This window comes from Amblyomma maculatum, chromosome 1, assembly GCF_055883805.1.
Source record: "Amblyomma maculatum isolate TAMU_Amacu chromosome 1, ASM5588380v1, whole genome shotgun sequence".
Taxonomy (NCBI): Eukaryota; Metazoa; Arthropoda; class Arachnida; order Ixodida; family Ixodidae; genus Amblyomma; species Amblyomma maculatum.
In genome coordinates, this window is record NC_139344.1 from 483886504 (window position 1) to 484398057 (window position 511554).

Here is a 511554-nt window from a genome sequence, read left to right on the forward strand (position 1 = left end):
CGGTGCGACCGCAGGAAAAGCCAGCGAGCTTGCAGACTGCAGCATTCTGAGCATCAGAAAAATAGCGCATATTGGGCTCCTGTAATAAGAGTTCAGATTTTTCATGCTTGCGCTTTACCACTGCCTGTACGGCATGAATTGCACGTATTCCGTCGTCAAAAAGGCAGAGCGGGTAGATAATTTCATGGGGGATTGAGATATCAGCAGAAGCAATATCTGAAAAGCTGCATCATCACAGGTTAGTCAAGAGCATATTAGATTTAAATTTTATATCCTATATTATTATTGTAGTATAATCTTCATTTCATTTGTGTCACCCTCGCGCCCAACTGCAGAATTACAAGGTGCTTTATAACAAGCTCTAGAGCCCTTAGTCTGAATAGCAAGTGCAGCGACATGTTATGTTTTGGTAATCTTGCCAGACAACAGCAACACTGGCTCTAGTCTTAATGTAATTGCATGGCAAGTTTCAAAACGCACATCGGCAAATATCTGTTCAATAACCTGCCGAAGTGGCTCAGGCTACTGAGGAGGATCGAGTTATTCGGACCGAAGTCGACCGTGATGCCCTCGTTAAGGTGGAGGCGAAACGCAAAATGCAACCGCGCGTGCTGTGCGATGTCAATGGACGCTAAAGATCGTCTGGCTAAGCGATTCACAAATCTAATGCATATTGTATCTTTCCGGCTAGCGGACGCGACCAAGTTTAAACAAGAAGTGTTCACGGAAGGGGCAATGACAAGCAGAAAACACTGAAAACATAGTTGTCACTCAGCCCTGCTACACGGCAAATTTAATGTATTTTCCATCGAATGACGCTCGTTCAAAATGATATTTGTTTGCTACTACATGGGAAAATATAATGACATTTGGTGAAAACGACATTAGGTATACGAGTCTGAGGTACTCATCCGATTGCGATCAACGAGGAAAGGCGTTATGTCGACACCAGACACTCGGTGAGAGGATACACCTAAAATAAACTACAAAAGTGCCATCTGCATTAAATACTACTGTGCTCCTGTAAGTTTGCAGCTAGTCATCTATGTGAAATATGCCAAATAGCATCGTAAAAAAAAAAAAAAAAACTGGCACTCATCGCTGCCAGCCAACCCGTAGCCAACTCAGCGCAGGCGGAACAGGTCGCTTCTGCTGCCACGGTCCGTTGGCGCCAAGTCGCCGACACGACGGATTTCTTTCGCCACCTTCAGAAAAGCATGCTCTGTCCATCTTAAATATCACGCGCTTATTTTGAGGAAGGAATCTAAAAAATTATCGTTACTGAGGAGCGCTGTTTTGTAACGAGATTTTGAAAGAAGTGACAAAAGCAATACAAGCAACTTTCTGCTTTTAGCAGCTGCCGCCGGTTTGACGCAGCTCATCCCTGTTTCGTTCTCTAGCTCCGCTGCTAAGGCGTCGCCGAAGTTACACCTTCCGTGTACTGTAAGACAATTTGTGAGACAATTGAACAGATAGTAAGGCAGTTTATGAATAGGAAATTTACTATTTCCAAAGCACGTCCAGCTACGGCTTTTATGCGAAACCATTTAGGCGTTTAGCCTAGCGACGACTAGGGCCTTGCACACGGCCAGAGCACCGTCGTTGGCCGCCTTCGCGGGCAGTAAGCTCGCGGCATCCGATGTAGCAGGCGTTACGAATTTCCGATATTCTTTTTTTGATGAGGCTAAGCTCGAGCATTTTTGACGGGCCTTAATACGCCAAGCGAACGATTCGGCGAAAACATACGGGAGTCAACTGGGTTGTAGTATGCTGCGCCGTAGGGCGTTACTCGAAGTTTCTATAAAATCGCCGTCAGACAGTACACTATACTCCCTATTTTACGTGTTGCTCTTGACACTTGCTTTAGTGCGGAAAGTGTACGTTGTTGAAACTCGTACGCGTTTCACTGTCGAGCGCAGACGTGCGCACCTTCCGTACCCTTTCGTAAACAAACGCCGCCGACACAGCCGCTAACTTCGTAATTGATAGCCCTAATCAAAAGGTTGGTTACAAGGTATGCAAGACATGAATGTCAATTTAAATGCTGCTTTCGTTTACAGCGCCTTCCCCTTTGCAACATATTGAAGGTACTACAATATTTGCATATCAATCACAATTGCCATAATTTGGAAATGGCATTAGCTTTGGTCGTGTAGCAGCGCGTCGAAAAAATGACATTAACCTGAACAAATGTCATTTGGGTGCGATTGATTGCTTTCTGCTTCGAACAGCCGCGATTTACGGCCCCGGTCGTTCTCGTGAAGCATCACTGAAACTTATACCAACAAGTTCCTGGTAAGGTTTATTGTGTGTTCGAAAAACCAACTACGCAGCAATTCTTCCCGGACATTGCTAAAGGTTGACAGCGGCGTTATATCTGTTAAACCGCGACCAAAGACGAAAACACGACGCGCGCGCATAGACGCTGACACGAACAGCGCCCCGACCGAGCCCGCCTACGCTTTGCGGCTTTGGCGATAGGTGGCGTTGTCGGCGTTTTGCGCATCGCGTATACAGGGTGGCCAGTTTTTCTAGCACGATATCCCCCCGTCCTTCAGCAAATCTGTAGTTATCTGATCCTCTCTAGCCGATTTCCCCCTTTTCATAGTTTTAGTGCTTTCTTGACCTCGACCTTCGTCACTGATGGAACGTCCGGCTGTTTTTCCCTACCACCAATCTCATTACGGTCCTCACTACTTTGGCTACTGTAGAGATCTGTATAGAACTCCTCGGCTACTTTGAATATCTTGTCCATATTCGTGATGACGTTGCCCGCCTTGTCCCTTATCGCATACATTTGGTTTTTGCCTATGCCCAATTTCTTCTTTACCGCTTTAAGGCTTACCCCGTTCTTTACAGCATGCTCAATTTTCTCCATGTTATACTTCCTTATATCGGCCACCTTGCGCTTATTGATTAGCTTTGATATCTCAGCCAATTCGATTGGTCTGTTGGATTGGAAGCTTTCATACTCTGGCGTTTCTTAATCAAATCTTTCGTCTCCTTAGACAGCTTACCGGTACCCTCTCTTATCCTACCGCCTGTTTCTAACGCGCACTCAGTAATGATATCTCTGAAATTATTGTTCCTTGCTTCTAGGGTAATGTCGCCATCCTCTGTTAGAGCTGAATACCCATTCTGTAACGAAATCCTGAACTCTTCTGCCCTCCCCCTCACCGCTAAATTCGTGGGATTAGGGGTGCGCAAAACACAGGATGAACTATGGGGTGTGGGGGGAACTACCACCATTCCTGATCAGGGTTAGCTTTTTCTGCAGAAGACTTGCGGCTGCTGTGCGGTTTCCATATACTATTAACAGCGTTTCTACATATGCCTTTCCTATGCCATGGTTATGTAATGCATGCATGATTGATGCATAGACTGAATCAAATGCTTGTAATATAAGCAGGTTGTATGTAGGGGTTGCTTACCATATTTATACAATTATAGCACGAGTTACGTTTTTAGAAATTGCATCACTGAAACAGCACTTCATGCTATGTTTAGAAGCAATATCTGAATTTAACACTTTTCTTTTTTTGCTGGTCATCAAGATAGCTTTACCACCAGGTAAGCCAGTTGCGAGGAGAAGACAAATTTCTGGCAACTTCGAGGCTGTAAAATGAGGCAAGGTTAAAAAAAAGGTAACCATGGAGAAAGACCAGAAGGTGGAAGTGAAAAAGAAAATAATAAAAAGGTGTAGTTATTGAGGGTTCGAATTCTCCTGTTTAATATCATTAGATCATGGCCAATGGGCAAAACATGCAGGGAGCGATGCGGGATTCTAAGCGAGAGAAGAAAGCATGTAGTGCTTAGCAAATCGTGTCTAATCAAGAAGGGGGAAACGAGTGGGGGCATGTTCATGAACAGCGATAAGTAACTGAGTAGTGACAGTGAATAAACCACTCGGATACTTTTCTTTGGATTTTTAAATGCAGTCTCCTTTATTGTCACATCCCCAGCTATGGTTGCCTTTAATGTTACGATTTCATGTTATAATCGTGAGCTTGTGTTGGAATCGTGACAGAATTTTTTTCTTTTTATTCTCGACACAAACTCTTCCCTCGCATCATATATTCATTACGGAATTGTTTACCTCTAAATACGGTACATTCTGTGGTTCCTCTTTCATCTGATTGATGCCGTGAACATCGGCTGTGGTCAAGTGGTGTGCCTGAAATCCAGCCTGGCCTTTTTGTTCACTAAAGTCTAGGTTTCCTCTTAATCTATCGGTGATTACCTCATTGAATACATTTAAACCCAGTTATAACCTAACTAAGACAGGTCTGCAGTTTTACTTCTTGGTTCTGTGAAATTTTTGCTTGAAGAAGAGTGGAAACCAAACTAAGGAGTACATATAAGTGAAATCACCGTGGGAATGTTTACAGCAAACCCCTATTTCTCGTAGTCATAAACTTGGGAAAAAACATTTTGCAATTGCACTGATAGGGCAACTGTGGCAGCAGCCTCCACCATCTCCGCTGCAGTTCGCGCAACATGGTTATGAGAGGTGTGAGGAGGGTGGCCAGAGACACCTTGCCTGGGAAATTGTGCAGTCATGCCACCACTGCTTGAGCTTGACTGGCCGTGAAGGCACCTGTGTCTTCACGTATGTTCCCGCTCTGCCTGCCCAGCACAGCCGCCCCAGGAAATACATACTTACCACTCACATTGCCACTGCTTTCCTTCGTCCCCATTCGAACATGCGAAAGCTGTCATTGGAATCTTGTGAGCAGTTGCATGGTTGTGCTGTTTACCTTTAAATCTGTCAGTGAAGAACTTAGTAATAGATACTGATTGATAATGATAGTTAGTGACAGTGATGACATGGCCGAAACTTACACCATGATGACATCACATTCAGTCATGACGTTACCAGGCGACTCGAGCACATGTGAAGGTTAACCCGATCCAGTCGTCAGTACAGCGCCTTTCATTTAGCGTTTGCTCAAACGCCACATGACATAGCATACAAAAGCAGACGCAATACAGCAAGCATCAGCAGCATTTCAAATTGGTTTACAGGAAAGAAAAGGCATATCTCACACTTCTCTGCGAACACCTGAATCGAGCCATAAGGAAAACGAGGAAGGAGGTGCCATAGTGGAGGGCATCAGACCACCGTGCAATAAAGGCTTTCACCTCATTGCTCTTTAGTGGTCCAAAGTGCCCCCAGAGTTTTTACTTTTTGCTCGTATGAGCATTCAGTTCAGTGCTGCATAGTGTAATGTTAAAAAAGCACGAGTACCAGGGACCGACGCATTTGTCACCTGCAGTCGCTCATTACGACCTTGGCTGTTCCTTTTATGTTATTTTGTGCTTGTCATGACACATTAATGTGTTACCCCGCCGGAGTGGCGCAGTGGTTAGGGCGCTTCCTAAGGATGCGGGATCGAATCCTGGCCTCGGCGACCGCTTTTCGAAGGAGGCGAAAAGCAAGGCGACCGTGTGCTGTGGAATACCAGTGCACGTTAAAGAACCCCAGGTGGTCTAAATTTCCGGAGTCCTCCACTACAGCGTCTCTCATAGCCTGAGTCGCTTTGGGACGTTAAACCCCACAAACCATTCATGTAGTTCTGCCAGATATACAGTAACTTGGCACTAGCTAACAGAAAGTCACTATAGAGAGTAGTGATGTGGTACTAGCTGGTAAATGGTATTATATTGCGCAGGGCCACTGTAGCATTTTCTTTTTTTTTCCCGGAAGCTTATATGGAATTCTTTTTGGCTCGGGCAGAAAAGTTTCGCAATTTGAACGCCTATGCTCTTCTCCAGCGTTGCTGTGTGCCTGCACTTCACTGCAGTGCAGGCTTGAGCCAGCAGCAAACGTATACATAACCAGCGCTGCCAGCTTTGGCGAATTAGTCTGCTCGAGGTTGTGGTTACAAAAAATAAAAATAAGCATCAAGATACCCCATGCTCACTTGAGATGCAGACTAAAGGTCGTTCCTGCAGGAAGCATAATCAAATTCAAATGTGGGTTTCAGTTTGAGCACAAGTAGAGTGGTGAGTGCTTTTCCACATTAACAGTGTTGAGCTGCCCTTCTGTCAGGAAGTGCTCTTTGCGAACTGATAAGTACAGTAGAACCCCATTATAGTAAAGTCACCGGGACCGGCCAAAATCTTACTATATCAGTTGTTAGTGATGACATGGACCTGAAGATACTATCTTGTAATTAAAGTCTGCTTACTAAGCACATCTTGTTGCTTTATGAAAAGAACACTCTAAAATGCCTTCCATGTCTTTCTTATCGTCTCTGTGCCATTTCCTTTTTCATTTTTTTTTTTACCGCTTGTAGAAGTACCTGTTTAGCATGAATGCAACATGGATACGAATATAGCCGAGCTTGATTTCAGCTGAGAACCAAAGCATTGCGTGAGCGTGGCATCATCTTCCGCTGTTTCCATCTTTTAAGAGGCAATAGATGAAAAATGCGCGACAGTCCAGCACTCCTTCGTGCTGAACAGTGTTGTGTGAATGTTCGGCCGTTTCTTCGCTTCCCTTTTACTCTATTTCTATTTTTAAGTGACCGGCCGTCTTCTTTTTGTGTTTGTAGTCAGCTTTACATTTTTCCCCCTACGCGCTGCATGCTTTCCCTCACGGCTCCAAGGCCTTAAAGTTGGCTTCTTCTCAGTGCTGATGAGCCTAGCGGTAAAACCATAAAAAAAAATGCATTACTTATTTTTTTTTAAGAAAAAAATTTCCTCGCGATTCTAAGTAATGCATGTGCAGCAATGTCATTTCATGGGACGTCGACGCCGCGGCCAGACGTTGTTTAGATAACCTAGTTTTACCAAAAGCACCTTTACTATGATGGGACTTCAGTTTCACTTTACTATAGCAGGGTTCTACTGTACAATGATAACCGGTCATAGAGACTCCTCCATATTTCACGAGTGGAATGGAGTCCAGTTTTGTGCCCATTGCAGAAACAAGCTGAACAAGCTGGTCATTCTATGTTTCCGTTTTCTGGACAAGGTGCTTTGTAGCAATACCTAGCCTTCAGGGGCCGTGCAAAAATCTTAACAGTGACATCCTACGAGATATTCAGAAGAACTTGTCCAAGAAAAAGTATAGACAATCAATACGATCTGTGCAGGGGAGTATGTGCTAGGAGTTAGCATAGCTGCTCTCAATGCCGCTGATGGGTTACGACCATGCAAGCAGGTTGTGCCACCTAATCTACAATCACATTGGGACACATTGTACCCGTTCTCTACCCTATGCCTCCTACCTTCTCTTCATCATCCCTCTTGTCTCTACTTTGCCACCTGCCAATCAAGGTCTCAAAGGGACGAACAACACAAGCTGTCTAAAGCCACCACTTGAAGGACACCAAATTTTGGTTACATGTTAATATGACAGCGTTAAAGGCTGCCATTCACCAGAAAATTTGGTATCAGGGTTGTGAATGAAAAATTGTGGTTGACAGCCGGGAATTGATTGGTGGCAGGGTTGTGCAAAGTCACTTGGATCATATGATATGGCAGATTTGGCAGGAGCTGCCAACTCAAGCTTCTCGAATCAGATTGGTAGGTGAAAGGAATCGAACCCTCCAGGACTCTTGCATTTCAAGTCAGACATGCTACCCGTAGGCCACAAAGGCACTTCATACGGCTAGGTTAAGGGAGGCTTTATATTTGTGTCAGGCAGTCTTTCATATAATGTGGTAGTTCATGACTCTATGCTAAAGAGTATGTATAAGATAATGAAGGTACTACCTTTGCCGAAAATAACCAGGCTGCATGCTCCACTTTTCAGTCAAGTAGCAGATAATTCGTACCACTTCTGAAACTGTAAATCTGTGCAAAGTAGTAAAGGCAAGCTGCAGTCCTCACTTCTCAACAAGTTGTGATCCTCTAGGAATTCATGTTGACCTTAGGATACAAGCTAAAATAAGGCCTTGCCTTATTTTTACCTCTCTGCAAGTTCGATCCCTGCCAAGGCGCAGGGGTACAGAAAAAAATTAAGGCAGATTGCAGTCATGTACAAGACTGATGACACAATGATGCTGTTTCTGTTTGCCTCAAGTTATCCATGATTATACTTCGAGACTCATCGTGGCTATCTGTTGTCAGCGGACAAGTGCAACAGATATTATGCCTTTTCTTTCCTGTAAACCAATTTAAAACACTGCTGATTCCTGTGTGGTACGGCGTTTGAGGAAGCGACAAATGAAAGGCGCAGCACGGATGCCTGGATTGGATGCCTGGCAAGGTTAGCTTCATATATGCGTGAATCGCACGGTGAAGTCATCGGTCATGACTGGACATGATGTCATGTGGTGACCTCAGTTCTGGTTATTAGATATGACTGGATGTGACGTCATGATGTCACATCCGGTAATGGTGACATTACTGCGAACACATTAAGCTGCGCACAATGGATGAAACAACCTCCAGCTTTAACAGCATCACTGTTGAAAGTGGACGTTGTGCAGTCTAGTTGAAGATTTGGGCGGCTGTACACGAGCAAGGAACTGAGTGCTCTGATTTAACTTCCCAAAATAAATGCCACGGAGTGGTACTTGTTTCTTAATACAGGTCATACATTTACTAGAGCCACCTTACTCTGTATTTGACAGCTGTAAGTGCTGCAAAAAGCAAATTTTCTAAACTTAAGAATTTTATTCTGGCATGGCTTATATCCTCTAATCTCCAAAACAATTGTCTTGGGCTCCTTTACTTCTAGAAAACTTGGGATATTATTGGAACAACTACGATGAGAACAGCAAATTTTACAAATTTGAAATTAAAGTGTATGAGAACATGCAAGATGGCGACCATGGCACAAACTTTTTTTTTTCCGCCTAAAACAAGCTGGGGTAATGTTTGTCGTAGTAACCCAATACAGTCCTTTTCTGAACTGAAGGCGGTCGAACGTAAAGTTTGCGTCAAATGGCATGATATGAGTCTGTGTGCAGGCTTCACACAACTCGTACCCTCAAGCAAGTCCAGTAAAAGAATCTGACTGCTGAGCTGCTACCCGGTACAACAGAACCCAGAATGCAACCTAATCCTACGTTAGCCTGCATACTTAATATTTTTGAGACAAAGCATTCATAGAAGGTTGAAAAAACTCGTACATGCAGAATGCGATAAAAAAATCTGGAACAAGTTTTATGACACGCATGCCATTTTTCACAGCATATCACGCAACTTGGAAGAAAGTCGACAACTGCACTTTGAAAGCAAATTTTTGTGAAAATGTACAACACCACTGAGAAGGAAAACAATTGAAGCAGTTGAAACAAAAAAATTTGGTAGCGTATGTATCAGTGAACCCTCAGTGTCTATTAAAAAAAGTGAAATCAATGATCTTCGACACTAGTAGAACCTGAATAGCGCTGTGTGATAAGGCTGTCCACAAGTGGCAATAAACAAAGTTGTTAAAATCAAAACAAAACCAAACTTGACAGAACTTGCACCAATATCACGGCTATGCTAAAATAAAATACACAGACACCATATAACCACTGTTCACAATACAAGTTCTACAAACCTGAGGCGAATTTTTAGATCATAGCTGTAACAATACTAGCACAGCCTGATAATTACAGTACACCTAAACAATCACTCTACCTGCCTCTATGCATATATTGTATGCATATAGGCACTATGCACACATTTTACTTGACTACAAAGTTCAGCATGGTAGTTAACCATGCACATGAAACAGCTCAGGTATTGAAAAGCCTCTTCCAATCATGTTCAAAACCAATATATTCTGATCAAATCAACATGCAAAATTTAAATCTTTCGTAGAAATTTTCATTTTGCACACAAAGACAAAGGTAGCTTTACTGCACATACTGTAACACGAGTTGAATGCTCTGGGTAAATTTTCATAGTGCTGCAGGGTTTTTATGTGTTTATTATATGAACAATGCAAAAAAAAAAATCGGTGAACTCCATAAAAGGTGCCACATTAGAACAAAAATTAGCAGTGCTATGCCTAGATAATTCCACTGCAAGAATGCATATGTGCTGAATCATGTTCTGTTGCCATAAACAAAGTACAGTATGTGAGGAATACAAGTTTGATTCCCAGAGGAAACAGGATTTATTTATTTTATTTACCCCACTAATCACACATGTGCTCTGTGCTGTCGTACAGTACAGCAAGTAACGGTATATGGTACCTGTAATAAGACATAGTTTATGCTGGTTACATTGGCTGTCATGCAAAGATGTAATCAATGCAATTCACACTTTTTGTAGTGGCTTGAAATTGTTGACTGCGACCCCGACCAGTTCGCACGTGAACGCCGGCAACCACTGTGATTTTGTAGTATCGATGACAGTCGCCGCAGATGATGAGGGGAATGTCTGGTGCCCTCACAATGCATCAGCCATCTCGCAGATAAGTGCTGCCATTTAACGCCACCTTTGCAATTCTTGTTTAAATGGCTATGGGTTGTACAAACTGGAAACTCTAGCAGACTAACAATCTTGTGCATTCGCAATGCCGTAATAACATTGCATGGATAGTAATTTAGAAAAAAATAAATACATTCACAGTTGTTCACTGGACAATATTTTGCAAGTAATAATTCAACTGTACTGCACAAGAATTTTCAAAACTCCTCTGAGCCTCACTAGGGCTCCTATGAATGTCGTGCAGCCTTGGTGGATGGAACTGTGACAGATTATTGTAGTTGAAAATGTAGCCATTAAATACTGTCCTTTTCAAAATGCGTGATAGAGCATTACACTGCAGTGCACAGGTGTAGAACATAAAAACAACATGGCTGCAGCTGCGAGCTATCTGGTGGCTGTTGCACATACTCCATGATAGTAAATCAGGTATAGGTATCTTCCATGGGGCAGGTAGCTAGTAGCAGGCTAGGCAGGCAAACAGGGTTCTTTCATGGCTCTGGTCCACCAACAATGTGACAGTGCTGCAAGTCATCTATACTTGGGCAGATTACCTAACATGCAGACAACTACTGTAAAGTCAAACACTGAACTTACCAAAAAATTAAGTTGATAAATGAAATGTACTGCCTTTGGATCTGAGCAAGAATGAGAACAGAGGCAAGCCTGTTTCGATGCATTCCCTAAAGCCACATCTCTATGCTGTTCTGACCAGTTTATTTGTTTTACAAGAATACACTAGGAAAAAACCAAGCGATCCCACATTACATCTACGTTGTGCACTACAGTTATAAAAATAAAAATCATAGCTAACGAGTACGTGACCCCGTTCGATAATGAAGTACATTTACTTTGCTGTACAGCGTACCACTCGTCTCGGGACTGACGGACAGCGTGTCAGGCCCTTATCATTTGCCAAACAAAAAGCGAAGCTAGTAAATCAACATTACACACTATTAAGAAGCGGTCAACACACTTGAAACACAGCTAGTCTGCAAACTATTACCACAGTCATCATACATAAAAGCAACAACAGGCGCATACATGCAGCATGTGCTGATAAGGCGCGTCCGATGCAAGTGCAAAACTGACGTTGGCCTCGGTGATCTTACGACTGCTAGGGGAAAGCTACATGCCTCACATTCACACTAAAAAATAATTCAAAGCACTTCTGACACAAACGTAACCCTTCGATGTCTCTGTAGTCACAATGCCTAAACACTTTCAGCGGAGCGCTTTATTCAGTTCTGCGCAGGCAAGCTCAGAACTTCGCTCAGACAACCTCAAGTGCAGCAAGAAAGTAACCTTACTGCAATGTTGGGCAAGTTATACACAGTTAAACGTCCCGAAACAAATCGTTCCCAGTTAATTTCACACAGCGATTCGCGGAAGAATCGCGGTTCTAGCGCAGGCACCGTGCTTACCATTATGGCACTTAAATATATTAACTCATTTCCTTCCAAAAAGCAATCAGCTGGCTTTCTATTCGACTTACCAAAGTGATGCTCACCGTGCGTCGCCTGATGGCCATTTTATGGTTCGTTAGCATTAGCAACAAATAGATAAAGCGCAACACAGGCTCCGTAAAGCACTGGAAGGAGAATAACCAAAGTCAATAACGCGTCAAACATTTTTTTAAAACGTTTCATGTAACGCGCCGCAACTCAAATAATTTAGCGGAGGGGGCGATGATGATGATAATGGCGCACACACCATCGTATCTGAAATTGTTGCAAATGAAACTATACAGTTTCAGTTAAACAAAGGAGGTGGTGACGCATAAACTACAAGTGCGAATTTTAATTATCTAAATGTGTCCTTTTACTGAATTAATTTCTGTTGGTATTCGACGTTTTCGCCACCTGCAACGCTGTCACTCAACCGTTGCAACGGCGCGCCATTTGAACCGGCTCGTTGTACGGTGCTCGCACAAGTCTCTGCAGTTCTCTCGAGTTCTCTCTTCTCAGTTCAGCTCTCTCTGCAAGCCACCCAGAGGCTATATGACTCATTTATCACGCCACAAGTAACGTTTAAACCACAGTTCAGCAATGCGACACTAGAGCCATTCAATGAAGGACTACACTTATTCCTAGTCTGGCATTTATTTCCTTTGCGCATTTTCACTCTGTCCATTCATAACAAAAACTTTGAAGATAAATCAAGTGGCTAAGTGGGCTTCCCACAGTGCAGTTACATATCTATAGTTATTTCATAAATTGGCAACAGAGTTTTGACTCTGTTGCCACTGCCTGCCTGCATTAGGTATGCTGAAGGGAATTAATGGTCTGCAATCATCGCTGCTTCATGCGTTAGCTGCAGCCGCCAACCTTGGCTCATTTGCCGACATTATCTCTTCATCCCAGTGTCTGGTATCCCTTGCTTGTTTCACTCCCTCGAAATCTAATCAATTAGCTGAAAAGCCCTATTTCCTGGATTACATGTCCCACTCTAATGCTTCTTTTCAGTTTTCTGCACCATGTGCTGCAATCTCAACTGCAGGTACTCTACTGCAAGATGGCCAGCACTCTGTGTCATATGGTATGGTGTTGCGGCAGCGTAGAAGTACCACCCACAGAAACCATCAGATGAGGACCTGCTTATGCCCTCACCTTTTTGGACCAAGGACGCCACTTGCCTAGGGCAAATAAGGCCTGCTCATTTCAATAATAGCCTATTACTACTTCCTTGTTATGATTACCTTGAAACTGTACTTTAATCCACATCTGTGTTTGTGAAGGTTTTCCAAATTATTTTACTTTCTATAACCAGCTGCAGTCCTTTGCTTAGGTATTTTAAACTAATGCTTTAATATCCACTTTTCGGCCTTTCAAATGATCACATGATAGCAAGCTGCCTTTTATTACATTATATGTACAGCACCTTCCAAATTTATATTCACCTCTTTTTGCTCTTGGGGAAATATTTCTCATGGTTCAGATTCAGAGTGACTACCTGGCTTAAAAACATTACTCCCTTCCTACGTCCGAAACCTTCCTACCTATGTGCAGCAGTGACTTTGTGGCTATGCATTCGACTGCTAATCCTAAGGTTTTTTAAGATTAAATACATGGCTACATTTCGGCAGAGGCATGATGTAAAGACACCTGTGGGCTATACAATGTCAGTGCATATTAAAGGACACCAAGCAGTCAAAATTAATTAGCTCTTTCCCATGCTTGCCGTCTTTCATAGACCGCATTAGGTTTTGGCATTCCCGATCCCTGTGTGCCATGTCAATACCTCTACCTGTTGTAAAGTTGCTCTCATCACAAAGGGTTGAAAAATAAACTTTCATCTTGTAGTTTCTTTAGGTCCTTGAGCATGTGCTGTTATTGAGGCAGTGGGCAATATTTGGCTGGGGCCTTAGACATGCAATAGCCCAAACCAGATTCGAAATCGAGGAAACAGTTTAGCTGAAACAAATGTCGATTTCAGTCTCATCGACATCAACTGCAATGCCCGTTCTCTTTTTCTACAGGAATATAATGTAGACATGATGCAATGCTGTTCTCCCAAATGTTTTCCGATTGTCATGGCTACTACAGTTCAAAATAATGAGACCAAAGAGCACGACACACAAGGAATGCTTATTCGCAATGGAAGCATTTTATTGCAAGCTATGAAGTAAATACATCTGTCGTGAAGAACAAGCAAAAGATTGCAATAAACCATCAAAACAAAATTTAAAACCCCATCTAGAAAAGCAAAAATCTAATGCCATGTTTTCATGGAAAGCAGCCATTTTTCAAAAAAGGCTGCTCTTTGAAGCTGCTCACAAAATTATTTCAGCATAAATGCTCATTTGCTACAATCCTCTTTTTTTCCAACTAGACACAAAGTCTGCAAGACCTTGTGTATAAAATGTCACCAACCAGCACGCAGCTGCCATGCCATCAGCAAAACCATGCGCCCAACTGCTCATTGCACACCGGCCAAAACTCTGCACTGCCTTTGGGCAAGTGGAAAACAGCTGCAAAGCATCTTAAAACCCATCCACCTTTTGTTTCTATTTTAAGGTGCTATCATTTCTCCTGCTTCAATCATTCCTTTCGTTTTAAGGTGCGATTCCATAAACTGAACTTGTTTATGAACCACCCTAAATTCGAAAATGTGTTCAAACCTGCTGTCTGTGAGGCAGCGCCTTCAGAATGCGCGATGGCCAAAAATACTTTTGCAGCAGACTCGTTAATAACAGAGCTACAACCATCAAAACCGGTATGTTTCTCTCCTTCCCTTCCATCACCAAAGAGTCTCTCCCTCCTCCCTGGTTGACTAGCCTCCACAAGAGACAATACGCGTAGGGCTGGTACATGTAGGCTCCCTAAATACGCAAAATGCGGAGCGCCATCTCTTAGTGCTTTGAGAAACTATGCCCGCCATGTTGGTTCGGTCAACAAAATGAAAACGCTGCCCTGTGCTGGGTAAAAACAGCTACGAGAACGCATCAACTGCAGTCATTATGGCCCCGACTTTTACAGGCATTCTTTTTTTTTCTTGCTGGTTGGTTTGTAGGGTTTAACGTCCAAAAAAGACTCAGGTATGAGAGACGCCATAGTGAAGGTCCCCGACAATTCCGACCACCTGGAGTTCTTTCTTTAAGGTGCACTGACATTGCACAAACACTGGTGCCTTGCTTTTTGCCTTCCATCAAAAAGCTACCGCCGCAGCTTTATTATTTTTTTTCTTGCTTTCTGCTACCCAAGCACCACCAGTGACCTTAGTTTGAAGGTTGAGAAGTGAGCTTTGGCTCATCCAGCTACAATGCCAATAAGGAGGGGGAGAGGCTGAGCTCAATGGGTGGCCGAAGCATAGGTGCGAGGCCTCTGGCCTTTCTTAGGAAACCAAGCCCGTGCATGTATGGATGTTCTGTGTTTTCTGTATTCATGGTTATGCATGGTGTACCATGGCTGGATTCGAGTGGCGACGGTGCGCTCTTTACGACCTACGCATGGAGGGTGCTTCCTGTCAGCTACAGCTGCGAAATCGTGGCACTGTGTGGCATTGACGCGTCTACTCAGTGATGCCGTCATTTGGTGTGCAACAAGCTGGAAAAAAAAAAAGCGGAGGCTGGCCAAGCCTGTGGCTGCAAGCCTGCACTTTCACCCGGTTGTGATTCTCATTAAACTTGAGCGTTCAGAGCGACCTGCAGTGATTTTTGCCGCTGTACTGAGAGTTATAGATGATAGGTGTGGCGGCCGTGAGCCATCCTTACAGGCTCTGGCTGTGTACCAGCATCTTGCCGAAGAGCCAAAACCAGGGAAAAATTCACATAAAATATAGCTAAATTATTGGAACAGAGTTCTCCATCACTCGGAAATTGATGAAAGGAAACACCGCAAGTTTTTCAAACTTGCTGACGTGGGCACGTCGTTCAGAGGAAATAAAGTTCAAATGTGTGGCAGAAAACATACGTATGGGTCCGGACCGAAGGAAATACCAAAAGCACACTGCTGCCGAGAAGCTCAACTATTGTCATGAAGTTAGCTTCGTTACAAACTAGCCGCAGAGTTTAGCAACATAGGTGGCAGGCAAAGACAAGGGTCGGAAGGCTTTCCTACTATCCTTATATGAGGATGGTGATGAATGTCTCCTGTTATTTTGAGGTGATGTTGCGCACGCCTCAGAACAGGAAAAGCAGTTACAGTGAATGCGCTGTTCAAAGTGCACAAAAAGTGCAATAAGAGCAGGTTACCCTTTTTTTTTTAATTTGCACTAACAACTTAAAACAGGTCAACGACCAGCCTGACTTGCAGACACGTGAAGGCGCCCGAAATTTTGGTACATGTGCAGAAGCAGACAGAAATGTGCCCAAAAGCGAAAAGATGCCATCACACTGGCATATCATTTGAAATAATGCATGTGGGCAAAACAGGTACTCCTCCTTGCTCGGCCACTAATTGTAACAGGCCTGGCAGAACAGGCCCGAGAGGCCAAAAATGTTCATGTGATAAATTCTGTGCTTCTGTAGCCATGTCAATGCATTTTTGACAGTTCCCCTCATATCATGAAGGAAACAAAGTTACAGCAGGAAGAAAAAAATCAGCTTTTGTGCAGCATAATGGGACTGACCTTACAATAGTATGCTGCTACTTGCCGTACTGCAGACTGATAACCCAAATCACTGTTGTATTCAGATGGTAATTAGCACATGTTGCGCACTGTAAGCAATAAGACAAAGTAAGTATTACTACGATCAAAATGTGCTAAATAATACTGTTGAGCCTACACTGCACCGCTTTTGCGCACACAAAATTGAGACTACATAATTTCTCTAAGTATTTCGCTCACTCCGTAAACTGAACACTTGAACGCTTGAAGGCGCGAACGCAGGTGCGCACCGGGCGCCGCCACAGAAGAGAGTGACCAGGGTTGGGTAAATCCTGCACACACTTCACGGGGAAGAGAGCACTGCTTGCCTAGAAGAGCTGCCATTATATCTGCGGTGAATGCGCAGGCTGTATGAAAGTGCGCGCCGCTGCCACTTGAGTCCAGCCGTTGGTGTATGAATAGCCCAGTGCACAGAACACTCTGAAGCATGCATAGACAAGGGCAAGAAACTAAAAGCCTTCTTTCTTGTGTGAGAGTATGCATGAGTGAAAACGAAATGCAAGACAAAAAAGTGCGTGACATCAGCAGACCAAGTGACACCCCTCGCCCATCAGTCGGAGAGAAACCAATGGATGCAGTATCTGTTGGTACCTCATCGACAAAGTTCGATGGCCAGCGCAAAGGATGAGGAGGTTTGGCTGTTTTAAAAGGACCACGAGAGCTTTGGTTTGCATTTTGTTGCTTTCCAGTGTGTGCATCGCTGCAGTATTTCGCAGAGACCATGTCCAACGCCTTATCGGGCTTGGTTAAAATGTCAGCGTGGTCAGTAGCCCTTGAATATGTTAGCTCTCTTAAATGAACAATCTGAAATAAGCAAGGACATAAGTTGTGCTGGCCATATTGTGGACTGCTTTCAAGGCAATGTGTGTAATGCCAAATAATCTGAGGAGTTGAATAAACCGTTTGGGGTGCCGTTTTGTTTTTTAAATATGCATTGTAATACCATTTAACACAGCTTGGCCACCCAACTTGGGCACACCAGCTAACACAAAGCTTTAGCTGCACTACACTAATCCCTCTGTCACACAAACACTTCCGATCCTCATTGAACTCAATCTGCATTCAGGCTTTCAAGAAGGATTGAAGCATCCGGTGCTACATGGGCGTTTTCAGTGAGCATTAAGAAATTTCCTACGTGGTTCGTTGTCTGCTGTCAGTCGCAATGAGTCTCAAAAAGAAATTTAAGATTGGAGTAATGATAGCACGATTTCAGTGTACACAGCAGCATTCCGCTTTTGGCGCCTCAGGTCACCTAACCTATCCTCCCAGCGGTCAAGTGCTACAGTGCAGTTTCTCTTCCGCTCCACAGTTTCCACGTTGACGCAGTAGAAGAGAACGCCACCTTAGCTTCCACTGGCAGTGGACTACGGTGTCAATATTATAAAATTAGCTGTTCTACGAATGTTCTATCATGCCTTTTATTACATTTATGTGTTATTATGTGCAGTTCTATTGCATTTATTCGTTTTCAAGTTTTAGAGCTCGTTGATAACGAGGGTGTCAATGACCGCTTTTGAGTGTGCTTGAAATCTCGAGAGCGATTGAGGAAGCAACCTTGAGTCAAGCAGGCTCGAGCTCAACTGCACTTGACAGTTGCCGTGTGACAACCTCGATCTACAATGAGTTGAATGTAGATCCAGTTCAATGAGGATTGAAACTGTTCGTATGAGAGCAGTTTAACTCGCACCTTGCAGGAACAAGCAGTCTATATACACCTTTTCAATAAGTGTTACTCGGTGCCACCATATTGTTCGCTCCTCCTCTCTGGATTGCTGCAAACCGGCTCTGCTTCCACTGTGCCAGCACCAAATGCACAAAGCAGTCCAGCAGGTAATATGGTGACACCCCGTGACCACTTATTGGAAAAGTGCACACTACTATGACTATGCTACAGTATGCTAAGGAAGTGAACACACAAAAAAGCCAGGCAATCATGTTACTCTGGTAACGAATGTTTAATTGTGGCTGGCCTTGCATATGGCGGGCAGCAATGCATGTACCTCTGTCTTCGGACAGGACAGCAGGGTTGTAAGCATCTCCAGCAAACACTGTGCGGATGTTCGTTTTGTTATAAAAACTTAGGAGAAACTTGAGATCTGTCTTTAAGAGTATAGCATGGTAGCGTCAACAGCTCCCGTCTGCAGCTTCCCTCAAAGATCCTTGGTCGCATACATGCACCTTGCTTTTTATAAATGAAGTCTTTAAAGAACTTTGCTGCAACCTACAAAAAGAAAAAAAAAAAAAAAAATGTAGGAAGTGCGTAAGAGCTAAGATCGCTAAGGTGAACACAACCCGGCACCAGAATTAGAATATGTGACTAATAGGTATGGTGCAGGGAATGCAGCCTTCTAGTTACACACGTCAAATGACAGATCGAATACCGCACGCCCATCCTCCGAGGTCCTGTGTATAAGCGCATAAGTGGCCCGAGTATGCATGGGGTTGCCATTAGCCTCTTTGTCACCTCTCTGCGGCGGTTTGCACAGCCAGGATGCTTCCTTTCCTCTTCTCTGCAACGTGGCAACAGAGCACGCACCTGCCAGAGCTCTTCACACGCAAGTTCCAGTATGAAGGACGTTTTTTGATGACAATTTCTGATCACACTTTCTGTACATGACGCACATGAGCCAATCAAAATACAGCTATTTAAATGCCCTTTAAACACATGAATATTGTGAATATAAGAATAATACACAAGATAAATTCTCAGCACTGGGTAAAATATTCACAAAGTATTGTCAAACATGAATATAAAAACAAGAAATTGTAATAAAATCTTGAGGATATACAAAAGGCAGAAAAATGCTCATTTCTTAAACTACAGCTTGAAAATGAAGAAGTTTTCTTTTTTGCCTCAACTCCTTCAGCACCATGTAATTTGTTTATTAAATAAAATATTTACACAATCTTGCTATTAGATAATACTAAAATGCAGGCATTTAGATCCTCAATTAAATAAATGCCCATGTTTTTGTTTTGGCTTTATCATCATCATCAGCCTGATTATACCCACTGCAGGGCGAAGGCGTCTCCAATATTTCTCCACTTAACCCGGTTCTGTGCTAGCTGCATCCACTTGACCCCTGCGAACTTCTTAATCTCATCCGCCCACCTAACTTTCTGCCGCCCCCTGCTACGCTTTCCTTCCCTTGGAATCCAGTTTGTTACCCTCAGCGACCATCGGTTATCCTCTCTTCGCACTACATGCCCTGCCCATGTCCATTTCTTCTTCTTAATTTCCACTAGAATGTCGGTAACTTGAGTTAATTCTCTGACCCACTCTGCACGCTTTCTATCTCTTAATGTTACCCCTGCCATTTTTCGTTCCATAACCCTCTGGGTTGTCCTCAACTTAAGTAGAAGTCTCTTGGTTAGCCTCCAGGTTTCAGCCCCATAGGTGAGTACAGGCAAGATGCAACTGTTGTATACTTTCCTCTTGAGCGATACCGGTAAGCTGCTAGTCATAATCTGCGAGTGCTTGCCAAATGTGCTCCATCCCAATCTTATTCTTCTTGTTATTTCCTTTTCATGGTCCGGATCTGCGATTACTACCTGTGCTAAGTTATGTCCTAAGTTTTATGTTATGTGTTTGGCTTTATACATAACATAAAAACCTTTTTCTCCGAAATTTGCAGAAAAAATTCAAAAAGTGAAAGAAAAGGGGGCATGAATATCAAAATAAGACAGCAAGAAAAATAATTCAGAATACTAAAAATATGCTACACTGCCTCTTGTATTACTAGTAAAGATATTGTGCACCTATCGGCAGATTTCTTTTTTTCGTAGTGCTGTTCAGAAGCAGTGGTCATTCTTGACTTCCTGCAGCAGTTGTTGAGAGTCTCATGTACCTATTCTCCAAATCACACTAACAAAATGCAGCGAAGCCCAACTGCCAAAGAAGTAATAATTTATGTTCTGAAGTTCATTTTGAAGGTGTGCTGTTCTCTCAGAAATATAGCTAAGTTGCTGAAAACACCCATTTTTAAGCTCGGCCTTCCTCTACTCATTTTACAGTTGATACCATTGGCATTTCCAAACCTTTCAGGATTTATGACTGGATTATTTGGTGATATGTTTTCCAGAAGGTGGGAGAGTTTGCCATCAAATTTGAAAATCTGCTATAGGAGTTTGGTGTTCAAACTCCAGTCGATTTGCTTGAAGAAGTTCCACACTTGAAGTTCAGGAGAAGCCATATCAAGTAGTACCAAGCTTTCATTGCTGCTGAAACCCAGCGAATGGAAACAGAACAGTGGGAACACAAAATGAGCACGTGTAACTGACCAAGGGCGATCAGAGATTGAAACTAAGCTTTTCTTGGCCCCTAGCTGAAGTTCGAGGCTGACATTTGACTGATTCATCATCTGAGCTGAACTGAGAGCTAGTAAAATTGTCTTCAAGAGACTTCGCTACTGCTCTCATAAAAAGAAAACTATAGTAGAAGCAGCAGAATCGTGTGAATGGCGCCAAAGACCTCTTTATTTCGAATAATTTTTAAATGTCGCACTGTGCCAGAAAGAACAAAAAAAAAAAAAAATAAAAAAAATAAACAAGCTGCACACAAACAGAAACTATGGTTGTCACAATAGCCCCACTGCGGTGGTGCAGTGGTTAAGATGCTAGATTACTGTGCCGGAGTACCCATGTCCGAACCCAATCGCTGGCGGCTGCTTTCCATAGACCTCCACTATGGCACCCATTTCTGTCTTTCCACTTTGACTCCCTCCTCCCTTCCCTTACGGCCCAGTTCAGATGCCCACAGAAACAAGTGACAGATTCTGTGCCTTTCCATCCCTGTGAACTAGTTACTATAACTACTTTTGTCATACTATCTGCCTAAATGGGGCTACATGTTCCAAACATGAAAATTTACGTCTGCCAGTGTGTGAGAACCATCATTCAGATATGAACGATTGGCTTAAAGCGGTCCTGAAAGGTATAAGCCCTAATCCCTTAATTTGTTCCGGTATTATCTCACACATAATCATCAGCATACAACCATAATCTACCACATTGTGCCTAAGACCACCCAACATGGGTATAAAGCTCTGTTTTAACCAAGCTGTATGAACGTGGAGTAGCACGTCTGATACTGGATCCAAGGGTCTCGGAGGGTTCTATTCCACCTCACCCTCTCACCTCAAAGGAGCTGCCCGAGTTAGCAGCTCCAGATAGCGTCGTCCTCTCTTTTCTCGATTCTTTGTCTCTTTTGCGCTTTTCCACAATATGAGCTCCAGCCAGTTCGGCCATATCATGTGGCCTCATGACATCGCAGAACCAGACAACCAATCAGTGCATGGCCATGTCACCTGCCAAAGGCATGGTTGTGATTTTTCTCAAGGGTGACGCCTTTTACGCCACCGCAATAAAGCAACCATTCTACAATAAGTCACTTCTTGTGGAGCACTTTTCACTACTGCTGCTGCATTGTATGATATGGGCAGGTCAAATTATGTCCCCCCTGTAAAGAGCAGTTTGTTTGCACAGCCTCCTATCCGATGTGGATGTAGGCTACAATACAGCACACAACAGCGGCAGGGCAGACACATTAAAAAACATGGCAGCCCTTACGAAAGCCAGCTGCTCTTTCAGCTGATAGAAAGTCCAAGATTTTCCCAATTCTATTATCTTGTAGGCAATGGACAGTAACCCGATCAGTTTAAGTTTGCAAGTGCTTGACAGCCCCTTTTTTTAATAGATTATGGTACTGTTAGGATCCTTCCAAGATTTTAATACGCTTGAGGTCGTGAGGCACTACACACACAAAGCAAGCAGTTTTTCTAGCACAATCTCCCTACCACTCTTCAAAGATCTGCAGGTGCCTATCCATACCAGCCGATTTCCCTCTTTGCATTGCTTCTAAGGCTTTTTTACTTCCTCCATGACCAGCATAACGTACAACCTGCTCACATTACTGCCCGTCATCCTGACTGCTTCAGGGAAATGTCATCAGCAAATTGCAGATTACTGGGTATTCTCCATCTACTCTTATCCCTGAAGGCATATCACCTAGCACATAGTACAATAGATGCTGTCAAGAGAGTACAATAAGTGGCCGATTCCATGCCATGTTACCTAAGACAATGCCATGTTTTAGACACCATCACACACAGATAACATTTTCTCGGAGAACCACAGCTGTGTTACCTCCACAAGGGATCAAGTTTTCTTCTATATGACAAACTCTCCAATAAATGTCAGGCCTGTTCAGGTATTAATCTGTTACTTTAATTCGCAAGGCTAGAAGCTAGACTGGCAAAAAATTGCAGTCACACATTTGTGCGTCCCACCTCCCCCCACTGCAAATCATGTGTTCCAAACCACCCAGAATGATTTTCAAATAATAGCATATCAGCAAATGCAAGGGTGACAATATACAACAAGATTAAATACGTTGCAAGCAAGGTGTTTTAAACTTAACTGGGAGCACGCTCTAAACCTGTGGAAGCAGTGAGAGTATCCATTTGGTCACATCAGTCGCAGCTCACTGCACTACTGAGGTGGCGGTGTAATCGAACTGGCGGAGGGAACTCGTTCCTCGCCGCCAAGAATTCATTGCCTCTGCAGATGTAAATAAATGAGAGTAATACTGGAATTACATTTAGTTTGCATAAATTCAGCAAACTCACTCACAATAGAATTTGGTTCGAGTAAAGCAAGTGAGAGTGCCTGCTGCAGAAGGAAAAAGGTAGCAACGAGACTGGCTGTCAATGCTAGCACAAATACAAATATTTAGCACGCTTACAAAACACTGAAATAGCAACAAAGAGAATCTAAGTTAAATCACTTGTGCAGTAAGTGCCCAATATGCTGCGGCTTGCATGGAACTGCAATGGAGAGTGCTTATAGCAGCAACTGCCAAGCTCTACGACAGGATTACGAGGTACTCTCAATGGTGCCTCACTCTCCCACAAAACATGCCAGCTCAGATTAATTATTGCTCTCTTTTCAAATAAGGTGTCAATGGCCTTGGCAGCAGCTTGAAGCCAAGCACTGCCAACTATTTATGTTGGAGCAGGCAAAAGATATATATATTAGGGAACTCTGCGGTAGCAACATATATCCAAAGTGTTAAATCTATATAAACAAGCTCAGTGAGTTCCACCAATGCAGTTATTTCGGCAGTAAAAGGACAGATATTGTCACAGGCATGAACCTATGCTAGCTGAGGAGTAATGAAGTTACCCTCATTGCTGCATACACCGAAATAAGTGTACTTGACAGTGGAAGGTCTGAGCAAATAAGCACATGAATTCGGTCATGTATATAACCACACTTTTGTAGCCATTTCATGCTGTGCAGTAGGCTTGTTGCACTTCGGGCTTGTTGCACTTCGAGGTTCAGTCCGCACAGGGCCTACTTACGTTTAAACTATCTCTCAGCTGGCCAGCAACCCCCCTTTTAGCAGTCCGCAGATATTACTCATGTATTGCAGCACTACCACGTATGGTCTGTACAGATGAGTGCCACTTACCTTCCAACAGTTTTCCGAAAGAAGCCCGACATTTTCTATGGGCCGAGCCGCTCCATCGGTTGAAGCTGCGAGGAAGGCAATAAAACCCAGATTATAAACCAGCGCGTTCACGCTGGCGCACGCAAAAATGCCTTATACTGCCCAAAAAAATATAAGCGAACTCAGAAATAGTCTTACGTTATCTTTTAGTCGCCTCATATGTCCCAATACTCCAGTGCATCCGGAAGACAACAGCAACCGGCGACCGATCGGTGCACAGCAGCAGGAATGGAAGTTGTTCCAAGCGAAATGAAACGAGATCGTGGACGCCATTACGCAGTCTCGTCGTCTCCTCACGCCTTCGCCCGGAGACTGTCGCGCGATTACGCCACGTCAATAATTGAGGATAACGCATGCTTGCGCTGCCGTGCAAAAACTCGTTAAAGAAGCTGCAATGAAGGCGATGGCAGAAAGACGACAAATACTTTACTTAGAGTTCGCGGGCATGTATGTACGACTCACCGCAGTCAGTAGGACTGCACCGAGGGCTGCGCCCTTGAATTTAAGGCTATATTCCACGAACTGAATCCGCATTTCACCGAGTTTGCATCTACCGGGATGATGGCCCGCGAACTGCAGCAGACCGACGCATGAAAGACAACCTAGGGTGCCTAGGGCTCGTAAAGCGCAGATGCTCGTTGTCTGAAAAGCGCGCCAGCCTTCCTTCTTTACTTTGGGCGGCTCAGTGAACATCTGGGTTTGAGGCTTACTTCTAGAAAAAAACAACCACTAAAACTTATTTGACGTCACATCCGTCCAAAAGAACAACTTATCCTCCTTTCCACTTTGGTCCTGGGCGCGCATGCGCAGTTCACGGAGCCGGCTCTCTGCAAGTTCAGCTGACCACGACACAAAGCCAAAATGGCGGAACTGCAATCACGTGATTTCATGACCTGAACTTGCAGAGAGCCGGCTCCGTAAACTGCGCATGCGCGCCCAGAACCAAAGTGGAAAGGAGGATGCGTTGATTCTCTCGACGGATGTGACGTCAAATAACTTTTAGTATTTGCTTTTTTCTGGAAATAAGCCTCAAACTCAGATGTCAATTACCCCGTTTCACAGCGCCCGAGCCATGGTAGAAGAACAAATGGTAGCGTAACTCCCATAGAAGCCTGCGTGTCGACTCTGAGCGAGGCTTTAGTTTCCCAGCGCCCCCTGCGAACTGTGAGGCACAACAAACACGTGACGTTGCTTGTGACGTCACAGGGACGTGATTTTGGCGGGGAATTTGATCGTCTTTTTACTTGTAAACGAAAAGCAAGGCCAACGACGACGGAGGCAGAACGATGCTCAGATAAGGCAGAAAAATGGACACCGTAACTGTTGAGCCAACTTGACATGGATTTCTACAGTCAAGTTTTACGTTAACTGAAATGTTACGGCATCTTTAACCACCTTATCATAGCATCGTTCTGCCTCCGTCGTCGTTAGCCTAGTATTTCGTCGCGCGTCATGTAAACGCATTCTGGGGCTTCGGCAAGCACATGGATAGAATCACATGGCTTGAGGCATTTCACTAAGGGCATAAATGAGTGAAGCTGTGCTGCATAGAAAGCCAGGCTTTATTAATTCACGATTACTTACATGGACGATTCACGACAATGAAATCTTTAAGTGTAGGAAAGCGACCACCGCTCATTCGTCACGGTCTTCATGAAATCCTCGTGATAACAAAATGACCTCAGCGTCGGTCTCCTAACGAGACGCGGTGAGATTATAAAAGGGTAAAAAATCTTGCTAACAAACAAAGTACATATCAGTGTCAAAGAACAACAAAAACAAACGAACGGAATAACTAACGCTAGCGCTAGAACGCCAACCTGTAAGAGCTTAGGTAAGCAATTCAAATTGGGATTACTAGTATTTAGAAGTTAATGCGGCTGAGAAGTCAAAATATCTACGATATAGCTTTTCTCCAATAAATCTCGCCCTGTTCATGATTCCATTATTTTACTCGCGCTTCATTTGCCACTGAGAGGAGTCAATGTGAGGTTACAAATATACAACTTAAGCATTTAACATGTTCATGAGAAAGATCCCATTGACAATAGGAACATCACTGTAATAACAGCTAAAGCACGTTCAGCGAACGTTGGTGCGGTAATACGACGCAGTAAGCAAAACACGCAGCAAAGGGAGCGGAACGGAAGGCTTTGAGCAATGCGACACGCATCTTGGGGGCAATAAAATCTCACCTTCACCGTTCAATTAAAACATGCAGCGATACGCCGCTCATGCAGACGTGTATCCGTAAAACAATTAAGCCACCACTTTTGCGACATGCCTGGGAGGCCGAGCCGAACCGCCGAGCTGTGACGCAGCATTGTCCCATCGTCCGGAAATGCGCACATGCAGCGGCAATCAGTTTCTCATCGAGCACACACAGTCTTCGCCTTGCTGTAAAGCTCTACCACAACCAGCATAATAAAATACTGACTGTTTGTTACAGATAACCCACTCTGTACGCAGCGCGCAACGATGAACGTTGAACCGGGGCCGATGACGCACCCATCCCGCGGATGAAAAAAGCCGCCATGTCTGAGCTTTGGGCAACATAGAGTTAATACAAAGACTCTAGAGGGAAAGCTGCCCGTTCACCCAATGCATTCGATGGGTGACCGCGTGATTGCCGCCATTATCCCACTGTTCATTGGTTGCCAGATGAATTTCACTTGCTAAATCTGGCACATGAAGATGGTTTGAAGCTGGCAACTTATATCGTGGGAAGATGGCGGCGTGCAGTTAACCGACGGCGGGCGGCTACTGTTCAGTAGGCGCTGTATAAACAACGGCAGAATCGTCGCGGGTGGAGCATTTCTTGTGATATTTTGCTTCGCGTACCTACTGTAACGTCACATACGTGTCCTGATTCTTCTGAGTTGTTATCGCAAGGCCGGCTATCCCTGCGATTGTTTCGCGCTTCGCATGCATTTCGTCCGTCGAGCGCACATGCATCTCCTCTGTGCCCGATCACCTGAAAATATGTCAGAAATTTGCTTTGGCGCAAGACGACGACCACAGTATATTAAAAAAAAAACAGTGACGAATTCCACAACAACGGCCCTTGGTCTATCCGGGATGGCTAGTGCTGCATACAGTAAATGTCAAAGGGTGCTCGTGTGTGTTTACTGTTGATCTGCTACGTCTGCTCGCAAACATGGCAAACATGGTTTCCAATTGTTCTACATCATTCCTTTATGGCCAAGAAGGTGCCTGAAAGATTATATAATATGCTTGAAACTTGAAAACAATGTATAGAAATTTCCTACAGTTGTGTTATCGGCAGCGGTTTTTAAAACTTTTGTTCAAACCTTTGTTTATTTTTGACGCAGTGAGCAGAAACTGTGCTGGCCACAATGATAAATTTGATGATGGCGGCTAACCAGTGAGAAGCTCGTTTCCCTGCCCAGCTTTCCCTCTAGAGTCTTTGTATTAACTGGGCAACTACGCAGCGGATAATAAGTGGCCGAGAGAGGCCGTTAGAAACAAGTTAAAATATTATTAAAAATGTGACACGTTTTTTCTTACGCAAGAAACAAAAACTGCATTCATTCCTGAGCTCGAATATTATGTTTACTTTCTAGTTCTTTGGAGTTCTGGCAGATCTTATTTTCTGTGCGCTAGTAATTTGCCTCACAGTTCGCAGGAGCCCTCATCATCGAGTTGATGCCGCTGGCAGTAGGCAGCTGCACGCGTTTTCTTCCAAGTTGCGCGACCAGTTGTACATTGACCTTGCCCGAGCCACCCGAACAAAAGCTGGCGCGCTTTTCGCGCAACGGGTGCTCGCGCCTTGCGAGCCCTAGGTCGCTTTTCATGCGTCGGCTTGTTGTAGTTTGCGGGGCATCATCCCGATAGATGCAAATTCGGTGAAAATCTGATTCAGTTCGTGGATTGTTGCCCTAAATTCAACAGCGTAGCCTTCGGTCCTGTCCCTGGCCTGTCTGCAGCCTCCGACTACGGTGAGTCGTACGCGAAGGATGGTGTTTCGTACATGCCCGCGAGCTCTAGGTAAAGCATTTGTCAGCGCTCTGCTACAGTCTTGCAGTTGTTTTAACGAGTTTTTACACGGCAGTGCAGCTATGCGGTAGTAACAATTACTGACGCGGCGTAATCACGCGACAGTCTCCGGGCGAAGGCATGTGGAGACTGCATAATGGCGTCGATCCCGTTTCTTCGCGCTTGAAACAACCGTTGCATACCTGCTGCTGTGCACCGATCGGTCGCCGGTTGCTGTTGTCTTCGGGGTGCACTGGGGTATTGGGACGTACGCGGCGACTTACAGATGATGTGAAACTATTTGTGAGTTTGTGAGTCGACAGTCACGGAAGTTTGTAATTTGCTTTTTTTTTTTTTTTTTTGAAGATTCTTCGTTCGTGGCCTAGTTTGTTTGGGCAGTAGCAGGCATTTTGGTGTGCGCCAGCGTGAACGCGCTGGTTTATGATCAGGAGGCTTTATTGCCTTCCTCGCAGCTTCAGCAGATAGAGTGGCTGGGCCCATAGAAACGGTCGTGCTTCTGTCAAAAAACTCGAAAGGTATTCATCCATGCGGCCCATACGTGGTGCTGCAGTGCAAGAGGTCAGCTTCTTTGCAGTGTCGACGAAGTGCTAAAGAAGGGGAGTTACTGGCCAGCTGAGAGACAGTATAAATGTAAACTGGCCCAGTGCGAAATGAGCCCCGGAGTGAAATGAGCCTACTGCTCAGCACGAAATGGTTACAAGATACGGGCGTATACCCGCACGAATTTATTGTGCTTATATGCTCACACGTTCCACTGTCGAGTACTCACATCGGTGCATGCAGCAATGAGGGTGACTCTTCGGCTATCATAGGTTCTTGCCCATGAGAGTATCTGCCCTTTTACTACCAAAATAACTGCATTGGTAGAACTCGCTGAGCTTATTTATATAGATTTAACACTACTAATGCATGTCGCTACCGCCGAGTTCCCTAATATATATCTTTTGCCTGCTCCAGCAGCGTCATCACTTTGAGAAAACTGGGAATGATAGCAGAAATAATGCCCCCATAAATAGTGGGCAGTGCTTCGCTTCAAGCTGCTGTCAAGGCCATTGACAGCTTATTTGAAAACAAAGCAATAATTAACCTGACGTGGTATGTTTTGTTGAGGAGAGTGAGGCACCGTTGCATGTACAGCCTTTGTCAAAAGTGTAGAGCCCGGGGGGTCCGCTTCTGAGCCGAATAGTGGCACTGATGTAGAATTAGTTGAGGCCTTTCCCACTGAAGGGGGTAGGACAAAAAATCTTCTTGCCATCAACAAAGTTGGAATACTGGCAATTCATTACAAGCCGCAGGAACTGGCCCAGAAGCAGACCCCCTGGGCTCTACACTTTTGACAAAGACTGTACCTCGTAATCCTGTCAAAGAGCTTGGCAGTTGCTGCTATAAGCACTCTTGATTACAATTCCATGCAAGCTGCATAACAGCATATTCCGCACTTACTGCACACATGATTTAACTTAGTCTCTTTGTTGCTATTTCAGTGTTTTGCAAGTGTGCTAAATATTTGTATTTGTGCTAGCATTGACTGCTAGTCTCGTTACTGCCTTTTTCCTTCTGCGCCAGGCACTCTCATTTGCTTTACTCAAATCAAATTTTACTGTGAGTGAGTTTGCTGAATTTATGCAAACTAGATGTAATTGCAGTATTGCTCTCATTTATTTACATTTGCAGAGGCAAGGAATACTCGGGGCCGACGTACGAGTTTCTTATGCAAACTAGATGTAATTGCAGTATTGCTCTCATTTATTTACATTTGCAGAGGCAAGGAATACTCGGGGCCGACGTACGAGTTTCTTCCACCAGTTGGATTCCTCTGCTACCTCGGTAGTGCAGTGCGCTGTAACTGGTGTGACCAAATGGATACTCTCACTCCTTCTACTGGTTTAGAGCGTGCTCCTAGTTAAGTTTAAAATACCTTGCTTGCAATGTATTTAATCTTGTTGTGGAATATTGTCACCCTTGCATTTTCTGATATGTTATTATTTGGAAAGCATTCAGAGTGATTTTGGACGCATGATTTGCCTTGGCGGGAGGTGGAGAACCACAAATGTGTGACTGCAATTTTTTGCCTCTCTAGTTTTCAGCCTTTAGAATTAAAGCAGCAGATTGATATGTGAACAGGCCTGGCATAGATTAAAGAGTTTGTCATATACAACACTTGACCCTTGTGGGGATAACACAGCTGTGGTTATCTGAGCAAAAGTTCTCTGTATGTGATGGTGTCCGAAACATGGCATTGTCTTAAGTAACTTGGCATGGAATCGGCCACTTCTTGCACTCTCTTGACAGCATCTATTGTAATGTGTGCTAGGCGACATGCCTTCGGATCTGTTGTATGTCTGCAGCAGTTGCCTTGATGTATCAAGATGGGGTGGTTGTTGCGAGTTGGAAATTGCTATTCTCCCGACTACACCAATAAAATGCAGTGAAGCCAAATACCAGGAACCAATGTGTTATGTGGTTCATTGTGAAGGCTTGTCATTCTCGTAACTTTGCCAAATTGCTAGAAACATTATTTTTAAGCCCGGTCTTCTTTTGCTCATAGCACAACTCATTTCGTGCATTTGTCAACTTTTTGTGGTTTATAGTTGGCACATTTTGCAGAGGGTGACAAAATTTGAGCTGGTGTGCCACGAAGGTTAAATATCTGTTTATTGAACTCTTCTCGGGAAGCTACATGCAAATCCTGCCTAATGTGGCTGTGAGGGCTTCGCACTTGATTGATGTACCGGCGCTTTACTTGTGGCAGCTGGTCTACATTGTACAGGACTGCCACTTTGAGGAGCACCAGCACTGCTATGAAGCAGATTCACAGCATTGTTCCTGGTGGAAGCAAACCACTGCAGATGTTGCCCTCATTCCAATGCAGCTTCAGCCAGTGAAGTTTCATAATGCCCGTGTTGGACGAACAAGAGGCCTATGAACTTGAGCATTTCACTTAGTAATTCCTTCCAAACATCCATCAAAACAAGCAACCTGTTGGGTTTCCCCCAAATCCCTGTACAATCATATGTTTATTTTTATTTTTACAAATAGTTTGTATCATAAGCTGGAGAGCCTTCACTCAAGTATACAATAGGTTCCTATCTACGTGAAAACTACACGCTTGTGTGCCAGTATCAGCAGATCGTTCCCAATGATTGTGGACACCCTCCTAAACAGAGATAAAACTGAGAACATGCAGTGATCATGGGTACATACTCAAAAGCAAGTGGGTACGGAAACTGTGTGCACCTTTGGCCACTGCAATTGTAGTACCTGAATCGCTAAAAGCTGAAATCAGAGCTTCTTCTGACTCTTCTGGCTTCTTTGCTGCTAGTGCGATAAAAAAATTCTGTAGCTGAAGTTGCTGAATCTCACAATTTCAGTGTTTTTTTGTTGTGCGGCCTGACATGAACATTTCTCCATCTAAGCTGCCACCATTCTTCAGATAAAGATCGCTTCTGTGTCATTACTTGGTGCGATATATGTCAGGGATACACATAAGCTCTGCGTTTAAGCGTATGACTCAACATTGTTAACAGCTATAGTCGGCAGCTGCACTTGGGAGTCTTCTGCATATTGATTTTCAAGCTTACCTTTCTACTTTTCCTGTCTAGGTCATCATTATTTGCAGTTCATCCCAGAGTTGCTTAGCAAGGCAATGTCATCAGCAAATCGCAGATTACTGAGGTATTCTCCATCTACCCTTATCCATAACTGCTCCCATTCTAAGTCTCTGAATACTTCCTCTAAGCAAGCTGTGAATAGTATTGGGGAGATTGTGTCTCCTTGCCTAACACCTTTCTTTATCGGAATTTTGTTACTTTATGCAGAACTATGGTTGCTGTGCAGCCACTATGTCTTCCAGCACTTTCACGTACGGCTCGTCTACCCCCTGATTTCTCAATGCCTGCATCACCGCCGAGGTTTCAACCGAGTCAAATGCTTTTTCGTAATCAAGGAATGCTATGTACAAGGGCTGGTTATATTCCGAGCATTTTTCTATCACCTGATTGATGGTATGGTTATGATTGATAGTAGAGTACCGTTTCCGAAACCGCTTGATCCTTTGCTTGATTGCAGTCTAAGGTTGCCCCGATTCTATTGGCGATTACCTTAGTAAACACCTTATACGTAACAGACAGAAAGCTGATTGGTCTGTAATTTTTAAGGTCCTTCCCCTTTCTTATGAATGAGGATAATGTTTGCATTCTTCCATGGTTCCGGTATCGTCGATGACACCAGGCACTGCGTATACAGGGTGGCCAGTTTTTCTAGCACGATATCCCCCCGTCCTTCAGCAAATCTGTAGTTATCTGATCCTCTCTAGCCGATTTCCCCCTTTTCATAGTTTTTAGTGCTTTCTTGACCTCGACCTTCGTCACTGATGGAACGTCCGACTGTTTTTCCCTACCACCAATCTCATTACGGTCCTGACTACTTTGGCTACTGTAGAGATCTGTATAGAACTCCTCGGCTACTTTGAATATCTTGTCCATATTCGTGATGACGTTGCCCGCCTTGTCCCTTATCGCATACATTTGGTTTTTGCCTATGCCCAATTTCTTCTTTACCGCTTTAAGGCTTCCCCCGTTCTTTACAGCATGCTCAATTTTCTCCATGTTATACTTCCTTATATCGGCCACCTTGCGCTTATTGATTAGCTTTGATATCTCAGCCAATTCGATCTGGTCTGTTGGATTGGAAGCTTTCATACTCTGGCGTTTCTTAATCAAATCTTTCGTCTCCTTAGACAGCTTACCGGTACCCTCTCTTATCCTACCGCCTGTTTCTAACGCGCACTGAGTAATGATATCTCTGAAATTATTGTTCCTTGCTTCTAGGGTAATGTCGCCATCCTCTGTTAGAGCTGAATACCCATTCTGTAACGAAATCCTGAACTCTTCTGCCCTCCCCCTCACCGCTAAATTCGTGGGATTAGGGGTGCGCAAAACACAGGATGAACTATGGGGTGTGGGGGGAACTACCACCATTCCTGATCAGGGTTAGCTTTTTCTGCAGAAGACTTGCGGCTGCTGTGCGGTTTCCATATACTATTAACAGCGTTTCTACATATGCCTTTCCTATGCCATGGTTATGTAATGCATGCATGATTGATGCATAGACTGAATCAAATGCTTGTAATATAAGCAGGTTGTATGTAGGGGTTGCTTACCGTATTTATACGATTATAGCACGAGTTACGTTTTTAGAAATTGCATCACTGAAACAGCACTTCATGCTATATTTAGAAGCAATATCTGAATTTAACACTTTTCTTTTTTTGCTGGTCATCAAGATAGCTTTACCACCAGGTAAGCCAGTTGCGAGGAGAGGGCAAATTTCTGGCAACTTCGAGGCTGTAAAATGAGGCAAGGTTAAAAAAAAGGTAACCATGGAGAAAGACCAGAAGGTGGAAGTGAAAAAGAAAATAATAAAAAGGTGTTATTGAGGGTTCGAATTCTCCTGTTTAATATCATTAGATCATGGCCAATGGGCAAAACATGCAGGGAGCGATGCTGGATTCTAAGCAAGAGAAGAAAGCATGTAGTGCTTGGCAAATCGTGTCTAATCAAGAAGGGGGAAACGAGTGGGGGCATGTTCATGAACAGCGATAAGTAACTGAGTAGTGACAGTGAATAAACCACTCGGATACTTTTGGATTTTTAAATGCAGTCTCCTTTATTGTCACATCCCCAGCTATGGTTGCCTTTAATGTTACGATTTCATGTTATAATCGTGAGCTTGTGTTGGAATCGTGACAGAATTTTTTTCTTTTTATTCTCGACACAAACTCTTCCCTCGCATCATATATTCATTACGGAATTGTTTACCTGTAAATACGGTATATTCTGTGGTTCCTCTTTCATCTGATTGATGCCATGAACATCGGCTGTGGTCAAGTGGTGTGCCTGAAATCCAGCCTGGCCTTTTTGTTCACTAAAGTCTAGGTTTCCTCTTAATCTAGCGGTGATTACCTCATTGAATACATTTAAACCCAGTTATAACCTAAGACAGGTCTGCAGTTTTACTTCTTGGTTCTGTGAAATTTTTGCGTGAAGAAGAGTGGAAACCAAAATAAGGAGTACATATAAGTGAAATCACCGTGGGAATGTTTACAGCAAACCCCTATTTCTCGTAGTCATAAACTTGGGAAAAAACATTTTGCAATTGCACTGATAGGGCAACTGTGGCAGCAGCCTCCACCATCTCCGCTGCAGTTCGCGCAACATGGTTATGAGAGGTGTGAGGAAGGTGGCCAGAGACACCTTGCCTGGGAAATTGTGCAGTCATGCCATCACTGCTTGAGCTTGACTGGCCGTGAAGGCACCTGTGTCTTCACGCATGTTCCCGCTCTGTCTGTCCAGCACAGCCGCCCCAGGAAATACATACTTGCCACTCACATTGCCACTGCTTTCCTCCGTCCCCATTCGAACATGCGAAAGCTGTCATTGGAATCTTGCGAGCAGTTGCATGGTTGTGCTGTTTACCTTTAAATCTGTCAGTGAATAACTTAGTGATAGATACTGATTGATAATGATAGTTAGTGACAGTGATGATAATGACAGAGATTACTATGATGTCATGGCCGAAACTTACACCATGATGACATCACATTCAGTCGTGACGTTACCAGGCGACTCGAGCACATGTGAAGGTTAACCCGATCCAGTCGTCAGTGCAGCGCCTTTCATTTGGCGTTTGCTCAAACGCCACATGACACAGCATACAAAAGCAGACGCAGTACAGCAAGCATCAGCAGCATTTCAAATTGGTTTACAGGAAAGAAAAGGCGTATCTCACACTTCTCCGCGAGCACCTGAATCGAGCCATAAGGAAAACGAGGAAGGAGGTGCCATAGTGGAGGGCATCAGACCACCGTGCAATAAAGGCTTTCACCTCATTGCTCTTTAGTGGTCCAAAGTGCCCCTAGAGTTTTTACTTTTTGCTCGTATGAGCATTCAGTTTAGTGCTGCATAGTGTAATGTTAAAAAAGCACGAGTACCAGGGACCGATGCATTTGTCACCTGCAGTCGCTCATTACGACCTTGGCTGTTCCTTTTATGTTATTTTGTGTTTGTCATGACACATTAATGTGTTACCCCGCCGGTGTGGCGCAGTGGTTAGGGCACTTCCTAAGGATGCGGGATCGAATCCTGGCCTCGGCGACCGCTTTTCGATGGAGGCGAAAAGCAAGGCGACCGTGTGCTGTGGAATACCAGTGCACGTTAAAGAACCCCAGGTGGTCTAAATTTCCGGAGTCCTCCACTACAGCGTCTCTCATAGCCTGAGTCGCTTTGGGACGTTAAACCCCACAAACCATTCCATGTGGTTCTGCCAGATATACAGTAACTTGGCACTAGCTAACAGAAAGTCGCTGTAGAGAGTAGTGATGTGGTACTAGCTGGTATTATATTGCGCAGGGCCGCTCTAGCATTTTTTTTTTTTTTTTTTCCCGGAAGCTTAAATGGAATTCTTTTTGACTCGGGCAGAAAAGTTTCGCAATTTGAACGCCTGTGCTCTTCTCTAGCGTTGCTCTGTGCCTGCACTTCACTGCAGTGCAGGCAGGCACTGAGTGCTGTGATTTAACTTCCCAAAATAAATGCCACCGAGTGGTACTTTTTTCTTAATACAGGTCATACATTTACTATAACAACCTTACTCTGTATTTTACAGCTGTAAATGCTGCAAAAAGCAAATTTTCTAAACTTGAGAATTTTATTCTGGCATGGCTTATATCCTCTAATCTCCAAAACAATTTTCTTGGGTTCCTTTACTTCTAGAAAACTTGGGATATTATTGGAACAACTACGATGAGAACAGCAAATTTTACAAATTTGAAATTAAAGTGTATGAGAACATGCAAGATGACGACCATGGCACAAACTTTTTTTTTTCTGCCTAAAACAAGCTGGGGTAATGTTTGTCGTAGTAATCCAATACAGTCCTTTTCTGAACTGAAGGCGGCCGAACGTAAAGTTCGCGTCAAATGGCATGATATGGGTCTGTGTGCAGGCTTCACACAACTAACTCGTACCCTCAGGCAAGTCCAGTAAAAGAATCTGACTGCTGAGCTGCTACCCGGCACAACAGAACCCAGAATGCAACCTAATCCTACGTTAGCCTGCATACTTAATATTTTTGAGACAAAGCATTCATAGAAGGTTGAAAAAACTTGTACATGCAGAATGCGATAAAAAAATCTGGAACAAGTTTTATGACACGCATGCCATTTTTCACAGCATATCACACAACTTGGAAGAAAGTCGACAACTTCACTTTGGAAGCAAATTTTTGTGAAAATGTACAACACCACTGGGAAGGAAAACAATTGAAGCAGTTGAAACAAAAAATTTGGTGGCGCATGTGTCAGTGAACCCTCAGCACACAAAGACAAAGGTAGCTTTACTGCACATACTGTAACACGAGTTGAATGCTCTGGGTAAATTTTCATAGTGCTGCAGGGTTTTTATGTGTTTATTATATGAACAATGCAAAAAAAAAAATCGGTGAACTCCATAAAAGGTGCCACATTAGAACAAAAATTAGCAGTGCTATGCCTAGATAATTCCACTGCAAGAATGCATATGTGCTGAATCATGTTCTGTTGCCATAAACAAAGTACAGTATGTGAGGAATACAAGTTTGATTCCCAGAGGAAACAGGATTTATTTATTTTATTTACCCCACTAATCACACATGTGCTCTGTGCTGTCGTACAGTACAGCAAGTAACGGTATATGGTACCTGTAATAAGACATAGTTTATGCTGGTTACATTGGCTGTCATGCAAAGATGTAATCAATGCAATTCACACTTTTTGTAGTGGCTTGAAATTGTTGACTGCGACCCCGACCAGTTCGCACGTGAACGCCGGCAACCACTGTGATTTTGTAGTATCGATGACAGTCGCCGCAGATGATGAGGGGAATGTCTGGTGCCCTCACAATGCATCAGCCATCTCGCAGATAAGTGCTGCCATTTAACGCCACCTTTGCAATTCTTGTTTAAATGGCTATGGGTTGTACAAACTGGAAACTCTAGCAGACTAACAATCTTGTGCATTCGCAATGCCGTAATAACATTGCATGGATAGTAATTTAGAAAAAAATAAATACATTCACAGTTGTTCACTGGACAATATTTTGCAAGTAATAATTCAACTGTACTGCACAAGAATTTTCAAAACTCCTCTGAGCCTCACTAGGGCTCCTATGAATGTCGTGCAGCCTTGGTGGATGGAACTGTGACAGATTATTGTAGTTGAAAATGTAGCCATTAAATACTGTCCTTTTCAAAATGCGTGATAGAGCATTACACTGCAGTGCACAGGTGTAGAACATAAAAACAACATGGCTGCAGCTGCGAGCTATCTGGTGGCTGTTGCACATACTCCATGATAGTAAATCAGGTATAGGTATCTTCCATGGGGCAGGTAGCTAGTAGCAGGCTAGGCAGGCAAACAGGGTTCTTTCATGGCTCTGGTCCACCAACAATGTGACAGTGCTGCAAGTCATCTATACTTGGGCAGATTACCTAACATGCAGACAACTACTGTAAAGTCAAACACTGAACTTACCAAAAAATTAAGTTGATAAATGAAATGTACTGCCTTTGGATCTGAGCAAGAATGAGAACAGAGGCAAGCCTGTTTCGATGCATTCCCTAAAGCCACATCTCTATGCTGTTCTGACCAGTTTATTTGTTTTACAAGAATACACTAGGAAAAAACCAAGCGATCCCACATTACATCTACGTTGTGCACTACAGTTATAAAAATAAAAATCATAGCTAACGAGTACGTGACCCCGTTCGATAATGAAGTACATTTACTTTGCTGTACAGCGTACCACTCGTCTCGGGACTGACGGACAGCGTGTCAGGCCCTTATCATTTGCCAAACAAAAAGCGAAGCTAGTAAATCAACATTACACACTATTAAGAAGCGGTCAACACACTTGAAACACAGCTAGTCTGCAAACTATTACCACAGTCATCATACATAAAAGCAACAACAGGCGCATACATGCAGCATGTGCTGATAAGGCGCGTCCGATGCAAGTGCAAAACTGACGTTGGCCTCGGTGATCTTACGACTGCTAGGGGAAAGCTACATGCCTCACATTCACACTAAAAAATAATTCAAAGCACTTCTGACACAAACGTAACCCTTCGATGTCTCTGTAGTCACAATGCCTAAACACTTTCAGCGGAGCGCTTTATTCAGTTCTGCGCAGGCAAGCTCAGAACTTCGCTCAGACAACCTCAAGTGCAGCAAGAAAGTAACCTTACTGCAATGTTGGGCAAGTTATACACAGTTAAACGTCCCGAAACAAATCGTTCCCAGTTAATTTCACACAGCGATTCGCGGAAGAATCGCGGTTCTAGCGCAGGCACCGTGCTTACCATTATGGCACTTAAATATATTAACTCATTTCCTTCCAAAAAGCAATCAGCTGGCTTTCTATTCGACTTACCAAAGTGATGCTCACCGTGCGTCGCCTGATGGCCATTTTATGGTTCGTTAGCATTAGCAACAAATAGATAAAGCGCAACACAGGCTCCGTAAAGCACTGGAAGGAGAATAACCAAAGTCAATAACGCGTCAAACATTTTTTTAAAACGTTTCATGTAACGCGCCGCAACTCAAATAATTTAGCGGAGGGGGCGATGATGATGATAATGGCGCACACACCATCGTATCTGAAATTGTTGCAAATGAAACTATACAGTTTCAGTTAAACAAAGGAGGTGGTGACGCATAAACTACAAGTGCGAATTTTAATTATCTAAATGTGTCCTTTTACTGAATTAATTTCTGTTGGTATTCGACGTTTTCGCCACCTGCAACGCTGTCACTCAACCGTTGCAACGGCGCGCCATTTGAACCGGCTCGTTGTACGGTGCTCGCACAAGTCTCTGCAGTTCTCTCGAGTTCTCTCTTCTCAGTTCAGCTCTCTCTGCAAGCCACCCAGAGGCTATATGACTCATTTATCACGCCACAAGTAACGTTTAAACCACAGTTCAGCAATGCGACACTAGAGCCATTCAATGAAGGACTACACTTATTCCTAGTCTGGCATTTATTTCCTTTGCGCATTTTCACTCTGTCCATTCATAACAAAAACTTTGAAGATAAATCAAGTGGCTAAGTGGGCTTCCCACAGTGCAGTTACATATCTATAGTTATTTCATAAATTGGCAACAGAGTTTTGACTCTGTTGCCACTGCCTGCCTGCATTAGGTATGCTGAAGGGAATTAATGGTCTGCAATCATCGCTGCTTCATGCGTTAGCTGCAGCCGCCAACCTTGGCTCATTTGCCGACATTATCTCTTCATCCCAGTGTCTGGTATCCCTTGCTTGTTTCACTCCCTCGAAATCTAATCAATTAGCTGAAAAGCCCTATTTCCTGGATTACATGTCCCACTCTAATGCTTCTTTTCAGTTTTCTGCACCATGTGCTGCAATCTCAACTGCAGGTACTCTACTGCAAGATGGCCAGCACTCTGTGTCATATGGTATGGTGTTGCGGCAGCGTAGAAGTACCACCCACAGAAACCATCAGATGAGGACCTGCTTATGCCCTCACCTTTTTGGACCAAGGACGCCACTTGCCTAGGGCAAATAAGGCCTGCTCATTTCAATAATAGCCTATTACTACTTCCTTGTTATGATTACCTTGAAACTGTACTTTAATCCACATCTGTGTTTGTGAAGGTTTTCCAAATTATTTTACTTTCTATAACCAGCTGCAGTCCTTTGCTTAGGTATTTTAAACTAATGCTTTAATATCCACTTTTCGGCCTTTCAAATGATCACATGATAGCAAGCTGCCTTTTATTACATTATATGTACAGCACCTTCCAAATTTATATTCACCTCTTTTTGCTCTTGGGGAAATATTTCTCATGGTTCAGATTCAGAGTGACTACCTGGCTTAAAAACATTACTCCCTTCCTACGTCCGAAACCTTCCTACCTATGTGCAGCAGTGACTTTGTGGCTATGCATTCGACTGCTAATCCTAAGGTTTTTTAAGATTAAATACATGGCTACATTTCGGCAGAGGCATGATGTAAAGACACCTGTGGGCTATACAATGTCAGTGCATATTAAAGGACACCAAGCAGTCAAAATTAATTAGCTCTTTCCCATGCTTGCCGTCTTTCATAGACCGCATTAGGTTTTGGCATTCCCGATCCCTGTGTGCCATGTCAATACCTCTACCTGTTGTAAAGTTGCTCTCATCACAAAGGGTTGAAAAATAAACTTTCATCTTGTAGTTTCTTTAGGTCCTTGAGCATGTGCTGTTATTGAGGCAGTGGGCAATATTTGGCTGGGGCCTTAGACATGCAATAGCCCAAACCAGATTCGAAATCGAGGAAACAGTTTAGCTGAAACAAATGTCGATTTCAGTCTCATCGACATCAACTGCAATGCCCGTTCTCTTTTTCTACAGGAATATAATGTAGACATGATGCAATGCTGTTCTCCCAAATGTTTTCCGATTGTCATGGCTACTACAGTTCAAAATAATGAGACCAAAGAGCACGACACACAAGGAATGCTTATTCGCAATGGAAGCATTTTATTGCAAGCTATGAAGTAAATACATCTGTCGTGAAGAACAAGCAAAAGATTGCAATAAACCATCAAAACAAAATTTAAAACCCCATCTAGAAAAGCAAAAATCTAATGCCATGTTTTCATGGAAAGCAGCCATTTTTCAAAAAAGGCTGCTCTTTGAAGCTGCTCACAAAATTATTTCAGCATAAATGCTCATTTGCTACAATCCTCTTTTTTTCCAACTAGACACAAAGTCTGCAAGACCTTGTGTATAAAATGTCACCAACCAGCACGCAGCTGCCATGCCATCAGCAAAACCATGCGCCCAACTGCTCATTGCACACCGGCCAAAACTCTGCACTGCCTTTGGGCAAGTGGAAAACAGCTGCAAAGCATCTTAAAACCCATCCACCTTTTGTTTCTATTTTAAGGTGCTATCATTTCTCCTGCTTCAATCATTCCTTTCGTTTTAAGGTGCGATTCCATAAACTGAACTTGTTTATGAACCACCCTAAATTCGAAAATGTGTTCAAACCTGCTGTCTGTGAGGCAGCGCCTTCAGAATGCGCGATGGCCAAAAATACTTTTGCAGCAGACTCGTTAATAACAGAGCTACAACCATCAAAACCGGTATGTTTCTCTCCTTCCCTTCCATCACCAAAGAGTCTCTCCCTCCTCCCTGGTTGACTAGCCTCCACAAGAGACAATACGCGTAGGGCTGGTACATGTAGGCTCCCTAAATACGCAAAATGCGGAGCGCCATCTCTTAGTGCTTTGAGAAACTATGCCCGCCATGTTGGTTCGGTCAACAAAATGAAAACGCTGCCCTGTGCTGGGTAAAAACAGCTACGAGAACGCATCAACTGCAGTCATTATGGCCCCGACTTTTACAGGCATTCTTTTTTTTTCTTGCTGGTTGGTTTGTAGGGTTTAACGTCCAAAAAAGACTCAGGTATGAGAGACGCCATAGTGAAGGTCCCCGACAATTCCGACCACCTGGAGTTCTTTCTTTAAGGTGCACTGACATTGCACAAACACTGGTGCCTTGCTTTTTGCCTTCCATCAAAAAGCTACCGCCGCAGCTTTATTATTTTTTTTCTTGCTTTCTGCTACCCAAGCACCACCAGTGACCTTAGTTTGAAGGTTGAGAAGTGAGCTTTGGCTCATCCAGCTACAATGCCAATAAGGAGGGGGAGAGGCTGAGCTCAATGGGTGGCCGAAGCATAGGTGCGAGGCCTCTGGCCTTTCTTAGGAAACCAAGCCCGTGCATGTATGGATGTTCTGTGTTTTCTGTATTCATGGTTATGCATGGTGTACCATGGCTGGATTCGAGTGGCGACGGTGCGCTCTTTACGACCTACGCATGGAGGGTGCTTCCTGTCAGCTACAGCTGCGAAATCGTGGCACTGTGTGGCATTGACGCGTCTACTCAGTGATGCCGTCATTTGGTGTGCAACAAGCTGGAAAAAAAAAAAGCGGAGGCTGGCCAAGCCTGTGGCTGCAAGCCTGCACTTTCACCCGGTTGTGATTCTCATTAAACTTGAGCGTTCAGAGCGACCTGCAGTGATTTTTGCCGCTGTACTGAGAGTTATAGATGATAGGTGTGGCGGCCGTGAGCCATCCTTACAGGCTCTGGCTGTGTACCAGCATCTTGCCGAAGAGCCAAAACCAGGGAAAAATTCACATAAAATATAGCTAAATTATTGGAACAGAGTTCTCCATCACTCGGAAATTGATGAAAGGAAACACCGCAAGTTTTTCAAACTTGCTGACGTGGGCACGTCGTTCAGAGGAAATAAAGTTCAAATGTGTGGCAGAAAACATACGTATGGGTCCGGACCGAAGGAAATACCAAAAGCACACTGCTGCCGAGAAGCTCAACTATTGTCATGAAGTTAGCTTCGTTACAAACTAGCCGCAGAGTTTAGCAACATAGGTGGCAGGCAAAGACAAGGGTCGGAAGGCTTTCCTACTATCCTTATATGAGGATGGTGATGAATGTCTCCTGTTATTTTGAGGTGATGTTGCGCACGCCTCAGAACAGGAAAAGCAGTTACAGTGAATGCGCTGTTCAAAGTGCACAAAAAGTGCAATAAGAGCAGGTTACCCTTTTTTTTTTAATTTGCACTAACAACTTAAAACAGGTCAACGACCAGCCTGACTTGCAGACACGTGAAGGCGCCCGAAATTTTGGTACATGTGCAGAAGCAGACAGAAATGTGCCCAAAAGCGAAAAGATGCCATCACACTGGCATATCATTTGAAATAATGCATGTGGGCAAAACAGGTACTCCTCCTTGCTCGGCCACTAATTGTAACAGGCCTGGCAGAACAGGCCCGAGAGGCCAAAAATGTTCATGTGATAAATTCTGTGCTTCTGTAGCCATGTCAATGCATTTTTGACAGTTCCCCTCATATCATGAAGGAAACAAAGTTACAGCAGGAAGAAAAAAATCAGCTTTTGTGCAGCATAATGGGACTGACCTTACAATAGTATGCTGCTACTTGCCGTACTGCAGACTGATAACCCAAATCACTGTTGTATTCAGATGGTAATTAGCACATGTTGCGCACTGTAAGCAATAAGACAAAGTAAGTATTACTACGATCAAAATGTGCTAAATAATACTGTTGAGCCTACACTGCACCGCTTTTGCGCACACAAAATTGAGACTACATAATTTCTCTAAGTATTTCGCTCACTCCGTAAACTGAACACTTGAACGCTTGAAGGCGCGAACGCAGGTGCGCACCGGGCGCCGCCACAGAAGAGAGTGACCAGGGTTGGGTAAATCCTGCACACACTTCACGGGGAAGAGAGCACTGCTTGCCTAGAAGAGCTGCCATTATATCTGCGGTGAATGCGCAGGCTGTATGAAAGTGCGCGCCGCTGCCACTTGAGTCCAGCCGTTGGTGTATGAATAGCACAGTGCACAGAACACTCTGAAGCATGCATAGACAAGGGCAAGAAACTAAAAGCCTTCTTTCTTGTGTGAGAGTATGCATGAGTGAAAACGAAATGCAAGACAAAAAAGTGCGTGACATCAGCAGACCAAGTGACACCCCTCGCCCATCAGTCGGAGAGAAACCAATGGATGCAGTATCTGTTGGTACCTCATCGACAAAGTTCGATGGCCAGCGCAAAGGATGAGGAGGTTTGGCTGTTTTAAAAGGACCACGAGAGCTTTGGTTTGCATTTTGTTGCTTTCCAGTGTGTGCATCGCTGCAGTATTTCGCAGAGACCATGTCCAACGCCTTATCGGGCTTGGTTAAAATGTCAGCGTGGTCAGTAGCCCTTGAATATGTTAGCTCTCTTAAATGAACAATCTGAAATAAGCAAGGACATAAGTTGTGCTGGCCATATTGTGGACTGCTTTCAAGGCAATGTGTGTAATGCCAAATAATCTGAGGAGTTGAATAAACCGTTTGGGGTGCCGTTTTGTTTTTTAAATATGCATTGTAATACCATTTAACACAGCTTGGCCACCCAACTTGGGCACACCAGCTAACACAAAGCTTTAGCTGCACTACACTAATCCCTCTGTCACACAAACACTTCCGATCCTCATTGAACTCAATCTGCATTCAGGCTTTCAAGAAGGATTGAAGCATCCGGTGCTACATGGGCGTTTTCAGTGAGCATTAAGAAATTTCCTACGTGGTTCGTTGTCTGCTGTCAGTCGCAATGAGTCTCAAAAAGAAATTTAAGATTGGAGTAATGATAGCACGATTTCAGTGTACACAGCAGCATTCCGCTTTTGGCGCCTCAGGTCACCTAACCTATCCTCCCAGCGGTCAAGTGCTACAGTGCAGTTTCTCTTCCGCTCCACAGTTTCCACGTTGACGCAGTAGAAGAGAACGCCACCTTAGCTTCCACTGGCAGTGGACTACGGTGTCAATATTATAAAATTAGCTGTTCTACGAATGTTCTATCATGCCTTTTATTACATTTATGTGTTATTATGTGCAGTTCTATTGCATTTATTCGTTTTCAAGTTTTAGAGCTCGTTGATAACGAGGGTGTCAATGACCGCTTTTGAGTGTGCTTGAAATCTCGAGAGCGATTGAGGAAGCAACCTTGAGTCAAGCAGGCTCGAGCTCAACTGCACTTGACAGTTGCCGTGTGACAACCTCGATCTACAATGAGTTGAATGTAGATCCAGTTCAATGAGGATTGAAACTGTTCGTATGAGAGCAGTTTAACTCGCACCTTGCAGGAACAAGCAGTCTATATACACCTTTTCAATAAGTGTTACTCGGTGCCACCATATTGTTCGCTCCTCCTCTCTGGATTGCTGCAAACCGGCTCTGCTTCCACTGTGCCAGCACCAAATGCACAAAGCAGTCCAGCAGGTAATATGGTGACACCCCGTGACCACTTATTGGAAAAGTGCACACTACTATGACTATGCTACAGTATGCTAAGGAAGTGAACACACAAAAAAGCCAGGCAATCATGTTACTCTGGTAACGAATGTTTAATTGTGGCTGGCCTTGCATATGGCGGGCAGCAATGCATGTACCTCTGTCTTCGGACAGGACAGCAGGGTTGTAAGCATCTCCAGCAAACACTGTGCGGATGTTCGTTTTGTTATAAAAACTTAGGAGAAACTTGAGATCTGTCTTTAAGAGTATAGCATGGTAGCGTCAACAGCTCCCGTCTGCAGCTTCCCTCAAAGATCCTTGGTCGCATACATGCACCTTGCTTTTTATAAATGAAGTCTTTAAAGAACTTTGCTGCAACCTACAAAAAGAAAAAAAAAAAAAAAATGTAGGAAGTGCGTAAGAGCTAAGATCGCTAAGGTGAACACAACCCGGCACCAGAATTAGAATATGTGACTAATAGGTATGGTGCAGGGAATGCAGCCTTCTAGTTACACACGTCAAATGACAGATCGAATACCGCACGCCCATCCTCCGAGGTCCTGTGTATAAGCGCATAAGTGGCCCGAGTATGCATGGGGTTGCCATTAGCCTCTTTGTCACCTCTCTGCGGCGGTTTGCACAGCCAGGATGCTTCCTTTCCTCTTCTCTGCAACGTGGCAACAGAGCACGCACCTGCCAGAGCTCTTCACACGCAAGTTCCAGTATGAAGGACGTTTTTTGATGACAATTTCTGATCACACTTTCTGTACATGACGCACATGAGCCAATCAAAATACAGCTATTTAAATGCCCTTTAAACACATGAATATTGTGAATATAAGAATAATACACAAGATAAATTCTCAGCACTGGGTAAAATATTCACAAAGTATTGTCAAACATGAATATAAAAACAAGAAATTGTAATAAAATCTTGAGGATATACAAAAGGCAGAAAAATGCTCATTTCTTAAACTACAGCTTGAAAATGAAGAAGTTTTCTTTTTTGCCTCAACTCCTTCAGCACCATGTAATTTGTTTATTAAATAAAATATTTACACAATCTTGCTATTAGATAATACTAAAATGCAGGCATTTAGATCCTCAATTAAATAAATGCCCATGTTTTTGTTTTGGCTTTATCATCATCATCAGCCTGATTATACCCACTGCAGGGCGAAGGCGTCTCCAATATTTCTCCACTTAACCCGGTTCTGTGCTAGCTGCATCCACTTGACCCCTGCGAACTTCTTAATCTCATCCGCCCACCTAACTTTCTGCCGCCCCCTGCTACGCTTTCCTTCCCTTGGAATCCAGTTTGTTACCCTCAGCGACCATCGGTTATCCTCTCTTCGCACTACATGCCCTGCCCATGTCCATTTCTTCTTCTTAATTTCCACTAGAATGTCGGTAACTTGAGTTAATTCTCTGACCCACTCTGCACGCTTTCTATCTCTTAATGTTACCCCTGCCATTTTTCGTTCCATAACCCTCTGGGTTGTCCTCAACTTAAGTAGAAGTCTCTTGGTTAGCCTCCAGGTTTCAGCCCCATAGGTGAGTACAGGCAAGATGCAACTGTTGTATACTTTCCTCTTGAGCGATACCGGTAAGCTGCTAGTCATAATCTGCGAGTGCTTGCCAAATGTGCTCCATCCCAATCTTATTCTTCTTGTTATTTCCTTTTCATGGTCCGGATCTGCGATTACTACCTGTGCTAAGTTATGTCCTAAGTTTTATGTTATGTGTTTGGCTTTATACATAACATAAAAACCTTTTTCTCCGAAATTTGCAGAAAAAATTCAAAAAGTGAAAGAAAAGGGGGCATGAATATCAAAATAAGACAGCAAGAAAAATAATTCAGAATACTAAAAATATGCTACACTGCCTCTTGTATTACTAGTAAAGATATTGTGCACCTATCGGCAGATTTCTTTTTTTCGTAGTGCTGTTCAGAAGCAGTGGTCATTCTTGACTTCCTGCAGCAGTTGTTGAGAGTCTCATGTACCTATTCTCCAAATCACACTAACAAAATGCAGCGAAGCCCAACTGCCAAAGAAGTAATAATTTATGTTCTGAAGTTCATTTTGAAGGTGTGCTGTTCTCTCAGAAATATAGCTAAGTTGCTGAAAACACCCATTTTTAAGCTCGGCCTTCCTCTACTCATTTTACAGTTGATACCATTGGCATTTCCAAACCTTTCAGGATTTATGACTGGATTATTTGGTGATATGTTTTCCAGAAGGTGGGAGAGTTTGCCATCAAATTTGAAAATCTGCTATAGGAGTTTGGTGTTCAAACTCCAGTCGATTTGCTTGAAGAAGTTCCACACTTGAAGTTCAGGAGAAGCCATATCAAGTAGTACCAAGCTTTCATTGCTGCTGAAACCCAGCGAATGGAAACAGAACAGTGGGAACACAAAATGAGCACGTGTAACTGACCAAGGGCGATCAGAGATTGAAACTAAGCTTTTCTTGGCCCCTAGCTGAAGTTCGAGGCTGACATTTGACTGATTCATCATCTGAGCTGAACTGAGAGCTAGTAAAATTGTCTTCAAGAGACTTCGCTACTGCTCTCATAAAAAGAAAACTATAGTAGAAGCAGCAGAATCGTGTGAACGGCGCCAAAGACCTCTTTATTTCGAATAATTTTTAAATGTCGCACTGTGCCAGAAAGAACAAAAAAAAAAAAAAATAAAAAAAATAAACAAGCTGCACACAAACAGAAACTATGGTTGTCACAATAGCCCCACTGCGGTGGTGCAGTGGTTAAGATGCTAGATTACTGTGCCGGAGTACCCATGTCCGAACCCAATCGCTGGCGGCTGCTTTCCATAGACCTCCACTATGGCACCCATTTCTGTCTTTCCACTTTGACTCCCTCCTCCCTTCCCTTACGGCCCAGTTCAGATGCCCACAGAAACAAGTGACAGATTCTGTGCCTTTCCATCCCTGTGAACTAGTTACTATAACTACTTTTGTCATACTATCTGCCTAAATGGGGCTACATGTTCCAAACACGAAAATTTACGTCTGCCAGTGTGTGAGAACCATCATTCAGATATGAACGATTGGCTTAAAGCGGTCCTGAAAGGTATAAGCCCTAATCCCTTAATTTGTTCCGGTATTATCTCACACATAATCATCAGCATACAACCATAATCTACCACATTGTGCCTAAGACCACCCAACATGGGTATAAAGCTCTGTTTTAACCAAGCTGTATGAATGTGGAGTAGCACGTCTGATACTGGATCCAAGGGTCTCGGAGGGTTCTATTCCACCTCACCCTCTCACCTCAAAGGAGCTGCCCGAGTTAGCAGCTCCAGATAGCGTCGTCCTCTCTTTTCTCGATTCTTTGTCTCTTTTGCGCTTTTCCACAATATGAGCTCCAGCCAGTTCGGCCATATCATGTGGCCTCATGACATCGCAGAACCAGACAACCAATCAGTGCATGGCCATGTCACCTGCCAAAGGCATGGTTGTGATTTTTCTCAAGGGTGACGCCTTTTACGCCACCGCAATAAAGCAACCATTCTACAATAAGTCACTTCTTGTGGAGCACTTTTCACTACTGCTGCTGCATTGTATGATATGGGCAGGTCAAATTATGTCCCCCCTGTAAAGAGCAGTTTGTTTGCACAGCCTCCTATCCGATGTGGATGTAGGCTACAATACAGCACACAACAGCGGCAGGGCAGACACATTAAAAAACATGGCAGCCCTTACGAAAGCCAGCTGCTCTTTCAGCTGATAGAAAGTCCAAGATTTTCCCAATTCTATTATCTTGTAGGCAATGGACAGTAACCCGATCAGTTTAAGTTTGCAAGTGCTTGACAGCCCCTTTTTTTAATAGATTATGGTACTGTTAGGATCCTTCCAAGATTTTAATACGCTTGAGGTCGTGAGGCACTACACACACAAAGCAAGCAGTTTTTCTAGCACAATCTCCCTACCACTCTTCAAAGATCTGCAGGTGCCTATCCATACCAGCCGATTTCCCTCTTTGCATTGCTTCTAAGGCTTTTTTACTTCCTCCATGACCAGCATAACGTACAACCTGCTCACATTACTGCCCGTCATCCTGACTGCTTCAGGGAAATGTCATCAGCAAATTGCAGATTACTGGGTATTCTCCATCTACTCTTATCCCTGAAGGCATATCACCTAGCACATAGTACAATAGATGCTGTCAAGAGAGTACAATAAGTGGCCGATTCCATGCCATGTTACCTAAGACAATGCCATGTTTTAGACACCATCACACACAGATAACATTTTCTCGGAGAACCACAGCTGTGTTACCTCCACAAGGGATCAAGTTTTCTTCTATATGACAAACTCTCCAATAAATGTCAGGCCTGTTCAGGTATTAATCTGTTACTTTAATTCGCAAGGCTAGAAGCTAGACTGGCAAAAAATTGCAGTCACACATTTGTGCGTCCCACCTCCCCCCACTGCAAATCATGTGTTCCAAACCACCCAGAATGATTTTCAAATAATAGCATATCAGCAAATGCAAGGGTGACAATATACAACAAGATTAAATACGTTGCAAGCAAGGTGTTTTAAACTTAACTGGGAGCACGCTCTAAACCTGTGGAAGCAGTGAGAGTATCCATTTGGTCACATCAGTCGCAGCTCACTGCACTACTGAGGTGGCGGTGTAATCGAACTGGCGGAGGGAACTCGTTCCTCGCCGCCAAGAATTCATTGCCTCTGCAGATGTAAATAAATGAGAGTAATACTGGAATTACATTTAGTTTGCATAAATTCAGCAAACTCACTCACAATAGAATTTGGTTCGAGTAAAGCAAGTGAGAGTGCCTGCTGCAGAAGGAAAAAGGTAGCAACGAGACTGGCTGTCAATGCTAGCACAAATACAAATATTTAGCACGCTTACAAAACACTGAAATAGCAACAAAGAGAATCTAAGTTAAATCACTTGTGCAGTAAGTGCCCAATATGCTGCGGCTTGCATGGAACTGCAATGGAGAGTGCTTATAGCAGCAACTGCCAAGCTCTACGACAGGATTACGAGGTACTCTCAATGGTGCCTCACTCTCCCACAAAACATGCCAGCTCAGATTAATTATTGCTCTCTTTTCAAATAAGGTGTCAATGGCCTTGGCAGCAGCTTGAAGCCAAGCACTGCCAACTATTTATGTTGGAGCAGGCAAAAGATATATATATTAGGGAACTCTGCGGTAGCAACATATATCCAAAGTGTTAAATCTATATAAACAAGCTCAGTGAGTTCCACCAATGCAGTTATTTCGGCAGTAAAAGGACAGATATTGTCACAGGCATGAACCTATGCTAGCTGAGGAGTAATGAAGTTACCCTCATTGCTGCATACACCGAAATAAGTGTACTTGACAGTGGAAGGTCTGAGCAAATAAGCACATGAATTCGGTCATGTATATAACCACACTTTTGTAGCCATTTCATGCTGTGCAGTAGGCTTGTTGCACTTCGGGCTTGTTGCACTTCGAGGTTCAGTCCGCACAGGGCCTACTTACGTTTAAACTATCTCTCAGCTGGCCAGCAACCCCCCTTTTAGCAGTCCGCAGATATTACTCATGTATTGCAGCACTACCACGTATGGTCTGTACAGATGAGTGCCACTTACCTTCCAACAGTTTTCCGAAAGAAGCCCGACATTTTCTATGGGCCGAGCCGCTCCATCGGTTGAAGCTGCGAGGAAGGCAATAAAACCCAGATTATAAACCAGCGCGTTCACGCTGGCGCACGCAAAAATGCCTTATACTGCCCAAAAAAATATAAGCGAACTCAGAAATAGTCTTACGTTATCTTTTAGTCGCCTCATATGTCCCAATACTCCAGTGCATCCGGAAGACAACAGCAACCGGCGACCGATCGGTGCACAGCAGCAGGAATGGAAGTTGTTCCAAGCGAAATGAAACGAGATCGTGGACGCCATTACGCAGTCTCGTCGTCTCCTCACGCCTTCGCCCGGAGACTGTCGCGCGATTACGCCACGTCAATAATTGAGGATAACGCATGCTTGCGCTGCCGTGCAAAAACTCGTTAAAGAAGCTGCAATGAAGGCGATGGCAGAAAGACGACAAATACTTTACTTGGAGTTCGCGGGCATGTATGTACGACTCACCGCAGTCAGTAGGACTGCACCGAGGGCTGCGCCCTTGAATTTAAGGCTATATTCCACGAACTGAATCCGCATTTCACCGAGTTTGCATCTACCGGGATGATGGCCCGCGAACTGCAGCAGACCGACGCATGAAAGACAACCTAGGGTGCCTAGGGCTCGTAAAGCGCAGATGCTCGTTGTCTGAAAAGCGCGCCAGCCTTCCTTCTTTACTTTGGGCGGCTCAGTGAACATCTGGGTTTGAGGCTTACTTCTAGAAAAAAACAACCACTAAAACTTATTTGACGTCACATCCGTCCAAAAGAACAACTTATCCTCCTTTCCACTTTGGTCCTGGGCGCGCATGCGCAGTTCACGGAGCCGGCTCTCTGCAAGTTCAGCTGACCACGACACAAAGCCAAAATGGCGGAACTGCAATCACGTGATTTCATGACCTGAACTTGCAGAGAGCCGGCTCCGTAAACTGCGCATGCGCGCCCAGAACCAAAGTGGAAAGGAGGATGCGTTGATTCTCTCGACGGATGTGACGTCAAATAACTTTTAGTATTTGCTTTTTTCTGGAAATAAGCCTCAAACTCAGATGTCAATTACCCCGTTTCACAGCGCCCGAGCCATGGTAGAAGAACAAATGGTAGCGTAACTCCCATAGAAGCCTGCGTGTCGACTCTGAGCGAGGCTTTAGTTTCCCAGCGCCCCCTGCGAACTGTGAGGCACAACAAACACGTGACGTTGCTTGTGACGTCACAGGGACGTGATTTTGGCGGGGAATTTGATCGTCTTTTTACTTGTAAACGAAAAGCAAGGCCAACGACGACGGAGGCAGAACGATGCTCAGATAAGGCAGAAAAATGGACACCGTAACTGTTGAGCCAACTTGACATGGATTTCTACAGTCAAGTTTTACGTTAACTGAAATGTTACGGCATCTTTAACCACCTTATCATAGCATCGTTCTGCCTCCGTCGTCGTTAGCCTAGTATTTCGTCGCGCGTCATGTAAACGCATTCTGGGGCTTCGGCAAGCACATGGATAGAATCACATGGCTTGAGGCATTTCACTAAGGGCATAAATGAGTGAAGCTGTGCTGCATAGAAAGCCAGGCTTTATTAATTCACGATTACTTACATGGACGATTCACGACAATGAAATCTTTAAGTGTAGGAAAGCGACCACCGCTCATTCGTCACGGTCTTCATGAAATCCTCGTGATAACAAAATGACCTCAGCGTCGGTCTCCTAACGAGACGCGGTGAGATTATAAAAGGGTAAAAAATCTTGCTAACAAACAAAGTACATATCAGTGTCAAAGAACAACAAAAACAAACGAACGGAATAACTAACGCTAGCGCTAGAACGCCAACCTGTAAGAGCTTAGGTAAGCAATTCAAATTGGGATTACTAGTATTTAGAAGTTAATGCGGCTGAGAAGTCAAAATATCTACGATATAGCTTTTCTCCAATAAATCTCGCCCTGTTCATGATTCCATTATTTTACTCGCGCTTCATTTGCCACTGAGAGGAGTCAATGTGAGGTTACAAATATACAACTTAAGCATTTAACATGTTCATGAGAAAGATCCCATTGACAATAGGAACATCACTGTAATAACAGCTAAAGCACGTTCAGCGAACGTTGGTGCGGTAATACGACGCAGTAAGCAAAACACGCAGCAAAGGGAGCGGAACGGAAGGCTTTGAGCAATGCGACACGCATCTTGGGGGCAATAAAATCTCACCTTCACCGTTCAATTAAAACATGCAGCGATACGCCGCTCATGCAGACGTGTATCCGTAAAACAATTAAGCCACCACTTTTGCGACATGCCTGGGAGGCCGAGCCGAACCGCCGAGCTGTGACGCAGCATTGTCCCATCGTCCGGAAATGCGCACATGCAGCGGCAATCAGTTTCTCATCGAGCACACACAGTCTTCGCCTTGCTGTAAAGCTCTACCACAACCAGCATAATAAAATACTGACTGTTTGTTACAGATAACCCACTCTGTACGCAGCGCGCAACGATGAACGTTGAACCGGGGCCGATGACGCACCCATCCCGCGGATGAAAAAAGCCGCCATGTCTGAGCTTTGGGCAACTACGCAGCGGATAATAAGTGGCCGAGAGAGGCCGTTAGAAACAAGTTAAAATATTATTAAAAATGTGACACGTTTTTTCTTACGCAAGAAACAAAAACTGCATTCATTCCTGAGCTCGAATATTATGTTTACTTTCTAGTTCTTTGGAGTTCTGGCAGATCTTATTTTCTGTGCGCTAGTAATTTGCCTCACAGTTCGCAGGAGCCCTCATCATCGAGTTGATGCCGCTGGCAGTAGGCAGCTGCACGCGTTTTCTTCCAAGTTGCGCGACCAGTTGTACATTGACCTTGCCCGAGCCACCCGAACAAAAGCTGGCGCGCTTTTCGCGCAACGGGTGCTCGCGCCTTGCGAGCCCTAGGTCGCTTTTCATGCGTCGGCTTGTTGTAGTTTGCGGGGCATCATCCCGATAGATGCAAATTCGGTGAAAATCTGATTCAGTTCGTGGATTGTTGCCCTAAATTCAACAGCGTAGCCTTCGGTCCTGTCCCTGGCCTGTCTGCAGCCTCCGACTACGGTGAGTCGTACGCGAAGGATGGTGTTTCGTACATGCCCGCGAGCTCTAGGTAAAGCATTTGTCAGCGCTCTGCTACAGTCTTGCAGTTGTTTTAACGAGTTTTTACACGGCAGTGCAGCTATGCGGTAGTAACAATTACTGACGCGGCGTAATCACGCGACAGTCTCCGGGCGAAGGCATGTGGAGACTGCATAATGGCGTCGATCCCGTTTCTTCGCGCTTGAAACAACCGTTGCATACCTGCTGCTGTGCACCGATCGGTCGCCGGTTGCTGTTGTCTTCGGGGTGCACTGGGGTATTGGGACGTACGCGGCGACTTACAGATGATGTGAAACTATTTGTGAGTTTGTGAGTCGACAGTCACGGAAGTTTGTAATTTGCTTTTTTTTTTTTTTTTTTGAAGATTCTTCGTTCGTGGCCTAGTTTGTTTGGGCAGTAGCAGGCATTTTGGTGTGCGCCAGCGTGAACGCGCTGGTTTATGATCAGGAGGCTTTATTGCCTTCCTCGCAGCTTCAGCAGATAGAGTGGCTGGGCCCATAGAAACGGTCGTGCTTCTGTCAAAAAACTCGAAAGGTATTCATCCATGCGGCCCATACGTGGTGCTGCAGTGCAAGAGGTCAGCTTCTTTGCAGTGTCGACGAAGTGCTAAAGAAGGGGAGTTACTGGCCAGCTGAGAGACAGTATAAATGTAAACTGGCCCAGTGCGAAATGAGCCCCGGAGTGAAATGAGCCTACTGCTCAGCACGAAATGGTTACAAGATACGGGCGTATACCCGCACGAATTTATTGTGCTTATATGCTCACACGTTCCACTGTCGAGTACTCACATCGGTGCATGCAGCAATGAGGGTTACTCTTCGGCTATCATAGGTTCTTGCCCATGAGAGTATCTGCCCTTTTACTACCAAAATAACTGCATTGGTAGAACTCGCTGAGCTTATTTATATAGATTTAACACTACTAATGCATGTCGCTACCGCCGAGTTCCCTAATATATATCTTTTGCCTGCTCCAGCAGCGTCATCACTTTGAGAAAACTGGGAATGATAGCAGAAATAATGCCCCCATAAATAGTGGGCAGTGCTTCGCTTCAAGCTGCTGTCAAGGCCATTGACAGCTTATTTGAAAACAAAGCAATAATTAACCTGACGTGGTATGTTTTGTTGAGGAGAGTGAGGCACCGTTGCATGTACAGCCTTTGTCAAAAGTGTAGAGCCCGGGGGGTCCGCTTCTGAGCCGAATAGTGGCACTGATGTAGAATTAGTTGAGGCCTTTCCCACTGAAGGGGGTAGGACAAAAAATCTTCTTGCCATCAACAAAGTTGGAATACTGGCAATTCATTACAAGCCGCAGGAACTGGCCCAGAAGCAGACCCCCTGGGCTCTACACTTTTGACAAAGACTGTACCTCGTAATCCTGTCAAAGAGCTTGGCAGTTGCTGCTATAAGCACTCTTGATTACAATTCCATGCAAGCTGCATAACAGCATATTCCGCACTTACTGCACACATGATTTAACTTAGTCTCTTTGTTGCTATTTCAGTGTTTTGCAAGTGTGCTAAATATTTGTATTTGTGCTAGCATTGACTGCTAGTCTCGTTACTGCCTTTTTCCTTCTGCGCCAGGCACTCTCATTTGCTTTACTCAAATCAAATTTTACTGTGAGTGAGTTTGCTGAATTTATGCAAACTAGATGTAATTGCAGTATTGCTCTCATTTATTTACATTTGCAGAGGCAAGGAATACTCGGGGCCGACGTACGAGTTTCTTATGCAAACTAGATGTAATTGCAGTATTGCTCTCATTTATTTACATTTGCAGAGGCAAGGAATACTCGGGGCCGACGTACGAGTTTCTTCCACCAGTTGGATTCCTCTGCTACCTCGGTAGTGCAGTGCGCTGTAACTGGTGTGACCAAATGGATACTCTCACTCCTTCTACTGGTTTAGAGCGTGCTCCTAGTTAAGTTTAAAATACCTTGCTTGCAATGTATTTAATCTTGTTGTGGAATATTGTCACCCTTGCATTTTCTGATATGTTATTATTTGGAAAGCATTCAGAGTGATTTTGGACGCATGATTTGCCTTGGCGGGAGGTGGAGAACCACAAATGTGTGACTGCAATTTTTTGCCTCTCTAGTTTTCAGCCTTTAGAATTAAAGCAGCAGATTGATATGTGAACAGGCCTGGCATAGATTAAAGAGTTTGTCATATACAACACTTGACCCTTGTGGGGATAACACAGCTGTGGTTATCTGAGCAAAAGTTCTCTGTATGTGATGGTGTCCGAAACATGGCATTGTCTTAAGTAACTTGGCATGGAATCGGCCACTTCTTGCACTCTCTTGACAGCATCTATTGTAATGTGTGCTAGGCGACATGCCTTCGGATCTGTTGTATGTCTGCAGCAGTTGCCTTGATGTATCAAGATGGGGTGGTTGTTGCGAGTTGGAAATTGCTATTCTCCCGACTACACCAATAAAATGCAGTGAAGCCAAATACCAGGAACCAATGTGTTATGTGGTTCATTGTGAAGGCTTGTCATTCTCGTAACTTTGCCAAATTGCTAGAAACATTATTTTTAAGCCCGGTCTTCTTTTGCTCATAGCACAACTCATTTCGTGCATTTGTCAACTTTTTGTGGTTTATAGTTGGCACATTTTGCAGAGGGTGACAAAATTTGAGCTGGTGTGCCACGAAGGTTAAATATCTGTTTATTGAACTCTTCTCGGGAAGCTACATGCAAATCCTGCCTAATGTGGCTGTGAGGGCTTCGCACTTGATTGATGTACCGGCGCTTTACTTGTGGCAGCTGGTCTACATTGTACAGGACTGCCACTTTGAGGAGCACCAGCACTGCTATGAAGCAGATTCACAGCATTGTTCCTGGTGGAAGCAAACCACTGCAGATGTTGCCCTCATTCCAATGCAGCTTCAGCCAGTGAAGTTTCATAATGCCCGTGTTGGACGAACAAGAGGCCTATGAACTTGAGCATTTCACTTAGTAATTCCTTCCAAACATCCATCAAAACAAGCAACCTGTTGGGTTTCCCCCAAATCCCTGTACAATCATATGTTTATTTTTATTTTTACAAATAGTTTGTATCATAAGCTGGAGAGCCTTCACTCAAGTATACAATAGGTTCCTATCTACGTGAAAACTACACGCTTGTGTGCCAGTATCAGCAGATCGTTCCCAATGATTGTGGACACCCTCCTAAACAGAGATAAAACTGAGAACATGCAGTGATCATGGGTACATACTCAAAAGCAAGTGGGTACGGAAACTGTGTGCACCTTTGGCCACTGCAATTGTAGTACCTGAATCGCTAAAAGCTGAAATCAGAGCTTCTTCTGACTCTTCTGGCTTCTTTGCTGCTAGTGCGATAAAAAAATTCTGTAGCTGAAGTTGCTGAATCTCACAATTTCAGTGTTTTTTTGTTGTGCGGCCTGACATGAACATTTCTCCATCTAAGCTGCCACCATTCTTCAGATAAAGATCGCTTCTGTGTCATTACTTGGTGCGATATATGTCAGGGATACACATAAGCTCTGCGTTTAAGCGTATGACTCAACATTGTTAACAGCTATAGTCGGCAGCTGCACTTGGGAGTCTTCTGCATATTGATTTTCAAGCTTACCTTTCTACTTTTCCTGTCTAGGTCATCATTATTTGCAGTTCATCCCAGAGTTGCTTAGCAAGGCAATGTCATCAGCAAATCGCAGATTACTGAGGTATTCTCCATCTACCCTTATCCATAACTGCTCCCATTCTAAGTCTCTGAATACTTCCTCTAAGCAAGCTGTGAATAGTATTGGGGAGATTGTGTCTCCTTGCCTAACACCTTTCTTTATCGGAATTTTGTTACTTTATGCAGAACTATGGTTGCTGTGCAGCCACTATGTCTTCCAGCACTTTCACGTACGGCTCGTCTACCCCCTGATTTCTCAATGCCTGCATCACCGCCGAGGTTTCAACCGAGTCAAATGCTTTTTCGTAATCAAGGAATGCTATGTACAAGGGCTGGTTATATTCCGAGCATTTTTCTATCACCTGATTGATGGTATGGTTATGATTGATAGTAGAGTACCGTTTCCGAAACCGCTTGATCCTTTGCTTGATTGCAGTCTAAGGTTGCCCCGATTCTATTGGCGATTACCTTAGTAAACACCTTATACGTAACAGACAGAAAGCTGATTGGTCTGTAATTTTTAAGGTCCTTCCCCTTTCTTATGAATGAGGATAATGTTTGCATTCTTCCATGGTTCCGGTATCGTCGATGACACCAGGCACTGCGTATACAGGGTGGCCAGTTTTTCTAGCACGATATCCCCCCGTCCTTCAGCAAATCTGTAGTTATCTGATCCTCTCTAGCCGATTTCCCCCTTTTCATAGTTTTTAGTGCTTTCTTGACCTCGACCTTCGTCACTGATGGAACGTCCGACTGTTTTTCCCTACCACCAATCTCATTACGGTCCTGACTACTTTGGCTACTGTAGAGATCTGTATAGAACTCCTCGGCTACTTTGAATATCTTGTCCATATTCGTGATGACGTTGCCCGCCTTGTCCCTTATCGCATACATTTGGTTTTTGCCTATGCCCAATTTCTTCTTTACCGCTTTAAGGCTTCCCCCGTTCTTTACAGCATGCTCAATTTTCTCCATGTTATACTTCCTTATATCGGCCACCTTGCGCTTATTGATTAGCTTTGATATCTCAGCCAATTCGATCTGGTCTGTTGGATTGGAAGCTTTCATACTCTGGCGTTTCTTAATCAAATCTTTCGTCTCCTTAGACAGCTTACCGGTACCCTCTCTTATCCTACCGCCTGTTTCTAACGCGCACTGAGTAATGATATCTCTGAAATTATTGTTCCTTGCTTCTAGGGTAATGTCGCCATCCTCTGTTAGAGCTGAATACCCATTCTGTAACGAAATCCTGAACTCTTCTGCCCTCCCCCTCACCGCTAAATTCGTGGGATTAGGGGTGCGCAAAACACAGGATGAACTATGGGGTGTGGGGGGAACTACCACCATTCCTGATCAGGGTTAGCTTTTTCTGCAGAAGACTTGCGGCTGCTGTGCGGTTTCCATATACTATTAACAGCGTTTCTACATATGCCTTTCCTATGCCATGGTTATGTAATGCATGCATGATTGATGCATAGACTGAATCAAATGCTTGTAATATAAGCAGGTTGTATGTAGGGGTTGCTTACCGTATTTATACGATTATAGCACGAGTTACGTTTTTAGAAATTGCATCACTGAAACAGCACTTCATGCTATATTTAGAAGCAATATCTGAATTTAACACTTTTCTTTTTTTGCTGGTCATCAAGATAGCTTTACCACCAGGTAAGCCAGTTGCGAGGAGAGGGCAAATTTCTGGCAACTTCGAGGCTGTAAAATGAGGCAAGGTTAAAAAAAAGGTAACCATGGAGAAAGACCAGAAGGTGGAAGTGAAAAAGAAAATAATAAAAAGGTGTTATTGAGGGTTCGAATTCTCCTGTTTAATATCATTAGATCATGGCCAATGGGCAAAACATGCAGGGAGCGATGCTGGATTCTAAGCAAGAGAAGAAAGCATGTAGTGCTTGGCAAATCGTGTCTAATCAAGAAGGGGGAAACGAGTGGGGGCATGTTCATGAACAGCGATAAGTAACTGAGTAGTGACAGTGAATAAACCACTCGGATACTTTTGGATTTTTAAATGCAGTCTCCTTTATTGTCACATCCCCAGCTATGGTTGCCTTTAATGTTACGATTTCATGTTATAATCGTGAGCTTGTGTTGGAATCGTGACAGAATTTTTTTCTTTTTATTCTCGACACAAACTCTTCCCTCGCATCATATATTCATTACGGAATTGTTTACCTGTAAATACGGTATATTCTGTGGTTCCTCTTTCATCTGATTGATGCCATGAACATCGGCTGTGGTCAAGTGGTGTGCCTGAAATCCAGCCTGGCCTTTTTGTTCACTAAAGTCTAGGTTTCCTCTTAATCTAGCGGTGATTACCTCATTGAATACATTTAAACCCAGTTATAACCTAAGACAGGTCTGCAGTTTTACTTCTTGGTTCTGTGAAATTTTTGCGTGAAGAAGAGTGGAAACCAAAATAAGGAGTACATATAAGTGAAATCACCGTGGGAATGTTTACAGCAAACCCCTATTTCTCGTAGTCATAAACTTGGGAAAAAACATTTTGCAATTGCACTGATAGGGCAACTGTGGCAGCAGCCTCCACCATCTCCGCTGCAGTTCGCGCAACATGGTTATGAGAGGTGTGAGGAAGGTGGCCAGAGACACCTTGCCTGGGAAATTGTGCAGTCATGCCATCACTGCTTGAGCTTGACTGGCCGTGAAGGCACCTGTGTCTTCACGCATGTTCCCGCTCTGTCTGTCCAGCACAGCCGCCCCAGGAAATACATACTTGCCACTCACATTGCCACTGCTTTCCTCCGTCCCCATTCGAACATGCGAAAGCTGTCATTGGAATCTTGCGAGCAGTTGCATGGTTGTGCTGTTTACCTTTAAATCTGTCAGTGAATAACTTAGTGATAGATACTGATTGATAATGATAGTTAGTGACAGTGATGATAATGACAGAGATTACTATGATGTCATGGCCGAAACTTACACCATGATGACATCACATTCAGTCGTGACGTTACCAGGCGACTCGAGCACATGTGAAGGTTAACCCGATCCAGTCGTCAGTGCAGCGCCTTTCATTTGGCGTTTGCTCAAACGCCACATGACACAGCATACAAAAGCAGACGCAGTACAGCAAGCATCAGCAGCATTTCAAATTGGTTTACAGGAAAGAAAAGGCGTATCTCACACTTCTCCGCGAGCACCTGAATCGAGCCATAAGGAAAACGAGGAAGGAGGTGCCATAGTGGAGGGCATCAGACCACCGTGCAATAAAGGCTTTCACCTCATTGCTCTTTAGTGGTCCAAAGTGCCCCTAGAGTTTTTACTTTTTGCTCGTATGAGCATTCAGTTTAGTGCTGCATAGTGTAATGTTAAAAAAGCACGAGTACCAGGGACCGATGCATTTGTCACCTGCAGTCGCTCATTACGACCTTGGCTGTTCCTTTTATGTTATTTTGTGTTTGTCATGACACATTAATGTGTTACCCCGCCGGTGTGGCGCAGTGGTTAGGGCACTTCCTAAGGATGCGGGATCGAATCCTGGCCTCGGCGACCGCTTTTCGATGGAGGCGAAAAGCAAGGCGACCGTGTGCTGTGGAATACCAGTGCACGTTAAAGAACCCCAGGTGGTCTAAATTTCCGGAGTCCTCCACTACAGCGTCTCTCATAGCCTGAGTCGCTTTGGGACGTTAAACCCCACAAACCATTCCATGTGGTTCTGCCAGATATACAGTAACTTGGCACTAGCTAACAGAAAGTCGCTGTAGAGAGTAGTGATGTGGTACTAGCTGGTATTATATTGCGCAGGGCCGCTCTAGCATTTTTTTTTTTTTTTTTTCCCGGAAGCTTAAATGGAATTCTTTTTGACTCGGGCAGAAAAGTTTCGCAATTTGAACGCCTGTGCTCTTCTCTAGCGTTGCTCTGTGCCTGCACTTCACTGCAGTGCAGGCTTGAGCCAGCGGCAAACGTATACATAACCAGCGCTGCCAGCTTTGGCGAATTAGTCTGCTCGAGGTTGTGGTTACAAACAATAAAAATAAGCATCAAGATACCCCATGCTCACTTGAGATGCAGACTAAAGGTCGTTCCTGCAGGAAGCATAATCAAAATCAGATGTGGGTTTCAGTCTGAGCATAAGCAGAGTTTTCCACATTAACAGTGTTGAGCTGCCCTTCTGCCAGGAAGTGCTCTTTGCGAACTGGTAAGTACAGTAGAACCCCATTATAGTAAAGTCACCGGGACCGGCTAAAATCTTACTATATCAGTTGTTAGTGATGACATGGTCCTGAAGATACTATCTTGTAATTAAAGTCTGCTTACTAAGCACATCTTGTTGCTTTATGAAAAGAACATTCTAAAATGCCTTGCATGTCTTTCTTATCGTCTCTGTGCCATTTCCTTTTTCATTTTTTTTTTACAGCTTGTAGAAGTACCTGTTTAGCATGAATGCAACATGGATACGAATATAGCCGAGCTTGATTTCAGGTGAGAACCAAAGCATTGCGTGAGCGTGGCATCATCTTCCGCTGTTTCCATCTTTTAAGAGGCAATAGATGAAAAATGCGTGACAGTCCAGCACTGCAAAACCGCACAAGCCACGCCTCCAATTCTTGCCACTACTCCTTCGTGCTGAACAGTGTTGTGTGAATGTTCGGCCGTTTCTTCGCTTCCCTTTTACTCTATTTTTAAGTGACCGGCCGTCTTCTTTTTGTGTTTGTAGTCAGCTTTACATTTTTTCCCCCTACGCGCTGCATGCTTTCCCTCACGGCTCAAAGGCCTTAAAGTTGGTTTCTTCTCAGTGCTGATGAGCCTAGCGGTAAAACCATAAAAAAAAATGCACTACTTATTTTTTTTTTTAAGAAAAAAATTTCCTCGCGATTCTAAGTAATGCGTGTGCAGCAATGTCATTTCGTGGGAAGTCGAGGCCACGGCCAGACGTTTTTTAGTATAACCTAGTTTTACCAAAAGCACCTTTACTATGATGGGACTTCAGTTTCACTTTACTATAGCAGGGTTCTACTGTACAATGATAACCGGTCATAGAGACTCCTCCATATTTCACGAGTGGAATGGAGTCCAGTTTTGTGCCCATTGCAGAAACAAGCTGAACAAGCTGGTCATTCTATGTTTCCGTTTTCTGGACAAGGTGCTTTGCAGCAATACCTAGCCTTCAGGGGCCGTGCAAAAATCTTAGCAGTGACATCCTACGAGATATTCAGAAGAACTTGTCCAAGAAAAAGTATAGACAATCAATACGATCTGTGCAGGGGAGTATGTGCTAGGAGTTCGCATTGCTGTTCTCAATGCCGCTGATGGGTTGCGACCATGCAAGCAGGTTGTGCCACCTAATCTACAATCACAGTGCGACACATTGTACCCGTTCTCCACCCTCTGCCTCCTACCTTCTCTTCATCATCCCTCTTGTCTCTACTTTGCCACCTGCCAATCAAGGTCTCAAAGGGACGAACAACACAAGCTGTCTAAAGCCACCACTTGAAGGACACCAAATTTTGGTTACATGTTAATATGACAGCGTTAAAGGCTGCCATTCACCAGAAAATTTGGTATCAGGGTTGTGAATGAAAAATTGTGGGTGATAGCCGGCAGGTGATAGCCGGGAATTGATTGGTGGCAGGGTTGTGCAAAGTCACTTGATCATATGATATGGCAGATTTGGCAGGAGCTGCCAACTCAAGCTTCTCGAATCAGATTGGTAGGTGAAAGGAATCGAACCCTCCAGGACTCTTGCATTTCAAGTCAGACATGCTACCCGTAGGCCACAAAGGCACTTCATACGGCTAGGTTAAGGGAGGCTTTATATTTGTGTCAGGCAGTCTTTCATATAATGTGGTAGTTCATGACTCTATGCTAAAGAGTATGTATAAGATAATGAAGGTACTACCTTTGCCGAAAATAACCAGGCTGCATGCTCCACTTTTCAGTCAAGTAGCAGATAATTCGTACCACATCTGAAACTGTAAATCTGTGCAAAGTAGTAAAGGCAAGCTGCAGTCCTCACTTCTCAAGTTGTGATCCTTTAGGAATTCATGTTGACCTTAGGATACAAGCTAAAAGCTAAACATACAGCCTGGTTACTTTTGGCAAAGATTGTACAAAGTAAGGGATTAGTGATTAGGAGAGTGAATGTGCAGCTGCCGAACTCTTTACTAATGTGCACGATGGCCGCCTTTTCTCTTCTGCACATTGAAAAAGAGCTAACTTGCGAAAAGATTAAGTCTAACCAGAGGCTCACCGAGGCCTTGCCTTATTTTTACCTCTCTGCAAGTTCGATCCCTGCCAAGGCACAGTGGTACAGAAAAAAATTAAGGCAGATTGCAGTCATGTATAAGACTGATGACACAATGATGCTGTTTCTGTTTGCCTCAAGTTATCCGTGATTATACTTTGAGACTCTTCGTGGCTATCTGTTGTCGGCGGACAAGTGTGACAGATATTATGCCTTCTTTTTCCTGTAAACCAATTTAAAACACTGCTGATTCCTGTGTGGTACGGCGTTTGAGGAAGCGACAAATGAAAGGCACAGCACGGATGCCTGGATTGGATGCCTGGCAAGGTTAGCTTCATATATGCGTGAATCGCACGGTGAAGTCATTGGTCATAACTGGACATGATGTCATGTGGTGACCTCAGTTCTGGTTATTAGACATGACTGGATGTGACGTCATGATGTCACATCCGGTAATGGTGACATTACTGCGAACACATTAAGCTGCGCAGAATAGATGAAACAACCTCCAGCTTAAACAGCATCACTGTTGAAAGTGGCCGTTGTGCAGTCTAGTTGAAGATTTGGGCTGCTGTATGCGAGCAAGGAACTGAGTGCTGTGATTTAACTTCCCAAAATAAATGCCACCGAGTGGTACTTTTTTCTTAATACAGGTCATACATTTACTATAACAACCTTACTCTGTATTTTACAGCTGTAAATGCTGCAAAAAGCAAATTTTCTAAACTTGAGAATTTTATTCTGGCATGGCTTATATCCTCTAATCTCCAAAACAATTTTCTTGGGTTCCTTTACTTCTAGAAAACTTGGGATATTATTGGAACAACTACGATGAGAACAGCAAATTTTACAAATTTGAAATTAAAGTGTATGAGAACATGCAAGATGACGACCATGGCACAAACTTTTTTTTTTCTGCCTAAAACAAGCTGGGGTAATGTTTGTCGTAGTAATCCAATACAGTCCTTTTCTGAACTGAAGGCGGCCGAACGTAAAGTTCGCGTCAAATGGCATGATATGGGTCTGTGTGCAGGCTTCACACAACTAACTCGTACCCTCAGGCAAGTCCAGTAAAAGAATCTGACTGCTGAGCTGCTACCCGGCACAACAGAACCCAGAATGCAACCTAATCCTACGTTAGCCTGCATACTTAATATTTTTGAGACAAAGCATTCATAGAAGGTTGAAAAAACTTGTACATGCAGAATGCGATAAAAAAATCTGGAACAAGTTTTATGACACGCATGCCATTTTTCACAGCATATCACACAACTTGGAAGAAAGTCGACAACTTCACTTTGGAAGCAAATTTTTGTGAAAATGTACAACACCACTGGGAAGGAAAACAATTGAAGCAGTTGAAACAAAAAATTTGGTGGCGCATGTGTCAGTGAACCCTCAGCACACAAAGACAAAGGTAGCTTTACTGCACATACTGTAACACGAGTTGAATGCTCTGGGTAAATTTTCATAGTGCTGCAGGGTTTTTATGTGTTTATTATATGAACAATGCAAAAAAAAAAATCGGTGAACTCCATAAAAGGTGCCACATTAGAACAAAAATTAGCAGTGCTATGCCTAGATAATTCCACTGCAAGAATGCATATGTGCTGAATCATGTTCTGTTGCCATAAACAAAGTACAGTATGTGAGGAATACAAGTTTGATTCCCAGAGGAAACAGGATTTATTTATTTTATTTACCCCACTAATCACACATGTGCTCTGTGCTGTCGTACAGTACAGCAAGTAACGGTATATGGTACCTGTAATAAGACATAGTTTATGCTGGTTACATTGGCTGTCATGCAAAGATGTAATCAATGCAATTCACACTTTTTGTAGTGGCTTGAAATTGTTGACTGCGACCCCGACCAGTTCGCACGTGAACGCCGGCAACCACTGTGATTTTGTAGTATCGATGACAGTCGCCGCAGATGATGAGGGGAATGTCTGGTGCCCTCACAATGCATCAGCCATCTCGCAGATAAGTGCTGCCATTTAACGCCACCTTTGCAATTCTTGTTTAAATGGCTATGGGTTGTACAAACTGGAAACTCTAGCAGACTAACAATCTTGTGCATTCGCAATGCCGTAATAACATTGCATGGATAGTAATTTAGAAAAAAATAAATACATTCACAGTTGTTCACTGGACAATATTTTGCAAGTAATAATTCAACTGTACTGCACAAGAATTTTCAAAACTCCTCTGAGCCTCACTAGGGCTCCTCTGAATGTCGTGCAGCCTTGGTGGATGGAACTGTGACAGATTATTGTAGTTGAAAATGTAGCCATTAAATACTGTCCTTTTCAAAATGCGTGATAGAGCATTACACTGCAGTGCACAGGTGTAGAACATAAAAACAACATGGCTGCAGCTGCGAGCTATCTGGTGGCTGTTGCACATACTCCATGATAGTAAATCAGGTATAGGTATCTTCCATGGGGCAGGTAGCTAGTAGCAGGCTAGGCAGGCAAACAGGGTTCTTTCATGGCTCTGGTCCACCAACAATGTGACAGTGCTGCAAGTCATCTATACTTGGGCAGATTACCTAACATGCAGACAACTACTGTAAAGTCAAACACTGAACTTACCAAAAAATTAAGTTGATAAATGAAATGTACTGCCTTTGGATCTGAGCAAGAATGAGAACAGAGGCAAGCCTGTTTCGATGCATTCCCTAAAGCCACATCTCTATGCTGTTCTGACCAGTTTATTTGTTTTACAAGAATACACTAGGAAAAAACCAAGCGATCCCACATTACATCTACGTTGTGCACTACAGTTATAAAAATAAAAATCATAGCTAACGAGTACGTGACCCCGTTCGATAATGAAGTACATTTACTTTGCTGTACAGCGTACCACTCGTCTCGGGACTGACGGACAGCGTGTCAGGCCCTTATCATTTGCCAAACAAAAAGCGAAGCTAGTAAATCAACATTACACACTATTAAGAAGCGGTCAACACACTTGAAACACAGCTAGTCTGCAAACTATTACCACAGTCATCATACATAAAAGCAACAACAGGCGCATACATGCAGCATGTGCTGATAAGGCGCGTCCGATGCAAGTGCAAAACTGACGTTGGCCTCGGTGATCTTACGACTGCTAGGGGAAAGCTACATGCCTCACATTCACACTAAAAAATAATTCAAAGCACTTCTGACACAAACGTAACCCTTCGATGTCTCTGTAGTCACAATGCCTAAACACTTTCAGCGGAGCGCTTTATTCAGTTCTGCGCAGGCAAGCTCAGAACTTCGCTCAGACAACCTCAAGTGCAGCAAGAAAGTAACCTTACTGCAATGTTGGGCAAGTTATACACAGTTAAACGTCCCGAAACAAATCGTTCCCAGTTAATTTCACACAGCGATTCGCGGAAGAATCGCGGTTCTAGCGCAGGCACCGTGCTTACCATTATGGCACTTAAATATATTAACTCATTTCCTTCCAAAAAGCAATCAGCTGGCTTTCTATTCGACTTACCAAAGTGATGCTCACCGTGCGTCGCCTGATGGCCATTTTATGGTTCGTTAGCATTAGCAACAAATAGATAAAGCGCAACACAGGCTCCGTAAAGCACTGGAAGGAGAATAACCAAAGTCAATAACGCGTCAAACATTTTTTTAAAACGTTTCATGTAACGCGCCGCAACTCAAATAATTTAGCGGAGGGGGCGATGATGATGATAATGGCGCACACACCATCGTATCTGAAATTGTTGCAAATGAAACTATACAGTTTCAGTTAAACAAAGGAGGTGGTGACGCATAAACTACAAGTGCGAATTTTAATTATCTAAATGTGTCCTTTTACTGAATTAATTTCTGTTGGTATTCGACGTTTTCGCCACCTGCAACGCTGTCACTCAACCGTTGCAACGGCGCGCCATTTGAACCGGCTCGTTGTACGGTGCTCGCACAAGTCTCTGCAGTTCTCTCGAGTTCTCTCTTCTCAGTTCAGCTCTCTCTGCAAGCCACCCAGAGGCTATATGACTCATTTATCACGCCACAAGTAACGTTTAAACCACAGTTCAGCAATGCGACACTAGAGCCATTCAATGAAGGACTACACTTATTCCTAGTCTGGCATTTATTTCCTTTGCGCATTTTCACTCTGTCCATTCATAACAAAAACTTTGAAGATAAATCAAGTGGCTAAGTGGGCTTCCCACAGTGCAGTTACATATCTATAGTTATTTCATAAATTGGCAACAGAGTTTTGACTCTGTTGCCACTGCCTGCCTGCATTAGGTATGCTGAAGGGAATTAATGGTCTGCAATCATCGCTGCTTCATGCGTTAGCTGCAGCCGCCAACCTTGGCTCATTTGCCGACATTATCTCTTCATCCCAGTGTCTGGTATCCCTTGCTTGTTTCACTCCCTCGAAATCTAATCAATTAGCTGAAAAGCCCTATTTCCTGGATTACATGTCCCACTCTAATGCTTCTTTTCAGTTTTCTGCACCATGTGCTGCAATCTCAACTGCAGGTACTCTACTGCAAGATGGCCAGCACTCTGTGTCATATGGTATGGTGTTGCGGCAGCGTAGAAGTACCACCCACAGAAACCATCAGATGAGGACCTGCTTATGCCCTCACCTTTTTGGACCAAGGACGCCACTTGCCTAGGGCAAATAAGGCCTGCTCATTTCAATAATAGCCTATTACTACTTCCTTGTTATGATTACCTTGAAACTGTACTTTAATCCACATCTGTGTTTGTGAAGGTTTTCCAAATTATTTTACTTTCTATAACCAGCTGCAGTCCTTTGCTTAGGTATTTTAAACTAATGCTTTAATATCCACTTTTCGGCCTTTCAAATGATCACATGATAGCAAGCTGCCTTTTATTACATTATATGTACAGCACCTTCCAAATTTATATTCACCTCTTTTTGCTCTTGGGGAAATATTTCTCATGGTTCAGATTCAGAGTGACTACCTGGCTTAAAAACATTACTCCCTTCCTACGTCCGAAACCTTCCTACCTATGTGCAGCAGTGACTTTGTGGCTATGCATTCGACTGCTAATCCTAAGGTTTTTTAAGATTAAATACATGGCTACATTTCGGCAGAGGCATGATGTAAAGACACCTGTGGGCTATACAATGTCAGTGCATATTAAAGGACACCAAGCAGTCAAAATTAATTAGCTCTTTCCCATGCTTGCCGTCTTTCATAGACCGCATTAGGTTTTGGCATTCCCGATCCCTGTGTGCCATGTCAATACCTCTACCTGTTGTAAAGTTGCTCTCATCACAAAGGGTTGAAAAATAAACTTTCATCTTGTAGTTTCTTTAGGTCCTTGAGCATGTGCTGTTATTGAGGCAGTGGGCAATATTTGGCTGGGGCCTTAGACATGCAATAGCCCAAACCAGATTCGAAATCGAGGAAACAGTTTAGCTGAAACAAATGTCGATTTCAGTCTCATCGACATCAACTGCAATGCCCGTTCTCTTTTTCTACAGGAATATAATGTAGACATGATGCAATGCTGTTCTCCCAAATGTTTTCCGATTGTCATGGCTACTACAGTTCAAAATAATGAGACCAAAGAGCACGACACACAAGGAATGCTTATTCGCAATGGAAGCATTTTATTGCAAGCTATGAAGTAAATACATCTGTCGTGAAGAACAAGCAAAAGATTGCAATAAACCATCAAAACAAAATTTAAAACCCCATCTAGAAAAGCAAAAATCTAATGCCATGTTTTCATGGAAAGCAGCCATTTTTCAAAAAAGGCTGCTCTTTGAAGCTGCTCACAAAATTATTTCAGCATAAATGCTCATTTGCTACAATCCTCTTTTTTTCCAACTAGACACAAAGTCTGCAAGACCTTGTGTATAAAATGTCACCAACCAGCACGCAGCTGCCATGCCATCAGCAAAACCATGCGCCCAACTGCTCATTGCACACCGGCCAAAACTCTGCACTGCCTTTGGGCAAGTGGAAAACAGCTGCAAAGCATCTTAAAACCCATCCACCTTTTGTTTCTATTTTAAGGTGCTATCATTTCTCCTGCTTCAATCATTCCTTTCGTTTTAAGGTGCGATTCCATAAACTGAACTTGTTTATGAACCACCCTAAATTCGAAAATGTGTTCAAACCTGCTGTCTGTGAGGCAGCGCCTTCAGAATGCGCGATGGCCAAAAATACTTTTGCAGCAGACTCGTTAATAACAGAGCTACAACCATCAAAACCGGTATGTTTCTCTCCTTCCCTTCCATCACCAAAGAGTCTCTCCCTCCTCCCTGGTTGACTAGCCTCCACAAGAGACAATACGCGTAGGGCTGGTACATGTAGGCTCCCTAAATACGCAAAATGCGGAGCGCCATCTCTTAGTGCTTTGAGAAACTATGCCCGCCATGTTGGTTCGGTCAACAAAATGAAAACGCTGCCCTGTGCTGGGTAAAAACAGCTACGAGAACGCATCAACTGCAGTCATTATGGCCCCGACTTTTACAGGCATTCTTTTTTTTTCTTGCTGGTTGGTTTGTAGGGTTTAACGTCCAAAAAAGACTCAGGTATGAGAGACGCCATAGTGAAGGTCCCCGACAATTCCGACCACCTGGAGTTCTTTCTTTAAGGTGCACTGACATTGCACAAACACTGGTGCCTTGCTTTTTGCCTTCCATCAAAAAGCTACCGCCGCAGCTTTATTATTTTTTTTCTTGCTTTCTGCTACCCAAGCACCACCAGTGACCTTAGTTTGAAGGTTGAGAAGTGAGCTTTGGCTCATCCAGCTACAATGCCAATAAGGAGGGGGAGAGGCTGAGCTCAATGGGTGGCCGAAGCATAGGTGCGAGGCCTCTGGCCTTTCTTAGGAAACCAAGCCCGTGCATGTATGGATGTTCTGTGTTTTCTGTATTCATGGTTATGCATGGTGTACCATGGCTGGATTCGAGTGGCGACGGTGCGCTCTTTACGACCTACGCATGGAGGGTGCTTCCTGTCAGCTACAGCTGCGAAATCGTGGCACTGTGTGGCATTGACGCGTCTACTCAGTGATGCCGTCATTTGGTGTGCAACAAGCTGGAAAAAAAAAAAGCGGAGGCTGGCCAAGCCTGTGGCTGCAAGCCTGCACTTTCACCCGGTTGTGATTCTCATTAAACTTGAGCGTTCAGAGCGACCTGCAGTGATTTTTGCCGCTGTACTGAGAGTTATAGATGATAGGTGTGGCGGCCGTGAGCCATCCTTACAGGCTCTGGCTGTGTACCAGCATCTTGCCGAAGAGCCAAAACCAGGGAAAAATTCACATAAAATATAGCTAAATTATTGGAACAGAGTTCTCCATCACTCGGAAATTGATGAAAGGAAACACCGCAAGTTTTTCAAACTTGCTGACGTGGGCACGTCGTTCAGAGGAAATAAAGTTCAAATGTGTGGCAGAAAACATACGTATGGGTCCGGACCGAAGGAAATACCAAAAGCACACTGCTGCCGAGAAGCTCAACTATTGTCATGAAGTTAGCTTCGTTACAAACTAGCCGCAGAGTTTAGCAACATAGGTGGCAGGCAAAGACAAGGGTCGGAAGGCTTTCCTACTATCCTTATATGAGGATGGTGATGAATGTCTCCTGTTATTTTGAGGTGATGTTGCGCACGCCTCAGAACAGGAAAAGCAGTTACAGTGAATGCGCTGTTCAAAGTGCACAAAAAGTGCAATAAGAGCAGGTTACCCTTTTTTTTTTAATTTGCACTAACAACTTAAAACAGGTCAACGACCAGCCTGACTTGCAGACACGTGAAGGCGCCCGAAATTTTGGTACATGTGCAGAAGCAGACAGAAATGTGCCCAAAAGCGAAAAGATGCCATCACACTGGCATATCATTTGAAATAATGCATGTGGGCAAAACAGGTACTCCTCCTTGCTCGGCCACTAATTGTAACAGGCCTGGCAGAACAGGCCCGAGAGGCCAAAAATGTTCATGTGATAAATTCTGTGCTTCTGTAGCCATGTCAATGCATTTTTGACAGTTCCCCTCATATCATGAAGGAAACAAAGTTACAGCAGGAAGAAAAAAATCAGCTTTTGTGCAGCATAATGGGACTGACCTTACAATAGTATGCTGCTACTTGCCGTACTGCAGACTGATAACCCAAATCACTGTTGTATTCAGATGGTAATTAGCACATGTTGCGCACTGTAAGCAATAAGACAAAGTAAGTATTACTACGATCAAAATGTGCTAAATAATACTGTTGAGCCTACACTGCACCGCTTTTGCGCACACAAAATTGAGACTACATAATTTCTCTAAGTATTTCGCTCACTCCGTAAACTGAACACTTGAACGCTTGAAGGCGCGAACGCAGGTGCGCACCGGGCGCCGCCACAGAAGAGAGTGACCAGGGTTGGGTAAATCCTGCACACACTTCACGGGGAAGAGAGCACTGCTTGCCTAGAAGAGCTGCCATTATATCTGCGGTGAATGCGCAGGCTGTATGAAAGTGCGCGCCGCTGCCACTTGAGTCCAGCCGTTGGTGTATGAATAGCACAGTGCACAGAACACTCTGAAGCATGCATAGACAAGGGCAAGAAACTAAAAGCCTTCTTTCTTGTGTGAGAGTATGCATGAGTGAAAACGAAATGCAAGACAAAAAAGTGCGTGACATCAGCAGACCAAGTGACACCCCTCGCCCATCAGTCGGAGAGAAACCAATGGATGCAGTATCTGTTGGTACCTCATCGACAAAGTTCGATGGCCAGCGCAAAGGATGAGGAGGTTTGGCTGTTTTAAAAGGACCACGAGAGCTTTGGTTTGCATTTTGTTGCTTTCCAGTGTGTGCATCGCTGCAGTATTTCGCAGAGACCATGTCCAACGCCTTATCGGGCTTGGTTAAAATGTCAGCGTGGTCAGTAGCCCTTGAATATGTTAGCTCTCTTAAATGAACAATCTGAAATAAGCAAGGACATAAGTTGTGCTGGCCATATTGTGGACTGCTTTCAAGGCAATGTGTGTAATGCCAAATAATCTGAGGAGTTGAATAAACCGTTTGGGGTGCCGTTTTGTTTTTTAAATATGCATTGTAATACCATTTAACACAGCTTGGCCACCCAACTTGGGCACACCAGCTAACACAAAGCTTTAGCTGCACTACACTAATCCCTCTGTCACACAAACACTTCCGATCCTCATTGAACTCAATCTGCATTCAGGCTTTCAAGAAGGATTGAAGCATCCGGTGCTACATGGGCGTTTTCAGTGAGCATTAAGAAATTTCCTACGTGGTTCGTTGTCTGCTGTCAGTCGCAATGAGTCTCAAAAAGAAATTTAAGATTGGAGTAATGATAGCACGATTTCAGTGTACACAGCAGCATTCCGCTTTTGGCGCCTCAGGTCACCTAACCTATCCTCCCAGCGGTCAAGTGCTACAGTGCAGTTTCTCTTCCGCTCCACAGTTTCCACGTTGACGCAGTAGAAGAGAACGCCACCTTAGCTTCCACTGGCAGTGGACTACGGTGTCAATATTATAAAATTAGCTGTTCTACGAATGTTCTATCATGCCTTTTATTACATTTATGTGTTATTATGTGCAGTTCTATTGCATTTATTCGTTTTCAAGTTTTAGAGCTCGTTGATAACGAGGGTGTCAATGACCGCTTTTGAGTGTGCTTGAAATCTCGAGAGCGATTGAGGAAGCAACCTTGAGTCAAGCAGGCTCGAGCTCAACTGCACTTGACAGTTGCCGTGTGACAACCTCGATCTACAATGAGTTGAATGTAGATCCAGTTCAATGAGGATTGAAACTGTTCGTATGAAAGCAGTTTAACTCGCACCTTGCAGGAACAAGCAGTCTATATACACCTTTTCAATAAGTGTTACTCGGTGCCACCATATTGTTCGCTCCTCCTCTCTGGATTGCTGCAAACCGGCTCTGCTTCCACTGTGCCAGCACCAAATGCACAAAGCAGTCCAGCAGGTAATATGGTGACACCCCGTGACCACTTATTGGAAAAGTGCACACTACTATGACTATGCTACAGTATGCTAAGGAAGTGAACACACAAAAAAGCCAGGCAATCATGTTACTCTGGTAACGAATGTTTAATTGTGGCTGGCCTTGCATATGGCGGGCAGCAATGCATGTACCTCTGTCTTCGGACAGGACAGCAGGGTTGTAAGCATCTCCAGCAAACACTGTGCGGATGTTCGTTTTGTTATAAAAACTTAGGAGAAACTTGAGATCTGTCTTTAAGAGTATAGCATGGTAGCGTCAACAGCTCCCGTCTGCAGCTTCCCTCAAAGATCCTTGGTCGCATACATGCACCTTGCTTTTTATAAATGAAGTCTTTAAAGAACTTTGCTGCAACCTACAAAAAGAAAAAAAAAAAAAAAAATGTAGGAAGTGCGTAAGAGCTAAGATCGCTAAGGTGAACACAACCCGGCACCAGAATTAGAATATGTGACTAATAGGTATGGTGCAGGGAATGCAGCCTTCTAGTTACACACGTCAAATGACAGATCGAATACCGCACGCCCATCCTCCGAGGTCCTGTGTATAAGCGCATAAGTGGCCCGAGTATGCATGGGGTTGCCATTAGCCTCTTTGTCACCTCTCTGCGGCGGTTTGCACAGCCAGGATGCTTCCTTTCCTCTTCTCTGCAACGTGGCAACAGAGCACGCACCTGCCAGAGCTCTTCACACGCAAGTTCCAGTATGAAGGACGTTTTTTGATGACAATTTCTGATCACACTTTCTGTACATGACGCACATGAGCCAATCAAAATACAGCTATTTAAATGCCCTTTAAACACATGAATATTGTGAATATAAGAATAATACACAAGATAAATTCTCAGCACTGGGTAAAATATTCACAAAGTATTGTCAAACATGAATATAAAAACAAGAAATTGTAATAAAATCTTGAGGATATACAAAAGGCAGAAAAATGCTCATTTCTTAAACTACAGCTTGAAAATGAAGAAGTTTTCTTTTTTGCCTCAACTCCTTCAGCACCATGTAATTTGTTTATTAAATAAAATATTTACACAATCTTGCTATTAGATAATACTAAAATGCAGGCATTTAGATCCTCAATTAAATAAATGCCCATGTTTTTGTTTTGGCTTTATCATCATCATCAGCCTGATTATACCCACTGCAGGGCGAAGGCGTCTCCAATATTTCTCCACTTAACCCGGTTCTGTGCTAGCTGCATCCACTTGACCCCTGCGAACTTCTTAATCTCATCCGCCCACCTAACTTTCTGCCGCCCCCTGCTACGCTTTCCTTCCCTTGGAATCCAGTTTGTTACCCTCAGCGACCATCGGTTATCCTCTCTTCGCACTACATGCCCTGCCCATGTCCATTTCTTCTTCTTAATTTCCACTAGAATGTCGGTAACTTGAGTTAATTCTCTGACCCACTCTGCACGCTTTCTATCTCTTAATGTTACCCCTGCCATTTTTCGTTCCATAACCCTCTGGGTTGTCCTCAACTTAAGTAGAAGTCTCTTGGTTAGCCTCCAGGTTTCAGCCCCATAGGTGAGTACAGGCAAGATGCAACTGTTGTATACTTTCCTCTTGAGCGATACCGGTAAGCTGCTAGTCATAATCTGCGAGTGCTTGCCAAATGTGCTCCATCCCAATCTTATTCTTCTTGTTATTTCCTTTTCATGGTCCGGATCTGCGATTACTACCTGTGCTAAGTTATGTCCTAAGTTTTATGTTATGTGTTTGGCTTTATACATAACATAAAAACCTTTTTCTCCGAAATTTGCAGAAAAAATTCAAAAAGTGAAAGAAAAGGGGGCATGAATATCAAAATAAGACAGCAAGAAAAATAATTCAGAATACTAAAAATATGCTACACTGCCTCTTGTATTACTAGTAAAGATATTGTGCACCTATCGGCAGATTTCTTTTTTTCGTAGTGCTGTTCAGAAGCAGTGGTCATTCTTGACTTCCTGCAGCAGTTGTTGAGAGTCTCATGTACCTATTCTCCAAATCACACTAACAAAATGCAGCGAAGCCCAACTGCCAAAGAAGTAATAATTTATGTTCTGAAGTTCATTTTGAAGGTGTGCTGTTCTCTCAGAAATATAGCTAAGTTGCTGAAAACACCCATTTTTAAGCTCGGCCTTCCTCTACTCATTTTACAGTTGATACCATTGGCATTTCCAAACCTTTCAGGATTTATGACTGGATTATTTGGTGATATGTTTTCCAGAAGGTGGGAGAGTTTGCCATCAAATTTGAAAATCTGCTATAGGAGTTTGGTGTTCAAACTCCAGTCGATTTGCTTGAAGAAGTTCCACACTTGAAGTTCAGGAGAAGCCATATCAAGTAGTACCAAGCTTTCATTGCTGCTGAAACCCAGCGAATGGAAACAGAACAGTGGGAACACAAAATGAGCACGTGTAACTGACCAAGGGCGATCAGAGATTGAAACTAAGCTTTTCTTGGCCCCTAGCTGAAGTTCGAGGCTGACATTTGACTGATTCATCATCTGAGCTGAACTGAGAGCTAGTAAAATTGTCTTCAAGAGACTTCGCTACTGCTCTCATAAAAAGAAAACTATAGTAGAAGCAGCAGAATCGTGTGAATGGCGCCAAAGACCTCTTTATTTCGAATAATTTTTAAATGTCGCACTGTGCCAGAAAGAACAAAAAAAAAAAATAAAAAAAATAAACAAGCTGCACACAAACAGAAACTATGGTTGTCACAATAGCCCCACTGCGGTGGTGCAGTGGTTAAGATGCTAGATTACTGTGCCGGAGTACCCATGTCCGAACCCAATCGCTGGCGGCTGCTTTCTATAGACCTCCACTATGGCACCCATTTCTGTCTTTCCACTTTGACTCCCTCCTCCCTTCCCTTACGGCCCAGTTCAGATGCCCACAGATTCTGTGCCTTTCCATCCCTGTGAACTAGTTACTATAACTACTTTTGTCATACTATCTGCCTAAATGGGGCTACATGTTCCAAACACGAAAATTTACGTCTGCCAGTGTGTGAGAACCATCATTCAGATATGAACGATTGGCTTAAAGCGGTCCTGAAAGGTATAAGCCCTAATCCCTTAATTTGTTCCGGTATTATCTCACACATAATCATCAGCATACAACCATAATCTACCACATTGTGCCTAAGACCACCCAACATGGGTATAAAGCTCTGTTTTAACCAAGCTGTATGAACGTGGAGTAGCACGTCTGATACTGGATCCAAGGGTCTCGGAGGGTTCTATTCCACCTCACCCTCTCACCTCAAAGGAGCTGCCCGAGTTAGCAGCTCCAGATAGCGTCGTCCTCTCTTTTCTCGATTCTTTGTCTCTTTTGCGCTTTTCCACAATATGAGCTCCAGCCAGTTCGGCCATATCATGTGGCCTCATGACATCGCAGAACCAGACAACCAATCAGTGCATGGCCATGTCACCTGCCAAAGGCATGGTTGTGATTTTTCTCAAGGGTGACGCCTTTTACGCCACCGCAATAAAGCAACCATTCTACAATAAGTCACTTCTTGTGGAGCACTTTTCACTACTGCTGCTGCATTGTATGATATGGGCAGGTCAAATTATGTCCCCCCTGTAAAGAGCAGTTTGTTTGCACAGCCTCCTATCCGATGTGGATGTAGGCTACAATACAGCACACAACAGCGGCAGGGCAGACACATTAAAAAACATGGCAGCCCTTACGAAAGCCAGCTGCTCTTTCAGCTGATAGAAAGTCCAAGATTTTCCCAATTCTATTATCTTGTAGGCAATGGACAGTAACCCGATCAGTTTAAGTTTGCAAGTGCTTGACAGCCCCTTTTTTTAATAGATTATGGTACTGTTAGGATCCTTCCAAGATTTTAATACGCTTGAGGTCGTGAGGCACTACACACACAAAGCAAGCAGTTTTTCTAGCACAATCTCCCTACCACTCTTCAAAGATCTGCAGGTGCCTATCCATACCAGCCGATTTCCCTCTTTGCATTGCTTCTAAGGCTTTTTTACTTCCTCCATGACCAGCATAACGTACAACCTGCTCACATTACTGCCCGTCATCCTGACTGCTTCAGGGAAATGTCATCAGCAAATTGCAGATTACTGGGTATTCTCCATCTACTCTTATCCCTGAAGGCATATCACCTAGCACATAGTACAATAGATGCTGTCAAGAGAGTACAATAAGTGGCCGATTCCATGCCATGTTACCTAAGACAATGCCATGTTTTAGACACCATCACACACAGATAACATTTTCTCGGAGAACCACAGCTGTGTTACCTCCACAAGGGATCAAGTTTTCTTCTATATGACAAACTCTCCAATAAATGTCAGGCCTGTTCAGGTATTAATCTGTTACTTTAATTCGCAAGGCTAGAAGCTAGACTGGCAAAAAATTGCAGTCACACATTTGTGCGTCCCACCTCCCCCCACTGCAAATCATGTGTTCCAAACCACCCAGAATGATTTTCAAATAATAGCATATCAGCAAATGCAAGGGTGACAATATACAACAAGATTAAATACGTTGCAAGCAAGGTGTTTTAAACTTAACTGGGAGCACGCTCTAAACCTGTGGAAGCAGTGAGAGTATCCATTTGGTCACATCAGTCGCAGCTCACTGCACTACTGAGGTGGCGGTGTAATCGAACTGGCGGAGGGAACTCGTTCCTCGCCGCCAAGAATTCATTGCCTCTGCAGATGTAAATAAATGAGAGTAATACTGGAATTACATTTAGTTTGCATAAATTCAGCAAACTCACTCACAATAGAATTTGGTTCGAGTAAAGCAAGTGAGAGTGCCTGCTGCAGAAGGAAAAAGGTAGCAACGAGACTGGCTGTCAATGCTAGCACAAATACAAATATTTAGCACGCTTACAAAACACTGAAATAGCAACAAAGAGAATCTAAGTTAAATCACTTGTGCAGTAAGTGCCCAATATGCTGCGGCTTGCATGGAACTGCAATGGAGAGTGCTTATAGCAGCAACTGCCAAGCTCTACGACAGGATTACGAGGTACTCTCAATGGTGCCTCACTCTCCCACAAAACATGCCAGCTCAGATTAATTATTGCTCTCTTTTCAAATAAGGTGTCAATGGCCTTGGCAGCAGCTTGAAGCCAAGCACTGCCAACTATTTATGTTGGAGCAGGCAAAAGATATATATATTAGGGAACTCTGCGGTAGCAACATATATCCAAAGTGTTAAATCTATATAAACAAGCTCAGTGAGTTCCACCAATGCAGTTATTTCGGCAGTAAAAGGACAGATATTGTCACAGGCATGAACCTATGCTAGCTGAGGAGTAATGAAGTTACCCTCATTGCTGCATACACCGAAATAAGTGTACTTGACAGTGGAAGGTCTGAGCAAATAAGCACATGAATTCGGTCATGTATATAACCACACTTTTGTAGCCATTTCATGCTGTGCAGTAGGCTTGTTGCACTTCGGGCTTGTTGCACTTCGAGGTTCAGTCCGCACAGGGCCTACTTACGTTTAAACTATCTCTCAGCTGGCCAGCAACCCCCCTTTTAGCAGTCCGCAGATATTACTCATGTATTGCAGCACTACCACGTATGGTCTGTACAGATGAGTGCCACTTACCTTCCAACAGTTTTCCGAAAGAAGCCCGACATTTTCTATGGGCCGAGCCGCTCCATCGGTTGAAGCTGCGAGGAAGGCAATAAAACCCAGATTATAAACCAGCGCGTTCACGCTGGCGCACGCAAAAATGCCTTATACTGCCCAAAAAAATATAAGCGAACTCAGAAATAGTCTTACGTTATCTTTTAGTCGCCTCATATGTCCCAATACTCCAGTGCATCCGGAAGACAACAGCAACCGGCGACCGATCGGTGCACAGCAGCAGGAATGGAAGTTGTTCCAAGCGAAATGAAACGAGATCGTGGACGCCATTACGCAGTCTCGTCGTCTCCTCACGCCTTCGCCCGGAGACTGTCGCGCGATTACGCCACGTCAATAATTGAGGATAACGCATGCTTGCGCTGCCGTGCAAAAACTCGTTAAAGAAGCTGCAATGAAGGCGATGGCAGAAAGACGACAAATACTTTACTTAGAGTTCGCGGGCATGTATGTACGACTCACCGCAGTCAGTAGGACTGCACCGAGGGCTGCGCCCTTGAATTTAAGGCTATATTCCACGAACTGAATCCGCATTTCACCGAGTTTGCATCTACCGGGATGATGGCCCGCGAACTGCAGCAGACCGACGCATGAAAGACAACCTAGGGTGCCTAGGGCTCGTAAAGCGCAGATGCTCGTTGTCTGAAAAGCGCGCCAGCCTTCCTTCTTTACTTTGGGCGGCTCAGTGAACATCTGGGTTTGAGGCTTACTTCTAGAAAAAAACAACCACTAAAACTTATTTGACGTCACATCCGTCCAAAAGAACAACTTATCCTCCTTTCCACTTTGGTCCTGGGCGCGCATGCGCAGTTCACGGAGCCGGCTCTCTGCAAGTTCAGCTGACCACGACACAAAGCCAAAATGGCGGAACTGCAATCACGTGATTTCATGACCTGAACTTGCAGAGAGCCGGCTCCGTAAACTGCGCATGCGCGCCCAGAACCAAAGTGGAAAGGAGGATGCGTTGATTCTCTCGACGGATGTGACGTCAAATAACTTTTAGTATTTGCTTTTTTCTGGAAATAAGCCTCAAACTCAGATGTCAATTACCCCGTTTCACAGCGCCCGAGCCTTGCCCGAGCCACCCGAACAAAAGCTGGCGCGCTTTTCGCGCAACGGGTGCTCGCGCCTTGCGAGCCCTAGGTCGCTTTTCATGCGTCGGCTTGTTGTAGTTTGCGGGGCATCATCCCGATAGATGCAAATTCGGTGAAAATCTGATTCAGTTCGTGGATTGTTGCCCTAAATTCAACAGCGTAGCCTTCGGTCCTGTCCCTGGCCTGTCTGCAGCCTCCGACTACGGTGAGTCGTACGCGAAGGATGGTGTTTCGTACATGCCCGCGAGCTCTAGGTAAAGCATTTGTCAGCGCTCTGCTACAGTCTTGCAGTTGTTTTAACGAGTTTTTACACGGCAGTGCAGCTATGCGGTAGTAACAATTACTGACGCGGCGTAATCACGCGACAGTCTCCGGGCGAAGGCATGTGGAGACTGCATAATGGCGTCGATCCCGTTTCTTCGCGCTTGAAACAACCGTTGCATACCTGCTGCTGTGCACCGATCGGTCGCCGGTTGCTGTTGTCTTCGGGGTGCACTGGGGTATTGGGACGTACGCGGCGACTTACAGATGATGTGAAACTATTTGTGAGTTTGTGAGTCGACAGTCACGGAAGTTTGTAATTTGCTTTTTTTTTTTTTTTTTTGAAGATTCTTCGTTCGTGGCCTAGTTTGTTTGGGCAGTAGCAGGCATTTTGGTGTGCGCCAGCGTGAACGCGCTGGTTTATGATCAGGAGGCTTTATTGCCTTCCTCGCAGCTTCAGCAGATAGAGTGGCTGGGCCCATAGAAACGGTCGTGCTTCTGTCAAAAAACTCGAAAGGTATTCATCCATGCGGCCCATACGTGGTGCTGCAGTGCAAGAGGTCAGCTTCTTTGCAGTGTCGACGAAGTGCTAAAGAAGGGGAGTTACTGGCCAGCTGAGAGACAGTATAAATGTAAACTGGCCCAGTGCGAAATGAGCCCCGGAGTGAAATGAGCCTACTGCTCAGCACGAAATGGTTACAAGATACGGGCGTATACCCGCACGAATTTATTGTGCTTATATGCTCACACGTTCCACTGTCGAGTACTCACATCGGTGCATGCAGCAATGAGGGTGACTCTTCGGCTATCATAGGTTCTTGCCCATGAGAGTATCTGCCCTTTTACTACCAAAATAACTGCATTGGTAGAACTCGCTGAGCTTATTTATATAGATTTAACACTACTAATGCATGTCGCTACCGCCGAGTTCCCTAATATATATCTTTTGCCTGCTCCAGCAGCGTCATCACTTTGAGAAAACTGGGAATGATAGCAGAAATAATGCCCCCATAAATAGTGGGCAGTGCTTCGCTTCAAGCTGCTGTCAAGGCCATTGACAGCTTATTTGAAAACAAAGCAATAATTAACCTGACGTGGTATGTTTTGTTGAGGAGAGTGAGGCACCGTTGCATGTACAGCCTTTGTCAAAAGTGTAGAGCCCGGGGGGTCCGCTTCTGAGCCGAATAGTGGCACTGATGTAGAATTAGTTGAGGCCTTTCCCACTGAAGGGGGTAGGACAAAAAATCTTCTTGCCATCAACAAAGTTGGAATACTGGCAATTCATTACAAGCCGCAGGAACTGGCCCAGAAGCAGACCCCCTGGGCTCTACACTTTTGACAAAGACTGTACCTCGTAATCCTGTCAAAGAGCTTGGCAGTTGCTGCTATAAGCACTCTTGATTACAATTCCATGCAAGCTGCATAACAGCATATTCCGCACTTACTGCACACATGATTTAACTTAGTCTCTTTGTTGCTATTTCAGTGTTTTGCAAGTGTGCTAAATATTTGTATTTGTGCTAGCATTGACTGCTAGTCTCGTTACTGCCTTTTTCCTTCTGCGCCAGGCACTCTCATTTGCTTTACTCAAATCAAATTTTACTGTGAGTGAGTTTGCTGAATTTATGCAAACTAGATGTAATTGCAGTATTGCTCTCATTTATTTACATTTGCAGAGGCAAGGAATACTCGGGGCCGACGTACGAGTTTCTTCCACCAGTTGGATTCCTCTGCTACCTCGGTAGTGCAGTGCGCTGTAACTGGTGTGACCAAATGGATACTCTCACTCCTTCTACTGGTTTAGAGCGTGCTCCTAGTTAAGTTTAAAATACCTTGCTTGCAATGTATTTAATCTTGTTGTGGAATATTGTCACCCTTGCATTTTCTGATATGTTATTATTTGGAAAGCATTCAGAGTGATTTTGGACGCATGATTTGCCTTGGCGGGAGGTGGAGAACCACAAATGTGTGACTGCAATTTTTTGCCTCTCTAGTTTTCAGCCTTTAGAATTAAAGCAGCAGATTGATATGTGAACAGGCCTGGCATAGATTAAAGAGTTTGTCATATACAACACTTGACCCTTGTGGGGATAACACAGCTGTGGTTATCTGAGCAAAAGTTCTCTGTATGTGATGGTGTCCGAAACATGGCATTGTCTTAAGTAACTTGGCATGGAATCGGCCACTTCTTGCACTCTCTTGACAGCATCTATTGTAATGTGTGCTAGGCGACATGCCTTCGGATCTGTTGTATGTCTGCAGCAGTTGCCTTGATGTATCAAGATGGGGTGGTTGTTGCGAGTTGGAAATTGCTATTCTCCCGACTACACCAATAAAATGCAGTGAAGCCAAATACCAGGAACCAATGTGTTATGTGGTTCATTGTGAAGGCTTGTCATTCTCGTAACTTTGCCAAATTGCTAGAAACATTATTTTTAAGCCCGGTCTTCTTTTGCTCATAGCACAACTCATTTCGTGCATTTGTCAACTTTTTGTGGTTTATAGTTGGCACATTTTGCAGAGGGTGACAAAATTTGAGCTGGTGTGCCACGAAGGTTAAATATCTGTTTATTGAACTCTTCTCGGGAAGCTACATGCAAATCCTGCCTAATGTGGCTGTGAGGGCTTCGCACTTGATTGATGTACCGGCGCTTTACTTGTGGCAGCTGGTCTACATTGTACAGGACTGCCACTTTGAGGAGCACCAGCACTGCTATGAAGCAGATTCACAGCATTGTTCCTGGTGGAAGCAAACCACTGCAGATGTTGCCCTCATTCCAATGCAGCTTCAGCCAGTGAAGTTTCATAATGCCCGTGTTGGACGAACAAGAGGCCTATGAACTTGAGCATTTCACTTAGTAATTCCTTCCAAACATCCATCAAAACAAGCAACCTGTTGGGTTTCCCCCAAATCCCTGTACAATCATATGTTTATTTTTATTTTTACAAATAGTTTGTATCATAAGCTGGAGAGCCTTCACTCAAGTATACAATAGGTTCCTATCTACGTGAAAACTACACGCTTGTGTGCCAGTATCAGCAGATCGTTCCCAATGATTGTGGACACCCTCCTAAACAGAGATAAAACTGAGAACATGCAGTGATCATGGGTACATACTCAAAAGCAAGTGGGTACGGAAACTGTGTGCACCTTTGGCCACTGCAATTGTAGTACCTGAATCGCTAAAAGCTGAAATCAGAGCTTCTTCTGACTCTTCTGGCTTCTTTGCTGCTAGTGCGATAAAAAAATTCTGTAGCTGAAGTTGCTGAATCTCACAATTTCAGTGTTTTTTTGTTGTGCGGCCTGACATGAACATTTCTCCATCTAAGCTGCCACCATTCTTCAGATAAAGATCGCTTCTGTGTCATTACTTGGTGCGATATATGTCAGGGATACACATAAGCTCTGCGTTTAAGCGTATGACTCAACATTGTTAACAGCTATAGTCGGCAGCTGCACTTGGGAGTCTTCTGCATATTGATTTTCAAGCTTACCTTTCTACTTTTCCTGTCTAGGTCATCATTATTTGCAGTTCATCCCAGAGTTGCTTAGCAAGGCAATGTCATCAGCAAATCGCAGATTACTGAGGTATTCTCCATCTACCCTTATCCATAACTGCTCCCATTCTAAGTCTCTGAATACTTCCTCTAAGCAAGCTGTGAATAGTATTGGGGAGATTGTGTCTCCTTGCCTAACACCTTTCTTTATCGGAATTTTGTTACTTTATGCAGAACTATGGTTGCTGTGCAGCCACTATGTCTTCCAGCACTTTCACGTACGGCTCGTCTACCCCCTGATTTCTCAATGCCTGCATCACCGCCGAGGTTTCAACCGAGTCAAATGCTTTTTCGTAATCAAGGAATGCTATGTACAAGGGCTGGTTATATTCCGAGCATTTTTCTATCACCTGATTGATGGTATGGTTATGATTGATAGTAGAGTACCGTTTCCGAAACCGCTTGATCCTTTGCTTGATTGCAGTCTAAGGTTGCCCCGATTCTATTGGCGATTACCTTAGTAAACACCTTATACGTAACAGACAGAAAGCTGATTGGTCTGTAATTTTTAAGGTCCTTCCCCTTTCTTATGAATGAGGATAATGTTTGCATTCTTCCATGGTTCCGGTATCGTCGATGACACCAGGCACTGCGTATACAGGGTGGCCAGTTTTTCTAGCACGATATCCCCCCGTCCTTCAGCAAATCTGTAGTTATCTGATCCTCTCTAGCCGATTTCCCCCTTTTCATAGTTTTTAGTGCTTTCTTGACCTCGACCTTCGTCACTGATGGAACGTCCGACTGTTTTTCCCTACCACCAATCTCATTACGGTCCTGACTACTTTGGCTACTGTAGAGATCTGTATAGAACTCCTCGGCTACTTTGAATATCTTGTCCATATTCGTGATGACGTTGCCCGCCTTGTCCCTTATCGCATACATTTGGTTTTTGCCTATGCCCAATTTCTTCTTTACCGCTTTAAGGCTTCCCCCGTTCTTTACAGCATGCTCAATTTTCTCCATGTTATACTTCCTTATATCGGCCACCTTGCGCTTATTGATTAGCTTTGATATCTCAGCCAATTCGATCTGGTCTGTTGGATTGGAAGCTTTCATACTCTGGCGTTTCTTAATCAAATCTTTCGTCTCCTTAGACAGCTTACCGGTACCCTCTCTTATCCTACCGCCTGTTTCTAACGCGCACTCAGTAATGATATCTCTGAAATTATTGTTCCTTGCTTCTAGGGTAATGTCGCCATCCTCTGTTAGAGCTGAATACCCATTCTGTAACGAAATCCTGAACTCTTCTGCCCTCCCCCTCACCGCTAAATTCGTGGGATTAGGGGTGCGCAAAACACAGGATGAACTATGGGGTGTGGGGGGAACTACCACCATTCCTGATCAGGGTTAGCTTTTTCTGCAGAAGACTTGCGGCTGCTGTGCGGTTTCCATATACTATTAACAGCGTTTCTACATATGCCTTTCCTATGCCATGGTTATGTAATGCATGCATGATTGATGCATAGACTGAATCAAATGCTTGTAATATAAGCAGGTTGTATGTAGGGGTTGCTTACCGTATTTATACGATTATAGCACGAGTTACGTTTTTAGAAATTGCATCACTGAAACAGCACTTCATGCTATATTTAGAAGCAATATCTGAATTTAACACTTTTCTTTTTTTGCTGGTCATCAAGATAGCTTTACCACCAGGTAAGCCAGTTGCGAGGAGAGGGCAAATTTCTGGCAACTTCGAGGCTGTAAAATGAGGCAAGGTTAAAAAAAAGGTAACCATGGAGAAAGACCAGAAGGTGGAAGTGAAAAAGAAAATAATAAAAAGGTGTTATTGAGGGTTCGAATTCTCCTGTTTAATATCATTAGATCATGGCCAATGGGCAAAACATGCAGGGAGCGATGCTGGATTCTAAGCAAGAGAAGAAAGCATGTAGTGCTTGGCAAATCGTGTCTAATCAAGAAGGGGGAAACGAGTGGGGGCATGTTCATGAACAGCGATAAGTAACTGAGTAGTGACAGTGAATAAACCACTCGGATACTTTTGGATTTTTAAATGCAGTCTCCTTTATTGTCACATCCCCAGCTATGGTTGCCTTTAATGTTACGATTTCATGTTATAATCGTGAGCTTGTGTTGGAATCGTGACAGAATTTTTTTCTTTTTATTCTCGACACAAACTCTTCCCTCGCATCATATATTCATTACGGAATTGTTTACCTGTAAATACGGTATATTCTGTGGTTCCTCTTTCATCTGATTGATGCCATGAACATCGGCTGTGGTCAAGTGGTGTGCCTGAAATCCAGCCTGGCCTTTTTGTTCACTAAAGTCTAGGTTTCCTCTTAATCTAGCGGTGATTACCTCATTGAATACATTTAAACCCAGTTATAACCTAAGACAGGTCTGCAGTTTTACTTCTTGGTTCTGTGAAATTTTTGCGTGAAGAAGAGTGGAAACCAAAATAAGGAGTACATATAAGTGAAATCACCGTGGGAATGTTTACAGCAAACCCCTATTTCTCGTAGTCATAAACTTGGGAAAAAACATTTTGCAATTGCACTGATAGGGCAACTGTGGCAGCAGCCTCCACCATCTCCGCTGCAGTTCGCGCAACATGGTTATGAGAGGTGTGAGGAAGGTGGCCAGAGACACCTTGCCTGGGAAATTGTGCAGTCATGCCATCACTGCTTGAGCTTGACTGGCCGTGAAGGCACCTGTGTCTTCACGCATGTTCCCGCTCTGTCTGTCCAGCACAGCCGCCCCAGGAAATACATACTTGCCACTCACATTGCCACTGCTTTCCTCCGTCCCCATTCGAACATGCGAAAGCTGTCATTGGAATCTTGCGAGCAGTTGCATGGTTGTGCTGTTTACCTTTAAATCTGTCAGTGAATAACTTAGTGATAGATACTGATTGATAATGATAGTTAGTGACAGTGATGATAATGACAGAGATTACTATGATGTCATGGCCGAAACTTACACCATGATGACATCACATTCAGTCGTGACGTTACCAGGCGACTCGAGCACATGTGAAGGTTAACCCGATCCAGTCGTCAGTGCAGCGCCTTTCATTTGGCGTTTGCTCAAACGCCACATGACACAGCATACAAAAGCAGACGCAGTACAGCAAGCATCAGCAGCATTTCAAATTGGTTTACAGGAAAGAAAAGGCGTATCTCACACTTCTCCGCGAGCACCTGAATCGAGCCATAAGGAAAACGAGGAAGGAGGTGCCATAGTGGAGGGCATCAGACCACCGTGCAATAAAGGCTTTCACCTCATTGCTCTTTAGTGGTCCAAAGTGCCCCCAGAGTTTTTACTTTTTGCTCGTATGAGCATTCAGTTCAGTGCTGCATAGTGTAATGTTAAAAAAGCACGAGTACCAGGGACCGATGCATTTGTCACCTGCAGTCGCTCATTACGACCTTGGCTGTTCCTTTTATGTTATTTTGTGTTTGTCATGACACATTAATGTGTTACCCCGCCGGTGTGGCGCAGTGGTTAGGGCACTTCCTAAGGATGCGGGATCGAATCCTGGCCTCGGCGACCGCTTTTCGATGGAGGCGAAAAGCAAGGCGACCGTGTGCTGTGGAATGTCGGTGCACGTTAAAGAACCCCAGGTGGTCTAAATTTCCGGAGTCCTCCACTACAGCGTCTCTCATAGCCTGAGTCGCTTTGGGACGTTAAACCCCACAAACCATTCCATGTGGTTCTGCCAGATATACAGTAACTTGGCACTAGCTAACAGAAAGTCGCTGTAGAGAGTAGTGATGTGGTACTAGCTGGTATTATATTGCGCAGGGCCGCTCTAGCATTTTTTTTTTTTTTTTTTCCCGGAAGCTTAAATGGAATTCTTTTTGACTCGGGCAGAAAAGTTTCGCAATTTGAACGCCTGTGCTCTTCTCTAGCGTTGCTCTGTGCCTGCACTTCACTGCAGTGCAGGCTTGAGCCAGCGGCAAACGTATACATAACCAGCGCTGCCAGCTTTGGCGAATTAGTCTGCTCGAGGTTGTGGTTACAAACAATAAAAATAAGCATCAAGATACCCCATGCTCACTTGAGATGCAGACTAAAGGTCGTTCCTGCAGGAAGCATAATCAAAATCAGATGTGGGTTTCAGTCTGAGCATAAGCAGAGTTTTCCACATTAACAGTGTTGAGCTGCCCTTCTGCCAGGAAGTGCTCTTTGCGAACTGGTAAGTACAGTAGAACCCCATTATAGTAAAGTCACCGGGACCGGCTAAAATCTTACTATATCAGTTGTTAGTGATGACATGGTCCTGAAGATACTATCTTGTAATTAAAGTCTGCTTACTAAGCACATCTTGTTGCTTTATGAAAAGAACATTCTAAAATGCCTTGCATGTCTTTCTTATCGTCTCTGTGCCATTTCCTTTTTCATTTTTTTTTTACAGCTTGTAGAAGTACCTGTTTAGCATGAATGCAACATGGATACGAATATAGCCGAGCTTGATTTCAGGTGAGAACCAAAGCATTGCGTGAGCGTGGCATCATCTTCCGCTGTTTCCATCTTTTAAGAGGCAATAGATGAAAAATGCGTGACAGTCCAGCACTGCAAAACCGCACAAGCCACGCCTCCAATTCTTGCCACTACTCCTTCGTGCTGAACAGTGTTGTGTGAATGTTCGGCCGTTTCTTCGCTTCCCTTTTACTCTATTTTTAAGTGACCGGCCGTCTTCTTTTTGTGTTTGTAGTCAGCTTTACATTTTTTCCCCCTACGCGCTGCATGCTTTCCCTCACGGCTCAAAGGCCTTAAAGTTGGTTTCTTCTCAGTGCTGATGAGCCTAGCGGTAAAACCATAAAAAAAAATGCACTACTTATTTTTTTTTTTTAAGAAAAAAATTTCCTCGCGATTCTAAGTAATGCGTGTGCAGCAATGTCATTTCGTGGGAAGTCGAGGCCACGGCCAGACGTTTTTTAGTATAACCTAGTTTTACCAAAAGCACCTTTACTATGATGGGACTTCAGTTTCACTTTACTATAGCAGGGTTCTACTGTACAATGATAACCGGTCATAGAGACTCCTCCATATTTCACGAGTGGAATGGAGTCCAGTTTTGTGCCCATTGCAGAAACAAGCTGAACAAGCTGGTCATTCTATGTTTCCGTTTTCTGGACAAGGTGCTTTGCAGCAATACCTAGCCTTCAGGGGCCGTGCAAAAATCTTAGCAGTGACATCCTACGAGATATTCAGAAGAACTTGTCCAAGAAAAAGTATAGACAATCAATACGATCTGTGCAGGGGAGTATGTGCTAGGAGTTCGCATTGCTGTTCTCAATGCCGCTGATGGGTTGCGACCATGCAAGCAGGTTGTGCCACCTAATCTACAATCACAGTGCGACACATTGTACCCGTTCTCCACCCTCTGCCTCCTACCTTCTCTTCATCATCCCTCTTGTCTCTACTTTGCCACCTGCCAATCAAGGTCTCAAAGGGACGAACAACACAAGCTGTCTAAAGCCACCACTTGAAGGACACCAAATTTTGGTTACATGTTAATATGACAGCGTTAAAGGCTGCCATTCACCAGAAAATTTGGTATCAGGGTTGTGAATGAAAAATTGTGGGTGATAGCCGGCAGGTGATAGCCGGGAATTGATTGGTGGCAGGGTTGTGCAAAGTCACTTGATCATATGATATGGCAGATTTGGCAGGAGCTGCCAACTCAAGCTTCTCGAATCAGATTGGTAGGTGAAAGGAATCGAACCCTCCAGGACTCTTGCATTTCAAGTCAGACATGCTACCCGTAGGCCACAAAGGCACTTCATACGGCTAGGTTAAGGGAGGCTTTATATTTGTGTCAGGCAGTCTTTCATATAATGTGGTAGTTCATGACTCTATGCTAAAGAGTATGTATAAGATAATGAAGGTACTACCTTTGCCGAAAATAACCAGGCTGCATGCTCCACTTTTCAGTCAAGTAGCAGATAATTCGTACCACATCTGAAACTGTAAATCTGTGCAAAGTAGTAAAGGCAAGCTGCAGTCCTCACTTCTCAAGTTGTGATCCTTTAGGAATTCATGTTGACCTTAGGATACAAGCTAAAAGCTAAACATACAGCCTGGTTACTTTTGGCAAAGATTGTACAAAGTAAGGGATTAGTGATTAGGAGAGTGAATGTGCAGCTGCCGAACTCTTTACTAATGTGCACGATGGCCGCCTTTTCTCTTCTGCACATTGAAAAAGAGCTAACTTGCGAAAAGATTAAGTCTAACCAGAGGCTCACCGAGGCCTTGCCTTATTTTTACCTCTCTGCAAGTTCGATCCCTGCCAAGGCACAGTGGTACAGAAAAAAATTAAGGCAGATTGCAGTCATGTATAAGACTGATGACACAATGATGCTGTTTCTGTTTGCCTCAAGTTATCCGTGATTATACTTTGAGACTCTTCGTGGCTATCTGTTGTCGGCGGACAAGTGTGACAGATATTATGCCTTCTTTTTCCTGTAAACCAATTTAAAACACTGCTGATTCCTGTGTGGTACGGCGTTTGAGGAAGCGACAAATGAAAGGCACAGCACGGATGCCTGGATTGGATGCCTGGCAAGGTTAGCTTCATATATGCGTGAATCGCACGGTGAAGTCATTGGTCATAACTGGACATGATGTCATGTGGTGACCTCAGTTCTGGTTATTAGACATGACTGGATGTGACGTCATGATGTCACATCCGGTAATGGTGACATTACTGCGAACACATTAAGCTGCGCAGAATAGATGAAACAACCTCCAGCTTAAACAGCATCACTGTTGAAAGTGGCCGTTGTGCAGTCTAGTTGAAGATTTGGGCTGCTGTATGCGAGCAAGGAACTGAGTGCTGTGATTTAACTTCCCAAAATAAATGCCACCGAGTGGTACTTTTTTCTTAATACAGGTCATACATTTACTATAACAACCTTACTCTGTATTTTACAGCTGTAAATGCTGCAAAAAGCAAATTTTCTAAACTTGAGAATTTTATTCTGGCATGGCTTATATCCTCTAATCTCCAAAACAATTTTCTTGGGTTCCTTTACTTCTAGAAAACTTGGGATATTATTGGAACAACTACGATGAGAACAGCAAATTTTACAAATTTGAAATTAAAGTGTATGAGAACATGCAAGATGACGACCATGGCACAAACTTTTTTTTTTCTGCCTAAAACAAGCTGGGGTAATGTTTGTCGTAGTAATCCAATACAGTCCTTTTCTGAACTGAAGGCGGCCGAACGTAAAGTTCGCGTCAAATGGCATGATATGGGTCTGTGTGCAGGCTTCACACAACTAACTCGTACCCTCAGGCAAGTCCAGTAAAAGAATCTGACTGCTGAGCTGCTACCCGGCACAACAGAACCCAGAATGCAACCTAATCCTACGTTAGCCTGCATACTTAATATTTTTGAGACAAAGCATTCATAGAAGGTTGAAAAAACTTGTACATGCAGAATGCGATAAAAAAATCTGGAACAAGTTTTATGACACGCATGCCATTTTTCACAGCATATCACACAACTTGGAAGAAAGTCGACAACTGCACTTTGAAAGCAAATTTTTGTGAAAATGTACAACACCACTGGGCAGGAAAACAATTGAAGCAGTTGAAACAAAAAAAAATTTGGTACCGTATGTATCAGTGAACCCTCAGTGTCTATTAAAGAAAGTGAAATCAATTATCTTCGACACTAGTAAAACCTGAATAGCGCTGTGTGATAAGGCTGTCCACAAGTGGCAATAAACAAAGTTGTTAGATTCAAAACAAAACCAAACTTGACAGAACTTGCACCAATATCACGGCTATGCTAAAATAAAATACACAGACACCATATAACCACTGTTCACAATACAAGTTCTACAAACCTGATGCGAATTTTTATATCATAGCTGTAAGGATACTAGCACAGCCTGATAATTACAGTACACCTAAACAATCACTCTACCTGCCTCTATGCATATATTGTACGCATATAGGCACTATGCACATATTTTACTTGACTACAAAGATCAGCATGGTAGTTAACCATGCACATGAAACAGCTCAGGTATTGAAAAGCCTCTTCCAGTCATGTTCAAAACCAATATATTCTGATCAAATCAAAATGCAAAATGTAAATCTTTTGTAAAAATTTTCATTTTGCACACAAAGACAAAGGTAGCTTTACTGCACATACTGTAGCACGAGTTGAATGCTCCGGGTAAATTTTCATAGTGCTGCGGGGTTATTATGTGTTTATTATATGAACAATGCAAAAAAAAAATCGGTGAACTCCATAAAAGGTGCCACATTAGAACAAAAATTAGCAGTGCTATGCCTAGATAATTCCACTGCAAGAATGCATATGTGCTGACTCATGTTCTGTTGCCATAAACAAAGTACAGTATGTGAGGAATACAAGGGATGGAGGTTTGATTCTCAGAGGAGACAGGATTTATTTATTTTATTTACCCCATTAATCACACATGTGCTCTGTGCTGTCATACAGTACAGCAAGTAACGGCATATGGTACCTGTAATAAGACATAGTTCATGCTGGTTACATCGGCTGTCATGCAAAGATGTAATCAATGCAATTCACACTTTTTGTAGTGGCTTGAAATTGTTGACGACTGCGACCCCGAGCAGTTCGCACGTGAACACTGGCAACCACTGTGATTTCGTAGTATCGATGACAGTCGCCGCAGATGATGAGGGGAATGTCTGGTGCCCTCACAATGCATCAGCCATCTCGCAGATAAGTGCTGCCATTCAGCGCCACCATTGCAATTCTTGTTTAAATGGCTATGGGTTGTACAAACTGGAAACTCTAGCAGACTAACAATCTTGTGCATTCGCAATGCCATAATAACATTGCGTGGATAGTAATTTAGAAAAAAATAAATACATTCACAGTTATAACTGGTTCACTGGACAATATTTTGTAAGTAATAATTCAACAATACTGCACAAGAATTTTCAAAACTCCTCTGAGCCTCACTAGGGCACCTATGAATGTCGTGCAGCCTTGGTGGATGGAACCGTGACAGATTATTGTAGATGAAAATGTAGCCATTAAATACTGTCCTTTTAAAATGCGTGATAGAGCGTTACACTGCAGTGCACAGGTGTAGAACATAAAAACAACATGGCTGCAGCTGCGAGCTATCAGGTGGCTGTTGCACATACTCCATGATAGCAAATCAGGTATAGGTATCTTCCATGGGGCAGGTAGCTAGTAGCAGGCTAGGCAGGCAAACAGGGTTCGTTCATGGCTCTGGTCCACCAACAATGTGACAGTGCTGCAAGTCATCTATACTTGGGCAGATTACCTAACATGCAGACAACTACTGTAAAGTCAAACACTGAACTTACAAAAAAAAAAATTAAGTTGATAAATGAAATTTACTGCCTTTGGATCTGAGCAAGAATGAGAACAGAGGCAAGCCATTTGGCAAGCCTGTTTCGATGCATTCCCTAAAGCCACATCTCTATGCTGTTCTGACCAGTTTATTTGTTTTACAAGAATACACTAGGAAAGAACCAAGCGATCCCACATTACATCTACGTTGTGCACTACAGTTATAAAAATAAAAATCATAGCTAACGAGTACGTGACCCCGTTCGGTAATGAAGTACATTTACTTTGCTGTACAGCGTACCACTCGTCTCGGGACTGACGGACAGCGTGTCAGGCGTTTATCATTTGCCAAAAAAAAATGCGAAGCTAGTAAATCAACATTACACACTATTAAGAAGCGGCCAACACACTTGAAACACAGCTAGTCTGCAAACTATTACCACAGTCATCATACATAAAAGCAACAACAGGCACATACATGCAGCATGTACTGAAAAGGCGCGTCCGATGCAAGTGCAAAACTGACGTTGGCCTCGGTGATCTTACGACTGCTAGGGGAAAGCTACATGCCTCACATTCACACTAAAAATTAATTCAAAGCACTTCTGACACAAACGTACGCCTTCGATGTCTCTGTAGTCACAATGCCTAAACACTTTCAATGGAGCGCTTTATTTAGTTCTGCGCAGGCAAGCTCAGGACTTCGCTCAGACGACCTCAAGTGCAGCAAGAAAGTAACCTTGCTGCAATGTTGGGCAAGTTATACACAGTTAAACGTCCCGAAACAAATCGTTCCCAGCTAATTTCACACAGCGATTCGCGGAAGAATCGCGGCTCTAGCGCAGGCACCATGCTTACCAACATGGCACTCGAGTACGTTAATGTTTCACAAATCAATATATTAACTCATTTCCTTCCGACTTACCAAAGTGATGCTCACCGTACGAAGTGCGTTGCCTGTGCTGTATAAACACAGAACACAGCCATTTTATGGGTTGTTAGCATTAGCAACAAATAGATAAAGCGCAACACAGGCTCCGTAAAGCACTGGAAGGAGAATAACCAGAGTCAATAACGCGTCAAACATTTTTTTAAAACGTTTCATGTAACGCGCCGCAACTCAAATAATTTAGCGGAGGAGGCGATGATGATGATAATGGCGCACGCACCATCGTATCTGAAATTGTTGCAAATGAAACTATACAGTTTCAGTTAAACAAAAGAGGTGGTGACGCATAAACTACAAGTGCGAATTTTAATTATCTAAAGGTTTCCTTTTACTGAATTAATTTTTGTTGGTATTGGACGTTTTCGCCACCTGCAGCGCTGTCACTCAACCGTTGCAACGGCGCGCCATTTGAACCGGCTGGTTGTACGGTGCTCGCACAAGTCTCTGCAGTTCTCTCAAGTTCTCTCTTCTCAGTTCAGCTCTCTCTGCAAGCCTTCCAGAGGCTGTATGACTCATTTATCTCGCCACAAGTAACTTTTAAACCACAGTTCAGCAATGCGACACTAGAGCCATTCAATGAAGGACTACACTTATTCCTAGTCTGGCATTTATTTCCTTTGCGCATTTTCACTCTGTCCATTCATAACAAAAACTTGGAAGAAACATCAAGTGGCTAAGTGGGCTTCCCACGGTGCAGTTACATATCTATAGTTATTTCATAAATTGGCAACAGAGTTTTGATTCATCATCATTGCCTGCATTAGGTATGCTGAAGGGAATTAATGGTCTGCAATCATCGCTGCTTCATGCGTTAGCTGCAGCCGCCAACCTTGGCTCATTGGCCGACATTATCTCTTCATCCCAGTGTCTGGTATCCCTTGCTTGTTTCACTCCCTCGAAACCTAATCGATTAGCTGAAAAGCCCTATTTCCTGGATTACATGTCCCACTCTAATGCTTCTTTTCAGTTTTCTGCTTCTTCATACTCAAAGATGTGCACCATGTGCTGCAATCTCAACTGCAGGTACTCTACTGCAAGATGCCCAGCACCGTGTGTCATATGGTATGGTGTTGCGGCAGCATAGAAGTACCACCCACACAAACCATCAGATGAGGACCTGCTTATGCCCTCACCTTTTTGGACCAAGGACGCCACCTGCCCAGGGCAAATAGGGCCTGCTCATTTCAATAATAGCTGATTACCTTGAAACTGTACTTTAATCCACATCTGTGTTTGTCAAGGTTTTCCAATTTTACTTTCTATAACCTGCTGCACTGTCCTTTGCTTAGGTATTTTAAACTAATGCTTTAATATCCACTTTTCAGCCTTTCAAATGATCATACGATAGCAAGCTGCCTTTTATTACATTATATGTACAGCACCTTCCAAATTTACATTCACCTTTTTTTGCTCTTGGGGAAATGTTTCTCATGGTTCAGATTCAGAGTGACTACCTGGCTTAAAAACATTACTCCCTTCCTACGTCCGAAACCTTCCTACCTATGTGCAGCAGTGACTTTGTGGCTATGCATTCGACTGCTAATCCTAAGGTTTTAAGATTAAATACATGGCTACATTTCGGCAGAGGCATGATGCAAAGACACCTGTGGGCTATACAATGTCAGTGCATATTAAAGGACACCAAGCAGTCAAAATTAATTAGCTCTTTCCCATGCTTGCCGTCTTTCATAGACCGCATTAGGTTTTGGCATTCCCGATCCCTGTGTGCTATGTCAATACCTCTACCTGTTGTAAAGTTGCTCTCATCACAAAGGGTTGAAAAATAAACGTTCATCTTGTAGTTTCTTTAGGTCCTTGAGCATGTGCTGTTATTGAGGCAGTGGGCAATATTTGGCTGGGGCCTTAGACATGCAATAGCCCAAACCAGATTCGAAATCGAGGAAACAGTTTAGCTGAAACAAATGTCGATTTCAGTCTCATCGACATCAACTGCAATGTCCGTTCTCTTTTTCTACAGGAATATAATGTAGACATGATGCAATGCTGTTTTCCCAAATGTTTTCCGATTGTCATGGCTACTACAGTTCAAAATAATGAGACCAAAGAGCACGACACACAAGGAATGCTTATTTGCAATGGAAGCATTTTATTGCAAGCTATGAAGTAAATACATCTGTCGTGAAGAACAAGCAAAAGATTGCAAGAAACCATCAAAACAAAATTTAAAACCCCATCTAGAAAAGCAAAAATCTAATACCATGTTTTCATGGAAAGCAGCCATTTTTCAAAAAAGGCTGCTAATTGAAGCTGCTCACAAAATTATTTCAGCATAAATGCTCATTTGCTACAATCCTCTTTTTTTCCAACTAGACGCAAAGTCTACAAGACCTTGTGTATAAAATGTCACCAACCAGCACGCAGCTGCCATGCCATCAGCAAAACCATGCGCCCAACTGCTCATTGCACACCGGCCAAAACTATGCACTGCCTTTGGGCAAGTGGAAAACAGCTGCAAAGCATCTTAAAACCCATCCACCTTTTGTTTCTATTTTAAGGTGCTATCATGTCTCCTGCTTCAATCATTCCTTTCGTTTTCAGGTGCGATTCCATAAACTGAACTTGTTTATGAACCACCCTAAATTCGAAAATGTGTTCAAACCTGCTGTCTATGAGGCAGCGCCTTCAGAATGCGCAATGGCCAAAAATACTTTTGCAGCAGACTCGTTAATAACAGAGCTACAACCATCAAAACTGGTATGTTTCTCTCCTTCCCTTCCATCACGAAAGAGTCTCTCCCTCCTCCCTGGTTGACTAGCCTCCACAAGAGACAATACGCGTAGGGCTGTACATGTAGGCTCCCTAAATACGCGAAATGCGGAGCGCCATCTCTTAGTGCTTTGAGAAACTATGCCCGCCATGTTGGTTCGGTCAACAAAATGAAAACGCTGCCCTGTGCTGGGTAAAAACAGCTACGAGAACGCATCAAATGCAGTCATTATGGCCCCGACTTTTACAGGCATTCTTTTTTTTTTCTTGCTGGTTGGTTTGTGGGGTTTAACGTCCAAAAACGACTCAGGTATGAGAGACGCCATAGTGAAGGGCCCTGATAATTCCGACCACCTGGAGTTCTTTCTTTAAGGTGCACTGACATTGCACAAACACTGGTGCCTTGCTTTTTGCCTCCCATCAAAAAGCTACCGCCGCAGCTTTATTTTTTTTTTTCTTGCTTTCTGCTACCCAAGCACCACCTGTGACCTTAGTTTGAAGGTTGAGAAGTGAGCTTTGGCTCATCCAGCTACAATGCCAATAAGGAGGAGGAGGGGGAGAGGCTGAGCTCAATGGGTGGCCGAAGCATAGGTGCGAGGCCTCTGACCTTTCTTAGGAAACCAAGCCCGTGCATGTATGGATGTTCTGTGTTTTCTGTATTCATGGTTATGCATGGTGTACCATGGCTGGATTCGAGTGGCGACGGTGCGCTCTTTACGACCTACGCATGGAGGGTGCTTCCTGTCTACTACAGCTGCGAAATCGTGGCACTGTGTGGCATTGACGCGTCTACTCAGTGATGCCGTCATTTGGTGTGCAACAAGCTGGAAAAAAAAAAAGCGGAGGCTGGCCAAGCCTGCGGCTGCAAGCCTGCACTTTCACCCGGTTGTGATTCTTGCCAACGAGATGTCATAAACTTGAGCGTTCAGAGCGACCTGCAGTGATTTTTGCCGCTGTACTGAGAGGTATAGATGATAGGTGTGCCGGCCATGAGCCATCCTTACAGGCTCTGGCTGTGTATCAGCATCTTGCCGAAGAGCCAAAACCAGGGAAAAACTCGCATAAAATATAGCTAAATTATTGGAACAGAGTTCTCTATCACTCGGAAATTGATGAAAGGAAACACGGCAAGTTTTTCAAACTTGCAGGCGTGGGCACGTCGTTCAGGGGAAATAAAGTTCAAATGTGTGGCAGAAAACATACGTATGGGTCCGGACCGAAGGAAATACCAAAAGCACACTGCGGCCGAGATGCTTAACTATTGTCATGAAGTTAGCTTCATTACAAACTAGCCGCAGAGTTTAGCAACATAGGTGGCAGGCAAAGACAAGGGTCGGAAGGCTTTCCTACTATCCTTATATGAGGATGGTGATGAATGTCTCCTGTTATTTCGAGGTGATGTTGCGCACGCCTCAGAACAGGAAAAGCAGTTACAGTGAATGCGCTGTTCAAAGTGCACAAAAAGTGCAATAAGAGCAGGTTACCCTTTTTTTTTAATTTGCACTAACAACTTAAAACAGGTCAACGACCAGCCTGACTTGCAGACACGTGAAGGCGCCCGAAATTTTGGTGCATGTGCAGAAGCAGACAGAAATGTGCCCAAAAGCGAAAAGATGCCGTCACACTGGCATATCATTTGAAATAATGCATGTAGGCAAAACAGGTACTCCTCCTTGCTCGGCCACTAATTTTAACAGGCCTGGCAGAACAGGCCCGAGAGCCCAAAAATGTTCATGTGATAAATTCTGTGCTTCTGTAGCCATGTCAATGCATTTTTGACAGTTCCCCTCATATCATGAAGGAAACAAAGTTACAGCAGGAAGAAAAAAATCAGCTTTTGTGCAGCATAATGGGACTGACCTTACAATAGTATGCTGCTACTTGCCTTACTGCAGACTGATAACCCAAATCACTGTTGTATTCAGATGGTAATTAGCACATGTTGCGCACTGTAAGAAATAAGACAAAGTATTACTACGATCAAAATGTGCTAAATAGTACTGATGCCTAAGCCTACACTGCACCGCTTTTGCGCACACAAAATTGAGACTACATAATTTCTCTAAGTATTTCGCTCACTCCGTAAACTGAACACTTGAACGCTTGAAGGCGCGAACGCAGGTGCGCACCGGGCGCCGCCACAGAAGCGAGTGACCAGGGTTGGGTAAATCCTGCACACACTTCACGGGGAAGAGAGCACTGCTTGCCTAGAAGAGCTGCCATTATATCTGCGGCGAATGCGCAGGCTGTATGAAAGTGCGCGCCGCTGCCACTTGAGTCCAGCCGTTGGTGTATGAATAGCACAGTGCACAGAACACTCTGAAGCATGCATAGACAAGGGCAAGAAACTAAAAGCCTTCTTTCTTGTGTGAGAGTATGCATGAGTGAAAACGAAATGCAAGACAAAAAAGTGTGTGACATCAGCAGACCAAGTGCCATCCCTCGCCCATCAGTCAGAGAGAAACCAATGGATGCAGTATCTGTTGGTACCTCATCGACAAAGTTCGATGGCAAGCGCAAAGGATGAGGAGGTTTGGCTGTCTGAAAAGGACCATGAGAGCTTTGGTTTGCATTTTGTTGCTTTCCAGTGTGTGCATCGCTGCAGTATTTCGCAGAGACCATGTCCAACGCCTTATCGGGCTTGGTTAAAATGTCAGCCTGGTCAGTAGCCCTTGAATATGTAAGCTCTCTTAAATGAACAATCTGAAATAAACAAGGACATAAGTTGTGCTGGCCATATTGTGGACTGCTTTCAAGACAATGTGTGTAATGCCAAATAATCTGAGAAGTTGAATAAACCGTTTGGGGTGCCCTGTTTTGTTTTCTAAATATGCATTGTAATACCATTTAACATAGCTTGGCCACCCAACTTGTGCACACCAGCTAACACAAAGCTTTAGCTGCACTACACTAATCCCTCTGTCACACAAACACTTCCGATCCTCATTGAACTCAATCTGCATTCAGGCTTTCAAGAAGGATTGAAGCATCCGGTGCTACACGGGCGTTTTCAGTGAGCATTGAGAAATTTCTTACGTGGTTCGTCGTCTGCTGTCAGTCGCAATGAGTCTCAAAAAGAAATTTAAGATTGGGGTAATGATTGCACGATTTCAGTGTGCACAGCAGCATTCCGCTTTTGGCGCCTCAGGTCACCTAACCTATCTTCCCAGCGGTCAAGTGCTACAGTGCAGTTTCTCTTCCGCTCTACAGTTTCCACGCTGACGCAGTCGAAGAGAACGCCACCTTAGCTTCCACTGGCAGTAGACTACGGTGTCAATATTATAAAATTAGCCATTCTACGAATGTTCTATCATGCCTTTTAATACATTTATGTGTTATTATGTGCAGTTCTATTGCATTTATTCGTTTTCAAGTTTTAGAGCTCGTTGATGACGAGGTTGTCAATGACCGCTTTTGAGTGTGCTTGAAATCTCGAGAGCAATTGAGGAAGCAACCTTGAGTCAAGCAGGCTCGAGCTCAACTGCACTTGACAGTTGCCGTGTGACAACCTCGATCTACAATGAGTTGAATGTAGATCCAGTTCAATGAGGATCGAAACTGTTTGTATGAGAGCAGTTTAACTCGCATCTTGCAGGAACAAGCAATCTATATACACCTTTCTAATAAGTTACTCGGTGCCACCATATTGTTCGCTCCTCCTCTCTGGACTGCTGCAAACCGGCTCTGCTTCCACTGTGCTTGCACCAAATGCACAAAGCAGTCCAGCAGGTAATATGGTGTCACCCTGTGACCACTTATTGGAAAGGTGCACACTACTATGACTATGCTACAGTATGCTAAGGAAGTGAACACACAAAAAAGCCAGGCAATCATGTTACTCTGGTAACGAATGTTTAATTGTGGCTGGCCTTGCATATGGCGGGCAGTAATGCATGTACCCCTGTCTTCGGACAGGACAGCAGGGTTGTAAGCATCTCCAGCAAACACTGTGCGGATGTTCGTTTTGTTATAAAAATTTAGGAGACACTTGAGATCTGTTTTAAGAGTATAGCATGGTAGCGTCAACAGCTCCCGTCTGCAGCTTCCCTCAAAGATCCTTGATCGCATACATGCACCTTGCTATTTTATAAATGAAGAGTTTAAAGAACTTTGCTGCAACCTACAAAAAAAAAAAAAAAATGTAGGAAGTGCGTAAGAGCTCTAAGATCGCTAAGGCGAACACAACCCGGCACCAGAATTAGAATATGTGACTAATAGGTACGGTGCAGGGAATGCAGCCTTCTAGTTACACACGTCAAATGACAGATCGAATACCACACGCCCATCCTCCGAGGTCCTGTGTATAAGTGGCCCGAGTATGCATGGGGTTGCCATTAGCCTCTTTGTCACCTCTCCACGGCGGTTTGCACAGCCAGGATGCCTCCTTTCCTCCTCTCTGCAACGCGGCAACAGAGCACGCACCTGCCAGAGCTCTTCACACGCAAGTTCCAGTATGAAGGACGTTTTTTGATGACAATTTCTGATCACACTTTCTGTACATGATGCACATGAGCCAATTAAAATACAGCTATTTAAATGCCCTCTAAACACGTGAATATTGTGAATATAAGCATAATACATAAGATAAATTCTCAGCACTGGGTAAAATATTCACAAAGTATTGTCAAACATGAATATAAAAACAAGAAATTGTAATAAAATCTTGAGGATATACAAAAGGCAGAAAAATGCTCATTTCTTAAACTACAGCTTCAAAATGAAGAAGTCTTTTTTTTTTTGCCTCAACTCCTTCAGCACCATGTAATTTGTTTATTAAATAAAATATTTACACAATCTTGCTATTAGATAATACTAAAATGCAGGTATTTTGATCCTCAATTAAATAAATGCCCATGTTTTTGTTTTGGCTTTATACATAACATAAAAACTTTTCTCCAAAATTTGCAGAAAAAATCCAAGAAGTGAAAGAAAAGGGGGCATGAATATCAAAATAAGACAGCAAGAAAAATAATTCAGGATACTAAAAATATGCTACACTGCCTCTTTTATTACTAGTAAAGATATGGTGCACCTATCGGCAGATTTCTTCTTTTTCATAGTGCTGTTCGGAAACAGTGGTCATTCTTGATTTCCTGCAGCAGTTGTTGAGAGTGTCATGTACCTATTCTCCAAATCACACTAAAAAAACGCAGCGAAGCCCAACCGCCAAGGAAATAATAATTTACGCTCTGAAGTTCATTTTGAAGGTGTGCTGTTCTCTCCGAAATATCGCTAAGTTGCTGAAAACACCCATTTTTAAGCTCTGCCTTCCTCTACTCATTTTACAGTTTATAGCATTGGCATTTCCAAACCTTTCACGATTTATGACTGGATTATTTGGTGATATGTTTTCCACAAGGTGGGAGAGTTTGCCATCAAATTTGAAAATCTGCAATAGGAGCTCGGTGTTCAAACTCCACTCGATTTGCTTGAAAAGTTCCACACTTGAAGTTCTGGAGAAGCCATATCAAGTGTACCAAGCTTTCATTGCTGCTGAAACCCAGCGAACGGAAACAGAACAGTGGGAACACAAAATGAGCACGTGTAACTAACCAAGAGTGATCAGAGATTGAAACTAAGCTTTTCTTGGCCACTAGCTGAAGTTCGAGGCTGGCATTTGACTGATTCATCATCTGAGCTGAACTGAGAGCTAGTAAAATTGTCTTCAAGAGACTTCGCTACTGCTCTCATAAAAAGAAAACTATAGTAGAAGCAGCAGAATCGTGTGAATGGAGCCAAAGACCTCTTTATTTCGAATATTTTTCTAAATGTCACACTGTGCCAGAAAGAACAAAAAAGAAAATAAAAAAATAAACAAGCTGCACACAAACAGAAACTATGGTTGTCACAATAGCCTCACTGCGGTAGTGCAGTGGTTAAGATGCTAGATTACTGTGCCGGAGTACCCATGTCCGAACCCGAACGCTGGCGGCTGCTTTTAATGCAAACGAAGTGGCACCCATGTGCTATGTGATGTCAGCGCGCGTTAAAGATCCCTAGGTGGTCAAAATTACTCCACAGACCTCCACTACAGCACCCATTTCTGTCTTTCCACTTTGACTCCCTCCTCCCTTCCCTTACGACACAGTTCAGGTGCCCACAGAAACAAGTGACAGATTCTGTGCCTTTCCATCCCTGTGAACTAGTTACTATAATTACTTTTTTCATACTATCTGCCTAAATGGGGCTACATGTTCCAAACACGAAAATTGACGTCTGCCAGTGTGTGAGAACCATCATTCATATATGAACGATTGGCTTAAAGCGGTCCTGAAAGGTATAAGCCCTAATCCCTTAATTTGTGCTGGTATTATCTCACACATAATCATCAGCATACAACCATAATCTACCACATTGTGCCTAAGACCACCCAACATGAGTATAAAGCTCTGTTTTAACCAAGCTGTATGAATGTGGAGTAGCACGTCTGATACTGGATCCAAGGGTCTCTGAGGGTTCTATTCCACCTCACCCTCTCACCTCAAAGGAGCTGCCTGAGTTAGCAGCTCCAGATAGCATTGTCCTCTCTTTTCTCGATTCTTTGTCTCTGTTGCGCTTTTCCACAATATGAGCTCCAGCCAGTTCGGCCATATCATGTGGCCTCATGACATCGCAGAACCAGACAACCAATCAGTGCATGGCCATGTCACCTGCCAAAGGCATGGTTGTGATTTTTCTCAAGGGTGACGCCTTTTACGCTACCGCAATAAAGCAACCATTCTACAATAAGTCACTTCTTGTGTGCTCCACTACTGCTGCTGCATTGTATGATATGGGCAGTTCAAATTATGTCCCTTCTGTAAATAGCAGTTTGTTTGCACAGCCTCCTATCCGATGTGGATGTAGGCTACAATCCAGCACACAACAGCGGCAGGGCAGACACATTAAAAAACATGGCAGCCCTTACGAAAGCCAGCTGCTCTTTCAGCTGATAGAAAGTCCAAGATTTTCCCAATTCTATTATCTTGTAGGCAATGGACAGTAACCCGATCAGTTTAAGTTTGCAAGTGCTTGACAGCCCATTTCTTACAGATTATGGTACTGCTGGAATCCTTCCAAGATTTTAATACGCTTGAGGTCGTGAGGCACTACACACAGGTGTAAAGACTGGTGTATGGAACTTAACACGCAAAAAACGGTGCTTCTTAGAATAACTCGTAAAAAGAATTTCAGTTCATTTCAGTATCGCTTACACAACTGTCTCATTTCCGAAGTTTCTAGTTATAAATATCTTGGCATTACTATTACCAATAATCTCTCCTGGAGTGCTCCCATTTCAAATATTTGTTCATCAGCTTTTAAGAAACTTTGTTTTATCAGACGTAAACTCAAAGATGCTCCATCCAATCTTATACTACTGGCTTACACCACATACGTCAGGTCTAAACTTGAGTATGCTTCGATCATCTGGGACCCTCACACTAAAAAAGACATTTATCGAATTGAACAAATACAGAGAAAAGCGGTGAGGTTCATTTTTAATAAATATCAAAGAACGGACTCTCCTACTAACCTCATGACTGCCAACAACATTCCGCTCCTAGAAACTCGCAGGAAAATGACTCTTTTACTCTTTTTGTATAAAATTTTAAACAACCAAATAAACCTCAGTCCTCCACCGTGTGTGAAAGTTCCCAACACTAGGCGGACACGTCATCACCACAGTCACTCACTGCAGCCAATTTATGCAAAATCTAAATCCTTTATGCATAGTTTTTATCCAAGGACAATTTCTGAATGGAACACTCTCCCAGAAAGCTTAATTCAGTCTCCAGACTTTGACCAGGCTCTACAGCAACATCTGTTTGGTTGACAGTAGGGTCGGAGTTTTTTAGGACATGTATTGTTACTTTGATGTCGCACAAAGGTTTTTCATGTTTTCCCTTTTTTTTTTCTTTTTCTCTCCGGCTGTTAAACAACTCATTTCATGTCATTACATTGCCTCTGTTTGTTAGTTTTGTCGGTGCTTCGTATGATTTATTGTGTTTCTTGTGCGCTGTATATATGTATGCCACTCCTGCTAGGACCGGAATACTGGTCTGCAGTATCTTGAAATAAAATAAATAAATAAAAAGCAAGCAGTTTTTCTAGCACAATCTCCCTACCACTCTTCAAAGATCTGCAGTTGCCTATCCATACCAGCCGATTTCCCCCTTTGCATTGCTTCTAAGGCTTTTTTACTTCCTCCATGACCAGCATGACGTACAACCTGCTCACATTACTGCCCGTCATCCTGACTGCTTCAGGGCAACGTCATCAGCAAATTGCAGATTACTGAGGTATTCTCCATCTACTCTTATTCCTGAAGGCATATCACCTAGCACATAGTACAATAGATGCTGTCAAGAGAGTACAAGAAGTGGCCGATTCCATGCCATGTTACCTAAGACAATGCCATGTTTTAGACACCATCACACACGGATAACATTTTCTCGGAGAACCACAGCTGTGTTACCTCCACAAGGGATCAAGTTTCCTTCTATATGACAAACTCTCCAATAAATGTCAGGCCTGTTCAGGTATTAATCTGTTACTTTAATTCGCAAGGCTAGAAGCTAGACTGGCAAAAAATTGCAGTCACACATTTGTGCTTCCCACCTCCCCCCACTGCAAATCATGTGTTCCAAACCACCCAGAATGATTTTCAAATAATAGCATATCAGCAAATTCAAGGGTGACAATATTACACAAGATTAAATACATTGCAAGCAAGGTGTTTTAAACTTAACTGGGAGCACGCTCTAAACCTGTGGAAGCAGTGAGAGTATCCATTTGGTCACGCCAGTCGCAGCTCACTGCACTACTGAGGTGGCGGTGTAATCGAACTGGCGGAGGGAACTCGTTCGTCGCCACCAAGAATTCGTTGCCTCTGCAGATGTAAATAAATGAGAGCAATACTGCAATTACATTTACTTTGCATAAATTCAGCAAACTCACTCACAATAGAATTTGGTTCGAGTAAAGCAAGTGAGAGTGCCTGCTGCAGAAGGAAAAAGGTAGTAATGAGACTGGCTGTCAATGCTAGCACAAATACAAATATTTAGCACACTTACAAAGCACTGAAATAGCAACAAAGAGAACCTAAGTTAAATCACTTGTGCAGTAAGTGCCCAATATGCTGCGGCTTGCATGGAACTGCAATGGAGAGTGCTTATAGCAGCAACTGCCAAGCTCTTTGACAGGATTACGAGGTACTCTCAATGGTGCCTCACTCTCCCACAAAACATGCCAGCTCAGATTAATTATTGCTCTCTTTTCAAATAAGCTGTCAATGGCCTTGGCAGCAGCTTGAAGCCAAGCAATGCCAACTATTTATGTTGGAGCAGGCAAAAGATATATATATTAGGGAACTCTGCAGTATCAACATGCATCCAAAGTGTTAAATCTATATAAACAAGCTCAGTGAGTTCCACCAATGCAGTTATTTCGGCAGTAAAAGGACAGATATTGTCACAGGCATGAACCTATGCTAGCTGAGGAGTAATGAAGTCACCCTCATTGCTGCATACACCGAAATAAGTGAGAGTACTTGACAGTGGAAGGTCTGAGAAAATAAGCACATGAATTCGGTCATGTATATAACCATACTTTTGTAGCCATTTCATGCTGTGCAGTAGGCTTGTTGCACTTCGAGGCTCAGTCCGCACAGGGCCTACTTACGTTTAAGCTATCTCTCAGCTGGCCAGCAACCCCCCTTTTAGCAGTGCGCAGATATTACTCATGTATTGCAGCACTACCACGTATGGTCTGTACAGATGAGTGCCACTTACCTTCCAACAGTTTTCCGAAAGAAGCCAGACATTTTCTATGGGCCGAGCCGCTCCATCGGTTGAAGCTGCGAGGAAGGCAATAAAACCCCGATTATAAACCAGCGCGTTTATAACAACCCAAACAAATATAAGCGAACAAATATAAGCGAACTCAGAAATAGTTTTACGTTATCTTTTAGTCGCCTCATATGTCCCAATACTCAGGACTGGAAGTTGTTCCAAGTGCAATGAAAGGAGATCGTGGACGCCATTACGCAGTCTCGTCTTCTTACGCCTTCGCCCGGAGACTGTCGCGCGATAGCGCCACGTCAATAATTGAGGATAACGCATGCTTGCGCTGCCGTGCAAAATCTCGTTAAAGAAGCTGCAAGGAAGGCGATGGCAGAAAGACGACAAATACTTTACTTAGAGTTCGCGGGCATGTATGTACGACTCACCGCAGTCAGTAGGATTGCACCGAGGGCTGCGCCCTTGAATTTAAGGCTATAATCCACGAACTGAATCCGCATTTCACCGAGTTTGCATCTACCGGGATGATGGCCCGCAAACTGCAGCAGACCGACGCATGAAAGACAACCTAGGGTGCCTAAGGCTCGCCAAGCGCAAATGCTCGTTGTCTGAAAAGCGCGCCAGCCTTCCTTTGGGCCATACTTTGGGCGGCTCAGTGAACATCTGGGTTTGAGGCTTACTTCTAGAAAAAAACAAGCACTAAAAGCTATTTGACGTCACATCCGTCCAGAAGAGCAACATATCCTCCTTTCCACTTTGGTCCTGGGCGCGCATGCGCAGTTCACGGAGCCGGCTCTCAGCAAGTTCAGGTGATTTCATGCTTAATGTGGCTTTGGATTTGACTTGGACTTCTCGCCAATAAAACTAGTTTCGGTTTCGATTTTGAACGCGAAAATTTCGTTGAAGCGGAAACGCTCTGCAAAAATGGTTCGTTGTGCAGAGAAATTTAGGCCATTAATTCTTATAGGATACTCGCGGGGAATAAAAAATTATTCGTTGTCGCGGAAATTTCGTTGTGGCGGTATTCGTTGTGGCGGGATTCAACTGTAGTCGCCAATCTGAAAGTCATAGTGCTTGGTTCCACTCCGCTGGCCTGCATAAAGCTTATATTTGGCTTGCTTCTGCTCTAGCCACTGGCAATAGAGCTTCAGCGCTCTTGTACGATCAGTCGAGAAGCACTGATCCGGGCAGGCACACAACGTTAAGTCTTATGCGAGGCATCTGGCCATGAACTAGGATGGCTAGTGCGATTCCTGTCGTGGAATGTGGCGCACAGTGGTAGACACAGTTATAATAGCGGTACGTAGGTCACGTCGCTCGCAAAGAGCCATCTGAGCATATGCCCTGAAAACCCTATTAAACTGTCCTACAAGTCCATTGGCTTAAGGGTCATAAACTGAGGAGTAGCAGTTACGTATACCCCGAGGATGAAAATTGTGGTCCGTGATCCGACACTATTTCTTCAGGGTAATCCTCGTGAACAAATGTACCTAGAAGCAATTCTTGAACTGTGGCAGTTGTGAAAGAAGCCTCTGGCCATTTACTGTAATAGTCAATGAATGTTATTGCAAAGCGACAGTTACTAGGAGCTTGGTCGAAACGGCCCACGATGTCAATAGCAGGCTTATCCCAAAGCTTGCCTGGCAAAGCAACAGGTTGCAGAGGAACAGTAGAGACCTGAACAATAGCAGCACTGCTGGAAGAATCATCTTCGACTTTCTGCACTTCACTAGAACGATCAGACGACTTGCAGACAGATGCCAAATAGCCCACTTCGCCGCACCGAAGACACTTTCGTTTGCGAGCTTGCCATGTGGAGTCGTTCGCCAAGTGGGCAGGAGAACCGCAGCGATAGCACGAACACTCCGGAAGTGCAGATGAAGATTTACATACGTGGCAACTGCATTTGATGCAAGGGACCTGAAGGACCCGTTCTGATGTGCACTCGCATCCCACGCGCTCTACTGGAGCGACCTCTTCTGACAGCTCCTTTGCTTCACAGGAAGCTTGCTAGCACTGTCTAGCGCGAAAGAGTCAAGAAGGAGATGGCGGTTACTGAAATAGTGACTAATGGTCTTCACCAGCTGGTCCCTGATGATGTCCGCGAAGCTCCCAAAACCGCAGTCGCCGACAAGGCTGCGAAGGGCAGCGATGTACTCATATGCTATCTCTCCGGCAGTTTGTACTCGGCAGTGAAAACGGTGGCGTGCGGCGATCACATTTACGGAATATTTGTAATGCGTCGCCAGTATAAAGATAGCATCGTCACCGGAGTGTGAGGCAGCAGCGGTAGGCGCTGAAGTGGACGACGGCGACAATGTGTAGAAAATTCGCTGGCAGGATAGCCCTCTCCGGTTAGCAGAAGTGTGGAGGTATCTAGTGGAGGCACCAGACGCCAGCATGTAGTTGTGGAACGCCAGCCACCATTACTCCCACGGAAGGGCGGAGGCGGCTGAAGACCTGAAAAGCTCATGATAGACGGCCAGCAGTCCACGCCGAGGTCCTGGTTTAAGCTAACATCCTCGTCGCCAAAATATGTAGTATCTTACACGAGACAGGAACGCAGCAATTGACTGTTCTTCTCGCTGCGCGCGTGCAACACTTCGCCTTAACCGCACAACTCACAACACAAAATAGCTCATGCGTACCAATAGCAATAATTAACACCGCCGCAACAAAATTAACACCTTTAAAGCTATGACGAGCAAATATCACACAGATGAAACGCTACTCGGCTGAACACTTGCAGAGCGCCATTTTAAACGGAAGCGCGCATCCACTGACGTCATCATGCGCGGGTCACGTGAGTGTGACGTGTTTCCGTGCGTGGCAGCAGGAGAAACGGGAGCGGCTAAAACTCGCCATGAATAATGCCAGTGTTGCCTGGATTTTTGCTGGACAGCCGCCCTGAATCCCTAGCAATCCCTAGGTCGGATTGTCCCTAGTTGAGGGCACGGCGTGCCGGCGGGCCACCGCTCATCGCCCGCCACCCACCCTGCTTGGGGATGCCGCCGGTGCCGCGGCGGCGGTTTGGTGCCGTGGCTTTTGTTGTAGTAAACGAGACTGTGCCTGTTGCACGGACGGGTGCGATCGAACTGACTGGTGTGCGCGCCATGAACAACCCTGGCACATCTGCTGCGGCTTCGGTATAGAAAGGTTAGTGCCCGGTTTGTGAAAATATTTTAGTTGTGGACAAAGCATGCCAATGAAGGTGCCGCCATGTTCAAATTTTAGCTGCCAGTTTTGCGTGCAATGTTCGTGGTTATATGCTGTCCGCTTACCGTTCTTATTTGTCACATACTGCAGGGATTTGTGCCAATGTATGCACTTGCAGCACGCGCCAATTTAGCACTGTTGAAGGCGAGCACTGCACTGTCTTATGATGCTGCTAACTGGCGCTTGATGCTTTGTCTTCTATCAACCAGATACTCACGGCACTCGTCAGTGATTAGCTGCTTAGGGCGACGAAGCTCATTTTATGCTTTTTACGTTCTTGGCCCCGATTCTCTATACGCTGTTCGTTTTGATCACATCCGGGTGAAGTACTTGCCTATGATATCGCTCGAGCATCACTAGCTTGAAACTAGTGATACATATTGAGCACCAAAAGCTCGAAACTAGCACTGAACCTTTCACAGCTAAAAGCGGCAGCTATATGGATGATATTCTGCGTACCCTTGATGAAATTTTGCCTAGTTTGCGTCGGGTACGACAAAAGGATAAGCTCTGTTGAGACAACAGAAATGATAACGTAAATACCGTTTAGACAACTCCATTGTAGCACGGAGACCACGTAGAGGTGCTTCGAAGTAATGAACTCGCTACTGAACTCCCCTTATGTGTGTGTGATTTTTTTTTTCCTGTACCTTTAGTTTCTTACACTCCTTACTAGAGCCCTGCACGGGTTGGATTTTCCAGCCCCTTCCCTGGCCCACGTTTGAAGACCGTCCCGGATCCATGGTTCCAAGCCCATCGGCAATGATTAATGGCCCGGACCCGGCCTGCGCTTCCACGACAGGGCCTGTGCCAAACCTGCAAAGTAAGTCTGAACAGGCGCCTTAAAAATGTATTGCTTAACTAGCACATAACAATAAATCAAGATGAGAGACAAACCTTGCAAAATATTCTTGGTTGAGAAGGGCACAGTTAAAGCACCGACAGAAGCAAAGGCATGGTGAAGAATATTTTGACAAGACATTTTATGTAAAGCTATCTAGCACAATGTACATTTAAAAGGTGTGGATTATGGGCATTTTAACTATGACTCCTTATAAGCAATTGGCTCTTGGTGCAAGTTCTTTGCTTAATCACCTACAAAAAGACTGCCCCTGGCAACTTTGCCCCAGGAACATTAGTGGGCAAGGGCAGAAAAAACCAAAATTTACATATTCATTGAAGAAATCACAGCCACATTGTCACATCTCTGTGGAGACGAAAAGCGGTAGTGTCTGTTCATTTTGCATGTATATGTTATTGGATATGTAAAGATTCCTAAAGCAATAAGCTCTTATCCTACAGCATTTATTGTAGCGTAGAGACATTCTTTTGGGGGGGAAGGGGGGGGGGGGGGGGAGTCAGAATTTTTATGAACAGATGGCTGCCTGCCGAGCAGTCAATTGAAGGTCCTTGTCCAGGGGCTGTTATAAGGCTTCAAATGTCCAGCCGTTAGCGGTAACACAAAGGTTAGAAGCTACCCTCTTGCTCACTGATTTCTGAGAAATCCTAAGCTGATGGTGTTGAGTACTTCAGTAGGCACGTGCTTATGCAAACGGGCTGTGTCATGCATGACAGGTTACAGCACTTCATAACACCTCCATTGTAGTACAGTTCGCTATCGAGTTTTGAGCCTTTCCTTTTTAACTTTTTTCACTTGTGTCATTGAATGCAGCCCGGCATGTTCGTACTAAATTACTTGGACAAAACACCGAGTGGCACTGATTAAACTCTGTTTACAAATGAGCTTTCTCTCATTCTCTGTCAACATATGTACTAGTAGTGGTTTATTCATAAACCACCGGAATGATTTTAGTGCTGGAATTCCATCTCCAAAAGAAGCCATACACAGCTTTACCCAGCCTGGCCTCGTTCCGCCACTGCAAGCTGCAAGCCCAGGCCTGCATGTCAAGCCCGAGCCAGGTCCAGACCCATAAAAACGGCAATTTTCCAGCCCGGCCCAGGTTTTCGGGCTGCCCGAATTCATGCTCTGCTCCATACACTGTTGAAATTATTTGCCGAGAATAAGTTCTCAGCAGGCAGTACTTTGGTAATCTTTGTTAGGAAGAAATTACATGGCATAATTTTTTTGCCCTGGAAACTTGCTTACACGACTACCTCAAAAATATCACCCAGACGTGTCCCTTGCCTGCAGTCGCTTGCTGTACAAACAGCATTGCAATTTATTTGCTGACACTATGGCGCATGTAGTACGAAACAAAAGGAGGTCATTATTTGCTAGAAGATGATTGTGAAAGTATGAAAAATTTCAGTCACTGCTATTTTCATGGGAAAATGTCGCATGGCCTTGTATAGCCAATTAGGGCCAATTGACGAGAAATTTTTGCTCAAGATTTCTGCCAGCAGAGTAGGCACTGCTGTCATTTCTAATAGCTATTTCGTTGTTCATTCATTTGCAGCGGCACCAACATGTTCTGTTGTCTGTGTTTTGTGCGCCCATATTCTGTTCGTTGCTTTAAAACATTTCTGGGTAAGTGCAGTCGAGACCGCGAGCGTAGTGTTGGGTGAATTCACCAGGCGGCATGACAAAAGGAGGCAGTGTGGTGTAGAGGAATCCACTTGCGCCAAAGACAGAGACTGCAACCATGCCAGACAGGTTGCCAAGACATCGAACGAGAAGCCAGACTAGCCTATTGCCGAGAAGCTTACCAAATGCGGAATCAAGCCAAGACTGAAGCGGCAGCTACAAATGCGGCACCGGCCGATGGCTAATGCTTTTGACTTGGTTCAAAGAGAGCTGAACCTCTGCAATATTTAATATTTCATAACAAAGGCTTCAAAGATTTGCCTCAAGTGATTCCAGGTAGCCCTGCATGCACCTTTGTCACGGATACACCTGCAAGAAACAAATAGTGGTGCGTAATTGCTCCAAGCGATGTTCTCTTTGTTTTCCTTTTTAACTTGATACCATAAAAAGCACCCTGTGTGGCAGCACCTGCTGACTTGGTCATGTCATGTAGCCTTGTGTTGTCACACAATCTGACGGACAGTCATTGCAGTGCTGCGTCACCTTCCTGCCACTTGCCAGATACATGCCCATAATTTTTCATGGATGCCAGATTTTCTGCAGTATGGGACCCATCACAATATTTTTTGTTGCCAGATTCCAGTAGTGCAGTGTTTCGTGACTTTTTTGTCACTTGTCCGGCAGCAAGACACATTTATTGCCAAGATATTTCGATTTGAAGTTGAAGAGGTCTGTTTTCCTTCCAAGGGATTTAGACTTGGGAAAATGATGCAAACGATGGTGTAGACATAGACTCCGTGATTCTTGATGCATAGCGAGCAGTGCAATCTAGCAGCAGCTGAAATTAAAGCTACAGTTTGCCAAAGCCGTCTATTTGTTTGCACCAGGCATAGATCTTGAGCTTGACTGCAAAGTTCTCGCAGTGAATCTTGACCTTTGCACCCACAGAGCATGCGGTGCTTTTTAGAGTTGAGGTCACTTGACTAACAGGATAGAATGTACGAGTGCCGGCGTGGCGGCAAAGTTTGTAGCTAGCGAAGCTATGGATGCGGCCACTGACATTGCCGAGCTACCATCACGAGTGACGAGTAAAGACTGCTACAGATGGTCTTTTTTGAATAGCAGCAAGAGGTGAACAATGCATTGTGGCAGAAAGTTAAAAGAAAAAAGGGGTACACAGGGCCTGTTTTGCTCAATTTATTTAGTTTCCTTCACTATTGTATTTCTTAATATGAACCAACTGAGCTCCCTTTCGCTCAATGCTTCCTTGGGTGTCTACACCTTATGTGGTGCACTCTAGAGTCGCTGCCCTGCAGATGGCAAACTGATGTGCCAGTAAGGTCTGTGCATGCACACTGGGAGAGTAGAAAATAGAGAAATAGAAATATTACGAGATAGTTTGGCAAACTCCTATGCTTATCATAGATATGAGACATCGGTGACACTATTAACAGCCAGCAAAAGCATTCAGCACACTTGGGATGCAATTTTTTAGCGGTGAGTGAAAAATGTGTGTAAAAAAAATGCAATTGCACTACACAAGTAATGTAATGCGAGAGGTCTCAGCTGTTCGTGTGGTGCAATGGCTAAGACATTCAGTTAAAACTGCAAAGGACTTAGAATTAAATCCTGTTCGAGGCCGTCTTTTTTTTTTCTTCTTTTTTTTTTGTCGCTTTTTTTTTTTTCTTAAGCACCCATGCAATTTAAATCTTACTTTTTCCAGCCTTTCTTTTCTTTCCCAGCTCCACTCGGGTCTGTGCAGGTTTATTCTGCCCAGTAAGTTGTAACTTAATCCTGTGTGCATTTCATACCAGATTTTTCAATAGAGAAGCGCTTACTGGGGCATGAACTTCATCAGAGGAAAACTCTGCTGCTCCGCACTTGTAAACCAAAGCATGTATATCAAAAATGAAACCACGTGGTGATGCCAAATGCATAGCTGTGACTTCGAAGAACCAAAACATAACACAACGAAACTGACTGCCTGTGGCACTGCCAAGCGCAAATTTATTTTTGGCTTCCAATATTTAGCCTGTCTTTTTGCCATTTTTGAAACAAAAATTAACAATTCAAACATGCAACCATAATACATGTTAGGCAGCCTCCGGGATCCCTTGCATGTCATTGTGCATGCATTTGCGATTTCTGTATTTCTGCAATGCCTGCATTTCTGTTCTCTTTTTTCTACCTTATAAGAGTTTTGTTTTCAGTGAAAGTGGTGTTTTTGTGATTAGGAGCCAGTATACCATCGCTGCAAGCCTACTTTTTCTTTGAGTGTTCCTTTAGCACTACTTGCAGGTCTACTGCAGGTCTTTCGTATTGCACTCTGAACAATTTTTTACCTATGCTTTTCATTAAGATTTTCGAAGCATGATGGGTTGTAGCGAATGGATTTGATTGCACCTAAAAACTTCCAACACAAATTGAGAGCGTGTAATTTCTCTTTTTTTTTTTTTTTTTTGCTCACTGCGTGTTCTTTGCGAATGATGAATTTGACCACTTGCTTCACGAGGGAAGGCTCGAGGACGTTGAAGCTACTTTGATTGCCCGTCACTAGGCACAGTTATAGCAGTCTCGTAGCTCACTGGGTGCATGAGGTATTTGAGGTTACTACTCCTTATCGCCATAGACACCAGCAGGCTCAGCATATGTATCTAGGCATGCGGCTTCTTGTTGGTTGACCCCTTATCATTTATGCTGCGCAGTTTGTTGCATAATGGAAGCACAAGTTGACACAGGAAATGAAACGCCATGCAGTCCTCATCGCACTGGCCGTGCGCCACAGTGACTTGGAAATTGCCAACTTTCTGAATGTTGCGAAGCCTTTCGTTAACAAAGTGCAGACAGAACTGATGTGCTGTGACGCTGTGGCGAAAAGGAAAAAGCACAGTCAGCGGTCAGACGTCGTCAGAACACCTGATTTTCTTCAGAGGCTGCAAGTCATCGTGAGTGACAACCCAGAGAAGTCAATGTGGGACATTGCAAAGGAGCTCGATGTCGTAGAGTCAGCTGCCAGGCTTGCTGTGCACGAGGACGTGAGGTACCATTTCTGTGTCATGAGGAGGCCGCAATTCTTTTCTGGTAAAGGTCGGGAGAATCGTTTGCTCTGGTCCAAGCGCTTGCTAGGCAAGCTGAAGAGCCTGGAATGCTTTTTTTTTCTTTCAGATGAAAAGAACTTCGATCAAGACCAAAAAGCTAATTGCCATAATGAAAGATGGCTTTACGGAAGCGCTAATGAGGTGCCGACAGCATTGCAGACAAAATTTCTGTCTGTGATGGTGTCAGCAGCCGTCGGCAACAAGGGTGATGTCATGCTGCCACACTGTTTTGCAGAAGGACTCCGCGTTAATGCTGCCGAGTACGCAGAGGTGCTTGCCACCGTTGTGAAGCCCTGGACTGATACTGTTTCGAAAGGAAAACCTTGTGTCTTTCAGCAACATTTGGCTCTCGCCCACACCGCCTGCGTCACCCACGAGTGGCTGGCCAACAACTTCCAATAACCACATCACTCCCAACTTGTGGCCTCCTAGTTGTCCAGATTTGAAATCACTGGCGTCGTTGAGAGAGAAGCCGACAAAAGGCCACATAATACAAAAAACTCTTAAGGTCGCCACTGCGAACTCAATGGGCAGTACCTCTAAGAACCACCTGATCCGTGCATGCAGCCATTTCCGAAGCCGAATTGAATTGGTTATTGCTGCAAGTGGCGCATTCATTGAGTAATGTGAAAATAAACAGTAAGAGAAATATCTCCTAAAGTTTGGTAAAAAAATATATATATTTGCTGGAAATATTCTCTGCCTGAAGCCAACATTGCATCCTCAAATGCCTCGTACACCCGGTATATTGCAAGATATGTGGCTCGAAAGTTCAGGCACAAATCAAAATGTAGTACTTATTCTGTATCTAATTTTGAGCAAATTATGTGTGCAAAAAAACAAAACAAAAAAAAAAGAATTCATCTCAAATTTTGACCACCGAGGTCTTCTTTATACGTCTGCAGAGCTTGCAAAGCTCGTAAACACGCTGGAAAATTCGATTTCTTTAAATTATTTATTTCATTTCAATAATTGAGATTAAGACAAGCAACATTCATAATTTTGCGATGTTTTTGAAAAGCCCAGATGTTCCCGAGCCTGGATATTCTGCCCATGACAGAAAAATTACTCTTCGCATAGAGAAGTTCTACGTCCAGATGAGGTTCTGTTTTTATATGAAGTCACTAAACTAAGAGCAGAGCTCTAAACCAGAGCAGATAATGCACCTGAAGGTGAGGAGACGGAAAAAATTATATTCTAGGGCTCTGTTTAATGACCCTGCCCGCGTCTTGTGTATTATTTTCAAATTTAGCAGCTTAATCATTCACGTGCTCGTAGTTCAGTGACATTTTCATATAATTCTGTAGTGTTTCTTATGTTGGTACCATATGCTTGAACTATTTATATTCACTTAAAGGGGTCATGACAGCTAAAATCTGAGCATAAACTGATTATTGCATTTCACTCCATTCACATAAATTATAAATCCTCGAAATTTGAGATTTCAGTGCAGTAGATAGTTTATAATGATTTTTTATTATTAATAGCGAAAGCAGCTTTATGGTTTGGCAACCTTGGGCGCTGACGTTACACGATATCATCCCCATGCTTTCTGCTATTCATGGTGACTGCGGCACTCTTGCATGCATGCCGTGGATTGTGGTCACTGAGAGCCTTTTTCTTTCTTCAGCAAAAATATTTCATTCGCATATTATTTTTACTTTGGCAAGCCTTCACTATAGTGTGCAACCTTAGCGATCCTTGGACTTGTTTTGGGCTTCGTCTAGAGATTGTCGAGAAGGCCAAAATAGATGTGCTCATGCTGTATTATTTAAGCATACAATCTGAAGCACATTATTCTTACGTTTTGAGAGTTAGCTTGTTTAGCAACAAGCACTCCCATATATAAAAAGGCACATGTCCAACGTTTCCTTCCTGGTCTTAAATCGGTAACCAATCAGCAACACAGTTGATATGAATCGAAGTTCGGTTTACATTCGGCTTCTGTTTTGGTGAGCAGTCAAGGTCGACAAGTCTCGTTCTGAATGAGGCCAATTTGGGAAAGCGACCCACCGTTTGCCTTTGCAAGTGTGAACATCGGTCAGTCTGAGCGGTTCCTTAATCGCACACCCTTTGCAATCCTCAATCGTGAATGGGCCTTTAAACTGCACGCTGGTCACATGTTGGTTACAGTCAGTGTGCAGTAAAACATCTTCAGAACACAGCGGGCCTGTTTGTAAGCAGCACAATTTCTGCTGCCAAGAAGGGTAGAAAGGCCTTTATGACTTATTGGAGATTTAATTGACCACATGCTCTGAAGTTTCTTCAAAAAGCCGATATTTCTGCTATAAAACATTAACATTTCCGCTCCATAGCTGTTTCAGCACGTCTGTCCTGCTTTCTGCTCCATTTAGCTGCTCCAAAAAGCATATTTGCTTGCTCCAAGAGCTGCTCTAAACACCTATTTTGGCCACGCACACATGGTACTGCTTTTCACGAGCCCCTGTCCAAAAGTGCTGGAAGAAGACAATAACGATGCTATTTTGGGGCCTACTTCACGCAAATTCAGCACTCAGACTTCGACTACCTTGAAGGAAAGTCATCCTTGCCACTTAAGAGTGTTCAAACGTGGACTAGCCTCCCTTGCGCTTTATAGTGGCGTTCGCACCCTGACCGCCTACTTACTTGTCCCTGTGGGCCTTCTCGATGAAATCCTACAGGCCCCTCATGATGAGCCCACAGCTGGGCGTCTAAACTTTATTTTACTCTGAGTCGCATTCAGGTTAAATAATATTGGCCCATATTGGCCTCGTCTATCTGCTAATGTCACGCACTATGTCAGGAGTTGCTGTGACTGCTAACGCCACCGAACACTGCTAACAAGACTGCAGGATATACAACCAAACCAATCACTTGCGAGGCCATTCCAACAGATCGGCATGGACTTACTAGGTCATTTCCCGACATTGACATCTAGCAACAAGTGGATAATAGTAGCAACTGACTACCTGACTCGCAACGCCGAAGCAAAGGGCCAAAGGCTTCTTCAGACTAATTATCGTTGTAGAAAGCGAGAAGCACATCATATCTGTCGTGTAAAAAACCCACTTCTCGTTGTCCGTGGCATTGTCCTCCTTGCATGCATTAACAGTCAGTCGGCCTGAAAGTTAAGCCGATGTAACTAGTTTCTCGCTTTAATGTCAGCACAGTAGCCTGCCGCGCTGTTGCTGCCGGCTAGGAGCGGAGAAGCAGGTCAACTCCATTCCACCTTGTGTATGGCAGGGAGCCCGAAAATTCCAAAAGCACTGTGGAATCTACACTGCAGAAGTGCGAAAGGCTGAGCGTTGCTGGTGCACACGGTGCATCCGTTTGCTCTCATTATCATTATTAACTAAATGCACCGTTATCATTGCTAATGCCGTCATTGTCATTATCACTAATTGCAGCGTCATTGTCAGCGCTACTATCGTCGCATGTGAGACAACCGCAAGCTTGCCTTGCAGTGCCAGCTGAGCACTTCGCCATAGATGGTCCAGCGAGGTATACAAGTACATCGTACTCAAGTGCTCCAACACCAGATGGATGCTTTGAACGCGAAGGTTGGCATAGGAGTACGGAATTCCACAAGCCGGCCTGTTGGAGATATTCCAGCTTGCGTGGAGAGAGCAGATCCATAACCAGGTTTGAGAAGCAGAAATGAAGAGATGGCACAGCGAAGCACGGGCAAAGTCATCCCTGGCGGTGGACTCCAGCACAAAACACACGATCGCTAATGAGAACATCTATGACAACACACGAGACAGCGGACGGCAGCGGGTTACTCTGCGAGGCACGGAGTGGTTTTCTGCGCACAAGTGCTCCGAGTGCGACGCAGCCGATAAAACCATACGGCATGTTGTGATCGAGTGCCCGAAACTGTGGCCCTCCCCCCTACAACTGCGACATCAGCACTGATGGAGACTCTTTCGACAGCACTTGGTCTGCAGTCGATGTCACCACCCAAAGAGCACACCCTGGGTAGGGCAGTAGAGGTGACAAAGCACCGCCTTGACTGGTGGCGTAAACGAAAAGATTGTTGAAGGACTCCCCCTTTTCCTTCCTCATTTCTTTTTTCTGGACTTTTGACCAATGCACAGCAGTTGGTATAGTTTTTTTTCTTTTTCTACTCCTTTATTTATTGGCCTAATGAAGAACTCTGTGATCCCTCGCTACAAAGGGGAGTGGCCGCATTAGCATCACGCAGACAAATGAGAATTATGATGTGTGTTTTAACTCATCCTCATGATAGACAAGGGCCCGCCGGGGTGGCGCAGTGGTTACGGCGCTCGACTACTGTTCCCAAGAATGCGGGATCGTAACCGGGCTTCGGCGGCCGCTTTTCAATGGAGACGAAAGCAAGGCCGCCTGTGTTCTATGTGATGTCAGTGCACGTTAAAGAACCCCAGGTGGTCGAAATTTCCGGAGTCCTGCACTACGGCATCTATCATAGCCTGAGTCGGTTTGGGATGTTAAACCCCGCAAACCAAACCAAACCAAATCACTGTAGACAAGATATATGTGCAGTTCACGATCCCGGGTGTGGCACAGTTGGTTAAAGCTTAGGCTGGCGATGCGAGGGATGCAGGTTCGATTCCCGGTGGATGCAGGATTTTTACCTTTCCGATGACATTAGTTTCGGTTTCAGGTGATGTAATTTGATTGAAAGCTATATTGTGACCGAACGAACGCCGACAGTATGAGCCATTAAAGCGCAGCTGCATCACTTTTCGAGAATTCTGCGACATTCAAGAATTTGACTCTCCATAAGCTGTCGGTAATGCTTGCAAAGTGTTTGTGTGCTATCTTTAAAACTGATGAAGTAATCAACGATTACAATTCGAGCTTCTCCTCACAGCACTGAAGGACTGCGTAGAAGCTCGATGATGACATCACGGACGGTAATATTTTTTCTTTACGTTACCTTCGCCCACATCATGCGGTGCCTTTTTTGATGCCATCAAACAATATTCCTGGGCCTTCAATTTTGGTAGCCTTGTTTTTACTTCTTCCAACCAAGCCATTCTATGCGGGAAACATACTGGTGCCGTCAATGATGTCATTATGTGCCCCCCAAGCGTCGCTGTGTGGTGAGGAGAAGCTCGATAGCTGAAGTGGTTTAAATCGCTATTTGCGCCATTGTTTGAAATGCTAGCGCGAAGATATCTTGCATGCTTAACCTGAAAGCTGTAATCATTTGATTCCTTGAAACTCATCAAAATCTACAACTGGTGCAGTTTCCCTTTAAAGGCTTTCGCCTTAATACAGCACTCGATGTCATGCTGATGCCACATGTAACGGAAAAGGACAGCCTCAGTGTCACTGCCTACCTTCAGCGTGCAGAAGCAGCCCGACTCGCCCAGTTGCGCATAAAAAGCCAGCAAGGCACCAATGCCTAACGTAACCTACAATGACAATGAAAATTACAAGCTAGGATAGGTTTGGATGCTGAATCACCATCGTGGATTTAATGAAAACTATAAATTTTACGCTGCTGTTTCCGCAAATCAAGTTCACTCATCTAGATGAAATGGGCTATGGAATTGTCCCCAGATGTTACTGACAGTACCCCAGGGGTGATACATGTCCAGAAATTGTATGTTGTGTGCCTAAAGCCCTATTATAACTGATGGACACTATTTATATTTTGCTTAATGTTTATTTTTGCCTACCTTTCTATTCAATGTAGAGCATTGGGCCGATGCTTCTTTGAGGGGGAAGTCATACCGCAAAGCTTTTTTTTTTTTTTTTCACGCTTTACGCCACCTGGACGCAGCTTTTACTCTTTTTGTTGTACAATGATGATGCACAGAGATTTACCTCGAATGATTGCCACAACACAACACTGCTTCTACATTGTTCTTGATCATTGTACTTGGCAGGTTAACATGTTTCCTTGTTGCCTTTAAACTGAGCACTGGGCATTCTGTTGTTCGATGACCAGTGCCTTTGTCGTGATTGGCACATTGTTGCAACGAAATAAACTCTGAAAGTGAATCCAATGTGCAGATAATGCTGTCAAACAGAGTACTGAGTTCTTTTTGGCTGATAGTAAATGATGGAATAAGAACACATGGTTGCAAAGAGCATATGTAGGCTCTTGAAGACGTTACCTGTGCTCCTTCTGCCATTAGCTTGTTAATCGGTGTGATGAACCACTAGTTTAAGAAACACTATCACCAACCAAATTATTTATTAGAACCCAACATTTCGCGACCAACTCGGTCCCTTCCTCAGGGGCGACAAGTTCGAGGCCCGCAGTAGCAGGCAGCGGCCTATGCTTAGCCGATCTGAAGAAGAATGGCTATACACGCGCCTTTATTCCAATGTGCTTTCCGCCGTCGAGCTTGCAGGACAAGAGGGTCGGTCAACACGGAAACGACGAAGCGCCCTCGCATTGTGCTCCCATACGTGGCGGGCACCAGTGAGGCGCTTGCACGCATCCTGCGCAAACACGTCTGTGTGTCGCACAAACCTACTTCAACAGTCTGCCGTTTTCTGCCGCTACCAAAAGACCGTATTCCTAGAGAAAAATAACCAGGCGTTATTTATAAAATCTCGTGCTCAGAGTGCTCTGCCTCTTATATCGGCGAAAAAAAAAATCTGTCTGCGCATATTGCAGCACAAAAATGACGCCCGGCAATTGAACTCGAAAAGCAACCCCCCTCGCCGAGCACTGCGAATGCGCCGACCACAAAATCGCCTTTGGCGAGGTGAACATACTTGATGTGGTGGAGACCAACCCTTTCAAAAGACGTCACCTCTTTTTTCAGTTCATCCGGCTGACAGCTGCAGCAGTGAACAGGAATCTGGGGACGCTACCCTGGCTCTGCTACACAATTGGACTTCGCCACGTGTGCCTGCTACTGCGGGCCTCAAACTTTAGTCGCCCCTGAGGAAGGGATCGAGTTGGACCCGAAACGTCGGGTTCTAATAAAAAATTTGGTTGGTGATGGTGTTTCTTAAACTTTTGTTTCAAGTACCCAACCAGGCGGAGTTACACCGAAGATGTTCTCGTTCAAGTCAATGAACCAATAGGAAAAGCTTTAGGCCTTTCCAGTGACAGGCATCGTAAAGAACCAATGAGTGCGGAGGACAAGTCTATTTGCCATGTTTAAGCCTAGTCAGAGCCTCTATGAAGGCACACAAAGGACAACTTGATAACTCATTTTGGATATGTTGACATTCATCCAGCAGTAGTTATGGCTGACTGCATGGCAGTGTAGCCTAGCCTCTGAAATCTGCTTCCAAAAATTGATGTCAACATACGCAGTTTACTTGTGCAATCCGTTGGTGTTGGCAATACCTGTACTTTTTTTTTTATTTTGTATTTTCCAGTCTACAAGAGTTCTGTTTCTTGCTGTCTTTTTTTGAGACTCACTTTTGACAACTTGGAAAATCTTTCTTTTTGCAGAGTTCAAAGACTGGAAGGACCATATGGAAATCTGTGAAGTGGCTCATTTTGTTAGTGGCAGGAATGGCTCATCTGCATACCATGCAGGTTTTTGCAAATGCACATCTGTTTGTTAGCCGACTTTGAAAAATAAGAGGGCTAAGGAACCTGTTCCACATCATGTTCAAAATAGGCTGTGCTTATATGCCTAAGCTGCTTCTGACATTGCCATGGTGCTTTTGATTTTGTATACAAATGCTGTCTGAATAAAAGGTGCCTACGTATCTTGTATGTTTAATGAACTCAAGCATGTGATGGCTCACATGCATCACATTGTTAATGATGGTCCCCAAGATACACAGCATTTAATTGATGCTAATTATATGGAGTTTGCTGCACGTTAACCCGGTAACCGCCAAATTAACTCCCGAAAAACATACTAACATCGGCAGGTTTAGTTGTAATGTTTTTCATACCATTCTAATTCTAAAAAGTTTCCTTCATTAGTAAAGCATGCTGTCACTTCGCCATCTTTGTTTTGTTTTTTTTACCAGTGTACGCACATCGCAAACGGGGTCAGAGTAACTGTCAGGTACAAATTCTAGATTGTCAGCGAAGCTGCTGTCTGAACTACTTTACGAAAGAGCTCTTTTTTGTTGAGGCATCACCGCCACCGGCACTCTTTGTGTGTGGCACTATCATAAAATGACTTTTGTCATGCCAAAAATGTGTGCTAAAGACTGAAATGCGCATCTTTTTTCCATGGATAACTATTGCTCTGTAGAGTTGAAAATGCAATCAATGTATTTACCAAATCTATTCCTTTTTCATTGGCAGTGCAAGCAATGTAAGAGCAGGTTGGACAAGTGCCACTTGTCACTGGCAATACTGGCACAATTGCCAATGACAAATGAAGCTCTGAGATAAAGGACTAAGCCAGCATATGGTTTTGTGGATGCGGAAAGTTATGTGTAGTTAGTCAAGTTTGTACACAGTCGTCTGAAAGATTCTCAGCATTTTTACAATGATTATTGCAGACCTGCAATGAGACACTAGAATGTTCACTTTTACATAGAAAAGTGATGCTGCTTCAATAGAGGCAATATGCGAAAATGCCCGTATGATATGCAGCAGTATTAGTAGTGCACAATAAAGGTTCCCAAGAGGCTAAAATTGTGGCCCTCCTACAGCCTGGAAATAAAACCCCATATACTTTGCTGATATGCACAGAAATACTGCCTTTTGATAACTAGACATACGCTGCACCTACCTCCACCATCTGTGCTTGCCTTGGATTGCAATGCCTTATGTAACGTGCACAAAGGGATTGTACTTTATTTTGCAATTAATTTCGCATATACATTTTGGTGAACTGTCTGCAGCCACAGGGCCTGCTTTTGAGCTGCATAGATTTTCTCCTTATGGAAGTTTACAGTTGACAAGTGTTCTGTTCGGTTTATGGGGTTTAATGTCTATAGGCTATGAGGGATGCTGTAGCGGACAGCTCCAGAAAATTCTGACCACCTGGGTGTTTTATGTGCACTGACATCGCAAAGTACAAAGCCGCCTTGCATTTCGCCTCCATCAGCTGCCACCGCAGCTGAGAGTAAACCTGTATCCTTGGGATCGGCAATCAAGCTCTCTTATCACTGAGCCACCACAGCAGGGTACAAGTGAACATGGCTGAAAACAGATCTACGGCATGAAAAGTTTTCCCAGCTGGTGTACCTGTAGGCAGGTGCAGAAACATTTTTCAGGTGCAGAAACATTTTCTAGAAGATTTTGCCTGGCAAACAAGCAACATTTGTGCACAACCTGCGCTGTGTGCAAGGAGGCTGCAGTGACAAAGCCTCAAGCTTACTCAAGCTGTTGGGCTGTTCCTAATTCGTTAGCATTGTGCAAATTATTGCAGTGCAAGCTTGCCAGCAGGCTAATGTGCATCATTTTAACCCGCAACCAAGCTTGAACAAAACTAGCCAGGGTTCTTCAATAAATTTGCATTTCGGAAACACCCTGGAGCCTGAAAGTTGCAAGGAATGGCGATTGCTAAATGGCTTTTTTCAGCTGCACAGTGCCTTCAATAAGCTCAAGCTTATGACACTATTTGGCAGTAAAGTCTTCTACTGGCCTGATTGGTGCACTACCCACAAAAAAGCATTGGCACTCGTGCTGAGCAGGTCTAGAACAGCAGATGTTAAATGGTTCACAGGGCAGAGCACAAGCTGCTTTATTCTAGGTGTAGGAAATTACCAACATTACAAAATAGAGAGAGGGTACGTACACAGGACAGGAAAGGAAATGGCTGACTAAATATTCTCAGCCTGTGGAGTCATCTGTCTGTTGGGTCAAACGCTATGCAACCACTAGATAATTCCATTCTTAAAAGCTTGGGCTCGCCTCATGACAATGGCATTAATATTTTTCTATTTTGCTGCATTAAATAGCCGTATTGCTGACACAAGCTGCAAGTCTGCGAAGTGTTCACTAGACAAACTGCTTTCAAGCAATGTAAACCGTGAACGCCACTACTTCTACCGTTCCACTAGCACAAGCAGCAAGCATCGGTGCCGGAGAGCTTCTAGCAAAGAACACTCAGAAGCATAAAAGTCGCGCAAAAAAGTGCCTCGGTAGTAGTTAAACCGCTTGCGTTTTTCATTCCATAAGGTAAATGAAAATGCGGTGCCGTTTCGAATGTCATCAACAGAGCGAGGGGTGCAGACAAGAGTAGTAGCCAAAGGAGAAATCTTGCCTACCGTGGTGGCATTCTATGCCATCAAGAGCAGTTCCCTCTAATACCGCGCGATGGGCCCTACGTAGCCACAGTGCTCATCAATGTGCTGGGCGAGGAAAAAAGGTTAATAAATTATATTAAAAGCGATGGAATTCGGGCAAAAACAGCGGTAAGAGTTTGGACAGCCAGAGAAAAGCCTACATTCTTTGTCCTGATTCAACCTCCTTAGTCCCGGCGTCACCCATTCCTTGGCACTTAGGTGCACACTTCTGAACCTAAGCACAAAGATGTAACTTTCATAAAGCACAAAACAACCGGCGCAACAAAACGCAACACATCGTATAGCGGGAACAATCGCGCCGTCGCGAGGACGTGCGGCGGCCCTTTGACGTCTTATGTCCTTACCTGCAAGAAAAAGCAGCACCTTGGATGCGGGACGTGTTATTTATTAGCGAGGACCGTGAAACTTTGCTATGGGTAAACATTCAGGACGAGAAATCTTCAAAAAAAGACGGTCACTTATGCATCCCAGCGCAAAACATGGAGGCAGCCATCTTGAATGTTTTATTTTTTTTTCTCTTTTTGGTGTACATACACAACAGATGGCGCGAGACGCTACAAAAACGATAATGATGGTAATGGCCGCGAATTTTGAAAATTTAATTTGCGCAGAAGGGTGGCGTTTTTCGTTTAAATCAGGCGCAAAGTCGACGAGTTTATAGGCAGACGCCAGGCATGAAAGGGAGATTCAGTTTGGCTACGAAAAAAAATTGACGCCATACATAGCATAAAAACAAATCCCACTAATAGTCATTTTCGACTTCAATTACACTCGGAGACAACTTATGGCAGTGTGGCCAAGGCTAGGCAGAAAAGGTAAGATAGGCCACTGTTCCCTAGCCTTGGAAAATGAGCCAACTCACCCCTAGTGACCTTACACATTCTCTTAAATTTATCCCTTAGTGGCCTGTCCTCTTTCCTTTCCTGTCTGGCCTTAGCCACAGTGAGAAAAAAAAAATGGGGGGGGGGGGGGGGGGGGTATCCCTCAGTATATACATAAAATATGCTGATAATGAAACTGATCGGGCAGCGCCTAGCTTGTCCGTGCGACCCTCCATAGCAGTTGCAGATCCTGTATGGCCCGAGAACTTGTATTCCGTCCAAAAAGCAAGGAAAGGCACAAGCTTTCTAAACTGGTTTATTTTATTTCATACATACTGCTAGCCTCTTTTTGGAGGCTGTTGCAGGTTTGGGGCATAATATAGAAACAGCAAATGACAGGAATACTGGCAATCCACACTTGTCTAATTTATATATAATTCTATATGGCAGTGTGGAACAAGAAATGGAAAAGAAGGATATGATACAATACAATGCTGAAGACATGTTTCACTATATTTGTACAGAGGTCAGGCTACACATATATAGGGTACTCAAGGAACAATTGCCAGCCGTGAACTGAACCCATCTAGTGATGAGCAATTAACCACTTCATCGGCTAAGCCATTCCATTCACGGACCGCCAGGGGAAAGAAGGAGAACATGAACATATCACCAGTGTGCTCTATACTCGACTAAATGCTTGAAATGACGCATTCTTTCGTTTCTATGTGCTGACAGTTTAATAAATTTGGGAGCTGTATGCAATCAAGAACATCCACACTGTGCGTGCTGCATAGCAAAAAGCCTTCGGATACTTGCCGTTGAATCAAACTATAATTGGAGTCTCTATAAAAGTCTTGAACATGAACTGCAGTACTTTATGTTGCTTTTCACCTCATCTTGGTTTGCAACTTCAGGTTTAGGTTCATTGCACAGGCAAGTTCTGAGTGTAACTATAGGCAGGGGTGTTGGAAGAGGAGGAAAGGCAGGGAGGTTAACCGAAGAAGAAACCGGTTTGCTACTCTGCACTGGGGGAAGGGGGTAAGTGGATATAAAAGTGATGTGTAAAAGAAAGTTACAGAAATATGAAGTCAGCACTGTCACATCACAGCCATATCACGTCGCATCACAGCAAAATCACAGTCTACCGATCAGGCCCGTGGTTTTCATGAAGCAGAGCAGTGCCTGGGAGGTCTTCACCGCACACGATCGCCGTAGCCAATGGCATATATTCTTGATTTCTGTCAGCGGGTGTCCATATAGACACTCTAGTGCAGGGCAGAGAAACTGTCTTTCCGCATTGTATGTGGTCCACTCGCAAAGAATGTGGCCTATAGTCTCGTCAGACCCACAGGTTGCACATGCAGGGCTATTAGCCATACCTATCACAAACGAGAGCAAAGTAGAGTTCTGGGCTAGTTGGTAATACATGATAAGTGGGAGGCTTAGCGCGGAACAGACAAGGACAGGAGAGGCACACAGGACGAGCGCTAACTTACAACTGAAAATTGGAAGGGAAAAAGTACGAACTCGAGGAAACAATATGTGCGCATGCTCTATAAAGCCCTGAATTTGCATGACTGGGAAGATAATTCAAGATAATCTAGGGCCACCCAAAGGCAGATAAAACAGAATAGAGACGAAATACCAGAAGCATACAAAAACTTACACAGCATTTAAAAACGATGCTTCCTTTTTCAACAGAACAACCGACGTTTCACTTACGCACTTATCGGTTCCTAGTCTATGGATGAATGAATTGTTTCCTCGAGTTCGTACTTTTTCCCTTCCAATTTTCAGTTGTAAGTTAGCGCTCGTCCTGTGTGCCTCTCCTGTCCTTGTCTGTTCCACGCTAAGCCTCCCACTTATCATTATCACTATCACAAACGAATGAGAATTTGTGAATGCTACACAAACCCACAGGCAGCACAGCAAAGTTGCTTCACGTCGGGGTAGGCCGTGTAGAATCCGGAGCTTCAGGTCAGGAGCAGGGGTGCCGAGAGGCCTGTTCTGCTTATGATATAATGACAGCACCACATTTAAGCTGCAGTGAATATGGTTTGTTAAGAATGTTGCAATAAGCGGGTACCGCACGGTTGCTGATTTATCTATACATGGGAGAGCGTCCCCCTTATATGATACAGGGAAAGAAATAACCACATAGCGATCAAAAGGATGGAGGAAGGAAAGATTGATGACAGCATGCTTTCTTGCCACTGAAAAACTGGAATAAAAGAAATCAGGCTAGTGCCAAGAGACGGTTGGTTGGTAACTGGTTTATGGGGTTTAATGCCCCAAGCATCTCGAGTCGTATGACATCAAGAGAAGTGGTTATGGAAAAACCAAGCACATATAACAGTAGGACAAAAAAAAAAAAAAAAAAAAAAAAAAAAAAAAAAAAAGACATAACAGAACTTGCCTAGACATAACAGATAAACAAATAAACAGACAAGTGTAGCAGTACAACACCAAAGCATTGTGCCTTACAACATATTTACAAATTTGCTTCCATGTGCATGCAGAACTTGTTATAGCCTTTTCAAGATCATGGAATCAAGCATGTTGCATGCAAGGGCAAAAGTGGCTGTAAGCGTGGGGAGAAGGTGACACAAGCCGCTGACAAGGAGAAAGCTTTGAAACAGTTCACAGGAATAGGGAACGTAAGGCACAATGAGCAGGTACAGGTCTGGACAGTATCAAGGAAGTGACAGTGGCTGCGCACGATTGCGTCGCATGAATGTGAAATGTGTAGCCTCTCAAATGACGTCAATGTATCCATATGCATTTGCATTTTAGCGTGCAGTTGCTGTTTGTTTGCTTTTCTTTTTTTAGCGAAGTGGGGGCTTGACTATGGCAGGCCTGAATTGTTTGAGATCAAGTTAAATATTTATTTAAAGCTTTCCTGAGGCCTAAAACTCCATTTGTGTTGTATCTGTGGAAATACGATTTCCCATCATCATTCTGTTGTTCTGTATACTGATGTCCATTTAAAGCAAGAATAACATCAGGAGAATGTGGCTGCTAATATTTAATTTCGCAACAGATGCTTAAGCTAGGGCAGCGCAAAATGCTGAAGCCAGTCTAGTGCTCAATAATACTGGGTGAGGTTAGAGCACTGAAGGATACTGGTTTATATGTACGGCACTCACACGCCATGCACGACTATCCTACGAGGGTGTGAAGGAGCAAGCAGTCGGAGGTTGCAAGCCCAAGCCATGGATGACAACAAGGACCAGTGAGCGGATGTCTATACCATGAGGTAATGCTAATTTAAGCATCTAGATCATCATCATCATCCTCAGCCTGACTATACCCACTGCAGGGCGAAGGCCTCTCCCATATTCCTCCAATTAACCCGGTCCTGTGCGAGCTGCATCCACTTGACCCCTGCAAACTTCTTAGTCTCATCCACCCACCTAATTTTCTGCCGCCCCCTGCTACGCTTTCCTCCCCTTAGAATCCAGTTTGTTGCCCTAAGCGACCATCACTTATCCTTTCCTCGCGCTACATGTCTTGCCCATGCCCATTTCTTCTTCTTGATTTCCATTAGAATGTCAGTGACTTGAGTTGCTTCTCTGACCCACTCTGCACGCTTCCTATCTCTTAACGTTATCTCTACCATTTTTCTTTCCATAGCCCTCTGCGTTGTCCTCAACTTTAGTAGAACCCTCTTTGTTACCTTCCACGTTTCAGTCCCATAGGTAAGTACAGGTAAGATGCAACTGTTGTATGCTTTCCTCTTGAGCGATACCGATAAACTGCTAGTCATAATCTGGGAGTACTTGCCAAATGTGCTCCATCCCAGTCTTATTCTCCTTGTTATTTCCCTTTCATGGTCCGGATCTGCTGTTACTACCTGTCCTAAATAGATATATATTCGCTTACTACTTCCAGTGCTTCGCTACTTAACGTAAACTGTTTTTCCTTCCCTAGGCTATTAAACATTACCTTAGTCTTTTGCATATTGATTTTCAAGCCTACTTTTTTTACTTTTCCTGTCTAGGTCATCATTATTTGCAATTCATCCCCTGAGTTACTTAGCAAGGCAATGTCATCAGCAAATCGCAGATTACTGAGGTATTCTCCATCTACTCTTATCCCTAACTGCTCTCATTCTAGATGTCTTCTTTCTTAGATTCTAGCATCTAGATGTCGCTACATAAATTGTTCATGGTTTTTTGTGCACCTATTTCTGCTTACAGCTTTTTCTTTGCTTGTAATGTAAATTATTTGTGTTTATTTGATGAATCCCCCCCCCCCCCCCTATGTAATGCCCGCAAAGGCCCTTAGGGTATTTGAAATAAATAAATAAATAAAAAACAATATATGGGTGTGTAGTGCTAACAGTAAGTGCTGGAGTAGCTCGGTGCAGTAAGCAGCCAACAAGTGTGGCAGTTACGAGACGAGACGTAGTGTTGGGTTGAGTGCTGGGGTATTGTAGCGTATAAGTGTGTATTGCAACCCAGATTCAATTTCAGTTCGGTGGAATGACTATACAGGTAATTCATTGGGTATAGGGTGTGGCATGTCCAGACAATACCAACGACAATGGCAACAATGTGGCCTCACAGATTGACACTCATATGTTTTAATTGTAGCTATAAATGTTTTTCAGTCACTTAACAAATTGCTATCCATAGCAGAAACAATACTCATGCACTGAAAAATAAAATGAAAATACTGAATATAATGCACATATATATACCTTGGTACATGTACTGTACATGTAGGGAGCCAAGGATGCGAAAGTTGTCCAGAATAAACGAGCGGCTGCGTCTCCAAGACTGCTGACAGTAAAAACAAAAAATGGCATATACACATGTAAACACTGAAATGAAGTGAGTGCTTTACCAAGCAGCATTGCATATGAGATATCAGCCAAAGTTTATAGTTTACTAACACGTATACAGTAACAAGGCAGCTGCAAGTGACCTGAAGGAAGTTAAGCAAGCTACCTTCCTGGCCGCATTTTGGCAGCTCGCTGCATTCGTTGCTCTGGGCCTCAAGCGAACTACTGTATATTGTGTCATAGTGTATACATATATATTTTTTATTTTTACCTACCCTGCCCTTTCTCCCTCTCGTTCACATCTTTGATTTCCTCTACCCCTTCCTCACTATCCCTTCAATTCCACCGCCCCTGTTCAGGTGCTTCAGATATCAGATACCGGGGCTGGCAAACATCTTTTCTTTCCTTTTGTATATGTAATAAAATAACCACTAAAACAACAAATGCTGGTAATGCTAATCATCTTAAATTAGAATCAGATAAGCAGATAAGCAGCAAGCTGACACAGTATAGTGCCTACGTTGTCGTGTTGCGCTGTCGCAAGCTCCTGATAGAAAAAAAAAATGTATTTGCGCAAAGCTTTGTTGGAAACAATTTAACTCCTTCCAAAGTCATTTTTGCTATACTGTTTATATATCCATACATGTTCTGATAAAACACACGAGTTTTGCACCGTCTTCAGATTGCTTTCCAAAGCTAGAAGGTGGCATCCATGCCACAGAGATATAAGTAATTGACAAATTGCACGCTAATTTCAAAAACAATTAAGTACCAGGTTGCTGTTTAGCTTAATGCACTGCTAAATGACACCTCTCGCATTGATTTCGCGGACAAAAATGGACACGACACCCACCTACCGCTGCACTCAGCGCACTATGTCAAAAAACAACAGCAATGACAATGGCTTACGTGAGAAGCGACGGCCGATGTCAGATCGTTGACGCAGACATCGCAAATTTGCTCGGCACCCATGAATCGAACGTCCGACTTTTGCAGTTGAATTGTTTAATGTTAAGGGTGCGTTGCACTACCTCCCCTGCAGCAAAACCACGGCAATAAACTGAGAGACTTTACAAACACTGCCCGAATGCGCCGACGACGGCGTCGTCCAGAGGTCCAGAGCTCGTTAATCCAAAAGCTCTGGACGCCGTCGGCGACGACGACTCCGAGGAAAGAGCCGAAAAGCCCGCCAGCCCGCCACGAATCTGGGGACAAATTCAGACTCAACTAGGCACATAATAGTCAGCATTTAGGTACTTTGTAAAAACATGGCGTTCAATGCGCTTGGGGAAATCTAGGGACAAAATTTTAGCCGAAAAAACCCTATTCATGGCGGGTTTTAGTCTCGCCCGGAGAAACGACCTGCCGGTCGCCACCGCCATAGAGTTCCTTACACTAACTAGAGGGAAAGCTGAGGGCGCTGCACTTCAGCCACCATGGGCGCGCTAAGAATCATGGGCCGGTGAGCTACTTGTTGCGGGACAGTCGGTTTTTCTCGGGTGCGCGGAGTGGCGTTACTGTGGTATCCCTCACGCACACACTGTCACACGGAGCTGTTTTTCGCATGGAGGAAGGAATTCCTGCATGGTTTTTCGGGACGTGCTGCTTGATAGAAAAGAGGAGGGTGGATCCGTGTTGGAAACACCTTAATTGTGGCATTGTGGTTAAAAGAAAGAAAGCGGACGCTAAGCGCATGTCCTCGATTTGTTTCTGAACGATTTGCATGCATCATGGTCGTATTTTACGCATGAATAAAGGCGTATATTTTTTATCATAGGTCTGGAGTAGCCGAAGGTTTTCTCGGCAAACGGGTGTTTGTACTACGCACGCTGTGGCCTGCAAGAGCGACAAAACGCGTCAGTTCGTCCAGGTTCGTCCAAGTGAAGCGATTTGACCTGTTTTACTCCCCATCGCAGCTGATAGCGGACGCGGCACCTACGCAAACCTTTGCTTGTTTTCGCTAGCACTTTGTTCATTTTTCAATATAGGCGCCGAGTAAGCACTCCAATTTGTAGTGTGACATATGCGCCAAAGGCCCATCTGTCTTAAAGGTGCCCTTCTGGATAGTTAAAACTTTACTTTCATCCAACTAGCCGCCCGCTTTTTTTTTCTATACATAATTGAAACTTGCGAACGCGAATTTGACATCAAGCCTGGCTGGGCTTACCTGCCGAATGACCAATTCACCGCTGCGTACTATTGCTCGATTCGATAAAATCCGAGCGCTTGCTTGAATTCGGCGACACCGATAAAATTCCTGTTGCGCATGAACAAGCTGAGGCAGCGCACGCAAAGTGGTGCTCGTCGTGCATTCAAACCCCAATTTTCCTAACTTCTTAATCGTGGTAACCTTGGTATTCGTATGCACATTTAGGCCTTTACCATCTCTTTTTCAATATTTTGCATGTTTCGCGCACTGTTACGTTTATTCCTATGCATAGCTGTTTTAATATTGCCTACAGTCGTTTGCTTCATCCTTGAATTTAGACGGCTTGTGGGCTATACGACCTCTAAGAATGCTTGATCAGGCACTGATTCCCGCTCTCTTTGGCCTACTGAGGCAAAGGCTGATGCCAATAAGGCTTTTGCCAATGCCCCAGCGTTTCCCAGGGGGAACCACGAGGAGGCGAGAGCGGCGGGGCACAGCTACGACCCCAGGGCTCGACTTCTCCTGCCCTTCCCCCCAAAAGTTTTTTGCTGTGACCTGAGTGGCCACTTCTAGGTGAGTGTCAAGGCAAAAACGTTAAAACACGGGCACGCTGTCATGCAGCAGAAACACTTCACACACTCACTTCACTTTGAACGAACACCACACACATTCCACTCTTGTAACTTTGCACTGTCGGTGCACAACCCGCAGATGTCACAAGCAGGGACCACTCCACAGCGTCTACTCGGAGCCCACATGAGTGGCTTCAGTGTTTACAGGGACCACTTCACAGCATCCACTATTGCGTACACACAAGTAGCTAAGCATAAATGCCAGTTGTCAGTTTTTACATCCATTCTCTTAGTACACAGTATGCACAAGTGTGTGGGCATAAATGCCAGTTGTCAGTTTTGCATCCACTCTCTCAGTATACACAAGTGCCTGGGCAGAAATGCCAGTTGTCAGTTTTAACATTCACTGTCTCAATCCACACAAGTGCCTTGGCAGAAATGCCAGTTGTCAGTTTTAACATTCATTCTCTCAGTCCACACAGATGAAGATCCACGCCAGAAGTGCCATTTGTCAGTTTTAGCATTCACTCTTTCAATCCACATGCGTGCCTGGGCAGAAATGCTAGCTGGCAGTTGTTCACTAAGCAAAAACGATGTGCTTAAAAAAGTGATTCCCTAACCTAAAAGCTGGTCCTTTAAGGATGAATGCTGCACACTGTAATAGTTAACGTGTTGAACGTAAATCGTTGAAGAAAATTTAAAAAAAAAGCACTTTTGCAGAAAGGGCATGGGCAAACTGTTCACTGGTGTGCAAAAAGCACACGTTTTGTGAACTGATGCCTGACATAAGCACCACGGTTTTTCTCGGTGACACGGCGGGCAATCTCTCGGAGCCGTAATCGAATGTACTTTTTTTGCACCACTCGTGTCAGGGTGATGACATGGTGTGGATCTTCAGTGTAGTGTGCACATTCCTCCAGTATGGCTTTGTGTTGCTGCACAAATTCTCTAAACGCTTTTAGTGTGAGTTCAGTCACATTATGCTTTTCAACAGCTGGTGTTTGCTGGAGCATTCTTTCAGCAGCATGCATTGCAGCGTGGACAAAGCGTGATGGCTCAATGAGGCCGCCCTGGTTCTTAATCAATGTTAACAGACTACTTATGCTGTCGGACACAAGGAGAGCAGCACATTCAGCGCAATGAAGGGTGCTGCTAATTGCCCTGACGACGTAGCCACCTATATACTCAACCACTTTGCTTTTGAATTCGCTTAGAGCAAAGTAGTCGTGGTCAAGCAGCAACTGTGGCAGTGTAGATGTTGGCAGTTGAAATCCATAGCAGCTGTCTTCCATGCAGGGCCTGATCTGCTGTCGCTGGCTCCTGGATAAGGAAATGCCTTCCAGCTCTGTGGAGACGTTGCAGTTCCTTGAAGCAACCACAGCTGCATGCACAATAGTGCTTCGGTAGGCATGCCGGAACTGGGCAGGCGACGGATTGTTGTTCCAGCCACCGCGCTGCCTGATGCAGCTGAAATACATCTCCAGGGGATCCTGTGTGAGCCTCCTCGTGCAAATGTACCTGCAAGCAACACGGTGGATGGTATGTGTGAGGAGCGCAGTGGTTTTGTGAATTTATTTATGAGCTCATGTGTCCCTTTTTGAACTCCCAATATTGTTCTGTTGGCTAATCTTTTTCTATCCTTTCAGCTTTCCTCTGTTGGGTACCAATGTGTACCTGTAATTGGTATCTGTCCCCTTCCTCTTTATTGCTTTCTCGGTATTTCTGTATGTGTGGGAGACAAGTTGTGACTGATGTTGGGCTGCTCCAGGGCTGCTTAGGGCTGCTCCCCTAACTTGAGAGCAGATAATATGAAACATTAACAAAAAATCAGTGTAGTTCTCATATCCACACATTGTCTTGTGCAGCACTCTCCTCTAGGGGTTGCCAGGTGATAACAGCGGCCTGTTACTATGAGCATTGTTTTCCAGCACACACTGTTCTGCAACAATGTGCCATTTGAAACAGCTTTCAGTGTGGTGTCCCTACACTCTCCTAGTAGTTTGAAAGTTGCAAGTAATTTGACTTCTACGCATGGGACCGCATATTGTGTAAAGGCGAACCCCCCCCCCGAATCATGATAAAAAAATGTGGCTTTCGGTAAAGTGTATGCATTGTGTGCATAGTCATGACAGTAACTGAACAGTGAAGGCATGGCACGGTATCCTTAAGCTCTTTATTTGGATTGCAGATACTGGTTCATTGCTTGCTTTCTGGATGCATGGTAGAAGGATTATTTTCAGGTGTAGGCAGATTAAAGGGAGCATAAAAAACATTCACTCATAGAGTGACTCAGTGAAGGTGGCAGAGGAACGGGTAGCTTTGCCTACAGCTTTTATGCTCCGCTGCCCACGTTCGTTAGGATCATTTGATGCCGCAATTTCAAGTGTTGCTGGGCACGTATGCTGTGCCACATGCCTGCTGCCATGGAGAGGAGGGGTAGTCCAGGGAGCCTCCATATGGACACCATTCTTAGGGTGTTGCAAAGGAAAGACACAGTATCTGTCACATTTCCTGGTGAACACCTGAACCACATTGTAACAGAAAGAAGAAGGGAGTTAAAGGAGGAAGAAAAAGAGCTGCCATAGTAGATGGCTCTGCAATGACATCAGACACCTACAGATCTTTACAACCTGCAGTGACATCACATCATCAGTAACCGCATTCGAACTAGGGAGCCTCCATAGGAACACTATTCTTAAGGTGGTGCCAATTCAAACATGAGTGGCATGAGTGGATGACAGGTTAGAGTGAAGTGGAAATCTTGGCGAGTTGGTACGGAATGATGTGGTCCCAGCGCACGTGAATGGGACAAAAGACAGTGGTTCCACACACATGCAACCTTTGTCTTTTGTCCCATATGTGTGCGCTGTGACCAAATGCACCAGATTTGGTGGGCCAGGCACATTACATAAGCAGTGGTTGTTAAATTTAGCTGGCTGCCGCTATTTTCTACAGCCCTTTGATATTGAAGCTCTTTCTTTTCTTCTTTCAATGCCTCCTTCATTCTTTTATGGCATGGTTCACGTGTCCACCGAGAAGTGTGACATGGACTGCACCTTTCCTTTCTTCTAGACCATTTTTAATTTTTGCTTATAAAAGAAACTGCAACAGTTTACTACAGTGGCTATGTTATTATTCATTGCAGCATTAAAGAAATCACTGAAATAAACAATTTGAAACCAGCCGTGTGTCTTATATCAACAATTCAACATCCGGTACAGCTGTGTTGAATCCCTCTAGTTCTTTTTCTGTAGCAACCAGATGTGTAATGAAGTTTAGGATATTGCCGTTATCAATGAAAGTATGAAAATTCTGTGGTAAAATAAATAGTTCTCATTTTTTTGTGTGACATCATTAAGTACAGAATAGAAGATTTGATCTACTATGGGAAAATTTCTGCCCACTGAGTATGCGCCGAGAAAAATGAGAAGTTGAATTTCTTGCATAAAAGAATGTCAAAAGTACTGGTGAGCACTGCACACATTAGATTGCCACCATTGCAGAGGCTAAGTAAACATTTATTGTGCTGTGCTGATTCTCCTATTATTGAGTTTGCTCTGTCTGTACAGCACTAACAGTATTAGGAATCACATTTAGCACTGTTTATCTCTGCTTGGTGCATGTGATAAAGCAAGAGGCAAAGATTGCAAGCATAGACATGTGCACCAGGAGCGGCTGCCCCCTAATCCTCTAAGGTGGTTGCCAGATCTGCTCTGTACGTTTATTATCTCGGACCTCTGTCATCATTTGGAGAGTTATTGGCCGTGCAAGTTTTTTGTCGATGCTTACAGCAGAGGACCCGTGATGTGTTTCAAGAACTGCTTACTTGCCACCCTTGCCTCTGGAAAGCCAAGGACTCAAGAAACTGTTTCAGGAAGCGTTTCGTTGCATCATTTTTAGTTCTGCATCATTATCATCAGCCGGGCTATACCCACTGCAGGGCGAACTCCTCTTCCATATTCCTCCAATTTACCCGGTGTACTACCATTAATGTCATCTATCTTCTGCATCCATGGCAAAAGGTGCTTTGTTTTTTATACATGTTTAAGTGCTTGTTGTATTCCATCACTATAAGATAAATGTCAAGAAGAAGAATCAAGAAGAAATGGGCATGGGCAGGACATGTAGTGTGAAGAGAGGATAACCAATGGTCGCTTAGGGTAACAAACAGGGTACCCAGAGAAGGAAAGCGCAGCAGGGGGCGGCAGAAAGGTAGGTGGACGGATGAGTTTAAGAAGTTAGGAGGCGTCAAGTGGATGCAGCTAGCGCAGGACTGGGTAAATTGGAGGAATATGGGAGAGGCCTTCGCCCTGCAGTGGGTATAGTCAGGCTGATGATGATGAAGATAAATGTTTTGTAACCAGTCTTCATCTTTGCGCTGCATTTTGGTTTCAACTAAGTGCGAGGGGCACTGTGTTGAAACTTGGCTCGCCCTAATGCTGAACCCTGCGCACCCCTATGGCTGCATACAATTGGCGGCATGAATTTAGATATATCATTACTTAAGTTATGCAAAAGCCTAAAAATGTTTTTACAACCAAAGCACGGCATCAGGTTTTGTGCCCTTTTACTGGATAGAGGAAGCGTATTTGAAGCAACACCGTCTCCAGCTTGATTTGCAGCTTTGGCGTGAAAAATTTTGCTAACTCTTATCTACTTTTATCTAACTTACCACAGCAGTGAAACGCATACCAGTACACTCATTTTGGCCATTACAGCACTCCTGTGTGTTTGGAGGCAAACCTTGCTGCATACTATATTTGCAGTGTGAAAAAGCATGTCGGTGTAACTATAACCTGCCTTGTTTCTTTATGTACTTGTACTCATTTGCTTGCAATTGTACTCATTTGCTTAAATAGAGCTCGAACTGAATACGGGATGGGTTCAAGAAATTAAGTTGAAATTGTTTATTATTTTGTATGAATGAAGGTCACTAATGAAGCATAAACCAACTAGACGAACAATATACTGCATAAAGGATTCTATAAGTGCTATGAAAAAGGTCAGGTTATGGCATTTAGCAGTAATCACTTTTTTTTAATGTTTCTTTTTGTGATTTGTCAGTGCATGTGAAGCGTTAACATTGAGTGTTGCCCTATTTCCCACTCCATGGTGAAGACTTTCGTCTCTGCTAAAGGGAAAAGGGCTGGTGTGCTTGTGTCTTAATTTGTCTTTTAGCCCTGCCGTCTCAATAGCTGTAGTTGGAATAATCAAGCAATATATACGCGCTGCTTGTTCACTGCCAGAATCACACACACAGTGTTGAGTATCCTAGTGTAGGCTATTTCTTGGTCTTTTCTATTAATTATTACGAGTATCACATCATAACACCAGTGTTAACAATCTAGTTGCTGACAATTATATGAAACACAAAAAATGAGCATGCCAAAATGCACAAAAACTCAATGTGCGCACATGACATTTTGCGTCATGAACTGAGTTAATGTTGTCAGTGAACTGTTTAGGGATATGCAGCATGTGACTGTAGCATAGATGCGCACTCACCTGCATAGTTCAGCATCAAAGAGTGTCTTTGCCAGCTGTGACACACTCTTCAGCGTGAATGCTAGTGCAATCACAGACATGCGCCTGCCGTCTTGAGCTACCGGTGTTCCATCTGGTAGCCGAAGGTCCATTAGTTGCTTCCCTGCAACCTCCATCACCTCTCCTTGATACTGGAGTGTTGACGGCCGCAGTGGTGCCTTGAACCCTTTGGCTGTTGGGTTGCAGGAGTTTAAGTGGTCAAATGTCCTGAAAGATAATGCTAAATGGTTAGCTTTCTGCATATTCTTGTACACCAGTGCAAGCTGAATGAATTATTCATGTTCGTAAAGCATAATATGATATATGAATTTTTATTTTCATATGCTATGATAGGCATCTCATTTTCTAAGAATTTATGTATAAGCAAGACCTAAGTTCTGCTTAAATATTTGCACATTACTGCCATTAACCTTATACAGGCATATTCTCAATGTCTCAGTGACACAAGGTTTGTGGAGTGCTGTCACCAGAGGTGCATCACCCAGAAACTGGTGCCTTTGTAGATGACGGCACCTGCGGCATCATGTCATAGGCATTCAGTCCTTGTGCAGGCGGCCCAAAAGAGGGTTTTCTGAAGTGAGCATAGTTGAGATATGTCTAGTTTCAGGCACATATCCTTTAATGATACCTGTGCAAATGTAAACTGTGCACATGCATGTATTTTATACATTGTTATATTACAAACATTACCCTTTACAGGCTTATACTATAGGCCCGAGCTCAATAGGATATTGCTTGTACATGTAAATAGGTCATTAAGAGATACCCCAAAGCTAGCCATAGGGGTTTTGAACAACAGAAAGCTATTTACAGGGTATCTGCCAGTTGCCTGGCTGTGTAAGCATTTTCGTCTGAACGTTTCGTCTGCACAATTTGTTAGCCAAAAAACAAGCGCTTACTATAAATAGACAAGGTGGGCTAAAGGCAAGGTGTTCACTATGTTGAGACATCGGAGCTGTAATAGCGCACTGTCATGCCAATAGTGCCTTGCCCACACAAATACAAATGAAGGACTTGTGCAGAGAACAGGCTTCATCTCTGACTGTAACTGGAGTTAGTTGCTGCTTACTACTTCTTAAGGTTGCCATTTAGTGTGAAATCATTACACCATAAAATTTTGTTGGTCGTTTTCTTATTTTACTGTGGCTTGTTTTTCCTTGAATTGCTATTTTTAGATCCTGATTATTTTCATTTCAGCCGCTTCCTTAATCATCACAATCTGTGGATACAGGCAGAGAAATTTAAACATGTTCAGCATTGCTAGACCTGTCCGAGTTGTGACCCTTGTAGCATTAAGAATTAGCCTTAAGGTAAATAAAACATTGTCTTATTGATTTATGTCTCCTTGTTTAAAGTGGGACAGTTAGAGGTTTTGCATACCTTATGTCCTGAAAATTGTTTTTGCGTTAACCTAACCATATGCCATTGTTTACAGTACCTTACAAAATACATGCAAAGCAACCTATCGTAGGTCTTACCGATCAACCATGGCAATAAACTTGGCTGTTCCACTGCAGTCTTCAAAGTCTGGGAGTTGCAGCCGTGAGGCAAACTCTAGGGCCTTGCTGACAGAGCTGCTGAATACCTGTGCGGCTAGCTTAACTTTCATCACCTATTAAAGGAAGAAAAAAGCAGGATATTAAACTTCTGCTGGCGACCTTACAGAGGTTACCTCACCTGTCGATAGTACTCAATGTGGGCTCTTGAAAGTTTGTTGGCTGCACGTAGCCCTTCCTTATCCTGCAGCTCATGGAGGCGCACAATGTGTTCCCACCGGACAGTCTGTGAAGTAAAGGGGCACAGGATTTTGGGTTAATTGCAAAGCCATCTTAACTGCCTTGGCATTTACAGTTTCTTGAACACTAAACAGCTTGTTTGCCTTTCTTTAGTTTCTGCAGTGTTAAAATGACATCCATGTCGTTTTACTTCTGCAGTATCCTAAGGTAATATTCACCGCAAAGCACAGTTGAAATCTTGACTAATCTTCTACCACCGTATAATTTTTCATTACTGAGTAAAGCATATCATGCTGCAGTGGCTCGGGGGTTTCAGTGCTTAATCACTGAGTTGGGCGGCCAGTGACTGACCCCAGTTATTGTGGTCATGTTTTGGTGGAGGTGAAATGCAAGACAGCCTTGTGCTGTGCATTGTTGGTGCATAATAAATAAATCTATCTGGTCGAAATTATCTGGAACTCTGCTACACTGGCTTCACTTTGGGACATTAAGCACCATAAAGCATGAGTTAAGCGGCAGAGTGAAGGATATCCTTGAACAGGGAGAGTTGAGTAGAAAAACATTGCATGAATGATTTCGTTAAAGGAGCACAGCAGTATAATTGCACTTGCCTTATGCTATTGCTTTCCGCATAGTTATGTTGAGGAGGTTACTTTCACTGCAGACCAGGTTATAAGCTAGATGGGAGCAAATTTTCAAATGCTAGTACATTTGCTGAAGGCCATCTTTTTTTCTGTAAACGTCTTGTCGTGGTAGCTCAGTGGTTAGGGTGCACGACTACCCAATGATGTGAGATTGACTCCTGGTGGTGGTGGCAGCTTTTCGATGGGGGCGAAAAGATAGGCGCCAGTGTGCGATTACAGTCTGTGCATGTTAAAGAACCCAGATGGTCAATATTTCTGGAGCCCCCTTATTTCATCTTTCATAGCTTCATTTGCTTTGGGATGTTAAACCCTATAAACCAACAAATCATTTTTAAACAAGATGCAATACTACTATCAACTACAACTTTTGGTCCAAATATAATTTTGTTACAGATGAATGCCTGTCGGCAAAACAGTTGTACCTATCTTCCCTTAGGCCGTTCATTATTATGAAAAGTGATTACAGTGAGCACAGCCTCTTTAATGGTTTGTTTTATATTATTTTCCATAATGTCACTCAAGATTTAAATTCAAGCAAAAGGAAATTTTTGCTTGACATAAAAGCAAAATGTTCGTCAGCTACATACTTTTATTTTAAACGCAGCCACTGTATTTATGCTATTTGCTTCGGTAGCCTAGTCATGCTATATGAACAAAGCTTTGGCACTAGCAAGGGCATTGTCTTTCAGACATACAAGCCTGATGTGAATGTTATTCCTTATAGCTTAGTCATTTACAGTCATTTAAACTTCTTTTCACTTCCCTTAGTCTTCACATTTGTAAGTGCAGCTGTGTTAGTGGCTTTAGCTTGTGTGGGAAACTATGAACAGCAGGCTATTTAATATATTTTATAGAGGCAGTGCATAAGCTGTTTTAACACAACACCATTAAAGGTCCCATTCTGCAGCAAATATTTCTAGCATTGCTGCTGCCAGCATTGCGAGCTGAAAAGTCATGGCCACAACTATGCGAGTTCGTAGGTGAAACAATGGGCCACCGATAGGGTTATGTGACATCACAAGACCACATGTTGGGAGGAGATGAAAATCTAACCCACCGCCCTTGGATTCCCAATCAAATGTGCTGTCCTTAGGCCACACAGGCACATCATATGGCTTTGTTGAATTGGTGCTTTATATTTTTGTCCCTTGGTCACCCGTACAGTATGGTAACTTACAACTATATGCTAATGAGTGTATGTGATATTATAGAGGCATAAATTACAGAATTAGTGATTGAGCGAGTAACAAAATGTGTGCATCCACAAGAGCAGCTGCAGACAAGAGTCATTAATGCTGTCGCAGCATACTCTTAAAGACGTAGCTTAAGTGCCCTTCAAATTTCTCTTTTTGTTGACAGCTGAATACACTTATCAGTTCTCATTGCTAAAATATAGTATTTCTTACCCCATAGAAGCTGCTGACTAGAACACCTTTGTCGCCAAGGAGATTCCTGAGCAGCTTTATGCCATGGCAGGCATCAAATAGCATGAAGATTTTTTGATGCTGATTTTCTGGGTGGGGAAAGAAGGTCTTCAGGTCTTTGTATGAATGCTCGTGAACCTGGCATCCAAGCAGCTTTGCCATTGACACATTCGCGCTGAGGCAGTCACATACGACGGCCACTACTGTCAGTCCACACTCAGTTATGCAGTGGATGGCATCAAGCAGCAAGTTCTTGACCACTTCCCCGGAGAGGCCAGCATTGAGAAAATAACCAAATGGCATCTTCCACGGTGCTGCTATGCCAACGACCATGAACACTAGTGCCTCTGTTGCTAGTGGTGCATCATTGACATCTTCATTTTCTGGCGAGTGCCCCAGGTCTACATAACCGATGAGACGGCCACTGGAAGCATCAAGCTCACATGCCTTCCTTATGCTCATCCCGTCAAGTAGTATAGAGCACAGTCGCTCCCGTGGTGAATCTTGCCCATGTTTGACCTTTAGATCATTGAGTACTTCAGCAGTGAAGCCTGGCCAGCCACTTACAACTTGTAGCCATTTCCTGATCGCCTGTGCACTAGGCATAGGAAACAGCCTGCCCAAGTATTCATAAGCCCGTGGCGAATAGTAGTAAAGTGTGGAAGAAAATTTTTTCATCTCGTCATTATACCTCCTGCGACAGGAATGCTCAGCAGCTGCATTTTCTCCCCATCCTTTTAGAATTTCTTGTGGGAGGTTCTGAAACTCTTCAAGCTTTTTTTCAGCTTCTTGGGAAATCAAATTTTTCGCCTTCATCTCCTCAATGACATTCAGTAATGTTCCACTTTTTTTCTCATATCTTGTTGTTTTTTCGTGCAGCACTTTCAATTTCTTTCGGGCAGACGTAAGACCTTCTTCCAGCAGCTTCACCCTGTCCTCGGTTATTTCGCGGCTGTATGTGTGGTCATGTTTTACTGCTGAGTTTTGGTGACTGGTTGATGGCTGTTGAACTGTTGGCAGGGAGATTGCAGCATATGGTATGTCTCCTGAGCCTGGTGGTGGTGTTGGTTGTTCCTGTAAAGCCGTGTCAGCACATCCACTGTGCTGTGGTACTTCCTGGGAGCAAAAGGCGTCCATGTTAAACTTACTTGTCTGCAATTGCCATACGTCTTTAAAATCTGTGGTGTAAGACCATTGCCACTTGTAATAAATCAGGCCAAGAGGTTGTCTCAAGTTGTAGTGTCACATTATCCCACACAACTTTATAGGTACCTGCTGAATGTGCTCAATGTTTTTAAATATTAATGGTAATATTAATGGTACCATCCTCCATGGCAACTACAGTAAGTTGCATCACTTCCTGATTAGTGCTGTGCCTGCACTGCATCATCTTGGCAAAGAAGATAAATTTCATTTTTTCTGTGCCGAGCCAAGAAACTGTATATTGACATTTGGCCTCTACAAGCTATTCTTTTTTAAGATACGTGCTTGTTAATTGTTGAAACCCCCCAAAAGTACATGCACGTGTGCATAACTACCTGTGTGCATCCAGTGTTGTGTTGAAACTGCGATGGCACTGCTCCTTCATGAAGCACACATTGTTGACGCCCTGCTCTAAAATCGCTTGCTAAGAAATGAGCCGAGCAAAGTGTTTGGTATCTGCTGGGCCTGAAGTCTGGTTGCCCCATCGCTTGCAGCCATTTCGAAAGTAAGTCGGAGTTGTCCAGTGGGAACCTGTGCATTGAACACATTTGCTACAGGTGAGAAACCGAAAAAAAAAAGTTTTTTTTTTTTGTATTTTAGAGTTAACTTGCTAGCTGCAATGAACAGGTGAGAAAATGAAAGAACGCTTTTTTGTTGTGAATTTTAAACTTCAGAACCTGCTACTGTCAAACTCTGCACATTTCTCGTGCCGACACTTGCCTTTTAGAAGCGCCAATTACTTCGACAAGCTACAGTTACCTTACCCGCAGTTGAAATTTTCCCACCCATTTCGAAGCCGGGCAGTCACCGCGCGCATTGCAGACGCGACTTCACGAATTCACGGAAATACCAACGTGATAAGCAGTGGTAAATATATACGCCAGGTACTTACTTGTGATAGGACAGGCTTCCGCTTCGTACTTTGTGGTTCTCTTTGCAGAGTCCGTACGCACAACGCCAAGACATGGTGAGAGCCGTCAAATAGCGCGCGCCGCGCGCTTATAGGTAGCGAGCAGACGAGCAGTAGCAGACTACAAACGTAGTGCGCAAAAGCCACAGTAGTGCAAACGCAACAGAAGACTGCGCCAATAAACAGTTTCGGTTTTCTAAAATGCCATCAAAATCTTCTTGAAGTAAATAAGCAACCGTATATATTTTCAAAAACTTTTTTCTTTTTATGGTATGCTCAACAGGTGCGAAATTTTGGTTTCCGCGCAGCTTAATACTCAGCCAATAGGAGAGCGAGCGATCGCTTATATTGGATAAATTTCGCACTGACATGCTGTTTCTCTCTCTTTTTGCAATTTATAGTCACAAAATTGAATGTTAGAACATTATTTACTGTAGAACAACTTTTATCTTTGCATTAGTTTTGGCCAAAAGTTGTAGTTCTGCACTCGGTAGCTCTCCGGCCCATGATGCTTTGAGCGCCCATGGTGGCTGAACCGGTCGTCTGGATACTCCATGTAAACTCCCATAGATGGCAGCCCAGCTTTCCCTCTAGGTAAGAGTAGGAAACTCTATGGCCACCGCGCGATCTTGGTAAGCTGCGCATGCGCGAGAAGAAAGAAGGTAGGCGAGGAGGATCTGTTTGTAATCCGGCGGATGTGACGTAATAAATTGCTTATTTTTGTTTTTTGCTTGCGTGTACGCTCGCACCCAGACGCTTTTTTATCGCCGCCTCCGCAGCCGCTTTTTTTTTTTTCCTTTTCAATTTTGGCGCGCAGTGGTACAAGCAAGCGGGAGGCTTGTTCGCGCCGTGTTTCAGATTGACCAGACTGAATGTATTCTGCAAAATAGACTGGGTGGCACCTATCCTTGCAAGTTTCTTCAGACTTTCGTAAGTACAGCGAAAATGCAGCGCAAAACACTTACGGTGGCATCCCGTACTTTCCTCGCCAACTTAGGAGAGCTCATGGCGCCGCTCTTCTCACGATACAGCTTGTCTGCATCGATGCGTTATTGCTAAGTGATCTCAATTCTTTTTGCGGCATCTTGCTGTGAGTCGGTGGCTTCAAGTAAAGCGTGGAGGATCTACGAAGCTCTTTTCCGTGCGGCAGGAGGCAGTCCCTTCAATATCCATGCTTCGATCGGTCGCCGGCGGCTCATTTTCGAGTGCGCCTCCGTTTTGCTCCCGAATAGCCCTGTCTTAGCAAGAGCAACCATTTCTATTTTTCGTTTCAGTGTGTGCCGAAATACTCTTGCTGCACAGCGATTTTGGGATCTTGGCTACGTCGCAGCTTCTGCTCTTGGGCTCTCCTGCACCATGAATGCCTTGTGCCTCATGAAAGGTGGGTACAAAATGTGTGCTGGCAAAAACAGGTTGCTCCACAAGAGCGCTACTATATGAAATAGAAGTTACCTTATTTATGAAGCTGGCACTGGGCATGCATTTCGGTCAGCACCGTCACAGCCAAAGCAGTAGAAAAGGGTGAGGGGGGTGGGGGTGCCAGTACATATCTGCCGGACTGTTCTGACCACTAGATGGGACTAACCCGGTCATACGACTACATTTTAGCTAAGCTACATTTTAGCTAAGCGTGATAATATTAATGACATTTTTGCATCAACTCCAGGTGAATTCAAATTCTGTTTCTAGTTATGACTGTATATTGTCTTGTGCACCATACAAGGTAATTGCTGTTGATGGGCACGGTAAAAAAAATGTTTTTCAATGTTCACCAGCAAATCTACTCAGTGACAGTGCTATTTCTGTGGCCATTGTATAGATCCTTTTTGTATTCCTGACTGGAGCTGGTGAAATCGCTTCTTTCAGCTGTAGCGCGTTAACAAAATAAATGCTGGTGCATATTTTCCAGTAGCTGTCAAATACAGTGAGAGGGCATTCAGGTGCACAAGGTGGGACTAGGCTGATTCAGTCTGTTCCATATAGAGATACTAGTGCCCACGTAGGCCTGTCATGGTAGAAAATAGAATTGTATAATTGCTCGAAGAGCTTTCCAGTAGCATGCTTTGACGGGCTAGCGGCACACCACTGCAGTGGGGTTTGGCTGTGCGAACAGGCCAAGGACGAAAGGAACGCACATGGAAATGCCAAGTTTGTTGTATCATTTCTTCATCTCCGTGTTTCTTTGGTTTACACTGCCAAATCATATTCACGCTTTCCTATATGTTATCTTGCAAACAGCAAATGCACTGCTGACACTAGGGGCAAATTTTATTTGCTCTTTTTGGTTGAGGCCAATTTATTTTACTGATAGAACATTAAATGTTTCCATGTGAGTGCCATGTGACAGCTACTAGCATTATACTTTCATTCTGTGTTGCAGCGGGATCATTCATGTCTTACCTTTCCCAGGAGCCGGCATTTATTGCATTGTTCCGATTTCCAGGCCCTTCCCTGTTTGGTGCGTGTGCTGAAACAGGAATACCTTGGAGGCGATTTGCAGCTTTTGTTCATCATCTTGATTCCGTCCCCACATAGGTAATAGCCACTGCGGTGGCACAGGATTAGGGTGCTCAATTGTTAAACCCAAGGACACAGGATGAAATCCTGGTTGCGGCAGTCCCTTTACAATGGAGGTGAAAAGCAATGCCGTGAACTGTGCGATGTTGACACACATTTAAAGTTAAAGACAAGGTTGTTGAAATTTCTGGAGGCCTTCACTAAAGCATGTATCTATGTCCCAATATGGAAACAGTCTGTCCGGGCAATGGACAGGGAGAAAATCCAATGAGGTCATTGAGAGCATATTTACCACGGTAGCAGGGGTGAATTTAGGTGCCTACCCTGTTGGGGGGGGGCACAGCTAGTATTATTGCAACATATCTGTAGTGCTTCCTGATATATATTTTTTTACATAGTGGCCATGCAGACCAGTTGGTGCAAACCTAACTTGCTGGACATGGACATGGGAAGCCAAGGACATGGGAACTCAATACAAAGAAGTACATGGGACAACACTGTTTGGTCTGAGACCCATTTCCAAAGCATTTCACCCCAAAAGAGCCAAGCATCAGGTCAGGGGAAGTCCTGTACCAGTTGGAAAACTGTTGAGTACCTGGCGGCACCTGGAATCAAACCTGGTACCTTCTGAATGCGCAGCATTTCTTTTTCTTGTGTTCCCGTGTCTTTGGCTGGTCCAATATGTTAGATTTAAGTTTAGTACAATACCCCAAGAAAACAAAAATGACAAAATATTTTTGGTCAGTACGTAATCTAATTGCCCACTGTTCTTTTAGTTTTCATGGCATTGTTTGTCTATAAAATATATATCCATGAAATTTGTTGCCGCTTAACTAAATTTGTGCAGAGCTAAACACAAAATTTCACCGATCCAGTTTTTGTGTGTGTGAGAGTGTGTTCAGGTAAAGACTATCAGTGTTACAGAAACATTGTTCTACATGCTAGTTTAACATATTTGACAATGGCTAAGTTTCAGAAATAAAAAGCACAGCTATGAGGTTCCTGAAAATTTTCAGACAGCTCGTCCCAGTGTATATTATTTTTTTTTAAGAACATTGGTGAGTATGCTGAGCACTGATGTCTTCTTGCAATGAAATTTTTTCTAGCTTGGTCAGTTCTTTCAAGAACAAACTTAGTATTATCCTTTAACCATAATCATCACGGAATGACACGGATCTGGTGTGTGAATCCACCCCAAGTGCTTTGTAAAAAAAAAAAAAAGACGAAAATGTACTGCATACACCAGCGCACCTGTGACCAAGGCCTTTCTGAATTCATGAACGATCATTAAGCTTTTTTAAGATCTTCCAAAGCCACGTTGAGCACCATTAGAACGAGAACCCAAGCAAGGGCTACTACCCCACCAAGACATGATGGCCTTGTGACAGAATCTGCCTCACATTCAGGAGGTACCAGTTTCGATCCTGGTGCTGGTGGGTACAAGATTTCTCCCGGCCTGATTCTGGGCTCTTCTGGGATAAGATGCTTGGGAAAGGTATTCTAGTTCACTTCAGGAAAAGGGTCATGAACCAAAATTCACGATTCGTTCCACCATTAGACAACCCTAAGTCCGCTTCGTGCAGCAGAAGCCCATATGCAGTTCCTTTTTCCTCCTTTCCTAAGCCATGAGCCCTGGTAAGCCAAGCACCAGGCTGGGCCATAGCTGGTACACATTTGAGAAAATTGGGAGTGGAAGTCGAACCCACCACATTGCTGTAATGTGGAATGATGCTGAGATAAGGAAATAGTGAGCCAGCACTATTACTAACCATTCAAGAAAGACTACTGATTACTTACACTGTGGTTCATTAAAAGGATGTACTCGGGGGTGCAAAAGCTCAAATAAGATTTGTAGCGATTTTTGGAGCAGAAAAATCTTCGTTTTAGAGCAATAAAATTTATATTTGGAGCAGCTCACAAGAAAAAAAAAATTAATTCAAATTTTGGAGCTGTTAAACATGGAAGAAACTTTGCTTTCGGCACAAAAGAATGAAGAGGTGTGAATATCGGACTGTATGAACGCGATCCAAAGGAAATCTAGCAAAGGCCACCTATCACCGATGCTGCGTGTATTTATTTTTGTAAATAAGCTTTTTGTACTGCTAGGCATGCTATCACACACACAAAAATGTGAATCATAAAATTGAAGAGGCTAAATAAAAAAAGCTAGAGAATATGCCTTTCTTTTTTTTTTTTTTTTTTTCATTTAGCACGGTTTGACAACCTTAATCATGGGACTTTATGTTGCTTGCAAGGCTCAAAAAACATTGTTTTACTCTCTGCGAAATCCACAGCTCGTGTCGTGCGAGGGCAGCTCCGAAAGAGCTTAATTTGAAGCAGTGACTGCGATCAGCCTGTGTCCAGAAGCGAGCGCAGTGCAAAGACAAAATTTTGATTAAAAAGCAAATACAGAAACAGACAAAAAGAAACGCCGACCAAAAGGCGAAATGGCAAATGCCGAAAGCAAGTTTTAAGCAAAGAAAACCGACGAGCGAGCACATCTTCGGCTTGTAAATTATACTTGTGGACTGGCGGTGGCTTTGACACAATATTTTGATTAAGGAGAGGTGGACGATTATTAGGTTATGTATTTCATGCACAATGCATACTTTATAGTACTTCAATGTTGCAGCATGCATAAATGTTAATTTTGGCAGTCTTGCGCTCCACTACGGCATTATGGAATTCAATAGCTAGGCTGCTGTGCGTTTCTCGACCTTCTGATGTTCGAAATAGATTTCACATGTTCCACCTCCAGTTGTATTAGCACGAACTTCGGCGGTGATGCAGGCATTGCGAAATCAGGGGGTAGACGAGTCGTACGTGAAAGTGCTGCAAGATATATTTAGTGGGTGCACAGCAATCATAGTTCTGCATAAAAAAGTAACAAAATTCCCATACAGAAAGGTGTTAGACAAGGAGACACGCTCTCCCCAGTACTATTCACAGCTTGCTTAGAGGAAGTATTCAGAGACTTGGAATGGGAGCAGTTAGGGATCAGGGTAGATGGAGAATACCTCAGTAATCTGCAATTTGCTGATGACATTGCCTTGCTAAGTAACTCGGGGGATGAACTGCAAATGATGATTGATGACTTAGACAGGAAAAGTAGAAAGGTAGGCTTAAAAATCAATATGCAGAAGACTAAGGTAATGTTCAACAGCCTCGGGAAGGAATAGCAGTTTATGTTAGGTAGCGAAGCACTGGAAGTAGTAGGCGAATATGTCTACATAGGACAGGTAGTAACCGCAGACCCGGACCATGGAAAGGAAATAACAAGAATAAGATTGGGATGGAGCGCATTTGGCAAGCACTCGCAGATTATAACTAGCAGCTTATCGGTATCACTCAAGAGGAAAGTATGCAACAGTTGCATCTTACCTGTACTCACCTATGGGGCTGAAACGTGGAGGCTAACCAAGAGGGTTCTTACTTAAGTTGAGGATAACTCAGAGGGCTATGGAACGAAAAATGGTAGGGGTAACATTAAGAGATGGGAAGCGTGCAGAGTGGGTCAGAGAAGTAACTCAAGTTACCGACATTCTAGTGGAAATTAAGAAGAAGAAATGGACATGGGCAGGACATGTAATGCGAAGAGAGGATAACCGATGGTCGCTTAGGGTAACAAACTGGATTCCAAGGGAAGGAAAGCGTAGCAGGGGGCAGCGGATGAGGTTGAGAAGTTCGCAGGGGTCAAGTGGATGGGAGAGGCCTTCGCTCTGCAGTGGGTATAGTCAGGCTGATGATGAAACACAGAAGCCACCTCCTACACTATCTGGTGATGGGAAAGTGAGTCTATCGACAAGACAGTATAAAAATAACCTTAGTGTACATGAATGAACCAACAGGATATCGAAAACTTCCATGAGCCGCATAAAAAACTAAGATACATCCAATAAAAACATGCAGCACTTAAAATGCAGGGTTGAAGTATTGCTCCAAAATCACAAGTACCACCACGGCCCACCACGGAAGCAATAGCAGTGGTGCCTTGTCACAAACAGCCCACTTGCGTTATAGGGTTCCTTCAGCGCATAGACAGTGACTGAACGTGACTGAAGCGGTGAAAGCACATGGATGCAAAGAAAATATGAGTAGCCATTGGAATGCCATGACGCCATCTCAAAATAAAACTAAAATGCCAGTGACGCATGCTACAGTGTCTGAAGCATCGTGATATCACGGCCGCAGAAAGTTGTCACTGAGTATGGCAAACTTTTGTGGATAGTCGGGGCATTTTGGCACAGCATGGCGCAAATTTCACGCTTAATGCACAGCTTGGTGCAGAAATATGTAGCCGTATCAAAATATGCAATTGGTGCAGCTGTTGCACCCCTGTGTGCTGTCCGCTCATCATTCTTGGATATTCAGGCACCAAGCCGCTTCTGCTCCTTGAGGCCTGGGAGAGGTCTGGTGTCTTTGCCTTTTTAACTGCTTGGAGCACGACAGATTTTATTAACCCTATTCAGTATGCCCACTCTTTTCAGCCTTCCATTAATAGCCTGGTACGCAGATTTAGGGTGTCTTTGGCAGGCGCACCTCCTGCATATCCTCCAAAACCTCTAGCAGTCTCTCCACTGCTTTGAAGCTCCGTTCGATCGATAGCCTTTGTCCTGCGAAGCTCCCTAGAAATTAAATACTGAAACCAAATACTAGAAACCAAATACTGTGGGAAGTCTCGACACTGACAAGAAAGAAAAAGTAAGGGGAACAAAGGACTCCTTTGCGGCGCGACGGAGTCCTGTATTTTTTCTTCATTGTGCATGATCATCCTTTATAGATGTATCGCTGTCATACCTGCTTAAGTGCTTCCGCACTAACTGGGAACCAACATGGCGGCCCACCAAGCCTGACTGCCGTTTTTAGCCAAAATAGGGAACCCTAGCATGAGACGTCACCACCCTAAGCCGGGCGCCGCGGCGCAACACGTAGGCTCCCTATCCTCTGAATTCGGCGCCATCTATTAGTGTTGTGAGAAAGTGTCTGCTGTCCCATATTGCCTCCGAGATCATCCCCACGCTTGTGGGGGTGATCTCTGAGGCCATGCTTCCCGCCCTTCCTCGCAAACATCTCCTCGCCTTCGACTGTCTTTTGACCGAGCCGCTTTTTTAAAAGAGCGAGAATGAGTGGTGACTCACTGAGCGGCCACTCTTTTGGAGAGCAGTCGCTTAGTGAGCAGTGGTTCTTTTGGAGAGCCGCTGGTTCAGTGAGCCATCGGGAACCGTGAGCAGCGTTTCTTTTGGAGTGCTGTTAGGAACCGTTCTGCCAGAGTTAGGTCTTCTGCTTGCTGCTACTTTAGCGCCATCTATTAGCAGTACGAGAAAGCAACTCCAGTGGTCAGGCACAGGTGGATTGGGCCGGCATATAAAGAAAAGAAAAAAGTGTGCTGTCTGCACAATCCTTCGCACGTAGTTGGTCGGCTGCTTCGGCGCCGTGTCGAGGCTCCGCGCCGGCGACCTGGCAGCCGCAATGTGTGTATGCTTCGGGTGGTCGCCGCTGTTTTTGTGCGTCTTTTGTTTTGCTTTCAATAATTGCTATGTATAGTTTTCTCAAGCTGCATTACAACAGGGCGAATGTGGAATGCATGGCCCCTTCCGCAGCCAGCCCAGCAGAAAAAAAATATCTGGTTCAGTCATGAACAGCACTGACTGCAGCGCGTCGTGTGCTCAAAACGGGAACAGATGCTTTATGAAAATTAAAACCACACTTCACAGCATGAATGGCGAGCGATTCGGCTTGAAGTAGATACAAAATGAATGAATGAATTAAATACGGTCGGTGTATGTATGTGGCGGCAAAAACAGGAAGGTTGAACAAGTTTGGGTTAGGGTACTGGGCCAGAAACCTGTTGCCAGGAATAAAGGAAGCAGTGGGAGAAGCCGGGGCGCTGAGAGCTGTGGGCATTGAGAAAAACTGTCGCAAAGTTGAACAGGGTTATAGGAATATACGAAAAACGAATCAGCTAGAGAAAGCATGTGGGGGGAGGGGGGATTTAGAAAGTGAAAAAGGACTAACGCGGACTCAAGCTACAAAGCGCCCACTGCATTAAAAAAAATGATGCATTTATACTTCAGGCTCCTCCTGAGTTCACTGTCTTCGGGAATATAAGAGGGACCTCGAATCAGGTAATCTGCTTTCTCTATATTTATAATTCACTATCTATATCTGTCTACATTGTCACTATCAGTATTTATTAACAGTCAGTCCACAAGAGATTTTGGGCTAGAGATTGATGGCCCGAAGTATTTATTAAGGATAATTCTCAGTGTGTTTAATGATGGCCAATGTTATTCAGATAATTTTGAAACGATAGGGTACCAAAAGAACGAAGTCCTCTCTTGGACTTCGTGGACATAAACTGGACATAAAGAGTAAGAATCGAGCCTAAAAAATATGGATGTTGCTGTTTACTGAGATTTTGTAGTCACCATTAGGGGAGATAGGATGGACACACAAATATTTCCACGCTTTCGTTAAGTTTCGGGAGGTCGAATGGGCGCGTATCAGTGAACGAGAGAGAGGCAGAGTTGGCTTTCTCTCTCTCTCCAATAGACCACTGTTCGCTCCTGAGCGACCCAGGCTTAAGTGAGCCGGTGAACCGTTCAAATGAGCCGGCTCACTTCAGTAAGCTGAGCCGTTCTGAGCCGCTTTGCTGATCTCTAGGTCGTCGTCTCTTCAGCTCACTGTTCCTGAGTCTGCGTCGCTTGGATGGTAGCTATTGGAAGGTACTCTTGAGAAGATAAAGGTGGCAAACACCTGCCACATGGCGGCTGCGACGAGGCACTGGCTGGATTCCCAGGATGTTTTACCCAGCACCTCCACCAAATGTAGCGGATGAAATAGGTTTAATACAGGTCAACGTTTGAATAATGAAGGCTGCTTGCAAACGGCCCAAAGCCCAGAACAGTCTGCACGCATCTCTCTCTTCCTCGAACTCCTCAGTAAGCACTTCCTCATTTGAAAGTAAAAATGGGGTATTTCACATATAAACCTCTGGCACCCATTGCATTGACTTATGCTTTAGTCCACTTCAGCAGATCATAATGGCTGCGGAGCACTGAAAGTTTCATTTTCAACCGTCAAAATGTGGAGCACATGCAGTCGAACCCTGCAAAGGAATTTTTTTTTTTTTTTGTTCCCGCGAGAATTTCACTCTTGCAAAAGTTGACAAATAAGTAAATATTAGCAATTGGCAATTCAGCTATAAGTTGTGATGGCTCAAAAAGTGAGCATGAAAACGGCGAATACACACTTGTCAGAATTCACAACCAGGCCGTGCTGTTGGAGGTGCTGTAAACTGCACGCAGGTAGTTCTCGTTATCTATAGACATATTGCTGACTGTTCGCATACATCAATGATCGATGTATGCGAACACAGCTGGGAGGCCTCTTGTGACCTTAGCAATGAACTGCTGAAAGGTTTGAGTTGGGTTCTGAAGTCCAAAGGGCATCCACACATACTCTAACAGCCCAAACGCAGTTGTGATGGCTGCTTTAGGTATGCTGGCAAACACAGTGGGTATCTGGTGATGTGCCTAACCAGGTCCACTTTGTTAAAGATGGTGCAGCCATTCAGATGTGATGTGAAGCAGTGGATAGCTGTCGTGGACAGTCTTGGCACTCAACACTTATAGTCACCGCACGGACGCCAGTCACTTGGATCTTTTTTTAGATATGAGATGGAATGAAGCCCATGCGCTGGATGATGGGTGTATAATGTCGAGTTGCATCATGATTGAACTCCCGTTTAGCAGGTGACCACCAAACAAGAGGTGTGATCGTGCTGGTGGTGGTGGTCACACCATATGCTTTGGTGGCTGGGTGAGATTTAAACGCTTTGCCAGTTACTGAAATCACACCGGGATGTTCTCAAAGGAGGTAATGGTATCAGCATGCCGATGCCAGTGGGGACAAGGTTAGACTCGACGCAAGATATAGATAGCCGAGTGAAGCTGTCTGTCGGGCTGCATGCTGAATGAAGCCCAAGTTAAAGTACGATAAGAAATATGCGCTGATGATTGGGTCAACATCAGCGATGACGAACACTCATCAAAATGTGTGGCAGGGTACCAAGTTGAGGGTGAGGGAGCGAAGTCTATATGTCACTATGGTCGAAGGGATGGCAGCCCTTTGCGATTGCCCCGCCAGCTAGGCAAGATAGCCTTTTTTTTTAAGGATCACGCTGACCTCTGCACCATTGTTGACAAGGAACGGATTATGACAGGTCTTGTCAATTACCACAAAAGGACCCCGCCGGGGTGGCGCAGTGGTTACGGCACTCGACTACTGTTCCCAAGGACGCGGGATCGACTCCCGGCCTCGGCGGCCGCTTTTCGATTGAGGCGAAAAGGAAGGCGCCCATGTGCTGTGCGATGTCAGTGCACGTTAAAGAACCCCAGGTGGTCGAAATTTCCGGAGTCCTCCATTACGGCGTCTCTCATAGCCTGAGTTGCTTTGGGACGTTAAACCCCACAAACCAAACCACGAAAGGTGGCCGCATTGGGGAGCCACGAGTTGCCATTAATGGTCTTGAGGGGCTTTTCCCAACCACGAGACATGCACTTAGTGGCAGGATGTAGGAATTGCCAGTCATACCAGCAGTGTTAAGTTATGGCTCTTTGTGCGCGATGGAAAGTGGTGACTGGAATATGGTGAATGGTCTCTTGGGACAGGCTCCTGAGTGTGTCAACTGAGGTAGTAAGCTCATCAGTACAGGCCTCGAGGCAGGAAATTGCCGAGTCTGCCAGTGGTGAGACAGCTGTGGCTTGCTGGAAGGCCACCTCATGAACCTGGTTGGTCAGCTCCATGGTTGTGTCACTGGCCGCTGGGAAGGCAAGATGCAGATGCTTGGGCATCAGCAAGAGCTGAAGAAGAGCTCCCGAAGCAGCGGAACATGGGTGGTGAGTCCTCACCGAGGAGCTGCCAAATCCGGTGAAGCAGTTGTGAAAGGCGACAGTTGTCAAGGTCCACCAGTAAGGAGCTGCTGTAGGTGAGAGCGTTCTTACGCCATAGTTCTCTCGGGTACTTTGGTCTTGAGGTGCTGATGAGGGCATCTCCCATGAGTTTATAAGAATATCCTGCAGGTCACTGATCATGTCAGGAGAGAGCGCAGATACGACATGATTGTACTAAATCACCTTGTGAGGTGATGCAGTCAGTAGAGATGTGCACGGGCCGAAATTCTGAGCCCGAGCTAGCTTGGAATCTGTGTTACAGACCAGAGTCTGGCATGGCAACGTGTTCAGACTTAAGTTCAGAAAACTAGAAAACGCACTCTAGATATAGGTATCCTATCAGTCCTCTTTGCAACACACAAATTTTTATGCTAGTGTCAGTAATACCGAAAATATTGGCGACTGAAATGGCGCTCGTCCTCTGCACGCTTAACCTGACGCACGCCGCCACGGAAGAAAAAAAAAAATGAAAAGCTGAGACGGCACCCCACCACGTTCCATTCTGCCCGGGTCACCTGGGAGCATTCAGTGAGCGGGCACAACCAGCAAGCCCCGATGGAGGTTTGCGCGGGGGAACATGTCGCCCTAATCAGTTGAGAGCTTTAACCAGGAGCACTTTTTAAAAATTAGTTGTCAATTGTCTCCACGCAAAGTGTTTAAATTTGACTCAAATACTCACAAAGACCATCTCTATAAATTTCTTTCACTAGAATATTAGAGCAAATATTGTTTAACGGCCCTTTAAGGCCCTGGTCTGGCCCAGAATGATACAGAAAGAAATAATTTCCAAATGATGAGTTGACCTTGAAATGCTCAGTTTTTGTAGAATTTTGTAGAAATTTGTAGAATATATAGAGGCACAGCACAACATAGAATTATATTAATTTTTTTATATTATTACGCAAGAACAATTTATGCATTGATGAATGCTTAAGACATTTGTGGCACTCCTGGATTGTGAATCCAGCAACGCTGAAGTTCTTTTTACTGCTGTAACTTGTGGCTGCAATGAATAATGTGTTCTTAGCAAGAAAGGAAAGATTTAGGTACATGGTTTCCTCACTTCACCAAAAACACTCGGCCTCTGAGCAAGGGGTTGATTCTATGGCCAAGTACTCGGTAAGCTTATCTTGCTCACTGCGTGTCTTTCATGGCATCGACAAGGTCGTGGACCGCAGATGCTTTGACTAGGTGCTACGGCCCATTTCTACTGAGGCTTGTTGAGGCCTGGCACAACAGATGTGGAAGAGCTGACAGCATACCGCGAATCTGGAAACTGATACCTAAACATCTGCCGAAGAGGAAGAGACAAAAGTCAAAATTCGATAGCCCACAAGCAGCCTTCTGCTTGGTCGTCGACAGCTAGCAAAGATCTGTTCATGCCAGGGGTGTGTGGTGTAAAGGTGCATAAAAATCTGTATAGAGAATTCACACACTCTTGTGTGGGAAGGATGCTGCAAAATACTGCTGTATTGTGACGCCTAGCACACCACAACCATATTCGTGCCTTTAAAAAAGTTGTGAATACTCTGGATTGGTGTGTCCGGCCTGGCCCCGCCCAAGCTTGAGGCACAGAGCTTCTGAGCGGCCAGAGTACGAGCTTTTGGGCTAAACCGAGCCTTCGCACACCTCTAACGGTAAGGGCCGAGTTGTGCCTCAATCTGGAGAAACCACATTTGCGGGTTCTGGGGTCAGAAGTGTGAAAGGCAAAGTTGCAATGATGAAACGTTCTGCGAGAGTAAGGGCGGCTCTGTAGAGCAGGTGCCGGCTTCAGTCATCCTCTAGTCCTAGGCAATCAGTTGTAGATGTGGTGCTCTAGGTCGCAGGGAAATATAAGCTTCCCACACATTTTAAGGCATAACCAAACTACTGAGCTGTGGCAGCACGTGCCTCCAGCCCAGTGCATTCTTTGTTGTCCTCCTCTTGTGCAGCTGCGCTTAAGGCACAGCCAAAGAAGGATGCTGCAAGGGTAGCTTTTCTAACCAATTGTTCCAGTTTATTTTTTCTGATATTTTATGTTGAGCTTCTGTACTCTGTGAAATTTCTGGAACTCAGCGGAGAGTACTATAACTGTCGCAGCATTCAACAAATTCTTTTATTACAGTTCTGTATTCTCTGCATGAACAAGACAAATTTATATAAAAAAAAGGAAATGAATACATAACTCCTCAGGGCTGTTTCTTGGACTAGTTAGTAGGGTTTACTCATTTTGGTGAGGTCTGAAGTGCAAAACAGACAGTGACGTGAAAGAAACACAGGGCAAAGCGCTAACTTGCAAATGAATACTGAGCTCACAAAAATATTGGGGGAAGGGGGGGGACTTAAACTCTTCCTTTAAGGTCATGGCATGCCAGCGTTAATGGCGCCAGTTGCCGGTTTTCCTTGTGGACCTTCGTGTAGACACACTTTGCCACTCACTTGTTCAGAAGCTTTTAACTTGCGGCTGCATTATCCCATACATAGTCGCAAGATACCACATTATAAAACCACCGCATACTAAAGAAATCAATGGTACCAATTAGTGGACTCAAACAACTTACTCTGGCACACATCTGGTCAGAATATTCCAGTTATATTCACGTATACACCGATGGATCTGTGTCAGCACAGGCATCCCTGCAGCTCAGCTCAGAGAACGACTCTGCATTTCCTTTTGGGACATACCTCTACATCAACCGCTGCCGAACTTGTAGCCATTCGGGAATCCATTCGCTATATATGTGGGGAACCACCTCAAAAATGGTGTATATTCACGGACTCGAAGACTGCATTACAAATTTTGGAAAACTTCTTACGCCACACTGCCTATCAGTCCCTGGCACTAAACATTATGGAGCTCATCACATCTGCCCAGCTGCAAGGCCACATAATAATGTTTCAATGGATTCCTGCCCACTGCGGCCTCCATGGGAATGAGCAGGCCGATGTTGAAGCGAAAATCGCACTCATCAATGGCTTCCAAACAGCTGTGCCTTTTTCAAGAGCGGATACGACGTGTCTTCTAAAGAGTTATATGAATATTGCTACAGCAGCTTACTGGGCTCAACCAGACGCCCGACACATCCGTCTAAGAAGGCTCGATCGAACATTTAAATTTAATGTTCCGCGTGATATTCCGCGTCATCAGACATGCTTGATACATCGACTTCGTTTAAACGTGGCTTTCACGCGCAAGTACTTACATTTAATTGGACAGATGGACTCACCGGAATGTTTAGCTTGTGGCGTCCCAGAGACTGTGGACCATGTATTATTGGTGTGCCCAGAGTATGCGAACGAAAGAAATGTGCTAGCTGCTTCCTTGAAGCGTTTAGACAAGAGGCCTCTGTCGCAGGAACTGCTGCTGGGCGCTTGGCAGGACAAGGGCAAAGGCGTCCAGGCAGTGCGCGCTCTTTGCCGTTATTTGAGCGCCAGCGGACTTGATTCACGTTTGTAAAGCAAGCTGCTGTGTCTGTATATATATATTTCATATGGCTTCTCCCACATCATCACCCATCATGACCTTCTTTCTTCTCTCCTTCCCCTTCCCCAGTACAGAGTAGCAGGCCAGATTTGAATTGTTCGGGCCAACCTCTCTGCCTTTTCCTTTCAATAAATCCATCCATCACTGCGACAAAGATCTAAAGCACCATTTTAACCAAGCCACACAAAGGTATCTTCGTGGCCTAGGGGTCCTGAAGGGCTGGATTCCGATTTCACCCTTCCATATCACACCCGTGTTGGCAGCGCCTGCCAATTCGGCCATGCCACGTCTCATGCCATCACACAACTCAATGACTAGCCATGCATGACCATGTCGTCTGCCAGCTACCACTTGCCAGAGCCATGCCCATGATTTTTTGCTCATAATGCGGACAATGGCTTTTCTGGGGGACGAAGCCTTTAATGGTGCTGAATGGGAGAACTAGGGTTGGAACACTTTCATCCAGCGATAGAACTAGTGCAGTTTCTTAGCACCAAGAACAGTCAAGGGCAGTCCAGGTTGCACTTCAAACACAAGTTTGAAGGACGTTGCCTGACATCAAAAACACTGCATAATTGCTGTTTCACTCCTTTTAGCAGAACATTTTCGAGAACACTGCAGGATCTGCACTGGAGAAATGCGTAAGCATGCTCATTGCTGTGTTGTCCGCAAGATGTGTCAGCGGGATTCCGCGAGTAACAGATACTGCGCCTTTCCTTTCCTGTAAACCAATTATAGAAGGGTGGTGAACTGTGATGTGTTCAATGGAACACTGGTTGTGTTCAACAAGAGGCATGCGATGTACCGTGTGCAGCAGCAATGCTCAGGCTTTCGCAAGATCAAAAAACAGCGCGGCTACTTGGGACAAACAGAGAGGAGAATAACGGACAAGCGCTTGTCCGTTATTCTCCTCTCTGTTTGTCCCAAGTAGCCGCGCTGTTTTTTGATCTTGCAATGCACCAACTAGCTCAGATTTCCGTTCTTCAGGCTTTCGCATTTCTCCACTGCAGATCCTGCAGCGCTCTCGGAATTTTTCAGATTGCAATTGGCTGATTACCTCTCTTTACACACTTTCTAACCATTTCTACCATTTGTGCACGCAAATCACGCCCTTTCCCGCTCGTTCACGTTTCAAACATTTCAAATTTCCCGCCACTGGAAGTTAGTACCACGTGACCCGTTTGGATGTTGCCATTACCCCTCTAATTAATTACCTAGTTAACCCACATGCATCAAATTATTTACCCAGCAAGATTTTTTGGCCCATTCTTTTTCTTATAACTTGTTTCGTTCACATGTAATTGTGATGACAATTCTGGTGACATGAAACTGCCGACATACCTACATAATGCTGACGCATTAAAATGGCAGTGACAAAGCATTACTGCCCTGTGCAGTCATACCTATTTGACACATGGTGCCTCTGTTGCCACAGAGGACATGGGCTCAACTTCAATGTCTTAGCCGTGAGAAGCTGAAGAAATGGAGGTTAGCATTTCATTTACAATCATGCCAGTCACAATACTGCGGTCTGGCTAGCGGTGGTGATCGTTCAAGGGGCAGAACATGCACACCCTCTCTTGGCATGCTACTGCACTGCTCCTTACTACTTGGCATCTCTGCTCCCGTCCGCCTAATGCAATGAACTATACGAGTACTGATGCGACAGCATTTGCTGACCGAGAAGAATGTCAGGCATTCGGCGTCAGTGTCCATGCGAAGCCTTCGCCTACTAACTGTGGCAGGTGGTGTTAAGAGGTATTTCCCGCCCTCCATTTATGGGAGAGGAGGGAGATATTTGGACACGAAAGATTTAGCAAAGTTGAACCAAAAGCCACGACGAATAGAAATAGAATATAATCGGGATTGGAATAATTGGAGAGTGAAAAAACGATGGAATTAAAATTGGATTGGTTGAAACATTCCAAATTGACTGGCTATGAGGGACGCTGTAGTGGAGGGATGCAGATAATTATGACTAAGTGAGGTTCTTGAATGTATGTACTCTGAAATCTCACAGCACGTGGGCACCTTGCATTTTGTCTCTATTGTAACATGGCAAGGGTCGAAACCGGGTTTCCAGGCTCTGTAGTCAAGCACCCAATGACCAAGCCACCACAGTGCACAATGAGAGTAGTAATACATTGGTGAGTGAATTTCGTCTGCAGTCAGTCGAACTAACCGTCCTTAAATTTGTTTTTCCTACAACAAAACTTCCTATGAAAATGTTCTTTATGAACCGTTCCCAGCACTCAGGGGTGTCAGGCATTGCCCCTAGTATGTGGGCCATTCACTTCTGATCTCTTCAGTAGGCACTCCAATCCTGAGTGACCCTAGTTCATTGCTGCGAAGTGGTGGCTGCACAGGATATTGGTGGCTGCAGGAGACAGGATAAAATGGAAAAAGGTCCAATTGACTTATTTTCAGTAATGCTACTGCACATGTGCGAAGCCTTCTTCTCTATTTCTACATAGTAGGGCAGCAGTTCACTGCGTGTGTGAAAACCATGAAAGATGTCTGCTGGGTCATTGACGCGACAAACTGTTGCGCAATAATTACATGCATTGCTAGCATGTACTTGGCCCTCAGGACCACATACATTTTCCCTGCCTGCTATTGCAACAAACGAAAAGACGCTGCCATGTTTGCCTTGCAACAAACGAAAAGACGCTGCCATGTTTGCCTTCTAAGAGATCAAGTGCCGCTTGGAAAATAAACCCACCCTACTATTGTGAAAGAATTTCTGCAGAAAATATGTGAGGGAGCCTCGGTAACCCGCCCTGCCAAACATACCTTGCCTGACGTCTGCAAGAAGAGGCGCGACTGGAAAAAGGTCTATAGCAGAGCTACATTGCATGTGCTTAACAAAGTTGTTTGCTGGGTTAACTAGTATAGCATCCTAAAATTTGAAAGTGCTTGGAAAGACAAGGACAAGAGAAGTGGACGAGACAAAAGCGTTTTTCCTTGTCTTTCTGAGCACTTTCACATTTTAAGACTGCAAGTGCTGCTGTGTATAGCAATAAATTTGGTTATTCATAATTTGTCTGTTTTTTATTCTTTTGTTGGCTATTCATGACAAGCTTACAGAGGGGTATTTACATGACCTCACACGTGCCGTTTTATTGCCCAGAAGATAGCTTTTGCTAAGAAATCCGGAGTAAATTGTGGCGAGCCGATGAGGCATGCATAGCAGTTTTTTGCAACGCTCCATGAACAGCAAATTGGTGGCCACTGTGATGTTGGTGAATAGACCGAACGTGCACGCACAGTTTTATGTAATGTAAACCAAGGATTAAAAAAAAAAAAGGCTGAGCACTGCAGCTTACTGAAACCGACGACATATTATTCGTCTTCGTGTAGTTCTGTTTGGAGTATTCCTTATATTTTATCTAATTGGTTAATTAGTTGAGATTAATTCTATTTTTTTTTTATATTCAGTTTAGGCCCAAGTACCCTTAAGTTTTAGAGGGGGTTCAAGTACAAATGACCCAGTTTTTTCTACTAACATACTTCCTGCACGATTGTTTTTTCCAGCATTAAAACAAAGTGCACAAATATGAAAGGAAAAGAAAATACCACATGACTACGGTCTTGCTTTGCTAAAGTTTGAATTATCCGAATTCAGGTTTTATCTTGCATGAAAGATGACAGAATCCTCTTCATGAGTATGTGGCTTCCACCCACACTGAAAATCCGGAAAGCCCGTCTTTTTTTTTTTTTTTTTCGAATCAATGAAGCATACACGCCCACTGTTTCAAAGTGAGCAGCCACCGCCACTGTCAGCCAACTCTGACAAAGCTTTTATCGAGCTGTCCCACTGACAAAATTTGGCAATGGCAAACACAATGATGATCCCCAAATTTGGTCCAAACCACCCTCAAAATTTGACTTTGTCCGATTTGGACCAAAACCGACGTTCAGGCTAATTCAGCTATGTCAAGCATGATGGTGACTTTCAAATTTAGTCCAGGCCACTCTCTGCTGAAGCTGGATTCAGTTTATTGATAGGCACACTGGACAGCACTCAAAATATTGTTATGTCACTAGTGAGATCATGTATGTAACAATACAATAAAACAAGGTGAGCGCTTGTTAAAGAACAGAGAGCACGTGCAATTAAAAAAATCATAGACTTTTTCCCGAGACGTTACGTGGTTACAGGGATGATGACAGTGTTTCACCGCAAGATATTCCTTCAGTCGTTTTTATGCAATTTCAGTGCCAAATTAAAATAAATCCTCAATTCTTGGATATTGTAGTGCTCGATCTATACTAAATCAGACATTTTTTTTTACACCATAATCTAATTTAATACATATTGTTACATTTTGGTCCATGTTTTGTCCCTTTACAGGTCCAATGGGCACATTCAAGTGCAAGGCCCTTAGTAACAATTGTGCAGCAATAGTACCGTGTAGCTGTGCACTATCAGACATAAAGGGCCAGTTCTGGAAGGCCTTTTTGGTGTCCATGGGATCGAAACATAAGTTATAGTCCTGTGCATTGTTGATAAATTCAGCCTAGCCCCACCATCCACTGGTTGTCCTGGTTAGATGACTTGGTAGACAAACTGCCCCACATGAGTAACAGTCCAGGGTTCACTCCTTGGACCACGTCAAATTTTTCACTACTGAAGCTTCTGGAAAACTTATATAGCTTTTCTTTTTACCTGTATGGCTGTACTTATATGGGTGCTAATGAGTAAGTAGCCTCTATTTGAAGTCTACTTTATCTTGTTTCCACTAAGTATACATTTGACTGATCTAGCAGCCAATGCGTGGTACTGCTTTCTTTGATACACATCGCATAATTCAGCACTCTGCCTGAGATGAGCAGTGCACCTGCTGCTAATCATATTGCTGTAACGCATCTAGCTCAGCCAGAATGTTCTCCTCAGTTGAGCAAACCAACCGTTTTCTGGTCGGAGCATTTCATCAATTAAAATAATTAGTGGACAACACACTTTGAAACAAAATTATCTTTATTATTTCAATCAGTAAGCTACTATCATTTGCTTACCATGCATGAAACATTTTGTAGATTTTGAACTGTATACTCATCACAAGATGAGTTGAAACGGTTCCAAATGATAACAGCTACAAGTGAATGGCATCCATCCTTCCACCAGTGTTCTTGTGATCTGCAAAGAGCAAGGCTCCTGAAGTGAAAGCTGCATGGGCCACAATCTCCACACGAAGGCATTTCTAGAACAAACGAGTTTATTCTAGTAATGTTGATAGGCAGTTCATTGAAAGGTTTTGCAGACACAGCTGCCAAGGAGGAGCTTCAGTTTCTTGGGGTGTATTACCATTTTATTTTTGTTCATGAACTTGCCGCAGAATACGTATCTTTATCTGCCAACAGAACTTTTTTTTTTTATGTACTTTGTTCTTTTCAAGGCTGAAGCAGTACAAGAAAGATAAGGCTGCAAAATAGATTGATTCTTGTAAAGTATGTGAAGTAAATGAAATAGGCTTCTGCCACAGCAAAAACCCTGCACCTAGTAAACAATCTATTTCACTCCGGCAATGTAGTGCAAAGAGCGACGTGTCAAAGAACGCGAACTAAAGAAAACTAAGCGCTGTTAAAGCTGATCACACCATCGATCACTTCAAATCTTGCGTGCACGTTTCTGTCGTTTTTCAGAGAATAACTGGCACTTTTTACATCGGAAACAATAAATTACTTTCATCCTGCCGATACATTCCGAACATGCCTTTAGTGCGCTCGCCCAAGTTCTGTACTTGCCCCCACGCATTGACATTATAAATGGCATTGAACCATTTTAACCTCGCAGAAGCCGCTGAAATCATTGTACTCTCCTAAGCTCGTTTCCGATGCACGGACATTTTTTAAATAGGAGCGAACTTACCAAGATTAGGTGAATTGCGCGTATCGGTCGGTGGTCTCGGTTCGCCGACGTTGCAAGTGTACGACAACAATGTTTTAGCACAGCGTTTAAGGGTCTGGTTGCCGACTTATAAAAACTGGGAAAGCATATGACAACCAAAGAGGAAATGTAACAGCATAATAACAGCGCATATTTCTGCCTCTAACGCCGTACGTTAAATGCTTCAAGCACGGCGCCATGAAGAAAAATGCAAAAGCGAATGCAGCACCACCAGGGGTGTGAAACTCCCTATACCTCCCAGCGGCCACGAATTACAGACGCTAGCGCCAAACTCCCCATTATAGGATTATAGCGGGCGGGGGCGCGTAAAAAATGGACTTGACGGGGGAGGCCGTATAGCGGACTGGTCCAAAAAAACGGTGCGCTGAAGGGGGTGTCGGTAGGCTGCTTCAAGCAGCGCGGGTCGCGCCCGGGAAAACGCTCTGCCCGTGGATTTTCTACCGCATCATCGTTCTGCCGCGGCGCGACCATGCGACCGGCTCGCGGCAGGAACAGTGTGATGGAAAGAAAAACCACAAACATAGCGCTCTCGAGGGCGCAGGCGCTCGCGAGCAAGCGTACCCGACCGCAGCAAGAAATAGCACAGAGAACAGCAGATATCGTTTCTCTTTTTTATTAGCTGCACGTGAAACAGAAAATGAAAAGATGCGACAAGGTATCCCTCACACACGCGCACTTTACATAGCTAACAGTTTACAGTAGTGTTATGTGTTCTGCGCTAACATTGTAATCTTGCATGCTTGCTTTATCACTACAAAAGAACCCAGTTTGCCGGCACTGCTTCTGTCAGCATGTGTACAGTTGATATGAAATTAAATAAATGATGCACATATTCATTCTACGCATTCCATACCATCAAAGCAATGTAGAAACATGAGCAAATACCTGCGTTCTAGTTACCTAGTGGTTGGTATTTGATGCAAGTAATCACATGCCACTGCGCTATACATAACCAAAATGCGTGATTAAAAATTTACACTACCCTTCCTGGAAGAACCGTCTTCTTCGAAACGCACGTCTCTCCACAGTGCATGAAGGTAACAAGTTCAACAACACGAAACACAGCGGATATCGCCGACTGTAATGGCCAGCACAATGAGCAGACGAGATGGGTCCACGGAACTGGAGGTGCACGCAGACAAGTCTCTCGTCTCACGAAGGGGCGAAGAGCCAGCAGGAATGAGATGCACAGAGTAAAAGAACCGCGACGAAAAATCGCGACTTTGGCCGACAAGCCAACACGCAGAGAATTCACAGCGCTAGGCTACGCAGACGACCGACGCAGACGACAGTTCTAATTCAAAACGAGCGGAGTCGTAACGGTTGCAGCGGTTCACGCGACGAAGCAAGCCACGCAGCGCAGTCGGCGGCGCCGTCAGTGCGAGGGGAAAATTTAGGCGCGAGGGAGAAGTCCTCCTCTCAGCTTTTTCTTTCCTCCTTTCGCCCCCGCTTGGGAGAATTAGACGGGACGGAAGTGCCCCTGAGGCTACTGGAAATTACAATTGCAACTTCATGGAAAATATTAGTAACAGAAAAAAGTTCCCTTCTGAATGACATCTAACGACATGACTTCAACATTTAGAACTGTATTCTTGATGAGAAAGCTGAGTATGTTGCATCCTAAAGAGAGAAAAAAAAAAAAAAATGATTGTTAAGTGCCGCCATCTGCACCGCTCGCAAATGCAGGTTCGGCGCCCTATTTGAAATAATTATTTTAAACGAGCGCATGTTTGCGCAGATAGACCTCGCAAGGGCCGCTTTGCTCCATCGAAGCATTTGACGCACGACATGTAGCAGTGATCGCAAGGCACATCCGCGCAGACCTGTGAGGAACCAGTGCAAATGTGAAGATATTCCCTTGCTCCTTTTTCTTCTCGCAAGCAATATTCCAAGCACAAATAGAAGTGACTATGAAAATACTTTGCAGAGCCCAAAAGGAAGAATACACTGACGCTGAGCAGTCCCATTACGAATCCAACTGGATTGACATGTTGGAAAACAAGTGGCTGATTTGAGCCTGGCAGTTTTGTTGATGTGCTCAACTGACAGCAAGCAGCCTAACTACTGGCATCAACTAGAGCACAACTCGCCCTTGACGATTTTTTTTTTTTACTTTTTACAGTGACTCATGCTATACAGATATTTTATAAATGCACTAAACAAAGCGGCCCAAGCATACAAACAAGCGATAGTTTGTTTTGTCTCGCACTCTTATTTTTTCCTTCATGCATGAGCGCCCACACACTAGGAGGATGAAAATCCTGCAGGTTATGCACCTGTATGGATATGAACGAGGAATGACCAATGATGCAGCATTTGTCCAAACAAAGGCACATAATGCTCTTGAAGAGCCTACAGAAACTCTCAAATTGAAATAATCTTATACTACAATCCTTCTTTTTTTTCTGGATGAACACAACGCTTATAAAATATGTTCTGTAATTCAAGCACCTTTCCTGTCATCAGCAGGACATCCGCAGCTATGCATCTAAAACTTGCCGCCACTGTGGGGAAGCAATATGAAATGCAACAGTAAGATGCACTGCTTTGATCTAGCAATCTTTTTCCGCCTCAAATGAGAATTCAGTGTACTCACCACGTTTACAACTATTACAAGGTCCTTACTACCCATCCGGTTAGCCCCTGAATTTAAATCTCCAAAATGAGAGGGCATGTGCTGCACTTAACATATTTGCTAAATATGCACTCAGGCACAACAAAACACAGTGCCTTTCAGGTCTTGCAGACATGCGTTACGTTCATCTTTCAAGAAATGTCTAAATACTTGCGTGTCTAGTTAGAAACAAGCCCCTATTTCACAAAAACTGGGGCAACTAAAAAATGTTAGGAACTCACACAAGCCGCACAGTTTCATGCTTGCAGAATAGCAGCTATGTTCTTCTACCAAGCACATATATGACCAACTGCTTATTTCTGTTATCTGAAACTGCTTCCCCAACAAAATCTTAGCTCTTCAGTAAAACTTCCCATCATGTCAGAAAAGAAAGAAATGAAGCACCATACAACACTTCCTAGCTGCGCCATAGAACTGAGCAGTGTCCACTTTTATTTTTTTGGTAAAGTTGTTTTTCTTTTTTAGATACGAAATGGCTGCGCTATTCCAAGTTTGACATCGTGTCCCCTCCTATCTTCGTCCAGGTTGGATCGATAGTATGTATAAATCGATAAATAAAAAATGAGGCTAGTGTGACTCGATGAAAATAATGCTCGGCACTTTCTGCACATAGGAAAGTACAAAACACTAACCATGCAACAATGACTAGCATCTCACAAGTAGGTTTCCATGGATATTGTGTACGTTTTTATGTAGGGGTGTCTTGCACTTTTTTTTTAGGTGAAGAGGATGCGATAGTGTGCAACAGCAAAGAAAAAAAAAATGGCAAGAGCATAGCCGAACAGGTTCCTCATCATCATCCTAACCAGCCTGACTACACCCACTGCAGGATAAAAGTCTCCTTTAATTCTCTTGTAAGGAGGAAGATGAGCATGCAGGAAGCTCAATGTCGGCAGCCACAGCCAGTTTGCTCAAAGTGGGAGACAAATCATCAAACTGCATGGGAGAAGTTCTAATTAGGCATTAACGCAGATGATGATGATGATGGTGCCATGGTCAGAGAGAAAGTCAAAACCTGAAATAGTGTCACAGCAGCACGACGAGAGAACAAATTCTATGGTACATAATGAGCTGTGAATGGTGGCCCTGGCCGTGCAGGCAGTCAAAGGCGAAAGACACTGCGCATTACGATGTGAGAAGCGAAAGATCAGATAATGTTGTCCACACTTTTATTAGCTTGTGCAGTTTCCTACACATCACAGATACAGTAGCCCCAGTATCAACAAGGAACGGCCCTACATTTGTTGACGTATTCGCAGTTCTTGCCTCAGGCAGTAACTAGTTTTCCTGGGGCAGAGATGCAGCAAAGAAACCGAGTGGCATTATGAGGATGGAGGCGAGTAGGCAGGTGGTGAGTGGAGGTGTCAAAATTGTCTGCAGGACAGACGTGGCCAAGGCTCAGGGGCGCGTAAAGGCAGGCACATCTGCAGGTGGCGACAATGACTCACAATGTGACCAGAAACTCTGCACGCATAACAAATAAGAAGGTTGTCATATATGCACCAGGAGTCCACACAAAGAGGGGACAGTTACGTAGGAATGAAGGTGGCAGGCTACAGTGGAAGGCGGAACGGGATAAACATGTCTGACCAGATCTGACGTTGCCATACATGAGCGTTATTGCAGCAGGAACCTGCAGATGAATGAATGGCAGCACTTCAGTCACTTGCTCTCAAATCAGCCTGAAGGGTCATGGCCAGGCTAGATGGAGATCCCCAAATGTCCTCAATTAGGAGTAGCTGTTATATCACCTCCCCAATCGCAGTCTTTAAACTGGTCCAGCAGCAAGCTGCTGACGGAACTAAGCTGGAAAGTGATTCAAAGTGCACAGAAGGTGGCTGAACCAGAATGCGCTGCTTTGCTCCTGCCAAAGCATGAATTTATTGGCAACAGTGATAGGGTTTAGGACAACTGCGTCAGCCTCAATGTTTTTGAGAATGTGCTTTATCTGATCCATCTCTGGCTGGAGACTTCTAGATGTGTACACAGGTTCACAATGTCTTCAGTATAACTGGTGAAGGATCCTTGCAGCTGGGTTTAGGCTCACAAGTACTGTTTGGAACACAGCTTTTGTATGCAAGGGCAGCCAAAGATCTAAGAAAAGGCGCGTTTAAAAGCAGACTAGGTGGTGAAGTTTGTACTGTGAAAAACTGCGGCGAAATAAACACACCACAAGAAAGAAGACGGGACAAAGGCGACAAAAGCGCCTTTGACCCGTCTTCTTTCTTGTGGTGTGTTTATTTCGGCGCAGTTTTTCACAGTACAAATATGAACCAACTAGCCCAAGAAACGGTATTAATGTGGTGAAGTTTGCTTTGCGGTTTCTGCTCTACAAACTGGCAATGCCTGTCACGTAAAACACCATGTCGTTCAGCTTCACAGCGTCGTCTCCCTGGTTGTGGACGCTTAACCGCTTGTAAGAGGTAAGCCAATCCTATGTATCTTGGTCATTGAACCCATTGAAAATGGCCGGGTCCCACTATCGACATCAAGGTCCCTACATACCTATCTTAATGTTTAGCCAGCTGTGGCGACCTAATCCTTGAAAACTTCATCTCATTCGCACACTTCATTTTCTGCTGCCCCTTGCTACACGAAGTCAAGAATGTAGCACAAAAATAAAGAACAATGGACGAAGAAGAACACATAAGACGATTGGCTAGCGCTGGTCAATCATTTTATATGTCCTTCTTCGTCCGCTCTTTATTTTTGCGCTAAATTCTTGACTTCATGAATCATCAACTAGCCCGGCAGCAAGCTACACTTGGGAGGCAACGAATAAGGTTTGCCACATGAGGGACGGTGCACGAATTCAGGATCTCTGAACAGAACAGATATTCAGCTTAAGCGACGAAGGCGATCTTAGTCTAGAAGCAATGAGCGATAATTTCAGAGCCATTGATAATGAGTGCATGGCAGAGGTAGGCAGTAGGACAATTAGACAGGCTACCAGTAAACTATCTAAGCAGACGAAATATCTGATTATGAAATGGCAAGGCGTGAAAACCTCCCTCCGATGGGTCAGGATAGAACTGGCAGAGATGTTAAAGGTACTCAGTGAACGTAATTTGTTCGACGCAAGGGAGTATATTACGGAGAGAATCGAGCATGCTCTAAAATACAATGCTAGCCTGAAAGAGGTGAAGGGGAAATTAAGTAGGTGAAAATCCGATGTATGCATACCAAGGTAGCCGAGGAGTTCTACACTTAACCAGGCTGATAATGAGATTAGCAATAGTGAAGAGCAATCAGACGTTCCGTCAGTGACAAAGGAAGAGGTTAAGAAAGCTTTAGAAGCTATGAAAAGGGGGAAAGCAGCTGGGGAGGCTCAGGTAACTGCAGATTTGTTGAAGGACGGTGGGGATATTGTGCTTGAAAAATGGCCACCCAGCACATGCAATGTCTGGACATCGTCACCGGAGTTTTGGAAGAATGCTGACATTATTTTAATCCTTAAGAAAGGGGATGCTAAGGACTTGAAAAATTACAGACCAATCAACATACTACCTGTTGCGTATACGGAATTTACTAAGTCATTGCTACTACAGTTATATATATATTGAACTCGAAGTGGATCACGGAATAGTTAGATACATAGGCAATTTCATATATAAGGCAAACCAACAGATGAGGCTCTCTATAACCCAGAAGCATGAATATGGTACATGTATGGCAGTGGTGCGTTGCCTGCCGGCAACACACTGCTCACCAAGGGTGCGGCGATGACCTGCAAGGCGTACACACGCATTGAATGTCACCTCCCACCTAGCGCCGAAAAGGAGAGTACATTGGGCACACTTCCAAATGCCACTTCGCAGGCGCCAGAAATCTTGGCAGGCAGCAGCTGCCATGACTGCACAACCCGGCTCTATGCATGAAAAATGATTGCCGGTGAGCTGTTAAAACAATCCTTTGCAGGGCACGACGCGCAATTCGATGGACATGAACAACGCTGCTAAACTTTAATGTGGGATTTTCAGGGGGATATTTTGAGAGTTCGATATAGGAAAATGATATATGTGCATTTGATATATCCGGGATCAAATACAGAATCAGGACAACCTTAGACTTTAATCAACCAAATGATCAGGCAGGTTTTCGGAAAGGGTACTCTACCATCGATCATATTCATCATGCTATCAACGAGGTGATAGAAGGATGTTCGGGATAAAACCAGCCTTTATAAATAGCATTCGTTGATTAGAATAAGCATTTGACTCAGTCGAAACGTCAGCAGTCATTGCCTAATCAGGGTGTATATGAGCCGTATGTGAAAGTATTGGAAGATATCAATAGTGGCCGCATAGCAACTATAGTCCTCCATAAAGAAAGTAATAAAATTCCCATAAGGAAAGGCACTAGGCAAGCAGACACGATCTCCCCAGTACTATTTGCCACTTGCTTAGAGGAAGTATTCAGAAACCTGGAGTGGGAACAATTATGAATAAGGGCTGATTTAATACATTGCCTTGTTAATTAACTCAGTGGACAAATTACAAAGAATGCTTAATGACCTAGGCAAGCAAAGCAAAAACATAGGCCTAAAAATTAATATGTGGCAGCCTACGGTAATGGTCAATAGCCTCGGATAAGAGCAGCAGTTTACAAAAATTCCGAGAGCACTGTGGAATCTACACTGCAGAAATGCGACAGCCTGAGTGTTGTTGGTGCACAAGGTGCATCACATTTGCTCTCATTATCATTACCAACTAATTGCATTGTCATTGTTAATTCCATCACTGTCATTATCACTAATTGCAGCATTATTGTTATCGCTACTATCATCCTCACTGTAGACAAGAAGAATTACGATGTGTTTCACAATTCCGGGCATGGCTTCAGTTTGGTAAAACTGAAAAAGTTTTAACCCGCTGTGTCACGCGAAAGTATGCTGGCACGTTTTATTGTTCATCATCTTGTTTTTAATGTCCAAGTCGGCAATAAAGAAAAAAAAAAAAAAAAAAGGCGCATGGCGCAGTAGGTTAAAGCGCTCGGCAGGGGATCCGAGGTATGGAGGTTCGATTCCCGGTGGAGATCGGACTTTCATTTTTCTAGATTTAAGGACAAAGTTTTCAGCGGCCAAAGGAAAGAAGAAGAAGGAAGACTATAGGGACGAACACAGCGCAGTGTTTGTCCCTATAGTCTTTTTTTTTTTTCTTTGGCCACGTGCCTTTGCGCTGAAAACTATGTCCTTAAATCTAGAATACCAACTAGCCCAACAACTTACTCTACTGAAGTTCATTTTCCTGATGATGTTATTTTCGGTTTTGGGTGATGACGTCATAGGATTGATAGCTATGTCTGACCGGACGAACAAACAGCAACAGTATGAGCCATTGAAGGCTTTCGCCTTAATAGGTACAGGGGTGGAAGCAGGCTCGAGCATTTTGGAACAGCTCAGGGAGCACTGGTAATGCCACTTTGGAGCACTCAAATTATGCTTTGGAACATGTTTCTAGGGTCAAGCACTTTTAACAACTACAATTTTTTTTCTGATATACAAAAAAATCCATTTGATTACTTTTTATTCAAGATTCAATGCTGTACTACCTATGCATGCATATCTCAACATGTAAAGATGTTTAAAGTAACACAGCTGACTAAAAGCTTTTGCCTATTCTGACTTGACAGCTTTAGACATGTCCACGCTCAAGCACCACCACTACCTTGGAATTAAAATAAACAAGCTGCACATCGCCACTTTGATTCCACAGCTGTGCTGATAAATTCCTGGGCACTGCTCAGTAGTACCTTCAGGAAGGATAGATGGCACTGAAGGGTAGCCTTTTCTTCCTTAAGCTTCTTTACTTCATGGTTGTCTCCCAGTGACTCATGTTTTCTTTTAAATAACACTGGGGCTACACGTCGGCAACAGGCTTTCTATGCCTTTCCAACACTCTTGAAAGCATTTCTTGCAATTAACACCGTCCTGGCATCACCCCCATAATGCTTCAAGTATGCTTTTGTCTGATGTAGACTGGACAGGTTTGTTGTTAACAACGATTCTATAGTGAAGTACACACTCATTTTCACAGCAGAACTGTTGGAACAACTCGTGTAGTTCTTTGTAACCAGAAAAGTTTCCTCAACAGCCCGTGGTAGTCTGTGGCAATTGCTTCGCTCCTTGCCCTCGCTTCTCTCACCACCGGCGATTCAAAAGGCTGGGAGAAGTTGCTGTCATGCGCACAAAACATTTTTCTCGCAATTAATTCCTCCCAGTCGTTTGTGACTCGTTTTAGAATAACTTGAGATCAAAATATTTCTTATGCTCGCTTTTCTAGTTTATTAAAATTTTATATGTGTTAGCTAGGCCCAGCCAAGGTGCATTGTACCTCCACCACTAGTGTGCTGCCATCGTTTAAACTATGACGACCCTTATAGACCAGAATACGGAGGGTAAATTGATCGCTGCCATATTGAGGGCACTATAAGGCTACCTAGAGGTGCTGCAGCGAAATGACTGCTCTGCACTACCAAACGAGGTGGCCATGGCTATTCATAGCGCTTACGCCTTTACGTTTCTTTGAAGTTTTCACAACTTGCTGCTCACAAAATCGTCAAAATTGCATTTCTGCCTCATGGCAAGGCTGTTCTACACATATCGCAATGGCAGAGGCAAGCACAGCGTCCACAAGTGGAGCGAGTGGTTCGGTTAAGTGCATGGTACCTTTCTATGCAAAAAATACTACGGTTGCGACATTTCTTACCCTCGCGTGGTGTCTGCAAAAATTTGTTGCAGTCCGCACCGCACAAACAGGTGGCATGCCACAAGTGCGAGTAAACCTGATGTCTCCGTTTGCATTTCAGCAAGGAAGTGCCTTTTTTTTTTTTAACAGCCATGATAAGCAACGCCAACCAGTCACAAAAATAAGACCTTGATATCTCCTGTTTGGTTGATGTGCTGCTGATTCATTCTTCAACCCTGCTGGAAAGGAAAAAAAAACAAAAGAGACACCGGGGAATCATCGCCAATGAGAAGCATTCGCTCGCAGTAGCGGCATGCGGTCTGTTTTGTGAGGTGTGGGCTGCGGCAGATTTTTTGCAGTCACCACGCAAAGGTAAAACATACAGCAGACTGCAAAGGTTTTGCTGGTACATGGGACATTACTTGGGGGTGCAAATCAAATCAGAAAAGTCACAGCCATAGCAAGCCTGCATGCAATGGTACCATGCGCTTATAGGAACCACTCACTTCACTTGTGGACACTGTACTTGCCTCTGCCCTCGCAAGATGTAAAGAATAGTCTTGCTGTGAGGCAGAAATTAACTTTTGACAATTTTATCAGCGACCAGTTGTGAAAACTTCAAAAAGAAACATAAAAGCGCAAGAGCTAGACACCCACGGCTGCCTCGTTTGACAATCCAGAGGCATAGTTTCGCTGCGGCAACTATAGATGGTGCTAGAACGCTCTCAAAATGGCAGTGTTCAATTTACCCTCCTTGTTCTGGTCTATAGACCTTTTCGAAAAGTAGTCGTGGGCGCTGCCATATTGAATACTGGGCTGTGCTGCTAGCATAAGAAAAGTTGAGAATTATCTCTCCCAAAGCCGCCCCACAGCCCAGTCAAACCGGTTTCGCCGAGGCTCGTGAAAAGGTCTATAGCACAACATGCCACTGCCCTGCTGCACTTCTCACAGTCACCTAACCAAATTGCATCGAACCGCATTTCTTGTACCTGGCGCAATTAATGGCCAAATACAATTAATTTTAAGCAAAAATCATGTTTCGCTAAATTTTATGGCAAAATACCAAGGCATCAAAACATCATGGCAAAACATCAAGTTTTGGAGTTTTGGAACAATATTGTGTTTTGGGGCAGGATGCCATTTCACAAAAACAGCAGGCTGTTGTGTGAAGGCCGAAATGCCATCAGCATGCAGATTCAGTGCATATGACAACCCATAATAAGCAGTGCTTAACCAGCCAATTAGAAGATGACAGTCATATTTATTCACTTGTCATGCGTCTAAACTAAAAGCTGCAAGAGGCGTGTCATAAACTGCAGTTTTTCAGCTGCACGTGGTCCTTGGTTTTTGCAAGATACAAGAACAAAGCAAAATAGAGCATGCAGCTGTGACGCTTAAGCGTTGCATGGTCTGCGAAGTGATCTCAATTTCGATTTATTTCTGGAATTCATGCTTTAGAGCCCTCTACCGCATTTATTTTCCACATATGAATTAAATCCGCTGGCGCTTGTATTAATTGCGTTGGCAGTCTGAGTCAATTGTTTGGCGCTGTCATCATTCGAGTTGGTGTTCGGATTAAATACACTGCCGCTTTTATTAAATGCTTGACACTAAAATTAAATTACACGGTGCGCAGATCGTATCAGTTGGCGCTCACATTATTTCCGCTGGCACTAGGATTAAATTCAGAAGGAAAACCTGTAGAACAAGTCTAGGATGGAGCGCATTTGGCAAGTTCTTCCAGGCCATGACTAGCAGCTTACCGGTATACCTCAGGAAAACGGTAAACAACAGTTGCATCTTACGAGTACTCATCTATGGGGCTCAAATGTGAAGGCTAATTAAAGGGGTTATACTTAAGTTGAAGTAGATTCATAGAGCTGAGGAATGGAAAATGGTAAGTGTAGTCTAGAGATAGGAAGTATGCAGAGTGGGTCCAAGAAATCAACTCTAAATAATGACATTCTAGTCGAAATCAAGAAGAAATGGTCACAAGCAGGACATGTATTGCAAAGAGAGGATAACCGATGGTCGCTAAGAGCAACAAATTGAATTCCAAGTGAAGGCAAGCGTGGCAGGGGGCGGCAGAAAGTCAGGTGGGTGGACGAGGTTAGTAAGTTTTCAGGGGTCAAGTGGGTGCAACTAGCACAAGACCGGGTTAACTGAAGGATTATGAGAGAAGCCTTCGTTCTGCAGTGGGTATAGTCCAGCTAACGATGATAATGATGATGAGCTATGGACAAAGAAAAACCGTATGGCAACAAAGGGCTCCTTTATCACATAAAAATCTGAATTAAAAAAAAATCTTCCCACCAGTTGAACCAGACTTGCAATGACTTCATTAAAATGGCCAGTTTGCCGCCACTCTGAAATTAATGGCCAAGCAGCATAACTTTTGGGATCTGCACTCGCAAAATCAATACTGACATATACATTTCACTTGAGAAATCTGTCGCCAACGGTGACACCAGCATTTCATCTCTCCTCTTGAGTATACTCGTAACTCCCTGCCACTAAAAAGAAATATTGCTGACAAGTCGTATTGTCTACGAAGAGGCTTCACAAATTCATAAAACATTTAGCGTAAATATATGTGCGGCTCCAACGCCTCAATTCGTCTTTTAATTAAACTGCACGTGCTCTTTTCTCTCTGTCTGAGCACGTGGAGGGGCAGCTGAACTGTGCATGTGCAAAGGTTATCGCGGCGCGAGACTTGTGCTTGACGCGGCAGAAAGTGTAGATAAAGGGACAGAATGGAAGAATCGAGGGAGTCTGGCAGGAGCCCTGCTTGGGGAGCGATCACGTTGTTAGCTGTTGGCGAGCAGCCCGAAGCATCCTGATGTAATGGACTGTGGAGCAGAGCAATACCAGGATGAAGACGGAAGCGATGCCTCCTGAGCTGGGTTTTTTGCTTGAGTTGCAGCCAGACGAGGAGCAATGTATTTTGTACTGCTCGGAGCCCCTTTTGCCATGTCACATAGGCCATCTTTACACCCCACTATGTTTTGTCTTGCCATGTAAAAGCACTGCCCCCTTACTTTTGTAGCAAAGCATTGTCCTGTCACGAGTCTCGACCACATGCTTCGCATTGCAGCAGCGTGCAGTGTTGTATCTTTGCAAAGTGCTTCTCTGCTGACCCGGAAATAAACTGGCATTTTTATCATCATCATCAGCCAGACTATACCCACTGCAGGGTGAAGGCCTCTCTGATATTTCACCAATTGGTATTTTGGAGCAGAATGGAATTCATGTGAATTTGTGACTAGTAGTCGGGCGAGGCCCTGACTCGCGGACCCATTCTTTAGAAGGCGGGGCCTTCATATTAAACTACAAATAGATTAGGTATTTTTAGACCTGCATCATTATCATCACCACGTCGCTTTGTTGCTTCAGCAGCGAGTCATGGCGAGTCAGTGTGCCAGGTTCATCCATGCTATGATAGATGAAAGAATTCAGAAAATGTTGATGAATTCTGAATCAACAGTTCCTGAATTCCTGACCAAACCAAACCGAATTCTGAGTCAGGTGAAAGTAACACAGATGAAAAAGAACCTGGAAGGAAGTGAGGAGCAGTCACAAAAAAAAAAACTTGGCAGTGAAAGGGTTAATAACAGTGGGCTCTTTGTGATTAGGGTCATCGGCTCTACCTCGTCCATCCATCCCAGAGGTCTTTCATCCTGCCATTTTCCATTCACTTCACGACATCTGCCATCTCAGCATCAGAGCCACATAGTGCCTCATTACCCAGCGGTACGTCTCGCCAAACATTAGACGTTCGCCAGTGGGCCCGCTCGTGTTTTGCTTGCCAGTTCGTCAAAATAACTCACTATACAAAGACTCCTCCCCAGTCTTTCCTGCCATCTGGTTGTTGCTTTGACCACGTTCACCTTGACTTGGTTGGACCACCACCTCCATCTAATGGCTGCCGGCACATTCTGATGATGACTGACCGCTTCACTCGTTAGCTCGAAGCAGTGCCCACTCTGGACATTACTGCGTAAACAGTTGCCAAAGCCTTCGTTTCAGCATGGATTTCCCACTTTGGCTGTTACCACGGATCGTGGCCGCCAGTTTGAATGCATCCTCTTCACTTCCCTTACCAGTCTGCTCGGCACTAAACACTGCCGCACCACAGCATACCATCCTTGTGCTAACGGCATGGTTGAGAAGCTCCATCGTCAGCTCAAGACTGCCCTCATTGCTCGCCTAGATCGCGAGCACTGGGCTGGTCACCTTCCTATGGTGTTTCTTGGCCTACGCACCGTTTTTCGTCGCGACCTTGGCTGTTTGGTGGCCGAAGTCATCTCGGAGACTTGTTCGTTCCTTCGGCTTCCTCGTCCCAGCCCCTGCAGTACCTTTAACGCCTTTGGGACTGCATTCAACACCTAAACCCAGTCCCACCTCTATCATCTGACCGTCAGATCTTTGTGCACCCAGATCTTGCATCCTCGAGGCATGTTTTTCTAAGGCGAGACACTGTAAAGGGGCCTCTTAGCCCCCCCTATGATGGCCCGTACCATGTCCTCAACAAGACTACAAAGTCGGCGACTATCCTGCTGGATGGTCGTGAGAGGTAGTCTCCCTGGATCGCCTTAAACCCAAATATATGGAGACACCTCCCCAGGAGCTCCCCTCGGATGTTGCTGGCTTATCTGTCGACATGCCTGCCGCTGAGGCACCCTCATCCCTGCCCCGTTGGCGCGTACATTTCGCCGCTCCGTTTGGTTGGGGGGCCCTGTAGCGCACAGCGCCGCTGTAAAGCGGAGGCGCTAAGATCGGCGTTCACAGCCAGCAAGCACGGCACAGGCTGCTCGGTTCGAGAAGCCTGCCACGCTGGTCCTCTTGTTCTGGTGCTCCGCTGCAACGCCGTAAATTCCTTACATGCTCTTCACTGCAGGACACTTCCTGCCGGCTGCAAATATACACAGAACCAGCACTCCACTGCTTCAATAAAACGCTGCTTTAGGCTTGGGCACTGCCAGCTTCGACAATAAAGGAATCTGCTGAAGGCCACGGACACAAAGAAAAATTTAAACGAAGCTGTAGTACAGCAGAAGGATCAGAATTCCCCGCAAAGTAATTTGAGATGCGGATCAAAAAGCTGCAAAGAAGACTGTTCTTTGCCCGCAGCTGCGAGGAGGGCTATCAAATGCAGGTGCCATATTCGGTTCGAGGTCGAGCACAGAGACTGGCATTCAACAAAAACAGTATGGAGCTCCTATCGGGATGGAGTCTGATGCCGATTTACGACCTACGGGAAGTCGGCGCAGCCGTGGGCGAGCAGCGCACCACGGGCGTACTGGCGGCCCATGACCGGTAAGCGAGCCATGATAATTCGCCCCCTTGTGTTTCCTCGTGACTGCAGCGACGGGGATTTCAACAGAACGAGTCGGATGTACGGCCTGCATGCGGGGCCCGTTCGGCATAGAGGGTGGCCTGCCTCATTTTGGCAGCGGCACCAGGAGCAGAGCCCAACAACCCAAGTCCCGACCCCTGCCCTGATTCCTGTATTACATGGGCTTGCTGAAGGACCAGCCGTGCGACTCCCAAGGGGAAAACGGCACCCAGGTGGAGGTCATGATTAAGGGAGGAGGGTGTGGGAATTTAAGATTACCCACGCTTGCACGACACGGCTCTGTCTGCCTCACGGGGATACCTCATCTCTCTCCTTCCCCTGAAGCAGTGGCGGAGAGGGCAGGGGCGAGAGACCTGGCGTAGCGTGCCGGGCGGCCCCTCCTTCCCCCTACCCTCTAATATTGATGCACAGCATCTCATCGGGGGGAGACGACGCCGCAACGCCAGAGCCCGCGGATGCTGCTATGACCAAGGATAAAAATTGGGCACTCCCAATAAACAGCCCAGCCCGGTGGCTCTGCCTCAGTGTTTCGTTCTTCCCTGCCACGGATGTGGTCAGAGCTAGCGGCGGGGCGTTCCGTTCTGAGCACAGAGCCCGAGTCCCGTGAGAACCCCCACAAGGTGTTGTTACATGTCTCCTTGACGTCAGCTCCAGCATCCATTGCAGTGAAGAGCAAGCACAGAGCTACGCCAGGGTTCAAAGCGATCGCTGAATGGAAATGTTTTTTTTTTTTTCCATTTAAAGCACAAATTAGATTAAGCTCTAAAAAATAAATGCCATTGAATGGTACTGTGTCATGCAATATATATATATATATATATATATATATATATATATATTACCCCGCACCTCCACCAAGTGTTAAGTGGGGATCCAGGCACTGGTAGCGGGCACTGGTAGCGAGAAGAACCGGAGTGGTGGTGGCTTAACTTTTGAGTCAGCTGGTCCGCAAAAGCACTTCCCCTTCCTCCTTCTCGGCTATCTGTCCGCTTAATCAGAACTTCTTCTTTACAATACACATATATAACTGCAAAAAATTTGCACATTTAAAGCTGACAGTGCCCAGGCCTAAAGCACCATTGCACTCAAGCAGTGGACTGCTAGTTCGCAGCCAGCAGAAAGTGGGCTGCTGCGATGAGCAGGCACAGAGCAACACCGTGGTTGCCTGCAAAGGTTCAACTTGAGAAATTATTTTCTCACTTAAAAGCACCCTGATTAAACTTTCAGTATTAAATGGCAATGAATGGCTCTGTGCAAACTAGTATTTTTCATATCTTTAATAGGGCCACTTCATTACATAACTGACGGAGGAATAAACCTCAAACCTCAATAAGGTAATTTTCTCTGATTTAGAATACTTTTGCAGGTGCACCTTACATTGTTTGATCTCTTTTATAATGTTTTTGCAGGTGCAGCTTAAGTTGTTTGATCTCTTTTATAGGCTTTTTGTCTTCTAAAAAAGTTGGAGAAATAGATTGAGTATTATAATAGTAATAATTGGTTTACAGGAAAGGAAAAGTTTTCCCGTGGACACCTGAATCACGCTACAAGGGAAGGAAGATGGGAGCGAAAGCGGAAAGAGAGAGGCCCCATAGTGGAGGGCTACGGAGTAATTTTGACCACCTGGGGATCTTTAACATGCATAGACATCGCACAGCACACAGATGCCTCTCCGCTTTGCATCCATCGAAACGCAGCTGCCGGCAGTCAGATTCGAACCCAGGCACTCTAGTCTAGTGCCTAGACCATAAGAATATAAAATTTGACAAACATTTCAAAATTTCAGCTTTTTGTACCATATTTTATTATTTATATTTGAACAAATATAAGGCAGAGTTTGTTTATTTCCTGCACATCAAAAGAACAATGCATTTTATTAATATGAAAATTTTTGTTTATAGTGATGCATCAAAAAGTTAATTTTTTTACAAATTTATCTGTGTGACTAGGTTTTGCTATTACTTGCAAGCTTAAAGGAGTATAGACCACCTTCACTCTGGCTACGTCATGAAGATGCGGTGGCGCTGTCGTAATTACAGACTTTCGCGTGGTAGGAAAAGCAATGCTTCAGTTGCTTTCGCCTATTGTGATTGTGCGATGGTTTGCTGCAGCCGAAAAAAATAAAAAACAAAGCACCATGCTGACTAGTTGCATCACCGTGGCATGTGATGGAAGGCAAAGAACGCAAAGTTTAGTAAGCTTGCACAGGTTTCTTATGGGCGAAGGTCGCCGTAAACAGTGGGCCATCGCAGTGTGGCGCGAAGGCTGGATACCGACACCTTTACGCCAGAGCGGTTATGGGCTCAAAGGCCATGAATAACTCGAGTTTGGCCTTCTTTATGACGCGTAATGGTATTTTGTGAGTGCACGTAAAATGTTGACGAGGCAGCCAGTATATTAATGCGTAGACACCTGTTGATAATGTAAGCAATTCCTGAAGCAAATTTTTTTTTTCACTTTCTAGTTGTATGTATTATGTGCATAGTGAGCTGATGCGCATGCGATCAGTATTGCACTCCTCCGTGGTTATATTGTATGGCTAACATTAGCTTTGTTCACCTCAAATTATTTTAAATTTTGTGATGAAATGTGCGCGTGCTGACAGCCACTGATTTGCTCAATTGGAGATGAATTTTATTATACCGAGGGGTTTGAGTGGTATTCACTGCAGCTAATTTTGAATGCGAGTTGTGGGGTTGAGCGTCCCGAGTGACATATGGGCCCCTGTTTCAGATTTTGAGGATCTTTACATCAACTACGTACTGCATGGCACACTGTCGCATTCAGAGTTTATCCTACATAGAAACGTGGTCACGGCGGCCGGGACCGAACTGGGTAGCCCTAACTACGGAACCAGCATGTGGACGCTGCAGCTTGTAATGCAAGCTAAAAGCTTGAATACCCATGAAGAAATTATAAACGCTGACGCCAATAACCTTCCACGAACAGAACAGATAGGCGTGCAGCGTGGTGATTTAAAGGAATAATGCAAGGATAAGCAAACCTGTACGGTGCCAAGGCACAGTGCCCTTGCTACTGTTGCCATGCTTACCAACAACGCTCATTTGATGCTCGGTATGAAGAATCATCCGAGAATGCAATGATGTTTTGAGCGGAATACTTCCTACCTGGTTTGCGTGTGCTGTTTACGAGCGAGAAAAATCACATTCCACTTACCCGACTGAAAGTTGTTGTATGCACCCAAAGCTTTGCAATTCTCGACGCATTCCGCGGCTAATGTGCTGGGCAAATAGCAAATAGATATCAATCAACGCTACTCATTTTCAAGGCAGCAACAACTTCGCTCGTGCGCTTTGAACCCGCTCTTGGTCTGGTACGGTGTGCAGGACAAGGCGATGCATGCTGTGTACGTGAAGTTTTTCCAAGTATTGCTTTTGTACTCACACAGCGCGTGGGTATTTTATCTGCCAAAAAGGTGCCTGCATATCACAATAACACGCTCTTGGCAAGTATGGCCACAGCAGTGGGGTGGCACCACAGTGCCGCTCCCGTGCTTTCCGCCTGCTCTGGGGCCATAGACGACTGCCACGCCACTTTGATTGCTTTGTTTGTTTTAAACATGGCGGAGACCTATAGACACCTAATTTTTGGGTTCGTGTTTAATAAGCTGTAATGATGTGCAAGGTATTACTGTACAGAAAGCACCATGTGACATCCACTTATGACCGCTAAACAATTTATCATTGAATTTCTTTCCTCATCCGTTTCGGTTTCAAAAGCTGTGTGATGGCTGTGACGCCAAAGTTAAGTCTAGGTCACGTGACGGGTGAAAAAAAATTGTGATATTCTGCGATGTTTAAATTCACTGCAACGCTGAAGCCAGCCTGCCTCAAGAACAGGAATCGCGAAGAGCTGGAGATTATACTGCGGCTTTTTCATGCTGTGCATGGCTTGGACTTGATTGTGATGTCACAGCCATCTCTCAGCTGTTGAAACCGAAATTGGCGAGAAAAGAAAATTGAACTGAAAATTATTTAGCAGTCGTAGGCAAAAACCACTTGGCGATCCGTATACAGGAATGTCTTACAAAAATGCCACCAAAATTTGGCGTCTATACTCCTTTAAGATGGTGGTCACGGGCAGAAAATATTTTTTCGCCAAAAACAAGCTGGGATAATATTCTTCATAGCAATACAATTTGCTATGATTTTTTAAAAAGAAATTGAGGATGGTCAAGCCCACAACCTGTATCAGTTGGTGTGGAATGAAACCGGCACCTTTACCTTAGCAGATCATGCTAGCCATAACAGCCTAGCATTATCCTTGATGCATTAACATGACAGGAAAAAAAAAAAAAAAAAAACAGTGGTAGCATACCATATATACACCATTACAAAATCGAAGAACTTGAAGGTAAGCTGTCTAAAAATTGTAAAAACATTTTTTTTTTTTGTGGAACTGCAGCAGCATCACACTTTGTACCAAAAAAAATTGCCTTGACAAGCACTGGACCATATATATGCTGGTCTGCAAATATGAAACGCCTTTGCCCACACGTACCAGCCACAGCTATCCAATGGAAACTAAGGCAGAATCAAAAGCACAGAAGAAAGCCCCAGGTTGCCTCCAAAGGATCCCTGTTTCAGCACACGCACCAAAGACAGGGAAGGACCTGGAAATCAGAACAATGCAATAAATGCCCACTCCTGGGAAAGGTAAGATGTGAAGGATTTTGTTACAACACAGAAAGTATAATGAATGAAAGTATGAATTCCGCAATTCATGGCAGTTGGTTGTGTCTACTATCTTTGCAAACATTTGTCGTCACTTCAAGTAAAGGATCCATTTCTCGTTCCTAATTCTGAGGCAGTTGCTGATTTGCTCCAAAATGAGAGCTTGGTATACAGTGCTGGTTTTAGCGTAGATGTGGTTGATTTGTATAATCTCTTCCACACTCTCAACTCATCCAGTATGTTCAGCAATTTATTACGGAGGACAATGATGAATGCTGGTTCCAAAATGAGTGTGGAACCTTAACCAGATCCTTTTTGGAAATGTTATCTTACTACCTGAGTAACACGTTTTTTGAGTGAGATGGTCGACTTTATACGCAAAAATCTGGTGTGTGCATAGGTGCCAAGATAGCTCCCATCCTCAGCGACATTTATCTAAGCAGGGTTGATATGAAAGTTGAGAATGATTTAGCCAGTTGTTGCATGCACATTTTCCGTTTCGTGGAGGATTTTTTGGTGCTAGCTAGCTCTGTGAATCCTGAATTTGTGTCAAATGTTCTTGATGTTTTTGCACGTAATGGGTCGGGACTAAGGCTCACGCATTTAAAGTTGTCTTTCCAACCCCACCATGTCTGTTGGCAGTATTCACCTAGGAGTGAAAAGCCCCTTCTGAATTACAGGTCCTTTCATTCAAAGCTCGTAAAAAGTAGTATTGTTACGGGATGCTTAGGCATGGCAGTGAAGAAATCTTGTCATCATAAAATGATGTCCAGTCTCTTAACTCAGGCGGACAAATGCAGGGAAGCTGGTTTCCTGAACTCAGTTCTCGTCTCGAGTGCAGACAAAGTCCTCTGCGCGCTAAAATTGTCTTCAAGCATGTGAGGGCGGGAAAAGTGTTCGGAGGAAGGAAGAAGAAAGGTATGTAGTAGTCATGCCATATGTACACACGCTGTTGCACCGAATTAAGAGTAGGAAGCAAGCATAATGTAAACGTTCTGTTTCCTTCTCCTAACAAACTAGAAAGAGTGGGAGCCGCGGTTCAAAGAATGCACGAGGGGGCAGAAGAAATGTGTGCAACATAAATCATGAAAATAGATATGTTCCTTGTAAGACTGGCATAGTATATCAAATCCCTCTGTCCTGTGGCCTTACCTACATAGGCCAGACTGTGCAATGCATTAAAGTGCGGCTCATGGAGCACGCTAATTCGCTGAAAAAGAAAGAAGCTAACCTAGCGAAGCACTGACCCATGTGCGAATGCACGTCATTTTTTGATGACAGTGATGTTCATTCTTACCAGTGCACTAGAGAAGCTTTTCACATCAGAAAAAGTAAAGGGTGCGTGAGTACGCCTTTTGTCACATTATCTCCTCGGGAAATGAATATGCTGCACAGTGGGCAGCAGTTCTGCCGATGCACTCGTGCTTTTAAATGCTTTTTTTTTTCTTTTTACCAAAACTTGAGGTCGTTGACGTTGCGCATGTGCGCTGTTTCTCTGTGCGCGTATATATGATGTGATTCTTCCCAATAAAAAAAATCAGCTGTAAGTTCAGCGCTATTCGTGTGTCTCGTTTCGTTTATTTCTTGGTCTCTGTATTTTTTTCGCTGTTGGGCCACCATTAATTTCGATACTCCCCCGCTTTTTATTGCTTTGGCTGTGGCGGTGCTGATCGAAATTCATGCCCTGGCCACATCAAAGTCATGCCGTGGACTATCCTCATAAATAAGGTGAGTTTGATTACATATATCAGCACCCTTGTGGAGCAACCGGTTTTTGCGAGCACATATTTTTACAAGCGGGTGCACTCAAGTGCTACTCACCTTTTCATGAGGCACAAGGCATACCATCGGGAGAGGCCATGAGCAGAAGCTGCGATGAAGCCAAGATCTCACAATCGCCGTGCATCAAGATTATTTCGGTACATACTGAAAGGAAACAGAAATGGTTGCTCTTGCTGGGACAGGGCTAGCCGGGGCCAAACGGAGGCGTATTCGAAAATGAACTACAAAAGGAAAGCCCTTTCGTGCGAGCCGCCGGGACTGCTTTTAAGCGCACGAAAAAGGGCTCCTTAGTTCCTCTACACTTCACTTGAAGTCACTGATAAATAGACTCATAGCAAGATTACAAAAAAATAATTGAGATCGCTAAACAATAGAGCGTCGATGCAGAAAAAAAATTCCAAACAATTTGTAACGAGTTCGCCCCGCCGGGGTGGTGCAGTGGTAAGACGCCCGACTACTGTGCCGGAGTTCCCGGGATCGAATCCCGGCCTCGGCGGCTGCGTTTCGATGGAGGCGAAACGAAGTGGCGTCCGTGTGCTGTGCGATGTCAGCGCACGTTAAAGATCCCCAGGTGGTCGAAATTACTCCGTAGCCCTCCACTACGGCCCCCCTTTCTCTCTATCCACTTTCACTCCCACCTTCCTCCCTTCCCTTACGGCGCGGTTCAGGTGTCCACAGAGCAAGTGTGACAGATACTGCGCCTTTCCCTTCCTATGAACCAACCAAAAAAATTTGTAACGAGAGGGCAGCGGTGCAATGGGTTGGCGAGGCAAGTACGGAATGCAACACGTGCTTTGCGCTGTATTTCGCAGTACTCACGAAAGTTTGGAGAAAGCAGCAGGGATGCGTGCCACCCAATCTAATTTGCAGAATCCATTCCAGTCCGGTCATTCTGAAACAACGCGGCGCGAACAAGCCTCCCGCTTGCTTGAACCACTGCGCGCCAAAATTGAAAAGGGAGAAAAAAAAAAAAGGCACCTGCGGCTGCGGAGGCGGCGATAAAAAAAAAAGCGTCTGGGTTCGAGAGTGCACGCAAGCAAAAAACAACAATAGGCAATTTATTACGTCACATCCGCCAGACTACAAACAAATCCTCCTCGCCTACCTTCTTTCTTTTCGCGCATGCGCAGCTTATCAAGATCGCGCTGGGTGCGTTGGCGCCGTCTGCTGCGACCCGGTTGCAGCAGCGAAATGCTTGCGGCCGAGGCTAGAGACACGCCCGTGGCAGCAGCCAACCCCACACACGTTTCTCACCAGGGGGGTATTCTGTAACGCTCTCAATTTCGCTCTCAAGTTGTAGAGCGTGACGTCAAATTGACGCGACTTTCACGTGACCTTTAGACGTCAATCGTGACGAATTACGGAATCGACCAATTGCCAGTGACTCGTAGCATGACTCCGCCCCTGAGGTCCCCGTTCCGCGGTCGTGACTACTGCTACACATTTGTCGCAACGTTAGCCGATGCCGACGAGGGACCGTCTCCTAAGTTTTTATGAAACGGCGCAGTTAATACGCAGTAAATAAAATTAATAAATATTTATTCTGCTGAGGAACTGTATTTACAACTAACAAACATGAAGCATAAGGAGATACGTTTTAGGCTTCGCAATTAAATTTGCTCCTCAGTAACTTTTTGTCTCCGCGAGGGCACGCTGAAGGTGTCAAAGAGTGCACATGGCGGCTTGCCAGAAAACAGCTGATTCCTAGGCTAGTTGCTATTTTCCGTGCGTCGCCTGAAATCGAGGTCCTGTGCGGATGTCGTGAGCAGCTGGAAAAATCCGATTGAAAACAATGAAGGCTACGAACCTGCAGTGATCAGCGTGGTGAAAGCGTTGGGCATGAAAATCGACTAAGTCATCAGCTTACTGAAGAGTGTCAGCGTTGTCAAACAGTGTTTACTATCGATGGCAAGAGCGACGAGTGGGAGGTATGTGGTCTGCTGTTCTGTTTGTTTAAAAGAAAATACAAGAAGATCATGAAGGCTACATTACTGTGTTTGCCGACAGAGGAACGTTTGCACTTGCAGTAAGGCAGGTGGCAGCTACTATGCAAGAGTTAGCAATTGCAGTGCGGGAAACGGGATCCGACACACGACCCTCCACCACGGACTCCTCATGAAAGCCACGGTGACAGACACTCCTGTGCTTCGCAGCCAATTGACTTCGGCCACATCGGGCTCCGTTCCCGATATTCCGTTGATGTTTTGATGTTGATTGTTTAGTCTCTAAAAGGTACACAAACTGTGATGTTAATGCTTCCTTTGGTATGTTCAGAGAAAGAAAATACTTTATTCAGAAATTTGATATAGTGACCGAGGACGAGCTTGTTCAGCCAGGTCTGGACAGGGATGTGCAGTATGTTGTATTTCGCGCAGCAGGCTGTGTTTGTTAGTGGCACATTGTTGAAACGTTGTCAGTGTCTGTTCATGTTGAACGGTATCCCCCCCCCCCTTTTCGACGGGAAAGGCAAACACATCACGCAAGCTTGGTGCGCGATGCCGGAGGCGAGCTGGTGAATCTGCTTAATTTCCCTAGTCTTATAAACAAGGGGCCCACCAGTGAGGTGTGCAGATTACCTCGAAGGCGAACAATGTGTGCGTTTTGAAGTGTCATCATGGAGTCTGTGCAGTGTTTCATAAAGATGTTCATTTTACACACATTCCTCATTCTATTACCTTTCCATGTTGTGTGCATTATGTACAAACCATTTCAATTGAAAAGCCAGTTTGCACAAAAGATGCTTTTTCTGATTATTTGGTGAAAACAACTTGGAAAATAAATTCCAAGGTCAAAAGTAGGTGACAATTATGTAAAGAGGTGCTTATCACATGTTTATGGTGTATGAAAGAGCGGTGAACAAGGGTTGAGGGGAGCCTCAGTTTGCAAGCCGAGCCCACATTTCGATTTTGGCTAGCAAACCACAAACCAAGGTTCCTCCTCAACCCTTGTTTAGTGCTGTTTTGTATTGAGTAGCCATCTTATTTCCCTCATTCTACCATGTTTATGGTGTAAAATATTTTTGAACGCTCATGTTTTAGCTGCCTCTACTGTCTTAAAGCTGCTCAGCAGTCCCCTTGCAGTTTTACACATTTTATTAGTGTACATAACATCTGCTCACACATTGCCTTAACAATGTATGTGTGATGCTTATTTTATTTTCACTAGAATTTTGTAATCATTCAGCAATCATTGTGGGCACTGCAGCCTAGTATTTGTACACCATTCTCCTAACAGCTGTTACAGCATTTAGCACTGCGAGCAAGATCTCTAGTAGTATACCATCTAGCTGGCATTTTTACCTCTGATATGTAAGCGTTTTGCACACTGCACCATGCATACAGTACCTATTTGTATAGGTAGCTTCAATATGTTGAAAGGGAGCGGCTTCTTTGAGCCCGATAATTATTCTGCAATATCCATGTCAATGTTGTATGGTCATTGTACATCAAGGTAAGTGTGCTGGTATGTATGACGTCTCTTTCTCAATAAAAACACTGGAGTGAAATACAGCGGCCAAGAAATAAGTGCTTCTACTGAGTATATGTGGCAGTAAAAAATCTTTGGTGCCATTTTCTGATTCCAATAAGCGTCATGGATATTTATTACCTTGCTGTAACGCTACGCTTTTCGGTTTAAGCATGTTTACCACACAGCTAGTGACCACAGCCAACTGTGCCAGGCTGCAAGGTGATAGCAGAGAAGGGACAGCAAGTTGGGTCTGGGATGACTTGGCATTGGTGTAAGCAGCCATGACTCCAGTGGGTAGTCACTGTCTCCTGCATAACCAAACAATGACATCCACTTAAGTCCGCCTTTTGCATGTTCTAGTATACAATCAAAGATCCATACCAACTAGCCCACAGTGAGGTGATAAACATTCACAGGAATGTTGGCAACGTGTCACAGGGCTGTCCAAGCAAGCATCATTGTAAGGATAGCCTTGTAGCTTCACAGTGATATAAACAAAAATCAACAGATTACCTGCACAACACAAGCGCTACGGTTTCTTAGGCAGTAAAGAGATTTAAAACATTGAATATTTGGTTCCTGGTGCCATAACACTAAATTTGTACATTAACAAGCATTCATATGCATAACTAGTCCGTATTATGCATGCAGCTTCACCGAATTCAGACAATCGATCACTCGCCGAAATACAAGTCAGCTTCTCTGTAAGGCTCGTAATCCAACCAAAAGGTCTCGTTATCACACAACACTCTTCTAGTTCTTGCTGAAACGAAAAGAAGCAGGCGCTTTTTGCAGCGTACTCACACTTTCGAGTAGCGAACGTGTCGTAGGGAGGGAGCGTAACGAATGGGGGCAAGGCACTACAATCCCTAGTCCCTTCGTCCTGTATTTTGAGGTATATACAGGTATTGAACTTTCGTCAGGTGTCGCTGAGTAATCTCGAAGACAACAGCTGGAAAGAAAAGAGATCTTTCCTCTGTTCGTTTTTTAACATTGCAAGGGAGAACGAGTCCTTTTGGTTAGAAAACAAGACTTGCAGAGAAGCCAACTTACAGCAAGTGGTCGATTGCACATATTAATGCATATAATCAATATCGTTCGATAACCGACGCGGGTTTTTTACAGCTTACCCAAGAAAAAGTCGCAGGCGTTTAGCAGGCCTTCGTTCACCTTTCGGCGTGCAGGAGTACCGCTAGACGAACGCGTTGTTTGGAGTCCTTGGTCCCACGGGGCAACGAGGGTCAAAAGTGCGTATGTTCGCGTCGCAGATCTGTAATAAAATAGGCACAATACAAGTTTACAATGACGTTTCGAAGTCGTAGCCAAACACACACAGTCAAAACCAACATTTACTCACTACTGTGATGTTCAGAACGTAGAACCTAGCGACTTCTTTCCATATCGCACCGCGGCGCCTTGACGACAATCAGCGTTCCGCCCGATGGCTTCCGCTATCAGCACACGCACCTGCTGATCGATGCCTATGCGATGCAAACGATGTTACGTTCCCGACGCAAGCTGGTAGCCCCCGATAGCAAAAAAAAACGCGGTGCGCATGCAGCCGCAGTGGCTGCGCACTCGTCCGTGAGCTGCGTGAGCCCCCGTTCATCGATGTTCGTCGGCAATCGCCGCACAGTCACTCCACTTTCTGCTGGTTTCCGAGTTGAACACAGTCGGAACAACTAGACCGGTACGTCAAACGCGTCTTCGTGCTCCCTTCAACGCCGTGGATCGCACCGACACAACTGTCACACAGCCAGCGCAACGCTATAACAACGCAAGGAACACAGCCGCCATTTTCGCTCTACTCAGTTGACTGGTTTTGGGGTTACCTCGTTTCGCTCACAATTTCAGTCAATATTCAGCTCATGGGCAACGTCACTACTTTAGTCTTGTTGATGACGTAAGCGCAGTCACCGGTGAGATCAGTGATGACGCAAAATTTCAATATGGCCGCCGACCAATAGGAGCAGGGCAAGTTGAGCGGTTTGAGACTGGTTTTGTATTGAGAGCGTTACAGAATTCCCCCCCAGGGGCCGAATTACGGACTCCACTCACAAGTTTGTGAGCGTGACGTCAAAATTACGAAGCTGTGACGCAGCCTTGAGACGTCAATCGTGACGTGAATGCGAAATCCTCCAATTACCAGCGACTTTTAGCGTAGCTCCGCCCCGGTAGTCCCGAATTCTCGGCAAATGTTGGTGCCACAGTGTGGCACAAAACTGAGCAGGGACCGTCTCCTAACTTTTTCTAACGCGACGCAACTAATACGCAATAAATAAAACAAACAAAGGTTTATTTTGGCAAGATACTATTTTTAGTATTGATTAACATTGAGCTCAAGTTGAAGTGTTCTTAGTTGTGTAGTTATACTTGCTATTAGGTAACTTTTGTTGCCGCGAGGGTGCGCCGGCGGCGTCATGGCGTGCACATGGCGGCCTGCAAGCAAACAGCTGATTCCCCGAGAAGGTGCTGCTTTTTTTAGTGTCGTCGGTAATCGAAGTACCGTGCAAGTGCCGTGAGCATGCTGAAAATCTAATAGAATGCAGTCGAAGTCCAGGGCCTGCAGCGATAAAATTTCATGGAGCGCTTGACACGGAAATGGACAAAGACAACTTGCGAAGGTGTTTTCGGTCGGCGCCTACTAGTATCGATGAGAAAAGTGCTTAAAGTGCAACGTGCAGGCTCCGTGGTTCTATTTGTTTCTCTTTAGGAAATGCAAGACGACTGTGAAGCATGTAGTGTAGGCCAAAATGAAGCTCTGTCCTTGCATTATCATCTGTTTGTATGTAGCTGGATAGTTTAGGAAAGAACATGATCATGGGAATGCTTCCACCCCTGCCGTGACTGAACCCGAAGCCTTCATTCACTGCAGTGCCACCGTGACAGGGCTTTCGATGTAGCTTTCGTTGTAGTGTGCTCTGTATTTTTTTTTTTCTTTGTTCTCATGACTGAGTTGCTTTGTTTTTGAGCGATACCTTCTACCCACACACCATTTGCTTGATGCATATGTGATGTTTTTCTGCGTACGCTACAATCACTGTGAGCACTAAAACTCGCAATATTATGCATTCAATTTGTCAGCTTTACTCTGTTTAGCATTTTAGCATTAAGCAAATGCTTTCTATGCGTCCTAACAGTATATGCAGGCCTGTAGTCCTGGAAGGTTCACTAATGGAGACTACCTTATGCAAACATTGTACATAGCACTACTTGTGTCATGTTTCTGCACTGTTAAGAGCCATACTTTGTTTCCTGCTTCTGAAATGTGCCAAACCTATGACAACTACTATGCAAGCCTGTAATCAGTAAGCAGCTATTATTTTGTGTCATGCCTCTGAGTCGCAGTTTTATGCACAATACTTTCATTTCTTGTTTCTGAAGTGTGTCAGACCTGCGATGAGTACAGTGCCAGCTTACAGGCTCTAAAAAATTATTCGTGTATGTCTTCTCTGTGTAGCACAATCGTGCAGCACGTGCAAATAACTGCCTGTGCTATTGCAGGCAGTTGGTTTCGCTGCTGCATATTCAAGCGTGTGAAACGCTGCAGGAAAATAAAGGGGCACAGTTGATACACGTGCTTTTAAAAAACTTCTGTGAGACTTTCCCATTCCGATAGGCATCACAATTGCTGCCTCGTTGTGAAACACTTTAATTATGTACTCAAACACAGGCACACACACACAAACACCAACATGCGCGGTTGCAAGCAACAGTGAATGGGGGGGGGGGGGGGGGGTACGAAGACAAATTTGACTTGACAGATGAGGTTCGAGAAGATTCATCATTATCACAAAGGTTTCTGGCACAGGCATGAAACGAGAAGGCGCTGCACTTGGCTGCCTGCGATGAGTTGGTCAGCTACGTGTGGTATATCATAGCCGATTGTTGTGCTGGCATTGACGCCGCAGCTGTGCCAGCCAGCTCTGGTGGCAGGTTCTGTGGAACAGGCTAACATGATTCTGTATGGCTTTTCCCTAGAGGTATGCATGGCAATAGTGATCCCACTTCCAAGTAGCCGGTACACAGATGTGACCCTTTCTTGTCCAAGCCAGCAGCACCCTCCTCGTCTGCAGGCAGGAAGACATCCAAAGAAGTTATGCAACACGGCACATGTTACACGCTCTGGCTGGTAGAGGAGCGTGTAGTATTTATGCAAGCACTGGAAGCGGCTCTTCAGCACGCCTACACAGTTATCCACCATTAACCTTGTGGAGGTGTATGCCTTGTTCTATAGCCGTTATGGAGAGTCCGGACCGGGATGCCATGACACTGGCAGCCATGTCTCCAACAGGTGCCCCTTTCACCAGCATAACCGAAAATGGCACGCTGTTAAGCACATTCTTCGTCGTTGTCGACCTCAACAACCTCATAAACTTTAACAGCCTTGCTGACACAATGGAAGAGTCGCATCAAGTAGCTCATTGCCAGGTCTTGCTGACGATGACATTCATGGGAGTGCAGACAATGAATGATTGAAAGTTTCAGCAACACTGCTGTAAGGACAGCCTTGCACTTCATATCGGTATAAATGGTGCCCCATTCCTACTCAATACAGGCATCAAACACACGCATTCCCATATTCGTTTCTTACGTAGGCATTTCAAAAATGTACGACGTGTCTTACGTTTCAGCTTTTATAAAAGCCCAAGAACGGCAATACATGTGAGGCATGCGGAGCCTACCGTAACTTATCTTGCAAAGAGCAGCACGGCTCACTGTCGTGAATTCGACGCCTCGCAGAAGGCCTTCCTCGGCCTGTGTCATGCCTGTGTGCAGCCGAGAAGGCCGCCAGAAGAAAGCATCATGCCAAGATACCACGTAGGGAGGTTCATGGCCCAAATCATGTCGCCATCTCATATCTGAAAACAGGGACATCACAAGGCTACTCGTAGACGCCCGATGGGCCGTCGACAAACCCGACGACGCCCGGTATGCTGCCGTGACGAAGGAAGCCTTTCTTCGCCGCCGCCTTGCTGCATGCCGCAAACGCTTTCGAAGTGTCGGCTGCGCGAGGCCGATGTTCGCCTCGTTGCCAGTAGGGGTTTGGAAGCCACTAGGAGCTCGGAAAAAGCGCAGTGCACACATTATCTGCCGCCACACAGACAGCGCACTCGGCCGCACACACCTATCTCAGTTCGTCGCGTCGCACAGTCACTGTCCTTTATCCTTCTCGAGTAGCAACATGCGTCGAAACATCTCGCCCGGCACGTCAAACAGTCTTCGTACACCGTCCTTTGCCGATGATCGCGTCGGGGCGCCGCCGCTACCGCCTCACGAGAACGCCGGCCGCCGCATAGACCGCCGCCATTCTTCCTTTGTGAGCGCGCTCACAAACGAGTTGTGAGCGGCTCGCGTCGCTCACATCCCCCGCTCACAATTGGCCCGTAGTCGACGTCACCACTTCAAGTGTGTTCATGACGTAAACAGCAGACGTCGATGATGTAAAGGACGGCCACTCCCACCGTTTTGCCGCTGGCCAATAGGAAGATTGTGAGTGTGAGTGTGATTGTGAGCCGTCTGTAATACGGCCCCAGAATAGTGAACTAGTTCACTGTAGACACGCTATAGACAAGCGTCAGCCCGTGACGTCAGTGGAGATGCGGTGGCGCTGGCGACAGCAGTGACTTTCGTGGTGTAGGCAAAAGCGCGGGTCGTCTGCATTGGATGCGCGGCGCTTGCTGTGTTTTCGGGCATAATTCCCAATATTTCTACGAGCTGTGGTGCGGTTAATTGCGCCAGAGGCACAAAAAGCAAAATGGCACTTGTTTTAACATGTTTCTTGCGGTAGAATAAAGATGAGAGCGAAGGGCAGCGGCATTGAGCGCGACAAGTAGACTCTTCGGTGACGGATTGCCTGCGGTCAACATATATATGCGTTGCAGTTCTTCACCGAAACTAGATCAGTTCGTTTGCAACCGTTAATTATCATGATTGCTTTTCGGCGACACGACGAATAGCGCAAGAACAAACGCCTGCAGCTCGTGCCCATTTTGATATGTTATTAAGTTGTAAGAAGTTCAGACGCGATATATTCCGTGTGCGTATGATCCCGCAGGGAAGCTGCACTGTGAGTTCTATTCACTTACAGTGCTGCCCGTGCATATGTTCACACAGAAAGGACACAAACGCTGCTGTGAAGGTAATTGCAATTACTTCGAGCGCGGTCACTCCAGTACGATATTGCTGGCTATAACAGGCCCGGACCTGTAAAGTATATAGCCTTTCTCTGTTTGTACTTTCACGAGTTTCAACCAGTCTCTTCATCACCGGTTCTATAGTAAACATTGTTATGATCCGGGCAGTCCCGCAGCATTATTTCTTACGAAGTGTCTAAAGGTACGTCCGACGTATCCATTCGATTCTCGTAAAGATACGGCGGACGTCGATATACAGGCTCATGGCTGTATGCACGTCGAGCGCGGCCACATTCCGTGCTACGCGTGAATGGATATCAGCCATATCAGCTATCCGCGACTCTCGATGAGGTGTTACGAAGAGTGCATCCGTTCTAACATAGATCACGGTCTTCACTCAGGATTGTGTACGGCAAGCATCGCTGTCACGCACATAGCTGCAGGCGATGCTACGTACTGCACCAGCTCTACCAGCTGGCATCGAGATACGCACATTCACGAGCAGCTTTCGCTTCGCACTAAACTATCACCTCGATCTGCCCGTAATGCGAGCGAGCTATTCCTAGCATTTACGCTGTCTTAGGTCCTGCATCGACCTCCGAAGGTCTAGCGCCGGCACAACACACACACACCTCGCCGTGCAGAACATTCGGCAGTCCAAAGTATGTATATGAAATGGCATTATGCTCGTTCCTCTTAGCAGACCGAGGGAAAAGGATGTTTCTAGCTAAATTATTCGTTTAAATTCTACCTCAGAGCCGTGGAAGAAGACATGCCGAATCTACTAGAGGCCTGCGCTGCTACTGCGGCGAGCTGCACATCGACTCGTCGAGGCGAAGACCTACTGCACCGCACCGCAAGAGTGCACAACCGGAAAGCCGGAAGCGCGAATGATCCGAATTCCCTGTGAACAGCAATGTTCTTTGGTATTTAGGGGAAGACTAGACTAAAGTGCTTAGCCTGCATCTTTTTCTTGTCGTTGAATTTTGCGTACATGTAGTTTAAACCCCCGCATGCTCGAAGTTAGCCTGACCCGACTGAACGGCCGCGCAGCTGAAACGATCGGGATCGATATGCATGCATCGCCGGACTTAGGTACGCGGTAGAAAATGTGCGCTGCACATTTCGTTGCAGAAGCTGACTCTTGGAATTTTGCAGAGTGGGCCATGCAAGTGATCGTTGCTACAACCACGCATCCATATTCCAAAGGCTGGCCTACCCCGAGGCGCATAAATGTTCAACCGTGGACGTATCAATGATCGAAGAGAGGACAGATTTTCACAATATTGGGCGCGAAATCGATAGCTACCAGTGCTCAGTGTTAGAGAAATTCTGCCTTGATCATGCGCAATTCAGTGTTTCAGGTTTGGTCAGTAGCTATAAGTTTGAACAGTTCGCCTGTCAAGTCAGCGGCGCCAGCGATGGACCGGCGGAGCGATTTTCCACGCTACACCGCTGTCTTGCTAGAAAGCCTACCTAGGCGGCGTTTGACATTCAGCTGCTTTTTGTGGGCCCCGTAAATGAAAGCAACGCCTTCAGAAATGCGTTAAATGCTCAAAAATGTATTCTCTTCAACAGTTTCACTCCAGGCTGTCAAAGCAGGCGGACGTTGATAAAACAGTTGAGCACTCCAGTCTTTAGAAATCTGTAGAATCGCCTTCAGTTTGTAAAAGTATTGGAATAGGTCACTTTCCGATCGCTGGGACATAGACCCTCATGACAGCGCTTTCACGTGAATAAGGACCACACCAGACCAAAAGCTTGTCTCATATAACATAGCTAACTAAGGTATACCTTACAGCATTGTGTTGATTTTTATGGTGCATAAGCGACTAATGCTGCCATGCACCAAGAACAAGGTTTAATGTATTTATTTTGTGTGTAATGACTAAAATGTTTTTTAGGATGTAGCTTGTTTAGGAACATTTTAGGAAACCAAAAATGCAGGAAATTTGCACGTCTCTCCTAGGATCATGCTGGGATGGAAAGGGATCTGTTGCAAAATTGTACAAAATGTTTCCTCTTATTTTCTCGACTCTGGCGCACGTGTAAGATATGGTTTATTGTTAGTTCATCTCCACACTCCTTGCATATTGGTTTGTCCTCTTTCATAAGTATGAAGCTGTGTGTGAGGTGTTGGTATGTGTTTTTTGAAGATGGCCTAAAATGGCCTCCATGTTGTGTTTCTGATTACTGCATGATTTCCATTCCTTAATGACAGGTTTGACAAGTATAGTTTGTAGTTTATTTCAGTGTTTCAAAAATCCTGCCATTTCACTTTAACTTTTTTTGTACAAGCTTCTTGGTATCTTCATGCAGCATATTCACCCTCTGTAATTTAGCATTGTGTCAAGGTAACCTGGTTATTTCTTTTCATCACCTTTTAATCCTTGGAAGTCATAGAAATAAATGAGATCCACAATCATGAGCTATCTAGGGTATGCATATGTCCATCGCTCAGTGGAATGGTGTCAGTACGCTCTCAGAACAGGTCTTGTGGTAACAACAACCATTGTCTGAGGTGGTCCTTTAATGGGCATTGAAATGCTATGTAACTACAGGTACTGATAAAACTCTTGATCATGTTATGTGATGATGCGATCCTTGCATGCATATGGGTATACATTTCAGAATCTGCAGTGCACCACTTGACCATTTGCCACCAGTTTGTGTGAAAATGTATTTTTCATGCATGTTAACCAGTATTTAACAGATGACCCCTGTGCACAAGCCAAAAGTGCCACGAGCCAAATCTCACGAGGCCACACGACATGGCAGGAGCTGTTAAGTCAAGCTTACAAAGTTATATTTGAAATATGTTCTGGGATGTTTCAGCTCCAATTAAGAAAGGTTGAGGCTTACAGAGGTCTATGCCAGGTTGTCTATCACCTTACAAGGCAGCCTACGACCGTATGCTAATGAGTATATCTGAGACAACAGAGACATGAATTAAGGAATTAGTAATTATGTTTGTAGCAAAGGGCATGTAAATTAACGGGAATCCACAGTGGGATCTGCAGACAAAAACCATTAACGCTGGCACACCATACCCTTACAGGTGGAGATTAGGAGTCTCCCTAATTTTTTTTCTGTTCAAAGCTTGTCATTTCCTTCATTCTTCCAGATGAGGAAGATGTGAAAATGATAGCATCGAAAATTCCAGAGACCATCGTTAACAAGGATGCTGATCCCAACAGCGTAAAAAGGAATTTCAGAAAAGATGGGTGACTAGTAATGCTGGCAACAGTTGAAGCTAAGTGGAAAGGCATGAAATTGAAATGCAACATATGCAGACATATGTTGCGAGACGACCAGTCTGTGGTGTGCGACATCTGTCTCCGTTAGTTTCATCAAGTGATTGGCCGAAGCAGATGGGGCTTGTGGTTTTGTGATAAGTGCAGTGTAGTAGCATAGATGCAACCTTGCCCATTAATAGTTGGAGTGGAGTAAGTGCATTGTTTTGTTTTTGTAAGATGTTCATGGTTTCCATGCAAACATTATGAGAATTTTTTTCCTAGAGAATATTTGCTGAAATGTGAATATAATGTGCAATAAAACTAGTGTTTTCTTGCTATTTACTTTTCCTTGTATACATTAGTTCTGTGAAGAAAACCACAGGCTAGAAGGAAATGTAATGGCATGCATTTTGATACTTGGCCCCGTTGTGCTGGCTCAGTAGTTAGAGTGCTTGGCTGCTGAACCCAAAGATGCAGATTTGGTTCCAGCCAGAGCAGGAGCATTTCAATAGAGGCGAAACAATAGGCCGTCATGCACCGTGCGGTGTCAGTGCATGTGAAAGAACCCCAGATGGTCGAAATTATACCGCAGCCCTCAACTATTGTGTTCCTCATAGCCGTAGTTATTTTGGGATGCTAAACCAGATATATATCACATCATACTCTGAGTAAGATGCTATTCATGGTCAGTTAATCATACACTAAATGATCAATTTTTTTCTGCATGGTACAGCAGCTGTTGTACAATTTTACTTTAGCCTTCATGAAGAATATCACACTGGCTCCACATGGCCTTCTGTTGACCCTTGATATGCGTCACAATCACACACCCGAGTATGTATTTGTCTAAAGGCACCTATGCATGCAAGGAGGGGACCGTTACTTTCCACTTGTCAGAACTGAAATGCATGATCCACATCATTTCTGTAATTCAACTGCTTGCTATTTGAACTGTCCAGCATTGATGCAAGTTTCAAAGAACTGCAATTAGCAAATTAATCTAAGCAGCAAACCATGCCAAGAACTGCTTCGGTTTCATCTTTAGCAACTGTTTGGGAACTAAAATTAGCCAAATGTTGCAAAACATAGATGAGAGGTTACAAAATCTAAAAAACAATGCAGCCTACCTGTGGCATGTAGGGTTTCACATCCTAAAGTGACATATGTAGCTATGAAGAATACCGTAGTGGAGAGCTCCAGACTAATTTGACTGCCCGGGCTTTGTACTTTGCATTGACATCTTGCAGAAAACAGAAGCATTTGCATTTCACCTGCACCAAAGTGCGACTGCCATCACTGGTATTAAACATCACGACCTTGGGGCAAGTAGCCTAACGTGCCACTAAGATGTCACAGCGTGTACGTACATGCTATACATGTCAACCTTTCTAGCATTAAAGCTGTCACATGCATGGCAGATATTCATGTTCAGCTTTGGACTGACAAGTTTAAAAGTGTACTATTTGTGTTTGTCTAGCATGAAAAACAAAGGAAACTAAGGAAAAACGAAAAAAAAAATGAAGATAATAAGTTGAAAAAGCACTAGTCATTAACACATAAAGCATATTCGTTCTTTTATTAATGATAAAGTGGCCTTCAACAATAGTACAAAGCCTGAACATTTAAAAAGGTGCTGTGCCAGGCAGCTATTTTACAGAAACCTGAACCATTTCACCTGTAGTAATGCGCATCCCGGCGGTGTGGGCTGGGCACTTATTTTTCGGTCCACTCCAACATGCGAAAACTGCATCATGTGCATTCCCATTTTCCGAGTTTTGAGCTCTGTAGTACAGGCTAACAAATTGTCGATGACTTATTTTCGTCTGATTGTTGCACAGCGCGTGTAAATAAATTACCACTGCACCTAATAAACACTGACATGCACGTGCAACATCGCCGATCATAAACGGACACAATGATGTCCGTCCGGACATCGGCGCACTCATCACAGCACTCTAGTAGGACGTAATCCGTACATCACAGCATCTCATGGTAAGCACAAACCACACCTCCAGTTGTACAACAAACACGAATGACGCGATGCTTGGGCTAGAGACACGCCGGCGGTGCCCAGCATTTTCAGCGCCGCTTGTACTACGTGGAACTTGCAGCACCAAACCTCAATGCGAGCAGAAAGCGATGCGTTACGTGACGCATCTCATCACAGATGGAAGTGAGGAAACTTTGAAGAATCAAAACTACATAATTACATAACGACCATCGTAGACGTTAATCCACATAATAACGAGGACCAAATGAGCGGGCGTGCGGGCCGCGGGCTGGCCGTCAACACCGCGATTACATGCGCTTGCGCTCTGGTCCTGCTTGCCACCCTGCCGCGGTCCAACTCACGTAAACCTATCATCATGCCATCACGTAGTATATCACCCATTCTAGGCACTATTCTTGCCACTGTACTATTCTTTGTAATTTCACATTTCACGCATGCAGTATGTAGTACATACTTCTTGCACCTCGCACGTACACCTCATACCAACTTCGATTTGGCTACATATGGCTACCATGTTGTTGCTACAACCCACCTACAACCACATCTGGGGATCTCGGATCCGTCCGGCTTTCCCGACGGATCCCAAGGCCCATATCGGAGAAAAATGCGTTGGGTCCGTCGGAAGAACCCTACCGATCGGGTCCGTCCGCCGTACCTCTGAAAAATATTTCCCGGATCCGTCGGACGGATCCCGAAGAAAAACGCACAGGATCCGTCGGACGTACCTTTAAGACCATTGATCGGGTCCGTCCGACGTACCTTTAGCCACAGCCTATTTCTTATTTCTAAATTTTATTTTTGGAGGTCATTATAAGATCATGACGAAGGAATTAAATATCCACGTACAATCTAGCTCTGATCGAGCAGGATATTTAAGTATATAGGAGGTATTCACGTGACGTCATCCGCTAGGGGCGCTAGCGGCCAGCGCAGAATTCGCCATACGCGTGGTCGTGCATGGGTCGTGTGTGTGGGCGCCGCACCCAGCCGCAGTATTCAACTCGTTCTGATCCGTGGGGTAAGCCTTTCGCGCCTTTACAGAATTTCTGCGTGCGCCAGCGAAAACCATGCGAACGAGTGGATACACCCGTGGACTTCGTGGAACAAAAAAAAAACGACTGTCTGGATATGGTGGTTAGAAGGGGGAGGTGGCGCCAGCGCCGGCGCATCCGCCGAGAAAGCGCGATCCTCTGGTTCATGCGCTGCCGCGAAGGCCGCGGTGGCGCTGCGGTCAACCTGGCGATGCAGTCATGCAGTCACGCGATCGCGCGCGTGTGCAGGTTTGCGCGCGGTGTATGGACGGTGCGGCAGCGTTCCTGTTTGTTCGCGGCTGCCAGCGTGATCTCTCGTTTATGGCCAGATGTGTTGCGCTGCTGACATGTTAATATGGCGAGAATTGGGCCTAGTTGGTTATTCATATTGGTTTCACCGCGCTAACACATTGAACGACAGAAAAAACAAACACCGCGCTCCGTGGTGTTTGTCTTTTCTGTCGTTCAATGTGTTAGCGCGGTGAAACCAATACGACATGTTAATGTGAGGGCCTAACTTCGCCGAACAGATAAACTCCAGCGCAAAAAAAAAAAAGTCACAGTATGTCCCTCCCAAGAAAATCAAATTTTATGTTCTTACCAGGCAGCACTTCTACAGGGTCTTGAATATTTGGGGGCTGGGATTTAAAAAATTCCTATGCAAAATCTACTGCCCCATTCGAGCTGAAATAACGTTCACAAAGTAGCAAAATATCGTCTACGTTATCTGATAAGTGATTCAACATCGGTACTTGCCTAGATTTTCCGAAATCGAGAAAAAACTGCTCTCGGCGGCGTGCACAATTTTCGCAGAAGAGAGTCGAAAAGCTATTTTGACATGATGCGTCATCTGTCGGGCAGCGAGGCAAGCGCGCTAACGGCCGGGATGGAGCTTGTCTCACTGCTTGACAGATGCCGCATCATGTCAAAAGAGCTTTTCGACTCTCTTCTGCGAAAATTGTGCACGCCGCCGAGAGCAGCTTTTCCTCGATTTCGGAAAATCTAGGCAAGTACCAATGTTGAATCACTTATCAGATAACGTAGACGATATTTTGCTACTTTGTGAACGTTATTTCAGCTGGAATGGGGTAGTAGATTTTGCATAGGAATTTTTAAAATCCCAGCTCCCAAATATTCAAGACCCTTTATATGTTAAGGCCCAGAACTGTAAGCGCAACGCTACGCAGGAAAGAATGAATGTGCTGAAATTTAGGAGGGCGCTCTAAGTTGCATATTTATTCAAGGTCGAATGTGATATATTTTTTATTTAGCGGGAAGTGATATCCTTGCCTCCCCATTTCTTAGTGCCAAGCGATGGATGCAGTGTTGGTAATCAATGTTTAATGTTTTTTTTCTTTATAATTACACAGAAGCATGTGTAAATGTATATGTTTTAGTGAATTGCCCTGAATGTTATGATGTGCAGTACGGTGCTATTATTACGATGTGCAATAAATTTTGGAATGCTTTGTTTTTGTTTAGATCCCCAATTTCATTTTTTAGGGGTAATGCTGATGTTTCGTATCATTGAAACTGAAGGAGGTGGAAAACATCGACCAAAGAACAGCCAACCTTTTTTCTTTCATTTATTGCCCCTTTTAATTTTCTTCTTACATATTATTTTATGCCCTGGGGCAAACAACGTTGTGGAAAAAAAATGCGACCGTATGGAGCCGAAACATCCTTCCATCCTCATTCTCTTGAAAGAGTGCGTTGTTGGGCGAGTCGGTCAGACATATCTTCAAGGTATACTGCGCGCACACAAAACAAGGAGGAGAAAGATACACAACAAGCGCAACACCTGCGCTTGTTGTGTACCTTTCTCGTCCTTGTTTTGTGTGTGCGCAGTATACCTTGAAGACTCATTCTCTTGGTCTGTCTTCTACTTTCGACATGCACTAACTCGATCCGACGGGACTCATTCAAGACCCTTCAATTCCTGGAACTGAAAGGATAGATACGCCCGTAATATACGCACCAGAAGTATTGGAGTACCAACCGATCGATTTTAATTGTTTTGTTTGTTGGGTTTCATGTGCCAAAATTACTCGAGCTATGAGAGACACCGTAGTGGAGGACTCCGGAATTTCGACCACCTGGAGTTCTTTAACTTGTACTAACATCGCACAGCACACGAGCGCCTTGCTTTTCGCCTCCAGTGAAAGCGGTCGCCGCGGCCGAGATGCGATCCCTCATCCTTGGGCACAACAGTCGAACGCCTTAACCACTGCACCACCACGGCTTAAAATTGAATTCTGTCAGCCGTAATCAGGTTCGACTAGAGTTTAATGAGCTAAACCATTACCTGCAACATCATCACTGAAAGGCCGACGCGTTGCACGCACGGCGGGCATACGTATACGTTCAAGTACCGTGGCGGAAGGCGAGCGGCGCGTACCATGCATCGCACTACAGCCAACAGCGCCACCTACACCCGGCTTGAAATGGAGGAGCGGCTGCCGTCCGCCGTTGGCGTCACCTCGTCTGGACAAAATGTTTGACTTTGTGAAAACACCGGCTCGTACGACCGCGGTAACTTCGTCGAGGTGTGTCGTGTACAAGACCACTGATTCGCGTTGAATTCCCTGACATCGGTGCCTGCCACGTGAAGTGCGGTCTGAAGTTTTGCGACAGGTGAAGAAATTAAAACGTACTAAGCCACGAATGTGTTTTAATTTTTGGCAGAAAGCGAGGCCAAGAGCCACACGTGCGTGAGGGTGTGATGACCGGCGTGTCGTTTTTAGAGGTGAGCAGATTGCGACGTGTCTATCCTCCTCCGACTTGCAAGTAACAAGTTACAACTTTATCAAGCGTTATCGCTGTACATCGCGTTGTTGCGAACCTAGGTTCCATGGGTTAATTATGTGCATTTCGAGCAGAGCTACGTAGCCGATACTAAATTTGTAAAACATGCTCTCTGGGTGGGCCGTTTATCCTGCGAGGACATGACTACTTTTTTTTTCTCGACCTTCTGTCACCCAAATTAAGCAACTGCATTGGTTCGCTTTACTGCTGGAACAGCGCCTGTGGAATCTTCGGCAGTTTGCCGACTACCGCCACTAAAAGTGTTTGTTTCGCTGCCATGCCAGCTTTGGAATTGGAGAATTTAATGCGCTCGCTGTCTTTTCACGATGTATTCTGCCTCAGTGGCAGCCAACAACGGGTTTAACGAGCTGCAAGTCGTTTTTCGCTAAATGGGTAACCGGCCACTTTTGCTGTCGAGCTGTTGCACGGGTGATGCCTGGTGCAACACTGAACAGCGTGTTATGTCCCGGAGCATCAAAATATCGCTGCAAACTCCGTGCCCATAAAGGGCTCAACAAAGAAAAGTGTATGTGGACGTATTTACCAACTTGATAAAACTTTGCGGATCACTTCCAATATACGGCGGGCACCTGACAGCGAACCTGAAACAACGCGAGCCGACGCGCGCCGATGCCACCGGCGACCTCCGACATGGCGGACGAGGCGGGACGATGCTCGCGCCATCTGGTAGTACGACCTCAGTGAATACCTCCTATATGGTACATGGAGTTCAATGTCCCAAAGAGGAATCGACTTTGAGGGGTGCAAAATAAGCAGAATAAGATGATGCGCATTTGAATAAACAATTTCCATGTATATTAAAAAAAGCTCAGCAGATCACGCAAATTTCGCTGCAAGCGATCGTGGAGAACGTTTCATCTGCACTCATGCTTCTCTCCTATAGCAAAGAGAACAAAATGAGAGCTTTCGTACTGGCATTCATGTACATATTAACCTGTGAATGACCTTGCTACATCTGTAAGATGAGATAGACGTCAACGTCTTTTTTTATCGGGCAGGCGAAAACAAGTTGGCAGTGCACTTTGCCAACATGTTAAAAAGATCTAAAAGATTGAGTTCTTCTTTTTAGATATGAAATTCTATGACTTAAGTTGCCGGTAAAGTGAGCTAGAAATGTGATTTCTAGTTTACTATATACAGTTGCCGATAATATTGTTCTTTAGCGTGAGTGCTTGAAGCAATTACAGAAAGGCAGTCAATAGATTCGTCATATGAAAAACACACTTCCAGTCATTCATATTGTCGTCCTCCTTGCATGCGCTAGGAATAGGCCTGGGAGTTGAACAGGGTTGACTATTAGTCTTTCTTATACATTGCGCTTTCTCGTTTTTATTTAACTTAATCACTCACGGCCGTCGCCTACGTACCGCAGCCGCGCGCTGTTGAGGCCATGGAGAAGGAAGCCAATGCAGCGCTCTTCGCCAAGTAATTCTAGCTGTAATCGGCTGATAATGTGCGGAAATACTCTCCAGGCATAAACCAAGCTATTTATAGGTATAAGCGAAGCTTACGTTTCAATATATTCGCACGCGCGAACTGGTTTCAAAGGCAGCGTCGCTTTGCGCAGTGTAGGCACGCCGCACTTTTGCCTACACCCCATGTGGATGGATGGATGGATGTTGTGGCCTTCCCCTTTGTAATGGGTGGATATAACAATAACATATAACATTATAACAATATCCTGGCCTGGATCACTTTCACCTACTGCACACTAACACTTACAGGTACATAGATACAGATTAACATTTTCATCTACTATTTTGGTCGCACTATCTTCCACCACTCTCTCAAGCGGCACTTGGTCTTGGCCACCTCTTTGAATTGTCTTGCGCAATCAGAAGCGTCGCGTATACTGAAGCCAAGTGCCTGTGGGAGTGTAGTGCCCTCTGTCGGCGCTGGTGTGAGGCCCGCACAGTCGAGAACTAAGTGGTCGATAGTTTCCTCACTCACTGCGCACATTCTGCACACCGTACTTCGCACACCAGCATCGTAGCGCTGGCGATAGATCTGAGTTCGGAGGGCTCCGGCTCGTGCCTCGAAGAGGAGGCTGCTAGAGATGTTGTTGTCATAGAGGGGTTCCGCACAAATCTCTTGTTTGTGTTCTCTGTAGAGCTTAAGTGTGAACTTTCCCTCCATGGCCTTCCTCCAGCGCTCAGTTTTCACCTTTCGCACCTGAGTCTCAACAGCTCTCGCCCACTTTCGCTCCGTCTCCTCTTGTACGGGCTGAGAATAGAAACCGTACTTCCTGTGGAGTTGCTGCAGTCGCTTCGTCCATCTGGTGCGGATCCCATTATGGTGGACGTAATCAAACACTTGTCGCGCTAATCGGTGTGGATGCATGAGTCTCAGCCTGCCGTCATACGACGCCTTGCTTCACGCTTCGCGCGCCTCAAAACTAGACCAACCAAGGTCGCCTTGAATTGCCTCATTTGCAACGTTCCCATGGCAGCCTGGAGCCAGCCTTCCAACAGTGCGTTGACTGCGTTCCAGCCATTCGCGGGCAGGTGCTGTAGAGCATACCACCGCATTGGCAAAGGTCAGGGCAGGGACGTGAACCGCCTTCCACAGATCCCGCACCATAAGAAAACGGTTAAAGCCCCACAAGCATCTCCTGCGAAGGATGTTGCCAGCCCGCTGGGATGATCTTCTTAAATGTAGCTCATGCCCAGCAGTATAATCAGATTCAATCCCGAATGTCACTCCGAGGTAGCGGTACTCTGTAGCTTGAGGAAGCGGCACACCTTTTGGCAACATCAGGGGACAGGAGGGCTCCGGCCCAGAAAAAGCAAGTACGGCCGATTTTTTGGCATTGAACTGCAACCCAAGAGGTGCCAGTGCTTCAGCACAATCGGTGATGAGGGCTTGCAGGTCTTCCGCGTCCCCTGCCAGCAGCACAATGTCGTCAGCAAACACCAACGCTGGCAACACTTGTCGTTCCCTGATGCCTTCGTTCATCCGCTCCACTATGAAGCCAACACCCGACGCCAGTAGTCGCCGCTCAACACTCGCCGTATATAGCATATATAACAAGGGTGACAGTGGGCAGCCCTGTTTCAGACCCCTACCCACTACCACCTCGCCCGACCAGATGCCATTGAGGGTGGCTTTCACCGTGTTGTTGGCATAGAGACGTCGGAGCATCTCTGTCCAGGGTCTGGGCATTCCACTTGTATCCAGATGTTGCAGCAGTTGTTCCTGGGGGACGCTGTCATAAGCTTTCGCTACGTCCAGGAAACAGCTCACCAGCCCTCTTGCCTCTTTACGCGCGATCTCTACGCATTGGCTTAAGACATACAGATTGTCTTCTAGGCGGCGGCCACGTCGGAACCCATTCTGCAACTCGGTTAAGTGGTTGCCCTCTTCCGCCCACCCGGTCATCCAAGCCTTCAGGACTTGCGCGAAGACCCTGTACAGCACGCTGGTAATAGTGAGAGGCCGATAGTCGCGCAAGAGACCGGCATCACCGCCCTTTTTTGGCAGCAGGATCACTCTGCCACGGCGCCAGTCTTCTGGAATAGGGCTGCCTGCCAGTATATCTGTGAAGATACCGGCAAGCTGTGCCCGCGCCTCATTGCCCAGGCTTTTCACGAGCCCCGCAGGGATGCCATCTAGCCCTTGAGCTGTGCGCGCGCTAATCCGGGCGATTGCTCTATCGATGGCTCCCAACGACACTGACCAGGTTTCTTCTTCCCTATTAGCCCTCCCTGGCTGCTCACAAGTTGGGGAACTCATGCAAGGCTCCTCAAGTGCTGGTGGTGCCGCGTATAACTTGCGTATATGCTCGGTCAATGCATGATGAAGATCAGCCGTCTTTGCCCCACTTGACTCGTCTCGGATTTCTGCCTGTGCCGGCCTGCCATCCTGTCGTGCCACATACATCCAGAATTTGGACGCTGCTCCCTTCCCAGCGCTCTTGATGTCCTGGAGCGTCTTATGGTTGGCTTCGGCTATTTTCCGCTGCGTAATGGCCTGCATTTCCTGCTTTCGAAGCAAATATTCTTGCCAACTTCCCTGAACATCTTCGCTGTCAGGATTCCTAACCGCCCGACGGTATTGTCGGTTGGCAAGACGACAGGCACACAGCGCTGCTCTAACCTCCCCATCCCACCAGTTTTTTCTACAGACCCCTCGACGCGCATTGGTTATCTTCACATGCTTCTGCATAATGCGGCGAAGTTCACTGATGTACTCTTCATACGAGGCTGCCTCTTCTCGGTGGGGGCTAAGCTTAAATTCGTGGGCCACTTGTTCATAGGCTGTAGCAGGGAGAAACTGTTTTGGGCCTTCACGTCGTTTAGGTTGTCGGTGCCATGGGGACGCTTTGAACCGCAGCATGAGACGATTGTGATCGCTCCCCAAGCTGTGTTGGCCTTCTTCGTCGATGTGAATGCTCTGGAGTGCACCGCAGAGTTTCCGCGACACACCACGTAACTGTTCCCTCACAGTCGGCTCGTAGATTTACTATTTCCAGCGATAACTCCTGGGCCAGTTCAAGCAGGAGAGTTCCGTTATGGTCGGAGTAGCCATCGAGTTCTTCAATGTGGCCATTAAAGTCACCCAATATCAGAACTTCCCGATTTGTACCCCAGCCTTATGCAGCGCAGGATGTTGGAGTTTTCATCACGTTGATTAGGGGAGACGCCTAGGTACGTCACACATGCCATTACTGGCACTGCATGGATATAGCCTGACACCCAAGCGTGTTCCTCGCAGTCATCCGATAACGGTGTCCAGGAGCCTCCCTCCCGCCACAAAAACCCAACACCTCCTCCTTTTCGGGCCGAGCTGTCTCTGTTGCAGCCCGTCCAGTTCCAAAGTGAGGAGACCACTGTATCTCTTCCTGCTCCATTTCCTGGTATAATTCCTCCCACTTCGCTAAGCGCCTGCCACCGTGTAGATTAAGGAATGCAACGTTCACCGCGTTCGGTTTCTGGCGCCGCCGGACTCTAATATTCTTGCCAGGTTTCTGCCGTCCTGTCATTTGACCTTCTTTGGCCTCTTCTGGCTTCAGTGGCTGCATCTCCCGACCATTCTGGCTGACCGTCCCCGTTGAGTAGGCCGTCTCGTCTGGGTGCAGCCTGTACCTGGGATGTTCTACGGCGACATTCTCATTCGCTCCATTAGTTTCACCAGATTCTGCAACATGCGTTGCACGGAGCGATCTGACCTCTGTCTCTGTGGGCCATTGGACTTCTGGTGGCTTGAATGTTGGGGAGGTGCACCACTAGCTGTCTCCTTGGCATAAGATTCGCTGGGGCTGTGTGGAAGCCTTCCTAAAAAAACACATGTCCTCCTTCCAAACTTGTTCGCTATTTCAGTAGCTGTTTCCTTTGAGTATAGCGGACCGTTCAAGCCTGTTTTCCGGACCTGGCCTGTTGTTTTTATGAACTCAGTCCGGGGGCCCAATTCCTTACATACCTCCTGGGCCAGGGAGTTCCAAAGCCTGCACTGCTCGTAGTAACCCTTGCCTTTTTCTCGCACTTCTGGCACGGCGAATACAATATAGAAGTGCTGGGGGTACTTCTCCTGCCATAGCTTCAGATGGTCCCTGAGAGCTGTTTCCATGTTTTCAGGCTGGACCCCTAGTATAATATCCTGGAGGCCTGCGTGGATTGCTATGAGCCGCTGCTGTTCACTGGAGGATTCAAGTTTCCGCCCCACTTCTGTCATGGTCTCGGTTAGAGTAGCCCTGGCTTTGGTATAGAATGTAAGGCGACTGTCTTTATGGACTATGGTCAGAGCACCCGACTTTAGCCTATACGCGTTTTCATCTCCGGCCAGAAGGACTGAGCGCTGGGGACGTTCTTGCAATGCACTACTCACTCGTCCTTTCCTTGTCTTAGTGTGTGAACTGTTGTGTTCACTTGCTTTTGTGTGCTGATGGTGTTGCTTATTTCCCCTTTCCATGGATATTGTGTTGCTTCCTGTCACAGGTCCTGTCTGGGTCGAGTCTTCCTCTATAATTGAGGACTGATGGTTGCCCTTTTCATGTATCCATGCCTGGCTAGGCTCCGTTGACATTTGGGGACTCTCCTGGCTGTGCGGCAGGTTGGGATGCTCATGCAGCTCCTCCTGTGTCTGCCTTATATTTCCGGTGCTACCCACCGAGTGCTCTACCTTTTGGGGGGTACCCTGCAGGTTTGTGTTGTTGTACTTAGCCTCTGTGTGGCACTGGTCGTTTTCAGCCTGATTGGTTTGGTCGCTTTTATCATTCCTTTGGCATTCAGCTATGCTGTCATCCTTAGCCTCGCCCTGCCGGGTAGTTTCCACCAACTGATTTACCATCTTCTGTAATATATCCAGTTGGTCCTGAAGTTCTTTGCGTGTGGTGATCTCCCTCTGTAGCTCTGTTCGCAGCGCTTGTACCTCATTGTCATCACGCTCGCGGTCTGCAATCATTCCCTGCAAGTGACTCACTTGAGCTTGCAGGTCTGTGCGCGCAGAGGTCTCTTTCTGGAGTTCTGATCGCAGTGCTTGGATCTCTCCGATACTCGCCTCTTGATCCAGTACGAGCCTGGTATCTAGGTCCTTCACTCGTTGTAGGCAGCTCTCTTGGCAATGTTGAAAAGTTTGCTGGAGTTCACTGTGTAGGGTGTTCACCCGGATGCACTGTTTACATTCAAACTGTTGTGCTTTCTTGGCCTCCTCCAACGTCTCAAAGGGGCTTGCCTGAAGGTCAAGCCATGTACCACACGCTGGGCAAGCCACCTAGTCTTCCTCAGCATCACTTTTCACCTCTGTGGATTTGTCTCCTGTTCTACCCATTTTTTTTTTTTTTTTTTTTTTTTTTAAACTATGGACAGCGTGATGGGGGGCTGTGACCTGTGCCTGCTCGGATGTTCGTGTATAAGCCCCGGGCCACCGTATCAACTGATTCCCTCGTGATCGGTTCTAGAACTTCGCGCCTGTGCCTTGTAATCCAGCTGCACCATACATCTATATCAGGGAACTGTGGCTGCCGACCCCGCTGTTTATCCACATCCCACTATGCTTGACTCAACGCACTGTTCACGCCACGATCACACGTCACCATACACCATACACTCCCTATCTACACCACACAACACGCAGCACACGCCCACACCCTTTACACAGCAGTGACGCACAAGAGCACACGCACGGGACATACAAGGAACAGTCGGGACACACAGGGAGCACATGGGACACAATGAGACACACAGGAACTATAGTGCCTACAGGAACATTCGTTCTCCGCCATGTCCGGTGGCACCATCCGTGTCGTTGCCGATCGCAGCGCCACCTTTGTTTACAAACATGACGCTGTGCAGGGGCCCGATCCTCGACATTCGCCTTTTCGGCCATGTTGTGACGTACCCGTGACGTGTAAATTGGGGCGGTGCTAAAACGCGTATAAACAGAAATTGATGACAAAATTTAAAAAACAAGGAAAAAAGTTACAAAAAATAACGCCGTCGTCTGCTACTTGGCGCCGATTACAAAAATGCCAACGCTGCGATGCCAAGAAGCTAAAGGGTCGGTGCGAACAGTGTTTACGCTGCATACACGCGTCGCGCGGCAGGGCAAGGCTGAGGAGATAGTGAGATACTTACGTATACGTTGCGGCTGTACTGTACTATTATAGTAACGGTAGTTGCGACCACAGTGCATCATAGTACACACGCTGTCGGACGTCCAGCAGCAGCTAGGCTGAGCGAACGGCGGTACTCGACGCAAACCCCACAAACAGCCGGTCGTCAGGTGTGAGCGATGCCTCACCTGAGATGCCTGCGTGTGGCTAGCTGTGCGTCTTTCATTTATGGACTTAGTCGCGCAGAGAAATCGGCGAGTATCAGGATTAAAGAATTTGTTCACGAATACTGAGAATTGGAAGCGCCCAACAGATTTTCGGGCTGCAGTTGCCTCTAGAGAAGAGACGCACCTGTCCGACGACAACGCTGGCCTTCTCAGGGTATCACTGCCGTTGGAAACTGCCTGCGGCAGCCCACCGTTTCCATCGTGTTAGCAAGTCTGCTACGGGTATACGTGTCGGCTTCAGTGGCGTAGCGTGCGGATATCGGCCCGGTGGAGCGGCGTAGTGAAAACACGCATAGTGGAGAGCTCGATTAGGCCATATATCTGGCGATCTTAGCATGCGCTGACATCGGACCACCTTTAGCGTGTCCATCGAAATGCGATCGTCGTAGCTGGGCTACGCACATATTGCGGGTCAGAGAGCCGAGCGTCTATAATCATTACTGAGCCATCGCGGCGGGGACGTTTTCACGCAGCCGCAAAAATAAGCAGATAAGATTTTCTGGCAGCAATGAAAATGCAATAAAAAGCGTATCCAGATGCCCACTGGCAGCAACAGGTTAGCTTTCACGCTGATGGCATTTAATGTGTCCTGAATTAGACATAGCACGCTGTATGCACATTTCACCGCATGCAGAGTGTCACTGTGTTGTGGCAGATGTATTAATTACCTCGTTAAAATAAAAAAATAATAAAAAACTGTCCGTATTATTCTGCTTGGTTTCTGAGCATGTTGCATAAAAACACTTTATAAAAGTAGCAACGCTGCTCGTCTGATGCAGGTGCACATCACACCACAATGTCCCAAGAGAAACAAAATTTGTCATGTACAGCCTATCTTTGCTGCTGTTTACCAGTTTTGCACTTGCAATAGCATCCGGCACTTTCTTTCAGTGCAGCAAGATTCCTCAGAGGAGAGAAGGGTGATGAGGTCAGCTAGAGAAATGCCTTCACATATACTATTTGACGATCAGGAAGTGAAGGAACAGACATGAAGAGTGAATATGATATATGATGCCTAATTACAATGAGCTAGATGCAGTATGGAAACCATTTTCTTGAAGCAATTGTCAATTGAATGTAGCATTCATGCACACATTAACCAGTGCACATGCTACACAAAACCCGAACCTGTCTCTGAGTGAAGCAAGGGAGCCAAAGGGGAAAACAAGCGTGACTTTAAGGACACCGTAAGTAAAAAGTAACAGCAACAAAAAAGAAAAACAGAAGCATGCACGGGGACAATATTAGACAAAAAGAGGCATGAATTGCAAGGCTGATGTGGCCTGCAGCACATCAGGGTGGTGTTCTGGATTTTTTGGCAAAGGTTCATTAATGCCAGGTGATAATACTGTATGATTTGTATTGGCTTTGCCATCCCCTGTGTGCTCTTCCAGCAATGCATAATGTCCAACGTGCAACTGCCTATCATCCACTCTCTACACTCTGACTCAAAAACATGCTCAAATGAACCTCACCTGAATACAGGCATAAATATGGGAATAAAGCATGAAATTTACTTTTTCGACATTCTGATTGCATATCATTGGAAAACTAAACATGATTTAAATGAGCGTATGATTTGCAGCTAGTGTGTCTTGTATGCATGGTTTTTCCAACAGGTTGCAGTATAGCTTCTGTCCTTTATTTTGGTAAAACATGCACACTTTAAGAGACCTGCTACTCACGTAACACATTCCCTGTAGCTTCAACAGCTCGTCGTTGACTAACAATTGGTGTATCATTTGCTTTCGGGACTTTTTGGCATTTTTTTTTTACATGCACCTGACATGAAGCCTTGCTTATAAGAAAACTGAAAATTAGAATATACAAAACAATACAAAATTTATTTACAGCACTCCACACTCTACAATACACAGCCTAAAAAATGAAAAGCTGTCACACATTCAAGTAATTACAGTATTGTACTTGTACAGCTCATCGCCATATCTGAAAGGTGGCACGGCCTTGGAGACCAAAGAAGAGAAATTAGTTATACAAAGCAAGGGAACACAAGATAGGGTCAAAAACCCATTCTCCAAGTGTTTGGCCCAAGATAACCCCAGCACCAGCAAAGCAAGCACCCACTGTTTTACCAAAGAGTACCCAACACCACTGAGGATTGGTCCCCAAATGCTCAAACCACTAGGCTGCAACTACAGTCAAGGGATGCTATGCGTTCAGCAGTATTACCAGTATCAAAGATTATGGAACTCAACGTCATTTAAATGGTAGTCGGCACCTGGGACAGAGCAAGTATTCCCTGATTCTCTTATGGACAGGGCAAAGGTAGTTATAGTGTGTGTAAGAATGATTTTACCTGTGCATAAATGCCTGCCACAGCTAGAATGTTCCCTTTATGCAGTCTACCAAAAAGCAGAAATGTTTGTCTCAGGAAGACAAGCCTTAAGCATTATTTCAGCAAGTCACTCAAGGTGACGGCTATCAGGCAAACCAGCACAGCACTTGAAAACTTCATGCTCTAAAAACAATTGTGGGGACACGCAAGCTCAGCATTTACCGCTATGACACAACAGCTTTTATGGCTCCTGTCTGCAGACCCTCATTCGTGTGAATCGACTTTGCTACTGCTAACACCTAGTATTTATTCTATGATACATATCAGTAGCGTATACCTGTAAGTTATCCAATTATGTGGAAGACCACTTGTCTAGATACCTATAAAGCCCACTCTAACCAAGCTGTACGGATGCGTTTCCATGGCCTAAGGGTTGCCTGTCTTATTACCCAAAGATCCTGCAAGGTTTATCACCTCACACATTCATCTCAAAGGTGAAGCCAGAGACATCACATTGAGTACTCGGCCATGTCACCTGTCTGAAATGTGCCCAAGATTTTCCCCTCACAACGTCACATTTTGTGCAGAAAAGAGGCTTTAACGTTGCTGCATCAAAAAAAAAGCAAGAAGCCAATAGCTGAACATCTACGCTACATTAGGCTCTGCTGGCTCGCAAGACATTTGACCACAGTGCCAACGGCCAAGTTATAGATGCAGCTGTGGCAGAGGCTGTACCACAGAAACAACAGACGAATGTGGTCAAGATAAAATGAAATCGCTTTGTTCACAAATTCTTCAATACATCATGAAAAAGAATGGCTCACTTATGGATAGTATGACGTCTACTGTGTTCAATAGGATTGTACCTTCAGGAAGTTATCTTTTGAATGCAATCTTAAGAATATATTGTGGTGTTCAATTTAGGCTGTACACATAGCAGACGTGCAAAATATGGAACACATTCTGAGGGTTAAATGCAGAGAGGATTGCTGAAGCTGATATAATAGGAAAGCATAGGGATACTAGATAACGTAGAAAACAAATGTGACAATAGGATAGGTGTAAGTGAAACTAGTGCAGCTGTCACTTATGAGAGCAAAAAGTTATACAACTCAGTGCTAGCACAATGGTACAAAATGTTGAAAAGTGATGATGAAACAAGTGTCCTTGAAAGTGCTTCCACATAAATCAGATGAAAGTGATTGGCATAAAATGTATGCCCCTTCCTTAAAATTCTCAATTTAAAGCTCACAAAGAACAATGAAGATAAGGCTACAAAAGCAACTAACAGAAAAAAAATAATGAAGCAGTTATACACAGCTGCAATCATTCGATAAACATCTCGAGTGATGAAGCCATGCTTCAGTGGCTTAGAGCATGAATATGTGAGCTTTACCAACCCTCTTTTAACATATGTGAGTGCCGGAGGGCATGTGGCAGCAGCAAGAATGTGTCAAGAAGCAACTGGCCCAGATAGCAGCCTCATAATAGGGGTATGGAAGGTCTACACACAACGCTATCATGGAGGGAGACATTTTATGGAACAAGATATGTAGCAATGCACAAAAGGAGCAAAGCATTTTGTAGAGCTGCAGTCAAAAATTTATGAAGGACAACCTTATCAAAAAGTTTTTATTTCATTCCTGCGCTTGTGCATCATTATTGTGACTATGTGTTATATAGTGAAACATGAAATGCCAAGCAATTTATCTCGTACACAAATGAATGCATTCTTTCCCTTGCAAAGCCACCTTCAAGAACTTTTTCCAGTGGGTGCACATGCACATCAATATCACCTAGTTACAAAACAGAGAAGTCAATAGTTGCCTTTGTGAAAAAACTGAAGAATATAAAAATGTTCATTGATAGCCGAGCCACACAAATGATGCAGAGGTTAAACAGGTTATCTGGGATCTTGATTAACATCACTACAAAGCATCAGTAATTGCAGTGCAAAATGAAACTGGCAAATTTTGCAATAGTGGAATATAAAATTGCCAAAATGGGTTGACAAGTTGGCGGGGGCCTCATTTTCCGTGCATACAACAATGAAAGACAATGACCACCAAATAGACGCACAAATTATCCTTGGGAAAACTAGTTGATTGCTGTTCATCTACATTCAGCATATGAAGGAAGCAATAGAAAACAAGCATAAAGGCAACCAAATACAAAGAAGCACAGCTCGCTTCACTCTGCAGTTTGTGGAAAAACACAGTGGGCACCTGACGTTTCACCCTAGTAGCACACAAGATAGGTGTAACGAAATGGACTCTGCTATAGAAAACAACTGCAGACACATCCACCAGGGTGCACGTATGTCAAATATTCTCACTGAAGTAGTACATCGCAGACTGCCTGCTTGCCACAAACACCAAAGTGAATTGTGAACTATTGGTGCACGCACGTCCTACTCAGAATGGCACTTCTGGAGGTAGAAGGAGAACGTTTTTGTACCTTCCTGTGTTTCATTGACATGAAGCACTTAATAAAATACGCACTGAGTTTAAGCGGAACACAAAAAAGCAAAGTATACAACAAAGAATGACAGCTCTCAGCAAGGGCCACAGCACTTGTAGAAGAATACACTCAGTATGTCTACAGATGGTAGACAAAAAATTATAGCACCAAAGAAAGGTTTGGTTTGGTTTGTGGGGTTTAACGTCCCAAAGCGACTCAGGCTATGAGAGACGCCGTAGTGGAGGGCTCCGGAAATTTCGACCACCTGGGGTTCTTTAACGTGCACTGACATCGCACAGCACACGGGTGCTTTGCTTTTCGCCTCCATTGAAAAGTGGCCGCCGAGGCCGGGATTCGATCCCGCGTCTTTGGGAACAATAGTCGAGCGCCGTAACCACTGCGCCACCCCAAAGCTGAACTTGGTTCGTGCACATGCTATCCACAAAATGTACACCAAAGAGATGGTTATATCTCAAAACCACAGAAAAAATTAAGACTTGGACGGCTTTTCAGCAGTATGCTATCGAACATGAAGCAGTAAGAATGTGCACATTGATCACTTGTGGCATATATCAAAATCATGAAAGCGAGTGAAAATCTCAAGTGCAGGTGATCAAGTTGTTCCAGTCCGATTTAATATAAATGTTGCATGTCCTCTTCCTTGTACTTGTTGATGTTCCTGCTGCGATTACCATTTGCAGGTGGCGTCAATGTCATGTGATCTGCACACACTACAAGCTGTAACGATCTTCAAAAAGAGCTGTCCATCTGCATAGCACTTCACATCTGATGTGGCCGTCCAGGGACAAGGCGTGGCCTCCCAGATTATACAAGCCTAGCAGAGAGGTTAATGATGTTGAATATGGCCCCAGGACTTCTCACCACATGATGACTCAGATCGGAAGTGCTGCAACGGCTGCACAAGGTCCACACGATCACCTGCAAATGTTTAGTGCCTAAATTATATGCAAATAAAATATCAAACACGCATGGCACAGGAACATTCAAAATCATCAATGCTGCAAGCTAAGCTGCGGTAAAGTGTAATCTATGAATGCAAGAAATGGTCAGTGCAATACCTAAGTGAACCATTTCCGTAACAGGTAAAGACGGGTTGGTGGCGGAAATTGTAGTGCGAAGGTTAACTTTTTCTATTTTGCAACTAAAGGAACGACTTATATCAGGCGATTTCACATGTCTTTCCTTTCTCGGTCGTCGAAACCATTAGCCAAGAAATCTTGACAACTACGAGCACACTCAGTTTTTTTTTTTTTTTAATTTTATTTTATTTATTTCAAAATACTGCAGGCCAATATTTTGGCCCAGGCAGGAGTGGATATACAAGGCATTAAAACAACAAATAATAAAAATCAAAACACGGGATTAGAGATTTTCGCCGCATGCGTCCTGTAAGTATTCCTTTAATCTTCAGTCATTTCCCGCCTGCGTACAACTTGAATGCGAATGACGCTGTATGAACAGTCACCTTTGCAGGTTTTCCTATTGCGCTTACCTCTGTGATGCTCGACGTGCTGCAGCATTTCCAGCAGATTGACCGCGTTGCCTTGCTGGTCGACACCCATCGAGAAGCCCGACACATTCCAGGAGCTCGTTGCTCGGCCGAACGAATACATTTCGTGCCATCCTACATCAGAGGCGTTCACCACTGCCGATTCCACCCGAAACACCAGTAGCTCAACAGTTCAACACTCCGAGCGCAGGGCAATTCTCGCCTCGGAGCTTGCAAAGCCGCCACACTACACTCCTCAGATCTGCCTGTACTGACCAGCTATCTTTCAAGACAATTTGACAGCATTGCTGTGCTGCAGCAAATCCTCGATCACTACTTGCAGACGACGAACGGCACGAAGACCACTCGTAAGCGTACCTTCCTCCATGGCCGCCGCCATTGCTGGGTTATTATAACCGCGCAGACCAATAATTTCTTACCATGGGAAGAAAGGGTTTGAAATAAGAAAGCAGTTAGCGCCGTCACGCGGCCGCACGCTTCTGCGCCCATTAGAGATTGTCTCAAACGTCCTTTATTTCATACGCGCTCATAATTTGCCTTTCTATTCCGTTTAAAAAGCCATACAAGGTGTATATAAAGTTATCCTTTTACTTTTAATAACAAGCTAAGAAACTACGGTAGGCTAACGGCTGCATAAATCAGCTTGCCTGTCGCCATAGTCTCATTAGCATAATTCGGGCACCTCGCCACTTGGCGAAATTATGGCGGCCAAACTAGGGTCCCTAGAAATATCATGGTAGAAGAACAAATGGTAGCGTAACTCCCATAGAAGCCTGCGTGTCGACTCTGAGCGAGGCTTTAGTTTCCCAGCGCCCCCTGCGAACTGTGAGGCACAACAAACACGTGACGTTGCTTGTGACGTCACAGTGACGTACTTTTGGCGGGGAATTTAATTGTCTTTTTACTTATGAACGAAAAACAAGGCCAACAACGACGGAGGTAGAACGATGCTCGGATAAGGCAGAAAAATGGACACCGTAACTGTTCAGCCAACTTTACTTGACATGGATTTCTACTGTCAAGTTTTACGTTAACTGAAATGTTACGGCATCTTTAACCACCTTATCATAGCATCGTTCTGCCTCCGTCGTCGTTAGCTTAGTCTTTCGTCGCGCGTGATGTAAACGCATTCCGGGGCTTATTTCTTCGGGCACGTTTGTGAACAAGGGCCTTCAAGTGAATTCGGCAAGCACATGGATAGAACCACATGGCTTGAGGCATTTCACTAAGGGCATAAATGAGTGAAGCTGCGCTGCACAGAAAGCCAGGCTTTATTAATTCACGATTACTTACATAGACGCTTCACGACAATGAAATCTAAGTGTAGGAGAGCGACCACCGCTCATTCGTCACGGTCTTCATGAAATCCTCGTGATAACGAAATGACCTGAGCGTAGGTCTCCAAACGAGACGCGGTGAGATTATAAAAGGGTAAAAGATCTTGCTAACAAACAAAGTATACATATCAGCGTCAAAGAACAACAAAAACAAACGAACGGAATAACTAGCGCTAGCGCTAGAACGCCAACCTGTAAGAGCTTAGGTAAGCAATTCAAATTGGGATTGCTAGTATTTAGAAGTTAATGCGTCTGAGAAGTGAAAATATCTATGATATAGCTTCGCTCCAATAAATCTTGCCCTGTTCATGATTCCCATATTTTACTCGCGCTTCATTTGCCACTGAAAGGAGTCAATGTGAGGTTACAAATTTACAACTTAAGCATTTAACATGTTCATGAGAAAGATCCCATTGACAATAGGAACATCACTGTAATAACAGCTAAAGCACATTCAGCGAACGTTGGTGGGGTAATACGACGCAGTAAGCAAAACACGCAGCAAGGGGAGCGGAACGGAAGGCTTTGAGCAATGCGACACGCTTCTTGGGGGCAATAAAATCTCACCTTCACCGCTCAATTAAAACATGCAGCGATACGCCGCTCATGCAGACGTGTATCCGTAAAACAAGCCACCACTTTTGCGACGTGCCTGCGAGGCCGAGCCGAGCCGCCGAGCTGTGACGCAGCATTGTCCCATCGTCCGGAAATGCGCACATGCAGCGGCACTCGGTTTCTCATCGAGCACAGACAGTCTTCGCCTTGCTGTAAAGCTCTACCACAACCAGCAGAATGAAATACTGACTGTTTGTTACAGATAACCCACTCTGTACGCAGCACGCAACGATGAACGTTGAACGGGAGCCGACGACACACCCATTACGCGGATGAAAAAAAGCTTATCTGAGCTTTGGGTATGCTTTGGGCAACTACGCAGCGGATAATAAGTGGCCGAGAGAGGCCGTTAGAAACAAGTTAAAATATTATTAAAAAACGTGACACGTTTTTTCTTACGCAAGAAACAAAAACTGCATTCATTCCTGAGCGCGAATATTATGTTTACTTTCTAGTTCTTTGGAGTTCTGGCAGATCTTATTTTTTGTGCGTTAGTAATTTGCCTCACAGTTCGCAGGAGTCCTCATCATCGAGTTGATGCCGCTGGCGGTAGGCAGCTGCACGCGTTTTCTTCCGAGTTGCGCGACCAGTTGTACATTGACCTTGGAAATATTGCTAGTCTGTCGTCCGCCGGCCGCGGCGGGGGCTGCCGCTGAATGATCGCCGCGGTGGCGCTGCGGTGAACCGGAGTGCGCCACTGCTGACGGAGCAGACGACGCGCGCGCCTGTGCGCTTCAAAATGCATTCGCTGCATGCTCATTGTACTACATGCGATGCCGCTCTTTAGTCTTTGATTTCAGTTTAGTCGTAATATTGAATTCGCAGCCGAGTTGTTGGCATAACCACGGATGCGACTTTTTCTTTTTTTTTTTTCGTGAGCGAAGTTTCGCGCGCATGCCTCTGAGCCGATGTAGAAACGAAGCTGCTTTTTATACCCTATTATCCTGCTGAAGCTACCGCCGTGCCGTATTGTAATGAAGACTTCTGAGGATTTTGTGCAAACAATTGCTCTTGCATGGAGGACTATACTAGACGCACATTCTAGGCTCCAAGGACCTTGTGTGCGAGCAACAGAGCGCTGTCGCCGGCGTTTTCATTCACGCTATAGTTTCATCTTAACTTCTTCGGACGTTTAGCTAAGTTATAACACGTATGTAGAACTAGAAACTTTCGGATGCATGCACAATTAAAGCACGCAAGATGGGAACCCGAGCCCTTCAAATCGCACCGCGCTTCAAGGCAAACTGCTGATAGGCATTCTTTGGTACTTAGGAAGCCTAGTAGCCACTCATCAGAATATGCCATCACTTTTGTTGACTTCCGTTTTGCAACCTCTAAAGCATATTTTAACAGCCAGCTGTTAGTTGAGAGGAAGGGCACTAACACTTCTTTCAAACTCTGTCCTTGAAGGTGTTCATTTTTCATTTCACCGAGAGCTTTTACCAGCTTTGCCACCTTGTCCTTCGTACGACAAACTGCTCGAGACATAGAAGTCTGTTTCTTAATTTTTTCTTCTTCTTGACAGGGTGTTCTGAGTTAACTTTCGCAAGTATTTGCAGGCTATATGCATGTTGCATCAGAAATAATGGTACAGTTCGTCGCAAATTAAGCAACGCCCATTGTAGGTGGGAAAGGTCTTGGTAATAGGCTTCAATCCGCTGCCAGGACACAAGCTGAGTTTCGCAATGTCCTGAATAAGATTAATTACCTCTTCTGTCGACTTTACAGCTATACCATTGACTTTGTTTCCTCGAATGCACACAGCAGCATTCATGGCAGCTTCAGCACTGCGATGGAACAGAACTCGCCGATGGCAATTGCCTCCGGAGATTCGTCCTCGCTTGAGTGGCACTATGCGAATGTTCATTGTTCAACATCAGAAAGATCGACATTTGTCCCCAGTGGCGGTGGCATGCAGCTTTCTGCATTCCTGGAGCAGGCTCACGTCACACGATCCACCACCGCTGTATTCTTCAACTGGCTCCATGATGCTTCAGGATCAGTGCACTTTTTTTCTTTCTCTGCAGGTCTCCCTGCTGACTGTTTTTGCTCGTACAAGTTGCGCTCCTTTCTCTTGAGAGGCAAGGGTTTCAACAAGTATTTTGGAGTGTCAGGAAACAGCGTTGAGATGGCATCCTTCGTGAGTTGCGTAACATCCCGTGGAATCTCAATTACCTTTACCTGTTTTAAAACTTCGCTCAATAAAGCAGGGTTTGAAGTGTCGCTCACAAACGTCGACACTAGCTTATTCGTGTTACAGTAATGTGAGGGCAACCCCGATCCGGATCATCCGATATTTATATATACCGATATTTATATCAACGTCCAGGATTTCCTGTCTGCAACTCACAAAATAATGAGGAAGATATTCACCACTTGTGGGTTTGCCCGCCACTGAAGCCGACAATATCGGCACCTGACGGCAGTGGGCCTTTCACCGAGCAACCCATCTTCGTACATTGCTTGCACGCAAGTGCCTTATCATCGTTCTCTCTTGAATTTTATTAGAACACAGCCAGTCTATTTTCTTTCATTTATTACGCCTTTTAATTTTCGTTTTGCATATTCCTTTATGCCCTAGCTGAGACAATAAACAATGTTATTGCCTTTGCAGCCGCGCTTGATGTTGCACTCCCACTCTTGCCTCTTCCCTGCGTCTTTCGGTGTCCTGAAGAGAGAACATTTCACCCTGCACGAGCGCTACCCGGTCTTGTACCCGGGCAAGAAACACGTGCTATCACGCTTACCCCGTTTTCTGGACATGACACGGTCACATATCCATAAAAAAGGCACACTTGCACACATGCTAGCTAATTTGCGCGCATTCCGGCTCGCTAGCGAAAAAAAAGTGCACGTGGTGCACGAGCCTTGTCACGGCACCAACGGATCATCGCGGCGCAGATTCGCGGCACAACCGCCACAGCACCACGTACACAACGCGACCACGCTCCGAATGCGTACAGCGCCCCCTGCGCTTTCATCCGGGAAGCGGCCAACCGGTTCCATAGGGAACCCCGCTCGGACGGCAGACTAGCAAATACTTCTAGGGACTCTAGCCAAACGTCAGCATTTTCGGTAATGGCGGCACGTCAGTTACGTCATGACGCGTCAATTTGACGTGATCTAAATATGCTTGCGTATCACGTGTTTCACGTGACATAGCTCCAGCCAATCAAATTTGAGCATCCGCTCCTTCCCAGTATGCCATTATTTTCATCACATTGGTTAATCGAGCGTAAGTGTTCTCCAAACCACCATCAGTAACTTTGCTTCCACTCCAAAATCATTCGTATTTGTCATCCAGGCAACAAGGATAGCTCCGGTTGAAATCAATTTTCACGGCTACGTCATTTTGACGTAACCGCTAAAAGTGCTTGCCTCAACTGATGGTTTCGCGCCACAAGTTTGAAGCACGTGACTCTTTTCTGAGCCAATCAGAAAGACAATATGGCGCCGCCAGGGGAAGGCGAATATCGAGACCTGCCGGTCGCCACCGCGCGATCTTGATAAGCTGCGCATGCGCGAAAAGAAAGAAGGTAGGCGAGGAGAATCTGTTTGTAGTCTGGCGGATGTGACGTATAAATTGCCTATTGTTGTTTTTTGCTTGCGTGTACTCTCGAACCCAGACGCTTTTTTTTATATCGCCGCCTCCGCAGCCACAGGTGCCTTTTTTTTTTTTTTTTCTCCCTTTTCAATTTTGGCGCGCAGTGGTACAAGCAAGCGGGAGGCTTGTTCCCCCCGCGTTGTTTCAGAATGACCAGACTAGAATGGATTCTGCAAATTAGATTGGGTGGCACGCATCCCTGCTGCTTTCTCCAAACTTTCGTGAGTACTGCGAAATACAGCGCAAAGCACGTGTTGCATTCCGTACTTGCCTCGCCAACCCATTGCACCGCTGCCCTCTCGTTACAAATTGTTTGGAATTTTTTTTCTGCATCGACGCTCTATTGTTTAGCGATCTCAATTATTTTTTTGTAATCTTGCTATGAGTCTATTTATCAGTGACTTCAAGTGAAGTGTAGAGGAACTAAGGAGCCCTTTTTCGTGCGCTTAAAAGCAGTCCCGGCGGCTCGCACGAAAGGGCTTTCCTTTTGTAGTTCATTTTCGAATACGCCTCCGTTTGGCCCCGGCTAGCCCTGTCCCAGCAAGAGCAACCATTTCTGTTTCCTTTCAGTATGTACCGAAATAATCTTGATGCACGGCGATTGTGAGATCTTGGCTTCGTCGCAGCTTCTGCTCATGGCCTCTCCCGATGGTATGCCTTGTGCCTCATGAAAAGGTGAGTAGCACTTGTGTGCACCCGCTTGTAAAAATATGTGCTGGCAAAAACCGGTTGCTCCACAAGCGTGCTGATATATGTAATCAAACTCACCTTATTTATGAAGATAATCCACAGCATGACTTTGATGTGGCCAGGGCATGAATTTCGATCAGCACCGCCACAGCCAAAGCAATAAAAAGCGGGGGAGTATCGAAATTAATGGTGGCCCAACAGCGAAAAAAATACAGAGACCAAGAAATAAACGAAACGAGACACACGAATAGCGCTGAACTTACAGCTGATTTTTTTTATTGGGAGGAATCACATCATATATACGCACACAGAGAAACAGCGCACATGCGCAACGTCAGCGACCTCAAGTTTTGGTAAGAAGAAAAAAAAGCATTTAAAAGCACGAGTGCATCGGCAGAACTGCTGCCCACTGTGCAGCATATTCATTTCCCGAGGAGATAATGTGACAAAAGGCGTACTCACGCACCCCACGCACCCTTTACTTTTTCTGATGTGAAAAGCTTTGGCTACTTCTCTAGTGCACTGGTAAGAATGAACGAACAAAACATCAGTCATCAAAAAATGACGTGCATTCGCACATGGATCAGTGCTTCGCTAGGTTAGCTTCTTTCTTTTTCAGCGAATTAGCGTGCTCCATGAGCCGCACTTTAATGCATTGCACAGTCTGGCCTATGTAGGTAAGGCCACAGGACAGAGGGATTTGATATACTATGCCAGTCTTACAAGGAACATATCTATTTTCATGATTTATGTTGCACACATTTCTTCTGCCCCCTCGTGCATTCTTTGAACCGCGGCTCCCACTCTTTCTAGTTTGTTAGGAGAAGGAAACGGAATGTTTACATTATGCTTGCTTCCTACTCTTTTAATTCGGAGCAACAGCGTGTGTACATATGGCATGACTACTACATACCTTTCTTCTTCCTTCCTCCGAACACCTTTCCCGCCCTCACATGCTTGAAGACAATTTTAGCGCGCAGAGGACTTTGTCTGCACTCGAGACGAGAACTGAGTTCAGGAAACCAGCTTCCCTGCATTTGTCCGCCTGAGTTAAGAGACTGGACATCATTTTATGATAAGATTTCTTCACTGCCATGCCTAAGCATCCCGTAACAATGCTACTTTTTACGAGCTTTGAATGAAAGGACTTGTAATTGAGAAGGGGCTTTTCACTCCTAGGTGAATACTGCCAACAGACATGGTGGGGTTGGAAAGACAACTTTAAATCGAGAAATTGTAAGGCTGTTTCTTGGGGGACTTCATGCGTGAGCCTTAGTCCCGACCCATTACGTGCAAAAACATAAAGAACATTTGACACAAATTCAGGATTCACAGCTAGCTAGCACCAGAAAATCCTCCACGAAACGGAAAATGTGCATGCAACAACTGGCTAAATCATTCTCAACTTTCATATCAACCCTGCTTAGATAAATGTCGCTGAGGATGGGAGCTATCTTGGCACCTATGCACACACCAGATTTTTGCGTATAAAGTCGACCATCTCACTCAACAAACGTGTTACTCAGGTAGTAAGATAACATTTCCAAAAAGGATCCGGTTAAGGTTCCACACTCATTTTGGAACCAGCATTCATCATTGTCCTCCGTAATACATTGCTGAACATACTGGATGAGAGTGTGGAAGAGATTATACAAATCAACCACATCTACGCTAAAACCAGCACTGTATACCAAGCTCTCATTTTGGAGCAAATCAGCAACTGCCTCAGAATTAGGAACGAGAAATGGATCCTTTACTTGAAGTGACGACAAATGTTTGCAAAGATAGTAGACACAACCAACTGCCATGAATTGCGGAATTCATACTTTCATTCATTATACTTTCTGTGTTGTAACAAAATCCTTCACATCTTACCTTTCCCAGGAGTGGGCATTTATTGCATTGTTCTGATTTCCAGGTCCTTCCCTGTCTTTGGTGCGTGTGCTGAAACAGGGATCCTTTGGAGGCAACCTGCAGCTTTCTTCTGTGCTTTTGATTCTGCCTTAGTTTCCATCGGATAGCTGTGGCTGGTACGTGTGGGCAAAGGCGTTTCATATTTGCAGACCAGCATATATATGGTCCAGTGCTTGTCAAGGCAATTTTTTTTGGTACAAAGTGTGATGCTGCTGCAGTTCCACAAAAAAAAAAATGTTTTTACAATTTTTAGACAGCTTACCTTCAAGTTCTTCAATTTTGTAATGGTGTATATATGGTATGCTACCACTGTTTTTGTTTTTTTCCTGTCATGCTAATGCATCAAGGATAATGCTAGGCTGTTATGGCTAGCATGATCTGCTAAGGTAAAGGTGCCGGTTTCATTCCACACCAACTGATACAGGTTGTGGGCTTGACCATCCTCAATTTCTTTTTAAAAAATCATAGCAAATTGTATTGCTATGAAGAATATTATCCCAGCTTGTTTTTGGCGAAAAAATATTTTCTGCCCGTGACCACCATCTTAAAGGAGTATAGACGCCAAATTTTGGTGGCATTTTTGTTAGACATTCCTGTATACGGATCGCCAAGTGGTTTTTGCCTACGACTGCGAAATAATTTTCAGTTCAATTTTCTTTTCTCGCCAATTTCGGTTTCAACAGCTGAGAGATGGCTGTGACATCACAATCAAGTCCAAGCCATGCACGGCATGAAAAAGCCGCAGTATAATCTCCAGCTCTTCGCGATTCCTGTTCTTGAGGCTGGCTGGCTTCAGCGTTGCAGTGAATTTAAACATCACAGGATATCACAATTTTTTTTCACCCGTCACGTGACCTAGACTTAACTTTGGCGTCACAGCCATCACACAGCTTTTGAAACCGAAACGGATGAGGAAAGAAATTCAATGATAAATTGTTTAGCGGTCATAGGTGGATATCACCTGGTGCTTTCTGTACAGTAATACCTTGCACATCATTACAGCTAATTAAACACGAACCCAAAAATTAGGTGTCTATAGGTCTCCGCCATGTTTAAAACAAACAAAGCAATCAAAGTGGCGTGGCAGTCGTCTATGGCCCCAGAGCAGGCGGAAAGCATGGGAGCGGCACTGTGGTGCCACCCCACTGCTGTGGCCATACTTGCCAAGAGCGTGTTATTGTGATATGCAGGCACCTTTTTGGCAGATAAAATACCCACGCGCTGTGTGAGTACAAAAGCAATACTTGGAAAAACTTCACGTACACAGCATGCATCGCCTTGCCCTGCACACCGTACCAGACCAAGAGCGGGTTCAAAGCGCACGAGCGAAGTTGTTGCTGCCTTGAAAATGAGTAGCGTTGATTGATATCTATTTGCCCAGCACATTAGCCGCGGAATGCGTCGAGAATTGCAAAGCTTTGGGTGCATACAACTTTCAGTCGGGTAAGTGGAATGTGATTTTTCTCGCTCGTAAACAGCACACGCAAACCAGGTAGAAAGTATTCCGCTCAAAACATCATTGCATTCTCGGATGATTCTTCATACCGAGCATCAAATGAGCGTTGTTGGTAAGCATGGCAACAGTAGCAAGGGCACTGTGCCTTGGCACCGTACAGGTTTGCTTATTCTTGCATTATTCCTTTAAATCACCACGCTGCACGCCTATCTGTTCTGTTCGTGGAAGGTTATTGGCGTCAGCGTTTATAATTTCTTCATGGGTATTCAAGCTTTTAGCTTGCATTACAAGCTGCAGCGTCCACATGCTGGTTCCGTAGTTAGGGCTACCCAGTTCGGTCCCGGCCGCCGTGACCACGTTTCTATGTAGGATAAACTCTGAATGCGACAGTGTGCCATGCAGTACGTAGTTGATGTAAAGATCCTCAAAATCTGAAACAGGGGCCCATATGTCACTCGGGACGCTCAACCCCACAACTCGCATTCAATATTAGCTGCAGTGAATACCACTCAAACCCCTCGGTATAATAAAATTCATCTCCAATTGAGCAAATCAGTGGCTGTCAGCACACGCACATTTCATCACAAAATTTAAAATAATTTGAGGTGAACAAAGCTAATGTTAGCCATACAATATAACCACGGAGGAGTGCAATACTGATCGCATGCGCAGCAGCTCACTATGCACATAATACATACAACTAGAAAGTGAAAAAAAAATTTGCTTCAGGAATTGCTTACATTATAAACAGGTCTACGCATTAATATACTGGCTGCCTCGTCAACATTTTACGTGCACTCACAAAATACCATTACGCGTCATAAAGAAGGCCAAACTAGAGTTATTCATGGCCTTTGAGCCCATAGCCGCTCTGGCGTAAAGGTGTCTGTATCCAGCCTTCGCGCCACACTGCGATGGCCCACTGTTTACGGCGACCTTCGCCCATAAGAAACCTGTGCAAGCTTACTAAACTTTGCGTTCTTTGCCTTCCAGCACATGCCACGGTGATGCAACTAGTCAGCATGGTGCTTTGTTTTTTATTTTTTCGGCTGCAGCAAACCATCGCACAATCACAATAGGCGAAAGCAACTGAAGCATTGTTTTTCCTACCACGCGAAAGTCTAATTACGACAGCGCCACCGCATCTTCACGACGTAGCCAGAGTGAAGGTGGTCTATACTCCTTTAAGCTTGCAAGTAATAGCAAAACCTAGTCATACAGATAAATTTGTAAAAAAATTAACTTTTTGATGCATCACTATAAACAAAAATTTTCATATTAATAAAATGCATTGTTCTTTTGATGTGCAGGAAATTAACAAACTCTGCCTTATATTTGTTCAAATATAAATCATAAAATATGGTACAAAAAGCTGAAATTTTGAAATGTTTGTCAAATTTTATATTCTTATGGTCTAGGCACTAGACTAGAGTGCCTGGATTCGAACCTAACTGCCGGCAGCTGCGTTTCGATGGATGCAAAGCGGAGAGGCATCTGTGTGCTGTGCGATGTCAATGCATGTTAAAAATCCCCAGGTGGTCAAAATTATTCCGTAGCCCTCCACTATGGGGCCTCTCTCTTTCCGCTTTCGCTCCCATCTTCCTTCCCTTGTAGCGTGATTCAGGTGTCCACGGGAAAACTTTTCCTTTCCTGTAAACCAATTATTACTATTATAGTACTCAATCTATTTCTCCAACTTTTTTAGAAGACAAAAAGCCTATAAAGGAGATCAAACAACTTAAGCTGCACCTGCAAAAACATTATAAAAGAGATCAAACAATGTAAGGTGCACCTGCAAAAGTATTCTAAATCAGAGAAAATTACCTTATTGAGGTTTGAGGTTTATTCCTCCGTCAGTTATGTAATGAAGTGGCCCTATTAAAGATATGAAAAATACTAGTTTGCACAGAGCCATTCATTGCCATTTAATACTGAAAGTTTAATCAGGGTGCTTTTAAGTGAGAAAATAATTTCTCAAGTTGAGCCTTTGCAGGCAACCACGGTGTTGCTCTGTGCCTGCTCATCGCAGCAGCCCACTTTCTGCTGGCTGCGAACTAGCAGTCCACTGCTTGAGTGCAATGGTGCTTTAGGCCTGGGCACTGTCAGCTTTAAATGTGCAAATTTTTTGCAGTTATATATGTGTATTGTAAAGAAGAAGTTCTGATTAAGCGGACAGATAGCCGAGAAGGAGGAAGAGGAAATGCTTTTTGCGGACCAGCTGACTCAAAAGTTAAGCCACCACCGCTCCGGTTCTTCTCGCTACCAGTGCCCGCTACCAGTGCCTGGATCCCCACTTAACACTTGGTGGAGGTGCGGGGTAATATATATATATATATATATTGCATGACACAGTACCATTCAATGGCATTTATTTTTTAGAGCTTAATCTAATTTGTGCTTTAGATGAAAAAAAAAAAACATTTCCATTCAGCGATCGCTTTGAACCCTGGCGTTGCTCTGTGCTTGCTCTTCACTGCAATGGATGCTGGAGCTGACGTCAAGGAGACATGTAACAACACCTTGTGGGGGTTCTCACGGGACTCGGGCTCTGTGCTCAGAACGGAACGCCCGCTGCTAGCTCTGACCACATCCGTGGCAGGGAAGAACGAAACACTGAGGCAGAGCCACCGGGCTGGGCTGTTTATTGGGAGTGCCCAATTTTTATCCTTGGTCATAGCAGCATCCGCGGGCTCTGGCGTCGCGGAGTCGTCTCCCCCCGATGAGATGATGTGCATCGATATTAGGGGCTAGGGGGAAGGAGGGGCCGCCCGGCACGCTACGCCAGGTCTCTCGCCCCTGCCCTCTCCGCCACTGCTTCAGGGGAAGGAGAGAGATGAGGTATCCCCGTGAGGCAGACAGAGCCGTGTCGTGCAAGCGTGGGTAATCTTAAATTCCCACACCCTCCTCCCTTAATCATGACCTCCACCTGGGTGCCGTTTTCCCCTTGGGAGTCGCACGGCTGGTCCTTCAGCAGGCCCATGTAATACAGGAATCAGGGCAGGGGTCGGGACTTGGGTTGTTGGGCTCTGCTCCTGGTGCCGCTGCCAAAGTGAGGCAGGCCATCCTCTATGCCGAACGGGCCCCGCATGCAGGCCGTACATCCGACTCGTTCTGTTGAAATCCCCGTCGCCGCAGTCACGAGGAAACACAAGGGGGCGAATTATCATGGCTCGCTTACCGGTCATGGGCCGCCAGTACGCCCGTGGTGCGCTGCTCGCCCACGGCTGCGCCGACTTCCCGTAGGTCGTAAATCGGCATCAGACTCCATCCCGATAGGAGCTCCATACTGTTTTTGTTGAATGCCAGTCTCTGTGCTCGACCTCAAACCGAATATGGCACCTGCATTTGATAGCCCTCCTCGCAGCTGCGGGCAAAGAACAGTCTTCTTTGCAGCTTTTTGATCCGCATCTCAAATTACTTTGCGGGGAATTCTGATCCTTCTGCTGTACTACAGCTTCATTTAAATTTTTCTTTGTGTCCGTGGCCTTCAGCAGATTTCTTTATTGTCGAAGCTGGCAGTGCCCAAGCCTAAAGCAGCATTGTATTGAAGCAGTGGAGTGCTGGTTCTGTGTATATTTGCAGCTGGCAGGAAGTGTCCTGCAGCGAAGAGCATGTAAGGAATTTACGGCGTTGCAGCGGAGCACCAGAACAAGAGGACCAGCGTGGCAGGCTTCTCGAACCGAGCAGCCTGTGCCGTGCTTGCTGGCTGTGAACGCCGATCTTAGCGCCTCCGCTTTACAGCGGCGCTGTGCGCTACAGGGCCCCCCGACCAAACGGAGCGGCGAAATGTACGCGCCAACGGGGCAGGGATGAGGGTGCCTCAGCGGCAGGCATGTCGACAGATAAGCCAGCAACATCCGAGGGGAGCTCCTGGGGAGGTGTCTCCATATATTTGGGTTTAAGGCGATCCAGGGAGACTACCTCTCACGACCATCCAGCAGGATAGTCGCCGACTTTGTAGTCTTGTTGAGGACATGGTACGGGCCATCATAGGGGGGGCTAAGAGGCGCCTTTACAGTGTCTCGCCTTAGAAAAACATGCCTCGAGGACGCAAGATCTGGGTGCACAAAGATCTGACGGTCAGATGATAGAGGTGGGACTGGGTTTAGGTGTTGAATGCAGTCCCAAAGGCGTTAAAGGTACTGCAGGGGCTGGGACGAGGAAGCCGAAGGAACGAACAAGTCTCCGAGATGACTTCGGCCACCAAACAGCCAAGGTCGCGACGAAAAACGGTGCGTAGGCCAAGAAACACCATAGGAAGGTGACCAGCCCAGTGCTCGCGATCTAGGCGAGCAATGAGGGCAGTCTTGAGCTGACGATGGAGCTTCTCAACCATGCCGTTAGCACAAGGATGGTATGCTGTGGTGCGGCAGTGTTTAGTGCCGAGCAGACTGGTAAGGGAAGTGAAGAGGATGCATTCAAACTGGCGGCCACGATCCGTGGTAACAGCCAAAGTGGGAAATCCATGCTGAAACGAAGGCTTTGGCAACTGTTTGCGCAGTAATGTCCAGAGTGGGCACTGCTTCGAGCTAACGAGTGAAGCGGTCAGTCATCATCAGAATGTGCAAGCAGCCATTAGATGGAGGTGGTGGTCCAACCAAGTCAAGGTGAATGTGGTCAAAGCAACAACCAGATGGCAGGAAAGACTGGGGAGGAGTCTTTGTATAGCGAGCCATTTTGACGGACTGGCAAGCAAAACACGAGCGGGCCCACTGGCAAACGTCTAATGTTTGGCCAGACGTACCGCTGGGTAATGAGGCACTATGTGGCTCTGATGCTGAGATGGCAGATGTCGTGAAGTGAATGAAAAATGGCAGGATGAAAGACCTCTGGGATGGATGGACGAGGTAGAGCCGATGACCCTAATCACAAAGAGCGCACTGTTATTAACCCTTTCACTGCCAAGATTTTTTTTTTTTGTGACTGCTCCTCACTTCCTTCCAGGTTCTTTTTTCATCTGTGTTACTTTCACCTGATTCAGAATTCGGTTTGGTTTGGTCAGGAATTCAGGAACTGTTGATTCAGAATTCATCAACATTTTCATAGCATGGATGAACCTGGCACACTGATCGCTGCTGAAGCAACAAAGCCACGTGGTGATGATAATGATGCAGGTCTAAAAATACCTAATCTATTTGTAGGCCCCGCCTTCTAAAGAATGGGTCCGCGAGTCAGGGCCTCGCCCGACTACTAGTCACAAATTCACATGAATTCCATTCTGCTCCAAAATACCAATTGGTGAAATATGAGAGAGGCCTTCACCCTGCAGTGGGTATAGTCTGGCTGATGATGATGATAAAAATGCCAGTTTATTTCCGGGTCAGCAGAGAAGCACTTTGCAAAGATACAACACTGCACGCTGCTGCAATGCGAAGCATGTGGTCGAGACTCGTGACAGGACAATGCTTTGCTACAAAAGTAAGGGGCCAGTGCTTTTACATGGCAAGACAAAACATAGTGGGGCGTAAAGATGGCCTATGTGACATGGCAAAAGGGGCTCCGAGCAGTACAAAATACATTGCTCCTCGTCTGGCTGCAACTCAAGCAAAAAACCCAGCTCAGGAGGCATCGCTTCCGTCTTCATCCTGGTATTGCTCTGCTCCACAGTCCATTACATCAGGATGCTTCGGGCTGCTCGGCAACAGCTAACAACGTGATCGCTCCCCAAGCAGGGCTTCCGCCAGACTCCCCCGATTCTTCCATTCTGTCCCTTTATCTACACTTTCAGCCGCGTCAAGCACAAGTCTCGCGCCGCGATAACCTTTGCACATGCACAGTTCAGCTGCCCCTCCACGTGCTCAGACAGAGAGAAAAGAGCACGTGCAGTTTAATTAAAAGACGAATTGAGGCGTTGGAGCCGCACATATATTTACGCTAAATGTTTTATGAATTTGTGAAGCCTCTTCGTAGACAATACGACTTGTCAGCAATATTTCTTTTTAGTGGCAGGGAGTTACGAGTATACTCAAGAGGAGAGATGAAATGCTGGTGTCACCGTTGGCGACAGATTTCTCGAGTGAAATGTTTATGTCAGTTATCTCAAAATAACGGCTTGAGGGGCTAGTTGGTGCATCATCGTATTCAGATATGTGGCGCAAACAAACACAAACACAGGAGAAGATACACACCACACGCGCACACTACCAACTGTAAGAAGAACCGGAAAACACTTCCTCTTCTACACTCAGGCACGTCTCAACTTCCTCTTCTTCTCATTTTCCTCATTTTCCTGGGCAAAGAAGAGGAAAATGAGAAGAAGAGGAAGTTGAGACGTGCCTGAGTGTAGAAGAGGAAGTGTTTTCCGGTTCTTCTTACAGTTGGTAGTGTGCGCGTGTGGTGTTTATCCTCTCCTGTGTTTGTGTTTGTTTGCGCCACATATCTGAATACGTATATGTCAGTATTGATTTTGCGAGTGCAGATCCCAAAAGTTATGCTGCTCGGCCATTAATTTCAGAGTGGCGGCAAACTGGCCATTTTAATGAGGTCATTGCAAGTCTGGTTCAACTGGTGGGAAGATTTTTTTTTTAATTCAGTTTTTTATGTGATAAAGGAGCCCTTTGTTGCCATACGGTTTTTCTTTGTCCATAGCTCATCATCATTATCATCGTTAGCTGGACTATACCCACTGCAGAACGAAGGCTTCTCTCATAATCCTTCAGTTAACCCGGTCTTGTGCTAGCTGCACCCACTTGACCCCTGAAAACTTACTAACCTCGTCCACCCACCTGACTTTCTGCCGCCCCCTGCCACGCTTGCCTTCACTTGGAATTCAATTTGTTGCTCTTAGCGACCATCGGTTATCCTCTCTTTGCAATACATGTCCTGCTCGTGACCATTTCTTCTTGATTTCGACTAGAATGCCATTATTTAGAGTTGATTTCTTGGACCCACTCTGCATACTTCCTATCTCTAGACTACACTTACCATTTTCCATTCCTCAGCTCTATGCATCTACTTCAACTTAAGTATAACCCCTTTAATTAGCCTTCACATTTGAGCCCCATAGATGAGTACTCGTAAGATGCAACTGTTGTTTACCGTTTTCCTGAGGTATACTGGTAAGCTGCTAGTCATGGCCTGCAAGAACTTGCCAAATGCGCTCCATCCTAGACTTGTTCTACAGGTTTTCCTTCTGAATTTAATCCTAGTGCCAGCGGAAATAATGTGAGCGCCAACTGATACAATCTGCGCACCGTGTAATTTAATTTTAGTGCCAAGCATTTAATAAAAGCGGCAGTGTATTTAATCCGAACACCAACTCGAATGATGACAGCGCTAAGCAATTGAATCAGACTGCCAACGCAATTAATACAAGCGCCAGCGGTTTTAATTCATATGTGGAAAATAAATGTGGTAGAGGGCTCTAAAGCACGAAGCATGAATTCCAGAAATAAATCGAAATTGAGATCACTTCGCAGACCATGCGACGCTTAAGCATCACATCTGCATGCACTATTTTGCTTTGTTCTTGTATCTTGCAAAAACCAAGGACCACGCGCAGCTGAAAAACTGCAGTTTATGACACGCCTCTTGCAGCTTTTAGTTTAGACGCATGACAAGTGAATAAATATGACTGTCATCTTCTAATTGGCTGGTTAAGCACTGCTTATTATGGGTTGTCATATGCACTGAATCTGCATGCTGATGGCATTTCGGCCTTCACACAACAGCCTGCTGTTTTTGTGAAATGGCAACCGGTGCAGAAATGTATTTGTGTTTCTAATAATGATTCAACACTACTAGCAGAAAAGGATTAGTGTAAAGCAGAGTTGGTCAGGCGAGAAGACATGGAGCCAGAGAAACATATCTCATTTTACCGCTTTCTCAATTTTACACGGCCACTACCACGGAAAGAGAGAGTGCGTGCCGTTGCATTTAGTCTGGCTCTGACATGGCAAAGTGGCTGAAACTATGTGCAGCAGAGCTTTTAACCCAGACAGCAGTGCTTAATTTTCCTGGGCTGTAATTGTAGCGGCGTAGGAAACTACAGGCTTGTAAAAGCACAGAAGCGGCCGTCTTTAAAATGCAGTTTTATTTTCTGGGAGACATTAGGTTTAAAACACTTGCATCAAGGCAATGTTTGTCATAATACTGATGAAAGCTATCCTATACGTTGACACTTTGCTGATTCGGCGCATTGTCTGAAAGATGATCTCAATTTTGATTTATTTCTGGAATTCATGTTTCGTGCTTTGGAGCCCTCTATTGCATTCATTTTCCACATATGGATTAAATTGGTTGGCACACAGAATAAATTTGCCAGCACTTGTATTAATTGCTTTGGCACTCAAATTAAATTAGTTGGCGCTGGCATTATTTGAGCTCGCGCTCGAAATAGATATGCTGGCGCTTTAATTGCGAGAAAAATGTTTTGTGCGCATGACAGCAACTTCTCCCAGCCTTTTGAATCGCCGGTGGTGAGAGGAGTGAGGGCAAGGAGCGAAGCAATTGCCACAGACTACCACGAGCTGTTGAGGAAACTTTTCTGGTTACAAAGAACTACACGAGTTGTTCCAACAGTTCTGCTGTGAAAATGAGTGTGTACTTCACTATAGAATCGTTGTTAACAACAAACCTGTCCAGTCTACATCAGACAAAAGCATACTTGAAGCATTATGGGGGTGATGCCAGGACGGTGTTAATTGCAAGAAATGCTTTCAAGAGTGTTGGAAAGGCATAGAAAGCCTGTTGCCGACGTGTAGCCCCAGTGTTATTCAAAAGAAAACATGAGTCACTGGGAGACAACCATGAAGTAAAGAAGCTTAAGGAAGAAAAGGCTACCCTTCAGTGCCATCTATCCTTCCTGAAGGTACTACTGAGCAGTGCCCAGGAATTTATCAGCACAGCTGCGGAATCAAAAAGTGGCGATGTGCAGCTTGTTTATTTTAATTCCAAGGTAGTGGTGGTGCTTGAGCATGGACATGTCTAAAGCTGTCAAGTCAGAATAGGCAAAAGCTTTTAGTCAGCTGTGTTACTTTAAACATCTTTACATGTTGAGATATGCGTGCATAGGTAGTACAGCATTGAATCTTGAATAAAAAGTAATCAAATTGGATTTTTTTGTATATCAGAAAAAAAATTGTAGTTATTAAAAGCGCTTGACCCTAGAAACATGTTCCAAAGCATAATTTGAGTGCTTCAAAACACTCGTTTTACTGCTCCAACGTGCCATTACCACTGCTCCCTGAGCTGTTCCAAAATGCTCGAGCCTGCTTCCACCCGTGTACCTATTAAGGCGAAAGCCTTCAACGGCTCATACTGTTGCTGTTTGTTCGTTCGGTCAGACATAGCTATCAATCCTATGACGTCATCAGGAAAATGAACTTCAGTAGAGTAAGTTGTTGGGCTAGTTGGTATTCTATATTTAAGGACATAGTTTTCAGCGCAAAGGCACGTGGCCAAAGAAAAAAAAAAAGAAAGACTATAGGGACGAACACAGCGCAGTGTTTGTCCCTATAGTCTTTCTTTTTTTTTTTTTTTTTCTTTGGCCACGTGCCTTTGCGCTGAAAACTATGTCCTTAAATCTAGAAAAATGAAAGTCCGATCTCCACCGGGAATCGAACCTCCATACCTCGGATCCCCTGCCGAGCGCTTTAACCTACTGCGCCATGCCCCCCCTTTTCTTTCTTTTTTTCTTTATTGCCGACTTGGACATTCAAAACAAGACGATGAACAATAAAACGTGCCAGCATACTTTCGCGTGACATGGCGGGTTAAAACTTTTTCAGTTCTACCAAACTGAAGCCATGCCCGGAATTGTGAAACACATCATAATTCTTCTTGTCTACAGTGAGGATGATAGTAGCGATAACAATAATGCTGCAATTAGTGATAATGACAGTGATGGAATTAACAATGCTGATGCAATTAGTTGGTAATGATAATGAGAGCAAATGTGATGCACCTTGTGCACCAACAACACTCAGGCTGTCGCATTTCTGCAGTGTAGATTCTACAGTGCTCTCGGAATTTTTGTAAACTGCTGCTCTTATCCGAGGCTATTGACCATTACCGTAGGCTTCCACATATTAATTTTTAGGCCTATGTTTTTGCTTTGCTTGCCTAGGTCATTAAGCATTCTTTGTAATTTGTCCACTGAGTTAATTAACAAGGCAATGTATTAAATCAGCCCTTATTCATAATTGTTCCCACTCCAGGTTTCTGAATACTTCCTCTAAGCAAGTGGCAAATAGTACTGGGGAGATCGTGTCTGCTTGCCTAGTGCCTTTCCTTATGGGAATTTTATTACTTTCTTTATGGAGGACTATAGTTGCTATGCGGCCACTATTGATATCTTCCAATACTTTCACATACGGCTCATATACACCCTTAGGCAATGACTGCTGACGTTTCGACTGAGTCAAATGCTTATTCTAATCAACGAATGCTATTTATAAAGGCTGGTTATATCCCGAACATCCTTCTATCACCTCGTTGATAGCATGATGAATATGATCGATGGTAGAGTACCCTTTCCGAAAACCTGCCTGATCATTTGGTTGACTAAAGTCTAAGGTTGTCCTGATTCTGTATTTGATCCCGGATATATCAAATGCACATATATCATTTTCCTATATCGAACTCTCAAAATATCCCCCTGAAAATCCCACATTAAAGTTTAGCAGCGTTGTTCATGTCCATCGAATTGCGCGTCGTGCCCTGCAAAGGATTGTTTTAACAGCTCACCGGCAATCATTTTTCATGCATAGAGCCGGGTTGTGCAGTCATGGCAGCTGCTGCCTGCCAAGATTTCTGGCGCCTGCGAAGTGGCATTTGGAAGTGTTCCCAATGTACTCTCCTTTTCGACACTAGGTGGCAGGTGACATTCAGTGCATGTGTACACCTTGCAGGTCATCGCCGCACCCTTGGTGAGCAGTGTGTTGCCGGCAGGCAACGCACCACTGCCATACATGTACCATATTCATGCTTCTGGGTTATAGAGAGCCTCATCTGTTGGTTTGCCTTATATATGAAATTGCCTATGTATCTAACTATTCCGTGATCCACTTCGAGTTCAATATATATATAACTGTAGTAGCAATGACTTAGTAAATTCCGTATACGCAACAGGTAGTATGTTGATTGGTCTGTAATTTTTCAAGTCCTTAGCATCCCCTTTCTTAAGGATTAAAATAATGGCAGCATTCTTCCAAAACTCCGGTGACGATGTCCAGACATTGCATGTGCAGGGTGGCCATTTTTCAAGCACAATATCCCCACCGTCCTTCAACAAATCTGCAGTTACCTGAGCCTCCCCAGCTGCTTTCCCCCTTTTCATAGCTTCTAAAGCTTTCTTAACCTCTTCCTTTGTCACTGACGGAACGTCTGATTGCTCTTCACTATTGCTAATCTCATTATCAGCCTGGTTAAGTGTAGAACTCCTCGGCTACCTTGGTATGCATACATCGGATTTTCACCTACTTAATTTCCCCTTCACCTCTTTCAGGCTAGCATTGTATTTTAGAGCATGCTCGATTCTCTCCGTAATATACTCCCTTGCGTCGAACAAATTACGTTCACTGAGTACCTTTAACATCTCTGCCAGTTCTATCCTGACCCATCGGAGGGAGGTTTTCACGCCTTGCCATTTCATAATCAGATATTTCGTCTGCTTAGATAGTTTACTGGTAGCCTAATTGTCCTACTGCCTACCTCTGCCATGCACTCATTATCAATTGCTCTGAAATTATCGCTCATTGCTTCTAGACTAAGATCGCCTTCTTTCGCTTAAGCTGAATATCTGTTCTGTTCAGAGATCCTGAATTCGTGCACCGTCCCTCATGTGGCAAACCTTATTCGTTCCCTCCCAAGTGTAGCTTGCTGCCGGGCTAGTTGATGATTCATGAAGTCAAGAATTTAGCGCAAAAATAAAGAGCGGACGAAGAAGGACATATAAAATGATTGACCAGCGCTAGTCAATCACCTTATGTGTTCTTCTTCGTCCATTGTTCTTTATTTTTGTGCTACATTCTTGACTTCGTGTAGCAAGGGGCAGCAGAAAATGAAGTGTGCGAATGAGATGAAGTTTTCAAGGATTATGTCGCCACAGCTTGCTAAACATTAAGATAGGTATGTAGGGACCTTGATGTCGATAGTGGGACCCGGCCATTTTCAATGGGTTCAATGACCAAATACATAGGATTGGCTTACCTCTTACAAGCGGTTAAGCGTCCACAACCAGGGAGACGACGCTGTGAAGCTGAACGACATGGTGCTTTACGTGACAGGCATTGCCAGTTTGTAGAGCAGAAACCGCAAAGCAAACTTCACCACCTAGTCTGCTTTTAAACGCGCGTTTTCTTAGATCTTTGGCTGCCCTTGCATACAAGAGCTGTGTTCCAAACAGTACTTGTGAGCCTAAACCCAGCTGCAAGGATCCTTCACCAGTTATACTGAAGACATTGTGAACCTGTGTACACATCTAGAAGTCTCCAGCCAGAGATGGATCAGATAAAGCACATTCTCAAAACATTGAGGCTGACGCAGTTGTCCTAAACCCTATCACTGTTGCCAATATATTCATGCTTTGGCAGGAGCAAAGCAGCGCATTCTGGTTCAGCCACCTTCTGTGCACTTTGAATCACTTTCCAGCTTAGTTCCGTCAGCAGCTTGCTGCTGGACCAGTTTAACGACTGCGATTGGGGAGGTGATATAACAGTTACTCCTAATTGAGGACATTTGGGGATCTCCATCTAGCCTGGCCATGACCCTTCAGGCTGATTTGAGAGCAAGTGACTGAAGTGCTGCCATTCATTCATCTGCAGGTTCCTGCTGCAATAACGCTCATGTATGGCAACGTCAGACCTGGTCAGACATGTTTATCCCGTTCCGCCTTCCACTGTAGCCTGCCACCTTCATTCCTACGTAACTGTCCCCTCTTTGTGTGGACTCCTGGTGCATATATGACAACCTTCTTATTTGTTATGCGTGCAGAGTTTCTGGTCACATTGTGAGTCATTGTCGCCACCTGCAGATGTGCCTGCCTTTACGCGCCCCTGAGCCTTGGCCACGTCTGTCCTGCAGACAACTTTGACACCTCCACTCACCACCTGCCTACTCGCCTCCATCCTCATAATGCCACTCGGTTTCTTTGCTGCATCTCTGCCCCAGGAAAACTAGTTACTGCCTGAGGCAAGAACTGCGAATACGTCAACAAATGTAGGGCCATTCCTTGTTGATACTGGGGCTACTGTATCTGTGATGTGTAGGAAACTGCACAAGCTAATAAAAGTGTGGACAACATTATCTGATCTTTCGCTTCTCACATCGTAATGCGCAGTGTCTTTCGCCTTTGACTGCCTGCACGGCCAGGGCCACCATTCACAGCTCATTATGTACCATAGAATTTGTTCTCTCGTCGTGCTGCTGTGACACCATTTCAGGTTTTGACTTTCTCTCTGACCATGGCACCATCATCATCATCATCTGTGTTAATGCCTAATTAGAACTTCTCCCATGCAGTTTGATGATTTGTCTCCTACTTTGAGCAAACTGGCTGTGGCTGCCGACGTTGAGCTTCCTGCATGCTCATCTTCCTCCTTACAAGAGAATTAAAGGAGACTTTTATCCTGCAGTGGGTGTAGTCAGGCTGGTTAGGATGATGATGAGGAACCTGTTCGGCTATGCTCTTGCCATTTTTTTTTTCTTTGCTGTTGCACACTATCGCATCCTCTTCACCTAAAAAAAAAAGTGCAAGACACCCCTACATAAAAACGTACACAATATCCATGGAAACCTACTTGTGAGATGCTAGTCATTGTTGCATGGCTAGTGTTTTGTACTTTCCTATGTGCAGAAAGTGCCGAGCATTATTTTCATCGAGTCACACTAGCTTCATTTTTTATTTATAGATTTATACATACTGTCGATCCAACCTGGACGAAGATAGGAGTGGACACAATGTCAAACTTGGAATAGCGCAGCCATTTCGTATCTAAAAAAGAAAAACAACTTTACCAAAAAAATAAAAGTGGACACTGCTCAGTTCTATGGCGCAGCTAGGAAGTGTTGTATGGTGCTTCATTTCTTTCTTTTCTGACATGATGGGAAGTTTTACTGAAGAGCCAAGATTTTGTTGGGGAAGCAGTTTCAGATAACAGAAATAAGCAGTTGGTGATATATGTGCTTGGTAGAAGAACATAGCTGCTATTCTGCAAGCATGAAACTGTGCGGCTTGTGTGAGTTCCTAACATTTTTTAGTTGCCCCAGTTTTTGTGAAATAGGGGCTTGTTTCTAACTAGACACGCAAGTATTTAGACATTTCTTGACAGATGAACGTTATAACGCATGTCTGCAAGACCTGAAAGGCACTGTGTTTTGTTGTGCCTGAGTGCATATTTTGCAAATATGTTAAGTGCAGCACATGCCCTCTCATTTTGGAGATTTAAATTCGGGGGCTAACCGGATGGGTAGTAAGGACCTTGTAATACTTGTAAACGTGGTGAGTACACTGAATTCTCATTTGAGGCGGAAAAAGATTGCTAGATCAAAGCAGTGCATCTTGCTGTTGCATTTCATATTGCTTCCCCACAGTGGCGGCAAGTTTTAGATGCATAGCTGCGGATGTCCTGCAGATGACAGGAAAGGTGCTTGCATTACAAAACATATTTTATAAGCGTTGTGTTCATCCAGAAAAAAAAAGGATTGTAGTATAAGATTATTTCAATTTGAGAGTTTCTATAGGCTCTTCCAGAGCAATATGTGCCTTTGTTTGGACAAATGCTGCATCATTGGTCATTCCTCGTTCATATCCATACAGGTGCATAACCTGCAGGATTTTCATCCTCCTAGTGTGTGGGCGCTCATGCATGAAGGAAAAAATAAGAGTGCGAGACAAAACAAACTATCGCTTGTTTGTATGCTTGGGCCGCTTTGTTTAGTGCATTTATAAAATATCTGTATAGCATGAGTCACTGTAAAAAGTAAAAAAAAAAAAAAAAAAAAAATCGTCAAGGGTGAGTTGCGCTCTAGTTGATGCCAGTAGTTAGGCTGCTTGCTGTCAGTTGAGCACATCAACAAAACTGCCAGGCTCAAATCAGCCACTTGTTTTCCAACATGTCAATCCAGTTGGATTCGTAATGGGACTGCTCAGCGTCAGTGTATTCTTCCTTTTGGGCTCGGCAAAGTATTTTCATAGTCACTTCTATTTGTGCTTGGAATATTGCTTGCGAGAAGAAAAAGGAGCAAGGGAATATCTTCACATTTGCACTGGTTCCTCACAGGTCTGCGCGGATGTGCCTTGCGATCACTGCTACATGTCGTGCGTCAAATGCTTCGATGGAGCAAAGCGGCCCTTGCGAGGTCTATCTGCGCAAACATCCGCTCGTTTAAAATAATTATTTCAAATAGGGCGCCGAACCTGCATTTGCGAGCGGTGCAGATGGCGGCACTTACCAATCATTTTTTTTTTTTTTTCTCTTTAGGATGCAACATACTCAGCTTTCTCATCAGGAATACTGTTCTAAATGTTGAAGTCATGTCGTTAGATGTCATTCAGAAGGGAACTTTTTTCTGTTACTAATATTTTCCATGAAGTTGCAATTGTAATTTCCAGTAGTGGCGCTGCATTCGCTTTTGCATTTTTCTTCATGGCGCCGTGCTTGAAGCATTTAACGTACGGCGTTAGAGGCAGAAATATGCGCTGTTATTATGCTGTTACATTTCCTCTTTACCGCTGTGGTTGTCATATGCTTTCCCAGTTTTTATAAGTCGGCAACCAGACCCTTAAACGCTGTGCTAAAACGTTGTTGTCGTACACTTGCAACGTCGGCGAACCGAGACCACCGACCGATACGCGCAATTCACCTAATCTTGGTAAGTTCGCTCCTATTTAAAAAATGTCCGTGCATCGGAAACGAGCTTAGGAGAGTACAATGATTTCAGCGGCTTCTGCGAGGTTAAAATGGTTCAGTGCCATTTATAATGTCAATGCGTGGGGGCAAGTACAGAACTTGGGTGAGCGCACTAAAAGCATGTTCGGAATGTATCGGCAGGAAGTAATTTATTGTTTCCGATGTAAAAAGTGCCAGTTAATCTCTGAAAAACGACAGGACCGTACAGAAACGTGCACGCAAGATTTGAAGTGATCGATGGTGTGATCAGCTTTACCAGCGCTTAGTTTTCTTTAGTTCGCGTTCTTAGACACGTCGCTCTTTGCACTGCATTGCCGGAGTGAAATAGATTGTTTACTAGGTGGAGGGCTTTTGCTGTGGGAGAAGCCTATTTCATTTACTTCACATACTTTACCACAAGAATCAATCTATTTTGCAGCCTTATCTTTCTTGTACTGCTTCAGCCTTGAAAAGAACAAAGTACATAAAAAAAAAGTTCTGTTGGCAGATAAAGATATGTATTCTGCGGCAAGTTCATGAACAAAAACAAAATGGTAATACACCCCAAGAAACTGAAGCTCCTCCTTGGCAGCTGTCTGCAAAACCTTTCAATGAACTGCCTATCGACATTACTAGAATAAACTCTTTTGTTCTAGAAATGCCTTGATACAAGACTTCGTGTGGAGATTGTGGCCCATGCAGCTTTCACTTCAGGAGCCTTGCTCTTTGCAGATCGCAAGAACACTGGTGGAAGGATGGATGCCATTCACTTGTAGCTGTTATCAGTCGGAACCGTTTCAACTCATCTTGTGGTGAGTATACAGTTCAAAATCTACAAAATGTTTCATGCATGTGATAGTAGCTTATTGATTGAAATAATAAAGATAATTTTGTTTCAAAGTGTGTTGTCCACTAATTATTTTAATTGATGAAATGCTCCGACCAGAAAACGGTTGGTTTGCTCAACTGAGGAGAACATTCTGGCTGAGCTACATGCGTTACAGCAATACGATTAGCAGCAGGTGCACTGCTCATCTCAGGCAGAGTGCTGAATTATGCGATGTGTATCAAAGAAAGCAGTACCACGCATTGGCTGCTAGATCAGTCAAATGTATACTTAGTGGAAACAAGATAAAGTAGACTTCAAATAGAGGCTACTTACTCATTAGCACCCATATAAGTGCAGCCATACAGGTAAAAAGAAAAGCTATACAAGTTTTCCAGAAGCTTCAGTAGTGAAAAATTTGACGTGGTCCAAGGAGTGAACCCTGGACTGTTACTCATGTGGGGCAGTTTGTCTACCAAGTCATCTAACCAGGACAACCAGTGGATGGTGGGGCTAGGCTGAATTTATCAACAATGCACAGGACTATAACTTATGTTTCGATCCCATGGACACCAAAAAGGCCTTCCAGAACTGGCCCTTTATGTCTGATAGTGCACAGCTACACGGTACTATTGCTGCACAATTGTTACTAAGGGCCTTGCACTTGAATGTGCCCATTGGACCTGTAAAGGGACAAAACATGGACCAAAATGTAACAATATGTATTAAATTAGATTATGGTGTAAAAAAAAATGTCTGATTTAGTATAGATCGAGCACTACAATATCCAAGAATTGAGGATTTATTTTAATTTGGCACTGAAATTGCATAAAAACGACTGAAGGAATCTCTTGCGGTGAAACACTGTCATCATCCACGTAAACACGTCTCGGGAAAAAGTCTATGATTTTTTTAATTGCACGTGCTCTCTGTTCTTTAACAAGCGCTCACCTTGTTTTATTGTATTGTTACATACATGATCTCACTAGTGACATAACAATATTTTGAGTGCTGTCCAGTGTGCCTGTCAATAAACTGAATCCAGCTTCAGCAGAGAGTGGCCTGGACTAAATTTGAAAGTCACCATCATGCTTGACATAGCTGAATTAGCCTGAACGTCGGTTTTGGTCCAAATCGGACGAAGTCAAATTTTGAGGGTGGTTTGGACCAAATTAGGGGATCATCATTGTGTTCGCCATTGCCAAATTTTGTCAGTGGGACAGCTCGATAAAAGCTTTGTCAGAGTTGGCTGACAGTGGCGGTGGCTGCTCACTTTGAAACAGTGGGCGTGTATGCTTCATTGATTCGAAAAAAAAAAAAAAAAAGACTGGCTTTCCGGATTTTCAGTGTGGGCGGAAGCCACATACTCATGAAGAGGATTCTGTCATTTTTCATGCAAGATAAAACCTGAATTCGGATAATTCAAACTTTAGCAAAGCAAGACCGTAGTCATGTGGTATTTTCTTTTCCTTTCATATTTGTGCACTTTGTTTTAATGCTGGAAAAAACAATCGTGCAGGAAGTATGTTAGTAGAAAAAACTGGGTCATTTGTACTTGAACCCCCTCTAAAGCTTAAGGGTACTTGGGCCTAAACTGAATATAAAAAAAAATAGAATAATTAATCTCAACTAATTAACCAATTAGATAAAATATAAGGAATACTCCAAACAGAACTACACGAAGACGAATAATATGTCGTCGGTTTCAGTAAGCTGCAGTGCTCAGCCTTTTTTTTTTTTAATCCTTGGTTTACATTACATAAAACTGTGCGTGCACGTTTGGTCTATTCACCAACATCACAGTGGCCACCAATTTGCTGTTCATGGAGCGTTGCAAAAAACTGCTATGCATGCCTCATCGGCTCACCACAATTTACTCCGGATTTCTTAGCAAAAGCTATCTTCTGGGCAATAAAACGGCACGTGTGAGGTCATGTAAATACCCCTCTGTAAGCTTGTCATGAATAGCCAACAAAAGAATAAAAAACAGACAAATTATGAATAACCAAATTTATTGCTATACACAACAGCACTTGCAGTCTTAAAATGTGAAAGTGCTCAGAAAGACAAGGAAAAACGATTTTGTCTCGTCCACTTCTCTTGTCCTTGTCTTTCCAAGCACCTTCAAATTTTAGGATGCTATACTAGTTAACCCAGCAAACAACTTTGTTAAGCACATGCAATGTAGCTCTGCTATAGACCTTTTTCCAGTCGCGCCTCTTCTTGCAGACGTCGGGCAAGGTATGTTTGGCAGGGCGGGTTACCGAGGCTCCCTCACATATTTTCTGCAGAAATTCTTTCACAATAGTAAGGTAGGTTTATTTTCCAAGCGGCACTTGATCTCTTAGAAGGCAAACCTGGCAGCGTCTTTTTGTTTGTTGCAATAGCAGGCAGGGAAAATGTATGTGGTCCTGAGGGCCAAGTACATGCTAGCAATGCATGTAATTATTGCGCAACAGTTTGTCGCGTCAATGACCCAGCAGACATCTTTCATGGTTTTCACACACGCAGTGAACTGCTGCCCTACTATGTAGAAATAGAGAAGAAGGCTTCACACATGTGCAGTAGCATTACTGAAAATAAGTCAATTGGACCTTTTTCCATTTTATCCTGTCTCCTGCAGCCACCAATATCCTGTGCAGCCACCACTTTGCAGCAATGAACTAGGGTCACTCAGGATTGGAGTGCCTACTGAAGAGATCAGAAGTGAATGGCCCACATACTAGGGGCAATGCCTGACACCCCTGAGTGCTGGGAACGGTTCATAAAGAGCATTTTCATAGGAAGTTTTGTTGTAGGAAAAACAAATTTAAGGACGGTTAGTTCGACTGACTGCAGACGAAATTCACTCACCAATGTATTACTACTCTCATTGTGCACTGTGGTGGCTTGGTCATTGGGTGCTTGACTACAGAGCCTGGAAACCCGGCTTCGACACTTGCCATGTTACAATATAGACAAAATGCAAGGTGCCCACGTGCTGTGAGATTTCAGAGTACATACATTGAAGAACCTCACTTAGTCATAATTATCTGCATCCCTCCACTACAGCGTCCCTCATAGCCAGTCAATTTGGAACGTTTCAACCAATCCAATTTTAATTCCATCGTTTTTTCACTCTCCAATTATTCCAATCCCGATTATATTCTATTTCTATTCGTCGTGGCTTTTGGTTCAACTTTGCTAAATCTTTCGTGTCCAAATATCTCCCTCCTCTCCCATAAATGGAGGGCGGGAAATACCTCTTAACACCACCTGCCACAGTTAGTAGGCGAAGGCTTCGCATGGACACTGACGCCGAATGCCTGACATTCTTCTCGGTCAGCAAATGCTGTCGCATCAGTACTCGTATAGTTCATTGCATTAGGCGGACGGGAGCAGAGATGCCAAGTAGTGAGGAGCAGTGCAGTAGCATGCCAAGAGAGGGTGTGCATGTTCTGCCCCTTGAACGATCACCACCGCTAGCCAGACCGCAGTATTATGACTGGCATGATTGTAAATGAAATGCTAACCTCCATTTCCTCAGCTTCTCACGGCTAAGACATTGAAGTTGAGCCCATGTCCTCTGTGGCAACAGAGGCACCATGTGTCAAATAGGTATGACTGCACAGGGCAGTAATGCTTTGTCACTGCCATTTTAATGCGTCAGCATTATGTAGGTATGTCGGCAGTTTCATGTCACCAGAATTGTCATCACAATTACATTTGAACGAAACAAGTTATAAGAAAAAGAATGGGCCAAAAAATCTTGCTGGGTAAATAATTTGATGCATGTGGGTTAACTAGGTAATTAATTAGAGGGGTAATGGCAACATCCAAACGGGTCACGTGGTACTAACTTCCAGTGGCGGGAAATTTGAAATGTTTGAAACGTGAACGAGCGGGAAAGGGCGTGATTTGCGTGCACAAATGGTAGGAATGGTGAGAAAGTGTGTAAAGAGAGGTAATCAGCCAATTGCAATCTGAAAAATTCCAAGAGCGCTGCAGGATCTGCAGCGGAGAAATGCGAAAGCCTGAAGAACGGAAATCTGAGCTAGTCGGTGCATTGCAAGATCAAAAAACAGCGCGGCTACTTGGGACAAACAGAGAGGAGAATAGCGGACAAGCGCTTGTCCGTTATTCTCCTCTCTGTTTGTCCCAAATAGCTGCGCTGTTTTTTGATCTTGCGAAAGCCTGAGCATTGCTGCTGCACACGGTACATTGCATGCCTCTTGTTGAACACAACCAGTGTGCCATTGAACGCATCACAGTTCACCACCCTTCTATAATTGGTTTACAGGAAAGGAAAGGTGCAGTATCTGTTACTCGCGGAATCCCGCTGACACATCTTGCGGACAACACAGCAATGAGCATGCTTACGCATTTCTCCAGTACAGATCCTGCAGTGTTCTCGAAAATGTTCTGCTAAAAGGAGTGAAACAGCAATTATGCAGTGTTTTTGATGTCAGGCGACGTCCTTCAAACTTGTGTTTGAAGTGCAGCCTGGACTGCCCTTGACTGTTCTTGGTGCTAAGAAACTACACTAGTTCTATCGCTGGATGAAAGTGTTCCAACCCTAGTTCTCCCATTCAGCACCATTAAAGGCTTCGTCCCCCAGAAAAGCCATTGTCCGCATTATGAGCAAAAAATCATGGGCATGGCTCTGGCAAGTGGTAGCTGGCAGACGACATGGTCATGCATGGCTAGTCATTGAGTTGTGTGATGGCATGAGACGTGGCATGGCCGAATTGGTAGGCGCTGCCAACACAGGTGTGACATGAAAGGGTGAAATCGGAATCCAGCCCTTCAGGACCCCTAGGCCACGAAGATACCTTTGTGTGGCTTGGTTAAAATGGTGCTTTAGATCTTTGTCGCGGTGGTTTTATAATGTGGTATCTTGCGACTATGTATGGGACAATGCAGCCGCAAGTTAAAAGCTTCTGAACAAGTGAGTGGCAAAGTGTGTCTACACGAAGGTCCACAAGGAAAACCGGCAACTGGCGTCATTAACGCTGGCATGCCATGACCTTAAAGGAAGAGTTTAAGTCCCCCCCCCCCCCTTCCCCCAATATTTTTATGAGCTCAGTATTCATTTGCAAGTTAGCGCTTTGCCCTGTGTTTCTTTCACGTCACTGTCTGTTTTGCACTTCAGACCTCACCAAAATGAGTAAACCCCACTAACTAGTCCAAGAAACAGCCCTGAGGAGTTATGTATTCATTTCCTTTTTTTATATAAATTTGTCTTGTTCATGCAGAGAAAGAACTGTAATAAAAGAATTTGTTGAATGCTGCGACAGTTATAGTACTCTCCGCTGAGTTCCAGAAATTTCACAGAGTACAGAAGCTCAACATAAAATATGAGAATAAACTGGAACAATTGGTTAGAAAAGCTGCCCTTGCAGCATCCTTCTTTGGCTGTGCCTTAAGCGCGGCTGCACAAGAGGAGGACAACAAAGAATGTACTGGGCCGGAGGCACGTGCTGCCACAGCTCAGTAGTTTGGTTATGCCTTAAAATGTGTGGGAAGCTTATATTTCCCTGCGACCTAGAGCACCACATCTACAACTGATTGCCTAGGACTAGAGGATGACTGAAGCCGGCACCTGCTCTACAGAGCCGCCCTTACTCTCGCAGAACGTTTCATCATTGCAACTTTGCCTTTCACCCTTCTGACCCCAGAACTCGCAAATGTGGTTTCTCCAGATTGAGGCACAACTCGGCCCTTACCGTTAGAGGTGTGCGAAGGCTCGGTTTAGCCCAAAAGCTCGTACTCTGGCCGCTCAGAAGCTCTGTGCCTCAAGCTTGGGCGGGGCCAGGCCGGACACACCAATCCAGAGTATTCACAACTTTTTTAAAGGCACGAATATGGTTGTGGTGTGCTAGGCGTCACAATACAGCAGTATTTTGCAGCATCTTTCCCACACAAGAGTGTGTGAATTCTCTATACAGATGTTTATGCACCTTTACACCACACACCCCTGGCATGAACAGATCTTTGCTAGCTGTCAACGACCAAGCAGAAGGGCTGCTTGTGGGCTATCGAATTTTGACTTTTGTCTCTTCCTCTTCGGCAGATGTTTAGGTATCAGTTTCCAGATTCGCGGTATGCTGTCAGCTCTTCCACATCTGTTGTGCCAGGCCTCAACAAGCCTCAGTAGAAATGGGCCGTAGCACCTAGTCAAAGCATCTGCGGTCCACAACCTTGTCGGTGCCATGAAAGACACGCAGTGAGCAAGATAAGCTTACCGAGTACTTGGCCACAGAATCAACCCCTTGCTCAGAGGCCGCGTGTTTTTGGTGAAGTGAGGAAACCATGTACCTAAATCTTTCCTTTCTTGCTAAGAACACATTATTCATTGCAGCCACAAGTTACAGCAGTAAAAAGAACTTCAGCGTTGCTGGATTCACAATCCAGGAGTGCCACAAATGTCTTAAGCATTCATCAATGCATAAATTGTTCTTGCGTAATAATATAAAAAAATTAATATAATTCTATGTTGTGCTGTGCCTCTATATTCTACAAATTTCAATCTTAAACGCGACAACTGAGCATTTCAAGGTCAACTCATTATTTGGAAATTATTTCTTTCTGTATCATTCTGGGCCAGACCAGGGCCTTAAAGGGCCATTAAACAATATTTGCTCTAATATTCTAGTGAAAGAAATTTATAGAGATGGTCTTTGTGAGTGTTTGAGTCAAACACTTTGCGTGGAGACAATTGACAACTAATTTTTAAAAAGTGCTCCTGGTTAAAGCTCTCAACTGATTAGGGCGACCTCCATCGGGGCTTGCTGGTTGTGCCCGCTCACTGGATGCTCCCAGGTGACCCGGGCAGAATGGAACGTGGTGGGGTGCCGTCTCAGCTTGTTTTCATTTTTTTTTTCTTCCGTGGCGGCATGCGTCAGGTTAAGCGTGCAGAGGACGAGCGCCATTTCAGTCGCCAATATTTTCGGTATTACTGACACTAGCATAAAAATTTGTGTGTTGCAAAGAGGACTGATAGGATACATATATCTAGAGTGCGTTTTCTAGTTTTCGTAAATAGCTCTTCGTGGGCCCTTTAAGTCTGAACACGTTGCCATGCCAGACTTGGTCTGTAACACAGATTCCAAGCTAGCTCGGGCTCAGAATTTCGGCCCGTGCACATCTCTACTGACTGCATAACCTCACAAGGTGATTTAGTACAATCATGTATCTGCGCTCTCTCCTGACATGATCAGTGACCTGCAGGATATTCTTATAAACTCATGGGAGATGCCCTCATCAGCACCTCAAGACCAAAGTACCCGAGAGAACTATGGCGTAAGAACGCTCTCACCTACAGCAGCTCCTTACTGGTGGACCTTGACGACTGTCGCCTTTCACAACTGCTTCACCGGATTTGGCAGCTCCTCGGTGAGGACTCACCACCCATGTTCTGCTGCTTCGAGAGCTCTTCTTCAGCTCTTGCTGATGCCCAAGCATCTGCATCTTGCCTTCCCAGCGGCCAGTGACACAACCATGGAGCTGACCAACCAGGTTCATGAGGTGGCCTTCCAGCAAGCCACAGCTGTCTCACCACTGGCAGACTCGGCAATTTCCTGCCTCGAGGCCTGTACTGATGAGCTTACTACCTCAGTTGACACACTCAGGAGCCTGTCCCAAGAGACCATTCACCATATTCCAGTCACCACTTTCCATCGCGCACAAAGAGCCATAACTTAACACTGCTGGTATGACTGGCAATTCCTACATCCTGCCACCAAGTGCATGTCTCGTGGTTGGGAAAAACCCCTCAAGACCATTAATGGCAACTCGTGGCTCCCCAATGCGGCCACCTTTCGTGGTTTGGTTTGTGAGGTTTAACGTCCCAAAGCAACTCAGGCTATGAGAGACGCCGTAGTGGAGGATTCCGGAAATTTCGACCACCTGGGGTTCTTTAACGTGCACTGACATCGCACAGCACACGGGCGCCTTCCTTTTCGCCTCGATCGAAAAGCGGCCGCCGAGGCCGGGAGTCGATCCCGCGTCCTTGGGAACAGTAGTCGAGTGCCGTAACCACTGCGCCACCCCGGCGGAGTCCTTTTGTGGTAATTGACAAGACCTGTCATAATCCGTTCCTTGTCAACAATGGTGCAGAGGTCAGCGTGATCCTTAAAAAAAAAAGCCATCTTGCCTAGCTGGCAGGGCAATCGCAACGGGCTGCCATCCCTTCGACCATAGTGACATATAGACTTCGCTCCCTCACCCTCAACTTGGTACCCTGCCACACATTTTGATGAGTGTTCGTCATCGCTGATGTTGACCCAATCATCAGCGCATATTTCTTATCGTACTTTCACTTGGGCTTCATTCAGCATGCAGCCCGACAGACAGCTTCACTCGGCTATCTATATCTGGCGTCGAGTCTAACCTTGTCCCCACTGGCATCGGCATGCTGATACCATCACCTCCTTTGAGAACATCCCGGTGTGATTTCAGTAACTGGCAAAGCGTTTAAATCTCACCCAGCCACCAAAGCATATGGTGTGACCACCACCACCAGCACGATCACACCTCTTGTTTGGTGGTCACCTGCTAAACGGGAGTTCAATCATGATGCAACTCGACATTATACACCCATCATCCAGCGCATGGGCTTCATTCCATCTCATATCTAAAAAAAGATCCAAGTGACTGGCGTCCGTGCGGTGACTATGAAGTGTTGAATGCCAAGACTGTCCACGACAGCTATCCACTGCTTCACATCACATCTGAATGGCTGCACCATTTTTAACAAAGTGGACCTGGTTAGGCACATCACCAGATACCCACTGTGTTTGCCAGCATACCTAAAGCAGCCATCACAACTGCGTTTGGGCTGTTAGAGTATGTGTGGATGCCCGTTGGACTTCAGAACCCAACTCAAACCCAGCTGTGTTCGCATACATCGATCATTGATGTATGCGAACACAGTCAGCAATATGTCTATAGATAACGAGAACTACCTGCGTGCAGTTTACAGCACCTCCAACAGCACGGCCTGGTTGTGAATTCTGAGAAGTGCGTATTTGCCGCTTTCATGCTCACTTTTTGAGCCATCACAACTTATAGCTGAATTGCCAATTGCTAATATTTACTTATTTGTCAACTTTTGCAAGAGTGAAATTCTCGCGGGAACAAAAAAAAAAAAAAAATTCCTTTGCAGGGTTCGACTGCATGTGCTCCACATTTTGACGGTTGAAAATGAAAGTTGCAGTGCTCCGCAACCATTATGATCTGCTGAAGTGGACTAAAGCATAAGTCAATGCAATGGGTGCCAGAGGTTTATATGTGAAATACCCCATTTTTACTTTCAAATGAGGAAGTGCTTACTGAGAAGTTCGAGGAAGAGAGAGATGCGTGCAGACTGTTCTGGGCTTTGGGCCGTTTGCAAGCAGCCTTCATTATTCAAACGTTGACCTGTATTAAACCCATTTCATCCGCTACATTTGGTGGAGGTGCTGGGTAAAACATCCTGGGAATCTCCAGCCAGTGCCTCGTCGCAGCCGCTATGTGGCAGGTGTTTGCCACCTTTATCTTCTCAAGAGTACCTTCCAATAGCTACCATCCAAGCGACGCAGACTCAGGAACAGTGAGCTGAAGAGACGACGACCTAGAGATCAGCAAAGCGGCTCAGAACGGCTCAGCTTACTGAAGTGAGCCGGCTCATTTAACGGTTCACCGGCTCACTTAAGCCTGGGTCGCTCAGGAGCGAACAGTGGTCTATTGGAGAGAGAGAAAGCCAACTCTGCCTCTCTCTCGTTCACTGATACGCACCCATTCGACCTCCCGAAACTTAACGAAAGCGTGGAAATATTTGTGTGTCCATCCTATCTCCCCTAATGGTGACTACAAAATCTCAGTAAACAGCAACATCCATATTTTTTAGGCTCGATTCTTACTCTTTATGTCCACTTTATGTCCACGAAGTCCAAGAGAGGACTTCGTTCTTTTCGTACCCTATCGTTTCAAAATTATCTGAATAACATTGGCCATCATTAAACACACTGAGAATCATCCTTAATAAATACTTCGGGCCATCAATCTCTAGCCCAAAATCTCTTGTGGACTGACTGTTAATAAATACTGATAGTGACAATGTAGACAGATATAGATAGTGAATTATAAATATAGAGAAAGCAGATTACCTGATTCGAGGTCCCTCTTATATTCCCGGAGACAGTGAACTCAGGAGGAGCCTGAAGTATAAATGCATCATTTTTTTTAATGCAGTGTGCGCTTTGTAGCTCGAGTCCGCGTTAGTCCTTTTTCACTTTCTAAATCTCCCCTCCCCCCACATGCTTTCTCTAGCTGATTCGTTTTTCGTATATTCCTATAACCCTGTTCAACTTTGCGACAGTTTTTCTCAATGCCCACAGCTCTCAGCGCCCCGGCTTCTCCCACTGCTTCCTTTATTCCTGGCAACAGGTTTCTGGCCCGGTCCCCTAACCCAAACTTGTTCAACCTTCCTGTTTTTGCCGCCACATACATACACCGACCGTATTTAATTAATTCATTCATTTTGTATCTACTTCAAGCCGAATCGCTCGCCATTCATGCTGTGAAGTGTGGTTTTAATTTTCATAAAGCATCTGTTCCCGTTTTGAGCACACGACGCGCTGCAGTCAGTGCTGTTCATGACTGAACCAGATATTTTTTTTCTGCTGGGCTGGCTGCGGAAGGGGCCATGCATTCCACATTCGCCCTGTTGTAATGCAGCTTGAGAAAACTACACATAGCAATTATTGAAAGCAAAACAAAAGACGCACAAAAACAGCGGCGACCACCCGAAGCATACACACATTGCGGCTGCCAGGTCGCCGGCGCGGAGCCTCGACACGGCGCCGAAGCAGCCGACCAACTACCTGCGAAGGATTGTGCAGACAGCACACTTTTTTCTTTTCTTTATATGCCGGCCCAATCCACCTGTGCCTGACCACTGGAGTTGCTTTCTCGTACTGCTAATAGATGGCGCTAAAGTAGCAGCAAACAGAAGACCTAACTCTGGCAGAACGGTTCCTAACAGCACTCCAAAAGAAACGCTGCTCACGGTTCCCGATGGCTCACTGAACCAGCGGCTCTCCAAAAGAACCACTGCTCACTAAGCGACTGCTCTCCAAAAGAGTGGCCGCTCAGTGAGTCGCCACTCATTCTCGCTCTTTTAAAAAAGTGGCTCGGTCAAAAGACAGTCGAAGGCGAGGAGATGTTTGCGAGGAAGGGCGGGAAGCATGGCCTCAGAGATCACCCCCGCAAGCGTGGGGATGATCTCGGAGGCAATATGGGACAGCAGACACTTTCTCACAACACTAATAGATGGCGCCGAATTCAGAGGATAGGGAGCCTACATGTTGCGCCGCGGCGCCCGGCTTAGGGTGGTGACATCTCATGCTAGGGTTCCCTATTTTGGCTAAAAACGGCAGTCAGGCTTGGTGGGCCGCCATGTTGGTTCCCAGTTAGTGCGGAAGCACTTAAGCAGGTATGACAGCGATACATCTATAAAGGATGATCATGCACAATGAAGAAAAAATACAGGACTCCGTCGCGCCGCAAAGGAGTCCTTTGTTCCCCTTACTTTTTCTTTCTTGTCAGTGTCGAGACTTCCCACAGTATTTGGTTTCAGTATTTAATTTCTAGGGAGCTTCGCAGGACAAAGGCTATCGATCGAACGGAGCTTCAAAGCAGTGGAGAGACTGCTAGAGGTTGTGGAGGATATGCAGGAGGTGCGCCTGCCAAAGACACCCTAAATCTGCGTACCAGGTTATTAATGGAAGGCTGAAAAGAGTGGGCATACTGAATAGGGTTAATAAAATCTGTCGTGCTCCAAGCAGTTAAAAAGGCAAAGACACCAGACCTCTCCCAGGCCTCGAGCAGAAGCGGCTTGGTGCCTGAATATCCAAGAATGATGAGCGGACAGCACACAGGGGTGCAACAGCTGCACCAATTGCATATTTTGATACGGCTACATATTTCTGCACCAAGCTGTGCATTAAGCGTGAAATTTGCGCCATGCTGTGCCAAAATGCCCCGACTATCCACAAAAGTTTGCCATACTCAGTGACAACTTTCTGCGGCCGTGATATAACCAATCACGATGCTTCAGACACTGTAGCATGCGTCACTGGCATTTTAGTTTTATTTTGAGATGGCATCATGGCATTCCAATGGCTACTCATATTTTCTTTGCATCCATGTGCTTTCACCGCTTTCCAGTTCAGTCACTGTCTATGCGCTGAAGGAACCCTATAACGCAAGTGGGCTGTTTGTGACAAGGCACCACTGCTATTGCTTCCGTGGTGGGCCGTAGTGGTACTTGTGATTTTGGAGCAATACTTCAACCCTGCATTTTAAGTGCTGCATGTTTTTATTGGATGTATCTTAGTTTTTTATGCGGCTCATGGAAGTTTTCGATATCCTGTTGGTTCATTCATGTACACTAAGGTTATTTTTATACTGTCTTGTCGATAGACTCGCTTTCCCATCATCAGATAGTGTAGGAGGTGGCTTCTGTGTTTCATCATCAGCCTGACTATACCCACTGCAGGGCGAAGGCCTCTCCCATCCGCTTGACCCCTGCGAACTTCTCAACCTCATCCGCTGCCCCCTGCTACGCTTTCCTTCCCTTGGAATCCAGTTTGTTACCCTAAGCGACCATCGATTATCCTCTCTTTGCATTACATGTCCTGCCCATGTCCATTTCTTCTTCTTAATTTCCACTAGAATGTCGGTAACTTGAGTTATTCTGACCCACTCTGCACGCTTCCCATCTCTTAATGTTACCCCTACCATTTTTCGTTCCATAGCCCTCTGAGTTATCCTCAACTTAAGTAGAACCCTCTTGGTTAGCCTCCACGTTTCAGCCCCATAGGTGAGTACAGGTAAGATGCAACTGTTGCATACTTTCCTCTTGAGTGATACCAATAAGCTGCTAGTTACAATCTGCGAGTGCTTGCCAAATGCGCTCCATCCCAATCTCATTCTTGTTATTTCCTTTCCATGGTCCGGGTCTGCGGTTACTACCTGTCCTATGTAGACATATTCGCCTACTACTTCCAGTATTTCGCTACCTAATGTAAACTGCTGTTCCTTCCCGAGGCTGTTGAACATTACCTTAGTCTTCTGCATATTGATTTTTAAGCCTACCTTTCTACTTTTCCTGTCTAAGTCATCAATCATTATTTGCAGTTCATCCCCCGAGTTACTTAGCAAGGCAATGTCATCAGCAAATTGCAGATTACTGAGGTATTCTCCATCTACCCTGATCCCTAACTGCTCCCATTCCAAGTCTCTGAATACTTCCTCTAAGCAAGCTGTGAATAGTACTGGGGAGAGCGTCTCCTTGTCTAACACCTTTCTGTATGGGAATTTTGTTACTTTTTTATGCAGAACTATGATTGCTGTGCACCCACTAAATATATCTTGCAGCACTTTCACGTACGACTCGTCTACCCCCTGATTTCGCAATGCCTGCATCACCGCCGAAGTTCGTGCTAATACAACTGGAGGTGGAACATGTGAAATTTATTTCGAACATCAGAAGGTCGAGAAACGCACAGCAGCCTAGCTATTGAATTCCATAATGCCGTAGTGGAGCCCAAGACTGCCAAAATTAACATTTATGCATGCTGCAACATTGAAGTACTATAAGGTATGCATTGTGCATGAAATACATAACCTAATAATCGTCCACCTCTCCTTAATCAAAATATTGTGTCAAAGCCACCGCCAGTCCACAAGAAGTATAATTTACAAGCCGAAGATGTGCTCGCTCGTCGGTTTTCTTTGCTTAAAACTTGCTTTCGGCATTTGCCATTTCGCCTTTTGGTCGGCGTTTCTTTTTGTCCGTTTCTGTATTTGCTTTTTAATCAACATTTTGTCTTTGCACTGCGCTCGCTTCTGGACACAGGCTGATCGCAGTCACTGCTTCAAATTAAGCTCTTTCGGAGCTGCCCTCGCACGACACGAGCTGTGGATTTCGCAGAGAGTAAAACAATGTTTTTTGAGCCTTGCAAGCAACATAAAGTCCCATGATTAAGGTTGTCAAACCGTGCTAAATGAAAAAAAAAAAAAAAAAAAAAGGCATATTCTCTAGTTTTTTTTATTTAGCCTCTTCAATTTTATGATTCACATTTTTGTGTGTGTGATAGCATGCCTAGCAGTACAAAAAGCTTATTTACAAAAATAAATACACGCAGCATCGGTGATAGGTGGCCTTTGCTAGATTTCCTTATCGCATTCATACAGTCCGATATTCACACCTCTTCATTCTTTTGTGCCGAAAGCAAAGTTTCTTCCATGTTTAACAGCTCCAAAATTTGAATTTATTTATTTATTTATTTATTTATTGATACTGCAATCCAGTTTAACAAAACAGGCAAAAAAATAAACAATAATTACAGTGCAAGTTGAAGCTCTTCTGAACAATTATTAATAAAACCAAACATATACAACACAGCAGTGAAATAACAAAAGCAATAAAGAGAAACTAGGTTATATGTTGCGAGAACAACGTCAGTGATGGCTGCAGCACTTCATTGTCAGTGAGGTTATTCCAATCGGAAATAGTTCGTGGAAGGAATGAGTATTTAAAGCAGTTATTTCGAATGCGAAAAGGAGTTAAAGTTAGCTGGTGTCGTTGTCGGGTTGCGTATCCGGACGAAAAAACAAGCAAATCGGTGAGTTCTGATCTGTAGTGTCCTTTAATTAATTGGTACAGAAATTTAAGTCGTGCACAACGATCTCGCTCAGTTATTGTCGGAAGGCCAGCTTGAATTAAAAGGTGTGTTACTGATGTACGCCGGTAATTATTATATATGTATCGTGCCGCCCTCTTTTGAACTTTCTCTAATTTATTCATGTTAGTTGTAGGGCTCGTGGCGCGCCGCGCATTCGAAGGCCGCGCCACTTCCCAATGCTCCCTGCGCGCGTGCCTGTTTCCCTCTCCCCACTCGCGCGGGGATAACCGGTCCCGCGCGAGGGGGCTATAAAAGAAGGCACGCGCCGCCGTCGCGCTCTCTTCTTGGTCCCTGGCGCTTCCTGGTCCCTGGCTCGTCGCTCCCGCTTCCCTCCCGGCTCTCCACAGAAACGACCCGCAGCCACCCGGACGACAAGATCCCTGTGAGATTAAATATGTTTGTTATACGGCCCACTGTGTGTTTGTCGTGCGCATCCCTCGGGCAGAGGAATCGCCCACATAGTTTGCGTAAATGGATCCCAAATGATTGAAGCATAATCTAAGGTAGGCAGAACAATAGATTTGTAAGCAAGCAGGCGTACAGATGGGGTAGACAACCGCAATGCCCGTCTCAAGAAAAAGTTTACGGAAAGCGTTACACGTTATGAGATCAACATGTTTATTCCAACTAAGATTGTTACTGACCCAGAGCCCTAGATATTTATATTCTGCCACTTCAGTTAGTGTCATGCCGTTAATACAATAATCGAAGGGTAAGACTTTCTTTTTGTGAGTGATTCTCATTAGTACAGTTTTTTCAAAGTTAATGGACATTTGCCATGCTTCACACCATGCGAAAACTGTTTGTAACGCACTATTAAGTAGTTGTTGATCAGACACATTTCTCACTTCTGTATAAATAACACAGTCATCAGCGTAAAGTCTAATTTTTACAGGAATGTTAACAACAATATCATTAATATATATTAAAAATAGCAGAGGACCAAGAACAGAGCCCTGAGGGACGCCAGAGTTAACTGTAAGCCTGTCAGAAGAATGATGGTTAAAGACAACGAATTGTTCTCTATTTGAAAGGTAGGCTGATATCCATTTTACTAATTGTTTGTTATGAAGTATTGTATCCAGTTTATAAATTAGCTTTTCGTGAGTAACCTTATCAAAAGCTTTCGAGAAGTCCATAAATACGGCATCAATCTGCGTTCCATTGTTAACTGACGAGGCGAAATCATGTATAGTTTCTGCTAACTGTGTACAAGTTGAGTAACCCCTCCTGAATCCATGCTGATATTTAGTAAAAAAATTATTAGCTTCAAGAAAGTTTGATATGTGATTGTGAATTATGTGTTCAAGTAGTTTACAAGCAGTTGATGTGAGTGAAATAGGGCGGTAGTTCTTGATTAATCGCTTGTCTCCACTTTTATGAAGCGGTTTCACTCTAGCAGTCCCCCAGTCTCTCGGCACCTGACCCTCATGTAAGGACCTTGTAAATATAACAAATAAGTACTTAGATGTCCATTGTGCATATCTTTTCAAAAAGGCGTTAGGTATGTTCTCTGGTTTAGGTGATTTCTTTATGTCAAGGTTAAGTAACATGTTTAAAATGCCATGCTCACTAACTACAACGTCATCCAGAGGCGGGAGGGAAGCTTCAAATTTCGGAAAAATGTTATTGTCATCATTAAACACGGACTTAAAATGTTTATTGAATTCATTAGATACTGTTTTTGCATCACTGACCAAAACACCTTTGATTTCAAACTCATTATTAACCTTTGATGTTGGGGAGACCAAACGCCAGAATTTCCCGGGAGACTCCGAGATAAATTTGGGTAACGATTCTTCAAAGTAACGCTGTTTGTCAGCGATAGTGTTTTGTTTGAGCTGGGAGCTAAGCAAACTGATCTTTTGTTCTAATTCCGGAGAATTACTAGTTGCTTTTTTCTTTTTCATCCGTTTCAGTTTTCTTTTTAACTGCAGTGTCGCCCGAGAAATCCATTTTTTTTTTTTTCTTGTGAGCTGCTCCAAATATGAATTTTATTGCTCTAAAACGAAGATTTTGCTGCTCCAAAAATCGCTACAAATCTTATTTGAGCTTTTGCACCCCTGAGTACATCCTTTTAATGAACCACAGTGTGAGTAATCAGTAGTCTTTCTTGAATGGTTAGTAATAGTGCTGGCTCACTATTTCCTTATCTCAGCATCATTCCACATTAAAGCAATGTGGTGGGTTCGACTTCCACTTCCAATTTTCTCAAATGTGTACCAGCTATGGCCCAGCCTGGTGCTTGGCTTACCAGGGCTCATGGCTTAGGAAAGGAGGAAAAAGGAACTGTATATGGGCTTCTGCTGCACGAAGCGGACTTAGGGTTGTCTAATGGTGGAATGAATCGTGAATTTTGGTTCATGGCCCTTTTCCTGGAGTGAACTAGAATACCTTTCCCAAGCATCTTATCTCAGAAGAGCCCAGAATCAGGCCGGGAGAAATCTTGTACCCACCAGCACCAGGATCGAAACTGGTACCTCCTGAATGTGAGGCAGATTCTGTCACAAGGCCATCATGCCTTGGTGGGGTAGTAGCCCTTGCTCGGGTTCTCGTTCTAATGGTGCTCAACGTGGCTTTGGAAGATCTTAAAAAAGCTTAATGATCGTTCATGAATTCAGAAAGGCCTTGGTCAAAGGTACGCTGGTGTGTGCAGTACATTTTCGTCTTTTTTTTTTTTTTTTTTTTTTTTTTTTTTTTTACAGAGCACTTGGGGTGGATTCACACACCAGATCCGTGTCATTCCGTGATGATTATGGTTAAAGGATAATACTAAGTTTGTTCTTGAAAGAACTGACCAAGCTAGAAAAAATTTCATTGCAAGAAGACATCAGTGCTCAGCATACTCACCAATGTTCTTAAAAAAAAATAATATACACTGGGACGAGCTGTCTGAAAATTTTCAGGAACCTCATAGCTGTGCTTTTTATTTCTGAAACTTAGCCATTGTCAAATATGTTAAACTAGCATGTAGAACAATGTTTCTGTAACACTGATAGTCTTTACCTGAACACACTCGCACACACACAAAAACTGGATCGGTGAAATTTTGTGTTTAGCTCTGCACAAATTTAGTTAAGCGGCAACAAATTTCATGGATATATATTTTATAGACAAACAATGCCATGAAAACTAAAAGAACAGTGGGCAATTAGATTATGTACTGACCAAAAATATTTTGTCATTTTTGTTTTCTTGGGGTATTGTACTAAACTTAAATCTAACATATTGGACCAGCCAAAGACACGGGAACACAAGAAAAAGAAATGCTGCGCATTCAGAAGGTACCAGGTTTGATTCCAGGTGCCGCCAGGTACTCAACAGTTTTCCAACTGGTACAGGATTTCCCCTGACCTGATGCTTGGCTCTTTTGGGGTGAAATGCTTTGGAAATGGGTCTCAGACCAAACAGTGTTGTCCCATGTACTTCTTTGTATTGAGTTCCCATGTCCTTGGCTTCCCATGTCCATGTCCAGCAAGTTAGGTTTGCAATAACTGGTCTGCATGGCCACTATGTAAAAAAATATATATCAGGAAGCACTACAGATATGTCGCAATAATACTAGCTGTGCCCCCCCCCCCCCAACAGGGTAGGCACCTAAATTCACCCCTGCTACCGTGGTAAATATGCTCTTGACCTCATTGGATTTTCTCCCTGTCCATTGCCCGGACAGACTGTTTCCATATTGGGACATAGATACATGCTTTAGTGAAGGCCTCCAGAAATTTCAACAACCTTGTCTTTAACTTTAAATGTGTGTCAACATCGCACAGTTCACGGCATTGCTTTTCACCTCCATTGTAAAGGGACTGCCGCAACCAGGATTTCATCCTGTGTCCTTGGGTTTAACAATTGAGCACCCTAATCCTGTGCCACCGCAGTGGCTATTACCTATGTGGGGACGGAATCAAGATGATGAACAAAAGCTGCAAATCGTCTCCAAGGGGTTCCTGTTTCAGCACACGCACCAAACAGGGAAGGGCCTGGAAATCAGAACAATGCAATAAATGCCGGCTCCTGGGAAAGGTAAGACATGAATGATCCCGCTGCAACACAGAATGAAAGTATAATGCTAGTAGCTGTCACATGGCACTCACATGGAAACATTTAATGCTCTATCAGTAAAATAAATTGGCCTCAACCAAAAAGAGCAAATAAAATTTGCCCCTAGTGTTAGCAGTGCATTTGCTGTTTGCAAGATAACATATAGGAAAGCGTGAATATGATTTGGCAGTGTAAACCAAAGAAACACGGAGATGAAGAAATGATAAAACAAACTTGGCATTTCCATGTGCGTTCCTTTCGTCCTTGGCCTGTTCGCACAGCCAAACCACACTGCAGTGGTGTGCCAGCTAGCCCATCAAAGCATGCTACTGGAAAGCTCTTCGAGCAATTATACAATTCTATTTTCTACCATGACAGGCCTACGTGGGCACTAGTATCTCTATATGGAACAGACTGGTTCAGCCTAGTCCCACCTTGTGCACCTGAATGCCCTCTCACTGTATTTGACAGCTACTGGAAAATATGCACCAGCATTTATTTTGGTAACGCGCTACAGCTGAAAGAAGCGATTTCACCAGCTCTAGTCAGGAATACAAAAAGGATCTATACAATGGCCACAGAAATAGCACTGTCACTGAGTAGATTTGCTAGTGAACATTGAAAAACATTTTTTTTACCGTGCCCATCAACAGCAATTACCTTGTATGGTGCACAAGACAATATACAGTCATAACTAGAAACAGAATTTGAATTCACCTAGAGTTGATGCAAAAATGTCATTAATATTATCACGCTTAGCTAAAATGTAGCTTAGCTAAAATGTAGTCGTATGACCGGGTTAGTCCTATCTAGTGGTCAGAACAGTCCGGCAGATATGTACTGGCACCCCCACCCCCCTCACCCTTTTCTACTGCTTTGGTTGTCACGGTGCTGACCGAAATGCATGCCCAGTGCCCCAGCTTCATAAATAAGGTAACTTCTATTTCATATAGTAGCGCTCTTGTGGAGCAACCTGTTTTTGCCAGCACACATTTTGTACCCACCTTTCATGAGGCACAAGGCATTCATGGTGCAGGACAGCCCATGAGCAGAAGCTGCGACGTAGCCAAGATCCCAAAATCGCTGTGCAGCAAGAGTATTTCGGCACACACTGAAACAAAAAATAGAAATGGTTGCTCTTGCTAAGACAGGGCTATTTGGGAGCAAAACGGAGGCGCACTCGAAAATGAGCCGCCGGCGACCGATCGAAGCACGGACTGCTTCCTGGCGCACGGAAAAGAGCTTCGTAGATCCTCTACGCTTCACTTGAAGCCACCGACTCACAGCAAGATGCCGCAAAAAGAATTGAGATCACTTAGCAATAACGCATCGATGCAGACAAGCTGTAACGTGAGAAGAGCGGCGCCATGAGGAAAGTACGGGATGCCACCGTAAGTGTTTTGCGCTGCATTTTCGCTGTACTTACGAAAGTCTGAAGAAACTTGCAAGGATGGGTGCCGCCCAGTCTATTTTGCAGAATACATTCCAGTCTGGTGAATCTGAAACACGGCGCGAACAAGCCTCCCGCTTGCACGCTTGCTTGTACCACTGCGCGCCAAAATTGAAAAGGAAAAAAAAAAAAAAAAAAAGCACCTGCGGCTGCGGAGGCGGCGATAAAAAAAAGCGTCTGGGTACGAGAGTACACGCAAGCAAAAAACAAAAATAAGCAATTTATTACGTCACATCCGCCAGACTACAAACAAATCCTCCTCGCCTACCTTCTTTCTTCTCGCGCATGCGCAGCTTACCAAGATCGCGCGGTGGCGACCGGCAGGTAATATCGAGGATCGGGCTATGGTGTCTAGAAGGGGGCAGTGTGACGGGCGGGAGCCGGCGAAGCGCACAGCGGAGCGATGAAAGCTATAGATGGCGCTACTTGCAGCAGGTGTGCAGCCGTCGCGGTGGTTGGAGGGAGCGGCACAGGGCACCAGGCAGGCGTGTCGCGTGAATTTTGCGTCGCGTTTGAATTTTTATTCTGGTGCGATGCCAACATGACGAAATGTTTGCAGATCGGAGATGAAAAGATGCATTGTTTTCTCCATCAGTGCGCGCAAATGCAGTTTAGTGACGTAATTTAGGAAAAGCAAGCTTTAATAGAACGCATATCAGAATATTAACTCCGTGCGCGTTTAGTTTTCACTAAAAGCTTGATAGCACAAGTGAACATGGACAACGAACACGGACAATTCGGAACTCTGACTGGGAGCTTTGGAGTTCGGATGCAGCCGCGGCAAATATAACGAGTGGCCACAGAAAAAAAAAAAAAAAAAAGGACGTACTAGCAAATTAGTTCTCAGCGGCCTACGACACGCTAAGAAGTAGACAAACGTAAAACAGACAGGACGACGAACAGAGCGCTGTCTGTTCGTCGGGCTGCATGCGCCAGCAACATGCCGTTTATGGAATCACGTTACTTGGAAGTTGTAGCTCATAAATAATAGGTGCACTTGTGGATGATCTGGCGCATCTCATATCATGCACTAAATATTTTCCATCACTGCTTTTGCTGGACAAATCCACAAGACCAAAGGAAACACTTCATTACAATTAAGGTAAAGAAATCATTTGCACAAAATGTCTGCAATTAAGAGCATAAATGACGTTTATTTTATTAGTACAATACACAAATGCAGACGTCAGAGCGACTGAACAGCGAATGGCTCTGCTTTGAATTCACTTTGTTTATAACTTCGAATCTTTCTGGCGGTCATTTTGAAGAGCCGTGTCCTTTATTCAACGAGTAAAAAAAAAAAAAAAATGAATCCATAGTTAGCACCACAAACTGGAAACATTTTGCAGTAACCTCTTTATGATGAACATCCCGCATCCCACTTGGTGGAGTTTGTTAGACTGTTGAGAAACTGCGCGAAATTATGCACACTGAAAGCATAAAACGTTTTCTTTTTTTTTAACAAAAAATGTGAATGCGTCCCCTACTAACGCCGGCCAGCATAGTTCTATATGTTACAGCCAGGAACAAACGTTTGGGGGCGGCCGGATTTGTGGGGAAAATTTATTCTTTCGTTGCCTCGCAAGTTTGTCTTCTGATATTTTTTTTCTCTGAATGGAGTGTGCATGTCCCCTCGTGACTCCACAAATTTCTTTCTTTATAATTGCCCGACCACACACACACACACACACACGCACGCACGCGCACACACACACACACACACACACACACACACACACACACACACACACACACACACACACACACACACACACACACACACACACACACACACACACACACACACACACACACACACACACACACACACACACACACACACACACACACACACACACACACACACACACACACACACACACACACACAAAGAATTCCACGAGCCAGCATATCCCTCAAACTTTTGTCCCTGGCTGTAAAAAAAGCCTCACCTACCAAATTGTTGCGTGCACAGCGATCCTAATTGCATTCAGCTGCTGCTCGGGTGACTTTGAGGCCAGAATCACAATTATGGCAAGAAATTGTGCTGCTAAACTTCTGTGTCACACATATCCTGTCATGTAAAAGATAAGCTGGCTATCCCTTGTTTCACCCACATTATTGTGGCCTGAACTGAGGCACAGCTGAATAAGAGAGCCAGCATCACATTAATGCTCCCAGCATATGTCCTGAAATATAAACATGTCCAGCATATTAAAATATTATTTTCAGCTGTTGATCAGAAAAGGCATAGCGTAATATTTAAGAATATTCTTCTGTTTTTGTGGATGGGCAAGGTTATAGAAACTAGGGCAGATGATAGTTACGGGCAACTTCGCAGGTCCTTGGTGAAGATTTGTCTCGGGTATTCTACACCGAAAAAGTTGTCCTGTATGCCATGCGTTCGCAAACGAGACACAATTAGTCGTCAGCTCCTTGTCAGCACGTTTGATATTTCGCAATCCCAGTTCGCGTTAAGCTACATATTTAGGTGGTCTGAAAAGGGGGTTTCGGCTTTGCGCGCTTTGTACCCGCTTCTGCGCCCAGGTACAAAACATGTTCGCGCTTTTGCGCCACGAGTGCGCACAGCGTTATCTACTGCATAACACAGGATCAGCACGAAATCACCCACTTCGCATCTCAAAAGGATCACTGTGGTACATGTGCGACTACCAGCTTCGAATCGTTCGCGGTCCACGCGCAAAATAAGCGCAGTCCACGCGTCCCAGACCTCGCCCGCACACGCGCTGCTGCGGTCAATCGCGCGGCAGCGGCTGGTTCCCCATGCACACCAGAGCGCTGCAGCGCCCCTTGCGGCGCCGGGAAATTTCATCGCGGATCGCGCCTCCCTCTCACAAGGCGCGGATACGTCGCCCGTCACACTGCCCCCTTCTAGCCAATCGGGCCCCAGGGTGTGTGGGGAGGATGAGGAAACCCTGAACACTTAATAATTTCCTGTAAAGGGCTCGGCCCTATAGTTCAAGGCAGTGGGCCAGATTTAGCCAAAGCATTGGGGTTTAAGGATAATGAAGGGAAAATAGACTTTAAAAGGGTAGAAATAACCAAACGAAGGTTAGCTGATTGGTGGCTGAAAGGAAAGCAAATATTCACGGCTAGGCGGCCTGTGGTGCCGCCGCCCGATTCAAAGGGTTCAGCCTTATCCATCCATCCATCCACTTTTGAGAACTAGTGCCGAAAGTGCAGCCAAATCGAGGAGACCTTATATTTCATCCATCCATCCATATGCCTGTCTCTATGCAGGGTCGAAACTAGCCAAAACCAGCCAAAACTTCGTCGGTGTCAAGCCAAGTTCGAGCAGTTCGAGCGTTTGAGAGGGATGAGACAGCATCAGAGCGCTTCTCTTGCGGAATGTCAGATATAAGTTGCTGCAGCAACGCTAGGTTTTTGTGATTTAATTTTCACGTACTGTGGACTTCGAATTGGCTGGCCGAGAAAGTGCTTCAGCTTCGTTATACAAGTGTATAACTTATGTCACTATGTCAAAGGTCGTCTGTTGAAGCTGCGGCATTGCACTTTCTGTTGTTACGTCAGGCGAATGTACTATTCGTCCGCAACTACTGAGCATGAGCTCCGCAGAAAATAGTGATGAAGAGCTTGACCTTAGTGAGATGGATATATTTTCCTCAAAACCATGGAAAAGGAAAAGCGAGCATAAGCCAGTGTCATTGTGCGAGACCATGTGCGAGACAGACTTTGGAACTGTCACCGTCAAGCCCTCTTCAACCACTGCGCTCAGCAAGTTTCGAGAGGTAACCATCATTCCCGAACAAGGTTTACTTGCTATGCGGGCTCATCGAAGGATTTCCAGTTTTCCGCGGCGTCTTGCAGGCTAGTTTGTGCATGGATTTTGCTGGATGCTAAGCGCAGGAAGACAGGACAACACTGTCCTGTCTTGTTTTCAGTGTTCCTGTTGGCCTGTCTTCCTGCGCTTAGCATCCAGCAAAATCAGAAACAGTGTTTGTAGGCAGCATCCCCAAAGGCACCCATTGCCGCAGCTTTCTGATATTACTTTTTTCCTGCCGTTGGTCTCAATTTTTTGTGTGCGCCGAAGCTAACATTTAATACAAGCTGGGTAACTGCAATTCGTAGGGGTAAAGTTTGAGGAATAAGATTAGCGTTGCAACACAGAATTTTAATTGCCAAAATCAAAACTTCGCGAGAAAATTGGACAAAAGTTGTACAAATATACCTGTATCTAAAAAGAAAAAAATAAATCTTTTCCATAATATACAAAATATCGGGATTCATATGACACTGTTTGTAAAAAAAAAAAAAAAAGGATAATTCTAATTGACTAGTTTCATGGTACAAAGAACTAACACGCATATAAGGCCAACGATGAAAGCGAAACTAACTGGCACATATACTCCAACATTCCACTCTGGTTTCCATCATTGTCGCTGTAATGACTACATTTTGAGGGCAAAGGCAGCACGTTAAGACTCGCTGCTGCTCAGGTTAATTGGTAAAATCAACAGCAGAAAAGATGAAGTCATGAGATTTTGCAGTGTTTTCGAGCTGGCCTTGGTTATTTTCGATTTCAAAACTACTGCGCCTTCTGAATATGTTAAAAAAAATATGGTGCCTAGAGACAAAAAATAGCTGCATTGAAAACGTATATTTATTTGTCTGGTTACTTGCTAAATGGTGCAGAATGTCAAGCAATGAGGAATGCACCCAAGTCTGTGTGTAACATCATTGTTATCAGACTGATGGATGTATGACATCTTTGGAGCACAGTCAAATATTGTGTTGCAAGAAAAAAAAATAGAAAACTACATCATCATCATCATCATCAGCCTGATTATACCCACTGCAGGGCGAAGGCCTCTCCCATATTTCTCCACTTAACCCGGTTCTGTGCTAGCTGCATCCACTTGACCCCTGCGAACTTCTTAATCTCATCCGCCCACCTAACTTTCTGCCGCCCCCTGCTACGCTTTCCTTCCCTTGGAATCCAGTTTGTTACCCTAAGCGACCATCGGTTATCCTCTCTTCGCACTACATGTCCTGCCCATGCCCATTTCTTCTTCTTAATTTCCACTAGTATGTCGGTAACCTGAATTATTTCTCTGACCCACTCTGCACGCTTTCTGTCTCTTAATGTTACCCCTGTAGTAATCCCGATCACCATCAGCTCGCGCGCCAACCCGAAGAGGTAGACGAAGTGGAGCCGGAGCCTTGTTGGCACTGCACTGTTGATTCGTACGCTACCCCCATCACTTTGGTTTGCGGACGTTGCTTGCGGTCTTGGGGCTCCAATAAACACCTTACACTTGGTGGAGGTTCGGTCGTCGCCCCAGTCCTCCTCGCAAATTTCAGCCTGGAACTTCGGAACCGCACGCTACCGCCTTCGGTCACAACCATGCAGGACGCTCCCAGCCAACCATCGATGCCCATCCCTGCCACTCCTGCCACCATCTTCTGTCCCGGGGCACAACGCCCCCGTGACCCACCTTTCTTCAGTGGTACCGACGACCACGACGTTGACGACTGGCTGGCCTCTTTCGAGCGCGTCAGCACTTACAACCGCTGGGACGATTCCATAAAACTGAGCAACGTCCTCTTCTACCTCACGAACGTGGCGAATCTGTGGTTTCGAAACCACGAAGCCGATCTTCCGACGTGGTCTGTTTTCAAGAAGAACTTCGCGGATGTCTTCGGCCGTCCTGCGGTACGTAAACTCCGCGCCGAACAACGCCTCCATGCACGGCTTCAACGTCCCGAAGAAACGTTTACTAGCTACATTGAGGACGTGGTTGACCTCTGCAAGCGGGTCAATCCGTCCATGCCCGAGCCCGAAAGAGTCATACATGTTCTAAAAGGTCTCACTGATGATGCGTACTATATGATGTCGGCCAGGGACCCTACTTCCGTATCCGACATTATAACACTGTGCCAGAGGTTTGACGAGCTACGAAAGCAACGCGCTTCTACGCGGCGGGCTGCCACACCTGCCGGCATTGCTGGCTTGGCACTGGCTACGCCGTCTTCGGAACAGTCTCAATTTATGCAGAATATCCAAGACTTCATCCGCGAAGAAGTTGCACGCCAGCTGTCCCTCCTCCATCCAGTTCAGCCAACCGTGTGCACTTCGCAATTAGCGCCGGCCAACGCGCCATCCATCTCGCCGGCTATCCGCCAAGTTATCGAGGAGAAAGTCGCCGAAGCGCTGCCTTCTAGTGTTCCCATCGCTCCTGTGCAAGCCCCACTCACTTACGCTCAAGTAACCGCTGGAACGCGCGGTCCGCTTCCAACATCGTCTTACCAGAACGGCCCTACATTTTATGCTCCACCTCGTTTCATGGCCCCTCAGTCTCCAATCCCTCGACCGCGACGCCGCATTACGAACCCATGGCGAACCGCCGACAATCGCCCAATTTGCTATGCTTGCGAGCTCCCGGGTCACGTCGCTCGCCTTTGCCGTCAGCGCCCGCTTCATCCTGAGAACACAGTCCGTCAGTACTACTACGATCCCGAGCCGCCCTTGAGCAACATCTCTTCTGGATCGTCTCCACCTCGGGCTCAGTACTCGACACGCCGTTCGCCTTCGCCTCGCCGACGTTCCATTTCGCCAATGCTCCGGCGACAGGGCCCTACGCAAGGGGAAAACTAAATGCCGCAGTTCCGGAGGAACTCGTTAAGTCCTCCGCCTTCTCCCGCCAACGTCATTGAAGTGTTCGTAGAAGGTTTTCCCGTTCTTGCGCTGGTGGATACAGGTGCTGCCGTTTCCGTAATTAGTGATGCCCTTCGCCGCAAGATTCGCAAGGTCACGACGCCGCTTTCTGCCTTTTCGCTTCGTACGGCCAGTTCAGAGCGCATCACCCCTGTGGCAGCGTGCACGGTACGAGTTTGCATCAAAGACATTACGTATCTCGTCGAGATGGTGGTGCTTTACGACTGCTCCCACGACATCATCTTCGGCTACGACTTTCTGTCAACTCACAGTGCTGTGATTGATTGTGCCCGTGCTGAAGTTGAGCTTTCCCCTGTGTGTAATGTTTCCCTGTGTGACCAGCCTGTGCGCCCTGCTAAACTCCTTGTAGCTGCAGACACCGACATTCCTCCCTTTTCTTCTGTTCTCGTTCCCCTTATTTCGACATCTGCCCTCCCTAGTCCTGTTCTCTTTACGCCCAAACTCGCCTCCGCCCACCATAACTGCCTCCTTCTTCCTTTCGCCGTTCTAACAATTTCTGATGGCAGCTGTGTCATCTATGCTTCCAACCCTTTTCCCTGCCCAACGGCTGTTCTTCGCGGGGAGTGCCCCGGCTACATTGAAGAGCTCGACCCTGATCGCACTTACATGTTCTCCGAACCTGAAGTTTTTCCTCACGTCGCTGCCCTGACGTCTTGTGCTGCTACGAGTGATGAGCTTCCTGTCGACGCCCTTCATCGAGCTATCGTGACCGACCTTCCGTCCGCCCAACGGGACCAAATAGTCGCCCTCCTTCAGCGCTTCAGTGCATCTTTTGACGTGTCCCAGCCTTCCTTGGGCCGCGCCTTGACCGTTTCTCATGCAATCGACACTGGTCCTCATGCTCCGCTGCGGCAGCGACCATATCGCGTGTCGCCCACTGAGCGCCGCGTCATTCGTGACAATGTCGCCGATATGCTTCAACGGGGCATCATACGACCATCTCATAGCCCTTGGGCCTCCCCCGTAGTGTTGGTGACGAAGAAAGATGGCACGATCCGCTTCTGTGTGGACTACCGGCATCTGAATAAGATAACCCGCAAAGATGTTTACCCACTACCACGAATTGACGACGCGCTAGATTGTTTGCAAGGAGCGGAGTTCTTTTCGTCGCTAGATTTGCGCTCTGGCTATTGGCAAGTACCGATGGCTTCCGCTGACCGCCCGAAAACAGCCTTCATCACTCCCGGTGGCTTGTATGAATTCAATGTGATGCCGTTCGGACTGTGCAACGCCCCCGTCACCTTCGAGAGAATGATCGATAACATTCTCAGTGGGCTCAAATGGGAAACGTGTCTTTGTTATCTAGATGACAATGTAGTTTTCTCGAAAGATTTCCCTTCCCACCTTCTGCGCCTTCAGCGTGTCCTTACGTGCCTTACTGAAGCCGGCCTACAGCTCAACTTGAAGAAATGTCACTTTGCCGCTACCAAGCTCACAATACTTGGTCATGTCATATCCAAGAATGGCGTTCTACCGGATCCTACCAAACTTCGTGCCGTCGCAGACTTCCCCAAGCCCACAACCTTGAAAGAACTTCGAAGTTTTATCGGTCTATGTTCGTATTTCCGCCGTTTTATCCGCAACTTCGCCAGTATCATCGCCCCTTTAACGCAACTTCTCGCCGGAGGCCCGAACCTCTCCTCTTGGTCACCAGCCTGTGATGCTGCGTTCAGTACACTACGCCGTCTACTGATCTCTCCCCTTATACTCCGCCATTTTGACCCTGCCTGCTCGACCGAAATACACACTGATGCAAGCGGCGTAGGTCTGGGCGCTGTTCTTGCTCAACGGAAACCTGGATATTCCGAGTATGTCGTCGTGTACGCTAGTCGTACCCTCACGAAAGCGGAATCGAACTACTCTGTGACCGAAAAGGAGTGTCTGGCCATCATATGGGCCATTAGCAAGTTTCGTCCTTATATTTACGGTCGCCCATTCTACGTTGTTACCGACCACCACGCGCTCTGTTGGCTATCCTACCTCAAAGACCCCTCCGGCCGCCTCGCCCACTGGGCGTTACGTCTTCAGGAGTACGATATCCACGTCATCTATCGATCTGGACGCAAGCACACCGACGCTGATGCCCTTTCCCGTTCACCGTTTCCTAGCGACTCGACGGCTGGCTTCGTTTGTGCCTACGATATGTCACCGCTCAACATTACCAACATGAAATCGGAGCAGAAGATGGATCCATGGATATCCTCCCTCTTAACATTCCTGTCTACGCCCGCAGAGCTGTCTCCGTCACGTGCACTTCGTTGTCAGGCCCACCACTTCGCCACTCGTGATGGACTTTTATACCGCCGCAATTACCATCCTACAGGGCGAAAGTGGCTTCTCGTGATTCCGCGACATCTCCGTGCTGAAATCTGCGCCTCTTTACACGCCGATCCCCAATGCGGCCATGCAGGTGTCATGAAAACCTATTCTCGACTGCGTATGAGATATTACTGGCGCGGCCTGTACCGCCTGCCAACGTCGCAAGAATCCACCCCCTCAGCCAGCCGCTCCGTTGCAGCCATTGCCTTGCCCCAGCCGCCCTTTTGACCGTGTCGGTATCGATCTGTATGGCCCGCTTCCGACCACGTCGGCTAACAACCGCTGGGTCATCGTAGCCGTTGACCAGCTAACCCGTTACGCGGAAACATCGGCCTTGCAGTCTGCCACCGCATGGGATGTTGCTTCGTTCATTCTGCATCGCCTCGTTCTTCATCACGGCGCACCAAAAGAATTGATCAGTGACCGCGGACGTGCGTTTCTTTCCGACACTGTCGAAGCCCTCCTCAAACAGTGCCAGATCATTCACCGGAGCACCACAGCGTATCACCCCCAAATGAACGGCATGACTGAGCGATTTAATCGCACTCTTAGTGACATGCTAGCCATGTATGTTGATAGCGCTCACTCTAATTGGGACCAAGTGCTGCCTTTCGTAACGTACGCCTACAATATGGCTACGCAGACTACGACTGGGTTCTCCCCCTTCTTTCTTTTATATGGTCGTGAACCCACGTCCACCATGGATACTATCCTGCCCTACCAACCCGACGCTTCAGAGACCACTCTGCTGTCTGAAGCGCACACATTTGCCGAAGAATGCCGACAATTGGCGCGCTCCTTCACAACGGAGAACCAGGCTCAACAAAAGCATAACCGGGACCCTACAAATCCAGCGCCTTCATATCCCTCAGGTGCCCTCGTTTGGCTCTGGGTGCCTTCCTCTGCACCCGGCCTCTCATCCAAACTCCTATCGCGCTATCATGGACCTTACCGCATTCTCGAACAATCTTCTCCCGTCAATTACGTAGTAGAGCCCTTGAACCCATCTCCAGATCATCGCCGCCGCGGCCGAGAAACTGTACATGTCGACCGCCTCAAGCCGTATTATGATCCCCCTACCCTTTCCTCACCATGAGTCGCCAGGATGGCTCCTTTTCCGCCGGGGGGTATTGTAGTAATCCCGATCACCATCAGCTCGCGCGCCAACCCGAAGAGGTAGACGAAGTGGAGCCGGAGCCTTGTTGGCACTGCACTGTTGATTTGTACGCTACCCCCATCGCTTTGGTTTGCGGACGTTGCTTGCGGTCTTGGTGCTCCAATAAACACCTTACACCCCTACCATTTTTCATTCCATAGCCCTCTGGGTTGTCCTCAACTTAAGTAGAACTCTCTTGGTTAGCCTCCACGTTTCAGCCCCATAGGTGAGTACAGGCAAGATGCAACTGTTGTATACTTTCCTTTTGAGCGATACCGGTAAGCTGCTAGTCATAATCTGCGAGTGCTTGCCAAATGCGCTCCATCCCAATCTTATTCTTCTTGTTATTTCCTTTTCATAGTCCGGATCTGCGGTTACTACCTGTCCTAAGTAGACATGTTCGCCTACTACTTCCAGTATTTCGCTACCTAATGTAAACTGCTGTTCCTTCCCGAGGCTGTTGAACATTACCTTAGTCTTCTGCATATTGATTTTCAAGCCTACCTTTCTACTTTTCCGGTCTAGGTCTTCAATCTTTTTTTTTTAGTTCATCCCCCGAGTTGCTTAGCAAGGCAATGTCATCAGCAAATCGCAGATTACTGAGGTATTCTCCATCTACCCTTATCCCTAACTGCTCCCTTTCCAAGTCTCTGAATACTTCCTCTAAACAAGCTGTGAATAGTACTGGGGAGATTGTGTCTCCTTGCCTAACACCTTTCTTTAAGGGAATTTTGTTACTTTCTTTATGCAGAACTATGGTTGCAGTGCAGAAACTATATATATCTTCCAGCACTTTCACGTACGGCTCGTCTACCCCCTGATTTCGCAATGCCTGCATCGCCGCCGAGGTTTCAACTGAGTCAATGCTTTGTCGTAATCAATGAATGCTATGTATAAGGGCTGGTTATATTCCGAGCATTTTTCTATCACCTGATTGATGGTATGGATATGATCGATAGTAGAGTACCGTTTCCGAAACCCTGCTTGATCCTTTGCTTGATTGCAGTCTAAGGTTGTCCTGATTCTATTAGCAATTACCTTAGTAAATACCTTATACGTAACAGACAGTAAGCTGATTGGTCTGTAATTTTTAAGGTCCTTAGAGTCCCCTTTCTTGTGAATGAGGATAATGTTTGCATTCTTCCATGGTTCCGGTACCGTCGATGACACCAGGCACTGCGTATACAGGGTGGCCAGTTTTTCTAGCACGATATCCCCCCCGTCCTTCAGCAAATCTGTAGTTATCTGATCCTCTCCAGCTGATTTCCCCCTTTTCATAGTTTCTAGTGCTTTCTTGACCTCGTCCTTCGTCACTGGTGGAACGTCTGACTTTTTCCTTACCGCCAATCTCATTACGGTCCTGACTACTTTGGCTACTGTAGAGAATATGTATAGAACTCCTCGGCTACTTTGACTATCTTTTCCATATTAGTGATGACGTTGCCCGCCTTGTCCCTTATCGCATACATCTGGTGTTTGCCTATGCCCAATTTCTTCTTTACCGCTTTAAGGCTTCCCCCATTCTTTACAGCATGCTCAATTTTTTCCTTGTTATACTTCCTTATATCGGCCACCTTGCGCTTATTGATTAGCTTTGATATCTCGGCCAATTCGATCTGGTCTGTTGGATTGGAAGCTTTCATACTCTGGCGTTTCTTAATCAAATCTTTCGTCTCCTTAGACAGCTTACCGGTATCCTCTCTAACTATCCTACCGCCTACTTCAACCGCGCACTCAGTAATGATATCTCTGAAATTATTGTTCCTTGCCTCTAGGGTAATGTCGCCATCCTCAGTTAGAGCTGAATACCTATTCTGTAGCGAGATCCTGAACTCTTCTGCCCTCCCCCTCACCGCTAATTCGTTGATGGGTTTCTTTCTTACTAATCTGTAGCGTTCCTTCTTCAGATTTAGGCTAATTCGGGACCTCACCATCCTGTGGTCACTGCATCGCACTTTCCCGATTACCTCTACATCTTGCATAATGGCGGGGGTTGAACACATTATGAAGTTGATTTCATTTTTAGTCTCTCCGTTAGGACTTTTCCATGTCCATTTCCGGTTCTTCCATTTGCTGAAGAAGGTATTCATGATTCGTAAGTTATTGCACTCTGCAAACTCAACTAGTAACTCCCCCCTGCTATTCCTAGAACCAATGCCATAGTCACCTACTGCCTTGTCTCCTGCCTGTTTTTTCCCTACCTTGGCATTGAAGTCGCCCATTAGTACAGTAGACTGCGTCTTTACTTTCTACATCTTCATAGAAGCTTTCAACTGCCTGGTCATCATAACTACATGTAGGTGCATAGGCCTGTACAACCTTCAGTTTATACCGCTTATTAAGCCTAATTACGATGCCTGCAACCCTCTCATTAATACTATAGAATTCATCTATATTACCCGCTATATACTTATTGACAAGGAAACCTACTCCTAGTTGTCGCCTCTCTGGTAAACCTCGATAACACAGTACATGCCCATCCTTCAGTACAGTATATGCCTCATTCGGCCTCCTGACCTCACTAAGCCCTATGACATCCCATTTGATGCCCTCTAGTTCCTGTAACAGCACTGCTAAACTAGCTTCACTAGCTAGGGTTCTAGCATTAAACGTTGCCAGGGTCAGTTTCCAAGAGAAAACTACACTGAAAACTAAACTTCAGTTTTCTTATTGCAGGCTTAATGGCATAGCGTATCGGTAAGCAATGCCGAAGCGGCGGCTGTGGCGGCTACCAAACTTGAAGGGCCGCATCTTAGTCCCTAGCGTATGCTTACCGACAAAGCAGCTTTTCAAGAGCGTCCTCCTGCTGAACAGGATTGAGATTGCAGGATCGATCATTACGTCGAGTGCAATTGTGCTTGACTATTTTCAAGTCTTAATTCGAAAGCTCTGAAATCGTTGTGCAAAGTTATCATTAACGAATTGATAATTTACTATGGGTGTGGTGGGGGAAAGAATTATGGAAAAAGCTTGCAGACTTACCATAAAACAAAATCGTATGGGACCCATAAGTTGGTTCAAACATGCTCAAATTATGGAGCCCTTGTTGTCGTGGTTGATGGGAATAAGAAAGTCATTTTCGGTAAACTGGAAGTTGGAATTAATGAGAGTCCATCACATTCAACATGAAATCTAGTGTGGCCTAAGTACATATGGAGCAGACATTTGGCTAAACCATACAAAAAAACAGCGTAAACAAACGGGGACGACAGGAAGAAACAACAGGAACAGGCGCTGACTCTGAGCTAAAATTTAATCGCAGAAAACACAATTATATAAGGTACAGAAAACAAACACCAAAACCAGACCGCACGTGTTACTATGTGATGTCCAGATATGCAACTTCGCAGTCACGCAGGAGCAGGGAAGGTTTGCTGACACACAATCTTTCTTTCTTGGCCATATTATACGCCTCGTTGATTTCCCTGGTCAACTGGTCGGGGTGTTTGTACAAAATGTCAGTATAATGTAAAGACGGAAAACAGGATTGACACTCACGGCAATAATCAACTGCCGTGAGCAATGATCAACGGCAATGATCAATGATCAACTGATTGACACTCACGGCAATCCTGTTTTCCGTCTTTACATTATACTGACATTTTGTACAAACACCCCGACCAGTTGACCAGGGAAATCATCGAGGCGTATAATATGGCCAAGAAAGAAAGATTGTGTGTCAGCAAACCTTCCCTGCTCCTGCGTGACTGCGAAGTTGCATATCTGGACATCACATAGTAACACGTGCGGTCTGGTTTTGGTGTTTTATTGTTTTCTGTACCTTATATAATTGTGTTTTCTGCGATTAAATTTTAGTTGAGAGTCAGCGCCTGTTCCTGTTGTTTCTTCCTGTCGTCCCCGTTTGTTTGCGCTGTTTTTTTGTATGATGTATCACCAACTTGCCCGCTTAACTATCCTGTTGAATTTGGCTAAACAATTTCACAAACAGCGCTTTTCAGCATTATAAGTACATGGTCTCTCTTGCGAATTGTATCACTGCGAACTCAAATGTCAATAAAGGTTATGTCATACCCCTAGATAAAGGCGACTGAAAGATAGCAGGCAGAAATATATGCACAATTCTGTGCCAGTTGCAGCAGGCTTCTGGGAACTGTAAGCAGTAGACTGTTCTACAAACGTTGCATGGCTTCTTAATATAGTCTTCAGCCTCATTTGGACTCTGCGATAGACCGTTTGGTCATACCAGTATTGAAAGTATAGCAAAAGTATGCACCTTTAAGCTGTGTCTATAGTACACCACATTGTTGACTATAAATTGATAATCTTGTTTGTCATGAAATTATTGAAGAATGGGTCAAAGGTGTTTTGTGCATTTTTCTATCACCTGATTGATGGTATGGATATGATCGATAGTAGAGTACATCACCTGATTGATGGTATGGATATGATCGATAGTAGAGCACCGTTTTCGAAAACCTGCTTGATCCTTTGCTTTATTGCAGTCTAAGGTTGTCCTGATTCTATTAGCGATTACCTTAGTAAATACCTTATACGTAACAGATAGTAAGCTGATTGGTCTGTAATTTTTAAGGTCCTTAGAGTCCCCTTTCTTATGGATGAGGATCATGTTTGCATTCTTCCATGGTTCCCGTACCGTCGATAACACCAGGCACTGCGTATACAGGGTGGCCAGCTTTTCTAACACGATATCCCCTCTGTCCTTCAGCAAATCTGTAGTTATCTGATCCTCTCCAGCTGATTTCCCCCTTTTCATAGTTTCTAGTGCTTTCTTGACCTCGTCCTTCGTAACTGGTGGAACATCTGACTGTTTTTCCCTACCATCAATCTCCTTAAACGTTAAACGTTGCCAGGGTCAGTTTCCAATGGCGGCCTGTCCAGTGGAGCCAGGTATTCGTAGCACCCCTTGCTGTGTCACAGGTCTGACCGCCGCCGTGGTCAGTTCCGCAGTCGCTGGTGACTGAGGGCCGGGGTTTTATGGAGCTTATCATAAGGTTGCAGCCAATAACTGCACCAGGGTGGCCAACTCTTGTTCTTGTAGCGAGTGCGTTTCCGGAGGTGTTCACCGGCATCAGGTCGCGCCCCAAACCTGTTTATGCAATTCCATCGACACGCGCATTTTTTTTTAAAAATCCGGTGGAGAATTGTGCGGTACCAGGATTTGAACCCCGGTCCTCGCATGCGAGGCGGATGTTCTAGCGCTACGCCACCGCTGTGGCAGTTTAAATTAAGTTTAATTATTTGTAGTTCTGTTATGCAGTTTGCTATAATCGTACAAGTAGATTGGGCTCCTTCTATGAAAATGAATAATGTGTGTGCAGATTTCAAAAAACGGATTTAAAAAAAGTGAACATGATTGCACTGACATGCAAAGTCACAGCGTAACCACTAAAATGGTACACATCTGTGCAGCTGAAGAAACAAAAGTAAACTAGCAATGGAGCAAATTGTTTACTGTGCATGGTGGTAGCATAGAGGAAAAGCTAAGTTTGGAACTTTATAGTTCATAACGCTGTAGGACAAATTTTGCAATGCACCTGAAAATGATGACAACAAAGTTTGAGGATTTCTTGAAGTGATGGCTCTGAAAAAATAATATATGACACCACCTTTGAAATGTTAACGTATGACCTTTGGTTTTCGATTTTATTGAATTCCACATACCCTCTGACACATTTTGCAACATGAATTGTGATGCTATCTTGTGCCATTCTAGAGTTACGGGCTAAACTGTTAGGCGAAATCGAAACTGAAAATGTTTGTATCCCTTTTCACTTTATTAATATTTCTTCAAAAATGAGATTTGTTGTAGTAATCATATCAACTGTAAGGCCTTACACAAGGGTGCTGCAGCACCATTTTTGTTTTCATTTGGCATTACACACATGTTGTGAAGTTGTAGTGCACTGTTGGTACACAACTGCTTTGTTTTCTGCTATGAATCATGAGTGTGTGACATAGGTGGAAATTACCACGGTGGCTGATTGGTTAAGGGGGCTAAAGGGTCAACTTTTGAACTGGTGCACCGATTTCGGTAAAATTATCAGGGATTCCTGGTATTAGAATATATTTATTCTAGGTTTTATCAAAATAGAAAAAGTTATAGCTGCCATAATGAGTAATTTAGTGTGGCAGCTTAGGAAAACTTTTGTCATATCAAAACTAATGAAGTTGTACCAACCTTTTGCACTTAGATAACTTCTAGGTAGTTCATTGTGTAGGATAAGGCCAATTGAGGGTTCTTTATGACATTTTTGTAAAAATATGAGCACTTTAAAAATGAACTTCATTTTTTCTATTGACATTATATGTCACATATTTTATACTTTTCTTATTTTAGGGAATAATTAGGAATCCAAAAAGTACCTTATCCTGTTCCCAACAAAATTTTACTCCAGAAACCACCTTGAAAGCCGTCTTTAGCAAAAGAGTTTGGAAATGGTAGTTTTCCTAACAGTTGTGCTGTTTCAAAAAGTGTGAACTGAGAAAAGTGTGTTCAGAGATTTCAAAATGTGGTATCCAAATTTATAGCCCAATATAATGAATCAAAGTGGCCTGGTGCATAATTGGGTCATGCTTTTCAACACTACACTGCTCTGTGGCGGTTGCTTTGTCTTGACTCTTTTTTTTTTTTTTTTTTAATCTGTCCACTGCCCTTGTCCGCACTCATGAAATGCTTGGTTGTTTGCTGGGTGTGCCTCTTTGTCTAGTCTCCATATTCTATCTCCATCTTGTTGGTTAGCCATGCTCCCAGTGGTGCGAAAATGCCGTTTTAAAGCCACCTGTTTCGTTTCAATCAATCCAAGCTTCTATTTCAGTTTATGAGCCAATCTGCTGTTGCAATGGCCCAAAATCTGCCTTCTCTTTCTTTTTTTCTTTTTAGCTCTCTGCTCTACTCTCGATAACATGTTCTTTTTGGCTAGAAAGCACGAAAAACAAGCATTCTAACTCGGGGATACACTCCGCATTTAGTTTCTTGTCCATTATGTAGCTGCATCTTGAAATTGGCATTAATAGGCGCTTTTGGTGGTGAGTGTACCCCATCTCGCAAAAAAACTAGTTTTAATTTTTCTACTTGTCAGCAAGCCCATCCGCTTGCGTGGCGGCTGCGTTTCCCCCGTCCGTGCCAGTATGTCCCGGTGTCCATATAATTTTAATTTCTTTTCCAACTTCCCACATTCGCTTCAGCCTCTTTCTGATGTCGTTGGCCACTGCATCTTCTGTAGTTTGGACCGTCAGCTCTGCAATCACTGCTTATGAGTGAGTTAAAATTTGATATCCATTGAAATTATCTCTTGTGGCTGCAGCTGTCGTAATGGTGTTTATGGATCCCCATATGGCAAGCAACTCAGCGTGTAAAATTGTTCCTCCAGGTAGGTGATGTCCGTTGTGTTGGGGTTCACAAACCCATTGCAGCGTCTACTGTGTTCTTGTGAGAGCCATTCTAAGAGGTGCCACTGCCTTCCGCCTAGGTTGTTGTGGCAATCAAATAAAGGCTTTATTCATTCATTCAAATTTTTCTACTGCACAGATGACAACAAACTTGGTGAGAAGTTTCTTTAATATATGCGTAATCCAAGACAACAGAAATTTAAAAACACGTCTCTTTTTTAAAATTAAAATTGTGATTTTATTTCCGCATCCCCCTTAAGATGCTCGACTATAGAACCGCAGTACCCAGGTTTGAACCCGATGCCGGCGACTGCGTTTTGATGGAGGCGAAACAGAGATGTGTCCATGCACTATGTAATCTCAGTTAAAGATCCCCAGGAGGTCGAAATATTTCTGCACCCCTCCAATACGTGGCACCTCTTTCTCTTTTTCTACTTTCACTGTCACCTCCCTCCTCCCCCTTATGGTGCGGTTCAGGCGTCAACGAAGAAGTGTAACAGATACTGCACATTTCCTTTCCCATAAATCAATTTACAATTTTACAAATTGAGCCTGGTCAATTCACGGTGAAAGCTTGCCACTTGAACGAGCACCGTCATCTCAAGAAAGCATCTTATCATTCCTGTGATGGAGCAAAACAAGTTCGAAAAGTAAGAAGCTACACGTGCAAAAAAAAAAAAAGAATGATGGAAAGGTTCTAGGAGAACCTCCCTATATATTCAAGAAAGACTTTTTGTTGGGCCAGTTGGTGCAGCATTTATCAAAAATGGACGAAGCGCTAACAACACATTCCCATGAAAAAAGACACGGACAAGTGCTCACTGACAACTGATCTTTTATTGAAGGGAAACACACATTATATAGGCACACCGTGGTGGCGCTAATTAGTGGCAGCAAACGTCAAAAGGTGAAAGGACCATAAAACCGGTAAAAGATAACAGGCATAAAGGTGATAAAAAAACAGTTATGATCGATGGTTTGGAAACAACAAACTGATCTATGACACGTGGTGTATAGGGGCCGATGGAACATGAAGACAATCACAAAAATTATCAAAAACTGACAATCGCAAAAAAACTTTGCAAACAAATGACTAAAGGGAACCCCCCCCCCAGTTCAAGCGCTCTAGTAATAAAGATATTAGTTATTCAACTCATCGGGCATGCGCATCCTATTGCGATTCTAAATTCATGCGCGAAAATTCAACTGTGCCCTTCTAAAAAGAGAACTCGCGCTGATAATACAGCACTTTGGAATCTAGACCTTTCCTTTTTATGAAGAAGGCTTCTTTTAGCTCACGAGCTACATTGTCTTGACTTTTATCCAGTACGGAAGTTTCTTTTAGGATAGGCATGCATTTGCACTTCTTGCAATGAATCAGCAGATTGGGTCCAGTGCCTTTCTCAAGCGATCACTCGTGCTCTCTCAAACACTCATTCAAACATCTTCCAGTCTGGCCAACGTATACCTTACCGCAAGTGAGTGGGATATGATATACAACGCCTTCCTTTCACCCGACATATGGTTGGGAATGGCGTGTTCCACATGTTTCCTTTACTGGTCTCGGGTTATTAATCCGAGGGCACAGGGAAGCCAGCTTGCAAGGGGCAGGAAATACTACGGGGACTTTGAATTTATTTGCGACCTTCTTCAAGTTGTGCGCCGCGCGATCACGATAGGGCACAACTACAGGTTTAACCCTTCCAGAATCCTCTTGAGTGCCTCTACCTCTCGTACCTTTTACATTTTTAATCAAGGACTCAACTACAGCAGATATAACGTTCTGTGGGAAGGCTGCCTTATGTAGCCTTTCAATCTGAAGTTTAAAGCCAATTTGCATGCAATGTTTACACGATTTCTTTAAAAAGGAGTCCAAGACTGATATGGCTATGGCTCTTTTTACTGTCTTGGAGTGAGCCGATTCGTAAGATAAATCGCCTTTCGTGCTCTTGGAGTGGGCTGATTCGTAAGATAAAAGCGATTTTTGTGCTCGGGGGTGGTACATCCAGCAAACTCCTCCTTGTGCAAAGGAGAGTTCTAGATCTAAAAACTGTAGTTTATTGCTTCCTGGAAGTTCAAAGGTGTACTCCAAGCCATGGCTACGCTCTCTAAACATTTCTAGAATTTCATTTATAGTGCCTTGGTAAGTCGATGGGTTCCGTCTGTTTAACACTATTAGAAAATCATCTACATACCTAAACAGTCTTGGCAACGACATGTAAGCCAATTTCTCTTAAAACACCTGAACTCGCTTGAAGTAGAGGATTCTTTTGCTACTAAAAACTCCACTGATGTAATAGGTCTCTTACAGTCCTGTGGAACTGTAGGCAGATTTTTTCTCAGTAGATGTTGAAGATCTTTCTTTATTCTATTCCACACAAAGAGCTGTTTATTGCGGTTAAGTCTTGCATTGAAAATAAAGGTGTGCGTTTCCAGAATGCAGCTGGCATGTCAATAGATCGGTTCTTTTCCTTGTTGGAATTCTATCTTAGCGTCACATTGGTCCGTTATGAGGATCAGGTTTACATACAAAAAAGAGGTATTTGCCTAGGTTCTTGTGTTGCTCCTGTTTTAAGTAACATTTTTCTCTCAGCCATTGACACAGTTCTTGACAGTAATTTTGAGAAAAGGATTCTGAAGGTGTTTAGGTATGTAGATAATTTTCTAATAGTGTTAAACAGATGGAACCCATCAACTTACCAAGGCACTATAAATGAAATTCTAGAAATGTTTAGAGACTGTAGCCATGGCTTGGAGTACACCTTTGCACGAGGAGGAGTTTGCTGGATGCACCACTCCAAGAGCACGAAAATCACTTTTACCTTACGAATCGGCCCACTCCAAGACAGTAAAAAGAGCCGTAGCCATATTGTCACGCACTTCCTGCGGTCCTGTATTGGAGGAAGATGAAGTTTGGCGGGATAAGGAGAAGAAGAAGAGGAAGCTGGTTCTGTCCGCTCTGGTGTGCTAATCTCCAGCGCACCCTAAAATCTGTGTAAATAAACCTTGTAACAAGTGTGGTGGAGTTTGCGGGCTATAGATCACTATGGAACCTCTCCTACTCCGTCGAAGCAGAAGAATTGCTGGGCTACCCCCCTTACGGACGGAGATGGCGCAAGCAGATGTTTCAACGCAGCCCATGCCAGCAGCATAACCGACCACCCCACAGCCTTATAGGGAACCCCGACAGTTCTATGGCAAGCCTGGGGAAGACGTGGATGACTGGCTCACCCACTAGAATCGGGTGAGCAAATACAACCGCTGGGATGCGAATACCAAACTGGCAAATGTTATAAACTGTACTAACATGGTTTGACAATCATGAAGCATCCCTGAGCACTTGGGATCGCTTCATGGAAGAAATGAGAGCGGGATTCGGCGATGCCAATGCTCTAAAAAGGAGCGCCGAACAGACTCTGACTCAGCGAGTGCAAGTACCGGGGGAGACCTGCGCAACTTATATAGAAGAAGTCCTTGAGCTATGCAGAATAGTTGATGCTCGGATGACTGAGGAGGACAAAGTGGGCCACTTCCTCAAAGGAATAGAGCAAGATGTGTACAACTTTCTCATCTGCAAGGAGGACTTGAATACCGCCGCTTATGTAACACGACACTGCCGCACGTTTGAAGGTTTGAAGCTGCTCCGTATCATTCCGAAGTTTGGTTGGTTGCCTAATGTCACAACTGTTGCCAGTGTGGATGTGTCTGAAGCGACGAGCATGGCAGATACAATTCGAAAGATCGTCCACGAGGAGCTTCGGAGGCATCAAGATATCAGGGACCACGTCAGACCCGACTACAGTGGCACCTCTTCGGCAGACAATAGCCCATCTTCTACCTGTTATGCTCCCTCTGTTGCAACTCCTTCGGACATCCGATGCTCTGCAGCTCATCGCCCGAACATCCAACCTTTCACCATTGATGCCTACAACAGCGAGTACTCTCGTCCTCCTCGTCGACTACATCCAGAACACGATGAGCCTTATTCATCAAATGGATGTGAGCCGCCAGTGTGTTATGCCTGTGGAATGATCGGCCAGATTTCGCGTTTTTGCCGCAATCACTGTCCGTACCAGCAGTATCGCCGACAGTGGGTGAACTCCCATACAAGGTTTCCTGCAATGATGATTCATACAGAAGAACACCTGGCCAGAATGAGTACAGAGCAACAGCTAGCTGACAGCCGACAAGAACGCAGAATGGCACTGAACCTAAACGAATCCCTGGCCTCTGACCGTAGCCTGACACCACTATCCGCCTGCGACGCTCCCTTTCTCCCCGGCGACGGTCGCCACCTCCGGGAAACTAGTGAGTGCGGCCGATGGAGATGAGGTCGCAAATGATTCTAGCTTACCTATGCCTCTGCCCATTTCGATGTTAAAGAACCGAATTGAAGTGTTTGTGTACGGTGTATGTATACTACGGCGTTGTTGGACACAGGTGCAACCATTTCTATTATAAGTCTCGCTTTTAAAAACTGCCTTGGTCATAAAATTATGTTTGGTTTGGATAGTGCGGCGACATTGTGTGGTGCTGGTGGCGAACCGCTTAACCCACTTGGAGTCTGTTCTGTGAATCTTGTTATTGCTAGCCACACATTCCGAACTGAATTCGCAGTACTTTCCTCGATCAATGCATGACGTGATTCTTGGATTCGATTTTCTGGAACAATGTGGGGCCACTCTCGACTTTCACAACGGAGACATTTCTGTGAGCACTCGAATTGAATCTGCTTTGTGCGAAAATTCGCGGACCAATCCCAGCACGCTTTCGGTTTCCAACGACGTAGTCATTCCTGCAATGTCAGCAGAGTTTATACAAGTTGTTAGTTCAATCTGTGCCAGTGGTGAGTTCAACGCTGTGGTTGAACCACTCACTCCCCCCCCCCGCTGCGTCATCTCAGTCATGAATGGCCATTCTTCTTTGTGGACAACTAACTGCTAAAACGAACCTGTTGTATTACAACGTGGTCTAAAACTTGCCACCTTTGACGAAGACACTTTTAAATCAGTGGCAGTGCTCAGCACAGACAATTCCCAGCCTACCGCATGCTCAGAAGTAGATAAGACAAAATTTCTTGCCATGATTAACAAGTCCCTGCCAACAAGTGACCGTCACAGTTGAGTGGAAGTTCTGTCGAAACATACTGTGGCTTTTGATTTCTCTCGGGGCTCACCAGGATTCCTATTTCCCGTACTCAGCTCCGAATCAATACTGGGACTGCTGATCCAATCCAGAAGGACATGTATCCCCTGCCACGTATTGATGACGCCATTGATTGTTTACATTCTGCCTCCTATTTTCCTCAGTTGACTTGTGATCAGGCTATTGGCAGATCCCCATGCACCCGGAAGATAAAGAAAAGACGGCATTCATCACCCCAGACGGGCTGTATGAATTTAATGTGATGCCGTTTGGATTATGTAACGCTCCAGCCGTGTTCGAAAGATTCATGGATACAGTTTTGCGCAGACTGAAGTGGCACATTTGTATGTGTTATTTGGACGATGTAGTGATATTCGGGACTACTTTTCCTGAACACAACAGTCGATTAGAGATTGTCTTGGAGTGTATTGAGAAAGCTGGTCTGGTACTCAATTCCAAATGTCGTTTTGGAGAACGCCAGACTGTGGTACTTGGACATCTCGTAGACAAAGATGGAATCAGGCCTGATCCAAAAAAAATCGAAGCTGTCACTTGTTTTAAACCACCGAAATCGTTAAAACAGCTCAGGTTTTGCTCCTATTTTCGGCGTTTTGTTCCGAAGTTTGCTGACCTAGCATATCCCCTTGCTTGTCTTCTGCAAAAAGGTGTGCCTTTCAAGTAGACTGCAGATTGTGACTCCGCCTTTCGTCAGTTAAAATTTATTTTGACATCAGGGCCTGTACTACGCCATTTCTGCCCTTCAGCTCCAACAGAACTTCACACTGACGTCAGCGCAGTTGGAGTTGGTGCTGTGCTCATACAGCGCCACAATGGCGATGAACATGTCGTTGCGTATGCAAGCCGTTCTTTGAGCAAGGCTGAGCCTAATTGCACAGTAACTGAACAGGAATGCTTAGCTGTTGTTTTCGGTGTGCAACGGTTTAGGTCATATCTTTATGGATGTGCATTTAATGTTTTGACGGACCATCATTCCTTATGTTGGCCGTAAACCTTCGTGACCCCTGTGGACGCCTTGCGCGGTGAGCTTTGCGCCTGCAAGAATTCAATTTTACTGTGTCTTTTAAGAGTGGTCGTAAGCACGGTAATGCTGACTGCCTGTCACGGTTGCCGCTTGAAACTACTGATTGCGACAATGAGATCTTGGATAAATATATAGCTGCCATCTCTCCAAGCTTCCCCAATGTTGGTGAATTTAAGATTGCGCAGCGGAATGACAAGGAGTTAGCACCGCTTTTTGATGCAGCAAGTTCCCGGAACCCTCTGCCCTCATTCTGCATTTGTGACGGTCTACTATACAGGAAGAACTACTCGTCAGTAGGTGCGCGGTTTCTTGGGGTAGTTCCTACAAGTCTTAGGTGTTAGGTTCTTCGGGTAATGCACGACGATGCCACAGCTGGACACTTGGGTTTCGCCAGGACATTGCACAGGACTAAGGAACGTTTTTATTGGCCAAAGATCCGTCAAACTACTCAACGTTATGTGGCCAGCTGCCTCCAGTGCCAGCGTTTCAAGCACCCAACCTGCTCACCGCCGGGTCATCTTCAGCCTATAACGCCACCACGAACCCCATTCGAACAGGCAGGAATTGACCTTCTAGGACCATTTCCCCGATCCTCCAACGGAAACTGCTGGGTCATCGTGTGCATTGATTATCTTACGCAGCACTGTGAAACTGCTGCTATACCGTCAGCCACTGTTTCTAATGTCTCGGCTTTCCTCCTACGGTCCATTATTCTTTGACATGGGCCTCCTCGTGTGTTAATAAGCGACCGTGGGCGACAGTTTACTGCAGAAGTTGTAGAGGAACTTCTTCGCCTCTGCTCATCCCGTTTTCGCCATTCAACTCCTTACCACCCACAAACAAACGGTCTTGCCGAACGCACCAATCGTACGCTTAGCAATATGCTTGCAATGTATGTCGGCTCCCGCCACAAAAACTGGGATGAAGTCCTTCCATTTATAACGTACGCATTTAACACTGCTAGGCACGAAACGACAGGCTACAGTCCGTTTTTTCTTCTTTGCGCACGACCTCCACAAACTACTTTGGACTCATTTTTACCTTTCTCACTCCCTGCAGAAACTTCACTCGTGCATACTTACTCTTTGGCTGAAGAAGCTCGTCGACTCTCTAGAATTCGCACACTTGCCTCCCAGGAACGCTACAAGCAATGCTATGACAAGCGTCATCAAGGTGTTAACTATACCCCTGGTGATTTGGTGTGGCTTTGGACGCCGTTGCGTAAGCGCGGCTTGTCCCAGAAACTGTTGCACCACTATACTGGTCCGTTCATTTTACTGGAAAGCCTCAGCGCAGTAAACTTTGTAGTCTTTCGTCTGACCACCCAAGGTCGTCGTTCTCAGAAGACTCAAGTAGTCCACGTGGCCCGCATGAAGCCCTTCTATCAACGTGACGAACCTTGACTTGCCCGGTGGGCATCGTCTATGAAGAGGGCAGTGTCACGCACTTCCTACGGTCCTGTTTTGGAGGAAGATGAGGTTTGGCGGGATAAGGAGAACAAGAGGAAGCTGGTTCTGTGCACTCTGGTGTGCTAATCTCCAGCGCACCCTAACATCTGTGTAAATAAACCTCATAACAATATCAGTCCTGGAATCCTCTTTAAAGAAATCGTGTGAACATTGCATGCAAATTGGCTTTAAACTTCAGATTGAAAGGCTACATAAGGCAGCCTTCCTACAGAACGTTATATCTGCTGTAGTTGAGTCCTTGATTAAAAATGTAAAAGGTACGAGAGGTAGAGGCACTCAAGAGAATTCTGGAAGGGTTAAACCTGTAGTTGTGCCCTATTGTGATCGCACGGAGCACAACTTGAAGAAGGTCGCAAATAAATTCAAAGTCCCCGTAGTATTTTCTGCCCCTTGCAAGCTGGCTTCCCTGTGCTCTCGGATTAATAACCCGAGACCAGTAAAGGAAACATGTGGAACACGCCATGCCCAACCATATGTCGGGTGCAAGGAAGGCGTATTATATCAGATCCCACTCACTTGCGGTAAGGTATGCGTCGGCCAGACTGGAAGAAGTTTGAATGAGTGTTTGAGAGAGCACGAGCGATCGCTTGAGAAAGGCACTGGATCCAATCTGCTGATTCATTGCAAGAAGTGCAAATGCATGCTTATCCTTAAAGAAACTTCTGTACTGGATAAAAGTCGAGACAATGTAGCTCGTGAGCTAAAAGAAGCCTTCGTCATAAAAAAGGAAAGGTCTAGATTGCGTTAGCAAACCTCCAAAGTGCTGTATCAAAGTGAGTTCTGTTTTTTTAGAAGGGCGCAGTTGAATTTTCGCGCATGGATTCAGAATCGCAATAAGATGCGCATGCCTGATGAATTGAATAACTAATATCTTTATTACTAGAGCGCTTGAAGTGGGGGGGGGGTTTCCTTTAGTCGTTTGTTTGAAAAGTTGTTTTGTGATTGTCAGTTTTTGATCAATTTTTGTGATTGTCTTTGTGTTCCATCGGGCCCTATACACCACGTGTCATAGATCAGTTTGTTGTTTCCGAACCATCGATCATAACTGTTTTTATCGCTTTTATGCCTGTTGTCTTTTATCGGTTTTATGGTCCTTTCACCTTTTGACCTTTGCTGCCTCTGATTAGCGCCGCCACGGTGTGCCTATATAATGTGTGTTTCCCTTCAATAAAAGATAAGTTGTCAGTGAGCGCTTGTCCGTGTCTTCTTTCATGTGAATGTGTTGTTAGCGCTTCGTCCATTTTTGAAAAATACTCCCTATATATGTGGAGCATTTTAACACTCGAGCACTCTTTTTTTATGTGTACATACAACTCGGAACTCTTGAATCCTTTTTTTCTCAAAAGGCACTGTTTTTTTCTGTTACATCAACATGAATAAAGTTACACTGAGTGAAATGTTCTTTTTTCAAATATTGTAGCCTCATTTAATATATATTAAGGAATGCAATGAGCCTGGAACTGAATGAAAGGTTAATTTAGCATATTTGAAGGTAAATCATTGTGTTTAAAAAGTTACATATTCATTTTTTGAGGCTCTGTACCCCCTGATGGCATCAAAATGATATTGCCACGCACTTCCCGCGGTACTTATTGAAGGAAGATGAGGTTTGGCGGGATAAGCAGAAGAAGAGGAAGCTGCTTCTGCCCGCTCTTGTGTGCTATTCTCTAGCGCAGCCTAAGATCTGTCTAAATAAACGTCGTAACAAGTGTGGTGGAGTTTGCGGGCTAAAGATCACCACGGAACCTCTCCTACTTCGCCGGAGCAGAAGAATTGCTGGGCTACCCCCTCTACGGACGGAGATGGCGCAAGCAGATGTTTCAACGCCGCCCATGCCAACAGCATAACCGACCACCCCACAGCCTTATCGGGAACCCCGACAGTTCTATGGCAAGCCTGGGGAAGACGTGGATGACTGGCTCACCCACTACAATCGGGTGAGCAAATACAACCGCTGGGATGCGAATACCAAGCTGGCGAATGCGGTATTCTTTCTTGAAGAAGCTGCACTAACATGGTTTGACAATCATGAAGCATCCCTTACCACCTGGGATCGCTTCATGGAAGAAATGAGAGCGGGATTCAGCGATGCCGATGCTCGAAAAAAAAGCGCAGAACAGACTCTGGCTCAGCGAGCACAAGTACCGGGGGAGACCTGCACAATTTATATAGAAGAAGTCCTCAAGCTATGCAGAATAGTTGATGATCGAATGACAGAAGAAGACAAAGTGGGCCATCTCCTCAAAGGAATAGCGCAAGATGTGTACAACTTTCTCATCTGCAAGGAGGATTTGAATACCACCGCTGATGTAACACGACACTGCCGCACGTTTGAATCTTTGAAGCGACGCCGTATCATTCCGAGGTTTGGTCGGCTGCCTAATGTGACAACTGTCGCTAGTGTGGATGTGTCTGAAACGACAAGCCTGGCAGATACAATTCGCCAGATCGTCCGCGAAGAGCTTCGGAGGCATCAAGATATTGGGGGCCATGTCAGACCCGTCTACAGGAGTACCACTTGGTCAGACAGCCCATCTTCTACCTGTTATGATCCCTCTGTTACGTCTCCTTCGGACACCCGATGCTCTGCTGCTCATCGCCCGAACATCCAGCCTCTCAACATCAACGCCTACAACAGCGAGCACTCTCGTCCTCCTCGTCGACCACATCCAGAGCATGAAACGTTTAATACAAGCGATGATGAGCCTTATTCATCGAATAAACGTGAGCCGCCAGTGTGTTATACCTGTGGAATGATCGGCCACATTTCCCGCTTTTCCCGCAACCGTCGTCCGTACCAGCAGTATCGCCGACAATGGGTGAACTCCCGTACAAGGCTTCCTGCTGACGATGATTCATATAGAAGAACACCTGGCCGGAATGAGTACAGAACAACAGCTAACCGACAAGAACGCGGAATGGTACTGAACCGAAACGAATCACCGGCCTCTGACCGTAGCCTGACACCACCATCTCGGTGCCTACGACAATCCCCTTCTCCCCGACGACGGTCGCCACCTCCGGGAAACTAGTGAGTGCGGCCGATGGAGGTGAGGTCGCAAAAGATTCTAGCTTACTCATGCCTCTGCCCATTTCGATGTTCAAAAACCGAATTGAAGTGTTTGTGGACGTTGTACGTGCTATGGCGTTGTTGGACACAGGTGCAACTATTTCTATTATAAGTCTCGCTTTTAAAAACTGCCTTGGTCGTAAAATTATGTTTGCTTGGGATAGTGCGACAACATTATGTGGTGTTGGTGGCGAACCGCTTAACCCACTTGGAGTCTGTTCCGTGAATCTTGTTATCGCCGGCCACACATTTCGAACTGAATTCGCAGTACTTACTCGATCAACGCATGACGTAATTCTTGGACTCGATTTTCTGGAGCAATGTGGGGCCACTCTCGACTTTCGCAATGGAGACATTTCTGTGAGCACTCGAATTGAATCTGCTTTGCGTGAAAATTCGCGGACCCATCCTAGCACGCTTTCGGTTTCGGAAGACATAGTCATTCCTGCAATGTCAGCAGAGTTTATACGAGTTGTTAGTTCCAGCTGTGCCAGTGATGCGTTCGACGCTGTGGTTGAACCACTCACCCTCAACTGCGCGAAGATAAGTATTCTGATTCCCCGCTGCATCATCTCAGTCATGAATGGCCATTCTTCTTTGTGGACGACTAACTGCTCTAACGAACCTGTTGTATTACCACGTGGTCTAAAACTTGACAACTTTGACGAAGACACTTTTAAATCAGTGGCCGTGCTCAGCGCAGACAATTCCCAGCCTACCGCATGCTCAGAAGAAGATGAGACAAAATTTCTTGCCATGATTAACAAATCCCTGCCAACAAGTGACCGTCACAGTTTAGTAGAAGTTCTGGCGAAACATACTGCGGCTTTCGATTTCTCTCGGGACTCGCCACCACGGATTCCCATTTCCCGTACTCAGCACCGAATCAATACAGGAACAGCTGATCCTATCCGCCAGAAGCCTTATCGTGTATCCCCATCAGAATGCCAAACAATCGAAGAACAAGTTCGTGACATGCTGCATAAGGGCATCATTCAGGAATCGTCTAGTCCGTGGGCTGCCCCTGTGATTCTAGTCAAAAAGAAAGATGGCACATGGCGATTTTGTGTTGATTATCGACGTCTGAATACTGTTGCCAAGAAGGACGTGTATCCCCTGCCACGTATTGATGACGCCATTGATTGCTTACATTCCGCCTCCTATTTTTCCTCAGTTGACCTGCGATCAGGCTATTGGCAGATCCCCATGCACCCGGAAGATAAAGAAAAGACGGCATTCATCACCCCAGACGGGCTGTATGAATTTAATGTGATGCCGTTTGGATTATGTAACGCTCCAGCCACGTTCGAAAGATTCATGGATACAGTTTTGCGTGGGCTGAAGTGGCACATTTGTATGTGTTATTTGGACGATGTAGTGATATTCGGGAAAACTTTTCATGAACACAACAGTCGATTAGAGGTTGTCTTGGAGTGTATTGAGAAAGCTGGTCTGGTACTCAATTCCAAGAAATGTCGTTTTGGAGAACGCCAGACTGTGGTACTTGGACATCTCATAGACAAGGATGGAATCAGGCCTGATCCGAAAAAGATTGAAGCTGTCACTTGTTTTAAACCGCCGAAATCGTTAAAACAGCTCAGGAGTTCTTTGGGGCTTTGCTCCTATTTTCGGCGTTTTGTTCCAAAATTTGCTGATCTAGCATATCCCCTTACTTGTCTTCTGCAAAAAGATGTGCCTTTCAAGTGGACTGCCGATTGTGACTCCGCCTTTCGTCAGTTAAAGTTTATTTTGACATCAGGACCAGTACTACGCCACTTCTGTCCATCAGCTCCAACAGAACTTCACACTGACGCCAGCGCAGTTGGAATTGGTGCTGTGCTCATACAGCGCCACAATGGCAATGAACATGTCGTTGCGTATGCAAGCCGTTCTTTGAGCAAGGCTGAGCGTAATTACACAGTAACTGAACAGGAATGCTTAGCTGTTGTATTCGGTGTGCAACGGTTTAGGTCATATCTTTATGGATGTGCATTTAAAATTGTGACGGACCATCATTCCTTATGTTGGCTTGTAAACCTTCATGACCCCTGTGGACGCCTTGCGCGGTGGGCTTTGCGCCTTCAAGAATTCAATTTTACTGTGTCTTTTAAGAGTGGTCGTAAGCACGGTGATGCTGACTGCTTTTCACGGTTGCCACTTGAAACTACTGATTGCGACAATGAGGTCTTGGATGAATATATAGCTGCTATCTCTACAGGTTTCCCTGATGTTTGTGAATTCAAGATTGCGCAGCGGCACGACAACGAGTTGGCGCCGCTTTTTGAGGCAGCAAAATCGCGGAACCCTACGACCTCATTCTGCATTCGTGACGGTGTACTATACAGAAAGAACTACTCGTCAGTAGGTGCGCGGCTTCTTCTGGTAGTTCCTACAAGTCTTAGGTGTCAGGTTCTTCGGGTAATGCACGACGATGCCACAGCTGGACACTTGGGTTTCGCAAGGACATTGCACAGGACTAAAGAACGTTTTTATTGGCCGAAGATGCGTCAAACTACTCAACGTTATGTGGCCAGCTGCCTCCAGTGCCAGCGTTTAAAGCACCCAACCTGCTCACCGCCGGGTCATCTTCAGCCTATAACGCCACCACGAACCCCATTCGAACAGGCAGGAATTGATCTTCTAGGACCGTTTCCCCGTTCCTCCAACGGAAACCGCTGGGTCATAGTGTGCGTAGACTACCTCACGCGGTACTGTGAAACTGCTGCTATACCGTCAGCCACTGCTTCTGATGTCTCTGCATTCCTCCTACGGTCCATCATTCTTCGACATGGGCCTCCTCGTGTGTTAATAAGCGATCGTGGCCGACAGTTTACAGCAGAAGTTGTAGAAGAACTTCTTCGCCTCTGCTCATCCCATTTTCGCCATTCAACTCCTTACCGCCCACAAACAAACGGTCTTACCGAACGCACCAATCGGACGCTTAGCAATATGCTCGCAATGTATGTCGACTCCCGCCACAAAAACTGGGATGAAGTCCTTCCGTTTATAACATACGCATTTAACACTGCTAAGCACGAAACGACAGGCTACAGTCCGTTTTTTCTTCTCTATGCACGACCTCCACGAAGCACTTTGGACACGTTTCTGCCTTTCTCACTCCCTGCTGAAACTTCACTAGCGCATACTCTCTCTTTGGCTGAAGAAGCTCGTCGACTCGCTAGACTTCGCACTCTGGCCTCCCAGGAATGCTACAAGCAACGCTATGACAAGCGTCATCAAGATGTTAATTATGTCCCTGGGGACTTGGTGTGGCTTTGGACGCCGTTGCGTAAGCGCGGCTTGTGCCAGAAACTGTTGCACCACTATACTGGCCCTTTCGTTGTATTGGAACGCCTCAGCGCAGTAAACTTTGTAGTCTCTCGCGTGACCACCCAAGGGCGTCGTTCTCGGAAGACTCAAGTAGTCCACGTGGCCCGCATGAAGCCCTTCTATCAACGTGACGAACCTTGACTGGCCCGGCGGGCATCGTCTGCGAAGGGGGCAGTGTCACGCACTTCCCGCGGTACTTATTGAAGGAAGGTGAAGTTTGGCGGGATAAGCAGAAGAAGAGGAAGCTGCTTCTGCCCGCTCTTGTGTGCTATTCTCTAGCGCAGCCTAATATCTGTCTAAATAAACGTCGTAACAATATGCCTAAAAATTAAAAATAAGCAAAATTTTGTTATTAAATATGCAAGTGTTTTTCCTCAAGAGTGGCTTCATACCTTAAGTGTCCCAAAACAGCTGCATCATTAAAGTTTCAAACTGTTTGCTGGAGACATTGTTTAAAATTTGTTCGCATGCTGGAAATTGTGGCCATTTTTGCTACTGAAGAAACTATCTGCAGTTTCACAAACATTCCAAAATGGTTTCAAACTGTGCAGCATTAAACCCGGGTGCCATGCTGAGGATACCATTTCGGTTGATTTGTGTGTTGCCAGTACCATCGCCTCCTTTATACTTTCTGTGCCTGGCAACTCTGCGCTCCATGGCCGTCGTTGCCTCTCCTCCTTCGTTGGGAAGTTACGCCGCTGGCTGCCAAGAGATGGCGACACCGACGTAGGGTCACCCTCGCCAGGCGAGTGCCGGGTGCGCCGCGTCGCAGAGCAGTCCGGGCAGCCATGTGCTGTCGATCTCTCGTTGTTTCGTGGGCTATTTCGCATTGTTCAAGGTCTTGCTTTTTTCTCTGCCTTCGGATGCTACAGGAATGCAGCATTGTACCAACTGGTAAGTGCCAGCTTTGTTTTATCCTTCCAGCGATCGCTTCGCAGTATTCAGCTGCATTGAGGCTTTGAAAAATAGTGACGGCACAAAAAACTATGTTTATTACGCGTCAGTACTGCAGTAGCAATATTAGATGTGCACGTGTGTTTTGTGGACTGCAATGCTAATTGCTTCCCTACCTAGCTCGTCTAGTATGTCGGGCGTGCTCCTGCGTAGTTTTCGTTTTTTTTTTTGCAGTACACGTAATTGTGATACTTTGGGATAAAATTGAAACACAAGCTTTACATGGCTTTATCCATTGTGACGATGGCTACTTTAACTTGAGTTAAACCGAATGATGCAAAATCTATATTAGTCTCCCTTGTCAGCTCGATCGCTGTGTCCCTCTCTAGCATCGGAAACCGAAAAACTCATATTCAACCGCATTGAGGCCTGTGAAAAATAATGACAGCACCAGAAACTGTGATTATAACGCGTCAGTAAAGCAATAATAATATTAAATGCGCACGTGTATTTTCTGGACTGCGATGCTAATTTCCTCCCTTGTTAGCTCGTTTGTGTGGTATGTTGCATATGCTCCAGTGCAGTACTTTTCTTTTGGCTAATTGCATAATTCTGTGATAAAATAAAAACACAAGCTTTACCTCTTATGACGATTACTTTGGAGTGAGCGAGACAGAAAGATACAACGCGTACATTTGTTCTCCTTGTTCATTAAGTTAAAAAAATTGTTTTGCCCGACGTGCTGAATCATTGAAAGTAACAGCTGATACCGAAGTTATTCCACTTGCAGATCCCAATGACATACTGCTGTGTGCCACTGTGCCGGTTGGACAGTAAAAAGAAGGAGCCTGGTGTTTCTTTTCATGAGATCCCCGTCGAAGCTGCGCTGCGTGAGCAATGGCTGACAGCAATACGGAGAGGCGACTGGGTACCGAATTGCACTTCCGACTATTCAAGGGTATGCAGCAAACATTTAAAAAACTGACTTCGCAGAAGGAAAAAGGCGCCGTCTGAAAAAGGGAGTTGTACCATCAGTGTTCACTGACTACCCGTCATACTTGCAACCTCAAATATTGAAGGAGAGGAACAGTGCAAGCGTAAGAAAAAGAGCAGCTTTTGAGACCCACCATAGCTAAGATGAGCCAGCGAAAAAGCTCATGAAGCACGACGAAAGCACGAGCGTTGAAACGCCAACTTCTGATACTGACAGTGAGGTCTCTGAAGCCTCTCCAACTACGAGCGTCAACTATATTGAAGTGCAGCAACATCAACCAAGAGCTATTTGTAGAAACAAAGAAAAAGAACTCGTCCGCGCCGACAAAACAACGCAAGCTGACATCAGATCTTCCAACCTGCTGGCAGTGGAAAGAATTAAGTGGAAGAGGAAGGAGAGAGACCTAAAAAAGCAAATAGACAGGCTTCGCACAACAGTAGATAAATATAAAATGGAGCTGGAAAGGCTTAAAGAAGACAGTAATTCTGAGAATATGGCGTATATCCGGAGACAAGCGGAAGAAAAAAACATTGCTGCCGTTTTCCTGCTGAACTAAGTTGTCAATTTCAAGCGAAAAATGCCAATATGGTCGGAAGATGTAGTATGACACTGCATTATCCTTAGAAATCTTTCTACAAAATCCTATGAGCATGTCCAAAAGGAAAGATTGTGGAAGCTTCCGAGCAGAAACACGCTGCAGAACTTCATTGGAAGTACTTCTGGAGAAACACGCTTCAGTGACTTGGTACAAGCCCGGCTGAAATCAGAGCTGGACAAGCTGGAATCGCCGCATACCAGAGTATGTTCTCTCATCGTCGATGAGATGCGAATCAAGCCAAAGCTACAGTATAACAAGCAGCAAGATAGTTTCGTGGGCCATGTGGACATGGGTGTGGCCACCGATCTTGAGAGTACGCCGGTACTGGCAAATTCCTTGCTTTAATTTGTAGTTAACGGTCTGTCTACTTCATACAGAATACCAGCATCGTACGTTTTTACTAAAGGGCTATATGGCGCACAGCTGTCCAAATTGATGCGATATGTCCTCACTAAGGTCGAAGAGGCTGGCTTCAAGGTGGTGCGCCTTGTGACAACCATAAAATAAACGTGAGTGCCATAAAGGACCTCTGCGGCGGATTCCTCATGTACAGGATACCGCATCCGTGTAATCATGAGCAGCTGCTGTTTTTAAGCTTCGATTATTGCCGCGTTTTCAAAAACATCCGCTCTCAGTTCCTTGCACGCGACTTTGGAAATAAAGGAGAAGTTACATCATCTCACTTGAAGAAACTCTACAAGATGCAGAAAGATTGGATTGTAAAATCTTTGAGGAGTCTAACCAGAAAACATGTTTTTCCGAACAATATTGAAAAAATGAACGTCAAACGAGCTGTCGAAGTTCTTTCTCCAGATGTTAAATCTGCTCTGAAGTTTTTGAAAGAGCACGCAGGACAAAGCTGCCATATGTCATTTTCCTATTCGGGACCAACAATACTATTTATGAAGAACATCCATTGGTGGTTCTTACTGCACGACACCAGCAACAAACAACAACATATCGAGGAAACGTTCCCTGGCATCAGGCACTTTGACGACAAAAATGATTCTAGGCTGGAATGGCTAGAAGTTGCCTTTCCGCTATATATCGACCAACTAAAGAAAGATGCAACTCATCCTCGTGGCTTTTTCACAGCCGAAACGTACGAGGCCCTTCTACTCACAAGTTACTCGACTGCTTGCTGCATCTGCTATCTGCTAGCTGAGGAGAAGTTCTGTTTTGTACTAACGAGAAATTCAACAGTGACCCAATTGAAGCGCTGTTTGGAACCCTGAGGTGGTCACTGGGGTGCAACGACCAACTTGACGTGCGGTCAGTACTCTGACTAGAAAATGTCTTGAAGACGGGAATTGCCGCGACATCTGAACACAGCAACGTGCTCTATCATGGGGATCAGGCCTTCAGGTGGGATAGGCCTTCGCCCTGCAGTGGGTATAGTCAGGCTGATGATGATGATGATGATGCTTAGTAGCAGTTATCCCACAAGCGAATAACAGCGCTCCTGCCCCCACGCCGGCTTTCATACCCGTGCGCCTTGACCCCTACGTCAGTGGCGCCCTCAGCGGCAGTGCTACGCAACTTTACTTGACGGCGCCGCTCTATTGTTCACGCGGTGCGTTGACAGGCACAGAAAGTATATAGGAGGCTATGCCAGTATACATACTTTTGTCTAGCTAGTTGTCATAGTTTGATTTTTCATGAAAAAGAAAGGCAATCATTTCTGAAAAAAGTTTCTGTTACACCGTCATCACCGTAACAATACATAAATTTTGCACGTTGCAGTATGTAGATTTCCAAAAACATATATTTATGAAAACATCCGTTCAGTGCAGATTAAGACATGATAAGAATCTTACCTGAACTTAATTCAGTCAACCTCCTCACTATTAAATGGTAGTATGGAAAGTGTCATTGATCAGAAAAGTAAACCTGGCACAACTCATTGTTTTTCTTTCAATGAAAATGCTAAGAGGCATGCCGCTAGTTGTTTCTCTAAGTAGCCATTATTTAGTGACAGCTACAGTGTTGTGTTCATACTGTATAGAGCAGCCAAATTATTTTATATTTTCAGCAATCGCATAATACTAACCCAGGGCTCAGAAAACTCCAGGAGTTGAATTACATATGAGAGTCCTTATAGGGGGTATTCACTGATGCGCTGTGCGTGGTGCATTGTGGGTAATTGAGGCGCAGTCGGCCATTTTTGTGTCCACGGAACGAACAGGGCGAACGTACGTATCAAGTGCTGTCGTGCAGTTCTACAAGCAGTGGCATTTGCAGCTATATATGTTGTTTATTGAGCTATCGTAGACTGTAATAGACGCGTGCACAGTGTAAACAACGGAAGCTGAACAGCTGCGCGAACGACCTCGGCATTTTAAGGTTCCGGATGTACGCACGATCAACTCCACTCGAACGGGACACCTCACCGAGATGCGACGTCACGTATGGCTGGCACGGCTCATTCGCACAAGTATCATGGAATATGAGAAATGTATGTCAAAATGGGCTGGACTGGAGTCTTCCGGATGTGCCCTAGCAGCCAGCTCTTGTCACTATCCGTGCACGACTGTTCTTCACGCACTCAGAAGACACATTCCCGGTAAACAGAGCAGCGCCTCAATGTATCGTTTCCAGTCATGCGCATGCATGCAGTGCGCCGCCAACACCTCCTCTTCGGGTTTTGCTGCAATAAAATTCTTCAAAGAGGGCTCGCTGAACTTTGTGTTTGCCGTACTTGCCTCATTCGATCAGAAGGCGGATGTTCGCATCGTCTGTGTCGGCTGCTATTCAAAGCAGACCGCATGCAGATTCGGCGAAGGAACGTAGGCGGGCAGAGTTGTTTTGCAGAAGGTTTGAAGAACTTTATAAACTTATTTATCTCTAATAGGTCAGTAGGCTTGCGATTGGTTTCTTGTGACGAAGCTCGTCCGTAGGACGAGGAATTCATAAATGTCGCATATATTTATGTGTGGGCACAAGCCGACTGTACAGTTGCGCATATCGACTGAACACGGGTCGGTACCAAAGTTTTGTTTCGTACAGGTCTGTCTGCATCGCGCACACTTTGCCGATAAATCGAACTGTCACTCATGATACCGATGGAGTTTTCATAACAATGGTGCTGGCATGAGGCAGAGTGACTGAGCAAACGGATGCGCACGAACAGCTAAGCTAACCGCCACCCCTTACTAGTACTAGTCAGAACAGGACGCAAAGATGGCGTCGTCTGCGTACTGACGTCAGCTGTGACATCGCGTGAATACCCCTTATAGACCAGATTTTTCAGCCGCTCCCGGCCACGGCCATTTTCTGTTGACTAGTGCGCCGCCGCGCAGGCACTTCTTTGGAGACTGCACCTGCACGGTAGCCACATTTAGCCAGCCTTCAGGTGCCAGAGAACATGCCAAAGATATTTTCGCCACACGGTTTTGTCGGAGCAAGCTTATTTGCTTTTGTTATTTTTGGAATTTGCCGTGTAGGTCCCTTACTGACGATAAAACAATTGTGAACAATTGCGAACATTACACTTGCGTATGAGTCGCGTATAATTCCGCTTCCAATGCACTCTTCTTCCTTCCTGCCAGCTATTTCGAACTTGAGCAATTAGGCTGTGTTGTCGTTCGCATGCTGTGTGCCAGTCACATCAACAAATTATCGATTTATGTTCATCTGAGCTGACAAGCTAACGGCAGGCAAATTTTATTGCGCTTTATTTATGAACACCGCCGCATTAGGATAATTTCTTTTTATCCCTGGAACCTATAAAACTGTTCCGCCTGCATGTCAAGCATAATGCATCTTTTTATATACTGCATGTACCAGTGCATTGCATAATTGAAACTGCCAGTCTTGGTATGTGCGATCCGGTAGTAAATGCCAGTGTCTTTTCACGTGGACAAATATTGTTTTCTATCTCCAGTGCAGAATGCATGATTTTAATTTGAACTGAAAAGGGTGCTCCGTTTACTTATGCTCGCACCTATACAGTCTCGTGCATGGCAAATAAACAGCAGCAAAGAAATGCTAGCTGGAGCACAATTCAGTTTTCATATGATTTGTGGACTGTAGCGTCCAAAAGCGGCATCGGCTATGAGATACGCCGTAGTTGAGTGCTCTGCAAATTTATCGACTGCCTGGGGTTCTTTAACCTGTGCTGACATCGCACACTACACAAGCGCTTCAGCTTCGTCTTCATGGAAGCGCGCCCGTCGCTTCTGTGATCGAACCTATGTCTTCGAGCTCAGCAGTCAAGAGCCTTAACCACAGAGCTACCGCTGGATTGCACAGCCCCATTTAGTTATTTGTATTAAGAAGCTTAAACAGATATTAACACAGCAGCCAGGCCTCCCGAGTTTTGCAGCAACAACACAAGTGTATTTAATTTAGATGCTATTGGTGTGTATGAAACAGCTGCTTAGCTGTTTGGGCCAGGTCATAACATGTAATGAAATAATGTTGCGTCCAAGGTAGATATGTACTAATAGCACTAACAGCAAAAAAGCTATTTCTTGCATGCCATTTTGCACACCGACATCTCTCTGAAATAAGGGAACAATGATTGGGAGTCCTGGTTGTCATACTTAGATTCCCTTAAAGGAAAAATGAAAGCCAAAGACGAACCACTGTTGGCCGGAAAAACACATTTTGCCATAGCAAACTTTAGCGCAAAGCTCGTCGATCCGGTTAAATCTGACACCATGGAGTCAGGTTCAAAAATTTAATCCTTTCGCACAAAAAAAAAAAAAATCATTTATCACATGTGAAGAGCAACCCCCCCCCCCACCCCCTAAAAAAAAAAACGCCACTGCTACATATACACGGCGATTTACAGTTCGTAATCTGCATGGTAGACTGCCCTCGTATACTATGTCACGCAGGAAACATTGCGCTTCAGAATGCTGTAGTACTCTCTGGAACAGGGACAAATGTAAGTAGTGATGCACAGCACAGATCTACATGCATGCATGATAAGCGCGTTAACGACAGAATTGGAGAACGCTCACTCACAAGCACGTATTCAACACGAGGTGCCCACGTGACCCGCAGTCCCCTAGCCACTCGCGTCCGTCAGATGCCGCCTGGTGTCGAGCGTAGGAGCCCGCTAGCACATTTTTCCTTTTTTGGAGTAGCATCTTTTGGCATCCTTTGAGGGTAACTGTGGCATGCCAGTCTACTTATCATAGCTCATGGTTCCTTTTTGTCCCGAAGTGTAAAGTGATGGGGCAGTCTTTGGCAGCAGACTGGAGCTTATTAATCTTTTTTTTGACAGTGTTCACATCTTGTTTTTGTAGCACTCTAAAGATGTCATTGCTGACTTTCCTTAACATATTTGACTATTTCAATGTGCAGCCGGAGCTGTGCTGACTGCAACCTCATTTTATTTCCTTGACATTCCTGCTGAGATTAATGTGAAAGCATTCCTTTTCTCATGAGGGGCGTGACCTTTAGCGCTTGATAGAGTTATTAATAAGAGAAATAGTAGTGTTCATGCCAGGAACGCCATCCTTCTATGACTTGCTGCAAATGTGTCTGTCCTTGTCAAGGATGCTGTACAAGGGAAAGAAACACAAAGGCTAAAACAAAAGTAAATTGTCAGAAAAGCAACCAAAAGTGGCCATAATGTATCTGAATGCTTTGTATTTCCACACACAAGGACATCTAAATGCATCCTTTTTCATACATGGTCTGGAGGCAGCAGTGTTTTTCAAGAATAGGAGCAAATTTTTCTCCCATTGTGCCATACAAATGAAAAGGAAAGTAGCATGCATCTTACCAGAGCCCCCAAACAACCACCACATCTTGTAAGGTTTCTGGGGTGTTTGGAAGAATGAAGCTAGTGATTCCTCTGAAAGCATTATTGTATTTTAGTACATCACTTACACAGACTGCTGTTCTGAGTGTGCCTAAAATATGTAATCCTAAACAAGATTCTTTCGTAGGTCTCAAGTGAGTTGGCAGTGTTTGCCACTAGCACTGCTGTTTTGCATGCCAGAATGGTGGTGATGACCATTTCTCCTACCTCTGTAGAATCAGTGTGCAATGAATGACGGTGATAGGCTGTCCCAACTATAATTGGGCATTCATCAGATGCTCACATTCAAGGGTTCTTTCTTTGTGTGCAAAGTTTCGCAAGGTGGATGTAGGGAAACCAAACAAATGCATGCTATGCAGAGGCTGGCAGTGGCAAGCCTGGAGGAAGTGGGTGACCCATGCAAGAGGAGGCGCCGAAATGAGCAGCGCTATAGGGCACGCTTGAAGCGGCGGCAGCAGGCTTCTGGCCTGGCCACTCAGGAGGGCAGCTCAGAGTGAGTATAGGCCGGTTGGTCAGGCCAAAGGGGTGCAGTGCAAAAAGAGGGAACACAGAGAGGATGTTTGCATTGTCTTGTCTGCCCACATCCCCGGGCCAGTCCTGACCTTTAGAGATTCTCCTAAATGTTGCACCCACACCACCTACCAGTAGCTTGGCCCTCTGCCCTCCTACTGGGGTTTTGAGTTAAAGGGCCCGCAAAAAGCTATTTACTAAAACTAGAAAACACACATGAGAAATAGGTATGTCGTCAGTCCTCCCCATAACGCAAACATTCTTAAACTAGCTTGATTAGCACCAAACATGTGGGCGATGGAAAATAATGCTCCATCTCTCCCCTTAACTCAGTGCACAGCGGTACGCAAGAAAAAAAAATAGAAAAGAAAAAGTGCCTCACTGCATCCCATCCCGCCAGCATTACCTGGGAACATCCAGTGAGTTAATGCACCTGAAAAGCATCGTTGTGGGGAAGGAAGCACGCTTGGAGGTATCGTTCTAATAGCTGCAATCGATCGCCAGGAGCAGTTTTTAAAAATTATTTGTGAATTATAGGCTTCATGAAAAAATTCTACTCTTGGATTTATTGTGGGCACCATACTGGGGCCCTTTAAGACAGGCCAGAGAAGCAATGGATAACTGGATTGGGAGGGTTTTCTGGCGGGCTAGTTGGTGCTTGTCGTTCATGATTGAACTGCGCAAAAAAACACACACAGAGTCGCAGAACTTCCAACTTTTATTTGAAAAACGCTTCGAGCATGCCTTTTATACACTCAAAACAACCACCACATGACACAGCTGGGATCAAACACAGATAATTATTGACAGATACGTGTACATGATGCGTGGACCCGCCAGAGCGGCAATCTAAACTACGCCAGTGTATGCAAGCTTACGCACCATTGAACCTTGATAAAAGGATAACAGGGAACTGGAAGAATAAAAATCCTAAAAGTGAAGGTACTACCAATACAATTAATGAAGGCATCAACAAAACACTGTATTACTAACGAAACTTACTCAGCCAAATGGGATGGGACGCGGAACCGACGGGAATAGCAGAAAACGAGGAAGGTGCAAAGCCACTAAAAGACGTAAGCTGAAAAGAACTGAACTAAGAAAACCGCCGAGGCTAAAACTGAAACGGAGAGTGAAAGATGGAGACAACAAGAAAACAAAGGTAAAGGCGACGTGAGCAATGAAAAGGCAAAAAACCAGGCTAAAATCTAGAAGGGTGAAAAAAAAAAAAAAAATTAACAAAAAATAAAAACGGAAAGGGAGATAATTGAGACATTCCTAATCGCAAAGAATTCGAAGAATTGTGTGAGCACACCGTTCATTATGCTTTCTGATAAAGAAATCCCGTATTTAGAAAGGAACACTTTAAACCGTCCTTTTTAAACCCGCACCTGTACTCTTAACTGTTTTTTTTTGTTTTTTTTTTTTCATTCTTCTTAGATTTTAGCCTGGTTTTTTTGCCTTTTTATTGCTCGCGTCACTTTTACCTTTGTTTTTTTGTTGTCTCCATCTTTCACTCTCAGTTTCACAGTTTTAGCCTCGGCAGTTTCTTAGTTGTTAGTTCTTTTCAGCTTACGTATTTTAATGACTTTGCACCTTCATCGTCTTCTGCTATTACTGTCAGTTCCGCGTTCCATCCCATTTGGCTGAGTAAGTTTTGCTAGTAATACAGCATTTAGTTGATGCCCTCATTCGTGGTATTGGTAGTATCCTCACTTTCAGGTTTTTTATTCTTCCGGTTCCCTGTTATCTTTTTATCAAGGTTCAATGGTGCGTAAGCTTGCATACACTGGCGCTCTGGCGGGTCCACGCATCATGTACACATATCTGTCAATAATTATCTCTTTTTGATTCCAGCTGTGTCATGTGGTGGTTGTTGTGAGCGTATAAAGGCATGCTCGAAGCGTTTTTCGAATAAAAGTTGGAAGTTCTGCGCTCTATGTGTGTACGTATTTCTGTCTCTGTCCATGTTTTTTCGCACAGTTTAATCATAGATTGGGAGACCAAAAGCTTCTCAGAGTGCACTATGCTGTGCCCACCAACTTCTCCTGTGCCAGTGGCACTGACTCTTGCTGCATTTGACCAAGCTAGCTGAGCGGAGCACTGCTGCAGGTTGCACTGCTTGAAAGCAAAGCTTGTGTTTTCACAGCTCTCATGGGAGTTTGCATTGCCTTTACTTAACTGTCTTGGTCATGGCAGCACGAGGCAAGCACAAGTAACAACACTTTCTGCCCAGGATAGACAGTTAGTTGCCCTAAAATAATCGTTGCACTCGGCGCAGTCCAAGAAAATGGCCCTGTTACTGAACTGTGCCTTTTCCTCTGTCACCGTCTTAAAAGGGCTGCCCTTCCTTTTGTAAGCAAGAGCTCTTTTGTACGTTTACGATGCATTCTGCTTGGCTGTATGAAGACAAGTCCACTTGTCAAAACGTTGGCTCGACCTGCCAACTGAGGCGTCCCTTGTTCAGTGCTCCTTTATACCGTGTAAACCATCTTCCTCTCGTTCTACCTGGATGTACTGGCTGAGTCATCCTTCTCTTTATTGCAGAATCCATTGCTCAGCAGGCAGTGAGCGCAGGTAGGTTCAGCAAACACTCGTTTATCACTGAACATGCAGCACACACTCAAATGGGAAAGTGCGAATGAAGCATCTGTAGCTCAAGAAATAAGTTGCAAATCACTCTGAAGTTTGCAATCCTTGCTGTTGATGTTTGAGGCTCAGTTGAAAAATGTGTAGTTGTCATTTTGGATGAAATGTCCTGACTGTTAAATACAGTGTAGCCGCTGAGACCAAGTGAGGCAATTTGAGTGATGGCAGCCTTGAGTTAACGCAGTGAGTTGGGCTTGTTTGAACGTAAGCGTGCTAAAAGAAAGCAGAGGAAAAGAAATGAGCCAGACTGCAAAAGCAAAGGGATACCTTCATCTGCTCTGGTGGTTCATCTGTTTAGCCAGTGTAGACCAGGAATGAGCAATGGCAGTCATTAGCCAGAGACCATGATGTATGTTCCCTTTGCTATTCACAGCCAGACGATCGCCTGGTGACGTCATGACCTGTCATGACGGTACATCGCGCGCCGCTTGAACACAACCAGCATTTTATTGAACGCATTGAAGTTCACTGGCGTTCTATAATTCGTTTGCAGGAAAGAAAAGGCACAGTATCTGTCACTCGCAAAATCCTGCAATCATCCTCACGGTAGACAAGGGGAGTTATGGAGAGCGTTTCACGATCCGTGGTGTGGCGTAGTTGGTAAAGTGCTGGGCTGGGGATCCAAGGGATGGAGGTTTGATTCCCGGTGGAGACAAGGTTTATTAATTTATTTTTAACTCTCGCTTCAACAATGATGAGGCATCAAAGGCTTCCGCCTTAATACCTCAACCACAGGCGAATTTCACATATTCGTTTACCTCCCTTGATTGGCTTACTCCACTAGCTCATGCAACTTTTTGCGCCATCCTACATACAAGCTGTTAAGCATATTGAAACAATTTTTGCAGATGAAACAAATTGCTGAAATTTAGAGGCATCAAACTGTTCTCTTAAAATCAAGCAAGAAATTTTGATTTCTTTGCTTATTTGCGTCATCATTTAATCGAATATTCTCCACTAGATCAAGGTTTCAATCACCGAAGCATGTCTCAAGAACATGGTTTGCAAAACGGCGCAGATGTAGGTGTCTGCTTCTATTAGCGAGCTGCACTCAGCCAACACAGGTTGGCATTTCTGCACCATTGACGAACACCGTGTTGCTTCCTCTTTTTAATCACTGTGATATATTTTCATCTGGTTATATGAGATGTATCGGAAGGTTTTGGATTAATTTGGACTGCGCCGGTTTGTTTTCTCCCGTCCATATTATGGGATAAGCCACTACGGGCAGTTTTTTATTTTCATCTTCATGGCGTGCATTGAGAACACAGTCGCTATGATAGATTGAAGTCGGGAACCATTTGTCACCATCCACAGAGCAATCATTTGTGCCGAGTTTTACCGCACTTTAGGTGTGAAGTTCGTTGCTGCGGCTAGCATAGCAGGTGAAACTAGGATGGGAGGATATATGTGTCTTCCGACTTTAGTTTGGCCAAAAGTACTCAATTGCAGCAGATAAATGCATGCATTCAATTTTCTGCATATTCATTAAGCATCTTTATTACTTGACTGAATTTGCTGCTGGCGGGTAATGATTCCTGTTTTGCAACATCTTTCAAGTGTCATTTCATTGAAGCTCCGATGACAGTGGACTTTGCAAAATTGGGTTTGCTGCCATCAAAAGAACCGCCATTCAACGTTAGGACACTGTGAAGAAAAGCATTCCGTAACGAATGTTGCTAGCAGACGTAGAATATTGCAAGGCAATGCAGTGCTATCAATTTATGCACCTCTGGAAGTACTTTGCCTCCATTACTTTAAAGAATGGTGCCTCCATCACTCCTGAACCCATCCACATTGACAGCAAAAAAGGGCGGAAATTTTTCAACCCTGTCAAAAACTGCAGGAAGCAAAAACGAAAGTGTGGCATTAGAGAGGACAATTGCTGTGTGCAAAACTGTGCATTGCGTGATACAGGACTCGAATATGCATCGCATAAAGACCTCTGATGTAAATACGCAGTCTGTGCTGAAATATCAATCCTCATGAAATCAGGCCACAATGTTGACCTACATACTATCCACAGAAGATCGGCGTGCTTGAGGTCGTGTCTTTTGCCTGTTGCATTTTGCCAGTAAATCCATATTGTTGATAGTTTTCATCAGTACCGAATACATTAGGAGCTAGATTACATGGATGCTTAGTCACTAATGAAATAGATCAGTCACTAAATGTCTAGAGAGCGCATAGGAACAGGACTACCTGTGATGTATTGTGAATGCTTTCACATCCATTGCAGCATTGTTTATTAAGTGCCTAGACTATACTTAAACAAAGAAGCAATATCAAGCTACTTCATGGACACGCATTCACGCAATGCATTATGGACGAGGCCGACAAGCATGCGTAGCAGTGTCAAGTAGTGTGTTAAATGAGGTGTATCCACATCACAGAGAAACCCACGACCAATAAAGAGCTCCTCTGTGGACACATATTTGAGTAATGTATTACGGAGGACACGCCGGAGTAGGAAGGAAGATTAACCCTTTGTAGGGCAATGGGACATATACATCCCACTTTTTACGCCGCAGAAAAGGGCTCTTCAAAGGCATTGGGACGCTTGCATCCCGTTTTTTACTGTGCTGCCATCTACCAGCGGATGCTGTAATTACTCCTGGAAGTAGTTTTGCTGCTTCTACGACAGGTGGTGCTAGGCGTCCGTTGTTTGGAAAATTGTGTCTCCGTTCGGAAAGGCGAAGAATTTTTTTTCTGGTGTATCTCCAAACAAGAATAATTCGAGATGTCAGGTGAGTTTTTCCGTTTCTGTGCTTCAAAACTGAGCCCAGTAGCTTGTTTTAATCGCATTTTTTGAGGAATAAAAGCAATACTTAGCCTGAAAATCTTGTATAAATACGACCACCCTTAGAAAACAGCATGAAGTATGCTAGGCCTAACTTCCCGCTTTTCGGTGACGATGTGTTGAGGGATACGTTACTCAAACTTTTGTATTTTGTTTGCTCTTGAAAACGCAGATAAACGATTCCTAACGGCAGCAGAAGCGCTTGAGCTATATTTTAGCCTTCCGGACGACCCCACTTCGAGTGACTCGGATGAGGATACAGACGACGACTTCGTACCCGAGCTCGCTCCGCCGGACTCGGATGAAGAAAGCGGCGACGATGGAGCAGCAGCTTCAACAAGCAGACATAAAAAGCGCAAGGCTACTTACACCAGAAAGACAAGAAAACGAACGAAAGCGCCTGAAGTTTCTGCTGAAGAAGAAGTCGAAGAGGAGCCTGGTTTCTGGGGTAGCAGCGAACCGGAGCATGCCGTCCGCGACCCGAAAATTTGGGACCCACAGTTCTCATCAAAATCACCGACGACGCCATGTGAAGCTTTTGCTCTATATTTTGACGACAATGTCATGCATACACTAGTAACAGAGACAAACCGGTTTGCAAAGCAGAAAGACCGCAAGCACTGGAAAGAGCTGACAATTGATGAACTTCGCGCATATTTTGTCATACTGCTGCTGATGAGCACCAATCCAAGGCATCAAATGTATCTATACTGGAGCAGCGACAGTTTCTTCAATTGCCCTGACATATCAAGGGTCATGTCATTCCGCCGTTTTCAAAACATTATGAACTGTTTACACATCAACGACCTCACCAAAGAAAAAAAGAAAGGTGAAGACGGGTACGACAGATTGTCGAGAGTACGCCCTCTCATACAAGCGCTGAATGCCAGCTTCAAGCGGCAATACACTCCGTCTTCCCATCAAGCCATTGACGAGAGCATGATACGCTTCAAAGGGCGGTCATCTTTGAAGCAATACCTCCCTATGAAGCCAATAAAACGCGGATATAAGGTTTGGTGCCGCGCTGACTCCCAGACAGGATACCTGATTGAATTTCAGGTTTATGAAGGGAAAGGTGCCGACCGCCCAGCCGGCATGGGTCTCGGAGAACATGTTGTGCTCTCCCTGCTTGATGGTGTGGAGCCTGGCACACAGCTATATTTTGATAATTTTTTTACATCCACACGGCTAATGGAGGCCTTGAAAGAAAAGGGAATTCTGGCAGCAGGGACCGTTCGAACAAATCGCAAGGATCTCCCTGAAGAAATCAGACATGATAACAAGCTGCAAAAGGGTGACTATGTATGGCGGACAAAAGGAAACATAACGGCTTACCAGTGGAAGGATACGAAAAACGTCCACATACTTTCCAACTTTCATCACCCGAATGACACTGCGGACGTTCGAAAGCTCGCCAATGGCTCGTCCGTGTCTGTCCAATGCCCAAAGGCTATCTCAGACTACAACACCTGGATGGGTGGAGTCGACAAGTTTGACCAGAGGAGAAATGCGTATCCGGCAGACAGAAGATCTAAGAAGTCCTGGTACCGAATTTTCTACTTTCTGCTGGATGCAGCAGTAGTGAATGCTTTCCTCCAAATGAAACAAGACAATCAAATGAGCTACCTGTGGTTCCGGCTGGTCCTCGGTCGCCAGCTGATAAACGGCCAAACCTTCAAAGGCTCTAACAATCGCCCTTATAAAGCCAACAAAGAAGGTACCAAAAACGGACAAAAAATGGTAGGAGTTGAGGACGAAGTCCGATTTCTGGGAGGTGGACACCACCCTCAGAAGGTCGCGAAAAGGAGGCGATGTCGCTGGTGCTCGAGTACCAAGAAAGAAGCTCGCACCAGTCTTTTGTGCTCTGCATGCAATGTGCCGCTTTGCGCAACATGTTTTGGGCCTTTTCATGCTGGTCGGAAGTAAACTGAAAGCCCTTAGAGGCAATGGGACAAATACGTCCCACTTCCTGAAATTCCACTGAGTGTCAGTGGGACACATATGTCCCACTTTTATTTAATAAACTACTTGTTTATATGGCATGAAATTTCGTGCAAACTATTTCTGTTGGCTTCGTTTAGTCAAATAACACAACACTTTTCTTAGTTTCTGAAAAAAATATACCGTGCCTTACAAAGGGTTAAGGAATGCCAAAGAGAACTTTGTAGTTGCAGTGCTGTTTCTGCTTGGAGGAAGTACCACTCTATCAAGTAAAATGGAAGTGTAGGCAGCAATGAGAGGTTCATCGCCTATTTTTCCATCACCTTTTATGCTCTGAATGCAAGCAACTAGTGTAACAAGTGCAGGTCACAACAGGCGCAGTAATACTGCAGAGACTCAACCCTTAAACATGGCGTTGTCGGCGGTTCGCTGAGCTTAAGTTAACAAAAAAATAATTCTGTGTCTTTTTCAGGGTATGCCAGCGTCTCTGAGCGAAGGTGAACTTATTGCAGAGAAAATGGCATTAAAAATTTTACTACCAGTCATTCTACACCAAAAATCAGTTATAGAAGTGAATGGTAGTGTAGCCTAGCCTTTGGGATGTGCACTGTAAACAAGACGCACGGCAGTTTGTTCACAAAATTGGCAGCACCTATGTTTAAAGCTTTGTTAATCTTTTGTAGCTCATAAAAGCTTAGTTTTTAGCAAGGTGCATCTGTCATAAGAATGTGGCAGCTTATCGGTACCAGCAGGCTTTATTTTATTGTCAGCGTCCCTTCTCTGTCATTGCTTGCACTGGTTTTTGGCTGCTCGCGCTCTTTGTTTACTGCTTCTTGGTTAGGTACTGACATTTCATAACAAATGGGCACCTTGCGTTTTGCCTCCACTGGCCATTGTGGCCGTCAAGAACCACCCCGGGACTCTCGGCTCTATATTCAAGCGCCTTAGCCATGAGGCGCTCAGCTACAGAGCCAGAAAACTTGGGTTCGATTGTGGTGACCACGGTGGCCGCATTTCAGTGGAGGCAAAATGCAAGGCACCCATTTGCTGCTCAATGTCAGTGCACACATCCGCAGGTAGTCGAAATTACCTGGAGCTCCTGACTGTGGTGTCTCTCACAGCTGAAGTTGCTTTGAGACGTTGGAGCCCATCAACCAAATCAAACCGGGTGATAAGAGTTGTAACTCTGCTAAAATTATAAGGCCTTGCACCAAACTGTGGGGAAGGCATAGTTCCCAGAGTTTTGCAGGCTCCCATGTCTGAATGGAACAATCGCTCAAAGGGAAGAGACAAAATTTTACTCAGTGTATGTCTGCTGGGGCATTATACGCTAGATATGAAACAGATTGCCCATGAAATTTGTCTAAAGTCAGTAAATAATTTAGACCTGAATTTCTTCTCTCATGCAATTTTGGTTTTGTTTCATTAGCCGAACTATGGTTGCACCATCACAAGTGAATACAAGATAATATGAGACACAAAAACTCCAGTACAGTAGCTCTGTGCCCATCCGCTGTCATTCTAGGCTCTGAACCAATCTAACAGGAGTCTGCATGTTGAAATGAAAAAGCAGTGATAGTGTAGAATATTTTGTGGTATGCATCACAGGATCTCGTACTCACGTGTGATGTTACAACTGTCATTTGGCAACTTGAAACTAGAACTGAAACTTTTGATTCAATTGGAAATTTTTTATTAATGGTGAACCCCATATAATGTTAATGTTACTAAAGTTATACATATTATTTTAAAGCAAAAACACACTAGTAAGAAGTTATGTCACCACATGTTTAAAATAGGGGTTCCAGTGCAGTGCTTGCACTAAGAAGCACATTCAGAATTGCTGTGCCTCTTCCATGCAATGTGTGGCTTTTTCAAACATCAAATGAAATCCTAATTTAGTCTGTTCCCTGGAGCTTCTGCTGGTGCTACTGCATGCAGAGAGCAACCCCCCGAAGAGGAGCAGCGGAAGTGGGGGCAGGTGCGCCCCTTCTTGAAGGTCAATGACCACCTTTCCGGTGCTGTGCCCCATGGCAGCTGTGGGCCAAAGGTGTGCCCGTTTCTTTTTTTTTTACACATGATGTTTGCATTTCTTACTGTTTTAGCACATTTCTCATTGTAAAGCAAGCTTGTACTGAAAAAAGGGGCTATGCAGGGTTTAGATGAGCTCACTTATCATTGCTATCATGCCAGGTTTCACTGTTATGCCATCTGCAGTTCTCAATTAATCTTTTTTTTTTGTTTGCTTAGAAGCTTTGTACAGGCTTTCAAAGAAAAGAAATGTTCACTCAAGCCAGTTCAACGATGTGCAACACGACATTAGTAAACTAAATCATCACATGAAGGTTGCCTATGCTTGGTGAATATTTTGTTATTGATTTTATTTTTGTTGCTTTGGGGGGGGGGGGCTTCAGCTGCCAAAATATGATGGCTGGGATGTCAAAGTAGGCTTCAGGTCATATAAGACGCAAAAAAAAAAGTGATAATTTAGCCACTTCATTCATTCTAATTTTGACTTTTAGGTGCAGCTGGCAAAAGAGTTGAAGTGAATTAAACTGACAGTGCACCGCATTGCAGCTTTTGCTTGTCGCATGAATGGAAATTGACTCTTTTGCGTTGCAAAAACTGCTTGGCTATTGAAGTTGTAGCCAAAAAAGGAACTCAAATATATAATTCAGTTTTTACCAGTTGTAAATGAATTCTGCTTGACACTTTGTATACACCCTCCATCCTCTTATGCACCATTCATCATCATCATCATCATTCTGAACTATACCCACTGCAGGGCGAAGGCCTCTCCCATATTTCTCCACTTAACCCGGTTCTGTGCTAGCTGCATCCACTTGACCCCTGCAAACTTCTTAACCTCATCCGCCCACCTAACTTTCTGCCTCCCCCTGCTACGCTTTCCTTCCCTTGGAATCCAGTTTGTTACCCTCAGCGACCATCGGTTATCCTCTCTTCGCACTACATGTCCTGCCCATGCCCATTTCTTCTTCTTAATTTCCACTAGTATGTCGGTAACCTGAATTATTTCTCTGACCCACACTGCACGCTTCCTATCTCTTAATGTTACCCCTACCATTTTTCGTTCCATAGCCCTCTGGGTTGTCCTCAACTTAAGTAGAACTCTCTTGGTTAGCCTCCATGTTTCAGCCCCATAGGCGAGTACAGGCAAGATGCAACTGTTGTATACTTTCCTCTTGAGCGATACCGGTAAGCTGCTAGTCATAATCTGCGAGTGTTTGCCAAATGCGCGCCATCCCAATGTTATTCTTCTTGTTATTTCCTTTTCATGGTCCGGATCTGCGGTTACTACCTGTCCTAAGTAGACATATTCGCTTACTACTTCTAGTATTTCGCTACCTAATGTAAACTGCTGTTCCTTCCCGAGGCTGTTGAACATTACCTTAGTCTTCTGCATATTGATTTTCAAGCCTACCTTTCTACTTTTCCTGTCTAGGTCATCAATAATTATTTGCAGTTCATCCCCCGAGTTGCTTAGCAAGGCAATGTCATCAGCGAATCGCAGATTACTAAGGTATTCTCCATCTACCCTTATCTCTAACTGCTCCCATTCCAAGTCTCTGAATACTTCCTCTAAACAAGCTGTGAATAGTACTGGGGAGATTGTGTCTCCTTGCCTAACACCTTTCTTTATGGAAATTTTGTTACTTTCTTTATGCAGAACTATGGTTGCTGTGCAGCCACTAAAGATATCTTCCAGCACTTTCATGTACGGCTCGTCTACCCCCTGATTTCGCAATGCCTGCATCACCGCCGAGGTTTCAACTGAGTCAAATGCTTTTTCGTAATCAATGAATGCTATGTATAAGGGCTGGTTATATTCCGAGCATTTTTCTATCACCTGATTGATGGTATGGATATGATCGATAGTAGAGTACCGTTTCCGAAACCCTGCTTGATCCTTTCCTTGATTGCAGTCTAAGGTTGTCTTGATCCTATTAGTGATTACCTTGGTAAATACCTTATACGTAACAGACAGTAAGCTGATTGGTCTGTAATTTTTAAGGTCCTTAGAGTCCCCTTTCTTGTGAATGAGGATAATGTTTGCATTCTTCCATGGTTCCAGTACCGTCGATGACACCAGGCACTGCGTATACAGGGTGGCCAGTTTTTCTGGCACGATATCCCCCCCCCCCCCTCCCCCTCTTTTAGCAAATCTATAGTTATCTGATCCTCTCCAGCTGATTTCCCCCTTTTCATAGTTTCTAGTGCTTTCTTGACCTCGTCCTTCGTCACTGGTGGAACGTCTGACTGTTTTTCCCTACCGCCAATCTCATTACGGTCCTGACTACTTTGGCTACTGTAGAGATCTGTATAGAACTCTTCGGCTACTTTGACTATCTTGTCCATATTAGTGATGACGTTGCCCGCCTTGTCCCTTATCGCATACATCTGCTTTTTGCCTATGCTCAATTTCTTTTTTACCGCTTTAAGGCTTCCCCCGTTCTTTACAGCATGCTCAATTTTCTCCATGTTATACTTCCTTATATCGGCCACCTTGCGCTTATTGATTAGCCTTGATATCTCGGTTAATTCGATCTGGTCTGTTGAATTGGAAGCTTTCATACTCTGGCGTTTCTTAATCAAATCTTTCGTCTCCTTAGACAGCTTATCGGTATCCTCTCTAACTATCCTACCGCCTACTTCTACCGCGCACTCAGTAATGATATCTCTGAAATTATTGTTCCTTGCCTCTAGGGTAATGTCGCCATCCTCAGTTAGAGCTGAATACCTATTCTGTAGCGAGATCCTGAACTCTTCTGCCCTCCCCCTCACCGCTAATTCGTTGATGGGTTTCTTTCTTACTAATCTGTTGCGTTCCTTCTTCAGATTAAGGCTAATTCGGGACCTCACCATCCTGTGGTCACTGCATCGCACTTTCCCGATTACCTCTACATCTTGCATAATGGCAGGGGTTGAACACATTATGAAGTCGATTTCATTTTTAGTGTCTCCGTAGGACTTTTCCATGTCCATTTCCGGTTCTTCCATTTGCTGAATAAGGTATTCATGATTCGTAAGTTATTGCGCTCTGCAAACTCAACTAGTAACTCCCCCCTGCTATTCCTAGAACCAATGCCATAGTCACCTACTGCCTGGTCTCCTGCCTGCTTTTTCCCTACCTTGGCATTGAAGTCGCCCATTAGTACAGTATACTGCGTCTTTACTTTTCGCATTGCCGATTCTACATCTTCTTAGAAGCTTACAACTGCCTGGTCATCATAACTACATGTAGGTGCATAGGCCTGTACAACCTTCAGTTTATGCCGCTTATTAAACCTAATTACGATGCCTGCAACCCTCTCATTAATACTATAGAATTCACCTATATTACCCGCTATATACTTATTGACAAGGAAACCTACTCCTAGTTGTCGCCTCTCTGGTAAACCTCGATAGCACAGTACATGCCCATCCTTCAGTACAGTATATGCCTCATTCGGCCTCCTAACCTCACTAAGCCCTATGACATCCCATTTCATGCCCTCTAGTTCCTCTAACAGCACTGCTAAACTAGCTTCACTAGCTAGGGTTTCTAACATTAAACGTTGCCAGGGTCAGTTTCCAATGGCGGCCTGTCCAGCGGAACCAGGCATTCTTAGCACCCCCTGCTGCGTCACAGGTCTGACCGCCGCCGTGGTCAGTTGTTCCGCAGCCGCTGGTGGCTGAGGGCCGGGGTTTTATGGAGCTTATCATAGGAGGTTGCGGCCAGTTACTGCACCAGGGTGGCCTACTCCTGTTCTGGTGAGGGAGTGCATTGCCGGAGGTGTTCACCGGCATCAGGTCGCACCCCAAACCTGTTTATGCAATTTCATCGACACGCTGTGTTTTTTGTTTTTTTTCATCCGGTGAAGAATTCCGCGACACCGGGATTTGAACCCCGGTCCTCTTGCATGCCAGGCGGATGTTCTACCGCTACGCCACCGCTGCACCATTGCAAAGTAAAAAAAATTTGCTGACAATTACGTTATTTCCTAATATGAAATTGGAGCGCAACCCATCAGCTGTTTCACCTGTTCAATAGATTGAGGCAACGCTTTTGTGTATGTACAATTGCAGACAACTTTTTTATTTCACATGTACTCCTTCAAGAAACACTCCACTAACAGTTCTTCACTGTCATGAAGGAAGCTTTGTGGTAGGAGAATTGAAGAGAGCAATTAAGTTATCGGGAGATTGTGGGAGGCAGTGCGTGGACCCGTAGGAACGTTGTGTGGCAAAGAGATAGCAGTGACTGACTGATGCCACTGACGCCGCTAGCGAGTCAAGACAACATGGCTCTGCGTTTCAGCTTGGGATGCACGCACCGTGATCCGCTGATATCGAGCCGGCACTTCGGCAACTGGAGAACACCATTGCCGCCATGCAGGAAGAGGGGGGGGGGGGGGGGGGGGGGGCAGTACACGTGCGGCAAACAGTGGTGGCAGGATCACGCGCGGTCACCGCCAAGGAGGAAAACGGAGGGGATGAGGGTGAAGGGAAAGGAGCGCGCGCTGCCCCAGCTGCGGAGTTGACTATGAGGGACAGCGACGACGGCGACGACGATGCAAAATGCAGGAATGGGCGCCAATGAGTCACACTTTTGGCGAGGGAATTTCAGTTACCTTAAGGGCATTGCCAAGAGATTGTAGCAAATGCTTACATATGTGGCTTGGACGCAGGGACCTCATTATCGCTCACTCCTGGACTTCATAAAATCAGCCAACCTTTTTCCATTCATTTAATCATTTATTTATCCTTCATCTCATACCTTACTGATGCCCTGAGGCAATAAATATCGATTTAAAAAAGAAATGCTTACATTATGTGGTTGGCCCAACCTGAGAGGTACACATGCTGTGCTTAGGAGGTTTGAATGCTTCATTAGACGTCAGTAAGATGTGTTGTCGGCCTAGTTGGTGCAGTACTTCAGACATCTTATAGTAGCGCGAACAAAAACACACACAAGACAGGGTACAGGACGAGCGCTACATATATTTAAACCCTCGGCCACTCAGGTGTTCATAGCCCCTGTCGCACTCACCCCACCCGGTATCAAAATTCATCAATGACAAGCCTAGGCATGTGTGAATAAACACAACAAGGAAGCGATAAATAAACGATACAGATCTTAACAACAGTCAAACGCAGCAAAGCAGTGTGAAGACTTGAGGCAAAAGCATTCAAAACTAAACAACGTAAAAATTAGAGCTCACAACAAGGTAATAACCAAAGGTAACTAGCAAAGAGACAATAGCAGTCAATCCGTCGTAGCAAAAGCAGTGTCCATAGCAAAGCAAAAGCAGTCTAACAAAAAGCCGTAAAAAACCAGAACAAACAACAAGGTAACAAAAGCATTTTAACAAAAAAACCACCAAGGTAAGACCAAGGTAAAAAAACCAAGGGTAACTAACAAAAAAATTGTAACAATAGCAGTCAATATCTCGTAGGAAAGGCAGTGTCATGTATACGAAGCAAAAGCAGTCAAAATCTAAAAATTAAACAAGGTAAAAAATCTATATATAAAAAAAATATAAAAAAACGCCACTAATACCAAAGACAGGTCGTCCGAAGCAGGTTACAAACAGTAGACAATGGAATACTCATTTCAGATCATATTATCGAGGAAAGATACCTCACTGCTGTAGAGCACTATAGAAGACTCACTGATACAGTCAGTCCCTCTTATCTTTATAAAGTATGCTTCCATGATTTCACGTGCGAGTGAATTGCGGCTCTTGCCAAGAATCCTAATCTCATACAGCCGAGGCTGGCAACCCCTACAGGACACACAATGCTTAGCCAAATTAGAACCTTCCCCCGTTGTTAATGATAAGTCATGTTCCCGTGCACGATCGTTCACGCAGCGTCCAGTCTGGCCTACATACACCTTTCCACTAGACAGCGCTCGTCCTGTACCCTGTCTTGTGTGTGTTTTTGTTCGCGCTACTATAAGATGTCTCAAGTTTCATTAGACGTGCCTCATTGACCTTCCAGTGGCACCATTGAGCAAAGAGAGAAAGCCTCGAGAGCTGGTGCTCATGTGGGGCTTCTTTTCGAGGTGCACCCAACTCAATATGGAGAGCGAGGTGCTTAAACTTTATCACAAATACGACATGTGGTTTCTGTGTTGCAGGCTAGGACAGTATCATATATTATGGCTGGAAAACTACGTAAGAAGACAGTCGTACAGGAGAAAAGTTAGTACAAAGCAGACTAAAACAAGAGAGGACCACACGCTACTGGCAGCTTACTCTTTTATTGAAATACACACATAATATATAGGGACACCATCACACCACCTATCAGCTACCATACGCGTCAGAAAGCCATGCATTTATCTAACGCTAAAATTCATTTTTAACATGGGGTGACCTAAAACCGATAAAAACAACCGATGACTCTTTAAAAAGAAAATGGCACGTGGTGTAAAGGGCCAAAGTAACACATTGAAATGGATAAGAAGATAGGGGAATCTAAAAGCACAAAAGCCAATCCCAGAAACCCAAAAAACACATGTAACATCCTAAACCTTCATCAATGCTTCATGCACCAAGCACTTTTTGTGATGATTAGGACCCAGTGATAAGTTTGAAGGGTTGTGAAGGGGAGATACCAGATAAAAAGCACATTGGAAACATAAAAACCAGAACCGAACACATGTAACAGCGTAATACATTCACAAACGGTTTTGTCCTCTGAATAGATACAGTATAGCAGCTCAACAGCTCGTACACTAGTTATTTGCTCAGCCCAATTTTTACAAAAAACTTTCTTCACTCTTATACAGGGAAACTGAAGCATTGCTTACACAATTTTGGCCCCCTTTTTTTTTTTTAATCCAAAAAGCATTTTCCAGTTCACAAGCAACACATTTGCAGCTTCTGTCTAAAACCACCGTCCTTTCTAGAATGGGTCTGCATTGGCAGAGATCACAGTCCTTGCAATACAGCGGCAGATTAGACCCCGTTTCAGTGTTCATTGAGCGTTCACGCTCACTTAACCTTTCATTCAAACAGCGCCCATTCGCCCAATGTATGTCTTATCATAAGTGAGAGCAAGCTGATAACCCCTTCATTACACTCTACCTACCTATACTAGGGTGGCTAGAACTTGTTCAGGTGTGAAAAGCGCGGCGCGTTTCCATTACCGGAAATGGCACCGCTGCTCACCGATGCCGCCAGGGGCGCTGATGCTAAGGGCGCTGTTAGGGTGGCTATCCGCGGTCGCTGCTCATGCATGGGGGCAAGTGCGCGGACTGCACATAATTGCATGATTTGCGCACCGTGGTTTGGCTTTAGAATGCCGCTGAAGGTGAGAAATGGCTCGGTGACGGTGGTTTGTCGACACAAAACAATTATGAGGCCCGAGTTAAGAAATATTCACCAATCAGAACGGCATTCTGTCTAGAGCAGACGACACGCAGTTGCGAGAATCAATTTTTTTTTTCGGCATAAATTTGCGGAGGTTTAATTTAACGGCAGCTGGACCACTCATAAGGTTCAATTTGTGTGCTGGCATGAAAAGTAGCTGACACAGACCCTCAGACACCTTTCTAGAACGCCCATCCTTCTCCGCGCTGCTAGGGTGATTCGCTCCTAATGCCTTCAGATTTTAATTCATTTGCTTTCATCTCGGCTTCCTCAACAATGTGTGGCATTTTTGTTTATTATCACCACCTTTGCCTCCTGCGGTGGTTTTCTTCGAAGTCCACATGTCGACTAGAAGCTAATAACAATCTGCCTCTTAAGAGCTTCAATTTCAAGCTCATGTGATGTAAACAGAGCATGCAAATTCGCGCTAATACGGTGAGGAAAATTTCAACATATGCGGAAGGTGTTGCATGCTTTTCTTTTGCTCTTTAGATGATTACATGGCAAGACTACTCTGTGTCGCGCAGTGCGTTTGTATCGTGAAAGAATTAGTGGGGTTTTTCTTGCCGAGGCCAAAAGGAAATGGCAAAATTGTACTGGAGGGCTTAAGATTAATTTTTCGCCCCATTGAGTTCTTTTAAATGCTTTGTAATCTGAGCAATCGAACGTTTTTGAATTCCCTCTTCTAAGAAATGCTCCAAGGAAATGTAGCTCGTGGAGCATAAAAAAAAAAAAAAAAAAGAGATGAGTGCACTTACCTAGCAAAACAGAAAAAGACGTGTTTCTGACAGAATACTTGTTTATTAAATCTATCATTATGTGAAAATACGGTCGCCGGCATGTGTACATGATGGTACCCCAAAAAGACTTCAGGTGTCTAGAGAATGAGAAGCACGCATGGCTTCACTCTCTTGGCTTTCCTTTCATCTTCCTTTTGATTTACCCCTTTCAAAAAGAAGTGAACCCGGGTTAAGCAGTAAAATTTAACTACAGAATTCGTCAGAGTAGGTGAGTGCTGGGGGCAGCCTATTTTTGTTGTTTCGCCAATCATTTTCCACATGTCAGTCACCGACTTAGCGTGGAGACAAGTTCTGCTGAAAAAGCTAGTAATTTTGTTCTCTAGTGTCATAATAAGGTTGTACAGGGAGTGTGTGGGATACAAAAGCCCGCCAAGGTCCCACAGCATCGATGCTTCTGCGGGCAAATCGGAGCTGGGCACGTCTTCTTTCTTCATTAGTCAAGCATCCTTGCAGTCCTCACAGTCGACAGACAACACACGTTTCCTTGCCACATAGCCAGCGATATAATATATAAGGCGGGCATCACTTCGTTCAGCTGAGTAGGAAGCATGGTCCACAGACACTTCAGCTGCATCGCATTGGAGTGGCTTTCTTCTTCTTGCTCTCCACCGTCGGTCTCATTCAGTAGTTCCTCTACAGATAACAATGGCACATTGCCTCCTTTGGGACTTCTGGCAAGACTATAGAAACTGAGGCACCTGAAAGTAAGCACGGAATAGTAACTCATCTTTGAAGCCAAGTGTAAACAATTTAAATATGCAGTGTATATGATGCATGCAAGGTAACAAACTGAATATGGCAGAAAAACAGCAAGATTAGTAATACCTCATGATGACAATGAACTGGGCCGGAGTCGGGTGATCATTGGCCAAAATGCTTCTCGCACACAGCAGAATTCTCTTCCAGTTGCTTATCAGCCCTGGGAATGGCGTTGGTCCATTTGGCGAATAACTCTTCCGAATTTGGAGCTCGGAAGAGGGACACTTTTTCTGTTGCAGATCTGTACCCAGAATTGCATCCAGGCACGAAGCACCAGCGCTGTGTCTTCTTTTTTTTTTTGCTGTTGGTGGCATTCTCAAAGCCGAGCCGACAACAAAATAACCAAAAAATTTCAGAACGCAAAAAGCAGCGCGTGCGATGCGTTCTTACCACGTGCACAACGCTACTGCAGCAATGCGCCGGGCTGCTTGCTCTGACGGCGCCGCTGTCTTCAGCGCCCCCACGCGGCATCGGCGCGCTTTGGGGGCAGCTTTCGCCGGCCGCTTTGCACACCTCAAAAAGTTCTAGCCACCCTACCTATACCCATGCTTTGTTCCACAGGTTTTGTCTTTCTGTTTTTCTGTGTTCATACGAGGACATTACGCGGCCAGTTTACAGAGGGCAGAGAAAACTACTGGCACTTTAAACTTTGAAGCCACTTTTTTCAAGTTTTGGGCTACTCAATGGCTATAGGGAATAACCACTGGCCTATTTATTTTGGCATCAGGATTAGACTGTTTGCTTTTCTTTCCTTTTACATTTTGAAGAAGCGACTACACTAATCCCATCATGATTGACTGAGGGAAGCCTGCATTTTGAAGCCTAGCTATCTGTAGCTGGAAACTTATTTGCATAGTATGGGAACAGGGCTTCACAATGGCTGCCTGTAGGGCTGATGTTGCAATAGCTCGCTTCACTGTCAAGTGAGCTGACTCATAGGACAAAAATTTCTAGGCACGTGGGTGGTGCATCCAACATGACTTGTCACCTGCTAAGATAGCTCCAGGTCTAAAAACTAACTTATTGCCTTCGGGCTGCTCTTGCAAGAATTCTAATCCTTCTCCAAGCTCACAAAAAATTCCTACACTCATTAACTGTGCTTAGGTGAAAGCCCATATCTCGTTTACTTAAAATAATAAAAAAAATCATCTACAAACCAGAAAACTTTCGAGACTCTTTCCTTTTCTAAATGCTCTTCCACCCTTCGATCAATCATTGACAAAAATATGTTGCTCAAAACAGGCACAATACAAGAACCAATACATATCCGCTTTTTCTGAATGAAAAACCCATCCTCAAACTGTACAACTCTGAAGGTTAGGTAAAATTTTAACAATGCGTTCTAAAAGGTTGGACCTCTTTCTCTTCTATGCATTCGCAAATGACTATGAACAGTCTTTTATTGGACATGTAATAAAAAATTTCCCTGCATAAAAAGAAAAGAAATACCCAACCTGCTGACTCTCTTGAAGAAAGTCAATTATTTACAGAGTTTTTCATGGCGTAAGGCCCTAATTACAAGCTGGTTAAGATTCTTCAAAAGGTGCTGACTTAAAAGGTGCTGCCAAGACCTTCGCTTGCTTCAGTTCAGTTCAGTCATGTCCGACTCTTCGTGACCCTATGGACCATATCACGCCACGCTTTCCGGTCTCTCACTATCTTCCTAACATCACATAACTTCATCTGCAGCGCCTCGAGAATGCCATCTAACCATCGTGTTCGCTGCCTACACTTTCTCTGGTGACCCTCAGCCTTTCCCAAGATGAAATCTTTCTCCAGCGACTCCTCTCTTCTCATCAGATGACCAAAGTAGCTGAGCTTTAACTTTAGAATTTGACCCTCCCATGAGCAGTCAGGGTTTATGGTTGACAATATCGACTGATTTATCTTCTGGCAGTCCAAGGCAGTCCAGCACCACAATTCAAACGCGTCAATTCTTCGGCAGTCAGCCTTTTTCACAGTCCAACTCTCGCATCCATACATCACAACTGGAAAGACCATAGCACGAGTTATACGGATCTTGTTTGGCAGACTAATGTCTCTGCTCTTGACTAGGCGGTCAAGGCTAGCCATGGCTCTTTCCCAGAAGCAGGCTTCTCCTAATTTCATGGCTGCAGTCTCCCTCCGGGGTAATCTTGGAGCCCAAGAAAAGAAAATCTGTCACAGCTTCCACTTTTTGTCCCTTGATGCTCCAGGACTTAATAGGGCAAGACGCCATGATCTTTATCTTTTTATTGTTCAGTTTAAGCCCAAACTTCTCACTCCCTTCTTGTATGCGCATCAGAAGTCTCTTGATCTCCAATTCACTTTCTGCTACTAAGTGGTATCATCCGCATATCTAAGGTTGTTGATAAGTTTCCCAGCAATCTTCACTCCAGCTGAAGACTTGTCCAGACCGGCCTTCCTCATGATGCACTCAGCATATAGGTTAAATAGGCAGGGCGACAGTATGCAGCCTTGTCTCACTCCTTTCTCAACCGGAAACCAATCAGTAAGACCATGCCCAGTTCTGACTGTGGCCTCTTGCCCTTCATACATGTTCCTGAGGCGAAAACTCATAAGATGTGCCTTTTTGTTGCATCGTAAGCAAGCAAGGAGAGGAGGGAGAAGGGGTCTGTCTCCCTGCTTGCTTACGATGCAACAAAAAGGCTTATCTTATGAGTTTTTGCCATGAAATATATTCCAAGGCTCTTGCTCTTGCAGTCACTTATAGACTTTGCTGACCTTGGTAGATCCAATTCATTGCAGAGGGCGATGACCCTTGACTTTACCCTGGTAGGCTTGAGTTTTGAAGGTTCGAAGTTTTTTTCCTCTGCACAACAGGCCAATGCATTATAAATTCCCATTGGTACCACGACAAAACCTACTTCCTTGTCTGCTTACACCAACCGCAGACCTGAAGAACTTGACTGCGGTGTTACTATAAACCTAAAGACAGTCCCTCGCTTATTTCTCAAGAGCACATCCGTTTCATTCAAATAGGCAACTCTCCCGATCTTCCTTTCCCACTACTCTTCTGTTGAGAGACAGGAGCTCATGAGGGACTGTTGATGGCTCAAGACTGAACTTTGGTCCTTTAACCAAGACCTTGCTCACTTCTGGAACACGAGCCGAGCACCTTCCACTCCTTGTCTTCTGCTTTTCTAAAGGTGATGCTTCAGTTTCCCTGTATAGGAGTTTTGCTCCTATACTGTATCTATTCAGAGGACGAAACAGTTTGTGAATGTATTACGCTGTTACTTGTTTGGTTTTTATGTTTCCAATGTGCTTTTTATCTGGTATCTTCCCTTCACAACCCTTCAAACTTATCACTGGGTCCCAATCATCTCAAAAATTTTTGTTTGCCTGTTCTGCAGTGGCACAAGTTACTTAGTACATGAAGCATTGAAGAAGGTTTAGGATGTTACACATGTTTTTTGGGTTTCTGTGGCTGGCTTTTTTGCTTTTAGGTTTTGATATCTTCTTATCCATTCCAACATGTTACTTTGGCCCTTTACACCATGTGTCATTTTCTTCTTAAAGAGTCATCGGTTGTTTTTATCGGTTTTAGGTCACCCCATGTTATAGATGAATTTTATCGTTAGATAATTACATGCCTTTCTGAGGTATACGGTAGCTGTTAGGTGGTGTGATGTCCCTATGTATGTATTTCAATAAAAGAGTCAGTTGCCAGTAGCACGTGGTCCTGTCGACCTGTCTTACATTCGTCTGGTTTGTGCTGTGATGATGAATAACTTTAACACCCATCAAGGTAAAGATTCCTGCCCTTTCAGCAGGGTGGAATTTCTTGGGATTCAGTGGTGTCCAATGCCAGATAGATGATTTTTGTTTGGATGTCTTTGTTCTGGCTGATCAATAAAGCCTCCCAGGGCTCCGAATTACTGTCTGGTTCGTTGTATCTAGGGCATGTCCACAACATGTGTATCATACCTGCAATTTCATTAGTGTTTGCACCGTGTGTCCTGTATCTCCGGATTCCATCTGCTTAGTGCAAGTAGGTTGGGAAAAACCCTCGCCTGCAATGTTCTCCATATAACCTCTTCTTTTCTACCTAAAATTTTGTCTGCTTGAGGCAGTGTCTGTCTTTCTAATCTGTATTCATTGAGAATATTATGGTATGTTTTCATCTCTTCGCTTTGAAGGGGCTCTCTGCTCGACGAGACCGCACTGGTATCCCAGTGTGTAAGTCCTTGGGCCAGTGCGTGCGCTGTCTCGTTTCCTCGCAGGACGGAGACCAGACGAGGTTAGTCAGGTCTGCTGGTGGTGGTCCGGCAGCCAGAATTTTAACCGCTTCGGCAGAGATCCTGCCTGCGTTGTAGTTTCGGACAGCCGATCGAGAATCGGTTACGATCACCCTTACATTCCGTTGTATTAGGGCCAGCGCAGTGGCCACCTCCGCGGCTGCTGTTGCGTCCCTCTGTCGAATGCTGCAGCACAGGACCTGGTCCCCACCTTCCCTGGTTGCTAGGGCTACGAAACCTGCTCAGCGTTCATATTACGCCGCGTCCGTATGAACCACGTAACTTTTCTCCCGTACGATCAATCTGAACCAGCTAGCTCAGCAACAAGTCTTACTTCAGTAAGAAGACAGATGGGTGAAGAATTATATTGATCTGGACTATACTTGAGGACGACTTTCTGTGGCTATGCTGCCGGGTCTATGGGGGCGATGCTTTCTTCCTGATATTACCACCGTATCTTGTCTCAGTTACTGCTCTGGTTCCTGTTGTATATTTGGTTTTGGTTTGACGATCATCGCCGCTAGTGGGACCAGTGTCGCCGTTGTATAAAAACATGCGTATCCTTGAATAAAGGAAATACAAAACTGCGCAAAAAAGACGGGACAAGAAGAATTGAGAGGCACACACGAAGCGCAGAACCGGGGCCTTCACAGAAGAAAGGTGACTTACATTCCGTAGAAGGCAGTCCACACTGTCACTCACGGCGCGTTCCCTGGACTGATCAGAGGCGAGCAACCCAACGCGTCGCACAGTAGCAAGAAGCTCCGAACGGCCAGTCGGGGGTTCGAAGCAGAACTTCGGCCCCTTTTGCAGCGTCTCTTTAACAGCCCGCGGGAGGTTCACATCTCCAAGAACATTTTGTATTTTCTTACGACATGAACCGACTAGCCCAACATCACATTTTACTTCAGTACATCTCTTCTACCCTGGGCCCTACTTTATGTATCAAGAACAAGGAACAAGCTGCAATCGCCTGCGTGAACCAGATCGCCCTGTCAATGTGCCAGTCAAGATTCTTGAGCTACTGCCTCAAGCGAAAGCTTGTACCTCCTGACATCCAGAGGCTTTTCGGCGTCCCGGGCCCCTCTTGGGGGCATGCTCGCAGAATTTGTAAAATAATGAAATTGGAAGCTTGGAGGAGAGTGAGACACTACACGGACTGGCTGAAGGTTGTCGTCTCTGAAGGCGCCGATGAATGGCTCGCGGCGAGGCGTCTGCAAGACTACCTACGGCTCTCAGCGCAAACCACGGAGTTTCTTTGGCGAAGAACGCTGCTCACCCTTCCGGTCACACAACGAACGTCCACGTCGGGGAGTGCTGTAACAGTCCTTGGAGATGTGAATCCTCCCGCGGGCTGTTAAAGAGACGCTGCAAAAGGGGCCGAAGTTCTGCTTCGAACCCCCGACTGGCCGTTCGGAGCTTCTTGCTACTGTGCGACGCGTTGGGTCGCTCGCCTCTGATCAGTCCAGGGAACGCGCCGTGAGTGACAGTGTGGACTGCCTTCTACGGAATGTAAGTCACTTTTCTTCTGTGAAGGCCCCGGTTCTGCGCTTCGTGTGTGCCTCTCTGTTCTTCTTGTCCCGTCTTTTTTGCGCAGTTTTGTATTTCCTTACGACATGAACCGACTAGCCCAACATCACATTTTACTTGAATAAAGGAAAGTTGATATGCGTGTTGCTCGGCCGGTGCGTATGCTTCTCATTCGAAGGCGGCGCACACTGATACAACATTGGCGACAAGGGTTAATCAGTTTCAAGGGGGCGTGATTTTCGCCATCAGTTTTCCTGCTTCATGTGCGTTTCAGGGCTTGCTCTATCAACCCCATTCTTGCCAGCGCCTGGCCGTCCTGGTGTTGCATGGCCGCAACGGCTTCACATCTTCGAGAACATCTGCTTGCTTCGGATGCCTCCGACTGCGCACCAGATCGTCTCGGCGTAGAAGGTCAGCGCACATTTTGCACCCTGCCGCTTTCATCTTCGGCCAACGCTACGCTCCGTGAGCAAGCGACTAGTAGTACTGCATCAGGAGTTAGCAAAGGCACTTCTGACACCCGGCCTGAATCGTTGTCATATGACATTGCAGTCGCAGCTCTGCACGCTCATATTTAGCTCGGTCGGATACCAGGGTGGAACTAAACAATCTTTATTGATGTACAGCCGTTTTTAAAGCATGAAAACCAAGTGATACGCCCACCGCTACTTGGGTGGCTGAAAAGTGATGGCGCAGGAAATGCAGTGTCATGATGATGCAATAACACTACATTCCTTTCCTTTAAGATTATTAACACAATCAAGATGTTGGCTAATTATTAATGCCGTAACGTACAACAGGTTGTCGAACATGTGTTGACCTTTCGGTTCGATTGATTCTTGTGTAGTTTGACCTGGACGTGCTTCCGGGGTTGCTGCCACAGTGGCAGGCGATTTCTCTGGCCGCATGGCAGTAGGAGGGAGCCTGACGTGGTAGTCCACACTTGTCAGTGGGTTAGCTTCAGGCCTTGTCCAGGCACTCCTCAACTGGTTCCAATGCCTGTGATGGCGCTCATCGTTGTCCAGCCGAACCGTGTACGACACAGGGCCTCTCAGAGCCACAACCCTGGCAGCTTTCCACCTTGGACTTGGACAAAATCTTTCAACTTAAACTGCATCGCCGACACGAAACCTTTTAGTATCTGGCCGTGGCAGCTCAGGCACGTGTTGCCTATCCGGATGAAGCCTGTTCAACGCTGTCCTCAGCCTACGCCTGAATATCAACTCTGCCGGAGAGTTTCCCGTGATAGTATGTGGCATCGTGTGCCGTTTAAACAGGAACCGCGAAATCTACGGCATCGACCCTTCCTGCAGCTTCTTTAAGGCTTCTTTAACTTCTCTTACCATCCTCACCGCCCTGCCATTGCTGGCGGGATGATAAGGTGGAGTGAAAATGGCATGCACATCATTACACTTCAAAAATGTTTGCATCTCCGAGCTTGTGAAGGCTGTGCCGTTATCTCAAATAATAACATCCTGCACATGAGTCGCAAACATCTTCCTTAAGCTGGTGATAACCACCGCAGCCTTCATGGAAGGCATGATTTCGACCTCTGCCCAGTTGCTATATGCGTTCACTTCTACTAAGAATACGGGGCCCGCGAAGTCAAAGGTTCATCTGGCTTTATCCAAAAATGCACTGGAGCTTTTGGATCGCTTTGCCGATTACTCTAACATGGTTGACAGTGCTGTACAAATTGCTCAATTTCGTGGTCCATCTTTGGCCACCAGACGAGTCCTCTAGCTAAAGCTTTCATGACACTCATCCCTGGGTGATTGGCATGCAGGAGTTAAAACACCCTTTCTCTAGCTGCATTTGGGATGACTACACAATTCCCTCACAGTACGTAATCATGATGCAAAAACAGTTCTGTCCTCCTCACCTCATAAGACGCAAACTTGCTGTCCAGTTGCGTTGAAGGCCAGCCACAGAGTAGCCATTCCTTTACCGTGGATAGGACTTTGTCCGTCTTGACCAGCTTTGCAATGTCCGCCGCCTGCAGCTGTACGTTCTCGACAGCTTCTAACAGCAGCACGTCTCCGGGTAGTTGTGGCTCGTCTTCGTCTCCTGGAGCTGGCAGACGACTGAGTGCATCGGCGTTGGCGCTGTCTTCGCCTATCCTTCAAACGATAGTTATACGCAGACAACAGCAAAATCCAACGAAGCATTCTGGGCGACAGAACTTCAGTCACTCACTTGTCTGGGTTAAACAAGCCGAGTAGCGGCTTGTGATCAGTTATCACCATAAATTCTCGGCCTGCCAGATACTGGTGAAACCTTTTTACGCCAAATACCACAGCCAATCCCTCTTTATCAATTTGGGCATAGCTTCGCTCTTTACAGCCAAGAGTTCGTGAAGCATAAGCAGTAGGCTGCTCCTTTCCATCAGTTGCACGATGGGTTAGTACTGCCCCCACCCCAACAGGAGATGTGTCGCAACACAAAACCAAAGGACGCTTGCTATCATAAGGAGCTAGTACAGAGTCCGTGCTGAGCAATTGTTTTAGCTTGTCAAAAGCACATTGGTGCTCACCTGTCCACTCCCATTCATGGTAACGATGGCTCGGCCGCTTCAGTCTTTCCCTTGAGGAAACTGCTGTGCTGTAAAAATTGAGCCTCCCCAAGAAGGCTTGCAGCTCTCTCTTGCTCTTTGGTGCCGGCGCTTGCTGGATGGCGTCAGTCTTGCTTTGGCTGGGGTATATGCCTGAGTCATCAATCTTGTGACCCAAAAATTCAGTGCTTGTTTGTTTGAATTTACACCTTTCTTTATTTACTTTTAACTGTGCCTTCAGAAGATTCTCTAGCATGGTCTCCAATCGCTTGGGCATTACTTCCAGATATCAAGATGTAATCGAGATAAGCTTTCACGCCTGCCAAGAGTGTGTCGATGGTGCGTTGAAACACCCACAGAGCCACTGAAATTCCAAACGGTAGACAACCTTGAAAAGCCCTTTTATCGTGTTAACTGTGAGCACCTCAGCCGACTGGTCGTCTAGCGTTGATAAGCCTGGGCTAGATCTAGCTTAGTAAACCACTTGCTTGAACCCAACGCAGTCAGCATTTTCATTGTATTGGGCAGTGGGTACACACTGTTTTTAGTGCCTTGTTTACTGTGCTACGATAGTCGATAGTCGCCGCGCAAATGCAAAGTGCCATCTTTTTTTCTTACCACTACCAGTAGCGTAGCCAAGTTTGAGTATTCGACGGGCTCCCATACGCCTTGTTGCACCAAGCAGTCATGTTCTTCGGCCACGGCATCCTTGAGTGCCAGTGGCACTGGTCGACTTTTCAGAAACACCGGTTGGGCGTCATCTTTCAGCTCGATATGGACTGGGGGTTCGTTGAAGTCAGGAAGGATTCATTTGTTGGATTTCTCGCAAGCCAATGCCTAATGTGGTAAACCAGTTTCGTCCAGTAAGGCTATTGTCTTGCTTCTTTACTACCAGCAAAGGTAGCTTTGCCTTCCGGCCTTGAAAACAGGTAACGCCGCTTTGGATTATGTTACGATAGTTGTTCCGGAATCTTTCAGCGGAATTTTACATCCGTTTTTCTCGATTGCTCGAAGTGTGTCTTCACTCACAATTGAGCACGACGCTCCGGAATCAACCTTCATCGAGACTTCAAGCTCTTCAATTACGACTGGAACAATGAACTTCTGGTGCTGCTCATTCACTTCGCAGGGTGACTTGCTCTTATTTGACCTTTTTTCCTGACGTATGGTCTTCCGAGCCTCTCTCTTTTCATCTTTTGAATGACAAGCCTTTGCTATGTGACCAACTTCTTTGCATTTGAAGCATGCCGCTTTTCTGAAACGGCATAAATGAGGAGCATACTTACCGCTGCACCGGTAGCAGTTCCAGCTTTCTCTCATGAAGTCGTGAAGCTGTCTCGTCTCGGCCTTGCTTGCATATGTCTTGCTGTTGCTTGGCTGTTGCTTCAGCGGTCGGCCAAGTCGTACGCAGCCGTAAATGTAAGGTCACTTTCTGCGAGTAGCCGCTGCTGAACTCCTTTCGTTTTGGAGACCACATACAAAACGATCCCGCATCATGATGTCCAGTGATGCCTGTCGCTGAACCCGCAGTCTTCGGCTAGCTTCTGCAGCGCCGTGACATAGTCTGCAACCGATTCCTCAGCAGCCTGGTTTCTTCTGTAGAACAAAAATCTTGCGTCCAGCTCTGAAGGCCTTGGATGCAGATGCTTGCGAACCGCTGTCTTAATTTCGTCGTAAATTGCCGTTGTCAATGTTGCTGGCTTCACCAAAGTTACGATGAGCCCGTACGCTTCTTCACCACAACAACTCAGCAGGACTGCCCTCTTCTGCTCTTCTTTCGTTATCTTGTTCGCTTCGCAGAACATCTCTAGGCGTTCGACGTACTCGTCCCATGACGCGTTCATGCCGAGACTGTACTCACCGATCCTGCCGAGACGGTACTCACCGATCCTGCCGATCGCCGGTCGTCACCGTCGCCGCCTCGTCGCCAGCTGTTGTAACTCAGCCGGACGTCAGGGTGGAACTGAACAATCTTTATTGATGCACAGCCGTTTTTAAAGCATGAAAAACAAATGATACGCCCTCCGCTACTAGCGTGGCTGATAAGTGATGGCGCAGGAAATGCAGTGTCATGACGATGCAATAAAGATACACTACATTACAACGGCAAGCAATGTTGTGGTCGAGCTGCACCATTTCGATAGGCGTGTACAGCAAGCTGGTGAAACTATAATTGAGTATGTTACTGCACTGCGTGAGTTTTTTGCTACGTGCTCTTTTCCTTACCTGGAAGATTTGCTGCGTGACCACTTCGTTGCGGCGTATCATCTCAGAGCTTGCGGGAGCGGTTCCTTCTGGAAGGGTCGTCTCTGTCGTTTGTTAGAGCTGTACTCATGACAACACAGTTTGAACAGGCAACCAATAAAATGCAAGAATTTGCCTCTGCAGATGTCACCTCGCAGATGTCAAAACATGTCACCTCGAGCATCACGTTCCGACAGCAGCTCAAAGCGTTCACGTAGCTAGCAGTCACATTGCTACCGCTGCGATTCATCCCAGCATAATGCTGCCCCATTTCACTGTCCAGCCAAAAACAAGCATTGCCACCATTGCGGTATCATTGGTCACTTTCACTCTGTTTGCAACAAACAAGACAGCGCTCCACTTCATACGATAGAAGGCGAAAATTCATACGAGGAAGTTTCGAATGTTCTGGCCGTGACGACATCAGCTCACGCTGCAATCTACATTACCGTGACGATTGGTAGATCGGAGATGACTTTCCTTGTGGATTCGGGGTCATCGGACTCCATTATAGCTTATGACCTGTTTAGGCAGCATTTCTAAGGACAGGCGCTTTCTGGTGCTAAAGTTCAGCTAGTAGACTATTCAAGGAAGCCAATTTTAGTCCATGGTTGTTTTTTAGCTGAAGTTACATACAAGGACTGCACAGCATGCCTTCTTTTCTGTGTCGTGGAACAGGGCACCTCACTTTTGGGCATTGATGCCATCAAAGCGCTAGGTCTGCTAATTGATGGCTCGTCGTTGCATTGTCTTCAAACAATGCCAATTACTAATGCTCAAAAGGAAACCTCTGACCACAAAGGCACCACGCAGCTCACAAACCTTGCAGCCGAATTAGTTCGAGTTTGAAACTATATTCGAACCAGGGCTTGGCCTCGCAAAAGGTTTTGTTCACTGTGTCAAAACGTGATCCACAGTACAGCCAGTTGCATCAAAACTTAGGCGCCTACCGCTCTCATTGCAACCAGTGGTCTCTGAAGAACTCCGTCGATTGGAAATGATGGACGTGATAGAGCTCTTGGAGGCATCGGAATGGGTGTCCCCCATTGTGATGGTTAAAAAAAAGAGGGAGATATTCTTCTGCGCGTAGACCTCCGGCAGGCAAACAAAGCCGTCATTGCAGACAGCTTTCCTCTTTCTCACAGAAGAGCTGTTGCATAGTCTAGTGGGGGTCACATATTTTTCGAAGCTTGACCTCGCATCTGCTTATCACCAGGTTGTGCTTCACCTTGAGAGCCGCGATGGCCTCTTCCGTTTTAAGCGAGTGTGTTTCGGACTAGCTTCCGCGCCCTCTGCGTTTCAGAGAATGATGTCAGAAATTTTAAAGGGATGTAGTGGCATCCTTTCTACGTTGATGACGTTATTGTAGTCGGGCAGACAGGAACTTTCATTTTTGGGCCACAGGGCAAGGGTTCCACTCATAGAAAAGGTTTCCTCCATCACCCACTAACTTGGATCGTTTCTAGGACTGGTCGAATTCTACACAAGGTTCATTCCCAACTTTGCACACATTGTTGAACCAATGCAGGTTATTCTCGGAAAGGGGCAGTCATTTGTTAGGTCTAGCGAGGTTGATGCTAGTTTTACAAAGGTCAAAGCGGCACTTGTGTCCAGCACAGTACTTCGAATGTTCGATGCATCCCTTCCAGTTGTCATTTCCACTGATGCTTCTGACGGTGGGCTTGGAGCGGTTGTACAACAGGTGGATGGACATGAACTGCACACTGTCGTCTTCGCGTCATGAATGCTTTTGCCAGCAGAGCGGAAAGCTTTGTTCAAGTAGCTACACTAGAGCAGCATCCCTTGTGCCAGGCGGTAACAAAATGCCTGGGCATCTACCGTTGCCCGCCACAACTGAAGATGCCCCAGCCCTTCTCCGTCCGTCTACTACCCGCAAGCAAACGGCCAAGTAGAATGCTTCAACAGAGTTTTTAAAAGCTTTGTTCAAGTAGCTACACTAAAGCAGCATCCCTTGTGCCAGGCGGTAACAGAATACCTGGGCATCTACCGTTGCACGCTGCACGCCACAACTGAAAATGCCCCAGCCCTCCTCCTGCACGGATGGTTGACAAGAGCTCGGTAGGATGTGGTCGGGCACCCGTCAGCCACATTCTTTTCTGACCCTGGTTTGGAGCTCTGCCACCTACGTAAGCGGGTGAAGCAAAAGCAACAGTACAGTAAAAGATACACGAACGCTCAGAGGGTCGCAAGAGAAACCCCACATCCGAATCAAGAAACCCACAATTTCTTTTAAAGGTGACCTGGTATTCAGTTGCCCAAGAAAAGTGATCAGAAAGAAGGGACCATCATTATCATCTTTCCGCCTGCGGGACGGCAAAACGTGGAATGCGGCAAAGTTGTCAAAAATCCATGAGCATCTGCTGCTCTTTACACATGGGATGAAAGGAACTCTATGGCTACTGAGGCAGGCCCCCGACAACAAGTGAGGGCCATACTGCGGAAGCGACCGCCAGGTCTTCAGCTGTTGCTACAAAACAGTTGGCCATAGCACTGGCCACTGGCAGTGAGCCCGAGCTCATCCCAGTCGACATTGGTTCTCCTAAACAAAGCCGCAACGCAGGGTACAGCCACCAAGAAGTAGGCGACCTCCAGATCACTATGGCTACCAAGTCTAGGGTTGTACTGCTGTAAATAGGAGCCGGTGAGATCCCTCGCAAGTGTTATATGCATATGTAATTGGGAGCACAAAGGACCGACACCGAAATGGCTTTGTTCTTGTTTTGTTGTTTTTGTGTTTGCTTGTTTTTTTCATTTTGGTAACAGTGTGTAGTATATGTACACTGGTCTTACTGTAAATAGAATTTTGTATATACGCACTAACCTTACTTTTACTAATACATATACTTTTGTTTTTGTAAGAAAGAGAATATGTTCTATATATGATTTTGGCTTCGCGATCATCGTTCCTAGTGGGACCAGTGTCACCGTTGTATAAAACATGCGTATCCTTGAATAAAGGAAAGTTGGTATGCTTGTTGCTCGGCCGGCGCGGCCGCTTCTCATTCATTGGTGGCACACACCGATACAACAGTTTCAGTTCCACCTTTGCGTGAAACAATAGTTTTTGAGCTACCAACCACGCAGAAATGTGTTTCTTTACAGTGCTGAATGCTGAAGTGGATGTGAATGTGCAGTTAACGAATATCCTGTGCTATGTACATTGTCGAAACAAGTACATTGTGAAAGTGTACAGAAACTGGCAGCTAGACACTGCAGAAGCAGCCGACATATGCTTCACGGGATTCCTGCCAGATGGCTGTGCCACCGTACGGGTGCTGTATAGTGTACTCACCTTAAAATGCACTATGCAAGCACTGTAATAGCATGTATCACTGTATCCCTAATGGATTGTAGAGCCGTGAAATTTCTAGGGGGGGGGGGGAACTATATTGTGCTGCACGGTGAGTTTGGCTATGTAGTTTTTGCTGCATAGCCACAAAAAATTGTCCCCGAGTATACTGTAGCTGTGAGTTAGGGCTGCACCTTTTCACTCATTGTGTGCAAACGCTGCTCTCTATTATGCAGCATGGTCGACACCAGGGTAGATGGCAGTAGCAGTCTGGCTCGGTAAAAGCATTGATACATGTGATACCTGTGCTAGGACGATAGTGCTGAGATAAATAGATTGAGGGCAGCTTGAGGCACAACATGGCAGTTGGTCAACGAGTGCAGGGGCTCGGGTGACACTCATTTAGCAGTGTAGTCATGCTGTAGTCAGACACAGCTCAAGAACCAAGCGGGGGATTTCCCTTTTAGCCATCCAGCCAGATGCCACTGACTGATTTTTATGGTGCTGCAAATAATCCAGTTAAGCCCTTTCACTCCTTGCAATGTAAACAGGCCCAAGGGGGTTATGAGAATTGTTCGACTCTTAGCTGGAGGGCCTCTGTTGAAGAGCATTGGCTGCATTGTTCTTGAGCTGTGTCCGACTGTTGCTGCCTCGGCAGATGAAAGTGGATGACTTGCCGAGAAAGGGCATTTAAAAAACAATTCTCATGTCCTGTTTGCCCATGTCAGTGCAATTGTGTTAAGTGCTAGGACATCTGTCAGTTTTCTCTCAGTCATCGAATCACACATGACGGCCACTTGTGTAAGTTGTGGCCTAAAATACAGGAAGCTTTGGTTTGTTAGAATGTCTGGCTCTTATATATCAGGCTTATGCGGAGTGCTCATCTCCAAAGCACATTGTGAATCATTTTTTTCTTGGAAGAGGCACCAGCAGCTGACTAAAGGGCAGATACCAAGACGAATGAATTTGGGACCTGCTGTCAGTTGATTGCTTATTTGAATGGATCAGCAAAAAAGAAACGCGCATATCAAAAATCATCATTGCAGCTCTGGGATTGCTGAGAATCTGTGAGAGGCGCAGGCATGATCCAGTTCCACAAGGTGACAAGTGCTTGGCAGCTCCCATCATCTGTCACTTGGCAGTAGCGTAAACTATGCCTGCACAATAGGAAGTGACGGTTTGTTTTTAACCAGTCTGGAAGTTCGTCTCGGAGCTGGAGGTGGGGACAGACATATGTCCAAAGTGTTCATGTGATAAAGCCGGATTATTGGCCGTGCCAGACAGTGGCTTTCAATCCAGGTTCTGCTTCTGCAGTCTTGTTCCTTGCATGTTGCCCAATAGCCTAGGTCCTGTGGATGGGTATTACAAACAGCAGCTGTGAAACTCTTGAAAAGGAAAATTCTTGCCGTGTATAAAATGCCTGTATTTTGTGGGTTCTCTTTAAATTCGGTCAAGAACTGTGAGATCTGAATTTTATGCAGCAAGTCAAAATAAAGCTTTGAAATGTATTTTAATACAGATTTATTACTACCCGCATTCTTCTGTTTTGCTGGGGTGGCTGTGAAGCCTCCTTCAAGTAACCAAAAAAAAAAAAAAACTTTCCGTCAGCGGGTGTAGAACCAGGCCAAAGATGAGCCCCCTTGCCACTGCATTAGACCACTGTGTCACCTCAGTAGCTGAAGCCTCCTTCAAGTAACCAAAAAAAAAAAAAAACTTTCCGTCAGCGGGTGTAGAACCAGGCCAAAGATGAGCCCCCTTGCCACTGCATTAGACCACTGTGTCACCTCAGTAGTCGTTCTCTGCACATGTCTTTCACATTATGGCTTGGATGTTGTTGTGTTCATCTTCTCTGGTGAGGCTGCACTGAAGACCCCAATTAGGCCTCCTTCATCCTAATTAAAGCCTCAAGCACCTGTTAAATATTTAACTAAGCTTGGCAAGAAGTGGAAATTAAAGCTAAACAAGTGCTAAACAATGGTTGTGCATGTATATCTGTGCTTAGCCAAGCTAAACCACCGCTTAATTTTTTAAAAACACGTGCTTTGTTTAAGTGTTCTTGTATCATTATCAAACTTTATTGTGAATTCAAGGTTTTAGATACTATTTGAACAAACTTAAAGGAACTTAAGTTCTGTTCTGTACAAGATGCATACACACATTCACACACAGCGCACAAATACAACAAAAAACATGGGACTGTCAAATAGCTCGAGATAGAAGTGAGACCACATTTGAAGGTGCTTAATGATTTTTTGGCTGTGGAACTGGCCTTTTGAGAATGTCTAAATCGATTATGGTGCACAGTATATGTAGCTAAGCAAACAACAATTCAATGAAAGTGGCCGCAAGACAATACACGTCACACTAGCAGTCACAAGGCTTGAGTTGCAAAATACACTGCCCTGCACGCCACCTATGGGATAGAGTCACTGGATAATTTTCAGAGTACCGCGATTCTTTTCCCTGCGCCGCTATGCCACCAATTGGGCAGCATGGATCACGCGGCCCGCTTTCGCCTTTAAGCTTCCAAACAGTGAATGCCTTTCACTGCAGGGTTTTGTTGCTTGTGTTCTTTTTCTCGTAAGAAGTCGAGGTACAGCAACCGGACTGAGTCTGGAAATATTTTTAAGACGAAAGCCTTTCTAGGCTCATGGAGCAAAACTCTTTGCGCGTGATTTGTGCGCTAATGTGTCGCGAATAGCAGACGTGTGAGGAGGGAGAATAATAATAAAAACAATTGATGGTGATAATGAATAAAACTTATAATTACACATCATTATAGTTATGCTAATGAGTAATAATGATTAGTAAAGACTTGTAATGACCAGTTGGAAATGAGTAAAAATTCTTAGCAATGAGTAGTAATGATTACAATGACTAGGCATGACTTGTCATGGCTGCTAATGACTGAATGATAATGACTATGACACGACCAGTGTCAAATGGTGAATTGTAATGACCACAGCTGATTGGAAACAAGTAAAAATGCTTACCTATGAGTGGTAATGACTACAATGAGTAGGTATGACTCATCATGAGTACAAAATGACAAATATGTCAAATTATGATTTGAAATGGCTGCAATTGAGACAAATGATAGGAGAGGAAGGGTAAGCTTTCACCGTTCTCCCAAGAGACATAAGAGACCCTCTAATTTTTTCTCTATTCATCCTGAAGAGAAAAATCAACAAGGAAAGACTCCTTGCCAGAATCCATCGAACCAGCTGAGATACGTTGTGGCGACTTGCACAAAATTAGTTGTTAATTGAACATGTGTGCTGATGTGTTAATCGGCAGCAAGTGGTCCAGGTATGAACGCATGGTAATGTACCCATAAAGTTGTGGAAGTTCATTTAAATGGCAAAATTTAGGTTAAAGAGAGCGCGCAACAATGATACACATGAAACAAGATCGTGATGGAAAGATTGCGCGCTCGAACGACACAACATTGTGTGTTTGTGCTTTTTTTCGCTTTCGAAGCATAAACTGCTCTCTCGTATTCCTTGGTGCTATGGCCACAGGCTAAAAGATACTCTTTAGGAGAGCAAACTGCCAGGCTAGTTAGTAAAATATTCTCTTCTTTGGCTCAAATGTTTGTTCCTTGAAACAGGCAATACCACCCTCTAGTGAGGGTACAGGGCTACACATTTAACGTGACAGTACTTAAAATATAAAGGTTTCCGTTCGTCATGCAGCTTGAAGGCCATTCGGATTTTTAATTTTCTCAGGCTATTAAAGTAGCAAACAACGACGATCATAAATTTGCATGCGGAAGTTTTGTTTGAAATTCAGCATCCAGTGCTCTCTTTAAAATTATTCTGGATCTGTTTACCTTGCGCACGGTAGGTTTCTAGCATTGACCAATGCTGTCTTTTATTTACAGGCACTAATCGACTGAAACTAGCTCTTAGCGAATTAATGTGGGCTCTGAAACATTAATAATGCACTGTTATTATGTTATGTTAATATTGCTCTTCAGAATGGCAATGTGGGCTTGATGTAAAACAGAATAGCTAAGCGGGCGAGTTGGTGAAATGTAGCTACAAATAAAACAGCACGAAACACGAAGACAACAGAATTAAGAGAATAGCAAACCACAAGATGGTGCGTTATTTTCTTCTCTTGTCTTCGTGTTTTGCGGAATTTTTGTTTATAATTGAGTTAAAAATTTTGTGTCTTACTGGTAGTGTTTGCCTCTGAGCACAACCCTCAAGTTCATATGAATTTCAATGCTCATGTGGTAGCTTGTCCTAAACATAACTGTCCAGTTTCAGCGCAAATTCAGCATCCACGTTTTATAATATATATAAAATAGTACATATAGTACATTATATATTATTTTATATAATATATAATATATATATTATAGTACATATTATAGTACATTTTATAAATGCACATAACATGAGACTTCGGATAGGCACTCTTTGTTCTCGAGGTAAATGTAGGATCTTCATATGTTCATTTTACTTCTAAACATAGTGCCATGAAAACATTTTCAGGACTACTCACTCTAATAGGCTCCTGGAAGGCATAGGAATGCACTGCCGGTACTCACCGTCTTCGATAACCTGCGTCCTTTTTGATCACATCAATAAAGATCTTTAATAAACAAACATGAGTGAGCTTGCGTCAAAGTGTGCATGCATGTGCGAAGACTTAGAGTTAGTTGGCATCTGCATCGCCATAGAGAATCACTGAATGTGACCATTTACGGTGGTAATCGAGGAAGGCAAGAAAGTGCGAGTGATTACAGTACCATGGAAATCACAACAGAATAGAAAGGTATTGGTTAATTGATAGAGCTCTTTGGCAGGATTGGAATTATCATGTAGACCACTGCTCAGCCTTCCATACAAGCTTACCGCTCACAGATCGCAAATTCTACTGCTTCTAAAGTAGCTGCGGTGCTCTTCAAGGCAGTAGCACAGGCAAGTGTCCATGCTGCTTTCAAGATGTCCTCTGTGTTTGACTTGAATATCCTCGAGCAGTTGGAAGCTTCATGGCTGCGCCGGTCATGGTCGCCAGCATGTGATGAGACCTTTGCGGTACTCTAAAAAATTATCGAGTGACTCTACTATGGGGCGCAATTGAAGGCCACCTGGCAGCAGCAGTTGGAACTAAGGGCAGGCCAGAAGCTGCAGCTTCCCGCTACCTCTTCAAGCAAGGCTGAAGTACACACGCCTGGTCTTCTGCTTGTGCAGGTTTTGTGTTGGGAATTATGCACAAGGGAATCTCTCGACGCGCGCCGTCAGCAAAAAGCCGGAGCACTCAATGACATCTACCGTACCGACAAACACGCAACATACGTGGACGCGGCAAGCCAAGATGCAACAACCTATGTGGCCTGTGCTCTCCGCTGCCACGGTGCGCGCCTCCTCCCCCACCACAGTGGAAGAAACAGCGATAGTGCTGGCCATCGCTGACCCGCGTACAGTCCTCAGTGACTCAAAAACAGCAGTTCTAAATTTTTCGGCAGGCTACATCTGCCTTCCTGCCGCACGCATCCTGCATGGCTACACTCCCGACCACAAAATTAACCTAATCTGGGAACCCGCTCACGCGGGCAACTCTGGAAAATTTGGGGCCAACCAACTTGCCCGAGGATTAGCAATCCGGGTGGTTGGTCTCGCTCATCCAGGCGCACTCGCTGAAGCCCCCCAGACGTTCGCCGAAATTACCAATTTTCACAAAGAGACGCCTTTTCCCACCTCCCCACCCCGACCAAGCACAAGACGCCCTGCGCCGCAGATTACAGATACAATTATTCTTAGTCACTCCAGGCTATCATTAATTACTAACGGGGAATACGGTCCCGCATGTCTAAATTGCAACAACGGAGAACCCGCCACTCAGGCGCACATCCTCTAGGGATTCGAAAATAACCCGCCCCCAAGGGCCCTCCTGCCAGCTCCCTCTGCGGAAAGCTGGCACCAACTCCTCGCCAAATCCACGGCCGGTCTCGGGGGAGAGCGCGCACTCTTTCTTACGGCCTTCTTAATCGCCGCGGGAACAATGGGAATGTTTCTCCTTGAGTTGCGCTCTCCGCCACCGCAAGGGGCACGACCAGCTCACTGTTCGCTCCGCGTCTGCTTCAGCGGCGGCGGGTGGCTTTTGCCTGGTTTCGCGCTGTCGCTCGCGAGTTTCGTGGTTAGTGCAGCCCCGAAATTAAAGAACACAGAACGTAGATAATGCAGCGGCATGTCGTCAACGTACTACACACGTGAACGGATATAAAAAAAACACTGTCGTTCAGCAAACGCTCGACAAGCATGGCATACATTGCGGCATGGTAGCTACTTTGTCCATTTTAGTCCGAAATTTACCCAAGCCTGTACAAGAATAGGAACAAAAAAAAAAAAAAACTGAATGAGAAGTGATCACATCGAAGCTTCTTCAAGGCTAACATGACAGCAATTCGGCTGCTACAGCAAAACCTTCTTTAGCATTAGATGCGAAACCATTCATGTAACACCGAAGATGAAAATAATTTCATAAAAATGTAATGTAAATTGCAAAATGCTTGCATGATATAAAAGATTAGTATTACAGTCAAAGTAAACGTTGTAGGGTTGAGTTTTAAATGTTATTACAATTCATATATTAGCCAATGTGTGGTATTATACACATTATTTTAATTTTGCAAATAAACATTGTTTTAATGAAATTTTTACATGATATTAAGCTTGTTATGAAAGCACTAAAAAGTGGTTTGATATTCATGACACCATTTGTGCTCGAAGTGGTAAAAAGAGGCCAATAAATGATGAAGGTGATACTCGATGTAATGACTTACAAATGAGTCCACCTGCTATATCGAAAGTATGCAAGAAACTTTAAAGCGTTAAAGAAGGACACTCTCATTGAAGACTCATTTCAAGCCCTATATAGCGACCTGCCGTAACAGCTAGCGGCACATGACTACATTGTCAAGACAGACGTCGTTTCATCTGAGAGCAAAATCAAAGCACTGAAGGAAGTGATGGCATCTCCTACCATCCCATTTCCCACTGTCACATATTCCGGTTTACCTTACGCCGCTGAATATATCGTTTAGTTAATCAACTTCGGGTGAGATGCTTGCTCTATTCTTCTTGAAACTAGCGAAAGAAGCAGCCCCATGTAGTACGCTCTTCTACGAGGACAATATTCTAGTGGACTGCATTATCCGAAACCAGAGCTTGTTGCCCTATTGAACAAGCTTTTTTTTTTTTTTTTTTTTTTTTAGAAAAAGCTGCTGTGCACCTACTATACACACAAATGTTCTCGAAGTACTTAAGATCCTGATTCAGTCAGCATTTCAGAATTCAACACTGAGTTGCCCGAAAGGAATTGACAACAGCTATGTTATTAGGTCTGCATGTTTGATATTTGAAACATTTCTCAGAATTCTTCTCAACTAATTATACCAGGAAAGTGACAGAGAAGACCGAGAGGCCAACTCCTTATGTGCACAAGCCGTGCAGGAAGATTTTGAGACTGAATTTTCTAGACGCAGGTCGCGTTTTGATGAATTGATGAACATATAGTGCAATGTGTAACTTTGAAGGACAATGTTTTTATTGTTTGCCGCTCTTTTCGATTCTGCTTAACTGTTTATGCTGATTTCCTTGATTAAAAGTAGTCGCGAGACTACATATACATCTTCGGTCTTTCAACTGACTGATATGTTTTGAACGAAGCTAGAACAGCCCACCCCACTCGACAAGTGAAATTTTTACTATATGAGTAAATTTTTGTTCTTTACTCTGAATCTGAGACGCGCCATGAATTTTTGCCCGTGCCTCTTCTGATCTAAACGAAAACGGTAGCGGTTGACAGAATCTCCACCCAACAGTTCACCATGCACTCACGTCAGATCGCGCTACACCTGCTTAAAACATTCAAAGGCACATTGCATAGCCTGGTAAATTTAGTTTTGTACAAAACTTAGGGGTAAAAAATGTTGAAGTGTACCCGAAGCTTCATTCGACCGTGCACGGCCGCACTGACGAAAGAGCGCGGGCATGAGCGGATTGTTGACTGTATTTTATTCCTCGTACACGATAAATATTCGATGTTGATTACGGATTTTGTATAAACCATAAGGGGCAAAATGTCAGGACCTGCCGGTTGTAACTGACGTGGGCGAAGCTAAAAGCGAGCGCGCGTTTCCCTTGCGCGTGAACGGCTGTAGCGGAGGAGCAGCAGTGGGGCGGTGGCGACCCCACCGAGGCGTGGCGGGCGGTAGAAACAGACACCATTGGAGAGGCCGTAAGAGAAGAGAAGCGCTCTCTCCCTCGAGACCGGCCGTGCCAAATCGTGTCTGCAGCAGGTGCGAGTAATTGAGAAGTGGTAGAGGTTGATGAATGGTGTCAATCAATAGAGGGTGATGTAATGTGTCCGAAATAATTAGGCCAATAAGGTAATTAATTATAGGCAAAACACGCAAAATCATGTCTGCAGCAGTTGTGAGTAATTGAGAAGTCATAGACATTCATGAGTGGTGTCAATCAATAGAGGGTAATGTAATGTGTGCAATAAAAATAATTAGGCCAGTAAGTTAATTAGGTAATTAATTAGAGGCAAAAAATGCAACAGTAAAGGCGAAAACAGTCTCATTAGCGAATGGCTTGGCACCACATTTGAATGTATCAAATACTAAAATAGTCAATTTTTGTTTGCATTTAAAGGGTGATCGGTCGCATTTGTGGTGTGAATAATTCAATAAAAACAAACAGTTTATCGGAGTAGCACTTTTTATAGACCGCCAGTGAGCAAAAAACATACATACTGCAATGCAAACAGGCTAAGGTCATGCAAGACAGTAGTGAATAATGGTTGGCATTTAGCCGTGGGATATAATTGAAATGGCCAGCAGCCCAATCTTCCCAAGCCTTCATTTCGACCCGGTGACACAGTACTGAATGTGTCAATGAGGAATTTCTCGATCATGATTAGCTCTGACGTTAGATTCAAGAGCAGTAGTAGCTGAAATTTGATCAAAAGATTGACCAAGAAGTTGAACATCAATTAAAGCATGATATAAAAGGAGTTTCAGTCTGGCCTACATGCTGCATATGGTGGTACATTGGAGTAGACAAGCAACATAATCACAGATGAAATTGCCATAGAGGCTTAGCTTACAGTTCTGCTAACACTCTAGATACAGGGGTGGCAGCCAGTGGAGATGTGGTTTTATATCTCTATGGTTTTGAGATCTTCTGTGAATAGTGCTTCTGTGAAATGTTCTTCAGATGTTTGCTTTGCATAAGGATATTGTGATTCCGCATTAAGATTGCCAACACTTTTAGAGAAGATGCAGAATGAGTCAGGACGAGGTTGATATTCATGATGGGGCTTCTCAGACTACCTGTGGCTAGTAGTAACCTTCAGTCTTGCTTATCAGTGCTCTTTATTACATAGTCTGTGAGATCCAGTTTGTACCTTTGTGTAGTAAATACATTGCACAGTATAGCATAGTTTCATTCCAAATCAGATTATTCCAAGATTTTAAATAAACATGATTCTGATTATGAAATTTGCTTGGCAATGAACTGCTTAGGTATGCTGGTTTCCACATACTTCAGATGGCCACTATCAGAGTTGGTTTTTGGCATACTGTTTTGAAGCTGTCTTCATGAAGTAAAATTGTGACAAAGAAAATTGATTGTAGGTGCATGCATTGGAAAATGATGTGGAAGGATGCTTAAAATCAGCTTAAATGAGAGGAATACAGTTTTGCCATTGGGCTGAATAAGAAATATATCAGCAATACAGCATTTATGAAGAAGAAATGAAGGGCCGCCATTCATTTCATCATGCACCAACTTGCCCCTCGGGCAAGTTGGTGCATGGTGCATGGTGGTACAGCATTTATAGTAGTTTGGGCGCCCGTCTCGGCTGCGGGAGGTGGTCAGTTCGAAACCCGTCGCCGGACACCCACCGATAAAATTGGGTACAAGCGTCCCCCGGCGCCCGGCTCTTTCAGGGGTGTGCGTTTGGAAGAGGCTCTGCTAACCCTGCTGTGCTCCTTCGGGGGCTTAGTTTCGAACAACCATGGCCTGCAAAGGCCGTAGGCCTTCGCCCTGCAGTGGGTATAATCAGGCTGATGATGATGATGATTTATAGTAGTAGGGCACTAAGAATTTCTAAAACTTCATTTAATATCCCTCTGAATAAGTTTGCATAAGTAGGGCCTAATCATGTGCTGGGCATAATGCTTTTTATGAAGCTCACAATTATGCTCTAATATGGCCTGCCACAGTAGTGCAGTGTTTAGGGCTCTTGACTGCTGTGCCTAAGGATGCGGTATCAAAGCCCAGTCGTGGCTTTTGCTGTGCAATTTCATTGTACATTAAAGGGACACTAAAGACACTCAAATATGCTATCAAAATCTAATAAAGGCATTTGGTGACACCGTCGTCGCATATCCGGCAGCAAAAAATCGAATTATTGCTGAGATATTGCGATAAGAAGTTGAGGTTATTGTTGTTCCCGCCGGTTGAATTCAAACTGTTTTCTCTTACTGCGTAGTAGGGTAGGATGACGCACACTACGACGCAAGAGGAGGCTCCGTGATTGCTATCCCGTGGGGAGCGGAGAATACTTCAAGTGCGTGCAGAGTCATGATCTTCATTTGATACGCACTTAGGATTGGTACATTTGCTGCTCCGAGCTCGTATTTCAGGCGCCCCCGGTCCAAAACGAAATTATCTGAGCACGCACGAAGTGCATGAGCCGGAACATAACCGAAACTGAAGTGAATGCCTGTGGCGCCGCCAAGTATATTTTTATATTGGCCTTGCAACGTTTACGTTGTCTTTTCGCCGTCGTTTACGTGTGATAAAAGCATGTTATCATATTCGAAATTGAAACCTGCTACCGCATTCAAACGGGCAACGTAATTCGCATTTGTCAGCCTCCGGGATCCCTTGCGCGTCACGTGATTTGTAGTTTCGAGTCTCAGCCGCTTCGGTTGTGGCGGCGACACCTGTATTCCTGTTTTTCCTCTTTACTACCTTATAACAGCTGTTTTCGGTAAGAGCGGCTTTTTTTGTAACCAGGAACTGGCATTCTATCGATGCAAGCCCACTTCATTTTTCATTTAGTGTCCCTTTAAAGAACCCTAGGTGGTTGAAACTTGGAGAACCCTCCACTACGTCATCACTTTACAATGTTACCTTAAACCAAACCATTATGCTCAGTTTGACCAGTGGTAACCAAAGTAGAATTATCTTTTCAACACAAAATGCTGCTCTGGCCAAGCTGCACGAAGGTGCCTGGTGGCATAAGGATCCAAGGGTGGGTTTGATTACCGAAGGAGTTGGCAGCTCGTGCCAACTAGGCCACGTAATGTGGTCTTGTGTCGACCAATTAATGCCTAGCCATGTCACCTTGCATGCCATATCATAGGCATCATGATTTTTCATGTGCAATGCTGGCACTTGATTTCCTGGAAAACAGGCCCTTATTAATCAAGTTTTAGAAATTTCTTAGTGCCCTACTACTATAAATGCTGTATTCTCATCTGGCCTCATACTAGTGGGTGAAGCCTGTAGGGCTGGCTGCCAGGGTTGAATGTTTTTTGGCCAGAATTGTGTTGCTTTGAACAGCGTGGCCATTGCAGACGGAGCTCGAATCTCTGGTTGATGCTGCTATCGCTGAGGGGGACTTTGAGAAGGCGGAGATGCTGAGCGACCACTTGGCCAACAGACAGGTGAGCAGTGCGAGGTGCGCAGCACTTGTAGGCCAGGCTTGCATGCGAGCAGTTTGAGCCAATACACTAGGCAGCAGTGCATCTCTGTCGTGTCGCAAAAACAATGGAAGGAAAAGCTAGCATGGTTCAAGCATCATGTCTGCATTCCAATAATACTAGCAGAGGTGGTATGCAGATGGTCTGCTACTGTCATAGTCAGTGCACTGCTGAAATAAAATGGTAATATGAGCTGGTGTTTTGACTGCATGGTAGAAAACAGTTTGGACCAGGATGCAACGAACAGTGGTAAGCTGGGAATCTCGATGTTTTGCAGCAAACAGTGCAGGACATTGCTCGTGTTCTACTGACCAACTTTTGCTACGCTTATGGTTGGAAATGGTGTGCAATGCATTGTGTTCAGTTTGCTTGGGAACATTGCAGATGAGGCATGCCAAAAGATTTAAATGATGCAGATTCCGATTGGATGCTGTTGAACCTCAGAATAATTTGGAATGGAGCCTTAGAAATGTCTTATTTCATGTCTTACGCCTGTGAGAAAAGTGCTTCCAGTATTTGTGTAAAAAAATCTTTTTTTAGTCAAAACAGATCACTTCATAGCAATTCAATTGCCAGCATTCAATGCAAAATTTTAATCTTGCTAATGAAGATGTACTTTCAATACTGCTAACTTTTAAATCTTGTAAATTGTTTGCACAAAGAACTTGTGTGAAAGGCAGCTGGTAAAGTGCACGGTGTCTTCAAGATATTGTATAGTGTTGGGATCACTGCTGTCTGTCAGCAGACAGATGTACATTAAAAATGTCCACGTTCCTGAACACTTTTTAACTTTCCTGAGCATGTTGGGACATGTGTGTGTCTTAAGTAAAGCTGTCCTTTTGGACAGCCCTTGGTGAAGGCAAGTACATTGGTAGGGTTAAGGATGGCATGTCTAGTTAATTCACAATGGAGAAAGCACTTAGATGTGGACTGTACGAGAGATGTCACCACTTTGGAACATTTTTCATGTTGATGGAGTGGTACAGTGTGATTTACTACGACCCTGGCCAGTTTGCAGTGAAGATTGCGGATGCATTTGCTGCCAAGCGCTGTGCTGAGGAACAGCGAGCCAAGCGGAGGAGAGACTATGTCAAGAGGCAGACCAAGCTGCCCTGGGGGTGAGCACAATCCTTATCGCTCTGAGGAAACTTACAACCAGTCATTGCATTATTAATAAAGAAACTGGCTGTAATTGCTGGCTAAATATGAACAATTTTCATTTCTGCTCACAGAACTGCAAAAACTGGTAAGAAAGGCTTTTTCTAGGTTACTGGAGGCCTCCTCAGTGGTTAATTCATTCCTAAACTAGGCTACCCTAACAGCCAAACAACCTGAAATTTTCATGGTTGTAATACTGCATTGCGAACGTAGTGCAAGTTTGAGCTTCAAATGTTGATTTACTGTGTGTGCATGTTTGCTGGAAAGTTTATTGCCCTAGGACATAAAAGCTGTTGAAACTTTTTTTTAATTGCGCAGTAATCTTTAAAGTCTTTTGGTACAATTAATTTTCTTTACATTTTTGCATTGAAAGAATGTCTAGTGATGAAATACTCGAGGTTCAATACTTTAATATGATGGTCTGCAGACATTACAAGTTTTGAGGTATGTGGATCAGTGAAATAATTTGGTTACAGCATGAAAAAATTTCACATCTACAGCGTGACGGACAATACACTGAAAGGGCACAACACAGTGCTGGCTCACAGCTGGAATTTTTATTGGCTGACCAGCTGGTATCACACCTGCAGCCGGGATTGTAAAACAATGCAGGTTGTTGCTAGGCAACGAAATGCCTCTTGGCATTTTGTTGGCATGTCTCAGCATTCGGTCAAGGTACCATATTTTCCTTTTTCACCACTACAGGACATTTCCTGTAATGACTTGGTAGCATACTCTTGAATTGACCAGAGTGCAAAATAATAGAGAGCTGGACTGAAGATGAGATAGGACAGTTGTTTGGCTTGTGGTGTTTTGCATACCAAGTTGACTCAGGCTGTGAGGGATGCTGTAGTGAAAGGATCCGGTTAATTTAGACTATCTTGGGTTCTTTAACTGATGTTGCACACATTGCAGTTGATTGTAATAAAAAGATGATGTGGATTCTGTGGAGGTATATGCAAGTGTAGTCAAAGGCATGTCAGTCAATACCATCTTTAGAAGCACAGAACAAGACTCGGCTGCAATCATTGTGAACTGTGTCCGGCATTAAGTGCAGCTCTTGCTGTATAACACATGTGAGTGGAAGAAATTGTTGCAGTACCACACTTGTAGTGGGCCGGTGTTGAGAATTCTCGAATACCATGACCTTTTCTAGCAGAGAATTGCTGTTGCCAAAAGACGACACGTACATCTCAACCTTTCTGGCCAAATGAATCACTGAAAACGCATTATATAGAATTCAATGAACAATATGGAGTGGGGGTTCTGAACACATTCGGATAACAATTAGAGGAAGTGCCATGGCTGATCGTTGATCCTCCCTGCACGTTTCTACTAGCATTGAATTTGCCATTTGCGCCAACTTCATTCTCCTAAGAGTCGAAGGAAGTTGCTTTTCAGTGTTTTACCACTCGTGACTGAAATTATTTTGCATCAGACTGTTTTGGGAAACCGGTTTACTGGTCTGTTTGCAGGAATGAAGTGTGCCAGTTCATTTTTCTTCAAGGGAAGGAAAAAGCGTCCTGAATGACATAACAGTTATAAAAAAAGTATCACTACTGCAGTGTACAGAGGCACTAAGAGACATGCAAACAAACCCGGCTCTATGCGTTTTGCTGTTCGGTATTCTTGTCACTGTAAGCCCGACGCTAAGAAATTCGAACAGCAGATTAAGCTGGTGCCATGCTGCTTACATATTTTGCTACCGTGATAGTAGTGTGCTAAGGAAGTTTCTTGCTGCAAACCTAACTTATTTGATCCTTTAATATCTCACTCTCACTGTAAAGTTATCGAAAGTGATTAGGGGTGAGTTAACAGCTCCAAGTTCCCTATGAAAGCAGCTGGTTAATGGCTGTTGGCACTTGTCACATTTACTCGCACAATTAATGCATTTGCAAAAACAAATGCACTGGGCATTAAAACTCAAATTCTGATCAACTGCAGTGTACATTTTATCCCGCATACAATGCGCGTCTTAAATTGGTAGTTTCTTTTTTCATAGGAAGGTGCATGTGGTGTGTAATTAAGAACGAGATTTGCCGCCTTGTGCAGTGTAATATCCTTGTCACATGGCACTTCTCCATAGTCTTTACTGGATAGAGAAGTTGGTAAATAAAAAGACTAGCGCAAATAACACAGACACAGACATAGGAGAAGACAGGACGAGTGCTAAACATCAACTGAGGATTTACTTGCAATAAAGGGAACATAAAAGCACTTGGTGGCACATGCGCACTCTAGTCAAAACCAACGATCAAAAACTAATCAAAAGAGGGCAAACTGTTCCTTAGGTACACTTTTTCTTTTTCTGAAAGGGTGATTGAAGGCGCACTGACACACTTATCGCTTTCCCTGCTAATGTGATATGTTTCACATATCTCACGCCCTAACCTTGTGCCTCCCCTACCAAGCACACACGTGGCATCAAACGCCGGCCCGCAACGCTTACAATGATTGGCCAAATGGCCGCCCCCCGCCAATGAATCCACCAGCGAACACTGCTCTCGTATTCGATCATTAAGGCAGCGACCAGACTGCCCCACGTAGCAATCTACCGCAGGAGAGAGGTATGCTGTAAACGACGCCGGCAATGCAGGACACAAACTTGCACTCATGTTTTTTGGTGCAGATCGGCTTCCTGTCCTCATTAACGGCTTTGCACATGCGCACCAGCTTTTCGGGGGCAGTGAACAAAACGTCCACACCGCACTTCTCGCCAAACTTTTTCAGCCGGTGCGATAACTGATACATGTAAGGAATGGCTGCATGCCTCAGCGTTTTGAGTCTTTTGTCGCCTGCCATGACAGGGCGACACCTGCCCCGACTTCTTTCAGGAGGCATTCCGCAACAGCCGTCACTGTATCCTCAGGAAAATCGGCCTTCTGCAACCGGTGCACTTGCACCTGTAAGCTGCCCTCAATTTTATGCTCACATGACCTTTCGAGAGCACCGCGCAGGCAACTTTTCGCAATGCCCCGTTTAACCAATTTGGAATGGGCAGAATTATACGCCAAAATTTCCTTTTTTGTGCATGGCTGGTACGACCAGCAGATGTGCCCCGTGCCAAAGTACAAACATAGTTCGAGGAACTGGAGACACCCATTCATAGGAATTTCATGTGTGAACCTAAGTTTGTCCGAACATCCACCGAAAATATCTAAAACCCGTTTAACAACTTGTGGCTTTTTGCACTCATTACCAATGTTCACAAACACAATAAAATCGTCAACATATCACCTGACAACACCTTTTTCTTTTTCCAAGAATGCTGCGACACGCTTATCAAATTGACCTAAAAAAATTTCAGTAAGTATGGGAGCTATGCATGAGCCTTTGCAAATACCATCCTTCTGTATGAACAACTTATCGTTAAAACAAATGTAGGTGGATGAAAGGTAACATTTGACTAAGGCTACAAAGTCATTTACTGAAACGCCGCTACTATTTTGAAATTTGACAGCATCCCCACCTTCAATCCGCTCTTTTACTGCGTCTAACAGCTTGAGGAATAGAATAAAATAGCTCCTCAACATCAACTGAGAAAGCAAAGTTAGCTCCTAAGGCACAATCCTGCTTCTTCAAAAACTCGAGTTTATTGCTCTAAAAGGGAAAGATGATGGTAATGATTGTTCAGGCAACCTCCGTCCTCTGTTCACCGGCAAAATACCTTAAACAGTTGAACAGAAGGATAAAATAAATGTAAATTAACGAACTGCCAAACAAAAAGGCAACAAAGAACACTGCATAAAGAGCAAAGCAAATCATATGTATGTTGAGAGTTGAGCTAGTTGGTGCATCATTTTTTAAAAACACACAGCGCAACAAACGAAGGTCAAGCACTGTTCCAGGCTTGTCCATTTTTTGCGCTGTGTTTTTAAAATGTGCATGTTGATGTGGCTGCTGAAGACATTCTAAGTGTTCTCTCAACACTCGAGATTTTAGAGCGAAATTAAATTCTAAATAGAAATATAATATTCAAAATTATATTGCATGAAATATTTTTGTTTTTTGAGCTCGCTCGCTGGCAGCCACATTTGGGCAACTCCTTTACGCAGCTTTGAAGGTTGCCGACGATTGCCGTGTCGAGGCTTTGCCGGGTAGCTGCGCATCAACTGCATTTGGAGCAAAGAATCTTACATCCCTAGGTCCCAGACTCGGTGTCGTCTACAAGCATCCCATAGCCAACAAAAACAGCATTAGCTTTGCTTGTCGGCAGTTCTCTGGCTCATTTGGGCCTGGATATCCACCACCGAAGCCTTCCTTTGTATACAACTGCTTTTGCATTGACAAAAAAGTGGCCAACACCGCTGGGGTGAAACCAGCAACCTTGTGCTGACTACGACTATATCAGTTGCTTATAGTTTCCTTTGTGCCTGATATCAGTGTGTCATCGTTCTGGCTTTATGCAGGTTTGAAGCCAAAGAGCGGTGGCAGATGAAAGGCAACATGTGAGAACAGCATCCTACAGAAGTTTACAACCCACGCACGAAATGCCTGGTGTGTCACCCACTTTGAGGACACAAGCTGTCCTGCTGCTACAGACATCCAGCTGTGCCAGTGTCCTCATTTTTGCTCACCCAAGTGCCACATTTTGTTTATTCTCGCCGGTATGGGAACATTATGAAGCATTGTGTGGGAGGTTTCGTTTTGCAAACATGGTTACCCAAGTATGCAGTTTTCCGCATGAAAATACGCAGGGATTACACTTTTTGAAAAAACCTTTAGTTTAGTTTAGTCGTTCAGTCGTGTCCGACTCTTCGTGACCCTATGGACCATGTCACGCCACGCTTTCCGGTCTCTCACTATCTTCCTAACATCACATAACTTCATCTGCAGTGCCTCGAGGATGCCATCTAACCATCGCGTTCGCTGCCTACCCCTTCTCCGGCGACCCTCAACCTTTCCCAATATCAAATCTTTCTCCAGCGACTCCTCTCTTCTCGTCAGATGACCAAAGTAGCTGAGCTTTAACTTTAAAATTTGACCCTCCAATGAGCAGTCAGGGTTTATGGTCGACAATATCAACTGATTTGATCTTCTGGCAGTCCAAGGAACTCTCAAGAGTCTTCGCCAGCACCACAATTCAAACGTGTCAATTCTTCGGCGGTCAGCCTTTTTCACAGTCCAACTCTCGCATCCATACATCACAACTGGAAAGACCATAGCACGAGTTATACGGATCTTGGTTGGCAGACTAATGTCTCTGCTCTTTACTAGGCGGTCAAGGCTAACCATTGCTCTCTCTCCCAGAAGCAAGCGTCTCCTAATTTCATGGCTGCAGTCTCCTTCCGAGGTAATCTTGGAGCCCAAGAACAGAAAATCTGTCACAGCTTCCACTTCTTGTCCATTGATGCTCCAGGACTTGATAGGGCAAGACGCCGTGATCTTTGTCTTTTTAATGTTCAGTTTAAGCCCAAACTTCTCACTCTCTTCTTGTACGCGGATCAGAAGTCTCTTGAGTTCCACTTCACTTTCTGCCGTTAAAGTGGCATCATCCGCATATCTAAGGTTGTTGATACGTTTTCCAGCAATCTTCACTCCAGCTGAAGACTCGTCCAGACCGGCCTTCCTCATGATGCACTCTGCATATAGGTTAAATAGGCAGGGTGACAGTATGCAGCCTTGCCTCACTCCTTTCTCGATCGGAAACCAATCAGTAAGACCATGCTCAGTTCTGACTGTGGCCTCTTGCCCTTCATACAGGTTCCTGAGGAGACAGATAAGGTGAATTGGAACTCCCATCTCTTGGAGAGCTTGCCACAATCTGCTGTGATCTACGCAGTCAAACGCTTTCGCATAATCAATAAAGCAGAAGTAGATGGGTTTCTGGAACTCTCTTGCTTTTTCCATGATCCAGCGAAGGTTAGCAATTTGGTCTCTAGTTCCTCTGCCCTTGCGAAACCCAGCTTGCATGTTCAGAAGCTCTCGATCCACATACTGCTGCAGCCTACCTTGGAGGATTTTCAGCATCACCTTGCTAGCATGCGAAATAAGCGCGATCGTGCGGTAGTTGGAACAATCTTTGGCACTGCCTTTCTTTGGAATGGGGCTGTAAACTGACCTCCTCCAATCCTGTGGCCACTGCAGGGTTGTCCAAATCTTCTGGCATAATGTATGCAGAATGTTAACAGCGTCATGGTTGAGGTTTTTGAAGAAACCTAGTCCAGCACATTTTTTATAGCCCTGCAGACGAGAGTCCCTAGGCCTGCGCGGCTATATTAATTATTGCAGTGCAGGGCAGCAGGGTTACCATATTCAAACAGATCAGAGCCTCAAGCAATAGCTTTTAGCACTTTGGAAAGACCCCAAAAAATGCTAATACAAAAATGAGCATATAGTGCCCAAGAACACTCAAGAAACTTTTGTCAAAATACCGTTTGTTTTGACCAAGTATTATTAATTGAAAACTAAAGGGGGTTTTATCATGCATCAAAAATAAGTGAAGCAATGAACAACGCTCAGTGCTCTTTTCAAGTATTAAAAGGAATGTGCGTGAATGATACAAGGTTATGGCCACCAAGGAACTCAAACAGTTCAGTGGGGAAATAGGGCTGAGGAGAGCCGCACTAACACTGTTCCTTGTGCAGCATCCTCACCCGTTTTCATGTTTGCAGTACTCTTTGGGCCTAAACCAGCCAGCATTGAAAGGTTGCCGAGCATGGCTCGCTACATAGACGATAACAGTCGGTTTGTCGGCGCTGCTTCAAAATTTGGTTTAAAGGGTGCTGCACACTTATTGCCATATTTTGGAGGATATTGCATGGGGATTTCATGAATAAAAGAGGTATAGTGTTTTCACACTCGTTTTGGCAGCGACTGTCGTACTCGAATGCTGATGAGAAGTAGCCAGACAGTGCAGCATTCTTCTCACTCCTTAACACCAAGCTTGTTTGGCCGAAAAGCCATCACTGCAACGTAAACTGTGTCGAAGAAAATTCACACAACTTTGTAAAAAAATTGCAACACAACCGTATCTTGTGCTGCATTCAGGATGGTGTCTTACCATTTTGCTCCCCATCTTTTTAGTTTTAGGCTAGTTTGCCGGAGAGATTCAAACCAATTACATATGCACCTCTGACAAGTGGTTTCCACTGAAAAGCGAGATGTGCCTTTCTTTACCCAAATACCAACTTACAAAAATATACGCGTTTGCAGAAGATGCCCAACTACTGTACCGGAGTACCCAGGTTCAAAACTGAATGAGGAGAGAAGAGGTGTCGGTGTGCTGTGCGATGTCAGTGCATGGTAAAGGTTCCCAAGTGGTCGAAATAACTCCGCAGCCCTTCACTATGACACCTCCTTTCCACTCATCTTCCTCCCTTCCCTTAGAGCTCAGTTCAGGTGTCCACAGAAGGGCGACAGATACGCCTTTCCTTCCCAGTTATTACTTAAAAAAAGTTAAATTGGTTCACAGGAAGGGAAAGGCGCAGTAACTGTCACACTTGCTCTGTGGACACCCGAACCGCGCCGTAAGGGAAGGGAGGAAGGTGGGAATGAAAGTGGACAGAGAGAAAGAGGAGCCGTAGTGGAGGGCTACGGAGTAATTTCGACCACCTGGGGATCTTTAACATGAGATGTCAGCGCACGTTAAAGATCCCCAGGTGGTCGAAATTACTCCGTAGCCCTCCACTACGGCTCCTCTTTCTCTCTGTCCACTTTCATTCCCACCTTCCTCCCTTCCCTTACGGCGCGGTTCGGGTGTCCACAGAGCAAGTGTGACAGTTACTGCGCCTTTCCCTTCCTGTGAACCAATTTAACTTTTTTTAAGTAATAACTGGGAAGGAAAGGCGTATCTGTCGCCCTTCTGTGGACACCTGAACTGAGCTCTAAGGGAAGGGAGGAAGATGAGTGGAAAGGAGGTGTCATAGTGAAGGGCTGCGGAGTTATTTCGACCACTTGGGAACCTTTACCTTCCCAGTTATTACTTCGACAAAAATGTAAAATTGTTTGCCGAATGAAATGAGTGTTAAAGGCACACTCATCAACTGTTGAGGCAAAACTTGAGCATCCCTCTTTTTCATTCATTGGGATTTTGTAGTTTCCTCTAGGAGCACGCATGTGATGCAGCAGGAGGCAATTGCGCAAAGGAACCTGTCGAGTTCTGCAGCATCTGGCATCACGCTGTGCTAAAGAAGTTGAACTCTGCAACTGGGATTCAAACCACTGCACCATTTCCAAGCCAAGCTGCTAGTCTCCTCTACAGTATGTAACAACGTAAAAAAACAACAGTTGCCAACGGTAGTGGTCCGACTCTTCGTGAACTCATAGACTATATCATGCCAGACTTTCTGGTCTCCCACTGCCTAATATCACATAGCTTCATCTGCAGCGCCTCGAGGATGCTATTTAACCATCGCGTTCGCTGCCTACCCCTTCTCCGGCGACCCTCAACCTTTCCCAGCATCAAAGTTTTCTCCAGCGACTCCTCTCTTCTCATCAGATCACCAAAGTAGCTGAGCCTCTGACCAGTTAGGGTTTATGGTCGACAATATCGACTGATTTGATCTTCTGACAGTCCAAGGAACTCTCGAGACTCAACAGTATACATGATCCAAAACAAGCCAGAGGCATCCAAATTCTTGGGCTCCTAATTTGCAGACGGTTAGGTAACCAGAAAAGCCTTGACAGCGGACTACTTTCAGTCATGAAGGAGCTGCGTGCTGTGGTTACTACACTGGTTGTATTTGGCTGTAGCAATTTTACGAGTGCAAACTGCACACCCCATGGCATCCCTGTGTGCGTGTGCAGTGCCAATAAAAAAAGTAGAAGTTTGCTGCCGATTACCACCTAGCTACTTACCAGCCGAGCATGCATTGCTGTGCCGACGGATGTTTTTGGGGATGCCCATGTGAAGCATTTCTATATTTGTACACCTGAGAGATGACACATGAAAGCAGTAATTATGTATGTGCCATCAGAACTTGCATCTACTGCTCAATCAGCTCCAAATTTATTTGTACTAACTGATTCCTTATTAGCTGCTACTTGAAAAAAAAAAAAAAAAAAATTGCAAGTTATTTTAATAGTATTCTTGGCAGAAACTGGTGCAAGCAGGGTCGACCATTTTAGAGCAGCTTTAGGAACAGTCATTTTAGAGCACATTTCTAAGGCCTTTCATAATTGCAGTTCTCATTTTCTGAAATATAAAATCTTGATTCCTTTTCATGCAAGTTCAATGTCTTCGCACTAGTCTCCAACAAGCATGTAGAGATATACCACAGGCTGACCTTAGCAACAACTAGTAGCAAACTGAACGCTTGCTGTTAGTCTGACCTAATGCATTAACTTCATAGATTCAAATGTCAAGCCTACCACTTTGACGCACTCTAGCAGCGATACTAATTTGGAGTTCAGATTAATGGGCACGAATTTTTTGTTTCCTATCTTGCGCATATTTTATTTATTTAGAATACACCTCAAAGCCTCCAGATATGAGGTATTAGGTAATTTTCAGAGAAAGACACTAGCAGACGACGGACAAGGAAGAGACGCACATATGTGCCCACTAACAACTTTATTACTTGTTATTGAGCGCAATGTGTGTGTCCTCCTCTTCTTGGTCCGTTGTCTGCTAGCATTCTTTCTCTGAAAATGAATAACCAACTCGCCCTGCAACATACCCTGTATTAATTTAATCTTTTTGATAAATATGGCTGATAAATTCCCGAGCATTGGTTATTTTGTCAGCCAAAAAGGAACCTTCAGACCACAATAATGACAAGCGTGGTGCCACTCGAGTGCTCTTTTCCTACTGTGGGAACGCAGACGACTGCAGCACAACCTCTATCCTCTTGTCTGTTTTAGGAGCAGCTTTGGCATATAGATCATTTTACTACCCTTGGAGAAACCGGTTTGACCGGCTGTTAGGGAGAAGTAAACACTTTCCAGTGCTACGATAGCAGCCCAGCTCCCCAATATGGCAGCACCCTTCACCCCTTTGTAAAACCGTGATAGATAAAACCATCCTTTAGCTTTTTTACTTCACTGCCTCCTGCCAGTATCAATCGCACACTGCTTCAACAATGCTGGGGCTCATTTTTAATATCTTGGCGATAGGCCTTGTATACCTTTCCAATACTACTGAGAAGCTTCCTAGTGATTGACAACTTTGGCGTGCCAACCCATAACGCTTCAAGTTTTGCCTACCATAATCTTGGCAAGCTTGTCACTGAAAAAGAGGCTCAGTGGTGACATACATGCTTGTTTTCACAGCGGAACCATTAGAATAACTCATGCAGAGTTGGACAAGTTTCCTTCTTTACGGCTCGCAGCAGTTTGCGCTACCTGCTCTCCATCCACAAGCATTAAAAAGGCTGGGAGGTGCTATGTCACATTCACGGTGCACTATTTTTGCCATTATCTCCAATCGCCTGTCATCATCAGCCTCTCCCATATTTCTCCAATTAACCGGTTCTGTGTTAGCTGCATCCACTTGATCCCTGCGAACTTCTTAACCTCATCCGCCCACCTAGCTTTCTGCCACCCCCTGCTATGCTTTCCTTCCCTTGGAATCCAGTTTGCTACCCTAAGTGACCATCAATTATCCTCTCTTCGCACTACATGTCCTGCCCATGGCCATTTCTTCTTAATTTCCACTAGAATGTCTGTAAATTGAGTTATTTCTCTGACCCACACTGCACGCTTCCCATCTCTAATGTTACCCCTACCATTTTTCGTTCCATAGCCCTCTGGGTAGTCCTCAACTTAGTAAAACTCTCTTGGTTAGCCTCCACGTTTCAGCCCCATAGGTGAGTACAGATAAGATGCAACTGTTGTATACTTTCCTCTTGAGCGATACCGGTAAGCTGCTAGGCATAATCTGCGAGTGCTTGCCAAATGCGCTCCATCCCAATCTTATTTGTTTCATGGTCCAGATCTGCGGTTACTACCCGTCCTAAGTAGACATATTCGCCTACTACTTCCAGTGCTTTGCTACCTAACGTAAACTGCTGTTCCTTCCCGAGGCTGTTGAACATTACCTGTCTTCAGCATATTGATTTTTAAGCCTACCTTTCTACTTTTCCTGTCTAGGTCATCAATCATTATTTGCAGTTCATCCCCCGAGTTACTTAGCATGGCAATGTCATCAACAAATCGCAAATTACTGAGGTATTCTCCATTTACCCTCATCCCCAACTGCTCCCATTCCAAGTCTCTGAATACTTCCTCTAAGCAAGCTGTGAATAATGCTGGGGAGATTGTGTCTCTTTACCTAACACCTTTCTTTATGGGAATTTTATTACTTTCTTTATGCAGAACTATGGTTGCTGTGCAGCCACTATATATATATATATATATATCTTCCAGCACTTTCACATACGGCTCGTCTACCCGATTTTGCAATGCTTGCATCACCGCCGCGGTTTCAACTGAGTCAAATGCTTTTTCGTAATCAATGAATGCTATGTATAAGGGCTGGTTATATTTCGAGCATTTTTATATCACCTTATTGATGGTATGGATATGATCGATAGTAGAGTACAGTTTCCAAAACCCTGCTTGATCCTTTGCTTGATTGCAGTCTAAGGTTGTCCTGATTCTATTAGCGATTACCTTAGTAAATACCTTATACGTAACAGACAGTGTAGCTGATTGGTCTGTAATTTTTAAGGTCCTTAGAGTCCCCTTTCTTGTGAATGAGGATAATGTTTGCATTCTTCCATGGTTCCGGTACCGTCGATGACACCAGGCACTGCGTATACAGGGTGGCCAGTTTTTCTAGCACGATATCCGCCCCCCGTCCTTCAGCAAATCTGTAGTTATCTGATCTTCTCCAGCTGATTTCCCCCTTTTCATAGTTTCTAATGTTTTCTTGACCTCGTCCTTCGTCACTGGTGGAACGTCTGACTTTTCCCCTACCGCCAATCTCATTACAGTCCAGACTACTTTGGCTAGTAGAGATCTGTATAGAACTCCTCGGCTACTTTGATCTTGTCCATATTCGTGATGACGTTGACCGCCTTATCCCTTATCGCATACATCTGGTTTTTGCTTATGCCCAATTTCTTCTTTACCGCTTTAAGGCTTCCCCCGTTCTTTACAGCATGCTCAATTTTTTCCATGTTATACTTCCTTATATCGGCCACCTTGCGCGCTTATTGATTAGCTTTGATATCTCGGCCAATTCAATCCGGTCTGTTGGATTAAAAGCTTTCATACTCTAGCGCTTCTTAATCAAATCTTTCGTCTCCTTAAGACAGCTTACCGGTATCCTCTCCAACTATCCTACCGCCTACTTCTACAGCGCACTCTCTGAAATTATTGTTTATTGCTTCTAGAGTAATGTCGCCATCCTCAGTTAGACCTGTAGCGAGATCCTAAACCCTTCTGCCCTTCCCATCACCGCTAATTCGTTGATGGGTCCCTTTCTTACTAATCTGTTGCATTCCTTCTTCAGACTTAGGCTAATTCGGGACCTCACCATCCTGTGGTCACTGCATCGCACTTTCCCGATTACCTCTACATCTTGAATATTGGCTGGGGTGGCACACGGTATGAAGTATTTTTAGTCTCTCCGTTAGGACTTTTCTATGTCCATTTCCGGTTCGCTGAAGGTATTCATGATTTTTAAGTTATTGCGCTCTACAATCTCTAGTAATTCCCCCTGCTATTCCTAGAGCCAATGCCATAGTCACCTACTGCCTGCTTTTTCCCTACCTTGGCACTGAAGTCGCCCATTAGTACAGTATACTGAGTTTTCACTTTTCGCATTGCCGATTCTACACCTTCGTAGAAGCTTTCAACTGCCCTGTCATCGTAACTACATGTGGGTGCATAGGCCTGTACAACTTTCAGTTTATACCGCTTATTAAGCCTAAATATGATGCCTGCCACCCTCTCATTAATACTATAGAATTCATCTATATTACCCGCTATGTACCCATTGACAAGGAAACTGACTCCTAGTTCTCGCCTCTCCAGTAAACCTCGATAACACAGTACATGCCCGTCCTTGAGTACAGTATATGCCTCATTCGGCCTCCAAACTTCACTAAGCCCTATGACATCCCATTTCATACGCTCTAGCTCCTCTAACAGTTGATAGTTTGCGCACATCTGTTCTGTGTCGTCTCCGATTGTGTCCCAGTTCCTACGTAAGCGCAACAATGCACAGGAATAACAACCACCAACTAGCCCAATTTGAAACTCTCCTCTAACAGTACTGCGAAACTAGCTTCAGTAGCTAGGGTTCTAACATTAAACGTTGCCAGGGTCAGTTTCCAATGGAGGCCTGTCCAGCGGAGCCAGAAGTTCTTAGCACCCCCTGCTGCGTCACAGGTCTGACCGCCGCCGTGGTCAGTTGTTCCGCAGCCGCTGGTGACTGAGGGCCGGGGTTTTATGGAGCTTATCATAGGAGGTTGCGGCCAATTACTGCACCAGGGTGGCCAACTCCTGTTCTGGTGAGGGAGTATTTGCCGGAGGTGTTCACCGGCATCAGGTCGCACCTCAAACCTGTTTGTGGAATTCCATCGACATGCGGGTTTGTTTTTTTTTTTCCCCGGTGGAGAATTGCGCAACACCGGGATATTTGAGCCCCGGTCCTCGTGCATGAGAGGCGAATGTTCTACCGCTGCACCTGCAATCTGGTTATGATCATGCACTAAGAAGCTCAAAAAGCCACAACAATGAAAATTAAACTTCAGTAATCCAATTACGTGCCCGACACAGCGTGTCCGTAAGCAACGCAGAAGGCCTTGAAATAGGTGCGAAGTTCCCGCAATAGTGAATTAGAAGTACAGATGTGCTGCACGTAAACTTAAAAAAGTAGCGAAAAAATAGTCGAACCTGGATATTACGAATTTTGGTTATATTGAAGTCACGAATATCGCCTTGAAAATCCCAGTTAAGAGTACAGGAAAGCTGCGTCGTATATCGAAGGAAAGCGTAGCAGGGGGCAGCAGAAAGTTAGGTGGGCGGATGAGATTAAGAAGTTTGCAGGGGTCAAGTGGATGCAGCTAGCACAGAACAGGGTTAAGTGGAGAAATATGGGAGAGGCCTTCGCCCTGCAGTGGGTATAATCAGGCTGATGATAATGATATTGAACTCAATATCACCGGTCGTTCGACATATCGAACTCCGTGCGCCTCCCCCAAAGACTTATCACATCACTTGGGCAGTTTGCCGCGTGACGTTTTCAAACCACGCCGAAGGAATGAGCGGGCACAGCTCAGCGACTGCTAGCCTAGGGCAGCGCAACGCCCTTCCCTCAAAGACGCGCGCATCTGCGGTGATCGCTACCGCACTAGCACGTGACGTTTGCAAGTCATGTGGGTGAAGGAACGAGAGGAAACCAATGCAGCCGTGGTGTTCGGGAGAAGGGAAAAATGGGATAGAGCGAAGTGCAAGGGTGTGCCCACTCTTCTGCTGAGCTTTATCTCTCCCCTTCCTCTCTTCCCCGGTCTTCCGTTCGCAGCAGCATGCACTACGCATGCGCGGACAAGCCAGACGCTTCTCCAGTGTGTGTTGTGAACGCTCTGCGCGCGGCGTCTCGTGTGCGATGAGCATCTAGTGTTGTCGTGCTGAACAGGCGTAAGCTAAAAAACTAATTTTTTTTTTTACGAGTCGTTTATTGTCGTCGTGCGGACGTTAAGAAGCGGCAGCTTTTTTGTTCTTTTTTTTTTTTGTGTGAGAGTCGTTCATTCTTGCATCTATGAATCAACAAAAGCCAGCTGCTATCACACCACCGGCTTTTAGCATTGTTCGCTCCAAACGGCATCTGCAGCTATCCCGCTTGCCAATGAATTTGTTAGCAGTGGACTACGCCTGCCTCACCCTAAGCGCGACATGCTAAATCGAACCAGGCTTGTCAAGGCATCACGCGGACACACTGCCAAATTCGCTCCCTGTCGCAGGATCTATGAAAAGTACAGTGAAACCCTGTTTATAACGAACAGTTAACAAAATCGGCAAATAGTTCGCTCTAACCATAATTCATAATATAAAATTTCGTAGAAAATCCATGGAAGAGCAGCAAAATTCAATCAGAGGAGGCACAGCAACTCTGAGGGTGCCTTCTTGGGCCACGTCCATTTATTTACGCGCAGAGAACTGCGTTGTCGTGGCCTGCTTTTTTGTGTCGATTGCGTTCCGTAGCACGCCCTGTTCCACAGTTTGCAAACGCTTAACAAGGGCAAACCGACTACTCTCAATAGCACTATAGTGGCGGCGCAGTAAATCCAATGCAGCAAGCGCTTCTTGTGAAGTCTGAATGTTCTCATCATTTGCACGGTCAGCCTGAGCTTCGTCTGCAGGATGTTCAGAAACTTCCACAGCAATTTCGGCGTCCGTCAGTACAGCCGTGGTCGCCGCAATGTCGTCGCCGCCTACTAAGTCCTCTACAGTTATTGTTGCTGGCATGTCACTAACAAAACCCGTTTCTAGGCTCATCAAGCTCGCGGAGCTCTGCTTCGTCCTCACCGTCACTTGATGCACGGGCCTCTGCTGGAACAAAACCTGCGTGCCGAAAGCAGTTGGCAATCGTTTCGCCTTTCACGCTGTCCCATGCCGCTTTAATGCTCCCAGCAAGACATCTTCAAGTCCTGCTTCATAAGAAGCTTCACGAGAAGAGTGTCAGTCTCCTCTTGTAAACTGCCTTTATCTTGAGCTTGGTCTTTAACGTCTGTGCTGCTTTTTTTTTTCACTTTCACCACCATCACAGCACTACGCACACCACACGACGACCGACGCAGCCTCCACCGAACGCTACGACGGCCACGCCGCTGCTAACACTAAAACCAAAAAAAACAAGTTGTTTCCTTCCTGCATGCAAAGAGGCAAAAAACATCATTCGATCGCGCCACTTTTAACGATTGTGAGATGCGAACAATTTCTTATGGCCTCCGAGATCACCTCTGTGCGCACAAACAGGCGCGCAAGGTTAATAGATTTCTTTGGCTGTCCAACTCGCTTGCTGCGCTGCATAACACACATGTAGTGCAACGAAGCCTGCCTCCTGCTATTAAAGTCCGGTAGTGCTTGGCGTCGCGAAGTTCGTAATATCCGTTTTATGCCGAACCGCGTTCGCTATGGGAAGTTAATATTACATGTGTTTGACAAAAATATTTCGGAAGAATTCGCTATATTCAATAATTCATTATATGCGTGTTCGTTACATTGAAGTCGTGACGTTATCGTTGCGCAGCATCTTGGCGCACTGCCAATAAATGAGCTGTAGATGCGACAGTCGAAACAGAGGACCGCACCACCAAATGCTTTTTTTTTTTCCTCTTCAAATTCTCGGGCGCAAAAATGGGGAGTGGGTTGACTACGCGACAAATACCGTATCATTTTTCACAATCGCAAGTAGAGTCTCAAGCCGATTATCGAACCATTTCGCGATCCCCTTCGATATATCTGGGTTCGACTGTAGTACATTACATGCCAAATGGCACAGCGTGCCTAAAACAATGCAGAATGCTCTGAACTCGTCACGTAAAGTTGATAGCTGCTCAATGGGCACAGGTAGGGTAAAAAGTAAAGATTTCAAAATGTGTAGTGTTTTCCTGTGTACTCTTTAGTACTGGCCTGCCACCTTTTTTAGCTGATCACTACCTAGAGCTGCACCCAGTGCACTTTGCAGGAAAGTATAAAGAGCATTGCAGTGCTCACCACAAGAAAGGCCCCCATTACACCAGCTGAGGCATCCAAAAGAATGCACCTAAGTGGCAAAGAATAAAACCAGCACCTTTACAAGTTGCACAGCTTTATTCACAGGCACTAAAATGGCTCCATGGGGAAATCAGTCAAAAAGACCTGCACAAAGAGACAAAGTAACACCATGTTAGGATTCCTTTAAAATATTCTACATGCACTACTGTACATTCCACACATGTACTGTCAGCCACAAGTTTTCAGGATCTGCATTGTGTGGCTGAGCGAAGCAAACCTGCACTGCTGTGTCATCTGCTGTGACGAGGATCACGGAACGTGCATACCAGCCACCCTTTGATCATGCATGTCTCATTGCTTGCTTCACCTCACAAAGTGTATGCAGTGCAAATAAAAGCTTTCAATGAGCCTTTCTGGTTACACGCATTTTTTACGACTGGCACATTGGTGATAAAGCAACCAAAACATAAGCGCACTTACCAAAGCCCATGTCGTCGTCCTCCTCCTCGGACTCCTCTTTCTTCTCTTCCTTCTTGGCCTCTGCACAGGTGAGAGGAACGATGCCACACAAACATTCACAGAGAGCAATGGCTACGAGCCTACTGTTAGGATACACAAGAGGCCTGTACTATAGCGACAAGTGCACGAAGAATGCTAATATGTTGGGTGCTTTTCGGCACAGGCGACAGCAATGTTAGCTGCGCCTGCTTCCTAGCAACCAGATAATGTAGTCTCCCGCTGGCACCAGCTAGGCCCAAGAAGGGGGGCACTCTGGTGTGGCGTAACTTGGGAGACAGGCCTCCACGCTACAAGCACTGGCCAACTACTGGAGGGAATGCCACCTGCCCCTTGCAAAATGGCATCACTAGCATTGCCACCAGCTGCCAAATGCAGCTCCAAGAACACATCTACAGCCACTTCACAATATGCTAGCCTTGCTTGGACTTTCGGTATTCATTCTTTCTCTGATGATTGGCTCATTGCCAGGCGTCTTAAAGGGAAGTTGAAACGGTTTTCAAATCTCATTAAATTCAGTGGTCGGAAAAAAAGGGAATTGTGTGATTTTTATTAAATCTGTTGCTAAGAAAAACAAATTGCTTTGTAAAAAACGCCGCGGTCGCGCCCTCGTCACTGCAGAAGCGAGACACCGAAACTGGGATAGACAGATGCGACGTCAAACACGGAATGTCGAGTGGTCATGTGCGACTTGCCAAATTTTATGGAATGCGCAGAATGCAGTCAGCCGCGCGATTTGCCCATTTGCTCCCACCCCAAAAAATTGCTCTATGTCACAAAGGTCCAAAAAAAATTGATTTGAAGTAATTTCCTCAATATATTTTCTGCGTCTCATACGAGTACAACATGCCGTAAGGTGGTCGAAGCAATTGGCAAAAAATCTAAATAATAATACTCCCAAAAATACAGGACACTCATGCCAGAACAGCATACCAAACGACAATTCAATCATCATCATCATCATCAGCCTGATTATACCCACTGCAGGGCGAAGGCCTCTCCCATATTTCTCCACTTAACCCGGTTCTGTGCTAGCTGCATCCACTTGACCCTTGCGAACTTCTTAATCTCATCCGCCCACCTAACTTTCTGCCGCTCCCTGCTACGCTTTCCTTCCCTTGGAATCCAGTTTGTTACCCTCAGCGACCATCGGTTATCCTCTCTTCGCACTACATGTCCTGCCCATGTCCATTTCTTCTTCTTAATTTCCACTAGAATGTCGGTAACTTGAGTTATTTCTTTGACCCACTCTGCACGCTTTCTATCTCTTAATGTTACCCCTAGCATTTTTCGTTCCATAGCCCTCTGGGTTGTCCTCAACTTAAGTAGAACTCTCTTGGTTAGCCTCCACGTTTCAGCCCCATAGGTGAGTACAGGCAAGATGCAACTGTTGTATACTTTCCTCTTGAGCGATACAGGTAAGCTGCTAGTCATAATCTGCGAGTGCTTGCCAAATGCGCTCCATCCCAATCGTATTCTTCTTGTTACTTCCTTTTCGTGGTCCGGATCTGCGGTTACTACCTGTCCTAAGTAGACATATTCGCCTACTACTTCCAGTATTTCGCTACCTAATGTAAACTGCTGTTCCTTCCCGAGGCTGTTGAACATTACCTTAGTCTTCTGCATATTGATTTTCAAGCCTACCTTTCTACTTTTCCTGTCTAGGTCATCAATCATTATTTGCAGTTCATCCCCCGAGTTGCTTAGCAAGGCAATGTCATCAGCAAATCGCAGATTAATGAGGTGTTCTCCATCTACCCTTATCCCTAACTGCTCCCATTCCAAGTCTCTGAATACTTCCTCTAAACAAGCTGTGAATAGTACTGGAGAGATTGTGTCTCCTTGCCTAACACCTTTCTTTATGGGAATTTTGTTACTTTCTTTATGCAGAACTATGGTTGCTGTGCAGCCACTATATATATATCTTCCAGCACTTTCACGTACAGCTCGTCTACCCCCTGATTTCGCAATGCCTGCATCACCACCGAGGTTTCAACTGAGTCGAATGCTTTTTCGTAATCAATAAATGCTATGTATAAGGGCTGGTTATATTCCGAGCATTTTTCTATCACCCAATTGATGGTATGGATATGATCGATAGTAGAGTACCGTTTCCGAAACCCTGCTTGATCCTTTGCTTGATTGCAGTCTAAGGTTGTCCTGATTCTATTAGCGATTACCTTAGTAAATACCTTATACGTAACAGACAGTAAGCTGATTGGTCTGTAATTTTTAAGGTCCTTAGAGTCCCCTTTCTTGTGAATGAGGATAATGTTTGCATTCTTCCATGGTTCCGGTACCGTCGATGACACCAGGCACTGCGTATACAGGGTGGCCAGTTTTTCTAGCACGATATCCCCCCCGTCCTTCAGCAAATCTGTAGTTATCTGATCCTCTCCAGCTGATTTCCCCCTTTTCATAGTTTCTAGTGCTTTCTTGACCTCGTCCTTCGTCACTGGTGGAACGTCTGACTGTTTTTCCCTACCGGCAATCTCATTACGGTCCTGACTACTTTGGCTACTGTAGAGAATATGTATAGAACTCCTCGGCTACTTTGACTATCTTTTCCATATTAGTGATGACGTTGCCCGCCTTGTCCCTTATCGCATACATCTGGTTTTTGCCTATGCCCAATTTCTTCTTTACCACTTTAAGGCTTCCCCCGTTCTTTACAGCATGCTCAATTTTCTCCATGTTATACTTCCTTATATCGGCAACCTTGCGCTTATTGATTAGCTTTGATATCTCGGCCAATTCGATCTGGTCTGTTGGATTGGAAGCTTTCATACTCTGGCGTTTCTTAATCAAATCTTTCGTCGCCTTAGACAGCTTGCCGGTATCCTCTCTAACTATCCTACCGCCTACTTCTACCGCGCACTCAGTAATGATATCTCTGAAATTATTGTTTCTTGCCTCTAGGGTAATGTCGCCATCCTCAGTTAGAGCTGAAAACCTATTCTGTATCGAGATCCTGAACTCTTCTGCCCTCCCCCTCACCGCTAATTCGTTGATGGGTTTCTTTCTTACTAATCTGTTGCATTCCTTCTTCAGATTTAGGCTAATTCGGGACCTCACCATCCTGTGGTCACTGCATCGCACTTTCCCGATTACCTCTACATCTTGCATAATGGCGGGGGTTGAACACATTATGAAGTCGATTTCATTGTTAGTCTCTCCGTTAGGACTTTTCCATGTCCATTTCCGGTTCTTCCGTTTGCTGAAGAAAGTATTCATGATTCATAAGTTATTGCGCTCTGCAAACTCAACTAGTAACTCCCCCCTGCTATTCCTAGAACCAATGCCATAGTCACCTACTGCCTTGTCTCCTGCCTGTTTTTTCCCTACCTTGGCATTGAAATCGCCCATTAGTACAGTATACTGCGTCTTTACTTTTCGCACTGCTGATTCTACATCTTCATAGAAGCTTTCAACTGCCTGGTCATCATAACTACATGTAGGTGCATAGGCCTGTACAACCTTCAGTTTATGCCGCTTATTAAACCTAATCACGATGCCTGCAACCCTCTCATTAATACTATAGAATTCATCTATATTACCCGCTATATACTTATTGACAAGGAAACCTACTCCTAGTTGTCGCCTCTCTGGTAAGCCTCGATAACACAGTACATGCCCATACTTCAGTACAGTATATGCCTCATTCGGCCTCTTAACCTCACTAAGCCCTATGACACCCCATTTCATGCCCTCTAGTTCCTCTAACAGCACTGCTAAGCTAGCTTCACTAGCTAGGGTTCTAGCATTAAACGTTGCCAGGGTCAGTTTCCAATGGCGGCCTGTCCAGCGGAGCCAGGCTTTCTTAGCACCCCCTGCTGCGTCACAGGTCTGACCGCCGCCGTGGTCAGTTGTTCCGCAGCCGCTGGTGACTGAGGGCCGGGGTTTTATGGAGCTTATCATAGGAGGTTGCGGCCATTTACTGCACCAGGGTGGCCAACTCCTGTTCTGGTGAGGGAGTGCGTTGCCGGAGGTGTTTACCGGCATCAGGTCGCACCCCAAACCTGTTTATGCAATTCCATCGACACGCGGATTTATTTATTTTTTTTTTCATCCGGTGGAGAACTGCGCGGCACCGGGATTTGAGCCCCGGTCCTCTTGCATGCGAGGCGGATGTTCTACTGCTACGCCACCGCTGCACTCTTCAAAGTGAAAGGTTAATGATGGGCCTTGCACACTCTGCTTATGCGCAGCACTCGGTTCAGAGAGTTGACTTCTGGCTACTCTTTTTCAGGAAATGCTACCCGGCGTCATATTTTTTTAAGAGATACACGGTGGGACACAATCTTCTATATAGAAGCTGGCGCAAGGTCATTGGATACGCAGCCTCGTGCATCAAGCTCTGTGCTGTTTCAACGAGATTTATACGCGCCTTGGCAACCAGAATTCAAAATGATTCTTAAAGCGTTCCTTGCCTTTGCTGCATCTCTATACTGTCGAGGCGTTTGGAACTGCTACATTTAGGAGGTAGAAAAGCATTGTCACGTAAGCTCTCTTGTTCCAGACGTTATTTCTGTACCTTGCAATCATGAATTCACGATGTCGACACCTCCCATGCACTTGCTGTAAGCTTTCACAGAGTGCGGCCTCGTGACATTAATTCCATTGCTCTCTTTCCTGTTATTTAACTGCATACAAACTTGTTTTGAAAACAATATTCTAAAGTAAACACTCTGGTCAATCGATGGGTCGTGCATGCTGACCCTGTAATCACCTAGAAACCCAACAGGCTTCCCTGCATATTCGTTTTATTGGCGATCCACAATGTATTGGCCTTTCTTACAGTAGAAGTCCTCGAGGCAGCCTTTAGGCCAGAATTTACTGAAGCACTATTAGCATGTAAAGGCTCGTTCCACTTCTGGGCTGCTCAAAGTGCCTACCCCCACCCCCCCAATCATCTGCTTCAGAATTGTCATCGGTTGGTTGGTTGGTTCACAGGAAGAGAAAGGCGCAGTATCTGTCACACTTGCTCTGTGGACACCTGAACCGCTCCGTAAGGGAAGGGAGGAAGGTGGGAGTGAAAGTGGAAAGAGAGAAAGGGGAGCCGTAGTGGAGGGCTACGGAGTAATTTCGACCACCTGGGGATCTTTAACGTGCGCTGACATCGCACAGCACACGGACGTCACTTCGTTTCGCCTCCATCGAAACGCAGCCGCCGAGGTCGGGTTCGAACCCGGGAACTCCGGCACAGTAGTAGGGCGTCTTACCACTGCACCACCCCGTCAGAGTCTGATTAGAGGTCTGAAAGGTTTCCTCCCTTATTAGTCTTCGCTTTGAAGTCATTTTGGAAAACAGCTTTTTCATGCATAATGTTCCCACTTGAGGACACATGTCTGTTGCCATGTGTACAGGTCATAGACAACAAAAAAATTACCAACACTGGCTTACATTAAAGAAGAATTGTACTTTGCGCATACATTTTTTATGCTCTGACAGAGCTACTGCCTCTCAGTGAAATTTATTTCTTAGGAACACACGATAGCCTCAAACAAGCCTTCTCCACATTAGAACCTGGCATTTCGAAAAACATCGAAGGCTAGTGTCATCTGTAAAACATGTTATGAACCTTGACATGTCCTCAGCTGAGGAATACATGCAGATTGTGGCACGCTCCCAGCAAGTGAAAAATTATTATAGCAGGATAAATGTGTGTCCTCATATGAGTAGGGTGTCTAGCAAATCACATTTTTCAAAATCCCCGACCTTTGCAGGTTTTCCCCGATTTCAGTTCAATTTCCCAGACAAGTGAAGAGGTCTGCTTTTTGTCGTGTACTACTCTCTCGCAGCACTTCCACATATTGCACTGAGTGTCCCAACTCATGCGCGTATAGATTCTTTAATTGTGGCAGCTCAGTCATGCATTGGCGTGATATATCGCGCTTCGCCATGCGCGCTCACCACTAATAAATAATAATTATAAAAGAAATCTGCACTAATAACATACTTGCTGTGCACCAGCTTAAAATGACAATGCACTGCAGAATACAGTAGAACCCCGTTGTTACGTTCCTCACTGCTGCGTTTTCCCGGCTGTTACGTCGCTTTCATCCGGTCCCGGCATTACTCCCGTAGGATCCAATGCATTAGGATCCTCGTTACGTTGTAGCTGTGAAAACGTTCCCACATGATACGTCGCAACTGGTCACCACGAACCCGCCTGAGGCAATGCGCGCTGACCACCATTTTTACTTTTGAAGAGTCTTGGCTAGGCTTGGCTATGGAACTAACTTCAAGAAGCCGCACGCGAGTTGGAGAGGCCGCCACTAGATGGCCATCTGCCTCGTGAACGTTGGCTAGGTGGCGTGCACCGCTACCGCCCGATTCAAAGGGTTCAGCTTCATCCATCCAGTCCACGACAAAGCCGGTCATGAACCAGTCGAATTAACCCTTGTCCTTTGTATCCGACGATCGTGATCTGACATTCTTCGATGGCGTCGCGCAAGCAGAAGGCGCTTTCCCTCCAGAAAAAGCTGGACGCACTCAACGCTGTCGACAGGCAGCCAGCGCGGAAAAGAATTGATATTGCCAAAGACCTTGGTCTGCCACCATCGACGCTTAACAGCATCGTCTCAAAGCGTGCAGAGATTGAAGGCAATGCAGCGCTTTTCGGCCCGAAAGCTAAGCAGGCTCGTGGGGTCAAGTATGGAAACCTCGACGAGGCTCTTCTGGCCTGGTTCAAGCAAGCTCGCGCTGCCGGCGTCAATTTTGATGGCAGCATTTTGCGCGAAAAGGCAATGGACATCGCCGACAGACTGGGCATCACGGACTGCGGCGTCGAATGGCTGGATCGACAGTTTCCGGAAGACGCACGGCATCGCGTACAAGACAGTAAGCGGTGAATCAGCAAGTGTGAACTTGGCAACAGTCGACGATTGGAAGGCCACACTATCTGCTATACTAATTGAGGGCTATGTGCCTCGTGACATCTACAACGCCGATGAAATGGGCCTTTTTTTTTTTCGGGTGCAGCCGTCGAAGTCCCTAAGCCTGAAAGGAGAAGAGTGTCACGGAGGCAAAAACAGCAAAGAGCTATTGACGGTGCTCCTTTGCTGCAACATGGATGGTTCCAATAAGTTAAAGCCATGGGCAATCGGCAAATATCAGAACCCGCGGTGCTTGAAGAACACTCGCCTGCTGCCATCACGTGACCTCAGGAGTCAGAGTTCATGCCCATTATGATGAACGCGCACTCGTCAACAGCTGACAGGACATTGGGGGATGCTGAATATCTTGTCCTCCCAGTAGCACTTCTCAGCAATCCTTCTGTCTGCGCAGGAATAGGCCTTGATGCTCAAGAAGTAACAGTTGTGCGTGGATGACGTGTTCGTTGCTCGAAGAATGTCTTTGCTACTTCGACAACAAGATGGGATCCTAGTGCAGGAGTGTTCTTTTTATAGACAACTGTGCTGCCCACCCAAGAGACCCGCAGTTTCTTCAGAACGTCAAGCTTGTGTTCTTCCCACCGAACACTACAAGCCATCTGCAGCCGCTGGATGCCGGCGTCATTAAGAACCTGAAGCATTCCTACCGGAAGTGTGTTGTGAAGCGCTGTCTTGTGCGTATCGATCGTGGTCAGCAGCCTATGACCATTTCGGTGCTTGACGCTATCTTCAACCTCCTCCGTGGGTATGTCGCACCTCAAAGCGACGCGGAGAGCAATGCGGCTTTCCAGGCTATTGAGAAGCGCCTGGCGTTTTCTAGCCAGCGAAAGAAACGGCAGGCAGTCCACTATTCTTGATTTTTTCAAGTCCTAAAGTCACTTTGCGGAAATAAATTGAAGTGAAAGCTGCACTGTTCTTGTTCCTTTTCGGAGCCTTCCTCACTGTTGCGTTTTCCCGGCTGTTATGTTTTTTTTTCTCGGACTGGTGAAAAACGTATGAACAGGGTTCTACTGTATATTGTGCCATTTTCCCTGACTTGGCGAAGTTTTAATGATTTCCCTGACATTTCCCGGTGACCTAGACACCCTGATGAGGTCCATATTCATGAAAGGGTCAATACCGCTGTTGAACAGTTGCCTTCACTGTCATTACGAGAGAGTCGCGGCTCACTTTGTTGCATAGCTTGCCTTCATTATCGGCTCGAAATGCGAATCGGTAGGATGAAGCTGCATTTGAAATAGTCATCTAAACGCAGCACTGCATCCTCATGCCGTGCCGGCCGTGTCTCCTGCAAGCTGTCTGTGGAACCCTTGCGCTAATGTAAAAAAGCTAAAATATTGTTATAACTTGTTCAATAAGCCCATGGATAGCAGGATGTCAAAAATTAACCCTTACTGATGATCACTGACCCATATCGATTTGCTGGTAGGAGTGATAACTGCGATACAAGCAAGTTTCTCCTTACGGCTGTGTAGCAGCAGCTGCCAATGCGTTGCGGATCATCCAATCGTTTTGTATGCATTAGCTCCTCTGCTAAGGTGGTGCCATAATTAATGATATCATTTCATTGTGAGACAAGGGGAGTCTGTTCTACAGCGCTGCTCAATCCCAAAGTCGCCTGCCATAGCATCGCTGTGAAACAATATAGGCCTGGCGACAAGAAAGTAGTACCCGGCTGAGTGTCCATTCGCCGTGTTCACTGTTGCCAAGGTTGCAGCGAGCTCGCAGCATTTAGCACTACAAGTTTTGCGAACTTGTCTGATTTCATGCTGTGACTGGGCCATCTTCGGCACTGCATTGAACAGCACACCGCGCAACCGTTGATACACGAAGGTTGTATAAACGCACTGTAGACTAGGATTACACCCTATGCAATGCCTATTTCATCTGCTACTGAAAGGTGATTTTGTGCGTAAAGGGCAGTTGTTAAAGAGGGCTAACTCGTGAGCTTTCTACGTACTCGACGGTCTTTTGTAGCGCCGTTTTTTGGAACTGCTGGTTGCTAGAACGCGTACAGTAAATGAAATGTCCATGCTGTTTTACATTGTTCGAATAACCAATAACATTTTAAATCGAGCTGTCAAATAGTGGCTGCACAGCAACCACAGTTCTGCATAAAGAAAGTGATAAAATTCCAATTAAGAAAGGTGTTAGGCAAGGAGACAATCTCCCCAGTGCTATTTACAGCTTGCTTAGAGAGCGTATTCGAAGGCATGGAATGCGAGCAGTTAGGCATCAGCATCGATAGAGAATATCTCAATAATCTGAGATTTGCTGATGACATTGCCTTGTTAAGTAACTTAGGGGACCAACTGCAACTAATGATTAATGATCTACACTTCATCTCACAAGATGTTCGCAACACTGTGAAAGGTAGAGGCACCCTGGTCCAATCAGGATCACACACACAATAGGCAATTGAGCACAATTCTCTATTATAGTGCGCAGGGGTGAGAGGCACTTAGGAGCACAATTGCAAGGGCTGCTCAACCGTTCGTAGTGCTGCAGATATCTTGTGAGACGAAGTATAGACAGGAATAGCAGAAAGGTAGGCTTTAAAAATCAATATGCAGAAGACTAAAATAATATTCAGCAGCATCGGGAAGGAACAGCAGCTTACAGTAGGTAGCGAAGCGCTGGAAGTGATAGGTGAATATGTCTACTTAGGACAGGTCTGATGATCAGGACAATGGAAGAGGAATAACTAGGAGAATAATAATGGGATCGAGTGCATTTGGAAGGCACTCGAGCATTATGACAAGCAGCTTACCGGTGTCACTCAAGAGGAAAGTACATAACAGTTGCATTTTACCAGTACTCACCTAGGGGGCTGAAACATAGAGGTTAATGAAAAGGGTTCTACTTAAGTTAACGCCACAGAGGGCCATGGAACGGAAAACGGTAAGCATAACGTTAAGTGATAGGAAGTGTTCAGAGTGGGTCAGGGAAATAACTCAAGTTACTCGTATTCTAGTCGAAATTAAGAAGAAATGGGCATGGGGATAACATGTAGTTCAGAGAGGATAACTGATTGTCTCTAAGAGTAACCAATTGGATTCCGAAGGAAGGTAAGCGTAGCAGGGGGCGGCAGAAAATTAGGTGGGTCGATAAGAAATTCGCAGGGGTCAAGTGGATGCAGCTAGTGCAGGACCGCGTTAAATGGAATGGGAGAGGTTTTCGCCCTGCAGTGGGTATAGTCAGGCTGGTGATGTCAAATCAGCTGAACCAACACACACTCAACATTGCCAGTGCCGGCTGAGCATACAGAGAATAACGTCGGGATGCGCCCAGCCAATTAAGGACAACAGCGGGGAGTCTTGTTCAGCAGACAAATAACTATAAATACCGCACATAACCAATGTTTGGCAAAATATGTTTTAGCTACCATTTAAGCAATAGAATGATTGAGGTTTTTTGACGCCACCTGACAAATCTTCCAAACCAGGATCAGCAGACTGCAATGACTTGTATAATCTGCACTTGCAATCATGACCATACTTCACAATGCTGGAGCAACTTGGTCACATTTCTGCAAGGTTCTCACCATGACCTGCCACCCATAGCTGCACCTTAGGTAACTTGAGAGAGATAGTTTGTGGGGTTTAACGTCCCAAAGTGACTCAGGCTATGGCCGTAGTGGAGGACGCCAGAAATTTCGACCACCTGGGATTCTTTAACGTGCACTGACATCTAACTTGAGAGAGAGCTCCTGGACTTCAGTGCATAGCCTCTCCTCACATCCCTATGCAACTTTGCACTGACAAAAGTGTCACCATTTCCTCTGCAAAGGCCCAGTGTCCGTACTTCTGAATATTCACATATGTTGCAAATTCATTCAGGAATCTGCCAGAATGACTAGGAGGAAGACGAGGTTTGGAAGATGCGCGGTAGAGACTGAGCGCCATCTTGGCATATTGAGAAACAAGTGGACAGCCGGGAATTAAAGATAGCTAGAGGCGTGCTGGTGCCTGCCCTGCCTCTTCTATAACATACTGGAATCTTCACACCATGGCAAAGGTCGAAGCAGGCTCAAGCATTTTGGAGCGACATAATTGTTTTGGAGGATTTTGGAACATGTTTCTGTGGTCAAATGCCTCAATTAATTGTAACAATCTATTCCTAACATATATGAAACTTCGATTTCATCCCTCCTTATTCAAGACTGAATGCTTCACTGAATATGCGCACATTTTTGACAAGCCTCTATGTTCAAAATACCACAGCTGACCTAGGCAACAATTTCAGCAAATGGAATGCTTGCTTGTGCACTTCTCAACTGAACACCAAGTTTGACTAAAAGCCTACTTGGTTATCCAAGCTGTCACTGGAGTCCACCATTTTGATGCACTGGCACTAAGTCCACATCAGTGAGTGGCACACTATCTTGTGCATATCCCTTTCGAACACTTCCCAGTGCAAGACTGGGGCTTTCAATCTCAACATGTTGGCAATGCACACCTGTCCAATGCCTTTGGTGCATATGCTGGAAGTATGCTTTTATCTCAAGTCCAACGCATGTCACTGACAAAAAAAGGCTTAATGGTGAAATACCTGCTATTCATCCAGTTCACTGCAGCCAAATTTCCCAACTATTTCATACGTTTTGGTAGTATCTGCTTCGCGCGTTGCTCTCTCCACCAGCGATTTAAAAGTGCTATGTCATGAGCACAGATCGTTTCTGACGAAGGATTAACTACCTCCAATTGCTCCCACTGCGCAAAAAAAACCAGCGCTCCACTAAATCTGACGGCAAAATATGGAGACAGCTGGTGTGCAGCAATTTTGGTGCAATGTTGTGGAAGGATGGAGCAGAGAAAGTAGTCTGGAGCATAATGAAGTATACTTCTACCCCTGCTTAGCACAAAGTAATCAGTCTGGATGAAGATCAGAGCTTGCAAACACCGCTCCTCGCCAGGTAAACTGAAAACACTGACTGCCTGCCCAGTGGGCAGCATACCTTTTTGGTCTCCCTTGAAACATAAAATAACCATATTTCACTTTTTATTTCCAAACATGAGTCAATAAAGTTTCATTAGACTGCTTCAAAGTCCTCGCACACTAACAGCCAGTATTGAAAGCGTCGCTATCTCCTCCAGTCATGGTGGAAACACCCGCTGTTTCCATCAGGTGATGCAAGAAGATTATACTTTCAATAATGCCACAAATTTGAAATATGCATTGCCTTCCCAAACAGCACTGCCAGCACGTAATCAGCAGCTGACGTGGCGTCCCCTCATTACAGCCACACAAGCATAGGCTGGTCACAGCAAGGTTGCACTTGGTGCGAGGCAACGTTACTAGAACCAGTTTCATTTTGAAAACTCTCCACCTCCGCTGTACATCGCAAACAGTGCCCGACTGCTTTTCGGGTAGGTGGCGCGGCGGTCGAAACCGGCTTCTGACAGACTTCTTGGAGCGGTACCGAAAGCTGGCGCGTGATGAGCCAAGGGCAACATTTCGGAAGTATTCATTTGTCTAAAGCAATAACGCAAGCGTTTTTTCTTTTTTTTTTTTTGCAGTAGCTGCGAACTAATTGGTAGTCACAAAATGGTTAGGATCTGATGTAAAATCTTGCAAGCAACCATTCTTAAGGGGAGATGCTACTCGAAGACATTTTTTCTTTAATATTTGACTTAGAGCTATAAAACTGGTTAATAATTCAGTGTTTTATGCTGATTCCAAATCTGCAATTAGTTTTATTGTAAGTTGCATAGTTTTTGTTTTGTTCAATGACAGTAAAATATGCACTCTTTTGCTCCCCCCCCCCCACCTTTTTCATTCTAAACTTCCATAAACACACATCATTGATGACTCATTCTGATCCATATAAACTGTAGAGTGCCAAAAACTAATAATAAAGTACATATAAAGTATGCTAATGACGAAAAATTTGAACCTGGCAAGTCTACATTTTCAAGACACCACTATGTGGTAACTATATTTTGTTGTAAATTTTGATCAGTATTTATTCTTGAAAGAGATACCGGCACTCCTCATACCTCAGAGAAAATGTGTGCAAAATTTCATTCAGATATGAGCATCAGAAGTACCAAAAACAAGAAGGGCAAACATTGAAAATTGCCCAAAATTGCATTTCGAGAAAAACGCATTTGAAGTTAAAATTGCATGTTTATTTAAAAGAGAGGGCCTTCAATTCCTATCAAACTTTGGAACAAAATAAAAAAATTGTCCATAAAACAGCCACTGGCACTAGAAACTTCCTGCAGCATATGTCGCTCCCTCACGACCCTTGAGAAATGTAGACGTGCTTTTTTTTCTTCAGTGTGCGGCGATTTGCGTTCGCTTCCGCAGTCAGCTTCAAGGACATTTGTTTCTGCATTGTTATTTCTCCAAGCTATGCCAAGCTATGATGCATCGGCTTGTGGAGTCCAATAATTGAGGAAAGTCGCACTAGCTGCTCATATCCGATTCCTATAAAACAGGCCGTCGCAGCAGCTTTGACGTTGACGGCGAAGCTTTCATCCGAGCTCCCGCTGTCAGTCTCGGCTCGCATTCTTGCTCGCGTCCCTGCACGCCGCAACTCGCCATAATCAGTATGTTGTGGAAAGGACACATTGCGGGCAGGCAGAGTTCTCACAGAGTAGTTCAAGAAACAAAGCGAGTCTGTATTGCTCTGCGGTCAGTTCCCGGACACGGAAAGTCCTGAACGCTGGCTTGGGCAAATCGCGCCGCCCACAAGAGCGTTCAGCGCTGCCAAGTCAGTATCGACAGATGACGCCTCATCGCAGGCTATTTCCTCACCTTAGAAATGCCGAATCTTTTTTTTCTGAGGCACTCACACAATCTAACGCCACTTCAAATTCCCCGGAGGCATCTGAAACGCTGGAGGGATCGGCACCGGTTCCACTAGGCCTAACTGCCACAGGTCGAGTTGTCACTGGACGAGCCTTCGCTTTCGATTTTCGCCAACGTCCTCTATATTTGTGAACAGAACGGTATTTCACTCCTCGATGACTGCGCTGGTTCGATTGTGCTTCATCCATGACGAAGATACAGTTGCCGAACGATCGTCCCTTGGAAACGCACCTCGACGTAGCATGGAGCCAGCAAGTGGGCTTCGCCACATGCGTGCGCACGGCGGCCAATGGCGATGCCCAATTCATACCACGATTTAAAAAACCAGTCGCAGCACTCGAAAAATGCCACGAACGCATGCTCTTTTTTTATTTCTTACGCTGTAGACGCCGGGCAACTGTGGTGATTGGGAGAATGTGGCTTGGCTGATCTCACATGATCCGCAGCGGCGAGGAACCGCGCCATGCCGGCCGCGGGACGCTCGAAAATAGCGTAGTTTCGGTCATTCAACTGCCACTGTGCGCTCTTTAAACGCAATTTCAGCCCATTTCCTGATTAAATTCAGCTTTGATTTTTATTTTCATGAAAGTAGACACACTAAACTTGGCAAAACAAGTAAAAAAAAACGCGTATTTCGACCCGCATCTCCTCTTAAGGTGCAGCAGAGCGTGGAATGTTTGACTGGTTTTCGTTAGCAGGAAAGACTATACTTTTTTGGTGAATTTTGAGCGATTTATGTGAACAATCAGACACCACACGCCTGCTTTTGAGAAACTGGCCGTGTCCGCACATTTGAATTAAAGCAAATTATTTATTCGTTAAAAATCTTCGACAGTGGGATTTGCAACTTTTCCCCGCCACACTTGGCGATTGGAATAGTGAATTCTCAAAATAGCGGCATGAGGTCCTGCGGGCCTTGCAGTTTGGTAGAACCATCATCATCATCAGCCTGATTATACCCACTGCAGGGCGAAGGCCTCTCCCATATTTCTCCACTTAACCCGGTTCTGTGCTAGCTGCATCCACTTGACCCCTGCGAACTTCTTAACCTCATCCACCCACCCAACTTTCCGCCGCACCCTTCTACGCTTTCCTTTCTTTGGAGTTTGTTACCCTAAGCGACCATCGGTTATCGTCTCTTCGCACAACATGTCCTGCCCATGTCCATTTTTTCTTCTTAATTTCCACTAGAATGTCATGAACTCGAGTTATCTGTCTGATCCAATCTGCATGCTTCCTATCTCTTAATGTTACCCCTACCATTTTTCGTTCCATAGCCCTCTGTGTTGTCCTCAACTTAAGTAGAACCCTTTTGGTTAGCCTCCACGTTTTAGCTCCATAGGTGAGTACAGGTAAGATGCGGCTGCTGTATACTTTCCTCTTGAGCGATACCGGTAAGCTGCTAGTCATACTCTGCGAGTGCTTGCCAAATGCGCTCCATCCCAATGTTATTCTTCTTGTTATTTCCTTTTCATGGTCCGGATCTGCAGTTACTACCTCTGTCTTAAGTAGACATATTCGCCTACTACTTCCAGTATTGCGCTACCTAATGTAAACTGCTGTTCCTTCCAGAGGCTGTTGAACATTACCTTAGACTTCTGCATATTGATTTTCAAGCCTACCTTTCTACTTTTTCTGTCTAGGTCATCTATCATTATTTGCAGTTCATCCCCCGAGTTGGTTAGCAAGGCAATGTCATCAGCAAATCGCAGATTACTGAGGTATTCTCCATCTACCCTTATCCCTAACTGCTCCCATTCCAAGTCTCTGAATACTTCCTCTAAACAAGCTGTGAATAGTACTGGAGAGATTGTGTCTCCTTGCCTAACACCTTTCTTTATGGGAATTTTGTGACTTTCTTTATGCAGAACTATGGTTGCTGTGCAGCCACTTTCCAGCACTTTCACGTACGGTTCGTCTACCCCCTGATTTCGCAATGCCTGCATCACCGCCGAGGTTTCAACTGAGTCAAATGCTTTTTCGTAATCAATGAATGCTATGTATAAGGGCTAGTTATATTCCGAGCCTTTTTCTATCACCTGATTGATGGTATGGATATGATCGAGTTTCCGAAACCCTGCTTGATCCTTTGCTTGATTGCAGTCTAAGGTTGTCCTGATTCTATTAGCGATTACCTTAGTAAATACCTTATACGTAACAGATAGTAAGCTGATTGGTCTGTAATTTTTAAGGTCCTTAGAGTCCCCTTTCTTGTGAATGAGGATAATGTTTGCATTCTTCCATGGTTCCGGTACCGTCGATGACACCAGGCACTGCGTATACAGGGTGGCCAGTTTTTCTAGCACGATATCCCCCCCGTCCTTCAGCAAATCTGTAGTTATCTGATCCTCTCCAGCTGATTTCCCCTTTCTAGTGCTTTCTTGACCTTGTCCTTCGTCACTGGTGGAACGTCTGACTGTTTTTCCTTACAGCATTACGGTCCTGACTACTTCGGCTACTGTAGAGATCTGCACAGAACTCCTCGGCTATTTTGACTATCTTTTCCATAGTAGTGATGACGTTGCCCGCCTTGTCCCTTATCACATACATCTGGTTTTTGCCTATGCCCAATTTCTTCTTTACCGCTTTAAGGCTTCCCCCGTTCTTTACGGCCACCTTGCGCTTATTGATTAGCTTTGATATCTCGGCCAATTCGATCTGGTCTGTTGGATTGGAAGCTTTCATACTCGTTTACACATACCTCAGTCTTAATTTGCATGCTACCAGGCAAGTTGCTGCTGCCTTTTGCTCTGCAGCTTGGACAAGAATGGAGGCGTCAAACGTAAACGACCGTGCTGCATATGTCAATTTTCTCTCCAAACTGTCGCGCTAAGTTCTTCACACCACGCACTGCTTTTTTTTTTTTTTCAGGAAGTAACGGGCCTGGACCGGATCTTTGAGCGTCTATTGGCCGACTATGCATAGTATCCCGGAAAGGGACCTTCAAGCACTAAAAGGACTCCTCTTGCACACGCACCCGTAGGCAGCGATAAAGTGGTTTGTTATTGACCTTCGCTATCAGGTGTGTGGTGTTCACACTATTGTGTCCAAAGAGTCTTCAATCACACTGCAAGGTGAATGTTGTGGTAGCTGCCTGGACAAGATCTCAGGTTTTATGTAAGAATGAACACACTCAATACTTTGAAGTCTGTAAACGGCACACAAACTCGCAAATGTGGGGCTACATGACCCGTCCTGTCGTTCAGTTCCTTTGTCCCAGTTTTTTCACGCTGTTTTTTTTATATCGCCAAGTATGAACCAAGTCTACCATCTGCAGAGAACAATGCACTCACCTGGCTTGCCGCCTCCAGCAGCTGGGGCTGCTGCCGCTGCTGCTGGAGCAGCTGCAGCAGCTGGTCCTGCACCAACACCCGAACCAACGTTGGAGATGAGGCTCTTCAGGTCCAGCCCTTCCAGTGCCTTGGCAAAGAGGCCTGCACACAGACCCTGTCACTCAGCGATGCACTTCGTGCCAGTGGATCCATTTGCCTTCAAAGATCTGCTTTTGAGCTAATAGATTTTTGGGCAACCAAAAGTTCTAGTCTAAACCACATCATATTTCACGTCTGTGGGATACTTTTCGGCACAGACGACCGCTATGAGAGCTCCGCCTGCTTCCTAGTAACCAGTTACTGTAGTCTCCCGCTGGCACCAGCCAGGCCCAAAGAGGGGGCGCTCTGGTGTGGCGTAACTTGGGAGACAGGGCATCAAATGCTGAAACATCACTGCGTAATGTGAGCTGCGGTGCCAGACTTGCCGAGGCACACCTGTGCCCGGCATGACCAACACAGTGTTCCGCGAGCACGTGCTTGTCAACTTATCCCGCATGATCTTAGCGAACGATGAAAGGTTTGAATGAAGTATGCGGAGCCTTGATGATATAACCTACCCCAGGAAAAGCTACGGATACTAAACGTGCAATCGTGAGCTCTGCGCGAGACTGAGCAAAGACGTGATTAGCTCACTTCGATAGTTTGTACTGGCGAGAAGACATCATGCCCGCAACTAGTTCAAAAAAGTTACTCTGGCCTATTTCAAATCGTAAACTGCGGTAATGTCGGTCAGAAACAGCTACAGTAATCATTATTCCAATATTACGTTCTACATGATGCACGCACTAAGTAAACGCCGCAAACCGCATAAAGGCTCACCTGGCCAGTACGGCTCGACTTCGACGCCAGCGGCCTTCAAGATGGTGCTGATCTTCTCAGCCTGAACGAAATAAAGTAATCACATAAATCTACCGCTGAAAACATGCAAACATCACATGGTGGTTCCACAGCGCTCCAGACTACGTACGGTGACTGCGATCTCGTCGTCCTGGAGGATAAGAGCGCCGTAAACGCAAGCCAGCTCGTCGTTGGAAGGCATGATGACTTAGCGAAGTCGTTAAATGAAGTTGATGGCAAATATTCTAGTGCACGCTGCTGGATTAGCCTTAGCTCCCAAGGGAGAACGATGCACTTCTGCCTCGATGGCGTCGGAAAAGAAAAGGAAGTTGCGTAGCCGCTTAGGCAGCTTAGCTTAGGCTCTCGGGCGACGGGCCGGAAGTTGGTTTCTTTCCTCCTCTCTCTTTTCGCGCTTTTCAGCACCGCATCGACTGCATACCAGGGGCCCGATCCTCGATATTCGCCTTCACCTGAACTTGCAGAGAGCCGGCTCCGTGAACTGCGCATGCGCGCCCAGGACCAAAGTGGAAAGGAGGATAAGTTGCTCTTCTGGACGGATGTGACGTCAAATAGCTTTTAGTGCTTGTATTTTTCTAGAAGTAAGCCTCAAACCCAGATGTTCACTGAGCCGCCCAAAGTATGGCTCAAACAAGGAAGGCTGGCGCGCTTTTCAGACAACGAGCATTTGCGCTTGGCGAGCCCTAGGCACCCTAGGTTGTCTTTCATGCGTCGGTCTGCTGCAGTTTGCGGGCCACCATCCCGGTAGATGCAAAATCGGTGAAATGCGGATTCAGTTCGTGGATTATAGCCTTTTCAAGGGCGCAGCCCTCGGTGCAGTCCTACTGACTGCGGTGAGTCGTACATACATGCCCGCGAACTCTAAGTAAAGTATTTGTCGTCTTTCTGCCATCGCCTTCCTTGCAGCTTCTTTAACGAGTTTTTGCACGGCAGCGCAAGCATGCGTTATCCTCAATTATTGACGTGGCGTAACAGTCTCCGGGCGAAGGCGTGAGGAGACGACGAGACTGCTTAATGGCGTCCACGATCTCGTTTCATTGCGCTTGGAACAACTTCCATTCCTGCTGCTGTGCACCGATCGGTCGCCGGTTGCTGTTGTCTTCCGGATGCACTGGAGTATTGGGACATATGAGGCGACTAAAAGATAACGTAAAACTATTTCTGAGTTCGCTTATATTTGTTTGGGCAGTATAAGGCATTTTTGCGTGCGCCAGCGTGAACGCGCTGGTTTATAATCGGGGTTTTATTGCCTTCCTCGCAGCTTCAACCGATGGAGCGCGATGGAGCGGCTCGGCCCATAGAAAATGTCGGGCTTCTTTCGGAAAACTGTTGGAAGGTAAGTGGCACTCATCTGTACAGACCATACGTGGTAGTGCTGCAATACATGAGTAATATCTGCGGACTGCTAAAAGGGGGGTTGCTGGCCAGCTGAGAGAGTTTAAACGTAAGTAGGCCCTGTGCGGACTGAGCCTCGAAGTGCAACAAGCCTACTGCACAGCATGAAATGGCTACAAAAGTATGGTTATATACATGACCGAATTCATGTGCTTATTTGCTCAGACCCTCCACTGTCAAGTACTCACACTTATTTCGGTGTATGCAGCAATGAAAGTGACTTCATTACTCCTCAGCCAGCATAGGTTCATGCCTGTGACAATATCTGTCCTTTTACTGCCGAAATAACTGCATTGGTGGAACTCACTGAGCTTGTTTATATAGATTTAACACTTTGGATGCATGTTGCTACTGCAGAGTTCCCTAATATATATATATATCTTTTGCCTGCTCCAACATAAATAGTTGGCAGTGCTTGGCTTCAAGCTGCTGACAAGGCCATTGACAGCTTATTTGAAAAGAGAGCAATAATTAATCTGAGCTGGCATGTTTTGTGGGAGAGTGAGGCACCATTGCGAGTACCTCGTAATCCTGTCAAAAAGCTTGGCAGTTGCTGCTATAAGCACTCTCCATTGCAGTTCCATGCAAGCCGCAGCATATTGGGCACTTACTGCACAAGTGATTTAACTTAGATTCTCTTTGTTGCTATTTCAGTGTTTTGTAAGTGTTCTAAATACTTGTATTTGTGCTAGCATTGACAGCCAGTCTCGTTGCTACCTTTTTCCTTCTGCAGCAGGCACTCTCACTTGTTTTACTCGAACCAAATTCTATTGTGAGTAAGTTTGCTGAATTTATGCAAACTAAATGTAATTGCTGTATTACTCTCATTTATTTACATTTACAGAGGCAAGGAATACTTTGGGCTGACGTACGAGTTTCCTCCACCAGTTGGATTCCGCCGCTACCTCAGTAGTGCAGTGAGCTGTAACTGGTGTGACCAAATGGACACTGTCACTCCTACTGGTTTAGAGCGTGCTCCCAGTTAAGTTTAAAACACCTTGCTTGCAATGTATTTAATCTTGTTGTGTAATATTGTCACCGTTGCTGATATGCTATTATTTGAAAATCATTCTGGGTGGTTTGGAACACATGATTTGCAATGGGGGGAGGTGGGAAGCACAAATGTGTGACTGCAATTTTTTGCCAGTCTAGCTTCTAGCCTTGCGAATTAAAGTAACAGATTAATACCTGAACAGGCCTGACATTTATTGGAGAGTTTGTCATATAGAAGAAAACTTGATCCGGTGTGGTGGTAACACAGCTGTGGTTCTCCGAGAAAATGTTATCCGTGTGTGATGGTGTCTAAAACATGGCATTGTCTTAGGTAACTTGGCATGGAATCGGCCACTTCTTGTACTCTCTTGACAGCATCTATTGTACTATGTGCTAGGTGATATGCCTTCAGGGATAAGAGTAGATGGAGAATACCTCAGTAATCTGCAATTTGCTGATGACATTGCCCTGAAGCAGTCAGGATGATGGGCAGTAATGTGAGCAGGTTGTACGTCATGCTGGTCATGGAGGAAGTAAAAAAGCCTTAGAAGCAATGCAAAGGGGGAAATCGGCTGGTATGGATAGGCAACTGCAGATCTTTGAAGAGTGGTAGGGAGATTGTGCTAGAAAAACTGCTTGCTTTGTGTGTGTAGTGCCTCACGACCTCAAGCGTATTAAAATCTTGGAAGGATCCTAACAGTACCATAATCTATAAGAAAGGGGCTGTCAAGCACTTGCAAACTTAAACTGATAGGGTAACTGTACATTGCCTACAAGATAATAGAATTGGGAAAATCTTGGACTTTCTATCAGCTGAAAGAGCAGCTGGCTTTCGTAAGGGCTGCCATGTTTTTTAATGTGTCTGCCCTGCCGCTGTTGTGTGCTGAATTGTAGCCTACATCCACATCGGATAGGAGGCTGTGCAAACAAACTGCTCTTTACAGAAGGGACATAATTTGAACTGCCCATATCATACAATGCAGCAGCAGTAGTGAAAAGTGCTCCACAAGAAGTGACTTATTGTAGAATGGTTGCTTTATTGCGGTAGCGTAAGAGGCGTCACCCTTGAGAAAAATCACAACCATGCCTTTGGCAGGTGACATGGCCATGCACTGATTGGTTGTCTGGTTTTGCGATGCCATGAGGCCACATGATATGGCCGAACTGGCTGGAGCTCATATTGTGGAAAAGCGCAAAAGAGACAAAGAATCGAGAAAAGAGAGGACGACGCTATCTGGAGCTGCTAACTCAGGCAGCTCCTTTGAGGTGAGAGGGTGAGGTGGAATAGAACCCTCCGAGACCCTTGGATCCAGTATCAGGCGTGCTACTCCACATTCATACAGCTTGGTTAAAACAGAGCTTTATACCCATGTTGGGTGGTCTTAGGCACAATGTGGTAGATTATGGTTGTATGCTGACGATTATGTGTGAGATAATACCGGCACAAATTAAGGGATTAGGGCTTGTACCTTTCAGGACCGCTTTAAGCCAATCGTTCATATATGAATGATGGTTCTCACACACTGGCAGACGTAAATTTTCTTGTTTGGAACATGTAGCCCCATTTAGGCAGATAGTATGACAAAAGTAATTATAGTAACTAGTTCACAGGGATGGAAAGGCACAGAATCCGTCACTTGTTTCTGAGACAGAAATGGGTGCTGTAGTGGAGGTCTGTGGAGTAATTTTGACCACCTACGGGATCTTTAACGCGCGCTGACATCACATAGCACACGGGTGCCACTTCGTTTGCATCGAAAGCAGCCGCCAGCGGTTGGGTTCGGACATGGGTACTCCGGCACAGTAATCTAGCATCTTAACCACTGCACTACCGCAGTGGGGCTATTGTGACAACCATAGTTTCTGTTTGTGTGCAGCTTGTTTATTTTTTATTTTATTTTTTGTTCTTTCTGGCACAGTGTGACATTTAAAAAATTATTCGAAATAAAGAGGTCTTTGGCACCATTCACACGATTCTGCTGCTTCTAATATAGTTTTATTTTTATGAGAGCAGTAACGAAGTCTCTTGAAGACAATTTTACTAGCTCTCAGTTCAGCTCAGATGATGAATCAGTCAAATGCCAGCCTCGAACTTCAGCTAGTGGCCAAGAAAAGCTTAGTTTCAATCTCTAATCACTCTTGGTCAGTTACACGTGCTCATTTTGTGTTCCTACTGTTCTGTTTCCATTCGCTGGGTTTCAGCAGCAATGAAAGCTTGGTACTACTTGATATGGCTTCTCCAGAACTTCAAGTGTGGAACTTCTTCAAGCAAATCGAGTGGAGTTTGAACACCGAGCTCCTATTGCAGATTTTCAAATTTGATGGCAAACTCTCCCACCTTGTGGAAAACATATCACCAAATAATCCAGTCATAAATCCTGAAAAGTTTGGAAATGCCAATGCTATAAACTGTAAAATGAGTAGAGGAAGGCCGAGCTTAAAAATGGGTGTTTTCAGCAACTTAGCTATATTTCTAAAAGAACAGCACACCTTCAAAATGAACTTCAGAACGTAAATTATTACTTCCTTGGCAGTTGGGCTTCGCTGCATTTTGTTAGTGTGATGTGGAGAATAGGTACATGAGACTCTCAACAACTGCTGCAGGAAATCAAGAATGACCACTGCTTCCGAACAGCACTACGAAAAAAAGAAATCTGCCGATAGGTGCACCATATCTTTACTAGTAATAAAAGAGGCAGTGTAGCATATTTTTAGTACTCTGAATTATTTTTCTTGCTGGCTTATTTTGATATTCATGCCCCCTTTTCTTTCACTTTTTGGATTTTCTCTGCAAATTTCGGAGAAAAGGGTTTTTATGTTATGTATAAAGCCAAAACAAAAACATGGGCATTTATTTAATTGAGGATCAAAATACCTGCATTTTAGTATTATCTAATAGCAAGATTGTGTAAATATTTTATTTAATAAACAAATTACATGGTGCTGAAGGAGTTGAGGCAAAAAAAAAAGGACTTCTTCATTTTCAAGCTGTAGTTTAAGAAATGAGCATTTTTCTGCCTTTTGTATATCCTCAAGATTTTATTACAATTTCTTGTTTTTATATTCATGTTTGACAATACTTTGTGAATATTTTACCCAGTGCTGAGAATTTATCTTATGTATTATGCTTATATTCACAATATTCACGTGTTTAGAGGACATTTAAATAGCTGTATTTTAATTGGCTCATGTGCGTCATGTACAGAAGGTGTGATCAGAAATTGTCACCGAAAAACGTCCTTCATACTGGAACTTGTGTGTGAAGAGCTCTGGCAGGTGCGTGCTCTGTTGCCGCGTTGCAGAGAGGAGGAAAGGAGGCATCCTGGCTGTGCAAACCGCCGCGGAGAGGTGACAAAGAGGCTAATGGTAACCCCATGCATACTCGGGCCACTTATGTGCTTATACACAGGACCTCGGAGGATGGGCGTGTGGTATTCGATCTGTCATTTGACGTGTGTAACTAGAAGGCTGCATTCCCTGCACCGTACCTATTAGTCACATATTCTAATTCTGGTGCCGGGTTGTGTTCGCCTAAGCGATCTTAGAGCTCTTAAGCACTTCCTACATTTTTTTTTATTTTTTTTTTGTAGGTTGCAGCAAAGTTCTTTAAACACTTCATTTATAAAATAGCAAGGTGCATGTATGCGATCAAGGATCCACAAGGGAAGCTGCAGACGGGAGCTGTTGACGCTACCATGCTATACTCTTAAAGACAGATCTCAAGTGTCTCCTAAATTTTTATAACAAAACGAACATCCGCACAGTGTTTGCTGGAGATGCTTACAACCCTGCTGTCCTGTCCGAAGACAGGGGTACATGCATTACTGCCCGCCATATGCAAGGCCAGCCACAATTAAACATTCGTTACCAGAGTAACATGATTGCCTGGCTTTTTTGTGTGTTCACTTCCTTAGCATACTGTAGCATAGTCATAGCAGTGTGCACCTTTCCAATAAGTGGTCACGGGGTGTCACCATATTACCTGCTGGACTGCTTTGTGCATTTGGTGCTAGCACAGTGGAAGCAGAGCCGGTTTGCAGCAGTCCAGAGAGGAGGAGCGAACAATATGGTGGCACCGAGTAACTTATTGGAAAGGTGTATATAGATTGCTTGTTCCTGCAAGATGCGAGTTAAACTGCTCTCATACGAACAGTTTCGATCCTCATTGAACTGGATCTACATTCAACTCATTGTAGATCGAGGTTGTCACACGGCAACTGTCAAGTGCAGTTGAGCTCGAGCCTGCTTGACTCAAGGTTGCTTCCTCAATCGCTCTCGAGATTTCAAGCACACTCAAAAGCGGTCATTGACACACTCGTCATCAACGAGCTCTAAAACTTGAAAACGAATAAATGCAGTAGAACTGCACATAATAACACATAAATGTATTAAAAGGCATGATAGAACATTCGTAGAATGGCTAATTTTATAATATTGACACCGTAGTCTACTGCCAGTGGAAGCTAAGGTGGCGTTCTCTTCGACTGCGTCAGCGTGGAAACTGTAGAGCGGAAGAGAAACTGCACTGTAGCACTTGACCGCTGGGAAGATAGGTTAGATGACCTGAGGCGCCAAAAGCGGAATGCTGCTGTGTACACTGAAATCGTGCAATCATTACCCCAATCTTAAATTTCCTTTTGAGACTCATTGCGACTGATAGCAGACGACGGACCACATAGGAAATTTCTCAATGCTGACTGAAAACGCCCGTGTAGCACCGGATGCTTCAGTCCTTCTTGAAAGCCTGAATGCAGATTGAGTTCAATGAGGATCGGAAGTGTTTGTGTGACAGAGGAATTAGTGTAGCGCAGCTAAAGCTTTGTGTTAGCTGGTGTGCACAAGTTGGGTGGCCGAGCTGTGTTAAATGGTATTACAATGCATATTTAGAAAACAAAACAGGGCACCCCAACCGTTTATTCAACTTCTCAGATTATTTGGCATTACACACATTGTCTTGAAAGCAGTCCACAATATGGCCAGCACAACTTATGTCCTTGCTTATTTCAGATTGTTCATTTAAGAGAGCTAACATATTCAAGGGCTACTGACCAGGCTGACATTTTAACCAAGCCCGATAAGGCGTTGGACATGGTCTCTGCGAAATACTGCAGCGATGCACACACTGGAAAGCAACAAAATGCAAACCAAAGCTCTCATGGTCCTTTTAAAACAGCCAAACCTCCTCATCCTTTGCGCTGGCCATCGAACTTTGTCGATGAGGTACCAACAGATACTGCATCCATTGGTTTCTCTCTGACTGATGGGCGAGGGGTGTCACTTGGTCTGCTGATGTCACGCACTTTTTTGTCTTGCATTTCGTTTTCACTCATGCATACACTCACACAAGAAAGAAGGCTTTTAGTTTCTTGCCCTTGTCTATGCATGCTTCAGCGTGTTCTGTGCACTGTGCTATTCATACACCAACGGCTGGACTCAATTGTGGCAGCGGCGCGCACTTTCATACAACCTGCGCATTCGCCGCAGATATAATGGCAGCTCTTCTAGGCAAGCAGTGCTCTCTTCCCCGTGAAGTTCGTGCAGGATTTACCCAACCCTGGCCACTCGCTTCTGTGGCGGCGCCCGGTGTGCACCTGCGTTCGCGCCTTCAAGCGTTCAAGTGTTCAGTTTACGGAGTGAGCGAAATACTTAGAGAAATTATGTAGTCTCAATTTTGTGTGCGCGAAAGCGGTGCAGTGTAGGCTCAGACAACAGTATTATTTAGCACATTTTGATCGTAGTAATACTTACTTTGTCTTATTTCTTACAGTGTGCAACATGTGCTAATTACCATCTGAATACAACAGTGATTTGGGTTATCAGTCTGCAGTAAGGCAAGTAGCAGCATACTATTGTAAGGTCAGTCCCATTATGCTGCACAAAAGCTGATTTTTTTCTTCCTGCTGTAACTTTGTTTCCTTCATGATATGAGGGGAACTGTCAAAAATGCATTGACATGGCTACAGAAGCACAGAATTTAGCACATGAACATTTTTGGGCTCTCGGGCCTGTTAAAATTAGTGGCCGAGCAAGGAGGAGTACCTGTTTTGCGTACATGCATTGTTTCAAATGATATGCCAGTGTGACGGCATCTTTTCGCTTTTGGGCACATTTCTGTCTGCTTCTGCACATGTACCAAAAGTTCGGGCGCCTTCACGTGTCTGCAAGTCAGGCTGGTCGTTGACCTGTTTTAAGTTGTTAGTGCAAATTAAAAAAAAAAAGTAACCTGCTCTTATTGCACTTTTTGTGCACTTTGAACAGCACATTCACTGTAACTGTTTTTCCTGTTCTGAGGCGTGCGCAACATCACCTCGAAATAACAGGAGACATTCATCACCATCCTCATATAAGGATAGTAGGAAAGCCTTCTGACCCTTGTCTTTGCCTGCCACCTATGTTGCTAAGCTCTGCGGCTAGTTTGTAACGAAGCTAACTTCATGACAATAGTTGAGCTTCTCGGCCGCAGTGTGCTTTTGGTATTTCCTTCGGTCCGGACCCATACGTATGCTTTCTGCCACGCATTTGAACTTTATTTCCTCTGAACGACGTGCCCACGCCTGCAAGTTTGAAAAACTTGCGGTGTTTCCTTTCATCAATTTCCGAGTGATGGAGAACTCTGTTCCAATAATTTAGCTATATTTTATGCGAGTTTTTCCCTGGTTTTGGCTCTTCGGCAAGATGCTGATATACAGCCAGAGCCTGTAAGGATGGCTCACGGCCGGCACACCTATCATCTATAACTCTCAGTACAGCGGCAAAAATCACTGCAGGTCGCTCTGAACGCTCAAGTTCATGACATCTCGTTGGCAAGAATCACAACAGGGTGAAAGTGCAGGCTTGCAGCGGCAGGCTTGGCCAGCCTCCGCTTTTTTTTTTTTTTCCAGCTTGTTGCACACCAAATGACGGCATCACTGAGTAGACGTGTCAATGCCACACAGTGCCACGATTTCGCAGCTGTAGCAGACAGGAAGCACCCTCCATGCATAGGTCGTAAAGAGCGCACCGTCGCCACTCGAATCCAGCCATGGTACACCATGCATAACCATGAATACAGAAAACACAGAACATCCATACATGCACGGGCTTGGTTTCCTAAGAAAGGCCAGACGCCTCGCACCTATGCTTCGGCCACCCATTGAGCTCAGCCTCTCCCACTCCTCCTCCTTATTGGCATTGTAGCTGGATGAGCCGAAGGTCACTGGTGGTGCTTGGGTAGCAGAAAGCAAGAAAAAAAAAAAAGCTGCGGCGGTAGCTTTTTGATATAAGGCAAAAAGCAAGGCACCCGTGTTTGTGCAATGTCAGTGCACCTTAAAGAAGGAACTCCAGGTGGTCGGAATTGTTGGGGACCTTCACTATGGCGTCTTTCATACCTGAGTCGTTTTTGGACGTTAAACCCCACAAACCAACCAGCAAGAAAAAAATAATAATGCCTGTAAAAGTCGGGGCCATAATGACTGCATTTGATGCGTTCTCGTAGCTGTTTTTACCCAGCACAGGGCAGCCAGCGTTTTCATTTTGTTGACCAAACCAACATGGCGGGCATAGTTTCTCAAAGCACTAAGAGATGGTGCTCCACATTTTGCGTATTTAGGGAGCCTACATGTACCAGCCCTACGCGTATTCTCTTGTGGAGGCTAGTCAACCAGGGAGGAGGGAGAGACTCTTTGGTGATGGAAGGGAAGGAGAGAAACATACCGGTTTTGATGGTTGTAGCTCTGTTATTAACGAGTCTGCTGCAAAAGTGTTTTTGGCCATCGCGCATTCTGAAGGCGCTGCCTCATAGACAGCAGGTTTGAACACATTTTCGAATCTAGGGTGGTTCATAAAGAAGTTCAGTTTATGGAATCGCACCTGAAAACGAAAGGAATGATTGAAGCAGGAGAAATGATAGCACCTTAAAATAGAAACAGAAGGTGGATGGGTTTTAAGATGCTTTGCAGCTGTTTTCCACTTGCCCAAAGGCAGTGCAGAGTTTTGGCTGGTGTGCAATGAGCAGTTGGGCGCATGGTTTCGCTGATGGCATGGCAGCTGCGTGCTGGTTGGTGACATTTTATATACAAGGTCTTGTAGACTGTGTCTAGTTGGAAAAAAAGAGGATTGTAGCAAATGAGCATTTATGCTGAAATAATTTTGTGAGTATCTTCAAAGAGCAGCCTTTTTTAAAAAATAGCTGCTTTCCATGAAAACATGGCATTAGATTTTTACTTTTCTAGATGGGGTTTTAAATTTTGTTTTGATGGTTTCTTGCAATCTTTTGCTTGTTCTTCACGACAAATGTATTTACTTCATAGCTTGCAATAAAATGCTTCCATTGCAAATAAGCATTCCTTGTGTGTCGTGCTCTTTGGTCTCATTATTTTGAACTGTAGTAGCCATGACAATCGGAAAACATTTGGGAGAACAGCATTGCATCATGTCTACATTATATTCCTGTAGAAAAAGAGAACGGGCATTACAGTTGATGTCGATGAGACTGAAATCAACATTTGTTTCAGCTAAACTGTTTCCTCGATTTCGAATCTGGTTTGGGCTATTGCATGTCTAAGGCCCCAGCCAAATATTGCCCACTGCCTCAATAACAGCACATGCTCAAGGACCTAAAGAAACTACAAGATGAAAGTTTATTTTTCAAACCTTTGTGATGAGAGCAACTTTACAACAGATAGAGGTATTGGCATGGCACACAGGGATCGGGAATGCCAAAACCTAATGCGGTCTATGAAAGACGGCAAGCATGGGAAAGAGCTAATTAATTTTGACTGCTTGGTGTCCTTTTTATATGCACTGACATTGTATAGCCCACAGGTGTCTTTACATCTTGCCTCTGCCAAAATGTAGCCATGTATTTAATCTTAAAACCTTAGGATTAGCAGTTGAATGCATAGCCACAAAGTCACTGCTGCACATAGGTAGGAAGGTTTCGGACGTAGGAAGGGAGTAATGTTTTTAAGCCAGGTAGTCACTCTGAATCTGAACCATGAGAAACATTTCCCCAAGAGCAAGAAGAGGTGAATGTAAATTTGGAAGGTGCTGTACATATAATGTAATAAAAGGCAGCTTGCTATCATGTGATCATTTGAAACGCTGAAAAGTGGACATTAAAGCATTAGTTTCAAATACCTAAGCAAAGGACAGTGCAGCAGGTTATAGAAAGTAAAATAATTTGGAAAACCTTCACAAACACAGATGTGGATTAAAGTACAGTTTCAAGGCAATCATAACAAGGAAGTAGCAATCGGCTATTATTGAAATGAGCAGGCCCTATTTGCCCTGGGCAGGTGGCGTCCTTGGTCCAAAAAGGTGAGGGCATAAGCAGGTCCTCATCTGATGGTTTGTGTGGGTGGTACTTCTATGCTGCCGCAACACCATACCATATGACACAGAGTGCTGGGCATCTTGCAGTAGAGTACTTGCAGTTGAGATTGCAGCACATGGTGCACATCTTTGAGTATGAAGATGCAGAAAACTGAAAAGAAGCATTAGAGTGGGACATGTAATCCAGGAAATAGGGCTTTTCAGCTAATCGATTAGGTTTCGAGGGAGTGAAACAAGCAAGGGATACCAGACACTGGGATGAAGAGATAATGTCGGCAAATGAGCCAAGGTTGGCGGCTGCAGCTAACGCATGAAGCAGCGATGATTGCAGACCATTAATTCCCTTCAGCATACCTAATGCAGGCAGTGATGATAAATCAAAACTCTGTTGCCAATTTATGAAATAACTATAGATATGTAACTGCACTGTGGGAAGCCACTTAGCCACTTGAGTTTTCTTCCAAGTTTTTTGTCATGAATGGACAGAGTGAAAATGCGCAAAGGAAATAAATGCCAGACTAGGAATAAGTGTAGTCCTTCATTGAATGGCTCTAGTGTCGCATTGCTGAACTGTGGTTTAAAAGTTACTTGTGGCGAGATAAATGAGTCATACAGCCTCTGGGAGGCTTGTAGAGAGAGCTGAACTGAGAAGAGAGAACTCGAGAGAACAGCAGAGACTTGTGCGAGCACCGTACAACCAGCCGGTTCAAATGGCGCGCCGTTGCAACGGTTGAGTGACAGCGCTGCAGGTGGCGAAAACGTCCAATACCAACAAAAATTAATTCAGTAAAAGGAAACCTTTAGATAATTAAAATTCGCACTTGTAGTTTATGGGTCACCACCTCCTTTGTTTAACTGAAACTGTATAGTTTCATTTGCAACAATTTCAGATACGATGGTGCGTGCGCCATTATCATCATCATCGCCCCCTCCGCTAAATTATTTGAGTTGCGGCGCGTTACATGAAACGTTTTAAAAAAAATGTTTGACGCGTTATTGACTCTGGTTATTCTCCTTCCAGTGCTTTACGGAGCCTGTGTTGCGCTTTATCTATTTGTTGCTAATGCTAACGAACCATAAAATGGCTGTGTTCTGTGTTTATACAGCACAGGCGACGCACTTCGCACGGTGAGCATCACTTTGGTGAGTCGAATAGAAAGCCAGCTGATTGCTCTTTGGAAGGAAATGAGTTAATATATTGATTTGTGGAACATTAACGTACTCGAGTGCCATGTTGGTAAGCATGGTGCCTGCGCTAGAACCGCGATTCTTCCGCGAATCGCTGTGTGAAATTAGCTGGGAGCGATTTGTTTCGGGACGTTTAACTGTGAACATTGCAGCAAGGTTACTTTCTTGCTGCACTTGAGGTTGTCTGAGAGAAGTTCTGCTTGCCTGCGCAGAACTAAATAAAGCGCTCCGTTGAAAGTGTTTAGGCATAATGGCTACAGAGACATCGAAGGCTTACGTTTGTGTCAGAAGTACTTTGAATTAATTTTTAGTGTCAATGTGAGGCATGTAGCTTTCCCCTAGCAGTCGTAAGATCACCGAGGCCAACGTCAGTTTTGCACATGCTGCATTTATGCGCCTGTTATTGCTTTTATGTATGATGACTGTGGTAATAGTTTGCAGACTGGCGTCTCTCATAGCCTGAGTCGCTTTGGGACGTTAAACCCCACAAACCAAATCAAACCAGTTTGCAGACTAGCTGAATATAGGACTGTGTTTCAAGTGTGTTGACCGCTTCTTAATAATGTGTAATGTTGATTTACTAGAAATTAAGCTTCGCTTTTTTTTTTGGCAAATGATAAGGGCCTGACACGCTGTCCGTCAGTCCCGAGACGAGTGGTACGCTGTACAGCAAAGTAAATGTACTGCATTACCGAACGGGGTCACGTACTCGTTAGCTATGATTTTTATTTTTATAACTACTGTAGTGCACAACGTAGATGTAATGTGCGATCGCTTGGTTCTTTCCTAGTGTATTCTTGTAAAACAAATAAACTGGTCAGAACAGCATAGAGATGTGGCTTTAGGGAATGCATCGAAACAGGCTTGCCAAATGGCTTGCCTCTGTTCTCATTCTTGCTCAGATCCAAAGGCAGTACATTTCATTTATCAACTTAATTTTTTTGTAAGTTCAGTGTTTGACTTTACAGTAGTTGTCTGCATGTTAGGTAATCTGCCCAAGTATAGATGACTTGCAGCACTGTCACATTGTTGGTGGACCAGAGCCATGAACGAACCCTGTTTGCCTGCCTAGCCTGCTACTAGCTACCTGCCCCATGGAAGATACCTATACCTGATTTACTATCATGGAGTATGTGCGACAGCCACCTGATAGCTCGCAGCTGCAGCCATGTTTTTATGTTCTACACCTGTGCACTGCAGTGTAACGCTCTATCACGCATTTTAAAAAGGACAGTATTTAATGGCTACATTTTCATCTACAATAATCTGTCACGGTTCCATCCACCAAGGCTGCACAACATTCATAGGTGCCCTAGTGAGGCTCAGAGGAGTTTTGAAAATTCTTGTGCAGTATTGTTGAATTATTACTTACAAAATATTGTCCAGTGAACCAGTTTTAACTGTGAATGTACTTATTTTTTCTAAATTACTACCCATGCAATGTTATTACGGCATTGTGAATGCACAAGATTGTTAGTCTGCTAGAGTTTCCAGTTTGTACAACCCATAGCCATTTAAACAAGAATTGCAATGGTGGCGCTGAATGGCAGCACTTATCTGCGAGATGGCTGATGCATTGTGAGGGCACCATACATTCCCCTCATCATCTGCGGCGACTGTCATCGATACTACGAAATCGCAGTGGTTGCCAGTGTTCAGGTGCGAACTGCTCGGGGTCGCAGTCGTCAACAATTTCAAGCCACTACAAAAAGTGTTAATTGCATTGATTACGTCTTTGCATGACAGCCGATGTAACCAGCATGAACTATGTCTTACTTCAGGTACCATATGCTGTTACTTGCTGTACTGTACGACAGCACAGAGCACATGTGTGATTAGTGGGGTAAATAAAATAAATAAATACTGTCTCCACTGGGAATCAAACCTTCATCCCTTGTATTCCTCACATACTGTACTTCGTTTATGGCAATAGAACATGAGTCAGCACAGATGCATTCTTGCAGTGGAATTATCTAGGCATAGCACTGCTAATTTTTGTTCTAATGTGGCACCTTTTATGGAGTTCACCGATTTTTTATTTTTTGCATCGTTCATATAATAAACACATAAAAACCCTGCAGCACTATGAAAATTTGCCCGTAGCATTCAACTCGTGCTACAGTATGTGCAGTAAAGCTACCTTTGTCTTTGTGTGCAAAATGAAATTTTTTACGAAAGATTTACATTTTGCATGTTGATTTGATCAGAATATATTGGTTTTGAACAAGATTGGAAGAGGCTTTTCAATACCCGAGCTGTTTCATGTGCATGGTTGTTAACTACCATGCTGAACTTTGTAGTCAAGTACAATATGTACATAGTGCCTATATGCATAGAGGCAGGTAGAGTGATTGTTTAGGTGTACTGTAATTATCAGGCTGTGCTAGTATCGTTACAGCTATGATATAAAAATTCGCATCAGGTTTGTAGAACTTGTATTGTGAACAGTGGTTATATGGTGTCTGTGTATTTTATTTTAGTATAGCAGTGATATTGGTGCAAGTTCTGTCAAGTTTTGTTTTGTTTTGATTTTAACTTTGCTTATTGCCACTTGTGGACAGCCTTATCACACAGCGCTATTCAGGTTCTACTAGTGTCGAAGATCATTGATTTCACTTTTTTTAATAGACACTGAGGGTTCACTGACACATACGCTACCAAATTTTTTTGTTTCAACTGCTTCAATTGTTTTCCTTCCCAGTGGTGTTGTACATTTTCACAAAAATTTGCTTTCAAAGTGAAGTTGTCGACTTTCTTCCAAGTTGTGTGATATGCTGTGAAAAATGGCATGCGTGTCATGAAACTTGTTCCAGATTTTTTTGATCGCATTCTGCATGTACGAGTTTTTTCAACCTTCTATGAATGGTTTGTCTCAAAAATATTAAGTATTCAGGCTAACGTAGGATTAGGTTGCATTCTGGGTTCTGTTGTGCCGGGTAGCAGCTCAGCAGTCAGATTCTTTTACTGGACTTGCCTGAGAGTACAAGTTGTGTGAAGCCTGCACACAGACCCATATCATGCCATTTGACGCAATTTTTACGCTTGACCGCCATCAGTTCAGAAAAGGACTGTATTGAGCTACTATGACAAACATTACCCCAGCTTGTTTTAGATGGAAAAAAAAAGTTTGTGCCATGGTCGCCATCTTGCATGTTCTCATACACTTAAATTTCAAATTTGTAAAATTTGCTGTTCTCATCGTAGTTGTTCCAACAATATCCCAAGTTTTCCAGAAGTAAAGGAACCCAAGAAAATTGTTTTGGAGATTAGAGAATATAAGCCATGCCAGAATAAAATTCTTAAATTTAGAAAATTTGCTTTTTGCAGCATGTACAGCTGTAAAATACAGAGTAAGGTGGTTCTAGTGAACGTATGACCTGTATTAAGAAAAAAGTACCACTCCGTGGCATTTATTTTGGGAAGTTAAATCACAGCACTCAGTTCCTTGCTCGCATACAGCCGCCCAAATCTTCAACTAGACTGCTCAACGGCCACTTTCAACAGTGATGCTGTTTAAGCAGGAGGTTGTTTCATCTATTGTGCGCAGCTTAATGTGTTCGCAGTAATGTCACTATGACCGGATGTGACATCATCATGACGTCACATCCAGTCATGTCTAATAACCAGAACTGAGGTCACCACAAGACATGTCCGGTCATGACCGATGACTTCACCGTGCGATTTCACGCATATATGAAACTAACCTTGCCAGGCATCCAATCTCCCCAGTACTGTTCACAGCTTGCTTAGAGGAAGTATTCAGAGACTTGGAATGGGAGCAGTGAGGGATAAGGGTAGATGGAGAATACCTCAGTAATCTGCGATTTGCTGATGACATTGCCTTGCTAAGCAACTCGGGGGATGAACTGCAAATAATGATTGATGACCTAGACAGGAAAAGTAGAAAGGTAGGCTTAAAAATCAATATGCAGAAGACTAAGGTAATGTTCAACAGCCTCAGAAAGGAACAGCAGTTTACATTAGGTAGCGAAGTACTGGAAGTAGTAGGCGAATATGTCTACTTAGGACAGGTAGCACCCGCAGATCCGGACCATGAAAAGGAAATAAGAACAGGATTGGGATGGAGCGCATTTGGCAAGCACTCGCAGATTATGACTAGCAGCTTACCGGTATCGCTCAAGAGGAAAGTATACAACAGTTGCATCTTACCATTACTCGCCTATGGGGCTGAAACGTGGAGGCTAACCAAGAGAGTTCTACTTAAGTTGAGGACAACCCAGAGGGCTATGGAACGAAAAATGGTAGAGGTAACATTAAGAGGCAGGAAGCGTGCACAGTGGGTCAGAGAAATAACTCAAGTTACCGACATTCTAGTGGAAATTAAGAAGAAGAAATGGACATGGGCCGGACATGTAGTGCGAAGAGAGGATAACCGATGGTCACTGAGGGTAACAAACTGGATTCCAAGGGAAGGAAAGCGTAGCAGGGGGCGGCAGAAAGTTAGATGGGTGGATTAAGAAGTTCGCAGGGGTGAAGCGGATGCAACTAGCACAGAACCGGGCTAAGTGGAGAAATATGAGAGAGGCCTTCGCCCTGCAATGGGTATAGTCAGGCTGATGATGATGAATCCCACAGACTTTCGGTAGAAGCAATGTTAAGTAACCCAAGGGCCGCCTTATACGTCAGCCTAATCATAGCGTCCACCTTGTTTTCCTCAGTCACATCCATATTCATACAAGGCGTCGCATAAACTGTTCTACTGATCACGAATGCCTGTACCAAATGACTTGACTCCTTTTCCTGCAATCCTCTCTTTAGATTGGAGATTCTTTCAGTGAGCCTCATGGCAGCGTTTACCGTATTCTTTAGCTTTCCTAAGGCCTCCTTATTTTTCCTGTTAGTCTGCAAATACATGTCCTGTTGTAGCGTATCCTCCTCCTCCAATTGTCTGTCTCTACCCCTGGTGACACAGAGCAACATTGCACCAAGTGGTGACACACAAGCGATCTGTATCTGAAGAATGGTGGCACCTTAGATAGAGAAATGTTCGTGTCAGGCCGCACAACAAAAAACACTGAAATTGTGTGATTCAGCAACTTCAGCTACAGATTTTTTTTTATCGCACTAGCAGCAAAGAAGCCAGAAGAGTCTGTCAGAAGAAGCTCTGATTTCAGCTTTTAGCGATTCAGGTACTACAACCACCTGTAATGCCAACTAGTGGCCAAAGGTGCACATAGTTTCCGTACCCACTTGCTTTTGAGTATGTACACATGATCGCTGCATGTTCTCAGTTTTATCTCTGTTTAGGAGGGTTTCCACAATCGTTAGCAACAATCTGCTGACACTGGCACACAAGCGTGTAGTTTTCATGTAGATAGGAACCTAGTGTATACTTGAGTGAAGGTTCTCCAGCTTATGATACAAAGTATTTGTAAAAATAAAAATAAATATGATTGTACAGGGATTTTGGGGAAACCAACAGGTTGCTTGTTTTGACGGATGTTTGGAAGAAATGACTAAGTGAAATGCTTAAGTTCATAGGCCTCTTGTTTGTCCAACACGGGCATTGTGAAACTTCACTGGCTGAAGCTGCACTGGAATGAGGACATCTACAGTGGTTTGCCTCCACCAGGAACAATGCTGTGAATCTGCTTCATAGCAGTGCTGGTGCTTCTCAAAGTGGCAGTCCTGTACAATGTAGACCAGCTGCCACAAGTAATGCACCGGTACATCAATCAAGTGCGAAGCCCTCACAGCCACATTAGGCAGTATTTGCATGTAGCTTCCCGAGAAGAGTTCAATAAAAAGAGATATTTAACCTTCGTGGCACACCAGCTCAAATTTTGTCACCCTCTGCAAAATGTGCCAACCATAAACCACAAAAAGTTGACAAATGCACGAAATGAGTTGTGCTATGAGCAAAAGAAGACCGGGCTTAAAAATAATGTTTCTAGCAATTTGGCAAAGTTACGAGAATGGCAAGCCTTCACAATGAACCACACAACACATTGGTTCCTGGTATTTGGCCGCACTGCATTTTATTGGTGTAGTCGGGAGAATAGCAATTTCCAACTCTCAACAACCACCCCATCTTGATACATCAAGGCAACTGCTGCAGACATACAACAGATCCGAAGGCATGTCGCCTAGCACACATTACAATAGATGCTGTCAAGAGAGTGCAAGAAGTGGCCGATTCCATGCCAAGTTACTTAAGACAATGCCATGTTTCGGACACCATCACATACAGAGAACTTTTGCTCAGATAACCACAGCTGTGTTACCCCCGCAAGGGTCAAGTGTTGTTGTATATGACAAACTCTTTAATCCATGCCAGGCCTGTTCACACATCAATCTGTTGCTTTAATTCTAAAGGCTGAAAACTAGAGAGGCAAAAAATTGCAGTCACACATTTGTGGTTCTCCACCTTCCGCCACTGCAAATCATGCGTCCAAAATCACTCTGAATGCTTTCCAAATAATAACATATCAGCAAATGCAAGGGTGACAATACTCCACAACAAGATTAAATACATTGCAAGCAAGATATTTTAAACTTAAATGGAGCACGCTCTAAACCAGTAGGAGTGAGAGTGTCCATTTGGTCACACCAGTTACAGCTCACTGCACTACTGAGGTAGCGGCGGAATCCAACTGGTGGAGGAAACTCGTACGTCGGCCCAGAGTATTTCTTGCCTCTGTAAATGTAAATAAAAGAGTAATACAGCAATTACATTTAGTTTGCATAAATTCAGCAAACTCACTCACAGTAGAATATGATTTGAGTAAAGCAAGTGAGAGTGCCTGCCGCAGAAGGAAAAAGGCAGTAACGAGACTGGCAGTCAATGCTAGCACAAATACAAATATTTAGCACACTTGCAAAACACTGAAATAGCAAACAAAGAGACTAAGTTAAATCACGTGTGCAGTAAGTGCGGAATATGCTGCGGCTTGCATGGAATTGTAATCAAGAGTGCTTATAGCAGCAACTGCCAAGCTCTTTGACAGGATTACGAGGTACAGTCTTTGTCAAAAGTGTAGAGCCCAGGGGGTCTGCTTCTGGGCCAGTTCCTGCGGCTTGTAATGAATTTCCGGTATTCCAACTTTGTTGATGGCAAGATGTTTTGTCCTACCCCCTTCAGTGGGAAAGGCCTCAACTAATTCTACATCAGTGCCACTATACGGCTCAGAAGCGGACCCCCCGGGCTCTACACTTTTGACAAAGGCTGTACATGCAACGGTGCCTCACTCCCCTCAACAAAACGTACCACCTCAGGTTAATTATTGCTTTGTTTTCAAATAAGCTGTCAATGGCCTTGATAGCAGCTTGAAGCCAAGCACTGCCCACTATTTATGGAGGCATTGTTTCTGCTATCATTCCCAGTTTTCTCAAAGTGATGACGCTGTTGGAGCAAGCAAAAGATATATATTAGGGAACTCTGCGGTATCGACATGCATCTGAAGTGTTAAATCTATATAAATAAGCTCAGCGAGTTCTACCAATGCAGTTATTTTCGTAGTAAAAGGGCAGATACTCTCATGGGCAAGAACCTATGATAGCCGAAAAGTCACCCTCATTGCTGCATGCATCGATGTGAGTACTCGACAGTGGAACGTGTGAGCATACAAGCACAATAAATTCGTGCGGGTATATGCCCGTATCTTGTAGCAATTTTATGCTGAGCAGTAGGCTCGTTTCACTCCGGGGCTCATTTCGCACTGGGCCAGTTTACATTTATACTATCTCTCAGCTAGCCAGCAACTCCCCTTCTTTAGCACTTCGTCGACACTGTAAAGAAGCTGACCTCTTGCACTGCAGCACCACGTATGGGCCGCATAGATAAATACCTTACGACAGTTTTTTGACAGAAGCACGACCGTTTCTATGGGCCCAGCCACTCTATCTGCTGAAGTTGCGAGGAAGACAATAAAACCTCCTGATCATAAACCAGCGCGTTCACGCTGGCGCACCACACCAAAATGCCTGCTACTGCACAAACAAACTAGGCCACAAACGAAGAATTTCAAAAAAAAAAAAAAGCAAATTACAAACTTCCGTGACTCTCGACTCACAAATAGTTTCACATCATCTGTAAGTCGCCGCGTACGTCCCAATACCCCAGTGCACCCCGAAGACAACAGCGACCGGCGACCGATCGGTGCACAGCAGCAGGTATGCAACGGTTGTTTCAAGCGCGAAGAAACGGGATCGACGCATTTATGCAGTCTCCACATGCCTTCGCCCGGAGACTGTCGCGTGATTACGCCGCGTCAGTAATTGTGACTACCGCATAGCTGCACTGCCGTGTAAAAACTCGTTAAAAAATCTGCAAGACTGTAGCAGAACGCCGACAGAGCTCGCGGGCATGTACGAAACACCATCACTCGCGTACGACTCACCGTAGTCGGAGGCTGCAGACAGGCCAGCGACAGGACCGAAGGCTACGCTGTTGAATTTAGGGCAACAATCCACAAACCGAATCAGATTTTCACCGAATTTGCATCTATCGGGATGATGCCCCGCAAACTACAACAAGCCGACGCATGAAAAGCGACCTAGGGCTCGCAAGGTGCGAGCACCCGTTGCCCGAAAAGCGCGCCAGCTTTTGCTCTGGTGCGGTGGCTCGAAGCTTATTTGCAGAAAAAAGCAAATACTAAAAGTTGTTTGACGTCACATCCGTCGAGAGAATCAATGCATCCTCCTTTCCACTTTGGTTCTGGGCGCGCATGCGCAGTTCACGGAGCCGGCTCTCTGCAAGTTCAGGTTTCGCCTTCCCCTGGCGGCGCCAAGCTATCCCCCGGCCTGGTGCTCGGCTCTTCTGGGGTGAAATGCTTGGGAAAAGGGGTCACGGCCCAAATAGTTGCGCCGATGTGGCAGTGATTCGTTCCGCCATCGGACAACAATAAGTCCGCCTTGCGCGGCAACAGCCCATTATGTGGCCCTTTTTTTTTTGGCCGAGGCTAGAGTCACGCCCGTGGCAGCAGTCGACCCCACACACGTTTCACCTGCTGCCACGCACGGAAATACGTCACACTCACGTGACCCGTGCATGATGACGTCAGTGGATGCGCGCTTCCGTTAAAATGGCGCTCTGCAGCCGAGTGGCGTTTCATCTGTGTGAAATTTGCTCGTTGTCATAGCTTTAAAGGCGTTAATTTTGTTGCGGCGGTGTTAATGATTGCTATTGGTACGCATGAGCTATTCTGTGTTGTGAGTTGTGCGGTAAAGGCGAAGTGTTGCACGCGCGCAGCGAGAAAAAGTCAATTGCTGCGTTCCTGTCTCGTGTAAGATACTACATATTTTGGCGGCGAGGATGTTAGCTTAATCCAAGACCTCGGCGTAGACTGCTGACCGTCCATCATGAGCTTTTCAGGTCTTCAGCCGCCTCCGCCCTTCCGTGGGAGTAATGGAGGCTGGCGTTCCACAACTATCGGGTCTTGAATATTTGGGGGCTGGGATTTAAAAAATTCCTATGCAAAATCTACTACCCCATTCGAGCTGAAATAACGTTCACAAAGTAGCAAAAGATAGTCTACGTTATCTGATAAGTGATTCAACATCGGTACTTGCCTAGATTTTCCGAAATCGAGAAAAAACTGCTCTCGGCGGCGTGCACAATTTTTGCAGAAGAGAGTCGAAAAGCTATTTTAACATGACGCGCCATCTGTCGGGCAGCGAGGCAAGCGCGCCAACGGCCGGGATGGAACTTGTCTCACTGTTCGACAGATGGCGCATCATGTTAAAATAGCTTTTCGAACTGTCTTCTGCGAAAATTGTGCACGCCACCGAGAGCAGTTTTTTCTCGATTTCGAGAAATCTAGGCAAGTACCGATGTTGACTCACTTATCAGATAACGTAGACGATATTTTGCTACTTTGTGAACGTTATTTCAGCTCGAATGGTGTAGTAGATTTTGCATAGGAATGTTTTAAATCCCAGCCCCCAAATATTCAAAACCCTGTACATGCTGGCGTCTGGTGCCTCCACTAAATACCTCCACACTTCTGCTAACCGGAGAGGGCTATCCTGCCAGCGAATTTTCTACACATTGTCGCCGTCGTCCCCTTCAGCGCCTACCGCTGCTGCCTCACACTCCGGTGACGATGCTATCTTTATACTGGCGACGCATTACAAATCTTCCGTAAATGTGATCGCCGCACGCCACCGTTTTCACTGCGGAGTACAAACTGCCGGAGAGATAGCATATGAGTACATCGCTGCCCTTCGCAGCCTTGTCGGCGACTGCGGTTTTGGGAGCTTCGCGGACATCATCAGGGACCAGCTGGTGAAGACCATTAGTCACTATTTCAGTGAACGCCATCTCCTTCTTGACTCTGTCGCGCTAGACAGTGCCAGCAAGCTTCCTGTGAAGCAAAGCAGCTGTCAGAAGAGGTCGCACCAGTACAGCGCGTGGGATGCGAGTGCACATCAGAACGGGTCCTTCAGGGGTCTTGCATCAAATGCAGTTGCCACCTATGTAAATCTTCATCTGCACTTCCGGAGTGTTCGTGCTATCGCTGCGGTTCTCCTGCCCACTTGGCGAACGACTCTACATGGCAAGCTCGCAAACGAAAGTGTCGTCGGTGCGGCGAAGTGGGCTATTTGGAATCTGTGTGCAAGTCGTCTGATCGTTCCAGTGAAGTGCAGAAAGTCGAAGATGATTCTTCCAGCAGTGCTGCTATTGTTCAGGTCTCTACTGTTCCTCTGCAACCTGTTGCTTTGCCAGGCAAGCTTTGGGATAAGCCTGCTATTGACATCGTGGGGCGTTTCGACCAAGCTCCTAGTAACTGTCGCTTTGCAATAACACTCTGACTACTATTACAGTAAATGGCCAGAGGCTTCTTTCACAACTGCCACAGTTCAAGAATTGCCTCTAGGTACATTTGTTCACGAGGATTACCCCGAGGAAATAGTGTCGGATCATGGACCACAATTCTCATCCTAGGGGTATACGTAACTGCTACTCCTCAGTTTATGACCCTATAGGGTTTTCAGGGCATATGTTCAGATGGCTCAGAGAGCAACGTGACCTACGTCCGCTATTATAACTCTGTGTCTACCACTGTGCGCCACATTCCACGACAGGAATCGCACTAGCCATCCTAGTTCATGGCCAGATGCCTTGCATAAGACTTAACGTTGTGTGCCTGCCCGGATCAGTGCTTCTCGACTGATCGTACAAGAGCGCTGAAGCTCTGTTGCCAGTGGCTAGAGCAGAAGCAAGCCAAATATAAGCTTTATGCAGACCAGCAGAGTGGAACCAAGCACTATGACTTTCAGATTGGCGACTATGTGCGAGTTTGCAAGCAGATTGTGCGAGGCAAGCTGGCTGCTCGGTTCCAGAGCCTCGAAGAGTTGTGGAGCGAATTGAACCAGTCTCACACCTGCTGGATGATGGGCGAGTGTGGCACTCGTCCAAATTATGAGCTGTTAGAAAAGCAGTTGTTCAGCGCCAACCTCCGCCTTCGGCTCTGATGGCTCTCCCCGCTAACATTTTGTTGCCCACTGACTGCACCCGAGTGTCAACCAGTCCACGTACCAGAAACGCAGACCAGAGTCCAACTTCGCATAACCCCAATAATGCAGATGTTAGCCCGGGAACTTCCTCATTTCTGGCTTTGCCCGACACAGAACCGACAGACCCCCCTCAACCAAAGTGTGCCTCAACAGCAGCAACTACTACTCCTCTTCCTTCTCTCCGCAGAAGTAAATGTGAAAAGAAGCTTCCCGCAAGGTTTAAAAGACTGTGATGTATTAGAGGATATTAGCAAGGCTTTTTTTTTTTAAGTGCGGTGGAAATATGATAAAGACGGTGTTGTTGCACATGTGTACGCAAGAAAACGAAGTGAAATACAGAACGGCTGGAGAGTAGTCAATTGCTGCGTTGCTGTCTTGTCTACGCTACAAGTTGCATTATGTTTCTTTGGTTCGAACCCGGGTGCTCCAGAACAGTAGTTGGTTATGTAAAGTATTGCTCAATTCAGGTATAGGCATTTGGTAGGAATGAGCCAGTCTTTTGCATATATTACATAGCCCTTCTGGCCTTTTGTGCATATCGTCGCGCGCAAGATAAAGGGATGTTCCTTACTTTTGCTCACCTTCAAATAGTGTGTCGTGTGGTGGCTGCATGGTGACTAGGACAGTGAATTATGTTGACCAATATTTTTCATTTCGCAGTCACGATTTTGTACGAGCAGACAGAAATAGCTAAAGATGTTTGCACGGGGCAAATGACATCTATGTTCTCATTTACCAACTCACTTGACCGGTTAGGTTACGGCATTGCCAAGAGCAAGCCTTTGGCGTAAATTGCTTACTTCGCCATTCTCCTGTGAGACCAGAACAAGTACACAGCTAATGTAAGCCAGACCACTCAACTTCTACACACAAACGATCGTTATAGGCAGGCACTGCATTGTGTATCCAAGATGATGAGGGAACCATATCTGGTAGACTACCAGTAGGCCTGTTCCTTGGCTGGAGTTGCAGAGGCGCTCTATTCAGCGCACCTACTGGAGGAGTTGTCGAGTCTCCCCATTTTGGGCTGGAACTGACCTGCGACGCTATTTATTAGGACGACTTTCCACCAACAAGGTTATCTGCTTTTACTTCAGGTTTCCATGAAAATAATTAAATAGTGCTCCTTTGTTAAGGCGCGACACTGATCAGCTCCCTTTTTAACAGTGATCGGACGTTCCAAGAGCCTAAATGGGGAATGTTGCATACACATGCAGTTAAATTACTTAGCATTTACTAAACATGTTTATTCAGTCATATTTTTTTACCTACTATGTCTAAATATTAAAACATCCTCGCAGTCAGTGGAATTACATTTTTTAATCAATAGCTTTACGGGTTGAATTCATGATCGAACGGGACGAAAAGCACAACAGCTGTATACATTCCAGACTAACTTGGGCTATGAGCGACACTGTAGGGGAGGGCTCTGGATCATTTCGATCACCTTTAACTTCTTTAAGAGGTACTGACTGTGCATAGTACACGGGTGCTATGCGTTCTGCATCAATTCAAACACGGCTGCCACGGCTCAAACCACTGTACCCTGATTCAGTGGTTGAACATCTTAACCACCGAGTCACTGTGGCGGGGTAAAAGTAAAAAAATAGGTATATAAACCTTGACTTTTTTCTTGGCACACACTATAGTTTATTTCATCCATGTCTCTGCTGTAACACCCTAAGTTTACTTCACTTGACAATAATGAATCAAAAGCCAAGACATTTGTGTTTGGTGCATGATAGCCACAGTTGCTTATGCGCCATAAAACCCCATATAGATGGACATTGAAATTCTGCATATGGAGCTGCAACTTTATACCCAAGCTCTAAGGCCATCTTAGCCCATGCAGTGCTCAGGGCACTGCTGCCACCCAGTCAAGTGATCTTGCAACTTTAGTGACAGGTTGCAAAGCTTGAACAGTTATTGTGCACTCCTAATGCACTGTATGCAATGACTATGGCGAAGGAAGGCGAGAGACGATGGCAGGCGGGCACCATCTACAAAGCTATCCGATAGCCCCTTTCGGGCCCTGACAGAAAGAACACGTTCATATAATGCCTCCTTCCTGGTAAGCATGTGAAGCTCTCATTGTTACAATTGTTTTTTTTTTTCTTTTGAATTATGTTTATGAAGAGCAGTACTCTCCCCCATGTTTTCTTTGTGCCACCCCACTGAGAGTACCATAATGGCAGACCCTGATTCTCTGCAAGAGCAAAGAGTAGAGTTGCCTGGCACTTCCTATGATTTTGTTACTCTTCAAAAATGCTTTCTTTTGTCGCAATGCCCAGTCTACTACTCTCTTGGCTTTGGTATCTGTGACAGCACCTTTTGCATGACATTGTGGCCCATAAGGCTTGACAGCAGTAGTCAATAAGCCAAGCACAGATTCCTCGTGAACTTTTACTAAAGCTTTCTTAGCACACTTGTTGCATGCAGGTTACCTGCATGGTTGGTCAAAGGACCCCATGCCTTGGGGTGTGCAGTTAAGCTGCACAATGGGGAACCTGTGAAGCTGCCAAAGTTTCTCAGGGAAGCAGACAAGACCCATCCTCACCTTACATACATCTTGAGCTTTGGGCTATTTGTGCCTCATAAAAGAGTCAAAAGATTGTGACCTATTATATACATTCTGCTTCATAAAGTGCTTTTAAATGGCACCTTCGTTTCTTAACAAAGATAGGACTTTCCAATAACCAAGAAAAAGCAAAAAAATTATGTCGAATTCAGATTTACTACAAAAGCATGGGGTAAATAAAAGTGTGAGGTATGTCTGATGCCGAGGCCTTTGTCTTCAACTATTTGAGGATGCCTCTTGCAGTTGGCAGGCGACATGAACAGGTGACTCCTGTGACGTCACAAGACCGCATGTCACGGTTGAATCGGCAAGTGCTGCTAACTTTAGCTTCGCCATTGTGATGGGAGGGTGAGATCAGAATCGCCTTCTAGGACTCTTGAGTCCCAGGCTAGACATGCTACCCTATGTCAGACAAGCACATTCATACGGCTTGGTTTAAGTTGGGCTTTATGTCACTCCTGGCAGCTTGAGCAGCACACATTACGGCCTACCTCACAGCATGCCTCTGGCAGGTGGCATGCCTTGCCACTTTTCGACTGTTTCTGTGACGTCATCTGTCTTAAATTTACCTGCTTTTGTGTTTGCTTGCATTAAATGTGCGTGTGACATCAGCAGCGACATATGTTCTCATGTGGTTTAACCAAGTAAACTGTCCTGATCTTCAATCTGCTTTAAAATAGCAGGCCTGGTCCTTTGTGGCAGTTGTCAAATGCCGAGAAACTTGCGCCAAGCGATACAAGGAACAGCAGGCAAGAAGATACAAAGTCATCTACATACACCTTATATCACTTATATCAAAATAAACTACGCCAAACTAGTGTTCTTGCTTGCTTTATTAAATTTCCCACATTAAACATTTTTTTCAGGTCTATATAACAGCAAAAGAGCAGCATTTCTTCGTTACAGTACAGATCTAAGTATGACCATTTTTGCATTAACTACACTTACATTGAATACTTGGGCTCACAAAAAGACTGAGGTAGACCCTAAGTTCCATGCCGCGGCGACCCCTTTTGTGATGAGTAAACCAAGGCGCCCTTGGGTTGTGCGATGTCAGTGCACGTTATAAAACCCAGGTGGCTGAAATTTCTGGACTATTCTACTATGCTTTGAGACGTTAAACCGATTAACTAAAGAAGTAAACCCCAAGTGATCTTTCTTTACCCACACAGGAGTAGCACATTATACGGCTGAAAAGAAAGTTAACTGAATCACAGAAAATGTGAGCGCATACAGCTGTAGGTATAATAATCTACTGGTAGTAAAGTTACTGCCAGCTGGTTCTTAAAAGGACATGCATGTGTATGCATACTGCTATGACAGGAAGCACACTTCTAAGCAGTAATAATTTTTTTTTAGTGCCTAAAGCTTTGAATAAACATGTGCATGTCTTTTGAGTGTCCTGCGTACGCTGACGAGCGTGCATACTACGAACATAGCATAGAAAAGCTCTCCTCAGTGCCTTTAACAATGGGCATTGTTTTAGGTCTCTTAGCCTGCCCTAGGCAACAGAGACTCGCAACGAACTTTTTATTTACGTATTTGAAAGACATTGGACTTTTAGACAAACTAAGTTCACCTTGAATGTCACACTGTGGCATTTTTCACGCTGTGAACTATATAAGCACATTTATCGGACTATGCATTTCATCATTTCATTTTATACCATTACTCCACGATGCACCTTAGAACACACTTAATGGCTGCATTTTATCTCCCTCTTAATTTCTTTTAATCTCCTCAGGATTCTTTTTCCATCTTTACCTCCCGAATTCCCCTTCCTACACAGAGTAGCATGTCAGAGAAATTTAAACGGCTAAAATCTCTGTTCTTCATTAAAGGGTCTCTCTCTCTCTGTGCATGTCTTTTGACCTTGTGGCCAGCAGGCACCACCACAACACTTTGAACTCGCACAGAGAACATACTTTTGTCAGCATAAAGGAATTTTTCAAGCTCATAAGACTTTTAGAATAAAAACAACCAAAGTAATATATATGTCTCTTTGTGTGCATTCTTGTGACAACGTACCAGGCACATGGACTCTTGCGAAATTGCTGCACCTACTGTCCAGTAACCAAACATTTAAACACCCAGCACAGCAATCCTGTTTTGATCTGTATTTTTGCATGTTTTCGAAATAGCGCAAGTGCACTGGTCCACAGTCAAGAGATGTGTAAGAATGCCCTTCCCAGTTGAATTGAGGCCTTTTGTAGTTAGAGTCAGCACCTGTGACTCAAGTCCCAACATCAACTACAGTTGATGTCATGACACATAAGCCAAGGTGGGGCTCATTTCTAGAAGAGTCAGTATTTTCGTCCACATGGGCATGCCTGCTACGAGCAATGATGAATATGTTTTGAAAATGCCCAAATATTGCAGACAAGAAAAGCATACTCTGCAAAGTCAGCATTAACCGTGCCCATGACATGGACGAGCAGGGTCATGTGTTTCTAGTGAAAGTAGCAAAGGACAATTAAGCTCGGCTCAGTGACTACTTTTATTTCTTGAAGTACTGGGGAAGGTGGAGAGGTTCTGGGTGAAAACAGAACATATATGAGGCAACATAAGCAGAAGTTCTTTTAAACTGATGAAGAGAGTATTAAGTTCTTTTGGACAGCAATAGAAAATGAATTGACTGGTTCTGTTCAGAATTTGTGGCAGTAGCACAGCACAAAAGGGTAAACAAGGATCAATATATTTCTAGCGTCATCCTACAAAAGGGTAAACAAGGATCAATATATTTCTAGCGTCATCCTGACATTTCAACAATTCATTTGGCATCCTGGACAGTATGACGAAATATTTACAGCTATATGAGAAAAGTTAACCTTTGTTTATATTTTACGAATTAACAGTTAACTAAAATGTAAGCATGTAAAACAAGGCAGAACATGAAGTCCCGGCGGCCCATGACATGAACTAAAATACAGTGATGATCATCTGCCCTGGTGCTTCTCTGCAGTGTACAGGTACAGAGGGGCGAAGCATACACAACAAACGGTGTGCTAGCATACAGGCAGGCTGTGCCTAAAACAGCTGAAAGCAACAACGATGCACTTACATATGAGGGCCAGTTCTCGGGAAAGCAACATAAAAAAAAAAAAAAAAGATACTGCAACAGCGAGTAGCTATACGGGTAGCTACCGCACCAAATTAGCATGTACTACGTACTACTTTAAGTACAGCACTGCACACTTGGAGAAGACGCGACCGAAAGGGCTGTAAGCAACTCGCACTGTACACAAACCTCGCAGGTACACACACTGTCCCGCTTGTATCCCAACGACGTGAAGAAACCGGGAGCACAAATGATTGAAGTATCTACGCGCAAATTTTACGATAAATGACTGATGCAATAAATCCACTGTGAATTCTTTTTATATAACTTTCAGTAATGCTAAGAGAGCCTTACCAAAACAGTCAATGCGGGAAGTGTTCTCAATGTGGTAATATGGTCCCTGGAAAGAGACACGACACTATAGAGGCTAGCACACTACAGTGGTTAGAACACTACTACAACGACACATCTCTTCGCCGCCATTTGTAATACGTCCCGCAGTGAAAGTAGCTTGCAGAAGTGCCGCACTGTACCAATTGTTGACAAAAAAAGAAAGCAACCGCAAATGAAAATATTGCACTTAAAAATTAAATTTCATACTCTATAAAGTTCCGCATAGATGGTGTGTTTTAGTTTTTGCCTTTCAATTCTGTTATACCATCCATGGCTGCAGCTGAGATGGCAGACGACGCGGCCTGGGAGACACGAGAACACCATACACGAGATAGTATACAACTTCGAGTGTCTCAGAGAATTGCAGTGAACAGGACATCCGACCTAACGACGCCGAAGCGTAGCTATATATTATCCGTAGAGCTTCCGTGTAAGCAATTCTAGGTTATATGAAATGCGAATCACACTAGGGTCGCGGTAGTGCGCGCGGCCTGTTATCATATGTGCCACATATTACAAGTGAGACATATATGTACCACAGAAAGAACAGGGTGCTCGCATTTGGGCGTAACAGCTGGTTGAATATATTACGAAACGAGCTGTGGTGATCATGCAAAATAGTAATAAAAAACTAAAATCATTATTTAATGCATGTGGGTTGAACTATAGTCACGCGGCACATATTATATCTGCTGAATTTTTCAGCGCTGGAAAATATTTACTTACTGCCCCATCTCAATGATTTTCCAGGTACGCTGTTTTTGAAAGAGAGAAAAAAAAAAAAAAAAAAAGGAACACTGTAGTATGATGGAATGCAAGGACGTTTTCAGTATACAAACAGGAGGCTTCTCTGCATGTCAACCTATGTTGCTGTAAAGCCCACGCATTATGATATTTTTTTACAAAAAAGTACCCGATATCCTCTTCACTGGCTGTGATGCTGCATCGTGGGCGGAAGCAGGCAAAGCAGTGATAAGAATTGGTTAATGTGATAAAAAAGATCCATGTTGAAAATTTATAACTTTTGCTACAAATATATTCTACAATTTAGCTGAAAGGACGGGATAGCTGCACATATATTGGTCATGTTAATGTAAATTGCTTGCCCGCAGAGTGAACCGCATGCAAAGGTGATGACAAGACCTGTTTCCGCTCATAGATACATGCTTCATCTATGCCAATAAACAATGAACAAGAAGCAAATCAGCAATTGCCAAATAATTCTTCAGCTGGTAGCAACATTAGAATAATAAAACTATTCTGTAAGTTGTATTACTGTTTGTGTTACATAAGTAATTATCTGATCTTTTCAATGTTACAATTATTATGTTGTTATAAATTATCAAAGAATATCATATTATGTTGTATTATAAACATTATTTAACATTACAAAGCAAAATCCCTTTGATATAGTCTTCTCTACATTGTTATGCACGTTTTCAATAATGACTATAAAACAATAAAAAAATACTTGAAGCAGTGCATTGCAGAATTTTCCCCCTGTCTCTTACCGCGAATACATTTTAAACTAACAGTACTTTGCAACTAAATCTCATAAATTCTGCCTGCAACAAAGCGCATGCACAGATATAGTATTTTGTTAGAAAGGTTTGCTTACTACCCATTCATCACTACCCCATGGGGCGCCCTTTTTTTTTCTATTTACATAAACAATAAAACAGAGGGCTCCGGCTACTCATTTTCACCCACTCATATGAATCACCTGGTCTGACATTAAGCAATTACGTTAACATATCTACATAATATCGCACAAACACAATCAGTACACTAGCATATAAAACCAAGTACTATACAGCACCTCTTAATTATGGCCTGGTTATTATATGCTTGGCTCCATGCATGGTATCGACGCGAGTGCACCGAGTTGTATATGTTGTTTAGTGTTGTGCAGGATCATATATATGTCACTATATGACTTGTTGGAGTCACTCTAGCTAAAAAGTGTTTAGCTGTTTGACTGAAGATGTAAATTTTCCATCTGGAAACAAAGATACATTCCAGATGGATAGGTAGTTCAATAATCGAGCCTGAAAACTATGTCATTCTGGCAGGAATATGGTTTCTAGCTGGAAAGAAGTGATTTCCCGTTCAAAAGCCCAGCTGTAATTCAAATTATTTTAATTCAATTCATCTAATTTATGCTGAACATTTCATTTATGAACTCTCGGACAAAAAGCTGCAGAGACAGTTTAGGACGAGGCAAGGGAGGCTGCAGTGACAGAATTATCAAAAGTTCAAACAAGAAGTTTCTAACGAAGAAATTCAGCCTTTTCTGAGTGCATGCATATAAATGAAAGATGAACCAAAGTACCGCCAATATGCAACGTTACTATTCCTAAAATAACATAGCAAAATGCACACGAAATTCCTGTTTATAGGTTCAGTGAACAAGGTACCATGCATTGCACAGTAAAATAGAAAACACAGGTCCCTCTAGAAATATTGAACGTCACTCACATGGTTGATATTGGAAAAATACAGTTTATTTAGTAGAACCAGCACTGTACAAGTTAAAAGACTAAAGGAGGTAATTAGTTTGGCAATTCAAACCATCCCTTTTTCACAGGTACAAAATATTAAAACAATGTTGCCCCTGATTGGGTTAATAAATTGCTGACATTTTTCGTCATCAAAGTGCAAATGATAAAAAGATGATAATAATAAATTATAAAGAAATAATATAGATAGACAATTTGATGCTGAATGATTAGCTCTGTTGAAGCTTGACAGTACATTGTTTATGAAACAAACGGCTTTTTTTTTTCTAGAGGCAGAAGTGCACTGATGTCTTTTTTTTTTAGTAGTTGCCTTCCATACCAGCGTGCAATAGTTAAGGTGGGAACAGAATATGACATGGTAAACTTGATACTGAGTCTGAAAGAGGGCATACCTACAGCACAGGACAGTTTTTTGGATACCTGCTCAATATGACTATCCCATGTCAGCTGACTTGAGAATATACACCTAGGATTTTATGGTGTATCACAACGTTTATTTCATGACTTCTTAATTTTAAATTGAGGCTTGGGGAAACATGTTTGTTTTTAGGTGCAAATAAAATTTATTTGATTTGGGTTTCATCAATTTTTAGGCTGTTTATTTGGTAGTTCAAGTAGTTTTTACAGTGCACGCTGTTAGCCATTTCAAACATATCAAGTTTATTAGTTGAGCTAAAAGACAAACTTAAGTTGATGCATGAGATCATTTATGTATAAATTAGATTTAAGAACAGCCCAAGAATGCTGCCTTGTGGAACATATATGTGCAAATCTGTCTAACTGGCTTAAGGAACAAATTTCCAGTTCATCCCAGTTGGATAACAATGGATCCCCAACTGTAATTCAACTGCGATTAACTGGAAATTTGTTCCTTAAACCAGTTAGACCAGTTAAGGTTTTCACCTGGCATAGCAAATTAGAATAATATATCCATTGATGTGAGTGTACCGAGTTCAGCCGGTCAGATATGATTGCAAAAGAGCATGGGCACTATAACAATCTGATTTATTAAGAGTTACATGGCATAATAAATAAAACAAAAATGCCAAAAGTGAATATGTCAACCTTAATGTTGTAACCATAAAAGGGCGGATCGACCTGCCCTTTTGAAAGCCATGCCAAGATTTTGATAAAATATTGTGCTTGACTATGTTGAGGTGGCTTAGAATAACCTTTTCAAGGCCCTTGGAAAATATTCTTTCATCTTTTATATATGACCAAAACTTTTCCTCATTTCATGTCATTTAGAAAACTTCCAGATGAAATAAGCAACTAGAGGTTGAAAATTCTGTCTGGTAAATTCTGTAAACATGTAGTGCTAACAAATGTCAACGTCGAACTAGTGTACCACAAGAAAGTATGATACACTTACGACTCATCTGTGCGATGGCAAAGAGGGAGTTATAGTGGCCCCAGTAAAAAAAAAACATTGGAACCCCCTGGAATATCAATCGGTACTGACGCACTCAATTTTTTTCCAATTGGAATTTTCCTTTCAAGTGAACAGCCCAATTGGGCTCAATGGGTTCCAGTTGGAATTCATAGGAACCCACTGGAAAGTCTATTTGGAACACTTGATTCCATTTGAAAATCTCATTCCAGTTGGTTCCAATTTGATAGGTCAATTGGATCCTGCAACTACTTGTGCAAAGTAGTCTATAGAGTGCCATCTGTGCATAACTATAGTATTAATCAGTTCATATATGTTCCAAATGATTACTCGGTTAGATGAATCTTTACCAACTGGTTAGCCCACTTTATCAAACCCATTACATACAGTGAGACAATTACCATCTGAGTACAATTGGTCTTGCCAACTGCACTGGGTGTATCCATGGGAACATTTCCATATTTCACAAAGAAAACAAACACAATATTCAAAATAACAACGATCAGCAGTAAACTTCTGGAAGACAGAAAACTGGACGAGATGGTTTGGATATATGACTATCAGTAGCTTAACCTGTAAAACACAATTCTTCCTCTTACTATCGCTGCGCCTACAAAATTAAATGAAATAACTACACTCGAATGGCAAGACTGGCCCCAGCATGAGAGTAGGAAGAAGTATGTTTGCTGGGTGTATGGAATCTTGTGTTATATGCATCTGTGAAACTGTACAGTATTGCATTTCTTATGCAAGACGTATGCTTGCCTGTACTCCTTGATATCCATCAAGCATGTTTCCATGCAAATTGTAAGTCAATCTACCTTTTGTTCCATTCGGTATGTTCCGTTGGACCCATTGTATGCAATGAGTGTGACCCATTGTATATACATACCATTGGCACATCCCATTGGACCCACTGAGTGCAATTGGTCTCACCCATTGGCTGCAAAGGGTTAAGTGTCAAAAAACACCATTGGTTCCAGTTGGAAAATTAAATGGCTACAGTTGAAAATATCCAATTGGTCTTTTTTGACTGAGCTCGTATAATGCAGGCCCTGAAAGCATTGATTCAGGTTGAATAAGTACTAGTACTAGAACCCCTTTATAGTAAAGTCACTCGGACCAGCAAATTTATTTACTATATCTGCTTATCAGAGCTGCTGATCCTAGTGGTAAAGAGTTTAAAAAACTTTGCTTTTGCGATTCTATAGGTATATTTTAATTCATGGGAAGTACGTCGGCACGGCCAGACGCACTTCAAATTTTTGTCAAAAATGTATTTACTATAAAAGTGAAAAAATTACAGTCGTCTGCGGAAGACGAACTGGGACTTGAGTTTTCCTTAAATGTAACCGTGAGCTGTTTGCTGTAGCAAGTTCTATGCTCAATTCAGTTCAATTGGCTAGCCATAATTGGTCTGTACATCAGATGTCAGTTTATTTTCAAGGTGAAGTTAGCAAGCAGGAGATATATATGGCTTGTTTCTCTTCATTGGTACTTGAAGCAACCACAGTACCAACAGTCTTATATTTTAATTAATATTTCCAAGTGCTGTACTGGAAGCTTCACTTTCAGAAGACTGCAAATATAAATAAAGTAATTGCAGTACTCAAAAGCAGTAGATATTACTGCTTCATGTCTCCTTATCCATAAAATGAATGAATGAATAATTAATTAATTAATTAATTAATTAAGTAAATAATTAATGAACATTATATATTTTACACTTGACCACAACAGCTTGCAGTTGGTAATGTTCACGCCATAAACATTTGCACCTGTCTCTCCTCCCCCTCCCCCCTTTTCACCCATGACGGCAAGTGTAGGCCCCACTGTGCCTATAGCTGACACAACAGTGAGTGCTGCTGAGCACTTTCAACTAGTTTTGAATTTCAACCACCTTGCACTATCTGTCCCTTCGACGGACCCTCGACGCCTCACGTACCTTAAATTCTGCGTGGAGAATATATGGTTGTAACTCAGCGACCGCAGACGAAAAAGCTACCACTCTGTAGCTTGAAAGTGAGTGACCCAGTGCAAAAGCAACATAAACAACAAAATGGCATACAAGGGAGCTTGCAAACAAAGCTAACGAATTACACGGCAATACGTATATATATATATATATATATATATATATATATATATATATATATATATATATATATATATATATATAATGGAATAATAATGTTGGTGTACATCAACCATACTCACAACAAAATGCAACTTTAGTGCCCTCAGAAATGGGGAAAAGAAATCATTTACCCAGGAAGTATATTTATTTACCAATTAAATGAGGCAATGAGAACTACTTTAGCGCCTGCAGTGTCTTGCATAATTTATTCTTAAGGGTGGCAGAACCAATTTATCAGTGCATCGGGTGAAGATATATTTCTCTTTTGGTTTTAATTTAGAGAAGGACACAAGAAAAGCAGCTGCTGTGGGAGAAGAGAACCTCAGATAATATACTAGCTGGTATTTAGAGAGGACATTAATGCAAATAATCTTATATTTAAGAAAACAAATCTGCTGTTATGAGCTGTATAACTGTCCCCGACAATTAATCTAATTACTTTCTTTTGAAGCATTAGTAACTTATTAATGTTAGTGCTTGATGTGGTGGCCCAGACCAAATGGCAATAGTTAAGATAAGATTCGAATATTGTGTTGTAGATTATCAACTTTAGATTTGGATAAAATTCTGAGACATCTGCAAAGGACGCCAACAGACTGTGGCACTCTCTTTGCAATGTATGTAATCTGTTCTGTTCCTTCCGTATGTGCATCAAAAATGATGCCCAACGATTTAAAGCTGTAGATAATTTCTATTCTGTTATTAATTTTTAAGGTAAATAAAATGGGCATTGATGAAGTTACTTTAAAGTTTAAAAGTCAAAAGAGATGTCTTACTATTGACAATTTTAACAAGTCCATTTGATCTTAACCGTGACAAAAGAACAATGTTTCCTCTTTTTAATAGGTTACTTATATATGGACGAATCAGTAAGAAAAAGCTTTTATCATCAGCATACAAAACATATATAACGTCGAAAGCAAGTTTATATAACTATATCATTAAGCATTAAAAAGAAACAAACCCAGAAGGCTACCCTGGGAAGCTCCACATTGTATAGCTCTTAAACTATAGCAGAATACCATCAATACAGACAGCCTACTCAGATACGATCGAAAAAGAATAAGAAGGGAGCCGCGGATGCTGTACCTTTCAAGTTTATTAAGCAATATTTTATGATTGAGGAGACAAGTGCTTTACTAAAGTCTAAAAACATACTTATAATGTTGTATTCTTACATTCAGTACCCTGAAAAATAATTTCTTTTTGCAGCAGCAGAGCAGATTCAGTGGACCGTCGTTTGCAAAAGCCGAACTGACTGTCATTAATATTAAGAGTGTTTTTTGAAGAGTTCTCAGTTTTTTTAACTATAACTAGAGCTTTTGAAGAATCGGATAGAATGGATATTGGTCTATAGTTAGATATTTCTTTCTTATCTCCTCCCTTAAAGATTATTGAAACATTGGCAGACAGGAATGAACAGCTCAGAAATGATGAAGACACAATTCGTGATTCGTTTTCTTAAAGGAATGACCAGACAAATGAGTGCTCATCTTGTCGTTTGTTGCTATATGTGCCCCTATCCATTTTTGTGTGCTGTCATCCCTTCATGCAACACAAACATGTTCAATCTACTGCATTAATGAGCTTCATTTCTTGTCATATGGAACACAAAATTTGTTCTCAAATTGCTTCATATCTTCACATTAACACATTCTGGCGGTTGAGCTGACTGCTGTGTGAGCCACTATAGCATCAGGGTCTTTGCTATATCAGTTGTTGGTGATGACATGGTCCTGAAGATGCTGTCTAGTAGCTGAGTGGGCACTTAATGAACATGTCTTGTTGCTTAATGAAAAAAAAAAACACTCTGAAATAGCTTCCATCTCTCCCTTATCATGTCTTCATGCAATTTTTTTCAGTTACAAAATTTTTTACATCTAGTGGAAGTATACTTTGAAGAACGAGGATGTGGCTACGAATACAACCAAGTTTGATTTCAAGTGAAAATCAAAGCCTTGCATGAACATGACGTCACATTTTGCTATTTCTGTCTTTTAAAAGGCAATAAATGATAAATGCGAGCGGCAGTCAAGTGCTGCAAAACTACACATGCTGCACCTTCACTTCTTGCCACCGCTGCCTCATGCTTTCTGCTGCACAGTGATGGGAATGTTCGCCCGTTTCTTCCCCTTAACTATTTCTTGGTACACTTTTACTCTCCTTTACTCTCTGAACGGATCGCGCCGCTTCCTTTCCATGTTTGTAGACAGCTTTTTCCTTTTTTATCCTACGCGCTGCGTGCTTTCCCTCACGACGCCAAGGCTTTTGTAAAGTAGGCTTCTTCTGAATACTGCTAAGTCTGGTGGTAAAGCCATTTGAAAGGACACTCGATGTTATTTTTGTCGTGAAATACAAATATATATATATATATATATATATATATATATATATATATATATATATATATATATATATATATATATATATATATATATATATATATATATATATATATATATATATATATATATCTTTTCCTCGTGATTTTAGGTAGTACGCGGGCGGCGATGTCATATCTTGGGAGTCGTCGCCGCGGCCAGGCCCACTTTACAATAACCAATTTTTACCAAAATTATCTTTACATAAAGGGGGAAAAAAGTACAGCTGTCTATGGAAGATGAACTGGGACTTCAGTTTCACTTTACTATATCCGAGTTTATTACAACGGGGTTCTACTGTAGTTATATGCTGCATCAAGTGGTGAACAAAGCTCAGTGTTTCTAAATGCATCCATGAGTTACCAATTAATACTATCGATATTATCATATACATTCTGTCAGAATCAGTAAAACTGTATGCTGCAGAACATGCATGGTACAGCTAGTGAAGTGAAACTGCAGTTCCATTTTGCCGCCTATAGATAACTTCAGTTTTTTTTTTTTTTCATTTGATGTGCGTATGTCTATATACTATCCACATGGTAAGTATAAGTATTTAAATAGCGCTCCAACCTGATGGCTCAGTGATTGGGTGCTCGACTGCTCTATTGAAGAATATGGGATCGATTCACGGCTGTGGAGACTGCTTGGAGGTGTCCATGTGCTATGAGATGTCAGTGCACAAGTGGTAAAAATTTATGAAGCCCTCCACTACAGCATGTCGCATAGCTTGAGCCGCTCTAGGATGTTAAAGCTCATCCCAGACGAAAAAAAAAAAACACTCATTTCCTGCTGGATTATGGAACCGTGTACCGAAATTATCCAACTGGAAAACTGTGATTTCTGGCTGGGAAAAAGCAATTCCAGCTGGAATGACATCTATTTCCTGCTAGATTATGGAACCAGAAATCATGCATGCCCAGCTGGAATTTTGAGATTTCCAGCTGGAAAATTTACACCTCCAGTCAAGCCTCTATCTGGAATATCATTTTTTTTTTCCAGCTGGAAAATATGGCCGTCCAGCTAGATTTGGATTGGTAAAACGTTTATTCGGGGCCTGCAGTAGAACGCGCGCTCGCGCGCGCGCGCTCCGGACGGGGCCTACGTCGTCCTCTGGGCACCGGCCGTGCGGCCTGGTTCCCCGCTCGCCGTTGCCGGCTCGCTGGTTCCCTGCCGGGCAAGCGCCTTGATGACCTGCTGGACGGCCCAGAGTTGCTCCTCTTGATTGTCGCTCCCTGCGGCTGCTTCCAGTCGCGGCGGGATCCTCCCAGACTTAGCTTCCTGGTACTGGGTACAATTCCACAGCATGTGTGCGAAGCTGGCAGTCTCCGTTCGGCAGACTCTGCATTTGTCTGTCGGGTGCGTCTCGGGATACATTCTATGTATCAGCAACGGACTGGGGAGTGAGCCCGTCTGTAGTCAGCTGGAAATGTGCTTTTCCAGCTAAAATGGGTACGTTTGAACAAAGTCTACTAGGTGTCTATTTTCATGGGGGATAACCGACCTAAACCTAGTTACTAAGGGCAATTTTAGTACACTCAAATTAATGTGCTTGATATGTGCGCCATCTTAAATGTGTGTCAAATTCAGCAGCCTATGAAAACAGCTTGTATTAAATATATGTGGGTACAATGCAGATGTTTTAAACATTAAATATCTCAGTTTCTCTTAAAATGTTCAACACAGCATGCCTCTCCAGGGCATGTAAGTTTCAAGTTACATATCATTAGCATAATCGCATTCACTATACAGCTAGGACAAAGGCATCTATAGTTTTTCTCCAACTAACCCTCTCCAGTGTAAACTGCTTTATCCCTACAAGCTATCTACTTCACCAGCCCACCTGGCTATCTGGGTCCCCTTGTTACATATATCTTTTCCTGGAATTCATTCCTTTACAACTAACTGTTGGATATCTTGCCTTTGAGCTCCTGCTGGTTCACTAATCCACTAGGCTCTCTTCCTACCTTTGCTGCTGTCTTAGATTCAATTTCAAGCCTTTTTGAAGTTTATATCTCATCAATGGTCACAAGCAAGGTATCATATACTTGCTCTTGGAGGCATATCGATTACCAGCTACTAGCCCCGATTTCAGTGGGAATATACTTGCCAGATGCACTACACTAGCATTACAATAAAGGTGCAATTCACAATAGCCCACATTATTATTTTAGATACATGAAAAGATTATCACTTAAAGTCATGGGGGTGTCATTGTGTCTGAGAACCCTCATCAGTTTTTACGAGAGGTCTGAGACCCCCCGCACTTGAATATATCCGGTGTCCAGCACTGCACGAATATGAAGCAGGTGCATTCGTTTGGCAAAGGCCTTTATTGCCTCATCGTTGTCGTCAGCCAAAGTATCACACTTTTGCGGCAGCTCTGATCGGTCGAGACAGGATGACGTTATGGAGGTCTCGACCAATCACAGAGCACCACCACAGTATGCGCGAATGCGTGGCTTATATGGCCATATGGCAATCAATGACTGTTTACTAATCAATTAATGGCTAACTGCAAATAAATGACTTATTATTTATTTCATTACTAATTACACATGAATGCCTAATTAATTCATAATTACTAATTAATGCCACACACCTGGTAAAATCAACCACACAACAGTAAATGTAGAACAACTGCAAAGATACAAGGAGCGCGATCTTGTCACTGCGCTGCCAAGCAGAATGAACTGAATAAATGCACTTGCAGAATGTGAAAGAGTAGTCACTCGCTTTACTTGTAGCAGCACTCATCGCTACATGCGCAACAGTCGCGTAGCAGAATGCAGCACTCAGGCTTTCGCCTTTCATCACTTTAGTCGCCAAAGTGTTCTTTCAGTGGCAATCAGAGAATGCTTATGATTGTTAGAAAATTTTGCAGCAAGTTTTTGTAAGAATTATTACTTAATTTTAGTAAGAATTAGAATTTTCTAAAACCTGTGATGAAGAAAACAAAAGTTAGTCCCTTTACATAGAGGCTGGAACTAATTAAGGTATTTTCACATGCCATCTCTTCGGTATTGCCGGTTCGCACTGTGTTTTGGTACTAGCTGAGCAAATTGTCAATATGCTCACGCAATATTATTCAGATGATGCACTTGTCACCAGACAAACCAAGCTGGTAGCTCTTACAATATTTTTTGCTAATTTTCATTGCGTTCACTTGAAGTGTAAAAATTATAGCATATATATTTTTTACACATTTAACGTGCAATTAAGATTGTACTTTCTATATAAAGTGCTTTAAAGAAATATTCCATATGTTACAAGTGCTGACACTTTGTTGTTTCACTATAAGCTGCTTTACATCACAGATCATCGATCATGCTGGCAGAGTGCAGGGATCACTTTTTCAGGTGCATGTCATAAAATGATCACAAAAACCTCCTTAATATATATATATATATATATATATATATATATATATATATTTATATATATATATATATATATATATATATATATATATATATATATATATATATATATATATATGTATATATAATTTCTCCCATTTAAATAGAAACATGTGCAAAGGCCGCCAGCCTTTTCTCTCACCCTCTTAGTTCCTCCTCAACAATTGCGCTCAAATTTCTAGAGTCTCTCTGATAGAGCCAGACTTTAAGCACTGAAAATAATTCATTCATTTCAAAATTACTTTTACTAAAGTGACTCACTGCTGTTTCTATACTTCATACTATGTACTCCCGGTACGATGCCAAGAAAACAGTAATGACATGCAGCAAGCCTGTCCCACAGTGATGGATAAGCAAAAAAAGACAGAATTGAGTAGAACTACATGTTCAAGGCCTCAGACCTGCCCTGTGTCTCCGGATCACAACCATTCTCTAAGCAGAAGGTATACATGTAAGGCGTTGAGGGTCCATCGAAGTGACAGATGGTGCAAAATGGTAGAAGGTCAAAACTAGTTGAAAGTGTGCAGTAGCACTCACTGTTGCATACTGGCTATAGGCACAGTGGTGCCTGGTTACACTTGCCATCACGGGCAAACAAGGGGTTTGGGGGAAGAGACTGGCGGAAATGTTAACGGCGTGTTTGACCACGATTGTTTTTGTTGCCATTGTCTTATATTTTTAATAGCCTGTTCTGTAGGAAAAGGGGGGGGAATAGTCTTACTGGATAGAATTAGGCAGGAAGATGAAAGAATGTGCTCTAGTGTTTGGAGAGGTTTTGTTCACAAGCTTTACTTAGTTTATATACGGATGAAATCCAGACAGTAATGAGAAGGAATTTGCTCTGCGGAAGTAATGGTAATGTCATTACTTTTTGGGAGCAGTATTTAGCAATTTCATTATATTTTTAAGGCTTAGCAAGTAATTGGTAATGTAATTTAATTGCTTTTGAACAGTAACTTTGCCAAGTGTGCTGCCAATTTACCCCAGGATAAAAGACACCAAGTGTCTGTTAGGAATGAAATAGATTAAGTCATGCCAGCTGGACTTGTGAATGTAATCAGGTAGCTCAAATGGTTTCTCTACTTCTGATTGGCACTTACTTCGGAACATTCAATTGGAAGGCCCTGTTGAACATTCAATAAAAAAATGTTACAACTTAAACTGCTGTGTAGTTTGCATAATTTCTATAACCACATAAGTTGTGATTAAACGAAGTAACTCTGACTCCCGAAGATCTGCCACTGAATGCAAGAGGAGGGTCCAATGTACGAGGCTAAGCCCCAACAAAGAAAAGATCGTGTCAACTCTTTGGGTATATATAGTGTTCCTATGGTCTATGTGTCATATGAATGCATGCTCGCCTGTCGCCCGCTTGGAGCTGCCATTTCAGGTCAGTGCCAGCAAAATAAGCATTAAAACTGGAAGCCTTAGCTGAACTGCCTAATTGGAATGTTCAATTTATTCAAACTGGTGCTTCGAGTCTGTGCCAAAAGCATATTTAGAAATTTTGCAACTGCAAACCTCAATTGAAAATCATTTTTTTTCTTAACTGGGCCAGTGTCTCGATGAAAAACATACCATACTGCCCATATCGCAACTTTCACATAATAACAAGTCAAAAGACGATGCCACTGCACTGACTTGAACAAATCTCTGAAAGATGGAAACTATAGAAGTATGGGTGGGGAGGCTCCACGAAAACTGCTGAGTTAATTCAGATACAGGGCACACTCAGTACAACTGCACCTTCCAAAAACAGGAGTTTGCATTATGTACCGTTTTTTCTGACTTACACTGCTGAGCCATAATGCAAACCCAGTTCGCGGTCATACATATATAGTTTCATATAAGTACCAAAGGCAACCAAAGCAACCTCGAATATTCACCAGCTGTTGCTGCCTGCAGTTTCTTTCTGACAAGCGATATTAACCGGCCATACAGCCTGTATTTCCTGTTTCTATCAGATACATTAAACACTGAATTATTAATTGCGAACACGTAGCCTAGCTGACCGCAAAAAGGAATTCGGAGGTAAATAAATCCAGTGCCATAACGTACAGCCTTAGAGCTATGGAACAGAACACTGCACCAACTGCGTATTTGAAGGCGGAATACTTTCGGCAGAACAACGAGATAAGCAGCCCACGGGGAGCCTAATTCCCTTGCGTCGAATGAAGCGCACAATGCACAGCCGAACCCGAAGCCCAGAGCGAAGCTAGAAATTGCACTACACGAGAAAAACTTCGTCTGCAACTGTACGTCACAATCAAGCGCGTCCAAACTCCGTGCTTGATTGTAGCAACCAAGCGCGGATTTCTGAAATCCTCCTTGCTAATTCAGAGATTAGCAAGGAGATTAGCGAGGAGGATTTGATATATGAGTACGCGAAACGCTTCGACTGAAATAGGTACAAGTGCGCGACCAACGCCATGACCAACGCGCCAACGCCGCCAATACCTACATAAGTTAAAATTATTAGGAAAATGAACAATAACTTATTTTAAGCCACAATTTTAAGTTATAAATTAGTATCATAAATGTTTCACTTGCTGTTGCGCACATTTTTTCTTTTGCTTAGTTTATGATGACGTAGGGTGACGTATTTTGTGCGTGGCAGCAGCGCTTTACTGCTGCCACGGTGGGTGTCAACAGTCTCCGCCTTTTTTTTTTGGCGGAGACTGGTGACACGCACCGTGGCACCAGCAAAACGCTGCTGCCACGCACAAAATACGTCACCCTACGTCATCATAAACTAAGCAAAAGAAAAAATGTGCGCAACAGCAAGTGAAACATTTATAATACTAATTTATAACTTAAAATTGTGGCTTAAAATAAGTTATTGTTCATTTTCTTAATCATTTTAACTTATGTAGGTATCGGCGGCGTTGGCGCGTTGGTCATGGCGTTGGTCGCGCACTTGTACCCTTGTACCACTTGTACTCATGGCTTATTTCCATGCCTATTTCAGTCGAAGCGTTTCGCGTACTCATATATCAAATCCTCCTCGCTAATCTCCTTGCTAATCTCTGGATTAGCAAGGAGGATTTGAGAAATCCGCGCTTGGTTGCTACAATCAAGCACGGAGTTTGGACGCGCTTGATTGTGACGTACAGTTGCAGACGAAGTTTTTCTCGTGTAGTGCTATTTCTAGCTTAGCTCTGGGCTTCGGGTTCGGCTGTGCATTGTGCGCTTCATTCGACGCAAGGGAATTAGGCTCCCCGTGGGCTGCTTATCTCGTTGTTCTGCCGAAAGTATTCCGCCTTCAAATACGCAGTTGGTGCAGTGTTCTGTTCCATAGCTCTAAGGCTGTACGTTATGGCACTGCATTTATTTACCTCCGAAATCCTTTTTGCAATCAGCTAGGCTACGCGTTCGCAATTAATAATTCAGTGTTTAATGTATCTGATAGAGACAGGAAATACAGGCTGTATGTCCGGGTAATATCGCTTGTCAGAAAGAAACTGCAGGAAGCTACAGCTGGTGAATATTCGAGGTTGCTTTGGTTGCCTTTGGTACTATATGAAACTATATATGTATGGCCGCGAACTGGGTTTGCATTATGGCTCAGCAGTGTGGCTGATCAATCTGTAAGTCAGAAAAAACGGTACATAATGCAAACTCCTGTTTTTGGAAGGTGCAGTTGTACTGAGTGTGCCCTGTATCTGAATTAACTCAGCAGTTTTCGTGGAGCCTCCCCGCCCATACTTCTATAGTTTCCATCTTTCAGAGATTTGTTCAAGTCAGTGCAGTGGCATCGTCTTTTGACTTGTTATTATGTGAAAGTTGCGATATGGGCAGTATGGTATGTTTTTCATCGAGACACTGGCCCAGTCAAGAAAAAAAATGATTTTCAATTGAGGTTTGCAGTTGCAAAATTTCTAAATATGCTTTTGGCACAGACTCGAAGCACCAGTTTGAATAAATTGAACATTCCAATTAGGCAGTTTAGCTAAGGCTTCCAGTTTTAATGCTTATTTTGCTGGCACTGACCTGAAATGGCAGCTCCAAGCGGGCGACAGGCAAGCATGCATTCATATGACACATAGACCATAGGAACACTATATATACCTGAAGAGTTGACACGATCTTTTCTTTGTTGGGGCTTAACCTCGCACATTGGACCCTCCTCTTGCATTCAGTGGCAGATCTTCAGGAGTCAGAGTTACTTCGTTTAATCACAACTTATGTGGTTATAGAAATTATGCAAACTACACAGCAGTTTAAGTTGTAACATTTTTTTATTGAATGTTCAACAGGGCCTTCCAATTGAATATTCCGAAGTAAGTGCCAATCAGAAGTAGAGAAACCATTTGAGCTACCTGATTACATATTCACAAGTCCAGCTGGCATGTCTTAATCTATTTCATTCCTAATAGACACTTGGTGTCTTTTATCCTGGGGTAAATTGGCAGCACACTTGGCAAAGTTACTGTTCAAAAGCAATTAAATTACATTACCAATTACTTGCTAAGCCTTAAAAATATAATGAAATTGCTAAATACTGCTCCCAAAAAGTAATGACATTACCGTTACTTCCGCAGAGCAAATTCCTTCTCATTATGATTACTGTCTGGATTTTAACTGTATATAAACTAAGTAAAGCTTGTGAACAAAACCTCTCCAAACACTAGAGCACATTCTTTCATCTTCCTGCCAAATTCTATCCAGTAAGACTATTCCCTCCCCTTTTCCTACAGAACAGGCTATTAAAAAAAAAGACAATGGCAACAAAAACAATCGTGGTCAAACACGCCGTGAACATTTCCGCCTGTCTCTTCCCCAAAACCCCTTGTTTGCCCGTGATGGCAAGTGTAACCAGGCGCCACTGTGCCTATAGCCAGTATGCAACAGTGAGTGCTACTGCACACTTTCAACTAGTTTTGACCTTCTACCATTTTGCACCATCTGTCACTTCGATGGACCCTCAACGCCTTACATGTATACCTTCTGCTTAGAGAATGGTTGTGATCCGGAGACACAGGGCAGGTCTGAGGCCTTGAACATGTAGTTCTACTCAATTCTGTCTTTTTTTGCTTATCCATCACTGTGGGACAGGCTTGCTGCATGTCATTACTGGTTTCTTGGCATCGTACCGGGAGTACATAGTATGAAGTATAGAAACAGCAGTGAGTCACTTTAGTAAAAGTAATTTTGAAATGAATGACTTACTTTCAGTGCTTAAAGTCTGGTTCTATCAGAGAGACTCTAGAAATTTGAGCGCAATTGTTGAGGAGGAACTAAGAGGGTGAGAGAAAGGGCTGGCGGTCTTTGCACATGTTTCTATTTAAATGGGAGAAATTATATATATATATATATATATATATATATATATATATATATATATATATATATATATATATATATATATATATTAAGGAGGTTTTTGTGATCATTTTATGACATGCACCTGAAAAAGTGATCCCTGCACTCTGCCAGCATGATCGATGATCTGTGATGTAAAGCAGCTTATAGTGAAAAAACAAAGTGTCAGCACTTGTAATATATGCAATATTTTTTTAAAGCACTTTATATAGAAAATACAATCTTAATTGCACGTTAAATGTAAAATCAACTAAGTAAACAATATATATGCTATAATTTTTACACTTCAAGTGAACACAATGAAAATTAGCAAAAAATATTGTAAGAGCTACCAGCTTGGTTTGTCTGGTGACAAGTACATCATCTGAATAATATTGCGTGAGCATATTGACAACTTGCTCAGCTAGTACCAAAACACAGTGCGAACCGGCAAAACCGAAGAGATGGCATGTGAAAATACCTTAATTAGTTCCAGCCTCTGTGTAAAGGACTAACTTTTGTTTTCTTCATCACAGGTTTTAGAAAATTCTAATTCTTACTAAAATTAAGTAATAATTCTTACAAAAACTTGCTGCAAAATTTTCTGACAATCATAAGCATTCTCTGATTTTCACTGAAAAGAATAAAATTCGAGGACACTTTGGCGACTAAAGTGATGAAAGGCGAAAACCTGAGTGCTGCATTCTGCTACGCGACTGTTGCGCATGTAGTGATGAGTGCTGCTACAAGTAAAGCTAGTGACTACTCTTTCACATTCTGCAAGTGCATTTATTCAGTGCATTCTGCTTGGCAGCGCAGTGACAAGATCGCGCTCCTTGTATCTTTGCAGTTGTTCTACATTTACACGAAAAGCAAGGCGCCCGTGTGCTGTGCGATGTCAGTGCACGTTAAAGAACCCCAGGTGGTCGAAATTTCCGGAGTCCTCCACTACGGCGTCTCTCATAGCCTGAGTTGCTTTGGGACGTTAAACCCCACAAACCAACCAACCAACCAACATTTACTGTTGTGTGGTTGATTTTACCAGGTGTGTGGCATTAATTAGTAATTATGAATGAATTAGGCATTAATGTGTAATTAGTAATGAAATAAATAATAAGTCATTTATTTGCAGTTAGCCATTAATTGATTAGTAAACAGTCATTGATTGCCATATGGTCATATAAGCCACGCATTCGCGCATACTGTGGTGGTGCTCTGCGATTGGTGGAGACCTCCATGACGTCATCCTGTCTCGACCGATCAGAGCTGCCGCAAAAGTGTGATACTTTGGCTGACGACAACGATGAGGCAATATAAAGGCCTTTGCCAAACGGATGCACCTGCTTCATATTTGTGCAGTGCTGGACACCGGATATATTCAAGTGCGGGGGGTCTCAGACCTCTCGTAAAAACTGATGAGGGTTCTCAGACACAATGACACCCCCCTGACTTTAAGTGATAATCTTTTCATGTATCTAAAATAATAATGTGGGCTATTGTGAATCGCACCTTTATTGTAATGCTAGTGTAGTGCCTCTGGCAAGTATATTCCCACTGAAATCAGGGCTAGCAGCTGGTAATCGATATGCCTCCAAGAGTATATGATACCTATATGATACCTTGCTTGTGACCATTGATGAGATAGAAACTTCAAAAAGGCTTGAAATTGAATTTAAGACAGCAGCAAAGGTAGGAAGAGAGCCTAGTGGATTAGTGAACCAGCAGGAGCTCAAAGGCAAGATATCCAACAGTTAGTTGTAAAGGAATGAATTCCAGGAAAAGATATATGTAACAAGGGGACCCAGATAGCCAGGTGGGCTGGTGACGTAGATAGCTTGTAGGGATAAAGCAGTTTACACTGGAGAGGGTTAGTTGGAGAAAAACTATAGATGCCTTTGTCCTAGCTGTATAGTGAATGCGATTATGCTAATGATATGTAACTTGAAACTTACATGCCCTGGAGAGGCATGCTGTGTTGAACATTTGCATGCCTAAGAGAAACTGAGATATTTAATGTTTAAAACATCTGCATTTTACCGTCATATATTTATTACAAGCTGTTTTCATAGGCAGCTGAATTTGACACACATTTAAGATGGCGCACATATCAAGCACATTAATTTGAGTGTACTAAAATTGCCCTTAGTAACTAGGTCTAGGTCGGTTATCCCCCATGAAAATAGACACCTAGTAGACTTTGTTCAAACGTACCCATTTCAGCTGGAAAAGCACATTTCCAGATGAATTTCTAGCTGGACGGCCATATTTTCCAGCTGGAAAAAAAATGATATTCCAGATAGAGGCTTGACTGGAGGTGTAAATTTTCCAGCTGGAAATCTCAAAATTCCAGCTGGGCATGCATGATTTCTGGTTCCATAATCTAGCAGGAAATAGATGTCATTCCAGCTGGAATTGCTTTTTCCCAGCCGGAAATCGCAGTTTTCCAGTTGGATAATTTCAGTACACGGTTCCATAATCCAGCAGGAAATGAGTGTTTTTTTTTCGTCTGGGATGAGCTTTAACATCCTAGAGCAGCTCAAGCTATGCGACATGCTGTAGTGGAGGGCTTCATAAATTTTTACCACTTGTGCACTGACATCGCATAGCACATGGGCACCTCCAAGCAGTCTCCACAGCCGTGAATCGATCCCATATTCTTCAATAGAGCAGTCGAGCACCCAATCACTGAGCCATCAGGTTGGAGCGCTATTTAAATACTTATACTTACCATGTGGATTGTATATAGACATACACACATCAAATGAAAAAAAAACAAGTTATCTATAGGCGGCAAAATGGAACTGCAGTTGCACTTCACTAGCTGTACCATGCATGTTCTGCAGCATACAGTTTTACTGATTCTGACAGAATGTATATGATAATATCGATAGTATTAATTGGTAACTCATGGATGCATTTAGAAACACTGAGCTTTGTTCACCACTTGATGCAGCATATAACTACAGTAGAACCCCGTTGTAATAAACTCGGATATAGTAAAGTGAAACTGAAGTCCCAGTCCATCTTCCATAGACAGCTGTACTTTTTCCCCCCTTTATGTAAAGATAATTTTGGTAAAAATCGGTTATAGTAAAGTGGGCCTGGCCGCGGCGACGACTCCCAAGATATGACATCGCCATTCGCGTACCACCTAAAATCACGGGGAAAAGATATATATATATATATATATATATATATATATATATATATATATATATATATATATATATATATATATATATATATATATATATATATATATTTGTATTTCAAGACAAAAATAACACCGAGTGTCCTTTGAATTGGCTTTACCACCAGACTTAGCAGTATTCAGAAGAAGCCTACTTTACAAAGGCCTCGGAGCCGTGAGGGAAAGCACGCAGCGCGTAGGATAAAAAAGGAAAAAGCTGTCTACAAACATGGAAAGGAAGCGGCACGATCCGTTCAGAGAGTAAAGGAGAGTAAAAGTGTACCAAGAAATAGTTAAGGGGAAGAAACGGGCAAACATTCCCAGCACTGTGCAGCAGAAAGCATGAGGCAGCGGTGGCAAGAAGTGAAGGTGCAGCGTGTGTAGTTTTGCAGCGTTTTATATGTTCTGTATGCTGATGATAAAAGCTTTTTCTTACTGATTCGTACATATATAAGTAACCTATTAAAAGGAGGAAACATTGTTCTTCAGTCACGGTTAAGATCAAATGGACTTGTTAAAATTGTCAATAGTAAGACATCTCTTTTGACTTTTAAACTTTAAAGCAACTTTATCAATGCCCATTTTATTTACCTTAAAAATTAATAACAGAGTAGAAATTATCTACAGCTTTAAATCGCTGGGCGTCATTTTTGATGCACATACAGAAGGAACAGAACAGATTACATATATTGCAAAAAGAGTGCCACAGTCTGTTGGTGTCCTTTGCAGATGTCTCAGAATTTTCTCCAAATCTAAAGTTGATAATCTACAACACAATATTTGAATCTTATCTTAACTATTGCCATTTGGTCTGGGCCACTACATCAAGCACTAACATTAATAAGTTACTAATGCTTCAAAAGAAAGTAATTAGATTAATTGTCGGGGGCAGTTATACAGCTCATAACAGCAGATTTGTTTTCTTAAATATAAGATTATTTGCATTAATGTCCTCTCTAAATACCAACTAGTATATTATCTGAGGTTCTCTTCTCCCACAGCAGCTGCTTTTCTTGTGTCCCTCGCTAAATTAAAACCAAAAGAGAAATATATCTTCACCCGATGCAGTGATAAATTGGTTCTGCCACCCTTAAGAATAAATTATGCAAGACACTGCAGGCGCTAAAGTAGTTCTCATTGCCTCATTTAATTGGTAAATAAATATACTTCCAGGGTAAATGATTTCTTTTCCCCATCTCTGCGGGCACTGAAGTTGCATTTTGTCGTGAGTATGGTTGATGTACACCAACATTATTATTCCATTATATATATATATATATATATATACATATTGCCGTGTAATTCGTTAGCTTTGTTTGCAAGCTCCCTTGTATGCCATTTTATTGTTTATGTTGCTTTTGCACTGGGTCACTCACTTTCAAGCTACAGAGTGGTAGCTTTTTCGTCTGCGGTCGCTGAGTCACAACCATTCTCCGAGCAGAATTTAAGGTACGTGTGGCGTCGAGGGTCCGTCGAAGGGACAGATGGTGCAAGGTGGTTGAAATTCAAAACTAGTTGAAAGTGCTCAGCAGCACTCACTGTTGTGTCAGCTATAGGCACAGTGGTGCCTACACTTGCCGTCACGGGCGAAAAGAAGGGAGGGGGAGGAGAGACAGGTGGAAATGTTTATGGCGTGAACATTACCAACTGCAAGCTGCTGTGGTCAAGTGTAAAATATATAATATTCATTCATTCATTCATTCATTCATTCATTCATTCATTCATTCATTCATTCATTCATTCATTCATTCATTCATTCATTCATTCATTCATTTTATGGATAAGGAGACATGAAGCAGTAATCTACTGCTTTTGAGTACTGCAATTCCTTTATTTATATTTGCAGTCTTCTGAAAGTGAAGCTTCCAGTACAGCACTTGGAAAATATTATTTAAAATATAAGACTGTTGGGACTGTGGTTGCTTCAAATACCAATGAAGAGAAACAAGCCATATATATCTCCAGCTGCTTGCTAACTTCACTTTGAAAATAAACTGACATCTGATGTACAGACCAAATGGCTAGCCAATTGAACTGAATTGAGCATAGAACTTGCTACAGCAAACAGCTCATGGTTACATTTAATGAAAACTCAAGTCCCAGCTCGTCTTCTGCAGACGACTGTAATTTTTTCACTTTTATAGTAAATACATTTTTGACAAAAATTTGAAGTGCGTCTGGCCGCGCCGACGCACTTCCCATGAATTAAAATATACCTATAGAAACGCAAAAGCAAAAAGCAAAGTTTTTTAAACTCTTTACCACTAGGCTCAGCAGCTCTGATAAGCAGATATAGTAAAGAAATTTGCTGGTCCGAGTGACTTTACTATAAAGGGGTTTTACTAGTACTTATTCAACCTGAATTAATGCTTTCAGGGCCTGCATTATACGAGCTCAGCCAAAAAAGACCAAATTGATATTTTCAACTGTAACCATTTAATTTTCCAACTGGAACCAATGGTGTTTTTTGACACTTAACCCATTGCAGCCAATAGGTGAGACCAATTGCACTCAGTGGGTCCAATGGGATGTGCCAATGGTACGTATATACAATGGGTCACACTCATTGCGTACAATGGGTCCAACGGAACATACCGAATGGGACAAAAGGTAGACTGACTTACAATTTGCATGGAAACATGCTTGATGGATATCAAGGAGTACAGGCAAGCATACGTCTCGCATAAGAAATGCAATACTGTACAGTTTCACAGATGCATTATATAACACACCCAGCAAACATACTTCTTAATTCCTACTCTCATGCTGGGGTCAGTCTTGCCATTCGAGTGTAGCTATTTCATTTAATTTTGTAGGCGCAGCGATAGTAAAAGGAAGAATTGTGTTTTACAGGTTAAGCTACTGATAGTCATATATCCAAACCAACTCGTCCAGTTTTCTGTCTTCCAGAAGGTAACTGCTGATTGTTGTTATTTTGAATATTGTGTTTGTTTTCTTTGTGAAATATGGAAATGTTCCCATGGATACACCCAGTGCAGTTGGCCAGACCAATTGGACTCAGATGGTAATTGTCTCACTGTGTGCATATGGGTTTGATAAAGTGGGCTAACCAGTTGGTAAAGATTCATTTAACCGAGTAATCATTTGGAACATATATGAACTGATTAATACTATAGTTATGCACAGATGGCACTCTATAGACTACTTTGCACAAGTAGTTGCAGGATCCAAGTGACCTATCAAATTGGAACCTACTGGAATGAGATTTTCAAATGGAATCAAGTGTTCCAAATAGACTTTCCAGTGGGTTCCTATGAATTCCAACTGGAACCCATTGAGCCCAATTGGGCTGCCTACTTGAAAGAAAAATTCCAATTGGAAAAAAATTGAGTGCATCAGTACGATTGACATTCCAGGAGGTTCCACAATGTTTTTTTTTTGTTTTTTTTTTTACTGGGGCCACTTTAACTCCCTCTTTGCCATCGCACAGATGAATCATAAGTGTATCATACTTTCTTGTGGTACACTATCTTCGACGTTGACATTTGTTAGCACTACATGTTTACAGAATTTTCAACCTCTAGTTGCTTATATTTCATCTGGAAGTTTTCTAAATGACATGAAATAAGGAAAAGTTTTGGTCATATATAAAAGATGAAAGAATATTTTCCAAGGGCCTTGAAAAGGTTATTCTAAGCCACCTCGACATAGTCAAGCACGATATATTTTATCAAAATCTTGGCATGGCTTTCGAAAGGGCAGGTCGATCCGCCCTTCTATGGTTAAAACATTAAGGCTGACATATTCACTTTTGGCATTTTTGTTTTATTTATTATGCCATGTGACTCTTAATAAATTAGATTGTTATAGTGTCCATGCTCTTTTGCAATCATATCTAACCGGCTGAACTAGGTACATTCACATCAATGGCTATCATTCTAATTTGCTATGCCAGGTGAAAACCTTAACTGGTCTAACTGGTTTAGGGAACAAATTTCCAGTTAATCGCAGTTGAATTACAGTTGGGGATCCATTGTTATCCAACTGGGATGAACTAGAAATTTGTTCCTTAAGCCAGTTAGAGGGATTTGCACCTATGTTCCACAAGTCAGCATTCTTGGGCTGTTCTTAAATCTAATTTATACATAAATGATCTCATGCATCAACTTAAGTTTGTTTTTTAGCTCAACTAATAAACTTGATATGTTTGAAATGGCTAACGGCTAGTGCACTGTAAAAACTACTTGAACTACCAAATAAACAGCCTAAAAATTGATGAAACTAAAATCGAAGGAATTTTATTTGCTCCTAAAAACAAACATATTTCCCCAAGCCTCAATTTAAAATTAAGAAGTCATGAAATAAACGTTGTGATACAGCATAAAATCCTAGGTGTATATTCTCAAGTCAGCTGACATGGGATAGTCATATATTGAGCAGGTATCCAAAAAACTCCTGTTGTAGGTATGCCCTCTTTCAGACCCAGAATCAAGTTTACCATGTCATATTCTGTTCCCACCTTAACTATTGCATGCTGGTATGGAAGGCAACTACTAAAAAAAAGACATCAGTGCACTTCTGCCTCTAGAAAAAAAAAAAAGCCGTTTGTTTCATAAACAATGTACTGTCAAGCTTCAACAGAGCTAACCATTCAGCATCAAATTGTCTATCTATATTATTTCTTTATAATTTATTATTACCATCTTTTTATCATTTGCACTTTGATGATGAAAAATGTCAGCAATTTAATAACCCAATCAGGGGCAACATTGTTTTAATATTTTGTACTTGTGAAAAAGGGATGATTTGACATTGCCAAACTAATTACCTCCTTTAGTCTTTTAACTTGTACAGTGCTGGTTCTACTAAATAAATTGTATTTTTCCAATATCAACCTTGTGAGTGACAAAGTTTTCTGTTTAATATTTCTAGAGGGGCCTGTGTTTTCTATTTTACTGTGCATTGCATGGTACCTTGTTCACTGAACCTATAAATGTGAATTTCGTGTGCATTTTGCTATGTTATTTTAGGAATAGTAATGTTGCATATTGTCGGTACTTTGGTTCATCTTTCATTAATTACATGCACTCAGAAAAGGCTGAATTTCTTCATTAGAAACTTCTTGTTTGAACTTTTGATAATTCTGTCACTGCAGCCTCCCTTACCTCGTCCTAAACTGTCTCTGCAGTTTTTTGTCCGAGAGTTCATAAATGAAATGTTCAGCATAAATTAGATGAATTGAATTAAAATAATTTGAATTACAGCTGGGCTTTTGAACGGGAAATCACTTCTTTCCAGCTGGAAACCATATATATTCCTGCCAGAATGACATAGTTTTCAGGCTGGATTATTGAACTGCCTATCCATCTGAAAAGTATTTTTGTTTCCAGATAGAAAATTTACATCTCCAGTCAAACAGCTAAACAATTTTTAGCTGGAGTGACTCCAACAAGTCATATAGTGACATATATATGATCCTGCACAGCACTAAACAACATATACAACTCGGTGCACTCGCGTCGATACCATGCATGGAGCCAAGCATATAATAACTAGGCCATAATTAAGAGGTGCTATATAGTACTTGGTTTTATATGCTAGTGTACTGACTGTGTTTGTGTGATATTATGTAGATATGTTAACGTAATGCTTAATGTCAGACCAGGTGATTCATATGAGTGGGTGAAAATAAGTAGCCAGAGCCCTCTGCTTTATTGTTTATGTAAATAGAAAAATAAAGGGTGCCCCACGGGGTAGTGATGAATGGGTAGTAAGCAAACCTTTCTAACAAAATACTATATCTGTGCATGTGCTCTGTTGCAGGCAGAATTTAAGAGATTTAGTTGCAAAGTACTGTTAGTTAAAAATGTCTTCGCGGTAAGAGACAGGGAGAAAATTCTGCAACCCACTGCTTCAAGTATATTTTTATTATGTTGTTTTACAGTTATTATTGAAAAAGTGCATAACGATGTAGAGAAGACTATATCAAAGGAATTTTGCTTTGTAATGTTAAATAATGTTTATAATACAACATAATGATATTCTTTGATAATTTATAACAACATAATAATTATAACATTGAAAAGATCAGATAATTACTTATGTAACACAAACAATAATACAACTTACACAATAGTTTTATTATTCTAATGTTGCTACCAGCTGAAGAATTATTTGGCAATTGCTGATTTGCTTCTTGTTCATTGTTTATTGGCATAGATGAAGCATGTATCTATGAGTGGAAACAGGTCTTGTCATCACCTTTGCATGCGGTTCACTCTGCGGAGCAAGCACTTTACATTAACATGACCAACATATGTGCAGCAATCCCGTCCTTTGAGCTAAATTGTAGAATATATTTGTAGCAAAAGTTATAAATTTTCAACATGGATCTTTTTTATCACATTAACCAATTCCTATCACTGCTTTGCCGGCTTCCGCCCACTATGCAGCATGACAGCCAGTGAAGAGGATATCGGGTACTTTTTTGTAAAAAAATATCATAATGGGTGGGCTTTACAGCAACATAAGTTGACATGCAGAGAAGCCCCCTGTTTGTATACTGAAGACGTCCTTGCATTCCATCATTCTACAGTGTTCCTCTTTTTCTCTTTCAAAAACAGCGTACCTGAAAAATCATTGAGATGGGGCAGTAAGTAAATATTTTCCAGCGCTGAAAAATTCGGCAGATATAATATGTGCCGCGTGACTATAGTTCAACCCGCATGCATTAAATAATTAGATTTTATTTTTTTATTATTATTTTGCATGATCACCACAGCTCGTTTCGTAATATATTCAACCAGCTGTTACGCCCAAATGCGAGCACCCTGTTCTTTCTGTGGTACATATGTCTCACTTGTAATATATGTGGCACATATGATAACAGGCCGCGCGCACTACCGCGACCCTAGTGTGATTCGCATTTCATATAACCTAGAATTGCTTACACGGAAGCTCTACGGATAATATATAGCTACGCTTCGGCGTCGTTTGGTCGGATGTCCTGTTCACTGCAGTTCTCTGAGACACTCGAAGTTGTATACTATCTCGTGTATGGTGTTCTCGTGTCTCCCAGGCCGCGTCGTCTGCCATCTCAGCTGCAGCCATGGATGGTATAACAGAATCGGCAGGCGAAAACTAAAACACCCCATCTATGTGGACCTTTATAGAGCCTGAAATTTAATTTTTAAGTGCAATATTTTTATTTGCGGTTGCTTTCTTTTTCTTTTTTTGTCAACAAATGGTACAGTGCGGCACTGCTGCAAGCTACTTTCACTGCGGGACGTATTACAAATGGCGGCGCACTGTAGTTGTAGAGGATATTCTAGCAAATGTGCTAGCCTTTATAGTGTCATGTCTCTTTCCAGGGACCATTACCACATTGAGAACACTTCCCGCATTGACTGTTTTGGTAAGGCTCTCTTAGCATTACTGAAAGTTATATAAAAAAAATTCACAGTGGATTTATTGCATCAGTCATTTATCGTAAAATTTGCGCGTAGATACTTTAATCATTTGTGCTCCCGGTTCCTTCACGTCGTTGGGATACAAGCGGGACAGTGTGTGTACTTGCGAGGTTTGTGTACAGTGCGAGTTGCTTACAGCCCCTTCGGTCACGTCTTCTTCAAGTGTGCAGTGCTGTACTTAAAGTAGTACGTAGTACATGTTAATTTGGTGCGGTAGCTACCCGTATAGCTACTCGCTGTTGCAGTATTTTTTTTTATGTTGCTTTCCCGAGAACTGGCCTTCATATGTAAGTGCATCGTTGTTGCTTTCAGCTGTTTTAGGCACAGCCTGCCTGTATGCTAGCACACCGTTTGTTGTGTATGCTTCGCCCCTCTGTACCTGTGCACTGCAGAGAAGCACCAGGGCAGATGATCATCACTGTATTTTAGTTCATGTCATGGGCTGCCGGGACTTCATGTACTGCCTTGTTCATTTTAGTTATCTGTTAATTCGTAAAATATAAACAAAGGTTAACTTTTCTCATATAGCTGTAAATATTTCGTCATACTGTCTAGGATGCCAAATGAGTTGTTGAAATGTCAGGATGATGCTAGAAATATATTGATCCTTGTTTACCTTTTTGTGCTGTGCTACTACCACAAATTCTGAACAGAACCAGTCAATTCATTTTCTATTGCTGTCCAAAAGAACTTCAGTATACTTTCTTCATCAGTTTAAAAGCACTTCTGCTTGTGTTGCCTCATATATGTTCTGTTTTCACCCAGAACCTCTCCACCTTCCCCAGTACTTCAAGAAATAAAAGTAGTCACTGAGCCGAGCTTAATTGTCCTTTGCTACTTTCACTAGAAAAACATGACCCTGCTCGTCCATGTCATGGGCACGGTTAATGCAGACTTTGCAGAGCATGCTTTTCTTGTCTGCAATATTTGGGCATTTTCAAAACATATTCATCATTGCTCGTAGCAGGCATGCCCATGTGGACTAAAATACTGACTCTTCTAGAAATGAGCCCCACCCTGGCTTATGTGTCATGACATCAACTGTAGTTGATGTTGGGACTTGAGTCACAGGTGCTGACTCTGTAACTACAAAAGGCCTCAATTCAACCGGGAAGGGCATTCTTACACATCTCTTGACTGTGGACCAGTGCACTCGTGCTATTTCGAAAACATGAAAAAATACAGATCAAAACAGGATTGGTGTGCTGGGTGTTTAAATGTACAGCAGTGGACGTGCAGCAATTTCACAAGAGTCCATGTGCCTGGTACGTTGTCACAAGAATGCACACAAAGAGACATATATATTACTTTGGTTGTTTTTATTCTAAAAGTCTTGTGAGCTTGAAAAATTCCTTTATGCCGACAAAAGTATGTTCTCTGTGCGAGTTCAAAGCGTTGTGGTGGTGCCTGCTGGCCACAAGGTCAAAAGACATGCACAGAGAGAGACCCTTTAATGAAGAACAGAGATTTTAGCCGTTTAAATTTCTCTGACATGCTACTCTGTGTAGGAAGGGGAATTCGGGAGGTAAAGATGGAAAAAGAATCCTGAGGAGATTAAAAGAAATGAAGAGGGAGATAAAATGCAGCCATTAAGTGCGTTCTAAGGTGCATCGTGGAGTCATGGTATAAAATGAAATGATGAAATGCATAGTCCGATAAATGTGCTTATAGAGTTCACAGCGTGAAAAATGCCACAGTGTGACATTCAAGGTGAATTTAGTTTGTCTAAAAGTCCAATGTCTTTCAAATACGTAAATAAAAAGTTTGTTGCGAGTCTCTGTTGCCTAGGGCAGGCTGAGAGACCTAAATTGTTAAAGGCACTGGGGAGAGCTTTTCTATGCTATGTTCGTAGTATGCACACTCGTCAGCGTATGCAGGACACTCAAAAGACATGCACATGTTTATTCAAAGCTTTAGGCACTAAAAAAAAATTATTACTGCTTAGAAGTGTGCTTCCTGTCATAGCAGTATGTGTACACATGCATGTCCTTTTAAGAACCAGCTGGCAGTAAATTTACTACCAGTAGATTATTACACCTACAGCTGTATGCGCTCACATTTTCTGTGATTCAGTTAACTTTCTTTTCAGCCGTATAATGTGCTACTCCTGTGTGGGTAAAGAAAGATCACTTGGGGTTTACTTCTTTAGTTAATCGGTTTAACGTCTCAAAGCATAGTAGAATGGTCCAGAAATTTAAACCACCTGGGTTTTGTAACGTGCGCTGACATCGCACAACACAAGGGTGCCTTGGTTTACCCATCACAAAAGGGGTCGCCGCGGCATGGAACTTAGGGTCTACCTCAGTCTTTTTGTGAGCCCAAGTATTCAATGTAAGTGTAGTTAATGCAAAAATGATCATACTTAGATCTGTACTGTAACGAAGAAATGCTGCTCTTTTGCTGTTATATACACCTGAAAAAAATTTTTAACGTGGGAAATTTAATAAAGCAAGCAAGAACACTAGTTTGGCGTAGTTTATTTTGATATACGTGATATAAGGTGTATGTAGATGACTTTGTATCTTCTTGCCTGCTGTTCCTTGTATCGCTTAGCGCAAGTTTCTCGGCATTTGACAACTGCCACAAAGGACCAGGCCTGCTATTTTAAAGCAGATTGAAGATCAGGACAGTTTACATGGTTAAACCACATGAGAGCATATGTCACTGCTGATGTCACACGCATATTTAATGTAAGCAAACACAAAGGCAGGTAAATTTAAGACAGATGATGTCACAGAAACAGCCGAAAAGTGGCCAGCCATGCCACCTGCCAGAGGCATGCTGTGAGGTGGGCCATAATGTGTGCTGCTCAAGCTGCCGGGAGTGACATAGATATAAAGCCCAACTTTAACCAAGCCGTATGAATGTGCTTGTGTGACCTAGGGTAGCATGTCTAGCCTGGGACTCAAAAGGCGATTCTGATCTCACCCTCCCATCTCAATGGCGAAGCTAAAGTTAGCAGCACTTGCCGATTCCACCGTGACGTGCGGTCTTGTGACGTCACAGGAGTCACCTGTTCATGTCACCTGCCAACTGCAAGAGGCATCCTCAAATAGTTGAAGACAAAGGCCACAGCATCAGACATACCTCACATCTTTATTTGCCCCATGCTTTTGCAGTAAATTTGAATTCAGCATAATTTTTTTGCTTTATCTTGGTTGTTGAAAAGTCCTACCTTTGTTAAGAAACGAAGGTGCCATTTAAAAGCACTTTATGAAGCAGAATGTATATAATAGGTCACAATCTTTTGACTCACAGGCACAAATAGCCCAAAGCTCAAGATGTATGTAAGGTGAGGATGGTCTTGTCTGCTTCCCTGAGAAACTTTGGCAGCTTCACAAGTTCTCCATTGTGCAGCTTAACTGCACACCCCAAGGCATGGGGTCCTTTGACCAACCATGCAGGTAACCTGCATGCAACAAGTGTGCTACGAAAGCTTTAGTAAAAGTTCACGAGGAATCTGTGCTTGGCTTACTGACTACTGCTGTCAAACCTTATAGGCCACAATGTCATGCAAAAGGTGCTGTCACAGATACCAAAGCCAAGGGAGTAAGTAGACGGGGCATTGCGACAAAAGCAAGCATTTCTGAAGAGTAACAAAATCATAGGAAGTGCCAGGCAACTCTACTCTTTGTTCTTGCAGAGAATCAGGTTCTGCCATTATGGTACTCTCGGTGGGGTGGCACAAAGAAAAAAATGGGGGAGAGTACTGCTCTTCATAAACATAATTCAAAAGAAAAAAAAAACAAAATTGTAACAATGAGAGCTTCACATGCTTACCAGGAAGGAGGCATTATATGAAAGTGTTCTTTCTGTCAGGGCCCGAAAGGGGCTATCGGATAGCTTTGTAGATGGTGCCCGCCTGCCACCGTCTCTCGCCTTCCTTCGCCATAGTCATTGCATACAGTGCATTAGGAGTGCACAGTAACTGTTCAAGCTTTGCAACCTGTCACCAAAGTTGCAAGATCACTTGACTGGGTGGCAGCAGTGCCCTCAGCACTGCATGGGCTAAGATGGCCTTAGAGCTTGGGTTTAAAGTTGCGGCTCCATACGCAGAATTCTATAAGGGGTTTTATGGCTCATAAGCAACTGTGGCTATCACAAATGTCTTGGCTTTTGATTCATTATTGTCAAGTGAAGTAAACTTAGGGTGTTACAGCAGAGACATGGATGGAATAAACTATCGTGTGTGCAAAGAAAAAAGTCAAGGCTTATATACCTATTTTTTTACTTTTACCCCGCCACAGTGGCTCGGTGGTTAAGATGCTCAACCACTGAACCAGGGTACAGTGGTTTGAGCCGTGGCAGCCGTGTTTGAATTGATGCAGAAAGCATAGCACCCGTGTACTGTGAACAGTCAGTACCTGTTAAAGGAGTTAAAGGTGATCGAAATGATCCAGAGCCCTCCCCTACAGTGTCGCTCATAGCCCAAGTTGGTCTGGAATGTATACAGCTGTTGTGCTTTTCGTTCGGTTCGATCATGAATTCAACCCATAAAGCTATTGATTAAAAAATGTAATTCCATTGGCTGCAAGGATGTTTTAATATTTAGACATAGTAGGTCAAAAAATATGACTGAATAAACATGTTTACTAAATGCTAAGTAACTTAACTGCATGTGTATGCAACATTCCCCATTTAGGCTCTTGGAACGTCCGATCACTGTTAAAAAGGAAGCTGATCAGTGTAGCGCCTTAACAAAGGAGCACTATTTAATTATTTTCATGGAAACCTGAAGTAAAAGCAAATAACCTTGTTGGTGGAAAGTAGTCCTAATAAATAGCGTCGCAGGTCAGTTCCAGCCCAAAATGGGGAGACTCGACTATTCCTCCAGTAGGTGCGCTGAATAGAGCGCCTCTGCAACTCCAGCCAAGGAACAGGCCTACGGTAGTCTACCAGATATGGTTCCCTCACCACCTTGGATACACAATGCAGTGCCTGCCTATAACGATCGTTTGTGTGTAGAAGTTGAGTGGTCTGGCTTACATTAGCTGTGTACTTGTTCTGGTCTCACAGAAGAATGGCAAAGAAAGCGATTTACGCCAAAGGCTTGCTCTCGACAATGCCGTAAGCTAACCGGTCAAGTGAATTGGTAAATGAGAACATAGATGTCATTTGCCCCGTGCAAACATCTTTAGCTATTTCTGTCTGCTCGTACAAAATCGTGACTGCGACATGATGAAAAATATTGGTCAACGTAATTCACTGTCCTAGTCACCATGCAGCCACCACACGACACACTATTTGAAGGTTAGCAAAAGTAAGGAACATCCCTTTATCTTGCACCGCGACAATATGCACAAAAGGCCAGAAGGGCTATGTAATATATGCAAAAGACTAGCTCATTCCTACCAAATGCCTATACCTGAATTGAGCAACACTTTACATAACCAACTATCGTTCTGAAGCACCCGGGTTCGAACCAAAGAAACATAATGCAACTTGTAGCGTAGACAAGACAGCAATGCAGCAATTGACTACTCTCCAGCCGTTCTGTATTTCACTTCCTAGTTTTCTTGCGTACACATGTGCAACAACACCGTCTTCATCACATTTCCACCGCACTTAAAAAAAAAAACAAAAAAACCTTGCTGGCAAATGGCTAAATATCCTCTAATACATCACAGTCTTTTAAACCTTGCGGGAAGCTTCTTTTCACATTTACTCTGCGGGGAGAAGGAAGAGGAGTAGTAGTTGCTGCTGTTGAGGCACACTTTGGTTGAGGGGGGTCTGTCGGTTCTGTGTCGGGCAAAGCCAGAAATGAGGAAGTTCCCGGGCTAACATCTCCGTTATTGGGGTTATGCGAGGTTGGACTCTGGTCTGCGTTTCTGGTAGTGGACTGGTCGACACTCGGGTGCAGTCAGTGGGCAACAAAATGTTAGCGGGGAGAGCCATCAGAGCTGAGGGCGGAGGTTGGCGCTGAACAACTGTTCTAACAGCTCATAATTTGGACGAGTGCCACACTCGCCCATCATCCAGCAGGTGTGAGACTGGTCCAATTCGCTCAACAACTCTTCGAGGCTCTGAAACCGAGCAGCCAGCTTGCCTCACACAATCGGCTTGCAAACTCGCACTTAGTCGCCAATCTGAAAGTCATAGTGCTTGGTTCCACTCCGCTGGTCTGCATAAAGCTTATATTTGGCTTGCTTCTGCTCTAGCCACTGGCAATAGAGCTTCAGCGCTCTTGTATGATCAGTCGAGAAGCACTGATCCGGGCAGGCACACAACGTTAAGTGTTATGCAAGGCATCTGGCCATGAACTAGGATGGCTAGTGCGATTCCTGTCGTGGAATGTGGCGCACAGTGGTAGACACAGAGTTATAATAGCGGACGTAGGTCACGTTGCTCGCAAAGAGCCATATGAACATATGCCCTGAAAACCCTATTAAACTGTCCTACAAGTCCATTGGGTTAAGGGTCATAAACTGAGGAGTAGCAGTTACGTATACCCCGAGGATGAGAATTGTGGTCTGTGATCCGACACTATTTCCTCAGGGTAATCCTTGTGAACAAATGTACCTAGAAGCAATTCTTAAACTGTGGCAGTTGTGAAAGAAGCCTCTGGCCATTTACTGTAATAGTCAATGAGTGTTATTGCAAAGCGACAGTTACTAGGAGCTTGGTCGAAACGCCCCACGATGTCAATAGCAGGCTTATCCCAAAGCTTGCCTGGCAAAGCAACAGGTTGCAGAGGAACAGTAGAGACCTGAACAATAGCAGCACTGCTGGAAGAATCATCTTCGACTTTCTGCACTTCACTGGAACGATCAGACGACTTGCAGACAGATTCCAAATAGCCCACTTCGCCGCACCGACGACACTTTCGTTTGCGAGCTTGCCATGTGGAGTCGTTCGCCAAGTGGGCAGGAGAACCGCGGCGATAGCGCGAACACTCCGGAAGTGCAGATGAAGATTTACATAGGTGGCAACTGCATTTGATGGAAGGGACCTGAAGGACCCGTTCTGATGTGCACTCGCATCCCACGCGCTGTACTGGTGCGACCTCTTCTGATAGCTCCTTTGCTTCACAGGAAGCTTGCTGGCACTGTCTAGCGCGACAGAGTCAAGAAGGAGATGGCGTTCACTGAAATAGTAACTAATGGTCTTCACCAGCTGGTCCCTGATGATGTCCGCGAAGCTCCCAAAACCGCAGTCGCCGACAAGGCTGCGAAGAGCACCGATGTACTCATATGCTATCTCTCGGGCAGTTTGTACTCTGCAGTGAAAACGGTGGCGTGCGGCGATCACATTTACGGAAGATTTGTAATGCGTCGCCAGTATAAAGATAGCATCGTCACCGGAGTGTGAGGCAGCAGCGGTAGGTGCTGAAGGGGACGACAGCGACAATGTATAGAAAATGTGGAGGTATCTAGTGGAGGCACCAGACGCCAGCCTCCATTACTCCCACGGAAGGGCGGAGGCGGCTGAAGACCTGAAAAGCTCATGATGGACGGTCAGCAGTCTACGCCGAGGTCTTGGATTAAGCTAACATCATCGTCGCCAAAATATGTAGTATAAGCTTACACGAGACAGGAACGCAGCAATTGACTTTTTCTCGCTGCGCGCGTGCAACACTTCGCCTTTACCGCACAACTCACAACACAAAATAGCTCATGCGTACCAATAGCAATAATTAACACCGCCGCAACAAAATTAACACCTTTAAAGCTGTCAGAGCGCCATTTTAAACGAAAACGCGCATCCACTGACGTCATCATGCGCGGGTCACGTGAGTGTGACGTATTTCCGTGCGTGGCAGCAGGAGAAACGTGTGTGGGGTTGGCTGCTGCCACGGGCGTGTCTCCAGCCTCGGCCTTTTTTTAGGACTGCTGCAGCTGAGGCTCTAAGGGAGCACTTCAGGTGAGGGGTCAAAGGAAGTACCTTTGAAAGACAAACAGAACCACCTTTGCAGGCTGCGAGGTTCGAAACTGGGTTTGGGCCCACTGCGGAGGAGGGGCGCGCAGCGGGGTTTACGGAGCTTCTCCCAAACGCACACCCCTGGAAAAGCCGAGCGCCAGGCCGGGGGACGCTTGTACCCATTTTTACCGGTGGGTGTCCGGCGGTGGGTTTCGAACTGACCACTCTGAAAAAAGTCACGTGCTTCAAACTTTTGGCGCGAAACCATTAGTTGAGGCAAGCACTTTTAGCGGTTACGTCAAAATGACGTAGCCGTGAGAATTGATTTCAACCGGAGCTATCCTTGTTGCCTGGATGACAAATACGAATGATTTTGGAGTGGAAGCAAAGTTAGTGATGGTGGTTTGGAGAACACTTATGCTCGGTTAACCAATGTGATGAAAATAATGGCATACTGGGAAGGAGCGGATGCTCAAATTTGATTGGCTGGAGCTATGTCACGTGAAACACGTGATACGCAAGCATATTTAGATAACGTCAAATTGACGCGTCATGACGTAACTGACGGACTGACGTGCCGCCATTACCGAAAATGATGACGTTTGGCCGCCATAATTTCGCCGAGTGGCGAGGTGCCCGAATTATGCTAATGAGACTATGGCGACAGGCAAGCTGATTTATGCAGCCGTTAGCCTACCGTAGTTTCTTAGCTTGTTATTAAAAGTAAAAGGATAACTTTATATACACCTTGTATGGCTTTTTAAACGGAATAGAAAGACAAATTATGAGCACGTATGAAATAAAGGACGTTTGAGACAATCTCTAATGGGGGCAGAAGCGTGCGGCCGCGTGACGACGCTAACTGCTTTCTTATTTCAAACCCTTTCTTCCCATGGTAAGAAATTATTGGTCTGCGCGGTTATAATAACCCAGCAATGGCGGCGGCCATGGAGGGAGGTACGCTTACGAGTGGTCTTCGTGCCGTTCGTCGTCTGCAAGTAGTGATCGAGGATTTGCTGCAGCACAGCAATGCTGTCAAATTGTCTTGAAAGATAGCTCGTCAGTACAGTCAGATCTGAGGAGTGTAGTGTGGCGGCTTTGCAAGCTCCGAGGCGAGAATTGCCCTGCGCTCGGAGTGTTGAACTGTTGAGCTACTGTGTTTCGGGTGGAATCGGCAGTGGTGAACGCCTCTGATGTAGGATGGCACGAAATGTATTCGTTCGGCCGAGCAACGAGCTCCTGGAATGTGTCGGGCTTCTCGATGGGTGTCGACCAGCAAGGCAACGCAGTCAATCTGCTGGAAATGCTGCAGCACGTCGAGCATCACAGAGGTAAGCGCAATAGGAAAACCTGCAAAGGTGACTGTTCATACAGCGTCATTCGCATTCAAGTTGTACACAGGCGGGAAATGACTGAAGATTAAAGAATACTTACAGGACGCATGCGGCGAAAAAAAAAAAAAAACTGAGTGTGCTCGTAGTTGTCAAGATTTCTTGGCTAATGGTTTCGACGACCGAGAAAGGAAAGACATGTGAAATCGCCTGATATAAGTCGTTCCTTTAGTTTCAAAATAGAAAATGTTAACCTTCGCACTACAATTTCCGCCACCAACCCGTCTTTACCTGTTACGGAAATGGTTCACTTAGGTATTGCACTGACCATTTCTTGCATTCATAGATTACACTTTACCGCAGCTTAGCTTGCAGCATTGATGATTTTGAATGTTCCTGTGCCATGCGTGTTTGATATTTTATTCGCATATAATTTAGGCACTAAACATTTGCAGGTGATCGTGTGGACCTTGTGCAGCCATTGCAGCACTTCCGATCCGAGTCATCATGTGGGCGAGAAGTCCTGGGGCCATATTCAACATCATTAACCTCTCTGCTAGGCTTGTATAATCTGGGAGGCCACGCCTTGTCCCTGGACGGCCACATCAGATGTGAAGTGCTATGCAGATGGACAGCTCTTTTTGAAGATCGTTACAGCTTGTAGTGTGTGCAGATCACATGACATTGACGCCACCTGCAAATGGTAATCGCAGCAGGAACATCAACAAGTACAAGGAAGAGGACGTGCAACATTTATATTAACTCGGACAGGAACAACTTGATCACCTGCACTTGAGATTTTCACTCGCTGTCATGATTTTGATATATGCCACAAGTGATCAATGTGCACATTCTTACTGCTTCATGTTCGATAGCATACTGCTGAAAAGCCGTCCAAGTCTTAATTTTTTCTGTGGTTTTGAGATATAACCATCTCTTTGGTGTACATTTTGTTGATAGCATGTGCAAGAACCAAGTTCAGCTCTGGGGTGGCGCAGTGGTTACGGCGCTCGACTACCGTTCCCAAAAACGCGGGCGGGGGCTGCTTTTCGATGGAGGCGAAAAGCAAGGCGCCTGTGTGCTGTGCGATATTAGTGTACGTTAAACAACCCCAGGTGGTTGAAATTTCCGGAGCCCTCCACTACGGCGTCTCTCATAGCCTGAGTCACTTTGGGACTTTAAACCCCACAAACCAAACCAAACCTTTCTTTGGTGCTATAATTTTTTGTCTACCATCTGTAGACATACTGAGTGTATTCTACAAGTGCTGTGGCCCTCGCTGAGAGCTGTCATTCTTTGTTGTATACTTTGCTTTTTTGTGTTCTGCTTAAACTCAGTGTGCATTTTATTAAGTGCTTCATGTCAATGAAACGCAGGAAGGTACAAAAACGTTCTCCTTCTACCTCCAGAAGTGCCATTCTGAGTAGGACGTGCGTGCACATATAGTTCACAATTCACTTTGGTGTTTGTGGCAAGCAAGCAGTCTGCGACATACTACTTCAGTGAGAATATTTGACATACGTGTACCCTGGTGGATGTGTCTGCAGTCGTTTACCATAGCAGAGTCCATTTCGTTACACCTATCTTGTGTGCTACTAGGGTGAAACGTGAGGTGCCCACTGTGTTTTTCCACAAACTGCAGAGTGAAGTGAGCTGTGCTTCTTTGTATTTGGTTGCCTTTATGCTTGTTTTCTATTGCTTCCTTCATATGCTGAATGTAGATGAACAGCAATCAGCTAGTTTTCCCAAGGATAATTTGTGCATCTATTTGGTGGTCATTGTCTTTCATTGTTGTATGCACGAAAAATGAGGGCCCCGCCAACTTGTCAACCCATTTTGGCAATTTTAGATTCCACTTTTGCAAAATTTGCCATTTTCACTTTGCACTGCAATTACCGATGCTTTTTAGTCATGTTAATCAAGACCCCAGATAACCTGTTTAACCTCTGCATCATTTGTGTGGCTCGGCTATCAATGAACATTTTTGTATTCTTCAGCTTTTCACAAAGGCAACTATTGACTTCTCTATTTTGTAACTAGGTGATATTGATGTGCATGTGCACCCACTGGCAAAAGTTCTTGAAGGTGGCTTCGCAGGGGAAAGAATGCATTCATTTGTGTACGAGATAAATTGCTTGACATTTCATGTTTCACTATATAACCCATAGTCACAATAATGATGCACAAGCATAGGAATGAAATGAAAACTTTTTGATAAGATTGTCCTTCATAAATTTTTGACTGCAGCTCTACAAAATGCTTTGCTCCTTTTGTGCATTGCTACATATCTTGTTCCATAAAATATCTCCCTCCATGATAGCGTTGTGTGTAGACCTTCCATACCCCTATTATGAGGCTGCTATCTGGGCCAGTTGCTTCTTGACACATTCTTGCTGCTGCCACATGCCCTCCGGCACTCACATATGTTAAAAGAGGGTTCGTAAAGCTCACATATTCATGCTCTAAGCCACTGGAGCATGGCTTCATCACTCGAGATGTTTATCGAATGATTGCAGCTGTGTATAACTGCTTCATTATTTTTTTTCTGTTAGTTGCTTTTGTAGCCTTATCTTCATCGTTCTTTGTGACCTTTAAATTGAGAATTTTAAGGAAGGGGCATAAATTTTATGCCAATCACTTTCATTTCATTTATGTGGAAGCACTTTCAAGGAAACTTGTGTTTCATCATCACTTTTCAACATTTTGTACCATTGTGCTAGTACTGAGTTGTATAACTTTTTGCTCTCATAAGTGACAGCTGCACTAGTTTCACTTACACCTATCCTATTGTCACATGTGTTTTCTACGTTATCTAGTATCCCTATGCTTTCCTATTATATCAGCTTCAGCAATCCTCTCTCATTTAACCCTCAGAATGTGTTCCATATTTTGCACGTCTGCTATGTGTACAGCCTAAATTGAACACCACAATATATTCTTAAGATTGCATTCAAAAGGTAACTTCCTGAAGGTACAATCCTATTGAACACAGTAGACGTCATACTATCCATAAGTGAGCCATTCTTTTTCATGATGTATTGAAGAATTTGTGAACAAAGCGATTTCATTTTATCTTGACCACATTCGTCTGTTGTTTCTGTGGTACAGCCTCTGCCACAGCTGCATCTATAACTTGGCCGTTGGCACTGTGGTCAAATGTCTTGCGAGCCAGCAGAGCCTAATGTAGCGTAGATGTTCAGCTATTGGCTTCTTGCTTTTTTTTTTGATGCAGCAACGTTAAAGCCTCTTTTCTGCACAAAATGTGACGTTGTGAGGGGAAAATCTTGGGCACATTTCAGACAGGTGACATGGCCGAGTACTCAATGTGATGTCTCTGGCTTCACCTTTGAGATGAATGTGTGAGGTGATAAACCTTGCAGGATCTTTGGGTAATAAGACAGGCAACCCTTAGGCCATGGAACCACATCCGTACAGCTTGGTTAGAGTGGGCTTTATAGGTATCTAGACAAGTGCTCTTCCACATAATTGGATAACTTACAGGTATACGCTACTGATATGTATCATAGAATAAATACTAGGTGTTAGCAGTAGCAAAGTCGATTCACACGAATGAGAGTCTGCAGACAGGAGCCATAAAAGCTGTTGTGTCATAGCGGTAAATGCTGAGCTTGCGTGTCCCCACAATTGTTTTTAGAGCATGAAGTTTTCAAGTGCTGTGCTGGTTTGCCTGATAGCCGTCACATTGAATGACTTGCTGAAATAATGCTTAAGGCTTGTCTTCCTGAAACAAACATTTCTGCTTTTTGGTAGACTGCATAAAGGGAACATTCTAGCTGTGGCAGGCATTTATGCACAGATAAAATCATTCTTACACACACTATAACTACCTTTGCCCTGTCCATAAGAGAATCAGGGAATACTTGCTCTGTCCCAGGTGCCGACTACCATTTAAATGACGTTGAGTTCCATAATCTTTGATACTGGTAATACTGCGGAACGCATAGCATCCCTTGACTGTAGTTGCAGCCTAGTGGTTTGAGCATTTGGGGACCAATCCTCAGTGGTGTTGGGTACTCTTTGGTAAAACAGTGGGTGCTTGCTTTGCTGGTGCTGGGGTTATCTTGGGCCAAACACTTGGAGAATGGGTTTTTGACCCTATCTTGTGTTCCCTTGCTTTGTATAACTAATTTCTCTTCTTTGGTCTCCAAGGCCGTGCCACCTTTCAGATATGGCGATGAGCTGTACAAGTACAATACTGTAATTACTTGAATGTGTGACAGCCTTTCATTTTAGGCTGTGTATTGTAGAGTGTGCAGTGCTGTAAATAAATTTTGTATTGTTTTGTATATTGTAATTTTCAGTTTTCTTATAAGCAAGGCTTCATGTCAGGTGCGTGTAAAAAAAAATGCCAAAAAGTACCGAAAGCAAATGATACACCAATTGTTAGTCAACGACGAGCTGTTTAAAGCTACAGGGAATGTGTTACGTGAGTAGCAGGTCTCTTGAAGTGTGCATGTTTTGCCAAAATAAAGGACAGAAGCTATACTGCAACCTGTTGGAAAAACCATGCATACAAGACACACTAGCTGCAAATCATACACTCATTTAAACAAGCCATCACATTTAGTTTTCCAATGATATGCAATCAGAATATCGAAAAAGTAAATTCCATGCTTTATTCCCATATTTATGCCCGTATTCAGGTGAGGTTCATTTGAGCATGTTTTTGAGTCAGAGTGTAGAGAGTGGATGTTAGACAGTTGCGCGTTGGACATTATGCATTGCTGGAAGAGCACACAGGGGATGGCAAAGCCAATACAAATCATACAGTATTATCACCTGGCATTAATGAACCTTGGCCAAAAAATCCAGAACACCACCCGATTGCGTTGCTGTGTCTCCTAAAAATAATGTACTGCAGGCCACATCAGCCTTGCAATTCATGCCTCTTTTTGTCTAATATTGTCCCCGTGCATGCTTCTGTTTTTCTTTTTTGTTGCTGTTACTTTTTACTTACGGTGTCCTTTAAGTCACGCTTGTTTTCCCCTTTGGCTCCCTTGCTTCACTCAGAGACAGGTTCGGGCTTTGTGTAGCATGTGCACTGGTTAATGTGTGCATGAATGCTACATTCAATGACAATTGCTTCAAGAAAATGGTTTTCATACTGCATCTAGCTCATTGTAATTAGGCATCATATCATATTCACTATTCATGTCTGTTCCTTCACTTCCTGAGCGTCAAATAGTATATGTGAAGGCATTTCTCTAGCCGACCTCTTCACCCTTTTCTCTCCTCTGAAGAATTTTGCTGCACTGAAAGAAAGTGCCAGATGCTATTGCAAGTGCAAAACTGGTAAACAGTAGCAAAGGAACTAGGCTGTACCTGACAAATTTTGTTTCACTTGTGACATTGTGGTGTGATGCGTACCTGCATCAGACGAACAGTGTTGCTACTTTTATAAAATGTTTTTATGCAACATGCTCAGAAACCAAGGAGAATATTTTTTTTTTATTTTAACGAGGTAATACATCTGCCACAACAGAGTGACACACTCTGCATGCGGCGAAATGTGCATACAGCGTGCTATGTCTAATTCAGGGCACATTAAATGCCATCAGCGTGAAAGCTAACCTGTTGTTGCCAGTGGGCATTTGGCTACACTTTTTATTTCATTTTGATTGCTGCCAGAAAATCTTCTCTGCTTATTTTTGTGACGAAATTCGCGGTAACGTTTCCTGTGCGGCAGCGTGAAAACGTCCCAGCCGCGATGGCTCAATAATGACTATAGACGCTCGGCTCTCTGATCCGCAGTATGTGCGTTGCCCAGCCATGACGATCGCATTTCGATGTAATTAACGCGCTAAATGTGGTCCGACGTCAGCGCAGGCTAAGATCGCCAGATATATGGCCTAATCGAGCTCTCCACTATGCGTGTTTTCGCTACGCCGCTCCACCGGGCCGACATTAGCACGCTACGTCACTGAAGCCGACACGTAGCCGTAGCAGACTTGCTAACATATGATGGAAGCAGTGGGCTGCCGCAGGCAGTTTCCAACGACAGTGATACCTTGAGAAGGCCAGCATTGTCGTCGAACAGGTGTGTCTCTTCTCTAGTGGCAACTGCAGCCCGAAAATCTGCTGGGCACTTCCAATTCTCAGTATTCGTAAACAAATTCTTTATACCCACTAGCTGAGAAGTGAATGTGCAAAGCTCGATCCTGATACTCGCCGATTTCTCTGCGCGACTAAGTCCATAAATGAAACTTACGCACAGCTAGCCTCATGCACTCATCTCAAGTAAGGCATCGCTCACACTTGACCGGCTGTTTGTGGGGTTTGCGTCGAGTACCGCCGTTCGCTCAGCCTATACTGCTGCTGGACGTCCGACAGCGTACATGTACTATGATGCACTGTGGTCGCAACGACCGTAACTAATAGTATAGTACAGCCGCAACGTATATGTAAGTATCTCACTATCTCCTCAGCCTTGCCCTGCCGCGCGACGCGTATATGCAGCGTAAACACGGTTCTCACCGACCCTTCAGCTTCTCGGCATCGCAGCGTTGGCTTTTTTGTAATCGGCGCCAAGTAGCAGACGACGGCGTTATTTTTTGTAACTTTTTTTCCTTGTTTTTTAAATTTCGTCATCAATTTCTGTGTTCACGCGCTTTAGCACCGCCTCAATTTTCACGTCACGGGCACGTCACAACATGGCCGAAAAGGCGAATATCGAGGATCGGGCCCCAGGCTATGGCATGACCCATGGAGGAAGGAAAAAAACTGAGGAGAGGCCGTGACGTCACTTTACGCGACGCCGGCCGGCGACCGGAAAATGCTGTGGCGTCACCAACGCATGGGGCAGCTTTTCCCATAGAGTTAATACAAAGACAAAGTCTTTGTATTAACTCTATGGCTTTTCCTCTCGCGCAATCGGCAGTGGCTATTTTCACGCACAGAGAAAGTAACGTCATAGCCGGATGTGACGTCATAAACCAGAAGTGACGTTTACACTACAATGACGTCGTTGGTTTAATGGCGGTTTGTTGAAAACAGAGAAGTATAGTGCCTAGAATAAGAATACTTTGGGTAGTGAAAAGAGCGCGCGGCGCAGCCTACGGGAGAGCTGTTGCCCTTTCTGTTAAGGAAATTTATAGCAAGGTCACAAAAATGGAAATAGACGAAGAAGGGGAGTGGAGTCTGGGAAGTGATCATAAACGTAATAGTCTGCAGATGGGGCCCTTGATGAAAAGAGAAATGGAGCTTAGACAAAATGTACACGCAAAATTAAACGACGATCCAATAGCGCAGATAGCAACAGACATAGAGGAAGCAATAGAGAAAAGCCCCATGGAAGACTGGGATTATGAACAGGTAGAACTACTCATAAGGAGGAAAATTAAGGAGGTTAAAGTAGCAAACCGCTGGAATGGAGAGAGGAAGCCACGGAGCTGGTGGAATAAGGAAATCAGGGAAGCTATTGAACAACGACGGGCTGCTTCAAGGGAACACCGAGTGGCAAAGAAAGCACAGGTATCTCAGGGGGAAATTGACAAAAATGGGAATCATATCGACAAAAGAAACTTGAGGTACAGGCTCTCGTCCAAAGTAAAATAAGGCAGTCCACCGATCGCTGGATGGCTGACATACACGATGCCTCTAGAGACGGAGCAAGAAAATTCTGGATCCATATAAGCTGGCTAGGGAAGAAGAATCAAAGAAGGCAGGATCGGATTCAAGATAACGAGGGAAATTGTTTAAAGGGAGACAACGTAGTGAACTACATTACATCAGTTATAGCCGAGTCTCTTAAGAGCGACGATAGGGTAATCTCCGCAAATCAGGAAGCAACACAAGGTAGCAGAATACAAAGCAGCTTAAAACTGACCAATCTAAACTGGAAAAAGGCAGAAAAATATATTCCTAAAAACACATCTACAGGAATAGATGGAATTCCGATCAAGCTGATTAATGAACTTGGTCCAAAAAGTAAGGAAACGTTGTTAAAAGCTCTGGAAACAGTCATAACGAATAAGCAAATTCCGGACAGCTGGCGGCAGAGTAAAATGAATTTGATTTATAAAGAGAAAGGATGCACATAAAATCCTACAGGCCGATTACCATAACATCTGTTATGTACAGGTTAGCCATGAAGGCGGTGAAATTAAAGGTGCAAGCATGGGTAGAAAGTAACAAGATACTCGGAGAACTTCAGAACGGCTTTAGAAATGGTAGGCGCTTAGATGATAGCCTGTTCGTGCTTACCCAATGCATCGAAATATCTAGAGTGGAAAATAGACCTTTGTATTTGGCCTTCCTGGACATAAACGGGGCGTACGACAACGTAAGCAGGAAACTCCTGTGGAACATATTAAAAGAAGGTATCGGTTATAAGATAATAGAGTTCCTACAGGAAATATACCGGGATAACAAAGTAGAAATTATGTGGCAAGGGATAAAAAGTACGGAAGATGTCAAAGTGTCAATGTATGCAAAGGATTAAGACAAGGCTGTCCTCTATCACCGCTGCTGTTCATGCTTTATATGATAAACCTGGAACAGAGGATACAAGGCAGTAACCTAGGTTTACCCTGTCATATAGATTAGGTGGAAAGGCGGTAGAGCAGCGCCTCCCCGGTTTGATGTATGCAGACGATATTGTGCTGCTAGCTGAGAGTCTGGAAGAATTGCAAACTCTAGTTAAGTATTGCGAAGACGAAGGGGACGCTCTAGGCTTCAGTTTTAGCGCAGTTAGGTCGGGTCTGATGATTTTCAACGGCTCAACCGATCAGGGTCTTAAAATACAAGGCCTTGAAATACCCAGAGTAGCAGAATATAAATATCTGGGGGCATGGATAAACGAAGGATTGGCATACATTGGAAAGTATGAACAATCACTTAAGGCCGAAGGGCAAAAGAATGCCGGGATAATGAAGCATAGGGCATTGTGGGGATACAACAGGTATGAGGTTTTGAGGGGTACTTGGAAAGAAATTATGGTGCCCGGACTTACTTTCAGAAATGCGGTTTTGTGCCTAAAATCAGAGGTACAGTCGACATTAGAAATAAATCAGAGATTCGTTGGACGATTAGCACTAGGTGCCCACGGCAAAACCACAAATGAGGCGGTACAGGGAGATATGGGCTGGGCATCTTTCGAAGTACGGGAAGCTCAGAGTAAAGTAACAGATGGGCAGCAAACAAAATTTAATAAATAGAATGATGGTTTAGTTAACCATTCTAAATCAATAATTAAGATATAGGCAGAAAAATGAGCATGATAGCTACTGCTACCACCCCGTTTCAAAGGGGACGCTCCTATATTCCAGCCCGTGTAGGTTGCTGTCAGTTAGGTTGTGCACGTACGCTGTATCTGCTTTTTTTTACATCTTTTTCGACATTTTATACTTCCTTGCATTGTGTCGTACGCACAAACAATGGCTCGCATGCAGGCCATGGAGAAAAAAAACCAAAAGAGCGACACGCACTGCTACGTGCCACGTTGTAAGACCGAGTACCCTGGATTTCGTGAGTTGAACAGATGGACGTTTTCGTTGTTTAAAGCCCCGAAAGACGAAGCCCAACGAAAGCAGTGGGAGAATTTGCACCGCAGTGACAAGCCACTGCAAACATTATCCTCAACACTAAGGACCTTAAAAATTGCAGACCGATCAGCTTACTGTCTGTTACGTATAATGTATTTACTAAGGTAATCGCTAATAGAATCAGGACAACCTTAGACTGCAATCTAGCAAAGGATCAAGCAGGGTTTCGGAAACGGTACTCTATCTATCGATCATATTCATACTGTCAACCAGGTGATAGAAAAGTACTCGGAATATAACCAGCCCCAATACATAGCATTCATTGATTACGAAAAGCATTTTACTCAGTAGAAACCTCGGCGGTGATGCAGGCATTGCGAAATCAGGGGGTGAAAGTGCTGGAAGATATATATAGTGGCTGCACAGCAACCGTAGTTCTGCATAAAGAAAGTAACAAAATTCCCATCAAGAAAGGTGTTAGGCAAGGAGACACAATCTCCCCAGTACTATTCACAGCTTGCTTAGAAGAAGTATTCAGAGACTTGGAATGGGAGCAGTTAGTGATGAGGGTAGATGGAGAATACCTCAGTAATCTGCGATTTGCTGATGACATTGCCTGGCTAAGCAACTCGGGGGCTGAACTGCAAATAATGGTTGATGACCTAGACAGAAAAAGTAGAAAGGTAGGCTTGAAAATCAATATGCAGAAGACTAAGGTAATGTTTAACAGCCTCGGGAAGGAACAATGGAACTGCAATGGAGAGTGCTTATAGCAGCAACTGCCAAGCTTTTTGACAGGATTACGAGGTACTCGCAATGGTGCCTCACTCTCCCACAAAACATGCCAGCTCAGATTAATTATTGCTCTCTTTTCAAATAAGCTGTCAATGGCCTTGTCAGCAGCTTGAAGCCAAGCACTGCCAACTATTTATGTTGGAGCAGGCAAAAGATATATATATATATTAGGGAACTCTGCAGTAGCAACATGCATCCAAAGTGTTAAATCTATATAAACAAGCTCAGTGAGTTCCACCAATGCAGTTATTTCGGCAGTAAAAGGACAGATATTGTCACAGGCATGAACCTATGCTGGCTGAGGAGTAATGAAGTCACTTTCATTGCTGCATACACCGAAATAAGTGTGAGTACTTGACAGTGGAGGGTCTGAGCAAATAAGCACATGAATTCGGTCATGTATATAACCATACTTTTGTAGCCATTTCATGCTGTGCAGTAGGCCTGTTGCACTTCGAGGCTCAGTCCGCACAGGGCCTACTTACGTTTAAACTCTCTCAGCTGGCCAGCAACCCCCCTTTTAGCAGTCCGCAGATATTACTCATGTATTGCAGCACGATGAGTGCCACTTACCTTCCAACAGTTTTCCGAAAGAAGCCCGACATTTTCTATGGGCCGAGCCGCTCCATCGCGCTCCATCGGTTGAAGCTGCGAGGAAGGCAATAAAACCCCGATTATAAACCAGCGCGTTCACGCTGGCGCACGCAAAAATGCCTTATACTGCCCAAACAAATATAAGCGAACTCAGAAATAGTTTTACGTTATCTTTTAGTCGCCTCATATGTCCCAATACTCCAGTGCATCCGGAAGACAACAGCAACCGGCGACCGATCGGTGCACAGCAGCAGGAATGGAAGTTGTTCCAAGCGCAATGAAACGAGATCGTGGACGCCATTAAGCAGTCTCGTCGTCTCCTCACGCCTTCGCCCGGAGACTGTCGCGCGCTAGCGCGATTACGCCACGTCAATAATTGAGGATAATGCATGCTTGCGCTGCCGTGCAAAAAACTCGTTAAAGAAGCTGCAAGGAAGGCGATGGCAGAAAGACAACAAATACTTTACTTAGAGTTCGCGGGCATGTATGTACGACTCACCGCAGTCAGTAGGACTGCACCGAGGGCTGCGCCCTTGAATTTAAGGCTATAATCCACGAACTGAATCCGCATTTCACCGAGTTGACATCTACCGGGATGGTGGCCCGCAAACTGCAGCAGACCGACGCATGAAAGACAATCTAGGGTGCCTAGGGCTCGCAAAGCGCAAATGCTCGTTGTCTGAAAAGCGCGCCAGCCTTCCTTGTTTGAGCCATACTTTGGGCGGCTCAGTGAACATCTGGGTTTGAGGCTTACTTCTAGAAAAAAAACAAGCACTAAAAGCTATTTGACGTCACATCCGTCCAGAAGAGCAACTTATTCTCCTTTCCACTTTGGTCCTGGGCGCGCATGCGCAGTTCACGGAGCCGGCTCTCTGCAAGTTCAGGCAACCTGCCGGTCGCCACCGCGCGATCTTGGTAAGCTGCGCATGCGCGAGAAGAAAGAAGGTAGGCGAGGAGGATTTGTTTATAATCTGGCGGATGTGACGTAATAAATTGCTTATTTTTGTTTTTTGCTTGCGTGTACTCTCGTACCCAGACGCTTTTTTTTTCATCGCCGCCTCCGCAGCCGCAGTTGCTTTTTTTTTTTTTTTTTTTCCCCCCGTTTTCAATTTTGGCGCGCAGTGGTACAAGCAAGCGGGAGCAGTGTTGCCAATTTAGCTACTTTGTAGCTAGATTTAGCTACTTTTGGACTCAACTAGCTACCAAGAAAGTTAGTCTAGCTACGAGTAGCTGTTTTAGCTCCTTTCTTCAAAATTTAGCTACAAACCTAGCTATTTTGGTGAAATCTAGCTTAAATTTGGCTACATTTCGGGAAATTATTATTCTGGCGTGAAAAATCTTTCCACAGACGCTACACATGATGAAACTGCAGCGCTATCTGATAGTTTTTAAACAAGACGCAAACCAGACAAACTTGAGAGTACTTGCGAGAAAGAAGGAAACACTTGAAAAGAGAGAGGAGGATGCAATAAAAGGTGTTGGCACGAAGGAATGCCTCACCGCCTCTGAGCTTCCTCCCTGTCTGCCTCAGCGGGAAAAAGCAAAAATAACAGAGGCGAGGCGATGCGGAGGCGCAGCATCTGACGGGTGTCGCCTATCGCGCAGCGCGGGCTCCGATGAGCATCGAAGCCGTGATCGCGGTAAACTATTGTGCATGTGTGTACGCATTCCTATTACTTAAACTCTTAACGTTCCCTGCGCAGCGACCATAAGGCGCCTGGAATCGACCGTCTAATTCGACTCTCTTTGCGGATCATGCGCGGTAAGCGCCGAGCGAATGAAAGAGGCCAAGAGGCCCACCGGTCCGAATAACGCCGAGTCACGGACTGAAGATATCGCCGGACAGCCATTAAACATTAACTCTCCGTTTATAGACCTCTGTGTACGCGCAAAAAGTAGAGAAAAGTCCTTTGCATGTTTACAGAGCAGTGATGCATTCGCAGGTCGTCTTTTCTTAGCGCGCAAGCCTTAACGCTTTGCGCCTAAATTACCGGAATCGAAACCTAAGCACATTTACCATTCGAAATTCGTTAACACTTGTCATGCGTAGTCGCCTAGTCGCCATGTAGTCGCCTGCAGGAAACCATGTCTTGATAGCTGTGTTTAATTTTTACAATAGTAGAGCTGCCAATAAATGTCTTATATATCTAAAATATAAAATAAAAATTCTTGGAAAAACATCTAGCTACTTTTAGCTCCTTGCTAGATTTTTTAGCTACTTTTAGCTACTTTCACGCTGCCATCTAGCTACTTTTGCTCACCGACATTTGGCAACACTGAGCGGGAGGCTTGTTCGCGCCGCGTTGTTTCAGATTGACCAGACTGGAATGTATTCTGCAAAATAGACTGGGCGGCACCCATCCTTGCAAGTTTCTTCAGACTTTCGTAAGTACAGCGAAAATGCAGCGCAAACCACTTACGGCGGCATCCCGTACTTTCCTCGCCAACTTAGGAGAGCTCATGGCGCCGCTCTTCTCACGTTACAGCTTGTCTGGAAAGTTTTTCTGCATCGATGCGTTATTGCTAAGTGATCTCAATTCTTTTTTCGGCATCTTGCTGTGAGTCGGTGGCTTCGTAGAGGATCTACGAAGCTCTTTTGCGTGCGCCAGGAAGCAGTCTCTTCAATATCCGTGCTTCGATCGGTCGCCGGCGGCTCATTTTCGAGTGCGCCTCCGTTTTGCTCCCGAATAGCCCTGTCTTAGCAAGAGCAACCATTTCTATTTTTTGTTTCAGTGTGTGCCGAAATACTCTTGCTGCACAGCGATTTTGGGATCTTGGCTACGTCGCAGCTTCTGCTCATGGGCTCTCCTGCACCATGAATGCCTTGTGCCTCATGAAAGGTGGGTACAAAATGTGTGCTGGCAAAAACAGGTTGCTCCACAAGAGCGCTACTATATGAAATCGAAGTGACCTTATTTATGAAGCTGGCACTGGGCATGCATTTCGGTCAGCACCGTCACAGCCAAAGCAGTAGAAAAGGGGGAGGGGGGTGGGGGTGCCAGTACATATCTGCCGGATTGTTCTAACCACTAGATAGGACTAACCCGGTCATGCGACTACAATTGTATAACATTTTAGCTAAGCGTGAAATATTAATGTTGACATTTTTGCATCAACCCTAGGTGAATTCAAATTCTGTTTCTAGTTATGACTGTATATTGTCTTGTGTACCATACAAGGTAATTGCTGTTCATGGGCACGGTAAAAAAAATGTTTTTCAATGTTCACCAGCAAATCTACTCAGTGACAGTGCTATTTCTGTGGCCATTGTATAGATCCTTTTTGTATTCCTGACTAGAGCTGGTGAAATCGCTTCTTTCAGCTGTAGCGCGTTAACAAAATAAATGCTGGTGCATATTTTCCAGTAGCTGTCAAATACAGTGAGAGGGCATTCAGGTGCACAAGGTGGGACTAGGCTGAACCAGTCTGTTCCATATGGAGATACTAGTGCCCACGTAGGCCTGTCATGGTAGAAAATAGAATTGTATAATTGCTCGAAGAGCTTTCCAGTAGCATGCTTTGATGGGCTAGCTGGCACACCACTGCAGTGTGGTTTGGCTGTGCGAACAGGCCAAGGACGAAAGGAACGCACATGGAAATGCAAAGTTTGTTTTATCATTTCTTCATCTCCGTGTTTCTTTGGTTTACACTGCCAAATCATATTCACGCTTTCCTATATGTTATCTTGCAAACAGCAAATGCACTGCTGACACTAGGGGCAAATGTTATTTGCTCTTTTTAGTTGAGGCCAATTTATTTTACTGATAGAACATTAAATGTTTCCATGTGAGTGCCATGCGACAGCTACTAGCATTATACTTTCCTTCTGTGTTGCAGCGGGATCATTCATGTCTTACCTTTCCCAGGAGCCGGCATTTATTGCATTGCTCTGATTTCCAGGCCCTTCCCTGTCTGGTGCGTGTGCTGAAACAGGAATCCCTTGGAGGCGATTTGCAGCTTTTGTTCATCATCTTGATTCCGTCCCCACATAGGTAATAGCCACTGCGGTGGCACAGGATTAGGGTGCTCAATTGTTAAACCCAAGGACACGGGATGAAATCCTGGTTGCGGCAGTCCCTTTACAATGGAGGCGAAAAGCAATGCCGTGAACTGTGCGATGTTGACACACATTTAAAGACAAGGTTGTTGAAATTTCTGGAGGCCTTCACTAAAGCATGTATCTATGTCCCATTAATACGGAAACAGTCTGTCCGGGCAATGGACAGGGAGAAAATCCAATGAGGTCATTGAGAGCATATTTACCACGGTAGCAGGGGTGAATCCAGGTGCCTACCCTGTTGGGCCCCGGGGGCACAGCTAGTATTATTGCGACATATCTGTAGTGCTTCCTGGGGTGCAAACCTAACTTGCTGGACATGGACATGGGAAGCCAAGGACATGGGAACTCAATACAAAGAAGTACATGGGACAACACTGTTTGGTCTGAGACCCATTTCCAAAGCATTTCACCCCAAAAGAGCCAAGCATCAGGTCAGGGGAAATCCTGTACCAATTGGAAAACTGTTGAGTACCTGGCGGCACCTGAAATCAAACCTGGTACCTTCTGAATGCGCAGCATTTCTTTTTCTTGTGTTCCCGTGTGTCTTTGGCTGGTCCAATATGTTAGATTTAAGTTTAGTACAATACCCCAAGAAAACAAAAATGACAAAATATTTTTGGTCAGTACATAATCTAATTGCCCACTGTTCTTTTAGTTTTCATGGCATTGTTTGTCTATAAAATATATATCCATGAAATTTGTTGCCGCTTAATAAATTTGTGCAGAGCAAAACACAAAATTTCACCAATCCAGTTTTTGTGTGTGTGTGAGTGTGTTCAGGTAAAGACTATCAGAAACATTGTTCTACATGCTAGTTTAACATATTTGACAATGGCTAAGTTTAAGAAATAAAAAGCACAGTTATGAGGTTCCTGAAAATTTTCAGACAGCTCGTCTCAGTGTATATTATTATTTTTTTTTAAGAACATTGGTGAGTATGCTGAGCACTGATGTCTTCTTACAATGAAATTTTTTCTAGCTTGGTCAGTTCTTTCAAGAACAAACTTAGTATTATTTTTTAACCATAATCATCACGGAATGACACCTGTAAAAAAAAAAAAAAGACGAAAATGTACTGCATACACCAGCGCACCTGTGACCAAGGCCTTTCTGAATTCATGAACGATCATTAAGCTTTTTTAAGATCTTCCAAAGCCACGTTGAACACCATTAGAACAAGAACCCGAGCAAGGGCTACTACCCCACCAAGACATGATGGCCTTGTGACAGAATCTGCCTCACATTCAGGAGGTACCGGTTTCAATCCTGGTGCTGGTGGGTACAAGATTTCTCCCTGCCTGATTCTGGGCTCTTCTGGGATAAGATGCTTGGGAAAGGTATTCTAGTTCACTTCAGGAAAAGGGTCATGAACCAAAATTCTCGCTTCGTTTTACCATTAGACAACCCTAAGTCCGCTTCGTGCAGCAGAAGCCCACGTGCAGTTCCTTTTTCCTCCTTTCCTAAGTCATGAGCCCTGGTAAGCCAAGCACCAGGCTGGGCCATAGCTGGTACACATTTGAGAAAATTGGCAGTGGAAGTCGAACCCACCACATTGCTGTAATGTGGAATGATGCTGAGATAAGGAAATAGTGAGCCAGCCCAATTACTAACCATTCAAGAAAGACTACTGATTACTCACACTGTGGTTCATTAAAAGGATGTACTCAGGGGTGCAAAAGCTCAAATAAGATTTGTAGCGATTTTTGGAGCAGCAAAATCTTCGTTTTAGAGCAATAAAATTCATATTTGGAGCAGCTCACAAGAAAAAAAACATTGATTCAAATTTTGGAGCTGTTAAACAGGGAAGAAACTTTACTTTCGGCACAAAAGAATGAAGAGGTATGAATATCGGACTGTATGAATGTGATCCAAAGGAAGTCTAGCAAAGGCCACCTATCACCGATGCTGCTTGTACTATTTATTTTTGTAAATAAGCTTTTTGTACTGCTAGGCATGCTATCACACACACAAAAATGCGAGTCATAAAATTGAAGAGGCTAAATAAAAAAAGCTAGAAAATATGCTTTTTTTTTTCTTTTTTTTTTCATTTAGCACGGTTTGACAACCTTAATCATGGGACTTTATGTTGCTTGCAAGGCTCAAAAAACATTGTTTTACTCTCTGCGAAATCCACAGCTTGTGTCGTGCGAGGGCAGCTACGAAAGAGCTTAATTTGAAGCAGTGACTGCGATCAGCCTGTGTCCAGAAGCGAGCGCAGTGCAAAGACAATGTTGATTAAAAAGCAAATACAGAAACAAAGACAAAAAGAAACGCCGACCAAAAGGCGAAATGGCAAATGCCGAAAGCAAGTTTTAAGCAAAGAAAACCGATGAGCGAGCACATCTTCGGCTTGTGAATTATACTTCTTGTGGACTGGCGGTGGCTTTGACACAATATTTTGATTAAGGAGAGGTGGACGATTATTAGGTTATGTATTTCATGCACAATGCATACTTTATAGTACTTCAATGTTGCAGCATGCATAAATGTTAATTTTGGCAGTTTTGGGCTCCACTGCGGCATTATGGAATTCAATAGCTAGGCTGCTGTGCGTTTCTCGACCTTCTGATGTTCGAAATAAATTTCACATGTTCCACCTCCAGTTGTATTAGCACAAACTTCGGCGGTGATGCAGGCATTGCGAAATCAGGGGTTAGACGAGTCGTATGTGAAAGTGCTGCAAGATATATTTAGTGGGTGCACAGCAATCATAGTTCTGCATAAAAAAGTAACAAAATTCCCATACAGAAAGGTGTTAGGCAAGGAGACACGATCTTTCCAGTACTATTCACAGCTTGCTTAGAGGAAGTATTCAGAGACTTGGAATGGGAACAGTTAGAGATAAGGGTAGATGGAGAATACCTCAGTAATCTGCGATTTGCTGATGACATTGCTTTGCTAAGTAGCTCGGAGGATGAACTGCAAATAATGATTGATGACCTAGATAGCAAAAGTAGAAAGGTAGGCTTAAAAATCAATATGCAGAAGACTAAGGTAATGTTCAACTGCCTCGGGAAGGAACAGCAGTTTACGTTAGGTAGCGAAGCACTGGAAGTAGTAGGCGAATATGTATACTTAGGACAGGTAGTAACCGCAGATCCGGACCATGAAAAGGAAATAACAAGAAGAATAAGATTGGGATGGAGCGCATTTGGGAAGCACTCGCAGATTATGACTAGCAGCTGACCGGTATCGCTCAAGAGGAAAGTATACAACAGTTGCATCTTACCTGTACTCACCTATGGGGCTGAAACGTGGAGGCTAACCAAGAGGGTTCTACTTAAGTTGAGGATAACTCAGAGGGCTATGGAACGAAAAAGGGAGAGGGCAACATTAAGAGATATAGGAAGCGTGCAGAGTGGGTCAGAGAAATAACTCAAGTTACCGACATTCTAGTGGAAATTAAGAAGAAGAAATGGACATGGGCAGGACATGTAGTGCGAAGAGAAGATAACCGATGATCGCTGAGGGTAACAAACTGGATTCCAAGGGAAGGAAAGCGTAGCAGGGGGCAGCGGATGAGGTTGAGAAGTTCACAAAGGTCAAGTGGATGGGAGAGGCCTTTGCCCTGCAGTGGGTATAGTCAGGCTGATGATGAAACACAGAAGCCACCTCCTGCACTATCTGATGATGGGAAAGTGAGTCTATCGACAAGACAGTATGAAAATAACCTTGCTGTACATGAATGAACCAACAGGATATCGAAAACTTCCATGAGCCGCATAAAAAACTAAGATACATCACATAAAAACATGCAGCACTTAAAATGCAGTGTTGAAGTATTGCTCCAAAATCACAAGTACCACCACGGCCCACCACGGAAGCAATAGCAGTGGTGCCTCGTCACAAACAGCCCATTTGCGTTATAGGGTTCCTTCAGCGCAGAGACAGTGACTGAACTGGAAAGCGGTGAAAGCACATGGATGCAAAGAAAATATGAGTAGGCATTAGGCATGCCGCCATCTCAAAATAAAACTAAAATGCCAGTGACGCATGCTACAGTGTCTGAAGTATCGTGATTGGTTATATCACCTCCGCAGAAAGTTGTCACTGAGCATGGCAAACTTTTGCGGATAGTCGGGGCATTTTGGCACAGCATGGCGCAAATTTCACGCTTAATGCACAGCTTGGTGCAGAAATATGTAGCCGTATCAAAATATGCAATTGGTGCAGCTGTTGCACCTCTGTGTGCTGTCCGCTCATCATTCTTGGATATTCAGGCACCAAGCCGCTTCTGCTCTTTGAGGCCTGGGAGAGGTCTGTTGTCTTTGCCTTTTTAACTGCTTGGGGCACGACAGATTTTATTAACCCTATTCAGTATACCAACTCTTTTCAGCCTTCCGTTAATAGCTTGGTACGCAGATTTAGGGTGTCTTTGGCAGGCGCACCTCCTGCATATCCTTCAAAACCTCTAGCAGTCTCTCCACTGCTTTGAAGCTCCGTTCGATCGATAGCCTCTGTCCTGCGAAGCTCCCTAGAAACCAAATACTGAGATTGTTGCACTGGAAGTCTCGTCACTGACACGAAAGAAAAAGTAAGGGGAACAAAGGACTCCTTTGCGGCGCGACGGAGTCCTGTGTTTTTTCTTCATTGTGCATGATCATCCTTTATAGATGTGGTATCGCTGTCATACCTGCTTAAGTGCTTCCGCACTAACTGGGAACCAACATGGCGGCCCACCAAGCCTGACTGCCGTTTTTAGCCAAAATAGGGAACCCTAGAATGAGATGTCACCACCCTAAGCCGGGCGCCGCGGCGCAACATGTAGGCTCCCTATCCTCTGAATTCGGCGCCATCTACTATTAGTGTTGTGAGAAAGCGTCTGCTGTCCCATATTGTTTCCAAGATCATCCCCACGCTTGCAGGGGTGATCTCTGAGGCCATGCTTCCCGCCCTTCCTCGCAAACATCTCCTCGCCTTCGACTGTCTTTTGACCGAGCCACTTTTTTAAGAGCGAGAATAAGTGGCGACTCACTGAGCGGCCACTCTTTTGGAGAGCCGTCGCTTAGTGAGCAGTGGTTCTTTTGGAGAGCCGCTGGTTCAGTGAGCCATCGGGAACCGTGAGCAGCGTTTCTTTTGGAGTGCTGTTAGGAACCGTTCTGCCAGAGTTAGGTCTTCTGTTTGCTGCTACTTTAGCGCCATCTATTAGCAGTACGAGAAAGAAACTCCAGTGGGCAGGCACAGGTGGATTGGGCCGGCATATAAAGAAAAGAAAAAGGTGTGCTGTCTGCGCAATCCTTCGCACGTAGTTGGTCGGCTGTTTCGGCGCCGTGTCGAGGCTCCGCGCCGGCGACCTGGCAGCCGCAATGTGTGCATGCTTCGGGTGGTCGCCGCTGTTTTTGTGCGTCTTTTGTTTTGCTTTCAACAATTGCTATGCATAGCTTTCTCAAGCTGCATTACAACAGGGCGAATGTGGAATGCATAGCCCCTTCCGCAGCCAGCCCAGCAGAAAAAATATCTGGTTCAGTTATGAACAGCACCGACTGCAGCGCGTCGTGTGCTCAAAACGGGAACAGATGCTTTGAGAAAATTAAAACCACACTTCAGAGCATGAATGGCGAGCGATTCGGCTTGAAGTAGATACAAAATGAATGAATGAATTAAATACGGTCGGTGTATGTATGTGGCGGCAGAAACAGGAAGGTTGAACAAGTTTGGGTTAGGGTACTGGGCCAAAAACCTGTTGCCAGGAATAAAGGAAGCAATGGGAGAAGCCGGGGCGCTGAGAGCTGTGGGCATTGAGAAAAACTGTCGCAAAGTTGAACGGGGTTATAAGAATATACGAAAAACGAATCGGCTAGAGAAAGCATGTAGGGGGAGGGGGGGATTTAGAAAGTGAAAAAGGACTAACGCGGACTCGAGCTACAAAGCGCACACTGCATTAAAAAAAATGATGCATTTACATTATACTTCAGGCTCCTGAGTTCACTGTCTCCGGGAATATAAGAGGGACCTCGAATCGGGTAATCTGCTTTCTCTATATTTATAATTCACTATCTATATCTGTCTACATTGTCACTATCAGTATTTATTAACAGTCAGTCCACACGAGATTTTGGGCTAGAGATTGATGGCCCGAAGTATTTATTAAGGATAATTCTCAGTGTGTTTAATGATGGCCAATGTTATTCAGATAATTTTGAAACGATAGGGTACCAAAAGAACGAAGTCCTCTCTTGGGGAATGGGTGCACCTCCAGTAAATATAGTGGACTTAAATAGAAAGAATCACGTCTAATGAAATATGGATTTTGCTGTTTACTGGGATTTTGTAGTCATCATGAGGGGAGTTAGGATGGACACACAAATATTTCCACGCTTTCGTTTAGTTTTGGGAGGTCGAACGGGTGCGGATCAGTGAACGAGAGAGAGGCAGAGTTGTCTTTCTCTCCAATAGACCACTGTTCGCTCCTGAGCGCCCCAGGCTTAAGTGAGCCAATGAACCGTTAAAATGAGCCGGCTCACTTCAGTGAGCTGAGCCGTTCTGAGCCACTCACTAAAGTGAGCCACTTTGCCTATCTCTAGGTCGTCGTCTCTTCAGCTCACTGTTCCCGAGTCTGCGTCGCTTAGATGGTAGCCATTAAAAGGTACTCTTGAGAAGATAAAGGTGGCAAACCTGCCACACGGCGGCTGCGACGAGGTACTGGCGAATCCAGGATGTTTTACCCAGCATCTCCACCAAATGTAGCGGATGAAATAGGTTTAATAGAGGTGAACGTTTGAATAATGAAGGCTGCTTGCAAACGGCCCAAAGCTCAGACCAGTCTGCACGCATCTCTCTCTGCGTCAAACTCCTCATTTGAAAGTAAAAAAGGGGTATTTCACATATAAACCTCTCTGGCACCCATTGCATTGACTTATGCTTTAGTTCACTTCAGCAGACCGTAATGGTTGCGGAGCACTGCAAGTTTCATTTTCAACCCTGTCAAAATGTAGAGCACATGCAGTCGAACCCCGCAATAAAGAAACTTTCTGCAAAGGAATTTTTGTTTTGTTTTGTTTTGTCCCCGCGAGAATTTCACTCTTGCAAAAGTTGACAAATAAGTAAATATTAGCAATTGACAAATAAGCTATAAGTTGTGATGGCCCAAAAAGTGAGCATGGAAATGGCGAATACGCACTTGTCGGAATTCACAACCAGGCCGTGCCGTTGGAGGCGCTGTAAACTGCACGCAGGTAGTTCTCGTTATCTATAGACATATTGCTGACTGTGTTTGCATACATCAATGATCGATGTATGCGAACACAGCTGGGAGGCCTTTTGTGACCTTAGCAATGAACTGCTGAAAGGTTTGAGCTGGGTTCTGAAGTCCAAAGGGCAGTTGTGATGGCTGTTTTAGGTATGCTGGCAAACACAGTGGGTATCTGGTGATGTGCCTAACCAGGTCCACTTTGTTAAAAATGGTGCAGCCATTCAGATGTGATGTGAAGCAGTGGATAGCTGTCATGGATAGTCTTGGCATTCAACACTTTATAGTCACCGCACGGACGCCAGTCACTTGGATCTTTTTTAGATACGAGATGGAATGACAGAGCCCATGCGCTGGATGATGGGTGTATAATGTAGAGCTGCATCATGATTGAACTCCCGTTTAGCAGGTGACCACCAAACAAGAGGTGTGATCGTGCTGCTGGTGGTGGTCACACCGTATGCTTTGGTGGCTGGTGAGATTGCAACGCTTCGCCAGTTACTGAAATTACACCAGGATGTTCTCAAAGGAGGTGACGGTATCAGCATGCCAATGCAAGTGGGGGACAAGGTTAGACTCGACACCAGATATAGATAGCCGAGTGAAGCTGTCTGTCGGGCTACATGCTGAATGAAGCCCAAGTCAAAGTATTATAGGAAATCTGCGCTGATGATTGGGTCAACGTCAGCGATGACGAACACTCATCAAAAAGTGTGGCAGAGTACCAAGTTAAGGGTGAGGGAGCGAAGTCTGTATGTCAGTATGGTCGAAGAGATGGCAGCCCGTTGCGATTGCCCCGCCAGCTAGGCACGACGGCTTTTTTTGAAGGATCACGCTGACCTCTGCACCATTGTTGACAAGGAACGGATTACGACAGGTCTTGTCAATTACCACAAAAGATGGCCGCATTGGGGAGCCACGAGTTGCCATTAATGGTCTTGAGGGGTTTTTCCCAATCACGAGACGTGCACTCCATGGCAGGATGTAGGAATTGCCAGTCATACCAGCAGTGTTAAGTTATGGCTCTTTGTGCGCGATGGAAAGTGGTGACTGGAATATGGTGAATGGTCTCTTGGGACAGGCTTCTGAGTGTCAACTAAGGTAGTAAGCTCATCAGTACATGCCTCGAGGCAGGAAATTGCAGAGTCTGCCAGTGGTGAGACAGCTGTGCCTAGCTGGAAGGCCACCTCATGAACCTGGTTGGTCAGCTCCATGGTTGTGTCACTGGCCACTGGGAAGGCAAGATGCAGATGCTTGGGCATCAGCAAGAGCTGAAGAAGAGCTCTCGAAGCAGTGGAACATGGGTGGCGAGTCCTCACCGAATAGCTGCCAAATCCGGTGAAGCAGTTGTGAAAGGAGACAGTCGCCAAGGTCCACCAGTAAGGAGCTGCTGTAGGTGAGAGCGTTCTTACGCCATAGTTCTCGCGGGTACTTTGGTCTTGAGAGCTCTCTTGGGTATTTCGGTCTTGAGGTGCTGATGAGGGCATCTCCCATGAGTTCATAAGAATATCCTACAGGTCACTGATCATGTCAGGAGAGAGCGCAGATACGACATGATTGTACTAAATCATCTTGTGAGGTGATGTGGTCAGTAGAGATGTGCACGGGCGGAAATTCTGAGCCCGAACTAGCTTGGAATCTGTGTTACAGACCCGAGTCTGGCATGGCAACGTGTTCAGACTTAAAGGGCCCACGAAGAGCTATTTACGAAAACTAGAAAACGCACTCTAGATAAAGGTATCCTATCAGTCCTCTTTGCAACACGCAAATTTTTATGCTAGTGTCAGTAATACCGAAAATATTGGCGACTGAAAATGACGCTCGTCCTCTGCACGCTTAACCTGACGCACGGCGGCACGGAAGAAAAAAAAAATGAAAACAAGTTGAGACGGCACCCCACCACGTTCCATTCTGCCCGGGTCACCTGGGAGCATCCAGTGAGCGGGCACAACCAGCAAGCCCCGATGGAGGTTTGCGCAGGGGAACATGTCGCCCTAATCAGTCGAGAGCTTTAACCAGGAGCACTTTTTAAAAATTAGTTGTCAATTGTCTCCACGCAAAGTGTTTAAATTTGACTCAAATACTCACAAAGACCCTCTCTATTGGATTTCTTTCACTAGAATATTAGAGCAAATATCGTTTTAATGGCCCTTTAAGGCCCTGGTCTGCCCCAGAATCTGAAAGAAATAATTTCCAAATAATGAGTTGACCTTGAAAGACCTTGAAATGCTCAGTTGTCACGTTTAAGATTGAAATTTGTGGAATATATAGAGGCACAGGACAACATAGAATTATTATTTTTTTATGTTGTTATGCAAGAACAATTTATGCATTGATGAATGCTTAAGACATTTGTGGCACTCCTGGATTGTGAATCCAGCAACGCTGAAGTTCTTTTCACTGCTGTAACTTGTGGCTGCAATGAATAATGTGTTCTTAGCAAGAAAGGAAAGATTTAGGTACATGGTTTCCTCACTTCACCAAAAACACGCGGCCTCTGAGCAAGGGGTTGATTCTGTGGCCAAGTACTGTACTCGGTAAGCTTATCCCGTTCACTGTGCGTCTTTCATGGCACCGACAAGGTCGTGGACCGCAGATGCTTTGACTAGGTGTTACGGCCCATTTCTACTGAGGCTTGTTGAGGCCTGGCACAACAGACGTGGAAGAGCTGACAGCATACCGCGAATCTGGAAACTGATACCTAAACATCTGCCGAAGAGGAAGAGACAAAAGTCAAAATTCGATAGCCCACAAGCAGCCCTTTTGCTTGGTCGTTGACAGCTAGCAAAGATCTGTTCATGCCAGGGGTGTGTGGTGTAAAGGTGCATAAACATCTGTATAGAGAATTCACACACTCTTGTGTGGGAAGGATGCTGCAAAACACTGCTGTATTGTGACACCTAGCACACCACAACCATATTCGTGCCTTTAAAAAAGTTGTGAATACTCTGGATTGGTGTGTCTGGCCTGGCCCCGCCCAAGCTTGAGGCACAGGGCTTCTGAGCGGCCAGAGTACGAGCTTTTGGGCTAAACCGAGCCTTCGCATACCTCCAACGGTAAGGGCCGAATTGTGCCTCAATCTGGAGAAACCACATTTGCGGGTTCTGGGGTCAGAAGGGTGAAAGGCAAAGTTGCAACAATGAAACGTTCTGCGAGTGTAAGGGCGGCTCTGTAGAGCAGGTGCCGGCTTCAGTCATCCTCTAGTCCTAGATAATCAGTTGTAGATGTGGTGCTTTAGGTCGGAGGGAAATATAAGCTTCCCACACATTTTAAGGCATAACCAAACTACTGAGCTGTGGCAGCACGTGCCTCCGGCCCAGTGCATTCTTTGTTGTCCTCCTCTTGTGCAGCCGCGCTTAAGGCACAGCCAAAGAAGGATGCTGCAAGGGTAGTTTTTCTAACCAATTATTCCAGTTTATTCTCATATTTTATGTTGAGCTTCTGTACTCTGTGAAATTTCTGGAACTCAGCGGAGAGTACTATAACTGTCGCAGCATTCAACAAATTCTTTTATTACAGTTCTTTATTCTCTGCATGAACAAGACAAATTTATATAAAAAAAGGAAATGAATACATAACTCCTCAGGGCTGTTTCTTGGACTAGTTAGTGGGGTTTACTCATTTTGGTGAGGCCTGAAGTGCAAAACAGAGTGACGTGAAAGAAACACAGGGCAAAGCGCTAACTTGCAAATGAATACTGAGCTCACAAAAATATTGGGGGAAGGGGGGGGGGGGGGGGGGGGGGGACTTAAACTCTTCCTTTAAGGTCATGGCATGCCAGCGTTAATGGCGCCAGTTGCCGGTTTTCCTTGTGGACCTTGTAGACACATTTTGCCACTCACTTGTTCAGAAGCTTTTAACTTGCGGCTGCATTATCCCATACATAGTCGCAAGATACCACATTATAAAACCACCGCGACAAAGATCTAAAGCACCATTTTAACCAAGCCACATAAAGGTATCTTCGTGGCCTAGGGGTCCTGAAGGGCTGGATTCCGATTTCACCCTTCCATGTCACACCTGTGTTGGCAGCGCCTACCAATTCGGCCATGCCACATCTCATGACATCACACAACTCAATGACTAGTCATGCATGACCATGTCGTCTGCCAGCTACCACTTGCCAGAGCCATGCCCATGATTTTTTGCTCATAATGCGGACAATGGCTTTTCTGGGGGACGAAGCCTTTAATGGTGCTGAATGGGAGAACTAGGGTTGGAACACTTTCATCCAGCGATAGAACTAGAGCAGTTTCTTAGCACCAAGAACAGTCAAGAGCAGTCCAGGCTGCACTTCAAACACAAGTTTGAAGGACGTTGCCTGACATCAAAAACACTGCATAATTGCTGTTTCACTCCTTTTAGCAGAACATTTTCGAGAACACTGCAGGATCTGCACTGGAGAAATGCGTAAGCATGCTCATTGCTGTGTTGTCCGCAAGATGTGTCAGCGGGATTCCGAGAGTAACAGATACTGCGCCTTTCCTTTCCTGTAAACCAATTATAGAAGGGTGGTGAACTGTGATGCGTTCAATGGAACACTGGTTGTGTTCAACAAGGGGCATGCGATGTACTGTGTGCAGCAGCAATGCTCAGGCTTTCGCATTTCTCCACTGCAGATCCTGCAGCGCTCTCGGAATTTTTCAGATTGCAGTTGGCTGATTACCTCTCTTTACACACTTTCTAACCATTCCTACCATTTGTGCACGCAAATCACGCCCTTTCCCGCTTGTTCACGTTTCAAACATTTCAAATTTCCCGCCACCGGAAGTTAGTACCACGTGACCCGTTTAGATGTCGCCATTACCCCTCTAATTAATTACCTAGTTAACCCACATGCATCAAATTATTTACCCAGCAAGATTTTTTGGCCCTCTATCTAATGCAACCATTCTTTTTCTTATAACTTGTTTCGTTCAAATGTAATTGTGATGACAATTCTGGTGACATGAAACTGCCGATATACCTACATAATGCTGACGCATTAAAATGGCAGTGACAAAGCATTACTGCCCTGTGCAGTCATACCTATTTGACAGATGGTGCCTCCGTTGCCACAGAGGACATGGGCTCAACTTCAATGTCTTAGCCGTGAGAAGCTGAGGAAATGGAGGTTAGCATTTCATTTACAATCATGCCAGTCACAATACTGCGGTCTGGCTAGCGGTGGTGATCGTTCAAGGGGCAGAACATGCACACCCTCTCTTGGCATGCTACTGCACTACTCCTCACTACTTGGCATCTCTGCTCCAATCCGCCTAATGCAATGAGCTATACGAGTACTGATGCGACAGCATTTGCTGACCGTGAAGAATGTCAGGCATTCGGCGTCAGTGTCCATGCGAAGCCTTCGCCTACTAACTGTGGCAGGTGGTGTTAAGAGGTATTTCCCGCCCTCCATTTATGGGAGAGGAGGGAGATATTTGGACACGAAAGATACAGCAAAGTTGAACCAAAAGCCACGACGAATAGAAATAGAATATAATCATGATTGGAATAATTGGAGAGTGAAAAAACGATGGAATTAAAATTGGATTGGTTGAAACATTCCAAATTGACTCTGGCTATGAGGGACGCTGTAGTGGAGGGATGCAGATAATTATGACTAAGTGAGGTTCTTGAATGTATGTACTCTGAAATCGCACAGCACGTGGGCACCTTGCATTTTGTCTCCATTGTAACATGGCAAGGATCGAATCCGGGTTTCCAGGCTCTGTAGTCAAACACCCAATGACCAAGCCACCACAGTGCACAATGAGAGTAGTAATACATTGGTGAGTGAATTTCGTCTGCAGTCAGTCGAACTAACCGTCCTTAAATTTGTTTTTCCTACCACAAAACTTCCTATGAAAATGCTCTTCATGAACCGTTCCCAGCACTCGGAGGTGTCAGGCATTGCCCCTAGTATGTGGGCCATTCACTTCTGATCTCTTCAGTAGGCACTCCAATCCTGAGTGACCCTAGTTCATTGCTGCAGAAGTGGTGGCTGCACAGGATATTGGTGGCTGCAGGAGACAGGATAAAATGGAAAAAAGTCCAATTGACTTATTTTCAGTAATGCTACTGCACATGTGCGAAGCCTTCTTCTCTATTTCTACATAGTAGGGCAGCAGTTCACTGCGTGTGTGAAAACCATGCTGTTGCGCAATAATTACATGCATTGCTAGCATGTACTCTGCTCTCAGGACCGCATGCATTGTCACTGCCTGCTATTGCAATAAACGAAAAGACTCTGCCAGGCTTGCCATCTAAGAGATCAAGTGCCGCTTGGAAAATAAACCCACCCTGCTATTGTGAAAGAATTTCTGCAGAAAATACGTGAGGGAGACCCGGTCACCCGCCCTGTCAAACATACTTTGCCTGACATCTGCAAGAGGAGGCGTGACTAGAAAAAGGTCCATAACAGAGCTACATTGCATGTGCTTAACAAAGTTGTTTGCTGGGTTAACTAGTATAGCATTCTAAAATTTGAAAGTGCTTGGAAAGACAAGGACAAGAGAAGTGGACGAGACAAAAGCATTTGTCCTTGTCTTTCTGAGCACTTTCACATTTTAAGACTGCAAGTGCTGTTGTGTACAGCAATAAATTTGGTTATTCATAATTTGTCTGTTTTTTATTCTTTTTTTGGCTATTCATGACAAGCTTACAGAGGGGTATTTACATGACCTCACACGTGCCGTTTTATTGCCCAGAAGATAGCTTTTGCTAAGAAATCCGGAGTAAATTGTGGTGAGCCGATGAGACATGCATAGCAGTTTTTTGCAACGCTCCATGAACAGCAAATTGGTGGCCACTGTGCTGTTGGTGAATAGACCAAACGCGCACGCACAGTTTTATGTAATGTAAACCAAGGATTAAAAAAAAAAGGCGGAGCACTGCAGCTGACTGAAACCGACGACATATTATTAGTCTTCGTGTAGTTCTGTTTGGAGTATTCCTTATATTTTATCTAGTTAGTTAATTAGTTGAGATTAATTCTATTTTTTTTTATATTCAGTTTAGGCCCAAGTACCCTTAAGTTTTAGAGGGGGTTCAAGTACAAATGACCCAGTTTTTTCTACTAACATACTTCCTGCATGATTGTTTTTTTCCAGCATTTAAACAAAGTGCGCAAATATGAAAGGAAAAGAAAATACCACATGACTACGGTCTTGCTTTGCTAAAGTTTGAATTATCCGAATTCAGGTTTTATCTTGCATGAAAGATGACAGAATCCTCTTCATGAGTATGTGGCTTCCGCCCACACTGAAAATCCGGAAAGCCCGTCTTTTTTTTTTTTTTTTTTCCCGAATCAATGAAGCATACACGCCCACTGTTTCAAAGTGAGCAGCCACCGCCACTGTCAGCCAACTCTGACAAAGCTTTTATCGAGCTGTCCCACTGACAAAATTTGGCAATGGCAAACACAATGATGATCCCCAAATTTGGTCCAAACCACCCTCAAAATTTGGCTTCGTCTGATTTGGACCAAAACCGACGTTCAGGCTAATTCAGCTATGTCAAGCATGATGGTGACTTTCAAATTTAGTCCAGGCCACTCTCTGCTGAAGCTGGATTCAGTTTATTGACAGGCACACTGGACAGCACTCAAAATATTGTTATGTCGCTAGTGAGATCATGTATGTAACAATGCAATAAAACAAGGTGAGCGCTTGTTAAAGAACAGAGAGCTCGTGCAATTAAAAAAATCATAGACTTTTTCCCGAGACGTGGTTACGTGGTTACAGGGATGATGACAGTGTTTCACCGCAAGAGATTCCTTCAGTCGTTTTTATGCAATTTCAGTGCCAAATTAAAATAAATCCTCAATTCTTGGATATTGTAGTGCTCGATCTATACTAAATCAGACATTTTTTTTTACACCATAATCTAATTTAATACATATTGTTACATTTTGGTCCATGTTTTGTCCCTTTACAGGTCCAATGGGCACATTCAAGTGCAAGGCCCTTAGTAACAATTGTGCAGCAATAGTACCGTGTAGCTGTGCACTATCAGACATAAAGGGCCAGTTCTGGAAGGCCTTTTTGGTGTCCATGGGATCAAAACATAAGTTATAGTCCTGTGCATTGTTGATAAATTCAGTCTAGCCCCACCATCCACTGGTTGTCCTGGTTAGATGACTTCGTAGACAAACTGCCCCACATGAGTAACAGTCCAGGGTTCACTCCTTGGACCACGTCAAATTTTTCACTACTGAAGCTTCTGGAAAACTTATATAGCTTTTCTTTTTACCTGTATGGCTGCACTTATATGGGTGCTAATGAGTAAGTAGCCTCTATTTGAAGTCTACTTTATCTTGTTTCCACTAAGTATACATTTGACTGATCTAGCAGCCAATGCGTGGTACTGCTTTCTTTGATACACATCGCATAATTCAGCACTCTGCCTGAGATGAGCAGTGCACCTGCTGCTAATCATATTGCTGTAACGCATGTAGCTCAGCCAGAATGTTCTCCTCAGTAGAGCAAACCAACCGTTTTCTGGTCGGAGCATTTCATCAATTAAAATAATTAGTGGACAACACACTTTGAAACAAAATTATCTTTATTATTTCAATCTGTAAGCTACTATCATTTGCTTACCATGCATGAAACATTTTGTAGATTTTGAACTGTATACTCACCACAAGATGAGTTGAAACGGTTCCGACTGATAACAGCTACAAGTGAATGGCATCCATCCTTCCACCAGTGTTCTTGTGATCTGCAAAGAGGAAGGCTCCTGAAGTGAAAGCTGCATGGGCCACAATCTCCACACAAAGTCTTGTATCAAGGCATTTCTAGAACAAAAGAGTTTATTCTAGTAATGTCGATAGGCAGTTCATTGAAAGGTTTTACAGACACAGCTGCTTCTAGCCAAGGAGGAGCTTCAGTTTCTTGGGGTGTATTACCATTTTGTTTTTGTTCATGAACTTGCCGCAGAATACATATCTTTATCTGCCAACAGAACTTTTTTTTATGTACTTTGTTCTTTTCAAGGCTGAAGCAGTACAAGAAAGATAAGGCTGCAAAATAGATTGATTCTTGTGGTAAAGTATGTGAAGTAAATGAAATAGGCTTCTGCCACAGCAAGAACCCTCCACCTAGTAAACAATCTATTTCACTCCGGCAATGTAGTGCAAAGAGCGACGTGTCAAAGAACGCGAACTAAAGAAAACTAAGCGCTGTTAAAGCTGATCACACCATCGATCACTTCAAATCTTGCGTGCACGTTTCTGTACGGTCCTGTCGTTTTTCAGAGAATAACTGGCACTTTTTACATCGGAAACAATAAATTACTTTCTTCCTGCCGATACATTCCGAACATGTTTTTAGTGCGCTCGCCCAAGTTCTGTACTTGCCCCACGCATTGACATTATAAATGGCACTGAACCATTTTAACCTCGCAGAAGCCGCTGAAATCATTGTACTCTCCTAAGCTCGTTTCCGATGCACGGACATTTTTTAAATAGGAGCGAACTTACCAAGATTAGGTGAATTGCGCGTATCGGTGGTCTCGGTTCGCCGACGTTGCAAGTGTACGACAACAATGTTTTAGCACTGCGTTTAAGGGTCTGGTTGCAGACTTATAAAAACTGGGAAAGCATATGACAACCAAAGAGGAAATGTAACAGCATAATAACAGCGCATATTTCTGCCTCTAACGCCGTACGTTAAATGCTTCAAGCACGGCGCCATGAAGAAAAATGCAAAAGCGAATGCAGCGCCACTGCTGGAAATTACAATTGCAACTTCATGCAAAATATTAGTAACAGAAAAAAGTTCCCTTCTGAATGACATCTAACGACATGACTTCAACATTTAGAACTGTATTGTTGATGAGAAAGCCGAGTATGTTGCATCCTAAAGAGAAGAAAAAAAAAATGATTGGTAAGTGCCGCCATCTGCACCGCTCGCAAATGCAGGTTCGGCGCCCTATTTGAAATAATTATTTTAAACGAGCGCATGTCTGCGCAGATAGACCTCGCAAGGGCCGCTTTGCTCCATCGAAGCATTTGACGCACATGTAGCAGTGATCGCAAGGCACATCCGCGCAGACCTGTGAGGAACCAGTGCAAACATGAAGATATTCCCTTGCTCCTTTTTCTTCTCGCAAGCAATATTCCAAGCACGAATAGAAGTGACTATGAAAATACTTTGCCGAGCCCAAAAGGAAGAATACACTGACGCTGAGCAGTCCCATTACGAATCCAACTGGATTGACATGTTGGAAAACGAGTGGCTGATTTGAGCCTGGCAGTTTTGTTGATGTGCTCAACTGACAGCAAGCAGCCTAACTACTGGCATCAACTAGAGCACAACTCACCCTTGACGATTTTTTTTTTTTTTTACTTTTTACAGTGACTCATGCTATACAGATATTTTATAAATGCACTAAACAAAGCGGCCCAAGCATACAAACAAGCGATAGTTTGTTTTGTCTCGCACTCATTTTTTCCTTCATGCATGAGCGCCCACACACTAGGAGGATGAAAATCCTGCAGGTTATGCACCTGTATGGATATGAACGAGGAATGACCAATGATGCAGCATTTGTCCAAACAAAGGCACATAATGCTCTTGAAGAGCCTATAGAAACTCTCAAATTGAAATAATCTTATACTACAATCCTTCTTTTTTTTCTGGATGAACACAACGCTTATAAAATATGTTCTGTAATGCAAGCACCTTTCCTGTCATCAGCAGGACATCCACAGCTATGCATCTAAAACTTGCCGCCACTGTGGGGAAGCAATATGAAATGCAACAGTAAGATGCACTGCTTTGATCTAGCAATCTTTTTCCGCCTCAAATGAGAATTCAGTGTACTCACCACGTTTACAACTATTACAAGGTCCTTACTACCCATCCGGTTAGCCCCTGAATTTAAATCTCCAAAATGAGAGGGCATGTGCTGCACTTAACATATTTGCTAAATATGCACTCAGGCACAACAAAACATAGTGCCTTTCAGGTCTTGCAGACATGCGTTATGTTCATCTGTCAAGAAATGTCTAAATACTTGCGTGTCTAGTTAGAAACAAGCCCCTATTTCACAAAAACTGGGGCAACTAAAAAATGTTAGGAACTCACACAAGCCGCACAGTTTCATGCTTGCAGAATAGCAGCTATGTTCTTCTACCAAGCACATATATGACCAACTGCTTATTTCTGTTATCTGAAACTGCTTCCCCAACAAAATCTTGGCTCTTCAGTAAAACTTCCCATCATGTCAGAAAAGAAAGAAATGAAGCACCATACAACACTTCCTAGCTGCGCCATAGAACTGAGCAGTGTCCACTTTTATTTTTTTGGTAAAGTTGTTTTTCTTTTTTAGATACGAAATGGCTGCGCTATTCCAAGTTTGACATTGTGTCCACTCCTATCTTCGTCCAAGTTGGATCGATAGTATGTATAAATCGATAAATAAAAAATGAAGCTAGTGTGACTCGATGAAAATAATGCTCGGCACTTTCTGCACATAGGAAAGTACAAAACACTAGCCATGCAACAATGACTAGCATCTCACAAGTAGGTTTCCATGGATATTGTGTACGTTTTTATGTAGGGGTGTCTTGCACTTTTTTTTTTAGGTGAAGAGGATGCGATAGTGTGCAACAGCAAAGAAAAAAAAATGGCAAGAGCATAGCCGAACAGGTTCCTCATCATCATCCTAACCAGCCTGACTACACCCACTGCAGGATAAAAGTCTCCTTTAATTCTCTTGTAAGGAGGAAGATGAGCATGCAGGAAGCTCAATGTCGGCAGTCACAGCCAGTTTGCTCAAAGTGGGAGACAAATCATCAAACTGCATGGGAGAAGTTCTAATTAGGCATTAACGCAGATGATGATGATGATGGTGCCGTGGTCAGAGAGAAAGTCAAAACCTGAAATGGTGTCACAGCAGCATGACGAGAGAACAAATTCTATGGTACATAATGAGCTGTGAATGGTGGCCCTGGCCGTGCAGGCAGTCAAAGGCGAAAGACACTGCGCATTACGATGTGAGAAGCGAAAGATCAGATAATGTTGTCCACACTTTTATTAGCTTGTGCAGTTTCCTACACATCACAGATACAGTAGCCCCAGTATCAACAAGGAACGGCCCTACGTTTGTTGACGTATTCGCAGTTCTTGCCTCAGGCAGTAACTAGTTTTCCTGGGGCAGAGATGCAGCAAAGAAACCGAGTGGCATTATGAGGATGGAGGCGAGTAGGCAGGTGGTGAGTGGAGGTGTCAAAGTTGTCTGCAGGACAGACGTGGCCAAGGCTCAGGGGCGCGTAAAGGCAGGCACATCTGCAGGTGGCGACAATGACTCACAATGTGACCAGAAACTCTGCACGCATAACAAATAAGAAGGTTGTCATATGTGCACCAGGAGTCCACACAAAGAGGGGACAGTTACGTAGGAATGAAGGTGGCAGGCTACAGTGGAAGGCGGAACGGGATAAACATGTCTGACCAGATCTGACGTAGCCATACATGAGCGTTATTGCAGCAGGAACCTGCAGATGAATGAATGGCAGCACTTCAGTCACTTGCTCTCAAATCAGCCTGAAGGGTCATGGCCAGGCTAGATGGAGATCCCCAAATGTCCTCAATTAGGAGTAGCTGTTATATCACCTCCCCAATCGCAGTCTTTAAACTGGTCCAGCAGCAAGCTGCTGACGGAACTAAGCTGGAAAGTGATTCAAAGTGCACAGAAGGTGGCTGAACCAGAATGCGCTGCTTTGCTCCTGGCAAAACATGAATATATTGGCAACAGTGATAGGGTTTAGGACAACTGCGTCAGCCTCAATGTTTTTGAGAATGTGCTTTATCTGGTCCATCTCTGGCTGGAGACTTCTAGATGTGTACACAGGTTCACAATGTCTTCAGTATAACTGGTGAAGGATCCTTGCAGCTGGGTTTAGGCTCACAAGTACTGTTTGGAACACAGCTTTTGTATGCAAGGGCAGCCAAAGATCTAAGAAAAGGCGCGTTTAAAAGCAGACTAGGTGGTGAAGTTTGCTTTGCGGTTTCTGCTCTACAAACTGGCAATGCCTGTCACGTAAAACACCATGTCGTTCAGCTTCACAGCGTCGTCTCCCTGGTTGTGGACGCTTAACCGCTTGTAAGAGGTAAGCCAATCCTATGTATCTTGGTCATTGAACCCATTGAAAATGGCCGGGTCCCACTATCGACATCAAGGTCCCTACATACCTATCTTAATGTTTAGCCAGCTGTGGCGACCTAATCCTTGAAAACTTCATCTCATTCGCACACTTAATTTTCTGCTGCCCCTTGCTACACGAAGTCAAGAATGTAGCACAAAAATAAAGAACAATGGACGAAGAAGAACACATAAGGTGATTGACTAGCGCTGGTCAATCATTTTATATGTCCTTCTTCGTCCGCTCTTTATTTTTGCGCTAAATTCTTGACTTCATGAATCATCAACTAGCCCGGCAGCAAGCTACACTTGGGAGGGAACGAATAAGGTTTGCCACATGAGGGACGGTGCACGAATTCAGGATCTCTGAACAGAACAGATATTCAGCTTAAAGGGCCACTGTCCAGGGAAGGCCCTTTTAAGAAAAGGAGCCCATTGTTTCGATCAGGTACCGGAGATAGTCTGTGCAAAATTCTACAGCGACACGCGCGCCGCAAAGCATCGAAAATACAATTCAAAGCTCCCTCATGCTCTCCTTTGAGAAGCCAGCTTCACCGCTCCCTGCGCTGGCCCGACGGGCACCGATAATGACGTACGTATCGGGAACGACGTCCATTGGTCCGTCTAGCTGACTGACGGGAGAAGGATGGGTGTCTACCGCTCGCAGCGCGCTTTTCCCTCGCCACGGCCAGACTGAATCCAGCGGCGCGCGCTCCCTCGACCGTTTTTTTTTTTTTCGCGCTCGCGGAGAGCCACGCCCCACCTCCCGCCAAACGCGGAGGAGGAAGGGGAATTTGTATTGCGGAGGCTAGACGACCTCGGGCAGGAGAGTGAAAAACCTTTGCGAGGGAACGGAAGGAGAGAGGCAGGATAGAATCGGGTGATTGCGGTGGCTGTAACTGCGTTATTAGTTACTCTTTTCAAAAACATTTTGCGGCCTTGCGTTCCAGAGGCGAAGTCTCACAGTCACCGGGGAAGAAAATATTTTCGACCGGAGGGTGGACAGTGGGCCTTTAAGCGACGAAGGCGATCTTAGTCTAGAAGCAATGAGCGATAATTTCAGAGCCATTGATAATGAGTGCATGGCAGAGGTAGGCAGTAGGACAATTAGACAGGCTACCAGTAAACTATCTAAGCAGACGAAATATCCGATTATGAAATGGCAAGGCGTGAAAACCTCCCTCCGATGGGTCAGGATAGAACTGGCAGAGATGTTAAAGGTACTCAGTGAACGTAATTTGTTCGACGCAAGGGAGTATATTACGGAGAGAATCGAGCATGCTCTAAAATACAATGCTAGCCTGAAAGAGGTGAAGGGGAAATTAAGTAAGTGAAAATCCGATGTATGCATAACAAGGTAGCCGAGGAGTTCTACACTTAACCAGGCTGATAATGAGATTAGCAATAGTGAAGAGCAATCAGACATTCCGTCAGTGACAAAGGAAGAGGTTAAGAAAGCTTTAGAAGCTATGAAAAGGAGGAAAGCAGCTGGGGAGGCTCAGGTAACTGCAGATTTGTAGAAGGACGGTGGGGATATTGTGCTTGAAAAATGGCCACCCTGCATATGCAATGTCTGGACATCGTCACCGGAGTTTTGGAAGAATGCTGACATTATTTTAATCCTTAAGAAAGGGGATGCTAAGGACTTGAAAAATTACAGACCAATCAACATACTACCTGTTGCGTATACGGAATTTACTAAGTCATTGCTACTACAGTTATATATATATTGAACTCGAAGTGGATCACGGAATAGTTAGATACATAGGCAATTTCATATATAAGGCAAACCAACAGATGAGGCTCTCTATAACCCAGAAGCATGAATATGGTACATGTATGGCAGTGGTGCGTTGCCTGCCGGCAACACACTGCTCACCAAGGGTGCGGCGATGACCTGCAAGGTGTACACATGCACTGAATGTCACCTGCCACCTAGTGTCGAAAAGGGGAGCACATTGGGAACACTTCCAAATGCCACTTCGCAGGCGCCAGAAATCTTGCCAGGCAGCAGCCGCCATGACTGCACAACCCGGCTCTATGCATGAAAAATGATTGCCGGTGAGCTGTTAAAACAATCCTTTGCAGGGCACGACGCGCAATTCGATGGACATGAACAACGCTGCTAAACTTTAATGTGGGATTTTCAGGGGGATATTTTGAGAGTTCGATATAGGAAAATGATATATGTGCATTTGATATATCCGGGATCAAATACAGAATCAGGACAACCTTAGACTTTAATCAACCAAATGATCAGGCAGGTTTTCGGAAAGGGTACTCTACCATCGATCATATTCATCATGCTATCAACGAGGTGATAGAAGGATGTTCGGGATATAACCAGCCTTTATAAATAGCATTCGTTGATTAGAATAAGCATTTGACTCAGTCGAAACGTCAGCAGTCATTGCCTAAGGGTGTACATGAGCCGTATGTGAAAGTATTGGAAGATATCAATAGTGGCCCCATAGCAACTATAGTCCTCCATAAAGAAAGTAATAAAATTCCCATAAGGAAAGGCACTAGGCAAGCAGACACGATCTCCCCAGTACTATTTGCCACTTGCTTAGAGGAAGTATTCAGAAACCTGGAGTGGGAATAATTATGAATAAGGGCTGATTTAATACATTGCCTTGTTAATTAACTCAGTGGACAAATTACAAAGAATGCTTAATGACCTAGGCAAGCAAAGCAAAAACATAGGCCTAAAAATTAATATGCGGAAGCCTACGGTAATGGTCAATAGCCTCGGATAAGAGCAGCAGTTTACAAAAATTCCGAGAGCACTGTGGAATCTACACTGCAGAAATGCGACAGCCTGAGTGTTGTTGGTGCACAAGGTGCATCACATTTGCTCTCATTATCATTACCAACTAATTGCATCGTCATTGTTAATTCCATCACTGTCATTATCACTAATTGCAGCATTGTTGTTATCGCTACTATCATCCTCACTGTAGACAAGAAGAATTATGATGTGTTTCACGATTCCGGGCATGGCGCAGTAGGTTAAAGCGCTCGGCAGGGGATCCGAGGTATGGAGGTTCGATTCCCGGTGGAGATCGGACTTTCATTTTTCTAGATTTAAGGACAAAGTTTTCAGCGCAAAGGCATGCGGCCAAAGGAAAGAAGAAGAAGGAAGACTATAGGGACGAACACAGCGCAGTGTTTGTCCCTATAGTCTTTCTTTTTTTTTTTTTTTTTTCTTTGGCCACGTGCCTTTGCGCTGAAAACTATGTCCTTAAATATAGAATACCAACTAGCCCAACAACTTACTCTACTGAAGTTCATTTTCCTGATGACGTTACTTTCGGTTTTGGGTGATGACGTCATAGGATTGATAGCTATGTCTGACCGGACGAACAAACAGCAACAGTATGAGCCGTTGAAGGCTTTCGCCTTAATAGGTACACGGGTGGAAGCAGGCACGAGCATTTTGGAACAGCTCAGGGAGCACTGGTAATGCCACTTTGGAGCAGTAAAACGAGTGTTTTGAAGCACTCGAATTATGCTTTGGAACATGTTTCTAGGGTCAAGCACTTTTAATAACTACAATTTTTTTTCTGATATACAAAAAAATCCAATTTGATTACTTTTTATTCAAGATTCAATGCTGTACTACCTATGCACGCATATCTCAACATGTAAAGATGTTTAAAGTAACACAGCTGACTAAAAGCTTTTGCCTATTCTGACTTGACAGCTTTAGACATGTCCACGCTCAAGCACCACCACTACCTTGGAATTAATATAAACAAGCTGCACATCGCCACTTTTTGATTCCGCAGCTGTGCTGATAAATTCCTGGGCACTGCTCAATAGTACCTTCAGGAAGGATAGATGGCACTGAAGGGTAGCCTTTTCTTCTTTAAGCTTCTTTACTTCATGGTTGTCTCCCAGTGACTCATGTTTTCTTTTAAATAACACTGGGGCTACACGTCGGCAACAGGCAATCTATGCCTTTCCAACACTCTTGAAAGCATTTCTTGCAATTAACACCGTCCTGGCATCACCCCCATAATGCTTCAAGTATGCTTTTGTCTGATGTAGACTGGACAGGTTTGTTGTTAACAACGATTCTATAGTGAAGTACACACTCATTTTCACAGCAGAACTGTTGGAACAACTCGTGTAGTTCTTTGTAACTAGAAAAGTTTCCTCAACAGCTCGTGGTAGTCTGTGGCAATTGCTTTGCTCCTTGCCCTCACTTCTCACCACCGGCGATTCAAAAGGCTGGGAGAAGTTGCTGTCATGTGCACAAAACATTTTTCTCGCAATTAATTCCTCCCAGTCGTTTGTGACTCGTTTTAGAATAACTTGAGATCAAAATATTTCTTATGCTCGCTTTTCTAGTTTATTAAAATTTTATATGTGTTAGCTAGGCCCAGCCAAGGTGCATTGTACCTCCACCACTAGTGTGCTGCCATCGTTTAAACTATGACGACCCTTATAGACCAGAATACGGAGGGTAAATTGATCGCTGCCATATTGAGGGCGCTATAAGGCTACCTAGAGGTGCTGCAGCGAAATGACTGCTCTGCACTACCAAACGAGGTGGCCATGGCTATTCATAGCGCTTACGCCTTTACGTTTCTTTGAAGTTTTCACAACTTGCTGCTCACAAAATCGTCAAAATTGCATTTCTGCCTCATGGAAAGGCTGTTCTACACATCTCGCAATGGCAGAGGCAAGCACAGCGTCCACAAGTGGAGCGAGTGGTTCGGTTAAGTGCATGGTACCTTTCTATGCGAAAAATACTACGGTTGTGACTTTTCTTACCCTCGCGTGGTGTCTGCAAAAATTTGTTGCAGTCCGCACCGCACAAACAGGTGGCATGCCACAAGTGCGAGTAAACCTGATGTCTCCGTTTGCATTTCAGCAAGGAAGTGCCTTTTTTTTTTTTTTAACAGCCATGATAAGCAACGCCAACCAGTCACAAAAATAAGACCTTGATATCTCCTGTTTGGTTGATGTGCTGCTGATTCATTCTTCAACCCTGCTGGAAAGGAAAAAAAAACAAAAGAGACACCGGGGAATCATCGCCAATGAGAAGCATTCGCTCGCAGTAGCGGCATGTGGTCTGTTTTGTGAGGTGTGGGCTGCGGCAGATTTTTTGCAGTCACCACGCAAAGGTAAAACATATAGCAGACTGCAAAGGTTTTGCTGGTACATGGGACATTACTTGGGGGTGCAAATCAAATCAGAAAAGTCACAGCCATAGCAAGCCTGCATGCAATGGTACCATGCGCTTATAGGAACCACTCACTTCACTTGTGGACACTGTACTTGCCTCTGCCCTCGCAAGATGTAAAGAATAGTCTTGCTGTGAGGCAGAAATTAACTTTTGACCATTTTATCAGCAACCAGTTGTGAAAACTTCAAAAAGAAACATAAAAGCGCAAGAGCTAGACACCCACGGCTGCCTCGTTTGACAACCCAGAGGCATAGTTTCGCTGCGGCAACTATAGATGGTGCTAGAACGCTTTCAAAATGGCAGTGTTCAATTTACCCTCCTTGTTCTGGTCTATAGACCTTTTCGAAAAGTGGTCGTGGGCGCTGCCATATTGAATACTGGGCTGTGCTGCTAGCATAAGAAAAGTTGAGAATTATCTCTCCCAAAGCCGCCCCACAGCCCAGTCAAACCGGTTTCGCCGAGGCTCGTGAAAAGGTCTATAGCACAACATGCCACTGCCCTGCTGCACTTCTCACAGTCACCTAACCAAATTGCATCGAACCGCATTTCTTGTACCTGGCGCAATTAATGGCCCAATACAATTAATGTTAAGCAAAAATCATGTTTCGCTAAATTTTATGGCAAAATACCAAGGCATCAAAACATCATGGCAAAACATCAAGTTTTGGAGTTTTGGAACAATATTGTGTTTTGGGGCAGGATGGCGCAGGCAAAGCAGTTTGGAGCAGAATAAAGCAAACGGAGTGAATGGAGCAGTACTTCCACCCTGCAGGTAACAAAGCTCTGGATGTTGTTGGCAAATGTGTCTGCTTAGGACAGGTAGCAACCGCAGATCCGGACCATGAAAGAGCGATAACTACAGGTTTTTCCCCCCGTATTTAATCCTAGTGCTAGTGCAAATAATCTGAGCGCTGACTGATATAATCTGCGTGCCATGTAATTTAATTCGAGTGCCAAGCATTTAATTAAAGTGCCAGCATATCTATTTCAAGCGCGAGCTCAAATAATGCCAGCGCCAACTAATTTAATTTGAGTGCCAAAGCAATTAATACAAGTGCCGGCAAATTTAATCCGTGTGCCAACCAATTTAATCCATATGTGGAAAATGAATGCAATAGAGGGCTCCAAAGCACGAAACATGAATTCCAGAAATAAATCAAAATTGAGATCATCTTTCAGACAATGCGCCGAATCAGCAAAGTGTCAACGTATAGGATAGCCTTCATCAGTATTATGACAAACATTGCCTTGATGCAAGTGTTTTAAACCTAATGTCTCCCAGAAAATAAAACTGCATTTTAAAGACGGCCGCTTCTGTGCTTTTACAAGCCTGTAGTTTCCTACGCTGCTACAATTACAGCCCAGGCAAATTAAGCACTGCTGTTTGGGTTAAAAGCTCTGCTGTACATAGTTTCAGCCACTTTGCCATGTCAGAGCCAGACTGAATGCAACGGCACGCGCTCTCTCTTTCCGTGGTAGTGGCCGTGTAAAATTGAGAAAGCGGCAAAATGAGATATGTTTCTCTGGCTCCATGTCTTCTCGCCTGAACTAACTCTGCTTTACACTAATCCTTCTTTTCTGCTAGTGGTGTTGAATCATTATTAGAAACACAAATACATTTCTGCACCGGTTGCCATTTCACAAAAACAGCAGGCTGTTGTGTGAAGGCCGAAATGCCATCAGCATGCAGATTCAGTGCATATGACAACCCATAATAAGCAGTGCTTAACCAGCCAATTAGAAGACGACAGTCATATTTATTCACTTGTCATGCGTCTAAACTAAAAGCTGCAAGAGGCGTGTCATAAACTGCAGTTTTTCAGCTGCGCGTGGTTCTTGGTTTTTGCAAGATACAAGAACAAAGCAAAATAGTGCATGCAGATGTGACGCTTAAGCGTCGCATGGTCTGCGAAGTGATCTCAATTTCGATTTATTTCTGGAATTCATGCTTCGTGCTTTAGAGCCCTCTACCGCATTTATTTTCCACATATGAATTAAATCCACTGGCGCTTGTATTATCTGCGTTGGCAGTCTGATTCAATTGTTTGGCGCTGTCATCATTCGAGTTGGTGTTCGGATTAAATAAACTGCCGCTTTTATTAAATGCTTGGCACTAAAATTAAATTACACAGTGCGCAGATTGTATCAGTTGGCGCTCACATTATTTCCGCTGGCACTAGGATTAAATTCAGAAGGAAAACCTGTAGAACAAGTCTAGGATGGAGCGCATTTGGCAAGTTCTTGCAGACCATGACTAGCAGCTTACCGGTATACCTCAGGAAAACGGTAAACAACAGTTGCATCTTACGAGTACTTATCTATGGGGCTCAAATGTGAAGGCTAATTAAAAGGGTTATACTTAAGTTGAAGTAGATGCATAGAGCTGAGGAATGGAAAATGGTAAGTGTAGTCTAGAGGTAGGAAGTATGCAGAGTGGGTCCAAGAAATCAACTCTAAATAATGGCATTCTAGTCGAAATCAAGAAGAAATGGTCACAAGCAGGACATGTATTGCAAAGAGAGGATAACCGATGGTCGCTAAGAGCAACAAATTGAATTCCAAGTGAAGGCAAGCGTGGCAGGGGGCGGCAGAAAGTCAGGTGGGTGGACGAGGTTAGTAAGTTTTCAGGGGTCAAGTGGGTGCAGCTAGCACAAGACCGGGTTAACTGAAGGATTATGAGAGAAGCCTTCGTTCTGCAGTGGGTATAGTCCAGCTAACGATGATAATGATGATGAGCTATGGACAAAGAAAAACCGTATGGCAACAAAGGGCTCCTTTATCACATAAAAAACTGAATTAAAAAAAAAATCTTTCCACCAGTTGAACCAGACTTGCAATGACCTCATTAAAATGGCCAGTTTGCCGCCACTCTGAAATTATTGGCCGAGCAGCATAACTTTTGGGATCTGCACTCGCAAAATCAATACTGACATATACATTTCACTTGAGAAATCTGTCACCACGGTGACACCAGCATTTCATCTCTCCTCTTGAGTATACTCGTAACTCCCTGCCACTAAAAAGAAATATTGCTGACAAGTCGTATTGTCTACGAAGAGGCTTCACAAATTCATAAAACATTTAGCGTAAACATATGTGCGGCTCCAACGCCTCAATTCGTCTTTTAATTAAACTGCACGTGCTCTTTTCTCTCTGTCTGAGCACGTGGAGGGGCAGCTGAACTGTGCATGTGCAAAGGTTATCGCGGCGCGAGACTTGTGCTTGACGCGGCAGAAAGTGTAGATAAAGGGACAGAATGGAAGAATCGGGGGAGTCTGGCGGGAGCCCTGCTTGGGGAGCGATCACGTTGTTAGCTGTTGGCGAGCAGCCCGAAGCATCCTGATGTAATGGACTGTGGAGCAGAGCAATACCAGGATGAAGACGGAAGCGATGCCTCCTGAGCTGGGTTTTTTTCTTGAGTTGGAGCTAGACGAGGAGCAATGTATTTAGTACTGCTCGGAGCCCCTTTTGCCATGTCACATAGGCCATCTTCACACCCCACTATGTTTTGTCTTGCCATGTAAAAGCACTGGCCCCTTACTTTTGTAGCAAAGCATTGTCCTGTCACGAGTCTCGACCACATGCTTCGCATTGCAGCAGCGTGCAGTGTTGTATCTTTGCAAAGTGCTTCTCTGCTGACCCGGAAATAAACTGGCATTTTTATCATCATCATCAGCCAGACTATACCCACTGCAGGGTGAAGGCCTCTCTCATATTTCACCAATTGGTATTTTGGAGCAGAATGGAATTCATGTGAATTTGTGACTAGTAGTCGGGCGAGGCCCTGACTCGCGGACCCATTCTTTAGAAGGCGGGGCCTTCATATTAAACTACAAATAGATTAGGTATTTTTAGACCTGCACCATTAACATCACCACGTCGCTTTGTTGCTTCAGCAGCGAGTCATGGCGAGTCAGTGTGCCAGGTTCATCCATGCTATGATAGATGAAAGAATTCAGAAAATGTTGATGAATTCTGAATCAACAGTTCCTGAATTCCTGACCAAACCAAACCGAATTCTGAATCAGGTGAAAGTAACACAGATGAAAAAAGAACCTGGAAGGAAGTGAGGAGCAGTCACAAAAAAAAAAAAAAACTTGGCAGTGAAAGGGTTAATAACAGTGCGCTCTTTGTGATTAGGGTCATCGGCTCTACCTCGTCCATCCATCCCAGAGGTCTTTCATCCTGCCATTTTCCATTCACTTCACGACATCTGCCATCTCAGCATCAGAGCCACATAGTGCCTCATTACCCAGCGGTACGTCTGGCCAAACATTAGACGTTCGCCAGTGGGCCCGCTTGTGTTTTGCTTGCCAGTCCGTCAAAATGACTCACTATACAAAGACTCCTCCCCAGTCTTTCCTGCCATCTGGTTGTTGCTTTGACCACGTTCACCTTGACTTGGTTGGACCACCACCTCCATCTAATGGCTGCCGGCACATTCTGATGATGACTGACCGCTTCACTCGTTAACTCGAAGCAGTGCCCACTCTGGACATTACTGCGCAAACAGTTGCCAAAGCCTTCGTTTCAGCATGGATTTCCCACTTTGGCTGTTACCACGGATCGTGGCCGCCAGTTTGAATGCATCCTCTTCACTTCCCTTACCAGTCTGCTCGGCACTAAACACTGCCGCACCACAGCATACCATCCTTGTGCTAACGGCATGGTTGAGAAGCTCCATCGTCCGCTCAAGACTGCCCTCATTGCTCGCCTAGATCGCAAGCACTGGGCTGGTCACCTTCCTATGGTGTTTCTTGGCCTACGCACCGTTTTTCGTCGCGACCTTGGCTGTTTGGTGGCCGAAGTCATCTCGGAGACTTGTTCGTTCCTTCGGCTTCCTCGTCCCAGCCCCTGCAGTACCTTTAACGCCTTTGGGACTGCATTCAACACCTAAACCCAGTCCCACCTCTATCATCTGACCGTCAGATCTTTGTGCACCTAGATCTTGCGTCCTCGAGGCATGTTTTTCTAAGGCGAGACACTGTAAAGGCGCCTCTTAGCCCCCCCTATGATGGCCCGTACCATGTCCTCAACAAGACTACAAAGTCGGCGACTATCCTGCTGGATGGTCGTGAGAGGTAGTCTCCCTGGATCGCCTTAAACCCAAATATATGGAGACACCTCCCCAGGAGCTCCCCTCGGATGTTGCTGGCTTATCTGTCGACATGCCTGCCGCTGAGGCACCCTCATCCCTGCCCCGTTGGCGCGTACATTTCGCCGCTCCGTTTGGTCGGGGGGCCCTGTAGCGCACAGCGCCGCTGTAAAGCGGAGGCGCTAAGATCGGCGTTCACAGCCAGCAAGCACGGCACAGGCTGCTCGGTTCGAGAAGCCTGCCACGCTGGTCCTCTTGTTCTGGTGCTCCGCTGCAACGCCGTAAATTCCTTACATGCTCTTCACTGCAGGACACTTCCTGCCGGCTGCAAATATACACAGAACCAGCACTCCACTGCTTCAATACAATGCTGCTTTAGGCTTGGGCACTGCCAGCTTCGACAATAAAGGAATCTGCTGAAGGCCACGGACACAAAGAAAAATTTAAATGAAGCTGTAGTACAGCAGAAGGATCAGAATTCCCCGCAAAGTAATTTGAGATGCGGATCAAAAAGCTGCAAAGAAGACTGTTCTTTGCCCGCAGCTGCGAGGAGGGCTATCAAATGCAGGTGCCATATTCGGTTTGAAGTCGAGCACAGAGACTGGCATTCAACAAAAACAGTATGGAGCTCCTATCGGGATGGAGTCTGATGCCGATTTACGACCTACGGGAAGTCGGCGCAGCCGTGGGCGAGCAGCGCACCACGGGCGTACTGGCGGCCCATGACCGGTAAGCGAGCCATGATAATTCGCCCCCTTATGTTTCCTCGTGACTGCGGCGACGGGGATTTCAGCAGAACGAGTCGGATGTACGGCCTGCATGCGGGGCCCTTTCGGCATAGAGGGTGGCCTGCCTCACTTTGGCAGCGGCACCAGGAGCAGAGCCCAACAACCCAAGTCCGGACCCCTGCCCTGATTCCTGTATTACATGGGCCTGCTGAAGGACCAGCCGTGCGACTCCCAAGGGGAAAACGGCACCCAGGTGGAGGTCATGATTAAGGGAGGAGGGTGTGGGAATTTAAGATTACCCACGCTTGCACGACACGGCTCTGTCTGCCTCACGGGGATACCTCATCTCTCTCCTTCCCCTGAAGCAGTGGCGGAGAGGGCAGGGGCGAGAGACCTGGCGTAGCGTGCCAGGCGGCCCCTCCTTCCCCCTACCCTCTAATATCGATGCACAGCATCTCATCGGGGGGAGACGACGCCGCGACGCCAGAGCCCGCGGATGCTGCTATGACCAAGGATAAAAATTGGGCACTCCCAATAAACAGCCCAGCCCGGTGGCTCTGCCTCAGTGTTCCGTTCTTCCCTGCCACGGATGTGGTCAGAGCTAGCGGCGGGGTGTTCCGTTCTGAGCACAGAGCCCGAGTCCCGTGAGAACCCCCACAAGGTGTTGTTACATGTCTCCTTGACGTCAGCTCCAGCATCCATTGCAGTGAAGTGCAAGCACAGAGCAACGCCAGGGTTCAAAGCGATCGCTGAATGGAAATGTTTTTTTTTTTTTCATCTAAAGCACAAATTAGATTAAGCTCTAAAAAATAAATGCCATTGAATGGTACTGTGTCATGCAATATATATATATATATATTACCCCGCACCTCCACCAAGTGTTAAGTGGGGATCCAGGCACTGGTAGCGGGCACTGGTAGCGAGAAGAACCGGAGCGGTGGTGGCTTAACTTTTGAGTCAGCTGGTCCGCAAAAGCACTTCCTCTTCCTCCTTCTCGGCTATCTGTCCGCTTAATCAGAACTTCTTCTTTACAATACACATATATAACTGCAAAAAATTTGCACATTTAAAGCTGACAGTGCCCAGGCCTAAAGCACCATTGCACTCAAGCAGTGGACTGCTAGTTCGCAGCCAGCAGAAAGTGGGCTGCTGCGATGAGCAGGCACAGAGCAACACCGTGGTTGCCTGCAAAGGCTCAACTTGAGAAATTATTTTCTCACTTAAAAGCACCCTGAATTAACTTTCAGTATTAAATGGCAATGAATGGCTCTGTGCAAACTAGTATTTTTCATATCTTTAATAGGGCCACTTCATTACATAACTGACGGAGGAATAAACCTCAAACCTCAATAAGGTAATTTTCTCTGATTTAGAATACTTTTGCAGGTGCACCTTACATTGTTTGATCTCTTTTATAATGTTTTCGCAGGTGCAGCTTAAGTTGTTTGATCTCTTTTATAGGTTTTTTGTCTTCTAAAAAAGTTGGAGAAATAGATTGAGTACTATAATAGTAATAATTGGTTTACAGGAAAGGAAAAGTTTTCCCGTGGACACCTGAATCACGCTACAAGGGAAGGAAGATGGGAGCGAAAGCGGAAAGAGAGAGGCCCCATAGTGGAGGGCTACGGAGTAATTTTGACCACCTGGGGATCTTTAACATGCATTGACATCGCACAGCACACAGATGCCTTTCCGCTTTGCATCCATCGAAACGCAGCTGCCGGCAGTCAGATTCGAACCCAGGCACTCTAGTCTAGTGCCTAGACCATAAGAATATAAAATTTGACAAACATTTCAAAATTTCAGCTTTTTGTACCATATTTTATGATTTATATTTGAACAAATATAAGGCAGAGTTTGTTTATTTCCTGCACATCAAAAGAACAATGCATTTTATTAATATGAAAATTTTTGTTTATAGTGATGCATCAAAAAGTTAATTTTTTTACAAATTTATCTGTGTGACTAGGTTTTGCTATTACTTGCAAGCTTAAAGGAGTATAGACCACCTTCACTCTGGCTACGTCATGAAGATGCGGTGGCGCTGTCGTAATTACAGACTTTCGCGTGGTAGGAAAAACAATGCTTCAGTTGCTTTCGCCTATTGTGATTGTGCGATGGTTTGCTGCAGCCGAAAAAATAAAAAACAAAGCACCATGCTGACTAGTTGCATCACCGTGGCATGTGCTGGAAGGCAAAGAACGCAAAGTTTAGTAAGCTTGCACAGGTTTCTTATGGGCGAAGGTCGCCGTAAACAGTGGGCCATCGCAGTGTGGCGCGAAGGCTTGATACCGACACCTTTACGCCAGAGCGGTTATGGGCTCAAAGGCCATGAATAACTCGAGTTTGGCCTTCTTTATGACGCGTAATGGTATTTTGTGAGTGCACGTAAAATGTTGACGAGGCAGCCAGTATATTAATGCGTAGACCTGTTTATAATGTAAGCAATTCCTGAAGCAAATTTTTTTTTCACTTTCTAGTTGTATGTATTATGTGCATAGTGAGCTGCTGAGCATGCGATCAGTATTGCACTCCTCCGTGGTTATATTGTATGGCTAACATTAGCTTTGTTCACCTCAAATTATTTTAAATTTTGTGATGAAATGTGCGTGTGCTGACAGCCACTGATTTGCTCAATTGGAGATGAATTTTATCATACCGAGGGGTTTGAGTGGTATTCACTGCAGCTAATTTTGAATGCGAGTTGTGGGGTTGAGCGTCCCGAGTGACATATGGGCCCCTGTTTCAGATTTTGAGGATCTTTACATCAACTACGTACTGCATGGCACACTGTCGCATTCAGAGTTTATCCTACATAGAAACGTGGTCACGGCGGCCGGGACCGAACTGGGTAGCCCTAACTACGGAACCAGCATGTGGACGCTGCAGCTTGTAATGCAAGCTAAAAGCTTGAATACCCATGAAGAAATTATAAACGCTGACGCCAATAACCTTCCACGAACAGAACAGATAGGCGTGCAGCGTGGTGATTTAAAGGAATAATGCAAGGATAAGCAAACCTGTACGGTGCCAAGGCACAGTGCCCTTGCTACTGTTGCCATGCTTACCAACAACGCTCATTTGATGCTCGGTATGAAGAATCATCCGAGAATGCAATGATGTTTTGAGCGGAATACTTCCTACCTGGTTTGTGTGTGCTGTTTATGAGCGAGAAAAATCACATTCCACTTACCCGACTGAAAGTTGTTGTATGCACCCAAAGCTTTACAATTCTCGACGCATTCTGCGGCTAATGTGCTGGGCAAATAGCAAATAGATATCAATCAACGCTACTCATTTTCAAGGCAGCAACAACTTCGCTCGTGCGCTTTGAACCCGCTCTTGGTCTGGTACGGTGTGCAGGACAAGGCGATGCATGCTGTGTGCGTGAAGTTTTTCCAAGTATTGCTTTTGTACTCACACAGCGCGTGGGTATTTTATCTGCCAAAAAGGTGCCTGCATATCACAATAACACGCTCTTGGCAAGTATGGCCACAGCAGTGGGGTGGTACCACAGTGCCGCTCCCGTGCTTTCCGCCTGCTCTGGGGCCATAGACGACTGCCACGCCACTTTGATTGCTTGTTTGTTTTAAACATGGCGGAGACCTATAGACACCTAATTTTTGGGTTCGTGTTTAATTAGCTGTAATGATGTGCAAGGTATTACTGTACAGAAAGCACCAGGTGATATCCACCTATGACCGCTAAACAATTTATCATTGAATTTCTTTCCTCATCCGCTTCGGTTTCAAAAGCTGTGTGATGGCTGTGACGCCAAAGTTAAGTCTAGGTGACGTGACGGGTGAAAAAAAATTGTGATATCCTGTGATGTTTAAATTCACTGCAACGCTGAAGCCAGCCTGCCTCAAGAACAGGAATCGCAACAATTGAAGAGCTGGAGATTATACTGCGGCTTTTTCATGCTGTGCATGGCTTGGACTTGATTGTGATGTCACAGCCATCTCTCAGCTGTTGAAACCGAAATTGGGGAGAAAAGAAAATTGAACTGAAAATTATTTAGCAGTCGTAGGCAAAAACCACTTGGCGATCCGTATACAGGAATGTCTTACAAAAATGCCACCAAAATTTGGCGTCTATACTCCTTTAAGATGGTGGTCACGGGCAGAAAATATTTTTTCGCCAAAAACAAGCTGGGATAATATTCCTCATAGCAATACAATTTGCTATGATTTTTTAAAAAGAAATTGAGGATGGTCAAGCCCACAACCTGTATCAGTTGGTGCGGAATGAAACCAGCACTTTTACCTTAGCAGATCATGCTAGCCATAACAGCCTAGCATTATCCTTGATGCATTAGCATGACAGGAAAAAAAACAAACAGTGGTAGCATACCATATATACACCATTACAAAATCGAAGAACTTGAAGGTAAGCTGTCTAAAAATTGTAAAAACATTTTTTTTTTGTGTGGAACTGCAGCAGCATCACACCTTGTACCAAAAAAAATTGCCTTGACAAGCACTAGACCATATATATGCTGGTCTGCAAATATGAAACGCCTTTGCCCACACGTACCAGCCACAGCTATCCGATGGAAACTAAGGCAGAATCAAAAGCACAGAAGAAAGCCCCAGGTTGCCTCCAAAGGATCCTGTTTCAGCACACGCACCAAAGACAGGGAAGGACCTGGAAATCAGAACAATGCAATAAATGCCCACTCCTGGGAAAGGTAAGATGTGAAGGATTTTGTTACAACACAGAAAGTATAATGAATGAAAGTATGAATTCCGCAATTCATGGCAGTTGGTTGTGTCTACTATCTTTGCAAACATTTGTCGTCACTTCAAGTAAAGGATCCATTTCTCGTTCCTAATTCTGAGGCAGTTGCTGATTTGCTCCAAAATGAGAGCTTGGTATACAGTGCTGGTTTTAGCGTAGATGTGGTTGATTTGTATAATCTCTTCCACACTCTCAACTCATCCAGTATGTTCAGCAATGTATTACGGAGGACAATGATGAATGCTGGTTCCAAAATGAGTGTGGAACCTTAACCGGATCCTTTTTGGAAATGTTATCTTACTACCTGAGTAACACGTTTTTTGAGTGAGATGGTCGACTTTATACGCAAAAATCTGGTGTGTGCATAGGTGCCAAGATAGCTCCCATCCTCAGGGACATTTATCTAAGCAGGGTTGATATGAAAGTTGCGAATGATTTAGCCAGTTGTTGCATGCACATTTTCCGTTTCGTGGAGGATTTTCTGGTGCTAGCTAGCTCTGTGAATCCTGAATTTGTGTCAAATGTTCTTGATGTTTTTGCACGTAATGGGTCGGGACTAAGGCTCACGCATGAAGTCCCCCAAGAAACAGCCTGACAATTTCTCGATTTAAAGTTGTCTTTCCAACCCCACCATGCCTGTTGGCAGTATTCACCTAGGAGTGAAAAGCCCCTTCTGAATTACAGGTCCTTTCATTCATAGCTCGTAAAAAGTAGTATTGTTACGGGATGCTTAGGCATGGCAGTGAATAAATCTTGTCATCATAAAATGATGTCCAGTCTCTTAACTCAGGCGGACAAATGCAGGGAAGCTGGTTTCCTGAACTCAGTTCTCGTCTCGAGTGCAGACAAAGTCCTCTGCGCGCTAAAATTGTCTTCAAGCATGTGAGGGCGGGAAAGGTGTTCGGAGGAAGGAAGAAGAAAGGTATGTAGTAGTCATGCCATATGTACACACGCTGTTGCACCGAATTAAAAGAGTAGGAAGCAAGCATAATGTAAACGTTCTGTTTCCTTCTCCTAACAAACTAGAAAGAGTGGGAGCCGCGGTTCAAAGAATGCACGAGGGGGCAGAAGAAATGTGTGCAACATAAATCATGAAAATAGATATGTTCCTTGTAAGACTGGCATAGTATATCAAATCCCTCTGTCCTGTGGCCTTACCTACATAGGCCAGACTGTGCAATGCATTAAAGTGCGGCTCATGGAGCACGCTAATTCGCTGAAAAAGAAAGAAGCTAACCTAGCAAAGCACTGATCCATGTGCGAATGCACGTCATTTTTTGATGACAGTGATGTTTTGTTCGTTCATTCTTACCAGTGCACTACAGAAGTAGCCAAAGCTTTTCACATCAGAAAAAGTAAAGGGTGCGTGAGTACGCCTTTTGTCACATTATCTCCTCGGGAAATGAATATGCTGCACAGTGGGCAGCAGTTCTGCCGATGCACTCGTGCTTTTAAATGCTTTTTTCTTTTTACCAAAACTTGAGGTCGTTGACGTTGCGCATGTGCGCTGTTTCTCTGTGTGCGTATATATGATGTGATTCTTCCCAATAAAAAAAAATCAGCTGTAAGTTCAGCGCTATTCGTGTGTCTCGTTTCGTTTATTTCTTGGTCTCTGTATTTTTTTCGCTGTTGGGCCACCATTAATTTCGATACTCCCCCGCTTTTTATTGCTTTGGCTGTGGCGGTGCTGATCGAAATTCATGCCCTGGCCACATCAAAGTCATGCTGTGGACTATCTTCATAAATAAGGTGAGTTTGATTACATATATCAGCACCCTTGTGGAGCAACCGGTTTTTGCCAGCACATATTTTTACAAGCGGGTGCACTCAAGTGCTACTCACCTTTTCATGAGGCACAAGGCATACCATCGGGAGAGGCCATGAGCAGAAGCTGCGACGAAGCCAAGATCTCACAATCGCCGTGCATCAAGATTATTTCGGTACATACTGAAAGGAAACAGAAATGGTTGCTCTTGCTGGGACAGGGCTAGCCGGGGCCAAACGGAGGCGTATTCAAAAATGAACTACAAAATTAAAGCCCTTTCGTGCGAGCCGCCGGGAACTGATAAATAGACTCATAGCAAGATTACAAAAAAATAATTGAGATCGCTAAACAATAGAGCGTCGATGCAGAAAAAAAATTCCAAACAATTTGTAACGAGAGGGCAGCGGTGCAATGGGTTGGCGAGGCAAGTACGGAATGCAACACGTGCTTTGCGCTGTATTTCGCAGTACTCACGAAAGTTTGGAGAAAGCAGCAGGGATGCGTGCCACCCAATCTAATTTGCAGAATCCATTCCAGTCCGGTCATTCTGAAACAACGCGGCGCGAACAAGCCTCCCGCTTGCTTGTACCACTGCGCGCCAAAATTGAAAAGGGAGAAAAAAAAAAAAGGCACCTGCGGCTGCGGAGGCGGCGATAAAAAAAAAAAAAAGCGTCTGGGTTCGAGAGTACACGCAAGCAAAAAACAACAATAGGCAATTTATTACGTCACATCCGCCAGATTGCAAACAAATCCTCCTCGCTATAGCAGTGCTCTAGAATATTGGGCAGTGTGACGACCGCGCGCGAAATGCATGGGAGCGGGGGGCCGCTTTTGCGATGACGGAGGCGCCGCAGCGCAGAGGGCGCCACCAGCAACTGGTGTGTCAGCCGTCCGAGCGCCCGCGTATGTGCGCTGCGCGGCGGGGCGGATCAGTACGTTCTTTTTCGCTTGTGCCTCGTCTCGATCTGCTAGTGTCAACATTTTACAAATATGCCGACTAACGGGGCTCAGTACTGTTAGCGCTCATCTAATATATTTTCCATTTTGGCCGTCGGCAGCGCCTCGGGGAAGCAACATGACAGTAGTTGGGCTATAGTGCTCTTGGGCTCCGAAGAAAACAGCTTAAGGAGAGGGGCGCGCGCACGAATTCAGACTCGCACAGCACGGTTCATTCGCCGTACAGCTTGAGTTAGCATTCCTAAAACACCTAATTCGCGTTTTAGAATGTAGTCGTTTTGAAAAGAGGGCGGTGTGGAGCCAGGATGTATGAAGAAGTCAAAACGTGCAACACATGCGTTCGAGCGCTGAATAAATACAGCTGGTCATCAGTAACCAATTATTAAGTCCAAAATGGTATATTTCGTTGATTGACATGCAAACCATGCCGACTACATTGCGTCACCTGAAAACACTAGAAAAGTCGGCATTGCAGATCGATTGAATTAAATATAGAGTATCCCGCTGAAGGTAGATGATAGCAAGGAGATGAAAAACGAACGACAAGCAGGTAAACAGGCTATTGAATAACAGAACACAGTGGGTCTGGAAACGTGGAAGAAGTAGGAGGTAAAGACTGCAAAAAAAAAAAAAAAAAAAAGTGTCGCCTAACAGGGAGAGAGAAAGGGGTGTGTGGGAGGCATGCGGCATCGTGAATAGAGCGACCGTGAAGGTGAAAAAAGGGTTGAAATTTTTGTGCGGCACGGCAAACGTACGACTCAGAAAGCGGACAATTAAATATAGAGACATATGAAAGGCAATAAAGAAAAACGGAAACAGCCGAGCTTAAAAACCAATTGAAGTCATGGGAAGACGAAAGCAGTGCACAAACAATTAAGCTACAATTCGGGCGTGCAATCGAACGCGTGTAGAGGTATGACTGTCGATATTTAGGAGTCAACAACTTAGTGAAAGTGTACGTTAATCTAAGGACAAACCTTTTTTTTTTCTTTCAATAAACTGGAATTTCTAGTAACGGATGGCTTTAAATACCCGGAGATGCGTGTTTACTTAAGACATTTAATCTCAATGCGTTATAGCTTGACGGTAACATTGTCCCAGAAAATGTTTTCATTCTAAGTAGTTTTTTTTTTTATTCTGCGTGCTCAAGCAACAGGCAATATGCAAGTGATTCTTACTCCCAGAAAATCGCTCTAGGGATGTTTTGGTGCACATGCAAAATGAAAAAGAATAGCTTTGAAAAAAAAAAAAAAAAAAAAACGACGCATAGAAGACGCAGATGCTATAGTATGCGCGTAATTCGCTGCCGCTAGACCATTATTACAACGTCAAAACGTTTAGTTTACTATATGGCGGGATTTTCGATCAGCTTTTAACACGCTGCGAAAGAGAGGTTGTAAGACCGGCACTCGGTTTCTCACCATGAACAAAAGCTGCGCAATAGGCTCGAAGCTAGGCCACAGTTTGCCCAACAATTTGACTCGGGTGGTCTTTCTGGACTCCTGCGCAATTCATATTTTGCAACATTCCTGTAGAGTGTTGAAGCTGAAACATTTTATCTGCTTGGAACAGAAAGCTCACACTTGAAGTAATGAAATTTCATGTGCTTTTGCGGCTTCGCTTTTTGCGAAGTCAAAGAAACGCGACAACAATTTCCAAAGGAAAATATAATTAAATTTCCTTGGAAGTATTTCACGTGTAATATCAACCTTGTTATAATTTTCTTAGGGAAACAATTATAGCCTGATTAGTTCTGTAAAGAGTAGTCGCCAAGTCGCCCCATTATAGTCCTTTAACTAATACATTCGATTACTCATATTTCGTACCACACACTCGAAAATAAACACGCATTAGTGTCCGAATTTGAATTTAACCTTATATTAATTACTTGCTTATTAGGTGCTCCTCATTTGTTTCGCAGTTTTCCGTTTTCTCTCGGTGCGCGACAAGAACCGCAGTACTTGCCAAGGTGGCACGCAATTATAAGTGTTATTTTTTTATTTGCTCTGTACATCTACCATTGATATGCTATTAAACGTCCACACTCAAGTGCCCACTACAACCGCATTCCTTAGTAAGTGACTGGTTTAATTTTTCGTATTTTATTTGAAGCATTGCCCTAGCTGTACTTGACTTTTTTTTTTTTTTTTATCTGTACAACTGTTTCACCCTTTCGTGAGCGGCACGTAAACAATTGTCCGTGACATATATATTTGTTAATCGCTAACAAAAAATAAATCCTTGAGTGGCGTTTATTTTCGCCGGTACCCAGTGCAATGCTTCAATTCATATGGTTAAGAATAAATATATTTTGCTCGCGCACTGTAATTTGTGTAAGCGGTGATTAATGGTGCAGAAAGAACACCAATTAAGGAGATAAATTACAGATTGCTGATGATTTAAGATAATTGTTCAGTCATATATTGATAAGCGCAAGCTGCAAAATATAAGCAGGTGTTCGTAAAAGATTCGCAAAGAGCCCTCATAAAGCTCAATTAAACATTGATTCTCACGTATACTGTTTTCCTCCGCGTATAATACCGCTCCTTACGGGAAGAACGAATACAAAAGTCCACGCTTCGTTGGAAACAATGCGTACAAATATCTCATCTGACGATTTGTGGCTGTCCGCAGGAATAAAAAAAACGTTGAAAGAGTTTCAAATAGCGATTCAAACATCGCACGCAGCTCTGAAGGAATACCAAAGCGTGCAAGGCATCTCCACAGAGATGTAAAGGAATTGCATGGATCAGTTTAAGCCCCTGGAACAAGTAGCCTCTTTATTAAATACTGCACCAATGGCGTAGCGTTGGAAAATAGCTCCAAACAGTACCGCGCCGCTTATCTGTACCTCCGCTGTCCCCGCAGCGGCTACGCGCCGAGCGCCGAACGTGGCACCCCTGTTGCAGGTCGCGCCCTCTCGCGGAAGTCGGTTCCTGTCATCGCAAAAGCGGCCCGCTCTCCGGCGCCGGTCGTCACACTGCCCAATCTTCTAGAGCACTATATCCTCGCCTACCTTCTTTCTTTTCGCGCATGCGCAGCTTATCAAGATCGCGCGGTGGCGACCGGGGGCCCGATCCTCGATATTCGCCTTCC

The 511554-nt window shown here is 44.5% G+C and overlaps 4 protein-coding genes, 20 long non-coding RNA genes and 1 pseudogene across 46 annotated transcripts; 12 read left to right on the forward strand and 13 right to left on the reverse strand.

Annotated features, from left to right (window-relative positions):
* Nucleotides 1–16906: 16906 nt before the first annotated feature.
* LOC146210117 (uncharacterized) lies at nucleotides 16907–24667 on the reverse strand. 2 transcript variants are annotated; one of them, XR_014708291.1, is made up of 4 exons: nucleotides 24458–24667; nucleotides 24134–24307; nucleotides 23957–24021; nucleotides 16907–18706 (listed from the first exon to the last, which is right to left on the reverse strand). It is a non-coding gene; the product is annotated as an uncharacterized LOC146210117 (long non-coding RNA). The 2 variants fall into 2 exon arrangements; XR_014708290.1 differs by having other exon boundaries at nucleotides 24134–24667.
* Nucleotides 24668–27725: 3058 nt separating this feature from the next.
* LOC146210118 (uncharacterized) lies at nucleotides 27726–30460 on the forward strand. Its single transcript, XR_014708292.1, has 2 exons — nucleotides 27726–27954; nucleotides 29775–30460. It is a non-coding gene; the product is annotated as an uncharacterized LOC146210118 (long non-coding RNA).
* Nucleotides 30461–39199: 8739 nt separating this feature from the next.
* On the reverse strand, nucleotides 39200–51269 carry LOC146210119 (uncharacterized). 2 transcript variants are annotated; one of them, XR_014708294.1, is made up of 4 exons: nucleotides 51060–51269; nucleotides 50736–50909; nucleotides 50559–50623; nucleotides 39200–45309 (listed from the first exon to the last, which is right to left on the reverse strand). It is a non-coding gene; the product is annotated as an uncharacterized LOC146210119 (long non-coding RNA). The 2 variants fall into 2 exon arrangements; XR_014708295.1 differs by having other exon boundaries at nucleotides 50736–50986.
* A 2167-nt stretch (nucleotides 51270–53436) lies between these two features.
* Nucleotides 53437–56171, forward strand: LOC146210120 (uncharacterized). The gene is made up of 2 exons (XR_014708296.1): nucleotides 53437–53665; nucleotides 55486–56171. It is a non-coding gene; the product is annotated as an uncharacterized LOC146210120 (long non-coding RNA).
* A 17315-nt stretch (nucleotides 56172–73486) lies between these two features.
* Nucleotides 73487–79846, reverse strand: LOC146210121 (uncharacterized). Of its 2 annotated transcripts, XR_014708298.1 has the most exons (4): nucleotides 79637–79846; nucleotides 79313–79486; nucleotides 79136–79200; nucleotides 73487–73901 (listed from the first exon to the last, which is right to left on the reverse strand). It is a non-coding gene; the product is annotated as an uncharacterized LOC146210121 (long non-coding RNA). The 2 variants fall into 2 exon arrangements; XR_014708297.1 differs by having other exon boundaries at nucleotides 73488–73901; nucleotides 79313–79846.
* A 371-nt stretch (nucleotides 79847–80217) lies between these two features.
* Nucleotides 80218–82891, forward strand: LOC146210122 (uncharacterized). Its single transcript, XR_014708299.1, has 2 exons — nucleotides 80218–80473; nucleotides 82206–82891. It is a non-coding gene; the product is annotated as an uncharacterized LOC146210122 (long non-coding RNA).
* Nucleotides 82892–92188: 9297 nt separating this feature from the next.
* LOC146210123 (uncharacterized) lies at nucleotides 92189–466615 on the reverse strand. 9 transcript variants are annotated; one of them, XR_014708327.1, is made up of 4 exons: nucleotides 107269–109631; nucleotides 106832–106896; nucleotides 99552–105930; nucleotides 92189–94432 (listed from the first exon to the last, which is right to left on the reverse strand). It is a non-coding gene; the product is annotated as an uncharacterized LOC146210123 (long non-coding RNA). The 9 variants fall into 9 exon arrangements; XR_014708322.1 differs by lacking the exon at nucleotides 92189–94432 and having other exon boundaries at nucleotides 96869–99764; nucleotides 105791–105930; nucleotides 106999–109631; XR_014708324.1 differs by lacking the exon at nucleotides 92189–94432 and having other exon boundaries at nucleotides 96869–99764; nucleotides 105791–105930; nucleotides 109489–109630.
* Nucleotides 110370–123292, forward strand: LOC146210124 (uncharacterized). Its single transcript, XR_014708300.1, has 2 exons — nucleotides 110370–110879; nucleotides 123030–123292. It is a non-coding gene; the product is annotated as an uncharacterized LOC146210124 (long non-coding RNA).
* Nucleotides 132795–139746, forward strand: LOC146210125 (uncharacterized). The gene is made up of 3 exons (XR_014708301.1): nucleotides 132795–134132; nucleotides 135428–135670; nucleotides 137763–139746. It is a non-coding gene; the product is annotated as an uncharacterized LOC146210125 (long non-coding RNA).
* LOC146210126 (uncharacterized) lies at nucleotides 146387–149896 on the forward strand. The gene is made up of 3 exons (XR_014708302.1): nucleotides 146387–146522; nucleotides 146867–146973; nucleotides 148036–149896. It is a non-coding gene; the product is annotated as an uncharacterized LOC146210126 (long non-coding RNA).
* LOC146210127 (uncharacterized) lies at nucleotides 170228–188533 on the reverse strand. The gene is made up of 4 exons (XR_014708303.1): nucleotides 188410–188533; nucleotides 187630–187734; nucleotides 185636–185747; nucleotides 170228–170496 (listed from the first exon to the last, which is right to left on the reverse strand). It is a non-coding gene; the product is annotated as an uncharacterized LOC146210127 (long non-coding RNA).
* Nucleotides 191160–192918, reverse strand: LOC146210128 (uncharacterized). Of its 2 annotated transcripts, none has more exons than XR_014708305.1 (3): nucleotides 192441–192918; nucleotides 192189–192328; nucleotides 191160–191366 (listed from the first exon to the last, which is right to left on the reverse strand). It is a non-coding gene; the product is annotated as an uncharacterized LOC146210128 (long non-coding RNA). The 2 variants fall into 2 exon arrangements; XR_014708304.1 differs by having other exon boundaries at nucleotides 192416–192916.
* LOC146210129 (uncharacterized) lies at nucleotides 207493–211382 on the reverse strand (annotated as a pseudogene).
* On the reverse strand, nucleotides 211382–212758 carry LOC146210130 (uncharacterized). The gene has a single exon (XM_084608018.1). The coding sequence runs from the start codon at nucleotides 212696–212698 to the stop codon at nucleotides 211394–211396; it is 1305 nt and encodes a 434-aa protein (XP_084464144.1). The 5' UTR covers nucleotides 212699–212758; the 3' UTR covers nucleotides 211382–211393.
* LOC146210131 (uncharacterized) lies at nucleotides 215901–220781 on the reverse strand. Its single transcript, XR_014708306.1, has 2 exons — nucleotides 220345–220781; nucleotides 215901–219770 (listed from the first exon to the last, which is right to left on the reverse strand). It is a non-coding gene; the product is annotated as an uncharacterized LOC146210131 (long non-coding RNA).
* On the forward strand, nucleotides 225988–243228 carry LOC146210132 (uncharacterized). Its single transcript, XR_014708307.1, has 4 exons — nucleotides 225988–226139; nucleotides 226489–226593; nucleotides 228527–228638; nucleotides 242952–243228. It is a non-coding gene; the product is annotated as an uncharacterized LOC146210132 (long non-coding RNA).
* Nucleotides 246717–267041, reverse strand: LOC146210133 (uncharacterized). Of its 4 annotated transcripts, none has more exons than XR_014708312.1 (5): nucleotides 266816–267041; nucleotides 266394–266500; nucleotides 265237–265328; nucleotides 256762–256812; nucleotides 246717–247317 (listed from the first exon to the last, which is right to left on the reverse strand). It is a non-coding gene; the product is annotated as an uncharacterized LOC146210133 (long non-coding RNA). The 4 variants fall into 4 exon arrangements; XR_014708311.1 differs by lacking the exon at nucleotides 246717–247317 and adding an exon at nucleotides 253815–256210; XR_014708310.1 differs by lacking the exon at nucleotides 246717–247317 and having other exon boundaries at nucleotides 253815–256812.
* Nucleotides 270122–359702, forward strand: LOC146210134 (uncharacterized). Of its 4 annotated transcripts, none has more exons than XM_084608076.1 (7): nucleotides 270122–270609; nucleotides 307081–307214; nucleotides 309779–309808; nucleotides 316563–316671; nucleotides 331606–331742; nucleotides 351045–351134; nucleotides 352182–352294. In XM_084608076.1, exons 1-6 carry the CDS (start codon nucleotides 270424–270426, stop codon nucleotides 351109–351111), a joined length of 663 nt encoding a protein of 220 aa, XP_084464202.1. In that variant the 5' UTR covers nucleotides 270122–270423; the 3' UTR covers nucleotides 351112–351134; nucleotides 352182–352294. The 4 variants fall into 4 exon arrangements, with proteins under 4 accessions (XP_084464202.1, XP_084464205.1, XP_084464197.1 ...); XM_084608071.1 differs by lacking the exon at nucleotides 331606–331742 and adding an exon at nucleotides 356738–359702 and having other exon boundaries at nucleotides 270123–270609; nucleotides 352182–352288; XM_084608079.1 differs by lacking the exon at nucleotides 309779–309808.
* Nucleotides 369014–387680, reverse strand: RpLP1 (Ribosomal protein LP1). The gene is made up of 5 exons (XM_084608087.1): nucleotides 387464–387680; nucleotides 387316–387376; nucleotides 386458–386598; nucleotides 369417–369476; nucleotides 369014–369080 (listed from the first exon to the last, which is right to left on the reverse strand). The coding sequence occupies exons 1-5, from the start codon at nucleotides 387533–387535 to the stop codon at nucleotides 369067–369069; spliced, it is 348 nt and encodes a 115-aa protein (XP_084464213.1). The 5' UTR covers nucleotides 387536–387680; the 3' UTR covers nucleotides 369014–369066.
* LOC146210136 (uncharacterized) lies at nucleotides 387974–393949 on the forward strand. 4 transcript variants are annotated; one of them, XR_014708317.1, is made up of 3 exons: nucleotides 387974–388687; nucleotides 389591–391005; nucleotides 393330–393949. It is a non-coding gene; the product is annotated as an uncharacterized LOC146210136 (long non-coding RNA). The 4 variants fall into 4 exon arrangements; XR_014708315.1 differs by having other exon boundaries at nucleotides 387974–388500; nucleotides 388613–388687; nucleotides 389591–393949; XR_014708316.1 differs by having other exon boundaries at nucleotides 387974–388184; nucleotides 388613–388687; nucleotides 389591–393949.
* Nucleotides 406213–408826, reverse strand: LOC146210137 (uncharacterized). The gene is made up of 2 exons (XR_014708318.1): nucleotides 408600–408826; nucleotides 406213–406897 (listed from the first exon to the last, which is right to left on the reverse strand). It is a non-coding gene; the product is annotated as an uncharacterized LOC146210137 (long non-coding RNA).
* On the forward strand, nucleotides 435746–440960 carry LOC146210138 (uncharacterized). The gene is made up of 3 exons (XR_014708319.1): nucleotides 435746–435938; nucleotides 439257–439308; nucleotides 439930–440960. It is a non-coding gene; the product is annotated as an uncharacterized LOC146210138 (long non-coding RNA).
* On the forward strand, nucleotides 454312–455365 carry LOC146210139 (uncharacterized). Its single transcript, XM_084608113.1, has 2 exons — nucleotides 454312–454701; nucleotides 455157–455365. Exons 1-2 carry the CDS (start codon nucleotides 454581–454583, stop codon nucleotides 455363–455365), a joined length of 330 nt encoding a protein of 109 aa, XP_084464239.1. The 5' UTR covers nucleotides 454312–454580.
* A 1113-nt stretch (nucleotides 466616–467728) lies between the features above and the next one.
* On the forward strand, nucleotides 467729–470405 carry LOC146210140 (uncharacterized). Its single transcript, XR_014708329.1, has 3 exons — nucleotides 467729–467978; nucleotides 468327–468433; nucleotides 469494–470405. It is a non-coding gene; the product is annotated as an uncharacterized LOC146210140 (long non-coding RNA).
* An 18376-nt stretch (nucleotides 470406–488781) lies between these two features.
* On the reverse strand, nucleotides 488782–508133 carry LOC146210141 (uncharacterized). Of its 2 annotated transcripts, XR_014708330.1 has the most exons (5): nucleotides 507976–508133; nucleotides 507579–507683; nucleotides 505533–505643; nucleotides 501859–503183; nucleotides 488782–489120 (listed from the first exon to the last, which is right to left on the reverse strand). It is a non-coding gene; the product is annotated as an uncharacterized LOC146210141 (long non-coding RNA). The 2 variants fall into 2 exon arrangements; XR_014708331.1 differs by lacking the exon at nucleotides 501859–503183.
* Nucleotides 508134–511554: the final 3421 nt, after the last annotated feature.

Coding starts and splice junctions, on each gene's coding strand:
- LOC146210130 (XM_084608018.1), bottom strand. CDS start 212,698: ATGATTGCAGACCGCGAGCGTGATGACAATGAGGTACAAGCGCTGCGA.
- LOC146210134 (XM_084608071.1), top strand. CDS start 270,424: ATGAGCTCCGCAGAAAATAGTGATGAAGAGCTTGACCTTAGTGAGATG. Junction 270,610..307,080: donor CGCTCAGCAAGTTTCGAGAG/GTAACCATCATT, acceptor CATGCTATGCAG/AGGCTGGCAGTGGCAAGCCT. Junction 352,289..356,737: donor CAGACCAAGCTGCCCTGGGG/GTGAGCACAATC, acceptor GGCTTTATGCAG/GTTTGAAGCCAAAGAGCGGT.
- RpLP1 (XM_084608087.1), bottom strand. CDS start 387,535: ATGCCTTCCAACGACGAGCTGGCTTGCGTTTACGGCGCTCTTATCCTC. Junction 387,377..387,463: donor ACGACGAGATCGCAGTCACC/GTACGTAGTCTG, acceptor TATTTCGTTCAG/GCTGAGAAGATCAGCACCAT. Junction 386,599..387,315: donor AGTCGAGCCGTACTGGCCAG/GTGAGCCTTTAT, acceptor GTCTGTGTGCAG/GCCTCTTTGCCAAGGCACTG.
- LOC146210139 (XM_084608113.1), top strand. CDS start 454,581: ATGTATTCGTTCGGCCGAGCAACGAGCTCCTGGAATGTGTCGGGCTTC. Junction 454,702..455,156: donor GCACGTCGAGCATCACAGAG/GTAAGCGCAATA, acceptor AAACATTTGCAG/GTGATCGTGTGGACCTTGTG.